The 576,716-nt window shown below is 40.2% G+C and overlaps 8 protein-coding genes and 1 pseudogene across 25 annotated transcripts in view; 6 read left to right on the forward strand and 3 right to left on the reverse strand.

Annotated features, from left to right (window-relative positions):
• Positions 1–5,298: 5,298 nt before the first annotated feature.
• On the forward strand, positions 5,299–207,524 carry LOC127438244 (protein TASOR-like). 5 transcript variants are annotated; one of them, XM_051693677.1, is made up of 24 exons: positions 5,299–5,599; positions 36,856–37,001; positions 56,280–56,372; positions 56,540–56,612; positions 72,194–72,285; positions 72,409–72,540; positions 77,740–77,873; positions 77,964–77,995; positions 106,985–107,105; positions 109,226–109,329; positions 110,059–110,162; positions 110,238–110,310; positions 110,387–110,464; positions 111,415–112,017; positions 113,539–113,616; positions 125,640–126,013; positions 133,190–133,316; positions 135,517–136,580; positions 138,230–138,352; positions 138,716–138,875; positions 139,057–139,165; positions 139,305–139,495; positions 139,595–139,747; positions 203,896–207,524. In XM_051693677.1, coding segments are annotated over exons 1-24 (4,374 nt in total). In that variant the 5' UTR covers positions 5,299–5,391; the 3' UTR covers positions 203,898–207,524. The 5 variants fall into 5 exon arrangements, with proteins under 5 accessions (XP_051549637.1, XP_051549632.1, XP_051549633.1 ...); XM_051693672.1 differs by lacking the exon at positions 203,896–207,524 and adding an exon at positions 164,908–166,591; XM_051693674.1 differs by lacking the exon at positions 203,896–207,524 and adding an exon at positions 164,908–166,591 and having other exon boundaries at positions 5,380–5,599; positions 36,856–36,949.
• On the reverse strand, positions 166,817–195,441 carry LOC127438284 (coiled-coil domain-containing protein 66-like). Of its 6 annotated transcripts, none has more exons than XM_051693772.1 (7): positions 194,400–195,441; positions 185,414–185,576; positions 185,221–185,307; positions 184,394–184,857; positions 173,567–173,774; positions 173,203–173,309; positions 166,817–167,247 (listed from the first exon to the last, which is right to left on the reverse strand). In XM_051693772.1, the coding sequence occupies exons 1-4, from the start codon at positions 194,571–194,573 to the stop codon at positions 184,613–184,615; spliced, it is 669 nt and encodes a 222-aa protein (XP_051549732.1). In that variant the 5' UTR covers positions 194,574–195,441; the 3' UTR covers positions 166,817–167,247; positions 173,203–173,309; positions 173,567–173,774; positions 184,394–184,612. The 6 variants fall into 6 exon arrangements, 5 of the variants coding, with proteins under 5 accessions (XP_051549732.1, XP_051549734.1, XP_051549733.1 ...); XM_051693774.1 differs by having other exon boundaries at positions 183,395–184,857; XM_051693773.1 differs by having other exon boundaries at positions 181,664–184,857.
• A 143-nt stretch (positions 207,525–207,667) lies between the features above and the next one.
• On the reverse strand, positions 207,668–214,699 carry LOC127438292 (coiled-coil domain-containing protein 66-like). 2 transcript variants are annotated; one of them, XM_051693792.1, is made up of 5 exons: positions 214,473–214,699; positions 212,770–212,876; positions 212,567–212,661; positions 208,094–208,549; positions 207,668–207,985 (listed from the first exon to the last, which is right to left on the reverse strand). In XM_051693792.1, the coding sequence occupies exons 1-4, from the start codon at positions 214,475–214,477 to the stop codon at positions 208,403–208,405; spliced, it is 354 nt and encodes a 117-aa protein (XP_051549752.1). In that variant the 5' UTR covers positions 214,478–214,699; the 3' UTR covers positions 207,668–207,985; positions 208,094–208,402. The 2 variants fall into 2 exon arrangements, with proteins under 2 accessions (XP_051549752.1, XP_051549751.1); XM_051693791.1 differs by having other exon boundaries at positions 214,462–214,699.
• A 16,416-nt stretch (positions 214,700–231,115) lies between these two features.
• On the forward strand, positions 231,116–350,648 carry LOC127438272 (inositol hexakisphosphate kinase 1-like). Of its 6 annotated transcripts, none has more exons than XM_051693750.1 (7): positions 231,116–232,001; positions 277,199–277,436; positions 320,140–320,557; positions 338,256–338,460; positions 342,237–342,418; positions 344,115–344,290; positions 346,981–350,648. In XM_051693750.1, exons 3-7 carry the CDS (start codon positions 320,335–320,337, stop codon positions 347,470–347,472), a joined length of 1,278 nt encoding a protein of 425 aa, XP_051549710.1. In that variant the 5' UTR covers positions 231,116–232,001; positions 277,199–277,436; positions 320,140–320,334; the 3' UTR covers positions 347,473–350,648. The 6 variants fall into 6 exon arrangements, with proteins under 6 accessions (XP_051549710.1, XP_051549709.1, XP_051549714.1 ...); XM_051693752.1 differs by lacking the exons at positions 231,116–232,001; positions 277,199–277,436 and adding exons at positions 328,870–328,999; positions 329,194–330,863 and having other exon boundaries at positions 320,436–320,557; XM_051693753.1 differs by lacking the exons at positions 231,116–232,001; positions 277,199–277,436; positions 320,140–320,557 and adding exons at positions 328,298–328,999; positions 329,194–329,922; positions 330,583–330,863.
• Positions 350,649–352,314: 1,666 nt separating this feature from the next.
• On the forward strand, positions 352,315–369,050 carry LOC127438090 (mannose-1-phosphate guanyltransferase beta-like; annotated as a pseudogene).
• Positions 369,051–374,562: 5,512 nt separating this feature from the next.
• Positions 374,563–474,129, forward strand: LOC127438276 (LIM and cysteine-rich domains protein 1-like). The gene is made up of 6 exons (XM_051693758.1): positions 374,563–374,770; positions 392,269–392,357; positions 395,611–395,866; positions 429,467–429,793; positions 470,362–470,577; positions 470,825–474,129. The coding sequence occupies exons 1-6, from the start codon at positions 374,744–374,746 to the stop codon at positions 470,951–470,953; spliced, it is 1,044 nt and encodes a 347-aa protein (XP_051549718.1). The 5' UTR covers positions 374,563–374,743; the 3' UTR covers positions 470,954–474,129.
• A 52,265-nt stretch (positions 474,130–526,394) lies between these two features.
• On the forward strand, positions 526,395–539,733 carry LOC127438246 (mucin-2-like). 2 transcript variants are annotated; one of them, XM_051693690.1, is made up of 4 exons: positions 526,395–526,515; positions 534,979–538,245; positions 538,382–538,467; positions 538,735–539,733. In XM_051693690.1, the coding sequence occupies exons 1-4, from the start codon at positions 526,458–526,460 to the stop codon at positions 538,810–538,812; spliced, it is 3,489 nt and encodes a 1,162-aa protein (XP_051549650.1). In that variant the 5' UTR covers positions 526,395–526,457; the 3' UTR covers positions 538,813–539,733. The 2 variants fall into 2 exon arrangements, with proteins under 2 accessions (XP_051549650.1, XP_051549651.1); XM_051693691.1 differs by lacking the exon at positions 526,395–526,515 and adding an exon at positions 531,330–531,540.
• An 18,781-nt stretch (positions 539,734–558,514) lies between these two features.
• LOC127438282 (uncharacterized) lies at positions 558,515–571,497 on the reverse strand. Of its 2 annotated transcripts, none has more exons than XR_007896707.1 (3): positions 570,647–571,497; positions 559,910–560,023; positions 558,515–559,451 (listed from the first exon to the last, which is right to left on the reverse strand). XR_007896707.1 is itself a non-coding variant. In XM_051693769.1 (3 exons), exons 1-3 carry the CDS (start codon positions 571,337–571,339, stop codon positions 559,393–559,395), a joined length of 870 nt encoding a protein of 289 aa, XP_051549729.1. In that variant the 5' UTR covers positions 571,340–571,497; the 3' UTR covers positions 558,515–559,392. The 2 variants fall into 2 exon arrangements, 1 of the variants encoding a protein (XP_051549729.1); XM_051693769.1 differs by having other exon boundaries at positions 570,643–571,497.
• Positions 571,498–575,690: 4,193 nt separating this feature from the next.
• Positions 575,691–576,716, forward strand: part of psmd1 (proteasome 26S subunit, non-ATPase 1) — a 99,272-nt gene continuing 98,246 nt past the window's right edge. Inside the window, exons 1-4 of the mRNA XM_051693699.1 lie at positions 575,691–575,873; positions 576,357–576,400; positions 576,487–576,560; positions 576,704–576,716. The exon at positions 576,704–576,716 is cut by the window's right edge and continues 157 nt beyond it. Of these exons, the coding sequence (XP_051549659.1) occupies positions 575,858–575,873; positions 576,357–576,400; positions 576,487–576,560; positions 576,704–576,716 (147 nt within the window). The 5' untranslated portion in view covers positions 575,691–575,857. The remainder of the gene's footprint in view (positions 575,874–576,356; positions 576,401–576,486; positions 576,561–576,703) is intronic.

Below are 576,716 nucleotides of genomic sequence, written 5' to 3' on the forward strand. Positions count from 1 at the left end.
TCCAAAGCAAGACTTCAGGACCATTATTACCAAAATAAGGAAGTCCTGACGGTCTTGCACCCAGCATTGTGGGGGTAGCCCCCCTCGGGACGGGGCACGCAAAACATCTACCTGCTCCTTCCCGACACCCCTATGAAACCTCTCTATCCCTACTGCCTCTGGTATTTCGGGGGGCAGCGGTTTCCAGCGAAATTTTGAGTGTTCCGATGCTTCCTGTTGTTGCCCAGGACGTCCAACATCCCCTCAACGGGAAGTATCAAAATTGGTATCCATTTCAGAGAACCTGGCAGCATGGAAGCTACTGCCAGGTATTTCTATGTGGGTCCTAAAGACAGTAGAAAAGGGCTACAGAATTTAATTAGTTCACCGTCCTCCGCGTTTCAAAGGCGTGGTCCACACTACCGTGAAACCGGAACAAGCACATTTACTGTCACAAGAGCTGCAATCTCTTCTGGTCAAAGGGGCCATAGAACATGTTCCCCTTCCAGAGAGAGAGTCAGGTTACTACAGTAGATACTTCCTGGTTCCCAAGAAGGATGGGGGATTGCGTTCGATTTTAGATCTGCGAGGCTTGAACCGCTCAGTCAAGGCGCTCAAGTTCAAGATACTAACTGTCAAGATGATCGTGTCACAAATTCAACATCGCGATTGGTTAGTCACGATCGATCTCATGGACGTATACTTTCATATAGAAATACTGCCACAACACAGGAAGTTCCTGAGGTTTGCTTTCGGGGGCGAAGCTTACCAATATCGGGTTCTTCCATTCGGCCTAGACTTATCACCTCGCACATAAACAAAGTGCATGGATGCAGCACTGGCTCCATTGCGACTCCAGGGCATCCGCATTTTGAATTACATAGACGACTGGTTGATACTAGCACAATCGCAAGAACTGGCATTACAGCACAGAAATGTCATCTTAGTTCATCTAGTTTCTCTGGGGTTGAGACTCAATGACAAGAAAAGCATTCTTTCTCCTGCCCAGAGAACGACATATTTAGGGATCGTATGGAATTCGATCACGATGCGGGCACAGCTGTCTCCTGCTCGAATCGAGACCATTCAGAATACCCTGAGCAAAGTCAGGCTAGGCCAAGATCGTACTGTTCTTCAGTATCAAGGAATGTTAGGTCTCATGGCATCTGCGTCCTCTGTGATCCCTATGGGCCTTTTGCATATGAGACCGCTTCAGTTGTGGCTCAAAGCCAGGGGATTTCTTCCAAGGGCCAATCCCCGAAGGCAGATAAGGGTTACGCGCCGCGGGCTACATACCCTCTCTATGTGGCTCAGACCCCGGTTCCTCGCCTTGGTTCCCACTCTAGGTGTGTCTTGCCGTCGCAGATTGCTAACAACAGACGCCTCCCTGTCAGGCTGGGGAGCGGTCTTAAGTGGTCGTCCAGCACAAGGGGAATGGGAGGGTCATCAGCTCGATTGGCACATCAACTTTCTTGAGTTGATGGCTGTATTTCTGGCCCTGAAGTACTTCCTCCAGCATCTGAGAGGCTGCCATGTCCTGGTGCGGGTGGACAACACAGCGGCTTTCTCTTACATAAATCACCAAGGAGGTCTGCGGTCGCGTCAGCTAAACAGACTAGCACGGCAGATTTTTCTTTGGGACCAGGGCAAGCTCCTGTCACTCAAAGCAGTATATACCCCTGGATGCCTGAATGTGGGAGTGGATTTATTGTCCAGACAGAAAATACAGACAGGAGAATGGAAACTCCACCCCGAGGTAGTGAAACAAATCTGGTTAAGATTTTATGAATCAGAGGTGGACCTCTTCGCCTCCCAACAGACAGCGCAATGTCTCTTCTACTTCTCTCTGAGTCACCCAGCCCCCCTGGGTCTGGACGCAATGGCGCATACATGGCTCAAAATGCACCTGTATGCGTTTCCTCCGGTTTCTCTGCTCCCGGGAGTTCTAGCCAGAGTTCGTCAACAAGGATCTTGCCTCTTACTGATAGCGCCGCGTTGGCCGAACAGAGTATGGTTCTCAGAGATAATATCTCTCCTCGATGGCTCGCCTTGGGCGATACCAGAGAGGAGGGACCTTCTGTCTCAAGCACAGGGGACAATATTTCATCCCCGGCCTGAGCTGGGTTTTCAACTGAAGTTATTGTGACCATTTTGAGTGCTAGGGCTCCTTCCACTAGAAAAAGTTATGCCAATAAATGGGGTGTCTTTGAAAGGTGATGCACTGCACATAATGCAGATCCAATTAACTGCCAGATTGCTTCAGTTCTGGACTTCCTGCAGGAGAAATTATCAGTAGGCATATGCCCTGCCACTCTCAGGGTTTATGTGGCCACTCTGTCGGCTTGCCACGCCTTGATTGATGGCTTGCCACTGGGTAAACATCCTTAGCTCGCTCGCTTCGTTCGTGTGGCCATGCGACTGAGGCCTCCCGTTAGAACCAGGATCCCTTCATGGGACTTAGCTATAGTCCTTGAGGGTCTGGTTGAGACCCCCTTTGAACCTCTTGAGTCGGTGTCTGAGAAGCTTGAGTCTGACAAGCTCCTGACTCTAAAGATGGTTTTTCTTATGGCTATCACTTCTTTAAAAAGAATTGGGGATTTGCAGGCTCTGTCTGTCTTGCCATCCTGCTTAGACTTTGCCCCAGGAATGGCGAAAGCGATATTGCATCCTCATCCTGACTACCTGCCTAAGGTTCCTTTCTCGACGTACATCCGGTCACTCTTGAGGCCTTCTGTCCACCGCCGTTCACAATGCCAGATCAGGAGAAACTTCACAGACTGTGTCCAGTCCATGCTCTTCGGGCCTACGTCCACCGTACTAGCCGGTGGTGTAAGTCAGGGCAACTATTCGTTTGTCATGGGGGCCGTAACAGGGGGGCGGCCGCCACAAAACAGACAATGTCACATTGGGTGAGGGATGCTATTGCCCTTGCCTATGAGGCGCGCAGTCAAGCTTCGCCAGGAGGCATCAGGGCTCATTCTACCAGGGGGGGTCGCTTCTTCTAAAGCTTTGGCGGGGGGTGCCCCTCTGCAGCATGTTTGTAATGCAGCAGGCTGGTCCTCTCCGCACACATTCATAAGAATTTATAGTTTGGATGTTCATGCCACTCCGGGCTCTCACGTCCTTGAGTCAACATCACAAGCTCATGTCTGAGACATTTTGCGTTCTTGTGAGCACACACTACACAACCGTAAAGGGTCCAGACACCCACAATGCGGCGGTGTGGGTATTCTCATTCCCATAAGCGCTGAATCAAGCGCAGCATTAAGTGTAGCTTTTGACAGGGAACGTCTCGGGTTACTTGACTGTAACCCTTGTTCCCTGAAAAAGTGGAATGAGATGCTGCGCTTCATTGCCGCACTGAGGATATCCCAGGACTGCTCTTCAGACAAATATACCTGACGATGCACCTGTGGCACATCTATTTATAGCCTCTGGTACTGGTGCATTATGATGTCACCAACAGAGGCTATAAAGGTTCTAGTCAATTTCATTGACGTGTTGCACACATATTCACAGCTGGTCACTCCTAAAGACGTTCCCATAAGCGCTGAATCAAGGACAGCATCTCGTTCCGCTTTTTCAGGGAACAACGGTTACAGTCAAGTAACCCGAGACGATATCCCCTGAAGAAACGCTTATCTCATGTCTTTTTGTCTGGTGGTCCCCCAAAAGTTTTGCAGTCCCTGGGATTTTTTTTGTTTTTTTTTAAGAAAAATGTATCTGTGAGTTGCAGGATCTTAGTTATCTTACACAGCTCATATTCATGCTCATCTTTTGACTGCCAGAACTACTCAAACCAGCCCATCTGGCACCAACAATCATGCCACACTCCAAATCACCGAGAGCACATTTTTCCCCATTCTGATGGTTGATGTGAACATTAACTGAAGCTCCTAACCCGTATCTGCATAATTGTATGTACTGCACTGCCAGACTGGCTGGTTTGAGTATTTCTGTAACTGCTTATCTCATGGGATTTTCACACACAACAGTATCTAGAATTTACTCAGAATGGTGCCAAAAACAAAAAACATCCAGTGATCGGCAGTTCTGTGGATGGAAACGCCTTGTTGATGAGAGAGGTCAACCGAGGATGGCCAAACTGGTTCGAACTGACAATGTCTACGGTAACTCAGATAACCGCTCTGTACAATTGTGGTGAGAAGAACATCATCTCAGAATGCTATTCTGAGATGTGGGTTGGCACTGTTTTGGTGGCACAAGGGGGGCCTACACAATATTAGGCAGGTGGTTTAATGTTGTGGCTGATCGGTATATATATACAGCTCTGGAAAAAATTAAGACACCACTGCAAAATTATCAGTTTCTCTAGATTTACTATTTATAGGTATGTGTTTGAGTAAAATGAACAATTTTGTTTTATTCTATAAAATACTGACAACATTGCTCCCAAATTTCAGATAAAAATATTGTAATTTAGAGCATTTATTTGCAGAAAATGACAACTGGTCAAAATAACAAAAAAGATGCAGTGTTTTCAGACCTCGAATAATGCAAAGAAAACAAGTTAATATTCATTTTTAAACAACACAATACTAATGTTTTAACTTAGGAAGAGTTCAGAAATCAATATTTGGTGGAATAACCCTGATTTTCAATCACAGCTTTCATGCATCTTGGCATACTCTCTACCAGTCTTTCACATTGTATGTTGTTTTGCTAGTGGCGCAAAAATTCAAGCAGCTCGACTTTGTTTGAACCCCATTGAGAACCTCTGGAATGTGATCAGGAGGAAGATGGTTGGCCTCAAGCCATCAAACAAAGCCAAGCTGTTTGAAATTTTGCACCAGGAGTGGCATAAACTAACCCAACAGCAATGTGAAAGACTGGTAGACAGCATGCCAAGATGCATGAAAGCTGTGATTGAAAATCAGGGTTATTCCACCAAATATTGATTTCTGAACTCTTCCTAAGTTAAAACGTTAGTATTGTGTTGTTTAAAATGAACATGAACTTGTTTTCTTTGCATTATTCGAGGTCTGAAAACACTGCATCTTTTTTGTTATTTTGACCAGTTGTCATTTTCTGCAAATAAATGCTCTAAATGACAATATTTGTATTTGGAATTTGGGATAAATGTTGTCACTACTTTATAGAATAAAACAAAAATATTAATTTTACTCAAACACATACCTATAAATAGTAAATCCAGAGAAACTGATTTTGAAGTGGTCTCTTAATTTTTTCCAGGGCTATATATATATATATATATATATATATATCTCAGTAGTATTATCATGGCGCCCGCTGGATGGTGCTGCGGCGAAATGCTCACATTCACACAAGGCGTGTGAGTGTGTTTATGTGTGCGCGCTTTCAGCAGACAGCAGCCCCACGCGGCTCACCCTGTCCACTAATGCATGTTCGGAGCTCGTGAATAAAGCGGCTATGGAGCACAGAGAAGCGAAGTTTAGCGAGAAAGATAAACCTGCCGCGTCTGCATGGAGCCAAAATGGCGGCAGCGAGGAAGAGTATGAATGCGCGGACGGTCTGGATGAAGAGAAACGCGTCAAGAGCGTCTCATGGGCCTTGAAACCAGCCGAAGAGCCGCTGCGACTCAACTTCCACATCCCCCGAAAGAGCCGAGAGAAGAGAGGTGCGCTGGTTCGTTTATTTAACTTTTTATCCGCTACTCGGACTCAGACATTCAGGATGTCTCAAAACCTAGTGTGCTGCCTGCCTAGACAACATTTCTGAGCATCACAGGCGCGCTTAGACGGGTCTGTGATGCCCTAAAATAATGCCTTGGTAGACATCTCACTGATTCATTACAGTATACATAGTGATATGGGTCCATCAAACCATAATAGATAGTGACAGAGGGTACCTGTGGTAGTGTTGTCCTTTGTTTTTGGTGCGTGTGCGCGCGCGCCCTCCCTCATGTAACAGGTTGATCTACCACACCCATATAGTCACCTGGGGTATAGTGATGCATTTTACACACTCGAAACCTCTAAGCTATGATTAAAAAATAGCTGTTGACAGCTGTTTTGAACCATTTTGCTCTATAAGATTAAAGAATTGAAGATTTTGTTCAGTATTATTGAAGTATTCTTAAACATGAAAAGATTCTAGTCAAGCATTTGAAGATTCTTTTCAAACATAAGAAAGTAGGCTAGTAGTTGTGATTGAGAGAGAGAGAGTTGTTGTTATTGAGAGAGTAGCTGTTGTGATTATGAGTATAGCGGTTGTGATTAGGGATGCACTGATTTTGAATTTTTGGGCCGATAACCGATAATTCACAGTTCACTGTGGCCGATATCAATAATAATAATAATAAAAACAAGTATAATTTTTTTTTGAATTTTTTTGAATTTTTTATATTTTAACTTGGGACGTGATGGTAATCCTGATGAATCGCCAACTGAGAGAGAATAACAAACTTGTTACTGATGGACCAAAGTGAGGCAATAAATTAACCAGTCTCTCCAGGATTTTGCGATCTTGTGTCTACAAGAATTCATGCGGTAGCCTGCGATTTTTGTATAATTTCTGCAGTTTTTCAGCATAAACCGTGAATCTGAGGTAACCAGACCCAGGGCTGTGTTAACACGTGGGCTTAGCCCTAGGGCCCGTGGCTGCAGAGGGGCACCGAACTTCCAGGGGTGGGTCAAGTTGTGGCATCCGCCACCCTATTCTCCCCATCGACGTTCGCGGGAGAGCGCGTATGTAAAAGTGTTCCAAAGGAGACGCTGATGTAAACCAGAGACGATGTGCAACGGTGAAACCTGTCCATGTAGCGCAAGGTCATAGAGTATCAATGCCCCCCACCTCCAGTCAGATGACTGGCAGGGTAAGCTCCGACGCCCTGAAAAAAAAATAGCCTAAACACATTTAGAAATGGAACTTTAACTACAACTTCCACAGTTGTATTGAAAAATGTTATGGTTTACTGCAATAAATATTAGTAAGGGTGTTGATGTGAAGATGTAAAATGTCTTGTAATTGATGTTGGTGCAGGGCAGATGTTTTCTCTTGCCCTCGTCAGTGCTGTTCAGATTGTTGGGGCTGTCGAGTTTTGAAGTGGTTGAATTGCTCCAAAGCGTTTTAAAATTGAAGATTCTCATGTAGAATTTAAATGGGTCACATAGGTTTTGTAGTCTGCGCCATGATGATGAGGGAAGCGTAGTTTAATTGCGCATGTGATGTGCTCTGCGCTATCCTGTCAGCGGAGCTTGCATATTGAGGGAAGCCCGGTTGACACATATGTTTTATAGATACAGTAGGATAGAGTTGAGTGCATTACTTGTGTGAGTGATTCTCGGTTGATCGTGCGACACGCATGCAAAACCAGTGTTCAATCACCCTGCGCACATTCTCGTTCCACATGAGAAGCATATTTAGCACTTCTAAACTGCCGAAAGTGAGAAGAATGTCATCAAAATTACTTCAGCCTGAAATTTTGATTGGCTGCCGCTGACAAATTTTCAAGACAAGATAAACCTTGAAAGTAATATATTTCTTTAGGAATTTAGCATGCGACATCACTATATGGTTTCAAACCTTTATTTTGGCAGTGTGTTGTTGTTGATTGTGTTGACAACAGCTTTGTGTTTCTCCTTCCATACATAGTTAAATGCTCTTATCTCCTCGTTGGTCCACATAGATTTAAACATCATACAGATCAAATAATCATGAGTTAGAAAAGTCTCAACATGTAAAATGCAACAAGCACATTAGTTTCACTCACAAGCTAGTGTTTTAGTTAAAATATTGATTTTCCGATGCATCGCAATCTTCATTTGAACGATCTTGATGGCGATTCTTAAATGCGAATCCTAAAATCGATTCAAGTAAAGCACATGCACATGTGACAATATTTTACACTATCTAGCCACCGAAGCTGGCGTCCAGCGCGAGACATCACAGAAGTTTGTGCAAGTGATGCTCTCTGCTCTGTTGTAGTGTAATTCTGGAGTGTGCGCTTCAACCGGGCTTCCCTCGCTATCAGCGCTCCAGAGATAGGATAGTGCAAAGCGGATCACTTGATATCGTGGCGGCTTCCCTTGATGATCACATGGCATACATTGATGTTGGGGTGCAGACTTCTAAACTTAAAGGGGTCCTGAAGTGCTATTTTTCATAATTTTATTATCTTCCCTGAGGTCCAATGATAATGTTATGAAAGTCACAATTTAGTAATATATGATAATTTATTATCTATATTTAATTATAATTAATTATAATTTATTTATTATCCCCTGTTTTTGGCCCTCTGCTGAAATACTCGGTTTTAGGGCTGCAACATCTAATCAATAAAATCGATAATTATCGATAATGAAAATCATCGTCAACGAATTTCATTATCGATTAGTTGAATTTATGCTGCGAGCATGGAGAAGCTCCGTCAGTGACGTCACTTAACAGCTCAGTGAAAACGTGTTGCATGATGAAACTCGTTTAAAAAATGACGGAGACAAATTGAAGCGGAAGAAACATGACCCAAGATGTCCAGCACACAAGAGCACTTTATAAACACTTAAAAAAATATCATAATAATCATACAGTTTAATGTGGAGCAGTTGCTGCATCAGGTGCGTTGAAACAGGGCATGTGCTGTTTGATGCGCTTAAGAGTCGTTTCTCTCCAGCGCATCACTTACATTTCACTGCTATTTTCTATGTTTTATAATGTATACATGTTATTCAAAATCAGGCGCGTATTTCCGGGTATTTCGCAAAACTGTTTGTTTTTATCTCATACGAGTCTCTGTTAAACTTCACTGAGCAAGGGAGCGCGCGTATCCGCGTCAAATCAAACCGATCGCAATGGAGAAAGGGTCGGGAGCGCAATCATTTTGATTAAACTCATGGAACATCATGGGCTGAAACGATTAGTCGACGTTATCGACAATGTCAACAATAAAAAAAATTCCGTTGTTATAGTCGTTTGATCTCATGTAATGTAACATGAAATCATATTAAACTCTAATGATGATGCACGAGAGCAGCACTGCAGTTCGCGCCTGACTGAGGAGAGGAAGAAAAGAGCTCACAGTCCAGATGCGCTGTAAACTTTCACAGCTTCAGGTGATGTAGATTGCAAAGTATGAGGGAATTATAATGCAAAAATATAAATAAGTAAATACAGAAGCACTCTCGTTGTGGAATAAGTGGAGCTGGAGCAAAACTTGCGTGTCGAGCGTCTTTAAAGGAAACACCCTGGTGTTACATCTTTAATGCAGTTATATTTAATGCATTATAGCTTTATTAAAGTTCAAATAATATGGAAACAGATAATGTAAATAAATACAAACTCCGAAATTGCCATTTCTCTGTGCGGTCAGCGCCTCTTTTATGAGTTGCGCCAATGTCCCGATCTAAGGGGGAGAGATTGTAACTGCACCCGGCTGAGGCACACTCTGTCACGGGTACACTCATCCCTCGAGCACGCACGCTTGCTGCAGCTAGATTATAACGTGATGGCTTGCGACTTATTGAATCATAATATATGTCACTGTGCTTTACTTATCGTAAAGGAATTTGGCAATACGCAGCTTTATTAATAAGAGAGAGTTTGTTTTTTTGTGAGTTAAAGATGGATTGAAGTGAACAGAAAGGTGAGAGAGTCTTCACCCCATTATACACTGCATCAAAATACGTTTTTGATTTATTTTTGTTTCGGCATGTTTTCTAATATAAATATCTAAAAATCCTTTAAAACAATGTACAGTTTCTTTAGCAGTTATACTGCAGAATAAAAAAAATTGTTATCTGAGAATGTTGAATATATATATAAAAAATACTAATATTTTAAAATATCTAAAAATCCTTAAGATACATTCATCTGAGATGCAGCATATAAGATATTTAGATATGCTTTTAGAGAATAGATCTTGAATATAAGTATATTTTGTCTTTACTGCACTTGCAGAAGTATAACCAACTGAAAAAATACACTTGTATACAAAATACACTTATATTTATGATACATTTTCTTAAAGCAAGTCTAAATATCTTATGTTGCTTCTCAAGTAAATGTATCTTGTTATAAGGATTTTTAGACAATTTTAAATGGAAAACAAGACAAAAACACTTGATAATAGGATTGTTTGCAGTGAATTTCTTTAATGAATTAAACTTAATAAAAAGTATTCTCCCCCCCTTAATTCAGTGAATGTCATTTAGAGGTATTTTTAAAAGATGATTTTGTCCTCTTTATTGTTAGTAAGCATGTTTAATACAACCTTTTTAGTCAGGGCACAAGCTGAATAATCGGTTAAGAGCTAATGATTAATTGTTGCAATAATCGCCAAATAGTTGAATAATCGTTCTTGTAATCGTTAGATTAATCGATTAGCAAAATAATCATTAGTTGCAGCTCTAAACATCATACCTCGCTTTTGGTTTCAATGTAATCAGTCGTGCAGCTTTCATGGATGTCATGGCCATGTGTGCCAGTTTTTGAAGCTTTTGAGACCATTTCTTATCATGTGAGCGCATGTAATAATACAGTGAGCACTTGGATGAGACTTTAGCACGAGAGTGAATCTGCACTGCGTTTGCAAATGATTGTACTGTTAAACTATAATAATACTGAATATAATGTATAATAATGCTAAGGGTCCTGATATTTGAAAGTTCTCCTGATAATGCCAGATGTAATGTCTGATTTCACCAGTAAATTTATATATGGCAAATATCATTTTACTGGATAAACATACACATACAGTACTGTGCATAAGCACATAAGATGCTTCACAGAAACATTTGTCTTAAGATGGTTATTTATATTTTCAGTTTTAGTGTCAATAGGAAATATACATTTTAGACTCCCAAACCTTTCTTTTGCGAATAGAATAGAAGAACAGGGAGCCCTGCAACAGATGGCATGGTCCCCACAGAGCTGACTATTGAGTCAGTCTGGGATTACTAGAAGAGACTGAAGCAATTGAGACACCCAAAATAGATAGAAGAACTGTGGCAAATCCTCCAAGAAGCTTGGAACATCCTATCTGCCAACAGCCAAGAAAAACTGTATCCAGGTTTACCTAGGAGAATTGGTGCTGTTTTGAAGGCAAAGGTGGTCACACCAAATATTGATTTAGCTAGTTTTATGTTTACTGGACTTTGTATGACTTTAATTGATTAACGAAAACTATTTATGGCATTTGTTTTTTTTTATTTTTTTTTGTTTTTTTTTATTTTATTTTTTTACCCAATTTGGAATGCCCAATTCCCATTGCGCTATTAAGTACTCATGGTCGCGTAGTGATTCGCTTTAATCCTGGTGGTGGAGGACGAATCCCTGCTGCCAATAATCAAAAATCCCGTATTATGTACCAAATATTTTTTCCTGGTAATTATTGATTAGGATTGGAGTAGCACAATAAACTGCATTTGGGATTTCATTCAATTTGCACTCTTGTAGTCTTTGTGTCTGGGCCATCTAGTCACAATAAAGAGAGAATATATATATATATATACAGGTGCATCTCAATAAATTAGAATGTCGTGGAAAAGTTCATTTATTTCAGTAATTCAACTCAAATTGTGAAACTCGTGTATTAAATTCAATGCACACAGACTGAAGTAGTTTAAGTCTTTGGTTCTTTTAATTGTGATGATTTTGGCTCACATTTAACAAAAACCCACCAATTCACTATCTCAACAAATTAGAATACATCATAAGCATTTTTAGTGAATTGTTGGCCTTCTGGGAAGTATGTTCATTTACTGTATATGTACTCAATACTTGGTAGGGGCTCCTTTTACTTTAATTACTGCCTCAATTCGGCGTGGCATGGAGGTGATCAGTTTGTGGCACTGCTGAGGTGGTATGGAAGCCCAGGTTTCTTTGACAGTGGCCTTCAGCTCATCTGCATTTTTTGGTCTCTTGTTTCTCATTTTCCTCTTGACAATACCCCATTGATTCTCTATGGGGTTCAGGTCTGGTGAGTTTGCTGGCCAGTCAAGCACACCAACACCATGGTCATTTAACCAACTTTTGGTGCTTTTGGCAGTGTGGGCAGGTGCCAAATCCTGCTGGAAAATGAAATCAGCATCTTTAAAAAGCTGATCAGCAGAAGGAAGCATGAAGTGCTCCAAAATTTCTTGGTAAACGGGTGCAGTGACTTTGGTTTTCAAAAAAACACAATGGACCAACACCAGCAGATGACATTGCACCCCAAATCATCACAGACTGTGGAAACTTAACACTGGACTTCAAGCAACTTGGGCTATGAGCTTCTCCACCCTTCCTCCAGACTCTAGGACCTTGGTTTCCAAATGAAATACAAAACTTGCTCTCATCTGAAAAGAGGACTTTGGACCACTGGGCAACAGTCCAGTTCTTCTTCTCCTTAGCCCAGGTAAGACGCCTCTGACGTTGTCTGTGGTTCAGGAGTGGCTTAACAAGAGGAATACGACAACTGTAGCTAAATTCCTTGACACGTCTGTGTGTGGTGGCTCTTGATGCCTTGACCCCAGCCTCAGTCCATTCCTTGTGAAGTTCACCCAAACTCTTGAATCGATTTTGCTTGACAATCCTCATAAGGCTGCGGTTCTCTTGGTTGGTTGTGCATCTTTTTCTGTTAACATGCTTGGATACAGCACTCTGTGAATAGCCAGCTTCTTTGGCAATGAATGTTTGTGGCTTACCCTCCTTGTGAAGGGTGTCAATGATTGTCTTCTGGACAACTGTCAGATCAGCAGTCTTCCCCATGATTGTGTAGCCTAGTGAACCAAACTGAGATGAGTTTTGAGTTGATTAGCTGATTGGCATGTCACCATATTCTAATTTGTTGAGATAGTGAATTGGTGGGTTTTTGTTAAATGTGAGCCAAAATCATCACAATTAAAAGAACCAAAGACTTAAACTACTTCAGTCTGTGTGCATTGAATTTATTTAATACACGAGTTTCACAATTTGAGTTGAATTACTGAAATAAATGAACTTTTCCACGACATTCTAATTTGAGATGCACCTGTGTGTGTGTGTGTGTGTGTGTGTGTGTGTGTGTGTGTGTGTGTGTGTGTATATATATATATATATATATATATATATATATATATATATATATATATATATATATATAATATATAATATATATACATACATACACACACACACAGTTGTGCTCAAAAGTTTGCATAACCTGTCAGAAATTGTGAAATGTTGGCATTGATTTAGAAAATATGACTGATCATGCAAAAAAAAAACAACTGTATTTTAAGGATAGTGATCATATGAAGCCATTTATCATCACATAGTTGTTTGGCTCCTTTTTAAATCATAATGATAACAGAAATCACCCAAACGGCCCTGATCAAAAGTTTACATACCCTTGAATGTTTGGCCTTGTTACAGACACACAAGGTGCCACACACAGGTTTAAATGGCAATTAAAGTTTAATTTCCCACACCTGTGGCTTTTTAAATTGCAATTAGTGTCTGCGTACAAATAGTCAATGAGTTTGTTAGCTCTCACGTGGATGCACTGAGCAGTCTAGATACTGAGCCATGGGGAGCAGAAAAGAACTGTCAAAAGACCTGCAAAACAAGGTAATGAAACTTTATAAAGATGGAAAAGGATATAAAAAGATATCCAAAGCCTTGAAAATGCCAGTCAATACTGTTCATCACTTATTAAGAAGTGGAAAATTCGGGGATCTCTTGATACCAAGCCAAGGTCAGGTAGACCAAGAAAGATTTCAGCCACAACTGCCAGAAGAATTGTTCGGGATACAAAGAAAAACCCACAGGTAACCTCAAGAGAAATACAGGCTGCTCTGGAAAAAGATGGTGTGGTTGTTTCAAGGAGCACAATACGACGATACTTGAACAAAAATGAGCTGCATGGTCGAGCTGCCAGAAAGAAGCCTTTACTGCACCAGTGCCACAAAAAAGCCCGATTACAATATACCCGACAACACCTTGACATGCCTCACAGCTTCTGGCACACTATAATTTGGAGTGACAAGACCAAAATAGAGCTTTATGGTCACAACCATAAATGCTATGTTTGGAGAGGGATCAACAAGGCCTATAGTGAAAAGAATACCATCCCCACTGTGAAGCATGGTAGTGGCTCACTGAAGTTTTGGGGGTGTGTAAGCTCTAAAGACACGGGGAATCTTGTGAAAATTGATGGCAAGAATGCAGCATGTTATCAGAAAATACTAGCAGACAATTTGCATTCTTCTGCACGAAAGCTGCACATGGGACGCTCTTGGACTTTCCAGCATGACAATGAACCTAAGCACAAGGCACAGTTGACCCTCCGGTGGGTACAGCAGCAAAAGGTGAATGTTCTGGAGTGGCCATCACAGTCTCCTGACCTTAATATCATCGAGCCACTCTGGGGAGATCTCAAACGTGCAGTTCATGCAAGACGACCAAAGACTTTGCATGACCTGGAGGCATTCTGCCAAGACGAATGGGCAGCTATACCACCTGCAAGAATTTGGGGCCTCATAGACAACTATGACAACAGACTACACACTGTCATTGATGCTAAAGGGGTCAATACACAGTATTAAGAACTAAGGGTATGCAGACTTTTGGACAGGGGTCATTTCATTTTTTTTCTTTGTTGCCATGTTTTGTTTTATGATTGTGCCATTCTGTTATAACCTACAGTTGAATATGAATCCCATAAGAAATAAAAGAAATGTGTTTTGCCTGCTCACTCATGTTTTCTTTAAAAATGGTACATATATTACCAATTCTCCAAGGGTATGCAAACTTTTGAGCACAACTGTATATATATATATATATATATATATATATATATATATATATATATATATAAATCAATTTAATAAATGCACGCACACACAGGGTGCAAACATTCACTGATGCTCAAGAAGGCAACGCACTACTATATACATATTATACTTTATGCAAATATCTGTTATGTAGATTCTGAAGGGCAGTACTAAATAAAAAAAAAAAAAAGATATTTTATCTCTCATATTTGTATAAATTCTGAAAGGGATGTGAAAACTTATGAGACAAAAGGGGAATGCAAATTTGTGCACTTAACTATACAGTATATGCTGTATATTAAACACCCAATTAATGAGCTGTCAGCTGTCTATTCTTTGGATTTCTATCTTGTTTTTGAACAACATTCTAATTTGTCTCCTAAATGTTTCAGTTTAGGAGCCAATGGCTCCTTAGTCATTTTTTTAGTCTTTAGCCCTGGACAGTGTACAAGCATACTGTATGTATCTGTAATAATAATAATAAATCAAACATAACTATTCATGATTCAGGCTTTGTTCAAAGTTTTTGTGAGAGTATGGAATCGTTCAGTACAGTAAACCAAATCCTTAAGCCCTTTATAATTTCTGTTTCTTAAATAACATTTTAATAAAATAAAGGAAATTTCATTTTCTGATTAATCGAAGAAATAATAGAAGATTAATCGATTATCAAAATAATCGTTAGTTGCAGCCGTACTCAGTTTTGGCATAAGTGCCTCCTTAAAACTTCAATGCAAACGCTAACTGTTATGATTGGCTAACATCATGCAGCCCCACAAATGCAGCAAACTCAATAGGAAGAACATAATAAAACAAAATTGCAGGGTTTACACACATCAAATCAAAGCAAATCAAATCACATTTATTGTCACACAACACAAGTGCAATGGTGTGTGAAATTCGTGGGTGCAGTTCCGATCAATATAGCAGTCGTGACAGTGATGAGACATATACCAATTTACAATAACATCAAATTAACACAACACAATTTAAAGTCTAATATACACATAATTACACACAACACAATATACAAATAATAACATACACTGTACAGTATACAATATGCACAATATAGATACACATTATTCAATAAAAATAAAAAAGTATATATAGTAGTATATATAGAATGTACAGTAGGTTGTATTGTACTGTATTGACATTCAGGCTGTCAGTTGATAGTAAGTTGTTAAGAAAGAATATATATAATAATAATATAATTTATGACGGTCCGGTGTGAGGAGTAAGAGTAATAAAGTGCAGTGCTGATGTATTTTGATCGTGGGAGATCAAGAGTTCAAAAGTCTGATTGCTTGGGGGAAGAAGCTATCATGGAGTCGGCTGGTGCGGGTCCTGATGCTGCGATACCGCCTGCCTGATGGTAGCAGTGAGAACAGTCCATGGCTCGGGTGGCTGGAGTCTCTGATGATCCTCCGAGCTTTTTTCACACACCGCCTTGTATATATTTCCTGGAGGGAGGGAAGCTCACCTCCGATGATGTGTCTGGCAGTTCGCACCACTCTTTGCAGTGCTTTGCGGTTGTGGGTGGTGCTATTGCCGTACCAGGCGAAGATGCAGCCAGTCAGGATGCTGTCTACAGTGCAGGTGTAGAACCGTGTGAGGATGTGGCGGTTCATTCCAAACTTCCTCAGCCGTCTCAGGAAGAAGAGGCGCTGATGAGCCTTCTTCACAACGACTTCAGTGTGGATGGACCATGTGAGTTCCTCAGTGATGTGGACACCCAGGAACTTGAAGCTGCTGACTCTCTCCACTGGTGCTCCATTGATGGTGATGGGACTGTGTTCTCTGTCTTTTCTTCTGAAGTCCACCACAAGCTCCTTTGTCTTACTGACATTGAGGGAGAGGTTGTGCTCCTGACACCAGTGTGTCAGAGTGTGCACCTCCTCTCTGTAGGCTGTTTCATCATTGTCAGTGATCAGACCTACCACCGTCGTGTCATCAGCAAACTTAATGATGGCATTGGAGCTATGTGTTGCCACACAGTCGTGTGTACAAGGAATACAGTAGTGGGCTGAGAACACAGCCCTGCGGGGCTCCAGTGTTGAGGGTCAGTGATGAGATGTTGCTGCCTATTCTAACCACCTGGCGTCTGCTTGACAGGAAGTCCAGGATCCAGCTGCACAGCGAGCTGTTTAAGCCCAGAGCCTGGAGTTTCTCATCTAACTTGGAGGGCACTATGGTGTTGAATGCTTAGCTGTAGTCTACAAACAGCATTCTTACATAAGTGTTCTTTTTTTTCCAGGTGGGAGAGAGCAGTGTGTAGTGTAGATGCAATGGCATCATCAGTGGAGCGGTTGTTGCGGTAAGCAAACTGCAATGGGTCAAGAGAGAGAGGCAGCACAGAGCAGATGTAATCTCTGATTAGTCTCTCAAAGCATTTGCTGATGATGGAGGTCAGAGCAACAGAACGCCAGTCATTTAAGCAAGTTATTTTTGATTGCTTTGGAACAGGCACAATGGTGGATGTTTTTTGTTTTTTTATGTTTTGTTTTTTGGGATTTTTTCCCCTTTTTCTCCCAATTTGGAAAGCCCAATTCCCAATGCGCTCTAAGTCCTCGTGGTCGCATAGTGATTCGCCTCAGTCCGGGTGGCGGAGGACGAATCCCAGTTGCCTCCGCATCTGAGACAGTCAATCCGCGCATCTTATCACATGGCTTGTTGAGCGCGTTGCCACGGAGACATAGCGCGTGTGGAGGCTTCACGCTCAATTCACCATGCGCCCCACCGAGAACAAACCACATTATAGCGACCACGAGGAGGTTACCCCATGTGACTCTACCCTCCCTAGCAACCGGGCCAATTTGGTTGCTTAGGAGACCTGGCTGGAGTCACTCAGCACACCCTGGGATTCGAACTAGCGAACTAGCGAACTCCAGGGGTGGTAGCCAGCGTATTTTTACCACTAAGTTACCCAGGCCCCACAATGGTGGATGTTTTAAAGCATGTGGGGACTACAGACAAAGAGAGGGAAAGGTTGAAAATGTCTGTAAAAACACCAGCCAGCTGGTTCGCGCACGCTCTGATGACGCGGCCTGGAATGCCGTCTGGGCCCGCGGCTTTGCGGATATTCACCCGTCGGAAGGATCGGGTTACATCCGCTACAGAGACGGAGAGTGAACTAACCTCTGTAGCTTCGGCCGCGAGAGCTCTCTCCGTGAGGGTGGTGTTATTTCCCTCAAAACGAGCATAAAAAGTATTTAGCTCATCCGGGAGAGAGGCAGCGGTGTTCATGGCGGAGTTTTTATTCCCTTACAGTCCGTGATGTTAATTCCCTGCCACATGCTTCTAGAGTTGGTGGTGGTAAACTGTCCTTCAATCTTGTTCCTGTACTGGCGTTTTGCTGTTCTGATTTTCGGAGGGCATAACTGGCTTGTTTATGCTCCTCCGCATTCCTGGAATTGAAAGCGGAGGTCCGCACATTAAGTGCCGCACGAACATCGCTATTTATCCATGGCTTCTGGTTCAGGTAGATCCATATTGTTCTGGTCTGAACTACGTCCTCCACGCACTTTTTGATGAAACACATTACGCTATCAGTGTAAACCTCGATGTCGATCAGAGGCGGACCGGAACATCTCCCAGTCCGTGTGATCAAAACAGCCCTGTAGCGTAGAATCTGATTGGTCCGACCAGCACTGGATCGTCCTGAGGGTGGGTGCTTCCTGTTTCAGAATCTGCCTGTAAGCGGGCTGAAGCAGAATGGAAGAGTGGTCCGATTTGCCAAATGGTGGGTGGGGGAGGGATTTGTAGCCATCCCAGAAGGGAGAGTAGCAATGGTCCAAAACCTGGTCCCCTCGTGTGTTGAATCTAATGTGCTGGTGGTATTTTGGTGCGACTGATTTGAAACTGGCTTTATTAAAGTCCCCGGTCACAATGAACGCAGCCTCGGGGTGCACGGTTTCCTGCTCACTTATACTCCCATACAGTTCCTTGATTGCCCGGTCTGTGTCGGCTTGTGGGGGAATATACACAGCTGTGATAATGACCGCTGTGAATTCCCTCAGTAGCTAGAATGGTCGACACAGAAGCATGAGAAATTCCAGATCAGGAGAGCAGAAAGACTTGATAGAATGTACGTTCCTCTGATCACACCAGGATTTGTTGATCATAAAACATACACCACCACCTCTGCTTTTACCTGAGAGGTCTTTCGCTCTGTCCGCTCGGTGCACGGAGAACCCCGCGGGTTCAGTGGCTGAATCTTGAATCTCCGCAGACATCCAAGTTTCTGTTAGGCAGATAATGCAGCAGTCCCTCGTCTCTCGTTGGAAAGAGATCCGCGCTTTCAGCTCACAGAGCTTGTTATCCAGAGACTGAATATTTGCCAATAGAATACTGGGTAGCGGGGGTCGATTTGCGCGGCATCTTACTCTGATGAGAACGCCGGCTCTGTTTCCCCTTTTCCTCCTGCGTTTCTGCGTCCGGACTGCCCAGACAAAGGGCTCCGCTTGCGTGTTTGTAAACAGCGGGTCGGCATTGAGGAATTTGAAGTCCGGTTTACGGTGTGAAATTGCTGAACCAATGTCCAAAATTGTTTGTCTGTCGTAGACAATAAGGCAGACAACATCCAAGACAAAAAAACATAAGAATTGTGAACAAAACAAACAAAACACTGCCATGTTGTGTCGGAGCTCGCAACGCAGCAGCCATACTCGGCGCCATCTTGAGTTAACTTTTCACATTACACATCCATTGCATTTGAAATATATTAAACTGTTCATCTCAACTAGGGATGGGCATTTTGGTCATTTTGTTGAGTACTTGGAATTAATTACTCGAGTACATACCTGTGTATATATAATAACATGTCTGACAAACATCATTGGCTGCTGCATTGCGTCTTGTTGTTCCAGTGTATCATCTATTCATTATTATAGGCTGTTATAAAATAATCTGTTACAAAATGTACAAAAGTTTGCATAATCAAAATATTTGATAATATTTTGTCATTATGTGAAGATTCGCTGCCCAACTCAATGAAAGAGTGTGCACAATGCGCGTCTGTCTGTTCTTCCTTCAGGTTACCGTAGTAATCTTAGTAAGCGCGCACCAGTTTTTTTTAGTGACTGTCTGAACCGTCAATTTTCAAATCACGGTTGGCTTAACAAGAGACGCCATAACCATTGCGTTTTTAATATGCATGTTAAGTTGAAGTTTAGTTTTGAAGACGTTGCATTCTGTTCCATTTAGCTCATGAAAATGATGATTGATGGTGATCATGCATGATGTGTCTTTTCACTTAATTCGAAATTCAGTGACAATTACCTGACAACTAAACACAAATGTGTCAAAGAGGGAGCTTATTTTTAATTTTGAGATTGATTACGTTGTGATTTTGAGGGGTACATTGATTGTCAGAGACGTCTCATAGAAACCAAACTGATATACGACGCTGCAGTGCTATCGTTACGATAATCAAAAGAGAGTGTAATTAACTGTGTTTTGAACACCTGTCTCTGCAAAACGTTTGCTAAACACGTTTTATCATCATTTAATCTAAGAACTTTGACTCATTAACGGATATTATTTTATAAAAGTGAATGTTTGTCACTGACTGTAAACCTCTCTGCCCTGGGTGCCGACATGTTTGTGTGATGTAACACACACCTGCATCTCGACGAAATGGGAGTTGAAGATTTCCGCACGAGTTTCCAAGTTAGAAGTCTGATGTAAAGTGTCATTCTGTTGCACTTTCCTCAGTTGAAATGTGGAAATTCTGACTCTCCGAGTTGAATGGAATGCTTCATGAATCATCACAGCAACATCAGTATGGAGCATCGTGGCTTTCCCCACAGGAGCGAACACTTGGAGAGACACACACACACCAGGCATGTAGCAGTGGACTCAATGCGCTGAAGCAGCACATATACAGCAGGCGAGTGTTTCAAACGGATAGACAGAGCGCAGCTAAATGGAACAGAATGCAGCGTCTTCAAAACTGAACTTCAAGTTAACGCATTTTAAAAATGCGATGTAATGGCGTCTCCTGTTAAGCCAACATGATTTGAAAATAGACTGTTCAGATAGTTGCTAAAAAAACTGGTGCGCACATGCTAAGATTACTATGGTAACCTGAAGGAAGAGCAGACAGACTCGCGTTGTGCACATCCATTGAGCTGGGCAGCGAATCTTTACATAATGACAAAATATGATGCATAATATTTTGATTATGCAATCTTTTGTACATTTTGTAAACGATTATTTTATAACAGCCTATAATAATGAATAGATGATACACTGGAGCAACAAGATGCAATGCAGCAGCCAAAGACGTTTGTTAGACATGTTATTATATATACAGTTATGTACTCGAGTAATTAGTCTGAGTACTTAAGGAGACAAAATGACCAAAATGCCCATCCCTAGTGGCAACTATAAATGCTCTTTTTAGACTGGGGAGGGAGTTTTGAGTTCTGAAATGTACAGTATGTTTTTATAGTACAGTTTCCTCATATGTCTAAATAACAAGGAAAATTTGATTCTCCATTTCATGTCCCCTTTAAGACTCCATTTGAATTCTGAACATTTCTAGTTTTAAGTGCTATCGAGGAAGTCAAGCCTCTCAAACAGCTGGACAGCCCCTAATTTCCATTCAGCACTGATGAGAAAAAGAACAACACTCTGCATGCGCCAAAATAAAGTTTAAAATTACACATCACCCTTGCTTAAATTTATCATGGTTTTACAGTAGTGACAGTAAATATTTTATTTTGACAAATGTTATAGTTTTCAATAATTTAATATACATTCTTACTACAACTGTGGCAGATGTTAAAGTCCATTTACATTGATCTAACCAAAGTAATGATTTTTTGGCCTAAATCATTAGGAGCCTGATGAAAGAAAAATGATGATATCTGGAGTGGGAAAAAAACATTTTTCCTAGCATCTTCATCAAAGTCACAAGTATAAACAAACTCAATGTGCTTAACCCTCTGGAGTCTGAGGCATTTTTTGGATCCTGGAGAAGTTTTGACTTTGTGCTTATTTCACTTTCTTACACCATATTAATTGCAAAAGTCTCATTACACTGTATTCAGCACAAATTGTGCTACAAAAATATGTGATCAACATGCATGTACACTAGTGCTGTCAGTCAATAATTTTTTTTATCGCGATTAATTGCATAATTTTCTTGTTGCTAAATGTGATTAATCGCAGATTTTAAAATTGCTGAAATTTGACACTATGTATGTCTTGTCTCGTCAAAATTAATTTTTTCCATCTTAGGAAAGAAAACAAAACATTATGTAACAATATAATGCTTTATTAACATTTTCCAAATGAAGCCTTCCACAATAAAATAAAATAGTGCAATAAAATATCACCAATTCAAGTAACATCAAATGTTTCACAAAGTCTAAGTGATAGGTTGACTAATTGAGAAAACTAGTCCCCAAATAGGTTGCAGATTCATTGCAGTGGGCATTAAATCACTTAAACTGTCATCCTCCACAGTATTAATCTGCCGGTAGAGTGTAGGTGGGTTTCTATCCAACTATTTTTATGCACATTTTGAAGTTGCGCATAAGAAATCCTGAACTTGATATGCGAATAAACTTTCTAAATTTGCTTAAAATTTAATGCGCTAGGACAAGGCTAGTCAATTGGGGCTAGCCTGCGGGATAAATCCGGCCCGCCAGTCATCTTTGTCTGGCCCTCCAACTGATTTTTTTATCGAACAACCTCACCATCAAAAATACCAGAGTGCTCTCTGTGCAAAACTCAGTGTTTGTAGTTTAGCCAGAGACGTTTTAGCAGAGACGGGCCACTTCTGTTGAAATGAATGGGAGATATTGGAACATCCAGCCAAGAAGCTATAGCACCCAATGGTCAATGGATGTTGAAAGGAAGTCCCACCTTACAGGTAAAAGAGCCAGTCACCTTTTAGATGCAGACATCACCTGTCAATCATCTCAAGAACGTGCATGCATATTAGCTATACAAGCTGGAAAAAATACATTTTTAGGGTAATCTGAGGTAAAGATGCGCAATTTATGATACCAGCATTGTCAGATTTTACTGCTGATTTGAAATATTTTCATTGATTGTAATCTTGACCAACCATTTTTGAGCTTTTGGTGTTCCCCCATTCAAGTAGATAGGAGCTGGCATGAATAGAAATAGCCTCCCGGGAGCATTCCAAAGATGGCCGCCAGGGGACTGTCTTGCTAGAAATTCTTTGGTTTAACAGCGCTCATTGGCACGTGCAACAGCATTCAACCATCAACAGTTGTCCAGACCGGAGCGCGTTTAAACTTAGTTTAGTTACACTGCTTTGCTAAATGTGGATCGCACCGTTTAGGTGAGCATTTGATTGTGTCTTTTTCAATCAAATATATTTATATAAATTGCTTAGTTGTGTGGAAAGCGGTCTAATCTACAGATGTAAAAAAAGATCACTGCAGTTGTTACAGAAATGTTGTCAGCACATAGGCACATCTTAAGCAATAAAAGAGAAATCGATTATGAAAACCGAACGTCAAACTAAAATGTGCTGAAAAGTTCACTTTTCACTATTCTCGAAGAGTCAAATGATTGTGTCTCATCAGTTCAAGGTCCGTAGTGCTTGTAAAAACTGATATGTGAAACTGAACCTGTTAATGTCCTGATTATATTTGGTTATATACAGCAGTGAATCAGCCCACACAATCACAAACAGCACCAACTCAGTTTTTTCTTCTTTTGCCAATGATTATCTGCACAGATTTCTGGCTCCTGCACTGGTTATTGTGTGCAAATTCACAATATTTGCAGGACTGATTTTATTCACTGAATATCAGATTAAGAATAGGATGATACTTTAGAAAAAAATGGAATAGACATTTTATCACTTTATTTTTTCAAAAGAAAATTTAATTTAAATGCATTCTTAAGTAAACTTGACATTTGTATATGACCATTGTTTTTGTATGTGGGTTGATATTGTGAGAGGGCTTTAGCAAATCTAAATATTTCTCCTTGGTTTTAATAATTTGTAAACAATAGCGCTAAAATATATATATATTTTTTTTCCAAAGTTGATCAAAAATTATTTGAGTAAAAATCATGTTTTCAGCCAGATTTTATGAAGGAATTTATGGCCAGAACTAAAAATTATAATTCAATATACAGTATACCCTGTGACTATTTTAATATGAATAAATGCACAGTAGGGATGTAACGGTATGATGGTATACCGTGGTATAAAAAACAGACGGTTTCCATACTGTTGACCTTTCCTTAATGACGGTATTGTGTAAAAAAATAAGAAAAAAAAAAGATATATATAAATTTTAAAAATCCCAAGTAAATTAATTATATTTCCATTTACTAATGGTTCATTTAATAATAATACAAATAAAAATCAATAAAAAATATCTAAATGAAAGATGAGAAAGTCGCATTCAACACGTCATGTCACTCAATGGACAGCGCTCATGTGCTGCTGTCCATTGGTCTAATGGACAGCAGCACATGAGCGCTGTGTGATGAAATGTCAGACTCGGAGGAGCCTCTTTTCCCCCCACCTAAGCGGTTAAAGTCTGCTGTGTGGGAATATTTCGGTTATTTAAAAGACACAAGAGGCAACATCAGTGTTGACTGACACATATTTGCAAAATGTGTCAGAGAAAAGTGTCGGCTCAGTCGGGAAACACTTCAAACATGAAGCACCATCTCCGAGAGCACCATCCCACAGAATTTGTGGACATGAATGTAAGCGAAAAACTCTGTGAATTGTCTGGTAATCAATTAAAAAAATATAGATCCCCTTTCATAGAATACATAAGCAGATGCAATACATTTACAAGACTAGTTACCCATTACTTGGAATTGGTTTATAAGCTTACTTATACTTACTTTATAAGTTAGTGCTTCTGTTTCTAAGCGCTTATCTGTAACATTTTGAAAGACTAAGGCAATGATGTATTTGCAAAATAATTAAACCCACAGAAAGTCAAATTTACTGTGGTAAAATATTAATATATTACATACAAACGTGACCTGATCCATCATTTTGAATGAACGAGAAAAGTCTAAGCCATCAATAACAGATTAAGAAAAAATATATAATTCACATATACAAATTAATGCACAAATGTAATATTATATTTAACATTTTGGCAATATACTGCTCTCGAATTTATTGTTCTAGTCAAATAATGAACTATGGGCATTAAATGAGGTAAATGTTGTGCGTTAGATGACAAGGCGACTCCCCTCGGTTGAAACACAGATTTGGCATGCAGATTAAACATTTTAGTAATGTATACTGTATCTTTTAAAATCTCTAATATTTTCCATTTTGTGCTACTTGTTATAATGTACATACAATGATACACCAGCGGGCTGTGAGTGTTGCTCAGTGACGCTGCTCAAACTTGAGGCAAAAACAGTGATTGGTGGTCATGGCAAAGACTGTCAAAATAACATTTATTTTGTGAATTTCATGATTTAAAAAAAAATGAAAATAAAATAAAAATCCTTATGTCTCATTTTGTTGGAGCAGGTCACAAATGTTTAGCTCAATTTGATTTCATAAACTTTTTAAAATGACATCCATTCATGAAACTGCAAAAAATATTTTTCTCAATATATATTAACTTGATTTCATTTACACAATATAATATAATGTTGTGTTTTCAGGGTAATTTATCAAAATTCAACAAGGTTTATGCTTAAAACAACGCCTCAGCACAGATAACATAAATATGCTTACTTTTTTGCATCACAACCTACCCTGACTTGATATGGAGTATGAATCTGATTTGACATATATTTTACATTTTTCAATTATATTAAAAACCATTTGACTTATTGCAAACATTTGTTTTTTAAACTTGTTTTATGATTATCTTATGTTTATGTTTGTCATGTGATTTAAGAAAGTGTTCTAAAGAAATAAAAAATAAAGTTAAAGAACTTGTTTTAACAAAAGAATTTCTGTGTGTTTCAGACATGTGACAAACCTAAAATTAAAGGTTTATATAAGCACTATAATACCGTGATACCGAGGTTTTTTTTGTGATGGTTTTCATACCGTGAAAATGTCATACCGTTACATCCCTAATGCACAGTATTAAAGGTATTTTTTAAGTAACATGTTACTTGCAATGAAAGTGCTAGCTAAGATGAATACTGAAAAAAAATATTGGCCCCCTCAAAGTTTTCATCTGGATAATCTGGCCCCTGCAAGAAAGTAGTTGAAGAGCCCTGCGCTAGGAGGAGTTGGATTTTCTAGAGTTTTGCATTAGTTAAAATGCACATTAAGGTGATGGAAATGGTTTATTCACAAAATGATGACGTGTTTTGACCATTCGTGCATATGTTATGAGCGTGCGATAGCTTGATGTGACTAGACCACCGAAAGGTCCGTCCTTGGCACACAATACTTTGAACATAGTGCTTGTCATTCGGAACTGTTTAACCCTCTGCTGGTCAATAAAGTGGGTCCTCACAATCCGCCAGAACAGTTTTGAGAGCGGGCACTCCTAGGTATGCGGAGACCGGCGGTGTGTGGGCATCACAGATATTTCAGCCCACGTTATATTAGATATTACACTTATTCTGCGGTGTCACGTGGATGCATTTAATAAAATGAGATATTTCAATCTTGCAAATAAAACTGTCCCCAAAGCAGGGAGAGGTCATTCAGCTGCTCCATCATGATGAGGCATCTCCCTCATGATAAAGCGCATTTCGAAGTGGATGGAAACGCGCAACAATTCTAGTCTAATTTTTTAAAATGCGCTTAACCCTTGTGCGACCTTCTGGACATTTGTCTTTCATTTTTGTTTTTTCGATCATTGCCAAAGGTGTGTATTTTGGGGGGAATTTTGATATTTCAACCTCAGTTCCGAAAATACATCTATAATACACTGTGTACACAAAATAGTTACACTCAGGACCTTCGGGACAAAAATGTCCCCATTAAAACTGCAATATTTTATCCCATTGCTATTAAAGCATAAAATCATGAATTCTATGATATGCTTTCATTGCGGAGCCCTGGCTTCATAATATAAGTTTTTAATATTTTCCACCAGATGGCACCATTCTTCTCATGTTTAGCCTATGGAGCAAATACATGCTTTTGTCCTATTTTCTGTTTGCTATATTATAGAGCACTGCAGGCCAATTGAATAAATGATGCAGATAAAATTGTGTGGGTGTGGATGTTGTGTGGGTATGGATGTCAGAGTGTGTATTGTATGTGTGTATTGAGAAATTCGTGTGTGTAAAAAACAACAGTGGCATTATGTATACAAACTGGATTTTAAAGGGTTAAAATCATGAAAATTAATGAATATTTGGTAGTTATGATCAGGACTGATGTTGGTTAAAATATTTACTCATTGAAAGTGGAAAATAATATTAATATATAATATTATTATGGCAGTTTTTTGACGTGGACATTTTTGTCCTCAAAGGACCTCCGAGTAACTTTTTATTGACGCACACGGGTTAAAAAATGCAAAACATTTTGGATGGAAACCCAGCACGTGGCTATCCACTTTTTACAACAATCGTGAAGCTGCATTCATGATTCACTTCAGGATGGCAACACCAGTGTTGAGTGCCGCTTTGAACTCACCATGAAATGCGGTTGCAAGCAAAAATGTCACATTCTTTGTTTTGTTGATAGTAAAGATTTGGTGTGCTTCTGTGGTAATTAAAACATGCCTTACATAGGCTGAAAAATACTTGATTTCTATCACAGGTCCCATGTGGATTTGTTTTGTACATCAAATAGTGCTAAGACCTCCTTTCTCCATTTTGTTATTGACAGAGAAGCGCTGTCAGATTCTTTTATTTACTGAGATAACAACCTCCACGGCTCTATCATAGGAGAGAGCTTAACAGTCAACTTAAGTGTTTCGACAGTACCGCCCATAGAATGTCTATGGGACCACCGCGTTATTTTATTCTTAGCTTGTAGGCTCTCTTGGTAGAAGACTTGACGCTGTGGTGTGCGCATCAGTGCAATGACTCCGGGTGGACACATTACAAAGGTTTCGCCCTCCACACTAGTGTATATGTTGTATTAACAGTAAATGCTTTAATCACGATTAAGAAAAATTAATGCGTTAAACTTTAATTAATCACATGCGTTAATTCTGCTAGCTCTAATGTACAGGTTTGTATTTTTTTAGAAAATAAAGTTTAAACGTGGTTAGCAAAAAAAACAAAAAACAAAAAACAAACATTCAGGACACTGAAATAGAGCCATAAAACACATACTAAAAGTCTTTGCTACAACATATTGTGAAAACCATCCTGTCCATCATTCACATTAAACAATAAATTGATTTTACTTGATTTATATAAATATTACCAACGATATAAATGTTTTTGTGTGTGTGTGTGTGTGTGTGTGAGAAATGGTGTAAATATTAGGGAAATAGTGTTTATGGCATAATTTGTCAAATATTGCCAATACGTTTGAGACGGCAAGATGTATTTAGAGTAGCAAATAAAGGTAATGCTTGTTCAGAATAATACTTTCAAATCAATCAAGTCAAAATCAAATCTCTTTGTCACTCAACCATATACACAAGTGCAACAGTGGGTGAAAGTCTTGGGTGCGGTTCTAAGCAACATAGCAGTATGACAATTACAATAAACACCTGATTTACACATAACAGTTTACACATCTGTTACACAACACAATATACACCTAATAATATACAGTATACACCAAATAAGAAGACTGTATTAAATAAAAATACACTGTACTCCCCCCCCCCCCTTTAGAAAAGGGTGCGCCATTTCTTGTTCATTTCGGTTATATTTGACATTTCATCACCACGAGTATTCTATAAACAAATATCCTCCATTGTGATTGGAATAATATATTGGAATAATATATAGTATGAAATAAATATTATGCTATTTAGTGTTTTGGGATAAAATAAAATAAAAGGAGCATTTTACCCTGCAGACTTTTGTCCTGTTGTACCCAATTGTCATGCAGTACGTAAACAATGAATACATGAATAAATTACTTGCTTATCAGAAATTATATCCTCTGCTGGATCAAGTCGGTATTTAAAATGCAAGCATTTCTCATCAGTCGCGATATTCTGAGGAAAATGTGAATTCTTCCTCGCTGTTTAGGATCATCTGTAGAGATTCATTGCGTGTGAAGTGTGCCATAATTCAAAAGCAACACAAAATCGATAAATCTGATGAAGCTTGATACTATATTTACAGCATTGATGGGGGTGTCAGATCATTACCGTATGAATAGTGGGCTCCACGAATGGCCGTGCCTGGACCAGCGCTAATGAGCTGAGATGGAAAAACTGTACCTCTTGTGATTTTCATAAGCATTACATAATCAGAGAATATTTGTTTTGGATTTGAATTGGTTCATTTAAAAATAGACATTTCAAGGTTTCTATAGACATACTTATCATGTGACAATTATACGCTGAGTTTCAGTTCATTTTTGTGACGTGCTCTAAGAAAAAGTAAACAGAAATTTTAGCAGCAGAAAGTGTATTCTGTTTTTGTCTTCCTCTTATCTGTATGACCATCAATGAGTATTTTAAGTCATTGCTGTTGTTATTAGAAAAAAAATCCAAGTGATCGCGCAGAAAGGTTAAGCTAAAAACACACAAACAATTATAATTTTTCATGTCTTTATTGAACTGATCCCATTAAACATTAACAGTGCTGTGGAAAAAGTAATTGAATCCTTGGATTTAATAACTGGTCGATCCTTCTTTGGCAGCAGTAACCTCAACAGAGCGTTTTCAGTAGCTGCGGATTAGACCTGCACAACGTTCAGAAGGAATCTTGGAGTATTTTTCCTTTCAGAAATGCTTCAGCTCAGCTATATTCTTAGGATGTCTGGTGTGAACGGCTCTTTTGGGGTCATTCCACAGCATCTCTATTTGGTTAAGGTCTGGGCTCTAACTTGGCCACTCCAAAAGGTGGATTTTCTTTTTTTGAAGCCATTCTGTAGTGGATTTACTTCGATGTTTAGGGTGATTGTCCTGCTGCATCACCCAACTTCTACTGAGCTTCAGCTGGCACACAGCCACCCTTATCCTGTAGGATATCTTGATAAACTTGGTAATTAATTTTTCACTCGTTGATGGCAAGCAGTCCAGGCCCAGAAGCAGAAAAGCAGCCCCAAATCAAGATGCTCCCTCCACTGACTTCAACGTTGGGATGATGTTTACATGTTGGTATGCGGTGCCCTTTTTATGCCATACGTAGCGCTGTGTGTTCTTCCCAAACAATTCAACCTTAGTTTCATCAGTCCACAAAGCATTTTCCCAGTAGTGTTGTGGAGTGTCAAGTTGGTCTTTGGCAAACTTCTGGTGCACAGCAATGTTTTTGTTGAAAAGCAGCGGCTTCTTTCATGATGTCCTGCCATGCCTGTTTAATATGTTTCCGTATAGTAGACTCAAGAACAGCAATTTTAAGAGTTCCAATAATTCCTTCAAGTCTTTAGATGCCACTCTAGGGTGCTTTTTTACCTCATTGAGCATTCTGCGGTGTTCCCTTTGAGTTATCTTGACTGGACAGCCACTTCTAGGGAGAGTTGCCACAGCACTAAATTGTCTCCATTTATAGACAGTTTGTCTTATTGTGGGCAGATGAATATCTAAGCTCATCGAGATAACTTTGTAACCTTTTCCAGCTTTATGCAAAGCAACAATTCTTGATCCAGGTCCACGTCAGCAGATGCCAGCGGCCATATCACCCTGTAGCTCAAGACCGGTTGCCTCCTGAAGCCAAGTAAGTTTGAGCCTGGTCAGTACCTGGATGGGAGACCTCCTGGGGAAAGCTTAGATGAAGACCAAACCAGATTTTAAGACACATTTATACAGGTACATACACTCACTGAGCACTTTATTAGGAACACCTGTACACCTACTTATTCATGGGATTATTTAATTGGCCAATCGTGTGGCAGCAGTGCAAAGCATAAAATCATGCAAATATGAGTCAGGAGCTTCAGTTAATGTTCACATCAATCATCAGAATGGGGACATTTTTTTATCTCAGTGATTTCTACTGTGGCATGGTTTTTGGTGCCAGACCGGCTGGTTAGAGTATTTCTGTAACTGCTGATCTCCTGGGATAAACAAGGCATTTCCATCTGCAGAACTGCTGCTTACTGGATGTTTTTGTTTTTGGCACCATTCTGAGTAAACTAGAGACTGTTGTGCGTGAAAATCCCAGGAGATCAGCAATTGCAGAAATACTCGATCCAGCCCATCTGGCACCAACAATCATGTCCCATTCTTTTTTTTTTTTTGCCATTCTGATGGTTGATATGAACATTAACTGAAGCTCTTGACCCGTATCTGCATGATTTTATGCATTGCACTGTTGCCACACAATTGGCTGATTAGTTAATCGTATGAATAAGTAGGTGTACAGGTGTTCCTAATATAGTGCTGAGTGAGTGTGTATTAGCAATGTACCATAATAGTAATAATAAATGCATGAATTTAGATAAAAAATTTATTTGTAATGGAATACCATTGTTTTTTTTATGCCTTAAAGTATAGTATTGTTTTGTTTTGAAAATTGCTACAATATGACAAAATTATTGCATTTTTAATTAAAATGTCTTGGTGAGTTCACAATGTAATATTTCTCATATTTTGAATAACCTATTACATTTTGCAGAAAAACTTGATTACATTATGGGCTCTTAATGTAATAATTTTCTCAAAACGTAATATTTATTACATAATGAACATTTATTACATTATGTGCAGTTATTACATTATGCTTTATTACGTTATGAGTTGAGTAACTAAAAAAAGGCAAATATCAATAAAACTAATATCATACTGTCCACAAATATGCGGATAGCACATTTAAACAGATGTAATAAAACTTGAGGAAATACAGCGTCCTGTGAAGTGCTCATATTTCTTCCTCTAAAGCATGCATCAGCCTCTCATCAGCATTTCTTGCTTTTTAACTTTTAACTTTCTTGTCTAATGATTAAAAGGCACATATCATACTTCCATCATGCACGCCTACAAATATGCGGATGTCTCGTTTAAACAGATGTAATTCACGAACCTCGTGAAAATCCAGCCTTTTCTTACCGTAGAGTGTTCATATAATAATGTCTTCCTCTGAAGCGTGTATTCTATCAGCCAGAATCAAAACTTCAGGATCAAAAGTTCCACAGATTCACAAATCATGACAGTCAGTCTGTGACAATCCAAGCAGGCGATCCAGGCCATTTAAACTGTCAGGAGATTGCTGCTCACGCTGGATCCACACGATCCAGCAACTTCAAAATAATAGTGATTCACGTGCACTATGAGAAACTTTCACACGCGTTATTTACAGAAGTTTCTGCGGATGACATTGGACAATATCCATTGCACATTGAGACACGGAGCTGTTGCTCCATCCTGTAAAAAGAAGGGGTTTATTAACATGTATTTTAAGTTATTTCGACCACAGTTCATGACCACCAGCACTGGCTTAGCAAGGTCCCCGTTTCCGACTGTATTACACATATAATTATTTTGATTCATTTTGTTAGAGAAAGTATAGCCCTCTTTGATATTATAAGTTAATATAATATAACAATTGATGATACTGCAGCTTCACAGCAAATGATGGAATGAACGATAATATATTTCTTAACATAGTGGCTCTTACTTTAACCATACAATTAGTCTTAGTAGTGATCAGTATAGTTTATTGTATTGTATTTATGCAGTACAATAATATAATTTTCACTTTCAGTACAATTTACTTCAATAAAAATCGTGTCCCGTTTCTTAGAGATTTGTCATGTGCCTGTGCAGGGATCTGCCGAACTGAAAAGAGCACTAATGATGGACAAATAATCATGAGAATAATTTACAAAAAAATCAGCACTGTGTGGAGTGTTCTCACACAGCTCCGTTTAACCATTAGTCAAAGACCCCTATTATTTTCTTATTAGGGGTCAAGCCCCAAAGGGGTGAAAGACCCCTATTGTTTTCGTTAGTTTTCTTATTAGGGGTCCAAGCCCCGAAGGTGCAGGAACCCTATTGTATTTGTTACGATTTTCTTATTATTAGGGGTCAAGCCCCGAAGGGACAAAAGACACCTATTGTTTTCGTTAGTTTTCTTATTATTAAGGGTCAAGCCCAAAGGGGCGAAAGACCGCTATTGCTTTCGTTAGTTTTCTTCTTCTTTGGGGTCAAGCCCCGAAAGGGTGAAAGACCCCTATTGTTTTCATTAGTTTTCTTATTATTAGGGGTCCAAGCACCGAAGGTGCAGGAACCCTATTGTATTTGTTCCAATTTTCTTATTAGGGGTCAAGCCCCAAAGGGGTGAAAGACCCCTATTGTTTTCGTTAGTTTTCTTATTATCAGGGGTCCAAGCACCGAAGGTGCAGGAACCCTATTGTATTTGTTCTGATTTTCTTATTAGGGGTCAAGCCCCAAAGGGGTGAAAGACCCCTATTGTTTTCGTTAGTTTTTTTCTCATTATTATTATTATTAGTGGTCAAGCCCAAAGGGGCAAAAGACCCCTATAGTTTTCGTTAGTTTTCTTATTATTAGGGGTCTTATTATTATTATTATTATTAGGGGTCAAGCCCCGAAGGGACGAAAGACCCCTATTGTTTTCGTTAGTTTTCTTCTCATTATTATTATTATTATTAGGGGTCAAGCCCCAAAGGGGTGAAAGACCCCTATTGTTTTCGTTAGTTTTCTTCTTTGGGGTCAAGCCCCGAAGGGGTGAAAGACCCCTATTGTTTTTGTTAGTTTTCTTAGTATTAGGGGTCCAAGCACCGAAAGTGCTTGTTATTATTAGGGGTCAAACCCCGAAGGGGCAAAAGACCCCTATTGTTTTCGTTAGTTTTCTTCTTCTTTGGGGTCAAGCCCCGAAGGGGTGAAAGACCCCTATTGTTTTCATTAGTTTTCTTATTATTAGGGGTCCAAGCACCGAAGGTACAGGAACCTTATTGTATTTGTTCCGATTTTCTTATTAGGGGTCAAGCCCCGAAGGGGTGAAAGACCCCTATTGTTTTTGTTAGTTTTCTTCTTCTTCAGGGTCAAGCCCCAAAGGGGTGAAAGACCCCTATTGTTTTTGTTAGTTGTCGTCGTCGTCTACTTCTTCGGGGTCAAGCTCCGAAGGGGTGAAAGACTCCTGTTGTTTTCATTAGTTTTCTTATTATTAGGGGTCCAAGCACGAAGGTGCAGGAACCCTATTGTATTTGTTCTGATTTTCTTATTAGGGGTCAAGCCCCGAAGGGGCGAAAGACCCCTATAGTTTTCGTTAGTTTTCTTATTATTAGGGGTCTTATTATTATTATTAGGGGTCAAGCCCCGAAGGGGCGAAAGACCCCTATAGTTTTCTTATTATTAGGGGTCAAGCCCAAAGGGGCGAAAGACCGCTATTGTTTTCATTAGTTTTCTTCTTCTTTGGGGTCAAGCCCCGAAGGGGTGAAAGACCCCTATTGTTTTCATTAGTTTTCTTATTATTAGGGGTCCAAGCACCGAAGGTGCAGGAACCCTATTGTATTTGTTCTGATTTTCTTATTAGGGGTCAAGCCCCGAAGGGGCGAAAGACCCCTATAGTTTTCGTTAGTTTTCTTATTATTAGGGGTCTTATTATTATTAGGGGTCAAGCCCAAAGGGGTGAAAGACCCCTGTAGTTTTCATTAGTTTTCTTATTATTAGGGGTCTTATTATTATTAGGGGTCAAGACCCCTATTGTTTTCATTAGTTTTCTTATTATTATTATTAGGGGTCAAGCCCCGTAGGGGCAAAAGACCCCTATTGTTTTCGTTATTTTCTTATTATTATTCTTCCGCCTCTTCTTCCGCTCTTTTGAGTCTATGGCAGTCCATAGAACCGTTTGCGGGAAAGTTATGAAATTTGGCACACAGATAGAGGACAGTCTGATATGTTACCACAGCAAATTTGCCGTCTCTACCTCAAACCCTCTAGCGCCACCAATTGCCCAAATTTGCACTCATGTTTGTTAATAACTTTTGAACCATGAGTCCTTGAAACTAAATAATTTTTTTTCCTCAACGAATTCGACGAAGAATGCGCAAAATTGAACTTGAGGCTGTATCTCCGCAACGCTTTGAGGGATTGGGATGAAACTTGGTGAAGTTCATCACGATTAGGCCCCGAGGTTACCTGCAGCGTTTTGGCGCACTGCCCCGTACTGGTCACGAGATATGAAAAAAGCACATTTTTGCTTATAACTTCTGAACAGTTTGTCATAAAATCATCAAATTGGTCTCATTAGATTCAGTGGGGTATAGCGAGTCCAACGATATGAAAAATTCTGATGTCGGCCATTTTGGACATCGGCCATTTTAAATTTTCTGAAAAACCTACTTATTCGAACTTGTCCTAGGCCGTTTGTCTGATTTTATGAAAATTGGCATGCATCATCTAGAGGCAATCACAACAAAAAGTTATTCACAGAATTTTTCTTTTATTCACATTTTCTAATGGCACTTCAACGAATTTGACGAAGAGCACGCCAAAATGGACGTGAGAGTATATCTCCGTAATGCTTTAGCGTATTCATACCAAACTTACTATTTGTCATAGGCACCATGACTCGAGGATGCCTGCTCAGTTTCGGAACAGTGCCACCTAGTGGTCACGAGATATGAAAAGCATATTTTTGCTTATAACTTTAGAACAGTTTGTTATAAAATCATGTCGGCCATTTTGGACATCAGCCATTTTTAATTTAATCAAAATGTTGTATTTTACAAAGGACTTGGTGTATCATTACAAAACTCGGTATGTGTCTTTGGCACCATGCTCTGAAGGGACTCAAAGTTTCGGGACAGTGCCGCCTTGTGGTCAAATTATAATGCTATTTCTAAAAATGCCAATAGCTATTGACTCCTTTTGCCTACTGTCATGAGACTGGTCTTGATAGATTCCGTGGTTCATGCCAAGAACAATGATACCAACAATGTCATGATCGAGCAAACTTCCTGTCCGCCATTTTTAAATGTTTTGAAAACCTACTTTTTCTAACTGTTTGTCCAATTTGCATGAAAATTGGCCTGCATCATCTAGAGGCACTCATGACAAAAAATTAATTCACAGAATTTTGATAAACCATACCGTTTTCGAATGGCGCTTCAACGAATTCGACGAAGAACATGCAAAATTGAACTTGAGGCTGTATCTCCGCAACGCTTTGAGGGATTGGGACGAAACTTAATGCAGGTCATCTCCATTAGGCCCTGAGGTTACCTGCAGCGTTTTGGCACACTGCCCCCTACTGGTCAGGAGACAGAAAAATGGCTATTTTGGCTTATAACTCTTGAATGCTTTCCTGCATGATAACCATCATGCCCAGATACTACCTGAGCAGTTTCAGAACAGCGCCACATACTGGACAAAAATTCTAAGAAGTAGCTATTTTTAGTAATTTCTTAAATAAATGCGTTTTTTTATGATTGTAAGTTTACTTTTTCTAACTCCTCATACACTGTCCATCGGACTCTAACCAAAAACATGTCACAAAGCTTCTTTTGGTGCTCATGTTGCCGATAATTGGCTTGACCCTGGTATCGCTGCTTGCAGCTATATTTTATATATACTATTTTTTTTTATTTTATACTGTGTATTCTACATTGTGTGTGTGTATTCTATATTGTGTATTGTATACTGTATACTGTATTTGTATATTGTGTTGTCTGTAATTATGTGTATATTAGATATGTAAATTGTGTTGTATAAATCTGATGTTTATTGTAAATTGGTATACCTGTCATCACTGTCATGACTGCTATTTTGCTCGGAACTGCACCAAGACTTTCACCCACTGTTGCACTTGAGTATATGGTTGAGTGACAATAAAGTGATTTGATTTTGATTTGGAATAGTAAATCCAAAGAAACTGATAATTTTGCTGTGGTCTCTTAATTTTTTCCAGAGCTGTATGTATGACAACCCTGCCAATGTTTTTATGTGAAATTGTTAGAAAAATAATTGTGATATTTCAATATACTGTAGCCTGTTATTGTATTATTGTCATGATAAAGCTTTAATATGATGCTCTTTATATTTGGTTACTGACTTGAATTCTCTATAGGAATGCGAACGACTCTGTCCTTCTGAATATTTTCCTAACAAACTACTAAAGTCTAAACTTAAGTCTTGCACTTCATTCACAGCTCTGTTTCAGTATGTTTCTACGGAATCAAGAGAGTTCACAGACATTCTGCAGATCCTCACCTCCAGTTACAAGGATTCATCATCTACGGGCATGTATGTGTATTCTAAACCTCGCCTCGTCCACAATGACACATTGGAGAAAGATGTGAGGATTTCAATATTTTTTTTTTTTGTGTGTGTTTTTTGTACTATATTGTGTGAGATTGGTTTCCAAATGTAAATTTATTTTCTAAGAAGTCAAGAATGAATGGATGAAAGATTAAGCAATTTTTTTTTTCTTTTGTACAATAAGTAAATAGCCTTAAGTACTATTACTATTTCTAATCTTGATTTCAAGTTGACTTTAATGTGGCACAAAATGAGATAAAAATATATAAAAATGATTGCTGTCAGTCGATTACAATTTTTAATCACATAATTTTCTGTAGTTAATCGTGATTAATCGCAGATTTTGAAATTGCTGACAGCCCTCTATGGTCATGTCGGAGAAAGAATCGCCATTGGCTAGTACATTTTTGTTTTTACTTTTACCAGACTTTTGAAGTCATGTAAGCATAATGCAACTGAAAAAGATATTAAGCAAACTGAGAATGGGTTCTTCATATATGACTTCACGCAATAGTATATTGTACATTTTATTTTTATATTTCGCCTTATCATTTTAATCACATTTTAGCTTTTATAAAATGTACTAATTTCACATTCTATCAATTTTTATGTCATGAAATTTCATTTTTAATAATGCTACAAGCTGTTGTTACTATTTGAAATTTCATACACATTTTTAAACAAAAATATTCACAAGGTTGGAACCTAATAAAGAAAATGTAGGACTGTCACGATTATGAAATTTGGCTGACCATTAATTGTCAAACAGATAATTGCAATTATGACAATTTATTGCCTGTTTTAGGGCAATGACGATTAATTGTCTGTTTTAGATCTTTCAAGAATGTGACAGTTATCATACAAGCTGTCACTATTTGTGCTTCATGCACACAACAAAGTAATTTATACAACTTTAGCTTGGGTCATATAATAAATTAAGAGTATATGATTTCCTTTTCAGGCTTCAAAAACAAATGAATGACAATCAAATATAAAATATAGAAGTAGACATTTAAAAAACATATATTTTAATTATCAAAATATTTCTAAATAACTAAAATATATCTCTTATTTGTCAAATTTAGTCTTGGTCCATTGTACTTTTTCACACTGTTTTTGTTTTTCTTTTGTTTGTTTTGTAACCCAGCCAACCTATATAGCTATTATTATATTATATTATATTATATTTTAGGGGCCAAGTAGCATAGGCACCTATTGTGTTTGTTTGTGATCTTTTTATGGAGCCAAGCAGTGAAGCTGCTGGAACCATATTGTAATTGTACTGATTTTCTTTTTTTCCTGCCCTAAAAGTGTCTGGGCGTCAGAGACCGTAAGTCGTGGAGACACCAAACTTGGCAGGATGATCCCAAATCCCCCTCACTACTCAGGCGCACAAACTGATCCTAGGTGGCGCTATAATACATTTTTTTACGAGTTGGCTCATATCTCTGCAACCATAATGGCTAGAATCAAAATACTGATTCCTTGAGTCAAGCCAAGTAAAAAAATCTGATTTCATTTCCGTCTACAATTTTTTGAATGTTTTGAAAAACCTACTTTTTCGAACTCCTCCTAGACCTTTAGTCTGATCGGCATGCAATTTGGTATACATCATCTACAGAATTTCGATACGTCAAATCGTTACGAAGATATTAACGATAGAATTGCTTCGGTTTAATGTGATTTGAGTAATTGATCAATATCTATTCATTGCAAACTCCAAATGTAACCAAACTCGGTGCACATAGTCAACAGGATGTTTAGAAGATGTCAGCAAAGTTTCGTACAATTCCGCCCCTAGGGGGCACTACAACTAAAAATCTTTTATAACTTTGCAGCCGCTTGAGCGACAAAGTTCAAATTAAATATGCATCATCTTTGGTTCAAATGCTAACATTTTCTAAAACGATTTGACAAATTAACAAAAATTGCTGCCACCAGTCAATAAAATTTCAGCACCTTGTATTGTGAATGGCCGAGGGTTATGGAAATTACTATACACAAGCAAGGTGTCAACTCCAAGCCGCATATAAAATTTTGTGACATTCGGCCAAACGGTGGCGAATTAGCTAATTCCTGTTTTTGCTCATAACTCTGGAACCGTGTAGGCTACAATAAAAAATTTTTAGCTTCTCTGAATCCACCAGTGCCCCACAATGATATGGTCACTTTATTTTCCATTTCCGCAATACAACTTTTTTTTACAATTTCGCTTTATACGAAAAACTTTTTCTAACTTGTCATAGGCCGTTTGCCTGATTATCACGAAACTTGGTATATATCATCTACAGGCCCTCCTGACAAAATTTTATCAAAAGAATTTTGATGCGTCAAATCTTTCCAAAGATATAAGCAAATATGTTTTGGGCGTGGCCTGTAATGACTAATTAACCTGTATCTTGTGAGCACAATTTTCAAACTTAAAATTTGTACACACAGACAAGATAATGGTAACACGCCGAGTTTCGTTAATTTTTTATGCTAGGTGGGCTATAACTTAAGAAAATCCTAAATGTGCAACTGTACTCAAAGCAGTTGAATTAACTCCAGAACTGTAAAGAATAAAAATATATATTTTTTATTTCTGTGAATCCATCAGTGCCTCCAAATCATGTGTTCACATGAATTTCCATTTCCACAAAAAAACCTTTCTATCATTTAGATTTTTTGAAAAACCTACCTTTTCAAACTCGTCCTAGGCTGTTTGCCCAGTTCACTCGAAACTTTGTATACATTATCTACAGACATTCCTGACAAAAAGTTATCAAAATAATTTTGGTAAATTGTACAGAAGATATTAGCCGATAGGTTTTTGGGTATGGCCTATTATAACTAATTGACCCATATCTTGTGAGCACATATTTTAAACTTAACAAAACTTAGTGTACATGCACAAAAGAACATTCTGAGGTAACTTGCAAAATTCCATCAATTTGGCATGGCAGTAACATAAGAAATACCTAATTTCTCAACTGTATTTAAGGCCTTCATAGGCATAAAAGGCAGTACTGTTGTCCACCAGAGGGAGCCACATAACTATAAATCATTCAAAGGGTCTTAAAAGATTAATTAAAGGTAGACTAATGTTGGGTTGCATCAACCAGGATTGATCTTAAATTTAGATAAAATCAAGGTTTTCTGATAAATCTGTTGCACCAAACTTTAAACTTTGTTTAAAAATAATCAGGGTTACATTTAAATCATCGTTTTGATCCTGATTTAAATTTCACAGTAAATCTGAATTGACTTTAATCCTGTTGCTCCATTACTTTAAATCTGATTTAAATCTCAGTTATGGATTAACTTTAAACTTGCAGCTGAGGTGGTTTAAATATTAAATTGACCTACAATAAAACATGAATGACTTTGTAAGAGAACAGTGAATATGCCGTCAGCCCTCTGAAGGCAATTAGGGTTTGAGTTGGGGTTAGGGTTTGAGTTAGGGTTCCACAGGATCTCTCCTGTCAATTCAGATTATTTTCGTCATTTTTCCATATGTGCTTGACCCCCGATGAAAGAATTCAAAAGAATTTCGATACGTGAAATCATTCTGAAGATATGAACGATACAATTCCTTCAGTTTATCACAATTTGAGTAATTGATCAATATCTATTTATCGCAAACCCCAAATGTAACCAAACTCGGTGCACATAGTCAACAGGACATTTATAATGTCAGTATGGTTTCGTACAATTCTGCCCCAAGGGGGTGCTACAACAAAAAAACTGTCATAACTTTGCAGCCGTTTGAGCAACAAAGTTCAAAGTAATTTGCATCATCTTTGGTTAAAATGCTAACATATTCTTAAAAAATCGATTTGACAAATTAATAAAAATGGCCGCCACCGGCCAATCAAATTTCAGCACCTTATAAATCGTTTTGGGAATGGCAGAGGGTTATGGAAATTACTATACACAAACAGGGTGTCAACTCAAAGCCGCATATAAAATTGTGACAATTGGCCACACGGTGGCGATATAATTAGCTAATTTGCTTTTTTGCTCATAACTCCGAAACCATATAGGCTACAATACAAATTTGTAGCATCTCTGAATCCACCAGTGCCCCACAAGGTCACTTGAATTCCCATTTCCACAAGAAAGTTTTTTTTTACAATTTTGATTTATTTGAAAAGCATACTTTTTCTAACTTGTCCTAGGCCGTTTGCCTGATTCTTACGAAACTTGGTATATATCATCTACAAGACCCTCCTGACAAAAAGTTATCAAAATAATTTTAATGCATTGAATCATTCCAAAGATATAAGCAAATATGTTTTGTCTGTGGCCTATAATGATTAATTAGCCTGTATCTTGTGAGTGCAATTTTCAAACTAAACAAAATTTGTACACATGGACAAGAGACCACTCTGAGGTAACATAACAAGTTTCATTAATTTTTTATGCTGGGGGCGCTATAATTTAAGACAATCCTATTTTTGCAACTATGCGTAAAGCAGGTGAAATGTCACACCAAAATAGCTGTCCATAGCATCCACAGGATCTTTTCCGTCAAATTTGTTTGTTTTGGTCATCTCGCCATATGCCATATGTGCTTGGCCCCCGACAATAGTCGCTTGCGGCTATATTATTATTATTATTCTTCTGTATATGGTTCCTTTGGCAGCCCATAGAACCGTTCAAGGGAAAGTTATGAAATTTTGCAGACCATAGCAAATTTTGAGTCTTTATCTCAAACCCACCAACAGTTCAAAGTTTCACTCATGTTTATGCTAATAACTTTTGAACCGTAAGTCCTAGAGACAAAATTCTTGAAATGGTTTCAATTTCCGCCTGACTAGATTTTCCGGCATTTTGAATTTTCAGGAAAACCAACTTTTTCGAACTCGTCCTAGGCCGTACGTCCAATTTGCACGAAAATTGCCGTGCGTCATCTGGAGACATTCAGGACAAAAAGTTGTTAAAAGAATTTTGATAGACCAAACCGTTTTTGAATGGCACTTCAACAAATTCAACGAAGAACGCGCCAAATTAAATTTGAGGCTGTATCTCCACATCGCTTTGACATATTGTGACGAAACTTGGTATGTATCATAGCCATTATGCTCTGAGGGGACCTGCAGCATTTCGGCGCAGTACACCCTACGGGTCAGGAGATGTAAAAAAACGATTTTTACTTAAAACTTAACGGTTTGTCCTAAAATCACGAAAGCGGACTCTTTAGATTCTGTGGGGCATACCGTGTCGAATGATCCCAATTTTTCCTATGTCGGCCATTTTGGGAATCGGCCATTTTGAATTTTGTTGTAAAATGCTTTATTTTACAAGCGCATTGATGTATTGTTAAGAAACTCCTTATGTGTCATCGGCACAGTGCCCTAAAGGTGCTCAACAAGTTTCAGGACAGCACTAGCTTGTGGTAAAAAAAAACAAACAAAATATGAAAAATGTTTAGCCTATTGTTATGGCACTGGTCTTGATAGATTCCTTGGGTCAAGCCGAGTTCAATGTTACCACATCTGTCATGGTCAGCCAAACTTCCTGTCGGCCATTATTAATTTAATTGAAAACCTACTTTTTCGAACTCCTTCCACAGCGATAATTGAATTGTCACAAAATTTTGCTCAGACCATGCTAATCAAAGGTTTTTATGAGCTTGCAGTCTAAACTGAATGTAACAACACCAAAAAAAACATGTATCACTAAAGAATACCAAAAACACTTCTTTCTTGTTGTTTTGTACATCCAATAGCATTTAGAGATCTTTTCTCCATTTTATCACGGAAGCGCTGTTGTGTGTGTGTGGGCAGAGATTCTTTTATTTACTGAGATAACAACCTCTGTGGCTCTATCATAGGAGAGAGTGTAACGATCAACTAGCGTGTTACAACGGTACCACCCATGGAATGTCTATGGGACTGCCTTATGTCATTTTATGCTGAGCATTTAGGTTCACCTTGGTTGAAGGGCTCTGGTGTTGTGAAGTATGTGTCAGTGTAATGACTCCCGGCGGATACATTACAGAGGTTCCGCCCTTCAAACCAGTGTTAATGCTGGTTTATGTTGGATTTGACGGTAAATGCGAATTAATACGAAAAATTAGCACGTTAAACTTTTTAAATGAATCCCATGCTTTAACGCGTTTATTCTGTCTGCTCGAAAAATAATGTGTACATATATATGGATTATTTGTGTACTGTCTAGTAGCATCTTACGTGCCACTGGACAAGAAACTTCTCACGGTTGTCTGGCATCTCGCATACATACGTAAGCAGAACTTTATCTATTGTGATATGAAGTGCAGCGGTACCTCCTATTCTAAGCTTAAGGTCAGCTCATCTTTTCCAAGAACACTATCATTTGAAGCCTCTCATGTATGTACATTATTTTAAATGGATACTTTAAAAGTATCATTCATTTCTCCAGCTGTAAAGCATTTGCAAAGCAAGTGCAAACACACAAGACTAGGGGTGGGTAAAAATATAGATTTTCCGATGTTAATTTTCAGATTTTCCGACACTTCTTAAATCCCAAGATCGATCTTTTACTCTGTGTGCAACCCTCTACTACAATGAGAGGAAACCACTCGCATTTGCAACCAAATTTCGTGCTATGCGATAAAACGTATATACAGTTGAAGTCAGAAGTTTACATACACAGCTTAATACATTTAAACTCCTGACACAATTCCTGACATTTAATTGTAAAAAAAACATTCACTGTCTTAGGTCAGTTAGGATCACTACTTTATTTTAAGAATGTGAAATTTCAGTAATAGTAGAGAGAATGATTTATTTCAGGTTTTATTTCTTTCATCACATTCCCAGTGGGTCAGAAGTGTACATACAATTTGTTAGTATTTGGTAGCATTGCCTTAAAATTATTTGTACTTCAGTCAAAATGTTTTGGGTAGCCTTCCACAAGCTTCTCACAATAAGTTGCTGGAATTTTGGCCCATTCCTCCAGACAGAACAGGTGTAACAGAGTCAAGTTTGTAGGCCTCCTTCCTCGCACACCTTTTTTCAGTTCTGCCAACAAATTTCGGTTTGAGGTCAGAGCTTTGTGATGGCCACTCCAATACCTTGACTTTGTTGTTCAGGACTCAACGCTAAGGATTTTTTCTTATGGCCCGGCCAAAATTTTCACTGGCCCCAACACAAAAATGATAAATAGCTGTTTTTACCATCATGGCTTTAAAAATGTGTCCGACAAAAATGTGTTATTTTTTACATATGTTTTTAAGACAATGTCCCCCCAAACCGAATCACATTTATAATTTGCAAGATATGATTTATGCCTTATGTAATACCATATAAGCGCTTTACAGATATAAATTCATAAATACATCATATTAACCTCAGCCGTCCTGCCATTTACACATGAGTTTTTAAGAGAAGAGTTCTGTTGTGCAGATGATGGGTTTTCGGTCACCCGTTTAGTCATGCTGTCATGCAACTTTTGGCCATGTGTAGTGTATTCACACACAGGATCAAAGATTGAATCACTGAGTTAAAGATGTGATTATTGGCTGAATGAAATAAACATGAATTCCTGAGAAGAGACTTGCTACCAAATCGGTTGTGACGTGTAATATACATTAGGGAGATATTAGGCCTAATCTGTGAATTAAGAATGTATATATAACATGAAATCAGACAACCTAAAGACCAACACAGACTGATGCACAAAGCACAAAAAAAAAAAAAAAAAATACCTGTATGGTCCAGAAATTAGAAATGTAACTGGTGTTTCATGAGGATGATATGAAGTAGACTGTTTTGAATATTCATCTTCACTCTGCAGCTAAACAGCTCTGATAATAATAGCCTAATAGCCTTAGTGATTTTGCTTCTTTTCATATCAAACGGCATTATAATGTCGAATTAATGATTACGTTTTGAAACTAACCTAATTAAATCTATACTTACATTTTGGATACTGAGCAGCTCGTGATTTCCAGGCACGTGTATAACTGGGGTTTAACAAAGTTTATTATGTTTCATTTGGCGCTTCATCTCTAAAGACAAATTAATGAGAGAAAATGTGCTTTTTTTTTTTACAGTGGGAATAAAACTTGCGCTCTGTTCCTTATTGAGAGCGCATGCACATTAAACAGTCTACGCTGCACAGAGAGATATGATGATGAGACATATGCATGGAGAGACATGGATTTTCAGTCCTATAGAATGATTTTTTTTGTGTTCCAATGTGTGGATTACTGCTTTTCACCAACATGTAAAAAAAAAATGTGGGGATTTCGCGCACTGTGAACACGGAAAGTGCAGGGATACTTAAAATGTTGCACAAGACGTGCAATCCCGCTACGAAATTCATTAAGTGGGTTTTTCTTTCCTTCTATTTTCTATACATTGGTAATAGCTGCTGCTAAGACACTTGGAAAAGAGCAAGGACAGTGCTAGGAGAGTGCGCTCTGTGTCTGCATCCGACTGTGCCTTGGCGTGTCCAGTATATTATGCGCTCTCGCATCTTTGCGAGCTAAATAGAATTGCACTCGCTCGTCGGTTAGAATACTTGGTTCGCTCAGTGTAATTGTTGTGCTCTCTCACTTGTTGTTTTCATGCACTAATGTTATAAATGCAGCACTGGCCCGATTGGGCAAGTGACGGTTCTAGCAACTGGCCCGAATCTCTCTCACACTGGCCCCGGGCCATCGGGCAGTCCTTATTGTCAAGCCCTGTTGTTCTTAAGCCATTTTGCCACAACTTTGGAGGTATGCTTGGGATCATTGTCGATTTGGAAGACCCATTTGCGACCGAGCTTTAACTTAATGGCTGATGTTTTGAGATGCTGCTTCAATATATCCACATAATTTTTCTTCCTCATGATGCCATCTATTTTGTCAAGTGCACCAGTCCCTCCTGCAGCAAAGCACCCCTACAACATGATGCTGCCACCCCATGCTTCATGGATGGGATGGTGTTCTTCGGCTTGCAAGTTTCACACTTTTTCCTCCAAATATAACGATGGTCATTATGGCCAAAAAGTTTTCATCAGACCAGAGGAAATTTCACCAAAAAGTAAGATCTTTGTCCCCATGTGCACTTGCAAACTGTAGTCTGGCTTTTTTATGGTGGTTTTGGAGCAGTGGCTTCTTCCTTGCTGAGCAGCCTTTCAGGTTATGTCGATATAGGACTCGTTTTACTGTAGATATTGATACTTGTCTACCTGTTTCCTCCAGCATCTTCACAAGGTACTTTGCTGCTGTTCTGGGATTGATTTGCACTTTTTGCACCAAACTACGTTCATCTCTAGGAGACAGAATAAGTCTCCTTCCTGAGCGGTATGATGGCTGCGTGGTCCCGTGGTATTTATACTTGCATACTATTGTTTGTACAGATGAACGTGGTACCTTCAGGCATTTGGAAATTGCTCCCAAGGATGAACCAGACATGTGGAGGTCCACAAATTTTTTTTTTCTGAGGTCTTGGCTGATTTCTTTTGATTTTCCCATGATGTCAAGCAAAGAGGCACTGAGTTTGAAGTTAGGCCTTAAAATACATCCACAGGTACATCTCCAATTGACTCAAATTAGCCAATTAGCAGAAATCAGAAACTAACTGGCTAATTGTCAACAGAGAGATGTCTCTCTTTGGACTCAAGATGGCGCAGAGTATGGCTGCTGCGTTGCGAGCTCCGACACAACATAGTAATGTTTTGTTTGTTTTGTTCACAATTCTTATCAGAGTAAGACGCCGCGCAAATCGACCCCCGCTACCCACTATTCTACTGGCAAATGTTCAGTCTCTGGATAACAAGCTCTGCGAGCTGAAAGCGCGGATTTCTTTCCAACGAGATACAAGGGACTGCTGCATTATCTGCCTAACAGAAACTTGGATGTCTGCGGAGATTCCAGACTCAGCCATTGAACCCGCGGGGTTCTCCGTGCACCGAGTGGACAGAGTGAAAGACCTCTCAGGTAAAAGCAGAGGTGGTGGTGTATGTTTTATGATCATCAAATCCTGGTGTGATCAGAGGAACGTACATTCTATCAAGTCTTTCTGCTCTCCTGATCTGGAATTTCTTATGCTTCTGTGTCGACCATTCTGGCTACCGAGGGAATTCACAGCGGTCATTATCACTGCTGTGTACATCCCGCCACAAGCCGACACAGACCGGGCACTCAAGGAACTGTATGGGATTATAAGTGAGCAGGAAACCGCGCACCCTGAGGCTGCGTTCATTGTGACCGGGGACTTTAATAAAGCCAGTTTAAAATCAGTCGCACCAAAATATCACCAGCACATTAGTTTCAACACACGAGGTTTTGGACCATTGCTACTCTCCGTTCCGGGATGGCTACAAATCCCTCCCCCGCCCACCATTTGGCAAATCGGACCACTCTTCCATTCTGCTTCTGCCTGCTTACAGGCAGAAATTGAAACAGGAAGCACCCACCCTCAGAACGATCCAGTGCTGGTCGGACCAATCAGATTCTATGCTACAAGACTGGTTTGATCACACAGACTGGGAGATGTTCCGGTCCGCCTCTGATGACGACATCGAGCTTTACGCTGATAGCGTAATGTGTTTCATCAGAACGTGCGTAGAGGACGTTGTTCCGACCAGAACTGTACGAATCTATCCTAATCAGAAACCTTGGATCAATAGCGATGTTCGTGCGGCACTTAATGTGCGGACCTCCGCTTTTAATTCCGGGAACGTGGAGAAGCATAAACAAGCCAGTTATGCCCTCCGAACCGCAAAATGCCAGTACAGGAGTAAGATTGAAGGACAGTTTAACACCACCAACTCTAGAAGCATGTGGCAGGGAATTAACATCATCACGGACTTTAAAGGGAATAAAAACTCTGCCATGAACACCGCTGCCTCTCTACCGGATGAGCTAAATACTTTTTATGCTCGTTTCGAGGGAAATAACACCGCCCTCACGGAGAGAGCTCTCGCGGCTGAAGCTACAGAGGTTAGTTCACTCTCCGTCTCTGTAGCGGATGTAACCTGATCCTTCCGACGGGTGAATATCCGCAAAGCCGCTGGCCCAGACGGCATTCCGGGCCGCGTCATCAGAGCGTGCGTGAACCAGCTGGCTGGTGTTTTTACGGATATTTTCAACCTTTCCCTCTCTTTGTCTGTAGTCCCCACATGCTTTAAAACATCCACCATTGTGCCTGTTCCAAATCTGACCCCCATCATCAGCAAATGTTTTGAGAGACTAATCAGAGATTACATCTGCTCTGTATTGCCACTCTCTCTTGACCCGCTGCAGTTTGCTTACCGCAACAACCGCTCTACTGATGATGCCATTGCATCTACAATACACACTGCTCTCTCCCACCTGGAAAAAAGGAACACTTATGTGAGAATGCTGTTTGTAGACTACAGCTCAGCATTCAACACCATAGTGCCCTCCAAGCTAGATGAGAAACTCCGGGCTCTGGGCTTAAACAGCTCGCTGTGCAGCTGGATCCTGGACTTCCTGTCAAGCAGACGCCAGGTGGTTAGAATAGGCAGCAACATCTCATCACTGACCCTCAACACTGGAGCCCCGCAGGGCTGTGTTCTCAGCCCACTACTGTATTCCTTGTACACACATGACTGTGTGGCAACACATAGCTCCAGTGCCATCATTAAGTTTGCTGATGACACGACGGTGGTAGGTCTGATCACTGACAATGATGAAACAGCCTACAGAGAGGAGGTACACACTCTGACACACTGGTGTCAGGAGCACAACCTCTCCCTCAATGTTAGTAAGACAAAGGAGCTTGTGGTGGACTCCAGAAGAAAAGACAGAGAACACAGTCCCATCACCATCAATGGAGCACCAGTGGAGAGAGTCAGCAGCTTCAAGTTCCTGGGTGTCCACATCTCTGAGGAACTCGCATGGTCCATCCACACTGAAGTCGTTGTGAAGAAGGCTCATCAGCGCCTCTTCTTCCTGAGATGGCTGAGGAAGTTTGGAATGAACCGCCACATCCTCACACAGTTCTACACCTGCACTGTAGAGAGCATCCTGACTGGCTGCATCTCCGCCTGGTACGGCAATAGCACCACCCACAACCGCAAAGCACTGCAAAGAGTGGTGCGAACTGCCAGACACATCATCGGAGGTGAGCTTCCCTCCCTCCAGGAAATATATTCAAGGCGGTGTGTGAAAAAAGCTCGGAGGATCATCAGAGACTCCAGCCACCCGAGCCATGGGCTTTTTCTCACTGCTACCATCAGGTAGGCGGTATCGCAGCATCAGGACCAGCCGACTCCATGATAGCTTCTTCCCCCAAGCAATCAGACTTTTGAACTCTTGATCTCCCACGATCAAAACACATCAGCACTGCACTTTATTACCCTTACTCTTATATCTCACACTGGACTGTCATAAATTAGATTATTATTATTATATTATGTTCTCTCTTAAGAACTGACTATCAACCGACAGCCTGAATGTCAATACAGTACAATACTGTACATTCTATATATACATACTTTTTTATATATATATATATATATATATATATATATATATATATATATATATATATTTTTATTGAATAATGTGTATCTATATAGTGGGTATTGTGTACTGTACAGTGTATGTTATTTGTATACTGTTGAGTGTAATTATGTGTATAACAGATGATTAAATTGTGTTGTGTTAATTTGATGTTATTGTAAATTGGTATATGTCTCATCACTGTCACGACTGCTATGTTGATCGGAACTGCACCCAAGAATTTCACACACCATTGCACTTGTGTATATGGCTGTGTGACAATAAAGTGATTTGATTTGATTTGTAATTGCCTAAAGGCTTGACATCATTTTTCTGGAATTTTCCAATCTGCTTAAAGGCACAGTTAACTTAGTGAATGTAAACTTCTGACCCACTAGAATTGTGATATAGTCAATTAAAAGTGAAACAATCTGTCTGTAAACAATTGTTGGAAAAATTACTTGTCATGCACAAATTAGATGTCCTAAATTACTTGCCAAAACTATTGTTTGCTAATATGAAATCTGTGGAGTGGTTAAAAAAATGAGTTTTAATGACTTCAACCTAAGTGTATGTAAACTTCTGACTTCAACTGCATTTGGCTGGTAAATGTTTAGATTTCACTCACCGATGAATGAATTGTGTAGTATAGTGATGGAGTATTCAGCAGCGAGCATGTTGAGAGTAAAAGTTGTTCCGTATCTAAAGACAAGATCCATGTAACCAATTTGTCATTGAAAAATGTCTCTCTTAATACCCTTTGTTTTTTTTACAGTCAGTTTTTGATCAAAAACAACAAAAAAGAAACATTTCTAATCACGCACTTGTAAATAGTACAAATTATGCAATTAAACCATAAACGTAACAAAATATATGCAAATATCATATTTATTGATTGAATACATAGATAAAAAAAAAGCTAAAATGTGATCAAATTGATGTAAAACTAATAAATGATCATTTGTAAAAAAAATAAAAAAAAATAATAATTAACAATTTTATTGATTCCAAAAATAAAACATACAAACACAACATAAAAATTGGAATAAATTATTAACATTATCACCCCCTACCCCCCAAACATGCAGTACTATGGTAACCAACAATTAAATCATCAAAATAAAATAAATACTAAAAATACATAAAAAAAACAAGATATACATTCAAACAAAATCAATAAAACACATACCCAACTAAACTACAAATCCCTCTCCACAGCCATTCCCTGAGAACCATCCAAAAAAGCCAAATAACCCCCCCCCACTTCTTGACAAACAAATCCCATTTCCCTAGCCTTCTAAAAAACATCTCCTCAAACGCCGCCACCTCGCCCAACTCCCTGCACCATTCCCTAAATGAGGGTGCCCCAGCCGACTTCCATCCCCTGAGGATGATTTTTTTTACCAATCATGACTCCGGCTAGGACCCAACTTTTTAAATAACTTTTCCCAATGTCCAGAGTCATCCCATCACCCAGGATACAGAGTCTGGGGCTAAATGAAAGTTCAGTGTTCAACACTTCACTCATAAAGTTCTGAACCCTCAGCCAAAATTCTTGGATCTTTACAAATCCCCAAAATACATGTATTGTGTCCCCGTCTTCTGTTTGGCACCGCCAGCAGGTGGGTGTGTCTTTAAGACCCAAACTATACAATCTAGAGGTGGTCCAGTAGAACCGATGCAAAATCTTAAATTGCATTAGATGGACCCTTGCATCTCTAGATGCAGACTTGATGCTTTTTAGGATCCTGTCCCATACTCCCTCCTCCAATACCAAGTTTAAATCCTTCTTCCATAATCTCTTGAGAGAAGACAAAACTCCATCCCCCAGACTCTGTATCAACAGGGAGTAATACACTGATGCTTCATGACCTTTCCCAAAAGCCGTAATCACCATTTCCAGAGTATCTGCCACTTTAGGGGGGTGTACACTACTCCCAAAAATAGTACAGAGCAAGTGGCACAGCTGTAAATACCTAAAAAACTGGGATCTAGGAATCTTAAAATGTTAAACCAAATTATCAAAAGATCCAATCCACTCTGACCAACAGAAAGGGGATTTATTTATGTGTAATTTAGGGTTCAGCCATATGCTTGAGGCAACACTTAAATAAATGTCCGAATTAAACACTCTGGACACTTTCGTCCAAACCAGGTGCAGATGCGAGATAACGGGGTGTGACTTAACTTCTCCGATTACAGTGCATCCAGAAAGTATTCACAGCGTTTCACTTTTTCCACATTTTGTTATGTTACAGCCTTATTCCCAAATGGATTAAATTCATTATTTTCCTCAAAATTCTACAAACAATACCCCATAATGGCAATGTGAAAGAAGTTTGTTTGAAATCTTTGCAAATTTATTAAAAATAAAAAACAAAACAAAAATCACATGTACAAAAGTATTCACAGCCTTTACTCAATACTTTGTTGAAGCACCTTTGGCACCAATTACAGCCTCAAGTCTTTTTGAGTATGATGCTACAAGCATGTCACACCTATTTTGGGGCAGTTTCTCCCATTCTTCTTTGCAGGACCTCTCAAGCTCCATCAGGTTGGGTGGTCTCTGTACATTGCTGCATTCATCTTTCCCTCGATCCTGACTAGTCTCCCAGTTCCTGCCGCTGAAAAACATCCCCACAGCGTGATGCTGCCACCACCATGCTTCACTGTAGGGATGTTATTGGCCAGGTGATGAGCGGTGCCTGGTTTCCTCCAGACATGACGCTTGCCATTCAGGCCAAAGAGTTCAATCTTAGTTTCATCAGACCAGAGAATTTTGTTTCTCATGGTCTGAGAGTCCTTCAGGTGCCTTTTGGCAAACTCCAGGCGGGCTGTCATGTGCCTTTTACTGAGGAGTGGCTTCCGCCTGATTGGTGGAGTGCTGCAGAGATGGTTGTTCTTCTGGAAGGTTCTCCTCTCTCCACAGAAAAACGCTGGAGCTCTGTCAGAGTGACCATCGGGTTCTTGGTCACCTCCCTGACTAAGGCCCTTCTCCCCCGATCGCTCAGTTTGGCCGGGCGGCCAGCTCTAGGAAGAGTCCTGGTGGTTCCAAACTTCTTCCATTTACGGATGATGGAGGCCACTGTGCTCATTGGGACCTTCAGTGCTGCAGAAACTTTTCTGTACCCTTCCCCAGATCTGTGCCTTCGATAAAATCCTGTCTCGGAGGTCTACAGACAATTCCTTGGACTTCATGGCTTGGTTTGTGCTCTGACATGCACTGTTAACTGTGGGACCTTATATAGACAGGTGTGTGCCTTTCCAAATCATGTCCAATCAACTGAATTTACCACAGGTGGACTCCAATCAAGATGTAGAAACATCTCAAGGATGATCAGTGGAAACAGGATGCACCTGAGCTCAATTTTGAGTGCCATGGCAAAGGCTGTGAATACTTATGTACATGTGAGTTTTTATTTGTTTTTTGTTTTTTATAAATTTGCAAAGATTTCAAACAAACTTCTTTCACGTTGTCATTATGGGGAATTGTTTGTAGAATTTTGAGGAAAATAATGAATTTAATCCATTTTGGAATAAGGCTGTAACATAACAAAATGTGGAAAAAGTGAAGTGCTGTGAATACTTTCCGGATGCACTGTAGTTTGATCGAAAGGCTTTGCAATGGCGAAATAGGGGCAAGAACTTGCTGTTCAATAACAAACCAGGGAGGGGCTCTCTCAGGTGGGAGCGACCAATGGGCCAAATGTCTGAGACCGAACGCGTAATAATAAAACAAAATCTTGGGTAGGCCTAGCCAACCTTTGTCTATCGGCCTATGTAACTTATTAAAATGTAACATTCCAAATGAAGAACTTCATTATGCTATCAAATTGCTTAAAATAAGAGAGGGGGACATCTACAGGGAGAGACTGCAGCAGGTAGTTAAATTTTGGAATGCAGTTCATTTTAATAACATTAACCTTCCCAATCATCGATAAATGTAATGAAGCCCACCTGCCCACATCGCTCAAAAACCTTTTTAATAGAGGCTCAAAATTAACTCTGAATAAATCACATAAATTTGCTGGGAATAAAATGCCCAAATACTTAATGCCCTGTTTGGGCCACTGGAAGGCACCCGGCTGAAAAGCCGTTACTGGGCAGTACACTGTCAAAGCCAAAGCTTCGGATTTAGACCAATTAACTCTGTATCCTAAACAATTAAGAAAAGGAATTAATAATTCTGTGTAGGCAAGGCATAGATCTAGTGGGGTCGGAGATGAATAATAAAATATCATCTGCGTAAAGCAAAAGCTTATGCGCCACTCCTCCTGCCATCACCCCTGGAAAATCATCCTCCTTTCTTATCGCAGCTGCTAATGGTTCCAGGGCAAGACAGAACAATAATGGGGAAAGAGGGCAACCCTGCTGGGTGCCCCTATCCAGAGTAAAATAATCTGAAATTAATCCATTTGTTTGTACCGCCACTACCGGGTGTCTATAAAGTAACTTAATCCATCCAATAAAAGTATTCCCAAACCCATATATTTCCAAAATCTTAAAAAGATAATCCCATTCTACCATATCAAGTGCCTTTTCGGCGTCACATGAGATGGCAGCGACTGGAGACTGATCATTCGCTACTGACCACATGATATTGATGAGATGCCTGATGTTATCAGAAGAGCTGCGGCCCCGAATAAACCCCACCTGATCTATATGTATAAGAGATGTCATAACTTTACTTAATCGGTTAGCCAAAGTTTTTCCATCTAGCTGGATCAGGGAAATTGGAAGGTAACTCTTACACTCACTTGGATCTTTGTCCTTTTTAAGATTCAGACTGATCCGGGCTTGTGTCATGGTTGGGGGAAGCTTTCCATTCTTTAATGATTCTGTATAAACTTCTAACAAAAGTGGAGCCAGTTCTGTAGCATAAGATCTAAAAAAATTCAGCGGCAAAGCCGTCTGGCCCGGGAGCCTTGCCTGTAGGTAAGGACTTAATTACCTCATCAAGCTCCTCCAAGTTTATCTCAGAATCAAGAGAATTTTTTTGCTCAGTCGTCAATTTAGGGAGAACTAATGGTTCCACAAAGTTTCTAATATCTTCATAAGTAGACGAAGACGTGGAAGGTAAATATTTCACCACCAGCAGATGGAATGGTAGACAAAGACTCTCTCTGCTTTATATATCTAGCCAAAAGTTTTCCTGCTTTGTCACCCGACTCAAAGTATGACTGTCTTGCCCTGAATAACCAAAACTCTACTTTCCGTGAAAAAATAGTATTATATCTATATTTCAGTCGGGTCAATTCTCTGAGGCCATCAGACAACATTCGGCGCTTCAGCTCTGCTTTGGCACTTTTAATAGTCCCTTCCAACTCCATGTGTTCTCGTGCTTTAGATTTTTTGATGAATGAGGTATACTGTAGGTACCGACTCCTAAGAACAGCCTTAAGTGCCTTAAGTATATTCCCTACCAGATGGGTTCAAAAGTCACCAGATATCTGCAAGACGAAGAATTTTACACATCTTTTGAAGTGTCACTGTTGCTCTAGGGGGCTTACACACTTTTGCTTCACTATGATCAAGGATTGAGTCCATCAATAAATTAAAGTCTCCTCCCAATATTATATCATGAGGGGTGCCAACAGTTTGCAACAACCCTTCAAGATCTATAAAAAAGCCCTGATCATCAGAGTTAGGTGCGTAAATATTAGCCAAAATCAACCTTTGCCCCTGAATGTCTGCTAAAACAATAATGACTCTTCCTATTTTATCTTTAATCTGTTTGAGAAATTTGAATTGTAGATGTTTATTAATCAATTTAATGACCCCCCTGCTCTTACTTGAGCCAGCACTAAAGAAAACATGTCCACCCCATATCTTCCCAAATTTTTCAGCTTTCTGTGGGGAAAGATGCGTTTCTTGAAGAAACACTATATCACATTTTTTACGCTTAAGAAAAGAAATAACCTTCCTTCTTTTAATGGGGTGCCCCAATCCATTCATATTCCATGTGGAGAGAGATAACCCATTTACATTAACATTTGACATATTGATATAATAAAAAATCGTGTGTCAAAAGCAAGATTATACAGACCACATTTCCCATTAATGCAACAATCAAACCCCGGACTTCCCCCCGAACAAAATGAACAGAAAAAAGAAAAACGTGCGCATAAACCACACGCATGACAGCGCCAACCGGCGTCAATCCCTCCAAACTCAAAGAGTCCATATACGCACGCAAGAAACCCCGTGACAACTTTGCCGTCGGATTGCTCAAGTCCGGTGCTTCTGCACAGGTTTTGTGAGGCAAAATTACATAACAGAAAATACTCTGTAAAACAAACTCCAACCAATAGGCAGAATAAACACAAAGAATGTGTAGATTCATTTGCAAAACTGTCTTGAAGGTGTATTCCTCCACAAAACAAACTCCAGCTTATATAAAGCCATTCAGTTTCCTTGGACAGACAGACAATTGTTCAGTGAGCCGGCTGTTATGAGTTCAGCAGATGATGTAATCATTCTAATGTCCCTTAAAAATACTCCACAAAAACAAACTCCCGCCAACAGGAGGTGTACACACAAAAAACAATCAGATTCATCCACAGCTGACCCGAAGGAGTATTATTCCACAAAACAAACTCCAGCCACTAGGCGGAGCCAGCACATAAAGAAACAAAACAGGCCTCCCAGTTCCTCGGATGATCAAGTGTGTATTGAGCTAGTCAAATTCATTCAGAGGCTGCCTAAAAAAAAAACATCATGACTTACTCAGTCCGACAACTTTATAAAAGACGTCCTTTATGTGAGCATGTAAATATTTTGTGAGAGTTAGTACAATTATTTATTAATGTATTGTTTGTGGATATTTGAGGAAGATCTCGGTACTTACTGACACAAAAGTGATATTGTGTTGTTCTGAATGTGCAGTTCATGGAGAAGAGAAAAGAACTGAAGCTTGATGGACGAATGGATAAAGAGCTTTCAGAATCATTTTGCTTCATGCTGTGTGATGCTCTAAAGGTAAACTCATCCCCTTTATCGTACGAACACAAACAATCATCCATTAGATCTTAGTGTTCTGTTAAACAATAGATGGTTTGTCATTCTTTGGTTGTTTTTGATGTGGTTTACTGAAGTTACTGTATTTGTGTGTGAATATGTGTTTTTTTTTCGGTTGATGGTTGTAGGTCCCAGTGGTGTGTGAGAGAGGGCTGTGTGTCAGCAGCAGCTGGATGAATATGTTGGGGAACCCATCTAAAGGTGAAGCACTTAAACAATAACACACCTAGGCCGATGAATAGACATTTTTCAAGCGACAGTACAACATCTAGTTTTCTTAAGTCTGCAGATGTAACTTCAGTGTTCTCTTGTTGATTCAGTGTTTTAAATGCAGTCATCAGACTCATTCCTGTGATGCAGTACTTTTTCAACTCTTAAAGGGTTTGTTCAACAAAAAATGACAATTCTCATGATTTACTTACCTTTAAGCCTTCCTAGATGTGTATGACTTTCCTCCTTCAGCAGAACCGAAGTGAAGATTTTTATAAGCACATTTCAGCTCTTTTTGTCCATACAATGCAAGTGAATGGGTGCCATCAAACTGTTGGCTATTTGATGGTCCAAAATGCATATTTAGGCACCATAAAAAGTAATCCACACGACTCCAGTCAATCAGTTAATGTCTTCTGAAGCAAATCGATAGGTTGGTGTAAGAAACAAATCGATAATAAAAACGTTTTTAATTTTAAATCATTGCTTCTGACCAGCTCTGTATTGCTGTTTTCAGATTAAATTTTTTTTATTGACAAATAAAAGCAAGAACATTTACAAACAGAATCAATATTTAACCCCTTCTATTACTACCCCCCAACCCCACCCACAAGAACACCCTAGTGGTCCCACATGATTATAGACACACAAAAACAAATATTAAAAAATAAAATAAAGTATGATAATCACACACATAACATCTACACCTCTCTCTCCACTGTCCCTCCCCGAGAGCCCTCCAAAAATGACAGATATTTGCCCCACTTTCCCATAAACAAGTCCAAGTTACCCAATCCTCTAGATATCCCTTCTTTAAAAGCTGCAACCCTTCCCATCTCCGCACACCACTCTGGAAATGATGGCCCTCCCTCCGACTTCCAACCCCTTAAAATGACTTGTCTGCCAATCATAACACTTGACAGAACCCAATTTTCTATAAATTTGTCCCCCAAATTTATGACCACCCATCGCCCAAAACACAAAGTCTGGGGCAAAGTAAAACCAGAGTGCCCAAAACATTACACAAATAACTCTGAACCCTCAACCAAAAATCTTGAATCTTAACACACCCCCAAAAGTCATGAGTTATGTCTCCAACTTCTGATTGGCAACACCAGCAGGTGGGTGTGTCTTTAAGACTAAGCCTATATAATCTAGAGGGAGTCCAGTAAAATCTATGTAAAATCTTAAATTGCATAAGGCGAACCCTTGCATCTCTAGATGCAGACTTGACATTTTTTTAGAATCCTAGTCCATACTCTTTCCTCCAATACCAAATTCAAATCTTTCTCCCATAGTCTCTTGATAGAAGTTAAAGCTACATCCCCCAAACTCTGAATTAGCAGGGAGTAATACACTGATGCCTCATGACCTTTTCCAAAAGCAGTAATCACCTCTCCCAAAGCATCTGCCGCCCAAAAACCGTACAGAGCATGTGGCGTAGCTGTAAATACCTATAAAACTGAGGTCTGGGAATCCCAAAATGATGACCCAAATTCTCAAAAGATCTCAACACTCCACTCTCATACAGGTTGCCGAGTGTAGTAACCCCCCTCACAATCCACTATGACCAACAGAAAGGGGACTTATTGATACATAATTTTAGGTTCAGCCATATACTTGAGGCAACATTTAAATAAATGTCCGAATTAAATACTGTGGCCACTCTTGTCCAAATCACATGCAAATGTTAAAAAATTAAAAAATAAAATAAAGTATGATAATCACACACATAACATCTACACCTCTCTCTCCACTGTCCCTCCCCGAGAGCCCTCCAAAAATGACAGATATTTGCCCCACTTTCCCATAAACAAGTCCAAGTTACCCAATCCTCTTGCTGTTCTTGGTCACCTCCCTGACCAAGATGGTTGGACCAAAAATGAAGTGAAACTCCGTGAATACTTAACTCACAAACATGAAACATATGTCTAAAGAAAGCTTAAAATGTCTGCTTTTAAATAAAACAATTCAAATTTAAAACAAATATTCTCCTCAATATAATCTGTATGAAAACAAAGCGATGTACAGTTTCTCCTGGCTCAGCTCATTATCCCTAATGAGATCACACCCACCAGCAGAGCACGCTATTCATACGGTAATGTGCGCCTCAGCACATTATCAATGCAAATGGTAAACGCCCCCAACAATGCCTTAAAAAACCAAGTTCATCATCCGATTCATTCACTTTCCTGCGCGTTTGGAAGATGGCACGCTACACAGGTGAGGAAGCTCTACAGATGGTCCTGGAGAGTGAGGAAGAGTTCACATTTTCCTCAGAAGAAGAGCAGGAATCCGACGAGGAACGTTTACATTTTGAAGAGCGATTTGATCCAGCCGAGGATACAATTTCGGATGAGTAAGTCTTTACTTACTTTAGTTGACATGCTATTTTATGTAAACGTACATATTTTACTAGTTGGACTATTTCCAGGCTTGCCAGCCAGGATTCAGAGTATTGACATTTGATATATGTCCTAATAGGCAAGTTTTAGTTACATTTAAATGTTGTTTTGGCTAAAGCAGGTATTTAAATTGTATTCTGTATGATATCAATATGATATGTAATATGATTTAAAAAATAATATTAGATTATATTTTAACTAGTGTTTATGCTGCCTCATTATCATCAACAAAGCTTGTGCTTGCAAATATCTGTTTGGGTGTAAAATGTGCTGTAAATATACCCATATTAGAAAATCAGCATATTAGAATGATTTCTGAAGGATCATGTGACTGCAGTAATGATGCTGAAAATTCAGCTTTGATCACAGGAATAAATTGCATTTGACAATATATTCAAATAGAAAAGTTATTTTAAATTGTAAAAATATTTCACAATATCACTGTTTTTGCTGTATTTTGGATCAAATAAATGCAGCCTTGGTGAGCAGAAGAGACTTCTTTTAAAAACATTAAAAAATCTTACTGATCTAAAACTTTTAAATGGTAGTGTAGGTCTAAAGTAAAGTCTTTATGTAAAGAAAATGTATAGTCAGATTACTTCTTTTAACTTAAACTTGATTTTGTGAATAAGCTTCAAAAATTCATTCTCTCTCAGGGGAGGGGTCTTTGTCTCCTCAGGTGTGAATCACATCAATATTCATGATCATCCACACCTCCTCGCATATGGCCTTTCTAACTCTAAAAGTGTCTTACAAAAGTTAAATGACTATATTGTTTTGTATGAATGAATGATCAGGATGGTTTTCACATCATTTTATAGCAAAAACTCTAGGCTACAAAATCCAGTCCTCAAAAGTCTTGTGAACAAATGCTTAGTATGTGATATATGGCCTTATTTCAGTGACTTAATTTTTGTTTTTTCAAAAACCACGCATAAACGTTATTTTCTCAAAAATACAAACATGTACATACATGTTGCTCACATATTATTGTAGCCCAGTTTGTGCTGAATACAGTGTTATCAGACTTTAGCCATTAATATGTTTTTAAGCAACTGAAAAAAGCACAAATGTCAAGGCATGTCAAAACTTCTCTAGGACCCAAAACACCCTCAGACCCCAGAGGGTTAATAATTGATTAAACGCAACCCCACCTGATCTATATGTATAAGAGATGTCATAACTTTACTTAATCAGTTAGCCAGAATTTATGACAAAATTTTTGCATCTAGCTGGATCAGGGAAATTGGACAGTAACTCTTACACTCACTTGGATCTTTGTCCTTTTTAAGAATCAGACTGATCCGGGCTTGTGTCATGGTTGGGGGAAGCTTTCCATTCTTTAATTATTCCGTATAAACTTCTAGCATAAGTGGAGCCAATTCTGTAGCATAAGATCTAAAAAATTCAGCGGCAAAGACATCTGGCCTTGGAGCTTTGCCTGTAGGTAATTACCTCGTCAATCTCCTCCAAGTTTATTTCAGAATCAAGATAATTTTTTTGCTCAGTCGTCAGTTTAGGGAGTTCTAATGGTTCCACAAAGTTCCTAATATCTTCATCAGTGGATGATGACGTGGAACTATAGAGATCAAGATAGAATTCTATAAAAGCATTATTAATATCAGTGGCCGAGGTAAATATTTGACCACCAGCAGATTTCACAGAGGGAATGGTAGAAAAAGACTCTCTCTGCTTTATATATCTAGCCAAAAGTTTTCCTGCTTTGTCCCCTGACTGAAAATATGACTGTCTTACCCTGAATAACCAAAACTCCACCTTCTGCGACAAAATAGTATTATATCTGTATTTCAAATGGGTCAGTTCTCTGAGGCCATTTGACGACATTCGGCGCTTCAGCTCTGCCTTGACACTTTTAATATTCTCTTCCAATTCCACGAGTTCTCGTGCTTTGGATTTTTTGATGAATGAAGCATACTGTGTGATCCGACCCCTAAGAACCGCCTTAAGTGCCTCCCAAGCCACGCCTACAGAGGATACTGAGGACAAGTTGGTCTCCATATAGACATTGATTTCAATCTTTAACATTTGTTGAAAATCAGGATTTTGCAAAAGGGATACATTAAAGAACCAAATATATGATTTATTTTTCTCCGTATGTGGCAACACCTCAACTCACCAGGGCGTGATCTGAGACTTAGATATTTCCAGTTGAGCAATCAACAACAGATGAAATAAGGGATTTAGATACAAAAAAATATTCTAGAATAAATCTTATAGACTGATGTATAGTCCCTCCCAGAAGGGTTATGTATTTTTTTTTTACATAAAAATATTATGTAAAACAGACCCCAGCCAATAGGCAGAAAATACACACAAAACATGTAGATTCATTCACAGAACTGTCTCAAAGTTGTGTTCCTCCACAAAACAAATTCCAGCTGATATAAAGCCGTTCATTTTCCAAGGACAGGTAAACAATTGTTCAGTGAGCCAGCTGTTATGAGTGCAGCAGATGACATAATCATTCTAATATCCCTTAAAAATACTCCACAAAAACAAACTCCAGCAAACAGGAGGCATAAGCACAAAGAACGAATAGATTCATCCATAACTGTCCCGAAAGAGTGTTATTCCACAAAACAAGCTCCAGCCGGCAGGCAGAACAACACAAAAACCCATAAAAAACAAAACAGATGCCCTGGTTTCTCGAATGTTCAAGTGTGTATTGAGTGAGTCAAATTCACTCGGAGGCTGCATAAAAATAAAAAATAATAAAAATAAAATGCCTGCTTTTTTATTCCATCAGTTACTCCTGGCTGCCGTATATATTTAGTTTATACGTAAGGTTACATTCTGCCTACAATACCGTTCAAAAGTTTAGGGTCACTTACTCATTCTTTTTTATTTTATTTATTTATTTATTTATTTTTTCACATTTTAGAATAATAGTAAAGGCATCACAACTTTGGAATAATAGAAATGGAAATATGGGAATTATGTTGTGACTAAAAAAAATCCCAAAATAAATCAAAACTATGTTATATTTCAGCATCTTCAAAGTGGCTACACTTTGTCTAGATTTTGCAGAAAATGTACTCTTGGCATTTTCTCAACCAACTTCTTGAGGTATCACCCTGGGATGCTTTTTAAACAGTATTGAAGGAGTTCCCATCTGTATGCTGGGCACTTAGTGGCTGCTTTTCTTAATTATTCGGTCCAAGTCATCAATTTCCAAAACTTTTTTTTTTAAATAAAATTTTAGTTTTGTAATTAAATAAATTAATATGTTGGCACAATTATATTTTTGTCTGCAAAACTAATAAAGCTATTTATTTTATTTTTATTTATTCTTTATTTTAATGGTCAGCAATTGACTTATACTAAACATACAGTACTGATGATTATTAAGCTATTTATTGTATTTTTATTTATTCTTTATTTTCTCAGTGTTCTTTTCTAGAATTTGTTGACAATGTATAATAATGTCAAATGTTCTTTGATACAAAATATTTAAGAAAGCAGCCTTCTGAGTACCTTTGCATAGTCATAACGGGGCAAAATTGGTTCATAATCCACATAGAAAAGGTCTGTTTTCATTCCAGTTCAAAAATTAACTATATTGGCCACCATATCGGTTATCAGTGAATTTTCCCTCTCTAAAATCGGTATCGGCATCGGTCTCAAAAATCCCATATCGGTCGGGCTCTAGTGTCCATTCTCAATCTGGCCGGGAACTTCAGTGTAAAAGCGATCATTCGTCCATGCAAAAGTTTCTTGAAGGAGTCATGCCACAAAACAAACTAGGCGCTAGGCGGAGCCAGCGCAAAAAGAAACAAAAATAGCGCCCAGCTTCCTCAGCCAGAGTAAGTACAGCGAGTTAATCCACTCTGGAGCTACATGAAAAATCCCAAATGGCTTACTCACCCATTGTTTTAATAAAAGACAGTGCTTGCTTTGGACATGTAAATACCCTGCGACCATCCTTCGTTTCTATTCTCAGTTTGGCCGGAAACATCAGTGCAAAAGCGATCTTCCGTTGATTTAAGAGTTTCTTAAATTCCTTGAATCGATCGGGTTTCTCTCGTCGCATTCGCAGTCTGGGAACAAGAAAATATTGTGATTCTTCCAAGAAAGCTTTCCTTTGCTCCTCGCCTTGCGCAACACGAGATTTCTATCGGATGATCTCAGAAATTTGGCCAGAATTGATCGGGGCCTGTCTCCCTCAGCAGATCTGTGAGCCGGGACTCTGTGAGCTCGCTCGATTTCCAGTTTATGGCCTGTTATTTCGAGCAGACTCGGTAAGAGCTCGTCCAGGAATTTCACCATATCTCTGCCTTCTTCATGCTCAGGAATTCCAACAATTCGTATGTTATTCCTTCGGTTCATATTTTCGAAATGTTCAAGTTTTCCCAAAATGTGTTCCGTCTATTTTGGACGCGGGCGGATTAGCGGATAATTCCCTTTCCGATGATTCCGGATAATCGATTCGTTTTTCAACTTCTGTTACTCTTGTGACCAATTCAGAGAATTTTGTTTCGCAGTCCCGTCAGAGGCCTCAGCTTAAACACATAAGTGTCTTTTAATGTCTCCAGAGCCCGAGGATTTTTACTTCTTTGCCATGTTTACCTCAAAGAACAAATATGTACTGGGTGTATCGAATCTCACCGGATTATAACATGAAAATAATAAAAAAAACAGCAAAGTGCGCAGAGCTCGTGATTCACACGACTGCTTCTCGCATGGCGTCACGTGATCTCTCCTGTATTGCTGTTTGAAATGACCTAACTCTCGCTTGACGTTCGTTCCTCTGTTGTATACAAAGCGCACTCTTCCGACTTATCGCGTGAACGCGCCATTGCGCTTACATCACTGATGCGTCGACTGCTGGTAGGAAGCTTTTTTCTTTTTTTTTTTTTTTTAGTTAATAAATTTTTATTATCAATTAATTTTTTACACAAACCTATCGATTTGCTTCAGAAGACATTAATTGAAGACGTGTGGATTACTTTTATGCTGCCTAAATATGCCTTCTGGACCCTCAAATAGTCAGCAGCCTGATGGCGCCCATTCACTTGCATTGTATGGACAAACAGAGCTGAAATGTGCTTATGAAAATCTTCATTTCAGTTCTGCTGAAGAGGGAAAGACATACACATCTGGGATGGCTTAAAGGTAAGTAAATCATGAGTCATTGTTTACTCACCGCTGTGTTGTTATAACCCTATTCTTTTTTTTTTCTTAACACAAAGGGAGAAATTGTGAAAAAAAAAAAAAATTTGCTTTGTGATGTCATATAATAGCAGTTTATGGTGACCACCTCTTCAAGCTTCAAAGGACACAAAAGTATAATTCAGAAGTCTAATAAATTATTACATGAGACTCATGATTGTTATGAAAGCATACAATATGGATTTGTCCTAACCAGTAGTGAAGAACGCCGGTACATTGTGTCACTTGTTTTCTATTTTTGGGAACGCGTGGATAACTCCATCCACTGTGAACTGGCACTGGTCCAAATACTTAAAAAAAATAAAATAAAAAAAAATAAGGCTGGGCATAGAAATGCATAAATTCTTCGACTACAAACTCTTCAGACATGTTTAGTAATTCATATTCTCTGGTTTTTGCTGCACCTTGCATATAGGGGAAACACTGTTGTCACTAGATTTACATTGTTCTGTTATTTTCTGTATACTATTTTAATTATGCCTATATACTTTTAAAACATCCAAAAATATAATAAATAAAAAGTGATACTGCTGCAGGAGTATAATATATAATAGCTCACACAAAAATTTAAATGTCTGCCATCATTTACCATTACCTGACATTTTTCATACGTAAAACACAAGATTGAGGGATGAGAGGATTGTGATTCTGACTGTCAAGCACCAAAAGCACATTAAAGCACCATAAATGGCATCCATATCACTTGTGCACTATAATTAAATTCTTCTGAAGCCATGTACAGTTGAAGTCAGAAGTTTATATACACTTAGGTTGAAGTCATTAAAACTCATTTTTAACCACTTCAGATTTAATATTAGCAAACTACAATTTTGGCAAGTCGTTTAGGACATCTACTTTGTGCATGACATGAGTCATTTTTCCAACAATTGTTTACAGACAGATTTTCACTTTTAATTGACTATATCTCAATTCCAGTGGGTCAGAAGTTTACATTCACTAAGTTAACTGTCCCTATAAGCAGCTTGGTAAATTCCAGAAAATTATGTCAAGTCTTTAGGCATTTAGCCAATTAGCTTCTGATAGAAGGTGTACTGAATTGGAGGTATACCTGTGGATGTATTTTAAGGCCTACCTTCAAACTCGGTGCCTCTTTGCTTGACATGGGAAAATCAATGATGGGAAAATCAGGTGTCACATGACGCCATGCGAGGAGCGGACATGTAGGCGACGAGCTCTGCGCACTTTGTTAGTTATAATCCGGTGAGATTTGATACACCCTGGTACATATTTGCTCTTTGAAGTCAATATGTCAAAAAATTATAGCTCTGGAGATATAAAAAGACACTTACGTGTTCAAGCTGAAACCTCTGATGGGCCTGCAGACCAGGGACTCGGTTTGAATGGTGTGGCCAGGGAAATCCAGCGTCAACTGTCCAACATGTTTGTGATGCTGACGAAAGTTGTTGCTGACTTAGAAGATCTCGCTGTAATATGTCAATCGATTACGGCAATGGAAACAAAATTCTCTGAGTTAGTTACAAGAGTGGCAGATGTTGAGAAGCAGATCGATTATCTGGAGTCATCGGAGAGGGAATTATGTGATAATCCGCTGGCGACCAAAGTTGATTTGGAACACGTTCTTGAAAAACTTGAAGATCTTGAGAAGAGGAGCCGCAGGAATAACATCTGAATTGTTGGAATTCCTGAACATGAGGAGGGCAGAGATCTGGTGAAATTCCTAGACGAGCTCTTCCCGAGTCTGCTCGACATAACAGGCCATAAGCTGGAAATCGAGTGAGCTCACAGGGTTCTGGCTCGTAGATCGGCTGAGGGAGACAGGCCCTGATCAATCCTGGCCAAATTCCTGAGATCATCCGATAAAGATCTTGTGTTAAGTGAGGCAAGGAGCAAAGGAAAGCTTTCTTGGAAGAATCACAACATTTTCTTGTTCCCAGACTTTGCGAATTCGACGAGAGAAACGTGATCGATTCAAGGAATGCAAGAAACATTTACATCAATGGAAGATCGCTTTTGCACTGATGTTCCCGGCCAAACTGAGTATAAATACTAAGGATGGCGGCAAAGTATTTTTATGCCCCAAGCAAGCACTGTCCTTCATAAAAACATTGGAGTGAGTAAGCCATATTGTGTTCCTCCTGTGAGTGGATTGACTTGTTGTACTTACTCTTGGCTGTCTGAGGAAGCTGGGCGCAATATTTGTTTCTTTTTGTGTTGGTTCCGCCTAGCGGCTGGAGTTTGTTTTGTGGAATAACACTCCATCAAGAAACTTTTGCATTGACAGAAGATCGATTTTACACAAGTTCCCGGCTAGTGATAAGGATGACCGCAAAATATTTACATGCCTACAACAAGCGATGTCTTCTATGGAGTTGATGGACTGAGGAAATCATGGTGTGTTTCTTATGTGGCCTCTGAGTCAGCTTGACTCGTTAAATATACACTGGACCGTCCGAGTATCCGGGACGCCTGTTTTGTTTTCTTTTGTTTGGAGTTTGTTTTGTGGAGGAACATACCTTCGGGACAGCTGTGGATGAATTTGCTTGTTCTTTATGCTTATGCCTTCTATTGGCTGGAGTTTGTTTTACAAAGTATTTCTGTTATGTAATTTTGCCTCACAAAATATGTATAGAAGTGGGGGTTCTTGTAGGCGTGCATGGACTCTGAGTTTAGAGGGATCAACGCTGGTTGGCGCTGTCATGTGCGGGGTTAAATCACACGTTTTTCTTTTTTCTGTTTGTTTTGTTCAGGGGGAAGTTTTGTTTTTGACACACAATTAATTTTTTCTTTTATATCAAAATGTCAAATGTTTAATATGAGTGGGTTATCTCTCTCCACATGGAATGTGAATGGGTTGGGGCACCCCATAAAAAGAAGGAAGGTTATTTCTTAAACATAAGAAATATGATATTGTGTTTCTTCAAGAAACTCATCTTTCTCTGCAGGATGCTGGAAAATTTGGGAAGATATAGGGTGGACATGTTTTCTTTAGTGCTGGCTCAAGTAAAAGCAGGGGAGACATTATATTGTTAAATAAACATCTACAATTCAAATTTCTCAAACAGATTAATGATAAATTAGGAAGAGTCATTATTGTTTTAGCTGAAATTCAGGGGCAAAGTTTGATTTGGCTAATATTTACGCACGTAATGATGATCAGTGCTTTTTTATAGATCTTGAAGGGATGTTGCAAACTACTGGCACCCCTCATGATATAATATTGGGAGGAGACTTTAATTTATTGATGGATTCAGTCCTTGATCGTAGTGAAGCAAAAGTGTGTAAGCCCCCTAGAGCAACATTGACGCTTCACAGGATGTGTAAAAATCTTGGTCTTACAGATATTTGGAGACTTTTGAACCCATTTGGTAGGGACTATAATTTTTTTTTCATCAGTCCATAAGATTTATTCTAGAATAGATTTTTTTTATTTTTTATATCTAAGTCCCTCATTTCATCTGTTGTGGATTGCTCAGTTGGAAACATCTTGGTCTCAGATCACGCCCTGGTGGGTTTAGAGATGTTGCCACATATGGAGAAAAAGAAATCATATAGTTGCCGCTTTAATGTGTCCCTTTTGCAAAATCCTGATTTCCAACAAATGTTAAAAACTGAAATCAGTGTTTATATGGAGACCAACTGGTACACAGTATCTTCTGTGGGCGTGGCTTGGGAGGCACTTAAGGCGGTTCTTAGGGGTTGGATCATACAGTATGCCTCATTTACCAAAAAATCCAAAGCACGAGAACTCGGAGTTGGAAGGGAATATTAAAAGTACAGAGGCAGAGTTGAAGCGCCGAATGTCGTCTGATGGCCTCAGAGAATTGACCTGATTGAAATACATTTATAATACTATTTTGTCACGCAAAGTGGAGTTTTGGTTATTCAGGGTAAGACAGTCATACTTTGAGTCAGGGGATAAAGCAGGGAAGCTTTTGGCTAGATATATAAAGCAGAGAGAGTCTTTTTCTACCATTCCCTCAGTGAAATCTGCTGGTGGTGAAATTTTTACCTCGGCCATTGATATTAATAATGCCTTTAAAGAGCTCTATCTTGATCTTTTTAGTTCCACATCTTTGTCTACTGATGAAGATATTATAACATTTGTGGAACCATTAGAACTCCCTAAATTGACAACTGAGCAAAAAAATTATCTTGATTCTGAGATAACTTTGGAGGAGCTACAGGCAATAATGTGAATAATTGATTCCATTTTTTATGTTGTGCTTGTATGTTTTGTCTTTGGAATCAATAAAATTGTTAAAAAAGAAAAAACAAATAATGATGGAAAAATCTAAAGAAATCAGCCAAGACCTCAGGAAAAAAAAATTGTGGACCACCACAAGTCTGGTTCATCCATGGCAGCAATTTCCAAACACCTGAAGGTACCACGTTCATCTGTACAAACAATAGTACACAAGTATAAACACCATGGGACCACGCAGTCATCATACCACTCAGGAAGGAGTCAATTCAGTCTCCTAGAGATGAATGTAATTTGGTGCAGAAAGTGCAAATCAATCCCAGAACTACAGCAAAGGACCTTATGAAGATGCTGGAGGAAACAAGTAGACAAGTATCTATATCCACAGTAAAACAAGTCCTATATCGACATAACCTGAAAGGCTGCTCAGCAAGGAAGAAGCCATTGCTCCAAAACCACCATAAGGCCAGACTACAGTTTGCAAGTGCACATGGGGACAAAGATCTTACTTTTTGGAGAAATTTCCTCTGGTCTGATGAAACAAATATCGAAGTGTTTGGCCATAATGACCATTGTTATGTCTGGAGGAAAAAGGGTGAGGCTTGCAAGTCAAAGAACACCATCCCAACTGTGAAGCAGGGGGGTGGCAGCATCATGTTATGGGGGTGCTTTGCTGCAGGAGGGACTGGTGCACTTCACAAAATAGATGGCATCACTAAGAATGAAAATTATGTGGATCTATTGAAGCAACATTTCAAGACATCAGCCAGGAAGTTAAAGCTCAGTCACAAATGGGTCTTCCAAATGGACAATGACCACATGCATACCTCCAAAGTTGTGGCAAAATGGTTTAAGGTCAACAAAGTCAAGGTATTGGAGTGGCCTTGAGCCCTGACCTCAGTCCGATAGAAATTTTGTGGGCAGAACTGAAAAGGCCTGTGCGAGCAAGGAGGCCTACAAACCTGACTCTGTTACACCAGTTCTGTCTGGAGGAATGGACCAAAATTCCAGCAACTTATTGTGAGAAGCTTGTGGAAGGCTACCCAAAACATTTTGACTGAAGTACAAATAATTTTAAGGCAGTGCTACCAAATACTAACAGAGTGTATGTAAACTGGCCAACTGGGAATGTGATGAAAGAAATAAAAGCTGAAATAATTCTCTACTATTATTCTGACTTTTCACATTCTTAAAATAAAGCAGTGATCCAAACTGACCTAAGACAGGGAAAGTTTTCTACGATTAAATGTCAGGAATTGTGAAAAACTGAGTTTAAATGTGTTGGGCCTCATGTATTCAGATAGAAGACAAAGGCAGGCCTAACACAGTCGTAAAAACATAACTTAAGCCCCCACCTTCTAAGTCGTAAATCTTACTGATAAAAATCGCGCCAAAATCAAACAAAGGGAGTCCAAAACAGACTACAGATCCATGAAGCCTTGCCCTCTAAAGGATCGAGCTCTCAACTCCTATTGGATGAGGCACACAACAGAACGTCCCTCAAACATGACATCATCAGGACTTCAAATAATTCTGAAATGCTTCCAAAGTGGCTTCCAGCGACTTTGTTCACCGAATACGGACGTAGCTTTTTGCTGCTCTCCGGTGCAACCTCGTGGCTTAAGGAAGTAATGTCCGACTTGAAACTGTAGCCATACAATCTCCATCTCGCTGGATGAGTTGAGATTACTCTGTGTTCAACCGAACACTCTAACGGATCCGAAGGAGACTGCCGAGCAATTCGCATCGTCATCCGTTGGCCTACAGAAGTGAAGAGATTAAAGATGTCTCTTCCATCTTCAAACAAGTCGACATTTCTGAGTTCTCCGCCAGCCCGCCGAGAATCAACAGCCGTACCGCCCGCCGACAGCGCGAGGAAACGACCTCTCGTCATCACACGAGCCTCAAGGAACGGGTCAAAATTAAAGGACAGAGGAAAACACATTCTACCTGTGTCCTCATGCGATTCAAGAGGTTACGTCTGGGCAGAGATAGAATATTATAGTGTGTTATTCTTGTGTTTCAAGGATTTTGCTTGTACAGTTTACGGATCGCCATGTCCTCTCATTATTAATACTCAGGGTATTAATTATCACGAATTTTTTTGCTGTATTGTGGTCCAACCAAATTGGACTGTTGTGCATTTTCGCCATCGCAGGTGAGACAGCAACTGAGTTCATCCATTAAAGAGTCAAATAGCAAGGGACTTTTACGAGCCCCGCTCGTAAAACCGCGTCTCTGAGTGATGAACACGGCTGCTTTATCTCCAGCTATCGCGAAATCAGCTTTCAAGCTGTCACTGAATCATCTCTCTCTCACTAACCACACTGACACACACACACACACACACACACACACACACACACACACACACACACACACACTGTCACACACACACCTTATGTGTTATAGGATTATTTTTATTTCCATATCTAATCATATCACTGTTTAGTTTGTAGTTGTAAGTCGGAAGTTTATTGACTGCATTGTATTAATTATTAATTGATATTACTGCATAAATAAACTTTTGTTTATATTACAAAGAGAAGTGTTTTGGTTTGTTTTGCATACGCCTGTGTCATGCTGACGGGATGTCAGTGCTTGGATTCAAGCCTTCATTCATTGTTTTTTTCCCGAAAATCGATATTCTTCGGATGTCGATTTTCCTAAGAAAACAATCTAATATTGAGACTGTTTTAATATTCGGTTATTAGTCCCTGACTTCAGGGTGGTGCCCCGTCAATGTTAATCCTTATTAATATTCTGTTGATTTTTGATAATTGATAATTATCTTTGATTGAATTTGAATGATCAATAAGCTAGTGTTCATTTTAATTAATGTTTCATCGACGTTAACAATTAACGATTATCTTTGATAACTGTTGATTTAAAGGATTAAAAAAAAGCTAACATTGATTCTCATCAATGTTCTATTGATTTTAATAATTAATAATTATCTTTAATAATTATTAATTATTGCTAATAACCAAACTTGCTCCTAAACGTAGCACACTACATTTACTGGAGTCCCACATGAGGTTTTAATGAGTTAGATACAATTAATTAATTTAAATATTGATTAATAACTACAGAAATAATTATTAATTATTTCTGATAGTAACACTGATCTAAACAACCAGTAAAGCCCTACAAATTTTGGATAAGGTGTATGTAAACTTCTGACTACAACTGTAGTGTTGTGTGAGGAACAGACCAAAATGTAAATGTTAATTTACCTCTTTACCCATTGAAATTGGCACGCACACAAGAACGTCCTTGTTTAAACGCAGTGAGCACACCTGATGCCACAAACCTCTCTGGCTGTCAAGAGCTGCTCGTACAGGACTAGTTGAAATTACTAGTAGAAATTCCAAATACACTTTATGTACACACTACTAATTTATGTTTTACTAGTGCAAACCTAATTACTGATAGCAAAAATTTGCATTTTTCACTTGTGAATATTGAATTATAGATATCTATAATTCATATGCTGCTCGTGATTTAATGTTGAAAGGGCTTACGATATACTCACTGATGTTTGTGGTGTTGTTTTCCAACCATTGCACTCATGAACATGGCAACATCTGCTCAAAATGAAGTAGTGAAATTATTCACCCCAATGTTCCCTTAATTGTGATACAATTTTGGAGGAAAACCCCCCCGCAAATTTTAAAGATCAACATCATAATAATTTTCTTTTAAGTATGATGGGAAAAATTTTCTGCTTAACAGGAATGAGCCATCATGTAGTGCTGAGACTGAATAACTGAATAAAGATGTTGTTTTTGCAGGTGTTTACCTGTGTCAGTTTTCTGATTTACTTCATATCAACCCAATGGAGGCTGGAGCAACAGGAAACATCATCATATTCAAAGTGATAAAGGTAGTTCATCAGCTGTTTGAATCATTTTGTGGATCAAATGAGTCATCAAATGAAATCCTTGATGTTATTGTGCCTTTGATCAAGACTTGTTTTTAAATTAAACTGAAACTGTATTTCTCTCAGGGTAAAGTAAAGAGCGTACATGACTGTATGTCCAGAAGTATGGATCCAACACCAAAATTTGACAGCCATTTCTCCAAGAACTCTACTCGAGTGACCTCCTTACAGTCATACAAGGCGTTTGAGTATACTCAGGTAAAAAAAAAAAAAAGTGCTTTTTTCAGCATTCGAGTACATTCAGCCAAAAAATTGTGTTGAGGAGAATTTAAGTGTAATTATTTTAACTGAGTATTTTCAGATCAAATAAACTTTTTTCCAAGGATTTTTGGTTAAAACCATGAGTATTCACCTTATGCTCCAGTGAAACTAGCGTCCAGCCATCTTGAAAATTTTGTCTCAGAACTTCCGGTCTAGCAGTTGCTATGTAGATATCAATGGTGTTGATGTCAAAGATTTGATAGTGTAGTGGATTTACAGGTTATAGAGTTGCCAAAAGTTATCATGAGTATTTTAAAGTGTTCAGGAGATGTCATAACAGCTGGATGCTGATGGGGGAGATTTTAAAACAAGAGTTCATTCAGAAATACACATCTTACCTTCACACTGTGTATGTACTGAAATGCCTCTGTGTTGTCTCTTGGAGTTTCATGAGCACAAAGTCATAAAAAATATCTCTGTATGACTCCTTTGACTATCATGTCATTCACCCATCATGTCATAGTTAAAGGTGCACTCAGTAACATTTGTCTTGTCATCTTGGACTTACACTGACACCTAACAGCTTGGATGCAGCATAATTTAAAATCAGTAGTTTTCAGTTTCAGATGCCATTGTAGAAATTTTGTATACACAGCCAGCCATGATTACTTCAATCAATCAATAAAAGTGTCAAATAACAGGACGGTTATTCTAACATGGCATGTAGAATAAAACAGATTTTATAAGGTTACTGGTATGACTGAATTTTTGAATATGAGTGCTCATGATTTCCTACATATATAGCTAAATTACAATTCATGTCTTTTAGGAGATTTAGGAAAAAAATAATGAGTGTACCTTTAAGGTGAGCAGATTTTGAGTGTTAAACTGGGATGGGGAAGTGGTGCCACTATGTTCACACACACACACACATACAAGTTAAAGTGTTTATATTCCTTTTTTTTTTTTTTATCTCATTTAAGTATGCCTTTTGTGATTATTAAATAATTGTCTGATTGCGGTTATTTGAGAGGAAATGCACTGTAAATTCCAATCACATTTTACAGTCCAAATAAAGGAATGAACAGCCCTTTTAAGTAGGGATGCACCGATACCACTTTTTCTCTTCCGATATAGGAAATCTCAGTATCGGCCAATCCTGGTCCGATACCAGTGTTGTTTTTTTTTAATAATCAGTTTAGAATATCTTTACATTATTGTGTGGAACTAATTGGGTGTGGTCTTTAATATATAAAGAAACACAAACCTCTAACTACACATTATTTCAATGTAAATGTATAGCTTATTAAGAAAAACGTTATTGTTAACTAGTATACTGGATAATGTAGCAGCAAAATTAACAGTAATTCCAGTATAAGTCATCAGTAGAAAAGAAGCCCTTTTTTTTTTTGTTTTTTGTTTTTTTGCAAAAAATTTTCAACTTGTATCTGGACTTTAAAGGATTCAGATCTCTTTTTTTGTTCAATTTATTTATAAGATATCAGCTCACTTTTCATTTACACAGTTATTTTCTGGAACCCATTGTATTTAAATATTATTATAATTTGTAAACAAATGATAATAATATATTATAATAGTAATATATCTCATTCGTGCACCTTTAACTTTTAAACCCTCACGCTTTTATTTTGACATTCTGAACTCTCCAGGAATTCCTGTATGTGTCTGTTTGTAGGCAAGTTCACAGTAGTTTAATTCGCTTCTTATTCAAATTCTGGTAAAAAAAAAAAAAAAAAAAAAAAAACCCACCTCCAGTGCCATTCTAAATGCACATTATAAGTGAACCGAACTTTTGAGCATCTACATCCGAGATGTTGCTCGTGAGTAGCGCTCAAATATTGCGCACCGCATGAAGGCTAATAATAGCCTTCTCAGAGTGTGTGTGTGTGTGTGTGTGTGTGTGTGTGTAAAAAGAGCAGCGCCATTCACTGACGCACTGGAGCTGCGTGTGCATTTTATATATTTACTTATTAAACACAGCCTTTTGTGATTCACAGAGCTATTGCACGTCTTCAAGTGGCTTTGAATAAAATGTGTTTTAATTGTTCTTTTATGTCATTTTTGGAGCTTGACAGTAATGAACATGACTAACACACAGTATCGGATTTGGATCGGGCTCGTCGGACCGATACTCGATCCGTCTAAAAGCTTCAGTATCGGAGCCGATACCGATCCAGGTATCGGATCGGTGCATCCCTACTTTTAAGTGTCTCATTCAGTCAAACTCCGACCGTCTCACTCGGCCGCATTGCAGACCGCACTAAGTGCAGCACCTGAAGAGCGCTTAAACCGCCTCTGAACCGGACTTTAAGCGATTTGATGCATGCGCCATCTGCAGAGGTTATACGCCAAACTCCCGCAAAAATATAAATTAGGATTTTAGTGAATGCAAAGCGCTCCAGTTTCACTTTAATTTACTGATCGTGTAATGACAAATGTTACTTGTCGTGGTGAGTTCATACACGCAGTGTTAATGACACGCAGTGAAACAGAGGAGCCCTGTGTCAAGCCCGCTTACTCTATTTGTAAGGAGATGATACAGTGTTGTATCATCAATGCTTGTGGGTTTAATCTGAGAGCCTTAAAGTAACGGGTGAAAGTGAAGAATTTTGGATAGAAATATTTTACTATTGCATAATATAATTAAGGCTTTTGATTTAACGCGTTTGATTTTACTAATTCATTGTGGTAATTATATTAAAAATAACGCGTTAAAAAATGTATGCAATTAATCATGTTCACGGACCGTAATAAGGAAAATTCCTACCATTAGAGCAATTCAAGCTTGAAGTGAATGAATGAGCATTACATTTATGTAGCACTTTTCTGACACTACACTCAAAGCGCTTGACACAGAGAACAGGGGACTCTCCTCAACCACCACCAGTTTTCTCCAGGGGGCAATAAGCGAAACTCCAACTTATACAGAGAACAACCAAACCCACCGACAGCACAAGATGAGAATGCGTTCTTGTTTTGAAACACAGCTTGATGGAGTGCAAATCCGACCGCAGGCATCTCAAGGTGTTTTTCAAAGTTTAAAATTATGTTTAACTTGACAAAGTGACCTAAAAACGACATGTTAATGACGAGACGCTCCAAAAAGCAACTGTCTGACGCAGGTGTACATGTCCTTAGAAAATTTGTTAGAATACTGATTTTAACTGATTGATGTATTCAATTGCAAAATGGATTGCTATGGCCAATGATTTGCTTATGTTCAATAATATGGAAATAAACAACATATTGGTTACTAAAGTACATTTTTGTACTGTCTTCTCAATGCTTGACTCATCTTCCAATATAATGTAATGCATTTTAATTACCCGAATTATTTTTTATAATATATTTTATTTGTAATTATTTAAATATAACTATTTATAATTATTTAATCATTATATATTAAATTATTGTTATTTAAGGGGCTTTCTCCACAAATATTTATATATGCGATTAATTCGAATTAATCGGCATTCCATGTAGTTAATAAGATTAAGAATTTTGATTGATTGACAGCCCTAAATATATTTAATTATTTAATATAATATAATACCTATTCAGGTTGGCTGGGTTCCAACAACAACTGTGTAAAATCAAAATGGACCAAGACTAAAGTTGAACAAAAAGAGAACAGATATTTTAAGTATTTTTAAATAAATATAATATAACTGTCATTCGTCAGGTTATAAATCCTTTTATATCATGTAAATCATGTAAAATTTAAATATGAATAAATTGCTTTAAGGTTTATGAAGCTCACATACACCTTTGACAAAAACATGACATTTTGTATGACAATTAATCATCATAATGGTGAAAGCCCTAAAACAGACAACAATTAATCATCATAATCATGAGAGCCCTCAAACAGATAATTAATAATCATAATCACTATTATTTGTTTGACAATTAATCGTCAGTCAAATTTCATAATCGTGACAGCCCTACATTTAAGCCTTTAAAAAAATGTGGGGTGACAAATTAATTTTAAAAAGTGTGAAATTTCCTGTAATGTCATGAACTTTCATGTGAAATAATACGAGCTGTTACTGTTTGAAATTCCATTTCAGCTACACATTTAAATTATTAACAAGCTGAAACCTAAAAAATTAGGCACAAATACAGCTATAACAAATAAACGCTTGTTTCATGAAGAAGTTCTGTGTGTCACAGCTAGGGTTGGGCAGAATATTAAAGTATTCTGGGATGAATACTGAATACTCTTTCTTAAATGTATTCAGTAATGTATTCCGAATACATCACATGAAAAAATAACATATTCAGAGTACTTTTAGAATACATATTTATAAAGGCAAGGCACAATTGGAAGAATTACGTGTGATTTTGTCATTATTATTATCATCTTATCTGAACCATTACATCTCCATTATTAACATCTAGGTGAATCTGAATAGCTAGTTTAAATTAGATGCGGAGTTAGACACTGATGTTTTTCTTTATGGAAGGCAGAAGGCAAACATAAGGCAGTTTATGGTCAACTACAATATTTTAATATTTAAAAAAACATTTGAATCTTCTTATTTGATTGGACTGACAAAGAATAATACATTTTGAAACAAAATTAGATAAGAAATACAAATAAACCATATTTATTTTCAAAATGATAACGATGGCACACGCAGAAATTAAAGTAAGGAGGTTATGTGAATGTATTTACACAGCAACAATCGCGGTAAACAATGTATCATGCTCGAATGTTATATTTGTTGAAAAAATTTGCAGACTGTATTAATATTGGTGCACAGCTGACAGTGATCTTTAAGAAAAAGGTATGCAGGTGCCATTTGCCAGATATTCAATCTAGAAATGATTATACCATCAACTTAGACACCATCAACTCTTGGTAAAAAAAACTTTCTTTGCCCCCACACTTAATCCATATCGATCGACTCTTCTTAGTAGCTTAGAAACAGGTAGTTAGATGACACAATGTGGAAGAGCGGAGCGCTGAAAAGGGTTGGGGCTGAATAATGGTGAATACTTGTGCAATATAAAGGGCTATTTTTCACTGTTTGAATGTTCTTGGGTAAAATAAAGTTTTTAGCATTCATACTCTGGCAAAAAAAGGCCGTTTAAGCAATTGAGTGTACTTGGGTGCAATAAAATGCTGTTTTATCATTCAAGTAAACTTGACTGTAGCGTTTTTCTCCACAGCAATACTTCTATGAGTATGTGGATTTTGAGATTTCGTCCAGGCCGAGACACGTGCGTCCGTATGCGGTGGTCTCTTATCAGTTTAAAAGCAGAGAGGCTTCGACAGCTGCTACTAAACCGCTAGCTCCTCTCAGGTACCTCACTGCCCTTTTTTTTTTTTTTTTTCTTCTTCTTTCTGGGATTGCACTGTGTTGGCTTGTTTAGAAAGTTTTTCTGTTCTTTAGGTGCAACAGTCAGCCATCAGGGACCACCAGAGGTGAGCATTTACACTCACTTGACATACACTAGAACAGCATCAACTGCACAACAAAGTGCTGCTGGTTTTAACGTACAGTGGCCCCACAAAGTATTTGGACATTTTGTATACACAACGCCGGGTTCACACATCCTCCATGAGCATGGCGTGAGCGTTAATGTTGTCTATACTGTACACCTATATACACAGTATGGCAAAAGGTCTGGCAGTTTATTAATTCTTTCCTTTAAGTTATTTTATTGAGTTACTTGCATGCAGAAATATAAATTGTAGTGTACTATAGGTTCGGTTTGAATAATTTTGATTTGCTTTTGTGTCTTTTCAATAATCTTCTGATTATTTTAGTGTTGTACTCCACCCAGAGCTGCTGAGCTCAACGTGAGCCGTGTGGCAAAAATAGGCTTAATGCCGAAACTATCTGCTCTGGGATATGTGAACCTGGCATAAGTCACACCTACAAATTTATGAATGTCATTGCATTAGATACAGCATATCAAAGCAAGTGTCATCTGCAAATAAATGATGTTAGAGCTTAAAGCCATTTTAGTAATGACTCTTTAGCAACTGGTGTGAAGATGTGTAGCAACTCACAACAGTATAATGTTTATTGTAGCATAATTTATTTTAAATTGTAAGCGCATAATGTAGTTGTGTATTATGTTTAATGTTTAATGTATTATGTTTTTGCATAATGTAATAGGTTATTATATTATGAGAAATGTATTACATTATGAGCTCATGGTAGCAACTCATGACATAATCACAGTACATATTGTAATAACAGCACAATATATAAGTAAAATATAATGTTTATAATATAATAATTTTCTCTTAACATAATGATATAAGTACAAATTTTATAAAATAGTATAAATAGTTTGCAAATAATTGGGTCATTACATTAAAAGAAACTGTATGCCTTGCAAATCATAAGTGAGTGCAATGACATCAATGACCCTATGGGAATTTAATTAATTATTTATGCGAGATACATGCTTGGAGACACCCTGAATTGACTCCAGGGTACCCGTGGGTACTTAATGTCTTAAATTCACTTTTTAATATTTCAGGCCATCAAAAATCTTAAGTACCTTAAAATACAATAAGTCTTAAAGGACGTTTGACAATTGCATTTTGGGTGAATAGAGGAGAAGCTTAAAACTGCAAAAGTGTGTTTTAATGCTGTTAATAACTATATTAACTGATTTTCATGCTAACTGAGCTGTTAGAGCAGTACGGGATGCGCTGGGGTGGTTTATGAGGTGAAGTAATCAAATATCTAACAATAGGGAAACGTTAAGTGACTCAAATAATGAGTTCTCGGGCTGGTCAAAACCAAGGAGCTCTAAAATTTGTTAAAACCAGTCAACATTTCAGGATCTGAAATTTGGTGCAGGATTGCAGGTATTGTGCACAATTTGATGTTCCAGGTATTGGAACATAACTCAGTGAGACTAGCTGTGGGAGTGGGACATCGAGCAGGTCCGGAGCTGGATCTGGCAGGCTCTGGTAACCTCGGGATATGTATCTCAAGGATGAGACGGGAAAGCAAATAGAAATATAGCTGCAAGCAGCAATAACGGGACCAAGCACCAGCATAGCAACCACTGCACAACCCAAATAACACATAGAGATCAAATGACAAAGAAAAAAAGGTGACCAAGGATGGGTTTGAATCTGTGAATTTCTGTTCAAAGATCCAATGGAAAGTCCACTGTACTACAGAGGCACAACACTGATAGTCACCAATGGGACATAACAGGCAGAGAATTAGCACAACCACAGTTGCCAGAGTCAGCTTTGTATTTGCGTTCAAAGTTAAGAGTTCAAAATTATTGCTGAGATAATGTTTTTGATACATCAAAGTGGTTTAAATTGAAGCAGGAATTTTACAACCCTGCATTAGAGTAAGCAAAACGTGAAGACTTAAAGGTCAACAGAATTTTAAAAAAATTAAAAGCGTTCTTAAGCAGACTTAAACTTATAAACTTCTAAGCCATAGTCCAATGCTCTTACCACTAGGCCACAGAGATTGTACATCTAAACTATGCCATAGAGAATTTCCAAGCTGAGAGTACGAAAAGAAAGCTTAGAAAGTCTTTAACACAGAGCAATTTTGAATTCAAGCAGGAATTCTGCAATGTATTACAGCATACATAGTAATAAGCACAACATCTCAGAGGACAAAAAAGTTAAAATTTTAAAACCACCTTTAGCAGGAATTGAACTCTCAATCTTTTGAGCCAAAGTCCAATGCTTTAACCACTGACTAGGCCAATCAGTTTACACAGACAACATTGCCCAAGACACATTCCAATCCGCAAGTACAAAACGATTGCTAATAAAAGATTGTTAGAGATCACTGATTTTTAATTTAAGCAGGAATTATGCCATGTGGTACAGCTTGGCAGTAGTAAGCACATCATGAAGACTCAGAGTTCAAAAGAAGTATAAAATTAAAAACATATCTCTCAATCTTTTGAACAATGGTCCAAACTTTAACCACTTGGCCACTCAGTTGAGATACCTAAACAATGCCACAGAGACTTGACATGTTTAGAGCGAGCACACAAATGAGTGACACAGATGATTAGCATGCTAAGCTAATGTTGTCTACAAATAGCATTGTGATCAAATAGCATTACAAATGCATTGGATAGCATGCTTACTGATTAGCATGCTAACCGTTAGCATGCTCAGCTAATATTGCCCTACAGACAAAAAAAAACAAAAGTTAGCATGCTAAACGATTAGCATGCTAAGCTATCATAGCATGTAGCATGATAACCATGGTAAACAGACCATGTTCTTTTTAACTACAGGGGATGTTGTCTCCAAACTTCTAAAACCTTTCAAAAGATATCACTCCCATATATATCAGAAGAAGAACACTAAGATAATACAAAGACCTCCACTACAATATAGCATCAACTCTAACACCGGTCCAAGTGGGAATCGAACCTAAGATTCTTGAAAACTGTAAACCAGTGCTTTAACACTCTGAGCCACACATTTGACATGCCCATTGAGTGGCAAAGTGACTTCCTAAGGTTAGAGTCAACATACAATGTAGGTTATCTTTTGAACTTTAGGTGGCACTGTCTCCAAACAGCTCAAGTATCATTAGGGCATGATGTCAAAGATGCACACCAATTTTATTTGAAATATGACAATGTATTTAAAAGATATATATAATTTTTTTTAATACATTTCAATATGGTGGAGAGACAATTGTGGAGTGAAGTACAGCCTACATTGTAAAACACTCCGAGGTCAACAGTAGTATACATTTTAAAACAAATTTTTGCTGGACTTGAACTCACAACCTTTTGATCATGAGCCACTCAGCTGACATGCTCAATGAGTGGCAAAGAGATATCACATGGTTAGAGTCAGCACACAAGTGTGGATTATCTTTTGAACTATAGGTGACTCTGTCTGAAAACTGCTCGGGTGTCCTCAGGACATGTTTATGATGTACAGTATAAATTTTTTTTCTTTTAAATCTGACAGTGATTTTAAAATAACTTTTTAATTAAATTAAATGTGGCAGAGGGACTTTATGGCTGACATGAGAAAAATTATATATCGGTATCGTTGAAATCTGCATGACCTAAGGAATCCACAGTCACCAACCGCATGATTTTAGGACATACAGTTCAAAAGTTGTGGGCAAAAATATATTTTTTACATCTTTTGACCCATAGGTGGTGCTGTCTCCAAACTTTGTATGTACCCATAGATCATGATCCTGATGATGCAGAAGTTTCGTTTTGATAGGACAAGCCGTTTCCGAGATACAGCCTCACATCTCGTTAGATTTGCGCAGCCGTAACTTTTAAACAAAGGTGAAACTCAAAATTATTTACTATAATTTCTGTGCGGCTTGGTCTGGAGATTATTTTGAGCCATTATTTGGACAAATCGGACAAAGTTTGAAGAACATGAATCTTTTAAACTGTAAACATCATTATCCAATATGGCAGCTACTGTAATGGGCAGAGTTATAATGTATGGGGGTTCATTTGAATCATTGAGAAGAGAGTAATCAGACCAAAAAAAAAATAATTTAGTTTCTAGGAAAAACTGTTCAAAAGATATACACAAAAGAAAATTGAATTTTTGGACTGGTGCTGGTGCTATGGAGTTTGTTCTATGGGCTGCCATAGACCTTTGGTGCTTAGCCCCTAATAATAATACTAACAGATACAATAGGGGCTATGCACCTTCAGTGCTTGGCCCCTTAATTTAGCTGCAAGCAGCAATGATTGGGGCCAAGCCCTAAAGCCATACACCAATCACAATGCAAAGAGCTCCAGCACAACAGAAGCACAACATTTAAACCAGGGTTCATCCTGTCTTTGAACTAAAGCCCAGAGCTCTAACCACTGCACCACACAATCAATATGTCTCACTGACATCAAAGATACATTCTAGGTTGAGAGTACACAGCAAAATCCCCAGTATTAAATATACACTCCTTAGTGTTCATTTCGGTTCCACCCGATGGTGTTAAAAACTAACACTGAGCACTGTTGAATCTACATTTTGAAGGGTTCAATGTTGATTTGACCAAACGATTAATTAAATAAAATGGGTACACTCTCTTTGAGTGATGGTTGATCATTAGTGATGACACCTGGTGTTAACAAGCAGAGTCTACTGAAGGAAAGAAAGAGGGACAACAAGAACAAGAGAACAAACCAGCAGACACCACAACAATTGAATCTGTCTTACAGCCACATGGTCTTAGATGTACATCAACTACAAATAAAATGTTATTAGACAACTGTGTTTCAATATGTTGTGAGGATGGTTGTTTTTCATGTGTGCAAAAGTTATTTACTGAGAATTAATAGAGGTTTGTCTCTGTTTAGTGTTGCTGATGTCATTATTTAGTTTCATTCATAGAAGTCACCATTATGGTGATTGTTTTCTTTGGTTAGACACTTGAACCTTGCTTTAAATTAATATGATCATGTTCTGGGAAATGCAATATTGTTCAATAAAACAAGCACAACACAGTGAGATGGAAAGGGTCCACTGGGATGATTTCTGGTATATCTAATTGAGATTTCATAAAAGTCAAATAATCAAACAAAATCCAGGGTACAGTGGAAGTATAATTTAGCAATGGGTGCAGCACCAAATGTTGGACCCTGGGCACAGAACTATTTTAGGACCCCCTAAATAATTTGGGTTTGTGTTGAGGGTTATACAGGTGCATCTCAATAAATTAGAATGTCGTGGAAAAGTTCATTTATTTCAGTAATTCAACTCAAATTGTGAAACTCGTGTATTAAATAAATTCAATGCACACAGACTGAAGTAGTTTAAGTCTTTGGTTCTTTTAATTGTGATGATTTTGACTCACATTTAACAAAAACCCACCAATTCACTATCTCAAAAAATTAGAATACATCATAAGACCAATAAAAAAAAACGTTTTTAATGAATTGTTGGCCTTCTGGAAAGTATGTTCATTTACTGTATATGTACTCAATACTTGGTAGGGGCTCCTTTTGCTTTAATTACTGCCTCAATTCTGCGTGGCATGGAGGTGATCAGTTTGTGGCACTGCTGAGGTGGTATGGAAGCCCAGGTTTCTTTGACAGTGGCCTTCAGCTCATCTGCATTTTTTGGTCTCTTGTTTCTCATTTTCCTCTTGACAATACCCCATAGATTCTCTATGGGGTTCAGGTCTGGTGAGTTTGCTGGCCAGTCAAGCACACCAACACCATGGTGATTTAACCAACTTTTGGTGCTTTTGGCAGTGTGGGCAGGTGCCAAATCCTGCTGGAAAATGAAATCAGCATCTTTAAAAAGCTGGTCAGCAGAAGGAAGCCTGAAGTGCTCCAAAATTTCTTGGTAAACGGGTGCAGTGACTTTGGTTTTCAAAAAACACAATGGACCAACACCAGCAGATGACACTGCACACCAAATCATCACAGACTGTGGAAACTTAACACTGGACTTCAAGCAACTTGGGCTATGAGCTTCTCCACCCTTCCTCCAGACTCTAGGACCTTGGTTTCCAAATGAAATACAAAACTTGCTCTCATCTGAAAAGAGGACTTTGGACCTCTGGGCAACAGTCCAGTTCTTCTTCTCCTTAGCCCAGGTAAGATGCCTCTGACGTTGTCTGTGGTTCAGGAGTGGCATAACAAGAGGAATACGACAACTGTAGCCAAATTCCTTGACACGTCTGTGTGTGGTGGCTCTTGATGCCTTGACCCCAGCCTCAGTCCATTCCTTGTGAAGTTCACCCAAATTCTTGAATCGATTTTGCTTGACAATCCTCATAACGCTGCGGTTCTCTCGGTTGGTTGTGCATCTTTTTCTTCCACACTTTTTCCTTCCACTCAACTTTCTGTTAACATGCTTGGATACAGCACTCTGTGAACAGCCAGCTTCTTTGGCAGTGAATGTTTGTGGCTTACCCTCCTTGTGAAGGGTGTCAGTGATTGTCTTCTGGACAACTGTCAGATCAACAGTCTTCCCCATGATTGTGTAGCCTAGTGAACCAAACTGAGAGACCATTTTGAAGGCTCAGGAAACCTTTGCAGGTGATTTGAGTTGATTAGCTGATTGGCATGTCACCATATTCTAATTTTTTGAGATAGTGAATTGGTGGGTTTTTGTTAAATGTGAGTCAAAATCATCACAATTAAAAGAACCAAAGACTTAAACTACTTCAGTCTGTGTGCATTGAATTTATTTAATACACGAGTTTCACAATTTGAGTTGAATTACTGAAATAAATGAACTTTTCCATGACATTCTAATTTATTGAGATGCACCTGTATATAAATGGTTTTAGATGGATAGTTAACTGTGCTATATTATTTATAAGTTATTCAAATGTTTTTATTTTGAAACACAAACATTTGAATCAAACATTAAATTAGTAAAAAAAATGCATACAAAAAATATTCATACATTTATAATTTACAAGTTCTTGTGTTGGCAAAGTCACCATAAGATCTCTGTAATGAGAGGTGTGCCATGTTGTTCAGTCTATCCTGAGGCTTTTCTGCTCTCAGGTAGTTTTAGCAAATCATAACTCGCTAATTTAAATTTGCATACCGTAGGGTCCAAAGTAAACGTTAAATATTATTAAACAAATTATAATATGATTTATTATTAAATTATTTATAAAAAGCTAATTCTTATAAGCCATGCAACTGAATTTTGCATTATTTTTTATTTAAATATATATTTTTTTGTCACTGTGACTGGAATTATTTAGCTAATTTTTTTCTTGCAAATCAGTGACAAACAACACAGGTTGTACATTCTGTCAGGAAAGTGAATCACAACCTCATAGATAAAATATTGTAACTTCTGTTGTGGTTTTTGCTTAGGGACTTGCTATTGGCTGTTGTGTTTGCATAATTAATTAGGTAGGTCTGTGGCGGTTTTGGGGACTGTTTTGGGGGTGTTATTAATGAACATTTAAAAGTAATTGCGGGTTATAGTTATGTTTCAAGTTCCATTTAATCTTAATGTCATTTTATGTTATGACAAAGGTTTATTTTTAGTTACCATGGGTGACATTTGTGCTCACATGAGCTAGTTATGATCCTGGTTTGTATGTCCTCTAGTGTAAGTTAGTGATGGGCATTCTGGCTTTTTTCAGTGAGCTGGCTCGTTCGGCTCGTTTTTCTTGCTCTTGTTCTACCTCCTCCTTTCCTTCAGTAGACTCTGTGTTAGCACCAGATGTCATCACTGATGATCAGTCATCACTCAGAGAATGTACTTTTTTTATTTGAATTCTGTTTGTCCAATTCTTTGTATTGTTACAGATTATTATTATTTTTTTAATTGAAGCAGGATTTACGCAATAAAGTACAGTCGGAATTGTAGTAAGCACAATATGAAGACTCCAAGATCAACAGAAGTTCAAATTTTAAAACTGCTCTTACGTGTACTTGAACTCACAACCTTTTTACCTGTATTCCTTTGTATTAGCTACTGGGCCATTCAGCTGACACAGCTCAAAAGTGCCAAAGAGACATTCCAAGCTGAGAGCAGCAGGTTTTAAATAAATAATATAATAAATACGGTTAGAAATGTATCTCTGCCAATTTCAGAAGACTTAAAATAAGGAAGCAATGATACATTAAATGATTTGTTTAAATTGACTAAGCATTTTGACCACTATGTGGTGCTGTCTCCAAACTGCTTAGGTGCCCTCAGGACATTATTTTTAAGACCACTTACAATTTTCATTCAAATCGGACAAAGAACTTAAAATAAACATTACTTTTTCATAAAATTCTAAATGTCTGAGAGGTTATATGGCTGATGTTGGGAAAACTTGACAGAACTATTTTTTTTTTTTTAAATTGAAGCAGGAATAACACAATAAAATACAGTCTGCATTGTTGTAAGCACAATATGAAGACTCGGATATCAACAGAATTACGCATTTTAAAACCACTCTTTTGACTAGTATATGGCTGATGTTGGACAAATATATAGTTGAGATATAGTTGAAATCCTCATGACCCAAGGAACCAAAGACACCAAAATTATATTTTTAGGAAAAATGGTTCAGAAGTTATGGGCAAAAATAAAACACGAATTGACATTTCTTGAGCCATAGGTGGCACTGTCACCAAACTTTTTATGTTACCTCGGATCATAGTCCTGATGAAGCATACCAAATTTCGTTTTGATAGGACAAAGCATTGCTGAGACACAGCCTCAAATCCATTTTCACGTTGACCTCGTTAACTTTAATAATAATTTCTGAATGGTAGCACAAATTAAAATGATTTCTGATCAGTTCTGTGTGGCTCGGTCTGGAGATTATTTTGAGCCATCATTTGGACAAATTGGACAAAGTTTGATGGACGTGAAAAGTTTAAACAGCAAATGTCAATGCAAGATGGCGGCCACTGTAATGGGTGGAGTTTTAATGTAAGGGGTCCATTTGAATCATCAGGAGGAGAGTAATCAGACAAAAAAAATGGTGTCTGTAGGACAAACGGTTCAAAAGATATATGCAAAAGAAAAGTGCATTTTTGAACTTGTGGTGGCGTTATAGAGTATGACCTAGAGACCCCAAATTTGGTATAGGGGCTATTCATGCCCACCCCTATCAGTGTGCAAAATGTCATTTTCGTATATAGGGCTGCCATAGACTTCCAGCCTGAATAGTAATAATTATGGATACAGTAGGGGCTACGCACCTTCCGTGCTGGGCCCCTAATAATATTAGTGTAGATGCCTTTCAATTTAAAGCATAATTATAGAATATGAGAAGTTTTTCCGGTTCCGGCAGACCTGACTAATACAGCATAACTATGGGTTGAGGGATAAATTAGGTGTATGCCTGGCTGATGAGCCTTTAGTCTAGACTAAAACTAACAGTGTGTATCTGAGTCCCGAACAATACCAGGAAGACTATTCATTAGTTTAGGAGCCAAATAGGAAAAGGATCTACCTCATTTTGTGGATTTTGATATTCTAGATATTATTAACAGGCAGGAGTTTTGCAATCGTAAAGAACATGACGGGGCTGATATGATCATTCAGTATTTCTTGGTTCTAGAAAGCACTCTAGCTGCTGCATTTTGAACCAAATGAAGCGTATTTACTGAACCTGTGGGACATCCTCCCAGTAATGAATTACAATAATCTGGTCTTGAGGTCATGAACACATTATTTTTTTTGCATCAGATACCAAAATCATGTTGTAACACCGCAATGTTTCTGAGGTGAAAGAATATTGTTCTACAAACATTGGAAATATGATGTTCAAAGGACAGATTGCTTTCTTTAAAAAAAAAAAAAAATATGTATATCCCTTTTCTCCCTATTTGGAATGCCCAATTCCCACTACTTAGTAGGTCCTTGTGGTGGCATGGTTACTCACCTCAATCTGGGTGGTGGAGGACAAGTCTCCGTTGCCTCCGCTTCCGAGACCATCAATCCATGCATCTCATCACGTGACTTGTTGTGCATGACACTGCGGAGACTCCGCATGTGGAGGCTCATGCTACTCTCTGCGATCCACGCACAACTTGCCACGCACCCCATTGAGAACCACTAATTGCAACCACGAGGAGGTTACCCCATGTGACTCTACCCTCCCTAGCAAACGGGCCAATTTGGTTGCTTAGGAGACCTGCTGGAGTCACTCAGCACACCCTGGATTCGAACTTGCGACTCCAGGGGTGGTAGTCAGCATCAATACTCGCTGAGCTACCCAGGTCCCCGACAGATTGCTTTCTAATATAACACCAAGTTCTTTACTGTAGAAGATGATGTAATAGTTCATCCATAGATAGTCCAATCATTTTCTGTCATCTTATTTTTAGACATTTTTGGTCCAATAATTAGTTCCTCTGTATTGCTATTGCAATGACTTTGCAGAAATGAGAGTATAGTCTGCGTAGTGCAATGTGTTGCATCCTCAACCTAGGAGGAACACCAGTCAGCAAACACTCACCATTTTTAAGGCAGACAACTGCCTCGTTGAGGGGTCCCTGGCCTGTAGAACAGCATGGTGCCTAGCACCAGTTGCGACAGTCCTGTTGTGTCAGATGAGCCCTGTTCAGAGACCAAACAAGCTGTTTTCACAGCTCTGGCTGAGGATGCCAGATTTTGCCTCAAGCTTGCGAGAGCAGATCGGTCCTCAAAGGAATTTCCCATGGGTGAGCATCCAACAGCTCTATCCCTTGTCCAGGAACCAGTGGCTTTTGGGCCAAACTAGTATCACTGTTTCCTTGTCTTCCTGTATCTTGCAAAATCTTTGATGAAGCAAGCAGATGGGTGGGAACACATATTTGTGTTTTGCTGGCCATCTGAGCTAAGGCATCCAAGCTTAGTGGAGCTTGTGTCATGGAGTACCACAGGCGACAATGCATGGTCTTCAGGGAGGCAGACAGGCTTCCCCAAGTTACCCCCCAATTCCTCTGAGGACGGAGTCTCCATTTCCCTGTCCTGGCACCTTGATGCGAGAGTAAATCTGCTCCTCTGTTCAGGTGGTTGGGGATGTACATCACATGTATTGAAAGAAGACATTATTCACTCCAGAGGAGAATTCGGTTCGCCAGGTTTAGCATTGGCCACAACTGCTGTGCTGTCCGAACCGTCTAATCCTAAGGCTCTTAGAGCCAAAAGGACTGCAAGCAGTTCCAGGAGATTTATGTCCGACACAACTTGTGCACCTATCCAGGTGCCAAACGGTGGACATCTGTCGTCCAGAGCTCCCCAGCCTGTGTTGGATGCATCTGTGGTGACAACTTTGTGTCTGACCATCTTAGAGAGTGTTCCATCTTTTCAAAAAAATTCGGCTCTCCTCCAAATAGCCTGCGTGGCTATACAGCGACACATCACTAGGAGGCAAAGGTGACCATGGGGTCCCTCTTTACTACCTTATACATGTTGCTCAGTCAGTAAGAGGTTTTCTCCACAGTAATGTATTTCCCCCCCGACGCTTGTGTAAATAACAAACATGACATCTGAGGAAGACTTTGCTATTTTATTCTCCATTGCTTTGCTTTATGTCCAGATATTTCAGAGTTGTTGCTGTGTTTGTTTCCTTAACTTTTGCGATCTGCAGCGGAATTGCCTTGCAATAGTATTTTTTTTTTTTTTTTGTATTTGCAATAGTATTCGCGTTCTTTTACATAAAACTCTGGGATTCGCCCTGTGTATAAGCACACAAACGTGGACATGAGGGGCAGTCAATATTTTACATTGGTGTGTATAAATGGGTACAGTTTATGGGATATGTGCTTTCTCCACTGTACTCCCAGAAATGTTTCTTTCCTATGACTATTGTTATCCGGTCTGTTCACGCACATGCACACTCTTCAGAAACCTGTAAGAATGCTGCTTATGTGCTTACGTGGCCACATAACCCACATTCTACGGGAGAAACTCAGGTGTGTTAAACTGCTTTCTCTTAATCCCTTAAACAACATAAGGAAATTGTCATTCTCTTTTAGATGATGTTTCAGAACAGATTTCTGCAAAAATCCTTAAAGACATTAGTGCATATAGATATGGTCCATGTCATGTGATTATGGCTATGTATAGCATTAGCTGTAAGCATTAGCACCATAAATGCAGAATGTAAACATAACAATTGCACACTATGTAGTGCATATATCTTCCAATCATAATTGTGTTGTTAAAACAGTGTCTTCCTGTTCTCTCATGTAGATTCCATTCATAGAATGAGGTAGAAAACAGATTATTTATAGAATATCCAGTGTGCAGCTAATTTAGGTGTTCAGCCTCAGCTGATCCAGTTACATTATGTAGACAAACATATAAAAATACCAGAGACCGCATGGAAATTACAGACAAACCATATATTTTTGTAATCGTTATTGGGGTAGCAGCAAGGTAGAAGTGACAAGAAATTAATTACAATATTTTATGAATACAGTAGCAGCAAAAAAATTCAGGTAGATAATACAGAAATGTGCAAAATTGCAAAGGGAGTCGGATGGTGTTCAGTTTAATGTGTGTTGTCAGTCCAGTCTCTGAGTGTTGAGGAGTCTAATTGCTTGGGGGAAGAAACTGTTACGCAGTCTGGCCGTGAGGGCCTGAATTCTTCGGTACCTTTTGCCAAACGGCAGGAGGGTGAAGAGTTTTTGTGAGGGGTGCGTGGGGTCATCCACAATGCTGGTGGCTTTGCGGATGCAGCATGTGGTGTAAATGTCTATGATGGAGGGAAGAGAGACCACGATGAGCTGTCATCACTATCCTCTGCAGGGTCTTGCGATCCAAAACGGTGCAATTTCCAAACCAGGCAGTGATGCAGCTGCTCAGAATGCTCTCAATAGTCCCTCTGTAGAATGTGGTAAGGATGGGGGGTGGGAGATGAGCTTCTCTCAGCCTTCGCAGAAAGTAAAGACACTGCTGGACTTTCGTGGTTATGGAACTGGTGTTGAGGGACCAGTTAAGGGAATTTGGTGCTCTTGACAATCTCCACAGAGGAGCCGTCGATGTTCAGTGGAGAGTGGTCTATCCATGCTCTCCTGAAGTCAACAACCATCTCTTTTGTTTTGTCCACGTTCAGAGACAGGTTATTGGCTATGCACCAGTCCGTTAGCCGCTGCACCTCCTCTCTGTATGCTGACTCGTCATTCTTGCTGATGAGACCCACCACGGTTGTGCCATCGGCGAACTTGATGATGTGATTCGAGCTGTGCATTGCTGCACAGTCGTGAGTCAGCAGGGTGAACAGCAGTGTACTGAGCACACAGACCTGGGGGGGCCAGTGCTCAGTGTTGTGGTGGTGGAGATGCTGCACCTGATCTGGACTGACTGAGGTCTCCCAGTCAGGAAGTCCAGGATCCAGTTGCAGAGGGAAGTGTTCAGGCCCAGCAGGTTCAGCTTTCCAATCAGGTGCTGAGGAATGATTGTGTTGAATGTTGAACTGAAGTCTGTGAACAACATTCGAACGTACGTTTCCTTTTTGTCCAGGTGGGTGAGGGCCATATGGAGGGTGGTGGCGATGGCATCGTCTGTTGAGTGGTTGGGACGATACGTGAACTGCAGGGGGTCCAGTGAGGGGGGCAGCTAGGTCTTGATGTGCCTCATGACAAGCCTCTCGAAGCACTTCATGATGATGGGTGTGAGTGCAATGGGACGGTAGTGGTTGAGGCAGGACACTGAAGACTTCTTCGGCACGGGGACGATGGTGGTGGCCTTGAAGCATGTTGTAATGACGGTGCTGCTCAGGGAGATGTTGAAGATGTCAGCCAGCTGGTCTGCACATCCTCTGAGCACTCTGCCAGGAATGTTGTCTGGTCCAGCAGCCTTCCGTGGGTTGACTCTGCATAGAGTTTTCCTCACATCAGCCATGGTAAGACATAGGACCTGATCGTTGGGAGGAGGGCTGGTCTTCCTCGCTGCCACATCATTCTGCACCTCAAACCGAGCGTAGAAGTTGTTCAGCGCATCTGGAAGGGAGGCATCACAGTCACAGGCAGGTGATGTTGTCCTGTAATTGGTGATGGTCTGGATGCTCTGCCACATGTGCCGCATGTCGCCGCTGTCCTGGAAGTGGCTGTGGATTCTCTGGGCATGTGCATGCTTTGCCTCTCTGATGGCCCGGGACAGTTTGGCCCTCGCTGTTCCTAGGGCCGCCTTGTCGCCTGCTCCGAAGCCACTTTCTATTATGAAACAATGGCTAAACATCAGCTGGAGTATTAGAACTTTTTTAATGATGTATAGTTTTCACAATTAAATGAGAATTGTATGGAAATAACATGCAATTAAAAGATTAGTTCACCCAAAAATTCTAATTCTCTCATGATTTACTCACATTTAAGCCATCCCAGATGTGTATGTCTGTCCTTCTTCTGCAGAACTGAAGTGAAGATTTTAAGCACATTTCACTCTGTTTGTCCATACAATGAAAGTGAATGGGTGCCATGATTTATTTTTTACACAAACCTATCGATTTGCTTCAGAAGACATTAATTGATCGACTGGAGTCGTGTGGATTACTTTTATGCTGCCTAAATATAACTTCTGGACCGTCAAATGGCCAGCAGCACCATGGCACCCATTAGCTTTCATTGTATGGACAAACAGAGCTGAAATGTGCTTATAAAAATCTTAATTTGGTACTGCTGAAGAAGTAAAGACTTTCATATCTGGGATGGTTTAAAGGTGAGTAAACAGGGTTTCCACGGGTCTTAAAATGTCTTAATCCACCCTTCCGCAAATTAAGGCCTTAAAAAGATCTTAAATCGGAGCAATAAGTCTTAAATTCATAAGGTCATGGCATTAAATATTGTTTGAGGGAACGCAGGTGAACAGAGTTCCTGGAGTGAATTTTGTGGGGGAATGGCGTTGTCCTTCATAAAGTCAATGGAGGGAGTAAATCATTGTGTGATTCTCACATTGCAGCCGAATGGGCCTGACTCACTGAACATTCACTTGACTGTCCGAGGAAACTGGGCGCCTTTTTTTGTTTCTTTTTGTGCTTGTTCCACCTAGCGGCTGGAGTTTGTTTTGTGTAGTAACACTCCTTCGGGACAGTTTTGTGGATGAATCTACATGTTCTTTGTGCTTATGCCTCCTATTGGTTGGAGTTTGTTTTGTGGAGTATTTCTTGCAGGACATTGGCGTGATTGGGTCATCTGTTGCATTCAGGTAACAGTCGAATGGACCGGCTCACTGAACATTCGTTTGACTGCCCGAGGAAACTGAAGGGGTTTTTTTTTTTTTATTATTTATTTATTTTTTTTGTTTTTTTGCTGGTTCCGCCTAGTGGCTGAAGCTTGTTTTGTGGAGGAACACACCTTCAGGACAGTTATGTGGATGAACCTACATGTTCTTTGTATTTATCCTGCCTATTGACTGGAGTTTGTTTAATAGATTTTCTTCTGTTATGTAATTCTGTCTCATAAAATTTGTATAGAAACAACAGACTTAAGCAATCCGATGGCAAAGTCGTCATGGGGGTTCTCGTAGGCGTACATGGACTGTTTGAGTTTAGAGGGATGGACGCCAGTTGGTGTTGTCGTGCACGGGGTTAATGCACACGTTTTTCTTTTTCTTGTTTGTTCTGGGGGAAGTTCGGGGTTTGATTGTAGCACTAATGTTGGAATGTGGTCTTTATAATTTTGGTTTTGACACACAATACATTTTTTTCTAATATGTCAAAATGTCAAATGTCAGTATGAGTGGATTGTCTCTCTCCACATGGAAAGTGAATGGGTTGGGGCACCCCATAAAAAGAAGGTTATTTCTCATCTTAAACGTAAGAAATATGATATAGTGTTTCTTAAGGAAATGCATCATTCCCCGCAGGAAGATATGGGGTGGACATGTTTTCTTTAGTGCTGGCTCAAGTAAGAGCAGGGAAGTTATTACATTGATTAGTAAACATCTATAATTAAAATGTCTTAAACAGAGTAAAGATAAATTAGGAAGAGTCATTATTGTTTTAGCAGAAATTCAGGGGTAAAGGTTGATTTTGGCTAATATTTACGCACCTAGCGCTGATGATCAGGGCTTTTTTATAGATCTTGAAGGGATGTTGCAGGCCGCTGGCACCCCTCATGATATAATATTAGGAGGAGACTTTAATCTATTGATGGGCTCAGTCCTTGATCATAGTGAAGCAAAAGTGTGCAAGCCCCTAGAGCAACATTGATGCTTCACAGGATGTGTAAAAATCTTGATCTTACAGATATTTGGAGACTTCTGAACCCATCTGGTAGGGACTATACATTCTTTTCATCAGTCCATAAGATTTATTCTAGAATTATATATATACACTACCGGTCAAATGTTTTGAAACACTTGACTGAAATTTTTCTCATGATCTTAAAAATCTTTTGATCTGAAGGCGTATGCTTAAATGTTTGAAATTAGTTTTGTAGACAAAAATATAATTGTGCAACCATATTAATTGATTTCATTATAAAACAAAAATGTAATAAAAAAAATAAAAAAAGTTTTAGAAATTGATGACTTGGACCAATAAGTGCCCAACATAGATGGGAACCCCTTCAGTACTGTTTAAAAAGCATCCCAGGGTGATACCTCAAGAAGCTGGTTGAGAAAATGTCGAGTACATGTCTGCAAATTCTAGGCAAAGGGTGACTACTTTGAAGATGCTAAAATATAACATAGTTTTGATTTATTTTGGATTTTGTTTAGTCACAACATAATTCCCATAGTTCCATTTATGTTATTCCATAGTTTTGATGACTTTACTATTATTCTAAAATGTGAAAAAAATGATGATAAAGAATAAGTGTTTCAAAACTTACCGGAAGTGTGTGTGTATATATACACTGAACAAAATTATAAACGCAACACTTTTGTTTTTGCCCCCATTTTTCATGAGCTGAACTCAAAGATCTAAGACTTTTTCTATGTACACAAAAGGCCTGTTTCTCTCAAATATTGTTCACAAATCTGTCTAAATCTGTGTTAGTGAGCACTTCTCCTTTGCCGAGATACTCCATCCACCTCACAGGTGTGGCATATCAGGATGCTGATTAGACAGCATGATTATTGCACAGGTGTGCCTTAGGCTGGCCACAATAAAAGGCCACTCTAAAATGTGCAGTTTTACTGTATTGGGGGGGTCCGAAAACCAGTCAGTATCTGGTGTGACCACCATTTGCCTCACGCAGTGCAACACATCTCCTTCGCATAGAGTTGATCAGGTTGTTGATTGTGGCCTGTGGAATGTTGGTCCACTCCTCTTCAATGGCTGTGCGAAGTTGCTGGATATTGGCAGGAACTGGAACACGCTGTCGTATACGCCGATCCAGAGCATCCCAAACATGCTCAATGGGTGACATGTCCGGTGAGTATGCTGGCCATGCAAGAACTGGGATGTTTTCAGCTTCCAGGAATTGTGTACAGATCCTTGCAACATGGGGCCGTGCATTATCATGCTGCAACATGAGGTGATTTTCGTGGATGAATGGCACAACAATGGGCCTCAGGATCTCGTCACGGTATCTCTGTGCATTCAAAATGCCATCAATAAAATGCACCTGTGTTCATTGTCCATAACATACGCCTGCCCATACCATAACCCCACCGCCACCATGGGCCACTCGATCCACAATGTTGACATCAGCAAACCGCTCACCCACACGACGCCATACACGCTGTCTGCTATCTGCCCTGTACAGTGAAAACCGGGATTCATCCATGAAGAGAACACCTTCATCCGTGAGGAAGTCGTCCTCATCGCTATAGCGAACTGAGTGACTATGGTGTTTCAGATGACTCGGACGACCCGTGGTCATACCGACACCAACGCTTGCGCATCCGACAACTCGAGTCCCTCACAGGGGAGCGCTTTGACCCAAGTAATCGAGATTCAAACATCGACAATTATCTCAGAGAAATTGAGCACTGCCTGGTTGACTTGCCTTATGCTTCGTCACATGAAAAACTCAAGCTTATATGGAAGACCACGGTAAGGAGTGTCAATGCTTTCATGGAAATGCTACCGACTGGTACTCGAAACCGCTACTCAGCTCTGTGTAAAGCCCTACGCGAGGAGTATTCGCTGTATATCGACGAAGCCTCCGCTACCATAGCTGCTTTCGCCATCACCCAGAAGAGGCACGAGCCTCCGCGTCAGTATTACAGATGCCTGAGAACCACGTACTTCCAAGGAAGTAACGCACCAGGTCTGGAGGAGGAACGAGCTTTCAAGTCTCTTTTCCTTCACAGCCTCCACGAGTATGTGCGATATGACGTCACGATGCACTGCAGAATGGGCAACCCCACCATGCAGGAAATCAGAAGGTACGCGCAACTGGCATGGGAGACACGCGTGCGCCCTGCCCGAGGGCACGAAGGTGACGCCAGAGCCCTGGGGATCCAAGCCTCAGAATATGCAGACCTAGCGTTTGAAGACAACGAAATGCCTCGCGTTAAGTTGAATGCTAGAACCGGACCCCAGAGGCGCCGGTCACCCCGCTAGCAGGGTAGGCAACAGAACCAGGGGGGTGGTGACCAAACACACCCCCAGGGTCATGGCAGGCCTAAATGACAAAATGTTCGCCGGCCGAAAGGAAAGGCGCGGTTCAAACGGAAACCCAAACAAGAAGGTGAGTGGGTAGAAAAGGTTTCAAATCCCCTCAGAGAACAAGATTTGAGAAAAGAAATGGAGGACATAAGGAGATGCTTGACTGAGTTAGTAACTAAGCTTGACGTGCTCCGTTGTTCACCAGGTCTGCCGACCTCCTCAAAGGAACACGGCACTGAACCCCCGTCAGTATGACTAGACGATGTACCCCCTCCCATTAACGCCAAAGTTTATTTTGTAGGTCCGGAAAAGGGGAACTGGGTCCAAGTTGCTCCCCAAAACAGTCACTCCTAACATGCCACATCCTCCTTTTCTGACCTTCTTGGGTGATCTGTACCGTAAGGGCAACTCCTGACACATGGGTCATTCAGCTCCCATGCACTACTCGACACTGGTTCTGAAATAAGTTTAATGGGTTCCAACACCTTCGCAGAGGTGGTTAGAGCAAAGCTCTCCCTTGGCAAACCATTTTAGACAGAGACCTGCAACGTAAGCATCACAAGCTACACGCAAGATAGGTTATCTATCACAAAACAGGCCTGGATTGACACCTTTCAAGGGATGATGCTAATAGACCCTGTTTACATATGTCCCATTAATACGGAACCACTGTTAATTAGCCAGGACATACTGAACCGATTGGCTCCGCTCATTGACTGCCGTTGTGGACACATGTGGGCTCATGTTGACATAACGAGACCACTTGGTCCAGAAAACAGTTTGCCAGCTTCAGATGGACAAGTCGCCATCATCCAAAAATCCAGCAGAGACAACGTCTCCAAGAACAATTACAGGACCTGAATAAAACCCTTCAGGGTACTATAGTCACTGTAAATTTGCACTCCGTTCATATCAATAACACTTTGCATGCTTTAGGGACTTTGTCAGAGAAAACAACTTATGTGTGTATCGTTAGAGATCTAGTCAACAGTCTGAATGGTGGAAGGATTCCAGCTTACCTGGTCTCCCTAGACCTTGTTGAACAAATCCTTAGATCTGCTACTATCTCCATTGTGCAACCTTCACAGATACACCTGGCATATAGTTTTGGCATTGAAATTCCAATCCATGTAAATCCACAAAACCTCAAAATAGGATTTATCCTTAATCTACCATCTAGGCAGAATATATACAGACTAAAGTCTGTATTTAATGTTGGTTTTCAGAGAGGTAATGCACACATTCACCTCAAAACACCACTAACACTCGCCTACCATGATGATGACCCCTCGCTCTACCTTATCCCTAACCCTAACGTGTATCAAGACAAAGGACATTCAGTGGGTTTGTCCAAACGCAACCCCTTTGTTAGAGAGGTGACTAACTACCTCCCTGAACAAATGTCAAGGTAGAATGTCCATCAAAGATGAAGGAACAGAGACAAGGGTAGAGCAAGCAGGCAATCGCTGGCTCGTTAACACACCAGCCACCGAAGTCCCAATGTCATACAACCGCCATGATACAGCCACTAAACTAAGACTACCAAACCAAACGGTGTTCTTAATGGTTCCCCAAGGAGCCACCATGCACATTGACGATATTGTCCTCCATCATCTCAACTTTGACAAACATGACGCAGAAATTGAGATCATGGACGCATTTAGAGGTCACAGCCTCACCGTTGATGACACCCTTCGACAACAGCTTCAGGCTGAAGGGATGAAATTAGTGAAGTTCAATCTCAAACCGACTGGCTTGACCACTATATTTCCTAGTCACATAAGCAGATCGTCATCTTACCGAGAACACCCTATCAGTTTGGTTGCCCTCTGGCTCCTCCTTAGTGGTTGGATCATCGCAATTATTGCACACGCCATGTATAGGTACATTCAACACCTACAGGCCAGACTGGACTCCCTCCTCATACAGCCACGTTTTACACACCAGTCTGAGCCCATCCCACAGGTTAACCCCAATCATTTCCAAGGATAAGCCTTTTAAGTTTAAATGACTGGCGTCCTGTTGCTCTGACCCCCATCATCAGCAAATGTTTTGAGAGACTAATCAGAGATTACATCTGCTCTGTATTACCACTCAATCTTGACCCGCTGCAGTTTGCATACCGCAACAACCGCTCCACTGATGATGCCATTGCATCTACAATACACACTGCTCTCTCCCACCTGGGGAAAAGAACACTTATGTGAGAATGCTGTTTGTAGACTACAGCTCAGCATTCAACACTGAGTGCCCTCCAAGCTAGATGAGAAACTCCGGGCTCTGGGCTTAAACAGCTCGCTGTGCAGCTGGATCCTGGACTTCCTGTCAAGCAGACGCCAGGTGGTTAGAATAGGCAGCAACATCTCCTCATCACTGACCCTCAACACTGGAGCCCCGCAGGGCTGTGTTCTCAGCCCACTACTGTATTCCCTGTACACACATGACTGTGTGGCAACACATAACTCCAATGCCATCATTAAGTTTGCTGATGACACGACGGTGGTAGGTCTGATCACTGACAATGATGAAACAGCCTACAGAGAGGAGGTGCACACTCTGACACACTGGTGTCAGGAGCACAACCTCTCCCTCAACGTCAGTAAGACAAAGGAGCTTGTGGTGGACTTCAGAAGAAAAGACAGAGAACACAGTCCAATCACCATCAATGGAGCACCAGTGGAGAGAGTCAGCAGCTTCAAGTTCCTGGGTGTCCACATCACTGAGGAACTCACATGGTCCGTCCACACTGAAGTCGTTGTGAAGAAGGCTCATCAGCGCCTCTTCTTCCTGAGACGGCTGAGGAAGTTTGGAATGAACCGCCACATCCTCACACGGTTCTACACCTGCACTGTGGAGAGCATCCTGACTGGCTGTATCTCCGCCTGGTACGGCAATAGCACAGCCCACAACCGCAAAGCACTGCAAAGAGTGGTGCGAACTGCCAAACACATCATCGGAGGTGAGCTTCCCTCCCTCCAGGAAATATATTCAAGGCGGTGTGTGAAAAAAGCTCGGAGGATCATCAGAGACTCCAGCCACCCGAGCCATGGGCTGTTCTCACTGCTACCATCAGGTAGGCGGTATCGCAGCATCAGGACCCGCACCAGCCGACTCCATGATAGCTTCTTCCCCCAAGCAATCAGACTTCTGAACTCTTGATCTCCCACGATCAAAATACATCAGCCCTGCACTTTATTACTCTTTTATCTCACACCGGACTGTCATAAATTATATTACTGTTATTATATTATGTCTCTCTTAACAACTGACTATCAACCGACAGCCTGAATGTCAATACAGTACAATACTGTACATTCTATATATATATATATATATATATATATATATATATATATATATATATATATATACTTTTTTTATATATATTTTAATTTTTAATTTTTATTGAATAATGTGTATCTATATAGTAAAAAACAAAAAAACAAAAACAGCATATTGTATACTGTACAGTGTATGTTATTATTTGTATATTGTTGAGTGTAATTATGTGTATAACAGATGTTTAAATTGTGTTGTGTTAATTTGATGTTTTAAGTTGAGTGTAATTATGTGTATAACAGATGCTTAAATTGTGTTGTGTTAATTTGATGTTATTGTAAATTGGTATATGTCTCATCACTGTCACGACTGCTATGTTGATCGGAACTGCACCCAAGAATTTCACACACCATTGCACTTGTGTATATGGCTGTGTGACAATAAAGTGATTTGATTTTGATTTTGATTTGATTTTAACCTTTAACCCTCCTTTCCTCTAACATTTTGTTCCTAGTAATCAGTGTTAGGTTCTACTTTGATTTTGTGTTATGACCAAAGAACAACGAAGGATTGCGTTACGGTCAATGCTGTGCCTTCCAATAACTTGAAATGTTTATGTGTGATGTAGTTTTAGATTTAGCTAGAAGTTCTATGCCCAGATGTGCCTCAATCTCTGTCCAGACGATAAAGCCTCTGTGAACTCTAATGAACCGTATGGACTGTGCAACCATTTTCTTTCCTATCAGAAATACATGGATGGCATAACCACAGGTTACTCTGAACCGACAAGAACTGTTCGGCCCTTCAGTTGCTCTAAAGACGCTGGACAACAACCAACTCTTCAGACAAAAGGGGGGAATGTTGGGCCTCATGTATTCAGATAGAAGACAAAGGCAGGCCTAACATAGTCGTAAAACTCAGGCCCCCACATACCAAGTCATAAATTATACTGATAAAATTCGCGCCAAAATCAAACAAAGGGAGTCCAAAACAGACTACAAATCCCATGAAGCCTTGCTCACTAAAGGATCGAACTCTCAACTCCTATTGGATGAGGCACATGACAGAACGCACCTCAACCATGACATCATCAGGAGTAAAAATACCTCTGAAATGCTTCCGGGATTTGCTTCCAGCAACTTTGCTCGCCGTGTGTAGACGCAGCTCATCGCTGCTCTCAGGTGCAGCCTCGTGGCACAAAGAAGTAATGTCCGACTTGAAACTGTGGCCATACAATCTCCATCTCGCTGGACGAGTAGAGATTACTCTGTGTTCCACCGAACACCGCACTCGAAGACCGCCGAGTAAACCGCATCTTTATCCGTTTGCCTGCAGAAGTGAAGAGAAAAGATTTCTCTTCCCTCCTCAATCAAGTCAATGTCGCTGATTTCTCCGCCAGCCCGCCGAGAATCAGCAGCCATACCGCCTGCCGACCGAGCGAGGAAACGGCCTCCCGTCATCACCCAAGCCTTGAGGAACTGAGTCTGAGTTAAAGGACGGTTGAACACACATTCTGCATTCTCATGCGATTCAAGTAAGAGGTTTACGTCTGGGCAGAGATAGAATATTATAGTGTGTTTTTCTTGTGTACCAAGGTTATTGCTTGTACAGTTTATAGACCGCCATGTCTGTTCATTATTAATACTCAGGGTATTAATTATCACAAATTTGGTTTGCTGTATTGTGGTCCAACCACATTGGACTGTTGTGCATTTCCGCCATCGCGGGTGAGACCAGCAAACTGAGTTTATCCATTAAAGAATCAAAGAATGCGGGACGGTTTACGAGCCGTCCACCGCATCTCTGAGTGATAAACTAACAGCTGCTTTCTCTCCCACAATCGCGAAACCGGCTTTGGGGCCGTCACTTTATTCTCTCTCTCTCTCTCGCACTAACCACACACACACACACACACACACACACACACACACACACACACACACACACACACACACACACACACACACACACACACACACACACACACACACACACACACACACACACACGCGCGCGCGCGATCCCTCACAAACATTCTCTGACACATTTTTGGCTAGTAGATAGCTTCGTGCTAAAGCTCAGCTTTGTCCCTAAGCTATCGTACAAGCGGATACACGCGGTAACTGGTAGACGCCATTGACTGGTTTCTCTCCGCCCACATTCGCGGCCATATTCTCTGGCCGGAAGTCTCGCGTGACATACTCTCCACGAGAGTCACGTCCACCATTTTGTGCGCATCCCTCCTTACACACACACACACACACACACACACTCGCTCTCATACACACACCCTTATGTGTTATAGGATTATTTTAGTTTCCATATCTAATCATATCACTGTTTAGTTTGTAGTTGTAAATCGGAAGTTTATTGACTGCATTGTATTAATTATTAATTGATAATAAACTTTGTTATATTACAAATAGAAGTGTTTTGGTTTTTGCATACACCTGTGTCATGCTGATGGGATGTCAGTGCTCAGATTCAAGCCTTCATTCATTGTTTTTGTTTCCCGAAAAAATTATATTCTTCGGATGTCGATTTTCCTAAGAAAACAATCTAATATTGAGACTGTTATACTATCTGGTTATTAGTCCCTGATTCCAGGGTGGTGCCCCGTCAATGTTAATCCTTATTAATATTCTATTGATTTTTGATAATTGATAATTATCTTTGATGATTGTTGAATTTGAATGATCAATAAGCTAGTGTTAATTTTAATTAATGTTTTGTTGATTTAAAGGATTAGAAAAGCTAACATTGATTCTCATCAATGTTCTATTGATTTTAATAATAATTATCTTTGATAATTATTAATTATTGCTGATAACCAAACCCGCTCCTAAACGTAGTGCACTACATTTACTGGAGCCCCATATGAGGTTTTAATGAGTTAGATTCAATTAATTAATTTAAATATTAATTAATAACTAAAGAAATAATTACCAATTATTTCTGATTAGTAACACTGATCTAAACAACCAGTAAAGCCCTACAAAAGCATTTAATCTCATGCAAAGCGAAGAAAAAGAAACTGCTAATATAGTAGACTGACGCAATTAATATACAGGATGACTATAAACACTCGGCATATAATAGTTATGTTTATATTGTATCTCATGTCATGTTTTTGTTGAGAAAAACAAGCATATCCACATGCTCAGTAAACTATACTCATTTATACACACCAGTTTTATTGATGGAATCTCCGCTAGCAAAGTCTTTCTCGGATGCCATGTTTGTTGTTTACAGAAGTGTCGTGGGAATTACGTTGCAACAGGGACGCTGCTTTCTGACGAGTTGCGCATATACGGGAGTAAAGAGTACACCGCTTATCCAGTACATTTAAACAGGAACCCAGCTTTTTCTCACAGTAAGCCACATTCTGGCAATAACCTGCTTTTTGGTGTCCATCTAAATGTACTGACAGAACGGTTTGCTCATCAAATGTGATCAACTTGTGCCCACACTCAACAGCGCCACCCAGTGCATTCTGTTATCACTGTGATTTTTAGTTTGTGTGTTCAGGATTTAACATGCATCTCACTGCATATATGGCCAGCAAAGCAAAACTTTGCAAAATTCAAATAGAATTCTCAAGTATTCGACTAATCATGCACATCCCTACACAGAATTATTAATTCCTTTTCTAAGTTCTCAGGATACAGAGTCAGTTTGGTCTAAATCCGAAGCTTTGGCTCTTACAGCGTACTGCCTAGTAACGGCTATTCAGCTGGACGCCTTCCAGTGGCCCAAACAGGGCATTAAGTATTTGGGCATTTTATTCCCAACAAATTTGTCTGATTTAGTTAAGTTAATTTTGACCCCTTAATAAAAAGGTTTTCGAGTGACATGGGCAGGTGGGCTTCATTACATTTATATGTGATTGGGAAGGTTAATCTTATTAAAATGAATTGTATTCCAAAATGTAACTACCCGCTACAATCTCTCCCTGTAGATGTCCCCCTGTCTTATTTCAAGCAATTTGATAGCATAGCGCAAGTCCTTCATTTGGAATGGTAAGCGTCCCAGATCACATTTCAATAAGTTACATAGGCTGATTGACAAAGGTGGGCTATGCCTACCCAAAATTATTATTTTATTATTATGAATTAGGTCTCAGACATTTGGTTCATTTGTCGCTTCCACCTGAGAGAGCCCCTCCTTGGTTTTGTATTGAACAGGAATTTCTTGCCCATTGCAAAGCCTTTTTATCAAAATAACCAGAGAAGTTACACCCCGTTATCTCACATTTGCTCTCGGTATGGACAAAAGTGTCCAGAGTGTTTAATTTGGACATTTATTTAAATGTTGCCTCGAGCATAGGGCTTAACCCAAAATGATGTATTAAGTCCCCTTTCTGCTGGTCAGAGTGGATTGTGAGGGGGGTTGCTACACTCGGTGATCTATATGAGAGTGGAGTGTTGAGATCCTTTGAAAATTTGCTTCAACATTTTGTGATTCCTAGATTTCAGTTTTTTAGGTATTTACAGCTGCGCCAGCTGCTCTGTACTATTTTTGGGTGTAGCAGACACCCCCCTACAGTGGCAGACACTCTGGGAGTGGTGATTACTGCTTTTGGAAAAGGTCATGAGGCATCAGTGTGTTACTCCCTTTTAATTCAGAGTCTGGGGGACAGAGCTTTAACTTTTATCAAGAGATTATGGGAGAAAGATTTTAACTTGGTATTGGAGGAGGGAGTGTGGGCTAGGATTCTAAAAAATGTCAAGTCTGTATTTAGAGATGCAAGGGTGCGCCTTATGCAATTCAAGATTTACATAGATTCTATTGGACCCTCTAGATTGTATAGGCTTGGTCTTAAAGACACACCCACCTGCTGGCGATGCCAATCGGAGGATGGAGACACGGCCCATGTGTTTTGGTGGTGTGCTGAGATCCAGGAATTTTGGTTGAAGGTTCAGAGTTTTGTGTGTGACGTGTTGGACACTCGGGTTTCGTTTTGCCCCAGACTCTGTGTTTTGGGCAATGGGGAGATCCATCGATATAGGAGATAAATACATAAAAAATTGGGTCCTGACCAGTGTTATGATAGGCAGGCAGATTGTTTTAAGGGGATGGAAGTCAGCTGGAGCGCTCTCAATTTAGGAGTGGTGCGAGGAGATGGGGAGGTGGCAGCTTTTGAGGAGGTGTCGTGTAGAAGGCTGGGGATCTGGGATTCATTTGATGGGAAATGGGGCAGTTATTTGATGTTTTTGGGGGACTCTTGTGAAGGGACTGTGGAGAGAGAGGCATAGTTTTAGATGTGTATGATTATTATATATATTGTATTTTTTTCTGTGTGTGTGTACTTATGTCAGACCACTGGGATGTTTGTTGGGGGTCGGGGTGGGGTTGTTGATTGGGGAGGGGAAGTAGTGGGAGTTAAATGTTGAGTCATTGTATATATGTTTTGTTTTTCTTTGTCATTTCTATGAATCAATAAAAATGTTAATCTTCTAAAGTGTGGAAATCGCAATATAGATTATTTTAGCAGCTGAGGTATCGCATTTTTTTAGTTACTGTACAGTAAAGTTACTTTACACTTGCAAGTCCAATTTCAGTTTTATTACTCCTTAAATTCATCAATCTATTGAGAGTTGAAGGCTATTCCATGCACTTTTGTTTTGAAAGAATAAAACAAACTTGATCTAACCGGGACAGAGAGAGAAGTGGACAACTCAGATGCACAACAACAAGAATACAAGTACATCAGAGTCTCTAATTTGAGAAAAAGACTCCTCACAGTTCCTAAACTAGCAGCTTTAATGAACAGTATATGCCGAATAGTTGCATTGCTGAAAGTAGAGGATTCTTGGATGAACAAAGTTTGAAGAATACATCATTTATTTTAAAAGAAATAGTCAACTGTGAAATTATAAATGTGTTACTGTAATTTTTCAATTATTTTCAACCAATTTAATGCATCCTCGTGAGCAAAAGGGACCCCCAAGTGAATCTTGGCCATTTCCACCACTGGATACACTGCACTTTTTACTTAGTACAAGTACTTAGTGTATATGTTGATGTGGGAGTTGTATTTTGAATTTTAGGTTACAATGTTGTGAATTTTGTGTTATTATGTATACCAGACATGACAACCTAAACTGACAAAATCTACATAACTCGGATAACCTCTTTGTACAACTGTGGTGAGAATAATTTCAGGTTGGCGCTGTTTTGGCGGCATGAGGGAGACCTACACAATATTAGGCTGGTGGTTTTAATGTTGTGGCTGATCAGTGTATAGCCACTTAAGAACTCAAAAGTGCAGAAGATGCTGAAAAACCAAATAACTGTACTGTAGTTGTGGGTTTTTTGTTATGAAAAGGGGACATCGTCACTGCTCAGGATGAAGCAGGAACTCATGAACAATTATTACACGAACAGTCATTGATCATTGAGAAAGCAACACACCATATTAAAAACCAATGGAATGTAAACTTCTGAACAGGATCATGTGTGTAAATTCACTATTATATTACTATTTTGTCTTGTGGAATATATGTGAGGATCAGTTATGTCAAATAGCTTATTCAGGGCAGTACTAAATAAAAAAAATGATCCCTCATTTTAAAAAAACAACAAAAATAAATGCTAAAGTTATTTCCACATTCAGGTGGTTGGGAGCAGAGTTATTCTTAAGATACTTTTTGTAAAATAAGTTAAAACGTAATGGAGATCTATAAGAAAGTTGCATTTTTAAACTTTGAAGTGTTGCTATAAATATGACTCTTCATGTGCTCCCTAAATATTTACATATTGACGTATTGTGTTCCCTTCAATTGATTCCTTAAATTTTCTTTATTTTGTCTTAAAGTCTTAAAGTCTTACATTTAGCTTAATAGAACCTGCAGAAACCCTGGAGTAAATCATGAGAGAATTATGATTTTTGGGTGAACTAATCCTTTAATGTAAACACAACCGATTGTGTTGCCATCTGCTATCCCCATGTGGAACAGGGTTATATTATTATATTATATTATATTATATATCATAGTATGCAATAGTAAAATATTTCTGTACTAAATTCTTCACTTTCACACATTATTTAAAGGTGTATTTTTAACATGAATTAAGTGTCCTAATACTTTTTGGGGTATGTGCTGTTTGGACGGGTGTTGTATTTTTTTCTTGAACAATTTAGAAGGCAACAATCATAGAACTATCAATCTCTGCTTTGACTTGAAGATGCACTGTGCAGATTTGTGTAATGTTGGTTGTAGGGTCTATTGTGACAGGCAGGCGCAGCTACACAGTATGGCGAGGACATTTTGTGAACGGGGGAAAGGACATGTATCAGGCCTGCCTTCGATCTCTCTCTCAAACCTTCCTGCCCTACAAACTGTGAGTACCATAGACAATGACAGTAGGGATGGGAATCGTTCGTGATACTAGTTCCAATTCTGATTCCTCTTAATGATTCCGGTTCCTTAACGGTTCCATAATTCTTTTTAGTAATTTTGAGGAAGAATTATTTTGAAATAAGAAATTAATAGGGGCCTGGGTAGCTCAGTGGTAAATTACGCTGGCTACCACCCCTGGAGTTTGCTAGTTCGCTAGTTCGAATCCCAGGGCGTGCTGAGTGACTCCAGCCAGGTCTCCTAAGCAACCAAATTGGCCCGGTTGCTAGGGAGGGTAGAGTCACATGGGGTAACCTCCTCGTGGTCGCTATAATGTGGTTTGTTCTCAGTGGGGCGCATGGTGAATTGAGCGTGGTTGCCGCGGTGGATGGCGTGAAGCCTCCACACGCGCTATGTCTCCGTGGCAACGCGCTCAACAAGCCACATGATAAGATGCGCGGGTTGACTGTCTCAGACGCGGAGGCAACTGGGATTCGTCCTCCGCCACCCGGACTGAGGCGAATCACTATGCGACCACGAGAACTTAGAGCGCATTGGGAATTGGGCATTCCAAATTGGGAGAAAAAGGGGGAAAATCCCTAATTTCTTAATTGGATTTATTGCCCTCAGCAGCCTGTGACCAAATGATGAGATTATTTTGGATTTTAACAGAACAGGTTCTTCCAAAAGACAATTAGACAGACTTTTTAATTAAGATATTTTATTATTATAATAAATAATAATAATACTGGATAAGGTCACAACCTGACTGGACAGCTTTTATGACTTATATTATGTGACGGAACATCCAAAACAATGCTGGCTGCTGGATAAATGTGCTCGTTGGATCCAATTTCCCTTAACATATCACTGAAATTTTGAACACTTGAGCATTTTTGTGCGTTTTTTCCAGTATACTGGAAATATGCTCGTCTGACCAAATGTTAGTAAGGAACTTTACCTCCTCATTGCTCCATGTTTGCCCTCTGCTCATTTTGTTTTGCGTACACTGCTCTTACTGCTCTTTCTATGTTATCAAATCACGTGATTTTTAGGGTCGTATCTTGTGACATCACATCCTGTTATTGGTCTGTTTAGACGTCTTCGTTCCATGCTGCGTTCATATATTAGTTGAACCGCACCAGAGTTCGTTTGGAAGTGGACCGAGACCCACTATTCAGGGGTCTCGGTCTGCTTGTTTGGTGTGCACCAAGGTTTGGATGGCAATGTTCACACTTGTTCCGCACTAACAGAGCAATCGCACCAGAGTTCGTTTTAATCTAACCAAACCTGCCAAGTGTGAACACACCCTTTAACTACATGCCATATCAAAACACCCAATAGTTACTCAATAGGTACACATAACCGGGGCGGTTCTAGGGTCAGTGGATATTCAGGGCTTAGCCCAGATACAAATGGGGCCATCTTTTGATGAAATAAGTCATTTATAAGGTAAATAGTAAGGTCTTTAAATAGTACTAAACTGAAGCTAAAAGTTCCCACTAACTTTTATTTCAGCTTCAGATACGCTCAAAATCAGAAGTTGCATGCTTTAACACTATGTACTTTATAAAAGTAATAAAAGTATATATATTTTTTGTCCCTTTTGGATTTCTGTAGTTCGACAGTTTTATATCATTGATTCATCGGGTGTTTTCATTTAGTTTAGATGATAACAGGCTGTAAAGTTAGTCATTTAATCTTTCACTAAAAATAACCAGCTGATGAAAGTAATTAGTAGGGAGATACTACTATGTTTTGTTTGTATGGTATGTTTCCCGCTGTAGATTCAAATGAACCGACTCATTCGTTTGTTCAGGAAGTGGGAACTGGCCACACTATATGTTTTGCACTGTTAATTTAGTAGTGGTGTTGCAGTTTCGCTGAATGGTAGCACAGGAATTTCTGTCAGAGTACTTTAGCACAGTGTCCTGTTTGCATCGTCAGAAGAATGCATGTTAAAAAGGGAATGGCAATTTATGAAAATCATACAGTTCTGATTTAAAAAAAAATATATTATTGGAACCTGTTTTCACTTCCCAATCCTAAACAAAGTCACCTATAGTGATTGCCATTGTACACAAGAAATCTCTTTAAAACTGAATTATGTCTTCTGTGTTTCAGACCTGAGAGGATAGAGATTGGTAAAGTGATGAATCTGGAGCAGGTGAAGCAAAACATCCCGTCAGCTCTCTTCTCTTGGAATCTGTACACTGGTGGCCATGAAGGTCTGAGCACCCATTTAACACTCAACTTGTTAAACCTGCCCTTGCAGATTGCTTGAACAGGTTCATGATTAAATGCTTTAAGGTGCACTCAGTATTTTTTATTTTTAACATTAATGACAATTTGTTTCCTTTTATATTGATATTATGTCATAACTGTTTTATAAAAGCAACAAGGCATGCATGGGCGTGCTATATTGTGAATATAGACACTTCACTGCATGTTGTTCCACTACAATGGCTTTTAGCCTATGACAGTATACCATAACTTCTCATACCATGATTTCTTTGGGCATGCCGCCCACCCCTTAGTGTGCTATAACATGTTAAAACCTACTTCCATTTAGACATAATCTGAGATTATATTATTTGTCAATTTCTTATATTTTTGTTGTTGAAGCATATTATTGTAGGGATACTAAATCTGAAAAAAAGCTCTTTGAATAAAATAGAATAAAAAAAATACAAATAAAGCTCATGAGCGACAGAGGGCCACTGAACCTTTGAACACACAGTGAACCAGACACGTGCATTGATGACTTTTCTTTTGTCTGTTCTTCAAAATATAACCAAGTGTGTTTCTTCAAACGTGTAGCTTTGTGTCTTACAGGTCGCCCACCACAGTGGCGGATAGAGCAGGGAAATGACCTGCCACTGTGCATGAAATGTGTGAGCTAATTTCATATCCTGCTGACATACAATCTAACTCCTGTCTCTGGTTTGTTTTTGTAGTGTCTAAAAGCAGTAGGTACTGCAGTCTGTTTGAGTTGGTGGAGGAGGATAAATCACCCAAGAGTTTGACCGCTTTACTGCAGAAACTGGAGGAGGAGGGGCTGGTGAGTGTTTGACTGGATGTGTTGCTGTATCTGTCTGTGCATCAGCCAGCTGATCATTATATACTGTCTGTGTAGGTGTTGGTGAATATGGTGAATGATGGAGGTTTTCTCTTCTTGCTGTCTGCCAGTCAGATGGCCAACTCAAGTGGTATGACCTCATTATGGTGTAATGTTAGTGTCAAAAACATTTGATACTTCAAATAATTCAAACTTTAATCTTACAGAGCGCCGAAGCATTTGGAAATCATCATGTATACATGCACTTTTTATTTACCCTGAGAAGCGTAATGTGTTAAAGAGCTGTGAGTATTTCACCAGAGCACATTGGGAATGTAGGCCAGAAACATACTTTATGCAAGTATACAAACAAAGATGTGAATACAAACATGCGTTTCTGTTGTACAAACTTAACGCACTTTCTTGCATTAAAATGAGTTTGTAAGTATCCTCAGTGTTCAAGGGGGCAATACAGGTAGCTAGCTATAAACGTGACAATAATTAATAGTTACAGATATTACAGCATAGTTTTCTGTAATACTGTTTTTCTGTAAACAAATAAAAGTGACTTGATTTGACAAGAGTTCAACTAACTTTGACTTACTAAGCAAGGTTGTTTCAATATTTCTTTTCTCCCATGACAGTAAAAGACGACAGTAAAAGATGAAATTACCATGAAGTCACACCGCAGGTGATCGTGCTTCCGGGTTCTTTTGAGCAGCACATTTCAATGTTGGATATGGGCAGCAAAGTGATTTTAATAAAATGTTATGCATTAAATTCTCTAATTAGTTTTTTGTTAATAAATGTATTATAAAGGGATATATATATGGTTTATAGTAAAGACATATATGTAGGTTATTTTTGAACTATCGACAAAACCTGTTTTAACTTCAGTAGGCCAATGAATAATGAGTATGATCCATGAAATATCATAATTTATGTCATATCCTTTGTCCTGATTCACTGATCCTGATGAAGATGTAAAGAAACCCAAATCTGCCAAACCAGCATTTTTGGGGCATTTTCAGCGTAATTTAAACAAAACACCCATTGAAAGCAGTTCTTTTCTTGATTGCCAGAAGAACTCAGGAGTGCTGCATCCGAGCTTTAGTTTGTAAACAGTAACTTAAACTATAGAAGTGTTAGCGTTTACATACTTGCATAGAATTTGTTTAGGGCTTACGTCAACAAGTCACAGTTATTTATTATTTCTCATGCTTGGTTTTATATTGACATGTTTGTCTTCATAAAGCATGTTATCGTTTGGAGATCTACGAACCTCTTTCGTCAGAGCCCTGCAATCCTGTCATGCCCCAACATGCCATGTTTATCTCCGCCCTCCACTATGCCCTCAGTAAAGCTCGCAGTGACCCCCCTACTGACCCCAGTGCCGCCATAGAGCAGCAGGTGTATGATTACCTCATTAACTTGCGTGAAGGCAAACCCTCGCAGCGTCTCAGGACCGACTACGACCCAAAGCTCGACATGAAGGAGAAGCTCTTCCCCGCTCCCAGGCAGAAGAGCAACTGGGAGAGCTTCATGCGGCTGTACATCTACAACCCCACTGCATTCACCATGCTTCTAGAGAGGGTAAAGCAGAAGGTGGAGGAGCTCCAGGTTCAGAACGACCCGAGCACAGAGCAGACTGACCCTCATAGTGATCCTAAGAAAGTGAAAGAGCTGTTGAAGCTCATTCAGTTGAACAAGAGGAACTCTAAAGGAACATTGTTTGGTGCAGGAAGTCCAAATGTGGTGGAGGACACCTGCACACTCAAGAGGAAGGTGGAACTCGGCACTCCTGAAGGAAGCTCAAAACGTCAGAGGAATAAACCCTTTAATGAGGAAATTAGAGAAGGTGAGAAGAATGATGATGGTTTTTCAATGGCCGATGCCAATACCACTGACTAGAGCAGAGATGTCCAAACCAGTGCCCGCAGGCCAAAGTTGGACCGTGATGACCTTTGATTTGGCCCACTTTGACGTATATGACAAGAAGAAAAGAAAAAAAGGAATGCTATTGAGGCAGCTTTTCATTGCATTAATTTAGCAGATTGCAGAGCAATGTTTTTTATATAATGAAATCATAAAGAAAGGGAACCAGGGCAACTTTCATATTTTAATATAATACAGTTTGCAGGGCCTGAAATTCAGTGCAGGATTGTGGGTATTGCGCACAATTTTAATAAATTCCCACACACTTTTATTCACATAACAGTTCAGCTGCAAATTAGTAAACCAATAGATAAGATGAACAAATCAAATCAATAAACGTATTTTTGTATCAAATTGTAATTCCAGAAGCTGCGCAAGTAAATCCGCTCTATCTCTCCCTCTCTCTCGTGCAGCTGTCAGCAGTGCCAGAAGTGTAAGTGCGTGCTGTAAATGCTCTGTCGCATAGTTACTGAACTTAAGATGTTACAGATCTTCAGTACTATGCAAAAGTTTTAGGCACTTCTGAAAAATGTTGCATAGTGAGGATGTCTTCAAAAATAATGCCATAAATAGTTTTCATTTATTAATTAACATCATACAAAGTCCAGTAAACACAAAAAAGGTTAAATCAATATTTGGTGTGGCCACCTTTGCCTTTAAAACAGCCCCAATTCTCCTAGGTACACCTGGATACAGTTTTTCTTGGTTGTTGGCAGATAGGATGTACCAAGCTTCTTGGAGAATTCACCACAGTTCTTCTATCTATTTAGGCTCAATTGCTTCTGTCACTTTATGTAATCCCAGACTGACTCAGTGTTCAGTGGGGGGCTCTGTGGGGGCAACGCCATCTCTTGCAGAGCACCCTGTTCTACTATTCTAATCTTTTCTATTTGCAAAATAATGTTTGGGAGTTTAAAATGTATTTTTCTTATTGACACACTAAAGCTGAAGATATAAATAACCATCTTAAGACAAATGTTTTTGTGAAACATCTTAAGTGCCTAAAACTTTTGCACAGAACTGTATAAACCTTTTTAAGCCTGTTAATTCGACATAACTATAAAATGCAATAAATGCGATAAAACTATGTAGTTAGTTTTTATAATTAACAAAGCTGTTGACATTGCAAGCGCGTGAAGTTGGAGCGATAGTTTTGCCGCCTCTTCATATCTTCAATCTCCCTCATTAATCATAATGCAGCACATTTGCAAGAAAGGCAGATATAGCAAAAATGTTTTTTATACAAGCTGCATGGTGAAGAGAGACATTTAAACACCTGTTACATCTCCATCTCTAGTTCCATAAAAGGGTGGGAAATTAACGGGGCCTCTGGGCAAAAAAAATTCCCCTGCAATCTGATATAGTTTCAAATACATACAGTGCATCGCAATATTCATTTGAATATTCGCTGAACATTATTTGTTTTGTGATGTCCATTGTGCAGATGTTGGCGTGTCAGTGGTGGATGCTCGTGCCATAAACACGCACAGACGGGCACTCCGCTTCTCACACTCTACATACTGTAAGTTTGGTGTCGTGCTCCCATGCTAAAATTATCAAATGCTACTGTGTAGTTAATAACATGAACAAAAATAATATCTGGATGTGTTAAATAGCCTTGATGTTAAATAAAACGTTAATAATATAATAATTTTTAGAACATTAACCCCATTAATGTATGAATCATATCTCTGACTAATGTTCAGTGTTAAATGTTTATTTTTGCATTGTTTTATTCAATTGGCATGGAGTTGATAAGTTTATTTTATAAGCTCCTCTTTTCAAATCTGGAGTAATGCTGTCATCTACTCCTCTGTGTTGGTGTATTAGTTTTGTAGGCTATGTTAATTTAATAGCCAAAATATTTGGAAATATGTGAATGAGAAAAAAAGCTTTGTTTCAGTATCAATGTAATTTAGAGATCATGCAATTTTGTAATTATTGAAACATGCCATTTTAAAATTGAATTAATTGTTTAAAATATTTGACAAAAGGATGACAATCATTAAAAAGGTTAGAAAAAATGTACCTTTGTAAAGATAAAAAATGCCCCCATATGAGCCGTGTAAGGGGGGAATTCTTCCCATTTTCAGAAATGAATTTCAGGCCTTGAGTTTGTTATAATGCAACGTTTACTTTCGGCACAAGGCCCTCAATCAGGTTTGATTTTTGGCCGTTCGTAGGAAAAAGTTTGGGCACCTCTGGACTAGAGAGTGGGATAGCCGATTCAAATGCGCTATTGGCTAATACACTTTAAATATAGCAATTAAAGGAATAGTTCACCCAAAAATGAAAATTCTCTCATCATTTACTCACCCTTATGCCATACCGGATGTGTATAACTTTCTTCAGCAGACCACAAATGAAGATTTTTAGAAGAATTTCTCAGCTCTTTTGGTCCATGCGAATGGATACCCAAATTTTGAAGCTTTAAAAATCACATAGGTCAGCATAAAAGTAATCCATATGACTCCAGTGGTTAAATCAATGTCTTCAGAAGTGATTTGATAGGTGTGGGTGAGAAAATATCAATATTTTAGTTTTTAATATTTATATATTTATTTATTTTCTGATGTTCTCCCCAATTTGGAATGCCCATTTCCCAATGCGCTCTAAGTCCTCGTGGTGGCGTAGTGACTCGCCTCAATCCAGGTGGCGGAGGACGAATCTCAGTTGCCTCCGCATCTGAGACCATCAATCCACGCATCTTATCACGTGGCTTGTTGAGTGTGTTACCGCAGAGACATAGCACATGTGGAGGCTTCGCTATTCTCTGCGGCATCCACGCACAACTCACCACGCGCCCCACCGAGAGCGAGAACCACATTATAGCGACCACGAGGAGGTTACACCATATGACTCTACCCTCCCTAGCAACCGGGCCAATTTGGTTGCTTAGGAGACCTGGCTAGATTCACTCAGCACGCCCTGGATTCGAACTCGCGACTCCAGGGGTGGTAGTCAGCGTCATACTCGCTGAGCTACCTAGGCCCCAATATTTTAGTCCATTTTTACTACAAATTGTCCTCCCTGCTCTGTTGATCTCTACTTTAACTTTTACTTTAACATCATCTTGTGTTTTGTTAGTAAAGTGTTTTTGTGCAAAAAAAAAGTCATAATTTAGACATATATAATAATTTCCACCCTGTCTCTGGCCCTCTGTCTGAAACGCTCGGTTTTAAGATGTCTGGCCCTTTAAGACTTCAAATGTAAACTCCTACTGTTGTTACTGGCTAACATCATGCAGCCCTTCCAATAGAGCCATATTTGAAACACAATCCGAAGAAAATGAATAAACTCGACAAGACCACAACATTTATAAAATTTAATTTCAGGATTAACATATAACCCACATCCAACACATTTCATCTAAATATATTAAACTGTTCACTCAAGCAGTACCAAAAACTATCAAACAGTCATAACATATGAAATATTCATGAATTAAATTGTTTATTTATGGATTTCCAGTCCAATAATGTTTTAACTGCCCCATCCTTCAATAACAGTTTCTGTGACTGGGTCACAAGCAATCAAGCTCATTATATGAGCTGAAAACATACAATCCTCGCTAAGATGTTCTGAATACACGAACGTAAACAGTCATGGTGGTGCTTTAGGGCTGCTTCAACAGGCCAAAGCAGAGACGCTGGTCTTCACATCTTCCGTGATTGTTTACACACAGGACTGCGTGTTTCTCCCAGTCAGTGGCAGCAGCAGAATGACACACATTTTTGAAAGTTGTGTTTGTACCGCTCTTAAAACGCGGTGCACATTGCCGAAAACACATCAAAACAATCAAAGACGTCCAACAAGTGCATGTTTACAAAAGACCAAAAATTAAAAATAGCACAGATGGGTGCAAAAACGGTCCAGGATGCCTTCAAAACAGCACAACAGCAAGACAGTGCAGCTGAATGAAACACAATGGGAGTCTCCATTTTAGAGTTATAACTTGACATCACATCTTTTACTGTAAAAGTGCGAGATGTATGATAATGGTCAAAGCCCTGCACATTTATGAAGAAAAATATTTAAATCCAGACAGGCACATGAAGGTGTCCTGTGTAAGTCCACTTTAGATGGTTTTCCCATGACAGGCCCAGATCTCTGCCCTTCTTCTCTGTGTGACTGACTCTGAGCATCAGTGGGCGGGGCCAAGGGTGCAGTGATGAAAAATAGGCATTGCATATGCACATGCATTTGGTCCATGTGACGTTAAAAGATCCACGAATTTCAAATGAGCCGTTTTTGCAGCTTGGTTTAAATAAATGCTCTTTTTCGGAAGGTCACGTGATGCCATGCAAGAAGCAGACGTGAGAGCGAGCTCTGCACACTTTGCTAAATTTTAAATTATTTTCATGTTATAATCTGGTGAAATTTGATACACCCAGTCACACATTTGCTCTTTGGGGCAAAACATGGCAAAGAAGTCAAAATCCTACAGACCGGGGACTCGATTTGGATGGCGCGGCAGGAGAGGTGATCCAGCGTCAGTTGTCCAACATGTCGGTGATGCTGACAAAGATCTTGACTTGGAGGATCTTGCTGTAATACGTCGATTGATTATGGCGATGAAAATACAATTCTCTGAGTTAGTTACAAGAGTGACTGATGTTGAGAGACGAATCGATTGTCTGGAGTCTTAGGAGAGGGAATTAACCGCTAATCTGCCCGCGACCAAAGTTGATTTGGAACATCTTGAAAAGCTTGAAAATCTTGAGAATAGAAGCCGCAGGAATAACGTTCGAATTGTTGGAATTCCTGAGCATGAGGAGGGCAGAGATATGGTGAAATTCCTAGACAAGCTTTTCCCGAGTCTGCTCGACATAACAGGCCACAAGCTGGAAATCGAGCGAGCCCACAGAGTCCCAGCTCACAGATTTGCTGAGGGAGATAGGCCCCGATCGATTCTGACCAGATTTCTGAGATCATCCGATAAAGATCTTGTGTTGTGCCAGGCTAGGAGCAAAGGGAAGCTTTCTTGGAAGAACCATAATATTTTCTTGTTCCCGGACTTTGCGAGTTTGACGAGAGATGCGATCGGTTCAAGGAATGTAAGAATCTCTTACATCAGCGGAAGATCACTTTTGCTCTGATGTTTCCGACCAAACTGAGAATAGAAACGAAGGACGGTCGCAAATTATTTACATGTCCCAATCAGGCAATGTCTTTTATTGAATCAATGGGTGAGTAAACCATTGGGTGTTTCTCATGTGAGTGGGTTGCTGTACTTTGGCTTTTGAGAAAGCTGGGCGTCATTTTGGTTTCTTTTTTCTTTTTGCGTTGGCTCCGCTGAGCGGCTGGAGTTTGTTTTGTGAGTAACACTTTTCCTTAAATAATTGACGAAAGATTACTTTTGCATTGAAGTTCCCGGCCAGTTTGAGAGTGGACACTACGGATGACCACAAAATATCTACATGCTCACACAAAGGATGTCTTTTATAAAGTTGAAGGATTGTGTAAGTCATGGTATATACTTTTATGCGGCCTCCGAGTGAATTGACTCGACCATCCGGGGAACCGGGATACCGGTTTTGTTTCTTTTTGTATTGGTTCCGCCTAGCGGCTGGAGCTTGTTCTATTGAATAACACTTCTTTGGAACAGCTGTGCGTTCTTCGTGCTTATTCCTCCTGCTGGCTGGAGTTTGTTTTGTTGAGTATTTTTACGGGACATTGGAATGATTACGTCATCTGCTGAACTCATAACAGCTGGCTCACTGAACATTCGTTTGTCTGTCCGAGGAATCTGAATGGTTTTATATCAGCTGGAATTTGTTTTGTGGAAGATCACACCTTTTGAGACAGTTCTGTGAATGAATTTACATGTTCTTTGTGTTCATTCTTCCTATTGGCTGGGGTTTATTTTACAAAGTATTTTCTGTTATGTAATTTTGCCTCACAAATTTGTGAGGCAAAATTGAGCAATCCGATGGCAAAGTTGTCATGGGGGCTCGTAGGCGTTCAAGGACCTTTTGAGTTTCGAGGGATTGTCGCCGGTTGGCGCTTTCGTGCACGGGGTTAATGCACACGTTTTTCTTTTTTCTGTTTGTTTTGTTCGGGGGGGAAGTTCAGTGTTTGATTGTTTCACTAATGGGGAACGTGGTCTGTATAATTTTGTTTTTGACACAATTTATTTTTTCTACAATATCAAAATGTCAAATGTTAATATGAGTGTACTCTCTCCATATGGAATGTAAATGGGCTGGGGCACCCCATAAAAAGAAGGAAGGTTATTACTTTTCTTAAACATAAGAAATATGATATAGTGTTTCTTCAAGAAACACATCTCTCCCTGCAGGAAGCTGAAAAATTTTGGAAGATATGGGGTGGACTTTATTTTTTTTAGTGCTGGCTCAAGTAAGAGCAAGGGAGTCATTATATTGATTAATAAACATCTACAATTCAAATGTCTCAAACAGACTAAAGATAAATTAGGGAGAGTCATTATTGTTTTAGCTGAAATTCAAGGGCAAAGGTTGATTTTGGCTAATATTTACACACCTAACGCTGATGATCAGGGCTTTTTTATAGATCTTGAAGGGATGTTGCAAACCGCTGGCACCCCTCATGATATAATATTGGGAGGAGACTTTAATCTTTTGATGGACTCAGTCCTTGATCACAGTGAAGCAAAAGTGTGTAAACCCCCTAGAGCAACATTGACGCATCACAGGATGTGTAACAATCTTGGTGTTACGGATATTTGGAGACTTTTGAACCCATCTGGTAGGGACTATAAATTTTTTTCATCAGTCCATTAGATTTATTCTAGAATAGATTTTTTTTTTTTTTTTTTTTTTTTTAATATATCCAAATTCCTCATCTGTTGTTGATTGCTCAATTGGAAATATCTTAGTCTCAGATCATGCCCTGGTGAGTTTAGAGGTGTTGTCATATACAGAGGAAAAGAAATCATATAGTTGGCACCTTAATGTGTCCCTTTTGCAAAATCCTGATTTCCAACAAATGTTAAAGACTGAAATCAATGTTTATATGGAGACCAACTGGTCCTCAGTATCCTCTGTGGGCGTGGCTTGGGAGGCAGTTAAGACTGTTCTTAGGGGTCGGATCATACAGTATGCCTCATTCATCAAAAAATCCAAAGTACTAGAACTCGTGGAGTTGGAAGAGAATATTAAAAGTGCAGAGGCAGAGCTGAAGCGCCGTATGTCAGCTGATGGCCTCAGAGAATTGACCCGATTGAAATATAGATATAATACTATTTTGTCGTGGAAAGTGGAGTTTTGGTTATTCAGGGCAAGACTGTCATACTTTTGAGTCGGGTGACAAAGCAGGGAAGCTTTTGGCTAGATATATAAAGCAGAGAGAGTCTCTTTCTATCATTCCCTCAGTGAAATCTGCTGGTGGTGAAATTTTTACCTCAGCCATTGATATTAATAATGCCTTTAAAGAGTTCTATCTTGATCTTTATAGTCTTCATAAAAAAATATCTTCGTCTACTGATGAAGATATTAGAAACTTTGTGGAACCATTAGATCTTCCTAAACTGACGATTGAGCAAAACAACTCTCTTGATTCTGAGATAACCTTGGAGGAGCTTGACGAGGTAATTAAGTCCCTACCTACTGGCAAGGCTCCGGGGACAGATGGTTTTGCCGCAGAATTTTTTAGATCCTATGCTACAGAACTGGCTTCACTTTTGTTAGAAGTTTATACTGAATCATTAAAGAATGGAAAGCTTCCTCCAACCATGACACAAGCCCGGATCAGTCTGATTCTTAAAAAGGACAAAGATCTAAGCGAGTGTAAAAGTTACCATCCAATCTCCCTGATCCAACTAGATGTAAAAATATTGTCAAAAATTTTGGCTAACCGATTAAGTTAGGTTATGACATCTCTTATACATATAGATTAGGTGGGGTTTATTCGGAGCCGTAGCTCTTCTGATAACATCAGGCGTCTCATCAATATCACGTGGTCAGTAGCGAATGATCAGTCTCCGGTCGCTGCCATCTCACTTGACGCCAAAAAGGCATTTGATATGGTAGAATGGGATTATCTTTTTAAGATTTTGGAAATGTATGGGTTCGGGAGTACATTTATTGGTTGGATTAAGTTACTTTATAGACACCTTGTAGCAGCGGTATAAACAAATGGATTAATTTCAGATTATTTTACTCTGGATAGGGGCACTCGTCAGGGCAGCCCGCTTTCCCCTTTATTGTTCTGTCTTGCCCTGGAACCATTAGCAGCCGCGATAAGGGGGAGGATGATTTTCCAGAGGTGGTGGCGGGAGGTGTGGTGCATAAGCTTCTGCTTTACACAGATTATATTTTATTATTTGTCTCTGAACCTACTAGATCTATGCCTTGCCTCCACAGAATTATTAATTCCTTTTTCAAGTTCTCAGGATACAAAGTTAATTGGTCTAAATCCGAAGCTTTGGCTCTGACAGCGTACTGTCCAGTAACACCTTTCCAGCCGGACGCCTTCCAATGGCCCGAACAGGGCATTATGTATTTGGGGATTTTATTCCCAGCGAATTTGTCTGATTTAGTTAATTTTGACCCTTTAATAAAAAGATTTTCAAGCGATGTGGGCAGGTGGGCTTCATTACATTTATCGATGATTGGGAAGGTTAATGTTATTAAACTGAATTGTACTCCAAAATTTAACTTCCTGCTACAATCTCTCCCTGTAGATGTCCCCCTCTCTTATTTCAAGCAATTTGATAGCATAGCGAAGTCCTTCATTTGTAATGGTTAACGTCCCAGTTTGCATTTTAATAAGTTACATAGGCCGATTGACAAAGGAGGGCTAGGCCTACCCAAGATTTTGTTTTATTACTATGCGTTCAGTCTCAGACATTTGGCTCATTGGTCACTTCCACCTGAGAGAGCCCCTCCCTGGTTTGTTATTGAACAGGCAGTTCTTGCCCCTATTTCGGCATTACAAAGCATCTCTATCAAACTTACCGGAAAAGTTAAGTTACACCCCGTTATTTTGCATTTACACTCGGTATGGACTAAAGTGTCCAGATTGTTGGACAGTTATTTAAATGTTGCCTCGAGCATATGGCAGAACCCAAGATTATGTATTGGCAAGTCCCCTTTCTGCTGGCCAGAGTGGATTGCTACACTCGGTGACCTATATAAAAGTGGAGTGTTGAGATCGTTTGAAAACTTGGTCCAACATTTTGGGATCCCCAGACCTCAGTTTATAGGTATTTACAATTGTGCCACCTGCTTTGTACTATTTTTGGGAGTAGCACACACCCCCTAAGGAGGCAGATGCTTTGGGAGAGGTGATTGTGGCTTTTGGAAAAGGTCATGAGGCATCACTGTACTACTCCCTGTTAATTCAGAGTATGGGGGATGGCGCTTTAACTTCTATTAAGAGATTATGGGAGAAAGATTTGAATTTGGTATTGGAGGATGGAGTGTGGACTAAGATTCTGAAAAATGTCAAGTCTGCATCTAGAGATGCAAGGGTTCGCCTTATGCAATTTAAGATTTTACAAAGATTTTATTGAACCCCCTCTAGATTATATAGGCTTGGTCATAAAGACACACCCACCTGCTGGCGATGCCAATCAGAAGTTGGAGACACAACCCATGTTTTAAGATCCAAGATTTTTGGTTAAAGATTCAGAATTATTTGCGTGACATTCTGGGCACTCAAATTTTACTTTGCCCCAGACTTTGCATTTTGGGCGATGGGGAAGTTATAAATTCGGGGGACAAATATATAATAAATTGGGTTCTGACTGGCGTGATGATTGGCAGACAAAGTATTTTAAGGGGATGGAAGTCAGACGGAGCGCCACCATTTCTGGAGTGGTGTGCGGAGATGGGGAGGGTGGCGGCTTATGAGAAGATGATAGATGGAAGGCTGGGGCTGGAGGACTTATTTTTCAGGAAGTGGGGTAGGTATTTGGCAGTTTTGGAGGACTGTAGGGGAAGGGGTGAGGAGTGACACATTTAGTTTAATTATGCATGTTTTATTATATATTTTATTTTTTATTTATTTATTTTTATTTATTTATTTTTATTTTATTGTTTGTGTGTGTGTATTATTTTATGTGACCACAGGGGTGTTCTCTGGGGTAGGGTGGGGTTGGTGTTTGGGGAGGGATGTTAATTAGGGATAAATGTTGATTCGGTGTGTATATGTTGTGTTTTTCTCTGTTGTGTTTTTTTCTTTGAATCAATAAAAAATGTTAATTACAACAAAAAAAAAAAAAAAAAAACAGTAAAGGAACTTTCACAACCCCCCAAAAACAAAAAAAAAATATATGCTCTTTTTCTATTGAAGGTGCTGTAAGCGATTTCAGATGTTTTACTTAAATGAGACTGAGCCGTTGAATTAGCCACGCCCCCTTTCCAAAACCCTGCACTCCAAAGATACAAAATGACCATTATTGAGACCGACATCATGCAGAAATGGTTGTTTAAAACAACAGCAGCAAAATAGCGCCCTCAACAGACAACTGTTATGAACAACATGGCTTAAAAATGTTAGTAAGCCTCAATAATTAGCTGCAACTTTAATAATATGAGAACGAGCTAAATTATTGACTGGTGAAAAGCGTCAATGTCCGCGGATCGCGGACAGATTTTTGTTTGCATTCACCTGTAGCTTTTATTTTGGCAGAACACTGTGCAATGTGTATTTGACAGTTTACAATGTTCCTCATTAGCAATCTGGTAAAACCATTATCTCCTCCTTTTCTGTGCTAATGTGTCCCATTTTTTTATTTGTATATTTTAATGTGTGAATGTGTGATTCTGCTGCACTTTGCTTTCTCAATGCACATGAACCTCTGAGGCAGCTGAAAACAGCGTATTATGAGCCACGCGCATGCACACAGAACAGGGCATCACCTGTTCACACACAGACCATCTTTTCTGTCTTTAATTGAAGCCTTTTGCGGTTAATATTGACACGATCATATCGAGATTTTGATTAATTGTGCAGCCCTAAAGGATCGCGAAATCAGACTGACGCTCTCTTAAGACAACATAGTGGCCAAATAAGAGGTACAGCAAAATCATCGCAATTAATTATTGTGAATATTTACTATATCGCCCAGCCCTAAGTATTAGCAGTTGTAATAGTGATGCTTGCCTTAACAAATGCCACTGATAAAAATGGTGTGCTGTGCTTTACGCTACCGAGTTAAGGCTGTTCTGTGTCAATAAAATGCCACATCAGTGCCACATTAAACTTGCCCATTGTCAGAATTAGAGTATCTTGCTTTTTGTGGCTAAAAACATGACCCAAGTTGTCCAATGCACGAGAGCACTTTATAAACACTTAAAAAGAAGATCATAATAAGCATACAATTTAATGTGGACCGGGTGTTGCGTCAGGTGCGTTGACCAAGTGCCTGTGCTGTTATATGCACTTGAGAGTTGTTTCTCTCCAGTGCATAACTTATATTTTACTGCTATGTTCTATGTTTTATAATCTACACATTACGAATTCAAAATCAGGCGCGTATTTCCATTTCGCAAAACAGTTTGTCTTTAACACAAGTGATTCTCCGTTAAACATAACTTGAGTTAGCGAGTGCGTGCATCCACATTAATCAAACCGATTGCAGTCATTCTGATTAAACTCGTGCAACATCATAACGGGATTTAAGTTTCAATGTAATCAGTTGTGCAGCTTTAATGGATGTCACACTGATGTCTTAGAGATCAAAGTGTGCTGGTGTTTTAGATGGTTTCCTAACATCATGTAAGCATATGTAACGGTGCGACTTTTCAGTACGAAAGTGAAACTGCACTGCGTTTACAGATGATTGTACTATATTAAACTGTATAGAATGTTGAATATAATGTAAAATAATAATGCTAAGGATCCTAATATTTGATAGTCCTGATGATGTCAAATTTAATGTCTGATTTCACAAGTAAATTTATACTATGGCAAACATAATTTTACTGGATAAGCATTCACTAGCATTACACATTTATTTTTGAAAAGAATAGTTTAGAAACATGTAATCAGTGACACTATTTTAAAACTTACAATAGTAATTTAAAACATAAATATGTAAGTTTCTGCTGGGCAGAATTATTAATATTTCTATTCTGGTGTCACCATTGCCGGGCTGATTTTTAGTTCCAATTTTATATTTTAAAGAACAGTTCCTTGTTAAACTTAGGGTGTGTTCAAACTTGTAGTTCGGTTCTCTTGGTCCGTACCAAAAAAGAAAATGATACATTTAGTCCTAGTTCGCTTAGCATTCACACTGGCATTTTTAACAATGATACCTAAAGATACAAAACAAAAGGCATCAGGAAAAAATCACAACCTGATTGGACAGATTTTTTGACGGAACTTGCCGATCATCCAAAACAGTGCTGGCTGCTGGGTGAAATGCGCTCGTTATATTTATATATGTATATATGGTGGTATTTTTACCAGCTGAGAACAAACGAAGAGCTAATAAAATGTGTAAAGGAGTCAAAACAGCACCAGGAATTCCTCCGTTGCACACACAAATGAAGCTATGCTGCAAGGACGGCTGACGGCGGTTCCGACACCTGTACCGAACTGTAAAAGGCAACATAGCTCTTATGATGAGAAGAACCAGGTATACTTGAGGTCAATATTAGGCAAATTACTTCCTGTTTTTTGGTCCGTTTAGACGTCTTTGGTCCATGTTGCGTTCATATATCAATCGAACCGCACCAGAGTTCGTTTGGAATTGGACCGAGACCCACTATTCAGGCGTTCTCGGTCCGCTTGTTTGGTGCGCACCTGTTCAAATTAACCGCACTAACAGAGCAATCGCACCAGAGTTCGTTTTAATCGAACTAAACCTGCCAAGTGTGAACACACCCTTAAAGTACTGTTTTGCATATGTCCTAAAAGTAGTAGTAGTAGTAGTTATAATAATCAAACGTAACTTTTTATTGTTCAGGCTTTGTTTAAAGTTTTGCGAGACTATAGAATCATAAATTCAGTACCGTCAATTGTTTCAGTACCGTTTCATGTATGTTTAAAAAAACAACACATTTTAATAAAATACAGGAAATAAAATCTAGTTTTTTATCTGATTAATCGATTATCAAAATAATCATAAGTTGCAGCCCTAAAACCAAAGTAGCACTTTGTGACTAAATCTACTTTTTATAAATTAAGAGATTTACTGTCAGACTTCAGCTTGTCTGCTGTGAGCAATGTTCCTATTATTATACATAAATCTTTAGGTCAGTTTTGTGCTGTAAAGTGAAAATATTTCTTAAATGTTTGTCTGTGTTCACATGCAGGCAGACATCTTTGGCAGTTGTGTAACATGTCAAGCCATCATGCCCTCTGTCATGAGCATTGAATGATTTTGGGTTTTTTTTAAATGGGGAGTCAAATCAGCCTGATCATACAGGGCTTCCTTAAGACCAATTACTCCATTAGTCATTCAGGCAACCCACTGACTGGTCAATTATGAAAATGTGTAGATTTGCACATCTATAGTATTATATGCTGCTTAAAATTCAACTTCTGTGCTGCTGTTGCAGTGTAAAGATTTGAGAAGTTGAATTATGTTATGTGATATTTTCTCTTCATCAGCGGAGGGAAGGTCCACTGCATCTTTAGCCAATGTTCTGACCAGCGCTGGTCTTCAGGACACAGACTTGAGAAAGGATAAAACTGCTGGCGCACTGAAAGTCATGGAAATGCTGGACAGCCTGGGAAAGACGAGTCTTGACACAGACCTGCGCAAAGAAAAAGCCCAGGGGGCACTAGAGGTCATAAAACTGATAGACAACCTGACCAGAGGTGCGGCAGAGTTGTCCAAAAACACACAGATGAAGGAGACCCCAGATATTTCTGATGCAGCACTATTCAACAGCATGGTACGACTCGGTTTCCCCACTGACCGTGACATCGACCTGAGGAAACGATTCATGGAGGATGAACCGGAGAGGAGTGACCGTCTTGAGGTATCTATCATCATGCGCATGTTAACTTGCCAGTTACATGTCTTGAAATTCTGTCATTTATTCAGACTTATGTCGTTCCAAACCTGCATGACTTTCTTCTGTGGAACACAAAAGGAGAAATGTTGACGAATGTAATGGTCAAAGAAATTATTCTTTTCCAGATAATAAAAGTGAATGGGGACTGAGACTGTCAAGCTTCAAAATGACAAAAAGCACCATAAAACATAATACAAGTTGTGAATTGTATGCTATATTCCAAGTTTCACTGATAATCTTCTGTTGTTTCTCGCAAATCAAATATGCTGCCATTGATGTCAATGACGTTTGGTGACGAGACATGCAAGCACCAATGGCATATGGCTTAAAATGGCGTCGACATACCATTTTTGTAGTTCATGCGACTTTGTCCATTTTAGAGCTTTAGTGGAGGGAAAGATTTTCTACGAATAACAACTGGGACAGATTTCCTTTTGTTTCCCTCACTTAGCTATGATATTGAGGAGAGTCCTCTGTTCACAATGTAAAGCACTTTGAGTGTAGTGTTAGAATAGTGCTATATAAATGTAACATTCATTCATTCATCATATGACTTTGGAAAACTTGGAATATAGCGCATATGTTCTTTCATGATACATTTATGGTGGGGGTTTTTTTTTTTTTTCATTTTGGAGCTGGACAGCTGTTGACCTCATTTTTATTACATAGAAAATACTGGCAAGGATATATCAAAATTTGTGTTTTACTGAAGGCAGTCATATAGGTTTGGCTTGACATGAGGGTTATACATTCTGCGAAATTGGTGCCTTTTGTTTCCCTCATTTATATACACTGCCTGGCCAAAAAAAAGTCACCGTTTGGATTTAAATAAGCAGATACTTAAGAGCCTATGATTGGATCGATCGTTATTGCAGTGATTTAATATGTTTCAGCTGGCAAAAATTCTTTTAACCCTAACTGATGCAGTGTGTAGCTTCTAATTTCTTAAACAACATGTCGGAAGATGTATCCCATGGTCGTGGAAAAGATGAAAGCAAAGAAAACTACTAAGGAGATTGCTGAAACCACTGGAATTGGGTTAAGAACTGTCCAACACATTGTTAAAACCTGGAAGAATAGTGGTGAACCGTCAGCTTCATGGTAGAAATGTGGTCGGAAAAAAATCTTGAATGATCGTGATCAGAGATCACTAAAACGCTTGAAGTCACATCGTAAAAACATCGACAGTAGAACTCACGGCTATGTTTAATAGTGAAAGTAAGAGCATTTCCACTGCACAATGTGACGAGAACTTCCAGGATTGGGACTAAACAGCTGTGTGGCCACAAGGAAGCCATTTGTTAGTGAGACTAATCAGAAAAAAATGACTTCAGTTTGCTAGGGAGCATGAAGATTGGATTGTGGAGCAATGGAAAAGGTCATGTGGTCTGATGAGTCCAGATTTACCCTATTCCAAAGCGATGCACCCGTCATGTATAGTGCTCACTGTTCAAGCCTCTGGAAGCAGTGTTATGATCTCGGGTTGATTCAGATGCTATATTCCAAGTTTCACTGATAATCTTCTATTGTTGCTCGCAAATCAAATATGCTGCCATTGATGTCAATGACGTTTGGTGACGAGACATGCAAGCACCAATGGCATATGGCTTAAAATGGCATCGACAAACCATTTTTGTAGTTCATGCGACTTTGTCCATTTTAGAGCTTTAGTGGAGGGAAAGATTTTCTACGAATAACAACTGGGACAGTTGCAGTGTTATGATCTCGGGTTGATTCAGATGCTATATTCCAAGTTTCACTGTTAATCTTCTGTTGTTGCTCGCAAATCAAATATTGTTCAAGCCTCTGGAAGCAGTGTTATGATCTCGGGTTGATTCAGTTGGTCAGGTCTAGGCTGTTTGCGACAATAAAAAGTCCGCTGACTACCTGAATGTACTGAATGACCAGGATATCCCATCAGTGGATTTTTTTCTTCCCTGACGGCACAGGCATATTCCAGGAGTACAATGCCAAGATTCATTGGGCTCAAATTGTGAAAGAGTGGTTCAGGGAGCATGAGAAATCATTTTCACACATGAATTGGCCACCACAGAGTCCTGACCTTAACCCCATTGAAAGTCATTGGGATGTGCTGGAGAAGACTTTACAGAGTGGTTCAACTCTCCCGTCATCAATAGAAGATCTCGGCCAAAAGTTAATGCAACTCTGGACGGAAATAAATGTTGTGACATTGCATAAGTTTGTTGAAACAATGCCACGCATGCCGTAATCAAAGCTAAAGGCGGTCTAACTAAATAGAGTATGCAACTTTTTTTGGGCCAGGCAGTGTGTGTAAAAAATTACTATATCCAAGAATAGCTGACGCCAACTTTTACAACATGTTTTCATAGGCAAACTTTTTTAATACATCAGCAAAATTCCAGTGTTTTTTTTTTTTTTTTTTTTTTATTTTCTTTGGGGATGCCTTTTGGCCTGTCCCCAGCCCTGTGTTTCCAAGTTCTCCTTGGGTATTAGCAAGTATGTTTTGATTGAAGAAAAATATAAGTGGAAATAAAAGCTAGTATTTAGTATTTACTCTCCCCCTATCTATTTTTATGTTTTAGTGGACATAATATATATTTTTAAAGACTTAAAATTGTGTCCCAAGGTTATGTGTAAACCCTGTTACCATCATGAAATAATGTGAAAATAATTTATCAAGATAGATTAGAAAATATGATCAATTAATAATGAATGAATAAATATTTTTAGGTGAACTATTCCTTTATATAGTTTTATGTTAATGTAAGAGGTTTTTGTCAAGAATGTTCATGGATTAAAACGAGAGTGTAGTTGTAGTAACTAGGGCTGTTAATTTAACACAATTTAATCATTTCGTTATTAATTTTTTTTTTTTTAAACTGAACACCATTAATCATGTCCACTGACATGTGTGACCCAACCCTACAAGTCTATATAGACTAGCGTTGGTTAAGTTAATCAAAAAGGTAATCGCTAAAAATTACCAAAAAAATCCTCTAAAATTCCAATCAGATATCTGACTTTATGGGTTACTATACATTACTAATTACTTTTAAGTTACTTTGCAAAATACTTCACAAAACAATGTCTAGTTTTTTCCTCATTCATTGTCACTCGTCATACATTCAGCACCAATCATTTCTCCCTTACAATGACTCGTTAGGGGATGCAACCCTTCAGTTGGAACAAAAGTGCAAACAGACGTAAATATGAACATCATTTATATTTTCAATATGTTCTACATGAATATTATTTTACAAATATGTGTAAGCCAAGTAATATACTTCAAAGTAATTAATTACAAGTCAGTAACTGTAATCTGATTACAAGAATTTTAAATTTAATGTTTTACAACACTTTTTGTATTAAAAATTAGATGATAATAATGATTTACTCCAGATTACTCCTTACACTGATATATATATCAGAAATACAAGAATACATTCAGTGTGAATGGTCAACTTTGGACAGATTTATAAACTCAAATGTGGATTTAATTGCTGCGGACTGTTGGCCAGTGATAGGCTTATTTTGAATGATATGGAAGCAATATATTGACTTCTAAAACCACTTGTAATGCCTATTCTGTTTTGCCACAGTTATTTAATGTCTTTAAATTCATTTCATTTGAGGGGATTTTCTCTGCAAATATTGATGTTTAATTTTATTAATCTGTATGTCATGTAATTAATTTAATTAAAATTATTAATCAATTGACAGCCCTAGTAGTAATTGAACGAGAGTGTCTGGGGTGAGCGCATATCAGAGAAGGTGTCATTCTACATGAGTTTAAGTGAGATAGATGTGATTGTTTTTAGAAGATGTTAGTCCAGTGCTTGATTTCCACAGAAGAATCGAGTGACAGACTGCGTAGAGAAATCACTGGAGAGAGGAGCGGTGGGTAAACACCTGCTGTAGAATGATCATCTCATGCTGGTGGTGGGACTTAAAGTTGCAATCTGAAACTGCATGACAGCAGCTAAACTAATGACACTTGCTATTAATTTGTCATTATGACATCAGAATTGATGGAGATCATGCTTTTCATGTGATTCATGCATTTTCGTCTCTGTCAAGCTGTTTCACTCAATTGCTGTGTTCGGAATAAAATGTTAACAATGTATACTGTGCAGTACACTATAATAAATTATGCAACGATAAAAAGTTTCAACAATATTGTCAAATGACCTCACTACATGCACAGTTCAGTTAGTGGCATACAGTTATCATCAGTTATCATTACGACTGTAAGCCTGGTTCCCTGAAAGGAGAGAATGAGAAGCTGTGTCAGAATGCTCTAAAAACAAATCTGTTAATTCGACATGTGAATGACGTTGTACCATGTCTATGTAAACGAGCGATGCGATAAAACTAGCACTCCTGTTTATAATCAACAATGCTGTCAATGCTGCAAGCATGAGATGGAGCGATCTAGTTTTGCCAAAACCTGTATGACTGACTGACTTCTGTAGAACTCAAAAGAGATGTTAGGGAGAATGTTAGTTTGTCACCATTCATTTTATGGAGAATTATATATAGTTTATTTATATTAGATAGGGCTTATATATAGTGGTCAAAAAGGACTTCAGTATGTCTTTTTTTTTCCAAAAAATTTACTGTGATAAACCCTTTGGTCATTGATTAACAGAATTTTTTTTTCGGTAAGATATTAACCTGTTATTAACAAGTTACCAGCATTTAAAAGTAAAGTTTTCATTCCAGAGCAATTGAAAGGTACTTCATTCCAAATTTCGGTTACGTTCTGCAAAAAATGGCCATGGTTTTCGATTTCATACCTTGAGCCATTTTAGGCCTGGCTTGCGATCCACCACAGAATCACGTGTGGAAGTGTTGCGCAACTTTATCTCTGGAGCATGCCAGATGTGCACACGTTAACCAGGCTTGCCTCGATGTGCGTACGTTAACCAGGCTTGCCTCGATGTGCGTGCTCCAAGATAGGATAGCGCAGTGCGGATCACTTGCGCAAGTAAATTGGGCTTCCTTTTCAACTTAGACCACAACATTTATGAAGAGTTCCATATGCTAAGATAATCAAAAATAACTCTCTTGCAATACAGACATAAATGCAACTATATAATTTAGTGCCCGACCAATATATCGGTCGGCCGATATTAGCCTTTCACCCATGTATCGGGGTATATTTTACCAATATGCGCCGATATGAAAACTTTTTTTTCAGAACATATAATGCAGAAAACAATGCTTTAGAATTGGTGTCATAGCGTAGTTTGTCCAGCAGAGTGCGCTCCGACTCCATTGTTTACAGAGCTGACTGAGCTGAGCTGACAGTGGCTCTGCAGACAGTGCGGAGTTAAACGGTGCGGATTTGAGCGGTCTTCTCTCATTCAATTGCTAACTAGTTTGTGAAATACATACTGGAAAGATAATAAAAAATGACCCCATCATTTTATATAACTAATATAACGTTAACCCTGTCCCTGACAACCATGTCACTCATGTTTATCACACCTGTTTGCTGTTAGCCAGCTATAATTTTCAGTGCAGTAAGTAATGTCGCAGATTGAATGGTAAACATCAGAGCATCTTTTTGCTTTCATACCTTGTCAGCGTGTAAACATGTATTCACCAAACTGTTTTGTTCAGGATTCACAGTTTGGTATCCCCTTCAACCGAACAATTCCAGTCGTTGCATTTATAAAATGTAATATTTAAAAGTCTGGTTTTCCAGACATTAAAATAGGATACATAATAAAAGTAGATTCAATAAATAGTATATTTGCCCTGTGTAAATAATAATATATAGGAACTGTATCTAAAACAAATGAGGGGTGATAAATACTAATACAACAGGCTAGAAAAATAGACCTTCATTTTAATATCCTATATATATATATTTTGAATGTGTTGAAACTTGACACTGGGCGACAAACCCTAAAAACGGCACCGTTAGATCGGTTTTATGCTGAAGAGCCGCTTAAAAGTAAGTTTTTTTTTTTTTGTTTTTGTTTTTTTTTTCTCTCTCTCTGTCTTGTAAATGTAAACGAGTGTAAATGCCAACATCATATATGTCGAAAGGACTGATGTCTGTCAACCGAAACATGAGCTCATTGATGTCATTAAATGAGTCTGCTTTTTTATTCCATCAGTTACTCCTGGTCGGAGGCTGCCGTATATATTTAGTTTATACGTAGGGTTACGTTCTACCTAAGTTTGATGGTGCAATGGTCAGATATTTAGTAGAGGGTAAATTGTGACTTAGTGCCCATTTATGCCACAACTAGGCTAAGTTGTAACGTACATATAGCTGGTGCAACCGGCCCCTGATGTTTATTTGGCTATTTATTTTATTTTTATTCTTTATTTAAATGGTCAGCATTTGACTGATACTAAACAGTACTGATGTTTATTTAGCTATTTATTGTATTGTTATTTATTCTTTATTTAAATTGTCAGCAATTGACTTATACTAAACATACAGTACTGATGTTAATTAAGCTATTTATTTTTATTTTTATTTATTCTTTATTTTAATGTTCAGCAATTGACTGATACTAAACATACAGTACTGATTTTCATTTTATTTTATTTATTTTTTAAGTGGTCAGCAATTGACTTACACTAACAGTACTGATGTTTATTAAGCTATTTATTGTATTTTTATTTATTCTTTATTTTCTCAGTGTTCATTTCTAGAATTTGTTGACAATGTATAATAATAATGTCAAATGTTATTTGATAAAAATATTTAAGAAAGCAGCCTTCTGAGTACCTTTGCATAGTCATATCGGTGCAAAATCAGTGAACAATCCACACAGAAAAGGTCTGTTTTCATTCCAGCTCAAAAATTAGCTATATCGGTCACCATATCGGTAATTGGTGAATTTTCCCTCTCTAAAATCAGTATCGTTCTCAAAAATCCCATATCAGTCGGGCTCTAATATAGTTGTTAAATATTAATTAATTTCAATTTTGTAATAAACCAACTTTTATGCGTGTGAATGACTATGTACACCAGACTCCACCGAAGACCATTTTTGACCCAGGGAAAACCCTGGAGAATACTACTGCACCTCACGCTCATTATTTACAAGGCTTTTACTGCTATTTGTCAAGTCGTGGTTTAATAAGCTGTGATAAAATGTTGATGTATGTATTGATGTTATTGTGGTGTTTCAGGAGGAGACTGCTGGCAGCTTGAGTAGTTTAGAAGCATTTAGTCCATGCTCAGATTCTGGTGGACAGCAGCGTGGGGTTAACCTGCTTGGAGAAAAGTCCATTCCATGGGTGCTGATACCCATCACAGGTAAATAAAGGTACACCTAACATTGGGAGACCTCCACAGGGGTGATTTCAATAGCTAAATTCTGTGCAAAGTAAATTCTGGTGGTATCACACTTTTTATGTGTGCTTTACACATGTTAATAACACATTATAATTGAAAAATTAAAGTATAATCAATGTTTTAAGATACAATTGATCAACCCTGTTACATTCAAAATATTTCAGGATGGAATATAAAGGGTTAAAAACTGGTATAAATCATTTTAAAAAAATGGGCTTATAACTTAATTATAACCACATTATTTACAGTCCATATTTTTGTACTTGCCAAGATGAAAAGAGCAGATTACTGATTTACTTTTTCCCCATAACAGGGTTGAACTATTGAGATAGACATTTCCAGTATACAGTATTTTAAACATGATGAAACATGTTAAGAGATAAAGACCATTAGAGAGACTCCTGTTTCAACCATGTGGTCAAAAAAATATATAAATGTCACTCCCTCATATATGGCAGAAAGACTAAATTAATTATTAAAGGGGAAAATGTCACAGCATAGCAGTGTTGTTACAGAAAGTGCGGGGACTGTTATACACAACACATAAATAAATAAATTAAAAATGCATAGCGAATAAGGCAAAATTTAGGGTAAAAAAATGTTTTATATATATATTTACATTGTCATTTAGCAGACTAATGGGGGTGTTTCTTCAACTTTGGCCACTTGTAGCACTGTGTACTTCTAGAAAGTAAAGTGTCCCTAAAAATGTATTATGCTCTTCACAAAATGTATTTACTTTGTGTACTAACACTTGCTGGGTTTCCATCCAGCTAGTTTAATGTAAATTTGCTCTTAAGAAAACCAGAATTGAAACACTTGACATGCGCAAGAATGTCATTCAGGGGCTCCATTATGACAAGGCTCTCAAGATAATACGCATGACCTAGTGTACGGAAACAAAATGATTTGCAATTTATAGAAATGCGCTTAAAATGCGAAACATTTGAATGAAAACCCAACTAATATCCAACAGTGTATGTACATGCATCACAGGAGATTAATGACATATTTGTCATTTTTTCTGAAAGTCATGAAAATTCCCACCACTGTGTCATTTCCAACATATCTCAAGTTCTATATTGTTTTTAATAGAATTCTGTGGAGAAAATGATGCTGATGGAAATTTTTTAAATAAAATGGCAGACTCCTTTGTCTTAAACACAATTGAATAATATATGCACACGTTTTGCATAATTTGGCAAAATTACAGCTTGATTGGAAATTACCAATTAAAATACTCTGCTCACAAGTGCTATTTATGTTTTCTTCAAACATCACTTGTCTTCAATTTAATCTCAAGCATGCTCTTTACTAACATGTTTTCAACTTGGTTACCAGGTACGCAAAATTGTTTGGTGTAGTGAAAATGACACCACAACTGTGAGACAGTCGTAATTTACATTTTATATATATGTGTGTGTGTATATATATATATATATATATATATATATATATATATATATATATATATAATATATATATATATAATTTTCACAAAATAAATATTGAAATGTTTTTTGTTTGTTCGTTTATTTAATTCTTTTAGCCTATAATAGTTTTAAACATGTTTTTATAATGGATTTTCATAGTCTGATATTGAAAATGTTGGTCTGGGACAAGGCTAAAACAGTAATCAAGGCATTTGTACCAAAATAAATGATCAAGGCCTTTGTTAAAAGTTTACAGTTCAGTTTAATAACTCAACATCCGGGACATGAAAGTGCCCAAAGTTGAAGAAACACTCATTTGTAATATTTACATTTGCTTGTTTTAGTATGTAAATAATCCATTGAAATGCAATGATTATGAACTGAGACATGCAAATTGGCTGACATTGGAAAAAAAAACCTGTTTTATTTTTGCATTACACACTTAAAGTTGAATCAGTCAAATAATATAACCACGTTCAGTATCCTGATAATTACACCAGTAGTAATGCAACGCATAGCACACCAATTGCACTTTTCTTGAGAATGAGCCATAGATCAAGAAGGTCCTCACTGAAAAAAAAAAAAAAAAGTATCACTATAAATCAATAACTGTAGGCAGCAGTCTTCATTTTCAGTACACATTAGTTGTTGCACCATGAGTTGTTTGTAGTTGAAGAAATTCTTTATTGACTTGAAATAAGTCTTAATTTCCCTGATTGCTCATTTAGGCCTGAAAACTGTGAGATATTCCCAAAGACAGATGGATTACCCTGAAGATCCACGCTTCATTCAGAGCCCAACAGTGTCCACACACACCTCACCTGACATTAAAGATCTCTCCCCCTACCAGCCTGACTCTTCCAGCAACACTGCAGCTGATCCAGACCTGCAGACTGCAGCAGAGACTGAAGACGATGAGCCTGGCCCATCTAGTGTGACCGCATCCACTGACTGTTCTGAAAATGCAGCCACACTGTCGAGTGGTGTTGACCTCATAGTCGATGAACTGATCTCTGGCTTCTCTAATGAGGTCGAAGAACTCTTGAGGGGCAAACGTATTTTTTACGTCTCTTGCTCAAGCACTCAATGCCCACAAGGACCTCCCCAAACGCCTGTACCACCGCTCTCCAATTACATCTCGAACTTCAACACCCCAATTCCTGTCAGTAACTACATCAGCTCTTTCCACGAGAGTTTGATGATGTTCATAAACTCCCAGAATGTTAAACGTGACCACATGGCTCTAGAACATGTGTCGTCATCTTCATCTGCTCCTGAATTTTCTTCAAATGTTCTTGTATCTTCCAACTCAAATGTTTGCATTTCCTCGTCCTCACCCAGTAAACCTAGCATCAGTTCTGACTTTCTTAGACCATTTTCCCCTACTAGTGCTCTTGCTGACCCCAGTTCACAAGCACAACATCAGTCAAGTCTGCCGCTAACAGATATCCCCCAAATAGCCCAGAAGATGTGGGCATTGGAGCACAACACAGTGACTCAAGAGACACAGGAAGCACACATCAAAACTTTAAATGTGTTACATGAGGTGAATGATAAGTCAGTTGTGGAGAAGATTGATGCTATGGAGGATCAAACGTCAAACCCTGAGGTGATGGGTGAAGACATCTCTGTGGAGCACACTCACTCCACCATCAGCAGTATCATTGATCAGCTTCAGCCGGAGGTGATCAGTAACCTTGTGCAGATCATTCGAGGAGTCCAGAAGAACACAGTCTACTTTTACATCCACTTGCTGGATGAGGAGGAGAGTGATGTTTGCTGGGAAATAAAGGTACAGCTCTCGTGCCAATAACCCTGTTTACATCTTCTATTAACATGCATCTCAGATGTGTCTTCGGTGACCAATAGAGCGCAACAGCCTGGTTGCGGAAGTAAAAATCCCATTCATAGGCACACTTTTTTTTTACAATTACTTATAAACTTGGAAGCCAAATAGAGGTCTGCTACCTTGGCTTTAAAAAGAATACTAAAAAAAGGGGAAAGGTGCTCACTGCCTAGTGGACAATCAAAATAAGGAAAACAATGTGCAAGGCATTCAATCTCCAATGGTATACAAGACTGTTTTATTGGGCTACAAACCAAAAAAAAGCCAACGCGTATCAGCAGACCAACGGCGATACGCATTGTCTTTTTAATGATTGAAGCTCCACAACTTAAGACAGACCTACGGTGAGCTCCGAGGCTGTTAATCGATGGTATATGCTTCTGTTAAAGCCATCAATCTGCATTATTTCAAATTCTTGAAAAACTACACTCCCCGTGATCCTGAAGGGAAACTAGCCCAACTAGCCTAAATCAGACCAACATGAAAAGCGACCTACCACAGCTCGTCTTTTTTTTTTAATTTATTTATTTTTTTATGTGAATACACAACCCTCTACAGTGAGAGTAAATCACTCCCATATGAGACCAAATTTCACGCTAACTGACTAAAAAAATAGCCACTGCCTTGTACATGTTCAAATTTCACTTGCCATTGGTTGAGTTGTGTAGTGGCGAAGAAGTTTAATGCCAAGATAGTTTCACTGTGTGTTGTCGAATGAAAGCTTGTTCCCTGTAATGAGTGTACATCAAAGATGAGATTCACACATTCCATTTTCATTAAATAATGTCTCTCTTAATATTCTTTCTGTTCTTCATTCAGTAAGAAAAGAAACATTCATTCTGATCACACATTTCACGGATGCTTTAAAGAAACTGCAACTCCCTGTTAATGTGTGCTCATCCGCTGAAACGCAGGCGCTAACTGAACTGCAGAATTTCTTAAGAGACAGTAGTATTTTAGTACTTGTTATACAAATGTATTGTTTGGTTCATGGCTTACTCTTTTTTTGAAGGATTTGATGAAAAACCTATGGAAGAAATAAATGGGAAAACTAATTCTGGAACCAAGAGGGCTGAAAAAGTGGGCGGGCACTGTTGCACTCTATTGATCCAATTTCTTTAATGGGAGGGTTTTTGATTTCTTGACTACACACTAGTGGTCAACCTATAATAAGTATTTTAATGGCAAGTACCCCCTATAGGGAAGGTTGGACTTTGGCTGATATAATGTTGATATGGACATGAAACTAATGATCTGGAACAAATAGGTCACACACTAAAATACTGAAATTAAAACAATGCCTAAATTCTTTTTCTACAATATTTACTCAATTCATTAAAATATTTAAAAACAGAAAGGGTTTTCCACTGGTTGTTAATACCAGCTATGAAATGTGGCCAATGAGGCAGTTTTTCACAGTCTCAAACAAATGTTGTTTCAGTATGGGTGATTGTTGTAAACTTGCTGATGAATGCTCTAGAAACTCACTGAAGAGTGAAATTGTTCTAAATGCAAGCTGTAAAGGTGTTTTTAATTTAAGTTGCTCAGTGATGTGGAGGCATTATAACCTTGTTCTGTTTTGAAATGTCTCATAGGAATATTTGAAGAAGCTGGGTGATTTGGAGTGTAACCCCCACAGTTTTCTTGATAAAAACAATAGTCAGGATAAACTATTGGTCATCATTCAGAACATGGACATAGCAGCTCAGGTTCATAAGGTAAAACAGCTCAGCTTAATATTTTACATAATTTAAAACTCTGTCTCTCGATTTGACATTAAAAAATTTGAAAGAAGACCTAGCGGGCCATTTTAACCATCTTTAAGTGTGGAATGCCTATGTGGCTATGTTTTTAAAATCTTAATTGTTGCCTATGCTTTGCTATGTCCAGATTTTATTCCTATATATGGACTATGGCTTGATATACAATATAAGCTAAAGATGTATACTGTAGATATATACTAAACAGTAAAACAGTTTTTGCTCATGAATTGTCAATTTTGTAATGTATTTATGCATTGCTTTTGTTATTTCAGAGTTTGTTAAACTGAAAAATACTAAATGATATCTTAATATTAACAGATACCTGCTTTAGTCTCCTTAAAGAAGCATCCATCTGTGAGCTTTGCTGGAGTAGACAACCTGGATGACATTAAAAACCACACCTACAATGAACTTTTTCACTGTGGAGGTTTCATTGTGTCAGATGAATATTTCTTGAACCCTGACGTCATCACACCAGGTAACTCAGTTTTTAGTGTTCAGGGTTCCAAGAATTTAAAGAAACAGTTCACCCAAAAATCTAAATTCACCTTTCATTTACCCACCCCTTATGTTTTTCCAAACTTGACATGCAGACTCCATTTAATGACTTTATATTTAACACTCATTTCAGCCAAGCTATATCATGTGTCTGTTTGTAGAGAAACTTCAGGATATCCTCCAGTATCTCGAGCAGATCAACACTCCACACAACCCCTGGAGATGGAGGATACATTTCAAATCTCACAAAAAACTCAGAGAGCAAAGCAGGTAGATCAATTCTCATGTCAGCTAAATCTCTCTCTTACTGACTTCACAAGGCTCAAAGGATTTATTTTTATTTATTTATTTTTTTTTTACAAATGAATGGGAAATAAATGTCTTCCATTGAGTGACAGTTTCTTCTCAGGTCTGTTTGCAGGCTCAAATCTGATGCTCTGAGTCTGTACGAGATCCTTACTGCATACGAGAAGAGACACATAGTGGAAATTTTGTCGTATCATGACTGTGACGCTCCGTCACATAGAGCACCTGACCTGGGCTGTCTAGTGGATCTGCAAGCCAGATTCATCAAACAACGACACCTCATATTTCTGACAGGTACTGCAGACATGAATCCATTAGTGGTTGTGTTGATACTTCAGTCTGAATTCAGTTTATGTTTAAAGTGATGCCTCATATTTAAATCCTGTTTAACAGGCTGCCGATTTGAGATGTTTCCTCACTACGCAAGCAGCGGCATCATGATTGCCAATGTTGATGACATAAAATGTATAATAAGCAGTTTAACCTGTGAAAACACAGACAACATCCCGTTGGCTGAGATTCACCCAACTCCCGCGCAAACCTCATGTAAGTGAGTCTGTGGTAAAACATCTGACAACAGGGTTCGCATCTGATTTATAGAGGAGAGTTCGTTAAAACTCACCGACTCCAAGTAAAATACATTTTTAATGTCTATGAACTGATTAACATTCTGTGTAACAAATAACAGGACAGCATCTGTCAGACAAATGGAAGAAAAAAAAGCTTGTGATGTGTGTAACCAGGGTCCAGAATTAAGTCTTGAAACACCTGCCAGTGGTGGGTGAAATGTAGTGATTGACCGATGTGCGTTTTTAATGGCCAACACTGATATCTAGAGAGCAGGGTAGCCGATAGGCTAATATAATGCTATTTAATATGATAGTTAATGACATGTTCATGAAATAGCTAAAAATTAAATAACATTTTAAACATTATACTGTCTCAAAATTTCAAACAAAAATGTTGTAAAAATAGAAAATAAAGGCCGAAACATACTCTTCGCAAGATCGTGAATGCAGACGCTTCTAGTTGTTTTTGCATTCCAGAATGTGTCAGATCACAATTCATAACACAACACAAGTAAGTGTTGCATTGTCAGCGTTGCCACAAGGGGCACTAAAGTGAGATTTATATGAAGTGAACCTCATCTACAGTGAGTTTTCTCTTTCAAGTCACCTACTGTCATGGCAGAGCAACAATTTGAAGAGTACTGAAGGTTTGATCTGCCCACGGTAATGCAAGAACACACATTAAAGGGGTCGTGTGTGTGTGTGTATGTATGTGTATGTGTGTGTGTGTGTATATATATATATATATATATATATATATATATATATATATATATATATATACAGTTGCAATCAAAATTATTCAACCCCCCTGACCAGCAATACATTCTGGTGATGTGAATTAAAACACATCAACTAAAACCTCAGTAAACAGTCAAAGAAGTTTTTAATACACATTTGAGTGATTTTGAGAACAAAGAGTTCAGTTTACCCAAATTTTAAAATAAAAAAATAACTAATTCTCTTCACAAATGTCATGTCAAAATATTGAACCCCCAAAGTCAGTCATTTGTGGAGCATCCTTTATCATTAATAACAGTAAATAAATGTTTCAGGTAAGTGTTCTCAGGCTTCAGACACCTCTCTATTAGAATTTTTACACATTTCTCATGAGCAAAAGCTTCCAGCTCATTGACATTCTTTGGTTTCTGTGCTGCCACTGCTTCCTTGAAATCCCAACAAAGGTTTGCAATGGGATTTTAATGATGGACTGAAAGGGCCATTTAAGGACATTCCACGACCTATCCCTGAACTTGTATGTATCCTTGGTGTTATTGTCTTGCTGGAAAGTCCAGTGATCACCGAGCTTCAATTTACACACTGAGGGCATCACATTTTTCATGCCAAAATGGCCTGATACCTGAAAGAATCCATGGTGTCAGTCATATAGTTAGGATAGCCATTTCCTACAGCCGCAAAACACCCCCATAACAGGACTGACCCACCTCCATGCTTGATTGTGGGGATGGTGTCGTTCTTGTCATCACCTTGTCATCTTACTCCAGATGTACTGCTGACCCATGGGTCTAAAACTTATTTTCAGTTTAGTGTCATACCATAAAACCATTTTCCAGGACTCCACAGGTCTTTCCTAATTACTTCTTGAATATTCAAGTCAACATATCCCTTGGTGAAGTTTTGCTTTCTTTCACACCCCAAGAAGGTTGCTGTTGTACCATATTTAATAAATATATGAATGGTGCTGCCAACTTTGTCTATTGGAAATTGAAGTTCCTTGGAAATGTACTTTTAGCCATGACCTTTCTTGTGAATGAAATAATCTCCTCTATTAGCTTTTGAGACAGCTTATTTTAAATTGCATTTTTTGCATAGAAATACATTTTTGCTTACAACGCTAAACTTAAATTTTAAAAAATAAATAAGTGCCATTGCAGTTTGATGACTTAATTTTGTTTTAAAACAATTACTTGTGTAGCCTTACATATTTAAGAAACACTTACATGCAATAGGGGTTGAATAATTATGACATGGCTGTATTTAAAAAAAAATATCCTGCTATTTAGAAATATTCGGTTATATATTCACACTATGACTTTGAATGTGTCACTAAACTGATATAGATGTAAAGTTTAAAAATTCTGGGTCATCAGAAAAGCTTACCTTTTGTAAATACTGTCTTGGGGGGGGGGGGGTTGAATAATTTCGATTGCAACTGTATGCACAGTGAATTCAGGAAGTATTCAGACCCCTTCATTTTTTTCACATTTTGTTATGTTGCAGTTTTATGCTAAAATGCTTTAAATTATTATTTTTTTCATATCAATCTACACTCCATGCCCCATAATGACAAAGCAAAACCAGATTTTTGATAACTTTCAAAATTCATTAAAAAAAAAACTTAAATATCACATGTATTGAGTGACACTTGGATTTGGGGATTTTCTGCCATTCTTCTCTGCAGATCCTCTCAAGCTCTGTCAGGTTGGATGGGGACCGTCGGTGGACAGTTATTTTCAGAACTCGATTGGGTTCAAGTCCAGGCTCTGGCTGGGCCACTCAAGGTAATTCACAGAGTTGTCCCTAAGCCACTCTTGCATTGTCTTTGCTGTGTGCTTAGGGTCATTGTCCTGTTGGAAGGTGAACCTTTGGCCCAGTCTGAGGTCCTGATTTCTCTGGACCAGGTTTTCATTAAGAATATCTCTGTATTTTGCTGTGTTCAGCTTCCCTTCAACCCTGACCAGTCCCCCAGTCCCTGCCACTGAAAAACACCCCCACAGCATGATGCACCATGCTGCACCTTTGGGATGGTATTGTGCAGGTGATGAGCGGTTTCTGGTTTCCTCCAGACATGATGCTTGAAATTGAGGCCAGACAGTTCAATCTTTGTTTCATCAGACCAGAGAATCTTGTTTCTCACAGTCTGAGAGTCCTTTAGGTGCTTTTTTTATGTGTCTTGCGCTGAGGAGAGGCTTCCGTCTGGCCACACTGCCATAAAGCCCAGATCGGTGGAGTGTTGCAGTGATGGTTGTCCTTCTGCAAGTTTCTCCAATCTCAACACATGATCTCTGGGGCTCAACAAGAGTTACCGTCGGGTTCTTGGTCACCTCTCACATCAGGGCCCTTCTCCCCCAATTGCTTAGTCTGGCCAGCTTTAGAACTTCTTCCATTTAAGAATTATGGAGGCCACTGCTCTTTGGAACCTTCAATGCAGCCAAAAATTTTTTGTAGCCTTTCCCAGATCTGTGCCTAGACACAACCCTGTCTCTGAGCTCTGCAGGCAGTTCCTTTAACCTCATGGCTTGGTTTTTGCTCTGATATGCATTTTCAGCTGTGAGACCTTATATAGACAGGTGTGTGCATTTCCAAATCATGTCCAAACAATTGAATTTGCCACAGGTGGACTCCAGTCAAAGTTTAGAAACATAAAGATGATCCAGAGAAATGGGATGCACTTGAGCTAAAAGACATGGGTATTCAAAGGGTCTGAATACCTATGTCAATGTGATTTCAATTTTTTTCTTTTTAATACATTTGCAAAGTTATCAAAAATCTGTTTTTTGCTTTGTCATTATGAGGTATGGAGTGTAGATTGATGTGAATATATATATATATATATATATATATATATATATATATATATATATATGTGTGTAAAGCATTTTAGCACAAGGCTGCAACATAACAAAATGTGAAAAAATTAAGGGGTCTGAATACTTTCAGAATGCACTGTATTTATATACAGTTCTGGAAAAAATTTAGAGACCACTACAAAATGATCAGTTTCTCTGGATTTACTATTTATAGGTATGTGTTTGAGTAAAATGAACATTTTTGTTTTATTGACAACATTTATTCCAAATTCCAAATAAAAATATTGTCATTTAGAGCATTTATTTGCAGAAAATGACAACTGGTCAAAATAACAAAAAAGATGCAGTGTTTTCAGACCTCCAATAATGCAAAGAAAACAAGTTCATATTCATTTATAAACAACACAATACTAATGTTTTAACTTAGGAAGAGTTCAGAAATCAGTATTTGGTGGAATAACCCTGATTTTCAATCACAGTTTTCATGCGTCTTGTCATGCGCTCTACCAGTCTTTTGCATTGCTGTTGGGTGACTTTATGCCACTCCTAGCATTGAGATTCTGGTCCATGTTGACATGATTGCATCACACAGTTTCTGCAGATTTTTCAGCTTCACATTCATGCTGCGAATCTCGTTTTACCACATCCCAAAGGTTTTAATAGCCTCGGACCTCGAGCCGCAAGACCAAAATCAATTTGCATTCCCACCATCGTGCCAATAACTCCTCTGTGTTGCCATAAAACCCACCCTTAATACACTGCTGCGGCACCAACGTCACACTCCCCGCGCATTTCACAAGCAAGTGGGAAGTTTAAACTGAGGTATCATGTTATCTAGATTTATCAAGTTTATAACGAATGTAAACAGCAGGATAAGCTGGCATTGACAACTCACTGACTGTAACTGCCATAGTGTCTTGAGTGGTCTCTCCACTAACTGCGGGACGATGTCCCAGCACACCATCTATGAAAGTTCACCGAACCATGGAAAGTAATTTCTTTGGGCACCACTTTGTCCATTGACGGTTTTAACAGATTTGTACTGTACCCGCATTTTTTATTTTATTTTTCCCCGAACTTGTACCATTGGTACATAACCTGGGAAGTTTGGCGAAACTCCGCCTTTAACAATGAACCCACATTACTCCCTGGTTGGCCTTGTTTGGACCAAGAGTAATCGGCGGGCCAAAGGTCATTGTCCCAGAGAAAGTCCAAGGAGGCACGTTGAAGCCCCGGAAGTGACAGTGGGAACGCAACTGACCCTGGCATGCACTAGCACGCTCTCATTTGGCCCGATAGTGGAAACACAGCTATTGTCATGTTCATGAAATCAGTTTGAGATGACTTTTGCTTTGTGACATGGTGCATTATCATGCTGGAAGTAGCCATTAGAAGATGAGTGAATTGTGGCCATGAAGGGATGCACATGGTCAGAAACAATACTCAAATAGGCTGTGGCATTCAAACGATGATTGAATAATTACATCCCCACACCATTACACCACCGCCACCAGCCTGGGCTGCGTTCCCAAAAGCATCGTAAGCTCAAGTTGATCATAGAGATCATCTCAACAACAAGGCGTTTCCATCTGCTGAACTTCTGCTCACTGGATGTTTTTTGTTTTTGGCACCATTCTAAGGAAACTCTAGATACTGTTGTGCGCGAAAATCCCAGGAGATCGGCAATTACAGAAATACTCAAACCACCCCGTCTGGCACCAAAAATCATGCCACGGTTGAAATCACTGAGATAAATTTTTTTCTCTGGTGGTTGATGTGAACATTAACTGAAGCTCCTGACCTGTATCTGCATGATTTTATACATGGCACGATTTTATACATTGCACTGCCACATGATTGGCTGATTAGATAATCGCATGAATAAGTAGGTGTACAGGTGTTCCTAATAAAGTGCTTGGAGTGAATATTTGAAACTCAGTCAGAAGAGAATTAACCAACTGCACAACAACAAAAACTATAAGTCAGGGTTTACACAAAACGCACACATATTTGTGGTTGGGTCCAATAGAGTTTTTAACTGCCCCATTCAACAGTTCCTTTGCAAAGCTTATACATACACATATAATACACGTTGAAATGAGTTTAACATGCATACAATCCACACTGAAATGTGCTGAATACACATGAACTTGTGTGAACTTGTGACATTGAAAAGTCACGGAAGTAGAAAACAAAACATTTTTGCAGCTTGGTGACAACAAATGCTCTTTTTGAACTAGGGAGGAAGGGTTGAGTTTTGAAACTTACTGTATGTTTTTATAGTACATTGAACTTTCTTATGTCAAATCATCTATGAAAATTTGATTTTTCATGACATGACCCCTTTAAGCATGTTCAGTCGGACCGTGCATTGGCGATGCAATGGCCAAGGGCTTACATCTGTTTTCAGGTACTTGCATAGGGTATGTTTTGGACTTAAATCTTAAAAAACAAACAAAGATTTTGTGCTTTTTAGATGGTAGATAGTAGCTTTTTACTGGTTTAGGTTCAGTCATCCCATATTAGTAATTCTGTTGAAACTTTTATAACATATTAATTAAAGGAAGATGGAAATAAAAGTGCACACATTGATCAAGTAACCATGGATGGTATATGCACATTAATGAATGACTCGCAAAACTAATGGGCATTTTTCAGCCAATGCAATAATTAAAAAATACCAAATACTATATATTTTTTGACCACTAGTGAATTTAACAAATTGACTGGACATAAATGTTTTACCAACCATGAAACTATATTTTGCATAATATTTAAAGTATATATTTTTGTCTGTATGGAATTACAGTATTGAGCTGTTTTTCCCCTTTCATATTAGTGACAAACAGTGCTGGTCACTGTCACTTGCAGCATCATATAACAGATGAATCAGACATTTGACTACAAAAACACTTTGTGATTTTATTATGTATATTTTCATTTGGGTGGTTTTATGCGAGGAATATTCCACATATGTTTCCACATTCGAACAAAAACAAAACGTTAAAAGACGTGCAAGTTGCTTCAGGTTTTCTCTTTAGTAGATGGTTTGCTTGTCTATGATTTTGAATCATTCACGTCACATATCAGCGAGGGTCAAACTATTGTTTTTACAATTCGACTTTAACCTTGTGTTATGTTCCATTTCCTAGCTAACTATTTACTCGCCAAAGCCAATTTATACTTGCATTTGGTCCTTGCCCAGTGTTAATTTTGGACCCTATGTGTAACCTTTTACAGGTGTGCTTCACACAGTCAGTACTGAGCTGTAAAAGTTTACAGAATGCTATACATGTCTTTAAAAATTGTATTTCTTTGTTTTGTTTTTAAGAAATATAATTCTTAAAAAGTGAAAGGAATGAAAAGTGTAAGTGCAAAAATTTTTGTTTTTGGAATTGTAAATTCATAACTGTTACAGCTAAAAACAGAAATAAAAAACATGAAACCCAATATAATTAACTAACATTAGTAACCTTTTGTACCTGCTTGTAAAAAAAATAATATAAAAAATAGTGTATATATTAAATTATTCTAATAAATTTATTTTGGTTAACAAACTTTTTTTCTTAATCCTGGTTTTGGGAGTAAATTCATTTTTATAATAAATGAAGTTTGTATTTATTATTATTATTATTATTATTATTATTATTGTAAATAAATACAATTCTACTCATGGAATTAAAGTCCATGGTAGAAGGTCAATGATGTACATGTTTAATAATAAAAAATAAAAAGTACACTAAAAATGCTAATCAGACTATGACTTGAATAAACCTCTTCAAATGAATGTGTTTGTTTTCAGTTTCTGAATTGAAAAATAATTTTGAAATGTTTGTGGGTCATTGTCACAAATCTCAAGGTGGTGTAATGAATTGTGTAAAGCAGTTTTGATTTATAATATTTAGGGATGCACCGATGTATCAGCTGCCGATATTTATTGGGCAATTATTGACCAAATTAAAACCATCGGTATTTCGGTTATAAGCATGAAAACGGCGATATGAAAAACTGATGGTTTATTTATGATTAATTAGTAACACTTTGTAAAAACTCTGTGAATTCAAATGCACAATACAGAAATAATAATAGCCACAGTATATAGAAGGGTTTAACAATATTAAATAATAATACTGTCTGTCTCTTCTACACTAGCTTCTATACTACTCCAGCCACTTTAAGAACTTTGCAGTGCGATACAGCAGATATTGTTGACTTTTAATGACAAATTGCTTGCTATGTTCCTCATTTGTAAGTAGGGATACATTGATCTGATACCTGGATCGGTATCGGCTCCGATACTGAAGCTTTTAGACGGATCGTATCGGTCCGACGAGCCCGATCCAAATCTGATACTGTGTGTTAGTCATGTTCGTTACTGTCAAGCTCCAAAAATGACACAAAAGAACCATAAAAACACCATTAAAGCAGTTCATATGACTCGTGCATTTTATTCAAAGCCACTTGATGACGTGCTATAGCTCTGTGAATCACAAAAGGCTGTGTTTAATAAGTAAATATATAGTATGCGCAGTGCCAGCGCGTTAGTGAACGGTGCCCCTCTGACACAAACTCAGGCACAGGCTGGTGATGCACTCGCGGCTATCTTTAGCCTTCACAGCGGCGCGCAATATTTGAGCGCTACTCAAGAACAGCTTCTCAGATGTATATGCTCAATAGTTCGAAGAAGCGAATTAAACTACTGTGAACTTGCCTACAAACAGACACATACAGGACTTCCTGGAGAGTTTAGAATGTCAAAATAAAAGCGTGAGGGTTTAAAAGTGCACGATTTAAATATATTACTGTTGTATTTAAAATTAAAATCAAAAGTCAATAATAATAATATTAATAACAATTTATTATTATTATCATCATTAGTATTTGTTTACAATTTATAACAATATTGTGTGAATGAAAAGTGGACTTACAACTAAATTGAATAAAGAGATCTGAAGTCCAGATGCAAGTTGAAAAATTTTGGGAAAATAAAACACTGGTTTCTTTTCACTTGAAGACTGGAATTACTGTTAATTTTGCTGCTACATTATCCAGTATACTAGTTAATAAAGTGTTTCTTAATAAGCTATACATTTATATTGAAATAATGTGTAGTTAGAGGTTTGTTTCTTTTCATATTTAAGAGTACTCCCAATTAGATCCACACAATAATGTAAAGATATTCTAAACTGATTATGCAAAAAAACAACACTGGTATCGGCTTGGGATCGGTATCGGCCGATACTGAGGTTTCCAATATCGGATCGGAAGAGGAAAAGTGGTATCGGTGCATCCTTATTTGTAAGTCTCTTTGGATAAAAGCGTCTGCTAAATTGCTAAATGTAAATGGTTGGCACTCCTAAGAACATTTGTTTTCTTTCTCGTTCTTGCGTTAATGCGGAAAAAAGAACCTGTAAATGGATGTGACAGTTGTGAAAGCGGAATTTACCCACAGGCTACATGATGAGGGGAAACCATCCAAAACGCCTTGAAACCAGCAGACTTTGACTTCTGAGACAATATGGCCTTGTGCGATTACTAAACGTTAAAAGGCTGCATTTTAAAATATACCCTGCTGCTGAAATTGTGTACTGTCAGAGGTATGTTCTGTATTTGATGAAGGTGCACTTCTCGGCCAGTAAAACAGTACGTTCTTTAGGTATCCATGTGAGTAGTATGAATAGATTCCGAACATCATCCGGGGAAGTGGGTATTGACCCGTGACCTGAATATATGACAATAACAACACCTGCGGGGTCACGTGACGCCATGCAAGAAGCACGTGTGAGCGACGAGCTCTGCGCACTTTGCTAAATTTTTTATTATTTTCATGTTATAATCTGGTGAAATTTGATACACCCAGTTACACATTTGCTCTTTGAGGCAAAACATGGCAAAGTCAAAATCCTTGGGCTCTGGAGACATTAAAAGACACTTGCGTGTTCAGGATGAAAGCCCCGACAGGCCTACAGACCGGGGACTCGATTTGGATGGCGCGGCAGGAGAGGTGATCCAGCATCAGTTGTCTAACATGTCAGTGATGCTGACGAAGATTCTTGACTTGGAGGATCTCGCTGTAATACGTCAATCGATTACGGCGATGGAAATAAAATTCTCTGAGTTAGTTACAAGAGTGACTGATGTTGAGAGACGAATCGATTGTCTGGAGTCTTAGGAGAGGGAATTAACCGCTAATCTGCCCGTGACCAAAGTTGATTTGGAACATCTCCTTGAAAAGCTTGAAGATCTTGAGAATAGAAGCCGCAGGAATAACGTTCGAATTGTTGGAATTCCTGAGCATGAGGAGGGCAGAGATATGGTGAAATTCCTAGACAAGCTTGACATAACAGGCCATAAACTGGAAATCGAGCGAGCTCACAGAGTTGCTGAGGGAGAAAGGCCCCGATCAATCCTAGCCAAATTTCTGAGATCATCCGATAAAGATCTTGTGTTGCACCTGGCGAGGAGCAAAGGGAAGCTTTCTTGGAAGAACCATAATATTTTCTTGTTCCCGGACTTTGCGAAAAACGTGATCGGTTCAAGGAATGTAAGAAACTCTTACATCAGCGGAAGATCACTTTTGTTCTGATGTTTCCGGCCAAACTGAGAATAGAAACGAAGGACGGTCATAAAGTATTTACATGTCCGAATCAGGCAGTGTCTTTTATTGAAACAATGGGTGAGTAAACCATTGGATGTTTCTCATGTGAGTGGGTCGACTCGCTGTTGAGGAAGCTGGGCGTCATTTTGGTTTCTTTTTTCTTTTTGCGTTGGCTCTGTTGAGCGGCTGGAGTTTGTTTTGTAAATAACACTTTTCCTTAAAGAAACTTTTGCATTGACAAAAGATTACTTTTGCATTGAAGTTCCCAGCCAGTTTGAGAGTGGACACTACGGATGACTGCAAAATATTTACATGCTCACACAAAGGATGTCTTTTATAAAGTTGACGGATTGTGTAAGTCATGGTATATACTTTTATGCGGCCTCCAAGTGAATTGACTCGGCCATGCAGGGAACCGGGATGCCGGTTTTGTTTCTTTTTGTATTGGTTCCGCCTAGCGGCTGGAGCTTGTTCTATTGAATAACACTCCTTTGGAATAGCTGTGGATTAATCTGTTCGTTCTTCGTGCTTATTCCTCCTGCTGGCTGGAGTTTGTTTTGTTGAGTATTTTTACAGGACATTGGAATGATTACGTCATCTGCTGAACTCATAACAGCTGGCTCACTGAACATTCGTTTGTCCGAGGAATCTGAACGGTTTTATATCAGCTGGAATTTGTTTTGTGGAAGATCACACCTTTGAGACAGTTCTGTGAATGAATCTACACGTTCTTTGTGTTCATTCTTCCTATTGGCTGGGGTTTATTTTACAAAGTATTTTCTGTTATGTAATTTTGCCTCACAAATTTGTGAGGCAAAATTGAGCAATCCGATGGCAAAGTTGTCATGGGGGCTCGTGGGCGTTCATGGACCTTTTGAGTTGAAAGGGATTGTCGCCAGTTGGCGCTTTCGTGCGCGGGGTTAATTAGCATGTTTTTTTCTGCTTGTTTTGTTCGGGGGGAATTTCGGGGTTTGATTGTTTCACTAATGGGGAATGTGGTCTGTATAATTTTGTTTTTGACACAATTAACTTTTCTACTATATAAAAATGTCAAATGTTAATATGAGTGTACTATCTCTCTCCATATGGAATGTAAATGGGTTGGGGCACCCCATAAAAATAAGGAAGGTTATTACTTTTCTTAAACGTAAGAAATATGATATAGTGTTTCTTCAAGAAACACATCTCTCCCCGCAGGAAGCTGAAAAATTTGGGAAGATATGGGGTGGACATGTTTTCTTTAGTGCTGGCTCAAGTAAGAGCAAGGGAGTCATTATATTGATTATTAATCATCTACAATTCAAATGTCTCAAACAGACTAAAGATAAATTAGGGAGAGTCATTATTGTTATAGCTGAAATTCAAGGGCAAAGGTTGATTTTGGCTAATATTTACACAACGCTGATGATCAGGGGGTTTTTTATATATCTTGAAGGGATGCTGCAAACCGCTGGCACCCCTCATGATATAATATTGGGAGAAGACTTTAATCTTTTGATGGACTCAGTCCTTGATCATAGTGAAGCAAAAGTGTGTAAACCCCCTAGAGCAACACTGACGTTTCACAGGATGTGTAAAAATCTTGGTCTTACAGATATTTGGAGACTTTTGAACCCATCTGGTAGGGACTATATGTTTTTTTTTCATCAGTCCATAAGATTTATTCTAGAATAGATTTTTATATATATATATATATATATATATATATATATATATCCAAATCCCTAATTTCATCTGTTGTTGATTGCTCAATTGGAAACATTTTAGTCTCAGATCATGCCCTGGTGAGTTTAGAGGTGTTGCCATATACAGAGAAAAATAAATCATATAGTTGGAACCTTAATGTGTCCCTTTTGCAAAATCCTGATTTCCAACAAATGTTAAAGACTGAAATCAATGTTTATATGGAGACCAACTGGTCCTCAGTATCCTCTGTGGGCGTGGCTTGGGAGGCACTTAAGGCGGTTCTTAGGGGTCGGATCATACAGTATGCCATATTCACCAAAAAATCCAAAGCACATGAACTTGTGGAGTTGGAAGGAAATATTAAAAGTGCCGAGGCAGAGCTGAAGTGCCGTATGTCATCTGATGGCCTCAGAGAATTGACCCAATTGAAATATAGATATAATACTATTTTGTTGCAGAAAGTGGAGTTTTGGTTATTCAGGGCAAGACAGTCATACTTTGAGTCGGGGGACAAAGCAGGAAATCTAGGACAAAAAAAAAAAGGACAAAAATCCAAGTGAGTGTAAAAGTTACCGCCCAGTTTCCCTGATCCAGTTAGATGAAAAAATTTGTAAATATTAGGTGTCTCATCAATATCATGTGGTCAGTAGCAAATGATCAATCTCCGGTCACTGCTATCTCACTTGATGCTGAAAAGGCGTTTGATATGGTAGAACGGGATTATCGTTTTAAGATTTTGGAAATGTATGGGTTCGGGAGTACATTTATTGGTTGGATTAAGTTACTTTATAGACACCCTGTAGCAGCGGTACAAACAAATGGATTAATTTCAGATTATTTTACTCTGGATAGGGGCACCCGGCATGGTTGCCCTCTTTCCCCATTATTGTTCTGTCTTGCCCTGGAACCATTAGCAGCAGATAAGAAAGGAGGATGATTTTCCAGGGGTGATTGCGGGAGGTGTGGCGCATAAGCTTCTGCTTTATGCAGATTATATTTTATTATTCGTCTCCGACCCTACTAGATCTATGCCTTGCCTCCACAGAATTATTAACTCCTTTTCCAAGTTCTCAGGATACAAAGTCAATTGGTCTAAATCCGAAGCTTTGGCTTTGACAGTGTACTGTCCAGTAACAGCCTTCCAGCCGGGTGCCTTCCAGTGGCCCAAACAGGGAATTAAGTATTTGGGAATTTTATTCCCAGCAAATTTGTCTGATTTAGTCAGTTCATTTTGATCCCTTAATAAAAAGGTTTTCGAATGATGTGGACAGGTGGGCTTCATTACATTTATCGATGATTGATTGGGAAGGTTAATGTTATTAAAATGAATTGTATTCCAAAATTCAACTACCTGCTACAGTCTCTCCATGTAGATGTCCCCCTCTCTTATTTCAAGCAATTTGATAGCATAGCTAATCCTTCATTTGGAATGGTAAGCGTCCCAGGTTAAATTTCAATAAGTTACATAGGCCGATTGACAAAGGTGGGTTAGGCCTACCCAAGGTTTTATTTTATTATTATGCATTTGGTCTTAGACATTTGGCTCATTGGTCACTTCCACCTGAGAGAGCCCCTCCCTGGTTTTGTATTGAAAAGGAAGTTCTTGCCCCTATCTCGCCACCTCAAAGCCTTTCGATTAAACTAGCCGGAGAGGTTAAGTCGCACCCCGTTATTTTGCATTTGCACTCGATATGGACAAAAGTGTCCAGAGTGTTTAATTCTGATATTTATTTAAACATAGCCTCGAGCATATGGCTGAACCCTAAACTGTGTATTAATAAGTCCCCTTTCTGTTGGTCAGATTGGATTGTGAGGGGGGTTAATATACTTGGTGACCTATATGAGAGTGGAGTATTGAGACCTTTTGAAAATTTGGTTCAACATTTTGGCATTCCCAGATCTCAGTTTTATAAATATTTACAGCTTTGCCACCTACTCTGCACTGTTTTTGGGAGTGGCACGCACCCAAAAGACACACCCACCTGCTGGCGATGTCAATCAGAGGTTGGAGACATAACTCATGTCTTTTGGGGGTGTGTTGAGATCCAGGAGTTCTGGTTGAAAGTTCAGAGTCTTATATGTGATGTATTGGGCACTCGGCTTTCACTTTGCCCCAGACTCTGTATTTTGGGCGATGGGGTGGTTATCGACGTTGAGAATCGGCACATAAAGAGTTGGGTCCTAATGAGCATCATGATCACCAGACAGGTTATTTTAAGGGGTTAGAGGTTGATTGGAGTGCCCTCATTTCATGAGTGGTGCTCAGAAATGGGGAGGGTGGCGGCCTTTGAGAAAGGGATGTATAGAAGGCTGGGAAATCTGGGGTTATTTGATAGGAAATGGGGCAGATATTTGGCCTTTTTTGGAAGGCTTTCGGGGAGGGGTAGTGGAGAGGGATTTCTAGTTTTAAATATGTGTGCGCAATTTGATTGTTTTTTGAAAATATGCTTTTTATTGATTTATTTTGTGTGTGTGCATTTAGTTTTTTTAATATTTATGACCACTGGGGTGAGTGTTTGTCAGGTGGGGGTGTTCGGGGGGAAGGGTTTAATTGTGCATAATTTGATTCTGCATTTTCTGTGATGTTTATTTAATTTGTTGAATGGAATCGATAAAAATTGTTAATATCAACAACACCTGTGAAAATAATCTACTCTGGTTTTGTTAAACAACCACCATTTAAGCACAAGGAACAACTTTCTTGGTATACAGTGCCTATAGAAAATCCTCATACTCCTTTGGAATATTTTTTTATTTTATTTTTTTTTTTTATCCCTTTTTTTGTTGTGTATATATATATATATATATATATATATATATATATATATATATTCCAGCTTTATATACAAGGCAACAGTTCCAAAAATGTATTAAAAATGAAAAGCTAGAATTTGAAAAGTGATCATACTCCTGGATTTGGATTTAATACTTCGTATAGCCATCTTTTGCTTTAATTACAGCCATCAGTCTCTACTAGCTTCGCGCACCTAGATCGGGGAATGGGCCGCTCTCTTCAGGTTCATCCACAGGTTTTCTGTTGTATTCAGTTCGGGGCTCTGACTTGGCCAATCCTTTCTATCCTTATTGTCCAACTACATTGTTTTTTGCAGTGGGTTTAGGGTCATTGTCATGCTGAAAGGTGAACCACCTGCCCATCTTCAGTTGTGGAGCAGAGGTCCACAGATTTTCCTCAAGAATGTGGGTGTACATCCATTTCCCCTTAAATTCTGACTAATTGCCCAGTCCCTGCTGAAAAGAAACACCCCCACTAAAGAATATTGCCACCACCTTGCTTCACAGTACATATGGTATGTTCTGGGTGGTGTGCTGAGTTTGGTTTTCTCCAAATATAGCACTTGGAGTTCAGTCCAAAAAGTACATTTATTTGTCTCATCCATAAAATGTATGGTTCTCTATCAAATCACAGTTTAAGTTTCTTTCTTTCAAACCTTTTATCTTTGATTAACAATTTTTTATTGATTCACATATTGAACACAGAAAAACCAAACATATATACACAGAATCAACAATTAACCCCCACTATCACCTGTCACCCTCCCAATCCCTAACCCCACCCTGGCCCCCAGCAACATCCCAGTGGTCGTACATGATTATAGACACACACAAAATAATAATAATCACATCCAGCAACATCAGATATCCGCCCCATTTCTCCACAAACAAATTCAATTTCCCTAGTCTTCTAAATGACCCTTCTTTAAAGGCTGCCACCCTCCCCATCTCCAAGCACCACTCCTGAAATGAGGGCGCTCCAGCCGACCTCCAACCCCTTAAAGAATTTGTCTGGTGATCATGACACTGGGTAGGACCCTACTCTTTATGTGTCTGTTTTCAACATCGATGACTTCCCCATCGCCCAAAATACAGAGTCTAGGGCAAAATGAAACCCGAACCCTGAACCTTCAACCAAAACTCCTGGATCTTAACACACCCCCAAAAGACATGGGTTATGTCTCCATCCTCTGATTGGCATCGCCAGCAGGTGGGTGTTCCTTTAAGACCAAGCCTATACAATCTAGACGGGGTCCAGTAGAATCGATGTAAAATCTTGAATTGCATAATGTGCACCCTTGCGTCTCTAGATGCAGACTTGACGTTTTTTAGAATCCTAGTCCACTCTCCCTCCTCCAATACCAAGTTTAAATCTTTGTCCCATAATCTCTTGAGAGAAGTTGATGCTCCGTCCCCCAGACTCTGAATTAGCAAGGAGTAATCACCACTCCCAGAGTATCTGCCACTTTAGGGGGTGTATGCTACTCCCAAAAACAGTACAGAGCAGGTGGCGCAGCTGAAAATATCTAAAGAACTGAGATCTGGGAATCCCAAAATGTTGAACCAAATTTTGAAAGGATCTCAACACTCAGCTGTCATATAGGTCACCGAGTGTAGTAACCCCCCTCACAATCCACTCTGACCAGCAGAATGTGGAATTATACATAATTTGGGGTTTAGCCATAAGCTCGAGGCAACATTTAAATAAATGTCCGAATTAAACACATTGGACACTTTTGTCCATACCGAGTGTAAATGCGAGATAACGGGATGTAATTTAACTTCTCCGGTTAGTTTGATAGAAAAGCTTTGCATGGCAAAATAGGGGCAAGAACTTCCTGTTCAATACAAAACCAGGGAGGGGCTCCCTCAGGTGGAAGGGACCAATGAGCCAAATGTCTGAGACAGAACGCATAATGATAAAACAAAATCTTGGGTAGGCCTAGCCCGCCTTTGTCAATCGACCTATGAGGTTTACTGAAATGTAATCTGGGACGTTTCCCATTGCAAATGAAGGACTTCGCTATGCTATCAAATTGCTTGAAATAAGAGAGGGGGACATCTATAGAGAGAGACTGTAGCAGGTAGATGAATTTTGGAATACAATTCATTTTAATAACATTAACCTTCCCAATCATCGATAAATGTAATAAAGCCCACCTGCCCTCATCACTCGACAAACTTTTATTAAAGGGTCAAAATTAACTAACTAAATCACACAAATTTGCTGGGAATAAAATACCCAAATACTTAATGCCCTGTTTGGGCCACTGAAAGGCACCTGGCTGAAAAGCCGTTATCGGGCAGTATGCTGTCAGAGCCAAAGCTTCGGATTTAGACCAATTAAATCTAGCAGGGCCAGAGATGAATAATAAAATATAATCTGTGTAAAGCAGAAGCTTATGCACCACACCTCCCGCCATCACCACCTTCTTATCACGGCTGCTAATGGTTCCAGGGCAAGACAGAACAATAATGGGGAAAGAGGGCAACCCTGCTGGGTGCCCCTATCCAGAGTAAAATAATCTGAAATTAATCCATTAATGTTTGTACCGCCGCTACCGGGTGTCTATAAAGTAACTTGATCCATCCAATAAAAGTATTTCTGAACCCGTATATTTCCAAAATTTTAAAAAGATAATCCCATTTGACCATATCAAATGCTTTTTCGGCATCAAGTGAGATGTCTGCGACCGGAGTCTGATCACTCGCCACTGACCACATAATATTGATGAAATGCCTAATGTTATCAGAAGAGCTGCGGCCCCGAATAAACCCCACCTGATCTGTATGTATAAGATGTCATAACTTAATAAGTTAGCCAGAATTTTTGACAATATTTTTACATCTAGCTGGATCAGGGAAATTGGACGGTAACTCCGGGCTGTGTCATGGTTGGCGGAAGCTTTCCGTTCTTTAATGATTCCGTATAAACTTCTAACAAAAGTGGAGCCAGTTCTATAGCATAAGATCTAAAAAAAAAAAAAAAAAAAAAAGTTCAGCGGCAAAACCATCTGGCCCCGGAGCCTTGCCTATAGGCAAGGCCTTAATTACCTCGCCAAGCTCCTCCAAGTTTATCTCAGAATCAGGAGCATTTTTCCTCATTCATCAATTTAGGGAGTTCTAATGGTTCCACAAAGTTTCTAATGTCTTCATCAGTAGACAAAGATGTGGAACTATAGAGATCAAGATAGAATTCTTTAAAAGTATTATTAATATCAATGGCTGAGGTAAATATTTCACCACCAGCAGATTTCACTGTGGGAATGGTAGAAAAGTCTCTCTCTGCTTGATATATCTAGCCAAAAGCTTCCCTGCTCTCAAAATATGACTGTCTTGCCCTGAATAGCCAAAACTCCACCTTCCACGACAAAATAGTATTATATCTGTATTTCAGTCGGGTCAATTCTCTGAGGCCATCAAACGACATTCGGCGCTTTTCACATTCAGTGTCCTCGGGCAGTCAAATGAATGTTCAGTGAGCCGGCCCATTCGGCTGTTACATAAGTGTAACACATGACCTAATTATTTGCAAGAAATATTCCACAAAACAAACTTCATCCAATAGGAGGCATAAGCACAAAGAACGTGCAGATTCATCCACATACTGTCCCGAAGGAGTGTTATTCCACAAAACAAACTCCAGCCGCTAGGTGGAACCAGCACAAAAAGAAACAAAAAAGGTGCCCAGTTTCCTCGGACAGGCGAGTGAATGTACAGTGAGTCAGGCCCACTCAGCTATTACCTGAGAGCAACAAATGCCCTAATCACTCCAATGTTTGCAAGAAATATTCCACAAAACAAACTCCATCCAACACGAGGCATAAGCACAAAGAACGTGCAGATTCATCGACAAACTGTCCTGAAGGAGTGTTATTGATCTCAGAAATTCGCCGGTTACGATTCTCAATGTCTTCCAACTTTTCCCAAATGCGCTCCAAGTCAGTCTTGGTCGCTCACGGATTACCAGCTAATTCCCTCTCCGATGACTCCAGATAATCATTTCTTGACATCCACCACTCTTGTAACCAACTCGGAGAATTTCGTCTCCATGGCAGTGATCGATCGACGTATTACAACAAGATCCTCCAAGTCAGCAACGACTTTTGCCAGCATTGCCGACATGCTCGACAGTTGACGCTGAATCTCTCCCACCGCACCATCCAAACAGAGTACCCGGTCTGCGGCCTTGTCAGGGGTATCAGCTTGAGCACGTAAGTGTCTTTTAATGTCTCCAGAGCCCGAGGATTTTGATTTCTTTGACATATTGTCTTCATAGAAGAGTTATGGAACAGGGTGTATCGAATCTCACCGGTTTATGACACACAAAGTATTAAAAACTAGCAAAGTGCGCAGAGCTCGCCGTTCACACGTCTGACCCTTGCATGGTGCCATGCGACGACTCTTTTTGAACCTTTTATCAAAGAAATCTTTAAAGCACAAGAAAATAAATAACAGAAAAAATATGTTGGTTTTCTATCAAAACACTATTAAATTAAATACTTCAACTGATTATATATAAATATTTTTATATGTTTAAAGCATTGTTAATCATTTTTATGTAATTTTAAATTAAATTTAAATTAAACAGTTATTCATTAGAATTAATCTATTCCAAGCCTTTTCATTTTTATTTTAACTATAACTAGAGGTTGCTGGTCCAGGCTATATGAGATATCTGCCTCTGTGAGAGTGCAGATGTCAGCTTCTCCTTTACTCACCACGGGTGATAGACAAATTTCAGGCAGGTGATCATGTTATTTGTGCCGCTTTACTAACGAGTCGATATGTGTACACATTTGACAAGCGAGAGACCAGCAATGAGCTACAGCCAATTAAACATAGAGAACACCCCCCCCCCTCCCCTTTTTGTGCAATTCAGTAGTAATGGTTACGAGCTCGTCTTTCATGTTGTTTGTTGACGTGCTATCAGAAATAAATTTTCCCATTGCTATGTGCTTGATATGCGCATGTTTCTAACATCTCACTCTGTCTCTGGCACGCGCATAAGCGCCACTGCACTGCTGCGGATTAAATTGAAGTTAGATTAGATTTTGCATTTTTGAGAATTGCTCCAGAATCACAATGCATCTGTGAATAAATGTTTTTTCTCCCACCCCTGCTTTTACTGTGTGGTTATCTTGCATGAAAACATCTTTTTTTTTTTTTTTTTTTTAAGTGGGGGAGTACTTTAGTACAGTATTTTATGAGTCTTAAAGCCTTATTGTAAAAGATTGTGTTGATAAATAGCAGAAATTTTGAAAATGAACTATAAACCTGAGTTCAGCATGTGCTGCATAGTTAAAATAGGCCGAGCTTCTCATCTCTCTTCTCACAGCAGCTTCAGGGACACAGCACCGCGTGGTTCATGCGCTCAGTGTAAAGACTGTAACTTGAAAACAGTTTGTTAAACAGCCCTACCAAAAGTGTAGCTCCAATCCAGGCATCCTCCATCATGTTGTTTATTTTGTTGTTGTTGTTATTGAATCGCATATGAAGACTAGAAAAATGAAAAAGAAAAATGGTCGACACTAGATGATGTCACTGCGGGGATTCCTTTTATATGTGCAAACTGGGTGTGCAGTTCATCATAAGAGTTCTCATCTAGAAAGTTTCTAAGCGGAAAGTAATGGTACTGTATGTGGGAAAGGGGCTTATGGGTCAGTATTTTCAGTTTAGTGCCTTACACATTTAAGAAAAACCTAATTTGACTATAAAATGGCTAACTGATGAATTGTACTTTACAGTTTTTAGATTAAAAGTTCTCATTTATGATGTCACTGTAACAGTGTGCTATTTGCAGTCAGCCTAGATTAATTTATGAATGAAAGAGTCCAATTACAAGGGATTATTGAGATCTGATTATTGGCTACAGAGCTGGTCATATGTACTCAACATGGCAGTGCTCATGAATGTGCACCCAGAACCATATGTAAAATAAAGCAGCCTTTTCTCTAAAACTGATATGACTAGAGTCTTCATCTTATGTAAGGTAAGTGTACATCATTTTAAACATATTTTCCAAAAATACTATTACTATTTTTTTAAATTACATTTTTTTTTTTTTTTTTTTATAAAGTTTAGCAATTAGCAAATAAATGCAGAGTGCACCTTTAAAATCTGGGTCACCATGAATTTGCCAAGTGAGACAAGTTCCTGGATCAGCATTTTTGTTGGTCCTACAACAATATTCCTGTCAAAGATACCCTACTTTTTTTTGCCCTAGCCCTGTCCCTGTCACTAATCCCAATACTAACCGTAGTAATTAACGAAATTATTGAGCTTGGAGATTTGGACGAGGAGCTAACACCAGGTCAGCCCCTGTGTCTCCTGTACTCCCTGGTGAGTTCACATGCAATGATATTCACTCTGATGCAGAGTCCAATAGTTTCATGACTTTTGAAAATTGGGAAGAAATCGTGGACATGTTGTCAGCGGTTGCACTGAATAGTGAGGACTGCTCCGCAGCAGGTGATGTACACCCTGAGAACTCCCTGAATGAGCCTAAGGCTGCAGATGTGCAGAAAAAGCTCTTTGTTGCTCGAACTGTGGACAAATTAAAGCTTGACCTTGGCTTGATCCTGATCATCCACATCAATCAAGATTGGATGAGAGGTTTTTGCAGAACTGGCATGCCTAAATATATCGTAGCCCACTGCTGGACTAAGTTGTGAAATTTTAAATAATACCAAGCTCATTACCAAAGTAATCTTTTTTTCATAAAATTGTTTATTATGTTTCCAGGAGTGTTGGTTATTCATGTTTTTGATATGTTACAGACATTGAATCTGAATTATTTATGTATATATACTCCCAATGCGCTCTAAGTCCTCATGGTGGCGCAGTGACTCGCCTCAATCCGGGTGGCGGAGGACGAATCTCAGTTGCCTCCTGAGTCAGACAATCTGCGCATCTTATCACGTGGCTTGTTGAGCGCGATACTGCAAAGACATAGCGCATGTGGAGGCTTCACGCTATTCTCCGTGGCATCCATGCACAACTCATCACGTGCCCCACCGAGAGCGAGAACCACTTTATAGCGACCACGAGGAGGTTACCCCATGTGACTCTACCCTCCCTAGCAACCGGGCCAATTTGGTTGCTTAGGAGACCTAGCTGGAATCACTCAGCACACCCGGAGTTGAACTCACGACTCGGTGTGATAGTCAACGTCTTTACTCGCTGAACTACCCAGGCCCCCTATTTTTTTATTTATTTATTTATTTTTGATGTAAAGTAATGGCCATCATCTTCCAATCACTGCCAACCATATTTAAAAAAAGTTATACATTATACATTCTGAATCTACTGTATGTACTGACATACATCTGCACCTAGAAACCGAACTTTTAGTCAGATTTTTGGAGTGAATGCACTTTGCTGCATAGAGAGCTATAGGATGCTCCCTTGCCCCCTATTTAGTGAATGACTTAAACTCCAGTGTGCTGCCTGTCTGCACTGGTCTCAGAACAGTTCGAAATGCACCTTATTTTCATCCTAACTCCATATAAAATCTCTGAAAGCAAAATTTTCAGCTTTTGGATGAACCCATTGATTCTCTGTTGAAATGCACAGTGAATATATGAATTAATTTACTAATGTTAATTAATATACCGTATAATGTATATGAAAATGAAGCGAAATGACCAACAGATGTGTTAATGTTGAACATTATTCAAAATAACTAACATACATATTTTTTTTTTCAAACTTTGAGGGAATAATATCCCAAAATCCATGTATATGGACATCTCGTTTATCAGTGCGTTGACACGTGAAAAATGAATAATTTTTTTTTAAAGCGGCATATCAAACCAAACATGCCAGAGACACTTTTGTTGGCTCTGTGGCTATAGAAGCGCTTCATGGAAATCGACGTCATGTTGTGTCATTTGAGTGCGCCAGATGTTTAACCCTTAAATGTCAGTCTAGAGTCTTGTGAACGGCATTCAGTCGGTTTAATTTCATTTAAATTATGCGTTGCGTATAGCGAAGCCAAAATGTAACGTCCATGCATGTGATTGCTGGGTCATATAGTGTTAATATGGGATGGGGAAAGGGGTCCCACTATATTCATACACACATAAATGTGAAAGTGCTTGCATGTGAAGTAATCCGAGCTGTCACTTTTTGAAATGGCATATCAACTACACATTTTAACACACATTAATAAGTTTAAACCTAAAAAAAAATCAAGCAGAATTACATGTATAACAATTAAAGGCTTGTATCATGAAAAGGTGCAGCGTTTCATAGCTGTCAGAATGTGATCTGCCAGGTCCAATTTACCTCCGTGGTTCTCGGAAAAAACTAACATTTACAGTGACAGCAAAACACCTCACTAGCATTTTCACGTAGTTAAGAGGACTTGGTGAAAAATACTTTGTGATCCCAAAAGTAATCAATTTTGATCGAATTTTCTCAGTAGCTTCAATACAAACAGGAAGTTAGATAACAAAATGCAGAAGAGCGGAATGCTGAAAAGGGGCGGGACTGAATAAGGTGAATAGCCTTGCCACATTACTTTCCTCGCTGCCAGGGGCATTCAGTCCCCGTAGCAAATATTCGGAGGAAAATATGCTGGGTTGCGAATGATATTGCTGTAGAATATAGCCCGTGGGTGGAGCTTGCATCCATTTGCAAACAAATTGCTGTAATTCTGTGTGTGCTTTCCAGGTCATGTACAGAACCTCAAAGTTATTGAATGACCTGACAGATGGTGGGGTAAAAATCAAGAAGATCTAATATCGGCTACAAGATTGGTAGTGCAAAGAAAATGGGATCCAGAGTTCTAAGATAAACTAATTTAGAGTCTTGATGAGAGAGAAATGCCTTAAATGTCTGTGCACTAAGTAATATAGTTGTTCACCTTTTTCTTTCTAGGCCATGATGTTAAAAGCTCCAAAGATGAAGTATCATTTTGTAAGTTTTGGAGAAAGATTGAGTTGATGTTGAAGACGTTATTTGAGGTTGCTTTAATTGACGCAATAAATAAGAAATGTACATAAAAAAAAATGTACATCAACAAAATAATTTTTTTTGTTGTTGTTTGTTTTTCTGTAATATTTAGTTTCTAAAGTTTCAGAACCTCATCTGGATGTTGTTGAAATAAAGTAAAGCTTTAGGGACCTGAAATCAGTATAGGGCTCTATTTTCGTGAGAGCGCAATGCACTACGACCGCGCGCAACATCTTATCCAATTTTTGTGTGTGCCAATTCTAAGCGCAATTTTCGTGCCAGTGCAAATGGGCGTGGGTGGGAGTGTTTGCGCTACTGTGGGTGTAGGCACGCAAACTGTGGGTTTATTGTATGTAAATAAATTAGTGCAAAGCGCAATTTGCCTAAGAATTTGGTCGTTGCATTAAGACGTTTCAATACCACCTCTTAACTCCAAATTCAGTTCCTGCATTTGCAGTTTGGAGATTTCACCAGCAGGTAGTAATAAAGTTAATGTCCAAATTCTGAAAGTACAGAACATCAAATTATGTCCCTTCAATCGCTGTTGAAGCCGTTTGTTAAAACAAAAAATTATGAGATTTGTGTTAAACTTTCTAGAGCTCATGGTTTATTTGTTCAATTATTATTATTTTTATATTGTCACGTTTGTGTTATTATTCTTGTATATTTACAATTGTATTTATGATTTAATTTTGACAACAAATGTTCCACCCTTCATGGCATGATTTTTAAGTCACTGCAAAAGTTGGCTGGTTGACCAAGTTGGAGAGAGTAAAATGTTTGGATTTAAATGTATTTTTATTTTTTTATTTTTTATTTATTTATTTTATTTTTTTGACCACTTTATTTTTTATTATATTTTAGTTTCATTTGAAGTGTAATTTGAATTTAGAAATATTTTTGGTTTAATTTTTTCATGTTTCAAATGAATTACATTTTTCAAAATTGACCAGTAGAAGTGAAATGTACGCCGATACAATCATTGTTTATACTAGCCAAAATTTTTGTCAGTAGATGAAAATGATTAATAATAATTACTTAATTTAATGGCGCATTAAGGAGAATCACATTTTCCATGCGTATAAAAGGAGCGTGTTGCTGTCATAGAAATATGCCTGACAGTCATCAAGGACACAGTTAATGCACAGAAGAACGTAAGAAGAACATAAAACATTGCATACAGTCCATTTACACTACCAACTTATTATTAATATGCGGTCTTTGTTTAAATCATTGGTGCTTGAAGGAATGGACTATATAATAGGACACAGACGTTGAATAAGCTAAGAAGAATCTCAGAATTTAATGGCATTTGGTCACGCCCGTTGGGCGGGCGATTTTGCCAAACCCACTTGTGCCTAGACTTAGCGCACCCTTGTACGAAAATATCAAAACTTCATGCCCATGCCCATTGACTTTGCGCTTATGACTAATGCTTGTGCTCTTAAAATAGGGCCCATAGTCTACAACCAATCTACTCCCTGTATTTTGTAAATATTTTTTTTATTTTTTTTAACTAAATGACCTTAGTAACATCTCTTGTCCTTTTAGTGAGACAGAACAACGTGCCCATGAACTCTTCAGAAGATTCATCAGCTAGCAGAGTATCTGTCCAAACTGAGATGACTCATGTTGTCACTGGCCAACAGCCATCGCTCACAACTGATTTGTACCCTTCTGTCTGTGAACCCTCTGTTCAGGATCAAGCCATTACAATTCCTGTGTCCACAGCAACCAGTGAAGTGGAAAGAGAATTAGACTTCAGAGCTCTCAGTGAAGCAATTTCTCAGTTCAAGGCATCCAGAGTGCTAGAAAATACTGAGGCAGGTGAAGCTTCGCAAGGTTCTTTTAGATTCGATCCTCATCAGAGCTTCCTAAGTCACAATGATCTGTCGGATTCCTATCCTCAGTTCTCTGAGAACAACAGTCTGTCCAGTACTATACCTGCTTCTGAAACACTAGTCTGTTGTACCTCAAACCAGATGCAGTCAGTTAGTGACTATAAGCTCAACCCAGACCTTGAATCACCTGCCAGAACAACATTAACTGGGGATCTGATGAGCTGTGGCTCCGATTATGGAAATGCAAAGATTGCAGCATCTACTACATCATCTGTTGAAGCCACCGGTGACATGCATGAGGTCCTGCAAGGAGTAACAGCTTCAAACGTCAAAACAACAACATCTACAGCTGTGCTGATTACAGAAGATAAGAACACCTGCAAAATATTGGATAATTCAGAACCTTGGGAGCACTCAACCACGATCAGTCACTCCATGGAAACTCAATCTGGTGCAAAGGACGATGGCAGCAAAGGTGACAGTGGTCCAGCAACCAGTGAAAGTGCCAACACTCCGCAGACAGCACAGGCCAATACTAGTTCCACTCAACCACTGGTTAAGGACAAACGCTGGAGAAGTGGACACAGACCTGGCAATTCTGGATACAGCATGGATCGATTTTCTTCGGTGGACCAGATGGCGTTGCAGGGGGGTAGCTTTATGCCGACTACACATAGATCAACATGTTTGAGCTACCCTACATTTACATCTCAAATTGGAGCTATTGGACTCAGACATCCTTTAATGAACAGCAGCGTCTCCAACAGCCTTGTAGGACCTTCAGTCTTTAGAGGAGTCTTACCAAAGCATAACATGCAAATGGCATGGAACAGTTTAGTGCAACCGGCATCAGGCTTTTGGAATGCTCAGCATGGCATGGATACACAGCAGATCCAAAGAGCTCAGTTCATCCAGAATTGGCATGGAAATCCTGCATTCCAAGGAAATAGTTACCGTCCCAATAGAGGCACCTTTGGTGGCTGGTGAACCAGCAATACATGTAGATCATTTCTCAATGTTTACGATTGAAAGTATAAATTTGTGTCTTCTTAATGTATGTGTGTTCGGCAAGAAAAACTCAGCATTTCCTTTTTCTTTTTTTTTTTTTTTTTTTTTTTTACTACGAGTGATTAAACTGAATCATTTAATATTTTTCAGAGGACATTATATTTGCATTTTGCAAGCTTCGGCATGGTGGTCAGGCTGAAGATGTTGGTTCTTTTCCTTTTGGTGAACACTACAGCCAAGAGGCTTCTCAAGGCCCTGGTTTTAATATTTTTAGAACAATGCCATAAACTTGCATTAAACAACTTTAAATCCATTGTTTGCCAATTTCTGTCTTCTGAATTCATAGTGGTCCTGATTTGTGCATATTGATGAAATGTTTGGTTACTCAAAACTGTAAAATAAAAAAAAATAAAAAAATTGGTAATATTCATTCTCCTATAATATTCATAGGTCAATCTGGCAGCTGCCACCGAAATAAATGGAAATGTTAATGAATATCCCTCTCTAGGTATTAGAATTTCTTGAATATTCACCACCTTAAAATATGGACACAAATGAAGCAACTTTGATAGAATTAAAAGTTTAAATACTTTTAATTCACATGTATATCTTGCAGTAGCTTTTGTAAAAAATTTCAAATCATAAAATCCAGTCATAAGCTTGTTTAAGATTTGCAACTCCATAAATCCATCCCAAAGCCTCCTGTGATACAGAAATCTACTATTAGTCACTAATGAAATCAATGGGAAAGATCCCCACACTTAACAGAAGTTCACATAATTCATTCATTTGATTTAAATGTGAGTTATCTGTGCCAGTACTAACTTCTGCAGTCTTAAAAGTCTGGTGTCATCTCTTTGGGAAAATTATGCCTATAGAGAGCTGTTATTAATGTCAACAGATATAAAGTGCTGGTAACAGCGACAGGGCTCAGTCTTTTGTAAGCAGCATTGGATTACACAGGTGGAAAGTGGTTTCTGTGTTGTGTCTGCAGTAAAGAGTTTAGACTGGTTTCTATCACTTTTTGTCTCTGCAGTAGACCCTGAAATAAAGGAAATCAAAATCAATGCCCTGGCAGTAGACAAAAAAATATATACACTCATTGGCCACTTTATTAGGTACACCTGTACATCTACTTATTCATGCAATTATCTAATCAGCCAATCGTTTGGCAGTAGTGTAATGTATAAAATGCAGATGTGGGTGAGGAGCTTCACTTAATGTTCAGATCAACCATCAGAATGGGAACAAAATGTGATCTCAGTGATTTAGACCATGGCATGATTGTTGGTGCCAGACAGACTGGTTTGAGTATTTCTGTAACTGCTGATCTCCTGGGATTTTCATGCACATTCTGGATAGAGAATGGTGTGATAAACAAAAACAAATTATGAGCGGCATTTCTGTGGACGAAAATGTCTTGTTGATGAGAGGTCAACAGAGAATGGCCAGACTGTTTCGAGCTGACGGAAAGGCTACTGTAACTCAGATAACCCCTTTGTACAATTGTAGTGAGCAGAATAGCATCTCAGAATGTACAACATTTCAAACCTTGAGGCGGATGGGCTACAACAGCAGAAGACCACATTGGGTTCCACTTCTGTCAGCCAAGAACAGAAAACTGAGGCGGCAGTGGGCCTACCATTTGTGTACCTCAGCAGAAATCTAGATTTGTCAGACCAGGCGATGTTTTTTCCAATTGTCTACTGTCCAGTTTTGGTGAGCCTGTGTCCACTGCAGCCTCAGTTTCCTGTTCTAAGCTGACAGTAGTGGTACATGGAGGAGTCTTCTGCTGCTGTAGCCCATCCACCTCAAGTTCCACGTGTTGTATGTTCAGAAATACTTCTTTGCGGGAGAGATGGGTGACGCCATGCGAAGGGCAGATGTGTGAGAGACAGCTCTGCGCACTTTGCTAATTTTTTTTATTATTTTCATGATATAATCCGGTGAAATTCGATACACCCAGTTACACATTTACTGTTTGAGGTAAACATGGCAAAGAAGTCAAAATCCTCGGGCTCTGGAGACATTAAAAGACACTTACAGGTTCAAGATGAAAGCCCAGATAGGCCTGTGGACCGGGGACTCGATTTGGATGGTGCGGCGGGAGAAGGAATCCAGCGTCAACTGTCCAACATGTCGGTGATGTTGACGAAGGTACTTGCGGACTTGGAGGATCTCGCTGTAATACGTTGATCGATTACAGCGAGTATGATTTGTGGAGTATTTCGTGGGACATTGGAATTATTATTTCATCTGCTGCACTCATCAGCTGGCTCAGTGAAGATTCGTTTGTATGACCGAGGAAACTGAACGGCTTTAAATCGGCTGGAATTTGTTTTGTGAAGGAACACACCTTTGAGACTGAATCTACACGTTCTTTGTGTTTATTGTGCCTATTGGCTGGGGTTTGTTTTACAAAATATTTGATGTTATGTAATTTTGCCTTACAAATTTGTGAGGCAAAATTGAGCAATCCGATGGCAAAGTTGTCGCGGGGGCTCTCGTAGGCGTACATGGACTCTTTGAGTTTAAAGGGATTGACGCCGGTTGGCGCTTTCGTGAGCGGGATTAATGCGCGTTTTTCTTTTTTCTGTTTGTTTTGTTCGGGGGGAAGTTCGAGGTTTTATTGTTGCATTGATGTTGAAATGTGGTCTTCATAATTTTGTTTTTGGCACACAATTTTTTTTTCTATTATATCAAAATGTCAAATGTTAATATGAGTGTACTATCTCTCTCCACATGGAATGTGAATGGGTTGGGGCACCCCATAAAAAGAAGGAAGGTTATTTCTTTTCTTAAATATAAGAAACATGATATAGTGTTTCATCAAGAAACACATCTTTCCCCGCAGGAAGCTGAAAAATTTGGGAAGATATGGGGTGGACATGTTTTCTTTAGTGTTGGCTCAAGTAAAAGCAAGGGAGTCATTATATTAGTAAATAAACATTTACAATTCAAATTTCTCAAACAGTTTAATGATAAACTAGGAAGAGTCATTATTGTTTTAGCAGAAATTCAGGGGCAAAGTCTGATTTTGGCTAATATTTACGCACCTAACGCTGATGATCAGGGCTTTTTTATAGATCTTGAAGGGATGTTCCAAGCCGCTGGCACCCCTCATGATATAATATTGGGAGGAGACTTTAATCTTTTGATGGACCTTGATCACAGTGAAGCAAAAGTGTGTAAGCCCCCTAGAGCAACATTGACGCTTCACAGGATGTGTAGCTTGGGAGGCACTTAAGGCGGTTCTTAGAGGTCGGATCATACAGTATGCCTCATTCACCAAAAAATCCAAAGCACGAGAACTCGTGGAGTTGGAAGGAATTATTAAATGTGCAGAGGCAGAGCTGAAGCACTGTATGTCATCTGATGGCTTCAGAGAATTGACCTGATTGAAATATAGATATAATACTATTTTGTTGCAGAAAGTGGAGTTTTGGTTATTCAGGGCAAGACAGTCATACTTTGAGTCGGGGGACAAAGCAGGGAAGCTTTTGGCTAGATATATAAAGCAGAGAGAGTCTTTTTCTACCATTCCCTCAGTGAAATCTGCTGGTGGTGAAATTCTTACCTCAGCCATTGATATTAATAATGCCTTTAAAGTATTCTATCTTGTTCTTTATAGTTCCACGTCTTTGTCTACTGATGAAGACATCAGAAACTTTGTGGAACCATTAGATCTTCGTAAACTGAAGACTGAGCAAAAAAATGCTCTTGATTCTGAGATAAACTTGGAGGAGCTTGATGAGGTAATTAAGTCCCTACCTACTGGCAAGGCTCCGAGGCCAGATGATTTTGCCACAGAATTTTTTAGATCCTATGCTACAGAACTGGCTCCACTTTTGTTAGAAGTTTATACTGAATCATTAAAGAATGGAAAGCTTCCCCCAACCATGACACAAGCCCGGATCAGTCTGATTCTTAAAACGGAAAAAGATCCAAGCAAGTGTAAAAGTTACCGTTCAATCTCCCTGATCCAACTAGATGTCAAAATGTTGTCAAAAATTTTGGCCAACCGATTAAGTTATGACATCTCTTATACATATAGATCAGGTGGGGTTTATTCGGGGCCGCAGCTCTTCTGATAACATTAGGCGTTTTATCAATATCATGTGGTCAGTAGCGAATGATCAGTCTCCGGTTGCTGCCATCTCACTTGATGGCGAAAAGGCGTTTGATATGGTAGAATGGGATTATATTTTAAGATTGGAAATGTATGGGTTCGGGAGTACATTTATTGGTTGGATTAAGTTACTTTATAAACACCCTGTAGCAGCGGTACAAACAAATGGATTAATTTCAGATTATTTTACTCTGAATAGGGGCACTCAGCAGGGTTGCCCTCTTTCCCCATTATTGTTCTGTCTTGCCCTGGAACCATTAGCAGCTGCGATAAGAAAGGAGGATGATTTTCCAGGGGTGATTGTGGGAGGTGTGGCGCATAAGCTTCTGCTTTACGCAGATGATATTTTATTATTCATCTCCGACCCCACTAGATCTATGCCTTGCCTCCACAGAATTATTAATTCCTTTTCCAAGTTCTCAGGATACAAAGTCAACTGGTCTAAATCCGAAGCTTTGGCTTTGACAGCGTACTGTCCAGTAACGGCCTTCCAGCTGGGCGCCTTCCAGTGGCCCAAACAGGGCATTAAGTATTTGGGCATTTTATTCCCAGCAAATTTGTCTGATTTAGTAAATTTTCAGATTCAGAGTAAATTTTGATCCCTTAATAAAAAGGTTTTCGAATGATGTGGACAGGTGGGCTTCATTACACTTATCGATGATTGGGAAGGTTAATGTAATTAAAATGAATTGTATTCCAAAATTCAACTACCTTTTACAGTCTCTCCATGTAGATGTCCCCCTCTCTTATTTCAAGCAATTTGATAGCATAGCTAATCCTTCATTTCATACAGTCTCTCCCTATAGATGTCTCTCTCTCTCATTTGGAATGGTAAGCGTGCCAGGTTAAACTTTAATAAGTTACATTGCCGATTGACAAAGGTGGATTAGGCCTACCCAAGATTTTATTTTATTATTATGAATTCGGTCTCAGACGTTTGGTTCATTGGTCGCTTCCACCTGAGAGTGCCCCTCCCTGGTTTTGTATTGAAAAGGAAGCTCTTGCCCCTATCTCGCCTCTGCATAGCCTTTCGATCAAATTAATCGGAGAAGTTAAGTCACACTCCATTATTTTGCATTTACACTTGATTTGGACAAAAGTGTCCAGAGTGTTTAATTCGGATATTTATTTAAATGTAGCCTCGAGCATATGGCAGAACCCTAAACTATGCATTTATAAGTCCCATTTCTGTTGGTTTGTGAGGGGAGTTAATACACTCGGTGATCTATATGAGAGTGGAGTATTGAGACCTTTTGAAAATTTGGTTCAAAATTTTGGGATTCCCAGATCTCAATTTTATAAGTATTTACAGCTGCGCCACTTACACTGCACTGTTTTTGGGAGTGGCACGCACCCCCCTAGAGCGGCAGATACTCTGGGAGTGGTGATTACTGCTTTTGGAAAAGGTCATGAGGCATCAGTGTATTACTCCCTGATAATTCACTGTCTGGGGGACAGAGCTTTAAATTCCCTCAAAAGATTATGGGAGGAAGATTTAAATTTGTTTTTGAAGGAGGGAGTGTGGGCTAGGATTCTTAAAAATGTCAAGTCTGCATCTAGAGATGCAAGGGTGCGCCTTATGTAATTTAAGATTCTACATAGATTTTATTGGACCCCTTCTAAATTGTATAGGCTTGGTCTTAAGGACACACCCACCTGCTGGCGATGCCATTTAGAAGATGGAGATACCACCCATGCTTTTTGGGGGTGTCGTAAGATACAGGAGTTCTGGTTGAGGGTCCAGAATTTTATGGCCGACGTATTGGGTAATCAGATCTCCTTTTGCCCCAGACTCTGTATTTTGGGTGACGGGGCGGTCATTGATGTAGGAGATAAGTATAAGAAGAATTGGATCCTGGCCGGTGTTATGGTGGGCAGACAGGTTATCCTTAGAGGATGGAAGTCAGCTGGAGCCCCCTAGTTTTGTGATTGGTGCTAAGAGATGGGCAGGGTGGCAGCTTTCGAGGAGTTGTCGTGTAGAAGGCTAGGGATCTGGGATTCATTTGATGGGAAATGGGGCAGTTATTTGACATTTTTGGGGGACTCTCGGGGAGGGACTGTGGAGAGAGAGGCATAGTTTGAGATGTGTATGATTATATATATATATATATATATATATATATATATATATATATATATATATATATATATATATTTCTGTGTTTGTGCACTTATGTGAGACCACGAGGATGTTCGTAGGGGGTCGGATGGGATTGTTGATTGGGGAGGGGGAGGGGTAGTAGTGGGAGTTGAATGTTGATTCATTGTATATATGTTTTGTTTTTCATTGTCATTTCTATGACTCAAATAAAAATGTTAATCTTAAGAAATACTTCTTTGCATAGCACTGTTGTAACGTGTTTATTTGAGTTAATGTCACATTCCTATCAGCTTGGACCAGTCTGGCCATTATCCTCTGACCTCTGCCATTAACAAGCCGTTTTCGCTCACAGAACTGCCGCTCGCTGAATGGTTTTTGTTTTGTTACAGTCTAGACAGAGACTGTTTTGAATGAAAATCCCAGGAGATCAGCAGTTACAAAAATACTCAAACCAGCCTGTCCAGCACCAACAATCATGCCACGGTCAAAATCACTGAGATCAAATTTTTTTCCCCCATTCTGATGGTTGTGAACATTAACTGAAGTTCCTGACCCATATGTGCATAATGTTATGCATTGCACTGCTGCTGGTTAGATAATCACATGAATAAGGAGGTGTACAGGTGTTCCTAGTAAAGTGCTCAGTGAGTGTATTTTCTTTTGCTGTGTCACTATAGATGGCTGAATAGCAGTGTAGGAAACACTTATTGAATGTATCGGACATGAACAACATGGTATTATTATCATCACAGGAAAAGTCTTATTACCTGTCTTAGCTGAGATAGACCCTTCAGTATAGCCTGCTGCTTTTCAGTGCTTTCAGGGTGTGATGGATCGTGTTGTACCGGAGGGGTCACCTGCCTGCTTCTCATAGCTGCAAATCAAACAATTAACATCCTGTCACAATAACTTCATTTGTGATTTCATGGGGCCTTTAACTAAAATCCACAAAGATCCCGTTTTAATATTTGTATTATAGAGATAATATATATATATGCTAGTGTACTAAAAGTTGACTAACATTTAGATGGTATACACATTCCCAACTTCCAATTTCAATAGCAAATGCTTCCTATTAAAACTCTGGTGTAATGTGTTTGTGGAGCAGTCTGCTGGCTGTAGTTTGTTTACCTGTGTGGACTCTCTGCTGGGCTTCATGTGTGGAGGGTCTGGAGAGAGGAGCCAGAGGATCCATGTTATAAACCTCATCTGTCCGTAAGTAGGGCACGTAATCTAATGAGGGAGGACGGCCTGTGTCCTGCACTTGCTCTTCTACCATCTGTGCTGGGACGGCTGCTGTATACGGTTCTTTACTGCAGGAACGGGTGGAGAGTGCACCCTACAGGACATAGAAGACAAGTGCACTTTATAACCTCAAAGTCAAGAGTGAAAGTTACTAAATGTCTTTATACTCCAAACAAAAACAGTATGATGATAGACATGCTAACACAACACTAAGGTCTGTTTCACACATCTTGTTTTCTGTTGAATTTATCTTGCTTAAACGCTCACGTGTGGCAGACGTCATTGAGATTACACGTTCCCATCCTAGTTATGAATTTATGCGAAAAATCGGAACATCACAAAAACTATTTGCGAATAAAGCAGCGTTTCCATCCCATGCGTTTAAGAGAGCACAGCTGTCACTTCTAGGAAAATTGGAACAACATAGAAATGATAATGGAAGTTCAAGCCTCTGTGGTTCTTTTGTTAAATATAATAAATTACTTGGGTTTTAGAGCGTGCAGACAAACACTCTTGAACTTCATGTTTGCTTGCATTCTGTGGTAGATGCTTTTTGTCTGGCAGCATAAGCATGTCAGGCAGTTCTGGGAGGTAATAGTAGCCAATCCTTTTGATGACAGCATTTCAGAATAACCAAAGCAACATTTCAGATTATATGCAATGATATTCTTGTTGAGGCAAAGTCACAAGACTTTTTTGATGAGCGTCTATATTCCTAAATACATTTTCCGAAAAAACAAACATGTATCAACCACAAGCGAGCATATACATTTTTAAGCTCATTTTGGAAACTTCATTCAAATCTTAGATATCAGGACTGAGTTAATGAGAACTATTACAAACTAGACTATCATGAAATCTTACATGAATTTAATTTATATCCAAATAGTAAATAGGTCAATACAGCATCCCAGTTAAGCTAAAATCCACTATATAAAAACATCTATGACTTTAAACCCGTTTACCGGCAACTGTGTGTATTATTGCGCAACACCCATCTTTTTTCATACAAACTCTTTTTGTTCAAAAATTGGCCCCTAACACTTAGTATACTAATTTTATGTCCTGACTTATACTACACATAAATAACTAATACTGGCATTATATTCATGCTGTTTAGCCAGAGGGGAACTGGCTCCCACAGTGAACCTGGTTTCTCCCAAGATTATTTTTCTCCATTAACCAACATCTTATGGAGTTTTGTGTTCCTTGCCACAGTCACCTTTAGCTGCTCGCTGGTGGTTTAAATACAAATAGAATTTATTTATTTATTTATTTATTTCAAGGTGCAATTTGCCATTATGTTTTTTTATTAAACTGCACTATTATGACTCGAAAACATTACTATATTACAGCTTATTTTTCTGTTAAAGCATAATTCTCTGTAAAGCTGCTTTGAAATGATGTGTTGTGAAAAGTGCTATACAAATAAAAATAACTTGACTTAACAGCAATAAGGCTCTTGAGGTTTTGTTATATTGCAAATATAGTAACTCGTGCCTAACTACAACCAGCCCTGACTATATTTACAATATACTGCAGCACAACCTCTCTTACCCTGTTCCTTAATTTAAACAAAAATGTATCAACCAAACTGCTTAAATAATCTTAAATCAGTGTTTCTTTATCTTTCACTGTGTGTATAACTTGCATAAAGTGTGACAGATATCATTTTCAACCAGTGGGTGTGTTGGTTCACTCCAGTATTTTATGTTGCTTCATAAAAGCCAAGATTGCAAAAGATCATGATCACTACTCATTTTTTACAGGTTTACAGGGCATTTTCAACACATTTGGTGATATTAGTTGATATCTGCTGATTTTTGTCATAACGCTCACATACTACAAATGAAATACTCTAAACCACTGGCATGGGAGGTTAATACACTCAGTGACCTATATGAGAGTGGAGTTTTAAAATCCTTTGAAAATTTGGTTCAAAATTTTGGGATTCCCAGGTCTCAATTCTTTAAGTATTTACAGCTGCGCCACCTGCTTTATACTATTTTTGGGAGTAGCATACACCCCACTAAAGCGGCAGATACTCTGGAAGTGGTGATTACTGCTTTTGCAAAAGGCCATGAGGCATCAGTGTATTACTCCCTGCTAATTCAGAGTCTGGGGGAAGGAGCTTTAACTTCTCTCAAGAGGTTATGGTAGAAAGATTTAAACTTGGTATTGGAAGAGGGAGTGTGGGCATCTGCATCTAGAGATGCAAGGGTGCGCCTTATGCAATTCAAGATTTTACATTGATTCTATTGGACCCCCTCTAGATTATACAGGCTTGGTCTTAAAGACACACCCACCTGCTGGCGATGCCAATCAGAAGATGGGGACACAACTCAAATGTAATTTTGCCCCAGACTCTGTGATTTAGGCGATGGGGCAGTCATTAGTATAGGGGATAAATATATAAGAAATTGGATCCTAGCCAGTGTCATGATCGGTTGACAGATCATTCTGAGAGGATGGAAGTCAGAACCCACATTTTGGGAGTGGTGCCCGGAGATGGGCAGGGTGGCACATTTGAGGAGATGTCAGACAGAAGGCTAGGCAACCAGGGGGTGTTTAATATGAAGTGGGGCAGCTACCTTTTTGGAAAGCTCTCAGGGAGGGGCAGTGGAGAAGGATAGTTTAAATGTGTGTGATTATTATTTTTTAATTATTTTATATATATATATATATATATATATATATATATATATATATATATATATATATATATATATATATGTAACACAAGTGTTTCAAAAGTTTTGAAACACTTGACTGAAATGTTTCTCATGATCTTAAAAATCTTTTGATCTTAAGGCGTATACTTAAATGTTTGAAATTAGTTTTGTAGACAAAAATATAATTGTGCCAACATATTAATTTATTTCATTATAAAACTAAAATTTAATAATAAAAAAAAAAGTTTTTGAAATTGATGTCTTGGACCAAATAATAAAGAAAAGCAGCCAATAAGTGCCCAACATAGATGGGAACTCCTTCAATACTGTTTAAAAAGCATCCCAGGGTGATACCCCAAGAAGATGGTTGAGAAAATGCCAAGAGTACATGTCTGAAAATTCTAGGCAAAGGGTGACTACTTTGAAGATGCTAAATTATAACAGAGTTTTGATTTATTTTGGATTTTGTTTAGTCACAACATAATTCCCATAGTCCCATTTATGTTATTCCATAGTTTTGATGACTATTATTCTAAAAGTGAAAAAGAAATTATAATAAAGAATGAGTGTTTCAAAACTTTTGACCAGTAGTGTGTGTGTGTGTGTGTGTGTGTGTGTGTGTGTGTGTGTGTGTGTGTGTGTGTATATATATAGAGAGAGAGAGAGAGATTTTTTTTTTTTTTTTTTTTTTTTTTGCTTTGACCACAGGGATGTTTGTTGGAGGATTGGAAGGGGGAAGGGGAATAATGGGGGTTAAAAGTCGATTCTGTGCATATAGGTTTTGCTTTTCTGTTTCAATTGTTAGAATCAATAAAAAGTGTTAATCGGAAAAAAAACACCGGCATGAAGCTGTTTGAAATACTAAACGAACATTGAGTCGTGATAACATCTCTCATCTCTGGACGCCAGAATCTTCGCCTCTTTGTTAAATCTGCACACCTTAACAGCAAATGGATTATTTTCTATTTCCCTGCCTGTGCTTCGACAAACAGCGTATCCATTATGCATTGTGATTGTTGTTGTGTGTTTTATTGAGTGTAAAGCACATAAAAGAGCCATTTGCTTGAAAACATATTTTTCAAGATGGCATTTTGCAAATGTTTTCCACCTTGTGAGCAATATATCTCTCTGTTTGATAGGCACGAGTGCTGTTTTATATAAGAGACAATCGTTGAGACTGACTGCGTTCACTGTGAACGTTTTGTCTCATCTCGCTTTCACTCAAAAGTCGAAGCCGCTCCCCTCTCCTCCTCCTCATGCAGCTTCCGACCAAATGCGCTAGGATAGGAATAGAGCACAGATATTTGAGGAGGACTTGTCACCCATTCAGTAGAAGTGCTTCTATTGCTTGGGCTGAGCCCACGCTGAAACAGTGTTCCCTGAGATTGATTGTGTTCATTGTGAGAGCATAAAACTGGAAACACTTCGGCTTTCATAATGAAAGCGAGCCGAGAGGGAAGCCACTTCCCTCTCCTCCAGCCATACTCCTTCTGTGGGGGGACCACACGAGTGACGCATGCGAGGACAGGATATAGAACACGGAGAATTTGAGGCTGATTTGTCACCGCTTGAGCCTTGCGTCTCTTTTCTTCTCCATCTCAAGCGGATTCGCCTGTTCAGTGCACCAATGTCTATTTGAGGTTCGCTCCGGTACGCTACTATAGTTAATGTTCAGCGGTGGTGATGATGTCAGGGATATTTTGTAGCTGGGCTTTCATTAGTAAGACATGAACCCGCTCTGGTGAGACACTTACCGTAATTTACCCCTGCTGTCCCTGCTATCGCAAGCTGGGAACGGGTTGGCAGCAAAAAGCAGGTAATTTTCAGTGACAGTTTTACTATGGTTGGTGACGTGTCCAAACACTGCTATGTCGCAACATGAAGATTTAAGGTGTACATAACGCTTTCTTCAGGCCTCAAGTAGGCCCTGTAAAGTGGCCGGATCACAGTGTGTTCAATGTTTGTGTTGCTGCTGACGCCATACCATGATTGTCACGTTCCAACAAAGTTTTCAAACCCTGTTGCTGTTGCACGAGGCACAAAACTACTTATGACTGTGCTTCAGTTGGCTCGCTTTAACGGCATCCTCTCCTCCACCGTCACGGTGCGGAACGTGCCGATTTTGTGCTCGAGGTATAATGTTTCCTTGCCAAAGATGTGACAGGTAGTGTACTGGCATGAAGAAATGTTTCAACAGCCACTATTTTCTGCTAGCATCAGGAAGAATGGTGGGCTATGGCCTATACTGGACTTGAGACATTTGAAATGGACACTCAAATCACTCAGATTCGCCTTTAAGGGGACTGCATACCAGTTCAAAGTCATGCCCTTCGGCCTGCCTATGGCAACCCACACAATTATGAAATATGTATATTTGGTGCTCGCTCTGCTAAGGCTGAGCGGAGTTCATGTATTGAACTATCTCAGTGATTAGGTGCTTTAGGAAAATCTCCCCTTAGAAAACCCCCCTAAAACCCCCTTAGAAAATTCCACTGAGGAGAGATCTGCTCTCGCAAGCACAAGGCGTGATCTGGCATCCTCAGCCGGAGCTTTAGAAACTTTATGTCTGGCCCATGATTGGGGCTCACCTGTGACAGATAGGTTGTCGCAGCCTGTGCTCGACACCACATTACAAGCCAAAGCCACTCAATGAGTTTTTTTTTTTTGTTATTAAAATTTTTATTGATTCATAAATTAACACAAGAAATACAACAACGTCTATATAATGAATCAAAAACTTTAAACATTAAACCCCCACTATATCCCCTCCCCCTACCAAACTCTCAACCCACCCTGATCCCCCCACGAACACCCCTGTGGTCAATAGAATATAGACACACACACAGAAACTAAAACAATAACATAAAATAACATACAATAATCAAGTATAATAATAATAAAAAATAAAAAAACTAAACTCTAAATTACTCCCTCCACCGCCCCACCTCGAGATTCCCTCAAAAATGCAAATAATTGCCCCATTTCTTATTGTAAGTTTCCCTAACCCCCATCTTAATGCTCGACCCCTCCTCGAAGGCAGCCACCCTCCCCATCTCCGCGCACCACTCCGGGAACGAGGGTGCTCCAACCGGCTTCCAACTCCTCAAAATAACCTGCCTACCAATCATCACACCGGTCAAAACCCAGTCCTTCATGTACTTATCTACCAAATCCATGACCTCCCCATCTCCCAAAATACAGAGTCTGGGGCAGAACGAGACCCGAGTGCCCAACACATCACACACAAAACTTTGCACCTTCAGCCAAAATTCTTGGATCTTAAGGCACCCCCAAAAAACATGGATGGTGTCTCCATCTTCAGTATGGCATTGCCAGCCTATTCAATCTAGAGGGGTTCCAATAAAATCTATGTAAAATCTTAAATTGCATAAGGCGAACCCTTGCATCTCTAGACGCAGACTTTATGTTTTTTAGAATCCTTGCCCACACTCCCTCCACCAATACCAAGTTTAAATCTTTCTCCCATAATCTTTTAAGAGAAATTAAAGCTCCGTCCCCCTGACTCTGAATTAACAAGGAGTAATACACTGATGCCTCATGACCCTTCCCAAAAGCAGCAATCACCACTTCCAGAGTATCTGCCGCTCTAGGGGGGGGTGTATGCTACTCCCAAAAACAGAGCAGAGCAGGTGGCGCAGCTGTAAATACTTATAAAATTGAGATCTGGGAATCCCAAAATGTTGAATCACATTTTCAAAAGATCTCAATACTCCACCCTCATACAGGTCACCAAGTGCATTAACCCCCCTCACAATCCAATCTGACCAACAGAAAGGGGACTTATTAATACATAGTTTAGGGTTCAGCCATATGCTCGAGGCTACGTTTAAATAAATATCAGAATTAAACACTCTGGACACTTTTGTCCATAACGAGTGCAAATGCAAAATAATGGGGTGCGACTTAACCTCTCCAGCTATTTAATCGAAAGGCTTTGCAGTGATGAGATAGGGGCAAGAACTTCCTTTTCAGTACAAAACCAGGGAGGAGCTCTCTCAGGTGGAAGCGACCAATGAACCAAATGTCTAAGACTGAATGCATAATAATAAAATAAAATCTTGGGTAGGCCTAACCCACCTTTGTCAATCGGCCTATGTAACTTACTGAAATTTAACCTGGGATGTTTACCATTCCAAATGAAGGATTTCACTATGCTATCAAATTGCTTAAAATAAGAGAGACAGACATCTACAGGGAGAGATTGTAGCAGGTAGTTAAATTTTGGAATGCAATTCATTTTAATATCATTAACCTTCCCAATCATTGATAAGTGTAATGAAGTCCACCTGCCCACATCATTCGAAAACCTTTTTATTAAGGGATCAAAATTAACTCTGACTAAATCAGACAAATTTGCTGGGAATAAAATTCCCAAATACTTAATTCCCTGTTTGGGCCACTGGAAGGCACCCGGCTGGAAGGCCGTTACTGGACATTACGCTGTCAAAGCCAAAGCTTCAGATTTAGACCAATTGACTTTGTTTGCTGAGAATTTGGAAAAGGAGTTAATAATTCTGTGGAGGCAAGGCATGGATCTAGTGGGGTCGGAGACGAATAATAAAATATCATCTGCGTAAAGCAGAAGCTTATGCGCTACACCTCCCGCCGTCACCCCTGGAAAATCATCCTCCTTTCTTATCGCGGCTGCTAATGGTTCCAGGGCAAGACAGAACAATAATGGGGAAAGAGGGCAACCCTGCCGGGTGCCCCTATCCAGAGTAAAATAATCTGAAATTAACCCATTTGTTTGTACCGCTGCTACAGGGTGTCTATAAAGTAACTTAATCCAACCAATAAATGTATGCCCGAACCCATACCTTTCCAAAATCTTAAAAAGATAATCCCATTCTACCATATCAAATGTCTTTTCGGCGTCAAGAGAGATGGCAGCAACCGGATATTGATCATTCGCTATTGACCACCTGATATTGATGAAACGCCTAATATTATCAGAAGAACTACGGCCTCGAATAAACCCCACCTGATCTATATGTATAAGTGATGTCATAACTTTACTTAATCGATTAGCCAGAATTTTGGACAAAATTTTTACATCTAACTGGATCAGGGAAATTGGGCGGTAACTTTTACACTCGCTTGGATCTTTGTCCTTTTTTAGAATCAGACTGATCCGGGCTTGTGTCATGGTTGGCGGAAGCTTTCCATTCTTTAATGAATCAGTATAAACTTCTAACAAAAGTGGAGCCAGTTCTGTAGCATAAGATTTGAAAAACTCAGCGGCAAAGCCGTCAGGCCCCGGAGCCTTGCCTGTGGGCAAGGCTTTAATTACCTCAACAAGCTCCTCCAAGGTTATCTCAGAATCAAGAGAATTTTTTTGCTCAGTCGTCAGTTTAGGGAGATCTAATGGTTCCACAAAGTTCCTAATATCTTCATCAGTGGATGAAGACGTGGACCTATAGAGATCAAGATAGAACTCTTTAAAGGCATTATTAATATCAATAGCCGAGGTAAATATTTCACCACAAGCAGATTTCACTGAGGGAATGATAGAAAAAGACTCTCGCTGCTTTATATATCTAGCCAAAAGTTTTCCTGCTTTATCACCTGACTCAAAGTATGACTGTCATGCCCTGAACAACCAAAGCTCCACTTTCCGTGACAAAATAGTATTATATCTGTATTTCAGTCGGGTCAATTCCCTGAGGCCATCAGATGACATACGGCGCTTCAGCTCTGCCTCAGCACTTTTAATATTCTCTTCCAACTCCACAAGTTCTGTGCTTTGGATTTTTTAATGAATGAGGCATACTGTATGATCCGACCCCTAAGAACCGCCTTAAGTGCCTCCCAAGCCACACCCACAGAGGATACTGAGGACCAGTTGGTCTCCATATAAACACTGATTTCAGTCTTTAACATTTGTTGGAAATCAGGATTTTGCAAAAGGGACACATTAAGGCACCAACTATAAGATTTATTTTTCTCTATATGTGGCATCACCTCTAAACTCACCAGAGCATGATCTAAGACTAAGATATTTCCAATTGAGCAGTCAACAACAGATGAAATGAGGGATTTGGATATAAAAAAAAAAATCTATTCTAGAATAAATCTTATGGACTGATGAAAAAAATGTATAGTCCCTACCAGATGGTTTCAAAAGTCTCCAAATATCTGTAAGACCAAGATTTTTACACATCCTGTGAAGCGTCAATGTTGCTCTAGGGGGCTTGCACACTTTTGCTTCACTATGATCAAGGACTGAATCCATCAAAAGATTAAAGTCTCCTCCCAATATTATATCATGAGGGGTGCCAGCGGCTTGCGACATCCCTTCAAGATCTATAAAAAAGCCCTGATCATCAGCGTTAGGTGCGTAAATATTAGCCAAAATCAGACTTTGCCCTTGAATTTCAGCTAAACAAATAATTACTCTTCCTAATTTATCTTTAGTCTGTTTGAGACATTTTAATTGTAGATGTTTATTTACCAATATAATGACTCCTTTGCTTTTACTTGAGCCAGCACTAAAGAAAATATGTCCACCCCATATCTTCCCAAATTTTTCAGCTTTCTGCGGGGAGAGATGTGTTTCTTAAAGAAACACTATATCATATTTCTTACGTTTAAGAAAAGAAATAACCTTACTTCTTTTTATGGGGTGCCCCAACCCATTCACATTCCATGTGGAGAGAGATAGTACACTCATATTAACAACTGACATATTGATATAATAAAAAAAAAAAATTGTGTGTGAAAAACAAAATTATACAGACTACATTCCCCATTAGTGAAACAATCAACCCCCGAACATCCCCCAGAACAAAACAAACAGAAAAAAGAAAAACGTGCGCATTAACCCCGCGCACGAAAGCGCCAACCGGCGTCAATCCCTCTAAACTCAAAAGGTCCATGAACGCCTACGAGCGTATCTTTTCTATAAAAGATATTGCCTGATTTGGACATGTGAATACTTTGCGACCGACCTTTGTTTCTATTCTAAGTTTGGCAGGAAACATCAGAGCGAACGTGATCTTTTTCTGATGTAAGAGTTTCTTACATTCCTTGAACCGATCGCGTTTCTCTCTTGTCGAACTCGCAAAGTCCGGGAACAAGAAAACATTATGGTTCTTCCAAGAAAGCTTCCCTTTGCTCCTCGCCTGGCGCAACACAAGATCTTTATCGGATGATCTCAGAAATCTGGCAAGAATCGGTCGGGGCAGACTCTGTGAGCTCGCTCAATTTCCAGCTTGTGGCCTGTTATGTCGAGCAGACTCGGGAAAAACTCGTCTAGGAATTTCACCATATCTCTGCCCTCCTCATGCTCAGGAATTCCAACAATTCGAATGTTATTCCTGCGGCTTCTATTCTCAAGATCTTCAAGCTTTTCAAGAAGATGTTCCAAATCAACTTTGGTCACGGGTGGATTAGCGATTAATTCCCTCTCCGAAGATTCCAGAAAATCAATTCGTTTTTCAACATCAGTCACTCTTGTACCTAACTCAGAGAATTTTATTTCCATTGCCATAATCGATTGACGTATTACAGCAAGATCCTCCAAGTCAGCAAGAATCTTTGTCAACATCACCGACATGTTGGACAGTTGACGCTGGATTCCTTCTCCCGCCGCGCCATCCAAATCGAGTCCCCGGTCTGTAGGCCTGTCGGGGCTTTCATCCTGAACACGTAAGTGTCTTTTAATATCGCCAGAGCCTGAGGATTTTGACTTCTTTGCCATGTTTTGCAACAAAGGGCAAATGTATAACTGGGTGTATCAAATTTCACCAGATTATAACATGAGAATAATCAAAAATTCAGCAAAGTGTGCAGAGCTCGTCGCTCACATGTCTGCGCCTTGCATGGTGTCCAGAATACCCCTGTAAATCCATTTGTGATAGATATGTGCAGGACCCGAGAAACATAATAATGTTTGGCGAAACACCCATGCGTTTAAGGGTTGAAGAAATACTTCCATAAGTTACACAAACTCATCCATTTTCATACAGTTTAAGATGTACTGCATAACAGGAATGTGCCTAAAAGAGAATTCTGGCATCACCTTTAATTGCGTTGAGTTTCTGTACGTGTGTACTGGAGGTTTGTGATTATTAGCAGCATGTGGAGGATCTGGCTGTGCTGTTCGTGATACTGTGTTTCTCTCCACCAGCGTCATGAGCTCCATCTATCTCTGTTTCCTGCTCTGCTGTCTATGTTTCTGTAGAGATTCAGGGTAGCGCTCAGACGCCGGCACAAACGTTTTACCAGGTCTCTGTGTGTTTCACTCGGGCCTTTTCACCAGCTGCTGTCTGCGGTTCCTGTTGGCCCATGCATACGGCTCATAAGAGTCTTTAGGTGCAGTGCATATGTTTTCCTTGACGTTGCTTCTCTCAGATGCTTTTGCATTGCTGTGTCTGGATTTCTTAGTAGTGAGCATGTTTGCAGGAGCTGTGTGTGTCACTGTAGCACTGAGAGATTGTTGTTCTGTGTCACAAACAGAATCATTCTCAGGCAGATGACTGACCTCTGTAAAATCAGAGAACATAATTTTTTTTTTATCTGAAGCAATTGCGAATTAGCACTATCAGTGAGTAACAACTCTGTCTGTTCCTCACTGTAACAAGGTTAAGGTTGGGAAAGGAGGAGGCGGGAACTGGCTGAACAGTCAAAATAATATTTAATAAGAACTTAAACAAAAAAACACACAAACATAAACGCATACAGGCCAGCTGCCTGTTGCTCCCTCTCTACTGAACTGCAGCATCTCGTTGCACTTATCCCTCTCCTCAGCTGATTAGCCCGATTGGGGGCCGGCCCCGCCCTCCTCCTTGTCACACTCAAATTTTTGCCTGAACTTTTAGTTTAAAAGAAAGTCAAACATTACATTACCTGTCTGAACAGCTGTGGCTCTTCTTGGAGATGTTGTGGTTGAAGGTTTCACTCTCTGGATCTGACTCTCTGATGATGTTAAACAGCCTGATTTACCAGGTGAATCACAATCACTAAAAGCTAAAATACTAGTTTGTCAAATGCTAGATTTTGACTGGTATTATTCATTTGTTAAATCCTAGTTTTCACATACCCTGTGAGATGGAGTCTCCTTCATGGCTTTGCAGTAGTTTGGACACATCATGGCCTTTCTTGGTGAGGTCTCTGATTCTCTGGAGCTGTTTATCTTTAAATGCCTCCTCTTGAGCTCTCCAAATACTCAGATACAACTCCTCAGTTTTACGCGACTGCACCTCCTGCAATAAACATTTGACATTTCTGAGACAAAAGTTAGTGGGACCTTTTAGTTTTAGTTCCAGCAATATTTAAAGATTAACATTTTTATCAATAACACCTCATTGATGTAAAATTAAAATGCTTATTATAAATGGCTATAATAAAAGAGGTTATCTGGAGCCTGGTGTACACTACAGGGTGGTCTTTCTCATGTGCTGTAGCTGTTAAGACTTAAAAGTAAGTACATTAAGACTGTATGATGTATATCAGAAATGCTTACTTGCCATGTTAAGCCAAAGGAACTTTGCAACTTTAATTTGAGTTTTTTTACTGACTGATTGTTAACACTACATGTCATAATTGTATTAAAACTGTGTTCGCTTAACCTATGATGTTGCATTTATTTCATTTTTATTCTTGACTGGTAATATTGTTTAAACCCAAATAAGCATAAGCAAATAATATATGAGGTATATTTGATATATGATGAGCTTAGTGTCAATTTAGCTGTTTACACTGTACATTTAACACATTCATTGAGATTGTAAATTATTAGGTCTATATGTGTCTTCTCTGAGAATGAGCCTCTTCTGACAGACTTATGAGTTACTTATGACAGACACCACCGCTTTGGCTCATAGTAATTGGCTGCCACCCGGTGTTTTCCGCTTCTCATTTGCTTATTGTTGAGCATTACTCAACTTTTTTGATGCGTTCAGTCGTTCTGCACGCTTAATCCGCTCCTTTGTCAATCCCAGAATTCCCCGTGCGAGCATGTCGCTCGACTCCCATAGGAATGTATGGAAAACGCCTGCTCAGCTCTGCTCAAAATGCACCAGTGGACACGTACAGTTATTCAAATGAGAAGCAGAAAACGTCGGGCGCCAGCCAATCACTATTATATAAAAGCAGTGACGTTTGTCATAAGCGATTCAAAATCTGATGACAATGCTGAAGTTTCTCCTGGATTCAGTGCTTTAGGGTTGGTCACACTATACTTTGCACTACATGCAACTTCATGCGAAGAAATTCTGTATTACACTTAGTGTAATAAATCAACACTGTATACTTTGGGCAACCGGAAATGAAGCTGGCATCATTCCAACTGTAATCATGCATATATAAAATGATATTATTGCTGTGATAATGATAGACAATACACACTTGCTTTACATATTACCAACATGCCTCAAAGCGGCAGCTCTTGACCACAATAGTATCCTCCAATTGAGCGTTGTGAGCTTCACTGAGCTGATGTTTTCTGCACCAATAAACACGTATGGTCAGGATCTAGGCATCATATCACACAGTATTTGGCCTTGTTTTAATTGGGAGCATTTACAATTGTGTGTAACAGTTTTTCATATTCCGTTTATGTTTCATGAAAAAAATGCGACAAATAAGCCACATCTGTTGATAACATATGTAACTTCTGCTGTATACAAATAAATAGCTTTTAGTCTGTGTGTAAAACAATATGCCTGTTATCTTCTATTTATTTATTAACGTTAGCGACTGTCTATGGATATTTCTGATATTTGCAACCCTCTTTACTACGCACTAATTATCCGGTTCACTGACAGAATATTTAAACAGGTTGCATAAAGTACTTTGTAATGGCAAAATATTCCCTGTATAGGCTACTTTAAAATGCTACTACCATCTCTTTGACTGATATGTTTGTATGAAAGTATATGTGTTTTGGTGTGCAATGTGTTTCACTGGCTGGCATCAATTACGTATAAGTTATGTAAATAAATTGCTTCGGACAATAAGTCGACTTATATTCCGGAAAATACGGTTCTTGAAATTTTTAATTCAACCTCTGAATCTGTTTTTCTTATGAAAAAATAGCACTATACATATACAACATCATCTAGATTGAAAAAAAAAGTACAAAAATAATTTGCACTCACATAGAAACAAACATTCCAAGTCTTCTGAAGCGACACAATCGCTTTAAATAATGGCAGAATTTTCATTTTTGGGTGAACTTTTTCTTTAACAACATCATGCATTCACAGCGCCAACCAATGGATTGAGTTGTAACAGCAAGATTTAGGTTAGAGAACCAGTTTCGAGGCAAAAGGAAAAATATAATTCTCGTTCAACTTTAAATATTTGACTAGTAAAAACACTACTCGAATATTTAAAGCTGAACGAGAACTTGACTAATCGATTACTTGAGCACATCCCTAGTAATATCCTGATTGAAAGATATAAATTGTTGAATAACAGGAAGAATGCAGTAACATCCTGACTAAAAGATATAAATTGTTGAATAGCAGGAAAATGCAGTAACATCCTGATTGAACGATATCAATTGTTGAATAGAAGGAAGAATGCAGTAATTTCTTGACAGCATGATATCAAATGAAAATTTTATGTTCATAATTTAACATTAAATAATATATGTACCGAATCAGGTCACAGTAGAGGCGATAATAACTGTTGTGTTCAGTTACACTAATGTTATCAGTTGTAATCACTATGAAATGAGGTTTGACTATCCTGATTCACATTCTCTGCAGTTTTTAATCAAGCTGAATTACATAATTTTACTATTTCTTTAAAAGATAAGCACCGGGTTCACGTGACGCCATGCAAGAGACAGACGTGTGAGACACGAGCTCTGCGAACTTTGCTAGTTTTTTAATTATTTTCATGTTGTGATCCGGTGAGATTCGATACACCCAGTTACATACTTGCTCTTTGAGGTAAACATGGCAAAGAAGTCAAAATTCTCAGACTCTGGAGACATTTAAAGACACTTAAGTGTTCAAGCTGAGGCCTCTGACGGGACTGCGAACCAGGGACTCGATTTGGACGGCACATCAGGAGAAGATATTCAGCGTCAGTTGTCCAACATGTTGGTGATGTTGACGAAGGTTCTTGCTGACTTGGAGGATCTCGCTGTAATACGTCGATCGATTACGGCGATGGAAACAAAATTCTCTGAGTTGTTTACAAGAGTGACAGAAGTTGAAAAACGAATCGATTATCTTGAGTCATCGGAAAGGGAATTATCCGCTAATCCGCCCGTGTCCAAAACAGATTTGGAATTAATTTCAGAAAAACTGGAATATTTTGAAAATATGAGCCGAAGGAATAACATACGAATTGTTGGAATTCCTGAGCATGAAGAGGGCAGAGATATGGTGAAATTCCTGGACGAGTTTTTCCCGAGTCTGCTCGACATAACAGGCCATAAACTGGAAATCAAGCGAGCTCACAGAATCCCTGCTCGCAGATCTGCTGAGGGAGACAGGCCTCGATCCATTCTGGCCAAATTTCTGAAATCATCCGATAAAGATCTCGTGTTGCGCCAGGCGAGGATTAAAGGGAAGATTTCTTGGAAGAACCATAATATTTTCTTGTTCCCGGACTTTGCGAATTCGACAAGAGAAAAACACGATCGGTTCAAGGAATGTAAGAAACTCTTACACCAACAGAAGATCGCCTTTGCATTGATGTTCCCAGCCAAACTGAGAATAGAAACGAAGAATGGTCGCAAAGTATTTACTTGTCCAAAACAGGCACTCACCTTTATAAATACATTGGAGTAAGCCATTTGATGTTTCTTATATTAGTGGACTGACTCGTGGTTCAGGTACTCTATTATCTGAGGAAGCTGGGTGCCATTTTTGTTTCTTTTTGCGTTGACTCCGCCTAGCGGCTGGAGTTTATTTTATGGCATGACTCCAACAAACTTTTGCATTGACTGAAGATTTTTTTTTACACTGAAGTTCCCGGCCAGATCAAGAATGGACACTTTGGATGACCACAAAATATCTACATGCTCACATAAAGGATGTCTTTTATAAAGTTGACGGGCTGAGTAAGTTATGGTGTTTTTTTGTTTTTTTTGCGCGGCCTCCGAGTTAGTATGGCTCTTGATCATCCGAGGAACTGGGATGCCAGTTTAGTTTTTCGCGATGGCTCTGCCTAGTGGCTGGAGCTTGTTTTGTGGAATTACACTATTCGGGACAGTTGGGGTTAAATATGTTTGTTCTTTGTGCTTATGCCTCCTAGTAGAACCTCATCTGCTGCACTCATAACAGCCAGCTCACTGAACAATTGTTTGTCTGTCCGAGGAAACTGAACGGCTTTATATCAGCTGGAGTTTATTTTGTGGAGGAACACACCTTCGAGACAGTTTTGTGAATGAATCTACTTGTTTTTTCTGTTATTCTGTCTGTTGGCTGGGGTCTGTTTTACAAAGTATTTTCTGTTATGTAATTGTGCCTCACAAAATTTGTGCAGAAGCACTGGACTTGAATAATCCGATGGCAAAGTTGTCGCGGGGGTTCTCGCATGAGTACATGGACTCTTTGAGTTTAGAGGGATTGTCGCCGGTTGGCGCTATCGTGCGTGGCTTTAATGCACACGTTTTTCTTTTTTATGTTTGTTTTGTTCGGGGGGAAGTTTTGGGGTATGATTGTTTCACTAATGGGGAATGTGGTCTGTGTAATCTTGTTTTTGACACTCATTTTTAAAAAAAATGTTATTATATCAATATGTCAAATTTTAATATGAATAAGTTGTCTCTCTCCACATGGAATGTGAATGGGTTGGGGCACCCTATTAAAAGAAGGAAGGTTATTTCTGTTCTTAAGCGTAAGAAATATGATATAGTGTTTCTTCAAGAAACGCATCTTTCCCTGCAGGAAGCTGAAAAATTTGGTAAGATATGGGGTGGACATGTTTTCTTTAGTGCTGGCTCAAGTAAGAGCAGGGGAGTTATTATATTGATAAATAAATATCTACAATTCAAATGTCTCAAACAGACTAAAGATAAATTATGAAGAGTCATTGTTGTTTTAGGAGAAATTCAGGGGCAAAGATTGATTTTGGCTAATATTTACGCACCTAACGTTGATGATCAGGGCTTTTTTATAGATCTTGAAGGGATGTTGCAAGCTGCTGGCATCTCTCATGACATAATATTAGGAGGAGACTTTAATCTTTTGATAGACTCAGTCCTTGATCATAGTGAAGCAAAAGTGTGTAAACCCCCTAGAGCAACACTGACGCTTCACAAGATCTGTAAAATCTTGGTCTTGTAGATATCTGGTGACTTTTGAACCCATCTCGTAGGGATTCTAAATTTTTTTCATCAGTTCATAAGATTTACTCTAGAATATTTTTTTTTTATATCTAAGTCCCTCATTTCATCTGTTGTTGATTGCTCAATTGGAAATATCTTAGCTTCAGATCATGCCCTGGTGAACTTAGAGATGTTGCCACATACAGAGAAAAAGAAATCACATAGCTGCCGCTTTAATGTATCCCTTTTGCAAAATCCTGATTTCCAACAAATGTTAAAGACTGAAATCAGTGTTTATATGGAGACCAACTGGTCCTCAGTATCCTCTGTGGGCGTGGCTTGGAAGGCACTTAAGGCGGTTCTTAGGGGTCGTATCATACAGTATGCCTCATTTATCAAAAAATCCAAAGCACGAGAACTTGTGGAGTTGGAAGGAAATATTAAAAGTGCCGAGGCTGAGCTGAAGCGCCGAATGTCGTCTGATGGTCTCAGAGAACTGACCCGATTGAAATACAGGTATAATACAATTTTGTCATGGAAAGTGGAGTTTTGGTTGTTCAGGGCAAGACAGTCATATTTTGAGTCAGGGGACAAAGCAGGGAAGCTTTTAGCTAGATATATAAAGCAGAGAGAGTCTTTTTCTACCATTCCCTCAGTGAAATCTGCTGGTGGTGAAATATTTACCTCAGCCATTGATATTAATAATGCTTTTAAAGAATTCTATCTTGATCTCTATAGTTCCACATCTTCGTCTACTGATGAGGATATTAGAAAATTTGTGGAACCATTAGAACTCCCTAAACTGACGAATGAGCAAAAAAACATTCGATTCTGAGATAAGCCTAGAGGAACTTGACAAGGTAATTAAGTCCTTACCTACAGGCAAGGCTCCGGGGCCAGATGGTTTTGCCGCTGAATTTTTCAGATCTTATGCTACAGAACTGGCTCCACTTTTGTTAGAAGTTTATACTGAATCATTAAAGAATGGAAAGCTTCCGCCAACCATGACACATGCCCGGATCAGTCTGATTCTTAAAAAGGACAAAGATCCAAGCGAGTGTAAAAGTTACCGTCCAATTTCCCTGATCCAGCTAGATGTAAAAATTTTGGCTAACCGATTAAGTAAAGTTATGACATCTCTTATACATATAGATCAGGTGGGGTTTATTCAGGGTCGTAGCTCTTCTGATAATATTAGGCGTTTCATCAATATCATGTGGTCAGTGGCGAATGATCAGACTCTGGTCGCTGCCATCTCACTTGACGCCGAAAAGGTGTTTGATATTGTAGAATGGGATTATCTTTTTCAGATTTTGGAAATGTATGGGTTCGGGAGTACGTTTATTGGTTGGATAAAGTTACTATATAGACACCCTGTAGCAGCGGTACAAACAAATGGATTCATTTCATATTATTTTACTCTGGATAGGGGCACCCGTCAGGGTTGCCCTCTTTACCCATTATTGTTCTGTCTTGCCCTGGAACCATTAGCAGCCGCGATAAGAAAGGAGGATGATTTTCCAGGGGTGATTGCTGGAGGTGTGGCACATAAGCTTCTGCTTTACGCAGATGATATTTTATTATTCGTCTCTGACCCCATTAGATCTATGCCTTGCCTCCACAGAATTATTAATTCCTTTTCCAAGTTCTCAGGATACAAAGTCAACTGGTCTAAATCCGAAGCTTTGGCTTTGACAGCATACTGTCCAGTAACGGCCTTCTAGCCAGGCGCCTTCCAGTGGCCCAAACAGGGCATTAAGTATTTGGGCATTTTATTCCGAACAAATTTGTCTGATTTAGCCAGAGTTAATTTTGACCCTTTAATAAAACGGTTTTCGAGCGATGTAGACAGGTGGGCTTCATTACATTTATCGATGATTGGGAAGGTTAATGTTATTAAAATGAATTGTATTCCAAAATTTAACTACTTGCTACAGTCTCTCCCGGTAGATGTCCCCCTCTCTTATTTCAAGCAATTTGATAGCATAGTGAAGTCTTTCATTTGGAGTGGTAAGTGCCCCAGACTACATTTCAATAAATTACATAGGCCGATTGACAAAGGTGGGCTAGGCCTACCCAAGATTTCATTTTATTATTATGCATTCGGTCTCAGACATTTGGCTCATTGGTCGCTTCCACCTGAAAGAGCCCCTCCCTGGTTCTGCATTGAACAAGAACTTCTTGCCCCTATTTTGCCATTGCAAAGCCTTTCCATCAAACTAAATAGAGAAGTTAAATCACACCCCATTATTTCACATTTGCACTCAGTATGGACAAAAGTGTCCAGAGTGTTTAATTCAGATATTTATCTAAATATTGCCTCGAGCCTATGGCTAAACCCCAAACTATAAGTCCCCTTTTTGTTGGTCAGAGTGGATTGCGAGGGGGATTAATTCACTCGGTGATCATTACGAGAGCGGTGTGATGAGATCCTTTGAAAATCTGGTTCAATATTTTGGGATCCCCAGATCTCAATTTTTTAGGTATCTTCAGTTACGCCATTTGCTCTGTACTATTTTTGGGAATAGCATACAACCTCTAAAGCAGCAGATACTCTAGGAGAGGTGATTTCTGCTTTTGGAAAGGGCCATGAGGCATCAGTGTATTACTCCTTATTAATTCAGAGTCTGGGGGATGGAGTCTCAACCACTCTCAAGAGATTATGGGAGGAAGATTTAAACCTGGAATTGGAGGAGAGAGAATGGGCTAGGATTTTAAAAAACATGAAAACTGCATTGAGAGATGCAAGGGTGCGCCTTATACGATTCAAGATTTTACATCAGTTCTATTGAACCCCCTCTAAATTGTATAGGCTTGGTCTTAAAGACATGCCCACCTGCTGGCGATGCCAATCAGAGGAAGGAGACATGGCCCATGTTTTTTGGTGGTGCGCTGAGATTCAGGAATTTTGGTTGAAGGTACAGAGTGTTCTGTGTGACATGTTGGGCATTTGGATTTCGTTTTGCCCCAGACTCTGTGATTTGGGTGATGGGGTGGTCATCGATGTAGGTGACAAATACATAAACAATTGGGTCCTCACCAGTGCGATGATAGGCAGGCAGATTGTTTTAAGGGGTTGGAAGTCGGTGGTAGCACCCTCAATTGGGGAGTGGTGCGAGGAGATGGGAAGGGTGGCAGCCTTCGAAGAGGTAACATGTAGAAGGCTGGGGATATGGGATTCTTTTATTGGGAAATGGGGTAGATATTTGATGTTTTTGGGGGGCTCTCGCAGTGGGTCTGTGGAGAGAGAGGTATAGTTTAGAGTTGTATGTTTATTATAGGTGTATGTGTATGTATGTATGTATGTATATGTGTGTGTGTATATATATATATATGTGTGTGTGTGTGTGTGTGTGTGTGTGTATGTATATGTGTATGTATATATTTATTTATTATTTTATTCTCTGTATATGTGTGTACTTATCTAAGACCACTGGGATGTTTGTTTGGCATCGGGTGGGGTTCTTGATTGGGTAGGGGAAGTAGTGGGAGTTAATGTTGAATCATTGTATATATGTTTTGTTTTTCTTTGTTTTGAAAATTAATAAAAATGTTAATCACAAAAAAGACAAGCACCATCATATAAAAATTATTTGAAATATAGCACTTCATTCCAGATTACATAAGAATAATGTCCATTAAATTTTTTCTTACTTTATGATTTAATGAAAATCACGGAAATTCTAATTTATTTCAATGGGATTTCTGTAAAGGGGGCAGAGCTTAACAAATTAATAAGAAATGGTGAACTGGTTAATTGGACTTATATGGTCTTATATAAGTGTGTATGTTGTACCTCTCTGTTTCTCTGTTTCTGTTTGTCATTTATAAACTGCTGTTGGAATTGTTCTCTCTCTCTCTCTCTCTCCTCTCCTCTCCTCGTCTTGCTCCTGCACTCGGCGTGTGGCCTCCTCTCTCTCTCTCTCTGATGTCTGTGCTCCTCTACCTGAGCCTCAATAGCTCGCTGCATATCACACGTGTATCATTCAGCACACAGATTTTAAACAGTAAAAGTATTAAGATATAAAGAGACACCCAAACCCCACACATGTGCTTGTTGAGTATTTAATTTCTAAACCATAGGCATTAATAGGGAGTTAATAGCAGCAAAGGGAGGATAACAGCTTCCACTTTTCTTATTTCATCTTCACAAAGTTAAAAGCACACAATTCTGTAAAATGTCATTTTATGGTTTAGCAGTAACATATGTCTTCAAAGAAATGACTTGAATAGCCAAACCCATTAATTAAAAGAGTGTGTCCACATACTTTTGGCCATGTAGTGTATGTATAGCATTGACTTGCAGCTGGTTTGGTCAGGGGTTTAAATCTCACCTGGTGCTTGAGTCTCCAGCGTTCTCGTTCCTCGATCTAAATGGGGTCCAATAGGGCTGGCATTGTGCGACGATAAATGAAATGACAAGGGCACTTTTATTTTGATAAACTGACCCCACAGCAACTTTGCCATCTCTTAGAAATATGCTGTTGGGTAGCTCAGTGGTAAAGACGCTGGCTACCACCCCTGGAGTTCGCTAGTTCGAATCCCAGGGCGTGCTGAGTGACTCCAGCCAGGTCTCCTAAGCAACCAAATTGGCCCGGTTGCTAGGGAGGGTAGAGTCACATGGGGTAACCTCCTCGTGATCGCTATAATGTGGTTCGTTTTCAGTGGGGCGCGTGGTGAGTTGAGCGTGGATGCTGCAGTGGATGGCCTATCAAATCTGTCAAACAAAGGTGTCATGTCCCGGTGCTACAGTACATCAAACATGTCGTTTTATTTATGGCTACATTACCGTGCAAAACGGTAAATTTGTGAAGCAGAAACAGCAGTAGAAAGTTGCAATTAACAGCCAGCCTCTCCCAGCCGACACTGACTGTGATCACACGCACAACAAGATGCTCATAACTATCAAAAACAATAGTGCGGTCTTAATGGAGAGCATGCACAGTTCAACAGAGTCCAAAGGCTCGAAGGGGGGCCCTGCGAGAGCTTTTAGGACTAAAGTTAAATCCCAAGTCGGGACTGTAGCCGGCCGAGGTGGGTTTAATCATCTTGCTCCTTTAAGGAACTTTATGATTAAATCATGCTTGCCTATAGAGGTGCCGGCTTCATGTGCGTGATACGCAGATATATTTGCCACATACACTTTGAGCATTGACGGGGTGAGTCCTGCGTCTAATCGCTCTTGAAGAAATATTAGAATTTCATGTATGGGGCAGTTTACTGGGTTCTTGCCATGTAAGAGACACCAATCAGTGAACACCTTCCATTTTAGTGCATAGAGGTATCTCATGGACGGTGCTCTGGCTTGTAAAATGGTGTTCATGACTGAACGCATCAGTTCTGGTGTGTGTAGTGCGCCCCATTCAGGGGCCACACATGCAGGTTCCACAGCTGGGGCTGGGGATGCCAGATTGAGCCTCACATCTGAATGACGGCGAATGCCACCGCCACAAATCCCAATGCTTTCTGAAACAGTTTCAGTGGAAGTGTTCTCCCCAGTTTGAACTGAGACGGACACTGTAGAATGGCTGAAGCAGTAAGTCTCTGTGCTGGCATAACAGAGCCTCTGATTGTGCCAGTAACAGCCAATCGTCAAGGTAGTTCAAGATGCGTACGCCGCTCAGTCTCAGAGGGGCGAAAACCGCATCAATGCACTTTGTGAATGTGCGAGGAGCCAGAGACAGTCCGAAGCCCACCGTCTTTCTTTGGAACAAGAAAATAACGGCTGTAAAACTCTTTTTGTGCTTTACAATTTGGCACAATCTCTATCGTGTTTTTCACGATGAGACTGTGTATTTCAGCTCGTAACACTGGCACGTCTTCGGACGAAACCGTGGAAGACAGAACACCATTGAAACGGGGTAGCCTGTGTGCAAAATTGGATCGTATAACCATGTTCGATCATTTTTGCACCCACTCTGAAACACCTGTTAGGGCTCTCCACGCATCCGCGTAATGCGCAGAGGGAAATTTGGACTGCTCACTGTATGATATGATGCGACGCTCACTATAGGGAAGCGGTTGCGCATAATGTGTGTGCTTTGAAGAGGAAAAAGGGGCTCTTTTTTGAGAATGCGTGAGCATCTCGTGCATTTGCAACGAATGCTGTATTCTTTTTTGCACTTACTGCATTTTGTATTGCCTGTATTTGTGTGCAAGCACAGAAACAACATTTTGAACAATATTGTGAACAACAATATTCCTTTCCCGACAAACAGTAATGGGGAGATGGGGAACAATGTTTTGTGTCTCCAGTCAAGCCTTTTTTGGAGCAGACCCGGAGGTAACTGCAGACTCTGCTTTCCGCTTCAAAGCGTGCGTGTCAGGAGCGCTTTTGCTGCGCACGCTGATACGCAGGTGCCAGTGCTGAGGAAGCAGTTATGGGGCTTTTAGTCTGGCGCTGACTCGAAACAGAGCGAGGGCGAACCGGCTGTGATATACTCCATTTGGGCATAAAGTGTCTCATAGCCTGTGACTGCTGCTGAATTGTGACGTAACGCTCAGCAAACTTATTCAAAGAGCCGCCAAAGAGGCCGGCTGGAGACACTGAAGCATCCAACAGAGTGGCTTTTTCCTTATCACTCATTTCTGTGAGGGTCAGCCATATACGTCGATCCAGAACTGCCAGGTTGACCATGGACTTGCCGATGGCCTGCGCAGTGACTTTCGTGGTATGCAGCACTAAATCTGTAGCAGTGCGGAGCTCTTTGAATATCTCTTGATCGAAGCCGTGCTCGTCCATTTGCCTGAGGAGCCTGGCTTGAAATTCCTGGCACACCGCCATTGTGTGGAGTGCTAAACCAGCTTGTTCTGCTGCTGAGTAAGCTTTTCCCGCCAGTGCGGACGTTTGTTGACACGGTTTGGAAGGATGTATGGGTGTGATTTCCATGCTCTGTTACTCGCTGGGCAGTTTTCTTCCCTGTGATCCACATTAAAGAGGATGGCGTCACTGCGCGAGCGTGCCAGGACTTGGATAGTTCGTTATGAACTTCGGGGAAGAATGGGACAGATTTGCGGGGAGCTGCCGTTTGACGGCGTCCGGACTGCTGGAACCATTCATCGAGGCGAGACTCGGGTTCCTCTGGGGGAGACCACTCAAGGTGAAGATCTTCGACCACCCTTGTAAGGACGCGGAGCATCTCCCTGTCAGTGGCACATGCACGTTCCTCGCCCTCGCCCTCACTGACCACTCGCCTGATGCAGCGAGAGACATAATGACATCGTCATTATCATCCCCAGCGTCAGAACCACTGCACGAGACGAGGCCGCCTGCTCTTTCAGAAGGCCGGAGCTCGTCTCGCACATAGTGTATCAGAAAACATGCACTTCGGAGAAACTGAGGGGCTCGCGGGGCGTGTGCCGCCACAAGGACCATCTCAAAGTCATCCTGCTCGACCTCGCGGCCCCGCCGCGCCTCCTCATATGAATCCTTGGGTATCACAAAAGAGGCGGGTGGGAGGGCTTGTGAGGCTGAATCATCCCTCAGAACGAGAGACTCATGCCCTCACAGTGAGGTCAGTCTGTCTCCATGAGAGCTGTGACTCTACGTGGGCGCGGCCCAGACAGTAAACGCAGCTCTCATGCTGATCTGACGGTGGGATGTGCCTCTCACACAAGGAACACTTACGGAACGACATCTTTAAAAAGACGCGAACACGTAAGTGACTCTTTTAGATATATAAATATATAAATTAATATATATTTATATTTATATCACACAGTATACAACACACAATATACAATTGCTTTGTAAGGATACACAAACCCTGCCGAAGCGCTGTGGGGAATCAGGATGCTGAGGCCTGTTCATCAGCGAAGCGTCAATCGGCGAGGCGGTGTGATGTTCACCAGAACACTGCAGGGGAGCGGAAAGTTTTCCCGCGAAGATTCCGCCCGCTGACTCGTATATATAGACGGTGAAGGTAGAGGGCTTCTAGACAAGAGAAGACTGCTGTCTTGAAGGTAGAAATTCTGAGGAAATGGTGTTTGTGCACCTGTTTTTATAGCGGACAGTTTCGCGCCAAAACAGGCGGGGCTCAAACACCATAGCCAATATTAGAATATTGCCGTTACTGTAGAGAGGTTTCAACTAGGTCGTGTATGAAGGCACTCCCATATGCGTATCTACGCAATGTCAAGTGTACTGAGTCGTAAGGGAACCAGCTTATTAAAAAAACGACAACGTAAGAAACCCACGATTACATGAGACTTATTATTCTCTGCTTTTGATGTTGAAATGTAAATGGCTGAGCACAACACTTGCGTGCACTGGATAAGCCGATAAGACTGCTAAAGTATACATGCAAAGTAAATGTAGTGCAAAAATGGAAGATGTAAAAAAATAATTATGTGTGTTAATCGGTTTTTGCTCAAACCACTAAATAATATTGTATAACGACCCTAACGACCAGGGGCTAACGACCCTGCATCAGTGTGGAGTGGCATGAAACAACTCACAAATTACAGGACTCCTACCCCCAACCCTGTAGGGAACCAACAACTGGCTGACGACCTGAATGTGTTCTACTGCAGATTTGAAAGGCCCAATCTCACACCCCACACCCACTCTGACCTTCACTTCACACAAACACCAACACCTCCTGCAACCCCCCTCCTCCCCCCTCCTGCTACTCAACCTGCATTTAAGATCTGTGAAGATGATGTGAGCCATGTCTTTCGGAAACAAAAGACGAGGAAGGCTTCAGGCCCAGATGGCGTCTCACCAGCGTGTCTTCGATCCTGTGCTAACCAGCTGGCCCCCATCTTCACACAGATCTTCAATAGATCACTGGAGCAGTGTGAAGTCCCATGCTGCTTCAAACGCTCAATCATTATTCCTGTCCCAAAGAAACCAAAAATCACAGGACTTAATGACTACAGACCTGTCGCCCTGACGTCTGTGGTCATGAAATAATTTGAGAGACTGGTGTTGGCCCACCTGAAGAACATCACTGGACCTTTTCTAGATCCCCTTCAATTTGCTTATCGAGCAAACAGGTCTGTGGATGATGCAGTCAACATAGGATTGCATCATATCCTGCAACATCTGGACAGACCAGGGACATATGCAAGGATCCTTTTTGTGGACTTTAGTTCAGCTTCATCCCAGCTATTCTCCAGAATAAATTACACCAACTTTCTGTTCCCATGTCTATCTGTCTTTCTGACGGACAGGCAGCAGCTTGTGAGACAGGGGAAACTCACTTCTAGCACCTATACAATCAGCACTGGTGCCCCCCAGGGATGTGTGCTCTCCTCACTAATCTTCTCCCTCTACACCGATGACTGCATCACCAAGGACCCCTCTGTCAAGCTCCTGAAGTTTGCAGACGACACCACTGTCATCGGCCTCATCCGAGATGACGATGAGTCTGCATACAGAAAGGAGTTTGAACAGCTGGCTGTCTGGTGCAGTCAAAACAACCTTGAGCTGAACACACTCAAAACGGTGGAGATCATTGTGGACTTTAGGAGAAACACCCCAATACTGACCCCCCTCACCATTCTAAACAGCACTGTGGCAGCAGTGGAGTCATTCAGGTTCCTGGGCACTACCAACTCACAAGACCTGAAGTGGGAGACCCACATTGACTCCATTGTGAAAAAGGCCCAGCAGAGGTTGTACTTCCTTCGCCAGTTGAGGAAATTCAATCTGCCACAGGCGCTGCTGATACAGTTTTACTCAACAGTCATTGAGTCTGTCCTCTGCACTTCAATAACTGTCTGGTTTGGTTCAGCTACGAAATCAGACATCAGAAGACTACAAAGGACAGTTCGGACCGCTGAGAGGATTATTGGTTGCCCCCTGCCCCCCCTTCAAGAACTACACACTTCCAGAGTGAGGAAAAAGGCTGGAAAAATCACTCTGGACCCCACTCACCCTGCCCACTACCTTTTTGAACTGTTGCCTTCTGGCCGACGCTTCAGAGCGCTGAGCACCAGAACCGTCAGGAACAGGAACAGTTTTTTCCCTCAGGCTATCCATCTCACGAACAGATAAATTGCCCCATTGAGCAATAACTATGTGCAAGGTTGAGCCGGGACGAGACTGGCTCAACCCAGAGATTGTAGAACCTCGCGAAAGTATTGGGTGTTGCTCAGCCCGCTGCTCTGCAGATGTTTGCTAAAGAGGCGCCATTGGTCAGAGCCCAGGAGGCTGCCACACTCCTAGTAGAGTGTGCTCGTAGCCCCAAGGGGGGCTGATCGTGGCCATCAGAAGCAGAGAGATAGCGACCGCAACCAGGAATTATACACAGACGGAAAGGCATCTTTAAAATGATGCTCCGTCTGTGCCACTCTTTTAGTAGGACAATATACTCTTTTATTAGGAAGAATATACTCTTTTAGCTGCTGAAGAGCCCAGGGGCATTCTCTGCACAACACCGGTGCAAGAGAGGGAGAAACCGCTGTAATGCGCCGCAAATCCAACAGCTTTCAAGGTGAATGGATCGGCGGAGGAATTCAGCTCGCTGAAACACAACCGCTCGGCTCCGAAGAAAAAATCTGAATGAGTGGTTGCAAGCCAGCTCCTTTTATACCCGTATGTCCGGGGGAATGGCATGCAAATTCCACTTGCCAATTCCCACTGGCCTTTTCTCAAAGATCAGAGGTGTTTGGGGCTCCCAAGGGCAACCCCTAGTGTCACTACATCAACACAATGTCGAGTGAGTGACAGATAGGGAACTACCAGTGCTGAACAATTAAGCCACAGTATTTAGAGTACGTTACTGACCTTGAATAATCTAACGGAATATGTTACAAATTTTATTTTACAGCATATATTCTGTAATCTGTAGTGGAATACATTTCAAAAGTAACCCTCCCAACCCTGTATGTATGTATACTGACTAAACAAAATCCAAAATAAATCAAAACTGTTATATTTTAGCATCTTCAAAGTAGTCACCCTTTGCCTAGAATTTGCAGACATGTACTCTTGACATTATCTCAACCAGCTTCTTGAGGTATCACCCTGGGATGCTTTTTAAACAGTATTGAAGGAGTTCCCACCTATGTTGGGCACATATTGGCTGCTTTTCTTTATTATTTGGTCCAAGTCATCAATTTCAAAAACTTTTTTTTTAAATTAAATTTTAGTTTTATAATGAAATAAAGGAATATGGTGGCACAATTATATTTTTGTCTACAAAACTAATTTCAAACATTTAAGCATACGCCTTCAGATCAAAAGATTTTTAAGGTCATGAGAAACATTTCAGTCAAGTGTTTCAAAACTTTTGACAGGTAGTACATATATATATATATATATATATATATATATATATATATATATATATATAAATAAAATAATTAAAAAATAATAATCACACACATTTAAACTATCCCTCTCCACTGCCCCTTTTTCAGGACACTGTATTTTAAAGATAATTTTGTAAAAATCCAAGTAACTTTACAGATCTTTATTGTAAAGGGTTTAAACAATGTTTTCCATGCTTGTTCAATGAACCATAAACAAATAATGAACATGCACCTGTGGAACGGTCATTAAGACACTAACAGCTTACAGATGGTAGGCAATTAAGGTCACAGTTATAAAAACTTAGGACACTAAAGAGACCTTTCTACTGACTCTGAAAAACACCAAAAGAAAGATGCCCAGGGTCCCGGCTCATCTGCGTGAACGTGCCTTAGGCATGCTGCATGGAGGCATGAGGACTGCAGATGTGGCCAGGTCAATAAATTGCAATGTCCGTACTGTGAGATGCCTAAGACAGCGCTACAGGGAGACAGGAACGACAGCTGATCATCCTCGCAGTGGCAGACCACGTGTATAGGATCGGTACATCCGAATATCACACCTGCAGGACAGGTACAGGATGGCAACAACAACTGCCTGAGTTACACCAGGAATGCACAATCCCTCCATCAGTGCTCAGACTGTCTGCAATAGGCTGAAAGAGGCTGGACTGAGGGCTTGTAGGCCTGTTGTAAAGCAGGTCCTTACCAGACATCACCGGCAACAATGTCACCTATGGGCACAAACCCACCTTCGCTGAACCAGACAAGACTGGCAAAAAGTGCTCTTCACTGACGAGTCGTGGTTTTGTCTCACCAGGGGTGATGGTCGGACTCGCATTTATCGTCGAAAGGAATGAGTGTTACACCGAGGCCTGTGCTCTGGAGCGGGATCGATTTGGAGGTAGAGGGTCTGTCATGGTCTGGGGTGGTGTGTCACAGCCTCATCGAACTGAGCTTGTTGTCAGTCAGGCAATCTCAACGTTGTGCGTTACAGGGAAGACATCCTCCTCCGTCATGTAGTACCCTTCCTGCAGGCTCATCCGTACATGACCCTCCAGCATGACAATGCCACCAGCCATACTGCCCGTTCTGTGCGTGATTTCCTGCAAGACAGGAATGTCAGTATTCTGCCATGGCCAGCGAAGAGCCCGGATCTCAATCCCATTGAGCACGTCTGTGACACGTTGGATCGGAGGGTGAGGGTTAGGGGCATTCCCCCCAGAAATGTCTGGGAACTTGCAAGTGCCTTGGTGGAAGAGTGGGGTAACATCTCACAGCAAGAACTGGCAAATCTGGTGCAGTCCATGAGGAAGAGATGCACTGCAGTACTTAATGCAGCTGGTGGCCACACCAGATACTGACTGTTACTTTTGATTTTGATCCCCCCCTTTGTTCAGGGACACATTATTCCATTTCTGTTAGTCACATGTCTGTGAAACTTGTTCAGTTTATGTCTTAGTTGTTGAATCTTTTTATGTTCAAACAAATATTTACACATGTTAAATTTGCTGAAAAATAAAAGCAGTTGAAAGTGAGAGGACGTTTTTGTTTGTTTGAGTTAATATATATATTTTTATTTTTATTTATTTTTTATTATTATTATTATTATTTTTTGTACATATATATAAGCCCCGCACCACCACCAGTAGCTGGTCATTTACCACTGCGGTGGTAAAAGACTGCCGCCATCACAGCCCTAGCTACATTCCATCACGTTAACTACGATCTGCAACATTCTGGCCTGTTAATAATACCTAGAATATCTACATCCACAATAGGAAGTAGATCCTTTTCCTATTTGGCTCCTAAATTATGGAATAGTCTTCCTAACATGGTTCGGGACTTAGACACACTCTCTCAGTTTAAGTCTAGACTGAAGTCTCATCTTTTCAGCCAGGCATACACCTAATTTATCCATCTCATATTTATGCTGCATTAGTCAGGACTTCCGGAACCGGAAACACTTCTCATATTCTATAATCCTGCTTTTAAGTTGTAATATTATTCTATTTGTTTCCCTGTCTTAACCTCAGGATACATACATATACATATACCAGAGCCTGCCAGATCCAGCTCTGGTCCTGCCAGATGTCCAGCTCCCACTACTACATGCTGCTGAGTGAGGATGACTAACAGCAGCCTGAGCCAGACAGATATCACTTCAGTCTACTACGATGGACTTTACAGAGGATGAACTCATGCCAGCTCCAACCGTAAGACATGGGATACTTCACCAGCCACTGCCTGAAACACCGGAAATGAAGTGCCACAAGCTTCCGAACTGCAATGCACCTCACTAACATCTGCTTGCATCACCTTGGTCAAAGAATGGACTACACTTTTAAAATGGAATACATTGATAATAAATTAATTACCAACTGAAGCCTTCATCAGCCAAATAACAAAAAAACAATACATCTGTGTGCACTTCCACAGTTAATTCAGGATGGACTTTAGACTTAGTCATTAATCTTCCAGTACATACAAAATCTTTTTGTTTAAACATTGGCCACTAAAACTTACTTAGTTTACTAATTTAAAACCATGACTTGTACTACAGATAAATAACTAATATTGGCATTATATTCATGCTGTTTAGCCAGAGGGGAACTGGACCCCACAGTGAGCCTGGTTTCCCCCAAGGTTATTTTTATCCATTAGCCAACATCTTATGGAGTTTTGTGTTCCTTTCCACAGTTGCCTTTAGCCTGCTCACTGGGGATCTAAATACAAATATTATTTATTATTTATTTGTTTATTTAAAGGCACAATTTGCAATCATGTTTTTTAGCAAACCGCACAATTATGACTGCAAGACATTACAGATATTACAGCTTCTTTTTCTGTAAAAGCATACTTTTCTGTAAAGGTGCTATGAAAATCATCGAATGGCATAAGTTTAGGGCAGGGAACGTCTGTTTCAGACCAATGGTAGACAGCGTGAGGGTTTGGGACATCTATTTGAATTAGTTTCACAATTTCATTTGGTGACACTAGTGCCACAGAAATAACATCCTTTGGCTTTAAACCACAGGAAAAGGAGAGAGAGAAGAAAATCGTTATAATAATAAGGACAAAAATACCAAAACTATCATAAATCTGTATGCTAACTGACCTGGCTCTCTGTTGTGGTTGGTGAGTGGTGTCAACGCTGGCACTGCCCACACTGTCCCCTCCACACACACTCATGGGCTCCCATGCAGTGGGCAGCACTTCAGAGACCGAGCGATGATGAGACAGAGAGCTGCTCATGTCAGGTTCCACAGCTGAGGGCCGATGCAGAGAGTCAAAATGAACCGCCCTCAGTCTGTGGACGTGTTATAAGAGAGTAAGGAAAATTACTCTAAGACTGTGTGACAGAGAGCACAGAGCATGTACATGTGAGGTCATATGTAGAGATAGCATAACATTACACTGTTTCTTTCTCTGATTGTTTTTGATGTTATTCTATAGTTCACGTATATACTTACAGTATAATAGTTCACAACATTGTCTGCCCACTGTTTCAGCCTCTTTGGTTCCAAAAGTATTTTTTCTAGTAATTTTGTTTCCATAGGGATTTCAAAAAATCCTTTATAAAAGAGTTATAAGCCATAACCAAACCAGCCAGCTCCGAGGTGAATCACAACATTACAAATTTTGATTTGAAGCAACAAAGTATTTTATAATCAGACAAAAAGACAAAGGTAAAAGACTTTCACTTAACGTTTTTCATGAGGGCATGAACAACAATCCCATGCAACATTACAAATTACATCAAATTCTAAAGGAAAGAAAAAAATAAAATTACTGATTTAAAGTTGTTGTTTATACAGTGTGTGCATAATTATAAGGCAAGTCAGTATTCTTATCATATATTATTTCCAAGCATATTTTTCCAATTCCAAACCATATCGATCTGAATAGTTACTATGCAGTATTATTTTCAAGTGCTATTTAATTCTTGATGAGGGAGGGTGTGGCTTAAAGCAACTATTTTTAGAAACCAATCTCTATTCGACTTCAAACTCTTCAGACATGTTTTGTAAGTTCTGTTGGCTGGTTTGTGTGCAGCTGTGTTGTGTTTCTTATGTTACTATCGCTGTGGCAGACCTGTTTTTAAATAAACGAAACAAGTTTTCACTTAACGCCCTATCTGCCAAGTGGGGCAGAGTAACTGCTGCTCTCTTGCAGTCTCATTAATGCACACAGGACAGCAGCGGTCGGTGATGATTTCCACTAAATAATACTTTAGATTTCGGTTTGTTTCTCACCTTATCGTATGCTTTCAGAACAAGGCATGAATCTCATGGAATAATATATTAGACTTCTGAATTATTTTCTGAATTATTTTGCATTGTATGCCATTGTATGACATCACTGAGCACAAAAAGAAAGTAAGTAATATGGGGTTATTTTTAAAGGTGCACTAAGATCTTGTTCATGTCATCTTAGACTTACACTGACACCTAGTGGTCTGAATGCAGCATCATTCAAACGCAATAGTTTTCAGTTACTGATGCAATTTTAGAAATTCACAATTCACAGTCAGCCATGATTACTTTAATCAATGAGTGAAAGTGTCAAATAACAGGATGGTTACTGAGATTAGGCGAGAAGTATTAGGCTGGTCATGTGATTCTAACATGGCAGCCCCCATGTGCAGACCCTCTCCATGTAGAATAAAACAGCTTTTATAAGGTTACTGGTATCACTGAACTCTTCATTTTAATGTGAGTAGTCATGTTTTCCTACATATGTTTCAAAATTACAATTAATTTCTTAAGGAGTACAGCTTTTTTAATGAGGAAAAAATTACTGAGTGCACCTTTAATATGTTTAAAGTGTTTTGCAAAAATTTCAGATTTATGCAAATATACTGTACAGTATAAGTAGTTTGAGAGTGAAGGGAGAACAACTCAATTGCACCATTCAAGGTGAATCATGGGAGTGTGCGGACACTGCAGAGCTGACTGCAGTTCTCTGACTGGTGGATCCTTTCTCTTCAGGATCATGGGAAGTGTGTTTTTTCACCAGAAATTTAGCTATTAAACAAAAAATGTTTAACAGTGAAGTTTAAATAACGTGGACTGATGGCTTCCACATATCCATAAGGATATACCATTTATTAACAACCTCAGAGCTCACAGTATGTCTGTCTTTAAATGTTTATAAGTTATTATTAAAAACCCATTCACCTATGGAAAAACAATGTAATTTTTACTCCTTTACGCTATATTGGTTTGTAAAGCCACTTGTGTGTGTATTAGGGATGTGCAAAACTACCAATATTCATAATGGACTAGTCGGTCGAATGTTTGAATGACTACTCGACTAGTCGGTGTTAAGGATAATAATGTATAATTAGGCTCCGTAATGTTCATGTGACCCCGATCACACGCCTTTTAGAGGGATATATGGACGCAAAGTGCAGCACTTAAAAAATATGAGCAGAAATTGTTACATTAAAATCTTATAACAGAAACACTGACAAGGAGAAAGAACAGTGTTCATGCAAAATTATCCTGTTTTAATTACATTTAATGTAAAGGTTATGGAAGTTTGTGGAAGCATACAGTGTAAAAAACGTAAATGTGACTGCAATTTCTGTAAGTATTTGTGTTTCTCAGTTGCACATTTAAGTCCCCATGCACAGAAGTGATGAAGCGATTGCTCTCTTGGTTATTAGCATGCTAGTAAAGAGCATTTTCCTGTGCTTGTGAAGCATTAAATTCAGCGTTATGATAAAGGTTAAAAATAATTGTGAGATGAAGCAGTTTACCTGGTGTAAGGGGGTTCAGTGGAAAGGAGGAGGCGAGAACCGGCTTGACAACTTAAATAATAATTTAATAAACAATTTAAACAAAACACACAACCAAAAACACACAGTACAGCTGCCTGCAATTCTCTCTCTCTCTCTCTGTCGTCCCCGGCCACCTTTATCCCTCGCGCGCCCCATCAGGCTGATTGGGGACCGGGTGTGTCTCATTCCAGCCCGGCCCCGCCCTCCTCGGCTCTACACTCCTCCCGGTGTTGCCTCAGGCCGGGGAGCCCCCGGCATGACGTACATCCCCCACCCTTCCTCTCCGGGGGGGGCGTGCCTTATGCCCCGACTGCCGGCGGGTCATCCCCGCCTTCCTCGACCTGGAAGGAGACAGGAGGGGAAAAACAACTAAACAAAATGGCGAGGGAAAGGCCAACACGGAGCGACAGAGAGAGAGAGAGAGAGGAGAGAGAGAAAAAGAAACTCACTGGTTCTCTGATGCGCCGTTGCGTGGTCCTCGATCACTACTCCACCCTCTCAGGCGGACTGCAGCCGCTCCTCCCCGGGCGGACCGGAGTCAGACCTCCGACCCCCAGCGGACAGAACGCCCCTCCGCGTTCCCAGCGTCCCGTGGGGACACTCCTCCACCCCTAGCAGCGGCCCTACCACTCCAGGCGGTCGGGGAGTCGCTTCCCTCCTCCCCCCGCGGACGGCGGTCTTCCCTCGACCCCTCCGCGTTCCCGGGGGACAGCAGGGCACTCCTCCGCCCCCGGCAGCAGCTCCCTCGCTCCAGGCAGTCAGGTAGTCCCGTCCCCACTCGCCTCTCGGACGGCGGCCGTTCCCCGCGTCCGGGTGGTCGGGCTACTCCGTCCCCCGTCGGACGGCAGCGGCACTCCCCTGGGTGGACGGCAGTGTCGAGGACTCTGCGACGGGAATCCCTCCTCCTTCCCGGGTAAAAACATTCAGTCAGTGAACCACATAATTAGTGCATAGCAAAGAGGGTTGTAAATATCAGAAATATCTAGACATAGTTGCTAAATGCACAAAATTAATAGAAGTTAAAGCTGAAGTATGTAACTTTTTCAGTGTTAAAATACTTTCACCTCTCCCAGCTTAATATGCAGAGACAACAAGAAGTAAACCATTAACAGGTACATTTTCTCGAAAACTATAAACACTGTGCTTCTGTGGCGCTATAAATATTCCCGTGTTTGTTGGGGCGCTCAGAATATCTCGGGAATATCTGACTGTTTGAACAACTACAGATGAGGGGCACATTCAGAAAGCTGTTTTGAAAACATTGTTTATTTTTGCAATTCCATTCGGTAGCGCTAATGTTGTAGAAATTACATACTTCAGCTTTAATGAATAAATAGAATACAACAGGCAACAGACTTGATGAGGACTTGAAATACACGAGACCGTAGGGTGTCCCATTTGACATTTCAGCAATGTTCAGTCTAACAGCAATATATTGTACCTGAAGAAGTGTGGCTGTGTATATTAATATAATAATTTCAGTGAGCGTGTGAGATGTATGTTCTTCTTTCTATACATTTGACTATTTTAAGCACCTGCATGCAACCATCAAGGTGTCCGATTCATCTTTCTTTGTTCTCTAAATATTTAAAAAGATTGGGTTTTGTTGTTGTTATAAACTCACCGACCACTTCATTAGGTAAATACAGGTGTACCTAATAAAGTGGTCATGAGTGTTTATTGTAACTAGGGCTGCACAATATATCAAATTTATTAAAATATTGCAAATGTACATATCATGATATATGGAATGATTTTAAGGCAACACAGACAGCAGAGAAATGACTGGGCATGTGATTTTTACTTGGTGTGTGTGCGTTCAGTGTATATACGCGCTGATCCCATGAGTGCTGCTCCGGGGCTCGATATTCCCCATTGATTTTCTCCATTGTCATTTCAACATTAACAGACTGGGCGATTACATGAGAGAACACACATTTCAGTCATTTGACCTGTATCTTTCAACATACCCTCAGATGTTCATTCATGTTTTTTTCATGCTATAAGTTGGAGAGAAAGATCATTGTGCCCCGCTCTGTTTGAATGGCCAGCTACTGTGATCTGTCTCACGCACCATTAATGAGCATGAATACAACACTGACTGTTTGAATTTTGAGAAAGAAAATTACATAATTTGACAGTTGAGACTAAAATCATGTTTCTCTAAAAAACTACATCTGACTCAAAATGATGGAGCGTGTCACAATTTGTGCATATATGCACTGTCCTGTGCTTTCAATTTGTGTCTGGGTCTGTGTGTGTTTGTCTGTGTCTGTGTGCGAGAGTTGTTTTTTGTGATTTATGAGGAATTTTTTTTAGGTTACACACTAGTAATTACAAGGGTATTAAGCTATAAATGTGATTTATGAGGACACCCCTAGTGTCCCTGTAATTCAAATGACTTATAAAGCATACTAAACAATGTTTGTTTGTTTGTTTTTTTTAATGTAAAAATGCCAAAAGGTTTCTGTGAGGGTTAGGTTTAAGGGCAGGGTTAGGGTTGGGGGATAAAATACAGGTGCATCTCGATAAATTAGAATGTCGTGGAAAAGTTCATTTATTTGAGTAATTCAACTCAAATTGTGAAACTCGTGTATTAAATAAATTCAATGCACACAGACTGAAGTAGTTTAAGTCTTTGGTTCTTTTAATTGTGATGATTTTGGCTCACATTTAACAAAAACCCACCAATTCACTATCTCAAAAAATTAGAATATGGTGACATGCCAATCAGCTAATCAACTCAAAACACCTGCAAAGGTTTCCTGAGCCTTCAAAATGGTCTCTCAGTTTGGTTCACTAGGCTACACAATCATGGGGAAGACTGCTGATCTGACAGTTGTCCAGAAGACAATCATTGACACCCTTCACAAGGAGGGTAAGCCACAAACATTCATTGCCAAAGAAGCTGGCTGTTCACAGAGTGCTGTATCCAAGCAGGTTAACAGAAAGTTGAGTGGAAGGAAAAAGTGTGGAAGTAAAAGATGCACAACCAACCAAGAGAACCGCAGCCTTATGATTGTCAAGCAAAATCAATTCAAGAATTTGGGTGAACTTCATGAGGAATGGACTGAGGCTGGGGTCAAGGCATCAAGTGCCACCACACACAGACGTGTCAAGGAATTTGGCTACAGTTGTCGTATTCCTCTTGTTAAGCCACTCCTGAACCACAGACAACGTCAGAGGCATCTTACCTGGGCTAAGGAGAAGAAGAACTGGACTGTTGCCCAGTGGTCCAAAGTCCTCTTTTCAGATGAGAGCAAGTTTTGTATTTCATTTGGAAACCAAGGTCCTAGAGTCTGGAGGAAGGGTGGAGAAGCTCATAGCCCAAGTTGCTTGAAGTCCAGTGTTAAGTTTCCACAGTCTGTGATGATTTGGGGTGCAATGTCATCTGCTGGTGTTGGTCCATTGTGTTTTTTGAAAACCAAAGTCACTGCATCCGTTTACCAAGAAATTTTGGAGCACTTCATGCTTCCTTCTGCTGACCAGCTTTTTAAAGATGCTGATTTCATTTTCCAGCAGGATTTGGCACCTGCCCACACTGCCAAAAGCACCAAAAGTTGGTTAAATGACCATGGTGTTGGTGTGCTTGACTGGCCAGCAAACTCACCAGACCTGAACCCCATAGAGAATCTATGGGGTATTGTCAAGAGGAAAATGAGAAACAAGAGACCAAAAAATGCAGATGAGCTGAAGGCCACTGTCAAAGAAACCTGGGCTTCCATACCACCTCAGCCTTGCCACAAACTGATCACCTCCATGCCACGCTGAACTGAGGCAGTAATTAAAGCAAAAAGGAGCCCCTACCAAGTATTGAGTACATATACAGTAAATTAACATACTTTCCAGAAGGCCAACAATTCACTAAAAATGTTTTTTTTTATTGGTCTTATGATGTATTCTAATTTTTTGAGATAGTGAATTGGTGGGTTTTTGTTAAATGTGAGCCAAAATCATCACAATTAAAAGAACCAAAGACTTAAACTACTTCAGTCTGTGTGCATTGAATTTATTTAATACACGAGTTTCACAATTTGAGTTGAATTACTGAAATAAATGAACTTTTCCACGACATTCTAATTTATTGAGATGCACCTGTATATAGTTTGAACAGTATAAACTCATTATGTCTATGGAGAGTCCTCGTAGTGATAGAAGTACCAACATGTGTGTGTGGGCAGGTTTGGTGTTTGTGTGTGTGTGTGTGTGTGTGTGTGTGTGTGTGTGTGGGCAGGTTTGGGTGGTTTATGAGGACATTTTTTTAGGTTACAAACTGGTAATTACAAGGGTATTATGCAATTAATGTGGTTTATGAGGACATTTCTAGTGTCCCCATAATTCAAATCACTTAAAAAAACATACTAAACAATATTTTTTTGAAAATGTAAAAATGAAAAAAAAAAAAAAAATTTGTGAGGGTAGGGTTTAGGGGTAGGGTTATGGGATAGAATCTATAGTTCATACAGTATAAAAATCATTATGTCTGTGGAGAGTCCTCATAAGGACAGCCGCACCAACATTTTCTGATGCTTTTTACAAAACAAATACAAATAATTAAAGATTAATTTTAATAACCGCTACACAGCTAATGGTAAAACTGTACATATTATATGCAGTCTATATGCAATTTAGAACAAAAGACAACTATGTTTGCGATATCTGGGAAAGATGGTCTTTTTTTATACAATACATATTGAATCAGCAACTGAATATTGTTGTAACATTGAACTGGGCGGTCTGTGGCAATTCCCAACCGTATTAGATATACAGATAGATAAAATACCAGTTAAAATTAATGAATGTAGAAAGACAGACAGATAAATATTTGTTTCTATTGCAAACATGTTCATATACAGCATCTCTGAAGTGTCACAGTAATATAATATGTGTCGTGTGGTGTACAGTATATATTGCTTTCTTACAGTGGCAGGCTGGAGTTTTGCTTTACATGATTCATCAGGAGTCTTAAAATTCTTCACACTGGCTTTCTGCTTCCTCTTTAAAGCCATCTGCTCATCTGTAGAGGAACAGTAACTGATCAGACCCACAGATCCCAAAAGATAACCAGCCTAACAAAGAGCTGTTCTGGCATGCTAATGAATATTTAAAATGTGTGTGAATGTACCCAGCTCTCTCCTCCACTGAGCTCTTATGGCCTCCAGTGCATCTCTCTCTCTTTCTCTTTCTCTAAACGTGCTGAACAACCCTGACTGCAGCTCGTCTGATACTGGCCTGATTCAAAACAACACACAGAGACATACATCGATCAGCCACAACATTAAAACCACCTGCCTAATATTGTGTAGGTCTCCCTCGTACCACCAAAACAGAGCTAACCTGCATCTCAGAATAGCATTCTGAGATGATATTCTTCTCACTACAATTGTATGGAGCGGTTATCTGAGTTACTGTAGCCTTTGTCAGTTCGAACCAGTCTGGCCATTCTCTGTTGACCTCTCTCATCAACAAGGCATTTCTGTCCACAGAACTGCCCCTCACTGTATGTTTTTTGTTTTTGGCACCATTCTGAGTGAATTCTAGAGTGTATGAAAATCCCAGGAGATCAGCAGTAACAGAAATACTTAAACCAGCCCATCTGGCATCAACAGTTCAGGTGTCATACCGAGTAACAATTTCAGTCAGGTGGGATAACGCTGATTTTTTTCCCTTAAAACACATAATTTCATTTTATGGAGTTGAGAAAACAATAATAGTATTATGCCAAGTACTGTAAAACATTTTCAGACATTTTGCAGCTTAAATCACATTGCAGCATTAAAATGTGGGTAAAGAACTTTAACAAGTAGGGTCACGTTTAAAGCAAACACATTATAATAAGAAAAATTATTGTGCAAGTTTTATTTTCTGAGCTTTTCCAGTTACTGCCTCACTTTATATATTCATTAATTATTATTGATAAAAAAAAAAAGTTTTAATATGATAATATTTTGAAAATTCATTAACGTTATCCCGTATGACATTTTGACTGGTGTCGTCACATGATTCTCAATTAAAACACTTAAAATACATTGTTTGAAAATAAGATTTTAGTAATAAGGCAATAACATCCTCATAAAGGCAAAACTACTTTGATGTGCAGTTTTAACCTTTTTTAATTTTTGGTCAGTTGAAAACCTTATTCATCAATGGGCCACATACCATGGTATTTATTTGAAGTACATTAGAGTAGCATGTAAATACCATGGTATTTATTTGAAGTACATTAGAGAGCATGTAAATACCATGGTATTTTTGACCAACACTGGAGTAGCATGTAAATACTCTGGTGTTTTTTAAGTACCATGAAGATGCATGTTCTGTGAATACCATGGTATATATTTGAAGTACATTAAGGTAGCGTGTAAATACCATCGTTTTTTTAAGTATGCTACATTAGATTAGTATGTAAACACAATGGTACTTTTAAGTACTTTGGAGTAGCATGTAAATACCAAATCATATGACTATGGTAATCATAGTAAAGTACAATGCTATTAACATCTGATACCAGCACTGTACCATAGAACAGCAACAGTATCATGTGCCATTTTGTAAAAGCAAATCCACAGATACGCATCGAGTAAATGTTTCAGATGAGTTACAAGTAGAACATTACTGCACATTATCACAACAGTGCTTTCATTCAAATAACACATTTTTATCCATATTACAGTATCAGACTTAACTAAACAGCAGAGCAATCTACAGATCAATTACAGTATGTGATTAGAGCTCAATGCGGCACGTTACAGTGAAAAACAGGGCACGTTTCAAATAATTCACTCAAAGCAAATAATTGTGGGTTGTGAGTGCCTACGAAGGATACACCTCATGCATCCTCCGAATTCCCGTGAAAGAAGGTCGCATTCGAAGGCTGCATTCGAAGTGTCCTACTCGCTTTTCTGAAACGAGACAGCCTCGATGACGTATGCGGCCGAAAAATGCGGCCGAAGCAGGACGCAGCCTTCCAAATGAGACACAGCCGATGTTGTTTGTATATGTTGTTTGTATGTTGTTTGTATAAAGAAATGTATCAGTTGCTGCTCGCAATCAGTAATCGCTCTTCTGATTGGCTGAGACAAAATCTCTTCCTCTACAGCCGCGCTGCTGCAAAAATCAGAAAACTCTCTTGCACCCGTACAGGCGGCTTGCGGAAACACCACAGTCATTTTTTTTTAATGTTATTTTATTTGATGAAATAATTAAATTTTACTTTTACATTTTTTAAGGTGATTTATGTACAATTTGTAATATTATGAACTTGTGATGGGGAAAATGTGATGGAGTGGAACATCTCAAAGCAAAATAATGTTCAAGTTTATGGCCTTTAATGATTATTTTTGATTTAATTATTTTTGGAATTTTGTTGTTGTTGACACAACCCTTAAGACAATTAACCATGGTTTTACTATAATAATTTTGTAGTAACCATGATAGTGGTAATCATGGTATTTTTGTGGAAAACATGGGTTCCTTTCAAGTCGGTCACTTCAATGCTGCATCAGCTCTGACACTGCTAAAAGTTCCTCCCAGGAGTGACGATCTCTGAAGCCCTATAAAATCACAACAATCTATTGGCAGATGAAGCTTGACACTCCACCCTGATGCGCGTGTCATCGTGGGAATATAAACCGGAGCACAGAACCATCAGAATTTTTCTCTTGAGGGTCGTGATATCTTGCTCTGGACGCCCAAATCTTCGCTTTGTCGTTAAATCTTCACACCTTAACAGTGAGTGGATTACTTTCTAACTCCCTGCCTGTGCTCCAATGAACAGCGTATCCTTTATCACTTTTGCAATTGAAATGCTATTGCATTGTTATGTTTGTTGTGTGTTTTATTGAGTGTAAAGCACATAAAAGAGCCGTTTGCTTAACAACGTCTCTTTCAAGATGGCATTACGCAAATGTTTTCCACCTTGTGAGCAATATATTCTTCTGTATGACGAGCACGAGCGCTGATATATAAAAGTGACGCTCATTGAGACTGATTGCGTTCACTGTGATTGCATGAAACTCAAGACGATTTGCTCTCTGCTCGCTTTCGTTCCGAAAGCGAAGCCGCTCCCCTCTCCTCCCACTATATTCCTTGTGGGTCTTCCGCATAATTTGGGGCCTGGCGCGCATGATACAGTCATGTTTGGCAGAGATTATGATGAGGGGTATGCTATGTATTGCTGATGTTCATCCCTGAATTCAAGATGGCGCCGAGTATGACTGCTGTGTTGTGAGCTCCGACCCAATGTTGCAGTTTTTTGTTTGTTTTGTCTACAATTCTTATGTTTTTTTGTCTTGGATGTTGTCTGCCTTATTGTCTATGATAGACAAACACATTTGGACATTGGTTCTGCAATAGCACACCGAAAACCGGACTTTACCTCAGTGCTGACCCACTGTTTACAAACACGACAGCGGAGCCCTTTGTCTGGGCAGCCCAGGGAAAAGGGGAAGGAGAGCCGGCGTTCTCATCAGACTAAGACGTTGTGCAAATCGACCCCCGCTACCCAGTATTCTACTGGCAAATGTTCAGTCTCTGGACAACAAGCACTTTCGGTGGATCTCTTTCCAACGAGAGACGAGGGACTGCTGCATTATCTGCCTAAAAGAAACTTGGATGTCTGCGGAGATTCCAGACTCAGCCATCGAACCCATGGGGTTCTCCGTGCACCAAGTGGACAGAGTGAAAGACCTCTCAGGTAAAAGCAGAGGAGGTGGTGTATGTTTTATGATCAGCAAATCCTGGTGTGATCAGAGGAACTTACATTCTATCAAGTCTTTCTGCTCTCCTGATCTTTAATTTCTCATGCTTCTGTGTTGACCATTCTGGCTACCGAAGGAATTCACAGCGGTCATTATCACAGCTGTGAACATCCCGCCACAAGCCGCCACAGACCGGGCACTCAAGGAACTGTATGAGAGTATAAGTGAGCAGGAAACCATGCACGCTGAGTTCATTGTGACCGGGGACTTCATTGTGACTTTACCAAAGCCAACTTCAAGTCAATAGCACCGAAATACTACCAACACATCAGTTTCAACACACGAGGGGACCGGGTTTTGGACCATTGCTACTCACCCTTCCGGGATAGCTACAAATCCCTCCCCCACCCACCATTTGGCAAATCGGACCACTCTTCCATTCTGCTTCTGCCCGCTTACAGGCAGAAACTGAAATAGGAAGCACCCACCCTCAGAACGATCCAGTGCTGGTCGGACCAATCAGATTCTATGCCACAAGACTGTTTTGATCACGCAGACTGGGAGATGTTCCGGTCCGCCTCTGATGATGACATCGAGGTCTACGCTGATACCGTAACGTGTTTCATCAGGCAGTACATAGATGACGTAGTGCCGACCAAAACTATACGGATCTACCCTAACCAGAAACCATGGATTAATAGCGATGTTCGTGCAGCAATTAATGCGCGGATCTCCGCTTTTAATTCCGGGAACACGGAGGAGCATAAACAAGCCAGTTATGCCCTCCGCAAAACTATCAGAGCAGCCAAACACCAGTACAGAGACAAGATTGAAGGACAGTTCAACACCACCAACTTTAGAAGCATGTGGCAGGGAATTAATATCATCACGGACTTCAAAGGGAATTAAAAACTCTGCCGTGAACACCGCTGCCTCTCTCCCGGATGAGCTAAATACTTTTTATGCTTGTTTTGAGGGAAATACGTAACTCCACCCTCGCGGAGAAAGCTCTTGTGGCCGAATCTACAGAGGTTAGTTCACTCATAGTGGATGTAACCCGATCCTTCCGAAGGATCCTGCAGTTTGCATGCCGCAACAACCGCTCCACTGATGATGCCATTGCATCTACACTACACACTGCTCTCTCCCACCTGGAAAAAAGGAACACATATGTGAGAATGCTGTTTGTAGACTACAGCTCAGCATTCAACACCATAGTACCCTCCAACCTTGATGAGAAACTCCGGGCTCTGGGCTTAAACAGCTCGCTGTGCAGCTAGACCTAGGACTTCCTGTCAAACAGACGCCAGGTGGTTAGAATGGGCAGCAACATCTCACTGACCTTCAACACTGGAGCCCCGCAGGGCTGTGTTCTCAGCCCACTCCTGTATTCCCAACAACACATAGCTCCAATGCCATCAAGTTTGCTCTCACTGCGAGAACATGACCATGGCAACGTTGCGGTCGCGGCTTCACCCCAGTGGCTCCCCGCCTCAGTCCTTCTACCTACGGGTATGAGGCCAGCGTGGCTAGCACTGGGGGCGATTTGGGGACCCCAATGGGATCGCCTCCACCGGGTATCCCCCCACGGACCTCCCATTCCCCAGCATGCTAATCTGCCCCAGTCGGGCTTCCGGATGAGTCCGCCGGCTTGTCTCACGGTGAGTCTGACCTCTTGTTCGGAGCCCGCGAAGATGATGAGCTCTCGAGCGCAACATCGGAGAGCGGGCTTGTCCAGTCAGACACAGAAGCCTCAGCTGGGCTCCCCCCCTCGGAGACGATTGCCCAGTCACAGGCTGATGCAGAGATGACGGACATGCTTTCCCAGGCGGCCGCGAGTGTTGGGCTAGAGTGGAACCCTCCGCTCTCCCCTGAACCCTCGAGGCTCGATGATTGGTTCCTGGGCTCGCAGCGCTGCTCAAAGCAGCCACACCCCACTCCAGAGCCTTTCTTCCCGGAAGTGCACGAGGAGCTGACAAAATTGTGGGGGGCACCTTTTACTGCCCGGCCCGATTCCTCAGTTCCCCCGCCCTCACTACCCTCGATGGCGGGGCGGCCAGGGGCTATACAGTGATTCCCCCGGTGGATAAGTTGCTCGCGGTGCAGCTATGCCCGCAGAGCGCCGCCACCTGGCGTGGATGCCCAAAGCTCCCGTCCAAGCCCTGTAGGTTCACGTCGTCCCTGACGGCTAAAGCCTACAGCGCTGCTGGACAAGCCGCCTCTGCCCTGCACACCATGGCTCTCCAGCAGGTCCACCAAGCCAAGGCGCTAAAAGAACTGCACGAGGGTAGTTCCGCCCCAGATCTGATGCAGGTCACGGCGCGGTCTCTTGGGCAGATGATGTCCACATTAGTGGTCCAGGAGCGCCACCTTTGGCTCAAACTGGTCGAGATGGGTGAGGCCAACAAGACACGGTTCCTTGCTGCCCCATTTCGCAGGCTGGCCTATTCGGCGACACCGTCGAGGACTTTGCCCAGCAGTTCTCGAAGGTGAAGCAGCAGATGGAGGCTATCCAGCATATCCTGCCCCGGCGCAGTTCAAGATCCCACACCCCGTCTGCTCGTCGCCAAGGGCGTCCCCCTGTGGTGACTGCACCGGCTCCACCACAGCCCGCCCCTTCGGCCCGGCCCCAGCGTGGAGCCCACCACAGGAAGCAGACGCCACCCGTCTCGCAGTCGGCCACTAAGAACCCACGGAGATCGTCAAAGCGCCCCTGAGTCGGGCGACCCAGGGTTGAAGAAACCCACTCACCTGGAGCTGGTAAGAAGACCACTCCATCCCCCGGTGCAGGGCCGGTTGGAGAATCTTTTGTTCCCTTTTCGTTTGATTTCGCCGCATGCCCAAGTGGCTGCGGTACCCAACAGTTCAGCAAAAGAGCGGTTTCCTTCTTCCCTGGGTCACATACCCAGTCATCACGACTACCGTACACAGGTTTTTCCTTACAGGATTGGCGCTCCAGCGGTGGTCTTCCCGCCCCTGAGCACCCAGCTGTGGCACACATCCGCCACCGATGTGACAGTCTCCACGGGTCACGAGGACAGGCCTCTTCCTTCCCCGTCCCAGGCTGTTCCGGGGGTGGTCACAAGGAGCCAGGTAAGTGCTTCGATGTCCCTAGACTCAGCACGGCCACAACGTGGTGTGGCACCTCGAGCTCCGCCCCGCCGCGAGGCCCCACCTGCCGGTACGTCCGACGACATTGTCCCCTTGGTCCCCCTTGCGCGGAAATTGGACGCGTGGCTTGCGCTTTCCAATCCGTCGCGATGGCTGGTCCGGACCGTCCGACTCGGCAATGCGATTCAGTTCGCCAGACTCCCGCCCAGGTTCAGCGGTATCCACTTCACCTTGGTGAAGGACGAAAACGCTGCTACCTTGCGTGCGGAGATTGCTACCCTCCTACGGAAGGGCGCGATAGAACTTGTCCCTCCGGCCGAGATAAAGAAGGGGTTTTACAGCCCCTACTTCATCGTACTGAAAAAAGGCGGTGGGTTGTGGCCAATCTTGGACCTGCGAGTACTGAACCGGGCTTTACACAGACTCCCGTTAAGGGAAGTGGGCATTCACATTCTCAACTATCTCAATGACTGGCTAATCCTAGCTCACTCTCGGGACATGTTGTGTGCACACAGGGACTTGGTGCTCTCACACCTCAGCCGACTAGGGCTTCGGGGCAACTGGGAAAAGAGCAAGCTCCTCCTGGTTCAGAGCATCTCTTTCCTTGGTTTGGAGTTGGACTCAGTCTCTTTGACAGTGCGCCTCATGAACGAGCGCGCCCAGTTTGAAGGTGTTCAAACAGAAAACAGTGGTTCCACTGAAATTTTTCAGAGGCTCCTGGGGCATACGGCATCCTCAGCGGTAGCCACCCCGCTCGGGTTCATGCATATGAGACCGCTTCAACACTGGCTTCAGACTCGAGTCCCGAGATGGGCATGGCGCCACAGGACAAATTGCGTGGTCATCACGCCGGTCTGTCACCGTCTTTTCAGCCCTTGGACCAACCCCTCGTTTCTACGGGCAGGTGTTCCCCTAGAACTGGTCTCCAGGCGCGTCATGGTCACGACAGATGCCTCCAAAATGGGCTGGGGCGCTGTTTGCAACGGGCACGCAGCCGCTGGCTAGTGGCCCGCGACTGCATTGGCACATCAACTGCCTCGAGTTGTTGGCAATTCTGCTCACCCTGCAGAGGTTTCGGCCGTTGATCCAGGGCAAGCACATGTTAGTTCGGACAGACAACACGGCAACGGTAGCATATGTCAACCGCCAAGGCAGTCTGCGCTCTCGTTGTATGTCACAACTCGCCCGCCGTCTCCTCCTCTGGAGCCAGCAGCACTTCAAGTCGCTGCAAGCCACTCACATTCTGGGCAACCTCAACACTACAGCGGACGCGATGTCACGGCAGGTTACCCTCGGGAGAGTGGAGACTCTACCCTCAGCTGATTGGAGTCGATTCGGACAGGCACAGGTGGACCTGTTCGCCTCCCAAGAATCCTCCCACTGCCCGCTCTGGTACACCCTGTCCGAGGCCCCCCTCGGCATAGACGCGTTGGCACACAGCTGGCCCCCTGGCCTGCGCAAATATGCGTTTCCCCCAGTGAGCCTACTTGCACAGACTCTGTGCAAGGTCAGGGAGGATGAGGAGCAGGTCGTCCTGGTAGCATCCTACTGGCACACCCAGACGTGGTTCTCGGACCTCACGGTCCTCACGACAGCCCCCCCCCCCCCCGGCAAATTCCCCTGAGGAAGGACCTTCTTTCTCAGGGACGGGGCACCATCTGGCACCTGTGACCAGACCTCTGGAATCTCCATGTCTGGCCCCTGGATGGGACGTGGAAGACCTAAGCGGTCTATCACCCGCGGTGGTAGACATGATCACTCAGGCTAGGACCCTCTCTACGAGGCGCCTGTATGCCTTTAAGTAGCGTCTGTTTGCTAAGTGGTGTTCTTCCCGACGGGAAGACCCCAGAGATGTGCAGTCGGCTCAGTGCTTTCCTTCCTGCAGGAGAGGTTGGAAGGGCGGCTGTCCCCTTCCACCTTGAAGGTGTACATGAACCTGAATGAGTGGTTGCATACCAGCTCCTTTTATACCCGTATGTCCAGGGGAGTGGCATGCAAATACCACTCGCCAATTTTCATTGGCCTTTTATCAAAGACCAGAGGTGTCTCAGGCTCCCAAGAGTGACCCCTAGTGTCACTACATCGACACAACGTCTCGTTCCCTCCATCAGGGAACGGAGGTTACGCAAGTAACCAGGATGTTTTACTGTTACACACCTTTGTTTTCTATAATGAAAAAAACTTTTTAGCTTGACTTTTTTTTAGAAAGTTACTTTTTAGAAAAATACCTTTAAAAGTGGGAAAATCGAATCGAAAATCGTAAATCGGCCTTATGTTTAAAAAAAAAAAATAAAAATAAAAAATCGAGATTTTATTTTTTTGCCATATTGCCCAGCCCTAGATTGGTGTGATTTTAAAGGGCTTCAGAGAGTGTCATTCTTGGGAGGAACTTCCCCTACCATCATCTACTTACATAGTGTCCCTCCTTTCAGAGAAACCAAGGGAACAATCAAAACCAGAAACATATACTATTGTAAAATTGTGATAACCATGCCTGTAGTAATTGTGTTTGTCAATGTTTATTGAGAGTGGGGAAGTGAGAACTATTATAAACTTAACCGTCATAAAATCTAATTTACATGACGAAAGTGTTACGATCCTGGTGTCTTCCATCTGTGTTGTCTTTTTTTTTATTTTTGTGACAGTATTCACGCATGCAAGCAATGTCAGAAGAAAAAAGGGTCGACACTACATTATTTAATCACAGGGGTATTTTGTGAGGAAAAAGTTTCTTCCAGAATGCAATTCCTCTAAAAAGTTGTCCTTTCAGAAACCTCCTCTTGGAGATTACCAGAACTCTATGTGGGAAAGGGGCTCATGACTGTAGTAACCATGTTTTTTTGTGTGTTTTTTTTATTAATTTTTTTTATGGAAACTATGGTTTTCATACAATTAACCATGGTTCCCTTTGTAGTCAGTAACTTCGATGCTGTGGCAGTAGCTGTCCTCCTTGTGGCGGTGACCTTGAAACCCTATTCCATCACAGCAATTTAATTGGCTGGTGATGCTAATTGCTCTGCCCTATGTATGTGTCATCGTCTTCCAGGGTTGTGTAGATATCTCTTGTGCTCTGGAACCCTAAACCAACAATTTGCTGTTTTAATGTGCACCTGGTCAAAGAGTGGAACTCCTTCTCCCTGTGTGCTCCAGCAAAGAAAAGTGTATGCTTAAAACACTTCCGTGTTATTGTATTGTTTGCATTGTGTGCATTGTATGTTTTCTTTCAGTGAAAGACACTTAAAAAGCTTTTTGCTTAAAGGCACCTTTTTAAATAGGTGTTTTTACAAATGTTTCTATAAGCAAGCAAGTGATACAGTGCATTCAGAAAGTATTCAGACCCCTTCATTTTTTCACATTGTAACATCTGAGCGGTCTCCTGCCCACCAGAGGGAGCCCTCACCTGAATTCTGAACTGTCACTTCCTGTTTCCTGCCTCATCAGTTCCTGTATTGTCATTTCCTGTTTGCATCATATAAATAGCCATGCTTTTCCATAGTTACTTTGCGAAGTATTGCCAGATCATCTGCCTTACCGAGCGTTTATATCATTGCCTTATTGCCTTATTGCCTTATTGCCTTATTGCCTTATTGCCTTATTGCCTTATTGCCTAGTGTTTTGACCTGTTTGTTTTTGACTACTCTTTTGGATCTTCCCTTTTGTCTGTTTGCCTGGTTGGACTGCTTTACTGTGTTTTTGACCTCACTGCCTGTTTTTCTGACACTGTGTTTGGATTTCGATGGACTGTTTGAATAAACATCCGCATATGGATTCTTCCTCGGCTTCCGCCTCTCCATCATTACAGAATACTTCGCCTACTATGAATCCAGCGGAAGTTTCTCAGCTCCAAGCGGCGTTCACTTATCAGGGCGAGATGCTGAAGAACTATCAAGAGCAGCTCAACAAGTTGCAGTCGGCAAACGATCATTTGACCCACTATATTCGATTGCTTCCTTCAGCTACACCACCAACGGTAAGACTGGCATTGCCAGACAAGTTTGATGGCTCTGCAGGACATTGTCGTGGTTTTATCAGACAAGCACGCATTTATGTAGAAAGCCAGAGAGATCAGTTTCATGATGAAGCAAGTAAATGCACTTTTCTGATGTCATTGTTATCTGGTAAAGCGATTGATTGGGCTGCAGCGGTTTGGGAGACAGATTCACAGTTTCGTTCCTCCTCTGCATACTTCTTACAACTACTCAGAGATGTGTTTGAATATCCTGAGGGGGGACAGGATATTTCCACTCAATTGTTACACATGTCTGAGTTTGTTGCTATGGCTATCAAGATAGATAACCTGTTGAGAAACACTCCTAAGAGGAAATCTGCTCATCTGCCTCACACACATTTCCTCACTTCACCAACCAAGAACCCATGCAACTAGGCTATGCACATCTATCTGATGAAGAGAGAACTCGACGCCGCCAACATGATCTGTGTTTTTACTGCGGTGAAGCAGGCCACCGTAGCTTAGAGTGCCCACACAAAGTCGGGAGAGCCACCACTACTACCAGACGGGTGAGTGTTAATCAGTGCTCTCTTCAGATTTCAAATTCGTTGTTGATTCCTGTTCAGCTGACTACTAAAGATGGTCCCATTACCTTGACAGCGTTGATTGACTCTGGTGCTGCTCTGAATTTGATTAACAAAGATATTGTCAAGAAATACAGTCTACCTATGTTACCCTGTGTTCCCACAATCTGCATCACTAATGTCAACAATAAACCCATTGAGGGAAGTATCATCCATCAAACTGCACCTGCACAGCTACAGATTGGTCTGTTCCATAGTGAAAACATATCACTCTACATCATTGACTCACCCAGGTATGAAATCACTCTTGGACATCCATGGTTATCTGTTCACGGTCCTGTATTATCATGGTATCATGGAGCACTGTCTCACTGGTCCAAATTCTGCCTAACCCATTGCATGAACATCAATATGCCAAGACCATGTCTCGCCACGAGTGTTGAGAGTCCGCTCACTACCCCTAGTTCCAAAATTCCTGCTTGCTATCACGATTACTTAGAGGTATTCAGCAAAGTCAAAGCTACACAGCTACCACCACACTGCCCCTGGGATTGCACCATCGACCTTCTGCCCAATGCCATGCCACCTAAGAGTAAAGTCTACCCACTATCGCGTCAAGAATCTCAAGCCATGGAAGATTACATCGAAGAGGCTATTAACTCTGGATTCATTCGACCTTCAACCTCACCAGCAGCAGCAGGTTTTTTCTTTGTTGAGAAGAAGGACGGAGGTTTACGACCATGCATTGATTATCATGGACTTAACAACGTGATGGTGAAATTCCGCTATCCGCTCCCTCTTGTTCCTGCTGCCCTAGAACAACTTCGAGAAGCAAAGATATACACCAAGTTAGATTTAAAAAGCGCTTATAATCTCATCCGGATTAAGGAAGGTGATGAGTGGAAGACTGCATTTCTCACCACCAGAGGTCACTATGAGTACTTGGTGATGCCGTTTGGGCTAGCCAATGTGCCAGCTGTGTTTCAGTCATTTATTAACGATATCTTCAGAGATATCTTGAACCAGTATGTTATTGCTTACATTGACGATATCCTGATTTACTCCAAGTCGGAAGCTGAACACATTGAACATGTCCGAAACATCCTCTCTCGTCTTCTTAAGCATCAACTCTATGTAAAAGTTGAGAAATGTGAGTTCCATGTTCAGAAAACAACGTTCTTGGGATATCACATAAGTCATCAGGGAGTGGAGATGGACACTACTAAGATCCAGGCAGTCACTGAATGGCCCCAACCATCCACAATCAAGGAACTTCAAAGATTTCTAAGTTTTGCCAATTTCTACTGCCGTTTCATGAGGAATTACAGCATGATCGCCTCTCCTTTGACGTCTCTCATGAGAGGGAAACCATCCAAGTTAAAGTGGACAAATGAAGCCACCATCGCCTTCGAAAAACTCAAGTCAAGTTTTACTTCGGCACCTATCCTGAAACACCCTGACCCTAACCTCCCATTTGTAGTGGAGGTGGATGCATCTGACTGCGGAATTGGAGCAGTACTGTCACAGCGTCAGGGTCAACCAGCTAAGTTGTACCCATGTGCATTTTTCTCAAGAAAACTCACTTCTGCTGAAAGAAACTATGATGTTGGTAATAAGGAGTTACTGTCCATGAAAGCTGCGGTAGAGGAGTGGAGACACTGGTTGGAGGGAGCCATTCACCCGTTCCAGGTTATCACCGATCACAAAAATCTTGAGTATGTAAAGAGTGCCAAGAGACTAAACTCACGTCAGGCCAGATGGTCACTATTCTTTTCAAGATTCCAATTAAATGTGACATATTGCCCAGGAAGTAAAAATAGCAAGGCAGACGCCCTCTCCAGACGCCATGACCCTCCTCTCCAAGATCATTCTCCTGAACCCATTCTCTCTTCTTCTGTAATTATCGCTCCTGTGAACTGGGACATCATGGAGGAGATCCAAAGAGCCACGCAGCAAAATCCTCCACCTGCTATGTGCCCCTCGAAAAAACAATATGTTCCCCAGGAACTACGACAACGGGTCATGCAATGGGTTCATGCCTCCATCACCTCAGGTCATCCAGGTATCTCACGCACAATCAAATTAATCCACAACGCTTTCTGGTGGTCAACGATGAATAGAGATATAACTGATTACGTGAAAGCCTGCCAAGATTGTGCACAATCGAAGACCCCCAAGGAACTGCCATCTGGTCTTCTGCAACCACTACCCATCCCGCAATGTCCATGGTCTCACCTGTCAATAGACTTTGTTACCGATCTCCCTCCATCCGAAAGTTTCACAACAATTCTTGTCATCATTGACAGATTCTCCAAGTCTTGCCGTCTTATTCCCATCAAGGGTCTGCCAACCGCCATGGAAACGGCTCAAGCCCTGTTTCACCATGTTTTCCGCATCTATGGTTTACCTGAAGACATCGTCTCTGATCGGGGGACTCAATTCACATCTCAGGTTTGGAAAGCCTTCTGCCGACAATTAGACATTAATGTGAGTCTGACGTCAGGTTATCACCCCCAGTCAAACGGTCAAGTTGAGAGACTGAATCAGGAAATCGGTAGATATCTGAGAACATACTGTAGTCGGGAGCAGAATCGGTGAGCAGAGTTCTTGCCATGGGCAGAATATGCTCAGAATTCATTAACCCATGCCTCTACCGGTCTAATTCCATTCCAATGCGTGCTAGGATATCAACCTCCTTTGTTTCCGTGGTCTGGCGAACCTTCCTCTGTTCCTGCGGTCAACGACTGGATACGTCATAGCGAGAGGGTATGGGATAGCGCTCATGTCCATCTTCAAAGAGCTGTATGAAGGCAAAAACTCCAGGCTAACCGAAGACGGCGCCCACATCCTCGCTACCAACCGGGACAGAGGGTCTGGCTCTCTACAAGGGACATCAAGTTACGTCTGCCGAGCAAGAAGCTCAGCCAAAGGTTTGTTGGCCTATTCAAAATCGTAAAACAGATAAATTAGGTTACTTATCAGCTTGAGCTTCCCGCTAACTACCGCATCTCTCCATCATTTCATGTCTCACTCCTCAAACCGGTCCACCTGAATGCTGATCCCAACGCTGAGTCTCAAGAACCACCGCCTCCGCTGGACATTGACGGATCGCCAGCTAATAGGGTGAACATGCTGCTGGACTCGAGGCGTAGAGGTGGTCGGCTCCAATACCTGGTGGACTGGGAGGAATACGGGCCTGAGGAGAGATCATGGATACCTGCTTCTGATATTCTGGACCCCTCACTTATAGAGGAATTTCATTGAGCCAGGCCAGACCGCCCAGCGCCACGACCACGGGGACGTCCACGCCGAGCGCCAGGAGTCGCTCCTGGGGGGGGGGTTCTGTAACATCTGAGTGGTCTCCTGCCCACCAGAGGGAGCCCTCACCTGAATTCTGAACTGTCACTTCCTGTTTCCTGCCTCATAAGTTCCTGTATTGTCATTTCCTGTTTGCATCATATAAATAGCCATGCTTTTCCATAGTTACTTTGCGAAGTATTGCCAGATCATCTGTCTTACCAAGATCATCTGTCTTACGTTTATATCATTGCCTTATTGCCTTATTACCTAGTGTTTTGACCTGTTTGTTTTTGACTACTCTTTTGGATCTTCCCTTTTGTCTGTTTGCCTGGTTGGACTGCTTTACTGTGTTTTTGACCTCACTGCCTGTTTTTCTGACACTGTGTTTGGATTTCGATGGACTGTTTGAATAAAGTGGATTCTTCCGTATATGGATTCTTCCTCGGTTTCCGTCTCTCATTACACACATTTTGTTATGTTGCAGCCTTATGCTAAAATGATTTACATTTTTATTTTTTTCACATCAGTCTACACTCCATACCCCATAATGACAAAGCAAAAAACAGATTTTTGATAACTTTGAAAATTTATTAAAAAGAAAAAACTGAAATATCACACTGACATAAGTATTCAGACCTTTTGCTATGACACTTGAAATTTAGCGCAGGTGCATCCCATTTCTCTGGATCATCTTTGAGATGTCTCTGCACTTTGATTAGAGTCCACCTGTGGCAAATTCAATTGATTGGACATGATTTGGAAAGGCACACACCTGTCTATATAAATTCTCACAGCTGAAAATGCAAAAGAATGGCCTGCAGAGCTCAGAGACAGGATTGTGTTGAGGCACAGATCTGGGAAAGGCTACAAAAAATATTTCAGCTGCATTGAAGGTTCCCAAGAGCACAGTGAACTCCATAATTCTTAAATGGAAGAAGTTTGGAACAACCAGGACTCTTCTTAGAGCTGGCCACCTGGCCAAATTGAGCAATCGGGGGAGAAGAGCCTTGGTAAGAGAGGTGACCAAGAATGTGATTGTCACTCTGGTTGAGCTCCAGAGATCATGTGTGGGGATGAGAGAAACTTGCAGAAGGACAACCATCACTGCAACACTCCACCAATCTGGGCTTTATGGCAGAGTGGTCAGACGGAAGCCTCTCTTCAGTGCAAGACACATAAAAGAGCACTAAATGAGGACTCTCAGACTGTGAAAAACAAGATTCTCTGGTCTGATGAAATGAAGATTGAACTGTTTGGCCTCAATTCCAAGTATCATGTCTGGAAGAAACCAGGCACCGCTCATCACCTGAGCAATACCATCCCAACGGTGAAGCATGGTGGTGGTAGCATCATGCTGTGGGGGTGTTTTTCAGCGGCAGGGAGTGGTCAGGGTTGAAGGATAGCTACCCAAATAGAATTGAGGCTGTAATCGCTGCCAAAGGTGCTTCAACTAAGTACTGAGTTAAGGGTCAGAATACTTGTATCAATGTGATATTTCAGTTTTTCTTTTTTAATACATTTTCAAAGTTATCAAAAATCTGGTATTTGCTTTGTCATTATGGGGTATGGAGTGTAGACTGATTTTAGCATAAGGCTGCAACAAAACAAAATGTGAAAAATGAAGGGGTCTGAATACTTTCTGAATGCACTGTATGTCCCTCTGTCTGACAGGCACGAATGCTGTTTTCTAACAGTGATCATTGAGACTGATTGCGTTCACTGTGAAATCACCTTCGTTATGAAATCCGAAGCCGCTCCCCCTCTCCTCCCACTTGCTCCTCTGTGGCTCCCGGGGACCGTGTGAGTGAGACGTGAGAGGACGGGAAATAGAGTGCAGAGATTTAAGTAGGGTGTGTCACAGGCTCAAGCCTTGCATGCCTCCTTTTCTCCGTATTACTGTAAGCGGTTCGCCCATTCAGTACAGGCATTTTATATAGCCTGGGCTGAGCCTTTGCTGACACAGCACACGCTGAGATTGATTGTGCTTATGGCAAACACATGAAATTCAACACACTTCGCTCTCGGCTGGCTTTTGTTCTGAAAGCCAAAGCTGCTACCCTTTCCTCCCGCTTGCTCCTCTACAGCTCCTGAGGGACTGTATTAGTGAGACGCCAGCATATGGGATACAAGACATTACATTTAGCTCAAGCCTTGCGTGCCTCATTTTCTTCATATCAAGCGGCTTTGCCTGGACGTGGCGATATGCGCCCCACAATTGCCGTCCATGATACGATCACGTTTAGCAGAAATGAGGGAGAATTTATATCGCTGGTTCATAAGTGAGATGTGTATGCACCCGGGGGTGGGAAACGGTACAAAGCAGCCTTTGAGTCTGAGTTGCTTAAAGTTCTCGCTTGAGCCTTAAAAAAAATGGGTAAATGTGTCACCTTGTTGGCACACCTTCATGCTTCACCTTGTTCTGCCTTTTCTATTGCAGCACATTATGACTTTACGTTCTCCCTGTTCAGCGAATGTATAGATCTCTGGTGCAGCTACCTTTGCAGTGCTTGTTAAAAGCGCCATGCCACGAAGATCTCTGGCCAGGAAATTGGCAGGTCTGTGGGTGGCCTGGCGTCAGTGTAATGACAACCCTTGTTGTTTACTGTTGTTGGTGACATACCAGAAGACTGCCATGTCACAACACAAACTTAAGACCTAGTTGCAAGGCATGCATGCTGGATAAACCCTGTGGAGTGGTTTCTTCCGCATTCCCAGGACAGCACTCTCGCCTTCCCTGCGGTTTAATGCTGGGAACGAGAACACTATTCCAGTGTTTGCTATTGGTAATGTGCCAGAAGTCTGCCATACCCCAGCACAACTGACAGACCTAATAGCGGCTGCATGAGGAACAAACATGTTCACAAATGTGAGCAAAAATCCAGCTTAATCGACTCCAGCAGTTGGTGCTGCTCAGTCGCTGGTGGACACACAAGTTTTCCAGGGTTTCCAGCTGGGAACTAAGCACAGTCGAACACGGCAACGTGCTTCAGTTCATAAGGTGACCGCCTCGCCTCAATGGCATTCTGTCCTCCACCGCACAGTGCGGGACGTGCGATTTTATGCTTAGAGGTACAAAACCTCCTTGCCAATGATGTGATAAAGGAAGTATCAGCATGCAAAGTACAGAACGGCTTCCACAGCTGCTTAATATCTCTAATGAGAAGCGTTCTTGTAATTATCACTTAGCATCTAATAATAATGACATTTTTTCTCATATTAATGACTAGTATCCCATAATAATGGGCATCTTATAATAATGCATCTTATAATAATGAGAAACTTTCTCGTATAACTTCTAATCTTATAATTATGACTTACTTTCTAATTTATTATGAGATACTTTCTCATAATAATGACTTAGTATATCGTAATAATGACTTATTTTCTCATTATTATAAGATACTTTCTCTTAATTATGACTTGGTATCTCATAATAATGGCCCATCCCGTAATAATGAGAAACTTTCTCATAATACGGCGTAGTTTATCGTAATTACGACGTAGTTTATAATTATTATGAGATGACATAATAATTCATAATGATGGGAAAGTTTCTCATTACTATGAGATACAAAGTCATCATTATAAGAAAGTTTACCATTATACGAGATACTATTTATTATTATTAGACATTTTCTCATTATTATAAGATACTAACTAATAATAATTATACTTAATATCTCATAATTATGACCAACCGAATTACAGTTTTAATGAACTGTGGCGGAAACCGGCCTCCATGGTGTTTTCAGCTTGAAAGTTCAAATGAAAAATGATGAACGAGAGATATGTAGTTTTGGTGTAGTATGTCAGTAGAGGGCAGTAGATGATGATGGTGGACGATTCTGTCTGTCAGTTTATACCGTTGTTTCAGTATTTCAGTATATGTCAAGCGTATACACACTTAGCGTGTGTTTTAGCTAGAAAACAGACTTTAACTGCAGGTTATCGCATTAACTCGGGGATCTTAGTCAGTATTCATAAACGATATTACACCTTTATAAATGAGGTGTTTACCATAGCCTAATAAAAGAAAGAGGTTAGATGAAAGACACTCAGATAAAAATGTTTTTATATAATTTAAAAGTGTCAGATGAAACAGTGTTTGATGAAGTTTAGGTTATTTCGGATAAATCGTTGTTTTTATAAATTGATTTGTTATTTTACATCTTTGGGTTTCCTTGGATTAACGAGAGCTGTACGGACATAAAGATGAGTAACAGCCGATCTTAACTGCTATATCTGCAGATGAATCAAATATTTACAGATAAAAACAGAGAATGTATTCTCAGCTCTTTATTCTCATCATTATTAATATCTGATCGTTTTTCGGCAAATGTGTGATATCCGTTTGTATGGGTTAGCGTGCTTTAGCATCCGCACACTAAACGACTAAAAGAGTCTGCAACAGATCAAATACCTGAGTTTTTATTATTTTCAGATGTTTACTTAATATTAAAACAAACAAACACAGGGTCTGTGGACAGTGTAGTTAAATTTATTAAATATTTTTTGTTGATCTGGTGGTATTAGCTCATATTAGCCTGCGTGCTAACACGAAGGACATCAGGAGGATTTTATACCAAAACAACGTTTTCTTATTTATTTACAATTTTATTTATAACTATATATATAATATCATCGTGGAAAAGAAGCGAAACGACAAGAAACGATTAACAGCGCTGTTCTTGAGGAGGAATTGACTTGACATAAGGTATGTATATATAAACATAAACAAAATGACCTCATCGTTAACTGTGTTAATAAATAATATTTAAACAATAATTAAATATTGTTTGTTTTGGGCTAAATAAATGTCTTATTTAGAGCTGTTATGTGCGAAAAACACATGTATGATGATATTACTACATGATAGTGTTTGTTAAAGGTCATTGATATGCTGTGGAATTTCATTTAACTTTTTTGACACGTTGTTTTAATTTTTTTTATTATCATTACAATTTTCATTGAATGTGGCTAATTTGATTTAAATTCACCCATTCACTTGAGTGTGAGATGATGGTTTGACTGTGTTTGTGTCATAACTGCTCTGTGTGAATGTCTGATGCTTACAGCAGCTCTTTTAGATATATCATAATCCCTGTGTCCATAACAGATAATCATTATGATGATGATGTTGATGATGATAGCTGAGCACTGGGCTCAGTACATAAGTCTTACATTGGAGCAGCAATGTGACTTCATGTTTGCATGTTTGTGTGTGTGTGTGTGTGTGTGTGTGATGGTCTGTTTTAAATGTGTTTTCAAGTTTCTCTGATTAGTCTGGAATATTGAGGAAGATTGTTGGATGCATATGTTCTGGAATTTGATTATCTCTTTTGATCGACACACACATTAATTCCCCCCAAAACAAAATAAGCTTATTTTGGAATAGTGAATTAAGAAAAAAATAGCATAGTTTTTTCTGTTATTATAGTCTATTTATTGTGGACAGGGGATGTCCAACCTGCATCAAGATCAGATTGAATTCTGTTGAGTAGTGAAGCCCAAATCTCTCAAAAATAGGCTTAGCTATTCTCAGTCCTGCATTATTGATCATTTACCAGCCAGTCAGATTGATATCTAGTAATTCGATTTATCAGGAGTGTAAAATTCTACACCTTGTCCAGAGGTCACATCTTGGCATGGCCAGAACAAGTAACATGGGATACGTTTATATGTCTGGGAAGGTTTTTATTCATTAAGGTCAGGTTGGAGTTCTGATTTCAAGCCCCTGAATGTGTTTTATTAATTTCATAGCTACATTTTGCGGCTCATTTTGGTGGCTTTATTTACATCAATTGTCTTTTGCTTTGTGAATTATTTTGTTTTACAGTGCTTTTGTTAACTGTAAGTCTCTCTTAGTTGTTGAGTTGTTAGAGATCAAAACATTTGGACTTCAAATGATGATATTATGGTTCTGATATGTTTGCATTATGTCCACAAGTTAGGTTTAAAATGTTTAATTTGTTTGCTTTTAAAGGTGAATTTTGTTTCAGGTCCAAACAAGGAACCCTGTAAAAAAATTGATATTTGTGACTCAACTATTCATGGTATTTATAAAAAATATTTGTTCGAACTTTGCTTAATGATTAGGCAAAGTTATGTACACTTAAATGTATTCAAGGTGCAAAGAAAGTATTTTTTATTTACCTTTTACTTAATGGTTACTCCATTTGACATTTTTATTGTGTGTGTGCTATGAGCAAGTTGAGCATAAACTTTCAACATGGCAGAGGAGAGTATGCTTTCTGTGTCAAAATAAGAGTTCCTCAGGAAACTGGCGTCCTCTGTTTTCTCTCTGACAACAATCCATATATTCAGAAGCAACATGATAGGTGTGAGTGACTGCTTGTCACAAATCAACTGTTTAAAGGGCACCTATTATGGTTTTTAAACGTGCCTAATTTTGTTTGAAAGGTCTCATACAATAGATTTACATGCATCCAAGGTCAAAAAACACTTTCATTTGCTCATAATTTAAATTGCAGCATTACCTTTTTTTTTTTCCCAGTGTCAAAAATGGCTCATTCAACTATCCATTCTAAAGGATTCATTCTAAACTCCTCCTTTCAGAGAGCCTACTCTGCTCTGATTGGTCAGATGTCCCAGTCTGTTGTGATTGGTCTACCGCTTAGTGTAGTGTTTGAGGGCAGGTCAAAGCTGTTCGCGAGCAGCCAATGAAGACCAGAGGTGGGTTTTTTTGTTACCAAATTATGTAGGTTAGTACAGGAAGTAAATCTGGAATTACTAACGACTCGTTTAAGGTGTTCAGGATCGGTTCTTTCTTTTGGGAGTCAGTAACTCCATTTGTCGTGCACTTTGATTTTTTAAACTTTGCAGACTTTTTTACATTCACAAACAGATATAACACACTACATGAAAGGTAATATTTGAAAAACCATAATAGGTGCTCTTTAACACTTTCGGGTGATGACCCACCACTTGAGAAACACTGCTCTATACCATACTGTCAAACAGATGGTCAAAACATCAAACAGATCAGAAAGTTCTAAGTTAGAATACAAGTATTTTTTTCACTTACATACCAGATATATATAGCGTAGACCAGAGACCAGAGAAAAAAGTACAGAGTTTATAAATTGTAAACAGATGTGTCTTTTGTTGCGTTTTCGTTGTTCAAGATATAAACAGAATATAAAAACAGCAGATGCTCACAAAAAATGAAACAAGTCCAAATACAGTGTGACGCAAAACACGATCACTGATCAGTGGATTCATAAGATATATATTAAAATAATATTGGAGAAAATATGAGGCTACCTCAGATAATTTCTTGTCATGATGGGGGGCAGTCTCTGGTAACAAAGTGGACCAATCAGAGCTGTCTTTTGTGTTCTGTGTCGACACAACACACAGTTACATTTTGGAAGAGATGCAAGTCAGGCTAGTTATGTAGGCTACGCCGTAACCACAGTAGCGAGGTGTAGCCTATGATGTAGGTTCGATGCAGAAGTATAAATCGGCCTTAAGGCAACTTTTTAAAAAATACAGCCCGTTGTCACTCAACGCCACTCATAACAGCCGCAACGAACACTCATTATAACATTCAAAATAACAAACTCCGGTACAGGATCACCACTTATTTTAAAACATACGAACGACATGGAAACTCCTGCTCAAGAACTATAGATGTTTCTTCTGCATTAGACACTTACTGATGAAAGCTATTTCATAAAGTGTTAGGGACAAAACTGGGAAAGGCAAAAAGTGGTAGGGACGTGTCCCACCCATCCCACCCATAAATAATGCCTATATTTTAGAAATAGGTGTAACCCAAGTAATGTACTTAAAAGTACCTTAATTAAAAGTCATTAACTGTAATTTGATTAAAAGAATTTAAAATGTAATGTGCTACAGTACGTTTTTGACCTAAATAAGTGATTACATTAACACATTTTTTTTTTTTTTTTTTTTTTAAATCAGATTACACCCAACTCTGGTAATGACTCTAAAAGCCTGTAAATGACTATAAAACCATTATACTGTATAACAGCCAACATACGCACATGTTTGGACACACATTAATTGAATTGTTTATTAATGCTCCAAGTTGTGGATGTGTGTCATTGAGGTGTTGGATGAGAGAAGAAGATATCATGGCGTCTTTGCATCTAAAGCAAAGTTATATTACAAGGCAATACTTGTAGTATTTGATTCATATTTAATTCTACTCTATTTGTATTTGGTTCTTGTTGGAGTCATGCCTATCAACGGATGAGGATCTGCTTTTATGTGCTTTTTTATGTTTGTGTATGTGTGTGAAACCTCTTAACATGGGCAGAGCACATTTTTCGTTTTTCTGAATAATAACTCAGAATATATAGCTGTGCCATTACTCTAATGCTGTCAGTATCGGTTTCTGTGTAAACTCCGGCAGAGTGCAAATGTTTTTAGAGTTATTTTTTTTGTTTTCCATTTTTATTAATATATATTGTTCATTAATTTTTCCCAAAAGAAAAACATAGTTTGTTGTTATCTTATTTTGAAACCGTTCTTGGTAATGTTTGTGAATAAAACAAATTATACGTTATTTTGAACGTACATTTTTATTTTACGAGTAATCAGGTACTTGTTTTTTGTAGGTTAGAGTACTCAGCTACAAAATTACTCGAAATTGCCCATCCCTAGTATATACTGTCATACTGCCCATCTCAGCCCTGTTTGATGATAACTTGTAAAGGTGCCACAAGGATGAGTTCTGGAAGAACTCTGTCAGTTAGTTCAGAAACAGAAGGGAATCCAAATGGCACATGTCATGTTCAGTGCATGCGCTTGGATTTTCATTTTATATATAGCACGACCACAACAATAACATGCATCTATTTTTATCTAAAGTATTCTTGTGAACTGAAGAGTTTATGAGTGTTGTTTGATGTTGTGTTGGTTGAATTTTAACCACGTGGGTAGACAAACAGCCTTGGGAATGTTAATACCCTGTTTTCCCTCATACCACCCGCCACTCTTATCATGTCACTTGGCAGGAAAGTCACTGCCATCTATTAAGTGTACAGATGTCATCTTTATATCAAGACCAAACCAGATTCCAAACACTCTTGTTTTCATTCTCATCAGCTCCACTCGTCTGCTTGTATCTGGGTGACCTGCTGTCTTGGCACCTGTTTTGATGGATCAGACAAACACTGAAGAGTCAATGGAAATTCTCTCTCTGTTGGGTCATTTTCGTAATGCTCACGCAGCAGTGTTCGTTGTGAACCTCACCCAACCACCTTAATTACCACATGAAAAACATTCTTTCAGCACGTAGACAAAGATTTGCAGATGCATTTGGTTTGGCACTACATGAGAGCGATCTGAGAGCCGCAAATGCCTTAAAGACCCCTTGAAATCAAAATGCGCTTTTAATGGACTTTAGCTTTCATCACTATCAAGGCTATTCAATTGGTGGCCTGCGGGCCAAGTCCGGCCCACCAATTATCTTTATCTGGCCCTCCATCTGATTTTCATAAAACCGCCTTGCAGTCTGATTATCATAGTGCTCTGTGCACTTAACTCAGTGTTGAGTTTAACAACACTCAGCGGCCCATGCAACTGCATTCAGCAGTCTTCAGCTAGTGCACAGCTCTGGACCAGAGCGTGCATATTTATGTTTTTTCTGGCCATAGTTCAGTCACACTGATTCCAAAAACATGAACCAGCACTGTTTAGGTGAGCATATTTTATCAAGTCTTATTCAATCCAATTATTTTTGCAAATTGATTAGCTGCGGTGGAAAGTGCAGTCAAATCTACAGAATATATGACCACAGCAGTTACAGAAATGGTGTCAGCTCATGCACTTCAAATTAAATGCACAGAAAAGTACTTTTATTGTCCATGCTTCGTGTTAAACGGGCCGGTCTAATCTGTTCAGGGTATGTAGTGCTTGTTAAAAGTGCTAACATGAAGCAACTATACCATCAAGCTAGTTGAACAAACTCAGGGTTACAGGATTGATTTTGAGTTGGCAAAACCAAACCAATCCAATCAGGCTAAAGGGGCGGTCACACCAGGCTTTGACCATGCACATTTTTTCCATACAACCCAATGGACCAGGATGTGACTTCATGTGGGAGGACTTCTGGTGTAAGTAAATAATACAAACAACAAACAATATTATATCATTTTTATATATATATATATATATATATATATATATATATATATATATATATATATATATATATATATATTGTCTACTCACTTTCCTGCATCAATAAAACATGCAGCTTTAAAATATGTGTTCTTTGTATTGAGTCAAGAGGTCAGCGTGTGACATTTTGATCATCTATTGGCCATGCGTCCTCTCATCATACGAATTCATGGTTCAGAGTTCATCATGCTTGAACTTTTGTATGCAGCATCATACGAAATTTCTTCACATGAGGTGGCGTTTCAGGTCTCATACGTTCTGATGAGTTTGAATGGGAAAGAATGGAGCACGAAGTGTAGTGTTACTGCCCCTTTAATTGGTACCATGATGCTGCTCATCAACTTTCTCTGTCAACTCAGGCTTTGATCCTGAGTTTAAGATTAGTTCATGCACGCGTTCACAGGAATGAGTGACATTTGCAATGAACAGCTGCAAAACATTCACTTCTCGGGAGACAGTCAGTAGGATTTACCTCTCTGCTGAAGGCTGATCATTATTTTAAAAAAAATGAAGAATTTAAATACATTACATACACAGCACAAAAAGATATTGTTATAAAAATATGAAAAATTAAAACACATTTATGCTGCACAAGAAATCGCCATGACATCACAAAAAATTAAAACAGCACAAGAAATTACTGTTTAATTATGAAGAAATTAAATGCATTTAAGACAGCAAGAAGAAATACTGTGGTGGCTGCAAGAGTTCAATAGAACAGCTGGAAACAAGTTCTGAATGTGATAAAAATATAAAACAGCTGTTATATCAATGCCTAAGTGAATTCATATTTAGTAGGTTCACAACAAGAACACAAAAACGTAGTTTTAGCTTAAAAACTATTTAAAATATAAAAGCTTTTTTATTCATCTAAATGTAAAGCTTAATATAATTTAATACTATTACAAATTAATATATGCTACTATTGAATAATTAAAAAGTGAGAATTCGGAATACTGTATGCAATAATTGGTATGCAAAAACACGTATTTTGTGTACCACTTATATTGAACTTCACGTGAAATAATGTTCGTCTCTAGTCCACGAAAATAAAGGGGTTTATGAACGAATCGTTTTTCGTTCACCTCCATACACTGACTCATTTTTCTCGTTCACTGACGTCTCTACATTTCGAAGCCAATGAGTGAATGACTGACTAAAGCATTAGCCAATAGCATTCAAATGTGGGCTGTGAAGGAGCATCATTGGTTTCACCCATTGAATTAATACACTTCTTCAATGAACCAGTCGAGTCGGTCGTTTGAGTCTTTTGAGACGTCTCATTCATGAACAAAAAAATTAATGTACTTGTAAACTCGTGAACTAAATTAATGACTCGGCCATCTTGTTCGTGAACAAATATCTGCTGAACGAGAGAGAGGAGGCATGTCATTCGTTCAGTTTGGAATATGAGCCAATCGAATTCAACAAGGAAATGCATTAAGACAAGTTTTTAGGTATGCAAGAGCTATGGCCTGATCCTGTTGCAGTGCAGGTCCTGCAGCTTTGCCTACAGTGACCTTGAAGAAACTGCCCAGGCCCTTCTTCTTCTTCTTTGGTCCAGCAGCATCCTCCATGTCATCAGCAGGCATCTCTGCTGTCTCAAGAGGGGCCTTCTCCTTGGAGCGGACATATATTATAAAGAAAATAGGAATGACATGTTTAATCTGACTAAATGGTTACGGTTATTAATACCTAGAATTACATTGTAACAATTTGACAACACATTAATTCACTTAAAGGGGACCTATTATGCAAAATTCACTTTTACATGGTGTGAACATAAATGTGAGTCAGCAGTGTGTGTACACAACCACCCTACAATGTTAAAAGTCCACCCACTTCTCTTTCTTATATTTCTATTAATCTAAAGCAGTGTCTCAAAGTGATTCGTTTTCGTTAGGCCTCGCCCACGACTGGTGACGGACTCCACCCTATTATCATAGATCCTTTCCTGAGTGATCTACACACAGTCTGCCATTTTTCCGCACTGGAGCAGCTACGGTGAGAAGAATAGTGTCTCAGCTTCGTAAGCATCATAAGTGTTCTGTTGTTGGCTGTAAAAGTGAACATAAGAGTCTTCATGTACTCCGGCATCAGAGCCACTGAAGACGCAGTGGACAAGTTTTGTTTTTGAAGCAAATGTGCCCCAAAACATACCAAAATTCGTGTATGTTTGTGCAAATCATTTTACACCGGACTGCTTTGTGAATGAGGGTCAATATAAAGCAGGATTTTCCAAAAATTTTATTCTCAAGCATGGATCAGTACCAACTGTTCATGTTCCATCTTTATATCCTGAAGATGTAAGTATTGCACTTTATATTTTGTAAATGTTTGTAAATCGCCTTTCCGAATGTGCTTGTTAGCTGATTCCACGGCTGATGCAGCTAAAGTTACCATTGTCTCTGATTGTATACACGGAGAACAGAGCTATGTCATTATTTTTAATGCACAATACAGTAAGGTGATTGTCTTTTTGAAAACTATGTACATTTTGTGCGAACATAAGAGAGTTGTACTAAAAGTGGAATGAGTGGTTCTGATTTGTTGTTGCTGTAGTATCCGAAGCACGAGCTGTAAAGGCACAGCCCCTCTTCCGGAAAGGATCGGGGAGCAGCAGCTCATTTGCATTTAAAGAGACACACACGAAAACAGTGTGTTTTTGATTCCACCCAAAAAGAGGTATTTACAACATGGTATAATAAATGATCCGTGGGGTATTTTGAGCTGAAACTTCACAGACACATTCTGGGGACACCTGACACTTATATTACATCTTGTAAAAAGGTCAATAATAGGTCTCCATTAATTTTATTTACTGTCATATATCTCTTTTTTATTTATTATTATTATTATTACTACTACCATGACAGTCATCACCATCTTCATCTCAGTTGTCAGTCTGGCTTGGATGGACCCTCGATTGTCTTCACTGATATATTGGAGCTTGAACCTCAGGTCCAGGGCAGAGGCCATGTCAAGCAGCTCTTGTGTTGCTGTGTCATTATTTGTCATTGAGATAGTCCACTATCTTCTTTTTGATGCTTTTGATGAGGTCTGCGTCATCCTCCTGCACTGCCAATATTGAGTTGTTGAAGAGGTGGAGGGTTGGTTTAAAAAAAGACACTCTTACATATTTCTCCCCAGAAAGTGCATCTGTGAATTCAACCAGAGGGCTGTGAGACTTCCTGATGGCCTCCAGTACATCAGTGTCCTGCCATGAGGGGATGAGATGTCTGACTTTTCGGTCATTTGAAAAGACCTGGGCAATGGCCTTCTGCTGCTCGAAGACCCTGTCGATCATGGCCTGCCTAGATCCCCATCTGGTTGGACATTCTGTCTTTAGCGAGTGTTCAGGCAGATTCAGCTTCTTCTGTGCCTCTGCGAGCTCCATCTTTTTTTTTCCAACTATAGGAAAAGCTGCTGACCAGCTTCTTGCAGATCCCCATCGCATGGTCAGTCCTGGGATCCTTCATTGCATTCTCTTAAGATTACAACAAATATATATATATATATATATATATATATATACACAGTTGTGCTCAAAAGTTTGTATACCCTGGAAGAAATTGAGAAATTTTGGCATTGATTTTGAAAATATGACTGATCATGCAAAAACACTGTCTTTCATTTAAGGATAGTAATCATATGAAGCCATTTATTATCACATAGATGTTTGGCTCCTTTTTAAATCATAATGATAACAGAAATCACCCAAATGGCCCTGATCAAAAGTTTACATACCCTTGAATGTTTGGCCTTGTTACAGACACACAAGGTGACACACACAGGTTTAAATGGCAATTAAAGGTTAATTTCCCACACCTGTGGCTTTTTAAATTACAATTAGTGTCTGTGTATAAATAGTCAATGAGTTTGTTAGGTCTAACATGGATGCACTGAGCAGGCTAGATACTGAGCCATGGGGAGCAGAAAAGAACTGTCAAAAGACCTGCGTAACAAGGTAATGGAACTTTATAAAGATGGAAAAGGATATAAAAAGATATCCAAAGCCTTGAAAATGTCTGTCAGTACTTTTCAATCACTTATTAAGAAGTGGAAAATTCGGGGATCTCTTGATACCAAGCCAAGGTCAGGTAGACCAAGAAAGTTCCCTATCTGTCACTCACTCGAGGTTGTGTCGATGTAGTGACACTAGGGGTCACTCTTGGGAGCCCGAGACACCTCTGGTCTTTGATAAAAGGCCAATGAAAATTGGCGAGTGGTATTTGCATGCCACTCCCCCGGACATACGGGTATAAAAGGAGCTGGTATGCAACCACTCATTCAGATTTTCTCTTCAGAGCCGAACGGTCATGCTCACTGAGCTGAATTACCACGACTGTTCATTCACCTGTGCTGGATCTGATGGCGCATTTCAGCAGCTTCTCCCTCCTCTGCACTGGTGCACTGCAGAGAATGCCCCTGGGCACTTTGGCAGAAATAAGAGTATATTTCTCTAAAAGAGTATATTTCTCTAAAAGAGCGGCACACACGGAACATCTTTTTAAAGATGCGTCTTTTTAAAGATGCCTTTCCGATTGTGTGTTATTCCTGGTTGCGCTCGTTATCTCTCGCTTTTGACGGTCACGATCACTGTCTTTCGTGTCTGGGCACTGCTCAAGCGGAGACAGCGTTCGTGGATTGTCATGTACTCATTGCGAGGACATGTCCATGGCAACGATGCGGTCGCGGCTCGCCTTTGTAAGAAAGCAAGCCACCCTAGAGGCTCCCTGCCTCGGTCCTTTTACCCACGGGTATGAGACCAGCGCGGCTAGCACTGGGGGTGATTTGGGGACACCAATGGGACCGCCTCTGCCGGGTATCCCCCCGCAGACCTCCCATTCCCCAGCATGCTCGTCTGCCCCGATCGGGCTTCCGGATGAGTCCGCCGGCTCATCTCACGGCGAGTTCGACCTCTTATTCGGAGCCCGCGAAAGTGATGAGCTCTCGAGCGCAGCATCGGAGAGCAGGCTCGTCCAGTCGGATGCGGAAGCCTCAGCTGGGCTCCTCCCTTCGGGGACGATTTCCCAGTCACAGGCTGACACGGAGATGATGACATGCTTTCCCGGGCAGCCGTGAGCGTCGGCACCATCGCTCTTCCCTGAACCCTCGCGGCTCGATGATTGGTTCCTGGGCTCGCGGCGCCGCTCAAAGCCATGCCCCGCCCCCGTTCCTTTCTTCCCGGAAGTGCATGAAGAGCTGACAAGGTCGTGGGAGGCACTTTTTTACTGCCTGGTCCCGATCTTTTCAGCTTCCCCGCCCTCACTACCCTCGATGGATTTATCCCGGTGGATAAAGGCGTTCGCGGTGCACCTATGACTGCAGAGCGCTGCCACCTGGCGCGGGTGCCCAAAGCCCCCATCCAAGGCCTGTAGGTTTACGTCGTCTCTGACGGCCAAGGCCTACGGTGCCGCTGGACAAGCCGCCTCCGCCCTGCACGCAATGGCTCTCTTGCAAATCCGCCAAGGCGCTAAAGGAACTGCACGAGGGTAGTTCCGCCCCGGGATTGATGCAGGAACTGTGCTCGGCGACCGTCCTCGCTCTCCAAGCGACGGAGGTCACGGCGCGGTCTCTCGGGCGGACGATGTCCACATTATTGGTCCAGGAGCGCCACCTTTGGCTCAACCTGGTCGAGATGGGTGAGGCCGACAGGACACGTTTCCTTGCTGCCCCCATCTCCCAGGCTGGCCTATTTGGTGACACCGTCAAGGACTTTGCCCAGCAGTTCTCGACGGTGGAGCAGTAGACGGAGGCTATCCGGCATATCCTGCTCCGGCGCTGCTCAAGATCCCGCACCCTGTCTGCTCGTCGCCAAGGGCGTCCCCCTGCGGTGACTGCACTGGCTCCGCCACAGCCTGCCCCTTCGGCCTGGCCCCGGCAGGAAGCAGATGCCACCCGTCTCGTGGCCGCCCAGAACCCGTGAAAGGCTTCAAAGTGCCTTTGAGGTGGGCGACCCAGGGACGACGAAACCCGCTGCTCTGGAGCTGGTAAGCAGATCTCTCCATCTTTTTGTTACCTTTGCATTTAATTGCATTGCATGGCCAAGTGGCTGCAGTACTCAAGAGTTCAGCAAGAGTGGTTTCCTTGTTCCCTGGATTATGTATCCGGTGTGCACAGCCGTCATCATGACCACCGTCCACCACTCTATTTGGCAGGTTTGGCGCTCCAGCGGCGGTGTCCCGCCCCTGAGCACCCAGCTGTGGCACAAATCTGCCCCCGATGTGACAGTCTCCACGGGTCACGAGGACAGGCCTCTTCCTCCCCGTCCCAGGCTGTTCCGTGGTTGGTCACAAGGAGCCAGGTAAGTGCTTCGATGTCCCTAGACTCAGCACGGCCACGACATGGTGTGGCACCTTGAGCTCCACCCTGCCGTGAGGCCCTACCTGCCGGTACGTCCGACGACGTTGTCCCTTTGGTCCCCCTTGCACAGAACTTGGACGCGTTACTTGTGCTTTCCAATCCGTCATGATGGCTGGTCCGGACCGTCCGACTCGGCAATGCGATTCAGTTCGCCAGGCATCCGCCCAGGTTCAGCGGTGTCCACTTCACCTTGGTGAAGGACGAAAATGCTACTACCTTGCGCGGAGATCGCTACCCTCCTACGGAAGGGCGCGATAGAACCTGTCCCTCTGGTTGAGATGAAGAAGGGGTTTTACAACCCCTACTTTATCGTTCCAAAAAAAGGCGGTGGGTTGCGGCCAATCTTGGATCTGCGAGTACTAAACCAGGCTTTACACAGACTCCCATTCAAGATGTTGACGCAAAAAACGCATTCTGGCGAGCATCCGGCATCAAGATCGGTTCGCGGCAGTAGACCTGAAGGACATGTACTTCCACGTCTCGATCCTTCCTCGACACAGACCCTTCCTGCGGTTTGCATTCGAGGGTCAGGCATATCAGTACAAGGTCCTCCCTTTCGGCCTGTCCCTGTCCCCTTGCATCTTCACGAAGGTCGCAGAGGCAGCCCTTGCACCGCTAAGGGAGGTGGGCATTCGCATTCTCAACTATCTCGACGACTGGCTAATCTTAGCTCACTCTCGGGACATGTTGTGCACACACAGGGACTTGGTGCTCTCACACATCAGCCAACTAGGGCTTTGGGTCAACTGGGAAAAGAGCAAGCTCCTCCGGTTCAGAGCATCTCTTTTCTCAGTTTGGAGTTGGACTCAGTCTCTTTGACAGCGCGCCTCACGAATGAGCACGCACAGTCGGTGTTAGTCTGTTTGAAGGTGTTCAAACAGAAAACAGCGGTTCCACTGAAACTTTTTCAGAGGCTCCTGGGGCATATGGCATCCTCAGCAGTGGCCATCCCGCTCGGGTTGATGCATATGAGACCGCTTCAGCACTGGCTTCAGACTCGAGTCCCGAGATGGGCATGGTGCCATGGGACACATCACGCCGGTCTGTCACCATCTTTTCAGCCCTTGGACCGACCTCTCGTTTGTACGGGCAGGTGTTCCCCTAGAACTGGTGTCCAGGCGCATCGTGGCCATGACAGACGCCTCCAAAACGGGCTGGGGCACTGTTTGCAACGGGCACGCAGCCGCCGGCTTGTGGACGGGCCCGCGACTGCATTGGCACATCAACTGCCTCGAGTTGTTGGCAATTCTGCTCGCCCTGCGGAGGTTTCGGCCGTTGATCCAGGGCAAGCACATGTTAGTTCAGACAGACAACATGGCAATGGTAGCATATGTCCACCGCCAAGGCGGTCTGCACTCTCGTTGTATGTCACAACTCGCCCGCCGTCTCCTTCTCTGGAGTCAGCAGCACTTAAAGTCGCTGCGAGCCACTCGCATCCCGGGCAACCTCAACACTACAACAGACGTGCTGTCACGACAGGTTACTCTCAGGGGAGAGTAGAGACTCCACCCTCAGGTGGTCCAGCTGATTTGGAGTCGATTCAGACAGGTACAGGTGCACCTGTTCGTCTCCCAAGAATCCTCCCCACTGCCCGCTCTGGTACGCCCTGACCGAGGCCCCCCTCGGCATAAACGCGCTGGCACACAGCTGGCCCCCTGGCATGTGCAAATATGCGTTTCCCCCAGTTAGCCTACTTGCGCAGACCCTGTGCAAGGTCAGGGAGGATGAGGAGCAGGTCGTCCTGGTAGCACCCTACTGGCCCACCCAGACGTGGTTCTCGGACCTCATGCTCCTCGCGACAGCCCACCTCTCCCCCCCCCGGCGAATTCCCCTGAGGAAGGACCTTCTTTCTCAGGGACAGGGCACCATCTGGCTCCCGCGGTGGTAGACACGATCACTCAGGCTGGGGCTCCCTCTACGAGGTGCCTGTATGCCTTTAAGTAGCGTCTGTTCACTAAGTGGTGTTCTTCCCGATGGGAAGACCCCCAGAGATGCGCAGTCGGATCAGTCCTTTCCTTCCTGCAGGAGAGGTTGGAAGGGAGGCTGTCCCCTTCCACCTTGAAGGTGTACGTTGCTGCCATAGCAGCACACCACGACGCAGTCGACGGTAAGTCCTTAGGGAAGCACGACCTGATCATCAGGTTCCTAAGAGGCACCAGGAGGCTGAATCCCCCAGACCGTGCCTTGTTCCCTCATCGGACCTCTCTGTAGTTCTTCAGGGTCTACAGAGAGCCCCCTTTGAGCCTTTGCAGTCAGCCGAGCTTAAGGCACTCTCCTTGAAGACTGCCCTCCATGTCTCGTTCCCTCCATCAGGTAACGGAGGTTACACAAGTAACCATGACGATTTCAGCCACAACTGCCAGAAGAATTGTTCGGGATACAAAGAAAAACCCACAGGTAACCTCAGGAGAAATACAGGCTGCTCTGGAAAAAGACAGTGTGGTTGTTTCAAGGAACACAATACAACAATACTTGAACAAAAATGAGCTACATGGTCGAGTTGCCAGAAAGAAGCCTTTACTGTGCCAGTGCCACAAAAAAGCCCGGTTACAATATGCCCGACAACACCTTGACACGCCTCACAGCTTCTGGCACGCTGTAATTTGGAGTGACGAGACCAAAATAGAGCTTTATGGTCACAACCATAAGCACTATGTTTGGAGAGGGGTCAACAAGGCCTATAGTGAAAAGAATACCATCCCCACTGTGAAGCATGGTGGTAGCTCACAGATGTTTTGGGGGGGTGTGAGCTCTAAAGGCATGGGGAATCTTGTGAAAATTGATGGCAAGATGAATGCAGCATGTTATCAGAAAATACTTTGCATTCTTCTGCACGAAAGCTGCGCATGGGACACTCTTGGACTTTCCAGCATGACAATGACCCTAAGCACAAGGCCAAGTTGACCCTCCAGTGGTTACAGCAGAAAAAGGTGAAGGTTCTGGAGTGGCCATCACAGTCTCCTGACCTTAATATCATCAAGCCACTCTGGGGAGATCTCAAAGGTGCGGTTCATGCAAGACGACCAAAGACTTTGCATGACCTGGAGGCATTTTGCTAAGACGAATGGGCAGCTATACCACCTGCAAGAATTTGGGGCCTCATAGACAACTATTACAAAAGACCGGATGCTGTCATTGATGCTAAAGGGGGCAATACACAGTATTAAGAACGAAGGGTATGCAGACTTTTGAACAGGGGTCATTTAATTTTTTTCTTTGTTGCCATGTTTTGTTTTATGATTGTGCCATTCTGTTATAACCTACAGTTGAATATGAATCCCATAAGAAATAAAATAAATGTGTTTTGCTGCTCACTCATGTTTTCTTTAAAAATGGTACATATATTACCAGTTCTCCAAGGGTATGCAAACTTTTGAGCACAACTGTATATTTAGTATCATGATGATCATCATAACCTTCATTAAAGTATCATTTGGCATTTGGTGTGTGTGTGTGTGTGTGCGTGCGTGTGAGAGAGAGATCATCAGAATAGTTCACATGACATATGTTAATTACATATTATTATTAATATTTATCATTATTAGTGTGTGAGAGAGAAAAGAAGAGAGATCATCACAGAGTAGCAGTTACTTATTATTCTTATTGTTGTTGTTAAAATTACATATTACGCTCAATCAGAAGGAAGGAATCCTACTCACCCATGCCCAAGTGAAGTCTATGCCCGAAGCACTGGAGCCTCATCAATCCATTGACCTCAGCTGCCAGCTTTATGTTTGAGGCATTGTCCGTAGTGATACAGACGAGCTTGTCCTCCTTAAAGCCCCATGCAACCATCGCTTCCCTCAGTCCATGGGCGATGTTTTGCCCCGTGTCGTCTTCAGGAAAAAACGCCGTTTGGAGACACTTCCTCTTCAAATTTAAATCGGCTGTGTGTAATGAATTGTAAGACTGATGTAAGGCTTCATGATGCGGCTTGACCATATGTCCGTTGTAGTGGCAAAGTATTCGCCTGTAGACACATCATTTGCAACTTCCTCATGGCATTTATTATACAGGGCAGGCAGTGCAACTCTGGTGAAATGGTGTCGCGATGGCATCGCGTAACACTTGTCCAAAGTGTTTACCAGTTTCTTGAATCCCTGGTTGCTAACAGTGCTAACTGGACACGTCTTTTACTGTGAAGAATGTGATGGCATCTGTTATTGCTTTTTGTCTGTGAGAGCAAGATGGGTAGGCGGTTGCATTATAAAAGTGTCCTTAATTGATGACTGCGTTGTGGTCGACATGGCTTTACTTTTCTCTGTTTTTTTTGTTTATTTATAGTTTGGTCATAAACCACTTTGTGATTGAATTTCAGATGTTTAAACAAATTGGTCGTATTTCCATGTGGTGCAGACACCACCATGCAACAAATCTTGCACGTTATTTATTTTTGTTCCACATCGGACTCCAAATGGCTGAAATGGTTTTACCTTTCTTATAGACCAAAGGCTCTCTTTCTGTCATCTTGGCTCGAGCTGAACTAAACATGCCACAGCCTGGCGGGGAGTGAGTTTGGACTTTTAGGGAGGGGCGAAAGCGCACCGCTGTAAAGAAAAATGTCGCGCAGTTTTTAAAAAGACAGAACGAGAACATTGCGAAATGGAATGCGGCACAATAATCGTTTTATCTCTTTTATTTTGTTTTCATAATTGTCGGAGGCCATAGTCGAAATTGAAATTGAAAATTTGATTATTCGCACAGCCCTAATTCATATGGCCATGAAGTTTTGGTATTTTCATGTGCTAAGTCCAGGAGCAAGTGGGATTGGCGAAATCATGCGTGCAACACGCAAAAGGCTGGACCAATTGCAATTTAATTCCGAGGTTCTTTTCCGGTTATTCCAGTGTCTGCGTCCTATTATATAGTCCATTCTCTCAATCACCAACGATTTAAACAAAGACAGCACATTCATAAGAAGTCGGTTGTGTAAATGGACTGTATGCAATGAATTAAAAGAAAAGAAGTATGGACTTGCATTCTTTCATTTCTTTCATTCGTGGATTAACTGTGTTGTTGATGAATGCCAGGCATATTTCTATGACAGTGACACACGCTTTTATACTAATGGAGAATGTGATTCTTGTCAGAATTTGGATGTATGCTCCTTTAAATTATAGAGAATATAAGTATTATGAATCATTTTCATCTACTGACACACAAATCATGGCTAGTATTAACATTGATTGTATCGGAACACACTTCACTTCTACTGGTCGATTTTGATTTAGAAAAAAGTAATTCATTTATTGAAACATGAACAAACTAAACCAAATATATTTTTTAATTCAAATTACACTTCAAGTGAAACGAAAGTATAATCAAAATAATGAACTAGTCAAAAAAATCATACCAAATCCAAACATTTTACTCCAACTTCTTCCACCGGCCCCTTTTGCAGTGACTTAAAAATCACTCCAAAAATAAATTAATAAAAAAATATTTGTGCTGAGTTAAGATGTGGCATTGAAACATCTTAGTCAAAGACCAAATTTTTAGGAAAATAGCAAATTGCCACTTCATTTACATACAATACACACAGTTTGCATGCCTACACCCACAGTAGCACAAAAACTCCCACCCATGGCCATTTGCGCTTTGCACTGGCACGAACATTGTGCTTAGAATTACCGCTCTCACGAAAATTGAATAAGATGTTGGACACGGTAGTAGTGCGTTGCGCTGTGCTTTGCGCACTCATGAAAATAGAGCCCTAGTGCTGTCACAGAGACAGGTGAGATACAGTATCTTATGACACTTATTTCATTAATATCTTTCAGAGAGTAGGACATTTTTTTGCATACCTTTCCATGGAAAAATCGCTTACAGTACCTTTAACTATTCCGATACCTCTTAGGCTGACTTTTCCAGTTCCTTAACGGTTCTATAAACAATCTTTTAAGTACTTTTGAGAAATAATTATTTGGAAGAAAGAAATGCAATTCAGTTCAGAATAATCATTTGTTCAGTAACCACACTACACTTGTCATGCTTTATGTTTTTGATTTACTTTAAAGAACCGGCTGATAAGAGTAATTTGTTTAGGAATCATGTACAATGGCGCTGTATGTTTCACACTGTAGATTTAAAGGAACCGGCTCATAAGAGTAATTCATTCGGGAATCAGACTAAAATGGTTGTGTTGTTGTTTTGTGCTGTACATTCAAAATAACTATTTCATTAGTAAGGAATGTACACGGATAGTTGACATTTGGTTAACCGTTCAACATGTCACTATTCAAATACCAAATTCACTATTCGTTATTCCACATGTGTAAACAGGTCTTCAACCTGACCTGAACACAACAAGTTCCAACAAACCGCCTGTTTTCTGGCCAGGTTTGGGTCAGTTTTTCAAGTATAGGGCAAATTAGGGACTTTCTGTATACTGTTCACATGCGCTGGATTGACATCTTTAGCCTAGCTGTTTTTCTTTCAGCGTCTTGTGCAGAATCGGCACATTTTTTACACCAAGTAAAATTAAAATTAACTTTAATTTTTATCAACGCATCTCGAAACACCTGCACTGTGTTTCTTTCATTGTGCTGCATTCTGAAGAAGTTCAGGAACAGAAGTTAAACCATTTAAAAATCAAAGCACCACGAAGACGCTATTTAACTGCAGCAGTATTACTCCACACACTGACAATACTTGCGTTTGCTGCCTCACAGAAATGTGAACCTGTCTGGGCTGAGCACATATTCAGGCAGTGACAGTTTGATTGTTTTTGTTTGAATTTAATGTGATGTGAATATTGCTGCTATTTTGAGTAGTATTTGAGGAAGTTATATTGCATTAAGTGTTCTTTATTCCCACGTCCTGACTCCTGATGAAAAACTGGTTAACTGATTGTGAAACCTTGCGGTTAATCGAATGTTAAAAACAGTAACCGTGGCGAGCTCTGTGCACTTTGCTAGTTTTAACACTTTTAATGACATAAACCGGTGAGGTTCGATAGACTCTGTTCCATAACTGTTCTAGGAGGACAATATGTCAAAGAATTCAAAATCCTCGGGCTCTGGAGACATTAAAAGACACTTACGTGCTCATGCTGACACCCCTGAGCAGGCCCCGAGCCAGGGAGTCGATTTAGCCAGGGAAGTGTGGGAAATGCGGCGAGAGATGTTGAACATGTCGGCAATGATGACGAAGGTTGTTGCTGACTTGGAGGATCTCGCTGTGATATGTCGATCGATCACTGCCATGGACACGAAATTCTCTGAGGTGGATACAAGAGTAGGGGATGTCGAGAAACGGATAGATTATCTGGAGTAATCGGAGAGGGAATTATCTTCTAATCCGCTAGCGACCAAGGTGGATTTGGAGCATGTCTGGGAGAACATGGAGAACCGTAGCCGGTGGAATAACGTCCATATTGTCAGAATTCCTGAGGCTGTAGAGGGTCAGGATATGGTGAAATTCCTGGATGGGCTCCTTCTGAATCTGCTTGACATAGCAGGCCATAACCTGGAAATCAAGCGAGCTCACAGGATTCCTTCTCGGCGAGCTGCAGAGAGAGGCAGGCCCAGATCAATTCTGGCCAAATTTCTGAGATCTTCCTATGAAGATCTTGTGTTATGCGAGGCGAGGTGTAAAGGAAGGCTTTCTTGGAAGAACCACAGCATTTTTGTTCCCAGACTTTGCGAACTCGACAAGAGAGAAACGTGATCGATTCAAGGAATTCAAGAAACTTTTACATCAGTGGAAGGTCGCTTTTGCACTGATATTCCCGGCCAAATTGAGAATAGATGCTAAGGATGGCCATAAAACATTCACATGCCCACAGCAAGTGATGTCCTTCATAAAGTCAATGGAGTGAGTTAGTCACCTTGTGGTACTCACATTGCAGCCGAATGGACCAGCTCACTAAACATTCGCTTGACTGTCTGAAGAATCTGTGTGCTCTTTTTGTGCTGGTTCCGCCTAGCGTATGGAGTTTATTTTTTAGAATAAAACACCTTTAGGACATTTTATGGATGAAGCTACATGCTCTTTGTGTTTATTCTACCTATTGGCTTGAGTTTGTTTTATAGATTTTGCTGTGTAATTCTGTCTCACACAATTTTTATAGAAACACCGGACTTGAGCAATCCGACAGCAAAGTTGGCATGGGGGCTCTCGTAGGCGTGCATGGAAAGTTTGCGTTTGGATGAATGAACGCCAGTTGGCACTGTTGTGTGCGGGGTTAATGAGTACATTTCTCTTTTTTCTGTATGTTTGGTTCTGGGGAATGTTCGGGGTTTAACTGTTGCACTAATGTTGGAATGTGGTCTTTATAATCCTGTTTTTGACACACAATCTATTTTTTCTTACGTCAAAATGTCAAATGTTAACATGAGTGGATTGTCTCTCTCCACGTGGAATGTGAACGGGTTGGGGCACCCCATAAAAAGAAGGAAGGTTATTTCTCTTCTTAAGTGTAAGAAATGTGATATAGTGTTTCTTCAAGAAACGCACCTCTCCGCGCAGGAAGCTGAAAAATTTGGAAAGATATGGGGTAGGCATTTGTTTTGTAGTGCTGGCTCGAGTAAGAGCAGAGAAGTCATTACACTGATAAGTAAACATCTACAATTCAAATGTCTCAAACAGAGTAAAGATAAATTAGTCATTGTTTTAGCTGAAATTCAGGGACAAAGTTTTATTTTGGTGAATATTTATGCACTTAATGTTGATGATCAGGGCTTTTTTGATAGATCTTGAAGGGATGTTGCAAGTCGCTGGCACCCCTCATGATATAATATTGGGAGGAGACTTTAATCTTTTGATGGACTCAGTCCTTGATCATAGTGAAGCAAAAGTGTGCAAGCCCTAGAGCAACAGTGATGCTTCACAGGATGTGTAAAAATCTTGGTCTTACAGATATTTGGAGACTTTTGAACCCATTTGTAAGGGACTATACATTTTTTTCTTCAGTCCATAAGATTTACTCTAGAATATATATATATATATATTTTATATCAAAGTCCCTCATTTCATCTGTTGTTGATTGCTCAATTGGAAACATTTTAGTCTCAGATCCTGCCCTGGTGTGTTTAGAGGTGTTGCCACATACGGAGAAAAAGAAATCATATAGTTGGCACTTTAATGTATCTCTTTTGCAAAATCCTGAATTCCAAAAAATGCTAAAGGCTGAAATCAATGTCTATATGGAGACCAACTGGTCCTCGGTATCCTCTGTGGGCGTGGCTTGGGAGGCACTTAAGGCGGTTCTTAGGGGCCAGATCATACAGTATGCCTCATTCACCAAAAAATCCAAAGCACAAGAACTAGTGGAATTGAAAGGGAATATTAAAAGTGCAGAGGCAGAGCTGAAGCGCCGAATGTCATCTAATGGCCTCAGAGAATTGACCCGATTGAAATACAGATATAATACTATTTTGTCACGGAAGGTGGAGTATTGGCTGTTCAGGACAAGACAGTCATACTTTGAGTCGGGGGACAAAGCAGGGAAGCTTCTGGCTAGATATATAAAACAGAGAGAGTCTTTTTCTACCATTCCCTCAGTGAAATCTGCTGGTGGGGAAATATTTACTTCGGCCATTGATATTAATAATGCTTTTAAAGAATTCTATCTTGATCTCTGTAGTGATAAGAAAGGAGGATGATTTTCCAGGGGTGATGGCGGGAGATGTGGCGCATAAGCTTTTGCTGTACGCAGATGATTTATATATATTTTATTTGGGTATTTTATTCCCAGCAAATTTGTGTGATTTATTTAGAGTTAATTATGACTCTTTAATAAAAAGGTTTTCCAGCGATGTGGATAGGTGGGCTTCATTACATTTATCTATGACTGGGAAGCTTAATGTTATTAAAATGAATTGTATTCCAGAATTCAACTACCTGCTACAATCTCTCCCTATAGATGTCCCCCTCTCTTATTTCAAGCAATTTGATAGCATCGCGAAGTCCTTCATTTGGAATGGTAAATGTCCCAGATTACATTTCAGTAAGTTGCATAGGCCGATTGACAATGGTGGGCTAGGCCTACCCAAGATTTTGTTTTATTATTATGCATTCGGTCTCAGACATTTGGCTCATTGGGAGCCCCTCCCTGGTTTTGTATTTGTATTTTGTACTGGTTTTGTATTGAACAAGAAGTTCTTGCCCCATTTCGCCATTGCAAATCCTTTCTATCAAACTAATCGTAGAAGTTAAGTTACACCCCGTTATCTCGCATTTGCATTCGGTATGGACAAAAGTGTCCAGAGTGTTTAAACTGGACATTTATTTAAATGTTGCCTCGAGCATATGGCTGAACCCAAAATTATGTATTAATAAGTCCCCTTTCTGCTGGTCAGAGTGGATTGTGAGGGAGGTTAAAGGGGTCATTAACTGAAAAATCAAAATTCCCTTGATCTTTTGACATATAAGAGGTCATTTAAAACATATAAAAACATCCTGTAAGTTTCAGAACTCAAAACTTTCTCGTTAGTCTAAAAACAGCTTATATTGAAGCCAATCTGCCAAAACGACAGGATGTGGAATGTGCCACTTTATTACGTAATAGTGTGGCTAAACACCGCCTCCGCTGAAGAAGATCAACGCCTGCTTCTACATCACTGCCAGTTTATCCCCACCCACCGATTCACGCATGTAGTAGGTAAATAACGATAGAGGCAAATTCTGGTCTACACAGAAACCAAACAATAAAGATGGCTCTGAAGACAACAAGACGCTGTGCATTGCCAAGTTGTGGAAAAACACAGTCTTTGCATTGCCTTCCTTCTGATCCCAACATTAGGAAAGAGTGGATGAACTTTATTTTTAATGAAGTTCCAGGCCCCGTCAGTAAGAACTTGGTCCTTTGTTCACTTCATTTTACCGCGGATTCATTTACAAACAAGGCACAATTCGTTGCAGGATTTTCAGAAAGATTGAAACTAAAAGACGATGCTGTGCCGGCTATATTGGATCCGACAGAAATGTCGCACCACACAAGTGTGAGTAACTGTTTTTATAACAGATAATAGCCTATTACTTCTAAATTATTTTTTTGATGTAAAAAAGGCGTGGTGGATTGTAGACTCGGAAGTAAACGCCCACTGGTATGATTGGCTAGCAGTTTTGCATATTTAACGTTATATAACACGCTATATAACATCATGATGGCGCTGCGGATGGCCGCCTCGTTGTGGAGCGCTTCTATTGTTTTGTTATTTTTGTTTGTTTGTCTTGTGTTTAGTAATCTTTTTCAGTCAGTTTTACCAGAGACGAACTGCTGAACATTCGACAGCATACACCAGTCAATCTTTTCCTGGATTTTGAATATTCAGACATTTTGTTTGACATTTTAGTCGGAGGCACGGTTGTGTTGTTTAAACATGCTATGAGACGCAGGCGAGGGAGACGAGCAGGTGTGCTGGTCAAACTCCATCGGCGTGGCTTTCGAACAGCGCTGCTGAGCATTCATCTAGTGAATCTCCGCTCCCTAACAAAACGGACGAACTACATCTCCTCACCCGCACAAACAAAGACTTTTCAAACTCTGCTGCCTTGTGCGTCACAGAAACCTGGCTGAGTGAAGCCATTCCGGACAGCGCGTTACATCTTCCGGGCTTTCAGCTGTTCAGAGCGGATCGCATTGCGGAATTAACGGGGAAAACGAGAGGCGGTGGAACATGCTTTTACATCAATGAAAATTGGTGTACAGATGTAACAACCTTAAAGGAGATGTGCTGTCCTAATTTGGAGGCTTTCTTTATTAACTGTAAGCCTTTCTACTCGCCGCGGGAGTTTTCCTTGTTTATTTTGGTGATTGTGTATATCGCGCCAAATGCGTGTTTGAATGCCGTGCTGCAACAGCTGGCTGATCAAATCACAGACACAGAACAACAATACCCAGACTCAGTTATTATTATTCTTGGGGATTTTAACAAAGCAAACCTCACACGTGAACTGCCCAAATACAAATAGCACATTACATGCCCAACCAGAGACAGAAATATACTGGATTATTGCTACACAACAATAAAGGATGCATATTGCTCTGTCCCTAGAGCAGCTTTGGGACTATCTGATCACTGTCTGGTTCATCTTCTTCCAACCTACAGACAGAAAATAAAATCTGCTAAGCCTGTATTAAGGACTGTAAAGAGATGGACCATCGAAGCAGAGCTGGAACTACAAGCCTGCTTTGACTGCACTGATTGGAGTGTTTTTGAGGCTGTAGACACCAATCTGGACGAGCTCACAGATACTGTTACATCATATATCAGTTTTTGTGAGGATATATGCATTCAATGCACACACTTCAATAACTGTCTGGTTTGGTTCAGCTACGAAATCAGACATCAGAAGACTACAAAGGACAGTTCGGAATACTGAGAGGATTATTGGTTGCCCCCTGCACCCCCTTCAAGAACTATACACTTCCAGAGTGAGGAAAAAGGCTGAAAAAATCACTCTGGACCCCACTCACCCTGCCCACTACCTTTCTGAACTGTTGCCTTCTGGCCGTCGCTTCAGAGCTCTGAGCACCAGAACCGTCAGGCACAGGAACAATTTTTTCCCTCAGGCTATCCATCTCATGAACAGATAAATTGCCCCACTGAGCAGTAACTATGTGCAATACACAGTTTAGTCTTTCTTATATTTATCCAACACATCCAACCTCTTCTGCCATTTCATTCCTCTGAAAAAAAACAAAAAACAAAAAAAACACTTGAACTGTACATAACAGATTTGTATTTACACTGTACATAACAGATTGTATTAGATTTGCACTATCCATGTGTATGTGTGTATGTATGTATGTATGTGTGTGTCTGTACGTATGTGTATAATTATTTTTTATTTTTTATTATTATCTATGTCTTGCTGCTGTTTTTGTATTGTTTTTGTATTGTTGTACACTGGAAGCTCCTGTCACAAAGACAAATTCCTTGTATGTGTAAGCTTACTTGGCAATAAAGCTCATTCTGATTCATTCTAATTCTGATTCTGATTCTGATAACATTATAAGTGGACCTCAGAGAACAGTGCAAAATAAAAAAAGGCAGTTCATGACCCCTTTAATACGCTCGGTGACCTATATAAGAGTAGAGAGTTGAGATCCTTTGAAAATATGGTTCAACATTTTGGGATTCCCAGATCTCAGATCTTTAGGTATTTATAGCTGCACCACCTGCTCTGTACTATTTTTGGGAGTAGCATACACCCCCCTAAAGTGGCAGATATTCTGGGAGTGGTGATTACTGCTTTTGGAAAAGGTCATGAGCCATCAGTGTATTACTCCCTGCTGCTTCAGAGTCTGGGGGACGGAGCTTTAACTTCTATCAAGAGATTATGGGAGAAAGATTTATACTTGGTATTGGAGGAGGGAGTGTGGACTAGGATTCGAAAAAACGTCAAGTCTAAATTGTGGCAGGGTGAGCAAGAGGCAGACAAAGTGGGTGTGGCGTCAAGCCACGGAGAGGCATTTATTGGAAACAGTAATAAATGTAAAATGTCCAAAAGGGGTAATAAAGTGTCCAAGGAGGAATAGTGTTCATAATAAAGGGGGAATCTGGCATCCTTGCGGTGAACGGGGCTCCGTGAATGGGCGGGGCAGTGTCCATAGGATAGCCCAGGCACGGGCTGGTTCAGTCGGCCGCTCATGCTCCCCTCCAAAGTCCATGGCGCGAGGGGCGCTGGCGTCACTGACGGCCTGTCTTCCCAGGCCCGCAAGCATGAGGGAAGGCAGCCCGGCATCTAGCCCATCAACGGCAACGTGAGCAGTTCACCCCCGGTGACTCATTAATGCGTCCGAGGAACGGGTTCAGCAGCACACCATCTCATCCAGCTTTGAACCCTCCCAGCTCTGGTCCTGGGCGTGCCAGTCTGTGCACACGTGGAGATTTGAAGCCGGCTCCCCGAGAAGAGGTGCGTTTTAAAGACAGCGGTGATGAAGCATTATCCCCATCAGGTGTGCTTCATTCACCGCTGACTAAACGAGGCTTATTAATTATGCACCTCTTCTCTCTCTCCCGCCCAGCTCCCGTCGTGAGTCTGGCTGAAGGGTGGCCCTAAGAGGCGGGGCGACGATGACGAGCCGGAGGGGCGGATCATTCCGCCACATCTCCTGCCCCCCCCAAGCGTCACCCCGTCGGCACCTTCTCCCACGCTCCTATCCAATCATGGAGTCCATAGCTGGAGGTGCACACCCTTTAGCCGCCCACACGGGAATGCTACTTCCTCAACCAGGCTCTACGGTTGGAGTGGACGTATGGGGGATACCTCTCCGGGCCAGCTCCTCCTCTCACTCGCACCCGGGTGGGAACAGAGAAAAAACACGAATTAATATGACAGCCTCAGCCAGCCACAGGGCAAATGCTTATTAAGTGCCACTTACCCTTTTATGCAGCTGGGAGGCCATCCTCGTGTTTTCTGCATCCCATTCCAGGCTTTCCATCTAACTGGCGAATGAGAGGAAGAGTGACGTCACTGGTGGTGCCCAGCTGCATCGTCTCTGCTCACAAAAGTGCCCGCATTCTCCACCACTATGGCAGGGTGAGCAAAAGACAGACACAGTGGGTGTGGCGTCAAGCCTCGAAGAGGCATTTATTGGAAACAATAATAAACGTAAAATGTCGGTCGGTCATGTGACGCCATGCAAGATGTAGACATGTGAGCGACGAGCTCTGCACACTTTGCTAAATTTGTAATTCATTTCATGTTATAATCTGGTGAATTTGATACACCCAGTTACACATTTGCTCTTTGAGGCAAAACATGGCAAAGAAGTCATAATTCTCAGGCTCTGGAGACATTACACTTACGTGTTCAGGATGAAAGCCCCGACAGGCCTACAGACCGGGGACTCGATTTGGATGGCGCGGAGGGAGAGGAGATCCAGCGTCAGTTGTCCAACATGTCGGTGATGCTGATGAAGGTTCCTTCTGACTTGGAGGATCTCGCTGTAATATGTCCATCGATTACGGCGATGGAAATAAAATTCTCTGAGTTAGTTACAAGAGTGACTGATGTTGAGAGACGAATCGATTGTCTGGAGTCTTCGGAGAGGGAATCAACCGCTAATCCACCCGTGACCAAAGTTGATTTGGAACATCTCCTTGAAAAGCTTGAAGATCTTGAGAATAGAAGCCGCAGGAATAACATTCGAATTGTTGGAATTTCTGAGTATGAGGAGGGCAGAGATATGGTGACGTTCCTAGACGAGCTTTTCCCGAGTCTGCTCGACATAACTGGCCATAAACTGGAAATCGAGCGAGCTCACAGAGTCCCAGCTCGGAGATCGGCTGAGGGAGACAGGCCCCGATCAATCCTGGCCAAATTTCTGAGATCATCTGATAAAGATCTTGTGTTGCGCCAGGTGAGGAGCAAAGGGAAGCTTTCTTGGAAGAACCATAATATTTTCTTGTTCCCGGACTTTGCGAGTTCGACAAGAGAGAAACGCGATCGGTTCAAGGAATGTAAGAAACTCTTACATCAGCGAAATATCACTTTTGCTCTGATGTTTCCGGCCAAACTGAGAATAGAAACGAAGGATGGTCGCAAAGTATTTACATGTCCCAGTCAGGCAATGTCTTTTATAGAATCAGTGGGTGAGTAAACCATTGGGTGTTTCTCATGTCAGTGCGTTGACTCGCTGTACTTACTCTAGCTTTTGAGGAAGCTGGGCATCATTTTGGTTTCTTTTTTCTTTTTGCGTTGGCTTCACTGAGCGGCTGGAGTATGTTTTGTGAATAGCACTTTTCCTTAAAGAAACATTTGCATTGACGAAAGATTACTTTTGCATTGAAGTTCCTGGCCAGTTTGAAAGTGGACACTACGGATGACCGCAAAATATCTACATGCTCACGCTAAGGATGTCTTTTATAAAGTTGATGGATTGAATAAGCCATGGTATATACTTTTATGCGGCCTCCGAGTGAATTGACTCGACCATCCGGGGAACCGGGATGCCGGTTTTGTTTCTTTTTGTATTGGTTCCGCCTAGCGGCTGGAGCTTGTTCTATTGAATAACACTCCTTTGGAAGAGCTGTGGATTAATCTGTTCGTTCTTCGTGCTTATTCCTCCTGCTGGCTGGAGTTTGTTTTGTTGAGTATTTTTACGGGACATTGGAATGATTACGTCATCCATTGAACTCATAACAGCTGGCACACTGAACATTCGTTTGTCTGTCCGAGGAATCTGAACGGTTTTATATCAGCTGGAATTTGTTTTGTGGAAGATCACACCTTTGAGTCAGTTCTGTGAATGAATCTACACATTCTTTGTGTTCATTCTTCCTATTGGCTGGGGTTTATTTTACAAAGTATTTTCTGTTGTATAATTTTGTCTCACAAGTCACAAATTTGAGAGGCAAAATTGAGCAATCTGATGGCAAATTTGTCGTGGGGGCTCGTGGGCGTTCATGGACCTTTTGAGTTTAGAGGGATTGTCGCCGGTTGGCGCTTTCTTGCGCGGGGTTAATGCGCACGTTTTTCTTTTTTCTGTTTGTTTTGTTCGGGGGGAAGTTCGGGGTTTGATTGTTTCACTAATGGGGAATGTGGTCTGTATAATTTAGTTTTTGACACACAATTAATTTTTTCTACTATATCAAAATGTCAAATGTTAATATGAGTGGATTGTCTCTCTCCACATGGAATGTAAATGGGTTGGGGCACCCCATAAAAAGAAGGAAGGCTATTACTTTTCTTAAACGTAAGAAATATGATATAGTGTTTCTTCAAGAAACACATCTCTCCCCGCAGGAAGCTGAAAAATTTGGGAAGATATGGGGTGGACATGTTTTCTTTAGTGCTGGCTCAAGTAAGAGCAAGGGAGTTATTATATTGATTAATAAATATCTACAATTCAAATGTCTCAAACAGACTAAAGATAAATTAGGGAGAGTCATTATTGTTTTAGCTGAAATTCAGGAGCACGCTTGATTTTGGCTAATGTTTACGCACTTAACGCTGATGTGCAGGGCTTTTTTATAGATCTTGAAGGGATGCTGCAAACCGCTGGCACCCCTCATGATATAATATTGGGAGAAGACTTTAATCTTTTGATGGAATCAGTCCTTGATCATAGTGAAGCAAAAATGTGTAAGCCCCTAGAGGAACACTGACGCTTCACAGGATGTGTAAAAATCTTGGTCTTACAGATATTTGGAGACTTTTGAACCCATCTTGTAGGGACTATACATTTTTTTCATCAGTCCATAAGATTTATTCTAGAATAGATTTTTTTTTTATATATCCAATCCCTCATTTCATCTGTTGTTGATTGCTCAATTGGAAACATTTTAGTCTCGGATCATGCCCTGGTGAGTTTAGAGGTGTTGCCATATACAGAGAAAAATAAATCATATAGTTGGTGCCTTAATGTGTCCCTTTTGCAAAATCCTGGTTTCCAACAAATGTTAAAGACTGAAATCAATGATTATATGGAGACCAACTGGTCCTCAGTATCCTCTGTGGGCGTGGCTTGGGAGGCACTTAAGGCGGTTCTTAGGGGTCTGATCATAGATTATGCCTCATTCACCAAAAAATCCAAAGGACAAGAACTTGTGGAGTTGGAAGGAAATATTAAAAGTGCTGAGGCAGAGCTGAAGCGCCATGTCATCTGATGGCCTCAGAGAATTGACCCGATTGAAATATAGATGTAATACTATTTTGTCACGGAAAGTGGAGTTTTGGTTATTCAGGGCAAGACAGTCATACTTTGAGTCGGGGGACAAAGCAGGAAAACTTTTGGCTAGATATATAAAGCAGAGAGAGTCTTTTTCTGCCATTCCCTCTGTGAAATCTGCTGGTGGTGAAATATTTACCTTGGCCATTGATTTTAATAATGCTTTTAAACAATTCTACTTTGATCTTTATAGTTCCACTTCTTTGTCTACTGATGAGGATATTAGGAACTTTGTGGAACCATTAGATCTTCCTAAACTGATGATTGAGCAAAGGAGTTCTCATTATTCTGAGATAACCTTGGAGGAGCTTGATTAGGTAATTAAGGCCCTGCCTAGAGGCAAGGCTCCGGGGCCTGATGGCTTTGCTGCTGAGTTTTTCAAATCTTATGCTACAGAACTGGCTCCACTTTTGTTAGAAGTTTATATGGAATCATTAAAGAATGGAAAGCTTCTGCCAACCATGACACAAGCCCGGATCAGTCTGATTCTTAAAAAGGACAAAGATCCAAGCGAGTGTAAAAGTTACCGTCTAATTTCCCTGATTCAGTTAGATGTAAAAATGTTGTCAAAAATTCTGACTAATCGATTAAGTAAAGTTATGACATCACTTATACATATAGATCAGGTGGGGTTTATTCGAGGCCATAGCTCTTCTGATAACATTAGGTGTCTCATCAGTATCATGTGGTCAGTAGCGAATGATCAGACTCCGGTCGCTGCCATCTCACTTGATGCCTAAAAGGCGTTTGATATGGTAGAATGGGATTATCTTTTTAAGATTTTAGAAATGTATGGGTTCGGGAGTACTTTTATTGATTGGATTAAGCTACTTTATAGACACCCTGTAGCGGCAGTACAAACAAATGGACTAATTTCAGATTTTTTTACTCTGGATAGAGGCACCCGGCAGGGTTGCCCTCTTTCCCTCTTATTGTTCTGTCTTGCCCTGGAACCATTAGCAGCCGCGATAAGAAAGGAGGATGATTTTCCAGGGGTTATTGCGGGAGGCGTGGCGCATAAGCTTTTGCTTTACGCAGATGATATTTTATTATTCGTCTCCGACCCTACTTGATCTATGCCTTGCCTCCACAGAATTATTAATTCCTTTTCCAAGTTCTCAGGATAAAAAGTCAATTGGTCTAAATCCGAAGCTTTGGCTTTGACAGCGTACTGTCCGTTAACGGCTTTTCAGCCGGGCGCCTTCCAGTGGCCCAAACAGGGAATTAAGTATTTGGGAATTTTATTCCCAGCAAATTTGTCTGATTTAGTCAGAGTTAATTTTGATCCCTTAATAAAGAGGTTTTCGAATGAAATGGACAGGTGGGCTTCATTACATTTATCGATGATTGGGAAGGTTAATGTTATTAAAATGAATTGTATTCCAAAATTCAACTACCTGCTATAGTCTCTCCCTGTAGATGTCCCCCTCTCTTATTTCAAGCAATTTGATAGCATAGCGAAGTCCTTTATTTGGAATGGTAAGCGTCCCATGTTAAATTTCAATAAGTTACATAGGCCGATTGACAATGGTGGGTTAGGCCTACCCAAGATTTTGTTTTATTATTATGCATTTGGTCTTAGACATTTGGCTCATTGGTCACTTCCACCTGAGAGAGCCCTTCCCTGGTTTTGTATTGAAAAGGAAGTTCTTGCCCCTATCTCGCCACTGTAAAGCCTTTCTATCAAACTAGCTGGAGAGGTTAAGTCGCACCCCGTTATTTTGCATTTGCACTCGATATGGACAAAAGTTTCCAGAGTGTTTAATTTGAATATTTATTTAAAACGTAGCCTCGAGCATATGGCTGAACCCTAAACTATGTATTAATAAGTCCTCTTTCTGTTGGTCAGATTGGATTGTGAGGGGGGTTAATGCACTCAATGACCTATATGAGGGCGGAGTATTGAGACCTTTTGAAAATTTGGTTCAACATTTTGACATTCCCAGATCTCAGTTTTATAAGTATTTACAGCTTCGCCACCTACTCTGGACTGTTTCTGGGAGTGGCACACACCCCCCTAAAGCGGCGGATACTCTGGGAGTGGTGATTGCTGCCTTTGGGAAGGGTCATGAGGCATCAGTGTATTACTCCCTGCTAATTCAGCGTCTGGGGGAACATTTAATTCTCTCAAAAGCTTATGGGAGAAAGATCTAAACTTGACATTGGGGGAGGGGGTGTGGGCTAGGATCCTAAAAAACGGCAAGTCTGCATCTAGAGATGCAAGAGTGTGTCTGATGCAATTTAAGATTTTGCATAGATTTTATTGGACCCCCTCTAGATTGTATAGGCTTGGTCTTAAAGACACTCCCACCTGCTGGCTATGCCAATCAGAAGACGGGGACACAACCCATGTTTTTTGGGGATGTGTTGGGATCCAGGAGTTTTGGTTGAGGGTTCAGAGCTTTGTGTGTGATGTAGTGGACACTCAATTTTCGTTTTGCCCCAGACTGTGTATTTTGGGTGATGGGGCGGTCCTGAATATAAATGATAAATATATAAAAACCTGGGCCATAACCAACGTGATGATTGGCAGACAGATAATTCTCAGGGGATGGAAGTCAACTGATGCGCCCTATTTAGCCTTTTTGGAAGGCTCTTGGGGAGGGGCAGTGGAGAGAGACTAGTGTTTTTTTTTTTTTTGTTTTTTTTTTTTTTTTATGTTTCTAAAAATGTTCTGCTGTTTTATTTTCTATATGTGTGTCCTTGTCAGTTGGCTTTTGACCACTGGGGTGCTCGTTTGTGTCGGGTGGGGATGGGGGGGGGTTAATGTTCGGGGGGAAAAGTTGTGATTTCATCCTGCATTTTCTGTCTATTTGATTTGCTGCATGGAATCAATAAAAATAGTTAATAATAAATAAAATAAAAATAAAAAATAAAAAATAAAAAAAAATAAACGTAAAATGTCCAAAAGGGGTAATAAAATGTCCAAGGGGGAATAGTGTTCATAATAAAGGGGGAATCTGGCATCCTCGCAGTGAATGGGGCTCCATGAAAGGGTGGGGTAGTGTCCATAGGATAGTCCAGTTGGCTGCTCACGCTCCCCTCCAAAGTCCACGGCGCGAGGGGCGGCGGCTTCACTGGCGGCCTGTCTTCCCAGGCCTGTTGCAAGCGTGAGGGGAAGGCGGCCCGGCATCTAGCCTGTCGGCGGCAACATGAGCAGTTCACCCCCGGCGACTCATTAACGCGTCCGGGGGTCCGAGGAACGGGTCTGGCAGCACACCATCTCTTCCAGCTCTGAACCCTCCCAACTCTGGTCCTGGTTGTGCGAGGATTCCAGTGTGTGCACACGTGGAGATTTGAAGCCGGCTCCCCGAGAAGAGGTGCGCTCTGCGTTTTAAAGACAGCGGTGATGAAGTATTATCCCCATCAGGTGTGCTTCATTTACCGCTGACTAAACGAGGCTTATTAATTATGCACCTCTTCTCGCTCTCCCGCCCAACTCCCGTCGTGAGCCTGGCTGAAGGGCGGCCCTAAGAGGCGGGGCGACGATGACGAGCCGGAGGGGCGGATCATTCCGCTTCAACATCTAGAGATGCAAGGGTGCGTCTTATGCAATTTAAGATTTAACATCGATTCTATTGGACCCCCTCTAGATTGTATAGGCTTGGTCTGAAAGACACACCCACCTGCTGGCGATGCCAATCAGAATATGGGGACACAACCCATGTTTTTTGGTGGTGTGTTAAGATCCAAGAATTTTGGTTGAAGGTTCAGAGTTTTATGTGTTACGTATTGGGCACTCAAATTTCATTTTGCCCCAGACTCTGTATTTTAGGCGATGGGGCGGTCATTAATATAGGGTATAAACACTTAAAAAATTGGGTTCTAGCCAGTTCTAAGGGGATGGAAGTCGGCTGGAGTGCCCTCATTTGAAGAGTGGTGCACAGAGATGGGGAGTGTGGCGGCATTCGAGGTAATGTCATGTAGCAGGGTGGGGAACTTAGATTCATTTGATAGGAAATGGGGCAGCTATTTGGCCTTCTTGGAGGGCTCTCGGGGAGGGGCAGTGGAGAGAGAAGTATAGTTTTAAATGTGTGTGATATTTCATTTTTTTATTTTTTTATATTTATATACTGTGTGTGTGTGTGTGTGTGTGTGTGTATATATATGTGTGTGTGTGTGTGTGTGTGTATATATATATATATATATATATATATATATATATATATATATATATATATATATATATATATGTATTATTTTTTTCTATTTTTTTTTTTGTTTTTTTTTTTGTGTATAGTCATGTGTGACCACAGGGATGTTGGTTGAGTGTCAGGGTGGGGTTGGGGATTGGGAGTAATAGTGGGGGTTAAATGTTGATTCTGTGAATATATGTTATGCTTTTCTTTGTCAATTGTATGAATCAATAAAAAGTGTTTATCTGAAGAAACAAACCAGTGCACATCCCTATTCATTAGATTAATTTGTTCGAGAATCATGCTACACCAGTTGCACTGTATGTTTCGCACTGTAGATTCAAAAGAACTGCTTCATAAGGTCTCTGATAGTGCTATCATAAGATCAAACCTCAGCCCATGTCCACTTGACAACCTTCAGCCTTAATGTTTGCCTTCATCCGTGAATGGTGGTTGAAAGCCAGTGCATTGCACAGTGTCATATTTTCCATGATGTTTGAATAGATGCCTAATCTACCATGCTCCTGAAATCAAATGGCCAGTGTGTCTGCATGGAGTTCAGTCAGACCGCTATTCTCTCTGCTTTATTTCAGTGGGTTTTATGGCTTTCTCCCGAACCGCTTATTATGTGCTTATTATTTTGCCCTGACTAAAGTTGCACCCGCAGGAACTCTGACTCCAAAGTGATTACATATATGGGTCTCTGAGAGCACATCGGGGTTTCATTTGCCCCTACCTGGCCTGTAGCTGTTGAAGTCAAGCTTCTCTTGAATCTTCCAACATTGCATCCAGCGCTTCAGTCAACGATGCATGATCAAGTGGGCCCTCTAGTGGGTGTGCTGAGAAGCACAGCAATATTAGATTATGTTTATCACATAACAATGCCTCGTCGTGTTGGATAGCAAAAGGCACATTTGATAGGTCCCGGTTTCCTTCTCTCACCCTCTGTGCAAAACAAATAATTGTCAAACCATATTTTCCTTGCAAGCTCAATTGGTGTGTAAGAGTACATTACTAATTATCTCCTGGTCGGACTCAGTAATAAGGGGCTGATGAACACTGGTACCTCTTCTCTTTTTTTTCCTGTAGCGCTTCACAGTTGATTTAAAGGTGGCACTGCATGACTTGATGATGTTGTGTTTTGTTAATCTCAGCTCTGAAACTGCTCCGACTTGCTACACTATAGGTCTTTTCACACTGCACTTAACCCCGGGTTATCATCGTTCTAAACCCTGCTTTTAACCCTGGGTAAAGCAACGTTTCACACTTGTAATTTTGAAAGGGGGTTAGCACCGCTTTTTACCCGCATTGCGGTACCAAAGCTATAGTATGTGAAAGGATGCAGTGTTAGAATGTTTCAGAAAATTGTTTAGCAACACACAACTAATCATCTAAACCCTCAGTACTTACCTCATTTAATATTCATGTGCTTTGTACAGTCGCTGTTTTCATTCTCCTTCTGAAGGAAAACAGTAAAGTGTCAAACAGTGATGGCAAATGCGATAACTGCCATGATAAAGAGACAGTATTCCATGTTTTCTTGGCATATTTCAGATGACGAAAGACAAACAGAGCTGATTTGCTTGCCAACATTTACACAGATGAGCAGCTACACTGACAGGTTGCGTGTCTGTTGCGAGCTGTGTTAGTTCAGTCGCTGTTATTAACACCGCAAATATACAAATAAGATCGTGGTTTACTAATGTACAGTGTGAAACATTGGATCATGAATACCCAGGATTACTTATTAACCCAGGGAAAAGAATGAACATTGTTGAAAATTCTGCCAACGGACATGTTCTCGAGTTTTGAAGTACAATTATTAAAGATCGACATCATGGGTCCTGTGCTATGTGCTTTGGTGTACAGACCTCCAAAAGCTAACAAGGACTTCATCCGTCAATTTTCTGATTTTCTCTCTGACGTAGTATCTCGTAGTGATAGACTGCTGATTCTCTGTGATGTTAACATCCACCTTTGTTGTCCATCCAAACCTCTGGTGAAAGATTTTTTATGCCTTTTAGAATCCTTTAATTTTTTTCAAACTGTCTCTGGTCCAACTTATAACTTGGGTCACACAATTGATTTGGTTTTGTCTTATGGTTTTTCTGTAACCAATCTAAAGATTTATGATGTTGGTATTTCTGACCACTATTCAATTGTATTTGATTCTGTCAGTTCAGGTCCTCCACCCACTATCTCGCAGTCCTCATATTACTCTCAGGGCATTCATTCCTCTACTGCTAGTCAATTTACAGGCTATTACCAGGCCCATTTCTCAGACTCTCTGTTCACTGGTCTGGATACTGAGGAGATGGTTGAAGTTTTTAATAAATCATGTTCTTCTGCCTTAGATTTAGTTGCTCTGTTAAGGCCAGGAGAGTTAAGGGCAAAGGTGCCATCCAGCCTTGGTTAAATGACTACACCCGCACTCTCAGACAAGAGTGCACAAAGGCTGAGCGGAAGTGGAAGAAAGACAAACTCCAGGTTTCATATAACATTTTAAGGACTTGCTTAAATAACTACCAAAAATCTAATTTTTTAACCAAAAATGGCTAAATCAAATTTCCTCGCTAAATTAATCTCAGAGAATGCAAATAGGCCCAAAGTACTGTTTAAGTCCATTGACTCTGTGTTACACTCTGCTTCTGTTGCCTGTCCTGATGTGTCCACTGAAACCTGTGAGAAGTTTCTTAAATTTTTCACTCAGAAAGTCCAAGAAATTAAGGCCTCTATTCAGCCTGCAAAATTCTATTCACTGCTGGTATTCCAGCCACTCAGCTCTCTAACTTGCTTTCACCCAGTCTCTTCAGCCCACCTTGTTGATTTAGTTTCTAAGATGAAGTGTTCAATTTGTAAAATGGATATACTGCCTGCTCGTCTTTTCAAAGATGTCTTTGAAACGATGAGCTCTGATGTGACTGCAATTACAGCTCTCTAGCAAGTGGGGTTGTCCCAGCTAGTTTTAAACATGCAATTGTGCACCCTCTGCTTAAAAAAATGCACCTCGATCCCACTGTATATACCAATTACAGGCCTATCTCCAAGTTGCCATTCATCTCAAAGCTTGTTGTTTATTCACAATTATACTCATACTTGAATTCTTTTAAAATCTTTGATAAGTGGGTCAATGACGTATAAGGATTTTCAACAGGCCAATTTTAAAATACAAAAAATAAGAATATCTATTGCAATTGTTCAAACATTAAGAATGTGTACACATAAATTCATATAAAAATTTTAAATTAAGTGATTTTAGTGTTTTTTCATCTAGATGAATTGGCCGTGGCCTAAAGAAATGTCATGTGGTGCAACCGTGATTTATCTTAAAATTCATTAATTTTCCTTAACATGCTTAACATTTTTAACAAGGTCTCAGTAATATAAAGTGTTTAGAAATAAAGTATTTGCATTTGTTGTGAGTTTTTATAAATAATGATCTCATATTTTTGTTCTACAATGTCACAATCACCTTCTTAAATGTAGTTAAGACTTATTTTTCCTGTAAATCGCATAAAAATATTTAAAAATACCATTCACTTAAGCATACTGTATCAGTGATTAATATTTCAGCCACATAAATTAGATATTTTATTTTGAATTTAATGCAGTTATTGCTATTATTGGTCGCACCACATGATGAGTGGTCGCTCCAAATGACATGAAGACCTCATATAGTTAAAAATCTATTTAAAGAGATCAATAAACGATAAATTCCATACAAAAAATAGATTTAAACCAGATTTTATTAAAATTTCACAGAATTTTCATGAACACAAACATTTCATAAACATTTTTTTTTTCCTAAAAATCTCATCACAAACATTTATAAGTGCAGCACACATTCATGGCTTTGTTTTGAACAAACATTTCATTTAACTTGACAAACATCATGTTGCTGATGGGTATTTGGAATGTCCACATGAAAGTGGGGTACGTGGTGTTAACTGCAGGCATTTCTTTAACCCCAGTTATTTCTGAACTTTGCCCAATCTTGGCTGCTCAACTTAGAGTAGCGTGAGGTTGCTGGCTCAGGTTCTGAGATGACAGCATAACATCTTTCTTACAGTAGAAAATTACATCTGGAGTTTGTGGCCACATGAATAAGTTCTTTTCACCCGACTGCTGCATGGAGCTAACCTGGACTTCCTCTCGCACAACCTCAAGGTCCTGGCCTACATATGGAAGCTCATCATAGGTTACAATCACAAACTTGCCACTCAAGTCTTGAAGACTAGCTTGTTCCCTTGGTGGCTCAGGAGTGCTTGAGAGATCCTCAGTGTGGCACATGGTGTCCCTCAGGTCTACTTTCACTGGCTGGTAACATAGGCATATCTTCATTTCTGCATGCTTGCAGAAGCATGACACCTCCCTATGACTAATTTGTGCAGCTTGTGAAGACAAAATCTGGTGTATCTTTAAGGTGCCCCTCACAGCCGTCAATTTGCCTGGAATCAGCTCATCATACTCCTGAATGCTCTCTTCGCTTACCCAATGGTGAGTAATAATTGACCCTGATTTTTTGGCCAGCATCTCATACAAGTCCAGCGGAATCTGCAGCTCACCTCCTCATTGAACGTAGAGATCTGCATCCCTCTTTAAGGCACCACCAATGCCATCCTGGGCACCCTTTCCATGGGACTTTTCTGAATAGTTCCATGTTAACTTGCTTGAACCCAGAAAGGAAAGGCACAGTACTAAGGAGGTAAAAGTTTGCTTTGTTCCTGTACTGTGTAACGGGTCCATCACTGATTATATGTAGAACTGTAATCTGTGGGCAGGTTGCCCGAAGCTCTTTCAGTATGGGCTCCAGGTGTGCCCACATTGCCCGCTCATCATGGCGGAGGCTGTCTGACAGTGTTGCATACGATTTGGTGCCATGGACTGTGTAGAGGACAGATGTGTGTATTGTGGCCTGCTTTTGGCTGCCTCCAAAATGATAAGCTTGTATTTCTGTACTCATCTTGCAGGCATAGTTTTCTGAAAAATCAATGTGAAGAACAGCTTTAGATTCAGTTAGATTTTGTTTTAGGTCACGAAACTGTTCTGTTTGGTGGATCCAGTTGAATTGATGTATGGCTAAAGCTTCTAGCTTTTTGTTGAACAGCTCTTTTAAGTCTTGGATTGTCCCTGTTTATGTTTGTTTTAAAAAATTTGCAAAGGTTTTCTCTCTGTTGGTTGAAGTTACCCGCTCCCATTGTTCCCAGGAAACCTCAGTACGGTCTGTCTCAGGAAATTCAACTTCGTCAAAGCAGCATTTCGGACATACATGATCCATGCATGCTTTGTTTATAGGGTCACACACAATCATACTCACTAACTCTGAGATGCTGGTTGTCTTCAACAGCCCTCTCTTGGCGAGTTTGTTAACCAATAGCCGGACATTCTCATGTACCACACATGCACATGTATCTCTATCCCTGGTCTTCAGCTCTGTGATATAAAAAGGCTGTCTTCTGGCAAATTGTCTATAAGACATGGAGAGATGCTGTTCCACCTCTGTTTGATACTGTGCATGGAGCTCAGTGAGGGGCTTTGTTAGAACTCTTCTTTGCATTTTCTGTTTATTTTTGGTGATGGTGTCTTTTTTCCCAGCTAAATCTCTGGACAGAAAATCAATAACAGCTTGCTTTCTCTCTGCTGACAGTTTCTAGCACCCCCTTTGCTTGAATTTTTCACTTAGACCTACTCTTTGTCTTGCCATTAACCTTTTTAGCTTTCTCATCTCTGCTAGCTGTTTCCTCAGATGTAATTGCAATTTTGTACAGGACTACAAAACACTTTGGAAATCATGCTAAATAGGGCAGAAAATAAATGTTAATAGATTTAGAGTAATTTTTAGAGTAAGTTTTCAAAACAGCAGTCATGGCCAGACGGTCGCACCACATGATATTTTGACACTTTAAATAACAGAAAAATTACAAATAACTAAAGTTCCCTATCTGTCACTCACTCGACATTGTGTCGATGTAGTGACACTAGGGGTCACACTTGGGAGCCCGAGACACCTCTGGTCTTTGGTAAAAGGCCAATGAAAATTGGCTAGTGGTATTTGCATGCCACTCCCCCGGACATACGGGTATAAAAGGAGCTGGTATGGAACCACTCATTCAGATTTTCTCTTCGGAGCCAAACAGTCATGCTCACTGAATTTCTACTGTTCATTCACCTCTGCTGGATCTGACGGCACATTTCAGCGGCTTCTCCCTCCTCTGCACTGGTGCACTGCAGAGAACGCCCCTGGGCGCTTCGGCAGAAAAAAGAGAGTATATTTTCTGAAAGAGTTTAATTCTCTAAAAGAGTATATTTCTCTAAAAGAGCGGCACACACGGAACGTCTTTATAAAGGGGCGGCCAGGGACTATACGGCGATTCCCCTGGTGGATAAGGTGCTCACGGTGCACCTATGCCCGTAGAGCGCCGCCACCTGGTGCGGACGCCCAAAGCACCCGTCCAAGCCCTGTAGGTTCACGTCGTCCCTGACGGCTAAAGCCTACAGCACTGCTGGACAAGCCGCCTCTGCCCTGCACGCCATGACTCTCTTGCGGGTCCACCAAGCCAAGGCGCTAAAAGAACTGCACAAGGATAGTTCCACCCCAGATCTGATGCAGGAAATGCGCTCGGCGACTGACCTCGCTCTCCGAGCGACGAAGATCACGGTGCAGTCTCTCGGGCGGACGATGGCCACATTAGTGGTCCAAGAGCGCCACCTTTGGCTCAACCTGGTCGAGATGGGTGAGGCCGACAAGACAAGTTTCCTTGCTGCCTTCATTTCCCAGGCTGGCCTATTCAGCGACACCATCGAGGACTTTGCCCAGCAGTTCTTGACGGTGAAGCAGCAGACAGAAGCTATCCGGCATATCCTGCCCCGGTGCGGTTCAAGATCCCGCACCCCGTCTGCTCGTCGCCAAGGGCGTCCCCCTGCAGTGACTGCACTGGCTCCGCTGCAGCCCACCCCTTCTGCCCGGCCCCGGCGTTGAGCCCACCGCAGGAAGCAGACGCCACCCGTCTCACAGTCAGCCGCTAAGAACCCACGGAGGTCGTCAAAGCGCCCCTGAGATGGGTGACCCAGGGTTGAAGAAACCCACTCACCTGGAGCTGGTAAGAAGACCACTCCATCCCCCGATGGAGGGCTGGGTGGAGAATCTTTTGTTGCCTTTTTGTTTGATTTCGCTGCATGCCCAAGTGGCTGTGGTACCCAACAGTTCAGCAAAAGAGCGGTTTCCTTCTTCCCTGGGTCACATACCCGTTAAGGGAAGTGGGCATTCGCATTCTCAACTATCTCGATGACTGGCTAATCCTAGCTCACTCTCGGGACATGTTGTGCGCACACAGAGACTTGGTGCTCTCACACCTCAGCCGACTAGGGCTTCGGGTCAACTGGGAAAAGAGCAAGCTCCTCCCAGTTCAGAGCATCTCTTTCCTCGGTTTGGAGTTGGACTCAGTCTCTTTGACAGCGCGCCTCACGAACGAGTGTGCCCAGTCGGTGCTGGCCAGTTTGAAGGTGTTCAAACAGAAAACAGCAGTTCCACTGAAACTTTTTCAGAGGCTCCTGGGGCATATGGCATCCTCAGCGGTAGCCACCCCACTCGGGTTGATGCATATGAGACCGCTTCAGCACTGGCTTCAGACTCGAGTCCCGAGATGGGCATGGCACCGCGGGACACATCGCGTGGTCATCACGCCGGTCTGTCACCGTCTTTTCAGCCCTTGGACCGACCTCTCATTTCTACGGGCAGGTGTTCCCCTAGAACTGGTCTCCAGGCGCGTTGTGGTCACGACAGACGCCTCCAAAACGGGCTGGGGCGCTGTTTGCAATGGGCACGCAGCCGCCGGCTTGTGGACGGGCCCGCGACTGCATTGGTACATCAACTGCCTCGAGTTGTTGGCAATTCTGCTCGCCCTGTGGAGGTTCCGGCCGTTAATCCAGGGCAAGCACGTTTTAGTTCGGACAGACAACACAGCAACGGTAGCATATGTCAACTGCCAAGGCGGTGTGCGCTCTCGTTGTATGTCACAACTCACCCACCGTCTCCTCCTCTGGAGTCAGCAGCACTTCAAGTCGTTGCGAGCCACTCACATCCCGGGCAACCTCAACACTACAGCGGACGCGCTGTCATGGCAGGTTACCCTCAGGGGAGAGTGGAGACTCCACCCTCAGGTGTTCCAGCTGATTTGGAGTCGATTTGGACAGGCACAGGTGGACCTGTTCGCCTCCCAAGAATCCTCCCACTGCCCGCTCTGGTACGCCCTGACCGAGGCCCCCCTTGGCATAGACACGCTGGCACACAGCTGGCCCCCTGGCCTGCGCAAATATGCGTTTCCCCCAGTGAACCTACTTGCACAGACCCTGTGCAAGTTCAGGGTGGACGAGGAGCAGGTCGTCCTGGTAGCACCCTACTGGCCCACCCAGACGTGGTTCCCTCATGGGACCTCTCTACAGGTCTACAGAGAGCCCTGTTTGAGCCTTTGCAGTCAGCTGAGCTTAAGACACTCACTTCTATCAAGAGGGTAGGAGACCTGCTAGCATTCTCTGTCAGTGAAACGTGCCTGGAATTCGGTCTGGGCTACTCTCACTTGATCCTGAGACCCCGACCGGGCTATGTGCCAAAGGTTCCCATGACCCCTTTTAGGGATCAGGTGGTGAACCTGCGAGTGCTGCCTCAGGAGGAGGCAGACCCAGCCCTATCTTTGCTGTGTCCGGTGCGCGCTTTACGCATCTATTTGGATCACACGCAGAGCTTTAGAATCTCTGAGCAGCTCTTTGTCTGCTTTGGTGCACAGCAGAAAGGAAGCGCTGTCTCCAAGCAGAGGATCGCCCACTGGCTCATTGACGCCATAGCTATGGCATATCACGCCCAGGACATGCCACCCCTGGTAGGGCTACAAGCCCATTCTACCAGGGGTTTAGCGGCCTCCTGGGCCCTGGCCAGGGGTGCCTCTCTAACAGACATTTGCAGAGCAGCACTCCATGGCTCTCTTGCAGGTCCACCAAGCCAAGGCGCTAAAAGAACGCCACCTTTGGCTCAACCTGGTCGAGATGAGGGAGGTCGAGATGAGGGTGGCCGACAAGGCACGGTTCCCTGACGCCCCCATCTCCCAGGCTGGCCTATTCGGCGACACTGTCAAGGACTTTGCCCAGCAGTTCTTGGCGGTTAAGAAGCAGACGGAGGCTATTCAGCACATCCTGCCCCAGTGCGGATCAAGATCCCACACCCCGTCTGCTCGTCGCCAAGGGTGTCCCCCTGCGGCAACAACACCGGCTCCACCGTAGTTCGCCCCCTCGGCCCGGCCCCGGCGTGGAGCCACCCGCAGGAAACAAACGCACTCCGTCTCACGGCCCGCCGGCAGGAACCCGAGGAAGGCTTCGAAGTGCCCCTGAGACAGGCAATCCAGGGACGAGGAGACACGCTGCACTGGAGGTGGTGAACAGACCACTCCATCCCCCGGTGGAGGGCCAGGAGGAGAATCTTTTGTTGCCTTTTCTGTTGATTTCGCCACATTGTCAACAAAAGAACGGTTTCCTCATTTCCTGGGTCACACACCTGGTGCTCACAGCCGTCGTTATCATGACCACTGGACACCGCCCCTTTACGACAGGCATGGTGCCCCGGAGGCGGGCCCCCTGCCCCGGTGCGCCCAGCTGTGGCACAAACACACCCACGTTTTTGGGCGGTTTTGTCAGAATACGGGGAGGAATTCCCTCCTCCCCCCTCCCTGACCGGTCCTATGGTGGGTATCCGGAGCCAGGTAAGTGCTTTGACGTCCCCAGACTCAGCAAGGCCATGGGTTCGGGGCTCGAGCCCCCTCAACGTGGCGCCTCAGGCTCCGCCCCGCCGCGAGGCCCCATCCACTGGTATGTCCGACGTGATTGTCCCCTTAGTCACCCTCACCCGGAGTTTGGAGGCGTGACTTGCGCTCTCCAACCCATCACGGTGGCTGACCCAGACCGTCAGACTTGGCTCTGCAATTCAGTTCGCCAGGCGTCCGCCCAGGTTCAACGGCATCCGCTTCACCTTGGTGAAGGGTGAGAACTCCGTTGCCCTGCGTGCAGAGATCGAGACCCTTCTGCAGAAGGAAGCGATAGAGCCTGTCCCTCCAGCCGAGATGAATAAGGGGTTCTACAGCCCCTACTTCATCGTACCAAAGAAAGGCGGTGGGTTGCAGCCAATAGTCAGAGTACTGAACTGGGCCTTGCACAGACTCCCTTCAAGATGCTGACGCAGAAACACATTTTAGCAAGTGTTCGGCGTCAATGTTGGTTTGCGGCGGTAGACCTGAAGGATGTGTACTTCCACGTCTCGGTTTTACCTTGACACAGGCCCTTCCTGCGGTTTGCTTTTGAGGGCCGGGTGTACCAGTACAAGGTCCTCCCCTTCGGTTTGTCCCTGTTGCTTCGTGTCTTCACAAAAGTCGCAGAGGCAACCCTTGCCCCGCTAAGGGAAGTGGGCATCCGCATCCTCAACTATCTCAATGACTGGCTAATCCTAGCTCACTCTCGAGCCTCCACGTCTGAGACCGTCAATATGCGCATCTTATCACATGGCTTGTTGAGCACGTTACCGCAGAGACATAGCGTGTGTGGAGGCTTCACGCTATTCTCCGCGGCATCCACCCACACAACTCACCACGTGCCCCACCGAGAGCGAACCACATTATAACGACCACGAGGAGGTTACCCCATGTGACTCTACCCTCCCTAGCAACCGGGCCAATTTGGTTGCTTAGGAGACCTGGCTGGAGTCACTCAGCACGTCCTGGATTTGAACTCGTGACTCCAGGGGTGGTAGTCTGCGTCTTTACTCGCTGAGCTACCCAGGCCCCCCAACGTTGTTTTTATTAATGTTTTGCTTGATTCAGTTTATACTCATTTGTGATGTATTTAATTATAAATTAATTTGTACTTTTTTGTGTAAAAATGTATACATAAATTAGCACGTGACTGGGGGGTGACTGGGGGTCTCGCCTAGGGTGCCAAATGGGGTAGGACCGGCACTGAACTGACCAGCAGTTATGTGCCACTTTATCCCGAAGCAGAAATCGAAAGCAAAAGGTGGTCGATTAAGTAAGATAATTCCACTATGAAATTCTCAATGTGAGAGTGGAAATCTTTACTAATCAAATGCTCAATTGTACAATGAAGACATTAAAGCAGAATGCTGTGCCTGCAAATTAGGACAGACTGATCTGCAAGATCATATATGTTTATTAATTTGGATGCAGTTTTTTTTGTGTGTGTTTGACAGGATTCAAGGAAATATGCTTTGCCAATATACAGTATTATCAAGCTTACATATTCAGTTGACACTGACATGATGGCAAAACAACAAGATACCATACTTATCTATTAATTTAATATCAAATAGTAGTGTAGCCTACTTGCTCACCTTTTGCTGCACTGTTTGCGTAGCACATCCTCGTGCTCTCTGGCAATGTGATGCATACGATTCCAAAAGGAATATTTGCTAACTCTCACAGTCTCGCCACACTCCCTTTTGATTTCCTCGTTCTTAACTTTTTTTTATACTTTCCATTTATTTAGGCTATAAAGTTTGCAACTTCACTATAACAATGTTTGAGCTACATTACCTCAGGCCTATTGTTTATTTCGCAGATTCCCAAACCAGCATATCACAAAGCGCATTCTGTGTTGAGCGAGCGGCACTGAGCGGCCTGAGCGAGCGGAGTGGAATCTTAAAAAAGACGCTCTCCGCTCAGGTGGAGTTATCACCGCTCACATGCTCTGCCTGGGATTAACGTTTTCAAGTGTGAAAAGCCCTTATATTCATGTCCGGAGCTAGTTTGAAAGGAGGCATATCATCCGTCCCATCACAAGTTCTTGAAGTGAACAGGTCAGTACTCTCTTCTATCCCTTTTCTGCTCTGTCAACTGGACAAAAACTCTAATTCTGTAATCGTCTGCATTTTTCATCATATTATTCTGGCCAAGAACCATTGACATATGACATGTTAAACCAATCACACTTCACTTTCTTTCGTGATGTTTTTTCTTACATGATGTTTATTTTCTTATGTGGGGTGTGTATAACATCGGTGTGCATCATTTAAGTTCAATTACGTACAACCATCTGCCTCAATCAAAGTTTCTATCTCTAAAAGACACGATGCCACAAACCTTGTAAACTTTGGCACGTTCTTTATGCGTAGACTATTTATAAGATTAAGAAATATCTTCAAAATCTTCTTTATTGTATCAAAATAAAACAGTTGCCTACATCTCTCCAAAACTCCACAAAACTGTACAGAACTACAGTGCTGTGTGTTCAGTGTTACGTAATGCATGTTCTTAAAGAGACACTAACCATATTAGTAGTATCCATAACATTTATGCAGTTTTAAGAGACACTACATACATGAAAAATATACTGGATACATTTTAAATACACATTGAACTTGGAGTCTTCTGTTTTTTTGCAGTATTAACATTTAAAAACAATTAATCAATTATTTTACTAAATAAAATTCTAATATTGAAAATCCTGAAAATTTGCATATCTTATTATTATTATGATTATTTTCAGGGACGTTGAGTTCATGCTACCCTTTAATGAATCTGTATCCCACATGGGCTATCACAGTTAAAAACATTTTTAGGTTATAATATATAATAAAAGGTTAGGTTACCTGTACGAATTTCTTTCTTCCATGGAATTCAAAAGGAAATAATAGTTTCAGTTACCATTCAATTTTATAATGGGGAAAAAAAGAAAGATGCAGTGACAGTGAATGTTGACTAAGACTAACATTCTGCCTAACATCTTTTGAGTTCCACAGAAGAAAGTAAGTCATACAGGCTTGAGGGTGAGTAATGATTACAGAAATTTCATTTTGGGTGAACTGCCCATTAACTACCTGTTAAAGTATTTGTATCTGCCAAGAACAATAAAATAAATGTAAGTCAGCACATAATTGCATCATGTCTACAATTTAGGCTGTATACTTAAAAATACTGAATAAAACAAGAGGTAAGTATTGGGAAAAGTAGGCCGCGAGGCCCCACCCACCGGTACGTCTGACGAGATTGTCCCTCCGGCCGAGATGAAGAAGGGTTTTTACAGCCCCTACTTCGTTTTACCGAAAAAAGGCGGTGGGTTGCGGCCAATCTTGGACCTGCAAGTACTGAACCGGGCTTTACACAGACTCCCGTTCAAGATGCTAACGCAAAGACGTACTCTAGCGAGCGTCCGGCATCAAGATTGGTTTGCGGCGGTAGACCTGAAGGACGCGTACTTCCACGTCTCGATTCTACCTCGACACAGACCCTTCCTGCGGTTTGCATTCAAGGATTGGGCGTATCAGTACAAGGTCCTCCCTTTTGGTCTGTCCTTGTCTCCTCGCGTCTTCACGAAGGTCGCAGAGCCAGCCCTTGCCCCGCTAAGGGAAGTGGGCATTCGCATCCTCAACTATCTCGACGATTGGCTAATCCTAGCTCACTCTCGGGATGTGTTGTGCGCACACAGGGACCTGGTGCTCTCGCACCTCAGCCGACTAGGGCTTCGGGTCAACTGGGAAAAGAGCAAGCTCCTCACGGTTCAGAGCATCTCTTTTCTCGGTTTGGAGTTGGACTCAGTCTCGTTGACGGCGCGCCTCACAAACGAGCGTGCATAGCCGGTGATGACCTGTTTGAAGGCATTCAAATAGAAAACAGCGGTTCCACTGAAACTCTTTCAGAGGCTCCTGGGGCATATGACCCTGTGCAAGGTCAGGGAGTACAAGGAGCAGGTCGTCCTGGTAGCACCCTACTGGCCCACCCAGATGTGGTTCTCAGAACTCACGCTCCTCGCGACAGCCCCCCCCCCGGCGAATTCCCCTGAGGAAGGACCTTCTTTCTCAGGGACGGGGCACCATCTGGCACCCACGACCAGACCTCTGGAATCTCCATGTCTGGCCCCTGGATGGGACCTGTGGTGGTAGACACGATCACTCAGGCTAGGGCCCCCTTTACAAGGCGCCTGTATGCCTTTAAGTGGTGTCTGTTCGCGAAGTGGTGTTCTTCCCGACGCGAAGACCCGCAGAGATGCGCAGTCGGATCGGTGCTTTCCTTCCTGCAGGAGAGGTTGGAAGGGAGGCTGTCCCCTTCCACCTTGAAGGTGTATGTAGCCGCTATAATGGCACACCACGACACAATGGACGGTAAGTCCTTAGAGAAGCACAACCTAATCATCAGGTTCCTGAGAGGCGCCAGGAGGCTGAATCCCTTCAGACCGTGCCTCGTTCCCTCATGGGACCTCTCTGAAGTTCTTCAGGGTCTACAGAGAGCCCCGTTTGAGCCTTTGCAGTCAGCTGAGCTTAAGGCGCACTCCTTGAAGACTGCCCTCCTGACTGCGCTCACTTCCATCAAGAGGGTAGGAGACCTGCAAGCATTTTCTGTCAGCGAAACATGCCTGGAGTTTGGTCTGGGCTACTCTCACGTGATCCTGAGACCCCGACCGGGCTATGTGCCCATGGTTCCCATGACCCCTTTTAGGGACCAGGTGGTGAACCTGCAAGCGCTGCCTCAGGAGGAGGCAGACCCAGCCCTGACATTGCTGTGTCCGTTGCGCTCTTTACGCATCTATTTGGAAAGCATGCAGAGCTTTAGAGTCTCTGAACAGCTCATTGTCTGCTTTGGTGGACAGCGGAAAGGAAGCGCTGTCTCCAAGCAGAGGATCGCCCACTGGCTCATTGACGCCATAACTTTGGCATATCACGCCCAGGACGTGCCGCCCCCTGTAGGGCTACGAGCCCATTCTGCCAGGGGTGTAACGGCCTCCTGGGCCTTGACCAGGGGCGCCTCTCTAACAGACATTTGCAGAGCAGCAGGCTGGGCAACACCCAACACCTTTGTGAGGTTCTACAACCTCCGGGTTGAACCAGTTTCATCCCGTGTAGTGGCACGCACAAGCAGGTAAGTTCGGGACAGCCGGCCGGGTGTATCGCTTGCGCATAGTGCCTTTCACCTCCCCTGAGCTGAAGACGTGCGCCGTTAACTCCCAGTAGTGTTCACAAACTGTGTTCCCTTGTTGATTTCCTCCGAGCCCTGTGGCAGACTCGCCGGCCCAGTACACGTGCTAACTAAGCCCTGTACTGGGGTAGGTGCTCCGCATGTGGTGGTTCCCTGTAGGTAACCCCATGCAACGTATATCTTCCGCTAATTTGTTTCCCTGTTGGCAAACTGCGTCTTCCTTGGGCAGAGGCCCCTCTGCCCCAGTCTCCATGCTTGTAGTATCTCCTCCCCCATAGGGTAGGACCTACCATGGGACTTCTCCACATGGCATACTTCCGACATATCTCGGCAAAACCATGTGATGTATTTCCACTTAGACCCCCCCCTCTGAGCGGGGTGTGGTCTCCACGGTGTCCTCCCCTTGGGAGGGACACCCCCCCCCCCGACTAGACCTGGTTGGCCCAGTCGGTTAATTCCCCTTTTTTTGGGGGAATGGGAAAAAAAAGGGGATAAGAGGCCACGACTGGGCTAGCCCATCTCTATCTTTTGGGTAGTCGACAGTGTTGGGGGAGGTTACGTGTCGGCCTGGTGCGCTGGCTACGAGGCACACAGTGGTCTGCCCGTCACACACTGCCAGTTCACGTAACACAGTTCAGCCAGTCGTGGCGTTTTGTATAGGGACCCCTAGTGTCACTACATTGACACAACGTCGAGTGAGTGACAGATAGGGAACATCCTGGTTACTTGCGTAAACTCCGTTCCCTGATGGAGGGAACGAGACGTTGTGTCCCTCCTGCCACAACGCTGAACTACCCGCTGAAATGGCCGGGACCTTGTCTCGGCTCCTCAGCATAAAACCTGAATGAGTGGTTGCATACCAGCTCCTTTTATACCCGTATGTTCGGGGGAGTGGTATGCAAATACCACTCGCCAATTTTCATTGGCATTTTATCAAAGACCAGAGGTGTCTCGGGCTCCCAAGAGTGACCCCTAGTGTCACTACATTGACACAACGTCTCGTTCCCTCCATCAGGGAACGGATGTTACGCAAGTAACCAGGACGTTTATAACACCAACTCTTTCCAAATATCATTTGGCAGATCAGCCAAAGCTTGACATTGAAACCCCCCATGTTATTGTGTAAAAATGTAAATTCTCTCCCAAGATGTACTTTCCATTTTCATGCACCCACCCGACAGCCAGCTCCCCTTTAATCAACTGTAAACGCATTATTTGTTTTATTTTTGAGCATGTTTACATGCATTATTTTACACTGATTATTCTTAAAGTATGTAAGATCATGCAGTGAGTAAGATCAATTCAGCAAGTTACTAATTTTTTTAACCGATTCATACAAATAATTATTTGAGTTTGTGAGTCTTTTTAAGTGATTCTTTAAAAAAAAAAAAAAAAAAAAAAAAAACGGCTCAAGAGAGTCATTTGTTTGTAATTCGTTCTACAGTGGTGGCACTGTATATTTGTCTTTGAGGTTTTTTTTGCAGCCAGCAAAGACGATGCAACAATTGGAAAGACGTGTTGTTCTGTATGTAATTGTATTATTTTATGGTAGCCAGTCTTTTTATGTCATCACACTCAAGTCAGACTGCAAACTCACCATTAAGGCTCCACTGTTAAATAATAGTGTAGAAATCACCTTAAATAGTGCTCTGTTTTGGGAAAATAAACAGCAAAAATGCCTTTATCAGTTTTTTGTCAGCTTCTAGAGTGCAAAAGGACTCAAACAAAACTGGAGTAATTTTAAAATTTCACATAAATGTGGTTTTATTCCATTGTTCGGTTATTGATTTGCATGTAAAATATATATATATATATATATATATATATATATATATATATATATATATATATACACTACCGGTCAAAAGTTTTGAAACACTTTATTATAATTTTTTTTTTCTTCACATTTTAGAATAAGAGTAAAGTCATCAAAACTATGGAATAACATTAATGGAACTATGGGAATTATGTAGTGACTAAACAAAATACAAAATAAATCAAAATGTGTTATATTTTAGCATCTTCAAAGTAGTCACCCTTTGCCTAGAATTTGCAGACATGTACTCTTGACATTTTCTCAACCAACTTATCGAATTGGTATCACCCTGGGATGCTTTTTAAACAGTATTGAAGGAGTTCCCATCTATGTTGGGCACTTATTGGCTGCGTTTCTTTATTATTTGGTCTAAGTCATCAATTTCAAAAAACTTTTTTTTTTTTAATTAAATTTTAGTTTTATAATGAAATAAATTAATAGGGTGGCGCAATTATATTTTTGTCTACAAAACTAATTTCAAACATTTAAGCATATGCCTTCAGATCAAAAGATTTTTAAGATCATGAGAAACATTTCAGTCAAGTGTTTCAAAACTTTTGAACGGTAGTGTATATATATATTTATTTTTTTATGCAACAAGCTGATTTTTGCTAGTTGTCAGCATTTTCTTGTAAATAATCCAACACTTAAGGAAAATAACTTGAGCCAATTATTCAGTGGTTGTTACTCTTGCTTGGTACATTTTGGCAGCAAAGAAAGTAAACAGGTGCAGCTCAGTTTTCCTAGTGATATTCATGTTGGTTTAAATTTCTTTTTACTAGTATCATTGATGGGCATCATCTTAAAATTGTCCACATTGTTCCATCATACGATTCCACAACAAAAACAATGTTTTGGACATAGTAACCCAAAATAACATCCCATGAGCTTATTCCCCTGTGTTCCTGAGTTCTGTGAGCCAAAGTTTGGACAATGCATTCCCTGCCCTGATTAAATTATCCCTAAACTGATATCAGATGTGTTTGCATTTCTATTTTGGGTGGCGATCTCCCTTTTATCAGTGTGTTTACATAATGTGCGAATCAGCATCTGCGGGCAGCTCAAAGTGATGTGAACCATGTGTGGCACATGTCTAGTGAACGATGATGTTCATTTAACTAGGGCACTTTGTTGAGAATACTTGTGCTGTCAAACCCATCCTCCGCTCCTGAGGGATTCAGACATACAGCGATATCTTCATCTGAGCTGTACTCATACTGTGATGGCATGGAGATTTTAAGGCGTTTAGGCATGGCAACTCCCCCCTTTGCGGTACTTTACTGGCGTCACGAGTCATACATGCGTGGGTCCTGTGTGAGCAAATGGTGGTTGAATTCTCCTGTCATACTTCTCACTGCAGCCCTGTTGTCCTTTACTTTCACAGTAATGTGATTTTACTTCATGAACCAATGCACTTTGACTTGGATGAATCTTACAAAACATTTAACCAAAAATGATATTTTGCATAAAGAAAGTTAAGCCTGTTTTTTGGACCATTAAGATTTGTTTTTGCATTGTGACATTACTTTAATCACAATTTCAAGGCAATTAAAATGCCTCCAAATTCTCAAATTTCCATAATGTGAAAAAATCTGATTCTCATTACTGCGATGTGAAACAAATGCAATGTTAAAGTTTTTATATGATAAAAAAATCTAATATGTAAAAATGTTAATTTAAAATAGTGTGTAAATGTTATTTAAAAATAATAATACAATTACGTATTAATTCTTCATGGTACAGTGTCACATTTACATTTATTCATTTAGTGGACGCTTTTATCCCAAGTGACTTACGAATGAGACAAATAGCAAGCAATTTGTCATACAAAGTTTAACAACATCTGCAGACTTCCAAGTTCTTACAGTGGCTTGAGTACAAAAATACAATATCGTATTTTTTAAAATACAAAAAATAACAGAATATTTGGAATTATATTATTTACAACCCTTCCTCCCGAACATTAACCACCCCACCCAACACAAACAGATACCCCAGTGGTCAAATACAATTGACAAGGACACAAAATCAGACAATAAAACAGAAGAAAATATTTAGAAATACATTTTTAAAAAGTATATTTAAAAAAAAAAAGGGTACAACATACACATTTAAATCAACATGTCTCCCTCCACTGCCCCTCCCCGAGAGCCCTCCAAAAAGGCCAAATAGCTGCCCCACCTCCTGATGAACATATCCATGTTGCCTAGCCTTCTATATGACAACTCTTCCAAAGCTGCCACCCTGCCCATCTCCTTGCACCACTCACGAAACGAGGGGGCTCCATCTGACTTCCATCCTCTAAGGATAACCTGCCTGCCCACCATAACACCGGCCAGGATCCAGTTCTTCATGTACTTATCTCCTACATCAATGACTGCCCCGTCACCCAAAATACAGAGCCTGGGGCAAAAGGAGATCCGAGTACCCAATACATCGCCCATAAAATTCTGGACCCTCAACCATAACTTCTGTATCTTACTACACCCCCAAAAAACATGGGTGGTGTCTCCATCTTCTGAATGGCATTGCCAGCAGGTGGGTGTGTCCTTAAGACCAAGCCTATACAATTTAGAAGGGGTCCAATAAAATCTATGTAGAATCTTAAATTGCATAAGGCGCACCCTTACATCTCTAGATGCAGACTTTATGTTTTTAAGAATCCTAGCCCACACTCCCTCCTCCAAAAACAAATTTAAATCTTTCTCCCATAATCTTTTGAGGGAATTTAAAACTCCGTCCCCCAGACTCTGAATTAGCAGGGAGTAATACACTGATGCCTCATGACCTTTTCCAAAAGCAGTAATCACCATTCCCAGAGTATCTGCTGCACTAGGGGGGTGCATGCCACTCCCAAAAACAGTGCAGAGTAGGTGGCGCAGCTGTAAATACTTAGAAAATTGAGATCTGGGAATCACAAAATTTTGAACCAAATTTTCAAAAGGTCTCAATACTCCACTCTCATATAGGTCACAGAGTGTATTAACCCCCCTCACAATCCAATCTGACCAACAGAAAGGGGACTTATTAATGCATAGTTTAGGGTTCTGCCATATGCTCGAGGCTACGTTTTAAATAAATATTCGAATTAAACACTCTGGACACTTTTGTCCATATTGAGTATAAATGCAAAATAACGGGGTGTGACTTAACTTCTCCAATTAATTTGATCGAAAGGCTTTGCAGAGGTGAGATAGGGGCAAGAGCTTCCTTTTCAATACAAAACCAGGGAGGGGCTCTCTCAGGTGGAAGCGACCAATGAGCCAAATGTCTTAGACCGAATGCATCATAATAAAACAAAATCTTGGGTAGGCCTAACCCACCTTTGTCAATAGGCCTATGTAACTTATTGAAATTTAACCTGACATTAACCTTCATTTACCATTCCAAATGAAGGACTTCGCTATGCTATCAAATTGCTTGAAATAAGATAGGGGGACATCTATAGGGAGAGATTGTAACAGGTAGTTGAATTTTGGAATACAATTCATTTTAATTACATTAATCTTCCCAATCATCGATAAGTGTAATAAAGCCCACCTGTCCACATCAGTCGAAAACCTTTTTATTAAGGGATCAAAATTAACTCTGACTAAATCAGACAAATTTGCTGGGAATAAAATTCCCAAATACTTAATGCCCTGTTTGGGCCACTGGAAGGCGCCCGGCTGGAAGGCCGTTACTGGACAGTACTCTGTCAAAGCCAAAGCTTCGGATTTAGACCAGTTGACTTTGTATCCTGAGAACTTGGAAAAGGAATTAATAATTCTGTGGAGGCAAGACATAGATCTAGTGGGGTCGGAGACGAATAATAAAATATAATCTGCGTAAAGCAGAAGCTTATGCGCCACACCTCCCACAATCACCCCTGGAAAATCATCCTCCTTTCTTATCGTGGCTACTAATGGTTCCAGGGCAAGACAGAACAATAATGGGGAAAGAGGGCAACCCTGCCGAGTGCAATGTTGCTCTAGGGGGCTTACACACTTTTGCTTCACTATGATCAAGGACTGAGTCCATCAACAGATTAAAGTCTCCTCCCAATATTATATCATGAGGGGTGCCAGCGGTTTGCAACATCCCTTCAAGATCTATAAAAAAGCCCTGATCATCAGCGTTAGGTGCATAAATATTAGCCAAAATCAGACTTTGCCCCTGAATTTCTGCTAAAACAATAATGACTCTCCCTAATTTATCTTTAATCTGTTTGAGACATTTGAATTGTAAATGTTTATTTACCAATATAATGACTCCCTTGCTCTTACTTGAGCCCACACTAAAGAAAACATGTCCATCCCATATCTTCCCAAATTTTTCAGCTTTCTGTGGGGAAAGATGCGTTTCTTGAAGAAACACTATATCATATTTCTTACGTTTAAGAAAAGAAATAACCTTCCTTCTTTTTATGGGGTGCCCCAACCCATTCATATTCCATGTGGAGAGAGATAGTACACTCATATTAACATTTGGTATTTTGATATAATAGAAAAAATTAATTGTGTGCCAAAAACAAATTATGAAGACCACATTTCAACATGAATGCAACAATAAAACCCTGAACTTCCCCCCGAACAAAACAAACAAAAAAAGACAAACCTGCTCATTAACCCCGCGCACGAAAGCAGCAACCGGCGTCAATCCCTCTAAACTCAAAGAGTCCATGTACACCTACGAGAGCCCCCGCGACAACTTTGTCATCGGATTGCTCAATTTTGCCTCACAAATTTGTAAGGCAAAATTACATAACATCAAATATTTAGGCAGAATAAACACAGAGAACGTGTAGACTCATTCACAGACCTGTCTCGAAGGTGTGTTCCTTCACAAAACAAATTCCAGCCAATATAAAGCCGTTCAGTTTCCTCGGTCAGACAAACAAATCTTCAGTGAGCCAACTGATGAGTGCAGCAGATGACGTAATCATTCCAATGTCTCATGAAAATACTCCACAAATCATACTCCAGCCAACAGGAGGCATAAGCACAAGGAACTGACAGATTCATCCATAACTGTCCCGAAGTAATGTTATTTAAAAAAACAAGCTCAAACCTCTAGGCGGAACCAGCACAAAAGGAAACGAAACACGCATCCCGGTTCCTCGGATGGTCAAGAGTCAGTTCACTCGGAGGCCGCATAAAAGTATATCCCATGACTTACACAGTCTGCCAACTTTAGATATTTTGCGGTCATCCATAGTGTCTATTCTCAGTCTGGCTGGGAACTTCATTGTAAAAGTGATCTTCCGTCAGTGCAAAAGTTTCTTTAAGGAAAAGTATTAATCCACAAAACAAACTCCAGCCGCTCGGCGGAGCCAATGCAAAAAGAAACAAAAATGGCGCCCAGCTTCCTCCAAAAGCCAGAGTATGTACAATGAGTCAATCCACAAACAAGAGAAGCACCCAATGGTTACTCACCCATTGTTTCTATAAAAGACATTGCCTGATTTGGACATGTAAATACTTTGCAGCCGTCTTTGGTGTTTATTCTCAGTTTGGCAGGGAACATCAGAGCAAAAGTTATTTTACGCTGATGTAAGAGTTTCTTGCATTCCTTGAACTGATCGCGTTTCACTCTTGTCGAGTTTGCAAAGTCCGGAAACAAGAAAATATTGTGATTCTTCCAAAAAAGCTTTCCTTTGCCCCAAGCCTGACACAACACGAGATCTTTATCGCATGATCTCAAAAATTTGGCCAGGATTGATCAGGGCCTGTCTCCCTCAGCAGATCTGCGAGCCGGGACTCTGTGACCTCGCTCGACTTCCAGTTTATGGCCTGTTATGTCGAGCAGACTCGGAAAAAGCTCGTCTAGGAATTTCACCATATCTTTGCCCTCCTCATGCTCAGGAATTCCCACAATTAGAACGTTATTCCTGCAGCTTCTATTCTCAAAATCTTCAAGCTTTCAAAAACACGTTCCAAATCAACTTTGGTCACGGGCGGATTAGTGGCTAATTCCTTCTCTGATGACTCCAAATAATCGATTCGTCTCTCAACATCTGTCACTCTTGTGACTAACTCAGATATTGTTTTTTCCATCGCCATAATCGATCGACATATTACAGCGAGATCCTCCAAATCCGCAAGTACCTTCGTCAACATCACCGACATGTTGGACAGTTGACGCTGGATTTCTTTTCCTGCCGCGCCATCCAAATCGAGTCCCCGGTCCACAGGCCTGTCTGGGCTTTCATCTTGAACCCGTAAGTGTCTTTTAATGTCTCCAGAGCCCGATGATTTTGACTTCTTTGCCAAGTTTACCTCAAACAGCAAATGTGTAACTGGGTGTATTGAATTTCACCGGATTATATCATGAAAATAATAAAACAAATTAGCAAAGTGCGCTGAGCTGTCTCTCACACATCTGCCCTTCGCATGGCGTCACGTGGCACTCCCCTTTCAGCTAGTTCTTGAATGTTGAGAAGGTAACAGCAGATCGTAGAAAGGTTGGAAGCTCATTCCACAACAAAGGAGCTGAGAAAGTGAACGATCATGAAATAGACTTTGAGCCTCTTTGTGATGGGACCACCAGGCGCCGCTTGTTCATAGATCGCAGAGAGGGAGTTGGAGCATAGACCTGAAGAAGTGAATTGAAGTAAGAGGTTGTGGTTCCATTGGCTGTCCTGAAAGCCAGAGTCAAAGTCTTGAATTTAATGCAGGCAGCTACTGGTAGCCAGTGAAGTGAAATCAAGAGAGGGGTGACATGATATGGCTGATTGAAGACCAGATGCACTGCTGCATTCTGGACCATCTGCAGTGGCTTAATTGTATTAGCTAGAAGGCCAGCCAACAGAGCATTGTGGTAGTCCAGTCTTGAAATGACCAGAGCTTAGAGCAGGAGCTGTGTAGCATATTCAGACAGGAAAGGTCTGATTTTCCTGATGATGTAAAGTGCAAATCTGCAAGACCGGGTGGTTGATGAGATATGTGCAGTTCTGGTTGGTGTTAGTGTAGTTGAACCAAGATGAATTGTGAGGTTGTGGTCAACGGATGGGTTGGCTGGGATCATGAGGAGTTCTGTCTTGGCAAGGTTGAGCTGAAGGTGTCGTTCCTTCATCCAGGCCAAAATGTCAGAGAGGCAGGCAGAGATACTAGCTGAGACAGAAGGGTCATCAGGCTGTAATGACAGGTAGAGCTGCATATCATCTGCATAGCAGTGGTAGGACAAGCCATGTTCCTCAATGACCGGCCCGAGTGATGTTGTGTACATTAAGAAGAGGAGGAGTCCGAGCACTGATCCTTGAGGAATCCCAGTGGTCAGCTGGTGTGTCTTGGATACCTCTCCAGGAGACCTTGAATGATCTGCCAGTGAGATATGACTCAAACCATCCAAGCGCAGTTCCTGTGATGCCCAGATCAGAGAGGGTGGACAGAAGGATCTTGTGGTTCACTGTGTCGAAGGCAGCAGACAAGTCAAGGAGGATGAGGACAGATGATTTGGCGTTAGCTCTCGCCAGTCACAGGGTTTCAGCTACTGACAAGAGGGCAGTGTTTCCCCTAGGATTTTTTTCAGCAGCGGTGCTGTTGTGCACGCATCCCATAAGGCGGACCCGTATTAACATGCGTTGGTGGAGAAATAGCTTAAAACAGGGGCGTCATACTCAATTTCAGCGTGGGCCACATCAGCGTTATATGTGCTCTCAAAGTGCCGGTTGAAAATGTGGCACTAGCACATGCTTTAGGTGCACATTTGACTGTAAAGCATTGATTTTGAGGTTGGGATGCAGATGTAAATTATGGTATTAACAACAGTGTGACTAAGTTCTGCTTTACTTTCATCAGGCTCCTACTGATTAAACAATAGTCATCTCTTTAGATTTCTGATGGCAAACAAAACAACTTACATTTTCATACAATCAGAGAGCATTACAAGAAAATTTACCATAGTTCTTCCATAATATCCATAGTTTTAACAATGAAATTTATAATAAGACCATGGTCACCATAGGTAAAACCATGCATGCTCCTCACTACCATGGTTAGTAACTATGGTTTCTATATAAGAAATATATAATTCTATATATTCTATCTATGGCATTTTTGTAATTATAAACAGCAGTCTAAATACATTTAGAAACTTTTCTTGATACAAATACCATAGTTAATACAGTTAGTGTTATTACAGTAAATCCATGGTACATTTCGTAAGTGTTGTGATCTGAGAATTGAAAAGCCTTCTAATTAATTTTTTCTCCTGTTTTCTTTGTCAGTGCCGTTTAGAATGTGGGGGCTGTTTGTTTTAAACTAGTTTCATCACTGAGACATTGTGTACCACATTCAAACGGGTTTCGCAATCCCTGCCACACATCTCACTGTTTCACAAGCTCATTTAAAATAGTCTGTTCGGTTGAGTTCAGTTCGTGAATTGCCACACCTGTTCTGTGCTAAGCACCCTCAAACGAACCTTAAAGCACCCTTAATTGCAGACCACGACAAACTATTGCCCGCGGGTCGATTTATCATGAACGTTTTTTATTAGATCTTTCATTCATCTGGCTTTGGGACCTATCACACATCCACAAGCTTTTAATATGCTCAGGGTTGCCAGATAATAGATGCAACACCCCAGTCAGAGATACTTTCACAAATAGGAAATATTTTGCCTTATGTCATACTTAATTTATGCAATCTGGCAACCATGTATGCAAGTGTGCGTGCTTTCTCCTCTTCGGAAAAAAAAACAGCGCTCAATAGTGCTATATTATGCGCAAAGAAATGTGTGATGCAGCCGCTCCATGTCCATTCGTGAGGCTGCGTGTGCCAAGTCTGCGAGCAAACCTTTTCAGTGATGAACTTCTAGTAAAATCCCTATAGATCTTCACATCATTCGCACACGGAGGGGACATGTGAGCAAAACCAAGTGAGAGAGGCAAATATTTGTTCTTTGTGTAATTTGTAAAATGCTGAAGTCCCTCACACCTGTATGCGAATGTTACTCTTGCAGTAATCATTTATCAGTGTCATGCAGCCTGTTTTATTCAGTTGTGTGCTGAATGGGGTGCCAAACAAACCATTGACGAGACCCACATCATGACCCATGAGCGTGTAAACGGGTTGATAATGTTTTGAGAATAAAACAACTTTGTCCACTTTGCGGCAAACATTAAAATAATCTTTTAGAATCTATAGTTTCAGAATATTTTATTTTATTATTAAACAAGACTCCTGATGTAGAGTGTTAAATTGAATACAAAATTACCACTGCATTGAAGTATGGTAAAATAAACAATTCATAATTTTATTCAGCCTTTATTCAGTTTTACTAACACATGATAGAAAAGTAGCAGCAAAACTTCAAGCAATCACAGAATGGTCCCATCAGTATACACTTCAGAAAATTGTGCATCATTCATTGAGTGCATGAGTGTACTACAACTACTGGGCTTAAAAGATGCAACTATGCAAAACTTTGTATCTTCTATCTTCCAAGTTTTACTTAATGGCTGATGTGGCCCCTGTACCAAAATAATTGCACACCCCTGCTTGAATATGTAAGACTAATACTGTAAATTGGCAAGCAGATTTCCTTGAATCCCAGCAAACACACAAAAATCTATGCATTTTGTGAACACACATATGCTGCATCAAAACATATAAATGTGTATGATTTTGCAAATCAGTATGTCCTAATCTGCAGGCGCAGCATTTTACTGTCATTTTCAGTGACAGATCATGTGAAACAAAAATGAATCAATAAATGCTTTGTACATAAAAAACACAAACCTTTCTTCATTTAGTAGCATGTAAACATGATTTAATCTGTTAAAAAAATGTTAAATGTGTAATGTGCAGCGCCGCTGCAAAATGCAAATAGGGGAAACACTGACTCTGTTGATTCAAAAGAATTGGCTCATTATAGTTATTTGTTTGTGATTCGGTCAACACTGAACAAACTTTGTACTGTCTTATGAGTCAGTTCTTTTGAATCAACAGTGCAAAACATACAGCATGACCAGTCTTGTCCGATTCCAGAATAATTTACTTTAATGAGTCAGTTCTTTTGAATGAATCATTTGTTCATGAATCATACTACTCTTGCCACGCTGTGTGTTTTGTACTGTCGATTTAAAAGAGCCAGTTCATTAAAGTAATTCATTCACGAAGTAGACTACACTGGTGGTGGTGTAGATTCAAAACAATCCACTCATAAAAGTAATTTGTTCAGAAATCGGACTTCTCTGGTTGCGTTGTATGTTTCGTACTGTAGATTCAAAAGAACCAGCTCATTTGAATCATTCATTTGGGATCAGACTACACTGTGTAGATTCAAAAGAAATGGCTCAAGACTCATTCGTTAGGAATCTGATCACACTGGTGTCACTATATGTTTCGTGCTGTAGATACCTCTTTATCCTTCTCCCGCTGATTGGCTGATTCAGTGCCGGCCGTCCATCGTTACGGCCCGGCCACGCCGTAACGTGTGTTCTCAGCCCACTCCTGTATTCCCTGTGCCATTCTCCAATGCCATCAAGTTTGCTGATGATACGAAGGTGGTAGGTCTGATCACTGACAATGATGAAACAGCCAAAAGAGAGGAGGTGCACACTCTGACACGCTGGTGACAGGAGCACAACCTCTCCCTCAACGTCAGCAAGACAAAGGAGCTTGTGGTGGACTTCAGGAGAAGAGAACACAGCCCCATCACCATCAGTGGAGCACCAGTGGAGAGAGTCAGCAGCTTCAAGTTCCTCAGTGTCCACATCACTGAGGAACTCACATGGTCCATCCACACTGAGGCCGTTGTGAAGAAGGCTCATCAGCGCCTCTTCTTCCTGAGACAGCTGAGGAAGTTTGGAATGAACTGCCACATCCTCACACGGTTCTACACCAGCACTGTAGAGAGCATCCTGACTGGCTGCATCTCCGCCTGGTACGGCAATAGCACAGCCCACAACCGCAAAGCACTGCAAAGAGTGGTGCGAACTGCCAGACACATCATCGGAGGTGAGCTTCCCTCCCTCCAGGACATCTATACAAGGCGGTGTGTGAAAAAAGCTCAGAGGATCATTAGAGACTCCAGCCACCCGAGCCATGGGCTGCTCTCACTGCTACCATCAGGCAGGTGGTATCGCAGCATCAGGACCCGCACCAGCCGACTTCATGACAGCTTCTTCCCCCAAGCAATCAGACTTTTGAACTCTTGATCTCTCACGATCAATATACATCAGCACTGCACTTTATTAATCTTATTATCTCACACTGGACTGTCATAAATTATATTCTCTCTTAACAACACACTGGCAACTGACTATCAACTGACAGCCTGAATGTCAATACAGTACAATACAACCTACTGTACATTTTATATATACTATATATACTATTTTTTATTGTATAATGTGTATTCTATATTGTGTGTATTGTATACTGTACATTGTATGTTATTATTTGTATATTGTGTTGTGTGTAATTATGTGTATATTAGATTTTAAATTGTGTTGTGTAAATCTGATGTTTATTGTAAATTGGTATATGTCTCATCACTGTCATGACTGCTATGTTGCTCGGAACTGCATCCAAGAATTTCACACACTATTGCAATTGTGTATATGGTTGTGTGACAATAAAAGTGAGATTCCTGATGATATTGTTCTTTTCTGTAGACAGAAACAAAGAAAGAGTGAGAACCTTTTACATGCGTGTGTTCCATGAGACTGCACGCCTCCGTACAAACATACATGCGCATAGACGGATTTTCTGTCACCTGTTCTTAATAATATAATAAAGCGTGTATCTTCAAGCGCGTGTCTGTGTGCCACTGGGCAAATTATTTGTAATATTAATTTGATAATAATAAATGACTAAGAATAATAATTAATTTTATACATGAATGGGAAAACGAGCCAAATATGGTTTTGACATGGTCAAAGGCATCAGCTGTTGGTGATTACTCTGACCATCGTCGATCCCCTTGATCATCGTCTGTCGGCACAACCCTAATGTGCATTTCTCTCTATAGATTCTCTGATGAAACAAAATGTTCAGACAGTCTCCTTGCTGGTTTTTCCGACACATTCAGAATCATTACCGCTTTTGCCAGTGTCGCTGTGGCTCGCTTCGTGCGTGTGCTTTTAAAATGTATATTTTAAAGGCTCATTATTACGGTTTAGTATTTCTCTGTAATGTAGAACAGTGTTAGCAATGTTACTTTTAACATTCTTTCTCAGCACTGGAACTCAAACCATTTTCTGATGCCCCCCTATATATATCAAATCAAATCAAATCAAATCACTTTATTGTCACACAGCCATATACACAAGTGCAATGGTGTGTGAAATTCTTGGGTGCAGTTCCAATCAACATAGCAGTCGTGACAGTGATGAGACATATACCAATTTACAATAACATCAAATTAACACAACACAATTTAAACATCTGTTATACACATAATTACACTCAACAATATACAAATAATAACGACCAAATATATATAAGTAATTAAATTAATATCATAAACGTGCGACTAGTCGACTAATGGCTTAAATTAACGCCTACTAGTCGACTAGTCGATCTTTGGTCGGGAGCAGCCCTAGACACAACCCATCTAGGATCAAGGATCTGTGATGTGAGTCTAAACTGAGTAACTGCAGGATGAGACTTCATGATTAGTGACGTCTCTATTTATATCTTTAATAGACACCCACTCTGTGCTGCATGCTGGATGTTTTAAATGCAGATCTGGCTAGCAGATACATTAGGTTATGTAAGAAAAGCCAGTTGAAATGGCAAATACAGATAAGGCTTGTTAATTGTCATCCCTTGAGCATGTCTGTTTGTGAGGGTGTAGGGCAGCCAGCCAATAGCAGTCATCTCATCCCCCCATCGCTAATACAGGGCAAAAAGAACGCTAACGTTTGGAATAAATGGGGTAACACTCCCTTATGTCCTGCATTGATGTCTGCAGCTTCATACAGCATTGTTCTACATTTCCATAAATGGCTGCAATCACTGATGAATATCAGCATTTCCAATTAACAACTGATTAGTAGGCCAGCAAAAAATAGTAGTGAATTTGGGAGTTTCATTATGTTTTATGGTAACACTGGTGTTTTGAGTGTGGTATTTCACTCTGTCAGTCTGTTGATTAATTCAGTTGGGTTTCTTTTACTGTGTTGTGTATTTGAATATCAAGTAGCTTCAATTCTGGTCTTTTATTGAGTATGTTGGACACAGTGACTTAGCAAAGCATCCTTTATTACGGGTATACAGGTATTGATCAGCACTAGCTTCACTCAGCAACATTGATAAATGAACTTCCACTCTAGTTCTTTAAGTGCTGCTTCTAATGAAGTACCTCATGGGAGAGTCCGGACTTTGTGTGGTCTGTGCAGTTTTTCAGCGAGATACAGCTAAGCTTTCATTCAGTATTCAGCCAGGCTGTTCAAGAAAATGTTCTGCTTTTAACTAATTTTAAGTTGGTATGGTCTTATGTTTATACACATACAGTTGAAATCAGAAGTTTACATACACCTTAGCCAAATACATTTACACTCAGTTTTTCACAATTCCTGACATTTAATCATAGAAAACATTCCCTGTCTTAGGTCAGTAAGGATCACTACTTTATTTTAAGAATGTGAAATGTCAGAATAATAGTAGAGAGAATTATTTATTTCAGCTTTTATTTCTTTCATCATATTCCCAGTAGGGATGCACCGATCCGATACCTGGATCAGTAGCGGCTTCGATACTGAAGCTTTTAGACGGATCGGGTATCGGTCCGACGAGCCCGATCCAAATCCGATACGGTGTGTTAGTCATGTTCATTACTGTCAAGCTCCAAAAATGACATAAAAGAACCATTAAAACACCATTAAAGTAGTTCATATGACTCGTGCATTTTATTCAAAGCCACTTGAAGATGTGCAATAGCTCTGTGAATCACAAAAGGCTGCGTTTAATAAGTAAATATATAAAATGCACGCGCAGCTCCAGTGTGTCAGTGAATGGCGCTGCTCTGTTTACACACACACTCGCGGCTATTTTTAGCCTTCACACGGTGCGCAATATTTGAGCACTACTCACGAACAACATCACAGATGTAGATGCTCAAATGTTCGGTTCACTTATAATATGCATTTAGAATGTCACTGGAGGTGTTTTTTTTTTTTTTTTTTTTTTTTTACCAGAATTTGAATAAGAAGCGAATTAAACTAATGTGAACTTGCCTACAAACAGAGACACTTACAGGACTTTCTGGAGAGTTCAGAATGTCATAATAAAAGCGTGAGGGTTTAAAAGTTAAAGGTGCACGATTACTATATATTACTATTATAATATATTATAATTATAATTTGTTTACAAATTATAATAATATTTAAGTTGAATGGGTTCCAAAAAATAACTGTGTGAACAATAAAGTTTTCCTTAATAAGCTATACATATATTGAAATAATGTGTAGTTAGAGGTTTGTGTTTCTTCACAAATTAAAGAACACACCCAATTAGTTACACACAATAATGTAAAGATTAGTCGCTTTGGATAAAAGCATCTGCCAAATGAATAAATGTAAATGTAAAGATATTCTAAACTGATTATGCAAAAAAACAACACTGGTATCGGACCGGGATCGGTATCGGCCGATACTGAGATTTCTGATATCGGAATCGGATCGGAAGAGAAAAAGTGGTATCGGTGCATTCCTAATTCCCAGTGGGTCAGAAGTTTACATACACTTTGTTAGTATTTGGTAGCATTGCCTTTAAATTGTTTAACTTGGGTCAAACATTTTGGGTAGCCTTCCACAAGCTTCTCACAATAAGTTGCTGGAATTTTGGCCCATTCCTCCAGACAGAACTGGTGTAACTGAGTCAGGTTTTTTGGCCTCCTTGCTCGCACACACTTTTCAGTTCTGCCCACAAATTTTCTATCGGATTGAGGTCAGGGCTTTGTGATGGCCACTCCAATACCTTGACTTTGTTGTCCTTAAGCCATTTTGCCACAACTTTGGAGGTATACTTGGGGTTATTGTGCATTTGGAAGATCCATTTGCAACTGAGCTTTAACTTCCTGGCTGATGTCTTGAGATGTTGCTTCAATATATCCACATAATTTTTCTTCCTCATGATGCCATCTATTTTGTGAAGTGCACCAGTCCCTCCTGCAGCAAAGCACCCCCACAACATGATGCTGCCACCCCCATGCTTCACGGTTGGGATGGTGATCTTCGGCTTGCAAGCCTCACCCTTTTTCCTCCAAACATAATGATGGCCATTATGGGCAAACAGTTTCATTAGACCAGAGGACATTTCTCCAAAAAAGTAAGATCTTTGTCCCCATGTGCACTTCTAAACTGTAGTCTGGCTTTTATATGGTGGTTTTGGAGCAGTGGCTTCTTCCTTGCTGAGCAACATTTCAGATTATGTTGATATAGGACTCATTTTACTGTGGATATAGATACTTGTCTACCTGTTTCCTCCAGCATCTTCACAAGGTCCTTTGATGTTGTTCTGGGATTGATTTGCACTTTTTGCACCAAACTACATTCATCTGTAGGAGACAGAATGCGTCTCTTTCCTGAGCGGTATGATGGCTATGTGGTCCCATGGTGTTTATACTTGTGTACTATTGTTTGTACAGATGAACGTGGTACCTTGAGGCATTTGGAAATTGCTCCCAAGGGTGAACCAGACTTGTGGAGGTCCACAATTTTTTTCTGAGGTCTTGGCTGATTTCTTTTGATTTTCTCATGATGTCAAGCAAAGAGGTACTGAGTTTGAAGGTAGGCCTTAAAATACATCCACAGGTACACCTCCAATTCAGTACACCTCCAATCAGAAGCTAATTGTCTAAAGGCTTGACATAATTTTGTGGAATTTTCCAAGCTGCTTAACGGCACAGTTAACTTAGTGTATGTAAACTTCTGACCCACTGGAATTAAAAGTGAAACAATCTGTCTGTAAACAATTGTTGGAAAAATTACTTGTGTCATGCACAAAATAGATGTCCTAAACGACTTGCCAAAACTATAGTTTGCTAATATTAAATATGTGGAGTGGTTAAAAAACGAGTTTTAATGACTTCAGCTTAAGTGTATGTAAACTTCTGACTTCAGCTGTATGTCTACAAGTTTATGGAAATATGTAATTGTATATGTAATTGACTTTAAATCATGTGAAGGATATGAATTATAGATTATAGAATAAATCTGGATTTTTTTTTATTTTTTTTTAATTGCGGTGTAAATATAATTTATTCAGATGCAATATTTCCTTCAGTATTCTCAATTAGTTACTTGTTTCCCAGGAAGAAGTGATGCAGTCATGTACCCACTTACATTTATATTGTTGTTCTTGGCAAATACCTTCAACAAATACTTAAACAGGTAGTTAAAAGAATAGTTCCCCCCAAAATTTTAATTCTTTCATGATTACCCAACCTCATGTTGTTCCAAGCCCATGATGAGAGAAATTCAAATTGAACAGAAAAGATGATGTTAGGCAGAATGTTAGTCCCATTACCATTCCCTTTCATTCATCTTTTGCCATGCAATAAAAGTGAATGGTGACTGAGACTAAAATTCTGCCTCACATCTCCTTTTGTGCTCAATGGATGAAACAAAGCCATACGGGTTTGCAAAACATTAGGTGAGTAAGTTATGACAGAATTTTAATTTTTAGGTCAGCTATCCCTTTAAGAATTTAAGTCAGTTCTCACCAAATTAAAGTTGACTAAATGCACTGAAAATTAAGAGATGGAATCCTGAAAGAGGGGAACCTTGCTGCTAAATCAGTTATCAGATTTTTAATGGAAAATAGAAAATTAAATGAATAGGCTATTAAATATAGTTTATAGGATGATATTTTAAATATGTATATTGTTAATATATTATATACATTCCGTAAATTGGTACATAGGCTTACTTGTATTATTAAAATGCACTGATTCACATGGCAGAGAACCGTATGATCGCGGTTAGTTATTTGAGAGAACCGCGATTATTGGGCATTCTAATTCCAATCACATTTTAATGCCCAAATAAGGGAATTTTAAGCGAATATACTGTATAAATGCCATGAACGGCATGTTTGTGTGTCATTCAGTTGAACTCCGAGTCCGAGCGTCACTGAGCCACATCTTCCGCGGACGTCAATCAGGTCCTGTCCGGAATAGCGTGTGAAGCGCTCTGGTGTGCTCGCTGTCAGCAGACTCTCGCGCCAAACTCCCGCGAAAATATAAACAAACAAGTATAAACTGTGATAGTGAATGCAAAGCACTCCGGTTTCATTTTAAATGATCGTGTAATGGCAAATGTTAGACTATTGGTTCATACACGCAGTGACAGAGGAGGAGACGCACGCTTACTCTGTTTCTGTGGAGTGATCAAATGATGAAACTAAATCTCAAAGGTTTTGCTTCATGACAAATACGGGCTCGTGGGTTTAATCAGAGCATTAAAATAAAGTGTGAAAGTGAAGAAATCTGGACAGAAATATGTAATTATTGCATAATATAATAAAATATTTTATATATATATATATATATATATATATATATATATATATATATATATATATATATATATATATATATATAAATTTATTTTTTATAAAAAAATATATTGTAAAATATGAGTTCAAAAAACAATGTAAATGTAAAATTGACCAAAATTGAGACATATTTTAAGTATTTAGAAATATTTTGATATTTAAAATATTATTTTTCATGTAATTCATAATTTTTTAAAGCCTTAAAAGGAAATCACATATCTTAATTTTATTATTTGATTGATATACAGTACTTTGCAAAAGTCTTAAGCACATAAGATGTTTCACAAAAGCATTTGTCTTAAGATGGTTATTTATATCTTCAGCTTTAGTGTGTCAATAGGAAATATAAATGTTAGTCTTCCAAACATTACTTTTGCAAATAGAAAAGATTAGAATATAAGAACAGGGAGCCCTGCAATAGATGTCATGGCCCCCACAAAGCCCCCCACTGAACATCGTGTCTGTCTGTGATTACATATAGAGACAGAAGCAGTTGAGACAGCCTAAATAGATAGAAGAACTGTGGCGAATTCTCTAAGAAGCTTGAAACATCCTATCTGCCAACAACGAAGGAAAACTGTATCCAGATGTACTTAGGAGAATTGGTGCTGTTTTGAAGACAAAGGTTGTCACACCAAATATTGATGTAGCTTTTTTAATGTTTACTGGACTTTGTATGATGTTAATTAATAAATGAAAAATATTGATGGCATTATTTTTGAAGACATCCTCACTATGCAACATTTTTCAGAAGTGCCTAAAACTTTTGCACAGTACTGTATTTCAAGTTAAATATGTAAAAATGACTTCTCAAAGTGTATGAAGCACACATTTAAAAACACACCTAAAGAAATATGACAATTTACCGTATATGACAATTCATATTGAAAGCCCTTAAAGAGACAATGAATAGTCATAATTGCAATTATTTGTTTGACAATTAATCATCAGCCAAATTTCAGAATCGTGACAGCCCTACCTTTATATGTCAGATGGAGTGTCAGAGAGATGGTGATTAGATATGTAACAGGTGTTTATAAGGAGAATTAAGTTATCTTTTTTTAAGCATTTCTCATTACCTACCAGTAGTTCTGGTAGCATTTTACACAAAGCGTTTTTGCTATTTCTGCCTTTATTGTCAAAGGAGCGGTATCGAACCCGATTCCAATACCAGTATCAGTATCAGAACATGCAGGCAAAATTGTTTTATTTTGTTAAACCTTTGTGTATCCATGGATGTAGAGTACATGCACAGACCATGTTATTCGAGTCCTTTATCACCTTTGTCACACCTGTAACAAGCCATCTGAAAGGGAACATAACACAAAGTAAGTCCTAAATATAAATAAACTGCAAAAATAATTGTAATTACATGTGAACTCCATATATCATTGTAGTAAAAAAAAAAAAGAGAGAGCTATTCAAATATTTTGAATAGTGACTGCAAATATTACTTATAATATATATATATATATATATATATATATATATATATATATATATATATATATATATATATATATATTTTAAATATGCAAGAATATGCGCAGTGCCCCAAAAACACATCTGATACAGAGCCACATGTCTGATGAAGGTCTGACACAATTAAGTCGATATGACCAAAACTCTTTTTTCCATAATGATTTATGTAAGTATACTTCCAAAAAAAAAGGCCACTTGGAGGCGCCATTAGACCACTTGTAGTAACTCCGTAAACCAATGATAAAAGTGGTTCAAAACACACAATTTGTTTATATTTCAATGTAAAAAAATACCACACATACCAAAATATACATGAAGATATAATTTTTTTTAATTTTATTTGGGAATGTATTATAATACATTTTATATATATTTATGCATTTTATAAACAATGTGAAAAGAACATTACAATTTGAAATGTTGCAATGGAAATAAACTTTTATTTACAATAAAGATGCTTCTGTTAATTTTTTCCCCATACAAATGTAAATTGACATTCTTTTTATTTATTTATTATTATTTTTTTCAGAGCTTTTGCTCTGCCATTCACCCAGGGTCTTTAGCCACTGCCTCAAGCTGGGCAGCCTCACTCTCCCTGGCTTTGATCACCGTCAGTGAAACCTGAAGCACACCTGCTCCCAATGCAAATTGAATGAAAAGCAGTGGAAAGTCAATGCATTGGGAGTGTGTGCGTGTGCTCCGGGGTCTAACTCAGGGTGAGTGAAGCCAGGGAGGGTGGCTCATCTCGGCTTGAATGACATGCAAGAGCCCCCTGGATGTGCAGTTGAACAGGGGTTTGATGAAAAAATGCAGTTGGGAAGAGCGGTTCCTCCAGGCCTTCAGTGATGGTGACTGAAGCCGTGGAGGGTGGCACCTCTCGGCTTGAGGCAGAGGCTAAAGGCCCTGGGTGAATGCAAAGCAAAAGCAGTGAAAAAATGACTAAGTCAATGCATTGGGAGCACGTGTGCTCCAGGGTCTAACTCACGGTGAGCGAAGCCGGGGAGGGTGGCTCATCTCTCAGGTTCAAAAGCTGAGTTCTTTGTCGACAGTATGGCAGTAACACGCTATGACTGCACACCATGCATAAAAACGCAAATACAAACAAACACAGTCCACAGTTTTCCACTCCGAACCTTCGCAAATTGGCATCAGGGATATATACAACCCTCATATTGTTGTTTTCATCTTTTCAATTGCTACACATCAGTCAGCAATGATCCAGCTTTTCATTGGCTGGCTTTATCCAGAGACAAACATGGATGACCTGAGCAAAGACAGATTGATCAATATTTCTTCATATTTGTAAATTTTTGGACTAAAATCTCTAATGGATTTTATTTATTGGACTCTTGCATTGAAAAGTATACCGACGTTTGGAGGATTGTGCTCATCTGTGTTTGGCTGGAAGACAATAAATGTCAGAACTTCTTGTTTCATTTTCTGTGTTTTGATTTTCACTCTTCACACGTTTAATAAAATCTTATTGTTGTAACTTTGCAATCGTCAAAATCTCTTTAAAATATCAAATCTTGTGACCCAGATCTTTAAAATGATATATTAGATGTCAATATTAGTTTACAATTTCACAGTTTAAACATGCATTAAACATAAATTAAATGTAAATAAATACCCAAGTTGGTCATTTTTGACCCACCCGTCATTAAGAGGTTAAAAGAACCAGCTCATAAGATTCTCTTGCTGGTGAATCAGAACTACACTGTTGCACTGTATGTTAATTGTTGTGGTTGGTATTTTTGGTTGATCTGCAGTGAACTAAATAACCATACAGATGTTTAATGCAGCACATCTGTCTCTCTATGACTGTGTGTGTGATCAGGTAATACTTTTCTTGATTCTGATTGGCGAATTGGGGCATTGAGCGGTAAAATATTTTTGTTTAATGACCACTAATCTGTATAATTGGCCGTTGTCAATGACAGGATACCGGTGCTTCTTTCATGTCTCTTGTGTCACTCCTTGGTCCAGTGTTTCCTGTACCGCTGTTCAGCGGTCAATTTTCCACTCAGTCACTTCAGAAACATCATAATGATTATTCATTATCCAATGACTCAAGATGGCGCAGAGTATGGCTGCTGCGTTGCGAGCTCTGACACAACATGGTAGTGTTTTGTTTGTTTTGTTTACAATTCTTATGTTTTTTGTCTTGGATGTTGTCTGCCTTATTGTCTACGACAGACAAACACTTTTGGACATTGGTTCAGCAATTACACACTATAAACCGGACTTCAAATTCCTCAATGCCGACCCGCTGTTTACAAACACGCAAGCGGAGCCCTTTGTCTGGGCTGCACGGCCGCGGAAACGCAGGAGTTAAATGGGAAACAGAGCTGGCGTTCTCATCAGAGGAAGATGCCGCGCAAATCGACCCCCGCTACCCAGTATTCTACTGGCAAATGTTCTGTCTCTGGATAACAAGCTCTGCGAGCTGAAAGCGTGGATCTCTTTCCAACGAGAGATGAGGGACTGCTGCATTATCTGCCTTACGGAAACTTGGATGTCTGCGGAGATTCCAGATTCAGCCATTGAACCCACGGGGTTCTCCGTGCACCGAGCGGACAGAGCGAAAGACCTCTCAGGTAAAAGCAGAGGTGGTGGTGTATGTTTTATGATCAACAAATCATGGTGTGATCAGAGGAACGTACATTCTATCAAGTCTTTCTGCTCTCGTGATCTGGAATTTCTCATGCTTCTGTGTCGACCATTCTGGCTACCGAGGGAATTCACAGCGGTCATTATAACTGCTGTGTACATCCCCCCACAAGCCGACACAGACCGGGCACTCAAGGAACTGTATGGGATTATAAGCAAACAGGAAACCACGCACCCTGAGGCCGCGTTTATTGTGACCGGGGACTTTAATAAAGCCAGTTTCAAATCAGTTGCACCAAAATACCACCAGCACATTAGTTTCAACACACGAGGGGACCTGGTTTTGGACCATTGCTACTCTCCCTTCCGGGATGGCTACAAATCCCTCCCCCGCCCACCATTTGGCAAATCGGACCACTCTTCCATTCTGCTTCTGCCCGCCTACAGGCAGAAACTGAAACAGGAAGCACCCACCCTCAGAACGATCCAGTGCTGGTCGGACCAATCAGACTCTACGCTACAGGGCTGTTTTGATCACACGGACTGGGTGTGAGATGTTCCGGTCCGCATCTGATGATGACATCGAGCTTTATGCTGATAGCGTAATGTGTTTCATCAGAAAGTGCGTAGAGGACGTCGTTCTAACCAGAACAACACGGATCTATCCGAACCAGAAGCCATGGATTAATGGCGATGTTCGCGTGGCACTTAATGTGCGGACCTCCGCTTTTAATTCCGGGAACGCGGAGGAGCATAAACAAGCCAGCAAAACGCCAGTACAGGAACAAGATTGAAGGACAGTTTAACACCACCAACTCTAGAAACATGTGGCAGGGAATTAACATCATCTCGGACTTTAAAGGGAATAAAAACTCTGCCATGAACACCGCTGCCTCTCTCCTGGATGAGCTAAATACTTTTTATGCTCGTTTTGAGGGAAATAACACCGCCCTCGCGGAGAGAGCTCTCGTGGCCAAAGCTACAGAGGTTAGTTCACTCTCCGTCTCTGTAGCGGATGTAACCCGATCCTTCCGACGGGTGAATATCCGCAAAGCCGCAGGCCCAGACGGCATTCCGGGCCACGTCATCAGAGCGTGCGCAAACCAGCTGGCTGGTGTTTTTACGGACATTTTCAACCTTTCCCTCTCTTTGTCTGTAGTCCCCACATGCTTTAAAACGTCCACCATTGTGCCTGTTCCAAAGCAATCAAAAATCACTTGCTTAAATGACTGGCGTCCTGTTGCTCTGACCCCCATCTTCAGCAAATGCTTTGAGAGACTAATCAGAGATTACATCTGCTCTGTGCTGCCTCTCTCTCTAGACCCATTGCAGTTTGCTTACCGCAACAACCGCTCCACTGATGATGCCATTGCATCTACAATACACACTGCTCTCTCCCACCTGGAAAAAAAGAACACTTATGTGAGAATGCTGTTTGTAGACTACAGCTCAGCATTCAACACCATAGTGCCCTCCAAGCTAGATGAGAAACTCTGGGCTCTGGGCTTAAACAGCACGCTGTGCAGCTGGATCCTGGACTTCCTGTCAAGCAGACGCCAGGTGGTTAGAACAGGCAGCAACATCTCCTCATCACTGACCCTCAACACTGGAGCCCCACAGGGCTCTTGTATTCCTTGTACACACATGACTGTGTGGCAACACATAGCTCCAGTGCAATCATTAAGTTTGCTGATGACACGACGGTGGTAGGTCTGATCACTGACAATGATGAAACAGCCTACAGAGAGGAGGTGCACACTCTGACACACTGGTGTCAGGAGCACAACCTCTCCCTCAATGTCAGTAAGACAAAGGAGCTTGTGGTGGACTTCAGAAGAAAAGACAGAGAACACAGTCCCATCACCATCAATGGAGCACCAGTGGAGAGAGTCAGCAGCTTCAAGTTCCTCAGTGTCCACATCACTGAGGAACTCACATGGTCCATCCACACTGAAGTCATTGTGAAGAAGGCTCATCAGCGCCTCTTCTTCCTGAGATGGCTGAGGAAGTTTGGAATGAACCGCCACATCCTCACACGGTTCTACACCTGCACTGTAGAGAGCATCCTGACTGGCTGCATCTCCGCCTGGTACGGCAATAGCACAGCCCACAACCGCAAAGCACTGCAAAGGGTGGTGCGAACTGCCAGACACATCATCGGAGGTGAGCTTCCCTCCCTCCAGGACATATATACCAGGCGGTGTGTGAAAAAGGCTCGGGGATCATCAGAGACTCCAGCCACCCGAGCCATGGGCTGTTCTCACTGCTACCATCAGGCAGGCGGTATCGCAGCATCAGGACCCGCACCAGCCGACTCCATGATAGCTTCTTCCCCCAAGCAATCAGACTTTTGAACTCTTGATCTACCACGATCAAATACATCAGCACTGCACTTTATTACTCTTACTCTTATATCTCACACTGGACTGTCATAAATTATATTATTATTATATTCTCTCTTAACAACTTACTATCAACCGACAGCCTGAATGTCAATACAGTACAATACAACCTACTGTACATTCTATATATACTATATATACTTTTTTTATTGAATAATGTATCTATATTGTGTGTATTGTATGCTGTACAGTGTATGTTATTATTTGTATATTGTGTTGTGTGTAATTATGTGTATATTAGACTTTAAATTGTGTTGTGTTAATTTGATGTTATTGTAAATTGGTATATGTCTCATCACTGTCACGACTGCTATGTTGATCGGAACTACACCCAAGAGTTTCACACACCATTGCACTTGTGTATATGGCTGACAATAAAAGTGATTTGATTTGATTTGATTTAATGGCAGCATGATAGACACTTACTTGTTGTTTCTGAATGAACTTGTCATATAATGTGTGTCTGCCAGTGTTTAAATGCTCTAGCAGGTGTGAGGGAATTGTTGTCCCTGTGACTTCCAAAACGAGATGGCATCTTGAGCTAACGAGGGAATTCACACTAAGAAACAACCAGCCAGCTCAATAGTGAATGCCTGGAATGCATTTCTGGCTGCTGCTGGATCAGTACTTTAATTAAGGATCTTCATATCCCACTTTGTTCAGCAGGGAACTATGTGGCCAGTGGCAGCTGTTTAGCCATTCTAGCACATCAGTTTGTTCTTTCCGTGCCAACACTTCAAAGACATTGTCAAAATTGAGGGCTCGTGAAACATTTGTGTGTGTTTGCTATGGTTGATGAGAGCTCAGTGCATGAGCTGCTAACATATGAAGATTAGACGTGGAGTCAGACACATTTTCAGTGTGTGTGTATGTGTATATGAGCTGATGAGATGTAGGCTAATGTAATAAAGTTTAGCAGATGGCAGCTGTATTTGACTGCACAGCTCTGTGAAATACGCTTTTGAGTAAATTATGGAAGGTTATAAACCTCTGTTTCTTTCTGTAGCTTTCTAAATGTGTTTAGGCCAGGGACTAAAACTAAATGTTTCTCATTTTGGTACGTTCTGAGCAGAAACTGTATTTTTTCGTTCCATTTCCTTTCTTTGTTTTCGTTCCAGTCTCCTTTCCAATTGGTAACTGGTTAGAACTAGGGCTGGGTGATATGGCCAAAACAAAATATCACAATATTTTTTTCATATCGTTCAATATCGATATTTATCACTATATACATTTCATACCATTAATGGAGGAGGAAATACATTCCACATGTTTGTTAGACCTCAAGAATGAAGTAAACATAACTTGTTTGTTTACAAGTAAATTTGAAAGGGTAAGCTAACTTTAATCCTCTGGGGTCTGAGGGTGTTTTGGGCCCTGGAGAAGTTTTGACATGCCTTGACATTTGTGCTTTTTTCAGTTGCTTAAAAAAATATTAATGGCTAAAGTTTGATAACACTGTATTCAGCACAAACTGGGCTACAATAATATGTGAACAACATGTATGTACATGTTTGTATTTTTGAGAAAATAAAGTTTCTGCTTGGTTTTTGAAAAAACAAAAATTTTAAGTCACTGAAATAAGGCCATATAACACATACTAAACATTTGTTCACAAGATTTTTGAGAACTGGATCTTGTAGCCTAGTTTTTGCTACAAAAATGATGTGAAAACCATCCTGATCACTCATTCATACAAAACAATATAGTCATTTAACTTTTGTAAGACACTTTTAGTGTTAGAAAGGCCATATGCGAGGAGGCGTGGATGATCATGAATATTGATGTGATTCACACCTGAGGAGAAAAAGACCCCTCCCCTGAGAGAGAATGAATGTGAGGAGACTTAATGATTGAATGTATTGTGTCTAGCTTATTCACAAAATCAAGACCTTTAGACCTACACTACCGTTTAAAATATTTTAGATCTGTAAGATTTTTAAATGTTTTTAAAAGAAGTTTCTTCTGCTCACCAAGGCTGCATTTATTTGATCCAAAATACAGCAAAAACAGTGAGATTGTGAAATATTTTTACAATTTTCTATTTGAATATATTGTCAAATGCAATTTATTCCTGTGATCAAAGCTGAATTTTCAGCATCATTACTGCAGTCTTCAGTGTCACATGATCCTTCAGAAATCATTCTAATATGGTGATTTTCTAATATGGGCATATTACAGCACATTTTACACATTTACACCCGAACAGATATTTGCAAGCACAAGCTTCGTTGATGATAATGAGGCAGCATAAACACTAGTTAAAATATAATCTAAACATTCATATTATTTTTATATCATATTACATATCATATTTATATCATACAGCATACAATTTAAATACCCGCTTTAGCCAAAACAACATTTAAATGTAACAAAAACTTGCCTATTAGAACATATTTCAAATTTCAATACTCTGAATCCTGCCTGGCAAGTCTGGAAATTGTCCAACTAGTAAAATATGTACATGTTTATATAAAATAGCATGTCAACTAATATGTAAGTAAAATTAAATGACTTACTCATTTGAAATTGTATACTCGGCTGGATCAAATCGCTCTTCAAAATGCAAATGTTCCTCGTTGGATTCCCGCTCTTCTTCTGAGGAAAAATCCAGGACCATCTGTACAGCTTCCTCACCTGTGTAGTGTGCCATCTTCCAAACGTGCAGAAAAGTGAATGAACTTGATGTTTTTAAGGCAGTGTTGGGGGCGTTTACCATTTGTATTGATCGCCTCAGCACATTACCGGATGAATAGCGTGCTCTGCTGGTGGGTGGGATCACATTAGCGATAATTAGCTGAGCCAGGAGAAACTGTACATCGCTTTGTTTCATACAGATTACAGTGCAGGAGAATATTTGTTTTTAATTTGAATTGTTTTATTTAAAAGTAGACATTTTAAGCTTTCTTTAGACATATGTTTCAGGTTTGTGTGATAAATATTCGCGGAGTTTCAGTTCATTTTTGTGACGTGATTCAGAAAGATGCTCGCGGAGACAGAGATGGCTGAAAGCGCACCCTGTTTATTTTCTTTATTTTACAAAAGCACAAGGTTTTGTTGTTATTTTGAGTGTACACAAATAAAAGTAGACCCTTTATAGTCTCTAATGATGTCTTACACTTATCTGTATGCCCAAAAAGTATTTTAAGTTGTTTCCGTTGTTATGAGGAACAAAATCCAGCAGGACGCGCCGGTGTGTCCGTCGACCCCAGAGGGTTAAAGTACACTCAGTTTAGGATTTAATACTATGTAAGGTGTGTGACCTCTTTTTAATTATATTTCAAATATTTCATCATCTTCAGCTGACGTTTGACTCCACTGAATGACTTTCTTGTGACGCTCCACACTCCAGGTCAGTTGGTGCCAGTATTGCACCATAAGCTGGATTGCCAACGCCAATAAACATCACAAGAAGAAGAAACACTTCCTTGCCTGTGACAGCATCATGGATCATAAAAAAAACATTTAACTAAATAGTACATAAATAAATAGCAATCGTGTTGATGTCGGAGTTGTTGCGTTCAGTTGGTAGTTGTTGTACTGCATTATCCATGCTGTCTTGTTCAGTACACAACAGTGTTAAATTAGCCAGATAGCTAGCTGCTAGCTAGCGGCTACCAAGTCTTGTTGCCAGTTTCCATGACAGCAGGGCTGCCTTCTAATACTTAACAGGCTGATTTCATGACTGTGATTCAGTTAGCTAGTTGTTTGTCTAACTTTGCAGAACTGCTTGCGTTTTTAACAAGACGTACATGATCCGATCATCTAGATGTAGAACATAGGCTAAGTATAGAAAATTACTTAAGTTTATCATCGATATTAAAAAAAAATTCAGATAAATATCTATATTGTTTATCACCCAGCCCTAGTTGGAACGAAATAAAAGAACAGTTAATAACGTTCTTTTTAAAATGAAAGTACTCTGTGCTAAGGGTGGGTGATATACCAGTTGCAGTGTTGCCAGATCTAACAAGAGAAACAAGCGACCTTGTGTAACGTTGGTGTCTGGAGTGGAAGAGGAAGAGAGGAGACGCAGGAGTAGAATCTTTGAATCTTTTAATTATACACACTGGAGTATAACATTCGCTGGAATTGAAACAAACAATAAATCTTAACATCAAACTTAACTCAACGTAATACTGCAAGGACTGACAAAGGAGTGGCTAAAACTAGAGGATATTTATACAAAAGGAACTAATGAGGGAATGAAATACAGGTGAGGATAATAAGAAACAGATGGAAGTGATGAGGGCAGTGCACTATGGTAAATGAAGTCCGGGGGAAAACTTCAAAATAAGAGTCCTTAAAGAAGATGATGGAGACAAACTGTGACATTACTACCCCCCCCCACCTTAAAGGGCGACTCCTGGCGCCCAACGACGGATGAGGGTATGATGATGCAGAAGATGAAGGATCCAAAGAGGATGATCAGTAGGCCTGGGGGGTGTTGTGCAGCTTCAGGGCTGGGAATAGATCCTGGGGCCTGGGAGTTGGCTGCAGGACAGGGATTGGGTCAGGAGGCCTGGGAGGCGGCCACAGGGCTAGGATTGGGTCAGGAGGCAGAACCACTGGAGGAGGAGACTCTGGGGAAGCAGGCAGAACTGCTGAAGACTCTGAGGGTGGAGCCAAGGAAGAGTCAGAGGGCGGAGCCGAGGAAGGCGGAGCCGTGGAAGGCTTGAGGGGCGGAGATGTGGAAGGCAGAGCCGTGGAAGGCTCGAGGGGCAAAACCGTGGAAGGCGGAGCAGTGGAAGGCTCAAGGGGCAAAGCCGTGGAAGGCGGAGCCGTGAGAGGCTCGAGGGGCAAAGCCGTGGAAGGTGGAGTCATGGGAGATGGACCCAGGGAAGGCAGAGCCGTGGAAGGCTCGAGGGGCAAAGCCGTGGAAGGCAGAGCCGTGGAAGGCTCGAGGGGCAAAGCCGTGGAAGGCGGAGCCGTGAGAGGCTCGAGGGGCAAAGCCGTGGAAGGTGGAGTCATGGGAGATGGACCCAGGGAAGGCAGAGCCGTGGAAGGCTCGAGGGGCAAAGCCGTGGAAGGCAGAGCCGTGGAAGGCTCGAGGGGCAAAGCCGTGGAAGGCGGAGCCGTGAGAGGCTCGAGGGGCAAAGCCGTGGAAGGCGGAGTCATGGGAGATGGACCCAGGGAAGGCAGAGCTGTGGGAGGCTCAAGGGGCAAAGCCGTAGAAGACGAAGCCATGAGAGGCTCGAGGGGCTAAGCCGTAGAAGGCGGAGTCATGGTAGATGGACCCAGGGAAGGCGGAGCCGTGGGAGGCTCAAGGGACAGAGCCATGGAAGGCGGAGCCATGGGAGGCTCGAGGGACAGAGTCAAGGAAGGCTGAGAGCCTTGGAAGGCTTAGGGCTGAGAGCCGTGGAAGGGAGTACAGGCCAAGACTGGGGATCGACCTCCGTGGTCGAGAGCTCGGGTAGAGACTAGGGAACAACCTCCACGGTAGTGAGCATGGGCAGAGACTGGGGAACACTCCGTGGTTGTGAGCATGGGCAGAGACTGGGGAATGACCTCCGTGGTTGTGAGCATGGGCAGAGACTGGGGAGGAGTCCTTTTCCTTCTCCTCCTCTTCCAGCCAGCAGGGAGCATAGATATGTGGACGGTAGAGGCTACAGGCACTGGCTCTGGGACGGTCAAGGCTACATGCACAGGCTCTGGGACGGTCGTGGCTACAGGCACTGGCTCTGGGACGGTCGAGGCTACAGGCACTGGCTCATTAACCGTGGCAGGCTTGGGCATTAGCTCGTTAACCGTGGCAGGCTTGGGCACTGGCTCGTTAACCGTGGCAGGCTTGGGCACTGGCTCGTTAACCGTGGCAGGCTTGGGCACTGGCTCGTTAACCGTGGCAGGCTTGGGCACTGGCTCGTTAACCGTGGCAGGCTTGGGCACTGGCTTGTGAACCTTGGCAGGCTTGGGCACTGGCTCGTGAACCTTGGCAGGCTTGGGCACTGGCTGTGGCCCAGGGTTACTGCCATATTTCACAGACTACGGGAGAAATGCAACCTCCGTGGTCGCTACCACTGACTGCGGCGGGTAATCGACCCCCCCCCCCCCCAAAAAAAATTTATTTAGGGGAATTGAATGGAGAGGAGTTATCTTGGAGATGGGGGCGTGGAAGGCACGGAGACAGGGGCCGTGGAAGGCGCGGAGGGAGGAGTCAACAACTCTAACAATCGTGATGAAAGTGAAGGGTAATGGATATTCAAGGTGGCTAGGATGTAATTTGCCGAGAGGGGAAGATCCTGCCTGAAAAGCTCCATGAATAATCCTGTTGGCTCCATGCTCATGTGGGTCTGGACGAGTGGAAGAGGAGGATTAGAGGGATTGCTGGAGTAGAGGTGGATGTTGGGAAGAGCAGGAAAGTATATCCATATTCTTTGTTGTGGGTCAGTCCTTCTGTAACGTTGGTGTCTGGAGTGGAAGAGGAAGAGAGGAGACGCAGGAGTAGAATCTTTGAATCTTTTAATTATACACACTGGAGTACAACATTCGCTTAAGTGGAAACAAACAATAAATCTTAACATCAAACTTAACGTAACTCTTCAAGGACTGACAAAGGTGTGGGTAAAACTAGAGGATATTTATACAAAAGGAACTAATGAGAGAATGGAATACAGGTGAGGATAATAAGAAACAAATGGAAGTGATGAGGGCAGTGCACTATGGGAAATGAAGTCCGGGGGAAAACTTCAAAATAAGAGTCCTTGAAGAAGATGATGGAGACAGATTGTGACACCTGGTATTGAAAAACAATCTCAAAATAAGGGACTTGCCTCACCCAAAATAAGCGAAAATATAAGCAATTTTTATTTGTATTTTTTCATGTGGGGGAATTATCAGCATAAAAATTGTAGCAAGCACAGTAGCCTATACAGTGCATTCAGAAAGTATTCAGACCCCTTCATTTTTTTCACATTTTGTTATGTTGCAGCTTTATGCTAAAATGCTTTAAATATTTTTTTTTCACATCAATCTACACTCCATACCTCATAATGACAAAGCAAAAACCAGACTTTTGATAACTTTGAAAATGTATTAAAAATAAAAACTGAAATATCACATTGACTTAAGTATTTAGACCCTTTGCTATGACAATTGAAATTTAGCTCAGGTACATCCCATTTCTCTGGATCATCTTTGAGATGTTTCTACACTTTGATTGGAGTCCACCTTTGGCAAATTCAATTGATTGGACATGATTTGGAAAGGCACACACCTGTGTATATAAGGTCTCACAGCTGAAAACGCATTTCAGAGCCATGAGGTCAAAGGAACTGCCTGCAGAGCTCAGAGACGGGATTGTGTCGAGGCACACGAAAAAATTTCGGCTGCACGAAGGTTCCCAAGAGCACAATGGCCTCCATAATTCTTAAATGGAAGAAGTTTGGAACAACCAGGACTCTTCTTAGAAATGGCTGCCCAGCCAAACTGAGCAATCGGTGGAGAAGTGCCTTGGTAAGAGAGGTGACCAGGAACTCGATGGTAACTCTGGTTGAGCTTCAGAGATCATGTGTGGAGATGGGAGAAACTTGCAGAAGGACAACCTTCACTGCAACACTCCACCGATCTGGGTTTTATGGCAGAGTGGTCAGACGGAAGTTTCTCTTCAGTGCAAGAAACATAAAAAAGCACCTAAAGGACTCTCAGACTGTGAGAAACAAGATTCTCTGGTCTGATGAAATGAAGATTGAACTGTTTGACTGTTGTTCCAAGCATCATGTCTGGAGGAAACCAGGCACCGCTCATCACCTGCGCAATACCATCCCAACGGTGAAGCATGGTGGTGGTAACATCATGCTGTGGCGGTGTTTTTCAGCGGCAGGGACTGGGGGACTGGTCAGGGTTGAAGGGAAGCTGAACTCAGAAAAATACAGAGATATCCTAAATGAAAACCTGGTCCAGAGCACTCAGGACCTCAGACTGGGCCGAAGGTTCACCTTCCAACAGGACAGTGATCCTAAGCACACAGCCAAGACAACGCAAGAGTGGCTTTGGGACAATCTGTGATTGTCCTTGAGTGGCCCAGCCAGAGCCTGGACTTGAACCCAATCGAACATCTCTGGAGAGACCTGAAAATGGCTGTCCACCGACAGTCCCCATCCAACCTGACAGAGCTTGAGAGGATCTGCAGAGAAGAATGGCAGAAAATCCCCAAATCCAGGTGTGCAAAGCATGTCACATCATATCCAAAAAGACTTGAGGCTGTAATCGCTGCCAAAGGTGCTTCAACTAAGTACTGAGTTAAGGGTCTGAATACTTATGTCAATGTGATATTTCAGTTTTTTTTAAATAAATTTGCAAAGATATCAAAAATCAGTTTTTTGCTTTGTCATAATAGGGTATGGAGTGTAGATTGATGTGAAAAAAATAAAATAATTTAAAGCATTTTAGCATAAGTCTGCAACATCAAAACAAGGGGTCTGAATACTTTCTGAATGCACTGTAAAATAACATATTTTCAATAAATGTATTATTAATATCCCCAAAAATGTTTTAAATATATATCTGGCCATCTAAAATCAATTAATAGCCTAAATTTGTCTCTGCTTGGGCGTGTTTGGACTAAACGTCATCTTATGCAAAGGTTTTTATTTTAATTATTTATGAATTGTTTAATAATGCTATTTTATTTTACTTTGGTCCCGTTTTCGGTTACGTTCTGCAAAAAAATGTGTTCGTTTTCGTTCCTTGAACCGTTTTTTGTCCTTGGTTTAGGCTACTGTTTTTAATAAATAATTTCAGCAAAATAAATATTTTTGTAAATATTTGTCATAAATAAATTAAGCAAGAATAGTTGTGATAATCTAACTGTTCCCATGAACAGAACACTTTAATGAGTTGGGACTGTGCTAATGAAAATGTTTGTTTCCTACTCCGGAACAGTTATTGTTTTCCTTTCTTGTAAGGTCAGTGTGGCTAGTCTTTCAAAAAAATAAATAAAATAAAAATAAAAATATTATAGATATAAAGTGTTAATTAAATTACATTTAGTTTGATTTCACATAGCACATTAAAAGTAAATTTTTTTTGTTAAATTCATAAGGTTCCATAAACTAAGATGGTGGAAAAATTGCTTGTATCCAATGTAAACATGAAATGTAATTATGTTATATATTAATTCAGTGCAATTATTTAATAGACCAACTTCAAGCATGTGGAACACCATATATATCAGTTACCACCGAAGAGCATTTTTGACCCAGGAAAAACCCTGCTTGAAACCCTGTACCATCACTGCAATTTGATTAGCATGTAACGCTTGGTGCTCCGCCATATGCATGCATAATTGCGGGCATTTAAGCAGAAGCCCAGTGCCAAACCATCAGGATTTTCTTAATCCAGAAAATTACCTGCAATTTTCCATTTAGAGTTCATGTGTGAACACGACCTGTTCAAAAATACTGGTGTGTGAATGGTAGCAAAGCTGAAAAAAAATTGAAACTTTTGCATGTGTGAATAGCAGATGCGGTGTATTTACCAGTAAAGGCAATCTAATTGTACTCCAATTTACAAGGTTGCATGTGCGAAAGGGGCTAAAACAATCTGAAAATGCTGTCTTTAAGCTATTCTTGGAAAATATCGTAGCAGGTACACACCAATAATTTTTTTTGTGGCTGGTTTAATTGGGACAACAGAGGACTCTGGTACCGAGTCAACACTGTTACTGTAAAAAGGATGTAGGTGATGCAAGATGGCGCCGGAGTGTGTGGCTTGCCATCTGCTCCCCTCTCTGTCTTCGTTTCTTTTACTTTTTATTTTATTTATGTATAGTTATTCTTCGCTGGTTTATGATCGCCAAACTCTGCTTGATATACGAAACTCAGTTGCTAAGATTTCCACGCTTAATCTGAGTGGACCTTGCTTTTGCTTGCCTCCCCCCTCACCAAACATCCCTGATTACCTGCGCTGGAGGGCTTTTGAACTTCCACGGAGGAAGCACCACAGGAGACGTGGCAAGAGAGCAGGTGTCGCGGTTAGGTGGAAGTATGGCCTGGCTTCGGATCTTGCTCACCGGTCCGGTTCGGCCCTTCCAACATCTCTTCTGCCGACGGCGTGTCGTGTGGCACTCACTGGAGATGCCTCGTCGGTGGGTTCGCTCGCTTTCCCCTGCCTCATCTGCCAGGACCTCCCAGTACATTTCACCCAGGACATGCCGAGGAGGAGTTAACCACCTTAATCTCCGCATCATCAGCTGTGTAACAGCTACTGCTAATGAACCATTACCGCTCAGGATTGCACTTACCAATGCACGGCCTTTAGTAAACAAAACTTTTATATTACATGACTTTTTTAATTCACAAAGCTTGGATCTTCTCTTTGTCACAGAGACTTGGATTAAAATGGGAGATTTAAGTCAGTTTTCTGAACTAGTCCCTCCGGACTGCTCATTTTTTAATTCCCCTCGGACCACTGGTCGCGGCGGAGGTCTGGCTTCTGTTATAAAAAACACACTTCACTGCCACTCTGTACCTACAGCTGTATATCATAGCTTTGAGGTTTTGTTGCTCCATATGGAACTTGGTAATCCAGTGTTGTTCATATTGATCTACAGATCTCCACAACCAAACAAGGATTTTATCAATGAATTCGCTGATTTCCTGGGGGGGATTGTGACAAGCTTTGATAGCATTATACATTTGGATGATTTTAACATTCACTTATGCTGTGCTTCCAATCCAGTATCTAAGGATTTTGTTCAGTGGGTAAATGGCCCCACGCATTCACATGGTCATACCCTTGACTTGGTATTAACACATGGAATATCTGTTGACAGCATTGAAATCTGTGACAACACCTTTTCTGATCACGATCCGATCCTGTTTTCAATCTCTCTCTCTGACTCTGTGGTGAAAGTCCCATCTAAGGTACGTTTGTCAAGTATATTTTTTCCACGCTCCTCTACAGTCTTCTCAAATGCATTTAACGAGGTCCGTAAACCTCTGGATTTTGCATCTCCATAAAATAATTGGGATGCTGAGGAACATCTCAACTTATTCAATTCCATCTGTTCAAATACTTTAAACTCTATAGCCCCACTAAAGGCACGTCACCGAAAACTGAAATCAGAGCCCTGGTTTAATGACACTACGCGATCACTCAGGCAGATCTGCCGGCAGGCGGAACGTAAATGGAAAAAGGATGATCTACAAGTGTCTTACAAAATAATGAAGAATGCACTGTCAACCTTCCAAAAAGCTGAAATTTTGAGTCAAAATATCTATCTGAGATTATATCTAAAAACTCCCATAGATCCAGAACTCTTTTCTCCACCATCAACGCAGTTTTAAATCCTATTACAACTACTTTTCCTGAGACATCAGTGGATCTATGTGAAAAGTTTCTTATTTACCAGTCCCAGTTACCAGTATTCGATCTCAGCTGCTGCCATATGTTCATGACCTGGTTGAGACTCCATCCTGTTCAGCTGTTTGGAATGAATTTGAGCAAGTTTCTCTCCAATTATGCAGAGAAATCACTGAACACCTAAAGCCTACCTTACCTCCAAATGATGTCGTACCACCACGCTTTTTCAAGCAAATATTTGACACAATTGGTCCAGATTTACTGTCTGTTATTAACAACTGTCTCTGCACTGGGACTGTCCCGACTTGCCTTAAACTTGCAACCTCTCCTCAAAAAACCCACTTTGGATCCCGCTGTCTGTACCAATTTTAGGCCTATCTCTAACTTGCCTTTTATTGCGAAGATTATGGAGAAAGCAGTTTTAAGCCAGTTGCAATCATTTTTAAATATGAACTTTATCCTTGAACCTCTCCAGTCGGGTTTCAAAGCTTTGCATAGTACAGAATCTGCTCTACTAAAAGTACTAAATGACATCTTAATGACTACAGACTCTGGGAATGCCATGGCCCTGGTCCTCTTAGATCTTAGCTCAGCATTTGCTCTGGTTGACCACAATATCCTTATTTCACGCCTTGAGCATTGTGTTGGTATTCGAGGTACGGCTCTGGATTGGTTCCGGTCATATCTATCAGACAGAAGCTTCTCTGTTGCAGTGGGCCAGCACACCTCCTCTGTGGCACAGCTTACCTGTGGTGTTCCGCAGGGCTCGATCCTCGCTCCAACCCTATTTTTTTTATATATGCTTCCTATGGGTGCAATTTTTAACAAATATGGGGTGTCAGGGGCCTGGGTAGCTCAGTGGTAAAATACGCTGACTACCACCCCTGGAGTTTGCTAGTTCGCTAGTTCGAATCCCAGGGCGCGCTGAATGACTCCAGCCAGGTCTCCTAAGCAACCAAATTGGCCCGGTTGCTAGGGAGGGTAGAGTCACATGGGTAACATCGCTGTGGTTCATTCTCGGTGGGGCGCGTGGTGAGTTGAGCGTGGTTGCCGCAGTGGATGACGTGAAGCCTCCACACGCGCTGTGTCTCTGTGGCAACGCGCTCAACAAGCCACGTGATAAGATGCGTGGGTTGACTGTCTCAGACGCGGAGGCAACTGGGATTCGTCCTCCGCCACCCGGACTGAGGCAAATCACTACGCGACCACGAGGACTTAAAAAGCACATTGGGAATTGGGCATTCCAAATTGGGAGAAAAAGGGGAAAAATCCAAAAAAAAAAAAAAAAAAAAAAAAAAAATACAATTATGGGGTGTCATTTCATTGTTACGCTGATGACACACAGATCTATGTACCTATAAAACGTCATGACAAACAAGCTCTTGACCCTCTCTTAGCTTGTCTGCAGGAACTCAAAACCTGGCTGACAGATAATTTCCTACACCTTAATGAGAGTAAAACAGAAATGATCCTGTTTGGAACAAACGAGATTAAAACAGTGAACAACATTGACTTGGGTATTCTCACTCCTCATCTCACTTCTCACACTAAGAACCTAGGCTTTTGCTTTGATAGTAGCCTAAAGTTCGATAAACAAATTAACAAAGTGGTTAGATCGAGTTTTTTTCCACCTACGTCGCCTAGCTAAAACAAAACCTTTTCTATCCAGGAAAAGTTTTGAAATTGTGATCCATGCTTTTATTTCTTCACGCTTGGATTACTGTGATTCTCTGTACTCTGGCCTGCACCAATCAGCTCTATCCTGCCTGCAGATGGTCCAAAATGCTGCGGCACGTCTTTTAACGGGCGGTCGTAAACATGAACACATCACTCCCATCCTGATCTCCTTGCACTGGTTGCCTATTAGATTTCTAATTAATTTTATGATTTTAACATTTGTCTATAAATCATTAAACAATCTGGCACCCCATTATCTCTGTGATATGGTTCATCCACATAACCCAATAAGATCACCCAGATCCGGGGATTGTGGACTTCTGTCTGTTCCTAGATCCAGGATGAAGCATAGAGGTGATCATGCTTTTTGTATCACTGGCCCCAAACTGTGGAACAGCTTACCAGATTACCTCAGGACCGCCTCCTCTCTATCTGTTTTTAAATCGTTGCTTAAAACTTTCTTATTTTCATTAGCTTTTAATTTACCTTAAATCATGGTTACGCTGTGAAACTGCTCTACTACCTATGTTTTACTTCTGTTATACTGTCTTGCCTATGATGCCACTGTACAGCACTTTGGTCAACCATGGTTGTTTTTAAATGTGCGCTATAAATAAACGTGATTTGATTTGAAAAAGGCTGGAGTCGATTTTTTAGCCTATTTTTATATAAACTTGGTAACGACTAGTTTTTGGTATTTTTCTGATATTTTGACATCTTTACAGTGTAATCCCGATGTAATTCTTTACTTTTTGTCCCATAGTGTTTAATTTTATTACAGCCTATAGTAAATGTAGTCTTTATCTATCTCTTGTAGGAGGCAGTGTTACGGATCCATCCCTGCGCTCTTAAGGCCGGGATCTGTTGTCAGGTGGGCTTGGCCAGCGGGCTGGCTCCTCCCCCTCCCGGCGGCAGCGTGCGCTCTCAGCTGCCCCATTGCACCCCCCGCTCGCCAGGCCTCCGTGCCCGTGCCCATGCCCATGCCCCTAGCTCCACGTGGCCCTCCAACACCATGTGTGTCCCGCACACTATGGAGGCGGGCAAACACAGCGCCAGCGAGGGGCAGGGCACTCGCTGCGGGGTTCCTCTGGAGCCGTTCGTTCACCAGGTTGGCGGCCACACCAGCATGATGCGTTATGACGACCACACCATCTGCAAGCCGCTCATTACCCGAGAGCAGAGATTTTATGAGTCCCTTCCACCCGAGATGAAGGAGTTCACCCCAGAGTACAAAGGTAAGAGGGATCATTTAAACCAGTAAATACAAAATTTACCCAAGTAGTCTCATGCCCACTTACCATCTGAAGCAGATGTTAAATGACCAAACACAGGTTGCTTTTTCTTTGAGACGATTAAAGGTGGATACATAGTTTACCTAAAAAATCTTTCGAAGATTTGATGCCATGAATTTCGTAAACTTTGTCAAAAATATTTTAGTTGTTCAGAGGAATGTGCAAAACTAGTCGTCCTAAGGAAGCCCTAAATAATTAGCCTGGTGTAGGGTCATGTCCACCAGAAACAATCAGGTGTTTCTACAGGGGCGTTCAAATAGGAAGTATTTTTGTTTTCAAAAACAACTGGATGGAATGCAGCTGAATGGAACAGATTGCAGGGGTCTCAAAACATAAAAACGCAGCAGTCATGGCACGTGATGATGATAAAACAACTTGATGTAACACAATCCCCAAATATGTCTGTTTGCATGTGCCTGCCTACTTTTTCAGTTATCTCGGTTTCGGAAGTATTTTCCAAGTAATTTTTCCATATGGATTTCAAAATCCTTCATAAAAGAGAGTAAGCCATGAACCAAACCAACCAGCTCCAAAACATTACAAACTTTGTTTTGAAGCAAAAAAGTATTTGAAAATAAGACAAAAAGACAAAGGTACAAGACTGTGTACTTAATGTCTTTAATGAGGGAATGAACTACAATCCCATAAAGAATAACGTAATCAGTTTAAAAAAAGATTGAAAAATATAAAACTAATGCTTTAAAGTTGTTGATTATAAGTATAGTAACATAATATTAAAATTTGATTGCAAAATATTCAGATGTATATAAATATATAAGTAGTTTGACACCCTGTCTACACCAGGCTGCAACAGCTCGAGGCTGTCTACACTGGATGCATCGAATTAAACATTCTGAATGAAGAGCAGAAAGCACAGAACAATCAGCTGTGAGCTCCAGTTGGTGAACAGGGAAAATCACCTTTATTTTCAACGGAAATCCACTGGTATACACATTAACTTAATATATAATTATTATTGTAAACATATTGTTGCTAAAGCTGTGTAAACATGTGGTTAGACACAAAATATTATGTTAATAAGTAGACTAGAGAGCAGAAACATAACAAGCTGGTTTTAATGTAACAGAGGTTATTTAAAAATGTAACAAACTAAATTCATAGCAAAAACATTTAAAGGTATGATATTTGGTAAGTAAAATCATTTTATTTCAGACGGACGAGATGTCAGAGTAGCTCTGTAGTGCGTCAGCAATAGAACTGGGCATCCTTTTACTGTCGGCACTACACTTCACACTGCCTCACAACAGACTCTTCCAGTGTAGACAGCTTCATTGATAATAGTGGGATCTATTTCTTTTGATGCCGGTGTAGACAGGATGTGAGAGTGTAGGGAGACCGACTTGATTATGTCATTCACAGTGCATCATGGGAGTGGGCGGTCGCTTCAAAGCTCCTTTGATGCACTTTCATGGCCATGATTCTCTCACTGGTGAATGGTTCCCTTCAGGATCAAGGTTAGTGTAGTTCTTCACCAATAAATCTGCTATTAAACACGGTTTCTGAAAAATGATGTTGAAATAATGCGGACTGATGGCTTCAACAGGCGCTTATACCATCGATTAACAACCTTGGAGCTGACATTAGGTCTGCCTTTAAAGGTTTATATAAGTTGTCATTAAAAATGAATTCCCCTATGGAAAAAAATGATGGGATTTTTACTTACAGAACCATAATGTTGTGCTCTAACCTTGTGCAACCCCGCATTCTTCTGTGCAGTCATTGTGTTTCGGCTTTGACCCAAATTAATTTAAACTGACTGATCTCAGTTCAGGAGACTCTGGCCTGTCAGTAAAGGGTTCAAATTTCGACTTACTGAGTCATGTGACAAAATAACATGGTGCCGAACACAGCGGAGTTTGTCTTTGGGAGAAACGGCAACAAAACTACATCTGGTAAGAAACCTCATTATGTTTTTACATTGAAGCCTATTTATAGAGTCTCTAGTTTCATCCTATATGCTGTTTTTAACATTTTAGCAATTTATCGCAAAACAGCACACTGTTAAACACAGTGATCACTATAGTGGACAATAGTGCTAGTTTTTCCATTAGAAATCCTATATTTACTATGTATTTTCACATTTATAATTTTTTTTATTTTTTTTGCTTTCAGAGACTTTATATGGAGGTAGGATGAAAATAAATCACATGCCAGTGTAGTGCAGACAGACAGCTCACTGGAGGTTAAGTCATTCACTAAATAGGGAGCAAGGGAGCATCCTATAGCTCTCTATGCAGCTAAGTGCATTCACTCCTTAAATCCGACCAAAAGTTCAGTTTAGGTTGCAGATGATGTTTGGAGCACTCAACACGTTTGGTAGACATGAGACAATGATAATCAGTACATAGATTCAGAATATATAATGTATAATTTTATTTTAACATGGTTGGCAGTGATTGGATGATGCTGGATATTACTTTGAATGAAAATTATTTATGCTAATTTCTGATAGGTAAAATGCTTCAGCACTGGCTTTCACTTGTTTGTTTGACAGTGCAAAGAGAGAACATTGAGATTGTGTTGCCAAAGTAAAAAAAAAAAAAAAAACAAAAAAAAAACCATTGCAACATAAAAGTCAAATCAATTCAGATAATTTTATTTTTATAGTTTTTATTTGTGCTCACATTGTACCAGAGCAGTTTTTCAGAAAATCAGCTGTAATGTCTGTAACATCTCAAAAACATGAAAAACCAACATTACTGAAAACATAATAAACAAATTGATGGAAAAAATCGGACTTTCTGTAGCTTAGTATTTAAAAACAAATTACAACTTAAATTTTTAGGAGAACTATTTGCTCTAGATTTTTTTTTTTTTTTTTTTTTTGCATTTATATTAGGTACTACTAGTTACAAATCAAAAAGGGAAATGCACACAGCAGTCACGCTTGGGTCACAAAATATACTTGTTGATTGTATTTGATTTAACCACCATTTGTAACAGAATAGTAACAGTTAAATTACATGGGATGTGTTTTTAAAAAGATCTTTTTCATTTGACAAGGTTTTCTGAAAAAAGGTGGTGTCCTGCGCAATACACTGAAAAAGCAGAGAGATGTTCGTCTGTGAGTTGGAATGCGCTCATGTGCGAAACAATGTATATTAAAAAAAATATTATATACAAAATAAATGTTTTCTATATTATATTAAATATATATTATATTATCAAAATATTTATAGTAATAATAATAAGGGTATTAATCTTTTTTTTAAAGCGAATTGTTCCGATTCACGATTTATATTTGAATAGATTTTATTCAAAATGATTTTTTGCAAATTCAGAACTATTTGATTCACAATGAAATTTGATTTGATTATCGATTCGATTCTGCATTTTTTTAAATGCATTTATAGGATTCGTTAAATACTCCCCCTAATGTGTCAAAATACAAAAGACAAAATACTTAAGATAGTTTATTGTACCAAAAGCAGCTTGAAAGAAAACACATTTAATACATTTACTTACAGGCTTCTTGGAAAACAACAGTGCAATGTGCCGATAAAATATTTGAGAGCCAAGCATAACTACAAAAATATTCTATATTTCACTATAAAAATTCCATGATTTTTTTAAAGAGTTTTTTAATTTGCATGACTTTTCTCTGCCTGGAAAACACCAGATAGTCAGTAACCATCCTGAGGAGAAATCAGACATGAGGTGCTGGAAAGCTGTTTAGAAAAAGTTCCAATGTGAGTTCCGGATGGAACCGAGAGCGGGTGTGATCCTGTGAAGGGCAACAGAAGAGTGCAATGCACATCTGTGAGGGTAGAACTATGAGAACTCGTGCCCTGCGGCACACTAGAGAATGACGCCACACATGTCTCCATTAAATTATGTAACTAATTAAATATTTATATATATTTAAATACTGTATACTGTTTTGTCGAATCGCAATTAATTTGATTTTTAGCATATCGATTTAAATAGATTATTAACCAACAATAACTGTTGTCGAATCAAAAATCATATTTCAAGATTAATGCATTTAGATCGGCAGGATAAGTAATGGATGCATCGAGAAAACGAGTGAATCATTACACCTCTAAATAATAATAATACTTCTTTCATTAATAACAAACCCAAACCGGACCGGAACCCAAAGTTATATTTGGAAAAACTGATCTGAATCAAGCCAGCAACCTGATGATTTGTCGGGTCCTATCGGGCTCAAGCCAGGTAGCAGACCTCTATTCCAAGGAACCCTGCACCAGCCGAGCAGATGCCATTGTAATTTAATTGAAATGCAAATGATAGCTTTGTACGAGTACTTTAGAGCTCCTTATCTGAGAAGGTACAGTGATTTCTGTGGACAAACTAGTGAAATGAACACTTGAAATGAATGGATCTTCCATTTCCTGCTTTGTCATACTGATGTGTGTACAGCTTGTATCCTGTACAGCTCTATAACCTGTTCTCAGTTACTCTGCGTAACGTGTTTTTGCTGTCAGATGGTGAGATCTGTTTGCTGTACAGAACCTCTTTGAGACAGGATGTGAACTGTCTTGAATATCAAGGACCTCAGCGGAAGAGAGATGTTCATTACTGTAGGGAATAAAGCTCTTCCTCATTCTGAATGTCATTTGTTGAAATAGATTGTGCTGTAGCAGCTGCAGTAAACAGAGTCGTCAGGAGCAGGTGCATTGAGGAGGGATGTTATGACTTCCAGTGTCGTGTCTGAGGAAAACCAGAGATCAAGAGATTAATGAAAATTGGTGATCTGTAAACCTCTCTCAGAACCAGTCTGCATTTCCACTGACTTGAATGTCAAACGATGATGTAACTGACTATATTACTACATAATGTGCCTACAAAAAAACATCACTTCTTTTGTTTATTGTCTTACAGTGACTCATAAGTACTGTAAATCTTAAGTGTGACAAACAAAGGAAAGGGGTGTCTGACTACTAAATTGGGCATTTCCAGTGTCAAGAGAGCGCTCTATATTTATGTTGCGTCACTCAAGTCAGACTGAGACGTTGGTGCTTTGTAAACTTGCAAAATGCTTTAAAGCCCTCAGAACACCTTAGGAACCGCACAGTAACACCCTGGCGACCATGCACCATACCCTAGCATCGTGGTGCCAAGTTTGCACAGGAAAGAACAACTCAAATTTTCTTCAGCAATGAATAATTGGAGTCATTTGTTTGTGAATCGGACATCAGTGTTTGCTCTGCGTTTCACTCTGTAGATTCAAAAGAATCAGCTGATAAAGAATGGAAAGCTTCCTCCAACCATGACACAAGCCCGGATCAGTCTGATTCTTAAAAAGGACAAAGATCCAAGCGAGTGTAAAAGTTACCGTCCAATCTCTCTGATCCAACTAGATGTAAAAATATTGTCAAAAATTAAAGATTAAGTAAGGTTATGACATCTCTTATACATATAGATCAGGTGGGGTTTATTTGGGGCCGTAGCTCTTCTGATAACATCAGGCGTCTCATCAATATCATGTGGTCAGTAGCGAATGATCAATCTCCGGTTGCTACCATCTCACTTGACGCCAAAAAGGCGTTTGATATGGTAGAATGGGATTATCTTTTTAAGATTTTGGAAATGTATGGGTTTGGGAGTACATTTATTGGTTGGATTAAGTTACTTTATAGACACCCTGTAGCAGCGGTACAAACAAATGGATTAATTTCAGATTATTTTACTCTGGATAGGGGCACATGGCAGGGCTGCCCTCTTTCCCCTTTATTGTTGGGGGGGGGGGGGGGGGATGATTTTCCAGGGGTGGTGGCGGGAGGTGTGGCGCATAAGCTTCTGCTTTACGCAGATGATATTTTATTATTTGTCTCTGAACCTACTGGATCTATGCCTGGCCTCCACAGAATTATTAATTCCTTTTCCAAGTTCTCAGGATACAAAGTTAATTTGTCTAAATCCGAAGCTTTGGCTCTGACAGCATACTGTCCAGTAATGGCTTTCCAGCCGGGCACCTTCCAATGGCCCAAACAGGGCATTAAGTATTTGGGGATTTTATTCCCAGCAAATTTGTCTGATTTAGTTAGTGTTAATTTTGACCCTTTAATAAAAAGATTTTCGAGCGATGTGGGCAGGTGGGCTTAGTTACATTTATCGATGATTGGGATGGTAAATGTTATTAAAATGAATTGCATTCCAAAATTTAACTACCTTCTACAATCTCTCGCTGTAGATGTCCCCGTCTCTTATTTCAAGCAATTTGATAACATAGGGAAGTCCTTCATTTGGAATGGTAAACGTCCCAGATTGCATTTTAATAAGTTACATAGGCCGATTGACAAAGGAGGGCTAGGCCTACCCAAGATTTTGTTTTATTACTATGCGTTCAGTCTCATTGGTCACTTCCACCTGAGAGAGCCCCTCCCTGGTTTGTTATTGAACAGGCAGTTCTTGCCCCTATTTTGCCATTACAAAGCATCTCTATCAAACTAATCGGAAAAGTTAAGTTACACCCCGTTATTTCGCATTTACACTCGGTATGGACTAAAGTGTCCAGATTGTTTAAATTGGACAGTTATTTAAATGTTGCCTCGAGCATATGGCAGAACCCAAGATTATGTATTGGCAAGTCCCCTTTCTGCTGGCCAGAGTGGATTGTGAGGGGGGGTTGCTACACTCGGTGACCTATATGAAAGTGGAGTGTTGAGATCGTTTGAAAACTTGGTCCAACATTTTGGGATCCCCAGACCTCAGTTTTATAGGTATTTACAATTGCGCCACCTGCTTTGTACTATTTTTGGGAGTAGCACACACCCCCCTAAGGAGGCAGATGCTTTGGGAGAGGTGATTGTGGCTTTTGGAAAAGGTCATGAGGCATCAGTGTACTACTCCCTGTTAATTCAGAGTATGGGGGATGGAGCTTTAACTTCTATAAAGATTATGGGAGAAAGATTTGAATTTGGTATTGGAGGATGGAGTGTAGACTGAGATTCTGAAAAATGTCAAGTCTGCATCTAGAGATGCAAGGGTTCGCCTTATGCAATTTAAGATTTTACAAAGATTTTATTGGACCCCCTCTAGATTATATAGGCTTGGTCCTACAGACACACCCACCTGCTGGCGATGGCAGTCAGAAGTTGGAGACACAACCCATGTTTTTTGGGGATGCGTTAAGATCCAAGATTTTTGGTTAAAGATTCAGAATTATTTGCGTGACATTCTGGGCACTCAAATTTTACTTTGCCCCAGACTTTGCATTTTGGGCGATGGGGAAGTTATAAATTCGGGGGACAAATATATATAAAATTGGGTTCTGACTGGCGTGATGATTGGCAGACAAATTATTTTAAGGGGATGGAAGTCAGATGGAGCGCCACCATTTCTGGAGTGGTGTGCGGAGATGGGGAGGGTGGCGGCTTATGAAAAGATAATAGATGGAAGACTGGGGCTGGAGGTCTTATTTTTCAGGAAGTGGGGTAGGTATTTGGCAGTTTTGGAGGACTCTAGGGGAAGGGATGAGGAGGGAGATGTTTAGTTTAATTATGCATGTTTATTATATATATATATATATATATATATATATATATATATATATATATATATATATATATATATATACATTTTGTTTTTTTTTTATTATTGTTTGTGTGTGTGTATTATTTTATGTGACCACAGGGGTGTTCTTTGGGGTAGGGTGGGGTTGGTGTTTGGGGAGGGATGTTAATGTTAAAAGTTAAATGTTGATTCGATGTATATATATTGTGTTTTTCTCTGTTGTGTTTTTTATTTGAAACAATAAAACATTTTAATTACAAAAGAATCAGATGATTAGACTCATTTGTTCGGTAATTGGATTATACTGGACACGCTATGTGTTTTGCACTGAAGATTCAAAATAATCTGTCTGTTCGAGTCATTTGTGCAGGAAGCAGACTACACTGGATGCACTGTGCGTTACTCACTGTAGATTCAAGAGAATCATCTCATAAGAGTCATTTGTTCGTGAATCGGACTACACTGGACATGCATTGTTTTTTACGCTGTAGATTCAAAAGAATTGGCTTATTCAAGACATTTATTTGGAAATCTGACTACACTGATGGCGCTGTGTATTTCATACTGTAGATTTTTTTTTTAAATCGGCACATTCGAAAAAAATGCATGTTTAAGAACCGTTAATGGAACTGAAAGTAATGAAAATCATACAGTTCCAGTATTTATGTATTTTTTTTTTTTTTTTGTGAAAATGGAACTGGTTCCCAAACGTAGTAATCACCAGCTCATCAAATAAAGATTCTGCATTTTTTAAGCCTATAACAGATCATCTCCAGATCATCTCTCCTTATTCTGCTGGACCTTTCTGTACTCTTTGACACAGTCAACCATCAGATCCTCCTGTCCACCCTCTCTTCTCTGGGCATAACAGGAACTGTCTCTCAGGTAGGTCTTTCAAGGTAGTCTGGAGAGGTGGGGTGTCCAAGTCACATCAGCTACTTACTGGGGTAACTCATGGCTCAGTGCTTGGCCCACATCTCTTCTCTATATGCACTACATAATTCGGACACATCATTTAAGCACATGGGTTCTCTTACCACTGCTACGGCGATGACACAAAGCTCTACTTGTCTTTCCAGCCCGACACCACAGTGACTGCTCGAATCTCGGCCTGTTTGGCAGACATCTCGGCCTGAATGAAGGAACACCACCTGCAACTTAAACTAGCGAAGAGCAAGCTCCTCGTCTTTCCAGCCAACCCTGCTGTTGAGCACAACATCACGGTTCAGCTGGATTCATCTACAATAACATCATCCAAAATGGTCAGAAATCTAGGGGTAACCATTGACAACCAACTCAATTTCACAGACCACATCTCAAAAATAGCCCGATCATGCACATTTGCCACATAAATCCTTTTTCAGTTGCTTGTCATATCTAGACTGGATTACTGTAATGCTCTTTTTGCCGGCCTTCCCACATTTAGGCCTCTGCAAATGATCCAGAATGCAGCAGCACATCTGGTCTTCAACAAACCCAAGAGAGGGCATGTTACACCCCTCCTTGTCTCTCTACATTGGCTGCCAGTTGCTGCACGTATCAAGTTCAAGGCTCTGATGCGGGCATGCAGAACAGTCACTGGGTCTGCTCCAGCTTATCTGAAATCATTCCTGCCGAGCTACGTTCCCACCTGAAGGTCAGCAAATGAATGGTGATTTGTTGTACCAACACAAAGAGGCACCAGATCACTTTCCGGGACTTACGGCTTCATGATACCTCGGTGGTGGAATGACCTTCCTAACTCCACCTGTGAAGCAGACTCCCTCTCTGTCTTCAAAAAACTGAATCTTTTTAAAGTATAATTTTTGGTGAGCACTTGACCATACACCACAAAATAAATAAATAAATAAATAAATAAATTATTGTTGCAATCTAATCTCTGACTTTGATAGTACTTTTCTGATGCAATTGAAACTTTTTGTGCTACTGTCTCCTTAATATGAATCGCTTATGTTGCATCCTTCCTCATTCTGTAAATTGCTTTGAAGCATTTGTTAAATGAATATATGTAAATGTAACAGTGTGCAGTTCACATGTGTGTATGTGACACACTAAAGCTATTCTCTCATGTGTTTTGGTTGGACTGAGTGAATGCCGGACATCTGTAACTACTGGCGACTATTACAGGTCTTGCTAGAGTAACAGTGATGGCTGTTAATTTTCTCGCAGTAGTGTTTAAAAATAGGCCTCTCCCTATGAATCACTCAGCATTTCTTTTAAATGACAACAGAGTGGGACGAGCATTCATGTGTTGTAAATGTGATATAAATAGGTGGATATGGCAACAGTGTACATGACATGAGTTTGAGGGACTACAAAACCATATCACCTCTTCAGCTAAACTTCAACCTCAGTTCTTTCAGTGCTGCTGGAAAACAAATAAAAGCTTTTGTTTGATTGTAAGTCAAAAGACAAAATGTTTCTCTCCCTTTCCCTACAGTTTACACAAGTGTTGTTGTTTTTTTTAGCATCCATCAGGAAAACCCCAATGCGACTTCTGCATTCACATCATGTTCCAGCAGGAATGTTTTCCTGATAAGACGTCTACTCTGCACAGTTTGAGTTTGAGATAAATGCTAATTTAATTTATATTTACCTTAAAAGCATGAGTGTAAGCTGATGATGTAAGATGAAGAAATGTCTTTCTTTTTGATGTCTGCATTCATGTGGATTAGTTGAATTGAGCTGGACAACATCTTGTCATCCAATGACCCCCACACCCTAGTCTTTCCTAAAGAATTTTGACAAGGTAAATTTTTTAATTAAAATATCCTGTATTGCAGCAACTCTTTAGTAGATTGATTTAAATAATTATGGTTATTTTTTTTAAGTATGATCAAAGTAAATGCTAAATAATTTGTTATTTTTTTTATATATATATTTTCTAAATCTCAATATCAAACAACAACTCCTTCCATAATGGTAATATTTTAGTTTGTCCTTAGTGCTTACTAAACAAAACCATATTTTTATTAGAAACATAAACATTTGCTATTAATATTGTATTGTGCAAATATAAATTTTACATATTTTCCCATTTATGTCACATATTCCCTGTTTTTGTGTTGACTTATGTTGAAATGCTTGTTTAGTTCCTGTTTCCTGTTAGTTTGTAGTCCTTTTGTATTCATTTTATGATTGGTTTTCCCCTGATTGTTTTCCCCAGGTGTTCCTCGTTTCCTTGTTTGCCCATGTGTATTTAAGCCCTTGTTTCCCCTGGTTTCTTTGTCAGTCTTCACATGTGTTGTCATGTTCTGTGCTTGGTTTCATTCTATTCTGAGTTACTTTGTTTATTTTTGGTTTTCATTAAAAGCTGCATTTAGATCCTCATTCCACGTCTGCCTCGTTACAATTTAAATGTAAATTTGACAGTAAAGCCTTGATTTTGAGTTAGAATTAAGTAAATATACTGTTGATACTAAAACAGTAACATCTGTAAAAAGACACCAAATTTATATAGGGTTAAATTGAAACATTCTGGGAATTCTGGAGGCAAAGCCAGTTACATAAGATGTTTACGTAAGATGTGACTATGGTTTCCATAATACAAACAATGGCATTTTTGTTAGGAAAACGTTAGCCTAAACACATTTAGAAACTATAAACTGGCAATTCCAATGTTATGCATGTGGCATTTGCAGTGAGAACATGAAATTTAACTTTAATATGTGAGTACTTTACATATGAAGTTATATTGCCAGTATATAAAACCATTTATTTGTAAGTATAATCATAGACTCCTGCAGGAAGAGTCCAGATACCAGAACATTTTCAGTCTAGATAAGTTTATTTTCCAGTTTTAATTAGATTGGTAAATTAAATGAGTTACAGACTTGACAAAAATGGACACGAGTGTTTGGGAGACCGCACACTTTGTAAAATCCTGTGTAATTTAAATCCAGAAATAATATCAGCCACAACATGTAGAAGGGTGGCACCCTTCTACATGTATTCATTGTTGTTTTCACATAAACGGGGAAAACAGCATTACAGACGTTACATCTCTTCATTACAGACAGAAAGCGGAACTTACATGATGAGGGAAAGCCATCCAAAACGCTTTTAAACCTGCAGACTTTGACCTCTGAAACATCAGTATGATATCCACCAAAGCTGCACGATGAATAAAATAAGACTGAAATCGCCATACTGGCCTGCACAATTACTAAACCGCGAAAGGCTTGATTTTAAAATGTAGTATGCGTTCTCCGCTTCAGTCAGCAATGTGTGAGTGAGGGGCTCCCTCTAGTGGCTGCGTGCGGCACACGCTAAGCAGTGAAACAATATCAGATGATGTTTATCATATTACAATTAAGATCACAAAGTTTGTCAAAATGCTCACTTCCCAAATGCTGGCTAGCAGAAAGCTTGAAATATGTCACAGATCAAAGCAATAGTCAGCAGTCTATCAGAATCTTCATGGTAAAAAAACAAGCAGTGGACGGTTGATTCTTTCTTTAATATTCATATAATTTGATATGAAGTATGTGTAACTGTCACGTCCGGAACACATTATTGTGTGTGTTTAAATTAAAGAAGGGAGAAAAGATTTTCATCTTACTTAACATCGACATATGGTACAGAAAGTATGAACTTATTTGAATGAAGTGTAATTTTACGTTTGAAACATAACATTTAAAATGTTTCGTGTGTGACACAGCACTGAAATGCAGCAACCTTATAAATGTGTCTCATCATTTCAAAAAGAACTGATATTATTATTTGTTTGTTTTTTACCCCCTTTTTTCCCAAATTGGAATGCCCAATTCCCAGTAATTAGTAGGTCCTCGTGGTGGCGCGGTTACTCACCTCAATCCAGGTGGTGGAGGACAAGTCTCAGTTGCCTCCGCTTCTGAGACTGTAAGTCCGTGCATTTTATCATGTGGCTGGTTGTGCATGACACCATGGAGACTCCGCATCTGGAGGCTCATGCTACTCTTGGCAATCCATGCACAATTTACCACGCACCCCATTGAGAGCGAGAACCACTAATCGCGACCACGAGGAGGTTTCCCCATGTGACTCTACCCTCCCTAGCAACCAGGCCAATTTGGTTGCTTAGGGGACCTGGCTGGAGTCACTCAGCACACCCTGGATTCGAACTTGCAACTCCAGGGGTGGTAGTCAGCGTCAGGACTCGTGAAATTATTATTGTTAACAAAGTGAAAATAATCCATCTTTTGCAACCACGAAATATGGCTGTTTGAAAATGTTATTTTAGAAATGTTGACCTCTAATAAGAGGTGGATAAACAAAAAGCCCTTTCCCACTGTAGTGACTAAAGCCTGTTTTAGTTACTTTTCCCGGGGACTAGTACTTTTCGTCATTTTTGAACCTGAGGAACTATTTGATCCTCGTAGGCGTGTTAAGGGACATTTTTAGTTCCTAGTCCAGGGTAGATACTTTTGGGGGCATAGAGGGACTTTGGGAGGTACTGCAGCCTGTTATTGATCAGAAACCTATGATGCACAAAGCAATGAGAAATGTGAGGAGTCCTCAGCCGCCATTTATAAACAAAGTTATAGCTGCTAGCCTGCTACTCAAAGGATTGTGTTAATTTTACAATTTCCTTAACAGAAATAACATAAAACCAACAAAGTAACCAAAGGAAATCACCCATTTCACATATGTGTGTTTAAGGGGTGAGCAGAGCTGCTGCATGACTTCAATGTGATACAATGGAGTTTTCATCGCATCTGTACTGTGTGACTATACAGAAAATAAAATGATTTCTGGATTACTACAGTGATTTTTTCCTGGGATTACGGATATAAAAAATACGATGTTTGTCGAGAGTGAGTAATTGAACTCAATAATAAATTAAACTAAACTAAATCTAGTTTACATGAGGGAAGTATTGCGTGCCTGTTACTGTGTTGTTAACTTGCATTAAGTCTTTTTTAAGTTAATGAGTGAGTATTTCAGTACAGTAATTTATGTTGATTATGTAATTTAGGCAGGATGAAATAAGGTACTTTTTAAACTGTTCAGAGACAGTTTCCTTGAGTTTCATTCATCATGTTGTCTTTTAAACCATTAACTGATTAGGCAGCTGCCAACGTTTTTGGATGCAGCTAAAGTTCATGAAACAGCCCTAACAAAAGTTTATCTCCGATCCTGGCGTCCTCCGTCGTAGTTGTTGATTTTGTTGTTGTTGCTTTTGATTCACCCATGCAAACACCGTCAGAAGAAAAATCGTCAATACTAGATGACCAATCTACGGGGCTTACTTTTGGCCTCGAATTCGAGTCCCAGCTCACCCTGGGTCTTTCTGTGTGGAGTTTGAATGTTCACCTCATGTTGGCATGAGTTTCCTAGGGGTGCTCTGGTTTCCCCCACAGTCCAAAGATATGCTGGTCATTTGAATTGGAGAAGCTATTTTGCCCATGGGCAGTGCTCGAATTGAGGGGGGGCTAGGGGAATCCAGGACTCCCCATAAGACATTAGGGACCCCCCATAAGAAGTAAAAAATAGATTTAGGGGGGTCCCCAAGATACATATATTTTAGTAAAAAATAATAATGCAAATCTGATTAAATTCATGGAGTGGATACGGTAAATTTAGTGAATTAATTATTTACAATAATTTATATTAAGTTTGTTTATAGGCTAGTTGTCATCTCTCTTTAAAATGTAAACGCCCCGCCCCACATCTAAAGACCGCTAAGCGCATGACATCGTTGACATGACTCTGGTGAAGCTAACTTTAGCTAAAAAATGGAGAATAATAAACCTCCACTCGCAGTCGGGAAGAGAAAGCTTCTTATTGACTTTTTTGAGGGGTACTTTTCTCTCTATATATATCTTTCTACTATATCTATCCACTCCATATCGGGGCTTTTGTATTCCATGCATAAATTGGAAACATTTAGGCTAACTCATTTTTCATTATTAATAGGCCTGGTTCTACAGGGGTGCTAGAGATCGTGATGAAGATGAGTGACAGCTTTTTAGTGATTATAAAGGGAGCGCTCGTTATGCACTTTCTATGTATAATCCATTCTGAATTTGTATAAAACTGGTTTTTCATGCTGCTAAGAGGAGGACCAACGGCCACGTACACGCTGCAAAGTTTCGGGAATAACATCCGCATATAAATGCGGGATTCACTCTTGAAATAGCAATGACTGACATATTGATAACCACAGCATTGTTTGTTCCTACATAAAGCAGCCTTTTTGACTGAATGGTTGAATAGTATGCTGACCGACTTACTCATAACAGTCCCTTGCCGCCACCTACTGACGTAACGATGTAACTGCACTGAAATCGTTGAAAAATCCCCACCAACATTAACACTGACTGACAGCCTGTCTTGTCACATTTTCATATTTTTAATATCTAATAAACTAGTTTCATGCATTTAAACAAGTATTTTGGAACACATATTATTATCACAAAGTGTCACATCAATCATCCAGTTGTTTTTAGGGTAGTAAATTCTACATTGGTAAATAATGCTAGAATTATTCTGTTGGATGTACACTACTGTTCAAAAGTTCAAAAGTCTCTTCTGCTCTCCAAGCCTGCATTGATTTGATCCAAAATACAGTAAAAACAGTAATATTGTGAAATCTTAGTGAGTCTGGAAGCCATCTGATTATTTTCTACTGTTTTTGAGACATTTCAACGTATTTTGAAGTCACATGCTTTTACAGGTCTTCAGGTGCCTTATATGTAGTCCCCTGGTATATTTGCCATAGTTGCCCTTTTGGGTCTGCTGCTTTGTCACCCTCTAAATCCAGTATTACTTGGAGTAAGCCATTTAAAAGAAGAATAGTAGCTTATCTCTCTTTGTTATATAACATTAGACTGAAAATGTATATTTTTTTTTATTCTTTATCAACACAAAAGCCTGTTCTTTTATGTAAGCCTGTTTTTAATAAATAGTATATAGTTATGCATATTATGATCAAATAAATATATTGTATATTTTTTATAAATTGTATATTGCAAGACTAACCCCCCCACCACCAAAAAAATAAAATAAAAGTCTTATGGTGGGGACCCCCCATAAGACTTGATTCAGTTCGAGCACTGCCCATGGGTGTAAGTGAGCATGTGAATGACTCGCAAGATCTACCACAAAACCACTCACGGAAGTGATCCACTCTGCTCTATTCTACTGTATCTCTGGAGCATGCAGGTCAACATGTGTCAACCAGATTTCTCTCGACATGTATGTTGTGTCACGGGATAGCACAATGCAGATCACTTGCCTGAGTCAAATAGGCTTCCCTTGATGATGCTGTGCATAGTACAAAACCTATGCAACCCATTCAAATTCTCCTGAGAATGATCTATGCGCTATGGTGCAAGTAAGATATTTCAAACAGAAAGACAGCCTGACATTCTAAACAGCACTGACTGTTAAAGGAATGTTCCGGGTTCAATACAAGTTGAGCTCAATTGACAGCATTTGTGGCATAATGTTGATTACCACAAAAATTAATTTTGACTCATCCCTCCTTTTCTTAATCTGAGTTAAAGTGAGGCACTTACAATGGAAGTTAATGGGACCAATCCGTAAACGTTAAAATTCTAACTGTTTCAAAAGTATAGCCACAAGACGTAAACAATATGCATGTTAACATGATTTAAGTGATAAAATCGCTTACTAACCTTTTATATGTAAAGTTAAGTCTAATTTTGTTGCCATGATGTTGTACATTTTAACAGAAGAGTTCATGTAAGTGCTTTTAAAATGATAAGCTTTACATTTCTGCCTTTAAACACTCCAGAAATTGTCCCCATTCACTTCCATTTTTAAGTGCCTCACTGTAACACGATTTGTGCTTTTTTTTAAAGAAGAGATGATAAAAAAAATTTTGTTTTGTTTTGTGGTAATCAGCATTATGCTACAAATGCTGACGATTGAGCTTAACTTGTATTGAACCCGGAATATTCCTTTAAAAAGGGAACAGGGAGAGAGAAAACAACACTGTGCCATGCACCATAAATTACAAGACTCTTACTAAACTGTATCAAAGTAAACTACAACATAATTTTCGATCAGGCTACTACGACTGTTGTAGTAAAAAAAAAAAAAAAAAAAGAAAAGTAATGTCTTTAGGCTATTTACAAATTGGTTATTTATTGAATTTTTTTAGGAATCTGTTCCTAAAAGTTTGGGACATTAAGGTAAAGGTTCCAGATGTTAAGATAATCAAAAATAGCTCATATCCAATACAAACATGAAATACATCTACATAATTAAGTTAAATGCGCAAAATGCAACTATTTAGTTGCAGCCTGGAGCCATGGGACATGTTGTCTATTTATTGTCTTTGTATTATTTTGCAGTACACAATCTTTTTTTATCTCATCACTTTTAGTTCAGACTGAAATTTAAAATAAATTAAGCAGCAGTACAGGAAACAATGCTACACCAATATTATGTACTTTAATCGGCGTATCTGTCTTGTGTTTTGTGTAATTACCATCGTTTGTCAAATATCAGCAGATATTTAGAGATTTATTTTAGGTTTCTGTAGTGACCAAACTCCAAACTCTGAGAGTCCACAAAATGTGTCACCTTTATTTCTGCCTAAATTTAGCATTTCTTCCACTCGGAAGCACCTGGAAAATAAGAAAAAGTTTAGGATTATGCAAAACTTCAAAGTCTGATCTAGGCCCAGAAATATTTCTGTGAGTCTAAGCTGTTTGATCGCAGATGATATTCAAATACACATTACAGTGCAGATACTTGCAGAAACGGTAAACACGCTGCCAGAGATCAGCCGCGTGTACAGCACTCTGTCTTCTGAAGACCTCTGCTAAACAAGCTCATGTGTAAACTGCTAATCCCTATTAAACAGAGCTCTGCCTGAATTAGCTCAGTGACATCATCAGTGTCTTCATCAGCTCTTGTTGCTGCGTTGATATCATCGAGGACACACTGATAAAAAATTAACTTAAAAACGATGGGATTATTTGGCCCCTTCCACCAGCTTCCTGTCTTTTAACTTTTGTGGTGTGTAGTACATTGAAGACCACAATAGAAGGGCAAGCATTTTTTTAACAGAGAATCAGCATTGAAATCTTCTCATAATGTGCAATGTTTGTACATTTTATATCAGTGTACATTTATTCTGAATTGTGAGCACACACGTGATGTTGACATGCAAATGTGTGTGTTGTAGGTGTAGTGCTGGTGTGTTTTGAGGGAGATTCTGATGGCTATATCAATTTGGTGGCATATCCGTACGAGGAGAGCGAGGGACTGGAGCATGAGGAGATGCCCGAGAGAGATCAGCCTCGCCGGAAACACTCTCGCCGCAGTCTCCACCGCTCCAGCAGCGAACACAAAGATGACAGACCGGCTCATGACAGTGACGCAAACGAGAAGTGAGTGACGTTCATTATACAGGCATATACATCCTCAAGTTATGACATGAATGAGGGTTGTGATGAGATAATGTCATTATGAGGTGTGACGTTGAGACTGTCATCACATGACGTCAGATTTGACTATATATTTGATGTGCAACCTGATTTATGAAATAACTCAAACAAATGAGTCATTAACCACTCCGGTCACACCGCATGATACTTTTCAACTTTTCCTCATACACTCATATACACTGAATCTTGATTAAAAACAAGTCCATGGACCTATTATGCCAATTACGCCCCATGTAATGAGAGCTTTATTGATAGTGGCAGTACTATAAAAGACACTTTCCAATAATAGGTAAAAACAAAAAAGGGTCTACATTTTTTTTTTTGTTTGTTTTATTTAACTTTTTCAACAAATTATTTTTGAAATGAGTTTCTTTTAACATGTGAAAATGTTGTTCATCCACCTCGGGAGGTCAGACTAAATATTAGAGTATATGAGGTGTTTTATTTGACATTTGGGTGATTCTCATGAAACCAGTCAAGAAAATGTCCTGGTTGTATTTAAGCCCAAATCAATATATATATATATATATATATATATATATATATATATATATATATATATATACTGGTGGCCAAAAGGTTGGAATAATGTACAGATTTTGCTGTTTCGGAAGGAAATTGGTACTTGAATTCACCAAAGTGGCATTCAACTGATCACAAAGTATAGTCAGGACATTACTGATGTAAAAAACAGCACCATCACTATTTGAAAAAAAGCAGCCATCACTCCAACACCTTATCCTTGAGGAATCATGCTAAAATGCTAATTTGGTACTAGAAAATCACTTGCCATTATTTCAAACACAGTTGAAAGCTATTCGGTTCATTAAATGAAGCTTAACATTGTCTTTGTGTTTGTTTTTGAGTTGCCACAGTATGCAATAGACTGGCATGTCTTAAGGTCAATATTAGGTCAAAAATGAAAAAAAAGAAAAGAAAAAAAAAAGAAACAGCTTTCTCTAGAAACTCGTCAGTCAATAATTTTGAGGAATGAAGACTATTCAATGCTTGAAATTGCCAAAAAAAAACTGAAGATTTCATACAAAGGTGTACTCTACAGTCTTCAAAGACAGAGGACAACTGGCTCTAACAAGGACAGAAAGAGATGTGGGAGGCCAGATGTACAACTAAACAAGAGGATAAGTACATCAGAGTCTCTAGTTTGAGAAATAGACACCTCACATATCCTTAGCTGACAGCTTCATTGAATTCTACCCACTCTATCCGCTTCTAAAGAGAAGACTCAGGGGTGCAGGCCTGATGGGAAGAATTGCAAAGAAAAGCCACTTTTGAAACAGAAAAACAAAAAGAAAAGGTTAGAGTGGGCAAAGAAACACAGATAATTGGAAAAGAGTGTTATGGATCTTAACCCCATTCAGCTTTTGTGGGATCAGCTAGACTGTCAGGTGCGTGAGAAGTGCCCGACAAGACAGCCACATCTATGGCAAGTGCTACAGGAAGCGTGGGGTGAAATGTCACCTGAGTATCTGGACAAACTGACAGCTAGAATGCCAAGGATCTGCAGTACTGTCATTGTTGCACATGGAGGATTTTTTGATGAGAACACTTTGAAGTAGTTGAAGACATTTTTTTTTTCAAATTGTAATAGTAATTTTTCACGTTATTAATGTCCTGACTATACACTGTGATCAGCTGAATGCCACTTTGGTGAATAAAAGTACCAATTTATTTCCATAAGAGCAAAATCTGTACATTATTCCAAACTTTTGGCCACCAGTGTGTGTGTGTGTGTGTGTGTGTGTGTGTGTGTATATATATATATATACAAAAAAATTAAAATATGAAAGCCTACATTTAGGACAGTTAAGATGTTTTGCATTGTGACATTATTTTCAGGACACTTAAGCACATTTTACTACACATCTCTCATTACCGTAATGTTTTATTTTTATTATTCCCATTGTTTTCAATTGTTTGTCTTTTTTTTACTCTATTCCAGTAAAACAGATGCTGTTGTGTAATGATTTTCTAAATTAAAATGAAAAGAAAAAGAGAAAATGAAAGGCAGTACCAAGATAGTATTACTTTATTTAAATAATATATATATATATTTTCATGTTGTGGTAATGAAAATATCATAATGTCCATCTTTTTTGCTTTTAAATAATGACGTGTGTAAAAAAATTTAAATGTAAAAAAAAAAAAAAAATAGGCTTTATTTTCTATTTGCAATAGGAAATAATATACACCGATCAGTCTATTTTTCCCCCTTTTAAACCTCTGTGAAGTGCCTTGACAAGCAGAGTTTCTTTAGCCTCTTGAAGTATTTCCTAGTGAAACATGAAGTTGGGTTGGGACTTGTTGAACGGCTCGTGCCTTTTAAATAATAGCCAATAGGCTTTAGTTTACATTGCAGACCCCGGCAAAGCCGCACACACACACACACACACACACACACACACACACATACACACATACACACACACACACACTCTTTTCTACCATGCTGCTGCTCGTGCCAGAGCCAGTGTGCAGCCGGGGAAACTGAGAATAAATGACATAACCAGCCCACAAACAACACGACGAAGCTGGAGCAGTTGTGCTAGTCCAATGCAGATGAATGAGAAACAAGCAATTTAAACATCACAATATATCAATGTGTTGAATCACAATACACTAAACATAAAGAATAAAGAACACTTACTCGTGCTGTACATCCCCAAAAAAACGCCTACATTAAAAGTTATAAATAAGCTCCAGACACTTTCCTCACATCCAGCTCCCACATTGGCGCATTCTATTCAGAAGTGAATATCCCTATGCCCTATTCCCTTGAGAGAAAATGACCTCCACTGTGAGAGCTTCAGAGGGCTGAAAGGTGATAACGGTCATTCACACTTTTTAAGTAATTCTTTTTTTCTTTTTTTTTCTTTTTTTTTCTTTTCTCCCTTTTCTCCCCAATTTGGAATGCCCAATTCCCAATGCGCTCTAAATCCTCGTGGTGGCGTAGTGAGACGCCTCAATCCAGGTGGCAGAGGATGAATCTCAGTTGCCTCTGTGTCTGAGACTGTCAATCTGTGCATCTTATCACGTGGCTTGTTGAGCGTGTTACCACGGAGACCTAGCGCATGTGGAGGCTTCACGCTATTCCCCGCAGCATCCACGCACAACTCACCACGCACCCCACCGAGAGCGAGAACCACATTATGGTGACCACGAGGAGGTTAACCCAATGTGACTCTACCCACACTAGCAACCGGGTCAATTGGTTGCTTAGGAAGCCTGACTGGAGACACTTAGCATGCCCTGGATTCGAACTTAAGACTCCAGGTGTGGTAGTCAGCGTCTTTACTTGCTGAGCTACCCAGGCCCCCCTTTTAAGTGATTCTTAATGGAAATTCTACAGCATGGATTGTTCTCCCTTCAAAGTTCCCTACGAAGGTGTCATCAGCACAGGGGGGAACACACCCATATGCACTAAACAGATGTAGGTGGAGGGTGCATTCGTATTCTAGAAAACCTTTGATTAGATTAAATTAATGTAGTAAGTTGTGAGTCGTACATTTTTCTGGGTCTGTTTAGCCATAAGAAAGAGACTACAGATTTAAAATGCTTATATCTTCTGAAAACAGATTTTTTCATCACCATGCTTCATTATTATAAGTCAGAAGATAAAAGCCCAGAAAACATAAAAGTGACCCATTTACATTGAGATAAAAATAAGCGTTTTGTGTGTGTGTGTGTGTGTGTGTGTGCAGTGTGCAGGAGTTGAAGAGTCCTCGTCTGGAGCTGCAGATGCATTCAGATGTTCCCTTCCAGATGCTGGACGGCAACAGTGGTCTGAGCTCTGAAAAGATCAGTCACAACCCCTGGAGTCTGCGCTGCCATAAACAACAGCTCAGCCGCATGCGCTCCGAGTCCAAAGACAGGAAACTCTACAGTATCCTCAACACATGTTAATATATTACCAGATGCATTTCATCATTTACAAGGTTGAACAAATTCAAAATTTGTTTGAAGAGAGTCTGAATAACCATTTTTAGGACCTCAATCATGAAACATGAGCAGAGGAAATTTCTGTATAAATTGTTGGCAAAAGTATTAATGCAAAAATTGTTAAGTGAACACACGTGAATTTGTAAAACCATTTTTATGCAAATGTGCTTCATGAATTTGTACAACCATTCTTATGTAAGTTGTCATGAATTTGTACAGCCCTTACATAAATTGTAGCACAAATCTGTACAGTCATTCTTTTTTTTTAATTCTTTTTTTTTTATCCCCTTTTCTCCCAATTTTGAATACCCAATTCCCACTACTTAGTAGGTCCTCGTGGTGGTGCGGTTACTCACCTCAATCTGGGTGGCGGAGGACAAGTCTCAGTTGCCTCCGCTTCTGAGACCGTCAATCCGTGCATCTTATCACGTGGCTCGTTGTGCTTGACACCGTGGAGACTCCGCATGTGGAGGCTCATACTACTCTCCGCGATCCATGCACAACTTACCACGCACCCCATTGAGAGCGAGAACCACTAATCGTGACCACGAGGTTGTTACCCCATTTGACTCTACCCTCCCTAGCAACCGGTCCAATTTGGTTGCTTGCTGGAGTCATTCAGCACACCCTGGATTCGAACTCATGACTCCAGGGGTGGTAGTCAGCATCAATATTCGCTGAGCTACCCAGGCCCCTTGTACAGCCATTCTTATGTAAATTGTCACATGAATTTATAAAAACATTTTTGCGTAAATTGTCACATGAATTCATATAACCATTCTTACACAAATCTGCAACATTAATTCGTTCAACCATTCTTACGTGAATTGTCACATTAATTTGTAAAATATTCTTATGTAAATTGTCACATGAATGCGCACAAATTTATAAAATCATTCTTACAATAAATTGTCACATGAATTGCATATGAATTCATAAAATCATTGCTCTGGAAATAGCTGTACATGACAATTTATATATGAATAGGTTTACAAATGATTTACCCTGCTCGGGTTTGATGAATGAGGCCCTTAGAATGCATTTTGAAATTGAGGACACATGAGTTTGAGGATTTGTTTTGGATTAAATTGAGCATCTGCCTCTCATGCTTTTAGTTCCTCATCCCATGACATTAAAAAGTGGGCGGTCACTGTTACGTTCTATAGAATGATGGATTTTAACTTTCACAGTGACTCTCCGCACTTCCTCAAGCTGACAAATATGAATGCTGTAATTAGGTATCAAAACAGATAATTGGCTTGTTTCTAGAAGATGCTAAATGGAGGTATGTTACCGGAGAAAATAACTGATTGACAGGCTGATAGTAATGCTGTTGTCAAGCTTATCAAAGTTAATAGAATTATGGGAAAGCCCCTCTTCTTTTAGATGACTGAGGCACTGCGCTGTACTTAAGCAATGAGAGATACTGCATAAAAAATACAAACATAAATATCAAATTAGTGAACATGGCGTTTACACAGGATGCATTTTGTTCCACTCTGTTTAGCTGTTTTTGAACAGAAATACACATACAGTGTGAACAGACCTTAACTCTTAAATAAACACATTTACTGCAGTGTACAGCGGGTGTGTGCATGTGTGTGTCTGGTGTGATAATCCTTGACCCAAAACTCCTCCAGAATTCCTGCTGCTGGAGAATGTGGTGCATCATTTCAGTTACCCCTGCATACTGGATCTGAAGATGGGCACGCGACAACATGGCGATGATGCATCAGAGGAGAAGGCCGCTCGTCAGATTAAGAAATGTGAGCAGAGCACGTCTGCCACGCTAGGAGTGCGTGTATGTGGAATGCAGGTGAGATAAGATTAGCCGAATATGACAACAAATATGGTTATGGAAAAATATTTTGAGCTATAAACTAGAGGTCGACAGGTATGTGCAGGGGTTTTATCGATATATCAGCACCGAACCAAATCGGCTTTTTCGAACTAGGTTATTGGCAAAAATATATTTAGATAGTTGCAGATAGTTTTTTTTTTAGTTTTTTTATTATTCCTCCATGGTCAGCGCTGGAGGGTTCCACAGTATAACAACAGCCTCTAGAGGTGAAATTAAAACAATCACTGACTCTGCGAGTTTTGTTGTTCAATATAAATAAGTTAATTATAATTTCATGTTAATTAGTAATTAGAGGTTGACTGATATGTTAGTTTTATATTAGATTTTTGGAACTATCATTGTCGGCAAAAATCAACACACATAGTTGCTGAAAGTTTTTTAATATATTGTAGATTATTATAATTGTGCATTTTTTGTTTCTGGACGATTAATTGATTATCTGCCTTTTACACCAGCTTAGGTATCGGTCACCCTCTATTTGTAATATATTGTAGATGATTGTAAGAGTGTACTGTATATTTTGTTTTTCTTATGTGTTTGTGTGAGCTGGAAGCACATTCAATAAATCGATTTTAAAAAACTATCGGCTCATTAATTGGTTATCTGCCTTTTACATCAGCTTAGTTATCGGTATCGGTAAAATGCACTATCAGTCGCCCTTTATTTGTAATATATTTTAGATTATTGTAATTTTGCATGTTTTTTTCCCTTATGTGTTTGTGTGAGCTTGGAGCACATTCAATAAATCGATTTAAAAAAACTATCGGTTGATTAATTGGTCATCTGCCTTTTAAACCAACATAGTTATCGGTATCGGCAAAATACACTATAGGTCGTTGCAATATATTATAGATGATTCTAAGAGTGTACACTTTGATTCCCATATGTGTTTGTGTGAGCTGGGTGCACATTCAGTAAATCAATTTTAAATAACAGTCAGACGATTAATTGGTTATCTACCTTTTACACCACCTTAGTTATTGTACTGGCAAAATGCACTATCGGTCGCCCTCTATTTGTAATATATTGTAGATGATTGTAAGAGTGTATATTTTGATTCCCTTATGTGTTTGTGTGAGCTGGAAGCACATTCAATATATCGATTTTAAAAAACTATCAGCAGATTAATTGGTTATCTACCTTTTACACCAGCTTAGTTAACAGCATTGGCAAAATGCACTTTCGGCCGCCCTCTATTAGTAATATATTGTAGATGATTGTAAGAGTGTATATTTTGATTCCCTTATGTGTTTGTGTGAGCTGGAAGCACATTCAATAAATCAATTTAAAAATCTATCAGCAGATTAATTGGTTATCTGCCTTTTACACCAGCTTAGTTATCGGTATTGGCAAAATGCACTATCATTCGCCTTCTATTTGTAATATATTGTAGATTATTGTAATTGTGCATGTTTTGTTTCCCTTATGTGTTTGTGTGAGCTGGAAGCACATTCAGTAAATCGATTTTAAAAACTATCGGTCGATTAATTGGAAATCTGCCTTTTACACCAGCTTAGTTATCGGTATCATCAAAATGCACAATCGGTCACTCTCTCTTTGTAATATATTGTAGATGATTGTAAGAGTGCATATTTTGTTTCCCTTATGTGTTTGTGTGAGCTGGGAGCACAGGCAATTCACAATAAGAGTCTCTGGTTGTGTTTGGCATTTTGGTTCCAAAATAAACTGTGTCTGGGATTTTATTCATTTTGGACTCTTGTTGCCTCTATGTCTATGTCCGTTACAGTAAGGAAAGACTACAATTTCTTTTTTTTACATTCACTAAATTGATTTGAAAAACTACTCATCCTCTACTATAAATACATTTGAGATGTATGAATTTGTTAGGCTAAAATCCTTCAGATGTGTTTATCATCTTTGCGCTGCATCTTCACTGGATAGATTTTTGAGGTGCTGTGGTGGTTGGGGCAGGTTTGCGCACAAGTTGAGTTCTGGTCTGGATTTGCATGTGTTTTGCCATAGACTTAAAAATGTAAAATCACTAAAGACACACTACCAGTCAAAAGTTTGGACACACTTGACTGAATTTATGTTTCTCACAATATTTTCTTTCTGAATGTGATACACAACAGCCAGTATTTGTGACACCCATTGAAAGGTTTGAAGACAGTATTATCAAGTCTTTATAGAATTTCACACGTGACAAATTTCTGTGTCATACAGCTAAATAAAGACCATCATAATAAAAATGATACGTGGAAAAGAAACTGTCCGCGGTCTGAGTGAGTTTAATTCATACATTGATAAATCTGGTTAATGCTATGATAAAATGAGCACTGCTGCAGTTCATATTAACTTGCAGAATGTGCATTTTTAGGGACAAGGAAACTGATTTTTTTTTGTCAAATTAGAATCATATCTTAGTTTTACCGGCAGTATATCTCATGTGTGATAAGATTTTCTAAAGATATGGCCAGATGTGCAGTCCACCAATAATGTTAGAGCGACAAGCAGTAGGAACAACCACTAGCGACTTTACAGTACAGACACTAACAACATCAAGCAATGAAGTCGCTGCATGTGTGTACGAGGGTTTACACAGCTGTGACAGCCTTACAAAGCTAAGTGAGCAATAAAAACAGTGTCATGGGCTCTTGTTCATTTGACCTCTGCTTATTCTTCAGGTGTACCAGATGGACACTGGTCATTATCTATGCAGGAACAAGTACTACGGCCGAGGTCTGTCAAACGAGGGCTTTCGAAACGCGCTCTTTCAGTTCATGCACAATGGCACACAGCTGCGCAAGGACCTGTTTGAGCCCATCCTGAGCAAACTGTGTAGTCTGAAGTGTGTGCTGGAGCGCCAGGCGTCGTACCGTTTCTACTCCAGCTCTCTGCTCATCATATACGAGGGCAAAGATCCTGAGACCGCTGACGCCTCAGAGAAGGAAAGTCAGGCCTCGCCACACGGGTCGCTGGAGAAACCCCCTGCTCTGGACCCTCACACCCCTCCTCAGGTGCCGAGCGTGGACGTGCGAATGATAGATTTCGCCCACAGCACCTTTAAGGGTTTCCGTGATGACCAAACTGTCCACGATGGACCAGACCGAGGCTATGTATTCGGACTGGAGAGCCTCATCGACATTTTGAAGGAAATAAGTGAGGAAAATCAGTAGCCAGAACATTTCTTTGTTTATACAGAACATCTTATGAAACCACTCATCCATAAATCAACCAGAGAAATGTTTGTAAAATGGCACATTGATAACAACATACAGGTGTGTTTTTCTGTGTCAATTCTGAATTGAACTCAGGGGGCTTTTATAAATGCAGGAAATGGAGGTGACCTCTAGGATGGTTCTTAACTTGTTCCCCTGCCATCAGGATAGAAATGGCTCCTGCCCCCGTCATCATCACAGGAGACGCTTCAACTCTTGTTTCTCTCATGAATTCATCGCCACCATGTGGCTATCTGAAGAACTGCAGTCATGATTCATTATAAGCAGACAGCCGCTGCTCAGGGCATGACCAGGGTCAGGTTCTCTCTACTGTGTGTGATAGATAGAGAGAGAGAGTATGTGTGTGTTTGTGTGTGTTCTAAAGGTAAAGTAGGGGTGAATTTCTGAAATGTTTGGCTCATATTTCATCTTAAAATAAAACGAAAATTAGGCCTTTTTTAAGACCATTAAAATATGTTTGTATTTTGACATTATTATTAGAGGACTATTAGAGGACAGGTAGAAATTTTATTTTCTGAAAGAATTTTGCATTCCCCCACATTTATTTTGTGTTCCCTTGCAATAACTTTATTCATCCCTTACGAACATTAACCATGGTTTACTATAGTAACCATATTTTAACCATGATATTCATAGTAAAACCACAGTAATAATACTGGAAATCCAAAACTATGGTAGTAAAAATCATTATGATTCTGCCAAAAAACATAGTGAGTCTTACTCTAGTGACACCATGGTTAATTTGCGGTACAAGTATGATTTTTAAAACCATGGGTTCCACTAAGAAAACATGCCCTTACAAAAATTAACCATGGTTTCACTATAGTAAACCTGCAGTAACCATGTTACCATTTTTTTGTGATAAGAACCATGGCTTTAAAAACCTTAGTACATGTACCACAAATTAAACATGGTGTTACTAGTAAAACTAACCATGTTTTTTGTCAGAATGATTATTATTTTACCATGCTTTTACCATGAATATCATGATTAATGAACATATGGTTACTGTAGTAAAAATCATTGTAAGTTTTGTGGTTTTACTACAAATACCATAGTTAAATTTCACTGTAGTAAAACCATTATGATTAATTTTCGTCAGGGAAGAATAAATGTATTGTGAATGAACGCAAAACTATTTCAGAGGACAGAGAGGAATTCTGATTACTGTAATGTGTCGACACATTTTACATTTGTGGTTGTTTGTAATTTTTATTATTCTCAGTGATAATTCACAATGATGACAATGATTTTTTATTATCGTTATTGTATGATTTTATTTGTATATTTAAATTCAGTACAACAAATGCAATAGAATTACAATTGTACTTTGCAATTGAATAATATACTGTATAATCAATACCCCCCCCCCCCCCCCATACAATGTGTGTAATTGTAAGGAATGTGAAAATGTCATATTAATGGTCCTAGGCTTATAAATAGGCTTATTTTAATAATTGTCTTTGTGCTAATATTTAATTTAGTAGTTTTGATTTTGAGGGTGAAATATGAGGCAAAATGTACCAATGTGGGTTGATCAGGAGTTTGGGGGTGCAGTATTTATCAGAAGTTATAAAGGGAGTCGTTTAGCTCAGAATAGGTGGTGAAAGCTTTATTGTAGGAGATGGGGGCATTTAAAAGGGTTTTATAAAGCCCACTTCTCTGATTACAAGATAAGGAATTGATGGCAATAGTTGATAAATCAATTTATAACAGCTCAAATGTTGCTTTTTCTGTAGCTACTATATCTTAGTTTATTTAGAGCAATCATTACATTTTGCTCTGTTTTATTTTTGGAGTTATTTTTTCCCCTGCCTCTTTTTTAAGCAGTCTTAGGGATATTGGTGGAATAGTTTGTTTATTTGTATTCTTGAATTGAGATAACCCTTATGTTACAAAGCCTTTACCTATCCCAAACACGTGCTTATCATTACACAAGAAAATCTCACTGGAACATCTGCACTAGAGATTATTCTAAACACATTACAAAAGCATGATTTTTTTTTTTTAGTATGTTTTAGGGTTGTTTTGAAGGCTTGTCTGTTAGTTATACTGATACATAGTGAAATTTTGTCCACCATCAGCACATGTAGCAACACAAATTAAAGAAAAACATTAGAGAAAACAGTCCGCCTTCCCACGATTTGTTGCTGTGTGTCCTGTCAGCATCGTGAGTGAGTGGAGGATGTCTCCAGTCTCCTCGTAGTGACACATTTAGGATGTTCTCTGTGTCGGTGGAAATATTCTTCCTTCATCCTTATAATGAAAAATTGACACTTTTCTACTTTCTCTAGCAACCAGATATCACTTCCGCCCATATTGTCAAATTATTATAACTGCATTAATTTGTCTTATCCTTCATTCATTGATGTTGATCAGACGTGTTACTGTAGGGATGTGTCTGTATTTAGACCTTTGATTGTGGTCTGTAGCCATATCTGAGTTGCACAGAAGTGTCTCGCTTACATTTATGTTTTTGCAACTGTTTACGAAAGTCATAGCCATTATGATTGATCTGAACATATAACTCTGCCCTAAAACGCTTCTCAAGTCACACTTAAAAATATCTGAATGTCTCTGCATTCGATAAAATATGAAACCAAGTGTCATTTATTTTCACGAAAGTTTAAATAAAATAACATTCAGGCACTTTTAAGAGTGGCTTAAGTGTCCAGATACTTTTTGGGGCCACTGTGTGCGATTAATGGCACCTCTGATCATTTTAGTAAACTTTGAAGGGAATGTTTGAGGAAAAATGCCACTTGTGTGATGTGTTCTGTCAATAAATAAGCATTGTACAGCAATTCTGTTTCAAAACATTATGTATACATGATACATCACTGATAAACGTGTAGCTATTTTGAGTATTTGAAGCTTTCGAGTGTGCTGTAGCTTCGGAAATGGAGAAATGCAGAGATCATGATGCATGTTACAGGGATGAATTCATCTGTGGATGTTCTTTGTCTTTTATAGATGTGACATAGAACCTGTAGAGAAAGACAAAAAAAACAAAAAAACAATTATCCTCTTTATTGTTGCATGGATGGATATTTTTTTAAGAAAAATATAAAATGACATCTTTGAATGTGACCTATAAATAATTTATTTAACAATCTGTTGTCCTGTCTCTTTTGTTTTGTGTGACTGTTTAGATTTTATCAAAAAATAAATAAATGAAAAGAATCATACAGATGTTGTAAAAATCAATAAGCAAAGTTTTATTATTATTATTATTTGACGGATGCAAAACAATTCAAAAGGTTTCGGTCTGAAAATGGGTGAAATTATGTTTTTAATGTATAAATAAACCTTATTCACAGTAGCGCAATTGTTGTTTTTTTTTGTTTTTTTTTTTTATGGAAATGAAAACGAGGCCGTATAAAGGTTGTATAAAGCTATCAAAAAGCTCATAGATCACATCTAATTTTCCACAACTCATGTTGTCTGGAGAAACAATTTCAATGGAAAGATGTTTTTATTTGATTTTATTTTATTATGTTTCGTCAGCAGAACGACCCAACGTAAACAACTTTACAATCCATTGAAGGAACTGTACTCCTATCCATCACCCATCAAACATCAAAGATGGTGCTACTGGGAATCACCATCTGAAAAGAATACAAAAATATCTACAAAATAGAGAATTTGAGTGGATCGAGCTGAATTACTTGTAGAAATTGTGAGGAAGACAAAAAATATTATTATTTGTAGCGAACATCGTAATATTCTCATTAGAGGCTCATAAAGTTTTTTAATTTACCTATTTTAATTTACGAATAAACCTCAGGAAAAAAACAATTTAGCTGCTGGGCTTTTATTTTGAAATTATGTTTTGAGTCTCATTCGCTTCCTCGCCACGTTGTTCTGTAATGATTGGTCCGTGACGTGCCGTTTAAATAGGGAAAATCACTGCTAACCTTAACTGTGTATATATTAGTTTATTGATATTGATATGATATGATGTTACAACAGCTGCGCCAATATTTTAAAACATATATAATACTAGTTACTCGGTTAAAATATTTAATCGACACTCATTTATACCGTTATTCATGACAAATATCTACAGTGTTCCCCTCACAACATTGGTACAGTACTCTAATCCATGACGTCACAGTTCTAGCGCTGTGGACCCGCCCACACGTTTCGCTGTACGTTACTGAACTGGACTGAACATTATTCAATTCGTTAAACTGCATTTACTCTGTCAGACAGAAACTCGATTAAACCGTAAACAAAGTTTATTATTGAGACTGATGAAAAAACGCCTGCGCCTGGTTTGGATGTGAATCGAATCACTGCAGCTGGTGAATCATTTTTGGGTGAGTTGAATATTATCATCATAGTAACATACAGTAAATGTGCTGCAGAGTGTGTTACTGTAGTATATGTACATAAATAACAATACAACTATTAATTAGTATGTCTATTTACACTACACTTCCTTCGTCACTAAATAATTCTCATAATTCCACGACTGTTATTGTAAAATGTAGAAAATGAGTGAATGCGTGTCCAAACATTTGATTTGTAGTGATTATTATGAATATCCTGTAAGTTCAGTCACATAACTATTTGTAAACGTTGGAGAGGTGAATTACAGGTGTGTTAAATGGGTGTGTCCTAATCAATGGGACATAATGGTGTCAAACCACCCACTGTGACATTAAGTCTACACTGTCTGGATGCCCTTATTAATACTGATATCATACGGACTTGAATTGACAAAGTTCACAGTTTCAGATGTCTCTCATTGTTTGTTTCAGGTGCGGTTAGTATATGGTCATACCTGATGAACCTGTGACTGATGACTACTACTACTACCTGTTCTACACAGTGAAAGCTCTGATTCTTGTTGGTGGTTATGGCACAAGGTAACGACCTCTCACCCTCACCGTGCCCAAACCACTGGTTGAGTTCTGCAATAAACCCGTCCTGCTGCATCAAGTGGAGGCTTTAGTCAAGGTAGGTTCCTTAAGTAAAGAACTACTGTTTCCATTGATTCCAGTCTGTCTTGGGAGAGCTGGTTATGCTAAGGGGTCAAGCACATGCTTATAAACTGTTAATTAGGGATGTGCGCTACGACTAATTTGACTGTCGTTTAAACGGAAGTTTTGTAACCGACTAGTCGACTAGTCTAAAGAGAAACCAACATTCAGAAAACAGTAAAAAAAAAAAAAAAAAAATGTATGCGACCCATTTAAAATACTTAATCTATTCCAAATCCGATGCTAATTTCTACTGAAAAGGGGCATTTATCTGCGACGTGCTCGCCTTGAATTATGATCATTGTACATTAAATATAGACCATGACACGCATTCACTGAATCAACATTAGCGAATATTTAATAGACATATTTATTGAAAACAATTTAATGAATAGTGCAGGATCAATGGAACAACCCTAAAAGCCTGTTCTAAACGGAAATCACCAAGTAAAGTTACTTAACATATTAAAACAGTCAGGACATTGTTGAAAATAATTAACAGGTAGACTAAGCCAAATCTATGAGAGAGAAAAAAATGCGCTGAAAAGTTGCGAGTATTTCACGACATGCAGTCGTGCATTAGCCCTTGATCTAATATGACAGCTGTTCGGTAAAGAACGTGAACCAATAATAGTTACGATGTTAAAAAAAAAAAAAAAAAAAAAAAAAAGTAGCTATAGGATAGAAAAAAATAGGCCTGTGATGTAGCCTGCAATAAACCTAATGTATTCTAAACATGACGTGCACACAGAATCAAAGATAGTTTAACACGTTAAGCAGTCGGCACCTCGTTGAAAATAGCTTCTTAATCAGCAGATTAAAAAAATTGCATACCTAGTCTAAAACAGTTATTTTCTAGGCTACTTACTCAAAAGCATAATTTTTTTGATGAGTAAAATTGACTCGTCGACATGGTCTGGTGAAAGACGGGACTTGACTCACATGAGGCGGCTATCCTGCACTTGAAAAAGCCCGCTCATCGGAAAAGTAACATCCAAGCATGCACAGATGTAAAGAAGACTCAAATGTGAAAACATCCATAGGGACTTTCAAACATTTGGAAAGCCGATTCCCGCACTACCGAAGTGATTTCATAACTATGCTGAGTTTGCTTGTCTAGCTACAGGATATTTTCCTGTGCGTGCCGCGAGTGAGAGAGGGAAGAAGCACGCGCAGCCTGAGGTGAAATTAAACTCTGTATCTGTTCCAGATATCCTCTTTTTTTAAATAATATTTGTATTATTAATTCTATTTAAAATACGTAACATTAATATGACAGTAATTTAAGTGCAGCCTCTGTAAAAATATAAAGCCAAACGTAAATGTGTAAAAATTATTATCAGTTTAATGGGGGGAAATATTAACAGACTAGTAATTCCAGTGTCGACGAGCAGCATCAGAACCGTTTAGTCGGCTGGTCGACGGGTCTCGCACATCCCTACTGTTAATATCTTGCAGTAATACGTTTTTCTTGTCATATTTTCATGAACAGTTTGCTTGAATAAAACCTTTTATCTTCATGATGAAAGTCTCGTACTCGTTAACGTTAACGTTTAGGAAATAAAAAAAAAGCTTTTGTCAATGAACATATTCGTCAGTTATTTCGTTGACGAGAGAACACCGCTGCTCCCTGCTGACTATAACTCGCAAAAATATGACAATGGTACTTCAAGCTTGAATTGCTCCATTAGTTGGAAAATTCCTTATTACGGATTTTACATATGGTCAGGGGGCATGACTTATTGCATACATTTTTTAATGCGTTTAAAATAACACAATTAATCTCCCTTAATTAGCTTTTGTTTATCGGTCATTTTTATGTCTGGATCAATTATATTATTCAAAATACATTAAGAATGCAATTCACAAAAAATAAATAAATAAATAAATAAAATAAATAAATAAATAATAATAGTAATGTAATTAATCAATTACTTGAGACATTTTTATATTTTAGAGAGAATTTAAAGGTGCTGTAAGTGATTTTGTTTGAATGAAATGACATGCAGAAAACACCTCAATACCTGTCAGATATAGCTGAAATTGGTGCCATGAAATATCACACCTGTCTTTGTAACAGCCCTAGGCTGGGTAAACAGAGGGGGAAAAACATGTACGCGGGCCGCGGTCAGATCATTTGTTTAACTAATTAGAAGACTTTCTACCTGTCAGTCATTGTGCGTGTTCACTGGGCTGCCCGTATATGCTTTTTTTTTTTTTTTTTTTTTTTTTTTTTTTTTTAAATCCCCTTTTTCTCCCAATTTGGAATGCCCAATTGCCACTACTTAATAGGTCCTCGTGGTGGCGCAGTTACTCACCTCAATTAGGGTGGTAAAGGACAAGTCTCAGTTGCCTCCGCTTCTGAGACCGTCAATCCTCGCATCTTATTACGTGGCTCGTTGTGCATGACACCGCGGAGACTCACAGCATGTGGAGGCTCATGCTACGCTCCGTGATCCACGCACAACTCACCACACGCCCCGTTGAGAGCGAGAACCACTAATCGCGACCACGAGGAGGTTACCCCATGTGACTCTACCCTCCCTAGCAACTGGGCCAATTTGGTTGCTTAGGAGACCTGGCTGGAGTCACTCAACATGCCCTGGATTCCAACTTGCGACTCCAGGGGTGGTAGTCAGCGTCAATACTCGTTTTTAAAAAAAAAGAAAAGAAAAAAAGCAGTGAAACCATTTTGTTTTAAAATAGGATTAATATTTGAAAAACTTTTGTCCACCAGATCAGTCATGTGGTGTAACCAGGGTTGGGGAGTAACAGAATACATGTAACAGGATTACATATTTAAAATACAAAATATTAGTAACTGTATTCCACTACAGTTACAATTTAAATTGTTGGTAATCATAATACAGTTACATTCAAAAAGTATTTTGATTACTGAAGAGATTACTTTGCATTTTATTGTCATTTGTTTCATTTAATATTTAGTCTATTCCATTAGAAAACATTTATCTGTATAATGATGCGATCTGAGGAGCTTTTGAACAATGGTGAAACACTTTCTTATTATGTATTACATTCATACCAGCAGACAGAGTGCGCTTTTACACTGTTGTGAGTGAAAAGGTGGATATGACGTAATTGTGGGGTTTTGAAGTAAGTATGGAGCAGCAGAAATAGTTAACCTTGTGTAAATTTAGCTACAGTAGTTATGAATATTTAGCTTTATATTAAGCTAAAATGCTATTTCTAGCTCTTTTACATGCACATATAACCAGCCATGATTAAAATGTTTTTAACTAAGAAAATCAATTTTTGTTTATACACATATACGTGTATATATACAGGTGCATCTCAATAAATTAGAATGTCATGGAAAAGTTCATTTATTTCAGTAATTCAACTCAAATTGTGAAACTCGTGTATTAAATAAATTCAGTGCACACAGACTGAAGTAGTTTAAGTCTTTGGTTCTTTTAATTGTGATGATTTTGGCTCACATTTAACAAAAACCCACCAATTCACTATCTCAAAAAATTAGAATATGGTGACATGCCAATCAGCTAATCAACTCAAAACACCTGCAAAGGTTTCCTGAGCCTTCAAAATGGTCTCTCAGTTTGGTTCACTAGGCTACACAATCATGGGGAAGACTGCTGATCTGACAGTTGTCCAGAAGACAATCATTGACACCCTTCACAAGGAGGGTAAGCCACAAACATTCATTGCCAAAGAAGCTGGCTGTATCCAAGCATGTTAACAGAAAGTTGAGTGGAAGGAAAAAGTGTGGAAGAAAAAGATGCACAACCAACCGAGAGAACCGCAGCCTTATGAGGATTGTCAAGCAAAATCGATTCAAGAATTTGCGTGAACTTCACAAGGAATGGACTGAGGCTGGGGTCAAGGCATCAAGAGCCACCACACACAGACGTGTCAAGGAATTTGGCTACAGTTTTCGTATTCCTCTTGTTAAGCCACTCCTGAACCACAGACAACGTCAGAGGCGTCTTACCTGGGCTAAGGAGAAGAAGAACTGGACTGTTGCCCAGTGGTCCAAAGTCCTCTTTTCAGATGAGAGCAAGTTTTGTATTTCATTTGGAAACCAAGGTTCTAGAGTCTGGAGGAAGGGTGGAGAAGCTCATAGCCCAAGTTGCTTGAAGTCCAGTGTTAAGTTTCCACAGTCTGCGATGATTTGGGGTGCAATGTCATCTGCTGGTGTTGGTCCATTGTGTTTTTTGAAAACCAAAGTCACTGCACCTGTTTACCAAGAAATTTTGGAGCACTTCATGCTTCCTTCTGCTGACCAGCTTTTTAAAGATGCTGATTTCATTTTCCAGCAGGATTTGGCACCTGCCCACACTGCCAAAAGCACCAAAAGTTGGTTAAATGACCATGGTGTTGGTATGCTTGACTGGCCAGCAAACTCACCAGACCTGAACCCCATAGAGAATCTATGGGGTATTGTCAAGAGGAAAATGAGAAACAAGAGACCAAAAAATGCAGATGAGCTGAAGGCCACTGTCAAAGAAACCTGGGCTTCCATACCACCTCAGCAGTGCCACAAACTGATCACCTCCATGCCACGCCAAATTGAGGCAGTAATTAAAGCAAAAGGAGCCCCTACCAAGTATTGAGTACATATACAGTAAATGAACATACTTTCCAGAAGGCCAACAATTCACTAAAAATGTTTTTTTTATTGGTCTTATGATGTATTCTAATTTGTTGAAATAGTGAATTGGTGGGTTTTTGTTACATGTGAGCCAAAATCATCACAATTAAAAGAACCAAAGACTTAAACTACTTCAGTCTGTGTGCACTGAATTTATTTAATACACGAGTTCACAATTTGAGTTGAATTACTGAAATAAATGAACTTTTCCACGACATTCTAATTTATTGAGATGCACCTGTATATATATATATATATATATATATATATATATATATATATATAATTTTTTTGTCTCTTTGGTAAGACCTTTGATATTAGGGCAAATATATACTGCAAAACCTTAGTCTTGATTACATTTTTTAAATGGTTTTCCTATTAAAAATCATTAAAAAGGTTAAAACAAGATATTTTTACTTTGCATAAGAAATTTAGGTTTTTAGAAAATGTATTTTTAATATAAGTGTATTTTGTCTTACTGTACTGGCAAATGTTTTTTTCACTTGTTTATTTATAGTCAAAACAAGTGGAAAAAATCTGCCAGTGCTGAAGTAGTAATCCAAAGTATTCAGATTATGCTACTGACCTTTTGTAATCTAATGGAATATGTTACAAATTACATTTTGTAATCTGTAGTGGAATACATTTTAAAGGTAACCCTCCCAACCCTGGGTGTAACCAACATGTAAGGGGTAACCCTGAGAGAACTTCTCGATATTCTTGACTTAAAAAATGCATGATATTTGTAAAAAATATTTTTTACCTTGAAAAACGTTATATTATTTTAAATTAATGAGTTGTGTACTGGACATCATACTCAATATATTCAAGGTGTAAGGAAAGTACTTTAATACCTTTCACTGATGGTTACACTACATTACATTACAAGTCATTAAATAAATTTTGTGTAGAAAATGCTATAAATATATATATTTTTTAAATCAGTGAAACCAGCATGGACACAGAGATTACATTTCTATGAACTTGACAAATTAACGTATTAATTATTAATTAATTAAATTAATTTACGTATTAAATTATTATTATTATTATTATTATATTAAGATTTCCCTTGGTCAACCTATTTGTCAATGACCCTTACGCAAAATACAGAAAATGTGACCTGGACATATTTTCATGAGATTTACTCTGTGGTTTACAAGGTTTAATAACAGCAAGAAAATTACTTTGACTATTCAAACATCATATTTGTTCATTGATTCAACTTTGTTTTAATAACACATTTTATTTAAGCAATATCACACAACCAAGAATGCTAGATGATAAATGTTTTCAAAAACAAGTAAATAATATTGATTTTTACTACATTTAGTTCTGGTGCTCGAATCTGATTGGACGAGAGGTGTCCTAAGAGTGCTGATATACAGTCCAACATCACGTTTTACTGTTTGAATCACTTCACTTCTCTGTTCGTGGCTGTCCAAATTTAAAATTTTCGATTCATCATTCATTTTTATTTAATTCACTGTTTCTTTCAATGACCATTGCTGGAGATTGCATATTAACTTCAGTAGGTGGCGACAAATGAGCACCCTGTATGTTATGAGTGAGGCATTCAATCATGGACTCAGCTGATTCATTTAATAATACAAGTCGTTCCACCGAAACAGTGGAATTAAATGAGAATTATTTTTGCGCTTAAAAGATGCGTTTAAAAACACTGATTCGTGTATGAACAAAACACCACTAGAGCAGTGCAGAGAGCGGAGTTGTGCTTGATGCTTTGGCATCTTTTGGACTCATTTTCGCTGGCAGAGAAGAATGCAAGAACTGAATGGCCTATTTTTGTCTGAAATGTAAGTTGTTTAATAATATAATTTTTTTGTTTGTTGAACTGCTGTATAAAAGCGATTCGATCTTGTGCTGCAACAGCATACTAATTTCTGACAAAAATGGGCTAGTTTGTAAAAAAAAAATTATAAAAATCCTCTGGTTTCAAATTTGTGATTTCTTGTTCATAAAAAAAATCTGTGTTTCTGAACAGACCTTTTTAGTGAACAAATTCTAATTCACTTCAATTGTTTAAGTGATGAGTGACTCAGTGTTTTTGAATGAGTCAATGACCCAAACATTCAATGACTCACCCACTTGTTGGAGTAAAGATGTAACATACAAAATTGGGTACTGAACAAATCAATAAATTACATCAAAATGAACAATCCAAATACCTATCACTATTTGGAAAGTTGTGAACACAGATAAATGGAGTGATACAAAAAGTAAAGTGTCCCAGTACTGTTATGCTAGTTATCTAAACTCTTGGAGAGCCACTTGGACAATCTGATTCAAAGACAGGAACTAACTGTTGTTTATTATTTAATATTATAAGTTTCTCTGTTTACAGTTTTCCTGTATTTTGTTGTCAGTTGCGACCCACCTCCATAGAGAAGGAGATCTTTCCTGTGATGGCAGAGGAGGGACACCTTTACGCCATGGAGCTGCAAGGTGCAAAACACATACATCCACACTTTACTTGACATACAATTGCAACTTTTCGCCATCTTTTGAAATGTGTAGTTTCACTTTATTTACCAAAATGCATTTATGAATTTTTATCTGTTGTTCATATACTAAATCAGATTCACTGTATGTGTGATTTGATTGAGTGGTTTGTATGTTCAGGGTTCTGGATGGACATTGGTCAGCCGAAAGACTTCCTGACTGGCATGTGCATGTATCTGCAGGCCGTACGGCAGCAGACACCTGAGAGACTCCGCACCGGACCAGGTTTCCTTGGAAACGTCTTTGTGGTGCGAATGTCCTGTAATCTTACATTTAATATTCATTACTTGAATTTGTGAATTTGAATGGGATACCCTGTGTAGTTTTGTTCAAATAACCTGTCCACCAGGTGGCAGCACAAAATCATCTCTCTGCTTTGTCAGGCTTATCGTTTCATTTTACCCTCTTCACTTTTCATTTTGTGAAAAGAAGATTATGTCCCCACTAGACATGTAACAATACACAAATTTCATGGTACAATACGATACGATGCATAGCCTCACTATACGATACAATACGATAGGAGCATCCACAAATGTTTCTCTCAGAGTTATTCAAAGATTGGACATAAATGTCTTTTAACTCATAAATGCCACAAAAGTGTCTGACATTGGCAACAAAAAGCAGAGCTCTAAGTAACCTAAACAACAGCACTGCATTTATTTTGTTTGATTGTTGAGAAAAAATATGAACTCACAATTTTCATGTTTTTCTTGAGAAAATAAGTTTGTCTACACTCTAGTCATTTATATTTGTATAGCACTTTTCACAATACACATAGTTTCAAAGTAGCTTTATAGAAAATCATGCCTTGTTGTCTGAAAGCCCCCTGTGAACAAGCTGAAGTGACTGTAACAAGGAAAAAACTCCTTTCAAAGTTAATTACGGGTGAAAAAAAAAAACTAGAGAGGAACCTGACCTCTGGTTTTATGATATATTGTATGTACATAATCCAATTTTATTTAGTGGCTTGAGCAAAAATCGATCGGCATACATAATTTTTTTGCCCTTTTCCCCCTGTTTCACTTTGCATGTAAACTTTACTGCCATTATTACCGGCTTATAACATGTACGCAAGTGTTGTTCTTTCAAGTTTACTTAAATTGTGGTTGTGTGTATCTGTTCATTAAATAGCAATTGAACTGCATAGTTTGAACCATGTTGTTGTTGTTGTTATTATTATTATTATTATTATTTTTCTTTTTTTAAATAATATACCAAGTTAGAAGGTTCCCTGTATAATTTACAGCATTAGCTGGGAGAATTTCTTTATGTAAGCAAAATGGAGATATAAAAAGTTTATATGAAATATAAACTCTTAAAAATTAGGGCATGTCACTCCTAATTTTAGGACTCGTAAAATTTTAATCTAAGAGTGATTCATCAAGCATTTTAACACTAAAAGTAGCCCCTAAACCCATGACAGCTTAGAACTTCTAAATCCATCCATCCATCCATCCATCCTTTATATATCCTTGTCTGTCTTAGCTGACAAATAGCAGTTCCTGTCTACCAATCACTGTGGGCAATTTAAAAGAGCACGCTTATAAAACGTGACATCATCCATAGCAACGGGGTCAACTCTGCCTTACTCTTATCTTAAGATTTCCTTACTAAAACTTGCTCTTAGCAGTTTTGTGAATAGGTTTTAAGCAAAAACTCCTAGCTAGGAACTCTTTGGAGAACTCCTAGTGGTAAGATAAAAATCTTTGTGAATACGGGCCCAGGTCCACAACTGTTCATGTTATATTGTGTATATAAGTACATTGTAAGCAGAATATTATGTGAAATAAAATAATGTTCTAATCTTTACTCTCTCAGGACCCTGCTGCAGTGATTGGGGAGAACTGTACCATTGGGCCGAATGTGACAATCGGTGCCAGGGTCGTTCTTGAGGATGGGGTGAGAATAAAGCGCTGTACTGTCCTAAAGGGGGCGCATATCCGCTCTCATTCTTGGCTGGAGTCGTGTATTGTGGGTTGGAGCTCATCAGTGGGCCAGTGGGTGAGTTTTGCACTTCCACAAATAGAGCGCAATAGTGAGCGCACACTTTTACAGTGGCTTTAGATTCTGAAGTATTTTTCCCACTCATTTTTTTTAAGGATTTTGAACATTCTTAAATAAAGAGTTCTAAGCTGATTGATTAGAAGTATAAAATACATTATACAGTGGCACTTTAGCCACACTTAAAATGACTGAATGTCTTTGCATTATATAACTAAATATGAAAGTAAATGTCATCTAGCCAAATATAGCACAAGTACACATTCCAAGCTAAATATTTTACAGAAAGCAGTCAAAAATTAGTTTTTGATAATTTTTTACTGGTGAAAGATAAATTAAAAAAAATATTAAAAGCTACTGATCAATATTTACTGAGTAATCCATTATTTTGTAGATTTGGAGCAAAACTACAATTGAAAAAAATAACCTTTGAAAAGGGCTTTTCATACTTGAAATTGTTAATCCTCTGTCATTCTAAAATTGTGAGTGTGAAATTTTTTTTAACAAGACTTTACATTCTAGAAGTAAACCGTGTTTAAAAAACCCTTATATTTTGTTGAGGTTGTATGATGTTTTGTAATGTTGTATGTCAGGTGCGGATGGAGAACGTGTCAGTTCTGGGTGAAGATGTGATATTCAATGATGAACTCTACATCAATGGTGCCAATGTTCTGCCTCACAAGTCCATCACATCCTGAACCTCGAATCATCATGTAATACAGCCTCACACACCCTTCACCAAGTGCCCCAGTGTGTGTTTGAGTTTAACGCTCAGTGACAAAGAAAATTGGCTGCTTAAAGCCTGATGGGAATGAAATGGGTGGAGTATTTGAAGTTACTGATTGTGGTGTTTAAACTGATGTTGCAGGCACTGTAGATGTTCTGCAGGTGAAGGTCACTCTATTTTGACTTGTCAAGGTCAAGCTTGACGATCTCAAGATGGCGCCGAGTATGGCTGCTGCGTTGCGAGCTCCGACACAACATAGTAATGTTTTGCTTGTTTTGTTCACAATTCTTATGTTTTTTGTATTGGATGTTGTCTGCCTTATTGTCTACGACAGACAAACACTTTTGGACATTGGTTCAGCAATTTCACACCGTAAACCGGACTTCAAATTCCTCAATGCCGACCCGCTGTTTACAAACATGCAAGCGGAGCCCTTTGTCTGGGCAGCACGGCCGCGGAAACGCAGGAGGAAAAGGGGAAACAGCCGGCGTTCTCATCAGAGTAAGACGCCGCGCAAATCGACCCCCGCTACCCACTATTCTACTGGCAAATGTTCAGTCTCTGGATAACAAGCTCTGCGAGCTGAGAGCGCAGATCTCTTTCCAACGAGAGACGAGGGACTGCTGCATTAACTGCCTTACAGAAACTTGGTTGTCTGCGGAGATTCCAGACCCGCGGGGTTCTCCGTGCATCGAGCGGACAGAGCGAAAGACCTCTCAGGTAAAAGTAGAGGTGGTGGTGTATGTTTTATGATCAACAAATCCTGGTGTGATCAGAGGAACGTACATTCTATCAAGTCTTTCTGCTCTCCTGATCTGGAATTTCTCATGCTTCTGTGTCGACCATTCTGGCTACCGAGGGAATTCACAGCGGTCATTATCACTGCTGTGTACATCCCCCCACAAGCCGACACAGACCGGGCACTCAAGGAACTGTATGGGAGTATAAGTGAGCAGGAAACCGCGCACCCTGAGGCCGCGTTCATTGTGACCGGGGACTTTAATAAAGCCAATTTAAAATCAGTCGCACCAAAATACCACCAGCACATTAGTTTCAACACACGAGGGAACCGGGTTTTGGACCATTGCTACTCTCTCTTCCGGGATGGCTACATATCCCTCCCCTGCCCACCATTTGGCAAATCGGACTACTCTTCCATTCTGCTTCTGCCCGCTTACAGGCAGAAACTGAAACAGAAAGCACCCACCCTCAGAACGATCCAGTGCTGGTCGGACCAATCAGATTCTACGCTACAAGTTTTGATCACACGGACTGGGAGATGTTCCGGTCCGCCTCTGATGACGACATCGAGCTTTACGCTGATAGCGTAATGTGTTTCATCAGAAAGTGCGTGGAGGACGTGGTTCCGACCAGAACAATACGGATCCGAATCAGAAACCATGGATAAATAGCAATGTTCACGCGGCACTTAATGTGCGGACCGCTTTTAATTCCGGGAACGTGGAGGAGCATAAACAAGCCAGTTATGCCCTCCGAAAAAGACCAGAATCGCAAAACATCAGTGCAGGAGCAAGATTGAAGGACAGTTTAACACCACCAACTCTAGAAGCATGTGGCAGGGAATTAACATCATCACGGACTTTAAAGGGAATAAAAACTCCACCATGAACACCGCTGCCTCTCTCCCGGATGAGCTAAATACTTTTTATGCTCGTTTTGAGGAAAATAACACCACCCTCGCGGAGAGAGCTCTCACAGCCGAAGCTACAGAGGTTAGTTCACTCTCCGTCTCTGTAGCGGATGTAACCCGATCCTTCCGACGGGGAATATCCGCAAAGCCGCGGGCCCAGACGGCATTCTGGGCCGCGTCATCAGAGCGTACGCGAACCAGCTGGCTGGTGTTTTTATGGACATTTTCAGCCTTTCTCTCTCTTTGTCTGTAGTCACCACATGCTTTAAAACATCCACCATTGTGCCTGTTCCAAAGCAATCAAAAATAATTTGCTTAAATGACTGGTGTCCTGTTGCTCTGACCCCCATCATCAGCAAATGCTTTGAGACTAATCAGAGATTACATCTGCTCTGTGCTGCCTCTCTCTCTTGACCCATTGCAGTTTGCTTACCGCAACAACCGCTCCACTGATGATGCCATTGCATCTACAATACACACTGCTCTCTTCCACCTGGAAAAAAGAACACTTATGTGAGAATGCTGTTTGTAGACTACAGCTCAGCATTCAACACCATAGTGCCCTCCAAGCTAGATGAGAAACTCCGGGCTCTGGGCTTAAACAGCTTGCTGTGCAGCTGGATCCTGGACTTCTCGTCAAGCAGATGCCAGGTGGTTAGAATAGGCAGCAACATCTCCTTATCACTGACCCTCAACACTGGAGCCCCACAGGGCTGTGTTCTCAGCCCACTACTGTATTCCTTGTACACACATGACTGTGTGGCAACACAGTCATGTGTGTACAAGGAATTTGCTGATGACACGACGGTGGTAGGTCTGATCACTGACAATAATGAAACAGCCTACAGAGAGGAGGTACACACTCTGACACACTGGTGTCAGGAGCACAACCTCTCCCTCAACGTCAGTAAGACAAAGGAGCTTGTGGTGGACTTCAGAAGAAAAGACAGAGAACACAGTCCCATCACCATCAATGGAGCACCTGTGGAGAGAGTCAGCAGCTTCAAGTTCCTGGGTGTCCACATCACTGAGGAACTCACATGGTCCATCCACACTGAAGTCGTTGTGAAGAAGGCTCATCAGCGCCTCTTCTTCCTGAGACGGCTGAGGAAGTTTGGAATGAACCGCCACATCCTCACACGGTTCTACACCTGCACTGTAGAGAGCATCCTGACTGGCTGCATCTCTGCCTGGTACGGCAATAGCACCGCCCACAACCGCAAAGCACTGCAAAGGGTGGTGCGAACTGCCAGACACATCATCGGAGGTGAGCTTCCCTCCCTCCAGGAAATATATACAAGGCGGTGTGTGAAAAAAGCTCGGAGGATCATCAGAGACTCCAGCCACCTGAGCCATGGGCTGTTCTCACTGCTACCATCAGGTAGGCGGTATCGAAGCATCAGGACCTGCACCAGCCAACTCCATGACAGCTTCTTCCCCCAAGCAATCAGACTTCTGAACTCAAAACGATCAAAATACATCAGCACTGCACTTTATTACCCTTACTTTATTACCCTTACTCTTATATCTCACATCGGACTGTCATAAATTATATTATTATTATATTATATTCTCTCTTAACAACTGACTATCAGCCGACAGCCTGAATGTCAATACAGTACAATACTGTACATTCTATATTTAATACTATATATACTTTTTATATATTTTTATTTTTTATTTTTATTGAATAATGTGTATCTATATAGTGCGCATTGTATACTGTACAGTGTATGTTATTATTTGTATATTGTTGAGTGTAATTATGTGTATAACAGATGATTAAATTGTGCTGTGTTAATTTGATGTTATTGTAAATTGGTATATGTCTCATCACTGTCACGACTGCTATGTTGATCGGAACTGCACCCAAGAATTTCACACACCATTGCACTTGTGTATATGGCTGTGTGACAATAAAGTGATTTGATTTGATTTGATTTGATTTGATTCAAGTGCCATTCCTCCCCTCTACATTGTAGGAAATGTGTTCTATTACTGATAATGACATAAGATTGCACAAGACAAATGTTTTTTTCCCTTAGTATATGTCTTTTTGTTTGTTTTGTTCAGGTTTAACTGGCTTTATGTACATTTTGTTTATGTGGAGACACCACTAGACTGTGCACTCATGTTTCGTTCTGCTCTCATTCTTTCAGTATGCTTTTTTCTTTTTCTTTTAGAAACAGTGAGGTGTAATGCTTTCAGAATGAAACTGTAAACACAGTTCACCCAAATATAAAAATTATGTCATTATTTATCGTTTAAATTTTGTTTGTTCCTTACGCAGTTGCTATTGAATGGACTCAATATAGCCCCAGCGTGACAGCCCCAGACCTCGTTGACTTCCATTATATGGAAAAGAGTGGCCAAGATATTCTCTAAAAATTCAACTGACTGAGGATGAGTAAATGATGACAGAATTTTCATTGTAGAATGGGTAAAAATATGTGTATGTCTTTAGTATCATACCCTTGATGCAACGGTAGATTAAACCATGTACACACTACACCTCAAAGAGTAACTCAAACCTGTAGTATGTACTATATTTTGCAAATCATTTTTATTCATCAAAAAAGGTCATGCATGAATATGGCAGTTTGTATAAATGTGTTTGTAACAAACATTGATGATGTCTCTGTACCCAAATGAAGATTTTTCATAAAGTCTTTTCTATCAAAGGAATTTAAACCCATGAAACTATGTTTGCTTTTTTCTTCCGTGTCTGCTTATACTTGCACATGCATTCATATTAATGACTGTATTTATGGTGTAATTGATTGAGCCACAGAAATTAAGACAAAAGCAATTGTTGGAACTTTAATGACTGAAAAATATTAGGAAAAAAAAAACATTCTTTGCTATGTGGGGATGGGAATCGTAAGGAATGTAATGATTCCGGTTCCTTAACGGTTCCATTTAACTTTTCTTTTAATACATTTGAATACTTTTGAGGAAGAAATGTTTGAAAATAAGAAATGCAATTCTTGGATTTACTGCTCTTAGCAGTTACCAAATGATGAGATCATTTCATATTTAAACAGAACAGATTCTTGCTAAACTTACAATTGTCATGTCAACAACCATCCAGTAATTACTCTTAAGTGAATCAAAATGTTCATTTTGTCTCGATTTGAACCAGTAATTCAAAGGAAGGGGCTATCATTAGAGATTCAAAAGTATGTTTCGCTGTATATTTTTCGTGCTGTGGATTCAAAAGAACTGGTTCATAAGAGTCATTTGTTCAGGAATCGAACTGTACTGGTCATGCTGTATATTTTGTGTTCACAAAAGTAATTTGTTCGGGAATCTGACTACACTGGTTGCGCTGTATGTTTTGCACTGTAGATTCAAAAGAACTGGTTAATAAGAGTCATTCGTTTGGGAATCGAGCTTTACTGCTTGTGCTGTATGTTTTGTGATATAGCTTATGAAAAACTAATTCAAAGTCAATCATTTGGGAATTGGGATACACTGTTCACAGTGGCATGCACAGAAGGGGGCAGCAGGAACACGAGCCCCTGCCTCTTTCATTTACAAAAAAAAGGTGCTCTACATTGCAGAAAAGAGAGGACATTTTAATAATACAAATAAAATGATTAAATAAAACACAAATAAAATCTCTTTCACAATAACAGTAATAATGTGTCAATGTGAGATTCTCTTGTAAATCACGGAAGCATTAAACAGGTGTGTTGCTAGGGTAGGAAGAGATAAGGGGCTTAGCCCCCAGAGGACCAATTGCCAGAGAACCGGTTCATAAGAGTCATTGGTTCAAGAGATTTAAAGTCAAATTCTTTATAGGCACATACCATAAATTCTTGGCTAGAAAAAGCTTATGGAACATTTCCACCATTAAAGGTGCATTCAGTAATTTTTTCCTCATTAAAAAAGTTGAACATGACATGAATTGTAATTGTGCACAATATGTAGGAAATCATGACCACTCACATTAAAATGAAGACTCCAGTCATCAGTAAACTTATAAAAGCTGTTTATTCTACATGGAGAGGGTCCGCACATGGGGGCTGCCATTTTAGAATCACATGACCAGCTGAATACCACTCGCTTAATCCCAGAAACCATTCTGTTATTTGTCACTTTCACTCATTGATTAAAGGAATCATGGCTGACTGTGAATACTAAATTTCTACAATGGCATCTGAAACTGAAAACTATTCATTTTAAATTATGCTGCATCCAAGCCGCTAGGTATCAGTGTAAGTCCAAGATGACACAAAGACAAAAGTTACAGAGTGCACCTTTAATGTCTATGAAAAAAGATTCAGTTCATTAAACACATTCACCCCTATCGCAGGGCATGTTGTCACAATAGGCTTTTTAAAGTAAAATCTAAACAGTTAAACAATTCTGAAATACACAGCTGTTCATGAAATAGCCAGTTAAAAATATCTAGCCATTTCTTCTGCCAGTGTTTGGGAACAGTACTAAATTGTATACAATTACAATGTATAGGGCAAGATGGGGGAATAAAATTGTTTTTACTTTGAAGTGTAAAATTTGTCTAAATTCTGAGGGGATCATCTTACCCCAAGGGTCTAAATGTCCCACAGTTAAATGTTGTTGCTGGCGTTATTGTGGCTTAATTTTATAATAATATTTTAGATTATTGTTCAGTAATTCCATGCATTTGATATCCATTTTAAACATCTCAACTATTACTTTGTCATGTGATTTTGTTGATTCATGTCTTTTATTTTGAAAAATTTAGTTCCTGTTCCCCTGTTATGTGATTTCATGTTTTCCCTCCATGTCATGTGTCATGTTTTCATTGGTTTATTGGTTAATTGTCTTGTTAGCTTGTTATCAGTTCTGTCTGTTCATTGGTTTATGTTCTCCCATGTCTTGTTTCCATTGTGTCTTGGTCAAGTATTGAATGTGAATAGTAACATTGTTTATAGTCAAGTCATGTTATAGTAATGTTTATGTTTTACGTTTGTAGTTAGGGTGACTGGTTACCACGTTTGTAACTAAACTGCACTTGGGTTCTCTCTACACTTCGTCATCATCATTGCCAGCAATGTTACATACCTATAAACTACATATATGCTAACTGAGAGGAAATCAATCTGAATTCATACTATTGCTATTATGGCATCTCTTTAATTAAAAATATGCACATCTAAAATGTATACATTCACAGGCCTGTACAGTATATAATTCATAGAATGAGCTTACCATTCATATGAATCTCTTTCACTGAGATTCTTTGATTTGTCTGTTATTATTCAGTTATTCAATTATTCAATGTAATTGTGGAAATATATAATTCAATAGAATATTTGATTTAGTCATTTACATTAATTTACAAAAATATATGTATTTTATACATTCTGTAAAAATCAGATGACATCTGGGACAAGTTTACCCGGGTGGGCTTCTTAACCCAGGTAGGGGGTCATCGTGCACCAGTAGTGTTTTTAAGTTTGTGCTATAGTAACTAAATGAGTAAATGTTTCTATTTTCCTGTGATAATATAGTGGATGATGCATCATCATCCTGTACATTTATATGTAAATATGTTACAATTTAACAGTAAATGCACATTGTTCTTAAGGGGGATCTTCCCCTAAAACACATGTGACAGCTTGCCCCAACCAGGCATTTATAAAAAATAATAACAATAAAATATAAATTAAAGCCCAAGTTTCTGCTATATCATGCTACTGAATAATTACCATGTTCATATACCAATATTACCATGTCCAAAACACAAAAATGGGTATAGACTATCATTGTACATTTTGGTACTTTTCTTATTAGTGAGCTTATTTGTGAGTTTTTAGGGATTTTTAACTTTTGTGTTCAAAAAGTGTAAATGGGCACTTTTAAAACTACATCAACTATTTGTAATCTGATTCATGCTCTAGTGCTGTGACGTATGACAGCTGTGATAAAAGTATTTAGTGGGTTTCAGGTCAGTGCTCAAACTGAATCAAGTCTTATGGGGGGTCCCCACCATAAGACTTTTATTTAATTTTTTGGTGGTGGGGGGTTAGTCTCGCAATATACAATTTATTCAAAATATACAATATATTTATTTGATCATAATATGCATAACTATATACTATTTATTAAAAACAGGCTTACATAAAAGAACAGGATTTTGTGTTGATAAAGAAGAAAAAAATAGATACATTTTCAGTCTAATGTTAAATAACAAAGAGAGATAAGCAACTATTCTTCTTTTAAATGGCTTACTCCAAGTAATACTGGATTTAGAGGGTGACAAAGCAGCAGACCCAAAAGGGCAACTATGGCAAATATACCAGGGGACTACATATAAGGCACCTGAAGACCTGTAAAAGCATGTGACTTCAAAATACATTGAAATGTCTCAAAAACAATAGAAAATCGGATGGCTTCCAGACTCACTAAGATTTCACAATATTACTGTTTTTTTTTTGTTTTTTGTTTTTTTTACACTGTATTTTGGATCAAATCAATGCAGGCTTGGTGAGCAGAAGAAACTTTTGAACTTTTGAACAGTAGTGTACATCCAACAGAATAATTCTAGCATTATTTACCAATGTAGAATTTACTACCCTAAAAACAACTGGATGAATGATGTGACACTTTGTGATAATGTTTGTTCCAAAGTACTTGTTTAAATGAATGAAACTAGTTTATTAGATATTAAAAATATAAATTGTGACAAGACAGGCTGTCAGTCTGTGTGTTAGTGTTGGTGGGGATTTTTCAACGATTTCAGTGCAGTTACATTGTTACGTCAGTAGGTGGCGGCAAGGGACTGTTATGGTTATCAATATGCCAGTCATTGCTATTTCAAGAGTGAATCCCGCATTTACAGGTGCATCTCAATAAATTAGAATGTCATGGAAAAGTTCATTTATTTCAGTAATTCAACTCAAATTGTGAAACTCGTGTATTAAATAAATTCAGTGCACACAGACTGAAGTAGTTTAAGTCTTTGGTTCTTTTAATTGTGATGATTTTGGCTCACATTTAACAAAAACCCACCAATTCACTATCTCAAAAAATTAGAATATGGTGACATGCCAATCAGCTAATCAACTCAAAACACCTGCAAAGGTTTCCTGAGCCTTCAAAATGGTCTCTCAGTTTGGTTCACTAGGCTACACAATCATGGGGAAGACTGCTGATCTGACAGTTGTCCAGAAGACAATCATTGACACCCTTCACAAGGAGGGTAAGCCACAAACATTCATTGCCAAAGAAGCTGGCTGTTCACAGAGTGCTGTATCCAAGCATGTTAACAGAAAGTTGAGTGGAAGGAAAAAGTGTGGAAGAAAAAGATGCACAACCAACCGAGAGAACCGCAGCCTTATGAGGATTGCAAAATCGATTCAAGAATTTGGGTGAACTTCACAAGGAATGGACTGAGGCTGGGGTCAAGGCATCAAGAGCCACCACACACAGACGTGTCAAGGAATTTGGCTACAGTTGTCGTATTCCTCTTGTTAAGCCACTCCTGAACCACAGACAACGTCAGAGGCGTCTTACCTGGGCTAAGGAGAAGAAGAACTGGACTGTTGCCCAGTGGTCCAAAGTCCTCTTTTCAGATGAGAGCAAGTTTTGTATTTCATTTGGAAACCAAGGTCCTAGAGTCTGGAGGAAGGGTGGAGAAACTCATAGCCCAAGTTGCTTGAAGTCCAGTGTTAAATTTCCGCAGTCTGTGATGATTTGGGGTGCAATGTCATCTGCTGGTGTTGGTCCATTGTGTTTTTTGAAAACCAAAGTCACTGCACCCGTTTACCAAGAAATTTTGGAGCACTTCATGCTTCCTTCTGCTGACCAGCTTTTTAAAGATGCTGATTTCATTTTCCAGCAGGATTTGGCACCTGCCCACACTGCCAAAAGCACCAAAAGTTGGTTAAATGACCATGGTGTTGGTGTGCTTGACTGGCCAGCAAACTCACCAGACTTGAACCCCATAGAGAATCTATGGGGTATTGTCAAGAGGAAAATGAGAAACAAGAGACCAAAAAATGCAGATGAGCTGAAGGCCACTGTCAAAGAAACCTGGGCTTCCATACCACCTCAGCAGTGCCACAAACTGATCACCTCCATGCCATGCCGAATTGAGGCAGTAATTAAAGCAAAAGGAGCCCCTAACAAGTATTGAGTACATATACAGTAAATGAACATACTTTCCAGACGGCCAACAATTCACTAAAAATGTTTTTTTTTTTTATTGGTCTTATGATGTATTCTAATTTTTTGAGATAGTGAATTGGTGGGTTTTTGTTAAATGTGAGCCATAATCATCACAATTAAAAGAACCAAAGACTTAAACTACTTCAGACTGTGTGCATTGAATTTATTTAATACACGAGTTTCACAATTTGAGTTGAATTACTGAAATAAATGAACTTTTCCACGACATTCTAATTTATTGAGATGCACCTGTATATGCGGATGTTATTCCCGAAACTTTGCAGCGTGTACGTGGCCGTTGGTCCTCCTCTTAGCAGCATGAAAAACAAGTTTTATACAAATTCAGAATGGATTATACATAGAAAGTGCACAACGAGCGCTCCCTTTATAATCACTAAAAAGCTGTCACTCATCTTCATCGCGATCTCTAGCACCCCTGTAGAACCAGGCCTATTAATAATGAAAAGTGAGTAAGCCTAAATGTTTCCAATTTATGCATGGATTACAAAAGCCCCGACATGGAGTGGATAGATATAGTAGAAAGATATATAGAGAGAGAAAATTACCCCTCAAAAAAGTCAATAAGAAGCTTTCTCTTCCCGACTGCGAGTGGAGGTTTATTATTCTCCATTTTTTAACTAAAGTTAGCTTCACCGGAGTCATGTCATTGATGTCATGCGCTTAGCGGTCTTTAGATGTGGGGCGGGGCATTTACATTTTAAAGAGAGATGACAACTAGCCTGTAAACAAACTTAATATAAATTATTGTAAATAATTAATTCACGAAATTTACCTTATCCACTCCATGAATTTAATCAGATTTGTCATTATTATTTTTACTAACCTCCACTCGTAGTCGGGAAGAGAAAGCTTCTTATTGACTTTTTTGAGGGGTAATTTTCTCTCTCTCTCTATCTTTCTACTTTATCTATCCACTCCATGTCGGGGCTTTTGTATTCCTTGCATAAATTGGAAACATTTAGGCTTACTCATTTTTCATTATTAATAGGCCTGGTTCTACAGGGGTGCTAGAGATCGTGATGAAGATGAGTGACAGCTTTTTAGTGATTATAAAGGGAGCGCTCGTTATGCACTTTCTATGTATAATCCATTCTGAATTTGTATAAAACTTGTTTTTCATGCTGCTAAGAGGAGGACCAACGGCCACGTACACGCTGCAACGTTTTGGGAATTACATCCGCATATAAATGAGGGATTCACTCTTGAAATAGCAATGACTGACATATTGATAACCATAGCATTGTTTGTTCCTGAATAAAGCAGCCTTTTTGACTGAAATGGTTGAACAGTATGCTGACTGACTTACTCATAACAGTCCCTTGCTGCCACCTACTGACGTAACAATGTAACTGCACTGAAATCGTTGAAAAATCCCCACCAACACTAACACACAGACTGACAGCCTGTCTTGTCACAATTTATATTTTTAATATCTAATAAACTAGTTTCATTCATTTAAACAAGTATTTTGGAACAAACATTATCACAAAGTGTCACATCATTCATCCAGTTGTTTTTAGGGTAGTAAATTCTACATTGGTAAATAATGCTAGAATTATTCTGTTGGATGTACACTACTGTTCAAAAGTTCAAAAGTTTCTTCTGCTCACCAAGCCTGCATTGATTTGATCCAAAATACATTGTAAAAAAAAAACAACAACAACAACAACAAAAAAAAAAAAAAAAAAAAAAAAAAAAAAAAAACGTAATATTGTGAAATCTTAGTGAGTCTGGAAGCCATCCGATTTTCTACTGTTTTTGAGACATTTCAATGTATTTTGAAGTCACATGCTTTTACAGGTCTTCAGGTACCTTATATGTAGTCCCCTGGTATATTTGCCATAGTTGCCCTTTTGGGTCTGCTGCTTTGTCACCCTCTAAATCCAGTATTACTTGGAGTAAGCCATTTAAAAGAAGAATAGTAGCTTATCTCTCTTTGTTATATAACATTAGACTGAAAATGTATCTATTTTTTTCTTCTTTATCAACACAAAAGCCTGTTCTTTTATGTAAGCCTGTCTTTAATAAATAGTATATAGTTATGCATATTATGATCAAATAAATATATTGTATATTTTGAATAAATTGTATATTGCGAGACTAACCCCCGCCCCCCCACCCCACCACCACCACCAAAAAAAACAAAAAAAAAAACTAACAAAAAACAAAACAAAAAAAAAGAAGTATTCTGCCTTCCTGCTTCCATATAAAGTCAAAATACAGTGTTGGGTGGAAACACACTAAACATAATGAATGTGAGAGTTTGGGGTTATCTCACAGTCCGGTCTGATGTCATGACTAATTCCTGAAGGAGATATCCCGGGCGCGGGAGCGTTTGTTGCGTTTATGACGCCCAGTGAGGCGGAGGACACCACAGACAGTTCTATATAAAATCCGTCAAACACACATGGCTCAGTGGAGACATTACACACCGAACTAAACTCAGCTGAACCCTGCTCAACTCTAGGGTAAATTGGGGAATATACTTTCCTTTCTAACATAGAATGGATACGAGCGCGGGTGTGCAGAAGGTAAGAGTTAAAACTCACTCTCACAGTGGGCATTTACCGATGTGTGTGTGTGTGTAAACTAGATAAAGATTTATTTTAAAATGCGATAAACTCTATTTTACTAACGACTTTACATTTTTTCGTATTGTAAGACCACAAAACTGCCAACGGAACAAGACAAAATACACTTTTCAAGATATTCCAGATAATAATAATAATTATATATATTTTTAAAAACAAGTCTAATATGATATTTTTTCAGGTAATTCTTACATTCTTTTTAAGTATGTTTGGGTGTTTTTTATTGGAAAAAAATATATATATATATAACAGAAACACATAGAGCTCATTGTCAGCTTCACTGGCACCTTTCATGAATGCAGCTGTTATTTCTGCTCTTGACAGCTCCATTAAAATAGTTTCCTGAAGTTCAGCAGCACCTCTCAGTAGTACTTTAAACTGACACAGCAGTGATTGTGTCTTTGCCTTTTAGTTTTCAATGATATTCAATCCAACATTTTCAGTGGGTGTACCTGAGGATTCAGTGTTGACAGAACCATTTCTGCTCTTATTTCAACACTGTGGTGCCTTTCAATGCCAGCCATTGTTGAAATAAAAGCACAAAGGTCACGTACACACTGCAAAGATTTAGGATTGAAAACTGGATTTAAATACAGGAGTGAATCTCGCACATTCTCATTCTTGTGTGTATGCAGTACAGTAGTCACTCCAGAGCTGAATGCTTGTTACAGTGATAATAACGTTATCAACTGAATTTGCTTTCAGTTGTAGTTAATTGGTTTGTATCTGTCATAATTGTACTTTTGTTTCTGTAATATTGATTTTGGAGGTTTAGTTTAAGTTTGTTTCTCAGACAGAAGGAATTAAGCACTTTGTTGCCAAAGGGAACATAGATTTGGCATGTCTGCATTTTCTGCTCTTGTAAAAGTGTCTGCCCAGAATCTTATCTCAATCTCAGTCAAGCGCTTTAAATAGCAGACAACGTTTGTTACATTGGCGATGTCTTTAATGGTCTTTAATTTTGACTCATTATCGTAAATTCCTCCTAATTTCAGTTTCTAACATAAACTCCATTATGTTAATGGTTGAATTTAGACGGCAGCTCCAGGTCTGTTTGGGGAATTTACTTCAAGTGGTAACATTGAAATGAACTGGTTTTATTCAATTTACTAAACCTGAAAACCTTACACCACTGGTCTATAATATGGATTACACCAACAAAACCAATTTGAAGAATAGCCTAGACCTAGATCAAGTAGAAATAGCCTCTTAAAGGTATAGTTCACCCAAAAAATGAAAATTCTCTCATCATTTACTCTCATGCCTAAAGATGTGTATGACTTTCTTCTGCTGAACACATACAAAGATTTTTGGAAGACTATCTCAGCTCTGTAGGTCCTTTCAATGCAAGTGAATGGTGACCAGACCTTTATGCTGACTTTAACTCCTTTTTGGAGCTTCAAAGATAATCCATGCGACTCCAGTGGTTTAAATAATGTCAGAGCGCTAGATGGTACTATAAGAAGTGTAACTGAGCTGAAATCATGATCGTGACTATAGTTTAATGAAGCACAAATGCACCTTAAAGCTACACTTACTGTATGTAACTTTTGGCCCTCTAGCCGTTGAAGCATAAAACTGCAGGTTATTTGTGGAGGAACATTGTTTTGGTAATTACATGAGTTAGGCTTCGACTCTACTCTTCTGCATGGATAAATGTGATGATTTGAAATGTACCGGGGTTTGAAGTGTAACCATGGTTACAGGTGATCATCTTATCAGAGTGAATGTCACTAACGACAACAAAACTCGCTCCCCTCAAATAAATAAATAAAGAAAATAATGGATATCTGAAAATATGTCAGTAGCAAATCTTCCACTGTTGTTTTGACGTATTGAAAACAGTTGTTTTAAAATAAATAGCGTTACAAATGTTAGGCAACAATGACATTAGACATTACGATTGCTAGTCATATCAGATCAAATCAAATGGTTGAAACTATTATTACTTACAGTAGCTAGCAGGCAAATAGACCAAGGTAGGAACTGGTTTAGAGATTGGCATTGTTACCAGCATAAAAGTAAAATTTTCTCGAAAATGAAATTGAAAGCACTGCAGTATCACAATCCATTATAAAATGCCCCATTAGTGTGGCTAACGCTTTCTAATGAACTACCGCACTAAGAGAGCTACCTTACTCACTATTGGTCCAATAAAATATCTTGCCTATCCAGCAAGAAAAAACTCCATCTTTGGGTTGGTTTTAAATCCTTTAAGATCTTGGAGTTGTCGCCACCACTGAAAATGGGCTCTATTGCTTTCCCTTTTTTGCTTGCAGACTCTTCTTAGTTCGAGGTTTCTTTATTTTGAAAACTGGTGATTCCCCAGAGGGTTTCCTTTTTGAATGATCCATGGTCAATGTCGCTCATTTGTTGTGGCTACAAGCTTTCATCTTCAAAATACTACCACACCTATCACTGCACATATACACATGCTGTAGTAGATAGCTGGATCGTCTTTTTCTTTTATTTACGGACATGACATAAACAGGCATGGACGAATGACGGAAGTATGCAATTTCCCAACCAAATCCGTCCCGATAGCTCTGAAATACAAATAATTATTATAGGCTTACCATAGTGAATCGGGGTAAGGCAAAAACATGGTTTGGATTACAGATTGTTGGTGTACTTGCTCGTTAATTAAATTTAATTCATTTTTAACAAAAAAAAATCTTACATAGTGTAGCTTTTTAGAAGTTTAACAATTTGTATAACAATTAATCATGAAAGCCCTTAAAAGACAATAAATCGTCATAATCACAATGATTTGTTTGACAATTAACCATCAGCCAAATATCATAATTGTGACCCTAGACACGAGCATCTATTCAGTAGTCACTACTACTTAATTATTAGATACTATACTAATTTCTCTCCTACTAGTCTCTATTCAGGTAGTGACAAGTACTGTATCTATTCTGTTGTAACTGGTAACAAATTGCACATTTTTGCCATTGAATTCTATGGGGATGTGTAGTTCAGATATCAACTATTCACTTCCGACTAGTATGTATTCCAGAAGTGACTAGTATGTTTTTTTTATTTTATTTTACTAGTAACTACTCATTAGATACTAGTAATTTTTTATTAGATACTAGTACTTATTCCAATAATCTAGTAATAGTAGTTGTAATAGTAGTATGTATTCCAGTTTTACTAGTACTTATTTATTAGACACTAGTGTCTATTCCAATTGTTATTCCAACTGACTAGCCATTCTGACTAGTCATTACATTTGACAAGTAAAAAGCACTAGTATCTAATAAATAGTTATCAGTCAAATTGATTGAAAGATAAAAACAAGTACCAGAAAAATAAAAATAGATACAGTACCAGAAAAATACAAATAGATATTGTAAGTTTTAAAGAATATATGTTAAAATGGCTAGCCAGAAGCCATGAGTGTTTAATCTCATTCTCTACACACAGAGTTCAGTTATTGACAACAAACAAGTCAAGCTTTAGCTCAAAGATCTATTTTTACTACTTGATCTAACCTATAAAAATAACTTTTGTTGGTGTAACTTATTTGTCAGGTTGATTTATTAGTATCATATTACATTTTTGACATGAATACAGTTAACACTCAAGAAATTGGTCCACTTCTGTCAGAGCATAGACAAACACATACGCTACCAGAGTCATTTATCAACACAGCAGAATGGAAAGAGGTGTGTGAGCACAGGGCAGATGCATTTACTTGCTGACTGGTGTCAACCGCAGAGCACAGACTATTTTAGAGGGGTAGGGGTAGAGTTGGGAAAGAAAAAATATCATTAGCCTGATATAAAATCAACAGAAGTCTATGAGATGTCTTAACAAACAAACCTGTGTGTGTGTAAATGTTTATACTACATTGTGGGGACCAAATGTCCCCACAAGGATAGTAAAACCTGAAATTGTGGGGCCCAGCCAGCGGTCCCCATGAGGGAAATTGCTTATTAAACATACTAAACGATGTTTTTTTGAAAATGTAAAAATGCAAAAAGGTTTCTGTGAGGGTTAGGTTTACGGTTAGGGGATAGAAATTATCATTAGATCTGGATAAAATCCATAAAATGCATGGAAGTCTATGGAGAGTCCCCACAATGATATAAAAACGAGTTTTTGTGTGTGTGCTTGCGTGTACAATAGGGCTGCTAGCATCACCATGACAACCACTCCGTTGTGCATTCGCTTCATTGCATATGTAAGTTATAGGCTAATATTTTATTTATATTGTTGATATAGTTGATATATGATGCGTTTGAAAAGTGATTAAAAAGCACTTCAGTTCACCAGGGATCAGCACTTTCATCTCATAACACGCAGCTCACACGGGGAAATCTTCACAATATTCTCTCTACAAATTCATTCATATGTTCAAGCTCCATTGTGCATTCGTTTAATTGCAGATGTAAGTTGTAATATTATATTTATGCTGTTGATAGCTTGTTTATCTCATATGATGTGTTTCTTTTAGAAGAAGAAAAACCTTGTTTATTCAAATGATCCATTGTCAATGCAGTGGTAATATTTTGCAGTGTTTATTTTTCATATTTATCATATTTTTGTCAACAATGTTTGAAATAAAATAGTTTAATTGTCCTCATGATCCTGTCTTTCTTAACCTCAAACATTTTTGTCAGTAATTTTGTTGAGGAGACGTGTATTCACTGTGTTCTGGACGTGTATTCACTGCGGCTACAACTCGCAAAAAATTAAAACATCTGACAATCGAAAAAGCTTCCAGCAAAGGTAGGACTGAACTATTTAATTATTGTCCAGCTGTTTAGTGATATTTAGTTGTGTTAAATATTGGAGTTTAGCAGTTTTAACAGAATCATACACATCAATGACAAAAAAATATTCCAGGTGTCAATGTTACTGATGTAAGATAGGCTGTAGGCTATGGTGCAATAACAGACAGAAATGGTAAACCAATGAAAAAAGTTTTGAATTTATGTTATTTGGGGTATTTTGTGATTTTTTACAAAGGGTTTAATTTTTATTTCGTGTTCAATGACACACTTTTTAAAGTTTGATCCACAATAAACACTTAATTTATGTGTAATTTGCACGCAACCCTCCCCCGTCCCCTCCAACCACCAGACAACACCGATCGCCGGCATTGATTGGCCTTTAACAACCGCGGTTGTAAGAAATTGTCACCGCAACAGCCCTAGCGTACATGTGCATGTGTACGCTTAATTTATGTGTTATTGTTTTCTGCATTGTATCTGATTTATTGATTTTTGTTTGACAAATAAAAAAAAAATGCTCTGTGTTGTAGTCTTTCCCATTCATTTCCAATGTCCAGTCATTTTTGATCCAGAACAACACGAGTGCTACGTTTTTGTCACAAAGCCTCAACTCATCGAATCTAGTCCAAAAAATAAAATAAATAATTGTGTGTGTTCAGATGGCAAATAAAGGAAAAGTAACCAAGTCTTGGACCATTTAGATGAAGGATACACATTTTTATTAAAGAAACAAAATGAATAAATGACCAAACAACACATGAGGGTTAACTATGTTATTTGTGGCAGTAAAAGTTTCTAAATGTATTTAGACTGCAGTTTTTCATTAAAAAATCCATAGTTCTTTATATAGAAACCATAAATACTGGCCTAACCATGGTAGTGAGGAGCCATGCATGGTTTTACCTATGGTTACCATGAAATATATAATTGTAAAAACTATGGATACTAAGGTACATTTTCATAATTATTATGGACCAAGGTATCAGTTATCTATCATGTAAAATCTGTTCTCTTGTAATGCTCTCTGATTGTAGGAAAATGGTTTTGTTTGCCTTCAGAATTGCTACAGAGATTACTTTAATAAGTATTAAAGAGCCTGATGAAAGTAATTTGTAAAGGAGACCCAACTTAGTCACACTGTCAGAATATTTCAATTTATACACTATAAAAATTAGGTGTTAATTTTTCCACAGATGTTACTGTTGTTAACATCATACTTTGTCATTCCGGCCCGGCCCGGCCCTCCTATGCGCTACACTCCTCCCTGTGTTGCCTGCCGGCAGGTCATCCACACCTTCTTCGACCTGGGAGGAGACAGGAGGGGAAAAACAACAACAACAAAAACAAAAAAACAGGCGAGGGAAAGGCCAACACAGAGTGACAGCGAGAGAGAGAGAGAGGAGAGAGAGAAAAATAAACTCACTCACTGGTTCTCTGATGCGCTGTCGCGTGGTCCACGATCACTCCTCCACCCTCTCAGGTGGACGATAGCCGCTCCTCCCCGTGCGGACCGGTGTCAATCCTTTGACCCCCAGCAGACAGAACGCCCTGCTGTGTTTCTGGTGGCCCTGCTGTGTTTCTGGTGCCCGTAGGGCAGCGGCCCTACCACTCCAGGTGGTCGGGGAGTTGATTCCCTCCTCCCCTCGCGGACGGCAGTCTTCCCTCGACCCCTCCGCATTTCTGCCGGCCGGCAGGGCACTCCTCCATCTCTGGCAGTGGCTCCATCGCTCCAGGCAGTCGGGGAGTCCAGTCCCTCCTCGCCTTGCGGACGGCGGCCGTTCCCCGCGTCCGGGCAGTCGGGCTACTCCGACCCCCAGCAGACAGAATGCCCCGCCGTGTTTCCGGTGGCCCGTGGGGACACTCCTCCACCCCTGGCAGTGGCCCTACCACTCCAGGTGGTCAGGGAGTCGATTCCCTCCTCCACTCGCGGACGGCAGTCTTCCCTCGACCCCTCTGCATTTCTGCCAGCCGGCAGGGCACTCCTCCATCCCTGGCAGTGGCTCCATCGCTCCAGGTGGTCGGGAAGTCCAGTCCCTCCTCGCCTCATGGACGGCAGCCATTCCCCGTGTCCGGGCATTCGGGCTACTCCGTCCCCCGGGGGATGGTAACGGCGCTCCCCTGGGTGGACGGCAGTGTCGAGGACTCTACGACGGGCATCCCTCCTCCCTCCCGGGTTTCGGCACCAATGTAAAGAGGTTATAAGGGAAAGGAGGAGGCAAGAACCGGCTTGACAATATAAATAAAGTTTAATGATAAACTTAAAAACACACAAACATAAACACATACAGGGCAGCTGCCTGTAGTTCTCTCTCTCTCTCGAACTGCCGTCTTTGGTCGCCTTTATCCCTCGCTCTCCTCATCAGGCTGATTGGGGTCCGGGCGTGCGTCATTCCGGCCCGGCTCCGCCCTCCTCCACACTACACACTGATACAGCATATGTACAGTAAATCTTATTTACAAACAAAGGTACACACTACAACTTGTGGCTGTATTACATCACTCTGTTCTATTACAGACATAATTGTGGTCTCTTTTGAAAGTGGACACTTGGAAGTTTGTTGTCCAAAAGTCAGCATTAATAAAAGTCATGAAGAAAAATAGCTAGAAAAGCTTATATTTATAGTAAAGTGATCAGCAGTTTACAGTTGCTAAGTCTACACACCCCTGTTAAAATTGCAAGTTTTTGATGTAAAAATGAATCTAACATAATCATGTCAAATCTTTTTCCACCTTTAATGTGATAATGTATTCAACCAAATTCAAGTGGACAACAAATGGAAACTTTTTAGAAGAAATAAAAAAGAAAAAGGAAAGACAATTAACTGGTTGCATAAGTGTGCACACCCCTCAACTAATACTTGGTTGAAGCACCTTTGGACAAAATGGACTGGTATTTGGCACTCTCCATGATTCCTTCTATCTTGACCAGTGCCTCAGACACAGCTGAAAAGAAGCAGCCCCATAGCATGATGCTTCCATCACCATGCTTCACTGTGGGTATGCTGTTGTTTGGGTGGTGAGCGGTCTTTTTTGCACCAAACATACTGTGGCAGCGGGGGCGTGGTCAAGCATCTCTCCGGAGAGAGAGAAAGCGGTAAGGGCGCTTACACCTGAGTTAAATGATGTCTAACACCTGTCTCTAATTTCAGCAAGCACGGGGAGAGCGGCATAAATAGAGCCACACAGCAGTTAGAGGGGAGAGAGAGCCTGGGCACGGACTATGAAGCCAGAAGTTTTGATGATTGTAAATTTGAAAGTTTATTTTGTAAGCTAGTTTGTGGATGTTTTTAGACTGTGTTTGCCAACAACGTAAAGCCCTGAGGGCGTGTTGTGCTGCACTGAGGAAAATAAAAAAACGCTTACCTGAACCAGGAAATCTGCTTCTCACCTCCTCCTTCCACTGAAAAGTGTTACACATACCTTTTAAAATGATTACCAAAAAGTTCCACCTTTGTTTCATCAGACCATAAAATATTGCCACATGATTTTGGGTTATTGGATATATTTTCTGGCCAAATTTTTGAGTAATGGCTTCCATCTTTCTGCCCAATCCCATAGCCCATACAAATACAGGAAATTGTTGTCACATGCAGCAAGTGACCAGTACTTGCCAGATATTCTTGCAGCTCCTTTAATGATGCTGTAGGCCTCTTGACAGCCTCCCTGATAAGTTTTCTTGTTTTTTCATAAATGTTTGATGGGCGCCCTGTTCTTTGGAATGCCATTGTGGTGCCCCATTTTCTCCATTTGTTGATGATGGCCTTCACGGTGTTCCGTGGCACATCTAATGTTTTGGAAATTCTTTTGTACCCCTCTCCTTGGGTTGGTACCTCTTCACAATGAGACCCCACACATCATTTTTAAGCTCTTTGCTGACCATGGCTTATGCAGTAAGATGCAACCAAGAAGATGCCAAGAAAATCCTACAGAAACAGCTGATTTTTATTCAGGGTTAATCAGAATCACTTAATTCATAAAAGAAGGATTATAATTACTTTCAAGTAAGAGTTTGAATGTGATTGAATGAATTCCAAACAGAGTCACTGTTTATAATGCCCCATTATAGAAGGGTGTGCACATTTTGCAACCAGGTAATTTTAAGTTTTACATTTTTCATTTTTTTTTCTTAAAATTTTCTGTTTGTTTATTCCTTGAATTTTGTTGGTTTCAATATCACATTAAAGGTAGAAAAAGATCTTGGATTCATATTTTTCAAAATAAATAAATAAATAAATAAATGCTATTTTTAACAGTGGTGTGTAGTCTTTTTATAGCCACTGTATTTCCAAAACATTTTTTTTATTTTATTAAATAATATGACACTGACCTTGTTGATGCATAGAAACACAATGGTGCTAAAGCCACAAGTCTGATAATGTTCTATTTCAAATCTGAGGATGATAACTTTAAAACTCGAGTTCACTGTCTGTCACTCACTCTACGTTGTATCGATGTAGTGACACTAGGGGTTCAATCTTGAGAGCCCCACTCACCTTTGCTTAAAATCGAAAAGGCCAATGAGAATTGGCGAGTGGAATTTGCATGCCACTCTCCGCCCCTGGACATATGGGTATAAAAGGAGATGGCATGCACCACTCATTCAGATTTTTTCTTCAGAGCCGAATGAATGCTTGTGTTCATCCTCTCACCTTTCGTTTACGTTGCTGGATTTTACGGGGCATATCAGCGGTCACCCTCGCACGGTCGAGTGGTGTGCTTCCCCTGGGTGCTTCGGCGGTTGAGTCCGTGGGTGCTAAAAGAGCATATTCAAAAGAGTATATTTCCTTCTAAAAGAGCTCGCGCAAATGTTTGCCGTCTTTTTAAAGATGTCCTTCCGCATTTGCGCTACTGGATGTGGCCGTTATCTCTCCCCTCCAGACAGCCATGAAATCTGTCTCGAGTGCTTGGGGCTCCAGCACACCGAGGCAGCTTTCGTGGAAGGGTTATGTTCTCATTGTAAGAACATGCCCATCAGAACGTTGCGGTCGTGGCTCACTTCCTTCTTCATGAAGCAAGGAGCCACCGTGGCTGCTCCCAAACCTGCTCCGTCCTGGGCTGATGCTCAGCCGGCCGGGTCGGCAAGCACCGCGGGTGATCTAGATGTGGATATGGGAGCGTTTTCGCCGGCTCAACCCCCACGGACCTCCCATCCCCCAGCACGCTCGTTCTATCTGGAAGAGCTGTCGAGCGATACAGGCGGTCTGCCTCAGGGAGGATTTAATGTGTTGTTTGTGGCTCGCGACGAGGATGAGCTTTCTGTTGCAGCATCGGAGGGTGGGCTTCTGCTGTCGGAAGCGGATGTTCAGAACGAATGTTCTGAGCTCCCACCCACGGGCAGTAGAGCACAGGATGAGGCGGATGCTGAGATGGAGCTGTGCTTGCCCAGGTGGCTGTGAACATCGGGCTGAAGTGTAACCCTCCACCCTGCCCTGAGTGTTCACAGCTGGATGATTGGTTTCTGGGCTTGGAGCACGACTCACGGCCACGCCCCGCCCCGGTGACTTTCTTACCGGAAGTGCACGAGGAGTTAACGAAGTCGTGGAAGGCACCTTTTTCTGCCCGTACACGCTTTGTGGACTCAACCATCCTAAGTACCCTCGATGGCGGAGCGGCTAAGGGATATGTCGAGCTACCCCAGGTAGAGCGCACCGTAGCGGTGCATTTATGCCCGCAGGGTGCAGCCACCTGGTGCGACCGACCAAGGCTCCCTTCCAAGGCCTGTAAGTTCTCTTCCTCATTAATGATGAAGGCTTACAAGGCCGCGGTCAAGCTGCTTCCACCCTGCACGCCATGGCCATCCTACAGGTCCACCAGGCCAAGGCGCTGAAAGATCTGCACGAGGATAGAACCGACCCAGGGCTGATGCAGGAACTGCGTACTGCAACCGACCTCGCCTTATGGGCAACAAAAGTCACGGTGCGTGCCCTGGGCCGGACGATGTCCACTCTTGTGGTCCAAGAGCGGCACCTGTGGCTCAACCTTGTGAAGATGCGTGACGCAGAGAAAGTCCGCTTTTTCGATGCACCCATCTCCCAAGGGTGGCTATTTGGTGACACCGTCGCCGTGAGGAAGCAGACTGAGACGATTAAGCACATCTTGCCACGGCGCGACTCGGCCGCCTTCAGGCCTCCTTTGTCCCGTGCCCCTTCTGCTTCTAGCCAGAGCCGTTCCCCTGCAGTGCCGGCCCTGGCTCCCGTACCATTGGAGCCCATATGCCGGCCTCAGAGACGAAGATCCTCCCACGGGAAGTCGGCTCCACCTACCCATCAGCTGGCCTCCAAGAACCCCAGACAGGCTTCAAGGCGGCCCTGGCATGGGCAACATGAGGATGAGGTGACTGACTCCGACCGGTCTGGCCTGGCTGAACTCTCCAGCCCCACCATCGCCCTTGGGCCAGCGTATGGTAAGTATTATATTGGCGGGAGCCCTCTGGGCCTCGGCGCCCACATTGTCGGTAAAACAGCAGTTTCCTCATTCCCTGGGTCGGCGCACTCACGACAGCCAGGCGCTGGAAGACTTTCCGGTCAATCAGGCGAACGCCTCATTCTCCGGCGAACTGGTAAGTGTGCTGGTCTCTGGGGTCGCTCGCCAGCCCCAGTCACCGGCCACCGTTGCGGGCTTGCGGAGCAGCACGTTCCCCCTGGGCTGTCTTCCAGGTGGGGCACTTGATCTGCCTTGCCGCGAACCACCCTGCCCGGGCACGGTAAGTCCAGTCGTCCCCTAGGTGTCGCTGGCGTGAAATCTGGAGGCCTGGTTAGCGCTCTCCAGCCCCTCGCTGTGGCTCATCAGGACAATTCGCCTCGGCTACGCGATCCAGTTCGCCAGACGCCCGCCCAGGTTCAGTGGCATCCTCTCTATTATGGTGCAGGGCGAGGGTGTCTCCATCCTCCGGGCGGAGGTTGCCATCCTTCTGGCGAAGGGAGCAATAGAGCCCGTCCCTGTAGCCGAGTTGCGCAAGGACTTTTACAGCCCTTATTTTATTGTGCCCAAGAGAGAGGGAGGGTCGCGCCCAATCTTGGATCTGTGTGCTCTGAACAAAGCCTTACACAGGCTTCCGTTCAAGATGTTAACGCAGAAGCGCATCCTGGTGTCAGTACGACATCAGGATTGGTTTGCGGCCATCGACCTGAAGGACACGTACTTTCACGTATCGATGCTTCCTCGACACAGACCCTTTCTTCGGTTTGCCTTTGAAGGATGAGCATACAGTACAAGGTCCTCCCCTTGTCCCTGTCCCCTCGTGCCTTTACCAATGTCGCAGAAGCTGCCCTGGCCCCACTGAGGGAGAAGGGCATTCACATTCTCAATTATCTCAACGACTGGCTAATCCTAGCTCACTCGTGAGATCTATTGTGTGTGCACAGGGACCTTGTGCTTCAGCACCTCGACCGGCTCAGGCTTCAGGTCAACTGGGAAGAGAAGAGCAAGCTCTCCCCTGTGCAGAGCATCTCTTTTCTCAGTATGGAGTTGGACTCGGTCACTCTCAAGGCACGTCTTATGACCAAACGTGCTCAGTCAGTGCTGACCTGCCTGAAGACCTTCAGGCAGAAGGTAGCAGTGCCAGTGAAACAATTTCAGAGGCTCCTGGGACATATGCCATCCTCGGCGGCGGTTCACCCCCTCGGGTTGATACATATGAGACCGCTTCAGCACTGGCTACAGACTCGAGTCCTGAGATAGGCATGGCGCCACGGCACCCGGTCTTCAGGCAGGTGTTCCCCTAGAGTTGGTCTCAAGGCATGTTGTGAACATGACAGATGCCTCGAACTCGGGCTGGGGTGCCGTGTGCAATGGGCAGGCAGTCTCGGGGCTCTGGACAGGGGAGAGCCTCGACTTCTTTGGCAGAGCTTCAACTGCTTAGAGTTGCTGGCGGTATTGCTGGCCCTGCAGAGTCTTCGGCCGTTGATTCAGGGCAAGCATGTGTTGGTCCGGGTGCAGTGGACGCATGTAGTCCAGCTGATTTGGGAGAGATTCGGGGAGGCGCAGGTAGACCTGTTTACCTCCCAAAAGTTGTCTCACTGCCCCCTTTGGTACTCCCTGTCCGAGGCTCCCCTCGGCACGGGTGCCTTGGTGCACAGCTGGCCTCTGGGGCCGCGCAAGCACAGTTGTGCTCAAAAGTTTGCATACCCTGGCAGAAATTTTGAAATTTTGGCATTGATTTTGAAAATATGACTGATCTTGCAAAAAAACTGTCTTTTATTTAAGGATCGTGATCATATGAAGCCATTTATCATCACATAGTTATTTGGCTCCTTTTTAAATCATAATGATAACAGAAATCACCAAAATGGCCCTGATCAAAAGTTTACATACCCTTGAATGTTTGGCCTTGTTACAGACACACAAGGTGACACACACAGGTCTAAACGGCAATTAAAGGTTAATTTCCCACACCTGTGGCTTTTTAAATTGCAATTAGTGCCTGTGTATAAATAGTCAATGAGTTTGTTAGCTCTCACATGGATGCACTGAGCAGGCTAGATACTGAGTCATGGGGAGCAGAAAAGAACTGTCAAAAGACCTGCAAAACAAGGTAATGGAACTTTATAAAGATGGAAAAGGATATAAAAGATATCCAAAGCCTTGAAAATGCCAGTCAGTACTGTTCAATCACTTATTAAGAAGAGGAAAATTTGGGGATCTCTTGATACCAAGCCACGGTCAGGTAGACCAAGAAAGATTTCAGCCACAACTGAAAAATTGCTTAACAGCAAATCAGGAAAGGCACCGCCGATAGCCTACTTGGGTAAGTGCCCCATCTCCCCTTAACGGGACTAGGGAGATGCTTTACCTAACTCGCTGGAAGGTCACAACGTGGTTGAGCGCTTGTTGCAAGGCATGCAGCAGCTTGCCCGTGTCCACTCTTCCATACCTTGTGACACGGTTCAGCACCTGCGACATTTCCTATAGGAACCCCTAGTGTCACTACATTGACACAACATCGAGTGAGTGACAGACAGGGAACATCTTGGTTACTGATGTAACCTCTGTTCCCTGATGGAGGGAACGAGATATTGTGTCCCTCCTGCCGCAGCGCTGAACCGGCCGCTGACATGGCCGGGACTCTCTGTCGGCTCCTCAGCATAAATCTGAATGAGTGGTGCACGCCATCTCCTTTTATACCCATATGTCCGGGGGCGGAGAGTGGCATGCAAATTCCACTCACCAATTCTCATTGGCCTTTTCTATTTTAAGCAAAGGTGATTGGGACTCTCAAGATCGAACCTCTAGTGTCACTACATCGACACAATGTCTCGTTCCCTCCATCAGGGAACAGAGGTTACATCAGTAACCAAGATGTTTTATTAAACATTTTCCAAGACCATGTCATGTGATTATGGCCACGTCTAACATTAGTCATTAGCATTAAGAACATGAATACAAAATGTAAACAAAACTAATCAAACTGCATAATTTAATGGGAAAAGGATGTAAAACCGTTAAAAAGGGTTGCAACTGGGCCACTTATAACCTTGTGGGGGTTTTATTGTTCTTGTTGGGACATTTGGTCCCCACAACGCATGCAGAACCTGACCCCTCACACATACTGGCAGGTTTCATCATGGAGCAAATATGTCTGTTATTTCTAGAAGCTTTTAAAGGGCTTTAAAAACATGGTTGCATGTAGTGTTGTTTTATTTGTTTTTTTAGATGTTGTTTTTGTCCTATCTTTCATCACAGAGCTTAATAAGCATATGTATGGAGTGGTGTTTGGCAGTTTGTTATTATGACTTTCAGGATACTTGTGGAGAGATTGCTTTTTTTTTTTTTTCCTTTTTCACCCAATTTGGAATGCCCAATTCCCAGTGCGCTTTTAAATCCTTGTGGTCGCATAGTGATTTGCCTCAATCCGGGTGGCGGAGGATTAATCCCAGTTGCCTGCACATCTGAGACCATCAACCCACGCATCTTATCATGTGGCTTGTTGAGCGTGTTGCCACAGACACATAGCACGTGTGGAGGCTTCATGCCATCCACCGCGGCATCTGCGCTCAACTCACCACGCACCCCACCAAGAACGAACCACATTATAACAACCATGAGGAGGTTACCCCATGTGACTCTACCCTCCGTAGCAACTGGGCCAATTTGGTTGCTTAGGAGACCTGGCTGGAGTCACACAGCATGCCCTGGGATTTGAACTAGCGAACTAGCGAAATCCAGGGGTGGTAGCCAGCGTCTTTTACCACTGAGCTACCCAGGCCCCCGAGAGATTGCTTTTTGTCATCACCTGTGTGTATCAGATCAGTGTGTCTTTCACTGTTGTTCTCTGTAAACACAAACTCCGTCTCTGAACACTGATTCTGATCTTCACACAGACACATGACAATGAAAACACAACTGTCACCACCACACAATCATTGTTCAAGGGTTCTTCTTTATAATGGTTTGTGGATTGACTGATGTTTTTAGTTAGTCTGTAGTTTGTGTTCTAGGGTGCATCTCTTGAAAACATTTCCAAGTCATATTTAACCCAAAAACCAAAAGAAATACTTTACATAGAAAGAAATGAAGGCTATTTTGAGGACCATACATATTTTTTGTATTGACATACATATTGACAACCCTAACCCAAAAATAAAAATTCTGTCATAATGTACAACTCATGTTGTTCTAAACCAGTTTGGTGTTCTTTCTCCAGAATACAAAAGGAGATGTTTTAATGAATATTCACCCTTAAGAGTGCTCAACAGACAGAGTTCTGTATATTGTCTTTTTACCCCTCATTGATACGAGTTAACACGTGTGCACTTGTGCTGAGACTTTGAGGCTGTGCTGTCGAGAGAAGCAGCAAAGGTGTTTCACTTTCACTTTTAACATGAGTGCTGTGAGGCAATGACATCAGTGATGACATCAGCGGAGTCATGTCAGAGTCAGTCTGCTGTGACTGTGAGTCAGTTTATGTCTGAGTTTGTCTGCCCTATGAATATGTCGCAGCTTGTCACGGTTTGTCTTTGAGAAAATGTTTTGTGTCCTGCTGCTTCATACACAGTCCACTGAAACATCCTGTGATGTGTAAATAAATAAAAAAACTCTGCTTTCATTCTAATTTATATTTTAATTTGAAATCCTCTGATGTGTGTTCGACCATGATGACCCTGTTTTATAAGTGTTTTATTGAATCTGTTTGAACCTTTTGTATGGTTGCATGGTATGGAAATCTCAACAGACTACTACAAAGTAACCTTGTAAAAGTGGCAGGCAAACTTATTGGGAAGAGTCAGGCCCAGTTAACCAAATTTTTTTATATACAGGTAAGAAAAAAAGCATATTCCATCCTCGAGACTACAGACCATCCATTGCATGCAGAGTTTGAGTTACTGCCATCAGGCCATCGCTTCAGAGTACCGTAGGGCAGGACCAAGACAATTAAGGTCTCGTATGTGCCAGTGGCCACTGGACTATTGAACTCTATTTAAATGATTTATTTATGCTTTATGCACTTTGTAGAGAGACGGGTGTCTCCTTTTACAAGATCTTGTATGTGTTATGTGTTATGTATTGTCTTATTGTTTTTTGTCACTTTTGCTGCAAAACTAATTTCCCTTAGAGGGACAATAAAGCTGAAATTGAATTAATTTGATTTGAAAATGAATATAATGGGTACATCTAGAAATGTGTTAATGGAAGTGTCTTGGGGGTGCTCATATGGGCAGCATGAGTTTGTAATCCAGTTCCCACTTCTTTCACCTAGTATTTCTCTATATACTGCACTGTGAATAGAGTGCAACACTCTGGCTCCAGAAGTAAAAATCTCATTAATTTATTCCAAAGGGGATTGATTTTTAACAATAACTTAGAAACCTTTAAAAACAGACCTACCGTGAGCTTGGAGGTTGTTCATCAATGGTATATGCTTTTGTTAAAGCCATCAATCTGGTTTTTCAACTGTTGAAAAAAGGTTGTTTGTCTTTCAAAAAAGTTATCTCTTCCAAGTGATGTGGCTTCATTTTGCCAAAGTTAAGCCATGATGAAGGGGGAGAGCAGGGATAAAACACTTGCTGCCTTCACTCATTTATTCAAAAAAGGTTTACCTTAAAGCTGTAAAATCTTTGATATGTCAGTTGTCATTATTTATCATGCGTTTATTAAATTTACAACATAGTTTATGTATAGTTATGCTTGTCATCCAAAAAATTATTTTTGTAAATTCCATTTCGTGATTTTCGTGATTTGGTCCACAAAAGAATTTGTCTAGACTAGGAAATGGAATGTACAAAAATTATTTTGTGGACGAAATGCATTTTGTTATCCAGACAACCCCTTTTGTGGACAAAACATCTCAATGACAGAATTTGCTTTTCATCAACTAAATGCATTTCGTCCACTTAAGATCTTTTCTGTTATCCAAGAAATGTAAAATAAAAGTGCTGACTTTACATTTTTGTAGACAAAATGCTACTGGCTTTTGTCTTACTGTTCAGGAAATGCAAATGTAATTGCATTTCGTCATGAAATACTGCATTTTGTGTCATGCAATTAATTTAGTCCACGAAATTAGGCCTTTTACACACTGCAGCTTTAAAAAAAAAAAAAAAAAAAAAAAAAGATGTATTTTTATAATCTCTAATGTTTGATTCAGTTTCTCAAATTTAAAGAATCTGTGTATATTATAAGAAGTCTCTGCAGTGAGTAAAATAATTTACTTTGCTGCCATTCTCTGAATACTGATTTTCCTCTCTCTCTCTCCAGATGTCGGTGGGGCGGGCGGCAGCAGGAAGGGGTGCGTCGTGTCTGACATGTAAAGGGATCTGCACTGGATTAGAGCCACATTCCTGGAGGTAATTTATTCTTTCGACTACAGATGTAAGGAAAGAGAGGGAAATTCTTCCACATCTCATTCCTTCTTTTTTTGGAATGCTGGATTCACTGTCAGTATGTGTCTATGTGTGTGTTTGTGTGTGTTTTTGTGTGTGTGTGGGGGGGGGGGGGATGTTCTATCCTTGCTCATTTTCTAAGTAGCTTTGGATAAAAGCATCTGCTAAATTAATAAATGTAAATGTAATGTGTGTGTGTGTGTGTGTGTGTGTGTGTGTGTGTGTGTGTGTGTGTGTGCTGTGAGTGTTTCTGTGAGAATTTACAAAGATGAATGTTTATAGAAATCATGCTGAAACTGAAACACTGATAACAAGTTGTTTGGATAATTATTTTCTTTTCTTATGTCTTTCTTGGAAATCACAGTAATTGCTGTTCTTATACAGTACTTGTCTGCTTTAATGAAATTATTTAAATGATTTGACAAAGGCAGTTTTACCAACACAAAAACGTGTTCCTTTAAAAAAAAAAAAAAAAAAAAGCATTTGATTGGCCGAAAATCTGTGTAGTGCAACACGAGTCATTATATTGTATATGTCAGTATCATAGTCAGTATTTTTGGTGTGTCTTACATTTTACATGTTTTATATCTGCTGTAAATTATAAAAAGTATACTAGCATATATTATATGTACACTACACTAGCATATAATGTGGTATGTATGCATAATATGTTATAGTAGAACACACTTGAACTAAAAAACACAAAATTCAAATACAGTGCAACAGTGCCCATCCACTGTTTATAGCCGTCTTGGTTCTGGAAGTATTTTTCTCATTGATTTTTCCTATATGGATTTTATAAAATCCTATATGAAAGAGTTCTAAGCCATCAACTAAACCAACCAGCTCCTAGGTGAATCACAATTACAAACTATTTTTTTGTCCAATTTTCAAATTCATTTTTGCTTCAAATCAAAGTTAAAGACTGTGTACTTAACGTCTGTAATGCGGGCACGAACTACAATCCCATGAAGCATTGTGAATAACATAATGTTGGGCCTCATGTATTCAGATAGAAGACAAAGGCAGGCCTAACAGTCGTAAAACCTAACTCAGCCCCCTCCATGCTGTAAATTTTACTGATAAAAATCGCGCCAAAATCAAACAAAGGGAGTCCAAAACAGACTACAGATCCATGACGCCTTGCTCACTAAAGGATCGAGCGCTCAACTCCTATTGGATGAGGCACACAACAGAACGTCCCTCAAACATGACATCATCAGGAGTTTAAATAATTCTGAAACGCTTAAAGATTTCGCTTCCAGCGACTTCGTTCACCGAATAAAGACGTAGCTTTTGCTGCTCTCTGGTGCAACCTCGTGGCACAAGGGAGTAATGTCCGACTTGAAACTGTGGCCATACAATCTCCATCTCACTGGATGAGTTGAGATTACTCTGTGTTCAACCAAACACTCTAACAGATCCGAAGGAGACCGCTGAGCAATTCGCATCTTCATCCGTTGGCCTACAGAAGTGAAGAGATTAAAGATTTCTCTTCCATCTTCAATCAAGTCGACATTTCTGAGTTCTCCGCCAGCCCGCCGAGAATCAACAGCCGTACTGCCCGCCGACAGAGTGAGGAAACGGCCTCCCGTCATCACCCGAGCCTCAAGGAACCTGGTCAAAGTTAAAGGACGGAGGAAAACACATTCTACCTGTGTCCTTATGCGATTCAAGTAAGAAGTTACGTCTGGGCAGAGATAGAATATTATAGCGTGTTATTCTTGTGTTTCAAGGTTTTTGCTTGTACAGTTTACGGACCGCCATGTCCGCTCATTATTAATACTCAGGGTATTAATGATCACGAATTTGTTTTGCTGTATAGTGGTCCAACCAATTTGGATTGTTGTGCAATTTCGCCGTCGCAGGTGAGACAGAAACTGAGTTCATCCATTAGAGTCAAATAATGCAGGACTTTTACGAGCCCCGCTCGTAAAACCGCGTCTCTGAGTGATGAACACGGCTGCTTTCTCTTCAGCTATCGCGAAATCAGCTTTCGGGCTGTCACTTAATAATCTCTCTCTCTCTCTCTCTCTCTCTCTCTCTCTCTCTCTCTCTCTCTCTCACTAACCACACTGACACACACACACACACACACACTGTCACACACACACCTTATGTGTTATAGGATTATTTTTTTCCATATCTAATCATATCACTGTTTAGTTTGTAGTTGTAAGTCGGAAGTTTATTGACTGCATTGTATTAATTATTAATTGATATTACTGCATAAATAAACTTTTGTCTATATTACAAAGAGAAGTGTTTTGGTTTGTTTTGCATACGCCTGTGTCATGCTGACGGGATGTCAGTGCTCGGATTCAAACCTTCATTCATTGTTTTTTTCCTGAAAATTGATATTCTTCAGATGTCGATTTTCTTAAGAAAACAATCTAATATTGAGACTGTTTTACTATTTGGTTATTAGTCCCTAATTCTAGGGTGGTGCCCCGTCAATGTTAATCCTTATTAATATTCTATTGATTTTTGATAATTGATAATTATCTTGGATGATTGAATTTGAATGATCAATAAGCTAGTATTAATTTTAATTAATGTTTCATCGATGTTAACAATTAACGATTATCTTTGATAACTGTTGATTTAAAGGATTTAAAAAAGCTAACATTGATTCTCATCAATGTTCTATTGATTTTAATAATTAGTAATTATCTTTGATAATTATTAAGTATTGCTAATAACCAAACTTGCTCCTAAACATAGCACACTACATTTACTGGAGCCCCATATGAGGTTTTAATGAGTTAGATCCAATTAATTAATTTAAATATTAATTAATAACTACAGAAATAATTAATAATTATTAATTATTTCTGATAGTAACACTGATTTTAAACAACCGGTAAAGCCCTACAATAATCAAATTAATCACAATGGAAAAATATAAAATTATTGATTTACAGTTGCTGATTGTAAGTGTAGAAACTCGCTGCAAAGCTCTTTTGGTGCACTTTGTTTGCCGCAATTCTCTGATTAGTCGATCTTTCTCTGCTGGGTCATGGGTAGTGTAGTTATTCACCACAAATTCCACTATCAAACACTTTTTTTATGAAGTTGAAATAACGAGGACTAATGACTTGAGCATATAGGCATATATTATCAATGAACAACCTCACAGCTCACGATAAGTCTGTCTTTAAAGGTTTAAAAAAACGTGCTTTAATTCACTGTGGACTCTGTGTGTATTTGTGCACAGAAAAGCCTGCAGTCAGTGTCACTGCAGTCAGGAGGAGCATGTGTCTGGCTCCAATAGCGAAGATGACCTTAAGGTGGGCAGACTACTGGCAGAGTCCCGCTATGCTCATCTCACGGCTAAAGTGAAGGGAGGAGATGGGCTGAGGGTCTACAAACGCAATCACATGATCGTCACCAACCCGGTGGTCTCCCGTAAAGACCCGACCTTCAGCACAGTCACCTATGACTGGGCACCACCAGGACTCACCCAGAAACTGGTAAGATTTCAGGAGAACTCAACAGGTTTCACATACATCATAAATATTTTAAATACAGTTGTTCCCAAACCATGAACCACTCCTGGAGGCCACCCACCAGTAAACATTTTGTCTCCCTTATGTGACACTTTGATTAGGGAGATATCCAAAATGTGGAGTGTGTGGGGGACACAAGGACAAGTTTAGGAACCACTGTCCTAAATAAATGTGAAAAATATACTGTGACATTAACATGAAAGGTTTTAAACTGGTTATGGTTAGGTGAGGGCATTATTCAGCTTTTATTTCAGAATTATATTCTGGTGCCAATCAGTAATCTTTATTCTTGTTTTTCTCTTGTGGAAATACTGGAGATGCTATGTCCATTTATTACGCTGCATTTTTGTAATTTTTGACAGTAATTTATTCAACACACTCATTCTCATTCATGTCCTTAACGTTTACACACAAGAGCATAATGAATTTCAAAAATGTAGTTACAGATGTCTGTATCTAATATCACCTAGAAATAGCTTAATTTACACAGATGAATGCTCTGCTCTGATGGATATTCTATCAGAAAAGACTTGGATGATTGAAATGAATACAAATGTAGAAATATATAGATCATTTGGCGTAAGCCCGTCATATGGTTCAGCACTCCGATACTTGATTTAACCATAAGCTCCTGCTGGAAAGCGATGACGGCAGGGGAGAGGAAATTACCCCAAAAAGATTAGAACCTAATTTTAAACATATGCTCCAAAAATAAAATACAAAACTAGTAAATTAGGCTCAGGACAACAACCAGGTCTTCCGAAGGTGAGGGAAAAATCTGAAAGAAGAGGAAATATAAATGAATGATGTGAACATAAGCCTGTACATGACTGTACAAACATATTACTATTGAGCCATTCCCTGCAGATGGGTAGGCTAGCTTATGAGAATGTTTGTGCCCCTGCAAATGGGTGAACCTTGTTTGTGCAATATGCCTTGTTTACAGAAGGGTAAACAATGCTTGTGACTGAGCTCTTGCTTTGTGATTGAGTCCTTCCAAAAAGCCCAGGCATAGTTTGTGCAATACCTCTGCAAAAGGGCAAACAACATTTGTGATGAGCCCTATGATAAGGGTGACATTGTTTGTGCAATACTCTTGCAAGGATAACAGCATTTTGTGTTTGAGACCTATGATAAGGGGGATGTTGCTTGTGCAAAACCCTGCAAAAGGACAAACAACGTTTGCGTTTAATCCCTACAAAAGGCGACGTTGTTTGTGCAATACCCTTGCAAGGATAACAGCATTTTGCGTTTGAGACCTATGATAAGGGCGAGCATTGTGATAAGGGCGAGCATTGTTTGTACAATACTCCTGTAAATATAAATAGTGCTTTGCCATGTGAAGGGAGAATAAATGCTTTATTTATCAACCACATTTGCGATGTCATGGGATGATTAGAAGCACGACCTGAAAGACATGCCACAGTTGCGGCGCCTGGACAACACCTGGACAGCACTTTTGCGCTGCTTAGGAGATGTACTTAGCCGATAGCAGAAATAAGCCACAGTTGCGGCACCTGGAGAACACACTGCTTAGGAGATGGATTGAGCCAATGGCAGGAGCACCGCGGTTGTGGTGAAGCATAGACAAAAGGCTTCATCATTTGCACTGCATATGGCCCTTGTGAAAAGGGTGAGCATGGATGCACTTACCAGAGAAACTAATGGAAAATTACATGTGAACTGTTATATAATAGAGTGGTCTTCCAGAAGAAGGGGAAAAAAATAAATACATTTCATGCAATTAACTACGATATATTATGAAAAGTAAACAGTAAAACCAAAGCATATAAATTATTAATGAAAGTTAAGGAATGGAAAATGCCTTTAAATGGTTATCTTTCTATTTGAAATCTTAGATGACTAAGATGTCAAGAGACTGGCGAATGACATAACATGCAGATCAAAAGGCAAATATGTGCAAATAATGATGTGATGTTAGACACCGAGACTTCTGTTGAAGCCTATGTCAAACCAACAACACATATGCATAATCCATGTTGTGTGATGCTTCAATCGAACGGAATATTCGGTATCTGCTTCAAAAGAAGCATTAATCCAGCATGGGCATTATCCCAATAAAGTAATGCAAATACTTACCTGCAACTAAATGTTACTGCCCTGACCACAAGCACATATATAGTGAACGGAGCAAAATGACCAAATTGCACAGGTAATTTAAAATAAAATATAATGTTGTAAATCTAAAGTAGTAGAGCATTAATGTGAGTTTATGTTTTGACCAGCAGATGCAGAAAATGTAACCATATGCAGAAACTTGAGTAATGAAGCTTTGGAATTTCAAATGTTTGTGACAAAGCCCCATTGTTAGGAAGCTCCAAGTCCTATCACTTATAAAAATAATTAACCCAGTAACATTACATTACAGTAACCCAGAATATTGCAAATTTCTACACTGTAAGATGCCAGAATGACTCTAAAAAAGAACATGTAACATAACTGTGTGAATTAGTACCCCCTTGTTTTGATTTGATTATTTCTTGTAGTAGAGCTGCAAATGCATTGTGCTGTTAATGAAATAGGAATGTAAAGGGCAATGCCTACCACTAGGTGCCAGAGGGCACACAGCAACAGATGATACTTCCCCTTTAAGAGGAACTGGGATGTGGACATTTGAGTCAAGAAAACACTCTGTGATTAAACATGCGATAGGAGCACCGACAGAACACAAGAATCATCATCTTAACAGATGTAATCAGATCCCATACATTGAAGTATTTATGCATGATGAATTGCATGAATATTGAAGCCTGATTCCCCAATGTGAGAAAGTTTAGGGCTAACATGATCGGTGAGAACCGAAACTCAAATAAAATGATACATTTCTGCTTGAAAAGCAATAGTGATGCAGTATAAGGGATATAATGCACAGATAATTGAGAACATTGATAGCAGAATGCCTAGAACCCCATCAAGCACCAGCTATTTGCACTGGCAATTGTCAAGTCAAGTCATTTTTATTTGTATAGCGCTTTTAACAACACACATCATTTCAAAGCAGCTTTACAGAAAATTATGCTTCATCAGCAAAATCTGTAATATAGTAATGTCTGTAGGGCTTTACTGGTTGTTTAGATCAGTGTTACTATCAGAAATAATTAATAATTATTTCTTTAGTTATTAATTAATATTTTAATTAATTAATTGAATCTAACTCATTAAAACCTCATATGGGGCTCCAGTAAATGTAGTGTGTTACGTTTAGGAGCGGGTTTGGTTATTAGCAATACTTAATAATTATCAAAGATCATTATTAATTATTAAAATCAATAGAACATTGATGAGAATCAGTGTTAGCTTTTTTAATCCTTTAAATCAACAATTATCAAAGATAATCACCAATCATTAACATCGATGAAACATTAATTAAAATTAACACTAGCTTATTGATCATTCAAATTCAACAATCATCAAAGATAATTATCAATTATCAAAAATCAACAGAATATTAATGAGGATTAATATTGATGGGGCACCACCCTGGAATCAAGGACTAATAACCAGATAGTATAACAGTCTCAATATTAGATTGATTTCTTAGGAAAATCGACATCCGAAGAATATCGATTTTCGGGAAAAAAACAATGAATGAAGGCTTGAATCCGAGCACTGACATCCCGTCAGCATGACACAGGCGTATGCAAAACAAACCAAAACACTTCTCTTTGTTTATATTACAAAGTTTATTTATGCAGTAATATCAATTAATAATTAATACAATGCAGTCAATAAACTTCCGACTTACAACTACAAACTAAACAGTGATATGATTAGATATGGAAGTCAAAGTAATCCTATAACACATGAGGGTGTGTGTGTGTGAGTGTGAGAGCGAGCGTGTGTGTGTGTGTGTGTGTGTGTGTGTAAGGAAGGACATGCACAAAATGGTGGACGTGACTCTCGTGGAGAGTGTGTCACGCGAGACTTCCGGCCAGGGAATATGGCCGCGAATGTGGGCGGAGAGAAACCAGTCAATGGCGTCTACCAGTTACCGCGTGTATCCACTTGTACGATAGCTTAGGGACAAAGCTGAGCTTTAGCACGAAGCTATCTACGAGCCAAAAATGTGTGCCAGAATGTTTGTGAGGGGTCGCGTGTGTGTGTGTGTGGTTAGTACGAGAGAGAGAGAGAGAATTAAGTGACGACCCCAAAGCCGATTTCGCGATTGTGGGAGAGAAAGCAGTTGTTAGTTTATCACTCAGAGGCGCGGTGGATGGCTCGTAAACAGTCAAGCTTTCTTTGATTCTTTAATGGATAAACTCAGTTTGCTGGTCTCACCCACGATGGCGAAAATGCACAACAGTCCAATTTGGTTGGACCAAATTCGTGATAATTAATACCCTGAGTATTAATAATGAGCGAACATGGTGGTCCGTAAACTGTGCAAGCAAAAACCTTGAAACACAAGAATAACACACTATAATATTCTATCTCTGCCCAGACGTAAACCTCTTACTTGAATCGCATGAGGATGCAGAATGTGTGTTCATCCATCCTTTAACTCAGACTTGGTTCCTCGAGGCTCGGGTGATGACGGGAGGCCGTTTCCTCGCTCTGTCGGCGGGTGTACGGCTGCTGATTCTCGGCGGGCTGGCGGAGAAATCAGAAATGTTGACTTGATTGAAGATGGAAGAGAAATCTTTAATCTCTTCACTTCTGCAGGCAAACGGATGAAGATGCGGATTGCTCGGTGGTCTCCTTCGGATCCGTTAGAGTGTTTGGTTGAACACAGAGTAATCTCAACTCGTCCAGTGAGATGGAGATTGTATGGCCACAGTTTCAAGTCGGACGTTACTTCCTTGTGCCACGAGGTTGCACCTGAGATCAGCAATGAGCTGCATCTACCCACTGCAAGCAAAGTTGCTGGAAGCAAATCCCGGAAGCATTTCAGAGGTATTTCTACTCTTGATGATGTCATGGTTGAGGTGCGTTCTGTCGTGTGCCTCATCCAATAGGAGTTGAGAGTTCGATCCTTTAGTGAGCAAGGCTTCATGGGATTTGTAGTCTGTTTTGGACTCCCTTTGTTTGATTTTGGCACGGTTTTTATCAGTAAGATTTACGACTTGATATGTGGGGGGCTGAGTTAGGTTTTATGACTGTGTTAGGCCTGCCTTTGTCTTCTATCTGAATACATGAGGCCCAACATGTCTTCGAGTCATAATGGTGCGGTTTAAAAAAAAAAGACATGATTGTAAATTGTGCCTTAAAAAAATCATAGAAAATAATAATATTTATATTTAGACCCTCAGTGAGCAAGCTTAAGGTGACTGTGGCAAGGAACACAAAACTCCATAAGATGTTGGTTAATGGAGAAAAATAATCTTGGGAGGAAACAGGCTCACTGTGGGGGCCAGTTCCCCTCTGACTAAACAGCATAAATATAATGCCAATATTAGTTATTTATGTGTAGTACAAGTTAAGATTTAAAATTAGTAAACTAAGTAAGTGTTAGGAGCCAATGTTTAAAAAACAAAAAGATATTGATTTAACTGTAAGATTAATGACTAAAGTATTAGAATTTACAGTACTGTGCAAAAGTCTTAGGCACATAAGATGTTTCCCAAAAACATTTGTCTTAAGATGGTTATTTATATCTTCTACTTTAGTGTAAATAGGAAATATACATTTTATACTCCCAAACATTCCTTTTGCAAATAGAATAGAAGAACAGGGAGCCCTGTAACAGATGGCATGGCCTTCACAGAGCCCCCCACTGAACATCGGGTTAGTTTGGGATTACACAAAGAGACAGAAGTATAAGAGACAGCCTAAATAAATAAAAGAACTGTGGCGAATTCTCTGCCAACAACCAAGAAAAACTGTGTCCAGGTGTAAGTAGGAGAATTGGTGCTGTTTTGAAGGCAAAAGTGTTCACACCAAATATTGATTTAGCTCTTTTTTTGTTTACTGGACTTTGTATGAAGTTAATGATTAATGAAAACTATTTATGTCATTATTTTTTTAAGAAATCCTCACTTTGAAAGTTTTTCACAAGTGCCTAAAACTTTTGCACAGTACTGTACATTCTTAATTAACTGCGGAAGTGCAATCAAATGCATTGTTTATTGTTATTTGGCTGATGAAGGCTGCAACTAATTTATTATCTACATATTCCATTTTATGAGTCCATCCTTTGATCAAGGTGATGCAGGCAGAGGTCATTAAGATGCACTGTACGACTGTAAGCTTGTAGCAGATTAATTTCCGGTGGAGTCCATCTTAAATCCAAGTTTCAGGCAGTGTTAGTCATCATCACACAGCAACATGTAGTAGTGGGAGTCGCACATCAGGCAGGACTGGTAACCTCAGTATATGTATCCCGAGGTTTAGACAGGGAAACAAATAGAATAATATTAGCGTGGATGCCATTCACTTTAAAACATGATTATAAAATATGAGATGTGTTTCTGGTTCCGGTTCCAGCAGAACTAACTAATGCAGCATAACTATAAGTTGATAGATAAATTAGGTGTATGCCTGGCTGAAAAGATGAGTCTTGGTCTAGACTTAAACTGAGAGAGTGTGTCCTGAACCATCTTCCAAAAACTGTTCCATAGTTTAGGAGCCAAATAGGAAAAGGATCTACCTCCTTTTGTGGATTTTGATATTCTAGGTATTATTAAAAGGCCAGAATTTTTTATCTTAGTGAACATGGAATATTGCATGATAGAAGGTCACATAAGTACCGAGGAGCTAGACCATTCAAGGCTTTGTAAGTAGTTAAAAGTTTTTTTTAAATGAATATGAAATTTCACAGGTAGCCAATATAGCGACACTTAGATTGGGCTGATATGATCATATTTCTTGGTTCTAGTCAGCACTCAAGCTGCTGCATTTTGAACTAAATGAAGTTTATTTATGGAACCTGCAGGACATCCTCCCAGTAATGCATTACAATAATCTAGTCTTGAGGTCATGAATGCATGAAATGCATGAGTTTTTCGGCATTAGAAACAGAGAGCAGGTGTTGTATCTTAACAATATTTCTGAGATGGAAGAATGCTGTTCTACAAACACTGGAAATGTGGTTTTCAAAGGACAGATTGCTATCAAATATAACAGCTAAGTTCTTCACTGTAGAAGACAACGTGACAGTACATCCATCAAGAGTCAAATTATATTTTAGCATCCTATTTTTAGAGGATTTTGGCCCAATAATTAGTACCTCTGTTTTGTCAGAATTTAGTAGAAGGAAACTTCTAGTCATCCAATTTTTATATCATTGATACACTCTGCTAACTTGGAGAATTGTGAAATTTCTTGGGGTTTTGAGGAAATATAATGTTGAGTATCATCAGCATAACTAATTCCACATTTCCAGATAATGTCTCCCAGGGGAAGCACATATAAGGAGAAAAGGAGATGCCCTAAAACTGATCCCTGTGGCACTCCATACTTAACTTTAGTTTGATCTGACAATTCCTCATTTACACAGACAAGGTGGTAGTGGCCAGATAAATAGGACCTAAACCAAGCCAATGCCTGTCCACAAATGCCAACATAATTCTCAAGCCTATTCAATTTCATGATCTATGGTGTCGAAGGCAGCACTGAGATCTAAAAGCACTAGAAGAGAAATGCAGCCGTGATCAGATGATAAGAGCAAGTCATTTGTAACTCTGATAAGTGCAGTCTCTGTACTATGATGGGGCCTAAATCCTGACTGAAATTCTTCATATATAATTTTTTTTTAAATTAACAGACCTTTTCTAGTATTTTTGACATAAATGGGAGATTTGAGATGGCTCTATAATTAGCCAACTCCCCAGGATCAAGCTGTGGTTTCTTAATAAGCGGTTTAATAAGTACTATCTTACATTTTCTTGGGACATGCCCTTAGGATAATGAGTTAATAATATTAAGAAGATGTTTTGAGATTACAGGAAACACTTCTTTTAATAGCTTGGTTGGTATTGAATCTAACATACATGTTGTTGATTTTGATGTTTTGGTAAGTTGGTTTAGTTCTTCCTGTCCTATGACAGCAAAGGATTGAAGTTGCTCTTGGGGAATAAAATGAGACACTGTCTTCAGAGGTGCTATTGCAGATGGTTTTATAATTGCAGAAATGTTTCTGATGATTTCAATTTTATCAGTAAAGAAATTCATAAAGTCATTACTACTGTGCTGCTATGGAATATCTGATTCAGTCGAAGCTCTATTCCTTACTAATTTATCCACAGTACTGAATGAACACCTAGGATTATTGTGGTTATTTTCTCTGAGTTTGCTAAAGTATGCAGACCTGGCAGCTTTTAGAGCCTTTAGCTAGAGACACTATGATTCCATGCACCACGAAAGACCTCTAATTTTGTACTCTTCCACTTGCACTCCAGTTTTCGAGCTGCTCTCTTGAGAGGGCTTTTTTCTTTAATTTTCTTCAGTTGAAGGGTGGTAACAATATCAAGAGTGCTAGAGAAATCTGTATCTATATTTTCTGTGATTACATCAAGTTCTTCTAAATTTTTTGGTTTACTGAGTATTTGAGACAAATCTGGAAGGTTATTAGTGAAGCTATCTTTAGTGGTCAAAAGAATAGTTCTTCCCAATCGATAATGTGGCATAGATTGAGTGACCTTTGCTAAGCGCAGCATACAAGAGACAAGGTAATTATCTGAGATGTCATCACTCTGTGGCAGAATTGCTATATTATCAACATCAATTCCATATGACAGAATTAAATCTAACGTATGATTGTGGCGATGAGTTGATCCCAACAGAGTTGAGAATATCGATAAACACTAATCCCAGTGTATCATTTTCTTTATCTATGTGAATGTTGAAGTCACCAATGATTAAAGCTCTATCCACAGTAACTACTGATAGAAAATCAGCAAATTCTCAAAGGAAATCAGAATATGGCCCTGGTGGTCTATATATTATAGCAAGAACAAAAGACGACAGAGATTTTTTATTTACAGGTGCATCTCAATAAATTAGAATGTCGTGGAAAAGTTCATTTATTTCAGTAATTCAACTCAAATTGTGAAACTCGTGTATTAAATAAATTCAATGCACACAGACTAAAGTAGTTTAATTCTTTGGTTCTTTTAATTGTGATGATTTTGGCTCACATTTAACAAAAACCCACCAATTCACTATCTCAAAAAATTAGAATATGGTGACATACCAATCAGCTAATCAACTCAAAACACCTGCAAAGGTTTCCTGAGCCTTCAAAATGGTCTCTCAGTTTGGTTCACTAGGCTACACAATCATGGGGAAGACTGCTGATCTGACAGTTGTCCAGAAGACAATCATTGACACCCTTCACAAGGAGGGTAAGCCACAAACATTCATTGCCAAAGAAGCTGGCTGTTCACAGAGTGCTGTATCCAAGCATGTTAACAGAAAGTTGAGTGGAAGGAAAAAGTGTGGAAGAAAAAGATGCACAACCAACCGAGAGAACCGCAGCCTTATGATTGTCAAGCAAAATCGATTCAAGAATTTGGATGAACTTCACAAGGAATGGACTGAGGCTGGGGTCAAGGCATCAAGAGCCACCACTCACAGACGTGTCAAGGAATTTGGCTACAGTTGTCGTATTCCTCTTGTCAAGCCACTCCTGAACCACAGACAACGTCAGAGGTGTCTTACCTGGGCTGAGGAGAAGAAGAACTGGACTGTTGCCCAGTGTTCCAAAGTCCTCTTTTCAGATGAGAGCAAGTTTTGTATTTCATTTGGAAACCAAGGTCCTAGAGTCTGGAGGAAGGGTGGAGAAGCTCATAGCCCAAGTTGCTTGAAGTCCAGTGTTAAGTTTCCACAGTCTGTGATGATTTGGGGTGCAATGTCATCTGCTGGTGTTGGTCCACTGTGTTTTTTGAAAACCAAAGTCACTGCACCCGTTTACCAAGAAATTTTGGAGCACTTCAGGCTTCCTTCTGCTGACCAGCTTTTTAAAGATGCTGATTTCATTTTCCAGCAGGATTTGGCACCTGCCCACACTGCCAAAAGCACCAAAAGTGTGGTGTGCTTGACTGGCCAGCAAACTCACCAGACCTAAACCCCATAGAGAATCTATGGGGTATTGTCAAGAGGAAAATGAGAAACAAGAGACCAAAAAATGCAGATGAGCTGAAGGCCACTGTCAAAGAAACCTGGGCTTCCATACCACCTCAGCAGTGCCACAAACTGATCACCTCCATGCCACGCCGAATTGAGGCAGTAATTAAAGCAAAAGGAGCCCCTACCAAGTATTGAGTACATATACAGTAAATGAACATACTTTCCAGAAGGCCAACAATTCACTAAAAATGTTTTTTTTATTGGTCTTATGATGTATTCTAATTTTTTGAGATAGTGAATTGGTGGGTTTTTGTTAAATGTGAGCCAAAATCATCACAATTAAAAGAACCAAAGACTTAAACTACTTAAGTCTGTGTGCATTGAATTTATTTAATACACGAGTTTCACAATTTGAGTTGAATTACTGAAATAAATGAACTTTTCCACGACATTCTAATTTATTGAGATGCACCTGTATATCTACCGGTGTCACATTAAGCATTATCAGTTAAAAATAATTTAACTTATATTCTAACCTCTGAGGAACACTAAAAACATCACTGTAAATTGTAGCAACACCTCCACCTCGACCTTTCAGGCGAGGCTCAAGTTTATAACAATAACCTTGGGGAGTAGACTCATTTAAACTAATATATTAATCTGCATGCTGAAAAATGGCAGAGATTAAAGATTAAACGATGAAAACATAAAGATAAGCAATGTTAAAAATTCTAGCAGGCTACAACACAGACTCAATCTAGGTGCCACAGCAACAGGAACAGGAAGTGACTCGATTCAATAGATTGCAATACTTTTTGACCTTAACATTATTTTGGGGGATTGTTCCCACAAAGAAGAATAGATGGAGAATTTAGCTTATTTCCTTATGGAGACCAGAGACCAGTAGACCACGATGTATAATTCAACATGAAGTGACTGTTGCTTGGAAAAGCGAGGCATAGCATGTGACATGATTGTGTGTTACACTCACATGCAAGTGAGTGAAAAAAAAAATTAGATGAAAGGCAGCTGTGTTAGCTTCTTAATGAGGTGTTTACATGACTCAAAATTTGAATTAATAAAGATATATGCTAGCTGTCTTAACCACATTAAGCCAATTTTCTGATTTATATACATATGGAAATCAGGATTATGTATTTATGCGACGCTTACAGAATCAGAATATGACCAAATTCTGATAAATATCGGATTATTCTTGTGCATGTAAACACAGTCATTGGTGAGTCAAGAGCTACTGCTGGTACCGGATATGATGAGGAATTTTTTTTAGATGAAGCCTTTATTTACTTGGACACTTTGGAAGCCAGAATGAAAAATAAACCTCACCGAGCCAAGGGTAACGAAAAACCCTGAATTATCATCAGCCCCCTGGCTGAGCTCATACCTCATATTTGACTTGGTGAAAAGGCCACAAATCAGTCGCTGATCTGAAGCAGCAGTCACAGAATGATCCTGTTTAATCCACTGTTCTTTTAAAGGTGGAGGGATCATTTTATCCCAAAGCTGGAATGGTGGTAGCCTGCCTTGGTCTGGGATTTGTGCAGTTTATTTTGATAGCAGAATGAGCCGACTGCTTTTACCGCCATTGGCGAGTACAGCAGATGCCTTTCTTACACAAAGCTCTAATATAGTCCTTTGTTTTCAGTGGTGAGGGTTTGCTCCAGAGGCCTGCTCGCCATGTGCGGTGGGACTGGGCTCTGGAAATAAGCCCTACACTTTGCTGTTCAGATGGTCGTGGGTAGTCGGGGCCTGCTGTGTGCCTGACTAAAGCCCTACCATCTCTTAGGGTGAATAGACAGTGATTTTATTCAGTCTTCTGAACAATGTCAAATCTAGCTGGTTGAAGTTATTTTTTATCAGCTAAGTTGTTGCAGGTACAAGCTTTTTAATGTGTGAACTGGTGCTGTTTTCAAAGGGGTTTGCTCCATTTGTTTCAAATGCACTTTTGATTGAGTCCTTCATGCAGATATTTGAGTTATGAAGCATTTGGATAATCTGGAGACTTTGAGATATAATCACACCAAAAACCCATGAAGGTTAAAAAATAACAACAAGCCATTTGAGGTCTCTTATAACAGTAATACTCCATACAACTCATGTGTTATACTCCAAGTCATTTTTAAGTTATTCACTGGCACCTTCACTCAAATCTCTTTCACCTTTCTACATATTCAGAATGCATCATCATATTGGGTTATGACACAAGAGAATGAATGACTTTTGACCTCAATGACGTAAAACCTCGCAACTTTGGAATCTGAACACAAATGCGAGATTTGAAAACTTTTGTGGAGGGGACATTTTTCAGCAAATTTTCAGCAGTTTTAAATTAGGGTCTGTTCCTCCAGACCGTAGGTCCGATTTGCATTAAATTTGTTGTGTATCATCTAGAGTCACTGGGAACAAAAATGTATAAAAAACTATTTGATAGACCCAACCGTTTTTGAATAACGCTTCAACAAATCTGACGTTGAGCACTACAAAATGTATGTGAGGCTGTATCTTCGCAATTCTTTGGCGTATTGACACAAAACTTGGTATATGTCATAGCCATCATGACTTGAGGGTACCTGCAGCATTTCGGCACAGTGCCGCCTAGTGGTCCGGAGATAAGCAAAATAGCTTTTTTTTTTTTTTTTGCTTATAACTTCTGAATAGTTTGGCCTAAAATTATGAGGCTGATCTCTTTAGATTCCTTGGGGTATATCGAGTCAAGTGATAGGCAATTTTCCTATGTCAGCCATTTTGGGCATTGGCCATTTTGAATTTTGTCATAAAATGCTGTATTTTACAAACACATTGTGTACCATTACGAAATTTGATATGCATCATCAGCACTATGCCCTGAGGCTGCCTATAAAGTTTTGGGCCAGCACCAGCTTGTGGTCAAAATTTATAGTGAAATGTTTAAAAATGCTTATAACGTTTGATTATTTTGGCCTGTCATCCTTTCACTGCTCTCTTTAAATTGCTTCAGTCATGCTGAATATGCTGATGCCAAATTTGACATGGTCGGCCATACTTCCTGTCCACCATTTTGAATTTAATTGAAAACCTACTTTTTCAAACCCCTCCTATGCCATAAGTCTGATTTGCAATAAACTTGTGAGCATTGACTGTTAAAGGGATAGTTCACCCAAAATATAGTTTTCTTCTTCTGTGGAACTTAAAAGGAGATGTTAGGCAGAATGTTGGTCTCAGTATTCACTTTATTTGTATGGGGAAAAAAAGATGCAGTGATAGTGAATGGTGACTTTGACATTTTGCCTAACATCTTTTGTGCTGCACAGAAGAGAGAAATTAATGTGGGGAAAAACATGAGGTTGAGTAATGATTCTTGTTGCACTTTAATCTGTTTTGAATACTATTCTGATGCAAGCGAAACTTTGTAATATGGCACTTTTCGTACCACTGTCTCCTTAAGATGATTCACTTATGTTTTCCTCTTTTGTAAGTCGCTTTGGATAAAAGCGTCTGCCAAATGAATAAATGTAAATGTAAATGTAAAAGTTACTGAGTGCACCTTTAAGTTTTTGTTAAAAGTATCTGCCAAGAACAACAATATAAATGTAAGTCAGCACATGACTGCATTACATCTTGCTATGAGCCATAATGTAGGCTGTATACTTAAAAAAAATAAAAAAATAAAAAACATTTCCATCTGAATAAAGCTAGAGGTAAGGATTGAGAAGAGTAGCCACCAGTGAAATTTAGGGGAGATTGTTTCTCAAGTAGTAAATTGTTTTGGGATAATTTAGAGCACAGAGACAAAATGGAGTGCTGGATGAAGTAGATATTTATCTACAATCAATTGAAAAAAAAAGGCAAATTTTTGGGAGGTAACTTTGAGAAACTTCAACTAGTGCTGTGTCACATGAACAAATATTTTATAAATGCTTTGTAGCAAATAAGATATAAAAGATATAAAAATACTTCTTTCAAAGTCAAAAGAATTGAATGCTTGGGTGTTGTTTTTGCAAAAAAGTTCTCCAGGGGGTGCATGCCCCTGGACCCTCTTAGACAATAAGTATACTCTGCTTTACTTGGTCTGGTTTCTCTGCATACCTAAAGATGAAATCCTGCAGGCACCCCTGATAACATGTATATGCAAAGTAAGACATATAAGTAACAGACAGTAGATTCATAAAAAATATATGTATATATAAGTATGCAGTGATAATATGCTTACGTAAATGAACACAAAATTAAAAAAACATGCTTTTACAGTAGGCAGCCCACTTCTTTTAGCAGTATACACCTTGGTGTGAAACTTTTGCAATACTTCTTTGACATGTGATAGCACACCTGATTGCAGCCTATAAAATCATTTGGAAGATAGATATGAAATTTGGCACACTCATAGAAGACAGTCAGAACTTATACTGTACCACAGCAAATTTGGCGTCTTTATCTCTCACCCTCTAGCGCCACCAACAGCTCAAAGTTGCACTTATGTTTATGCTAATAACTTTTGAACTGTAATGCCTACAAAATTATTTTTGACTTCTACTGAAACTAATGGATATGATATGGACCCTAATATAAATTTCTGGTCTCTTTATACTTCCTGTCCTCCATTTTTTCCTGTCCAGATTTATCTTATCTTCTCCAATTTGGGTCAAATCATTATCAGACCATGCTGGCAAAAAGTTATGAAAAGTTTTTGGATAGATCAAACCGTTCTCGTGTATAACGTCATTGAATTTGATGGCAGGATGCCAAAAGGGATCTTTTATTAACATGAAACTTTGCATGTGTCATTGCGACCCTGTCCTGACATATTATTTGGTAACAGCACCACCTATTAGTCAAAATTTATAAGCATTTTTATTATGTTAAAAGTAATTCTCTGTGTTTTAAACTGTTTTACTAAATTAATCTCAAAGGATGCTGGGTGTCATTCAATATATTTGCAATGCATCTGACGATGTTGTTATTGATCCTGTAATTCCTGCTTGCAGCTATATTTCTTTATTATATCCATATGTGACTACACACAAATCATATAGAACAGTGAAATTGCTCACTGTAATTTTAACTTCTCCTCAGTCTTACCTGCACTCAGTGGTGGAAAGAATACAGATTTTTTTTACTTAAGTAAAAGTACTGCTACTGAAGAAATAATTAACTTGAGTACAAGTAGAAGTACTAAGAAATATTATAAGTAAGAGTAAATAAGTAGTTTACTACTCAAACTACTCAAGTAATTACGTTACAAGTTACTTTATGAAAATTATATTATGTATAGTATATACACTTCCATTTTTAGAACACAAAGACATTTTTGTTCTTGAAAGAAACATATGCTTCCTTTCACCAAGGATGCATTAAATTGATAAAAAATACTGTGAAAATCATTAATTGCCAATATTATTACAGTTTGAAATAATTGGTTTAAGTGGTATTTATTAAATGTTTTCTTTACCCGTGATGGCAAACATATACTGTGTCACCTATTCCTAACAAAAGCATTCTAAAGTGCTAAATTGCTAAGAAAATATTTGTATTATTAGAACAATTGAATATGGTTGCGCAATACAGTGGGTTTTTCCCCATTAGCTGAGGTATTGAGCTCTTACAAGTTGATTTACACTTGCAAGTAAAATTTTGGTTTTAAAAATAGGCAAAAAAAATACATTTCTCCTGAAATTCTAATTTCTCCTAAAGTCTATTGTTTTAGAGAGATGAAGGCTATTCCATGCATTACTGTTTTGAAAAAATAATCTCTAACCAGGATAGAGAGGGAAGTGGATGGCCAGATGTACAACAAAAAGATAAGTAAATCACAGTCTCTAGTTTGAGAAACAGACTCCTCATAGGTCCTAAACTAGCAGCTTCTATATGCCAAAGACCTGCATTGCTGCAAGTGGATTCTTGAACAAACAGAAAATTTTAAGAATACAACATTTAGGGGGCCTAGGTAGCTCAGCGAGTATTGACGCTGACTACCACCCCTGGAGTCAGGAGTTCGAATCCAGGGTGGGCTGAGTGACTCCAGCCAGCTCTCCTAAGCAACCAAATTGACCCGTTTGCTAAGAAGGGTAGAGTCACATGGGGTAACCTCCTCGTAGTTGCGATTAGTGGTTCTCGCTCTCAATGGGGCGCGTGGTAAATTGTGCGTGGATCGCGGAGAGTAGCATGAGTCTCCACATGCGGAGCCTCTGCGGTGTCATGCACAACGAGCCACCTGATAAGATGCGTGGATTGACTGTCTCAGATTGACTGAGACTTGTCCTCCACCACCTGGACTGAGGTGAGTAACCGCGCCACCCCAAGGACCTACTAAGAAGAGGGAATTGGGCATGGGAGAAAAAGGGAATTAAAAAAAGAAAAAAGAATACATTTATTTACGTAAATAGAAATAGCCATTTGTAACTTTCTGAATGTCTTCAAATCATCTCTAAACTACATAATGTGCATTGTGACTGAAACACATTCCTATTTCAGGTTTATTCTGATTCACATATGTCCAAATATTTTGGCTATTAAGTTATTAAACTTTACAAAACTAATATAATGCAATAGCATAGAGGAAATGTATCCTCTATGATATTGCAGCAATTATCCAGATATGGAATGAGATTATTAAGCAAACTGTTACCAACTCCTACATACCAACTTAAGGCAAAAATAAACATTTCACACAGTGTTTAGTGAGAGATATGATTGATTCAAACACTAAAAGTGGTTATGTATATGTAGTATTGTATTACAGTTGTAATAATAAAGTCTTAATTAACATTATGGTTATTTAACATATTGAGATATTATTATTAAGTAAATTGTAGCATTTGGTTGCATTATGTTTTGTGATTTCTCATACCTTCTTTATATAACATCCATACCTTACGTGCTTTTGGCCTCCAGTGGGTGAGACAGGGCAGGGAAGTACAGTACAGCACAGTGAGTGAGAGTGTTACTGTAATGAATGAGGCTGGTATCCCTTCAGCCGACCACCAGAGGGAGCCCTGTCACGAATACTCACACTGTACCATTTCTTCTATGGTTACTTCCTGTTTGAACCATATAAATAGTCATGCTCTTCCATTGTGACTTTGCGAAGTAATGCCAGATTCACTGCCTTACCAAGCGTTATTTTCATTGCCTGTTTATTTGCCTACTTGTTATGACCATTGTGCCTGTTTCACTGGATTACCGTTATTGGATTACTGTTTTGCTCTGTTTGCCTGGTTGGACTGATTACCTGTGTAACAACTACTTTGCCTGCTTCAACGATTACATCTCTGCCTTGGATTTGTTTGCAGATATAATAAACTTGTTGCATATGGATTCGACCTTTGCCTCCATGTCGAGTCGCTTACAGAATACTTCGCAACCAATGAATCCATTGGAAGTTTCTCAGCTTCAGGCTGCATTTGCTCACCAGAGCGAACAGCTCAAAAGTTTCCAGGAACAATTGGACCACCTAAGAGCTGCACATGAGAACCTCACCCGCTATATCCCCTCCCTTCCATCTCCACAAGCTACAAACAAACTGTTCCAGTGACACTACGGGTTGGATTGTTTCACACAGAGATCATACCTATCCATATCATCGACTCACCCAAGTATCTTCTCATCCTGGGTCACCCATGGCTGGCTATCCATGATCCCATCATCTCCTGGAACCAGGGTGAGTTAAAACAATTGTCAGGTTATTGTCAGTCTAATTTTCTTCATGTCACAGTCACCAGGTTATGTTTGACTACCAGCTTCGAAAGTCCAAAGAACCAAGCTCAAATCCAGGTCCCCAGGGAGTATTCTGAATTCACCAAGGTATTCAGCAAAGTCAAGGCAACCCAACTTCCCCCTCATTGTCCATGGGACTGTGCTGTTGAGTTACTACCCAACATGGCACCCCCGAGGAGCAAAGCCTATCCATTGTCAAGACCTGAAACCATGGCCATGGAGACTTGCGTCGAGTAGGCTTTAGCTTCAGGGTTCATTCGTCCTTCCACTTCACCAGCTGCAGCAGGCTTTTTCTTTGTCGAGAAGAAAGATGGAGGGCTCTTTCCATGCATAGACTACCAAGGATTGAACACAGTAACAATCAAGTACAGGTACCCACTCCCTCTTGTTCAGTCTGCCCTAGAACAACTACGTGAAGCACGCATCTACACAAAACTGGATTTGAGAAGTGCATACAACCTGATTTGTATCAGAGAGGGAGACGAGTGTAAAACCGAATTTATCACCACTAAGGGGCACTATGAATACCAGGTGATGCCTTATGGCCTGACCAATGTACCAGCTGTGTTCCAGTCATTCATCCATGGGATCTTCAGAGACCTCCTAAACAGATGTATCTATGCCTACATTGACGACATACTCATATACTCCCAGGATAAAGCACAACACATCAATGATGTTAAAATGGTCCTCTCCCGCCTGCTGAAACACCAACTCTACGTGAAAGCAGAAAAATGTGAGTTCCATGTTACCCATACAACGTTCTTAGGGTATATCATCAGCCATAGAGGTGTTGAGATGGATGACTCCAAGATCAAGGCAGTCACGGAGTGGCCAAGACCCAACACTGTTAAGGAGTTACAACATTTCCTGGGTTTTGCGAACTTTTACAGGAGGTTTATCCGCAACTACAGTCTCATCTCTGCCCCCCTAATGTCTTTGCTCAAAAGAAAACCATCCAAGCAACCATGGAGTGACTCTGCTCAAAAAGCCTTCGACACCCTCAAGACAAATTTCACGACCGCCCCCATTCTAAAGCACCCAGATCCTAACCAACTGTTCATTGTGGAAGTGGCTGCCTCAGACTGCGGCATAGGGGTGGTTCTCTCTCAGCGCCACGGTAACCCGGGAAAACTTTATCCTTGTGCTTTTCCCGCAAACTAAAAGCAGCAGAAAGGAACTATGATGTTGGAAATAAAGAACTACTCTCCATGAAGGCTGCACTAGAAGAGTGGCACCACTGGCTTGAAGGTTCTGTCCATCCATTCCAAGTAATCACCGACCATAAGAACCTCGAATACATCAAGGGAGCAAAATGTCTGAATCCACGACAAGCCCGATGGTCACTCTACTTCACAAGGTTCCAATTCACAGTCACCTACTGCCCTGGCAGTAAGAACTGCAAAGCTGATGCTCTCTCCCGTTGTCATGATCCCCTTCACAACATACCTCAAAATGAATCTATTCTCCCACCTTCTGTCATCATCGCACCCATAAGCTGGGACATCATGGAAGAGATCCAAAGAACCCAACAAGCAGACCCAGCACCACCTGAATGTCCTCTAACAAAACATTATGTACCACGCACTCTATGCCCAAGAACAATCCAATGGATCCATACCTCCCTCAGCACTGGACACCCTGGCATCCAGAAAACTATAAGCTTGGTACATAAATCATTTTGGTGGCCTTCAATCATTAATGATGTCACTTCATACTTTAAAGCATGTCAAGTTTGTGCAAAGTCTAAAACCCCCAGGGACCTACCAGCCGGCCTGCTACAGCCACTGCCTATCCCTCAGAGACCCTGGTCCCACCTGTCCATCGACTTCATCACCGATCTGCCAAACTCCAATGGGCATACCACCACCTTTGTTATCATTGATCGTTTCTCTAAGTCATGCAGACTAATTCCCATGAAAGGTCTACCCACTGCCATGGAAACTGCTAACGCTCTGTTCCACCAAGTTTTCAGGATCTATGGTCTGCCAGAAGACATAGTGTCTGACTGGGGACCACAGTTCACTTCCAGAGTCTGGCAGGCTTTCTGTAAACAGCTGGATATCAATGTCAGCCTCACGTCTGGTTATCATCATCAGGCAAATGGACAGGTGGAGAGACTAAACCAGAAAATTGGCAGATACCTCAGGTCTTACTGCAGTTGAGAACAACAGAGGTGGAGCGACTTCCTCCCATGGGCTGAATATGCCCAGAACTCACTCACACACTCATCTACTTGACTCACTCCTTTCCAATGTGTGCTGGGCTACCAACCTCCTATGTTCCCTTGGTTGGGTGAACCCTCTACGGTGCCAGCGGTGGATGATTGGATCAGGCAGAGTGAGCAAGTGTGGGACAGTGCGCACTTCAGATTGCAGCGGGCCGTCCGGGCCCAACAGATCCAAGCTGATCGACGGAGGCGTCCCCACCCCAACTATCAACCTGGCCAGAGAGTCTGGCTATCTACACAAGACCTCAAGTTGTGGCTACCCTGCAGGAAATTCAGCCGCAGGTATGTTGGTCCGTTCAGAATTATAAGACAAATCAATCCTGTAACTTACCAACAGGAGCTACCTGCTAACTACCGCATCTCTCCTTCATTTCATGTGTCATTGTTGAAACCTGTCCACCCGACATCTGGCCCTGGAACCACGGATCCTGAGCCTCCTCCTCCTAGACTTTCTAAGCTTTCCATTCTTTAATGATTCCGTATAAACTTCTAGCAAAAGTGGAGCCAGTTCTGTAGCATAAGATCTAAAAAATTCAGCGGCAAAGCCATCTGGCCCTGGAGCCTTGCCTGTAGGCAAGGTCTTAATTACCTTGCCAAGCTCCTCCAAGGTTATCTCAGAATCAAGATAATTTTATAATCAATAGAATTCTTTAAAAGCATTATTAATATCAGTGGTCGAGGTAAATATTTCACCACCAGCTGATTTCACTGAGGGAATGGTAGAAAAAGACTCTCTCTGTTTTATATATCTAGCCAGAATTTTCCCTATTTTGTCCCCCGACTCAAAGTATGACTGTCTTACCCTGAATAGCCAAAACTCCACCTTCCACAACAAAACAGTATTATATCTGTATTTCAGTCAGGTCAATTCCCTGAGGCCATTAGATGACATTCGCCACTTCAGCTCTGCCTTGGAACTTTTAATATTCCCTTCCAATTCCACGAGTTCTTGTGCTTTGGATTTTTTGGTGAATGAGGTGTACTGTATGATCCAACCCCTAAGAACTGCCTTAAGTGCCTCCCAAGCCACGCCCACAGAGGATACTGAGGACCAGTTGGTCTCCATATAGACATTGATTTCAGCCTTTAACATTTGTTGGGATTCAAGATTTTGCAAAAGGGATACTTTAAAGTGCCAACTATATGATTTATTTTTCTCCATATGTGGCAACACCTCTAAACACACCAGGGTGTGATCTGAGACTAAAATATTCCAATTGAGCAATCAACAACAGATTAAATGTGGGACTTAGATATAAAAAATAGAATAAATCTATTCTAGAGTAAATCTTATCGACTAAAGAAAAAAAATTATAGTCCCTACCAGATGGGTTCAAAAGTCTCAAAATATCTGTAAGACCAAGATTTTTACACATCCTGTGAAGCGTCAATGTTGCTCTAGGGGGCTTGCACACTTTTGCTTCACTATGATCAAGGACTGAGTCTATCAAATGATTAAAGTCTCCACCCAATATTACATCATGAGGGGTGCCAGCGGCTTGCAACATCCCTTCAAGATCTATAAAAAAGCCCTGATCATCGACGTTAGGTGCATACATTTTCACCAAAATAAGACTCTGTCCCTGAATTTTAGCTAAAACAATAATGATTCTTCCTAATTTATCTTTAATCTGTTTGAGACATTTGAATTGTAGATGTTTGAATTGTCAGTGTAATGACTCACCTGCTCTTACTCGAGCCAGCACTATAAAAAAAATGCCCACCCCATATCTTTCCAAATTTTTCAACTTCCTGTGGAGAAATGTGCGTTTATTGAAGAAACACTATATCATATTTCTTACGCGTAAAAGAGAAACAACCTTCCTTCTTTTTATGGGGTGCCCCAACCCATTCACATTCCACGTGGAGAGAGACAATCCACTCATATTAACATTTGACATTTTGACATATAAGAAAAAATAGATTGTGTGTCAAAAACAGGATTGTAAAGACCACGTTCCAACATTAGTGCAACAGTCAAACCCCGAACATTCCCCAGAACCAAACAAACAGAAAAAAGAAAAACGTGTTCATTAACCCCACACACGACAGCGCCAACTGGCGTCCATCCCTCCAAACTCAAACAGTACATGTATGCCTACGAGAACACCTGTGACAACTTTGCCGTTGGATTGCTCAAGTCGGGTGCTTCTATACAAATATTGTGAGACAGAATTGCACAGCAAAAGATAATCTATAAAACAAACTCCAACCAATAGGCAGAATAAACACAAAGAGCTTGTAGCTTCATCCATAAAACTGTCCTAAAGGATTTTTCTTTCCATTATTCTGCAAAATAAACTCCAGCCGCTAGGCGGAACCAGCACATAAATAGATTCTTCAGACATGAGTGCAGAATGAGTGCAGACTTACTCACTCCAATGACTCCAATGACTTTGATACACCACATGACTTAGCCAGAAATACAAAACAAAATAAACTCTAGCCAATAGGCGGACTAAGCACAAAGAGCATGTAGATTCATCCTCAAAACCGTCCAGAAGGTGTGTTGCTCTACAAAATAAACTCCAGCTGCTAGGCAGAACCAGCACAAAAAGAGCATGCAGAATCTTCAAACAGTCAAGCAAATGTTCAGTGAGCCGGTCCACTCAGCTGCAACATGAGTACCACAAGGTAACTTACTCCATTGACTTTATGAAGGACATTGCTTGATGTGGGCATGTAAATGTTTTACAGCCATCCTTAGCATTTATTCTCAATTTGGCCGGGAATATCAGTGCAAAAGCGACCTTCCATTGATGTAAAACTTTCTTGCATTCCTTGAATCGATCATGTTTCTCTCTTGTCGTGTTCGCAAAGTCTGGGAACAAAAAATGCTGTGGTTCTTCCAAGAAAGCCTTCCTTCACTCCTCGCTTCACATAACACAAGATCTTTATCAGATGATCTCAGAAATTTGGCCAGAATTGATCGGGGCCTGTCTCCTTCTGCGCATCTTTGTGCCGGAACACTGTGAGCTCGCTCGATTTCCAGCTTATGACCTGCTATGTCGAGTAGATTCGGAAAAAGCCCATCCAGGAATTTCAACATATCCCGTCTCTCTGCTTCCTCAGGAATTCCGACGATACGGACGTTATTCCGCCGAATACGGTTTTCCATGTCCTCCAACTTCTCTCAGGCACACTCCAGATCCACCTTGGTTGCTTGTGGATTAGCAGATAATTCCCTCTCCAATGTTACCAGATAATTGATCCATTTCTCGACATCCCCCACTCTTGTAACCATATCAGTGAATTTCACCTCCATGGCAGTGATCGATTGACGTATCACAGCCAAATCCTCCAAGTCAGCAATGACCTTTGTCAGCATTACTGTCATGTTCAACATCTCTCTCTGCATTTCCAGCAACTCTCCGACCAAATCAACTCCTGGGCTCGGTGCCTTCTTGGGAGTGTCGTCTTAAGCACAAAAGTGTCTCTTAATGTCTCTGGAGCCCGAGGATTTTGAATTCTTTGACATATTGTCCTCCTAGAACAGTTATGGAACAGAGTGTATCGAATCTCAACGGTTTATGTCATAAAAAGTATTAAAACTAGCAAATTGCGCAGAGCTCGCCGCTCGTCCGATCCTTGCATGGCATCACATCTGTCCAAATACATTTTTAATCAACTCAAGTAAAAGTACTATTATTTATTTATAAAAAATTTGAATAATTTACTCAAGTACTGTAATTTATTACTTTCCACCTCTGCCTGCACTTGAATCCAGTATTTCACATGAGACAGAATGTGTGAGCTCCACTCTCTTCTCTCCCATTGGTTGTTGCTGCATTGTGTTGCTCCTCATTTACATAAAGTTAAAGTTTTCTCAACTTTATTGCATCCCTGGACACGAGTGACAGTGACAAATGACAGCAGGATGTGTGCGTCCACATCCGGTTGTCATTTGTCGCTGTCGCTCATATCACCAAAAATGACCAGCTGTCATTGAAATTGAATGAGATCTCTTTGCTTGATGCTGCAAAATTTCTGGTAGTGTGAACGGCTCTTATCCATCACTTCTGGAACATTCCCTGAACTTTCTCATGCCAAAAGGAGCAGGTTTTTATGTGTAATATAATAGCTGTTAATGACTCTAAATGTTTTATTGAAGCTGAATCATAAAGCAGTTTAACAGTGAGCCAGTATTGCTGTACAGGGTCTTGTTGAATGAATCCACTGTCTGACACCTGCAGCCTCATGTGTCACAGTGACCACGTTTACTGTAAGGCAGGGTGCCAAGGTGTTTGAATTCAAAGGACAAAACTCCCCAGGGAGGCATTTACAATGTCTCAGTGCGACTGGTACTATGGTCTCATCCCCACAACAGTTTTAAGAATGTAGAAAAATTCTGGCCACTGCTTGGGAGTGCGCCTCCCTCCTTGGTATTTCATCTAAATTACCTCCTGTATGCAGATAAATTACTTCCAAACCTATTAATCTCCAAATTCTTATTGTCATTCCATTTGGTTGTGGTCTGGTTATTTAAGGAAACTTAGCACATTGTTCATTGGAATTTTCTGTTGCCAGAAATCCCTGTAGTTTCAAACTACATACTTTGCTGAAGTCAGGTATGCATCTGTTAATCTTAAGATTCATCTTTGAGCATTAGATGTTTTGTATTGATTATTTCTGAATTTATTAATTATGTAATTGGCTTGATACATATTTACCTGACTAATAAATTGTTAAACTTGATTCTATTCTACCTTATTCTGAAATAAATCAGCTTTAGTAGATTACGTTAAATTCTTGTTACCGCAAATCTGTGATTAGAGTTAATACATACTAAGACCTAGCATTTGATAGCGCATGAAGCACATCAACTGGGATCTTAAGCTTTCTGATTAACCATTTGACTTTAAGTGTAATAGACTATAAAGGCTAAAAGAATGTACTATTTGGGACAATGTAATATTGATCGACCTGTCCAGATAGCACTAGTCATGACCCCTGTTTATTGCTAATATTATTCTAGTAAAGTGTAATAGGAAACTATAGAAACTAAGCAAAACTACTATTTAGAAATAGACAAGCTGCGGTAGTAATCATTCTTTATAGTATTAGTCATTTACCTCTGGCTTAAGATCAAACTGACAAGTTTGTGACCATTGGACCCGTGCATACACAAGGCCCTAAGCGCAGAATTCCGAATGAATGAGTGCAATTTAAAAGTATAGAACTGACTAGAATAATCAAGTATCCAAATCTAGATAAGATGTCAATTAATAATAATAACTGGAATCTCAAACTAAATTCGAGGTCTAATATAAGTGGAGTCAGATTCAATTATTAATGGAGTCAGATTCGGTCTTAACTAAATCAAATAGTTACACGCACACAAAATTGACAAACGCGCAGATAGCTTCACCACTTCGCTGGATTCCGCCATTGGGCCAGCGAGGTGGCAGTTTTACAACATGCACTTAAGAAAACGGTTTATTCCAGGGTTTTTGCAGAAAGCAGCATTCTGAAATGTCATGTAAACAAGAATGTAGATTCCCTTATGCCATCAAGGGATTAAGAGAAAGCAGTTTAACATAGGTTTCTTACGAAGAACACGGCATAATGTGGCTATGTTAACACATACTGGTAAGTGGCATTCTAATAGATTTTTGAGGAGTGTGCATGTACGTGAACAGACCGGATAACTAACGTCATAGGATGGAGCCCAACAACATGTAAACACAATTGAAAGAATTCAGCATTTTTGGGAGTACAGTGTGAAAAGCACATACACTATAAACTTTACTCATTTATATACACCAATGTAAAATACAGACTGTCCCTCATGTTCGCGTATATGCGCACGTACATTGGGGGAATCCCAGGAGGGCTGAGTGGCGGCCGCAGGTCCGAGACAGGGTCAGGAGGCCTGGGAGGTGGCCGCAGGACAGGGACTGGGTCAGGCGGCAGAGCCGCTGTAGGAGGAGTCTCTGGGGGAGCGGGCGGAGCCGCTGGGGAAATAGTCTCTGGGGGAGCGTGCGGAGCCATGGAAGACTCTGTGGGCGGAGCCATGGAAGACTGTGGGCGGAGCCGTGGAAGGCAGAGCCGTGGGAGGAATAGTCTCTGGGGCGGAGCCGCTGGAGGAATAGGCTCTGGGGCGGAGCCGTGGCAGGCTCTGGGGGCGGAGCCATGGAAGGCGGAGCCGTGGAAGGCTTGAGGGGTGAAGCCGTGGAAGGTGGAGCAATGGCAGGCTCGAGACAAAGAGTCCTGGATGAATGGGAAACGACCTCCATGGTCGCGAACATGGGAAGAGACTCGGGAACAACCTCTGTGGTCGTGGGCATGGGCAGAGACTTGGAAACGACCTCCGTGGTAGTGTTCATGGGATGAGACTTGGGAATGACCTCTGTGGTCATGGGCATGGGCGGAGACTCGGGAATGACCTCTGTGGTCGAGGGCATGGGCGGAGACTCGGGAACGACCTCTGTGGTCGAGGGCATGGGCGGAGACTCGGGAACGACCTCTGTGGTCGTGGGCATGGGCGGAGACTCGGGAACGACCTCTGTGGTCGTGGGCATGGGCGGAGACTCGGGAACGACCTCTGTGGTCGTGAACATGGGCGGAGACTCGGGAACGACCTCTGTAGTCATGGGCATGGGCGGAGACTCGGGAATGACCTCTGTAGTCGAGGGCATGGGCGGAGACTCGGGAACGACCTCTGTGGTCGAGGGCATGGGCGGAGACTCGGGAACGACCTCTGTGGTCGAGGGCATGGGCGGAGACTCGGGAACGACCTCTGTGGTCGAGGGCATGGGCGGAGACTCGGGAACGACCTCTGTGGTCGAGGGCATGGGCGGAGACTCGGGAACGACCTCTGTGCTCGAGGGCATGGGCGGAGACTCGGGACGGAGACTCGGGAACGACCTCTGTGGTCGAGGGCATGGGCGGAGACTCGGGAACGACCTCTGTGGTCGTGGGCATGGGCGGAGACTCGGGAACGACCTCTGTGGTCATGGGCATGGGCGGAGACTCAGGAATGACCTCTGTGGTCGTAGGCATGGGAAGAGACTTGGGAACGACCTCTGTGGTCATGGGCATAGGCGGAGACTCTGGAATTACCTCCAAGAAACTTTTCTTCTCTTCCTCCTCCTCTGGATGGCCAAAGTTGGCAACGCTGGCTCTGGGACGGACGAGGCTGGCAACTCATTGGCCGTGACAGGCGTGGGCATTGGCTCGTAGACCGTGGCAGGTGTGGGCACTGGCTCATTGACCGTGGCAGGCGTGGGCGCAGACAATTTTTGAGGTAGGGTCTTCATGGACCTACGCACCAACATCAGTGGCAGATCATACAACTTCGAGACTGGGGACATGGAAGGCTTCGAGACTGGGGCCGTGGAAGGCTTCAAGACTGGGGCCGTGGAAGGCTTCTACAAGGGAGCCGAAGACACAGGTTTTGGCCCGGCGTTCCCGCCATAATCCACTGTATAAAGGGAACCGCAAAGTTCCAGAGCCTTCTCCACATATTCGCCGACCATCCAGTGAGGATCAGCAGGAGACATCAATTCCCTCAGTGCACTATTCAGACCAGCCCGGAAGAAAACCACCAGAGAACGGTCAGGATAGTGCACTACATTTGCCAGCTCTAGAAACACACAGACGTGATCCTCAACTGGACGGTCCCCTTGCTGAAAGAGCAGAATTCTGACGGCCGCTAGATCCATTTTTAGGTCTTTCTGTGACGAGGCAGACAAGGAATGAGGATCTAAATGCGGCTTTAATGAAAAAAAAGATGAACAAAGTAACTAAAACTAAACAAAAACACGGGAAACCAGGCACAGAACATGACAATACATGTAAAGACTGACAAAGAAACCAGGGGAAACAAGGGCTTAAATACACATGGGCAAACAAGGAAATGAGGAACACCTGGGGAAAACAATCAGGGGGAAACCAATCATAAAATGAAACTACAGAAGGACTAAAAACTAACAGGAAACTGGAACTAAACAAGAATTTCAACATAAAAGTCAACACAAAAACAGGGAATATGTGACAGCATGTAAACGGGAACACTGCTATCTCAAAATAATCCGCTTTCTGGTGTCCATGTAAACGTTTCAATGGGTATTCAATCGGGCCCTGGTGCTTTTCCTCCCTTCATGTCATAGCCTCGGATATCTCCTCAACTTCTAATTCCAATGAGAGAGCTGATTCCTCCTCTAGGGGCATAAATTGTAAAGCGTTAAGAATTGATGTCTGGCATTGTTCTGACATCTGAGTATATTCTGAGATGTATAAAGAGCTGTAGTATGATCTTAATTATTTGTTTATTTCATCAGGATTTACTATAATGCAACCATTATCTCCTCCTATATTAGTGATTACTCTCTCTGATGTTGTTTGCTTAATATGCCAGGCCAGGTGTTTCCCTGCTCTTTCTCCCAGTATATAATAATTCTGCTTTAAGCGCATCAATCTCTTCATTACTCACTTTGATATTTCATTATATTGCAGATTTAATTTCTGCAATTGAGGTATGATGGTAGAGTGGTGTAAAAGTGAGGGAGAATGAAGCATAGTCTGATATATACACTGATGAGCCAAAACATAATGACTAATATGCTGTTTGTCCTCCTCGTGCCGCCAAAACAGCACGACCCATAGAGGCATGGACTCTACAAGACCCCTGAAGGTGTCCTGTGGCATCTGGCACCAAGACATTAGCAACATATCCTTCAAGTCCTGAAAGTTGCGAGGTCGAGCTGCCGCAGATCTGACTTGCTGGTCCAGCACATCCCATAGATGATCAATCGGATTGAAATCTGGGGAATTTGGAGGCCAGGGCAACACCTTGAACTCTTCATCATGTTCCTCAAACTATTCCCAAATAATGTGTGCAGTGTGGCATTGTGCATTATCCTGCTGAAAGAGGCCACTGCCATCAGAGAATACCATTTCCATGAAGGGGTGTACCTGGTATGCAACGATGTTTAGGTAGATGGCACGTGTCAAATTGACATCCACATGAATGGCCAGACCCAAGGTTTCCCAGCAGAAAATTGCCCAGAGCATCATACTCCCTCCACCGGCTTGTCATCTTCCCACAGTGCATCCTGGTGCCATCACTTCCCCAGGTAAACAGTGTACATGTACACGGCCGTCCACATGATGTAAAAGAAAATGGGTCTCATCGGACCAAGCAACCTTCTTCCACTGATCCAAGGTCCAGTTCTGACTCTTGCGTGCCCATTTTAGGCACTTTCTATAGTGGACCGGGGTCATCATATACACTCTGACCGGTCTGCGGCCACACAACATTCCTCCCGTAACATCATTAAAATTTTCTGTGAATTGTGCCACAGTAGACCTTCTGTCGGTTCGGACCAGACAGGATAGCCTTTGTTGCCCTCGCACATCGATGAGCCTTGAGCGCCCAACACCCTGTCACCAGTTTGTGGTTTGTCCCTCCTCGGACCACTGTTGGAATGTACTCATCACTGCTGACCGGGAGCACCCCATAACCCTTGCCGTTTCAGAGATGCTCTGACCCAGTTGTCTGGCCATAACAATTTGGAAAATGGGGTGTGACAGTATAGTGTTGAAAAAAATCAAAATCAGTCGTTAAGTGTAACACCTTCCCTCAGTTTTAACCAATAACTGTGAAAGGTTCACCCACTAGGAAGGAAAGATCAGCAACAACAGTAACTAAGTGTGACACCCCCCACCCAAATCGAGTTGTTCTGAGTCTGCTAGTGTGACGCTAGCTTAAATCTTGCCTGGATACAAAACATCTAATTCTCGCTATATTTTTTTAAATGATATTAGGCTGATTTAGTTATTGCTTTGTTATGACTACTGAAACAAAGGCTTGACTCCAAAATAAAACCAAGACTCTAGTCAACAAGAATTTAGTTATTATTAAACATTAACTAAATTCAGCTGTGTAGATAGTAGCATCCCTTGAATGATTATATATATCTCTGAGTGATCACATAATGTGTTTATTGCTTGGAGAAGTATTGATTTATGCATTAAGGTAATTATACCTCTGGCTTGAGAGGTAAATCGTGCAGAAAAAAAATGTCCTGGCCACATTCTCCATACTCTGTCTATATTGTCCAGCATTAAATGGGTTTCTTGAAGAAAAAAATATTGTGGACTGTAATAATTTGATCTGCTCATAACTTCTCTGCAGATATCTGCAAAGAACATAACAATTTCATTTTGAAGTAGAGGGTTTTCTTGGCGTGTCTCTGTAATTTAGGAAATTCATGATGACAGCCCTGCTGAAAAGTCCAGCAGTGCTGGTCACCAACTTATGTTGTGTTTTGGGTTCTGGTGCCCCAGCATGGAATGCTGGTGTGCTGGTGTCTCCACCAGGCTTTTAAGACAATGCTGGTCAACTAGCTTTACTAGCTAGGTTTTGCTGGTGAAAAACATGGCTATGCTGGTCCACCAGCTAGACCAGAACCAAGCAAGCACTAACCGGCATAACCATCTTAGACCAGCATGGGAATTGCATTGCATCTAGTCCCTAGATGGATCACAACAGGAAACCAACTTTTTGTATTTTTATGTAAAAAAAAAAACGTTTTTAATAATCAAATACATTTGTAGTTATTGTAATAACATTTAATAATCTAATAAAAAAATGTTTTAGCGGTTATTATATAGGCTACATGCAAAACTGAAGTCCACATTGTATGAAAAAAATTATATTTTCAAAATCTTCTTTATTGTTACAACATAAAACAATACTTGACAGTAGTTATGGCGCACCACGGTAAGAAATACTGTTTTACAGCTCTCAAAAGAAAAACTTTCCATAGTTTCATTGTGCAGCTGTATATATTGGGTGATACAGTATATTATACAGTAGACTGGAGTAATGACTGCTGAAAATGGGGTTTTGCATCAGGGTAAATATAACATTTTCAATAAATTAAAATATAAAGCACCTTTTTCAAACAGTAATAATAATTTGATGCATTCTTTGTGAACAGAAGCACTGCAGAACATGCAGAAAAAAACAAAACATCCCTTTCCCTTGCAGATACAATGTACAGAGCAAACAAAAAAAAAAAAAAAGAAAAAAAAATCTATATATACAAATTCACACACATCAAAGAACATTACATTTACTGTACATATCATTACAAGAACAGAACACACAATGTAAGACTATTCATATCAATTTATATACTAACATCATCCAGACATGTTTTACTAAATATTGGCTTCCATATTTTTTAAAATTTCTCAGGTTGTCCTCTTTATACATTATTTTTTCATGTTGACTATATGACAATAGCTTATTCCACCATTGTTTATTTGAAGGTTCTTTCGTCACTTACCAGTTTTTTAATATACAGTACATTTCTTAGCTGCAGTCGTAAATTTCTAATTTTTTACATTTCCAAAACATATGATATAATTCTGCATTATCCATGTGACATTGAGGGCATTTTGAGTATATATTAGCTGTAATTAGTGATATTTTATAAGGAGTAAAATATGTGCAATTTATTATATTGAGTTGTAATAATTTATGTTTAGTACTAACAAGAAGTTTATGAGAAACTGTTAAAATTATTTTCTATTCAATTTCTGTATATTCACAACGTATCTTATTTTCCCAAACTATCTTTCATCTCTTAAAACACCATATATTTGAGATATGAGACCTTTATTCGAGTTGGTATTGCACAGTATTTCCTCTATTGGAGAGTATGTTATACTAGGAAAGTATTTAGCTGAGTGAACTACCCAACTTCTAATCTCTCTCTCTCTCTCTCTCTCTCTCTCTCTCTCTCTCTATATATATATATATATTAGTATCTGGTATATTATATTTAAATTTTAAATGGACCAAAATCTAAAAATATATTGTTAATGCATAGATCACTTACTGTATTAATATCTCTTCTTTGCCATTTGGCTGTAATAGTATCTAATGGAAAATGTGTCATTCTTGTCCCATAATGGGGTTGCTTTTGTAAAAGAATCAAATTTACACATCTCATTACATCTCTTCCAACTCTTATATGAGAGGGCAATTATTGGATTATTAAATAATTTACCTACTTCTTTTTGGGATTCATATACTGTATATAATAGTTTTTAAAGGAATCTTTATCATTTGTTGCTCTGTATGTTCCCAAGTAGGAATATTAAAAATTGAAGTTGAACCAAAACCATATATTACGAAGCTGACATGCTAAATAATATAATTTAAAATTGGGTAAATTTAAGACACTTTTTGTAATGTAGTTAGCTTAATCCTGGGTTGTTTTCCTGCCCAAATAAATTTTAACATGTTATCAGTAGTTGTAAATATTGCTGGTGGACATTGTATTGGGAGTGATTAAAATAGATATATAAACTTGGGCAAAATGACATAATTATATTTACTCTACCGATAATTGATATAGGGAGATTCATTCATCGTTGCAATTCTGCTGCTGTTTTCTCCATGAGTGCTTTATAATTACGGTCATACAGATCTTCTAGATTCCTACTTATATATATATATATATATATATATATATACCAAGATACTTTAATCCTTGTAAGTTCCACTTAAATGGTATTGTCTCATAATGTTTAGAGTTCCATTTTCCTATAGGCATTACTTCACTTTTTTCAAAATGAATTTTATAACCAGCAGCAGCACTATATTGATCCAATATTTTACAAAGTTGGTAGAGATCTATCTGGGTCACTTATATAAAGCAACAAATCATCTGTATATAAAGATCATTTCGATTCAGATTCCTTAATTTTTATACACGAGATATTTGTGTTTGTTCTTATTGCCACTGCCAGTGGTTCAATGGCTAGGGCAAATAAGAGAGGGGAGAGAGGGCATCCCTGTCTCGTTCCACGACCTAACACAAATATCTTAGATAGATTCTTATTTGTGAGTACTTGAGCTTTAGGTGCTTTCTATAAAATGTCAATATATTTCATAAAAGTTTGTCCAAAATTCATCTGATGTAAAGTTTCTAACATAAAATCCCACTCCATCATATCAAGCGCTTTTTCTGCATCCACAGATATCACATAATTTGTGGTTTCTGAATACTTTGATGAATTATTTATATGAAGAAGTTTCCTAATATTATCTGATCCTTGTCTAGAATGAATAAATCCGGTTTGATCTTTATGGACCAGTTTTTGGACTACTTTTTCTAATCATGTTGCAATTAATTTTGAAAACAATTTAAAATCTACATTAAGAAGTGAAAGAGGTCTATATGAGCTACATAAATCTTTGTTATTTGATGGTTTTAAAATCACATGTATTTTTGCGATTTCTGAAGTTTGGGGTAATTGCCCTTCCTGTAAGGAGTCCATCAGCATATAAAATAAGGTTTGGACAATTTCCCTCAAAAAGCTTTATAAAATTAGACTGGGAATCCATTTGGTCCTGGTGTTTTGCCCATTTGGAATTTATTTAATGCTTTGTATAATTCTTCTTTTGTTATATTATCATCTAGCTCCATTTTAAATTCATCTGAAAGCCTACTAAGTGAGAGTTTTTCTTTTAATTATTATTCTAAAGAGGGTGCTTTTTCTTTATTAGATGTTTAAGCAAATTCTCTCTCTCTCTCTCTCTCTCTCTCTCTCTCTCTCCATCTCTGTCTGTCTGACAGGCGATGCAGTACATGGAGCTTCTCCCTGTAGACAGGCGTCCTGTGGCCGGCACAGAAGGAGCTTTATATCGCTGCAGGCAACTAATAAGACAGCTGCCCTCGTACGATCAGGACCCGTCATGCTGCCACAGCCTGTCTGAGGTGGAGCAAAGAGCCATGACTCAGTTTGTGAGGTCATATAAAGAGGAGGCGCTCGGGGTGGGGGAGGTCGCCCTGCCTGGACAAGGAGGAACAGCCAAACAGAAGAATGAAAAACAAACCCAGGAACAACTAAAACCTGAGACCACCACCAATGGAACAGCAGAGGAGAACAAGAAAAGGGAATATGTGAGTTTAATGAAACATTAACACATGACTGAGTATAGACAAACACATATGTATAATATCTAAATGAGGACATACCATATACTTGAATTGTTTTTATATAAAGCTAATTATAATAAATACAGACCAACACCCTAACCCTAAAACAATACTTAGAGGGGTCATGAAGTGATATTTTTTTTATCATTTTATAATTTTCCCTGAGGTCCACTGATGTTATAAAAGTTTGTTTGCACCAAAAATAGTCATAATTTAGTAATATATGATAATTTTCCACTCTGTTTTTGGCCCTCTTTCTGAAACTCTCGGTTTTGGCATAAGCGCCTCCTTAAAACTTCAACATAAAGGCCCACTGTTATGATTGGCTAACAGCGTGCAGCTCCTCAAATTCAGCTAACTGAATCGGAAGAGAATGAACAAGGCTCTCAACATTCTAAAATATAATTGCAGGGTTTAAACATAACGCACATCCAACACATTTTATCCGAATATATTAAACTGTTCATCTCAAGCACAACTGTTATCACTCAGCACCATAAACTATCAAACAGTCATGACATTTGAAATGGAATGGTTTACTTATGTTTTTGATGGGGTCCAAGTGTTTTTATCCATCAATAACAGTTGCTTTGCAAAGCTTGAATCGTATTATGAGTGGTTCACAAGCAATCCACGCTGACATGAGCCAGGAAAAAAATGCACACACATAGTCCAAAGCATTTTGAAATGACACACACACATACTCTAGGCGCACTGAGGTGCACATCACCGGAGACATATCAAAACGGTCAAATTCCACGAATTCCAAACGAGCCGTTTTTGCAGCTTGGTTTAAAAAAATGCTCTTTTCCTATCTGTTACTGACTCGACATTGTGTCAATGTAGTGACACTAGGGGTCACTCTTGGGAGCCCCAAACACCTCTGCTTTTTTGAAAAAAGGCCAATGAGAATTGGCGAGTGGAATTTGCATGCCACTTCCCCGGACATATGGGTATAAAAGGAGCTGGTATGCAACCACTCATTCAGATTTTCTCTTCAGAGCCGAGCAGTTGTATTCAGTGCACTGAATTCAATTCCCTCCAAAGACGCACCTCAAAACTGCTGGATTTACGGTGCATTTCAGCGGCTTCTCCCCCTCTGCACCTGTGGAGTGCAGAGAATGCCCCTGGGTGCTTCGGCAGAGTGAAAATAAGAGAGTATATTCTAAAAGAGTATATTTTCATTCACAAAAAGAGCGGCACACACGGAACGTCTTTTTAAAGATGACTTTCCGTTTGTGTGTTATTCCTGGTTGCGGTCATTATCTCTCCGCTTATGACGGCCACGATCGCTGTCTTACGTGTCTGGGCACTGCCCACGAGGAGACATAGTTCGTGGATGAGTCATGTCCTCATTGCGAGAACATGACCATGGCAACGTTGCGGTCGTTGCCATGGTCATGCGGCTCCCCGCACCGGTCCTTCTACCTACGGGTTTGAAGCCCCGTCGGTTAGCACTGGGGGTGATTTGGGGACATCAATGGGACCACCTCCGCCGGGTATCCCCCTACGGACCTCCCATTCCCCAGCACGCTTGCTTGCCCCGAACGGGCTCTCGCCTCCGCCCTGCACTCCATGGCTCTCCTGCAAGTACACCAAGCCAAGGCGCTAAAAGAAATGCACGAGGGTAGTTCTGACCCGGGATTGATGCAGGAACTGCACTCAGCAACCGACCTCGCACTCCAGGCGACGAAGGTCACAGCGCGGTCTCTCGGGCAGGTGATGTTCACCCTGGTGGTCCAGGAGCGCCGCCTTTGGCTCAACTTGGTCAAGATGGGAGAGGCGGACAAGGCACGGTTCCTTGACACCCCCATTTCCCAGGTTGGCCTGTTTGGCGACGCCGTCGAGGACTTTGCCCTGCAGTTCTCGGCGGTAAAGAAGCAGTGGTGTTCTTCCCGACGCGAAGACCCTCAGAGATGTGCAGTCGGATCGGTGCTTTCCTTCCTGCAGGAGAGGCTGGAGGGGCGGCTGTCCCCCTCCACCCTGAAAGTGTATGTAGCCGCTATTTCGGTTCATCACGATGCAGTAGATGGTAAGTACTTGAGGAAGCACGACTTGATCATCAGGTTCCTGAGAGGTGCTAGGAGGTTGAATCCCTCCAGACCACGCCTCGTCCCCTCGTGGGACCTCTCTGTAGTCCTTCGGGGTCTACAGGGAGCTCCCTTTGAGCCCTTGGAGTCAGCTGAGCTTAAGGCACTCTCTTTGAAGACTGCCCTCCTGGCGCTCACTTCCATCAAAAGGGTAGGGGACCTGCAGGCGTTCTCTGTCAGTGAATTGTGCCTGGATTTCAGTCTGGGTTTCTCTCACGTGATCCTGAGACCCTGCCCGGGCTATGTGTCCAAGGTTCCCATGACCCTTTTTAGGGATCAGTTGGTGAACCTGCAAGCGCTGCCCCAGGTGGAGGCAGACCCAGCCTTGGTGTTGCTGTGTCCAGAGCGATCTTTATGCATCTATTTGGATCACATGCAGAGCTTTAAAAGCTCCGAGCAGCTCTTTGTCTGCTGTGGTGGACAGCAGAAAGGAAGCGCTGTCTCCAAACAGAGGATCGCCCACTGGGTCATTACGCCATCGCGATGGCATATCAGGTTCAGGACGTGCCACCCCCTGCGGGGTTACGAGCCCACTTTACCAGGAGTGTGGTGCCTCCTGGGCCCTGGCCAGTGGCGCCTCCTTGGCAGACATCTGCAGAGCAGTGGGCTGGGCAGCACCCAACACCTTTGCGAGGTTCTACAATCTCCGGGTTGAGCCGGTCTCATCCCATGTATTGGCAGGCATGAGCAGGTAAGTTCCGGGACAGCTGGCCGGGTGTACTGCTTGCGCATAGCACCTTTCCCCTCCCTTGAGGTGAAGACGTGTGCTTTTGACTTCCAGTCGTGTTCACAGACTGTGATCCCTGGATGACTTTCCTCCTTAGTCCTCTGGTAGTTGAGTTTGCAGAGAAACTCGCTGCCGGCCCAGTACGTGCGCTAATGAGACCCTGTACTGAGGTAGGTGCTCCACATGTGCTGGTTCCCCCAAGGCGACCCCATGTGATATCTTACGCAAAATCATTTCCCTGTCGGTAAACTGCATCTTCCTTGGGCAGAGACCCCTCTGCCCCCAGTCGCCATGCTCTGTAGAAACTCCTCCCCCTTCGGGTAGGACCTACCATGGGACTTCTCCACATGACATACTTCCGACAAGACTCGGTAAGACCATGTGATGTATTCCACTCAAAATACCCCCCCCCCCCCTCTTTTTGGGCGGGGTGTGGTCTCCGCGGTGTCTTCCCCTTGGGAGGGACACCCCCCGACGCAGACACTTATGGCTCCCAGTCGTTTACAAATTCCACTCTTTTTGGGGAGAAAAGAGAGGGAAAGAGGCCTCGGCTGGGCTAGCCTGTCCCTATTGTTGGGCAGTCGACTTGTTCCTGAAGGACCGTTCGACTCTCATAAGAGCATTGGGGGAGGTTACTTGATGGCCTGGTGCGCTGGCTACAAGGCACATGGCGGTCTGCCCGTCACTTTCGTAACCTCCGTTCCCTGATGGAGGGAACGAGACGGCGTGTCCCTCTTGCCACAATGCTGAACTACCCCCTGAAATGGCCGGGTCTCAACTCCTCAGCACAAAACCTGAATGAGTGGTTGCATACCAGCTCCTTTTATACCCGTATGTCCGGGGGAGTGGCATGCAATTTCCACTCGCCAATTCTTATTGGCCTTTTTTCAAAAAAGCAGAGGTGTTTGGGGCTCCCAAGTGTGACCCCTAGTAGTGTCACTACATCGACACAACGTCTCGTTCCCTCCATCAGGGAACGGAGGTTATGAAAGTAACAATGACATTTTCTGTTAAAGAGGAAGTTTTCAGTTCTGAATCTTACAGTATGTTTTTATAGTAGAATGACCTCTTATAGGTCAAAAGATCAAGGAAAATTTGATTCCTCATGTTGTGACCCCTTTAACTGCATACATCAATATTTGCAGAGAAACGCCCCTAAATACAATATCTGTATATAATGATTAAACAATTATAAATAATTATAAATATACACTCACTGAGCACTTTATTAGGAACACCTGTACACCTACGTATTCATACGATTATCTAATCAGCCAATCGTGTGGCAGCATTGCAATGATTAGAAGCATGCAGATATGAGTCAGGAGCTTCAGATAATGCTCAGATTATCCATTAAAATGGAGAAAAAATATAATTCAGTGATTTCAACCGTGGCATGATTGTTGGTGCCAGACAGGCTGGTTTGAGTATTGCTGTAACTGCTGATTTCCTGGGATTTTCACGCCCAACAGTCTCTTGAGTTTTCTGCAATTGGTGCCAAAAACAAAAAAACATCTAGTGAGCAGCAGTTCTGCAGACGAGTGCCTTGTTGATGAGAGAGGTCAGTGGAGAATGGCTAGACTGGTTCAAGCTAACAGAAAGGCTACTGTAACTCAGATAACTGCTCTGTTCAATTGTAGTGAGCAGAATAGCATCTCAGAATGCACAACACGTCGAACCTTGAGGCGAATGGGCTACAAAAGTAGAAGACCATGTCGGGCACTTTATTAGAACCATAGTGTTCCTAAAAAAGTGCTGAGTGAGTGTATATAATAAAAGTTATAATTTAGATAATTAAAATACTTTACATTATAGAGGATGACAAGTAAAGCATTGGTTAGCCAGTACAAAAAGTGGCTTTAAATGGCAATATATTGTTTATTTCCATATCATTGAATATAAGCCTATCATTGGCCTGAAAGTATGAAGAACTAATGATAGTAATGATCAGGGCCGGCCTGTCCCACAGGTGATAAGGTGGCCGCCTAAGGCCCCAACATGCTTGTGGGGGCCCTATGAATAAATTATAAACCATTAACATATTATAACTTAATGAAAAAACAGTTACTTTAATTTTTTAATTTTCTATAGCTTAACCCTATTAATAGGCACGTTCTTACTGTGCAATATGCATGGGCGTCATTATTTGACATACATATCACAATAATGGTGACAACCAAAAAACAACATATTAAGTATAAGATGAGCTCTAAATAATCACATAATGACAAATAACTGAACGTTACAACAAACGCAGGCATTTGCATAATTTATTCATAATTTATTCCACAATGAATTACTGGGAACTGGAGTGGGCTTCTTATAACAGTATTATTAGACACAGATTGCACAGCTTGTTAAATAATGCTCACACCTGACAGAAATGCAGAAAATATTGCTTTGTGGTTATTTGAGTCTTTGAGGCTTACTTTGTTTAAAGGATGGCAGAAAAAGTGCTTCTTAAAGCAAAGGGCTTGTCATGTTTTCTCAAGAATAACCTGCGGAAGGAATTCAGACACTGCCGATATAAAGACAAACTCACATAGAGTGAAAATATGAGCAAATAATCTGCACAATTACCAAATCTTATCTGCATAGATCTGTGCTCTAAGAGGTACTATTTATAATTATACACATATACATTTATTTTTATATATTTTTTAAAAATCTGTTTGTAGGTTGAGGTTGTGTTATTTATATATTTCTTAACCAACATTGCTACCTGATCTTAACTGGTATTTTAACATTCACTTTTACACATATTCTGTCCAACTTTTTGTTTTCATTGCTTTTTTTTTTGTTTTGTTTTTTTGCAGTAAATAAACATTTACACATAGTTATGTAGGTAGTTATCATGAAATTTTATGCATTGTTAGCAGTGTAATGCGAAGTGACATACTGTCATCTAACAGCATTTTCTGATCTTGTATAGCTGTAATTATTATACTTGTAATTTCCATGACCTTCATATTAACTGAGACACTGGTTTATTTGCACTTTTAGAAAAAAGTTGAAAGGTGATTAAAATCTTTAAAAAACCTGAAGAAAATGGTGAAGAAATGAAGAAACACCTCAAATACATACTTTCCCTCGTACGTTCATGTACATTTTAACCTAACATCTGCATATTGGGAAGAAAAAAAAATCTTGGACATGTTATTTGTTTGAGCAACAAAGTGCTTATTTTTAGTGCTTATCTTTAGTGCTTCCTTTAAAAAAAAAAAATCCACTCATATTTGCAGTGGTTCTATAGATGTTTTAAAGTTATATCAGTTTTTGCACCAGTGGGGCCCATTGTCATGATTACGCCTAGGGCCACACAAACCCAAGGGGTGGCCCTTCACAGCGAGTGGACTGTTTTCTTCTTCATGTCATGCTGCGACAAACGGATGAGCCAAGCTCGCCGTTGATACTGTACATAGTTAGCGAGTGGATTAACTTTAGCTTCTCTGCCGTGCTTCGATGGATGGATGAGACTCGCTTCGACGTTAATACTGCTCAACTTCAGCAAGCTGATTATTTTCTACATCTAGCTCCCCCGGAAAGTGTATCCTTTATCACTACGCATTTGAAAATGCTATTGCTCTTGTAGTTGTGTTGTGTGACTTACTGAACAAAAGCAGTAAAGAGCTGTTTGCTTAACGTCTTTTTCAAGACAGCATTTTGCAAATTTTTCCACAAGCATAAAAACTAAAGCAATATATTCTTCTGATGTACATGAGCACTGTGTGTATAAGCGGTGCTCGTTAAGACTGATTGCATTCACTGTGAATACATGAAACTCAAGATGCTTTGCTTACAGATTCGGCCGTTCAGTATGAGTGCTGTAATTGCCTGGGCTGAACCCATGCTGATACAGTGCTTGGTAAGATTAATTGTGTTCATTGTGAGCGCATGAAACTCGAAATGCTTTGCTCTCGGCTCCCTTTCGTTCTGAAAGTCGAACACCCCCCCCCCCCCCCCCGCCCCCACCTCCCACCTCCTCTAGCCAAACTCCTTCTGCGGCTCCAGAGGGACTGCATGAGGGAGGTGCATGATGACGGGATACAGAGCACAGAGAGTTGAGGATGATTTGTGAGTGGCTCGAGCCTTGAATCTCTTCTCCATTTAAAGCAGCTTCAGCTGTCCAGTACAGCTGTGATGATCAGTGCGCTGGGGTGCAAGGGCGGATTGGCCATCCGTGGAACCGGGAATTTTCCTGGCGGGCCGGCCGCAAAACGGGGCCGATTGGGTAAACTGAAATGGGCCGCCGCGTTATGCAGAACGGGCCAAAAAACGGCACCGCGATATGCTGAAGGGGGCAGCGATATGCAGAAAAGGACAGCGACACCCCCCCGCCCCCCCCCGCTCAACAACTTTTGGGTCAGTTTCTATGTAAAATCCCGGGCCGATTTCTCTTCCCAGTCCCCTGCTGGGGTGCATGATACGATCACGCTCAGTGGAGATTATGATGAGTTGGATGCTATGTACTATATAGATGGAGTTTATCCCTGTAAGGCACGAGCACTGTTTATTGCCTGGGCAGAGTACATGCTGTCACAATGTTCATTGAGATTGTGTTCATTGCGAGTTCATAACATTCGAAATGCTTCGCTCTTGGCTTGATTTCTGGAAAGCTGATACTGGTCCCCTCTCCTACCTCTATATAGCAAGAACGGGATACAGAGCACAGAGAATTTGAGGATGATTTGTCACCGGTTTGAGCCTTGCATCTCTCCTCCTCTCAACCTTAAGCGGCTTTGCCTGTTCTGTGCACCCGTGGCGATTTGTGGATCCCTCTGGCACGCTGCTATTGTTCACGTTTGGCGGTGGTGATGAAAACAGGGATATTTTGTCGCTGGGCTTTCATTAGTGAGACATGTACGTGCTCAGGTGAGATGCTTACTATAATTTCCCCCCACAGGCAGGAAATTGGACAAGTGGCCTTTGGGACTGAGTTGCTTGAAGTTTCTCATTTGAGCCTTAAAAAAAACAAGAAGAAATTGGATGAATTGTGTTCACCGCGTTGGCAGGCTTCTGAGTATCACTGCCGGTGCCATGCTTTCCAGAACTGCACGGGCAACTTATAAGGTTTTGACAAAAACACCCCTGGCTAAATTTGTCATGAATTCGCTTGTCTTTTTTTCTGCCATTGTGAGCTGGGAAACAGAGTGCAATGTCGCCTAGCAGCCCTCTCACTTTCCCCGCTGTCGAGAGCCAGAAAGAGTTTGTAGCCTGACACAGGTCATTTCGATGTTTGTTTTTACTGTTGTTGATGCTATGCCAGAAAACTGCCATGTCGCAACACAGTGGGCCTCATTAAGTAATAGTGCGGATGCATGTATTTGTGCAGGAAATCTATGTACGAATGTTTTTACAAAAAAACATGATTTATTAGTAAGATAGCACTAAAATTTATTCTAAATGTACAAAAAACTTTAGGACCAACTGAAACCACACATACGCCAAAATCACATACTCCCAGTTTCCTTAAAAACATGGAATAAATACGAATTAAAATGAATTAAATCCTACACACATGTATAAAATAGTCTTATTATGTATAGTCTTATTTCAAAGTTACACAAATTATGTGCATTATAGCTCAAGTTGGGTTCTGGATCTGCCCATGCGTGCTCGCTGATAGAGCACAAAAACGCTCTAATTAAAATGCTGTTGGATGTGCTTGGATGCAGCTGGAATGGTTCTATACAGCCTGGAAAAGTTTGGTCAGATGGCTTTAGCGTGTTGTGTACTACACAACATTGCAATGGCATAGTAAGTGTCTTTACCTTGAAGTGCGGAATTCGTGACACAGTACTGGCAGCGATTCTAACTCTTATAAGGTGCCAGTACGGTGTCCTGTTTGTGAAACGATCAAACGAAGTGGCAGAACTGCCATAGATTCTTTACACTTTGAGCAATTTGGTCTACATGCACAGTCTGTACCTGTGGACGATGAGGCACAGCAATGCTCCAAGCACGCCTTCATTTCATCCAACATCTACAGTATGTGGTACCAGAGTTTCCAGAGACATTTTGGAGCCAGCCAACATGTCTGGGAATTGTAAAATTGGAAAACAAATCTGGTAATTTCATTTCGTGTTTATTTTGCGCTGTAACACGATGGACAATGCATAATATGTGATTATAATAATGACACAATTAAGTCAAATGAACAGTAAACGTTTGTTCATTATATCTGCTTTTCCATTAAAAAATGGCAGTCATGGAATTAGCGTATAGTTAAAAAAAAAAAACATTCAAAACATAAACAGAAATCAATATGGCTAATTTCTTTCTCTTTATTTTTATGACTATTTTCTTCTGATTTTACATAGCACAGAAGCATTTTGCTGCCAACGTGAAGTCAAATGTGTTCAACATTTCTCTACATGCACATAAGCCTGGTGTCCTTCTCCAGAAGATGGCATTGAAAGGCTGTTTTAATGTGATTCTGAAGTGCGAAGCTTCTTACTGCAGGCATGCCAAACGGGAATAACGCAAGCTGCTTTTGCCAGTGTGCAGGATACAACCCGCTGTAGTCGCAGATTATGACTTTGCAAGCTGTCGGGAAGGTTTCAACCTCCATGGTAGTGAAGCTCCGTCATCTTTGGGATAGCGTCACACTGTACACTTGTGGCATCAACTAAAGGGGTGGGTGATTCTTTGTTTTAATATTTTCACCGGACATTGTGTTTGACAATTTTTGAATTTGTTGGAAATTGGGATGTTTTAACGGCCAGAAAACAGTAATTACTGGCTTGTAAGACTGCTACATAATGATTTGTGGTCAATGTTATACAAAGTGACGTTCTGTAAACAATACCATACATCATACACTATATTGCCAAAAGCATTCGCTCACCCATCCAAATAATTGAATTCAGGTGTTCCAATCACTTCCATGGCCACAGGTGTATAAAATGAAGCACCTAGGCATGCAGACTGCTTCTACAAACATTTGTGAAAGAATGGGCCGCTCTCAGGAGCTCAGTGAATTCCAGCGTGGTACTGTGATAGGATGCCACCTGTGCAACAAGTCCAGTCGTGAAATTTCCTCGCTACTATATATTCCACAGTCAACTGTCAGTGGTATTATAACAAAGTGGAAGCGATTGGGAATGACAGCAACTCAGCCACGAAGTGGTAGGCCACGTAAAATGACAGAGCGGGGTCAGCGGATGCTGAGGCGCATAGTGCGCAGAGGTCGCCAACTTTCTGCAGTCAATCGCTACAGACCTCCAAAGTTAATGTGGCCTTCAGATTAGCTCAAGAACAGTGCGTAGAGAGCTTCATGGAATGGGTTTCCATGGCCGAGCAGCTGCATCCAAGCCATACATCACCAAGTGCAATGCAAAGCGGCGGATGCAGTGGTGTAAAGCACGCCGCCACTGGACTCTAGAGCAGTGGAGACGCGTTCTCTGGAGTGACGAATCACGCTTCTCCGTCTGGCAATCTGATGGACGAGTCTGGGTTTGGTGGTTGCCAGGAGAACGGTACTTGTCTGACTGCATTGTGCCAACTGTGAAGTTTGGTGGAGGGGGGATTATTGTGTGGGGTTGTTTTTCAGGAGCTGGGCTTGGCCCCTTAGTTCCAGTGAAAGGAACTCTGAATGCTTCAGCATACCAAGAGATTTTGGACAATTCCATGCTCCCAACTTTGTGGGAACAGTTTGGGGATGGCCCCTTCCTGTTCCAACATGACTGCGCACCAGTGCACAAAGCAAGGTCCATAAAGACATGGATGAGCGAGTTTGGTGTGGAAGAACTTGACTGGCCTGCACAGAGTCCTGACCTCAACCCGACAGAGCACCGTTAGACATATGTTTAGACACTTTAAATACAACTTGCAGTTAATAATGCCATGGACTACAAAAGAAGATGTTAGATAAATTAAACTCACTTTCATTACATCTTTTTCCATAATTGGAAAAATTCATGAATCTTTTTTTTTTTTTTTTTTTTTTTCAGTCATGGAAATAAGATAGACCTACAGGTTTGAATGAAGATAAAGGTGGGTGAATGATGACAGAATAATTATTATTAATAAAAAAAAAAATAAGCCTTATAGATTCACCCTAATCAATGATTTAATATGCATTTATACCAGTTATAATGTTACTGCAGTAAAGTCGTAGTGTTACTTTTAAAAACCTTGTAATCGATGTTGATGCATGGTACACTGCTGCTGTTGTTTTTGATGTTGTTGTTTTTTGTTTTTTTTTCTTGTTTTTTTTTTTCTTTTTAACCATCAGGGCTGTTTGAGAGGTTTGGCTTCCTCCATATAGCGCTTTAAAAATAAAGATTCTCAGTAGAATACAAATGGATCACATGAGTTCTGTGTTCCCAAGGGCAACAATGCCTGCAACTGCTTCAGCTCAAAGCAAGAGAGTAAAAACATCTCTCAATTATGCGATTACTGTAAATAGACTAATGTATTCCGTGTTACATGTAAGTGATAGTAAAAAAAAAAAAACAAACAAACAAACTAATAAACCAAATAAAATGGCTTTTATATCTCCATAAAATAGTTTAATCATGAATATAATTTATCTTCAGTAAAAAAGATTGGTGGGCAGACATTGTTTCTGAAAAGGTACAATATTTTATTACCATGGTTTGTTTTTCCATATTTAAGTTCTAAATAAAAATGGGTAGATCATGTTGAACTAGTTAATGAAAAAGCAGATCTTGCATTTTAAAAAAAGTTGGGCACACCTGGAGTAAGTCTGTCAGCTTAATTTATATACATTTTTTAAATTATAAATCTGCTTCTGGTGTCTGTTGGCTTTAGCTATTGTTTGCAAAATCATTTTGTTTTTGTTGTTCAATCGTACAGTACAACAAAACTTAGGCTAGTAAACATATTTTAGCCAAATGTGATTTCACCTCGGCAACTTTATGCAACCTGAGTTATTAAATCATTTTTCAGATTACTCAATTAATCGTCAGAATAATTGTAATATTACTCGATTGAAAAAATAATCGATAGTGACAGCCATAAACAATACTTCAAGTGATCCAGGGGTATGATTAATTGCGTTATTTTTGAATGTTATTTTTATATGTAATTAATTGCACATAATTAACATGCTAAATCAACAGCCCTACTTTCAAATGTCACTTTCTTAAACTCTGTGAAACATGTCAAAAATAAAAAAAAATAAAAATAATTATAAACCATGTTTCTATGTGATTTTCACTGACACAACAGTGCTTTACAAAACAACATCTTAATCTTAAAAAAAAAATTAACGGCAGCATTTTGCCTAATAAAAATAATTGTCTTCTATATGTATGTAAAGTGTTGAGTTAAGAGAGGTTTATTTTGCTTTACTCTGGTAATAATCAATTTCTGCTTATCAAGAATCACAAACATCTGTCACACATTAACCACACATATTTCAAATTATTCAAATGGTTTCTTGTTTGTTTGTGGAATGGTATAAGATAAAGCACTGGTCACAGAAGGAAATAATTACTTTTAAAACAAAGTCATACAGTGGCTCCAAAAAGTATTTGAATGCTTAAATTAGTGCGACCCCACGTCCACATGTGTGGATGTTGTATTTTGGCTTCACATAATTTAAATGAATCAAAACCGACTGAATACTGTTCACAAGACTCTAGACTTTCATTTAAAGGGTTAACTTCTGCCGCACCGAGTCACGTGACACAAAAGCATGCTGCCGATTTCCTTGAAGCGCTCATATGGATGCAATGCCAACTAAAGAGCCTCTGGTAAGAAATCTCTTCAAATATTTTCACTGAAACCTGTTTGGTTGTAAAGAGTAGTGTCTCTAGTTTCGTTCGATATGCCGCAAGAAATAATATGTTCATTTTTGCTGATAAACATGATGTCCACATATGTGGAAACTGGCACTGCATTTCCTCAAGAGTAGAAAAAACATGTTTGTTATTTTGAATAACTTTAAACTCTAACATGTCTGTGGGCTATTTAGCTTCATTTTAAAATACATTTTATTATGTTTAATTATGTTATCACTGTACAATACGGTTCTATTCATTAACATTAGTATATGCATTCATATATATTTTCTCTACATTTTCACACTGAGAATAAATGTATTCTTCCAAAAGCTGAAAAATGTTGCTTTCAGAGGCTTTATATGGAGTTAGGATAAAAATAAGGTGCATTTTTTGCAACTGTTCTGAGGCTCACTGGAGGTTAAGTCATTCATTAATAGGGAGCAAGGGAGCATCCTATAGCTTTCTGTGCAACTAAGTGCATTCAATTGTAAAATCCAACCAAAAGTTCAGTTCAGACATGGGACAATGGTAATCAGTACATAGATTCAGAATTTTATAATGCTACATTTTATTTTAACATGGTTGGCAGTGATTGGATGATGCTGGACATTAATTTGAATAAAAATTATTTAATCAGCTTTACAGAAAATCAGCTGTAATGTCTGTAACGAATAACCAACACTACTGGGAATATAATAAACAATTTGATGAAAAAAATCTTACTTTCTATAGCTTAATGTAAATTTCACATCATAGTCATAGAAGGGGGTGGCACAGTGGGTAGCACTGTCACCTCACAGCAAGAAGGTCCCTGGTTTGAGTCCTGGCTCACCCAGGGCATTTCTGTGTGGAGCATGTTCTCCCCATGTTTGCATGGGTTTCCTCTGGTGATTAGTTTCCTCCACAGTCCTAAAACATGAAGGTGAGTTCACTCATCAAGTGAATTGGAAACTCTAAATTGCTCATAGGTGTGAGTGTGAATGTGTATGACTGTGTGTATTTGCCCTGTGATGGACTGGCCACCATGGTGTTTCCCTGCCATCAGCCCAAGACAGCTGGGATAGAAAAAAATATATATACATTTTTGGCTTGTTTATTAGGTGCTACTAGTTACAAATCAAAAAGGGAAATGGAAAGTGCACACAGCAGTCACGGGAGGGTCTCAGGTGGTTAAAGGAATATTCTGGGTTCAATACAAGCTCAGCCCCATCGACAGCATTTGTGGTATAATATTGATCAACACAAAAATTTATTTTGACTTGCCCCTCCTTTTCTTTGAAAAAAAAAAGAAGCAAAAATCTGGGTTCCAGAGGCACTTACAATGGAAGTGAATGGGGGCCAATCCGTAATTGTTAAAAGTATAGCAAAAGATGTAAACATTATGTTTGTTAACATAAATGTAGTGTGATAAAATCGCTTACTAACCTTTTCTGTGTAAAGTTATTGCCAATTTTACAACTCTGTTGCCATGACCATTTCTCCAAAATTGGTCCCATTTACTTCCATTGGAAGTGCCTCACTGTAACTTCTATTTTATTTTTTTTAATGACGGGTAATCATCATTATGCCACAGATGCTGTCGATTAAGCTTAACTTGTATTGAACCCGGAATTCCTTTAAGTCACAATTTCTGAAATTTGTTCTGAATATCATAGCTTCATTTCTTTGAGATGCCGCTTTGATATTTTATATATGATGCAAACTTCACTTTTCTGAGCCATTTTTGCAATAACTTTTAAGCAATTCGTGTGAAGGACACCTCTTCAACATTACAGTGACACAGTGCCTACCCCATGGGAATATTTCCTCCTGCTGATGTTCTAAATGTTTGTTTGTACACACATGCATGTGGTGCATTCAAAGCTGTAGGCTGCTAATAAAACATACAGATTTACAGCCACACTCTAAATGTATGTTTATCTTAAGCTGCTTTGCTGGGACAAATTTACTGCCCTGTAAAGTCCCACTGAATTTATTTCTTTAATTCAGAGGAGAATAGTGTGGTGCTACCTGTTTTCCAACTGTTTGGCATTTTTTTCTTGAGGGAATAAAATTTGCTGGGAGTTTTTATTCCTCCTAAATCAAACACATGCATCAGATGATTTATTTCAACTTGTGCACTTTTCAGAGCTGTAATATGGAAGTTTGGTTATGAAAGATGTGCTTTCTGTTGGAAATCCAGACCACATTTCAGTTGCTCCACGTGATCCGTCATTGCACAGACAGTGTTGTCTTTATGGGAAGCATGTCTGTAAAATGACTCTGCTCTCATATTTTCTCCTCTTGGAGAAAGGTGGCCGTGTGGTTTTGCTGAAGTATGCAATTAAAAGAGATTTTTCCCTATACTAACATGAAGTATTTAACTTTAAGTTAAAAGCATTAAAGGAATAGTTCACCCAAAAATTTAATCCATCATTTTGGAACTCGACAACACAGATATCCATTCAGTTTCATTGTATGGAAAAGAGTGGTCAATACATTGTTCAACATTTTCTCTTTGTTCCACGGAGGAGCTTGGAATGGCATGATCGTGATTAAATGTTGACATAATTATTGGGTAATAACAATTCCCTAAAAGGCATTATCATGTTTATGGATAGACATTCTCAACACCGTGTCCTAACCAGACGTGACACCGTAACACGTGATAAAAGGGATCATTTCTATGTTAAACAGAGTTTTTGTCCTAACCAGCCATGATGAGCGACAGAGCATTCTGTTTTTGAAATGGTTTCTATTTCTGCGACATCGCACCCGGCAGCCTAATCAACAAATGTGTCTAAAATCCTTCTCATAACAGTATATTAAAGCATCTCACTAGCCAGTTCAGTACAACTTGATTTTGGCCGAGGGTGTCACACACCTACTGAATGTTGAGCTTGAGGACTTGCTCTCTTTATTTGGAGGTCTGTCACACATGCACCAATTCATAATGGATTATTCAGAATGCTTATTACAAGACTACTTGCCAAATAAATAAATGAACATGTAACATGGTTTTTCAATTTTTTTATTTGCTTACTTGTAGAGATTGCACAGTGATCCGAGAATTAGAACAGATGACTTGTAATACCCGGATGACCGGTCTGCTATGTCATAAAACCTGGATGGGTGATTGTTGACATATCAGACCACTAGATGGCACCACTGACCAATCAGAATATTCCAGAGAGTCATGTAATAAAAGTTTTTAGCCAGCTGGTGCAAACTTACATTTGTATGATTATTGTCATGTAACTATCCCAGTAACAAATTAACGATTAAAAGGAAGAGACTTATCAAACTTCAATAATTCACACTTTATTCCAGATAACTTTCAAAATAGAAACATCACACATATGTGCTTAGTGCAATAATACACTTAAAATAATAAAAACTATTTACATCTATTTACAAATTCTTAAATGGATCTTTACCCTTTTAAGACCTGTCTGTTCAATTTTGGGAAATTGCATGATTGGACGACTGGGCTCTAATGATATGAAGGCCACAATGTATTTTATTTTGTGTTTCTGTACATGGGCTGCACATACTGATTTTGTAATTGCAACGTCAATACTAATTACTGCGTGTTTGTAGTAGAAGGAATGAAAATAAGTCTAACCTTAACTGTGAAATATGCACAAAAGGGACATTTTTCCAGAGTAGAAACCAAGAACTTGATGGACCTATTGAGCCAGAGGCTAAAGATGGTTTCAGATACACTCTGGGATTTACTGATGGTTACTTTGGAATAGTGTTTGTGAACTTTTTGAAAGCTAAGAGTGACACAGTGAAAGCCACTGAGAAATTTCTAGCTGACACAGCCCCTTATGGGACTGTAAAGTGTATTTGGTCGGACAATGGTACAGAATTCACAGCAAAAGATTTTCAGTCACTGCTCAGCAAGAACTGCATAAGACATGAGACCTTAACACCATATTCACCCCATCAAAATGGTACTGCTGAGAAAAATTGGCGAACCCTGTTTGAAATGCAAGGTCATAGAGAGCAAATTACCTAAGGAGTTATGGTCATATGCTGTAATGACTGCTGCAGTTATTCGCAACAGATGCTTTAATAGCAGAGTGAAACCGACTCCTTACCCGACCTTTCAAAGATGAGAGTTTTTGGATCAGTGTGCTACACATACAAACAAGACAAAAAGAAGCTAGACTTGTGATGTGAAAATGAGATATTTGTTGGGTATGACCAAAAACAGTCCCTCATACACAGGAAAAGTCCTTAAACACAGGCTTGTGAAGTGATTTAGGAAGTGTGTTGTTGAACAGCAAACCCAAACTGACCTACTGATAGCAGATGATGATTTTAATGGAAAGGGATATGTACCCTCCATAGCAAAAACAAACATTACTGATCAGAGTCCAAAGAAGAATCAAGAGTGTGAAAAAAAACTGCTGATTGCAAGATAGTGCTCAGACTGAAGATGTTCAGAATGTGTGTTAGGAAGCCTGATTTATGTGATGACCTGTACCAGACCTGATCTTAGTTGGACTGTCAGTAAGCTGTCTCAGTTTTTGTCACAACCAAATGAACAATATTGGTGTACAGTGAAACATGTGATGAGGTACTTAAAGGGTACAATCAATCAGGAATTATGTTACAAGAAAAATTATGAGAAACTAAAACTTGTGGCATATAGTGATGCTGACTGGGTTTCAGATGCAAATGACAGATAAAGTACAAAAGATACTTTAATTTAAGTAATTTTTATTTGTATAGCGCTTTTCACAACACACATTGTTACAAAGCAGGTATACAGAAAATCATGCATTAACAGAAGATGAAACTGTAATATCTATAAAGTCTTAGAGTCATTATTGTGTAGTTTGAATAAATATGATTGTAAATTGTGTATAAATATAAATAATTTAGTAATTAAATAATAATTGTATTTACTGGAAGTGTTAAGGGCCAGTGTTTAAACAAAGATTTTGTATGAACTGTAAGAAAAATGACCAATGTCTTTGAAGTTCATCCTGGATTAACTGCAGAAGTTCACATAGATACATTGTCCTTTGTTAGTTGGCTGATGAAGGCTTTTGTTGGCAAGTAATTGATTGTCTATATATTCAATTTTAAGAATGTAGTCCATAATTAGACCAAGGTGATGCAGGTAGTAAGCAGGCAGTAAGTGAGGTGCATCGCAGTTCAACCGGGTGGTCATTTCGGTGAAGTTTATCCTATGTCCAAGGTTCAGGCAGTGGCATATGAAGTATCCTTTGATGTTGTCTTGAGAAAGCTTAGCCTGAATGTTTGAAGTAGTTGTAAAAGCTTGAAGTTTGAAGGTTTCAAGTTTGAAGTAGTTACAAGTTTAAGTAGTAGTTTTAAAAGTTCAAAGTTTAAAGATTATAAGACGATAGATGGATAGATAGATAGATAGATCATTTGGTTGCTAGGCAGTTACCAAGGTGATATTCAAAAGTCTCCTTGCTACCCTGAGTCAAATGAAAGAAACCCAAAGTCTCTATGATGTTCTGGTTCAGAGATATGTGATTTGTTAATTGGTTGCTAGGGTAACCCCATCTGGTTGCTAGGCAGTTACCAAGGTGATACTGAAAAGGCTCCATTTAACCCTGAGTCAAATGAACATAACCAGAAGTCTCTACAATGTTCTGGTGCAGAGATATATGTTTTATTACTTGGTTGCTAGGGTGAGTTCATCTGGTTGCTAGGCAGTTACCAAGGTGATATTCAAAAGTCTCCTTGCTACCCTGAGTCAAATGAAAGAAACCCAAAGTCTCTACGATGTTCTGGTGCAGAGATATGTGATTTGTTACATGGTTGCAAGGGCAACCCCACCTGGTTGCTGGGCAGTTACCAAGTTATCCATCTATCGTCTTATAATCTTTTAGGAGCAGTGGTGGCTCAGCGGCTAAGGCTCTGGTTTACTGATCAGAAGGTCGGGGGTTCAAGCCCCAGCACTGCCAAGTTGCCACTGTTGGGCCCTTGAGCAAGGCCCTTGACCCTGTCTGCTCCAGGGGTGCTGTATCATGGCTGACTCTGCACTCTGACCCCAGCTTAGCTGGGATATGTGAAAAAAAGAATTTCACTGTATATGTGCAAATGTGTGATAAATAAATGTAATTATTAAAAAAAATTATAAGGTGATACTCAAAAGGTTTTTTGCTACCCTGAGTCCAATAAACATAACCGGAAGTGTCTACGATGTTCTGGTGCAGAGAAATGTAATTTGCAAACTTGGTTGCTAGGGTAACCCCATCTGGTTGCTAGGCAGTTACCAAGGTGATACTCAAAAGGCTCCTTGCTACCCCGAGTCAAATGAAAGAAACCGGAAGCGTCTACGATGTTCTGGTGCAGAGATAAGTGATTTGTTACTTGGTTGCTAGGCAGTTACCAAGGTGATACTAACAAGTCAAACCTGAAGAATCTATGACATTCTGATCAGGAGATATCCATCTAAGCCATTTGGAATGGCAGTCAATGGGTTTTGGTTGCTAGGGTGCACTAAATGGTTGCTAGGTTGTATGCAGTTGCTAGGGTGTTAAAGTGATGGAGTGAAAGAAAGAATAAAAAGAGTGGAGTGATGGAGTGATAGAAAGTATGAGTGGTAGAGTGATAGGAAGTAGATTGAATCTACTACGGTTGCTAGGCAGTTACCAAGGTGATATTCAAAAGGCACCTTGCTACCCTTATTCTAAATGAAAGCAACCCGAAGTCTCTATGATGTTCTGGTGCAGAAATATGTGATTTGTTACTTGGTTTCTAGGGTAACCCCATCTGGTTGCTAGGCAGTTACCAAGGTGGTACTGAAAAGGCTCCATGTAACCCTGAGTCAAATGAACATAACCAGAAGACTCTACAATGTTCTGGTGCAGAGATATATGTTTTGTTACTTGGTTGCTAGGGTGAGCTCATCTGGTTGCTAGGCAGTTACCAAAGTGATATTCAAAAGTCTCCTTGCTACCCTGAGTCCATTGAACTAAACCGGAAGTTTCTATGATGTTCTGGTGCAGAGATAAGTGATTTGTTACTTGGTTGCTAGGCAGTTACCAAGGTGATACTAACAAGGCTGCTTGCTGGCCTGAGTCATTCGAGCCAACAATGAAGTCTCTATGACATTCTGATCAGGAGATATCCATCTAAGCCATTTTGAATGGCAGTCAATGGGTTTTGGTTGCTAAGGTGCACTAAATGTTTGCTAGGCTTTGGCTAAGTATTGTCCAGCATGATATTTAAAGGCTTCTTGCTGGTCTGAGTCAAATAAGCCAAAGTTGAAGTCTCTACGATGTTGTGGTGCAGAGATATGTGTTTTGCTATACGGTTGCTAGGGTAAGTCCATCTGGTTGCTAGGAAGTTGTCAGGGTGATCCTAAAAAGGCTGCTTGCTGGACTGAGTGTAATGAGTCAAACCTGAAGACGCTATGACATTCTGATCAGGAGATATCCATCTAAGCCATTTTGAATGGCAGTCAATGGGTTTTGGTTGCTAGGGTGCACTAAATGGTTGCTAGGTTGTATGCAGTTGCTAGGGTGTTAAAGTGATGGAGTAGAAGAAAGAATAAAAAGAGTGGAATGATGGAAAGATAGAAAAGAGAGTGATGGAGTGATAGAAAGTATGAGTGGTGGAGTCATAGGAAGTAGATTGAATCCTCTAAAGGAGTTATTACAGGGAAAAGTTTTCACACTTTGAATGGGAGTCAATTTAAAATCAGTCCTGTTTGGAAGTCCAATACGGCAATACCGGAAGTCAGATCAGTTAGAAAAGATAAAGCAATCCGAGTCAGACCAGTCTGAAGGTCTGTGCCGAGTTTAGTGTATGTAGCTTAAAAGCTCTAGGAGGAGTTAGAGTCAGAAATTTTAGTCACAGAAGAATAATAATAACTAGAAAAAAAAGTTTGTCAAGACAAACTTTGATGTTGGCTTGAGAAAGCCTAGCCTGAAAGTTTGAAATAGTTGTAAAAGCTTGAAGGTTTTAAGTTTGAAGTAGTTACAAGTTTAAGTAGTAGTTTTAAAAGTTCAAAGTTTAAAGATTATAAGACCATTCAGTCTATCAGATAGATAGATAGATAGATAGATAGATAGATAGATAGCTCATTTGGTTGCTAGGCAGTTACCAAGGTGACACATATCAAGGCTCCTTGCCATCCTGAGTGAAATAAGTCAACCAGGAAGACTCTACGATGTTCTGGTGCAGAGATGTGTGATTTGTTCCTTGGTTGCTAGGGTAACCCCGTCTGGTTGCTAGGCAGTTACCAAGGTGATACATAACATGGCTTCTTGCAATCAGGAGTGAAATAAGTCAACCAGTAAGACTCTATGATGTTCTGGTGCAGAGATATGTGATTTGTCACTTGGTTGCTAGGGTAACCCCATCTGGTTGCTATGTAGTTACCAGGGTGATACTTGTCAAGCCTCCTTGCCATCCTGAGTGCAATAAGTCAACCCAGAAGTCTCTACGATGTTCTGGTGCAGAGATGTGTGATTTGTTCCTTGGTTGCTAGGGTAACCCCATCTGGTTGCTAGGCAGTTACCAAGGTGATATTTAACATAGCTCCTTGCCATCAGGAGTGAAATAAGTCAACCAAGAAGACTCTACGATGTTCTGGTGCAGAGATATGTGATTTGTTACTTGGTTGCTAGGGTAACCCCATCTGGTTGCTAGGCAGTTACAAAGGTGATACTTAACAAGGCTTCTTGCTATGCTGAGTAAAATAAGTCAACCCAGAAGTCTCTACGATTTTCTGGTGCAGAGATATGTGATTTGTTACTTGGTTGCTAGGGTAACCCCATCTGTTTGCTTGGCAGTTACCAAGGTGATACTTAACAAGGCTTCTTGCTATCCTGAGTGAAATAAGTCAACCTGGAAATCTGTACGACTTTCTGGTGCAGAGATATGTGATTTGTTACTGGTTGCTAGGGTAACCCAATCTGGTTGCAAGGCAGTTACCAAGGTGATACTTAACAAGGCTTCTTGCTATAATGAGTGAAATAAGTCAACCCGGAAGTCTCTACAATGTTCTGGTACAGAGATTTGTGATTTGTTACTTGGTTGCTAGGGTAACCCCATCTGGTTGCTAGGCAGTTACCAAGGTGATACTTAACAAGGCTCCTTGCTGGTCTGAGTCAAATAAGCCAAAGTTAAAGTCTCTATGATGTTGTGGTGCAGAGATATGTGTTTTGCTACACGGTTGTTAGGGTAAGTCCATCTGGTTGCTAGGAAGTTGCCATGGTGATCCTAAAAAGGCTGCTTGCTGGACTGAGTATAATGAGACAAACCTGAAGACTCTATGACATTCTGATCTGGAGATATCCATCTAAGTCATTTTGAATGGCAGTCAATGGATTTTGGTTGCTAATGTGCACTAAATGGTTGCTAGGTTGTATGCAGTTGCTAGAGTGTTAAAGTGATAGAGTGAAAGAAAGAATAAAAAGAGTGGTGTGATGTAAAGATAGAAAAGAAAGTAATGGAGTGATATATAGATAGATAGAAAGTATGAGTGGTAAATTAGATAGAGCAGCTAAAGGCATATTAAAGGCCTTCTGTGTGGCTGTATACTTTAGAATTTTTGACAGTTGGAGTTTGAATAGTCTGAACATTCCATCAGTGTATGTGAATGGGTATTTTTCAGATGTTTAATCATCTGCTGTGGGAAAACCGTAAGTCCGATCAGTTAGAAAAGATATAGCACACTATTCGGGATTAGTCTGAAGGTCTCTGCCGAGTTTGGTGCATGTAAATTAAAAGCTCTACGAGGAGTTAGAGTCAGAAATTTTTGTCTCAGAATAATAATATTATTATTATTATTATTATTATTATTATTATTATTAAGTTTAAATAGAATTTCAGTAGGTTGGCTTTCTAGCCAATCTAATAACTAGATTGAAAAGCTTGTGGACAAACTTTAGGTTGGCTTGAGAAAGCCTAGCCTGAAAGTTTGAAGTAGTTGTAAAAGCTTGAAGTTTAAAGGTTTTAAGTTTGAACTAGTTACAAGTTCAAATAGTAGTTTTAAAAGTTCAAGTTTATAGATTATAAGACCATTCATTCTATCACATAGATAGATAGATAGGTAGAAAGATAGATAGACAGATAGATTGATAGAGAGATAGATAGATAGATAGATAGGTAATGACCCTCAGATAAACAGATAGATAGATAGATAATGTGTTTTTCTACTTGGTTGCTAGGGTGAGCTAATTTGGTTGCTAGGCAGTTACCATGGTGATACTCAAAAGGCTCCTTGCTACCCTGAGTCCAATGAACGAAACCAGAAGTCTCTACGATTTTCTGGTAAAGAGATATGTGATTTGTTGCTTGGTTGCTAGGGTAACCCCATGTGGTTGCTAGGCAGTTAACAAGGTGATACTTAACATGGCTCCTTGCTATCCTGAGTGAAATAAGTCAACCCAGAAGTCTCTACTACATTCTGATCCTGAGAGACCCATCTTAGTGATTTTGAATGGAAGTCAATTGTGTTTGGCTGCAAGGGTGCTCTAAATGGTTGCTAGGGCGTGGCTAAGAAGTTTCCATGATAATACTTGAAGACTGATTGCTCACCCAATTCAAACAAGCCAACTCTCATATCTGTAGGACATTCTGATCAGGAGATATCGTTCTAAGCCATTTTGAATGGCAGTCAATGGGTTTTGGTTGCTAGGGTGCACAAAATAGTTACTAGGTTGTATGCAGTTGCTAGGGAGTGAAAGAAAGAATAAAAAGAGTGGAGCAATGGAAAGATAGAAAGGAGAGTGATGGAGTGATAGATAGAAAGTATGAGTAATGGAGTCATAGGAAGTAGATTGAATCCCTCTAAAGGAGTTATTACTGGGAAAAGTTTTCACACCTTGAATGGGAGTCAATTTAAAATCAGTCCTGTTTGGAAGTCTGATACGGGAATACTGGAAGTCCGATCAGTTAGAAAAGATATAGCAACAAACTTCAGAACAGTTCCATTGTCTGTGTCGAGTTTGGTGGTTGTAGCTTTAAAGCTCTAGGAGCTTTGTCAAGCTAACATAATAATAATAATAATAATAAATAGCTTATGTAGTAGAACAGTCTGTTGGCTTTTTCAAGCCAACATAAGTATATTACATTAGATGCCATTTAATTTTTTGCAGTTATAGATCATGATAAATGTTTCTTGTTCCTGCAGACCTAACTAAAGCAGCCTAATTGTGTGTTGATGGATAAATTAGGTGTATGCATGGATAAATAGATGAGTCTTTAGTCTAGACATAAACTGAGTGAGTGTGTCTGCGTCCAGTATTATGGAACAGTGTTAGTGAAACTATTCCATATTTTATAAGCCAAATAGCAAAAGGATCTACCTCCTTTTGTGGAATTTGTTATTTTAGGAACTATTAACAGGCCAGAATTTTAGGATCGTAATGAACACAATGGAATATAGCATGGTAGAAGGTCACTTAAGTACTGCAGAGCTAGACCATTCAAAGCTTTGTACGTAGTTAACAAAATGTTTAAATTAATACGAAATGTAACAGGTAGCCAATGTAATGACGATAAAATGGGGCTAAAAATGATCATATTTCTTGGTTCTAGTCAGCACTCTGTCTGCTGCATTTTGAACCAATTAAAGTTTATTTATTGAACTTGCAGGACATCCTCCCAGTAATGCATTTCAATAATCTAGTCTTGAGGTCATAATCTAGTCACCTCGGCATCAGCAACAGAGTCAATATTTCTGAGGTGGAAGAATGCTGTTCTACAAAACACTGGAAATTTGATTTTCAAAGAACAGATAGGTATCAAATATATCACCTAAGTTCTTCACTGTAGAAGACGACGTAACAGTACATCCATCCAGAGTCAAATTATATTTTAGCGGCTTATTTTTAGAGGTTTTTGGTCTGATAATTAGTACCTCTGTTTTGTCAGAATTGAGTAGAAGGAATTTTCTCGCCATATGGAGTTTCATAACAAAGTTTGAGTGGAATCTTATCGCCAGAGTAAGCATATATAAACAGCTGCTTATCTCCATGGCGGCGATGATTCTTCTGGCATTCAGCCCTGCTCATTGCCCTCAAACAGACCCATGTAAGTGGCTCGGATTGTCAGATTGCAACTCCACAGCAAAGCATTCGCCTTCATCAGAACTGGTCTTCTGTCTAAATCATCTCGTTTTCAACAATTGCTGCTCTCATTCATTTTACAGCATCAACTGCTACCACTTAAGTGCAACTTTTACACTGTTTTCATCCTAATCTCCATTCGCCAAAGCAGATCATTGCGTGAAGCTGCTTCAGCAACTGGCTGCTCCGGCACCGTTTACACGTGAAACAGCTTCCTTCGACTGTTAATATGTTCTTATCTAAAACTTGCCTCCAGAGCAGTCAATCGCATGAGCCTTCCTCCGCGAATGGGTGCTGATTCAGATTTATGCTACCCGAGCTCTATTACAGCTTTATTCGAATGTGAGGTTAACAAAATTAGCTATTTAATTCAGCCGGAGGAGCTGAACACGCAGCGCCAGCTGAAGTGTGGGCTCCAATTCTCCGGACAACGTCGAGTGGAGCATTCCCTCCTCACAAAACTATTGCTATGCATTGCTTCACCTATGCAAGACATACATTGTACAGCAGGCCACGAGCACGAGCTCACTGACACATCAGCACCCACTCCAACTACGCTACAGCTCACCACAGCTATATACAGCCCCTGTCTGAACAGACACGAGCCGAATTCAGATCCATAAGAGGCGGATCACGCGCTGCGTGCAACTCATTCATAATCATTCCGCAAATGTGTCTCGCCTCCTCACAGCATCGGAGCTTGCATTGCCACGCAGCCCCGATAACCATGAAGTAACTGCTTCTACAAACTTCTATTCATCTCTATAACATGACTTTCTCTCCTTCCGCCCAGGACAAAGGCTTCACGCAGGTCAAAAAATAAATCCATCAGTTTTATTTTACAGACAAGCCTTCTCTTCTTTCTTCTTTTGCCCGAATAGTTGAATTATAAACTCTTAACAAGCTCGACCATAGAACCTTAATTGCTCATGACTTTAAAGCCATTCAACAATCTGTCAATCTCTCCAGCCAGGTCTCCTAAGCAACCAAATTGGCCTGGTTGCTAGGGAGGGTAGAGTCACATGGGGTAACCTCCTTGTGGTCGCTATAATGTGGTTCGTTCTCGGTGGTGCGCGTGGTGAGTTGAGCATGGATGCCGCGGTGGATGGCGTGAAGCCTCCACATGCGCTATGTCTCCGTGGCAACATGCTCAACAAGCCACTTGATAAGATGCGTGGGTTGACGGTCTCAGACGCGGAGACAACTGGTATTCACCCGGATTTAGGCGAATCACTACGTGACCACGAGGACTTAAAAGCGCATTGGGAATTGGGCATTCCAAATTGGGTGAAAAAGGGGAAAAATACCCCCCCCCCCAAAAAACAAACAAAACAAAAACAAACATCTGTCAATCTTACACTCCACCCAAGTTTAAAAATAGTGGGTTCAAGTCGACACTGAATGATTCTGCATTGCACATTGGTTCATACTACAATATATTTCAGTTTTCTGTAGAATTTATTAAAGGTCATCAATATAAACAAGTCGTTTTTTTCACCACACAACTGCAAACAGCACCCATATAGTGTCTATTAAATCCAACTCTTAGGCACAAACTCCAAACAATTTAATACGTATTAATTTCTCCCTGTGCCAATAATACAGAGTTAATGAAATTACTTGCATTACATCGGAAAACGATCTACAAAGCTCCAAACCGTATTCTTAATTTAAATTAACATCAGACTATGGTATTCATCTGAGTAAATTAAATCTAACTCTCAGGCACAAACTCCAAATGATTTCATATGTATTATTGTCACTCCATGCCAATAATACAGAGTTAATCAAATTACTTGCATTACATTGGAAAACAATCTACAAAGCTCCAAACCATACGCTTAAGTTAAATAAACATCAGACTATGGTATTTATCTGGGTACTTAGTTTCATGTGCCTTCTAATTTCATGACAAACCAACTTTAAATGACGTTGTACGAATGCACACGCAAGCATGTTTCCTGACATTGTTTCACATATTCCCGATATTTAATCTAGCAAACAATTATGCCTAGGCATCCGCAGACGCCATGTTTACCATGTTATCATGTTTACTATTGGCTCAATTTATCCCTAAGCAGCACAATGTGCTATCCAGGTCCGCAACTGTCGCGTCTTTCAGGCCTTGCGACTAAACCTCCCACTACATAGCAGCAGCGCAAATGCGCTGTTCAAGCGCTGCAAATGTGGTGTCTTTTGGGCCTTGCGACAAACTCCCACTACATTGCAAACAGTGCAGCGTGCTGTTCAAGCGCCGCAACTGTGATGTCTTTCAAACCATGTGACAAACTCCCACTACACAGCAAATTAGCACAGCGTGCTGTCCAAGCGCCGCAATTGTGGCGTCTTTTGGACCATGTGACAAACACCCACTACACTGCAAAACAGTACAATGCGCCATTCATGCGCCACAACAGCGGCAATTCTTTCAGGCCATGCATCTCAGCTTCCATGACTCCGTTACCCATATTACTGTATGCCACTCATTGTAAATGAACCATCACCCACTTAATGATTGTCAACAGCCGGGCCACTTTAGGTCTTCCCTAAACAGTCCGCCATCTCTGCATCAATCAATTTTATTCAAACATCACCGACTATGCGCCCTCACGTCAAACACCGTGCTTGATAACTCAACCCATTCGTATTGCAGAGTGAGTTCTTGCCTATATGCAGCATTAACTTTTCACACAAAAACATGGGCTCTTCCTGTTAACGCCATGCGATCCCGTGCTTGAGGATTCAGCCCGATTGTTTCACATAAATGCATCATACATCACTTCCACAAGAATCAAGTGTCCTACCGTTATATGCCATGCGGGCCCACGCCTGCGGATTCAGCTGCTTGCAGCTCCGAGCAAGCTCAGTAAAATACAGCATAAAACATTATCACACAAATCATACACTCTCCCATTGAACGCTGTATGGTCACGTGCCTGAGGATTCAGCCCATTCACATCGCAAATGCACATGCTAGCACATATTCTGACATTGCCTCTCACATGTTCCAGATGCCTTTGTTTTTCCACGCAACCTATTATTTCTGCCAACATCCATCCCTTTACCCCTTCCTATCTATGGGCCACTGGAGTGGATTCCCACGTGAGGCTGCCTCTGCCGGAGAACCCCGCCCCAGACCCATTCCCCTCTTTACTTTACCCCGCTCAGAGATTCAGAGCCTTGGCCCCAGAAGCGAACCCGACACCAGCCCCAGTTCCTCCCTATTCAGAACTGAAATTCCTATAAATCATATATATTCCTCTAAAATGATACTAGGCTACCCCTCACCACTGATCTGCTAACCCAATGCCTAAAATACCCTCTGCCAAGATTACATTATTCCAAAAACCTCAAAATATGCCATGTTCATCCTTGCCTTCTTCAGATTCCGTCACTGTTCAGAACTCACTACCATGGCAAATTCAACCCAAGAATCCATCCCACCATTTTGGATGGACCTTCACATCATAAACAACAATACAATCAGATACTTTATCAAATGAATTAAAATAGATCAGACAAAAAGGGGGCATTTATTTTCATTTTCAATCAGCCAACTCCCATCCAACCCTTCCAGTCGCAAGCACACTATTTCCATTACAGAGGGTCCCGCTTAAATCTGGCATCTCAGAAAAACTATACTCAAGCCATTCCTTCCGTATCTGCGCCGCAACCACAGCAGCCCAAAGGCCTGCCCGAGCACCAAATATGCCTTCTGGGCTGCTAGCCATCTGATGCCTACCTCAGCAACAGTATATCCATACTAACTGTCTCCACATCAGAAAGACACAACAAGTCCTCATTGCATCTGGAGGGGTGGCCAGGTCAGTTCTGAGTGGTTAGGATTCACGCCTCCTCTCGGGGCGATCCTGCCTGACCGTGGCGGCGGCCCCCGTGGTCGGGCGTTGCAGACCCCTCCAACGCAATCACATCAAGAGCTCTCCCATTTGAACTATACAAAAGGGGGGGCTCACTCCAAACTGCCTCGCCCGTACATATGGAGGGACCTCCCGTGCAGATACTGCGAGGGCCTCCACCGACTAGACTGGTAGCCCTCCCATTCGTACCGCTGTGAAGGCCCTCCCACTCAGATACATTCTAGGGCTCTCCCATTCCACATCAGAAAAACACAACAAGCCTCCATTATGTCTGGAGGTGGGGCCCAGGCTGGTTCTGAGCGGCTAGGATTCACACCTCCTCTCAGGCTGATCCTGCGTTGGTACCACTGCGAAGACTTCCCCTGTTCAAATGCAGTGAGGGCCCCTGTTTGATTGCAGGAGGGGCTTGTCTGCTCAAGTGGCTGCCGAGCCCCACAACCACGGGGTTAGCCCGTTTGCAGCACGGCCCCTCCCGTCGAATGACTTGTGTGGAGGCGACATAAGGTCGAGTCCAGGGTGGGGTGGGCCCGCCAGCCTAAGGCGGCGGAAGCCTGCTCTCGCCTTGGACAGATTTGCCTAGCTGTGGGAGGTTTTTTCCCCCTGAGGGGGTGGGGGGGGGGGGGGTAGTGGCCTCCCAGCCATGGGTGTCGTTAGTCCTCCAGCACAATAGCAGCTCACATGAGAGCTCATTTCCATGCGGCAGCAACTGCCACTGTCTCTTCTGTGTTTCTGCCTATTTTCACTCTTCTCATTCTCTAACTGTTCTGCAGCTCCCAGTTTCATATTCCCCAAGACCTTAGCATGAGGTTGCCTCCGCAAGCGACAACTGCTTGTCCTTTCATCTGTGGCACTTCTGCCCCTCTTACTCACAAGCTCGGGTCAAGTCTCGAGCCTCGAGCCCTCCTCCTGGGACAGCGAGCCAAACCCGTTTACACTATCCTTACTACAGGATTACATTAACTCATGAACTACTGAACCAATCTTTGATTTCATTGATACACTCTGCTAATTTGGAGAATTGTGAAATTTCGTCAGGTTTCAAAGAAATATAATGTTGGTTATAATCAGCATAACAGTTGAAACTTATTCCACGATTCCTGATAATATCTCCCAGTGGAAGCATATATAAGGAGAAAAGCAGAGGCCCTAAAACTGATACCTGTGGCACTCCATACTTAACTTTTGTTTGATTTGACAATTCCTCATTTACACAGACAAAGTGGTAGCGGTCTGCTAAATAGGACCTAAACCATGCTAATGCAAGTCCACAAATGCCAACATAATTCTCAAACCTATTCAAGAGAATGTCATGATCTATGGTGTTGTAGGGCTTTACTGGTTGTTCAGATCAGTGTTACTATCAGAAATAATTGATAATTATTTCTTTAGTTATTAATTAATATTTAAATTAATTAATTGAATTAACTCATTAAAACCTCATATGGGGCTCCAGTAAATCTAGTGCGCTACGTTTATGAGCGGGTTTGGTTATCAGCAATAATTAATAATTATCAAAGATAATTATTAATTATTAAAATCAATAGAACATTGATGAGAATAAATGTTAGCTTTTTCTAATCCTTTAAATCAACAATTATCAAAGATAATTGTTAATTGTTAACATCGATGAAACATTCATTAAAATTAACACTAGCTTATTGATCATTCAAATTCAACAATCATCAAAGATAATTATCAATTATCAAAAATCAACAGAATATTAATGAGGATTAATTTTGACGGGGCACCACCCTGGAATCAGGGACTAATAACCAGATAGTATAACAGTCTCAATATTGGATTGTTTTCTTAGGAAAATCGACACCTGAAGAATATTGATTTTTGAGAAAAAAACAATGAATGAAGACTTGAATCAGAGCACTGACATCCCGTCAGCATGACACAGGTGTATGCAAAACAAACCAAAACACTTCTCTTTGTAATATAACAAAGTTTATTTATGCAGTAATACCAATTAATAATTAATACAATGCAGTCAATAAACTTCCGACTTACAACTACAAACTAAACAGTGATATGATTAGATATGGAAGTCAAAATAATCCTATAACACATGAGGGTGTGTGTGTGTGTGTGAGAGAGCGAGTGTGTGTGTCTGTGTAAGGAGGGATGCGCACAAAATGGCGGACGTGACTCTCGTGGAGTGTATGTCACGCGAGACTTCCGGCCAGAGAATATGGCCACAAATGTGGGCGGAGAGAAACCAGTCAATGGCGTCTACCAGTTACCGCGTGTATCCGCTTGTACGATAGCTTAGGGACAAAGCTGAGCTTTATCACGAAGCTTTCTACTAGCCAAAAATGTGTCCGAGAATGTTTGTGAGGGATCTCGCGTGCATGCGTGCGTGTGCGTGTGTGTGTGCGTGTGTGTGCGTGCGTGTGTGTGCGTGTGTGTGTGTAGTTAGTACGAGAGAGAGAGAGAGAGAATAAAGTGACGGCCCCAAAGCCGGTTTCACGATCGTGGGAGAGGAAGCAGCTGTTAGTTTATCACTCAGAGACACGGTGGACGGCTCGTAAACCGTCCTGCGGCCTTTGATTCTTTAATGGATAAACTCAGTTTGCCGGTCTCATCCGCGATGGCGGACAGCGTTCTGTCCGCTGGGGGTCAGAGGTCTGACTCCGGTCCGCCCGGGGAGGAGCGGCTGCCATCCACCTGAGAGGGTGGAGGAGTGATCGAGGACCACGTGACGGCGCATCAGAGAACCAGTGAGTTTCTTATTCTCTCTCTCCTCTCTCTCTCTCTGTCGCTCCGTGTTGGCCTTTCCCTCGCCTATTTTGTTTTGTTGTTGTTTTCCCCTCCTGTCTCCTCCCAGGTCGAGGAAGGCGGTGATGACCCGGCGGCAGTCGGGGCGCAAGGCACGCCCCCCCGGAGAGGAAGGGGTGATGTACGTCATGCCGGGGGCTCCCCGGCCTGAGGCAACGCCAGGAGGAGTGTAGAGCCGAGGAGGGCGGGGCCGGGCTGGAATGACGCACGCCCGTTCCCCAGTCAGCCTGATGGGGCATGCGAGGGATAAGTTCAGTTCGAGGGAGAGAGAATTACAGGCTGTACTGTGTGTGTTTATGGTTGCGTGTTTTTTTTAAGTTGTTCATTAAATTATTATTTAAGTTCTCAAGCCGGTTCTCGCATCCTCCTTTCCCTCGAACCCCCTTACAAACACACTATAATATTCTATCTCTGCCCAGACGTAAACCTCTTACTTGAATCACATGAGGATGCAGAATGTGTGTTCATCCGTCCTTTAACTCAGACTCGGTTCCTCGAGGCTCGGGTGATGACGGGAGGCCGTTTCCTCACTCTGTTGGTGGGCGGTACGGCTGCTGATTCTCGGCAGGCTGGTGGAGAAATCAGCGACGTTAACTTGATTGAAGAGGGAAGAGAAATCTTTTCACTTCACTTCTGCAGGCAAACGGATGAAGATGCGGATTGCTCGGCGGTCTCCTTCGGATCCGTGTGTCCGGTGGAACACAGAGTAATCTCAACTCATCCAGTGAGATGGAGATTGTATGGCCACAGTTTCAAGTCGGATGTTACTTCCTTGTGCCACAAGGCTGCACCTGAGAGCAGCGATGAGCTGCGTCTACACACGGCGAGCAAAGTTGCTGGAAGCAAATCCCGGAAGCATTTCAGAGGTATATCTACTCCTGATGATGTCATGGTTGAGGTGCGTTCTGTCGTGTGCCTCATCCAATAGGATTTGAGAGTTCGATCCTTCAGTGAGCAAGGCTTCATGGGATTTGTAGTCTGTTTTGGACTCCCTTTGTTTGATTTTGGCATGATTTTTATCAGTATAATTTATGACTTGGTATGTGGGGGCCTGAGTTAGGTTTTATGACTGTGTTAGGCCTGCCTTTGTCTTCTATCTGAATACATGAGGCCCAACAGTGTCGAAGGCACACTAAGATCTAAAAGCACTAGAAGAGAAATGCAGCCGCGATCAGATGATAAGAGCCAGTCATTTGTAACTCTGATAAATGCAGTCTATGTACTGTGATGGGGCCTAAATCCTGACTGAAATTCTTCATAAATGCTATTTCTCTGTAGAAATGAACATAGTTGGAAGGACATTACCTTTTCTAGTATTTTAGACATAAACGGGAGATTTGAAATCGATCTGTAATTTGCCAATTATCCGAGATCAAGCTGTGGCTTCTTAATAAGCGTTTTGATAACTGCCATTTTAAAGTTTCTTGGGAAATGTCCTAAGGATAGTGAGGAGTTAATAATATTAAGAATAAGTTCTGAGAATACATAGAATACCTCTTTTAAGAGCTAAATTTGTATTGGATCTAACATACATGTTGTGGCTTTTGATGTTTCGATACGTTTTGTTAGCTCTTCATGACCTATGACAGGGACATAAGTTGCTCATGAGGAAAATTTTGAGACACCGAGGTACTGTGACAGATGATTGCATAATTCCAATTTTATTTCTGATGATTTCAATTTTATAAGTAAAGAAATTCATGAAGTCATTACTGATGTATTGCAATGGAATGTCTGGTTCAGTCGAGACTTTATTCCTAACCAATTTAGCCACATTACTGAATAAACACCTAGTATTGTTGTGGTTATTTTCTATGAGTTGGCACAGATATGCTGACCTGGCAGCTTTTAGTGCCTGTCTGTAGCTACAGACACTATCCTTCCATGCACCGCAAAATACCTCTAACTTTATATTCTTCCACTTGCACTCCATTTTCCAAGATGCTCTCTTGAGAGCATGAGTGTGATAATTTTACCATGGTGTGGGGCTTTTTTCTTCAACTTTCTTTAATCGAAGGGGGGCGACACTATCAAGAGTACTAGAGAAGACCGTATTTATATTTTCTGTTATTACATCAAGTTCTTCTAAACTTTTTGACTTACTGAGAATATGAGATAAATCTGGAAGATTATTAGTGAAGCTATCTTTAGTCATCGAAAGAATAGTTCTACCTGAATGATAGCATGGTGTAGATTGAGTAGCATGAGCTGATTGCTCCATGCAGGAGACGAGGTATTGATCTGAGATGTCATTGCTCTGTGGCAGAATTTCTATAGTATCAGCATCAACTCCATATGACAGAATTAAATCTAGCGTATGATTATGGTGATGAGTTGGTCCTGTCACATTTTGTCTGACTCCAAGAGAGTTGAGAACATCGATAAATGCTAATCCCAGTGTGTCATTTTCATTATCTATGTGAATGTTGAAGTCACCAACAATTAAAGCTCTATCCACAGTAACTACTAGATCTGATAGAAAATTTGCAAATTCACCAGGAAATCAGAATACGGCGATCTATATACTGTAGCAAGGGCAAAAGACAACTTTTTAGTTGTATCTGACAGTGTCACATTAAGTATTATTAGTTCAAAAGACTTACATTTATATGCTGTCCTCTGAGTAACACCAAAAACTTCACTGTATATTGCAGCAACACCTCCTTCTCGACCCTTCATAAACTCTCCTTCATATAATGTTTATAACAATAATCTGCAGGAGTTGATTCATTTAAACTAATATATTAATGCGGTTTAAGCCAGGTTTCAGTCAAACAGAGCGCATCCAAACTATAATCTGTAATAATTTCATTTACAATTAGTGCTTTGGTTGAAAGAGATCTAATGTTTAGTAGCCCTACCTTTATATGTTTTTCTTCAGTTATTTTGTTATTTTCAAGTTTTACCTTAATGAGATTTTTTTGAAATTATTTAATGAGGGGTTTGTGTTTGGTAGTTCAGGGAACAGACACAGTCTCTGTGTGATATCTAGGTGATACAGTATCTATGTGTTGTAGTTTATGTGACCTCTGTGACATCTCAAGGCAGCTAGCAGATGTTCGGATTAGCCAGTTTGTCTGCATCTTGACCTGGGCCCTAGTTAGTCAGACATTATCACTATTAAGACTATGAGCCAAATTACTAGAGCTAGGAGAGTGGCACCTTCCCTGGAGGGAAGGAGTCTGTCTCTATTTAGTAGGTCAGGTCTACCCCAAAAACTCTTCCAATTGTCTGTAAATCCTATGCTATTCTCTGGACACCACTCAGACATCCAGCCATTCAGTGACGCTTCTCTACTCTAAACCTCGTCACCACGATGAGCAGGGAAATGGTCCTCTCATTTCCTGGAAGTCAAAGAAGCAGCCTACAGTTGCTTTATCTACATGTGAAGCAGAATATATGGTGTTGGCTGTGACCATGCAAGAAAGTCTGTCTTGTACAATTGATGAATGGACTGTGTCACAGTTATTCACCGTTTTGTTCTATGGACTCTTATTTTAAATTGGTTTTGTCATACCTCCTTAGTTTCCCCTGGACTACACTTCCCATAATTCACTGCCCTCATCATTAACATCTGTTCCTTATCTTCCTCACCTGTCCTCCATTTCCTCATTAGCAGCTTTTGTATAAATATCCTCTAGCTTTGTCCATTCCTTTATCAGTTCTTGTATTGTTATGTTGTTAAAGTGTTATTTGGTTGGTTAGCATTATATTTCATTCCACTCCAGTTAGTTTCCTTGATTATTTTCTGATATTTGTTCCTCTCCAGCGTGCTTCCTTATTAAAGACTTGAAAGATACTCCTGCGTCTCCTCTCGTCCTCTCCACTAACCAAACGTTACAGACTGGAAAGTGAGTGTAAGTATGCACCTGTAAATATGAGGATAACTAAGGTGCAGTTGCTCTTTTCAAAAATCCTGTTTGTCGTCAAAGGTATAAACATGTAGACATATGACTTTATTCGATCAGCACTCGATGATGGTAAAATAACAATTTAATATTGTCCTACACCAGAAACGGTTGCAGATGTGATGATTAAACCATTGACAAAGTTAAAGAGGGAGAGTGTGTGTGTGTGTGTGTGTGTGTGTGTGTGTGTGTGTGTGTGTGTGTGTGTGTGTGTGTGTGTGTGTGAGATATATATATATATATCACGTGTGTTTGGCATGTGAATTTCATTGATACAATAAACAGATACATTCTTGTATTACAAAGATGCATTGAATAGTATGAGGGCAAGTGGGGGTGTTAAGAGTTTTAGTATGTAATGTGCTCTCATGCTACTGATGTTGTGAGTGTGTAACCCCTGTACGCGATGTTTTCTACTTTATGCAAGCATGTTAATTAAAAGCCTTTCTCTTCCGGGTAAAGGAGACCGATGGTGTGAGTGTTTCATTAGCTCCATCATCCAACATCAATTATGAACAATTTACCGGTTATTCTATGCTAAAATGGCTGCACCAACACACTGTCATGCATACTGTATATACTTGTGTTTAGTGCATTTGTTTAAAATCACTGCATAATGCACACTTATAATGACCATTAAAACAAATGTTTGACTGTATCTTATTGCCATGTACTGTACATCTACTTGTATTTGCTAAAAATCCTGCATGTTACTAATTAAATGTGATGAAATTTAAATGCTCCAATATTACAAGCAATAAAACACAGATCTCACCCAATAAAACCCTCCTTCAGTCTAACCCATTATCAGGGATGGGAGGGTTACTTTTGGATTACTAATACAGCACTGTTAGTTTTTTTTTGTTTTTTACTTTTTGACTATAAAAACTCTGCCAGTAAAGTAAGACAATTTATGTTAAAAATACATTTTCAAAAAACCTAAATATCTTATGCAGTGTTGTTTCTAAAACAAAATCAAATTGATCTTAAGGATTTTTAAATATTTTTACAGGACAAAAAAAAAAAAAAATATCAAGAATATGATTTTTGCTCTAATATCAAAGGTTTTACTAGAGAAAAAGAAATTGATCTAACGTGAATTTTCTTGATAAATGATCATGCCTGGTAACATAGGCATGTAAAATGGCTAGAAATAGCATTTTAGCTTGGCGTAAAGCTGACAATTTACAAGGTTTATTTCTATTTCTTTTGCTTCAAACTTCTCCGTCTGCTCATTTGAATGTAACAGTGTTTCACCGCTGTTCAAATGTACTTTGGATCGCATCATTTATATGTATAAATGTTTTCCATCTGAAAGGACTAAATATTAAATTAAATGACAATAAAATGCTAAGTAATCTCTTTAGTAATCAAAATGCTTTTTGAATGTAACTGTATTCTAATTACTAATGATTTAAATTGTAACTGTAGTGGAATACAGTTACTTATATTTTGTATTATAAATACGTAATCCCGTTACATGTATTTCGTTACTCCCCAACCCAGCGTGTTACTACCCACCTCTGCTGTATATTTACCTAAATGTCTTTATACAGGTTTAGCTTCGCTGGTAAAAAATACTGTATCAATACCCTTTACTATCCTACAAAGGCAAAACTCAGTAAATAACACTGAAGCTGATAAATGGCTTTGATTTGGATTTTGTAGTGGCTGCATTTTCACAGCAATTTTCTCTGAATTTTAGCATATGAGCCAAACTCAAGACCTGATTTCAGTCATAACTCAATTTTGCGTTTTGTCTTTGCAGGGCAGTTTAATTACTTATTAAATTCATTTAACCAATTAACCAGAAACATCAAAGAGAAATAATCATCATTTAATCATTCATTTCTTTAAGTAATTCCCATCTCTGTTTAAATTTTAGGTTCTTAATGTTTTGTTATTGATCTCCCCATTATTCGTTAATACGGTATATCATGGTAATTAACATGCACGATATTGTTATCATGGGAACTTCAAAATATCGTAAATAATTCTAGATAACCTTTTAGCCAAATTGTTTAGATTTTTCTGATCGCACAGTAGTTTTTTTTTTTTTCCCATCAACGAATCAGATGACACATGCACACTCTGATGTAAAGAAATGCAATGTGGACAAAAGCATGGCTGAAAGAAGAATGCAGGTGACCCTTTATTTGCCTTCTAATATGGTTAGGTCAGAAGTGTGGAAGTATTTTGGGTTCCATAAAAATGCAGAAGGATTGTTGGTTGAAGATGGCTTCCCTTTGTGTAAAACACGTGGCAGAAAAATGGCAACAAAACACTGGGAACACCTCTAACATATTCTCTCATCTACAGGACAGGTAACAAGACAACACTCTAAGAGACAACTTAGCTAAGTGACAACTAAGACGTCAAAGAAAGTGAACTGTTGTTGCCATTCACAGATAATGTGTACAGTAGCTTGCTTTCAGGTGGCTGAAGAGTAGTTTGCTAAAACTCCGCTAGCTTCACAGTAACATTTGCGTCTTGTAGTAACAACTAAAATACAGTTGTAATCAGCTAATACTAAGTCCTGTAATTAATCATGGCAATGTGGTACAATAATGATTTCAAGATTAAGTTCAAGTTGGAATGCCACGCAATCGTACATTGCCAAACAGTGTGAGTAAACTTGCGGTAATTAAATTTGTAGTTAGCGCCTAGGCTTTATTATTCTAGCCTTACTTTAACATTAGCCTCAACAAGATAAGTTGTAGGTCTGTGCTGAACTGTAATGATCAGTGGCCCCGTGGCATAGTCACCATTTCTATTAAGACATTAAAGTTATATTTGGCTATTTATCTGTGGTGTTGATAGTAGTTTTTAAATGTTATGGGTTCTTTTCAAAGTTTTTTGTTATCTGTTAATTTAAAGGCTAGTTTGGTATTGAAAAGAAATTAAACTTGTTATTAAGAGAACAACAATAATGTGTTTATTGTTCAACCCCTATTTGTAATGTAATCCAATACCGTGATAAAAGCTTCAGAAATTATCGTGATGTGAAAATTTTATACCGTCACATGCCTAGTCGATAATAATAACCAAGCAGTTTCCAGACACTGGTTCCAGAAACACCTTAAATTCGTCCTAATCAAATCCAGCATTCCAGCCAATCTCTATTCTTTCTATTAATTCAGCATCAGCGCAGCCACTACAGCTACCAAGAAAGGCCTTCACGAGCAACAAATAAAATCCTTTGGTAGTTCTTCAGCTGCGTTTCAAGTATACACTCACTGAGCACTTTAGGAACACCTATACGCCTACTTATTCATGCAATTATCTTATCAGTTAATCATGTAGCAGCAGTGAAGTGCATAAAATCATGCAGTTATAGGTCAGGAGCTGCAGTTAATGTTCACGTCAACCATCAGAATGAGGAAAAATCTGATCTCAGTGATTTCAACTGAGGCATGATTGTTGTGCCAGACAGGCTTGTTTGAGTATTTCTGTAATTGCTGATCTCCTGGGATTTTCACACACAACAGTCTCTAGAGTTTACTCTGAATGGTGGCAAAAAAAAAAAAAAAAAAAGTGAGCTGCAGTTCTGCTGACGGAAATGCCTTGTTTATGAGAGAGGTCAACGGAGAATAGCCAGACTGGTTCGAGCTGACCAAAAAAGCTATGATAATTGTAGTAAGCAGAATAGAATAGCATCTCAGAATGCACAACACATCAAACCTACTATATTTTGCTGGTGGTGCCACAGCTCTGTCCTACGCAGCCCCCACCGCCCCATATCATTATCAGGTGCTTATATTCACACTGGCTCGCTATCAGCCGGCTTCGCCACAGCTATGCTCTGCGCAAATATCGCAGGGGAGCCCCCTGCCCAGCTGGAAATAGCCCGTGGGAGACTCACAAGCGCGGCGCCTCAACGCTTCACTCCCATGGACTCCCCGTCAGCTAGCGCCGACAGAGCCCATAGAAGAGCCTTGCCCAGCGGCAAACAGCCCATGGGAGACTCACAATCGCAGCACTTCACTCCCACGGACTCAACTTCAGCTGGCGCCGCCACAGCTCTATCTCATTCAGCTGGCACTGCCACTGCTTTATCTCATTCTGCTCCCGCTGGAGCCATAAGAAGACCCTTCTGCCCATTGATACTGCCGCAGCAGTCCTTTTCTGCATTCCTACAGGAGCTATTTTCTATCCAGTCCAATCAGCCACCATCACGGCTGCAATGCATCCTCGCCAAATCTGTTTACCATTATTCCAAGGACTACAAAAGCAAGTGAACTCCTGAATTTTACATTAAAATTTTTATAGTAAGAATCATCATCACATACACGAGAGATGCATTAATGAACGAGAGAGAGATATCCAATATTAACTCCAAAACTGCTCCAGTGAGAAGTTATAAAGATTTTATAGAGATCACCCTCTTTAGCGTTTTGCAGTAATGCAGGTCACTAATAAGCATTTGAGTGTAGGCATCTCAACACCGTTATTTTATGATAAACTATATTTTTTTTCTGTTATGACTTATCATGACAAGCATATATGGTATATCCTTTGAGCGATTCAAACATATTTGACACAGATGAGTGACTCAAGTTTTGAGTGACAGACCACGCGTGCGCACATACTGTTTCTATGAAAGTGCGTGCAGACTGACTGCCGTTATCATGTAACATCAGATATGTTCAGATGTTTTTTGTTTATTTCATTCATTAAATCCTTTTGCAGTTTATTTCCCTCTCAAACTGTGCTGTGATTCAGCAATACAGAGAACAACCATAAATATTTTTGAAAATGGGCACCTCACAATTAATACACACTACTGATAAATATATTTTTTCATCATTAAATCATAAAGCAAAAGATGGCTCAAGGGCCACATGATGAGTGGAGCTGGTTTATGTGAATGCAGTTACTTCCTGATTTCCATAGGACCAGAACCCATATCTCAGATATTTATTGCGCAACACACCATCAGTAGCACCAGAGGGAAAGGTGAACACATTTGAATTGAAGCAGAAATGTCTGATGGGGGATGCCACTTATCAGTAATTCAGGAGAATTGGATCAATTTCAGGGTACATGAACCCTCAGAAGCTACATGTCGATTTCCTGTGTGATCATGTTGAAATTTCAAGCTGTGACAGGTTTGAAATAATGTACCACTTTATTAGAAATAAGTTTTGCAAGGCTTGGGGTAATAATCTTGGATGATGTCCCCCAGTGTCTAACGTGGTGATGGTCCTGGTACCTGCAAATATGATTTCTTGAATGTTCAACAGTAACCTTTTCAAATGAAATGATAAATAACATGTTATGATAAAAAAAAAAAAGAAAAGAAATCATGACTGTTTTTGTCTCTCTGTGTGTCTTTTCTTTCAGCACTGCAGTGGTTGTGGTCAGTTGGCAGCGATGGACAGTCCTGTAGTGTACGCTGACAGGTGCGGGTATGAGAGACTCTGGCACCCCACCTGCTTTGTGTGCAGTGAGTGTGGTGAAGCTCTAGTGGATCTCATCTACTTCTGGAAGGACGGAGCACTGCTGTGTGGACGTCATTACTGCCAGAGCATCAGACCTCGCTGCATGGGCTGTGATGAGGTGAATCTACACATCTCAGCCAGATAAACATATTCCTTTAGTTTAAAGCTTAAAAAGGACAAGAAAATCAGGGAAAACTCAGACTCTGAGTTGGAAATGGGTGTTCAAGCGAGACTCAGAATTTTGAGTTGGAGCTACTGTATCTGTTGTATAATTTGTGTTAAATGTTATATATTATTTAGCTTGAGATCAGTTAGAATGGAACCCTAATTGATTCTCTCTGTGTCTCTCTTTGTCTCTTGTGTAGCTGATCTTCTCAGAGTTGTTTCACCAAGACACTGATGGGAGCTTCTGGCATAGGGAACATTTCTGTTGTTGGCTGTGTGGACAGAACCTTAAAGTTCAGTGTGGATGTGACAATCGCCAATCTATATAATTCTCAAAACAAAATATTTTGTTATTTACTAATTGCAGCTCATGATTTTTTGGGTGTTTAATTTTGTTTTGGTATATCAGCAAGAAAATTCAACTTGGTCGCATAGAATCACATTACTACAGTATACCTAAACTTTTGCAAATTGATTTTTTCGTGCCTTTTTGTACAGTACGTATCATGGCAGTTTCCTGGTGAAATGAACACTACAACAACAATTACTTTTGTTTGACTTTTTATGAGTTCATAAACACTTTCTTTTTCCTCTTTACCTCACACAGTGCTATCTTGTGACATCTAAAAACTTTCTATAGCGCATGACTTGTAAGGTGATATATTTTAACCTTTGCATTACATAACCAACTACATTTACAAGCTTCCAATGTGATCAGATTGCACACTCAACTGATTGAGCACTGCACCTGCGATGCAAAGGAACAAGTTACGAGCCCTGAAGAGCATGCGAGTCGACACTTGAGCTGAAAGTTTCATAGAAGTGCCACAAAATGCTTCAGCAGTTACATTTTTCATCTCGCATTTGCTTTTGATGACACTATCATTTAGGTTTAGGTTTTAGGTTTAGAGAAGAGAGGTAGGTTTTATTGATTTAAAACTCGATAGAGCATTAACCTTAAAGTCAGCATGAAATTAAAATGGACCCTACTTAATGCACTTTACTGGTCTTATTGTGAACAATTCACCCATGCATTTTTGCTATTTTATAAAAATTGTTTGACTCCATAATCAAAATTTTATAACTTGCTCCTCTGGAGAAATGACTGACTCTTCTCTGCTGACGTATGCAAGACTGCGCTGTAGTTAAGCCAAGTTTTAGACAGTTTTAACCCTGCCCCTAAAAAAGAAAAAAATTGTAAACAAACTTTCCGTCAAATCAGCTAATGCAGAGATGGAGGTGTATTTTCAGCTGTTTCCCTCTGTAAATCCTGCTCCCTACCCCAAACTACCTTGTTTACCCACACGCTGGCTTGAATTTACATTTCGAAGGAGGAATAATGGTGAATTTGCGGTTGTGTTCAAGACATTTCATGCCTGAATACTTCCAGAGGTGATCACTGCTGAACAAAAGCCGGATGTGTTTGGAGTTTATTCATATTTTTTAATGCAGATATCTGGGGATGTACAGCACAAGTAAGTGGTCTTTTTTCCCTTTAAAGTGTACAGTGAATCAAAACATTGAAATATTGTGATCCTTTACACTCTTTTTTTCTCATTTATCTGTATTGGGCTCCAGCCTCGTCGTAGGCAAAGACAGTAACGTGCTGTGTGCGTTTGTGGGCTGGTGATGGATTAGTGTTGTCATTTAGATCAGTGGTTCTCAACCCTGTTCCTGGAGTCCCCCCAACACTACACATTTTGGATATCTCCCTAATCAAACACATCTGATTCAACTCATCAGCTCATTAGTGGAGACTCCAAGACCTGAATTTGGTGTGTCAGAAAAGAGAGATATACAAAATGTGCAGTGTTGTGGGTCCTCCACGAACAGGGTTGAGAACCACTGAGTTAGATCATTGTTTGGTTCTCAAGTCAGTGGGGTACAGTACGCATTCAGGTCTGCCTCCATTGCGATATACAATGCCCTCTTTTCATAATCCAATCAACAAGTGATGGATAATGGAAGTCCCCACCATAAATATTTTTCTTGTTTAATTAGCCGTTTCTCTCGGAAATACATCACAACATGGAAGGTTGCAATTTCCGTTTCATTTTAAAAACCTAATTTTTTGGGAAGAACATTTGACTTGCTTTTAGTGCCACACAGTAACATATCATCTTGAAACTGCCATTAAATGTGTAACATTTGTAAAAATGATGACAAAGTCGTAATTTTCAATGTAAATTTTCCTACACCCTTATACTTGCAGACAAACCTGCAGAGATGATGACACTATGATATTAAACTCTTTTAGTTAATCCTATTTAGAGACACTGTGCATGACATATTCTGCTTGACACCCCATTACCTAATTCACAGATGAGGTCTGTGTCATTCTGCATGTTATAAACCAAAACTAAATCAGTTTCTGTGATTTTAAAGTAAATGAAAGCTTAAAAAAACAGTACATTCTTCAAAATTTCTCCTTTTATTTCATGGAACGACATGAGGGTTGTTTTATCTAACTACATAGGGGTTAACAAATTATGATAGAATTTACATTTTAAGATGAATTATACTTTTTAGGCCTTATTTCCTGCTTGCAGTTAAAAAGATTAATTGCAGCTGATTTAACGCTGCTCTCATGCTGTACACACACGACTTAGTGTGTGAGTTTTGCGAGAAGCCGTTAGAAACACAAGCCAGATCCTGACAGCCATAAGAACATAGGTGAGAATTCACAGAGTCCAAACAAACATCTTTTCTTTTTTTTTTCCTGCTCCGCAACGAGGCTTTTCATTGCCATTGTGTTTGTAAATATTAGATCACTTCAAGATTTATGCTTTGGTTTGAATCCAGCTCAGCATGGATGAGAGTACATTTAAAATACCAAACACTCATTTACAGTTACTCTCTGCTTCCACCTATTGTCCAAACAACAGTAATTGTGTTTGAGTTAAAATCATCATCGATCTTTATAGTGAGGTTCTGTAATGTTGGTCTAGTGACTGTGTGTATTCCTTGGAACTGTGTTTAACCCAAACTATTTAAAATTCTGGAAGTAATATGATCTTGAGTTTTGATTCTTGAGCAGATGTTTTATTGCATGTGACAAAGAAAGGAAAAAAACTTTCAAATGTGCCTTTTATGTGAACATATTGTATGCCTTTAATGTAGTTATTGTTTATACATATTGTCATTTATTCATTTAGGAGCTGTGTTGTTACAGTAAAGGTTAATGTCTGAACTGGAAGAGACAGAAATTTAGATTTTTTTCCCCCTGCTATTTAATTTGGAAATGAATTGATTACTGGACATACCAACTGGAATGTCAACCTTTTAAATCTGTTTAACAAGAAGATCTTTGTAAGGTTATACAACACCCAAAGTACTTCAACAATACAAATAACTTTTTCTCATGGCTTTATCTTTTTTAACTTAGATCTAAATAGTTGGGCTTGTGTTTGTATTCATCAATTCACTTGTTCAGCCAGTGGAGAAAAAAGACTAGTTTAATGTATTGAGTTGTTTGTTTTAAAACAGCATTAAACTGTGAAATAGACTTTCATGACATTTTGACCTTTTGATTTTTGAAGATTTTTACCTAGTGTCTTTGAAATCTTGCTATGCTAAGCTGATAGTACTCTGTGTTATGTACTAAAGCATTTTCTTTGACCAATAAGTACATTTGATTAATATTTGTGTTTTACTCTGTCTTTTCTCTATTGCAAGTATATAATATTAAATAATAATAAATACAATAGTAATAATAATTCAGTATTATTTTACAACAACATAAAATTCAAGTTGACTGGGTTCCAAAAAATAAGTGTGTTAGTGAAAAATGGACAAAAGTAATCTGAATTAAGAGATCTGAATCCGAGAATACAGACAGACTACATGGAATATTTTTAACTTTAAAAATTCATGTTACACCACAGGACCATTTAAAATGAACTATTAAAGACAAAAATGTGAATCTTCTATTTTCGGCTGCTCCCATTAGTGGTCGCCACAGTGAACCATCCGTGATCTGCATATTTGACTTGGCAAATTTTTACGCCGGATGCCCTTCCTGATGCAACCCCCAGTGGCTGGGGGACTCTCACTCACACCCACGGGGCAATTTTAGAGTCTCCAATTCACTTAACCTGCATGTTTTTTGGAAACCCACACGAACACAGGGAGAGCATGCAAACTCCATAGAGAAAGGCCCAGTTGACTTGCAATTTATATGTTGCTTGGAAAATGTTTTACTTAATCATAATACAGTTATTTTTGAATGGCTGTTAACTGAGAAAGATGTTTTCTAGTGTCTGAATGGGAGAAAATCCCTGCAACCATGTTCAAACATCTATAGTGGTAAGCATTCCCAGAAGAATGGAAGCTGTTATAGGACCAACTCCCTTACACAGTTTTTCCATTAAACATTCAAAAAACACATGGGCCTGGCTGCCCACAAAATATATAATGTATCTCATATGTCTTATTTGTATAGCCAATTAATGAATTAACAGAAGTCGAACACAACTAGTCCCGGTATCCAATGAAGAATCTGAAATCCACAAACCCTGTCATGCTTTAACATATTTCTATTTGAGGAAACACTGAAGTGGTGAGAAATATTTCAGAAAGTTTACATAAGCCCCACAGGAATTCCTGCAATTTCATGCAAGGCCCTTTACAGTCATTACATCATCTGTAATTACTGCAAGCTTTAAAAGAGAAACATAATGAGGAAAGATTAAACTGGGTTATTTTAGGCCTGATGTATAACAGAAATGGAATACATGTTGGTTGTTATGGGCCTGATGTAGAACAGAAATGGAATATATGTTGGTTGTTTTTATAACTCAAATATTAAAGTAAGGTATGTCATTTTAGAGGTGGTTAAAAACTTTACAATTGTAACAATGCTGGCTGCTGGCAATGACGAAGATGATGACGAAGTGTAGAGAACCCAAGTGCAGTTTATTTACAAATGTGATAACCTATAACCCTAATACAAATGTGAAACATAAAACATAAACATGATCTTGACTATGACTTAAAACTTGACTTGACATAAATATAACCTGGCTTGACTTGGCTAGCACAAAACACATCCACATACATTCAATACTTGACAAAGACACAATGGAAAACATGAGGCTTAAATACATGGACATGGGGGAACATAAACCAATGAACAAACAGAACTCTAACAAGATAATTAAACAATAAACCAATGAAAACATGACACATGAACATGGAGGGAAAACATGAAATCACATGACAAGGGAACAGGAACTAACTATTTCAAAATAAAAGACATGAATCAACAAAATACATATGACATATCCCCTCAACTAAGGGGCGGCTCCCGACGCCCCAACACAAACAAAACACGTAAAACATGACATAAATTAAAAGTTCTGTAGGGAGCTGTGGGGGGGGGGTGTCTTGGGGTGTGGCATGGCGAGAAATGGCGAGGGGCATGGGACCAGGGCAAAGTCCGTGGGGGGTGGAGCCATGAGAGGCTTGAGGGGCGGAGCCATGGAAGGTGGACCCGTGAGAGGCTCGAGGGGCGGAGCCATGGAACTTGGTGCCCGGAGAGTAGCCGAAGACTCGAAGGGCCAGGGTGGAGCCGATGGCTGGGAGGACCAAGGCGGTGCGGGAGGCTCGGAGGAGCAAGGTGGAGCTGGGGGATCGGAAGACTAAGGTGGAGCCGGTGGGACTGAGGACCAAGGTGGAGCTGTAGGGAAGGAGGTCCCCAGTGGAGCTGACAGATCGGAGGGACAAGGCACAGCCAGAGGATTGGAGAGCCAAAGCGGAGCCAGGTTACCGACAGACCAAGGAGGAGCCGGAGGGACGAGGAACCCCGGCAAAGCCGACAGGCTGGAGGACCGCAGTGGTGCCGAGGGAACGCCGAGCTGAGGCAATGTCGAGGGACTGACAGGCAAAGGTGAAGTCCAGGGCTCAGAGGGTCCTGGCGGGGTCAGAGGACCGAAAGTTCCCCTTGCCTGCTCAGGAGAACTAAGGGTGGGTATAAGGGTGGGTATCATCTCCAGGTCCAACTGCTCAGATGTGACTGTGATGTGGCATGGAGCAGACTGAGGCGTTGCTGTGACGTGGCATGGAGCAAGCTGAGGCGTTGCTGTGACGTGGCATGGAGCAGGCTGAGGCGTTGCTGTGACGTGGCATGGAGCAGGCTGAGGCGTTGCTGTGACGTGGCATGGAGCAGGCTGAGGCGTTGCTGTGACGTGGCATGGAGCAGGCTGAGGCATTGCTGTGACATGGCATGGAGCAAAAGATGGTGCGAGCTCAGCGACCATGACTAGGAACTCTGGTTTGGCGGCCATGACGTGGAACTCTGGCTCGGCGGCGGCCATGTCATGGAACTCTGGCTCGGCGGCAGCCATGTCGTGGAACTCTGGCTCTGGGGTGGCCATGTCGTGGAACTCTGGCTCGGCGGTGGCCATGTCGTGGACCTCTGGCTCAGCATCCGCCTCCCTCAAAGTGAACGTGGAACCAATGATCTGTAGGGTGAGATCGATATATTGAGCCAGGCTGAGGGAACTCTGACCACCAGGCATCAAGGAGGAGATCGGCTCACTTAACTCCACCCTAAAAATGTCCTTGAGGGCAACCACATTAAAATCCACCTGGCTAGCCAGAGCGCAAAAGTCCTCTACGTAATCCTCCAGGGGATGATTCCCCTGATGTAGGCGTATGAGCCGAACTGCTGGGTTCATTATTCTGTCAAGTATTCTGTAACGCTGCTGGCAATGATGAAGACGATGACAAAGTGTAGAGAACCCAAGTGTAGTTTATTTACAAACGTGATAACCTATAACCCTAACTACAAACGTGAAACATAAAACATAAACATGAACTTGACAATGACTTAAAACTTGACTTGACATAAATATAACCTGGCTTGACTTGGCTAGCACAAAGCACATCCACATACATTCAATACTTGTATTTAAGCCTCATGTTTTCCATTGTGTCTTTGTCATGGACATGGGGGAACATAAACCAGTGAACAAACGGAACTCTAACAAGATAATTAAACAATAAACCAATGAAAACATGACATGAACATGGAGGGAAAACATGAAATTACATGACAAGGGAACAGGAACTAAACATTTCAAAATAAAAGACATGAATCAACAAAATACACATGACAACAATATAGAGATGGAGAAAAAGAATAGTCTACTAAGGTATTGCAAATTTAAGTGTCACTGACTTTCCCATATTACATGAAAAACTAAAGTGACACACATTGTATTGGACATTTAAGGTATTGGTATCATGATTCTGTGAGATCCTCAAACAATGGCTGCATCCTATTTGTCCTCATGAGTCTGTGTGAATGAAAACATGTTTCTCGTGCTGACTAGGTTTATCCCCTTTTGTCTGGGATGGTGCTTTATGGCTCAGTCCCATTATCTGATTGGTGACAATTGTTTATGATTAAATTATGAATTTTAAATATTTAACTATCGCTTGCAAGCAGGCAGGGAAATATGATAAACAGGCAGGAGTCAAAAACAGAGGAAGAACAGGAATGGTAATAACACTCAGAATTGCAGTCTAGGCAGAACAAGACTTCGCACTGAATGCAGGTAAACAGAGAACTTCAATAGTCTGGGATAATATGAAACAGGTGAGTGAGTAATCAGTCGGAGGACTATGGGAAATGTAGTTCATGAATGGAAAACTAGAATTCTGGAGATGGAGACCTCTGGCGGCATTCTGGAGAGATAGCAGATGCTGCAGGTGTAACAGAGGGATGAATCTACAGGCCTTAATAAAATGATCCACCATGGTTGGTAGTGAAACCCTGGGTACTGGGTAAATCCATGACAAACTTAATTGTGATATGAGACCAAGGACGACGAGGGGCAGGCAGGGGTTGAAAGAGACCAGATGGAAGCTGTTGAACAAATTTAGAGGTGGCACAAACATTGCAATTTTTTACATAGTCAGCGACCTCTGTCACTAGGTTCTCCCACCAAAACCGGTTTTGCACTAACCTGCAAGTAGCTTGTGCGCCTGGATGCCTGGAGCAGGCCGAGTCATGAACCCACTGAAGAACTCTGTTGCACAAGGATCTGGGAGCAAAGACTTTATCAGGAGGGCAGTCAGTGGGACTGGGTTCTTGATTCTGAGTTTGGGTGATTTCAGCCATAATGTCCCATTGTACGGGAGCGATGAGGATTGGTGGGATTATCAGGGTCACGGGGTTGTTGCAGTTAGTAGACCCATAAATGCAGGACAGGGCATCCGCCTTGGTGTTCTTGGAGCTGGGTCGAAAGGTAATGGTGAAATCAAATCTGGAGAAAAAGAGACCATCGAACTTTACGGGGATTTAGTCGTTTAGCAGACTGAATGTATTCCAGGTTGCGATGATCCGTGATAACCAGGAAAGGATGACAAGCTTCCTCTAACCAATGCCTCCACTCCTCGAAAGCCACTTTCATGGCCAAAGGTTCACGGTTGCCGACATCATAATTTCTCTCAGCAGCTGACAACTTGTGTGAGTAGAAGGCACAGGGATGGAGTTTGTCGGGAGATCCTTGTTGTTGAGAGAGCACTGCACCTATTCCTGAATCAGAGGCATCCACTTCCAGTATGAAGGGTCAAGTGGGATCTGGATGATGGAGAATGTGTGCAGTTGTAAAGTGTCGTTTAAGATCATCAAAGGCTTGACGAGCAGAAGGTGTCCAGATCAGTTTCAGAGCTTTTCCAAGGAGCAAAGAGGTGAGTGGAACAGCAATCGAGCTGAAACTTTGGATGAAACATTGGTAGAAATTTGAAAAACCAAGGAAGCGCTGTAGTTCTTCGATAGACACAGGTAGTGGCCACTTCAGCACGGCTTGCACCTTAGAGTCCATGGTGACTCCCTCTGGGGAGATGACATACCCCAGGAAAGAGATGGTTGATTTGTGAAACTCACATTTATCCATCTTGGCATACAGTTGGTGTTGAACAAGGCGGTTGAGCACCACTCTGACGTGTTGAACATGTTCATCAAGGCAAGAAGAGTATATCAGAATATCATCAATGTAGACAATGAGTCCAAAAGGCATCACCTGGTATTCGTAGTGGCCAGTGTGTAGAAAAAGCAGTCTTACATTCATCCCCCTCCCGAATTCGGATTAAGTTGTAGGCGTTACGAAGATCCAGTTTGGTGAAGATCTTGAACATCGTAACTGCTCTAATGCTGCTGGTACCAGAGGGAGAGGATAGCGGTCCTTTTTTTGTTGTTGAGCGCGTTGCCACGGAGACATAGCGTGTGTGGAGGCTTCACGCCATCCACTGCGGCAACTACGCTCAACTCACCACGTGCCCCACCGACAACAAACCAAATTATAGTGACCACGAGGAGGTTACCCCATGTGACTCTACCCTCCCTAGCAACCGGGCCAATTTGGTTGCTTAGGAGACCTGGCTGGAGTCACTTAGCATGCCCTGGGATTCAAACTAGTGAACTAGCAAACTCCAGGGGTGGTAGCCAGCGTATTTTACCACTGAGCTACCCAGGCCCCCTAGGATAGCGATACTTGATGGTAACTGTGTTCAGGCCTTGGTAGTCAATGCATAGACGAAGACCCCCGTCCTTCTTTCCTACGAAGAAACCAGCAGAAGCAGGAGAAGTGGATGGTTGAATTAACCCTCTTTCTAGGGACTCCGATATGTACTCCTCCATAACTTTAATTTCAGGTTCTGATAAGGGGTATATTCATCCGCGTGGATGAATATATAGAAGGTCAATGGCACAGTCACAGGAACGGTGAGGAGGAAGTTGCGTAGCCTTTGATTTGCTGAATGCCTCCTGGAGATCTGAATAATAATGTGGCAGAATCGACATCTCCTTCTCAGCGAGGATAGTCGTGGTGCTTACAGGAGGAAAAGAGATGGGTTCAGGAAGGTTGAGGCAAGACTGGAAACAGGAAGCACTCCAACGAGTGATTTGTCCAGCTCTCCATGAGATCTCAGGGTTGTGAAGTCTCAGCCATGGCAGGCCAAGAACAGTTGGGTTCTTAGGAGAATGAGTGACTCGAAATTGAATCTCCTCATAATGAAGAAGTCCTACTTGAAGACTTGATGGGTCGGGTGATTTGTTGAATCTTGCCAGACCCAAGAGGTCATCCATCTTGTGCTGATACATGCAAAGGACGGACACAGGGAACAAAAGACAGGTTTAGATTTGTGGCGAGACCCAGGTCAATAAAGTTACCTGCAGCCCCTGAATCTAAAATGGCAGATACATGATGTTCATTATCTAGAATATGTAAAATAACTGAAACTTCAAACTGTTCGATTAGAATTAGGTTTGAAAGTTCCAAACTCACTGCTGCGTCCCCCTTCCTAGGGCAGGCAGCCAGTAAATGTCCTGACTGTCTGCAGTAGATACACAATCTCTCCCATAGACAACATCTTCGGTTGAGAGAAAAGAAAGACCCACTTGCATGGGCTCGTGATAACTGGTTGCAGCAATGTCAGAGTTAAGTGTCTGTAGAGAATTGTCTGGACGATGGGCTTTAACCAGGTTATCCAGACGAATGGCTAATTTGATGAATTCATCAAGAGATCTCCCCTCATCATGACATGTTAGTTCAGCTTGAAGATCAGGATTTAACCCCTGTCGGAACAGTAGTTTCAAAGTGTCCTCCACCCACACTGTTTGTGCTGCTAGCGTGTGAAAGGATAAGGAGAATTCAGCAGCAGACATCTTCCCTTGTTTTAAACATAATAGAAGATCTCCCGGGTCCTTACCACCCTAAGAGTGTTCAAAAACTTCCCGTAAACGAGCTATGAAATGAGACAAAGAGCGTTTTATAATGTTCTCACAACTCCATACCGCAGTAGTCCAGTCTAGTGCTTTTCCTGACAACAGAGGACTAACTCACAGCTGTATAGAACCAAATATAATCAGGATATTTGCAGGTTCAGTTTCACATTATCACTTTTTTAGAGTCCTTCAGACCCTGAATAGATGAGACACGCCCGTTTGACATTTCAAGAATAGTGAATAAAAGCAAACTTTTCAGCGCATTTTCTTTGAACATTCAGTTTTCATAATCACTTGCTTTTGCAGCATAAAGGGGCGGTCACACTAAACTGAACTTGTATGACGATAGGACCCATTACCATTAGATGAGCGAAACATCAAACGCTGACCTATTGGCTCAATTCAAAGGGCACATATATCAAAGCTGAAAGTTTTATTATTACAAGAAAGTGAGTAGACAATATATTTAAACTTTTTCAATATAATATTATTTGTTATTTATGATGTATTATTTACTTACACCAGAAGCCCTCCCATGTGACATATCCTGGTTTGTTGTGTTGTCTGAAAAAAATGTGTGTGCTCAAAGCCCAATGTGACCATCCCTTAACTATGAGTTTAGAGATAAATTAGGTGTATGACTGGCTGAAGAGATGAGTCTTTAGTCTAGACTTAAACTGAGATAGTGTGGCTGAGTCCCGAACAATGCTAGGAAGATTATTCCATAGTTTAGAGCCAAATAGGAAAAGGATTTCCCTCCTTTTTTGGATTTTAATATTCCAGGTATTAAAACAGGCCGGAATTTTATGATCTTAGTGAACGTGATGGATTATAGCGTGATAGTTTTCTTTTTTGTTATTAACAATTTTTATTAATTCCAGTGATAGATTAAATAAACATAACAGGGAATACGGAATCAAATTAAATGAACTTAAACCCTTCCCTCCGAATATTAACCCCCCATCCCCGCCCCACATGACACTAACACACACCTCAGTGGTCTGATAGTAAATGAATAATGACACATAAATAAACAATAAATCAACAGAAAGTATTAAGAAAAAAAAAACAAAAAAAAAAAAACAATAAGAATAAGAATGCATACACACATTTAACATCTCCCTCCACTGTCTCCCCCCAAGAGCCCTCCAAAAATTCCAAATATCTACCCCAATTTCTATTAAATAAACCCATGCTGCCCAGCCTTATATAAATCATCCCCTCAAGAGCAGCCACCCAGCCCAACTCCGTGCACCACTCCCGAAATGAGGGTGATCCAGCTGACTTACATCCCCTAAGGATGACCTATCTTCCGATCATTAAAAAAGCAGCCAGGACCCAACTCTTCATGAACTCATGAATACATCAATAACAGTCCCATCGCCTAGAACACAGAGCCTGGGGATAAATGAAACCCGAGCATCCAACACATCACACATAAAATTCTGAATCCTCAACCAAAATTCTTGAATCTTAACACACCACTAAAAAACATGGGTAGTGTCCCCATCTTCTGATTGGCATCGCTAGCAGGTAGGTGTGTCTTTGAGACCAAGTCTATACAATCTAGAGGGGTCTGATAGAATCGATGCAAAAACTTAAATTGCATCAGACGCACCCTTGCATCTCTAGATGTAGACTTGATGTTTTTTAGAATCCTAGCCCACACTCCCTCCTCCAATACCAAGTTGAAATCTTTCTCCCATAATCTCTTGAAAGAAGTTGAAGCTCTGTCCCCCAGACTCTGAATTAACAGGGAATAATACACTGATGCCTCATGACCTTTTCCAAATCAGTAATCACCACTTCCAGAGTATCTGCCACTTTAGGGGGGGTGTATACTACTCCCAAAAATAGTACAGAGCAGATGGCGCAGCTGTAAATACCTAAAGAACTGAGATCTGGGAATGTTGAACCAAATTTTCAAAAGATCTCAACACTCCACTCTCATATAGGTCACCGAGTGTAGTAACCCCCCTCTTAATCCACTCTGACCAACAGAAAGGGGATTTATTAATATGTAATTTTGGGTTCATCCATATGCTCGAGGCAACATTTAAATAAACGTCCGAATTAAACACTCTGGACACTTGTGTCCATACCGCATGCAAGTGCGAGATAACAAGGTGTGACTTAACTTCTCCGGTTAGTTTAATAGAAAGGCTTTGCAATGGCAAAATTGGGGCGAGAACTTCCTGTTCAATTCAAAACCAGGGAGGGGCTCTCTCAGGTGGAAGCGACCAATGAGCCAAATGTCTGAGACCGAATGCATAATAATAAAACAAAATCTTGGGTAGGCCTAACCCACCTTTGTCAATCGGCCTATGTAATTTGTTGAAATGTAACCTGGAATGTTTACCATTCCAAATGATGGACTTCGCTACGCTGTCAAATTGCTTGAAATAAGAGAGGGGGACATCTACAGGGAGAGACTGTAGCAGGTAGTTGAATTTTGGAATACAATTCATTTTAATAACATTAAACTTTCCAATCATAGATAAATGTAATGAAGCCCACCTGTCCACATCGCTCAAACCTTTTTATTAAAGGGTCAATATTAACTCTAACTAAATCACACAAATTTGCTGGGAATAAAATAACCAAATACTTAATGCCCTGTTTGGGCCACTGAAAGGCGCCCAGCTGAAAAGCCGTTACCGGGTAGTACGCTGTCAGAGCCAAAGCTTCGGATTTAGACCATTTAACTCTGTATCCCAAGAACTCAGAACAGGAATTGATAATTCTGTGGAGGCAAGGTATAGTTCTAGTAGGGTCGGAGACAAATAAAAGCAAAAGCAAAAAGCTGCGTAAAGCAAAAGCTTATTCGCCATACCTCCCGCCACCACCCCTGGAAAATCATCCTGCTTTCTTATCGTGGTTGCTAATGGTTCCAGGGTAAGACAGAACAATAATGGGGAAAAAGGGCAACCCTGCCGGGTGCCCTTATCCAGAGTAAAATAATCTGAAATTAATCCATTTGTTTGTACTGCCGCTACCGGGTGTCTATAAAGTAACTTAATCCATCCAATAAAAGTATTCCTGAACCCATATATTTCCAAAATCTTAAAAAGATAATCACATTCTACCATATCAAATTCCTTTTCGCGTCATGTGATATGGTAGTGACCATGATATTGATGAAACGACTAATGTTATCAGAAGAGCTGCAGCCCTGAATAAACCCCACCTGATCTATACACTCGCTTGGATCTTTGTCTTTTTTAAGAATCAGACTGATCCGGGCTTGTGTCATGGTTGGCAGAAGCTTTCCATTCTTTAATGATTCTGTATAAACTTCTAATAAAAGTGCAGCCAGTTCTGTAGCATAAGATCTAAATTCAGCAGCAAAGCCATCTGGCCCCGGAGCCTTGCCTGTAGGCAAGGCCTTAATTACCTTGCCCAGCTCCTCCAAGGTTATCTCAGAAACAGGAGAATTTTTTTGCTCAGTCGTCAGTTTAGGAAGTTCTAATGGTTCCCCAAACTTTCTAATATCCTCATCAGTAGACGAAGATGTGGAACTATAGAGATCAAGATAGAATTCTTTAAAAGCAATATTAATATCAATGGCCGAGGTAAAAATTTCACCACCAGCAGATTTCACTGAGGGAATGGTAGAAAAAGACTCTCTCTGCTTTATATATCTAGTCAAAAGCTTCCCTGCTTTGTCCCCCGTCTCAAAGTATGTCTGTCTTACCATGAATAACCAAAACTCCACCTTCTGCGACAAAATAGTATTATATCTATATTTCAATCAGGTCAATTCCCTGAGGCCATCAGATGACATTCAGTGCTTCAGCTCTGCCTTGGCACTTTTAAAATTCCCTTCCTACTCCACGAGTTCTTGTGCTTTGGATTTTTTGATGAATGAGGCATACTGTATTATCCAACCCCTAAGAACCACCTTAAGTACCTCCCAAGCCATGCCCATACAGGATACTGAGGATCAGTCGGTCTCCATATAAACATTGATTTCAGCCTTTAACATTTGCTGGAAATCATGATTTTGCAAAAGGGATACATTACAGCGCCAACTATATGATTTATTTTAACACCTCTAAACTCACCAGGGTGTGATCTGAAACTATGATGTTTCCAATTGAGCAATCAACAACAGATGAAATGAGGGACTTAGATACCAAAAAATATATATATTCTGGAATAAATCTTATGGACTGATGAAAAAAATGTTTAGTCCCTACCAGATGGGTTCAAAAGTCTCCAAATATCTGTAAGACCAAGATCTTTACACATCCTGTGAAGCATCATTGTTGCTCTAGGGGGCTTACACACTTTTGCTTCACTATGATCAAGGATTGAGTCCATCAATAGATTAAAGTCTCCTCCAAATATTATATCGTGAGGGATGCCAGCAGCTTGCAACATCCCCTCATGATCTATAAAAAAGCCCTTATCATCAGCGTTAGGTGCGTAAATATTAGCAAAATCAACCTTTGCCCCTGAATTTCTGCTAAAACAATAATGACTCTTCCTAATTTAGCTTGAATCTTTTTGAGGCATTTGAATTGTAGATGTTTACTTATCAATGTAATAACTCCCCTGCTCTTGTACTTGCCCTTACTTACTTGAGCCAGGACTAAAGAAAACATGTCCACCCCATATCTTCCCAAATTTTCCAGCTTCCTTCGGGGAAAGATGCATTCTTTTGCATTCAAAGAAGCATGCTTGAAGGAACACTATACCATATTTCTTACGTTTAAGAAAATAAATAACCTTGCTTTTTTCTATGGGGTGCCCCAACCCATTCACATTCCACATGGAGAAGGACAATCCACTCATATTAACATTTGACATTCTGACATATTAAAAAAATAGATTGTGTGTCAAAAACAAGATTATAAAGACCACATTTCAACATTAGTGCAACAATCAAACCCCGAACTTCCCCCTGAACCAAACAAACATAAAAAAGAAAAACGTGCACATTAACCTCACATACAACAGTGCCAACTGGCGTCTATCCCTCTAAATTCAAACAGTCCATGTACGCCTATGAGAGCCCCCGTGACAACTTTGCCATAGGATTGCTCAAGTCCGGTGCTTCTATACCAATTTTGTGAGACAGAATTACATAACAGAAGAAAATCTATAAAACAAACTCCAGCCAATAGGCAGAATAAACACAAAGAACGTGTTGATCCATCCACATACTGTCCCGAAGGTGTGTTCCTCCCCAAAACAAGCTCCAGCCTCTAGCGGAACCAACACACACACAAAATAAAATAAAAAATAAATAATAATAATAATAATAATGAAAATAAAAACCATTCTGTTTCCTTGGGCAGTCAAACGAATGTTCAGTGAGCCGGCTGTTTCATAAGTGCAGCAGATGACCTTATCCTTCCAATGTCCTGCAAAAACAAATATTCCACAAAACAAACTCCATCCAATAGGAGGCATAAGCACAAAGAATGAGCAGATTCATTTCACAACTGTCCCGAAGGAGTGTTATTCCACAAAACAAACTCCAGCCGCTAGGCAGAACCAGCACAAAAAGAAACAAAGGCGGCACCCAGTTTCCTCAGAGAGTCAAGTGAAGTGAGTCAAGTTCACTTGGGAGCAACATGAGAATCACACCATGGCTTACTCATTCCAATGACTTTATGAAGGCCAATGCTTGCTGGGGACATGTAAATACTTAGCGGCCATCCTTAGCATCTATTCTCAGTTTTGCCGGAAACATCAGTGCAAAAGCGATCTTCCATTGATGTAAGAGATTCTTGCATTCCTTGATCACGTTTCTCTTTTGTCGAATTCATGAAGTCTGGGAACAAGAAAATGCTGTGGTTTTTCCAAGAAAGCCTTCATTTAATCCTCGCCTCGCGTAACACAAGATCTTTATTTGATGATCTCAGAAATTTGGCCAGAATTGATTGGGTCCTGTCTCCTTCTGCAGATCTCTGAGCCGGGACACTGTGAGCTCGCTCGATTTCCAGCTTATGGCCTGTTATGTCGAGCAGACTCGGGAAGAGCTCATCTAGGAATTTTACCATATCTCTGCCTTCTTCGTTCTCAGGAATTCCAACAATTTGGACGTTGTTTCGCCGATTACGATTCTCAAGGTCTTCCAACTTTTCCCAGACGCACTGCAAATCTGCCTTTGTCGCTTGCGGATTAGCAGCTAATTCCCTCTCCGATGACTCCATATAATCGATCCGTTTCTCGACATCCCCGATTCTTGTAACCAACTCAGAGAATTTTGCCTCCATGGAAGTGATCGATCGATGTATTACAGCAAGATCCTCCAAATCCGCTATGACCTTCATCAGCATCACCAACATGCTGGACAGTTGACGTTGAATTTCTCCCGCCGCACCATCCAAACTGAGTCCCTGGTCTGCGGCCCTGTCAGGGGTATCAGCTTGAGCACATACAGTAAGTGTCTTTTAATGTCTCCAGAGCCCAAGGATTTTGAATTCTTTGACATATTGTCTTCATAGAACAGTTATGAAACAGAGTGTATAGAATCTCACCGTTTTATGACAAAAAGAATTAAAAACTAGCAAAGTGCGCAGAGCTCACCGTTCACACTTCCGACCCTCGCATGGCACCACCCCTCAAAAATGATAGAAGGTTTCTTAAATACTGAGGAGTTAGACTATTCAAAGCTTTGTAAGTAATTAACAGAATTTTCAAATAGGAAACTTAACAGGTAGCCAATGTAGCAGCGATATATTCATATCTGCTTCTCATGCAGAAAATCTTAGAGAATGGTAGATCCATTGCATGCCATGTTCTCAAGTGTAGTGGGCCAGGTACCTCGGCTCACCACACTGGCACGATGTTGTGTGGAGAATATGGTAAAGGTTTTACTTTTCAAAGGGGATGTACTACGCTTTAGAGGCACATCCACCCTGAAGTTTGAAATCACAAACGTGTCTGTTATTATCCGATCATCCCCTCAGTTTTGGTTTGTTATCTGACTGCTCCATTTTGAGTGTTATCCCTTTGTGTTAAAAGTCCCTATGGTGCCTCTGCTGGCACCCAGCATCCCAAACTCATAGACAGACATCAGCAACTGGACACTCCAATTTGCCGAGTCAGCATACCACCCAGATGGATGCTGATTGCTCCATTTTGAGTGTTGTCTTTTTGTGTTAAAAGTCTCTATGGTGTCATTGCTGAGGAACGGTGAATAGCGGTCCAAGCCCTCTTAGCTGTGTGTTCGGGAGCAGCCAGGTGAGGTAGCCTTACTTGCTGGATTCCACTCGAGTGAAAGCAATTTGCCTTGAGGCTCTGCAATATAAGATCATACGATCATTCACCATCACTGGGTTTCCAAAGTAAAACAGAGTTTTGAATTATTTTTCTGAAATCTTTTGTGGGTTATGAAGTATTCTCTCCCAACAATTACCCACAATACATCTATATTATAACCCAAATAGCACTATTGAGCAGCATGCAAATAGTGGAATTTCACTACCTTAATTAATTCACCCATTCTACCTTGCCCTGTCCTTCTCTCCTCTCCCACCTTATTCCTTATAAAGTCAGAGACTGAACCTGTTGACAAACCATCAATCAATCCTTAGAAACATTGCACCAGTAAGAACTGGGTTGAATATCAAGTCATTAACTAAACCATTACATGTGTTTTGCCTCATCTATTCCCACTCCAATAGTCCCTTTCTTCCACCAATGCAAGATCATGGCATCAAATCAAATCGTAGGAAAAAGTGTCAGGTAACCATCGTATTTCCAGCGCTCCGCCTAAAATCGCCTATGCCACATAATAGGAGTATGCTGTCAATCCTGATAATTTGAAAAAAAGAAGAGTAAATACATTTCTTGCTCTTTGATTGGAAAGGATTAAGTTTCAAATGGAAAGAATATAAAGAAATAACTTTTTTTCAATTCAGGATAAAACAATGTTTTCTTTTGTTTGTTGTTTTGAAAAAAATACAACATAATAATACATCTCACCCATTACTCACACCCACTGAATCACCACTACATTTCACTAGCTGTCCCACTACACGCTTAGCTGTCCCACTACACCTAGACCATTAAACCAAATACAGATCTGTGTCAGCTCTTTCTTGCTCAGCTTTTCAGCACAGCTTTCCAACATGTCTCAGTCAACCAACCCTGCTGCTCACTGGGAATATTTGGAGGCATGGCTGAGTGGCCTGATGGACAATCTGCTACCCAAAGCTGCAGATGGTCTATGGCACCAAAGTCAAAAGGCTCTAGATGACAACCTACAAGAACTCATGACACATGATCCAACCCAAAGCTGCAATCACAAGGAGCTTTCCAAAATCACTGGCTCCCTCGCTCACAACCTTGTACCACAGATGAAGCTGAGTGACCAGAACACAGACTGTTTAGAATGGAATGTTGCCAGTCTCGAACAAGAAGTGGACAACCTAAAGCTACAGACCATAGAGTTCCAAAAGGACCTGTTGCAAGCTCAAGACATTCTAGACCAATGGGAAATGAAGGCCTGTGAAAGACTCAAGGCACCTGTTGAAATGGAACAGTAATCAAAGAAAGGATTGAAAAGCTCCAAGAAGCCCTGGCAGGAGTACAGGCAGCTGCTGAGCACAAGGAACAAAGGTCAAGGAATGCCCAAAAGAAGCTAAGAAAGAAACTCCAGTATGCTGAAACACTAATAAAGAAAGCCATGTGTAAAATACAAGACAAAAATTCTAGAATCAAGGCACTGGAAGACCATCTGGAAATCCCCAGGACTGATGCTGACACTCTAATCCAATCACTGCACAAAAGATGAGTCTAATGTGGACAGAGAAGAATGGAAACACTCTTACAAGTTGAGGCCTACAAGCAACAGGCGACCCAATGCATCAATTCTGCCCAGCAGGGCAGAGTCCCCAAATACCAAGAGCTCATGTACGAAGGTAAATGCAAAGGCCAGCACAAAACCCCACCAGCCTTCTCCCAAGAACTCTCCACTACCGCCCAAAGAAAGGGACCCCTCCAAGCTGACCTAGAAGCCACCAACAGAATGGCCCAAAAGGACCTTGACAAACTGGCCAGGAACATCCATAAGTTCACCCCAAATCCTACAGGGGGCCATGATATCCACGCCTACCTAAAAGACTTAGATTTTCACCTGCAGGCGACACCTCATGCGACCACCTGAGACAGGTTCTACCTACTAAGAACAATGTCCTGTCATGAGGTGCGAAACTTCTTGGACAGACAATCAGCACAGACACAGTCAGACTATCAGCTGCTCCAAGAAGCCCTGATCAAAGAGGTTTAAGTGGTTTACGAGGACTTTCTTTAGGTTACAAAATGATAATTACAAGGGTATTATGCTATAAATGTGGTTTATGAGGGCATTTCTAGTGTCCCCATAATTCATATCGCTTAAAAAAACATACTAAACAATGTTTTATTGAAAATGTAAAAATACAGAAACTTTTTTGTGAGGGTTAGGTTTAGGGGTTAGAATCTATAGTTCGTACAGTATAAAAATCATTATGTCTATGGAGAGTCCTCATAATGATAGCTGCACCAACATAGCAGGAGCGCAAAGATAAAATAAGGGAAATCCAGGCAGGTCAGAAGATCAATGATCTCTGACTCTTGGCTCCATTTAAACTCAGTTGTAGAGCATTTCGGCTGGTCGGCAGGCTCCATACTCACGCCCCTCCACATAAAAACTCAAGTTGTCTGTATGGTAGCTCTGTCCATAATCCTGGCTACACTTTGAAGTGGGAAGCGCTGATTATAAGTCCCTTCTTTGTTTTGTTCTCTCTCCTCCGATGGCATCCCTAGTACTCACAGTACATGTTGGAAAAAAATTTCCTCGACCATCTTTGCACCACAAATTTGCATATGTGTACTTGAACCAAAGACGTTCATTACCTTTGCCCTAGTAAACCCTTCATCCATGACAATACTGGCATGATCTGTGGCCTACAGCCCATGAGGACAGATACATGCTGTCCTGCCAAGGCTACGCCTCGGTCCCAAGTGGTCTCAACCCAAGCCGAGATCGTAGGGGACCAATGGCTGGGAAACACTCCAGCCCTAGTAGCGACTCTAACCTATGATCAGCATGATACAGCCACTTGCGTTATACTTCCCAACCAGATCATGTGGATCAACATCCCTAAGGATGCAATCCTCCACATTGGGGATTTGACCCTGTATCATCTCACGAGCAAGGAATACCAAACAGAGCTTGAAATCTTTCCATTCTTTAAACAGCATTCCTTCACCCTCGATCCTGAATTGGAACAAAGGATCCAGGAGGATGGACAATATCCGGCTCCAACGTTATCCAATCCTGGCCTGCGGCTGACAAAGGACTCTGTATTTCAACTGCAGTGGGATATGTCCTGACACTTACCCTTGCTTTGCTCCTCTACAAGAGAGTTAACGGAGTACGGGAATCGGTAAGCAACTGTAGGGCAGCCTTCCCACGGGTGTTCAAGAGGGGTCAGGAAAGGCATGATGAAGAACCTGAAAATTCACCAAATCTTATCGAAATTACACCTCTGCCGATGCACAGAAACACAACGATAATTAGGGATGACTCAAACATGTTTGCAAGCTTAAAATTAGCCATGGCAAACCAGTTAGTACTGCCACTCCCCAAAGAACACAACCCTAGAACCACCGCTAATAAACAACCCCATGCCCTACACCAGTACCTCAGCCAGTTCTGGAGGTGTTATCTTGTTTGCTTTGTGTGTCTGATTCTCCAGCCTGTTTCTACAGCACTCGCCGACGTTTCCACTTCAAACAATCACCTCACGAAGTGGGGACAACACACAGAGATCTTCATATAATTCTGCTTACGTCTCTAAGAGTGTGACCTTTGGACTGTTCAAGTCATAAAACCCAAGAATAACATCTGCATCCTGCCATCAAACAGAAAGATGATTCTTTGCTACTTTCAGTGTGAAGCATCCATTTTTAGGTTTTATGGACTCAACAATGAGCGCCAAAGGCTGATCCACAAACCAGGCACCAATAACAGAACAATGGCCTTAAAGATAACCTCGACCACATCTGCTGAGCTTTTGGCTGCCACACAACAAAGGAAGATGTGTCGAAAGCCATGTGGACTTGTTTTTCCCAAAAGGACCAAAGTTCACTGTTTCCTGCGGATCCAAGCAAATATACATTCAAAACCCAATTGAATTAATTAAGCAAATGGCCAAGGAAAGTCATGAGACACCATCTCCTCCCCATTTCCTTAAATACTCACATACTAAAGAAGCCATTGTGTTTAGAACAAAAGGAGAATGTCCCTCCTGGAGTTTTATGACCTCTGGAGAGAAATATAGGAAGCATTCTAATCCACAGAAATTCTAAGGCTGAATTTAACTTAATTCCTGATACATGGATTGTGAATTTAAGTATTTCTGTGTCTTTCTACATTTATATCTACCCTCGAAAATATATAATTTAGCCATGGGTTTTTTAGGGGCAGTGGTGGCTCAGCGGTTAAGGCTCTGGGTTACTGATCAGAAGGTCAGGGGTTCAAGCCCCAGCACTGCCAAGATGCCACTGTTGGGCCCTTGAGCAAGGTCCTTGACCCTATCTGCTCCAGGGGTGCCATATCATGGCTGACCCTGCACTCTGACCCCAGCCTAGCTGGGATATGTGAAAAAGAAGAATTTCACTGTATATGTGCAAATGTATAATGTGTGATAAATAAAGAAAATTATTATTAATTAATTTTCAGACTACCCCCTGTAATGTTATCAATATTTAAAACTAACAAAATGACAACTATTAACTATCATGCATTATAACTAATGTTATAACTGTCATTTAATAAGAAAGTAGAAGTGTTTAGTATGTATTTGCCTCTTGAAGTCCAGAATGATGATAAAAAGTATTATTGGATTTAATGTGTTTTGTTACTACTATGAAATTTGTGATGGAACTTTAACATAGTCAGAGCGGGAAATTTAAGAATGTGAATTAATTTAATGGGAAGAGAAAGCTGGCTATGCCCAAGGCTAAAGTTAACTTCTGATTGGTCTGAATTCTTTTGGGTTCTGTCAAATGAGAAAAGGTTAAAACCCCTTGACACGAACGAACCACAGAGTCCAGTTCAGGAAGAAGTCCAAATCGAGTCTGATTCAGGAAGAAGTCCAATTCGAGTCCAATTCAGAAGAGAAGTCTAATTTGGAAGAAGAGCCTGATCATGAAGACAAGTCTAATTTGAGCCTACCTTTAATTAGAGCGTTTATAGTTATCATCTAGACCAGTGGTTCTCAAACGGTGTGCCGCGGCACACTGGTGTACCGAGGCAGGTGTGCTGGTGTGCCATGGAATTTATAGAGCTCCAGCATTTGCGAGTGAATATTACTGCGTGTGAATTCAGACAATTATTTGGCTGCACCGGTGCAAGTGACAGCTGATCTTACACCCAAAGTTATGAACTTATTATTGCAACCTACAATCAGAATAAAAACTCCCTGATGCATCTTGCATGATATACCAAGTACTTTTAAAAGTGGCACGTTAGTTAGTTTTGCATTCAAAGCGCCGTTTTCTCAGTCTCACACGGCTGCGAGCGCTCTCCTCTCCTCTCTTTCGAGCGCACACATAGACCGAGAGATAGTGAAGATATACCACGTGAAAATGGTTTAAGCGGAGATTCTTGCTTGTAGGCCTATCTATCAAAATGACGGACAGTGTTTTGAATAATTAATTATTGATGGATGAGGTCTAAACCTCTGAGAAAAATAGTGAGTCAAATAAAAATGCATGAATCCATAAAATGTGCGATACTAGTAAACAGCATGTCAGCGTCCTCGTCTAAATCATCATGATAAGCAAAAGCAACAACAAAAAAATAAATAAATAAATAAATAAATAAAAAATAACCATGAAATGTCACTAACAATAAGAGCCTCTTTGCACAACTGCGAGAGGGTGACAGCGCACCGAACCAAACATTATTCTGCTTGTAACGGAGGTGCGCATTGTAACATTATAACCACGCACTGCCAGACTGCAAAAACCTATTAAAACTGCATATCCTGTTGAAATGTTCACACTTTATAATGAGACTACCAAGATGCTGCATGGCATCGCGCTTATGCAAATTCCAGGTCAATGCAATTTCCAAAAAATAAACAAACCTTGTTTTATAATCATCATATTATTTTTATCCGTCATTATTCTTTTGCATTTTTTTCCTAAATAAAAATGTTTGCGTAGAGCGCTGATTTGTCCTTACAACCTAAATAACCTATTTCAAATATTCTATGAAATTTGTGTAGTACATTTTTTTAAATATTTTTTTCACAGATATAATTTACCATGGTTTCAAGTCCATTTTTAATTTCTGATTTGTGTTTCAGGTTTAATACAATTTATTTCACATTTATGAGGATGTATGCGTCATTGTATTTTGAGGGAAAAAATTGTGTGCCTTGGAAATTTAATATTTACAAAGATGTGCCTTGGTACAAATAAGTTTGAGAACCACTGATCTAGACTTTGTTTTCCGCAAAGTCTTACACCTGTTAACGTTTTTGACTCGAACCTCTTCTGGCAACAGAAACACTCTGGGAACGGGTGTAGTACTACGAGACTCTGCCTGGCTTATTCATCGGCTGATTCTCCATCTCCAGTTGGCTTCCCTATATAAGCTCCTCTCGTGTTCAGTCCTGTAACAGATTGTTTTGTATGTTTTCCTTGTTGCTTGGTTCATGTCTGTTCTTGATACCTCGTTGGTTTTCTTGTTTTTTTTTTTTTTGTTTGTTTTTTTTCAAAATGTTTTATCCTGTTTTATGTTTTTCCCCCTTGTGAGAGTCAGCATGCGCCTTCGGTTCATTGAGTGTAAACAGCAACACGTCCATCAAAGGCTTTCAGCCAGACCTGTTGCTGTGTATTCAATGCACATGCTCATGCATCTGATACAGGGCCAAATCAAAGGCATGTATTCTCAAAGATCAGCGAGATGACAAATATCTAATTCCAGAAATGCTCCAGACACCAGTAATACAATTATTATAATTTATACTATTTTTAATATAATATAATTGTATTATAATCACAGTATAATATGCATTATATTAAAATGGCCAAGCATGGCCACATATGGTGAAAGGTAATGCATGACATGCAGATGTATTTGTATATACTATATACTGTATGTATATTTGTAATGACACTGCCAACCGAAGAACCTTACAGGCCCTGAAAAATTCTTGCAATTGAATATCATTGGTTTGCTTATCAGTGCCAAGAGGGAGGGTATACATTCGGTTTTTTGCTGCGCATCAATGCTGCAAAGACAGTGGCACGTGATAGCATACCAAATCATGAAAATTTCATTCCAGGATAATAGGAGACAGGTGCAGCAGATAATGAGCAGGATGGAGAAACGAGCAGTTGTCAGGGCAATGGAGCTAGTGTTCTCTACGTAGGAGATTTTGTAATTTAGTCTTTGAATAATAAAGCCTATGTGTAATTTTGAATTGGATGATACAATGACTGGAATATATGGAGCATTGTTGAATCTCCTAAAGACTGTCTTCCCAAAGCTCATCAGAAATTTCAATCCCTAGTTCCTCCTCCCATACAGCTTTAATTGTAGATGTTGACGACAGGTAAAAAGATTGTAAGGTCTCATATAAACATATAAACATATTTTTTCTTTACCATAATGAATTTTAAGACACCTGCTAGCTATTGAAAACTTGTTTGAGTGTGTTTACCCATAGTTTCTGATTTGCAAAAGCCTGAAAAGTTTTTCAAAAGTGGCAAAGGTCCCATCAAAATACAGGTCACCTATGGAACAAATACCTACATCCCTCCACTTTTTAAAGCCACTGTCCAAGGGTGAATTTCCCAAAAGCATCGTTAGCTTTTATGGTCTAATGATAATGTTATCGTTATGGTCGCAAGTTTCATCGTTACCAACATAGTTCAACGATTTGCCGTTTTCCAAACCTGCAGTTCCACCGAACATTTGAAAACATAATTCACTTTTTAAGTTATTTTTATTGGAAATTCTGTTTGAAACGATCTTCCAGCGTGACTGTTCTCCTTTTGAAGTGCCCTCCGAAGGCATTATTTATGCCGTTTGGAACGCTGGATTTCATTCGTTTCCGCGTAGAAAAGTTATTTTATTATTTACAAGCAAATATCTTTGTGACAACATTGAAACAAGAGAAATTTCACATATGGCAATATATGTAAAACACAATATGCATGTTAAGAGTTTTCACTTATATAAAAAGTTATCTGTACTGTACATAAATGCAACATATCTGCAGTACTTTGAGTGTAGTGTCAGAAAACTGCTAAGTGTAAAATTCAATCATTCACATATTTCAAAATATTACACTTTCATATATGTAAAACATAATTGCCCAAATCACAGTGTAGTTTTATATAGCCAGTATGCCCAATCAAATGAACAATGACTGTAGAAATATACTTGTATAGCCATACAGTATATCTGATTTCTATATGGGATTACATGTCTGTGTAAGTGGTTTTGTGTTTATTGTGTCGTGTTGACAGAAGTAGAATATAACAGAATATGGAATATTCTCAACAGGCTTTGTTATAGAAAACAAATATATGCTATTTGTTTGCAGTAGTCTTTCAATTAATGTTTGCAGGGGGAGAAACATAGACCAAGGTAGGCAATTACACGTAATGTTTATTAACACAAGTTATGTCAGTCAGATGAGATAACAGAAATACAGTAACCAACTGTATTTAAAAAAAAAAAAAAAAAGTAACCAAACATATTCTGAATGAAATGTTCTCTTACTTCTGCTCCTGTTGGTGATGACACACTATTTGAACATTAATGGCTGGATAGCCCTTCCTTCTCATTCACCACGGAACTTGACACTGGGATCAGGGTGCCATCGATGATGCAAATCACTCTGGGGATGTTGGCAATATTATGGAACTGTTGATTGGCCAGCTGGATTTCTTGAGGAGTTTTGTGGAAAGTCAGCATGGTGTTCATAAACTGTAACAGCAAAGGTGTTACTGCTGTCACAGCCTTGCTGACCAAAGACTCGCTGAGCCACAGGCCATCACCAACCATCTCCATAAAACTTCCCACAGCATATTAATGCTGTGCAGCAAAGAACTACACTGCTGGACTTAAGGCATAGTTTCTTCTTGTGGCCCTCTGAAGGTGTGGTTTCACTACCTGCAGCAATTCAAGGATCTTGGTCCTTGGAACCAAGAATTTTCTTATGATGTAATCATCAGATAGAAAGTCAAGTGGGGTAAAATTTGTCATTATGTAGGCATTTATATACACTGCATCACCTTCTGTGCTCAAGCTGTAGGATTCTTTGTAAAGCCACCATTGTTGAGCATTTGAAACACACATAGATACTGTTTTTATTAGGAGAGTCATTAATACACCTGCTACTGATGCACATGAGGAATGGATATCTGTTCATGGGTTTTTGGTTTTAAAAAAAGCTTTTTTCATGCTGTTTTTTCATAGTTTTCATGCTGTGGCTTGGGACAAATGAGAAGTAAGGCCTCTCTTGGGAACTGTAGGATTTAAGTAAAGGATGTATTTTGTGTCATGTTTGGCTTATATTATCATGGCTATTATCTTGTGTATTGTGAAAATATTTACATAGCCATCTTTAGTTACTTAAATGTTGTAGTGTATGTGATGGTGGGTTGCCACTGCAAAACAATTAAGGTTTGTATTTCATTCCATACATGGGATTCATAATCACACTTATTTCATTTATTAATGACATAATTGTGGTAGTTAATGAAGTAATGACATTGCATGACATGATTCACACAATAATTGCCTACATTTTGATCTGGCATTCCAATGCTACTGTGATGCACAAAGTCACAAGGATCACCTATTATGTGCCAATTTCCACATGTTAAACTACTGGATGAATTCCTAGTGTATTAGAAAAGCACTAATTCAAAACACATGATAAAAATTTTTTATTTTCGGTCATCAAATGGGATATTATATTTTGTATTTAAATTCAGATGGTGAAGGGTTTTTATCTTCTCTGTCACTGAAAAGCAAGTTGAAAATTGTATGTTTGATGCCATGCAGCACCACACAGCTTCACCAGAGCCCCATTTGCCAGACCCAGTCTGTATCTTTCACTCCATATATATTTCATTCTATATCTTTCATTGTGTCAAGAATAAAAGTGTCGTTCTTATTGGTTTTTGAAAAGTATGCATATGTATGTGCTCAAATGCTGTAAAGCGAGGTAAGAGGGAAAAGCCTACTATTGGAGCTCAATGCTGCAAAGAAAACAAACACATCAGCAACAGAGGGACATGAAAATAAAGCGAAACAACAGAGAACAGAAAACAGCGAAGTAGTCCTCAGATGTTCATTATTTACAGCAGCATTGCGGGGAAATTACTTTGCTGTGGAGCTGCTTATACTGACAGAACCACTTGTATGCTGTAGTAAAGAGTACGCCACTTACAAAATGCATATAAATGTAAACGTTTATTTTGTGTCTTAAGCAGTTTTTTATTTTATTTATTTATTTACAATAAATGCTTTCTATCCATATTAATGAGCTGTTAAAAATTGATATCCATTCTCCACAGAAGTTATTACTCCACCCCTCGACTAACGTCATTAATGACAGTTGTTGAACCAACGTGGTTCAAACGATGGTTGTTCAACATAGTTACTAGGGTTTCGGGATGACAGTTGTGACTAGCTAGTTAGTTTCTCTAATGATGCGTCGTACTACGGTGGTTAAGCAGTGAGTTAAGTCATTGTACGGGAGACGCACCCCAGCATATTTGGTAGAAAAGTAGTATTGTCTGCTATGGGAAGTAAAAAGGATAACGTCTTCACACCGAAGTAGGTTTTGGCTTGTTTCCAAATACGAATCAGATTGTGAATCATAAAGTTACCTCTGTAAATAGGTCTTTCACTATTTACTGGGCAGAGTATCACAGTTCCTATATCATAAGCTCCAGCCATTTCCAGAATCCATTGCGTTCCTACAGTAGTTTTGATAAAATTCAGATTAGAATTAGAGATTAGAGGCCAAATAATAAATGTAGAAATTTAAGAGCACCAGAACCCCCTCCCTCTTATGTTTACAGAGATGTGCTTTTTTGATCCGATTATAAAAAATAAAAAAATAAAAATAAAAAAACAGATAAAAGGCACGATAATTGAGTCAAATTGTTTAAAAAAGTTTTAGGAAGAAATTCGAGGATGTTCTGAAAAAGATTTAGAAGTTGTGGAAGAAAAATCATTTTAATAGCATTAACCCTTCCTATCTGAGAGATGGGGAGGGACATCCAGAATTGTATATTTTTTTAATTTTTTCTTATAGGGGAGGGTAGTTGTATACAGAGAGCTAGATAATCTGGTCATTACAACACCAAGATAGGTAAATTTTTACTTAGAGAATTTAAATGGGAAGTGCAAAATTTAAGAATAATCTTTAAGCCCTACTGGCATAAATTCACTTTTATTCCAGTTAATTTCATAACCCTAGAAAGAGCCAACTACTTTTATAGTATCTAAGATCACTGGGATACTGCTAAAGGGTTTGGTTATGTACAGCAAAACATCATCTGCATACAATTGTATTTTGTGTGATGTGGTGTTAGGACTACACCCATAAATTGTTTCATCTGGGCGAATTGCTTCAGCTAGGGGTTCTATAGCCAGGGCATAAAGTAGGTGAGACAGTGGACAGCCTTGGCGAGTACCTCTATGAAGTCCAAATTAGGGCGATAGCACTCTGTAAGTAATTGAATGCTAGGGTCCCATATAAAATCTTGATCCAGCTAATACATTTTTACATGCCAAAATTCTGAAGTACAGCAAACAAATAAGACCATTCCACCTGATCAAACACTTTTTCATCATCTAAGGACAGAATAACCAAGTCAGTGCAACTGGATTGAGAAGTGTAAAGAAAGTAAAACAGGTGAAGAAGGTTACAAAATGAACTCTGACCAGGCACAAAACCAGTTTGATCAGGTTTTAATAATTTCCCTATGAACACTAGCAAGAGACTTCGCTAAAATTTTCTGATCAGCCTGTTTAGTTTAATCTGCCACACCTGCACAGCACTTGCTGATATTTGAGGGAGAGAGTCTTCTTGAAATCTCTACAAGTGACCCTATGAAAATTGACTTCACTCAAAAAGTCACTTCCAGATTTGTGGATTGCATTGCGTGCAAAGTATCCTGCCTTGGCATATTGCGTTTTAAAGACATTACTGCCCTTCGCGACTACGTACCTTTGTGAAAGTGGGTTCTCAGCTCTCACTAGTATGAAGACACACAGACAGTGTGTAGAACACAACTTAAGACTCAGACTTTCTCCAATACAACCAAACATTGCTTTGCGAGTTGTGATGTGTGAGTCACATCATGCACACCCATCTCATTAATCAGTGAGTCTTTTATTCAAAATGTTAAAATTTTGGGCAATAACCAGTTTGATATAAGGGTGTTAATGTACAAAGTTAAATGTTTTGCATTTGCATGTTTTAATATACTTCATCTAACATTATATATATGCTATATTAATATAGGATTCTTTGAGAATAAGGGTGTTTATTGTTTGGATGGGTACACCACGGTAAAATGTTTGGGAACCACTGACCTAGAGTATAAATGCATGAATAAGATATTCATATAAGATATTCCCTATCTAGCCTCTTCCCTATTCCCTAGATTTTCTCTTCGGAGCCGAACGGTCATGCACATTGAGCTGAATTCTCAGGACTGTTCATTCGCCTCTGCTGGATCTGATGGCACATTTTAGCGACTTCTCCCTCCTCTGCACTGGTGCACTGCAGAGAATTCCCCTGGGCACTTCGGCAGAAAAAAGAGAGTATATTTTCTGAAAGAGTATATTTCTCTAAAAGAGTATATTTCTCTAAAAGAGTGGCACACACGGAACGTCTTTTTAAAGACGCGTCTTTTTAAAGATGCCTTTCCAATTGTGTGTTATTCCTGGTTGCGGTCGTTACCTCTCAACTTCAGATGGTCATGATCGCTGTCTTTCGTGTCTGGGCGCGACCCACACGGAGGCAGCGTTCCTGGACGGTTCATGTTCTCACTGTGAGAAGACCTGAAGGACGCGTACTTCCACGTCTCGATTCCACCTCGACACAGACCCTTCTTGCTTTTTGCATTCGAGGGTCAGGCGTATCAGTACAAGGTCCTCCCATTCAGCCTGTCCTTGTCCCCTTGCATCTTCACGAAGGTCGCAGAGGCAGCCCTTGCCCCGTTAAGGGAAGTGGGTGTTCGCATTCTCAACTCGACGATTGGCTAATCATAGCTCACTCTCTGGACATGTTGTGTGCACACAGGGACTTGGTGCTCTCACACCTCAGCCGACTAGGGCTTCAGGTCAACTGGGAAAAGAGCAAGCTCCTCCCGGTTCAGAGCATCTCTTTCCTCGGTTTGAAGTTGGACTCAGTCTCTTTGACAGCGCGCCTCACGAACGAGCGCGCACAGTCGATGCTGGCCTGTTTGAAGACGTTCAAACAGAAAACAGCGGTTCCACTGAAACTCTTTCAGAGGCTCCTGGGGCATATGGCATCCTCAGCGGTGGCCACCCTGCTCGGGTTGATGCATATGAGACCGCTTCAGCACTGGCTTCAGACTCGAGTCCCGAGATGGGCATGGTGCCGCGAGACACAACGCGTGGTCATCACTCTCATTTCTACGGGCAGGTGTTCCCTTGAACAGATCTCCAGGCACGTCGTGGTCACGACAAACGCCTCCAAAATGGGCTGGGGTGCTGTTTGCAATGGGCACGCAGCTGCCGGCTTGTGGACGGGCCCGCGACTGCATTGGCACATCAACTGCCTCGAGTTGTTGGCAATTCTGCTCACCCTGTGGAGGTTTCAGCCATTGATCCGGGGCAAGCACGTGTTAGTTCGGACAGAAAACACGGCAGTGGTAGCATATGTCAACCGCCAAGGCGGTCTGCGCTCTCGTTGTATGTCACAACTCGCCCGCCGTCTCCTCCTCTGGAGTCAGCAGCACTTCAAGTCACTGTGAGCCACTCACATCCCGGCAACCTCAGCACTGCAGCGGACGCGCTGTCACAGCAGGTTACCCTCAGGGGAGAGTGGAGACTCCACCCTCAGGTGGTCCAGCTGATTTGGAGTTGATTCGGACAGGCACAGGTAGACCTGTTCCCCTCCCAAGAATCCTCCCACTGCCCGCTCTGGTACGCCCTGACAGAGGCACCCCTCAGCATAGACGCGCTGGCACACAGCTGGCCTCCTGGCCTACGCAAATATGCAAGGTCAGGGAGGACGAGGAGCAGGTCGTCCTGGTAGCACCCTACTGGCCCACCCAGATGTGGTTCTTGGACCTCACGCTCCTCGCGACATCCCCCCCCCCCCCCCGGTGAATTCCCCTGAAGAAGGATCTTCTTTCTCAGGGATGGGGCACCTTCTGGCACCCGCGACCAGACCTCTGGAATCTCCATGTCTGGCCCCTGGACGGGATGCGGAAGACCTAAGCAGTCTACCACCTGCGATGGTAGACACGATCACTCAGGCTAGGGCCCCCTCTATGAGGCGCCTGTATGCCTTTAAGTGGCATCTGTTCACTAAGTGGTGTTCTTCCCGACGGGAAGACCTCCAGAGATGCGCAGTCGGATCGGTGCTTTCCTTCCTGCAGGAGAGGTTGGAAGGGTGGCTGTCCCCTTCCACCTTGAAGGTGTATGTTGCTGCTATAGCAACACACCACGACACAGTGTATGGTAAGTCCTTAGGGAAGCACGACCTGATCATCAGGTTCCTGAGAGGTGCCAGGAGGCTGAATCACTCCAGACTGTGCCTCATTCCCTCATGGGACCTCTCTGTAGTTCTTCTGGGTCTGCAGAGAGCCCCCTTTGAGCCTTTGCAGTCAGCTGAGCTTAAGGCACTCTCTTTGAAGACTGCCCTCCTGATTGCGCTCGCTTCCATCAAGAGGGTAGGTGACCTGCAAGCGTTCTCTGTCAGCAAAACGTGCCTGTAGTTCGGTCCAGGCTACTCTCACGTGATCCTGAGACCCCAACCGGGCTATGTGCCCAAGGTTCCCACAACCCCTTTTAGGGACCAGGTGGTGAACCTGCGAGCGCTGCCTCAGGAGGAGGCAGACCCAGCCCTGTCATTGTTGTGTCCGATCCGCGCTTTACGCATCTATTTGGATCGCACGCAGAGCTTTAGGATCTCTGAGCAGCTCTTTGTCTGCTTTGGCGCACAGTGGAAAGGAAGCGCTGTCTCCAAGCAGAGGATCACCCACTGGCTCGTTGACGCCATAGCTATGGCATATCATGCCCAGGACGTGCCGCCCCCTGTAGGGCTACGAGCCCATTCTACCAGGGGTATAGCGGCCTCCTGGGCCCTGGTCAGGGGTGCCTCTCTAACAGACATTTGCAGAGCAGCGGGCTGAGCAACACCCAACACCTTTGCAAGGTTCTACAACCTCCGGGTGGAACCGGTTTCATCCCAGGTAGTGGCACGCAATACAAGCGGATAAGCCGGCCGGGTGTATCGCTTGCACATAGCGCCTTTCACCTCCTCTGAGCTGAAGACGTGCGCCATTAATTTCCAGTAGTGTTCACAAACTATGTTCCCTGGTTGACTTCCTCCGAGCCCTGTGGCAGTCGAGTTTTTGGAGAGACTTGCTGCCGGCCCAGTACACGTGCTAACTAAGAGCCCTGTTCTGGGGTACATGCTCCGCATGTGGCGGTTCCCTGTAAGGTAACCCCATGCGATGTATATCTTCCGCTAATTCGTTTCCCTGTTGGCAAACTGCGTCTTCCTTGGCCAGAGCCCCCTCTGCCACAGTCTCCATGTTTGTAGCAACTCCTCTCCCGTTGGGTAGGATCTACCATGAGACTCTCCACATGGTCGGCATGATGTATTTTCCACTTAAATATCTCCCCCTCTCTTTGGGCGAGGTGTGGTCTCCGCGGTGTCCTCCCCTTGGGAGGGACACCCCCCGACTAGACCTGGCGGCCCAGTCGGATAATCCACCTTGTTTTTTAGGGAGTAGAAAAAAAGAAGGGGAAAAGAGGCCACGACTGGGTTAGCCTGTCTCTATCTTTTGGGTAGTCGACTTGTCCCCAAAGGGCTGTTTGACACTCATAACTATGTTGGGAGAGGTTACCTGGTGCACTGGCTATGAGGCACACAGTGGTCTGCCCATCACACACCGCCAGTTCACGTAACACAGTTCAGCCAGTTGCGGCATTTTGTATAGGGACCCCTAGTGTCACTACATCAACACAACATCGAGTGAGTGACAGATAGGGAACATCCTAGTTACTTGCGGTACATCCTGGTTACTTGCGTAACCTCCGTTCCCTGATGGAGGGAATGAGACGTTGTGTCCCTCCTGCCGCAAAGCTGAACTACCCACTGAAATGGCCGGACCTTGTCTCAGCTCTTCAGCATGTGTGGTTGAGTGGTTGCATACCAGCTCCTTTTATACCCGTATGTCCAGGGGAGTGGCATGCAAATACCACTCGCCAATTTTCATTGGCATTTATCAAAGACCAGTGGTGTTTCGGGCTCCCAAGAGTGACCCCTAGTGTCACTACATCAACACAACGTCTTGTTCCCTCATCAGGGTATGGAGGTTACGCAAGTAACCAGGACGATTTTTACACTGCGAGTCATCTGTGCACAAAAATAAAATAATAATTGATGAACAGGATTTTGAAATGGCAATTTTATAAAAGAAAATAATGGTCTGTCTCCCTGTTCTTGTAGTTTACGTGTCAATTTCTTTCTTTAAAACCCACAAAACTCAAGGAAAATATGTGTGTAATTGTGTATCAAGAATTGTGTTTCTCAGAATAATGTTTTAATCACCAAAATTGTACACTTTATTTTGAATTAAAAACATTTAATACAGTTATTCTCATTATTGTTTACACGTCATGAAAAATTTTATGATTGAATAGTTTGTTCTTAAATATCGGTTCAATACACAGTAATAAACAAAATAAACATGTTGTTGCTTCACCTTGTTATCTACAGAGTTTGTATACTTTATCTGCGCTCTCTGCTGTAACATTTCATGCTATCAATTATTATTTTGTTAAACTCATGCTATTGTAGAAAAATACATTCAACATTTATGGTGAAATTGGTTAAAATTTTGTTAATTTGTGTTCTTGCGTGAAACAAGAAGGTACAGAAACAACAGATGAAAATCTATCATGGACTGTAGTGGTTATTTTTTAACCTATTGATAAACACTAAGGTGGCTGAACAAAAAAGGTGTATTTAACACACTTGATGGTAAAATACAAAGCTCAGAAGTTCAGAAACATAACTGAAATAAGGATTGCTAGGATATATGGTCACACTTTATGTTAGGTGGCCTTAACTACTATGTACTAACATTAAATGCATACAAGACTATGTATTTACTGTGTAACTAAATTCCCACATTTGCTGCTACTGAGGTTGAGGTACGGACAGGTTTAGGAGTAAGGTTAGGGTTAGGATTAGGGGTTAGAGTTAGGTTTTTGGGTAAGGGTTGGGTTAGGGGTTTTTAAATTTAACAGTGTAACTACAAATGTAATTAAATGGAAGTACTTTAAATGTAATTACAATGCAACAACGAGTATGTACATAATAAGTACATTTTATCAAATGGTTAAGTGCATAATAGTTAAGGCCACCTAATATAAAGTGGGTCCTGATATATTATGTCACAGTAGTGTTGCAGAGATGAAGGACCAAAAAGCAGAGATGGAAAACAAAAGAGAGCTTTATTAAACCAAGGCAAAAACACAAACAAAAACTCTCACAATGGAGGAAAATAAAACCAAAACAGAACTAGTCTCTAGCCAGTGTTAACGAACTGACTGAGGGCTATAAAAGCTTTACCAACAGAATAATGTGACATAGACCAACTGATACACTCCCTGACAAAAAAAATAATTCAGCAAAGACAAGAAACACGAGGGGGGTTAAAATTAGGAAGTAAATAACGAGGGACAGGCATCGTTGGTCCGCTATTGAGCCACGTAATCAGCGTTTCCATGGAAATGCAGATCATCGATGAGCTGAGTGCTCAGCATTCCCACAGAAATGCCAATCACCTACCGGTGGCACCTGAAACACATGAGGGAAAACACTGACACACACAGACATGGCTCACACAGACATGACACTGAGAGAGACAGACACACAATCAGGAGAGGCACAGTCTGGCCAGACTGTGACAGTTCCCCTCCCCTGATGGACACCTCCTGGCGTCCACAACAGATACACCAACACAAGAGGGACTGACCAGGGAGGGAGGGTAGGAAGAAAAACACGACATGGAGCATGAGTGTCCGGATCCCGACACCAGAACCGAACCAAACAGAAGAGTCAGGATCCAGACACCATGCTTCGAACATGAAACACAAAACCTACCGGAGCGCACACGGCAGGGAAACCACAACCTAAAACCGTGTGCTTATACAGAGACAAAAAAACAAGGACAAGTAGAGCACATGGCCAAGAGAGAACCCCTGAGCCATGTGCTCAACACAGACACAGAATAAGAGTGTCAGGATCCTGTCACCACAAAAATCCAGATTGACAGAGTGACAGGATCCTGACACTACCCCCTCTCAAAGGGATGCCTCCTGGCATCCCAAAAGAGGAACATCAAACACCAGACAAGACAAACAGAACAGGCACTAACACAGAACAGAAAAGGAAGGGAAGAGAGGGAGGGACCATCAGGGCAGTCCAAGGTGGAACTGGTGAGAGGGACCAGGGAGGAGGTTTAAGGAAGGGAGAGGGGTCCAGCAACCTGGAAGGAGGCTTCAGGAAGGGGACTGGGTCCAGTGGCCTTGGAAGAGGATTCAGGAAGGGAACTGGGTCCGGTTAGTTGACAGCCTCAGGGAACAGGACAGACTCGATAACCACAGGGAACTGGACAGGCTCGTCGACAGCCTCAGGAAACTGGACAGTGGCCGCTGTGGACTGGACAGACTTGATAACCAGGGGAACTGGACCGGCTGTGCGGCGACCGCCATGGTCGGGAGTGCTGGCAGTGACTGGGGAACAGTCTCCATGGCTGAGAGCACTGACAGGGGCAGGGGAATGGCCTCCATGACCATGAATGCTGACAGGGACAGGAGAACGGTCTCCTTGGCCGAGGACATTGTCAGCAGAGGGGAAATGGCCTCCGTGGCCGTGAGCGCTGACAGCAGCGAGGAAATGGCCTCTGTGGCTATGGACGCTGACAGCGGTAGGGGAATGGCCTCTGTGGCCGTGAATGCTGGCAGTGGCAGGGGAACGGCCTCTGTGCCCGTGGACGCTTGCAGCGGCAGGGGAATGGCCTCCATGGAATGGCCTCCGTGACCATGAATGCTGACAGGGACAGGAGAACGGTCTCCTTGGCCGAGGACATTGTCAGCAGAGGGGAAATGGCCTCCGTGGCCGTGAGCGCTGACAGCAGCGAGGAAATGGCCTCTGTGGCTATGGACGCTGACAGCGGTAGGGGAATGGCCTCTGTGGCCGTGAATGCTGGCAGTGGCAGGGGAACGGCCTCCGTGCCCGTGGACGCTTGCAGCGGCAGGGGAATGGCCTCCATGGAATGGCCTCCGTGACCATGAATGCTGACAGGGACAGGAGAACGGTCTCCTTGGCCGAGGACATTGTCAGCAGAGGGGAAATGGCCTCCATGGCCGTGAGCGCTGACAGCAGCGAGGAAATGGCCTCTGTGGCTATGGACGCTGACAGCGGTAGGGGAATGGCCTCTGTGGCCGTGAATGCTGGCAGTGGCAGGGGAACGGCCTCCGTGCCCGTGGACGCTTGCAGCGGCAGGGGAATGGCCTCCATGGAACGGCCTCTGTGGCCGTGAATGCTTACAGAATATAAACGCTGACAGAAATAAAAAGATATTTCATTCTTGTTGAGCTTAAAAGCCATTACGGGATTGTTGTATGTGTGTGTGGGTGGGTTTGGGTGGTTTACGAGGACATTATTTTTAGATTACAAACTGGTAATTACAAGGGTATTATGCTATAAATGTGGTTTATGAGGACATTTCTAGTGTCCCCATGAGTCAAATCATTTAAAAAATATACTAAACAATGTTTTTTTGAAAATATAAAAATGCAGAAAGTTTTTTGTGAGGGTTAGGTTTAGGGGTAGGGTAAGGGTATAGAATCTATAGTTCGTACAGTATAAAAATCATTATGTCTATGGAGAGTCCTCATAAGGATAGCCGCACCAACATGTGTGTGTGTGTGTGCGTGTGTGTGTATACAAAGGTAGCGACTAGCTGTGACATGCTTAGAAATCACAAAGAACAGAATTAAACTGTTGTAATGTCAAATCAGGTAAATATTTTGACTTCATTAAATACATTTTGAGCTGCAGTACATAAATTTTTTTTTTTTATTAAAATGAACAAAATACCATAATTGAGCGAGTACATAAAAAATCTGTTAAAACATTTTTTTTTTTTTTTTTTTTGCCTTACCCCAATCCACTACGGCAAGCCTACAATAATGATTTATATTTTGAGCTGTTGGGTAAAATATGGTGGGAAATTGCAGGCTTATGTCATTTTTCCACAGAAAAGAAGCATTGGCTACTATAGTGTGTGTGTGTGTGTGGCACCTGGAAAAGCTGCGGCAGTCTCCGAACAGTTGTTTAAACTGTTAAAGAAATGATAATTCCCTCATCATTTAATCACCCTCATGCAATCTCAAACTTGTAGACTTTTTACTACAGAACACAAAGATATTTTGATGGAGATATGATATGAATATACTGCACACACCGATCAGCCAAAGCATTAAAACCACCTGCCTAATATTGTGTAGGTCACCCTAGTGCCGCCAAAACAGCGCCAATCTGCACCAATCTATTCTTCTCACCACAATCGTATGGAGCTGTTATCTGATTAACCATAGACTTTGTCAGTTTGAACCAGTCTGGCCATTCTCTGTTGACCTCTCTCATCAACAAGGCATTTCCATCCACAGAACTGCCGCTCACTGGATGTTTTTTTGTTTTTGACATCATTTGGAGTAAATTCTAGAGACTGTTGTGCGTGAAAATCCCAGGAGATCAGCAGTTACGGAAACACTCAAACCAGCCCATCTGGCACCAACAATCATGCCAAGGTCCAAATCACAGACATCACATTTATTCCCCATTCTGATGGTTGATGTGAACATTAATTGAAGCTCCTGACCCGTATATGCATGTGTAAAGAGGAGGCGAGAAGCAGCTTTCCTGGTTCAGGTAAGGATTTATTTTTCTCTTTGCAATATTGAACTTTAATCACACACCGCTTCATTAAAATAAATCTCTCATCATCACAAAACTCTTGCTTCCTGTTCGGCTCTGTGGTGCCCAGTCTCTCTCCCCTTTCTACTTGCGGTGTGGCTCTATTTATCCGCTCTCCCCGTGCTTACTGAAATTAGAGACGGGTAGTCATCATAATAGTAAAAAAAAAAAAACATCATAAGGTGTACAAGTTTATAATTACAATTAAAAACAGCGTTATAGAGGTAAACCTCTGGCTGACTTGCCATTTAGGGCTTTGATGGACAGGGGGATAAAAGAGTTCTTAAAATGGTCGAGCCTACAATGGGGGGCTCTGAAACGTCTGCTTGAGGGAAGAAGCAGATACTCAGGGTGGAGAACATGGGTGGGGTCTGAAATAATTTTTTGGGCCTGTCTGATGATTGTTTCTTCAAGGACAGCCTGGAGTGTTGGGTGCTGCCTGACTCCCATGATTTTAATGGCTCTCTGTGTTAGCCGTGTAATCTGGGCTTTCAACTGTACACTGAGATTGCCAAATCAGGCTGAGATGCCATACCGCACGATGCTCTCAACTACAGAAGAGGAGCAACACTTTCTGGTTGACACCAAATACCCTCAGCCTACGAAGAAAGTGTAGCCACTGTTGGACCCTAGTACAGATGTTTTCTATGTGAACGTTCCATGTCAGTTTATTGTCAATGTGTATGCCCAGATATCTGTAAGAGTCTACCTGGGCTATGTTCTTGTCATGGATAACCACTGGTGAGTGGTCTCCAATGGATTTGGGGTCGAACACCATCTCCATTGTTATCTTGATGTTAAGGGTAAGAGAGTGTTTGTCGCACCACTGGACAAAGTTCTGAATCTCATGTTTGTATACAACTGTATCTGATGTATCTGATATGAGACCCAGGATAGCGGTGTTGTCAGAGAACTTAATCATGTAATTGTTAGCAGTGCTGCATGTGCATTCTTTGGTGTACAGTGTGAACAGTACTGGGGAACTGACGCACCCCTGGGAGGCACCGGTGCTGATAGTCAAGGGTTCAGACAACGTCCTGTTCACCCTGACTTGCTGGCTGCAGTTGGTCAGAAATGAGTGGTACCACTTAATAAGAAAGGGGTTGACATTCATCTGCTGCAGTATTTGCAGGAGAACATGAGGCTGCAGAGTGTTAAAGGCTGAGCTAAAATCTACAAACAACAGTCTAGCATAGGCCCTAGGATTCTCAAGGTGTTTAGTCACTAGGTGCACTATGCTGTTGGTTGCATCTGGTGTTTTTATGCGAACTGGAAGGGATCTAGCTGTGGGCCTACATCCAGCTGTAGTTTCCTCACAATGAGCTTCTCCATATGCTTCATCACAACAGAGGTTAAAGCAATAGTCTAAAATCATTATTCTCCTGTGGACATGTTTTCTTAGGGACAGATGTGATGATTGCCTTTTTCCTTTGTGTCGGTACGGTATGAGAATGTATGGACCTCTAGAAAAAGGGGCACCAGGCAGGTGTCAATTCATCTGCACATGTACTTAATAGAAAAGCAGAGATACCATCTGGACCTATGGCCTTGTTGACATTGATTTGCTTAAGGACCCTGTTGATGGTTTTAGGGTCAATCTCTAGCCTATCAACATCATCAGTAGCAATACCATCAAGCACCATGTCACATTCAGCCGAAAAATCATAATTGTCAAACCTCTTGTAAAAACTATTAAACTCATTTGCTTTTGCCAGTTCATCTACAACATGCAAATATTTGTCTGTGGGTTTCATGTTGGTGGCTATTTTCATCGAGTCCCCTAGATTTTTAGAGTTCGTAGTCTGGAGGTTTTCCTCTATTGCCTCCCTATGGTGTTCCTTTCAACTCCTTTTGTACAGTTTTAAGTTGTAAGTGGTCATGGGTTTTAAATGCCTGCTTTTTTCTGTTAATACAATCCTTCACCTCATTTGTAATGTAAGGTTTGTTGTTGGGGTAGACTTTTATTTTCCGTTTTGGGATCAAAGTGTCAACACAGAATTTTATGTTATCTGTGGTAACTTCTGTGGCATTGTCCAGGCTCAGCTCCCTAGAGAAAATATACCAGTCCGTGCATAAAAAGCAACTTTTCAATGTTTCTATGCCTTCTTCTGACTATGCAGTAATAGATTTAACCAGGGGTTTACAGCTCTTTAGGGCTGTCTTGTATGTAGGGATCAGGTGAACAGTATTATGGTCAGAATTAGATAGGGGTGGTTTAGCTATGGCTGTGTATGCATGTTTTACATTACCATAGCATTTGTCCAGAGTCCTATTCTTCCTGGTGTCGCATTTAATATACTGTTAAAAACCTGGCAATGTAGTATTTAAATTACAATGTTTAAGATCTCCCATGATGAAAATCGGGGAGTTTGGGGTGCGCTGTAGTTGTTCATGAACACAGTCTGCCTCTTGTGTCGCAGCCCTTGAGGCATTGCCATTGGGGGGTTCATAAACAGAGCAGATGAGAATATTACCAAACCCTTGGGGTAGGTAGAACGGCCTGAGATTCACACATAACAGTTCTGCATCAGGTTTACAGCTTGTCTGCACAACTTGTCATTTATATACATGCAAAGCCCACCCCCTTTGGGATAGAAGCTCGCTTCTATCAGAGATAATGTGTGAGAACCTCTCTATTCCAACAAGACCGTCAGGAATCTCTGGATATAACCAAGTCTCAGTGAAAAGCAAAATACAGGACTCACGGTACTCAAAGCATCCCCTTGTTAGGATTCGGAGTTCATCCATCTTATTCCTGAGTGACCTTGTGTTACTCAGGATCATAGATGGCAGTGGTTGTCGATTGCCTCTTCTCCGTAGCCATTGTCGAACACCTCCTCTCCGGCCTTTTCTCCACAGTCGCTGCCACCGTGGAGGTCTAATGCCATTCGGCAAGTTTTTAATGAGCGGTCAGAAAAGATCTGTTACATCTCCATTGTGGTGCAGAGACAGGAGCGCCTCCCTCGAATAAGCTAGCGCCCGATTGCCACTCGCCCAAACCGTCATAATTTTACAGGTGGAGAAAAGTTCACACAGGAGCACCAACAGAAACAACAAAAGTCCCAAAAACACATGCCGCCACCCAGTCCTTTGTCCCAATCACACGAATTACACATAGGGCATACTGATCACTCACAAAAAGGCCAAACAAAACAACAAACAAACAGCAGCATGGGTGTGTGTCCGTGTCGCCCACAGAGCAGCACCACCTGTTGCCATCATCAACCTATATATATATATATATATAAACATTATATATATATATATATATAAACATTATATATATATATATATATATATATATATATATATATATATATATATATATATATATATATATATATATATAATGTTTAAATATTAAATTTTAAGCAGAAAAAAATATAAAAACAATACAAAGTATTAAAAACAATTCCCCAATGGTCTCATAATGCGTACCATAGAGGTGCAAAGTGTACTTGCGCATCAGAAGCCATTGCAAAGTTATAAAGATCCCCAAAAATCTGCCAAAAAAGAAAGGGTTAGACTGTCCAAGCAACTGACAGTGCAGTACACAGATGTGAAATCTGGCTTCTGTTAAGAGCTCAAAATCACACAGCACCTGGACAGGCAATCAGTGCCATTGAAGCATCCTGACTCAATTAACATGTGAAAATAATTTCCCTGCCCTCTGTTTATAACAGTAATTTATGTCAATAGGTCATTCATTACATTGTGTTAATGGTGCAGGTGACAGTAAGCAGAAACTTATTTGAAAACAAATATATTTACATCCTGGCCTTTAGTTACATCATGGCGCTATGGATGGCCATGGAGTTTCCAGTTCTTTTGCTGTTTTTGTTTGTTTGTCTTGTGTTCAGTAATTTATTTCAGATCAGTTTTACCAGAGACGAGCTTCTGAATATTCAGCAGCACAAGCTAGACAATTTTTTTTGATTATTCAGACGTTTTGCTGGACATTTTAGTTGGAGAAGCACCGGTGCTGTACAAGCGCATTAAAAGAGGCAAACGTGGGAATCGAGCCGGCGCGCTGGTCAAGCTCTGACAGCACGGCTTTCAAACCGCGCTGCCAAGTATCCATTTAGCGAATCTCTGCTCTCTTCCTAACAAAATGGACAAATTACTTCTCACCCGCAAAAATAAGGACATAGCAAATTCTGCTGCATTCTGCTTCACATAAACCTGGAGTGAAGCCATTCCAGACAGTGCATTATATCTAACGGGTTTCCAGCTGCTCAGAGCGGATCGCACCGTGGAATTAACAGGGAAAACAAGAGGCGGTGGAACGTGTTTTTACATCAGTGAATGTTGGTGTACAGATGTAACAATGCTGAAGAAGATGTGCTGTCCTAATTTAGAGGCACTCTTCATAAACTGCAAACCTTTCTACTCGCCACAGGAGTTTTCCTCATGTATTCTTCTGTGTGTTTATATTCCTCCACAAGCATGTGTGAGTGCAGCAACAGCTGGCTGATCAGATCACAAACACAGAACAACAATACCCGGACTCACTTATTATTATTCTTGGGGATTTTAACAGGGCAAATCTCACATGTGAACTACCCAAATACAGACAGCACATTACATGCCCCACCAGAGGCAGAAATATACTGGATCATTGCTACACAACAATGAAGGATACATATTGCTCTATCCCTCGAGCAGCTTTGGGACTCTCTGATCACTGTCTGGTTCATCTTCTTCCAATCTACAGGCAGAAACTAAAATCAGCTAAACCTGTAGTAAGGACTGTAAAGAGATGGACCAATGAAGCAGAGCTGGAACTACAAGCCTGCTTTGACTGCATTGATTGGAGTGTTTTTGAGGCTGCAGCCACAGACCTGGACAAGCTCACAGATAATGTGACATCATATATCAGTTTCTGAGAGGATATGTGCATTCCTACTAGGACTTATTTAATGTACAACAACTGCAACCCCCCTCCTCACCTCTCCTGCTACTCTACCTGCATTTAAGATCTGTGAAGAGGATGTGTGCCAGGCCTTCCGGAAATAGAAGACAAGAAAATCACAGGGCCTAGATGGTGTTTCACCCACTTGTCTAAAATCCTGTACTGACAAGCTGGCCCACATCTTCACACAGACCTTCAACAGATCACTGGAGCAGTGTGAAGTTCCCTGCTGCTTCAAATGCTCCACAATGATCCCCGTCCCAAAGAATCCCAAGATCAAAGGACTGAATGACTGAAGTCATTTGAGAGACTGATGTTAGCCCACCTGAAGGACATCACTGAACCCTTTCTGGATCCCCTGCAGTTTGGCTAATGAGCAAACAGGTCTGTGTATGATGCAGTCAATATGGGACTGCATTACATACTTCAACATCTAGACAGACCAGGGACTTATGCAAGGATACTATTTGTTGACTTCAGTTCGGCTATCTGTCAGTGGATCACCAGCTTTCTGACAGATAGGCAACAACTAGTGAGAATGGGGAAATTCACTTCCAGCACATGTACAATCAGCAATGGTGCCCCCCAGGGATGTGTACTCTCCCCACTACTCTTTTCCCTGTACACAAATGACTGCACCACTAAGGACCCCTCTGTTAAGCTCCTGAAGTTTGCAGACGACACTATTGTCATCGGTCTCATCCAGGATGATGATGAGTCTGCATATGTTGTAGAGCGTAAGATGCCTTTTCTGTCCTTCTCTGTAAGAAAGCTCTCAGAGTCAGGAGTTCCAGGTATCAAAGGTTAGAGTTTATTGAGCAAAACCAACAAACCCGAGATGTCAGCTGAGATCTGAATCCCTTGGTCCAGACCCTCATCTTTTATACAGTTTCTTGTCTGTTATTACCTCAACTGTACGCCCCCTCATTATTTTTTGGTTGTCATGGATACCGTTCGCCACCATTATCTCACAAGGCCATTGATTTCTTTTTAATGGTGGACACCTGGCTTTAGTCTATTTTTAAAAATAACTTTTTAATTAAAGTAGTATAAAAACATGACTATCTGAGCATAATACAGTCACTTTGACCACTAGTTGTTTTCATCTTTATCTTCAGCTGTTAATAAAGAATCTTTATCTTCAGCTGTGTTTAGCATCATTATTTCTGTTACAGCTGAGTGAAATGTAATGTTTTTTGCAGCATCAGCACTTTTAGTAACCTCATATGCTCTCTTCTGGGTCACACAAAGTCCAATAACCTCATATGCCCTCTCCTGAGTCACACAAAGTCCAGTAACCTCATATGCCCTCTCCTGGGTCACACAAAGTCCAGGATATTCTATATTAGTACTTTTCTATGTATGATATAGAAAAATATACTATATATTCCCTCACTTCTATCTCCCTTTTCCCAGACTGCAACCTCACAAGCCAGTCTCCTTCATTCCTTCCAAGTGACCAATATAGGTCAAATCAAATCAAATCAAATCAAATCACTTTATTGTCACACAGCCATATACACAAGTGCAATGGTGTGTGAAATTCTTGGGTGCAGTTCCGATCAACATAGCAGTCGTGACAGTGATGAGACATATACCAATTTACAATAACATCAAATTAACACAACGCAATTTAAACATCTGTTATACATAATTAAACTCGACTTAAAACATCAAATTAACACAACACAATTTAAACATCTGTTATACATAATTACACAACTTAAAACATCAAATTAACACAACACAATTTAAACATCTGTTATACACAATTACACTCAACAATATACAATAATAACATACATTGCACAGTATACAATATGCTGTTTTTGTTTTTTTTTTGTTTTTTTTGTTTTTTACTATATAGATACTATATAGATACACATTATTCAATAAAAATTAAAATATATATGAAAAAAGTATATATATAGAATGTACAGTATTGTACTGTATTGACATTCAGGCTGTCGGTTGATAGTCAGTTGTTAAGAGAGACATAATATAATGACAGTAATATAATTTATGACAGTCCGGTGTGAGATAAAAGAGTAATAAAGTGCAGGGCTGATGTATTTTGATCGTGGGAGATCAAGAGTTCAGAAGTCTGATTGCTTGGGGGAAGAAGCTATCATGGAGTCGGCTGGTGCGGGTCCTGATGCTGCGATACCGCCTACCTGGTCACACATTCCTCTAACCATGACTCATATGGAACTGCACTCCAGAGGAGAATAAGACCAAAAATCTTCCCCTACTTTTGACTAGGAGAAAGTAAAAAGATCTTATCTCCCTAGCTAAGTTCTTTCTGGAGGGTAACAGCAATCAAATTCTTGAATAAAGCATGTGCGTGCAAAATTGGCCTTGCGTTATGTAGAATACACCAGTGATTAGACTTATTTCAGTAGGTTAACATATTACAGTGATTAGACAATATCAGTAGACTACTTCAGCATATGATATGTCCCACAGTGCCAGAGGAACTCACAGACATTTCTGGTAGCCTGGAATGCTATCTGGTGGTGTTGGAGCAGACAGGTGCTCGTCGATCCTTACTTCATTTTGTGGTGTTTATCCTCTGGCCCTCCAGTGATACTTCCAGTGTTTTTAAAGTTTAAACATGCATACTATATTTCATTCAACAGCAATTTACTTGGCTAATAGTACCTTCAGAGATGATTCAAACAACAAATAATACTTTTAAAACATTTAAGGAGTTCATATATAATCAAAATAAACCCTCTTATCATTTCCTTTTAATTCTGGTTACATTACCTGTTTACATTATCTCATAACATGGATTGATCTGCTGCAAACCTTCATCATTCCCTTGCATTCACATAGCTTGATTAAACAGCAAACATCATTTAAAAGAAAATAATAGCTTCAGGAAGGTGTATATGCCAAAATTATAAACATAATACCCTCTAACTTCCTGCCTACTCTATCCAATCTAAAGTGCTACCTAATTTTGTTATAAAAGAAAATACAATGAGTATACTGACTCCCTTGCTATCCAAAAACAAGAGAAAATTGAAAATAAAGAGATCAAAATAAAGGGCTCCCTTCCCTACCATTCTAGTGTCATTTCAGGGTTTTTTCTAGAATTCGTCCAGCTCATCCAGTCCAGCGCCTATGGAGTATATAGTGGCCCCAATGTCAATTCCAGATGGCTTTACAGACACATTGATCATCTGTTTGGCTGCAGCATTGGCCATCATTGATCTGAGGAGAGGCACAACACAACAAAACAACAAAACAAAAATAACAACAGCTACAGCTATTATTATTCCTACTTTAGTAAGCCATTCTCCCCAGGATCCAAATAGGCTGTCAAACCATTTTCCAATATGTTGATCTCTCCCTGCATTGGTAGTCACTTCTTCTCGTAGATTTTTCAACTTTTTCATTGCTGTGGTAAAGGATCCATCAGGAGCTGTATTATTTGGAATATAGGTACAACAGTCAGCTCCAAACATTACACAGACACCACCTTTTTCTGCCAATAGCCAGTTTAGTGCCTGTCTATTTTGCCATGTCATTTAGCTTGCTGCAGCTAACTGGTCACCTAAAGCCTTTAATGCTTCATCAGTGTAGTTGATGAATCTCTGCTGATTATAATAAATGTAATTGATCCATTCTGCATTCTTAGTGGGTGTTATCCATACAAATATAGACTCAAAACCTGATTTTATTTCATCTCTAGCTTTAAATTCTTGTGGTATTCCTCTTGGTTGAACAATTGCATCTATTATTACATTAGGGTCAGGCTGACATGCTCTTTTCACTCTATGTTTGTTTTATACAGTTTTTCTAGATTCAGTCTGGATTTCAGATTCTTCTGGGTCCCATGTCAATATAGTTATTTCTTGCACTAGTCTTACTCTTGTGCATATCCCTTTCCAATTTACTGGTAATGTAGGCTGCAATCGTTTTCCACCACAAACCCAAAAATAGTCTGCTATGGCTACTGTTTGTTCAGCATATATTTTTATTACAGGGGAGACTAGAGTCTGGTTCTTACAATTTATAAGGCAATTTCCCGAGAGTTTGCCCACATATCTTGTAGCTTCTATTTGAGATGGAATGCCAAATCTTGGAATGACCTCTCTGGTCAAAAATGTTATCACAGTTTTAGCTCCCTGGTCTGCTGATGGTACTTTCTCTACCCATCCACTGAAGAGTAATAAAAATACTCACGTTGACAGTTCACTGCCTCCTGACTCCTTCATTTCCCAGACAACAAACCTTTCACAGATGTGCCGAAACAAAGGAATTCTTGGAGGACAACGTCATCATGGAGTCTTCATCAGTGGGCGAAGTCATCAAGTCCCTCGCCAGCATCCAGCAAACACAACACCATGCCCTCATGGAGTTACGCCTCAAGCGGAGGACCGACAGGCATTCCGGAGCCTGATGGACCAAGAGGGGGCTGCAGCTGAGACCCCGGATCCCACATCGCCAGTGACCCTCGTCAAAATGTGGCCAAGCGATGATCCCGAGGCCTTTGTCGACCTATTTGAAAAGACCGCGGAAGTGTGGAAGTGGCCTCCTGACCAGTGGGCGGCCCGCCTGTTATCGCTACTCTCCTGGGAAGCACAGCTAGCAGCCCAGCAACTTTCTCTCGCCAGCCTCCTCGAGTATAAAGACCTGAAGAGGGCCATCATGCAACAGGTTGGCCGTACTCCTGAACAAAACCACCAGCGTTTCAGGTCCCTGAGGTTCGAGAAACATGGCCACCTGTTTGCTTTTGCACAACAGCTCCGGGATGCCTGCCAGAAATGGTTGCTGGCTGAGCGAGCCCATGGCACCATGGAGATCGTCGACCTGCTGACACTGGAGTAGTTTGTCTCCCAGCTTCCTCGAGGGATGGCAGAGTGGGTCCAGTGCTACCGCCCGGCATCGTTAGAGGAGGCCGTCCAGCTGGATGAGGACTACATGGCGGCATTTCCAGGAGGCAGCGATCCAGAGAATCTTGGTGGATTCAGGCTGTTCTCAAACCTCTATTCACCAACGCTTGGTGCAAGATGGGGCATTGGGCACGGATAAATGGGTGAGGGTGCGGTGTGTGCATGGGGATATTCACATATGACCGGTGGTTACCATCGAGATACTATTCAGGGGAAAAAAGCATAAGAGTAGAGGCCGCTGTTAATTCCCGCCTCACCCATCCACTGATTCTGGGAACAAATTGGCCTGATTTTAAGAATTAATTAAGGGTAATATGTGTGGATGGGTCCTGGAAAATGTTATCTCGGTGTGTGACATGCGATGCTATGTCTGGAGAGGCGGTGCCAGGGCCATCTACGTCCACTTTGCGTCAAGATAACGCAAGAGAGGGAATTTCCGTCCTCAGGGGGTTCTCTGAGGGGGATATCCCTCTGGAGCAGTCATGTGACGAGTCCCTCAAACACGCATTTGACCAAGTTTGACAAAGCTCCAGCCTGGCGTCGCACCCACGTACCCATATTTTTAGATTATTAAAGATCGGTTGTATCGAGTGATGCAGGATACTCAAACAAAAGAAAATACAACCCAGTTATTAGTACCAAAGAGCCGTCGGGAAACCCTCTTCCAGGCAGCTCACTATAATCCAATGGCTGGCCATTTAGGTCACGAGAAAATGTTGAACCGAATAATGGCCCATTTTTTTTGGCCGGGTATTTACGGGGACGTTCGCAAGTGGTGTGCAGCATGCCGTGAATATCAGTTGATGAATCCACAGGCCAACCCAAAAACGCCATTGAGCCCTCTGTCGCTGACTGAGGTCCCCTTCGAGAGAATTGGCATGCACCTCGTCGGGCCATTACAATGGACCGCACATGGACATCGCTTTGTATTAGTTCTGGTGGTCTATACAACACGATATCCATAAGCAGTGCCTCTGCGCAACATTTCAGCACATTGTGTTGCGGAGGCACTCTTCAGAATAATCTCCCCAGTGGGGATTCCAAAAGAAATCCTCACTGATGAAGGCACTACATTTACATCATGAACACTACGTGAACTATACAAATTGTTGGGTATTAAATCGATTTGCACCAGTGTTTATCACCCACAAACAGATGGGTTGGTGGAACGATTTAATAAAACCTTAAAAACATGATTCGTAAGTTCGTACATGAGGATGCTAGGAACTGAGATAAGTGGCACGAACCCCTGTTATTTGCAGTGCGAAAGGTCCCGCAAGCCTCCACAGGGTTTTCCCCATTCGAGCTGCTGTATGGGTGTCAGCCGCGCAGCGTGCTCAACGTCATATGGGAAGCTTGGGAGGAGGGACCTTCAAACAGTAAAAATGAAATTCAGTACGTTTTTGATCTTAGAGCAAAACTCCACACTTTGGGTCGATTAACACAGGAGAATTTGCTCCAAGCTCAGGAACGTCAAAGCCGGCTGTATGACAGGGGCACCCGACTAGGGGAGCGGTCCCTGTGGCCTTAGCAATGGTAGTCCCCAAGAGGTGACCTCTTGGGGACTCAGGCCTCAGGACTCAGGCCAGAGGTGACTCTCAAATCAAATTCATTCACCCCGGTCCCGTGTGGAGAGCACCTCTCGCCGTCGCAGCTCACAGACGTGACCAAGTTGCAGTTGGAATTTGCGGGCAAGTTCTTGCCTCTCTCCGGTCGCACGAACCTCATAGAACACCATATCGAGACCACCCCGGGGGTGGTGGTACGTAGCCGCCCCATTGCCTTCCTGAACACAAGAAAAGGGTTGTTCAGGAAGAATTGGAGGCAATGCTCGAGATGGGCATAATAGAAGAGTCATACAGCGATTGGGCCAGCCCGGTGGTTCTGGTACCTAAGAGCGACAGGACGGTCCGGTTCTGTGTAGACTATCGCAAAGTGAATGCAGTGTCCAAATTTGATGCGTACCCAATGTCTCAGATTGACGAATTACTCCATCGGTTGGGCACGACTCAAATTTATTTGACACTGGACTTAACAAAGGGTTATTGGCAAATCCCTTTAACTCCAATCTCCCTAGATAAAACTGCTTTTTCCACACCGTTCGGCTTGCACCAATTTGTGACACTTCCGTTCAGTTTGTTCGTGGCCCCGGCCACATTTCAGTGTCTCATGGACAAAGTTTTCAGACCACATACAGCATATGCCGCCGCATATTTAGATGATATTATTATCTATAGTAATGATTGGCGGCAGCATATGCAACATCTGAGAGCTGTCCTGAGGTCGCTGCGATGGGTGGGGCTCATGGCCAACCCGAAGAAGTGCCCAGTTGGGCAGGTGGAAGTTCGGTATCTGGGGTTCCACTTGGGCCACGGGTAAGTGCGTCCCCAGGTTAACAAAACCGCAGCAATTGTGGCCTGTCCGATGCCAAAGACCAAAAAGGAGGTGAGACAGTTTCTGGGGCTGGCTGGCTACTACCGAAGGCTTATGCCTAGTTACTCTGACGTCACCAGCCCACTGACTGATCTTACTAGAAAGGGGGCCCCCGATCCAATCCAGTGGATGGAGTAATGCCAACAGGCTTTCCTAAAAATAAAATCTGCGATTTGTGGGGGGCCACTTTTACATGCTCCTAATTTCTCTCTCCCCTTTATTTTGCAGACGGATGCATCTGATAGAGGGTTGGGGGCAGTGCTCTCGCAGGAGGGGGAGGGGCGACCATTGTTGTATATTAGTCGTAAACTCTCACTGAGAGAGACTAAGTACAGCACCGTGGAGCACCTGAATGATCAAATTACACTCATATTACATATGTGAACAAATTTAACATTTCATTTTTTAATTACTTTTGTTATTTTTGTACTGTGTTGGGTCACCAAGTCCAATGTTTAATCTAGGTCCTGAAAAAAAAAACAAACAAAAAAAACACAAGTGGTATCCTGTTGTACAGTTTAAATCCTTACCAGCAGATGGCATCAATGTGTTTTAAATTTCTCAATACACGCAAACATTAAGGACGAAAAACCAAGATTCATGAGGAATCATTTTCACGCACGAATTGGCCACCACAGAATCCTGATCTTTATCCCATTGAAAGTCTTTGGGGTGTGCTGGAGAAGATTTTATGGAGTGGTTCAACTCTCCCGTCATCAATACAAGATCTCGGCCAAAAATTACTGCAAATCTGGAAGGAAATAAATGTTGTGAAGTTGCATAAGTTTGTCGAAACAGTGCCATAACGAATGTGCACCGTAATCAAAGCTAAAGGCGGTCCAATGAAATATTAGAGTATGCAACTTTTATTTTTGGCCAGGCAGTGTAATATACAAAGAACCATACATTTCATAGCATAGAAAACAAAATATCAAAGCATGATACATCTGCAAACAAATGATACTAGAGCCAAACTCATAACTGATCTTACTTTTCAGAGACATTTTGCAATGAATTTTAAGCAACTGGTGTCAAGGTGTTTTTAATCAGTGTTTTATGAAGTCAGACACATATTAACTACAGGTGTTTTTTCATCACATTAACTATGTTTCACTATAATGTTTGACAACCAGAAAGTGTCCAAATACTTTTGTCTAAAACTTGACAAATTTCTTTATGTTTTGCTTGTGAGTGCATAAAGAAAAGTCTTTCTTTAAAGTAAATCCCATTTGGTTTGATATTTTCTTATAATGCATTGACATTCATGCCTTTTTAAGTGTGGATTAAGAGTCCAAATACTTTTTGGGGCCACTGTATTGATAGACTAGACTAGAGGTAGGTCATTTTTATGTAATACTTGAAAACCATGGAAAACAAATTCCATATTCCATGAACAATGGAACTTCCCAGGAATCTATAAACATGATTCATGCAACTGCTGGAACCAAGAGGAGCCATTTCAAAACAAACAAACTCTACAATAACACAAAACAACATGAAAAGGAAATTTTGTCAAAACAAAAGGTTAAGAAGTTCTAAGTAAGTGTTCTGAGTGTTCTAACTCGAAATTAGTTGTGGCAAAGGAATAAACATTTAATTTAATTTAGGCTAGTGATCTAAAAGGATCAGTCCAAATACTTATCACCGTCTATCAAAATGGTTTACTAATTTTCTTTTTTTAGCATTATTAAATGGATATAAGTCTAAAGCTATCCATGCAATGATATATTAATATATTTAGTTATAATTATATATCCTATTGTATCTGTTAGTTAGGGGCAAAGACCCAAAGTGGCAAAGCCCCAATTGTATCTGTTAGTGTTCTGCTTATTATTATTATTTTTTTCTCTGCCACTGAAGTCTATGGCAGCCCATAGAACTGTATGATTATCTTAAACCATCTAGCGCCACCAACAGGTTTTCTGCTTGTAACCATGTGTGCTAGAAACATAATTATTTGCATCTGATTCCTTTTGGTCCTGCTGAGTCAAATGATTTTCCGCCTGACTAGATTTTCTGCCATTTTGAATTTTAAAACTGTTTTTAATTTCTCCTCCTAAAAACTGTGTCAGACCTGCACAGAGTTTGACTCATATTATTGACACAAAACTTGATATGGTTCTTTCCATTAGCTGAGGGTGCAGGCACAGTTTGAGGAGAGCACCATGTAGTAGTGAAGAAATCTGAAAATTCATAATTTTGCTAATAACCTTTGATTATTTTGGTCTATTGTTTTATAATATTCATTGGGTCGTGCCAAATGCAATGGTACCAATTTTGCCATGGTCGCCCATATTGCCTGTCAGTCATTTTGAATTATATTTGTTGTTTTTTTGTTTGTTTTTTGCACTTTAAATCACTACAAATTAGGTCAAACCTCAGCAAATTTCACTCATATGATTTTAAGACCAAGCCGCACAAAAGTTAATTCCTCGTGGTTGCGCAGTGACTTGCCTCGATCGGAGTGGCGGAAGACGAATCACCGTTGCCTCCACTTCTGAGACAGTCAGCCCATGCATCTTATCATGAGGCTTGCTGAGTGCATTACCGCGGAGACCTAGGGCTTGTGCAGACTCACGCAGCATCCACGCACAACTCACACACACCCCACCGAGAGCGAGAACCACCTTATAGCAACCACGAGGAAGGTAACCCACGTGACTCTACCCACCCTAGCATTCCAGTGGTGGTAGACAGCACCTTTGCTTGCTGAGCTACCCAGGCCCCATTATTTGGATTTTTGATATTCCAAAACATTGGTCGAGAAATGGTCTTAAGAATGTTACGGTCAGTATGGCAAACAGGAATTGATGCTGTGAGCTATTGCTCTGAGCAATGCTTTGAGCTATTGAAATGAAACCTGGTACATGTAATCACCACTATTACTTGAGACTACCTAAGCAGTTTAGAGACAGCGCCACACGCTTTTCTTAAGTATAAGCAATTGTATGGTGTTACAAAGTAATTCTTCTTATCACTTTTAAACTGCTTTGCCAAAAATCATCACCAAGGATGCAAAATCCTATTAATTTCAATTATGGTGGATCTGTTGATGTTAGCTTGGCCCCGTAACTGCTGCTTGCAGCTAAATTTTTTATTTTTCTTCTTCTTCTTCTTCTACCTTAATAGACTATGGCAGCCAATAGAACCATTTGGAAGAAAGTTATGAATATCCTGCATCGTATAGTACAATATGAAAAAGTGTGTTTCAGAATTTAGAACTGTCAGAGTTATTGCTGTAAACCTATTTTTGTTTTTTGTAAAGAAATCTTTAGGGGTTTTATTTTCACTAAGCGCATTGACATAGCATCTTATCCAATTTTTGTGCCAGCATAATACGCAAGTGGCTGTGGGTGGGAGTGTTTGCACTATCTATGGGTGTATGCGGGCAAACTGTGGGTGTATTGTATGTTAATGAAGTGGCACAAAGAGCAAATTGTGCAATTTGCTATTTTCCTGAGAAATAGGTCATTGTGCTTAGATGTTTGAGAAGTCTAAACTCAGTTCCTGCATTTGCAGTTTGGGGATTCCACCAGCAGATGACATCAAAGAGCTATCGATCACTATTAACACTAGCCATGATTTGTGTGTCAGCATATCAGTATGATTAATAATAATAATACGTTTATTTTGTATAGCACCTTTCCAAAGCTCAAAGATGCTGTACAGAAATGAAACATAAAACATTAAACAGAGAAACATAGGTGACATAGAGCTGCGCAGGTGACAAACAGAGCAGGGGATGCACTGTGTGCAGCCCATTGACACTACCAAATTCTTATGAATGTGTTGTCTTCATTTATACTGATGTTGCTTGACATGAAATTGAATATATAATAGGACGCCTACAGTGCCTCAGAATTAAATTGCACCCAGCCCATTACTGCTTTGCACGCACAGTTTCGCCAAACCACTTGCGCCTAGACTTAGCACATGCTTGCATGAAACATCGAAATTTCTGAAACCTCGAAACCTATTATGCTTGCGCTTAAGGCATAGCACTGTTCAAACAGGGCTCCTAATGAAATTGTACAACTTTTTTTTTTCTGGCACAGATAATGTTGGCAGGGTAAGTAAAACTCTGAACAGAAGTTCTGTATGTGCCAGAAGTAGAAATCCTTACTATTGAGCCCTGATGTACAAATGAGCAATGTCGCGTTTAATTAACAACAGTGCTTTTGCTATTCCTTACTGTAACACTTTTTTAGTGGGACATATGACAAGGAAATGTGCTATTTAAAGTATTTACAGAATCCAGTCAGACAGTGAAACCAGAATCCATACAATCTAACTGCTATTAGTTATTTGTTTTTTCAACACATTATACTTACAATTTAATATATTAAATTATCTAATAAAAATACCTGATTCTGGTTATTTCTTTTAATAAATTCTATTGTTGCTAAAAAAAAAAAAAAATTAATGAGAAATTCACTGAACTCATTTGACCCACTTACAGAACTTGTTTTATTTAAAAAATGTGGGAGGAGTTTATTATGTTACCTGAAGTCAAACCATCAGTCAAGTGCAAATGTAAGACTGCTGCTCTGAGGTTCTTACAGAGCTCATGATTCTGCCATTCATCTTGTAGCATACATTGTGAAGATGTTTCATTATTTATACATTGGATTGGTTTTACTACTTTGTGGATCAAGAATAACAGGTAAGAGGGCTACTGAATTTCAAATCTTTGAGTATACTGTATGTCACTGGACATATCTGATCTATGCATATTCAGTGAAATAATGTTGTGTTTTATGTATTAAGTCAAGTTCACATAAAAAAAAAAAAAAAGGAATATAAAGTTAGATATTCTGACTTGTCATTATATGACAATTATTTAGCCTGTTTTTAAGATTTAGGCATTTCAATTTTCATCAAATTGAATCAAGTAATCCTTAAGTCTGAGCCTTAAGCCTAAAAAAATCTTAAATTAAATCAACAGTCTATAACTAATTAATTAACAGAATATGCTGCTTATCATCAAACATAGAAAATAAAATACAATTATCCAAAGTTACCATAAAAGAAATCTATTTAACCACCTTCTTAAAAAAACAAATGTGTATTGTGTTTATACACATACAGAGAGATACATACAAAACTACTACAAAATTACAAAACAACCAGGGAGAGAAAGAGAAAGAAAAGGAGGATAAGGAAATGATAAATACATGAGTACATAATATTAAATACAAATAAAGAATGGGAAATATAAAGAAAACAAATATATAGATATAGTTTATTAGGATAGGAGAAGAGAGTAAGAAAATAAAAGTAGCCTATTTATAAAGATATATATATATATATATATATATATATATATGTAAACTAAGGTGCAGCCCCACCAGTCGCATGAGCGATGGACCACACACCCACCCCCGGCCAGAACACCAAAGCCCCCACCTCACCTAACACGCTCCGCAGCAATCAGCATCCACTAGACCAGGACTATTGGGCTCTTCCCCTACCCCTTAGGGATGAGCTCTGTCTCTAGGTCATTTCTGTTGGTGCGGCCACCACCATCGCTACCTAGGCGACGTCTACTCCGGGGGCCCAATTTGCTGGTGCAAGATGTTTTTTTAGACATCGATCTTAAAAAAATTATAATAATTGCACGCAACATGAACACACACATTAACACATATTTTTTATTTTAAAGATGCCTACATATCATGAAAATGAAAGTGATATAGGTTGAGAACAGCGTCATTTTAAAGTCTGTTGTAAGAACCACACTTCCTGCTGCCAGGTGGTGGCGCTATGACCATGACCCAAAATAGTCAAATTCATGTGATTAGCCCCAAAGACTAAACATACATCTCAATTTGGATCTAAATTACACATTGCACACAGAAGATGTGAGACGGTTCCTGTTTCCCATTTTTTGCCATTAATTTAATGCCTCACCATGGCAACACCGTTCGATATATATCAAAATCTGTTTGCAATTTAGCATCTTCAATGTCTTGGCATAATGTTGTCTAAATGTGGTGACAGTCTCATGAATCACCTAGAAGGAGTATTTAAAAGTTCAGAGACTACAATTTTCAAAAATTCCAAAATGGCCACCTTCCTGTTGGGCGGATCTAATGACTGCAATTATGAAAGTTGTCCGGCTTGATGAGAACTATATATGTACCAATTTTAGTGACTGTAGGTGAAAATGGGGGTGCTACAGAGGCCGTCTTACACACCCATTTTAAAAGGGGTGCTATTGAGCCCCCCCTACATGCGCATGCGTGAACTTTTTCCCAGGCCTAATGGCCAGTGACTCTGATGTGTGTGCAAATTTTCATGAAATTTTAAGCATGTCAAGTGCCTCAAAAACACCCAAATATATGAAGAAAGGAATAATAACAATTAATTTGTTGCCAAGGCAACAGTATTTAAGATATCAAATATCCCTTTACAAACTTACATCAGCAGTGTCTTGACATTATTCGAAATAATTTTGAGCCAATTCATGTAAACACAAGAGGGCCATTTCAGAGTCTGTTAAAAGTGCCATACTTCCTGCTGCCAGTTGGTGGCGCTATGATTGTGACCCATAATAGCCAGATCAATGTGGTCAGCCCTCATTACCAAACATACAGCTGAATTTTCATCAAAATCACACAATGCACACAGAAGATACAAGGCACTTCCTGTTTTCCATTTTTCACCATAAATGTATTGCTTCATCATGGTGACACTGTTCAAAATATAAAAAATCTGTTTGCAATTTAGCATCTATAGTGGGGTGTAACTTCTTCGGTTAGTTTGATAGAAAGGCATTGCAATGGCGAAATAGTGAGAAGAACTTCCTGTTCAATACAAAACCAGGTAGGGGCTCTCTCAGGTGGAAGTGACCAGTGAGCCAAATGTCTGAGACCAAATGCATAATAATAAAACAAAATCTTGGGTAGGCCTAGCCCACCTTTGTCAATCGGCCTATGCAACTTACTGAACTGTAATCAGAGACGTTTACCATTCCAAATGAAGGACTTCGCTATGCTATCAAATTGCTTGAAATAAGAGAAGGGGACATCTACAGGTTGAATTTGAATTTTGGAATACAATTCATTTTAATAACATTAACCTTCTCAATCATAGATAAATGAAGCCCACCTGCCCACATCGCTTGAAAACCTTTTTATCAAAGGGTCAAAATTAACTCAACTAAATCACACAAATTTGCTGGGAATAAAATGCCCAAATACCACTGAAAGGCGCCTGGCTGAAAAGCTGTTACTGGGCAGTACGCTATCAGAACCAAAGCTAAAAATTTAGACCAATTAACTATGTATCCTGAAAACTTAGAAAAGGAATTAATAATTCTGTGGAGGCAAGGCATAGATCTAGTAGGGTTGGAGACGAATAATAAAATATCATCTGCGTAAAGCAAAAGCTTATGTGCCACACCTCCCACCACCACCCCTAGAAAATCATAGTCCTTTCTTATCGCGGCTGCTAATAGTTCCAGGGCAAGACAGAACAATAATGGGGAAAGAGGCCAACCCTGTCGGGTGCCCCTATCCAGAGTAAAATAGTCTGAAATGAATCCATTTGTTTGTACCGCTGCTACCAGGTGTCTATAAAGTAACTTAATCCATCCAATAAAAGTATTCCCGAACCCATATATTTCCTAAATCTTAAAAAGATGATCCTATTCTACCATATCAAATGCCTTTTCAGCGTCAAGTGAGATGGCAGCAACCGGAGTCTGATCATTCACCACTGACCACATGATATTGATGAAACACCTAATGTTATCAGAAGAGCTACGGCCCCGAATGAACCTGACCTGATCAGTATGTATAAGAGATGTCATAACTTTACTTAATCGGTTAGCCCAAATTTTTGACAATATTTTAACGTCTAGCTGGATCAGGGAAATTGGACGGTAACTCTTACACTTGCTTGGATCTTTGTCCTTTTTAAGAATCAGACTGATCTGGGCTTGTGTCATGGTTGGTGGAAGCTTTCCATTCTTTAATGATTCCGTATAAACTTCTAGCAAAATTGGAGCCAGTTCTGTAGCATAAGACTTAAAAAATACAGGGGCAAAGCCATCTGGCCCAGGCGCCTTGCCTTAAGGTGTTTCCTTGCCAAAGTTTCTAATATCTTCATCAGTAGATGAAGACATGGAACTATAGAAATCAAGATAAAATTCTTTAAAAGCATTATTAATATCAATGGCTGAGGTAAATATTTCACAACCATTAGATGAGGGAATGGTAGAACAAGACTCTCTCTGTTTTATATATCTAGCCAGAAGCTTCCCTGCTTTGTCCCCCGACTCAAAGTATGACTGTCTTGCCCTGAATAGCCAAAACTCCACCTTCCGTGACAAAATAGTATTAAATCTGTATTTCAATCGGGTCAATTCTCTGGGGCCATTAGACGACATTCGGCACTTCAGCTCTGCCTCAGCACTTTTAATATTCCATGAGTTCTTGTGCTTTGGATTGTTTGGTGAATGAGGCATACTGTATGATCCAGCCCCTAAGAAATGCCTTAAGTGCCTCCCAAGCCACGCCCACAATATATATTCTAGAGTAAATCTTATTGACTGAAGGAAAAATGTATAGTCCCTACCAGATGGGTTCAAAAGTCTCTATAAGACCAAGATTTTTACACATACTGTGAAGCATCACTGTTGCTCTAGGGTGCTTGCACACTTTTGCTTTTGACTATGATCAAAGACTGAGTCCATCAAAAGATTAAAATGTCCTCCCAATATTGTATCATGAGGGGTGCCAGCGGTTTGCAAGATCTATAAAAAAGCCCTGATAATCAACATCAGGTGCATAAATATTGGCCAAAATAAGACTTTGTCCCTGAATTTCAGCTAAAACAATTATGACTCTTCCTAATTTATCTTTACTCTGTTTGATACATTTGAATTGTAGATGTTTACTTATCAGTGTAATGACTCCCCTGCTCTTACTTGAGCCAGCACTATAAAAAAATGCCCACCTCATATCCTTCCAAATTTTTCATCTTCCTGAAGATTCATGGAGACAGTCTCATGAATCCCCTAGGAGGCGTATTTAAAAGTTCAGAGACTGCAATATTAAAATAATCTAAAATGGCCGACTTCCTGTTGGGCAGACCTAATGACTATAATTATGAAAGTTCTCCAGCTTGATGAGAACTATATACGTATCAATTTTGGTGACTGTAGGTGAAAATGGGGGTGCTACAGAGGCCGTCTTGCACGCCCATTTTAAACCTGTTAATTGTCATTGGCCAAAAGGTGGACTGTTTGAGTGTGGCTAAAAAACGAATGCTTTGTTTTATTTAAACAATTTCATCAGTGTTCACATACTTGGTATCAAATTAAATTTAAAAACTCAACTTTCATCTTCTGCAGTCTATTTTGCAATTAGAACATTACAGCGAAAACATATTTTAAATTGTTAAAAAAAAGTGTATTTTTAAAACATGCGACATGTGAGTGACAGATGGCTACATATGTTTCACATTCTCTGCTTATGATCCAATCCAATCGCCGTCCCCACGGCTACTGGACACCGAGCGCCTGCAGCCTGAGCCTCACGAACGTGGTCCCCTGCCTTCGCATGTCCCGCTGCATCACACAAACCACACCCCTGGCCGGCCGGTGGTGACAAGTCTCGAGGACGGCCCGAGAGGACCTCCTCCTCAGTCGCTGGCCCGCCTTACGCCGGGTGCGAGGAGCAAGGTAAGTGCTTCGAGGGTCCCACTCTCGAGAGTTACTGTGTGCACACAGGGACCTGGTGCTCACGCACCTCAGCCGTTTAGGGCTTCGGATCAACTGGGAAAAGAGCAAGCTCTCCCCGGTTCAGAGCATCTCTTTTCTTGGCATGGAGTTAGACTCGGTGTCAATGATAGCGTGCCTCACATGCGAGCACGCGCAGTCGGTGCTGAACTGCCTGAAATTATCCAGGCGGGAAATGTCAGTCCCACTGAAGTACTTTCAGAGGCTCCTGGGGCATATGGCATCCTCAGCGGCAGTCACGGCGCACGGGTTGATGCATATGAGACCGCTACAGCACTGGCTCCAGACCCGAGTCCCGAGGTACGCATGGCTGCCGCCACCTTTTCAGCCCTTGGACAGACCTTGCATTCTTGTGTTCTGGGGTCCCCATACAGCAAGTGTCCAGGCGTGTTGTGGTTACGACGGACGCCTCCAAGATAGGCTGGGGTTCCGTGTGCAATGGGCACGCAGTCGCTGGCTCCTGGACAGGACCTCGCCTGAGTGGGCACATCAACTGCTTCGAGTTGCTGGCAGTACAGCTCGCCCTGTGGAGGCTATTGCCGTTGATCCAGGGCAAGCACATGTTGGTCCAGACGGACAACACGACGACAGTGGCTTATATAGACCACCAAGGCGGTTTACGCTGTCGTCGCATGTCGCACTCACCTGCATTGGCAGTTCATGTAACACAGTTCAGCCATTGTAGCATTTCATATAGGGACCCCTAGTGTCACTACATTGACACAACGTCGAGTGAGTGACAGAAGGGGAATGAACAAAATAAATGCTTCTTGCGTTGATATTTTGTTGTCTAATGCAATACAATTCATTTTAGTGTGGTCTGTAGTTTGGCAGACTTTGCCCATATCTTAATCTTATTGTTTGGTAAACACAGGCCCACACGAAATCTGCGCCAACAAAACTCTTCCCTTCTGCTGTAGTTGTCAAATCTCATTCATTTTTGTGTACATTCAAACATGGCACCTCAAGTGTGATGTTATTCATGTCAACATCATGGTTCACATGTTTCAGTGACTTAAATATTGAACTGTACACAAAGCTATTGTATGACTTGTAATATATTACACAAATTGTATGGACTACTTTTATGGACTACTTTTATGGTTTAATGGTGCCTTTTAATGTATTTCAGATTGTTTGACATCAGTGGTCTTTTATGAATTCACGTTCACGATATATATATACATCTTGAACACTGGTCACAGTGAACAGCATTGTCTGGCTGATCAATTGTCATGTTCTGATATCCCATTGTGAAATTTAAATTGTATCACACAAACCTGAGAAATGCTGGCAATTTTTTTGCCAGGCAAAGAAAAAAACTGAGAGTCAATTGAAGTCAGTTGTGGCTGGGCGATGGAGGGAATTTGTAGACTGCTCGTTCCTCATAGCAAACTTCAGGTAATTTTAATAGTACAATAATAATGTGAAGGAAACTGTAAATAATAAAATAGTAAGGTTGCATATCATATAGATACACTAGTATAAAATGTCATCAATTGTTGTGCTCTTGTTGATTCTTCATTAGGTGTCTGGCGTAGTAGCAGTCACAATGCAAGACAAAACATTTCAGACATTGTCAGAACTTCTCAGAGACTAAGATTCATTGCATAGCTAATTAACTGGCAATAACCATGACCATGTCACATTAACAACTCAAAGACTACCGATTTTGCCATATGATGAAATAAATATTTTATAATTGCTGAAAAAGAAATCCTAAAAAGGATCTAAAAGTATCATAAAAGTAGTCCATGCTATTGTGCGTTGTATTCCAAGTCGTCTGAAGGCATACAATAAGTAATTTTTCATTGAAAATGTTGACATCTTGAAAGAAAGTCAGTGAGTAAATTATGACAGAATTTTCATTTTTGGGTGAACATTTTAACTGTGACATTTAATGATGGTTAATAGTGAAACCAGTTAACCTCAACATCCCCAACTGCAACTTGCTGCATGGTAATGTCTTTTCAATTATTAGATAATTTTACAAATTAATAAAAATATTTAGCATATTTTAATTTCTGGGGTTAACTTTAGGAGGGTTATAATGTCATCATTATAATGATTTAGAGGGGGAAAAAAATGTATTTTGTGGCTGAACTGGGCCCCCTTGATGTGCAAGCATAGGCACGTGCTTAGAATGCCTATTCATAAATCCGGCCCTGAAAACTGGCCACGAATCAAAGAATACATATTTTTCTCACACACAAACACAAACTCTGTCTTGTGTGTGATAAGGAAAAAGCATGCCTTACGCACCATTGTTCCCTATTTTCTTACCCATGTAAGGTGCAGGGCTATGCATCACGACTGTGCCCTACTTTTTCCTATATAAAAGAAGTTTTTGTGCTTGGGCAATGTGCAACTGGGTGTGGGTGGGAGTGTTCACTCTTTATTTGCGTAAACAGTGGTTGATTTCGCAAAAATATATGGGAGGTTAATGTAAATGAAGTCCCTCAAAGCCTAATTTGCTATTTTTGTGAGAAATAAGTAATTGTGCTTAAGAAGTCTGAGAATGTCTATTCTCAGCGAAAAGCTGAAATTTAAGGCTAGGTATACTTTGCTTTTCAGCCTGTATGTGCACAGTATGCGCATACTGTGCTGATGTCAAAATTTGCGTCACGTGCACTGGGCCCAAAAATTCACAATATAAAGTGCCGCATAAAAAAAGACTGCTAGGCAAGTAGTTTGCAGTGGTAAGTGTGTTTCATGCTAAACATCCGCCCACGCCTTCTTCGCCTGTGAAATTTCGCAGTGCAAAATTAAATGTAACTAAGCATTTAGCCCATGCTTGCATGAAAATACCAAACCTCCTTGGTCTGATTTTGTGCATATGTCCACTGATTTTGTGCATATGGCATAATGCATAGCACTATGCTTAAGAGGTAGTAGTCTTAAAATAGGACCCACTGGGATGGGCTGTAAAAAGGCGAAGGAAAAGGCAAACAAACTATGGCAATTAATGAAGAAATCATATAGAGAGGGGCTCAAAAAAATCATAGAACCCATTATATCCTTTGACTTAGGGTGACATTTATCCTATAACTGGATTACATGGATATCCCTTGACTGGGATTGGGCAGTTGCTGGGTTTATGTGTTCACCTATGCATCCAATTAATTTTGAAACTTAGTAAAGTGCATAATTTTTGGCCCATATATGTCCAAACGGTTAGCATATTTTTTTTGTTCATGGACACAATGAAACTATTCACTAATTATACATCACTTCCTTTTTTTTTTTTTTTTTTGTTCTATTTCACAAATAGTTTGACTGTTGTCTGCCATCTATCAAAGCCTTTGGTATTTTAACACATTGGATTTCAGTGACATTTTTGTGCTGATTTTTAATGTCATAAAAATGTCATTATATCTACAGCTGTACAAATTACAACCCAATCAGCAACAATTGCATCAGCATCTACAAATCAACCAACAACAACTGCACCAACTACAACCCTACCACCAACACCTTTACCAGCAAATGCACAAACATTTACAACCCTACCAACAACTACGTCTGCACCAACATCTGCAACTCAGCTACCAACAACAATGCCTGCACCAACATCTACAACTCAACCAACAATTATTGCACCAACATCAACAACACAACCATCAATTACGCCTGCACCAACATCTACAAGTCAATCAACAACAAAAATTGTACCAACATCTACACCTCAACCAACAAATTCACCAACATCTACAACTCAACAAACAACTGAGCCTGCATCAATATCTACAACCCAACTAACAACAAATTCACCAACTACAACCCAACCACCAACAACTTTACCAACAACAAGTGCACCAACAATTACAACCCTACCAACAACTATGCCTGCACCAGCATCTACAAGTCAACCAACAACAACTGCACTGATGTCTACAACTCTACCACCAACACCAGCAACAACAACGACTGAACCAATATCTATAACCCAACAAACAATGAATCCACAAAATACAACTCAGCCACCAACAACAGAACCAACCTCTACAACCCTACCAACAAGTGCAACAACATCTACAACTCAACCAAAAACAACTGCTCAAACAACAACTACATCAACATCTACACCTCAGCCAACTACAACTCTATCAACTACAACTCAACCACCACCAACAACAACTGCACCAACATCTATTACTCAATCAACAATAATAGCACCAACATCAACAACAGAACCATCAAATACGCATGCATCAATATCTACAAGTCAACCAACCATAACAACTGCACCAACATCTACAACCCAACCACCAACAACCAGTGTACCTACATCTACAACCCAAGTACCAACAACGACTGCACCAATATCTACATCCCAACCAATGACTGAACCAACATCTACAATTCAACTAACAACTAATACTGCACCAACTACAACCCAATCACCTACAACTGCACCAACATCTACAATTCAATCAACAATAACAAGTGCACAAACATTTACACAACTAACAACTCCACCTCCAACAACTTCCCCAACTTCTGTAATTCAACTAAAAACAACTCCACCAAATACAACCCAACCCCCAACAGCTGCAACAACATCTACAACTCAATTAGCAACAACTCCACCAACTAAAACCCAACCACCAACAGCTGCAACAACAACAACTATAATGCAATTAACAACAACTCCATCAGCTAAAACCCAACCATCAACAGCAGCAACAACATCTACAATACAACTAACAACAACTCCACCAACTACAACCCAACCATCAACAGCTGCAACATCATCTACAACTCCACCAGCTACAACCCAACCATCAACAACTGCAACAATATCTACATTGCAACTAACAACAATTCCACCAACTGAAACCCAACAACCAACAGCTGCAACAACAACTACAATGCAATTAACAACAACTCCATCAACTACAACCCAACCACTAACAGCTGCAACAACATCTACAACTCAACTAACAACAACTCCATCAACTACAACCCCACCACCAACAGCTGCAACAATATCTACAACTCAACTAACAACAACTCCACCAACTACAACCCCACCACCAACAGCTGCAACATCTACTACTCAACTAACAACAATTCCACCAACTTCAACCCAACCACCAACGGCTGCAACAACATCTACAACTCAACTAACAACCCCACCACCAACAGCTGCAACAACATCTATTACTCAATCAACAATAATAGCACCAACATCAACAACAGAACCATCAAATACGCATGCATCAATATCTACAAGTCAACCAACCATAACAACTGCACCAACATCTACAACCCAACCACCAACAACCAGTGTACCTACATCTACAACCCAAGTACCAACAACGACTGCACCAATATCTACATCCCAACCAATGACTGAACCAACATCTACAATTCAACTAACAACTAATACTGCACCAACTACAACCCAATCACCTACAACTGCACCAACATCTACAATTCAATCAACAATAACAAGTGCACAAACATTTACACAACTAACAACTCCACCTCCAACAACTTCCCCAACTTCTGTAATTCAACTAAAAACAACTCCACCAAATACAACCCAACCCCCAACAGCTGCAACAACATCTACAACTCAATTAGCAACAACTCCACCAACTAAAACCCAACCACCAACAGCTGCAACAACAACAACTATAATGCAATTAACAACAACTCCATCAGCTAAAACCCAACCATCAACAGCAGCAACAACATCTACAATACAACTAACAACAACTCCACCAACTACAACCCAACCATCAACAGCTGCAACATCATCTACAACTCCACCAGCTACAACCCAACCATCAACAACTGCAACAATATCTACATTGCAACTAACAACAATTCCACCAACTGAAACCCAACAACCAACAGCTGCAACAACAACTACAATGCAATTAACAACAACTCCATCAACTACAACCCAACCACTAACAGCTGCAACAACATCTACAACTCAACTAACAACAACTCCATCAACTACAACCCCACCACCAACAGCTGCAACAATATCTACAACTCAACTAACAACAACTCCACCAACTACAACCCCACCACCAACAGCTGCAACATCTACTACTCAACTAACAACAATTCCACCAACTTCAACCCAACCACCAACGGCTGCAACAACATCTACAACTCAACTAACAACCCCACCACCAACAGCTGCAACAACATCTACAACTCAACTACCAGCAACCCCACCACCAACAGCTGCAACAACATCTACAACTCAACTAACAACAACTCCACCAACTACAAACCAACCACCAACAGCTGCAACAGCATCTACAAATCAACAAACAACTCCACCAACTACAACCCAACCACCAACAGCTACAACAACATCTACAACTCAACTAACAAATACTCCACCACTTACAACCCAAACACAAACAGCTGCAACAAAATATATAACTCAACAAACAACAATAACTACAAACCAACCACCAAAAGCTGCAACAACATCTACAACTCAACGAACTATAACTACAACCCAACCACCTACAGCTGCAACATCTACTACTCAACTAACAACAACTACAACTCAACTGACAACTACAATTCAACAAATAACTACAACTGCACCAATATCTACAACCCAAACAACAAATGCAATAATATCTATAACTCAACTAACGACTCAATTAACAGGTACAACTTACATTCCTCAAAGTATGCAAATCTTAATTAATCTCCTCATGTACTTTTAGCATTTAGAACCCTGATGTCATTATTAGTGAAAAGTAACATTCATATAATCTAATATCTTGGAATTTTAATGTAATAGATTTGACAACATTTGCTTATGCAACTATCAAGATGAAATCCTTTGTTGAGCTGAGCAATGATGAAATCATTACATATATCGAAAAGGTAAGCTAAAAATTTCATCCATAGTTTTGCTAAACATTACTTTGTTGTCACACACAGAACATTTGATGTCCTCTGCCAACAGGTTGTCCAGTAGAGATTTAATTCAACATTAAGATTCAATGTTTGTGTCCCAACCCTAACCCAACTGTACCGTATGATTCACAATAACCTAATAAAGTAGAACATTTTGATAAATAATAAATAGATATAATGATAATGAGTGACATATTTTTACTTTAATGCTTAAAAAAACACTTTTTATTGCAGTTTTCCAGGCACATTCAAGCTAACATTACTGGGACCATCAAGATTACTGTGAAGAAATCAAGAAAATTGTTGCCCTAGGGATCTGATATGGAAAACGTATTTAATCTAAACGTTTGTATACATAAAATCACTGAATGAAGTTGTCAGAAAGCAAATTAAAGAATACTGCTCAGATCTAGCACACTTTAATCTTTTAATTTCAGTTTTACAAAAAAAACCTGCTGAAACAAATTGAAATAAGAGTGCTATAAAGCTGTTCAGCCATGACATCAATTTGTAGGTGAACCCAGAAGTCTAATTCACTATGGTTTTTTTTTTAACTTGTGAGTTAAATAAGGTCTGTGGTAAACATTACTTCTACAACAAAAATTACACACTTTCATACCTCAAAACGTGAATTTTGAAGCCGCTGTGTGTTTTTTTTTTTTTTTGTTTGTTTTTTGTTTGTTTGTTTTTTAAAGTATGTAATTCAGTATAGCTTCAAGATTCACGTTTTAGACAAAATTTTGCTTTTATAGCTCAAATCAAGCTTTAAAACTGTATTTTTAGGTTGGTCCAGAGAACATTATTATATGTTATATTGTAGTAAAGACTTTGCTTATTCATTTTTTAATAAGTGGCCTGTCTTCTCCTTTTACTGTCACTAGTTACACCATCCTTAATTTCATCTTAATTTTTTTTAACATTAATTTGAAATATGTAATGAAAATATCTGAAGCTGCTTTAAAAGAGTGATTACTTTAATGTTATTTGATTCAAGTAATGAAGATGATTGATTTTTGTATGTTTCATTTTGTAATGTGTTTGGGGGGGGGTGGGGGGGTACAGACAAAAACCATGCCATCATCTGCATATACTGTAATGTAACCCTAACCTATGCTATTTGTAAACTTTGATCAAGCATTTTCCTTAGTGATTAAAGTAACTCTTTACTTGAACCTGGCTGTAACATGAACCTAAAATGCTCAATGGCTTTATATATTTAAATAAAATGTATAACTTAAATCAGTATTTGCTCTTACCAAGCACTCATTAGTTCTTATTGTACTAAATCTAACACTAATACTAACCCCAAACCTAACTCTACTTCTAGTATCTGGTTTTGTTTTGTTTTTTTTGTTTGTTTTTTGTTATTATTATTATTATTATTATTATTATTATTACTATACTATTACTATTTTATCTTATTAATTTGTTATTTATATTTTTGCCATGGCTCCCTATTGTTTAATAGCAATAACTTAAAGTGAAAAATATTATGGAATATAGTGTATTATACATAAAATGTCACAGCAATATGATTTAATTAAGATTTAATATTTAATAAACTAACAAATATACAGATTCAAAAAAAGTGTGCAGACCCATTTACAGTACAAAAAAGCCACTGTAAAAATAATTAATGACATAATTTAAATAGGAAACAAGAGGAATTCTACAAATATGTTGCAGGTGTTGGTAAGGATGATAAAGTTAGCATTTCCCTTCACCCTACAGCTGAGTAGTTCTGCTAGCATTACACAAAGCATTGTTGCCATTTCTGTCTTTTAACTCTTACTGTAGTTTCTGTAAATAACTGTAAAATAGTCAGTTAATTACTATAATATCATCAAATAGTATTTAACTGTTATATACATTGCATCATACATTTCTCGGTCTCTCATTAATAATAGTAAATTACTTTTATCTAATGATAACAGTAACAAACTGTAAATTGTATATAGTAGCGGAACACAACATCTTTTTCTGAGGAGTGTACATCTTCTGTGTTCATAATCTTTTTTATTCATAAATCACAGTAATTATTTGCATTAACACGCACATCCTTAGGCAGATTCAGTTTGATCTTGGAGCATTTCTAGGAAAAACATTTGCTTGTTCTGTAAACACCTCATGCTCAGTCCTTAAGGGTGCCTACACACAAAGAAAGCTCAGACAGATCATTTGACGTATGGTAATGGGAAAGGTCAGTTTGGAAGGCATGTACATGAAGAAGATGTGGTTCAGTTTGAAAACAAGCTGCAATCCAATGGCTATCACAGACAGAGATAGCTACTGTATCTAAAATATAACTTTTCAATAATGTACCCATAAACACTTAAACACTTCTCCAGGCTCTCCCTCTACAATAACTGTCTATGTAGCCTGGCAGAGAACCTGAATAAACCGCATGTATGACTTTGTCCTTCATGTTTTTTTTATTTCACAGCACAGTTTGTCCCACTTTTCCGAGATTCTCATTGGTCAATGCATGCCCATGTCAGAGTGCATTTCAGCAAAAGTTTAAATGTTCTCAGTTTTTGCGCATGATGGCGCATCACTATCCCACACAACCCTTGAGTTTTTCCTCTCCGTCCTTCTGACGCACCAACTCTGTTAAAATCTATAGCTATTTCTCAGTCTGCTATTTCTCAAACTCAATCTTATTTGTTTTTATGTTCTCATGGACTCGTTCGACTTCATCCACTGTCGAATGTCAATTCCAATAGAGCTGTTCAGCCATGATGTCAATTTGTAGGTGAACCCGGAAATCTAATTCGCTGTGGGTTCCCTCCGGATTTTCCTAAGGGTTATTATAATGGGGTTTTTAAACTTAAGTTTAAAATAAGGTCTGTGGTAAACATTATTTGATTATAAGTGAATGTCTTGTTCTTCAACATAAATTACAAACAGTCATTCCTCAAACGTGAATTTTGAAACCGTCATGTGTTTAAAAAAATAAACAAAAAAATTAAATATGGCTTCAAAATTTACGTTTAAGGTCATTTGTGTAATTTATGTTGTAGAAAAAAACGTCCATGTATCATCAAGTAATGTTTACCACAGACATTTTCTCATAAGTTCAAAAACCACTTAATAAAAACCCATAGGAAAATCCTGAGTGTACCCATGGCAAATTCTCTTCCAGGTTTTTGGACTACAAGCTACAGCTCTATACCCAAGAACACAAGTACAGAGAATGCATACAATTACCTGGATGTGTTCATGATCAGGCTGGATATCGAGGATTCATCCGATTGTGCCTTGTGCAAAAGAACCCATTTGAAGTCCCAGAACTCATTGCGGCACTAAGATGGCGGCAGGTGTGATGTTACGATTTCCGAGGCCCCAAGTAACTGTCCAGTAGGGGGGCCTCTTTCGACGTACAACTGGGGGAAATTACATAAACATAAACTGAGAACATAAGTTCTCTTATTATTATTATTATTACTGGTGATAAAGTATTTTCCCTCAATTTTACTTGTGTTAAATATATGCCAATTTATGTATAATTTATAATAAAATTAAAATGCATCCTTTACACAGAGTTAGATGACATATTTCTGACCTAATTTATTAGGATGCCCTTACAAAAAAATCTAGAGTTCTGTCACTCATTATTTTAACATGCAAATGAGCTTGCGATTTGCTGCAAATGTTTGCCAGAAGTTTGCAGCTCTTTTCTGTTAATAGTGAACTTGCAGCAAACTTTGACCTCCATAGCAACCACAAAGCAACACCCTAGAAACCACCCATAACTCCTTAGTGATTGCATACCAACCACAACCACTTTACTATATGCTTAGTTTAATCATACATCCAAAGATGAATCTATCCACCTTATTTTTCAACATAACTAGGGTGTGGCCATTCTAAAACTTGAATGTGCACCGCTTACGATATAAGCCACTTCCAGCTTTTTTACTGATACAAAAATACAAAATTATGCTGCTAAATATCATAATATTATCATTTTATCATCATCTATTATTTTTTACAACACATTGGTAAGCACATATAGTTTTACCGTTAATTTCACTTTGCCATTGTTTCAACACTGTTGCACAGACAGACAACTGCTAGACCGAGGGAACTATCAAGAGAGTGAGTGGTGTTGAGCATCAGCTGGCTGTGATGTTGGTGCACACAGACGTGCTCTCTACTCACTCCGCTGTTGCAGTCTTTTCCAGCTAAATCGCAAAGCAAAATGCAAACAAATGTGTCTCTGCTCATGATATACATTCACTGATGTACAGATGTAATCTTTGTGTATTGAAATAAAAAGTTTTATTAGGGTGGATTAGAAAACTGGACTCCTTGTACTGGAGGTGAAAAGTTTACCATAAGAGCAATCAGTCATGCTATACTAATCCATGTGTTTATCCAGAGAATAACAAAATCCCAGCACTGAAAGTGATGTATAGATTAAGTTATCAAATTAATTATGTGAAATATTTATTGGGGCTCTTGAATTGGTCATCAAGAATGAAAATGTTTGAAACAGTAAAATATATTTTAGAGATAGCAAAATAAATTGTAAACATAAATTAGCAATTCCGTTGTGGGGCACTAGTGTCACAGAAATGACATACTTCAGTTTTAATTTAAGTATATGTTGACTTTTAACACAGGAGAGAATGAAGAGACAGGAGAAATGTGTCAGCGCTTCACAAAATCCCCAGTGGTTATGAGGGGCGCAAGCGCAGTATCCCTGCTTTGCCCACGATCTCCCAGTATTCCCTTCGGAATGACAGGCCACTTCAAAATAAGAGTCCCATGTTAAGATAACGGGAAACTGCACTTTCCAATGTAGTCGATCACAAATAAACTAGACAAATAACAACCATCACTTCTTCGTTCTGAATAATGAAAAGACAAGAACATAAAACAGTACACAGGTGTGAACATACTTTGTGTGTGTCACATCCTCCCTGACAAAATGAAATAGGCTCCAGCCACCAACTCTTACATAAACTTGAAACTCCAGTATTATTATCCCAAAATACCACACTGTTCACTCAATATACTGGCACTGTGGTTGTGTAAGGTTCAAACCTGTATGGGTTGTGAGGTATGTGATAGAAGGGTGGTGGCATGTAATAGGGTGTGGCCCATACAGGTAGGTGTGGTAATGGATAAGCGGCTACACTGTTGAGTGTGGTCTGTGGTTACAGTGAGGGCTGACCAAGTGTTTCATATGTAAACATCTGTCTTGGCTTTCTCTCTCTTGCAGATCATCTCAGTTCAGCATGGCTTTCTGCTGCTGGATAACTTTTCTCCAAATCAGACTGGGCACATCCATCTTCACTATTTCAATTGCTCCCTGAGGGTGGTATTGGATCGGGGATGAATTCATCTGGTGGCTGACACTCCACTGGAATGTTATTTTGTGGCTGATTCCAATGACTGTCTCTCCTTGGTACTTGTACTTGTGCATGACGTTTTCCTTCCCTTTCAGGTGCTGGTGGTGTTGCTTCAACAAGAGGGTTCTCCTGTATTGACGCTGGACTTTGCCTGTAAGTATTCTCTCTCCTATGCTCTGTCCAACTCGTGGGGATTCTCAGCCAGTACCCTCCAAAGCCATCCTCATCTGAATTGGTGGCGTCACAGTGGTAAGTAGGTTCTGAGTCCCTTGTCTCCCTGTTGTTCTGTCTGCTTTGTTTCTGTTTTACAGTTTCTCTTTGATTTGGCAGTGTCTCCGCAGGTAAGTCATTTACAGTTAACAGTAGGTTACGATGTAGGGTTCTTGTTCCTTTCTTTTTTCCACTCTCAGGACTCACTATTTATACAGGGTTGTCTGCCACCTGCTCTTTGACCATGTAAATGGCTTTCTCCCAGTATGATCTGAGTTTTCCTGGACCTCCACGCTCACTGAGGGTTCTGACAAGAATTCTGTCCCTTGGTTTTAAGACCACACCTTTGACTTTCAGGTCATACTGAGCTTTGCCTCGTGCACTTGCTTGCCTGCTGTTCTCACTTGCTATTTGGTAGGCCTCGGCCATTATTTCAGCCCAATGGTTGGCAAATCCTTTGGGGGTCACTTTCTCACTCTCTTCAACTAAACCAAATATCAGGTCAACAGGTAAGTGAGGATGGCATCCATACAACAGGTAGAATGGGGAATACCCGGTGGACTCATGGCGTGTGCAATTATATGCATGTACGATCTGTGGAAGATTATTTTTCTACCTTGCCTTCTCTTTGTCGGCCAGTGTCCGGAGCATTTGGAGGAGAGTGCTGCTGAATCTCTCAACTGGGTTACTTTGAGGGTGATAGCGAGATGTTGTTTTTTATGATTAACATTTTTATTGATTCATACATCGAACACAGAAAAGCAAAACATATATACACAGAATCAACATTTACTCCCACTACCACCTCTCCCTATACCCAACCCCACCCCAATCCTCAACAAACACCCCTGTGGTCACACATGAGCACATACACACAAAAAAAGAAGAAAAAAAGATATATACTACTGCTCCACTCCGAGAACCCTCCAAGAACTGCAAGTATCTGCCCCATTTCCCAACAAACAAATCCAAATTCCCCAGTCTTCTATATGCCCCTTCTTCGAAAGCTGCCACCCTCCCCATCTCCGAGCACCACTCCTGAAATGGGGGTGCTCCAGCCCACTTCGAACCCCTTAAAATCACTTGTCTGGCGATCATAACACTGGTTAGAACCAAATTTTTTACGTGTTTAATCCCTATATTGATGACCCCCCCATTGCCTAAAATACAGAGTCTGGGGCACAATGAAATGTGAGTATCCAATAAGTCACACATAAAACTCTGAACACTCAACCAAAATTATTGGATCTTAACACACCACCAAAAAACATGGGTTGTGTCTCCATCTTCTGATTGGCATCGCCAGCAGTGAGTGTGTTTTTAAGGCCAAGTCTATTCAATATAGAAGGGGTCCAATAGAATCAATGTAAAATCTTGAATTGCAAAAGGCGAACCCTTGCATATCTAGATGCAGACTTGACATTTTTTAGAATCCTAGCCCACACTCCCTCTTCCAATACCAAGTTTAAATATTTCTCCCATAATCTCTTGACAGAAATTAAAGCTCCATCCCCCAAACTCTGAATTAGCAGGGAGTAACACACTGATGCCTCATGACCTTTTCCAAAAGCAGTAATCACCACTCCCAGAGTATCTGCCGCTTGAGGGGCGTGTACTCTCAAAGATAGTACAGAACAGGTGGCGCAGCTGTAAATACCTAAAGAACTGAGATCTGGGAATCCCAAAACGTTGATCCAAATTTTCAAAGGATCTCAACACTCCACTTTCATATAGGTCACTTAGTGTATTCACCTTCCTCACAATCCAATCTGTCCAGCAGAAAGGGGACTTATTAATACATAATTTTGTGTTCAGCCATATGCTCGAGGCAACATTTAATGTCCGAATTAAACACTCTGGACATTTTTGTCCATACCAAGATCAAATGTGAGATAATGGGGTGTAACTTAACTTCTCTGGTTATTTTGATAAAAAGAACTTCCTGTTCAATACAAAACCAGGGAGGGGCTCTCTCAGGTGGAAGCGACAAATGAGCCTCTGAGGCCGAATTCATAATAATAAAACAAAATCTTGGGTAGGCCTAGCCCACCTTTTTCAATCAGCCTATGCAACTTATTGAAATGTAATCTGGGATACTTACTATTCCAAATGAAGGACTTCGCTATGCTATCAAATTGCTTGAAATAAGAGAGGGGGACATCTATAGGGAGAGGTTGTAGCAGGTAGTTAAATTCTGGAATACAATTCAGTTTAATAACATTAACCTTCCCAATCATAGATAAATATAATGAAGCCCACCTGCCCACATTGCTCGAAAACCTTTTTTATTAAAAGGTCAAAAATCACACAAATTTGCTGGGAATAAAATACCCAAATACTTAATGCCCTGTTTGGGCTACTGGAAGGCGCCCGGCTGAAAAGCTGTTACCGGGAAGTACGCTGTCAGAGCCAAAGCTTCGGATTTAGACCAATTAACTCTGTATCCTGAGAACTTAGAAAAGGAATTAATAATTCTGTGGAGGCAAGGCATAGATCTAGTAGGGTCAGAGACGAATAATAAAATATCATCTGCATAAAGCAAAAGCTTATGTGCCACACCTCCCGCCACCACCCCTGGAAAATCATCCTCCTTTCTTATCGTGGCTGCTAATGGTTCCAGGGCAAGACAGAACAATAATGGGGAAAGAGGGCAACCCTGCCGGGTGCCCCTATCCAGAGTGAAATAATCTGAAATTAATCCATTTGTTTGTACCACGGCTATCGGGTGTCTATAAAGTAACTTAATCCAACCGATAAAAGTATTCCCGAACCCGTACATTTCCAAAATCTTAAAAAGATTCTACCATATCAAACGCCTTTTCAGTGTCAAGTAAGATGGCAGCGACCAGAGTATGATCATTCACCACTGACCACATGATATTAATGAAACGCCTAATGTTATCAGAAGAGCTATGGCCCCAAATAAACCCAACCTGATCTATATGTATAAGAGATGTCATAACTTTACTTAATCGGTTAGCCAAAATTTTTTATAATATTTTTACCTCTAGCTGGATCAGGGAAATTGGACGGTAACTCTTACACTCGCTTGGATCTTTGTTCTTTTTAAGAATCAGACTGATCCGGGCTTGTGTCATGGTTGGCGGAAGCTTTCCATTCTTTAATGATTCTGTATAAACTTCTGACAAAAGTGGAGCCAGTTCTGTAGAATAAGATCTAAAATATTCAGCGGCAAAGCCGTCTGGCCCCGGATTACCTCACAAAGCTCCTCCAAGGTTATCTCAGAATCACAAGAATTGTTTTGCTCAGTCATCAGTTTAGGGAGTTCTAATGGTTCCACAAAGTTTCTAAAATCTTCATCAGTGGACGAAGATGTGAAACTATAGAGATCAAGATAGGATTCTTTAAAAGTGTTATTAATATCAATGGCTGAGGTAAATATTTCACCACCATTAGATTTCACTGAGGAAATGGTAGAAAAAGGCTCTCTCTGCTTTATATATCTAGCCAAAAAGTTCCCTGCTTTGTCCCCCGCCTCAAAGTATGACTGTCTTGCCCTGAATAGCCAAAACTCCACCTTCCACGACAAAATAGTATTATATCTGTATTTCAATCGGGTCTAATCTCTGAGGCCATCAGACAACATTCGGCGCTGCAGCTCTGCCTCGGCACTTTTAATATTCCCTTCCAACTCCACGAGTTCTCGTGCTTTGGATTTTTTGATGAATGAGGCATAATGTATGATCCAACCCCTAAGAACCGCCTTAAGTGCCTCCCAAAGCACACCCACAGAGGATACTGAGGACCAGTTGGTCTCTATATAAACACTGATTTCAGCCTTTAACATTTGTTGAAATTCAAGATTTTGCAAAAGGGATACATTAAAGTGCCAAATACATGATTTCTTTTTCTCCGTATGTGGCAACACCTCTAAACTCACCAGCACGTGATCTGAGACTAAAATGTTTCCAATTGAGCAATCAACAACAGATGAAATGAGGGACTTAGATATAAAAAAAAAATCTATTCTAGAATAAATCTTATGGACTGATGAACAAAATGTATAGTCCCTACCAGATGGGTTCAAAAGTCTAAGTAAGACCAAGATTTTTACACATCCTGTGAAGTGTCACTGTTGTCCTAGGGGGCTTATACACTTTTGCTTCACTATGATCAAGGACTGAGTCCATCAAAAGATTAAAGTCTCCTCCAAATATTATATCATGAGGAATGCCAGCGGCTTGCAACATCCCCTCAAGATCTATAAAAAAGCCCTGATCATCAATGTTAGGTGCGTAAATATTAGCCAAAATCAACCTTTGCCCCAGAATTTCAGCTAAAACAATAATGACTCTTCCTAATTTATCTTTAATCTTTTAAGACATTTAAATTGTATATGTTTACTTATAAATGTAATGACTCCCCTGCTCTTACTTGAGCCAGCACTAAAGTAAACATGTCCACCCCATTTCTTCCCAAATTTTTCAGCTTCCTGTGAAGAAAGATGCATTTCTTGAAGAAACACTATATCATATTTCTTACATTTAAAAAAGAAATAACCTTCCTTCTTTTTATGGAGTGCCCCAACCAATTCACATTTGACGAATGACTAATTTTACATATTAGAAAAAATTTATTGTGTGTCAAAAATAAAATTATAATGACCACATTCCAACATTAGTTCAACAATCAACCCCCGAACTTCCCCCAGAACAAAAAAAAAACAAAACAGAAAAAAGAAAAATGTGCACATTAACCCCACGCATGACAGCGCCAACTGGCATCCAACCCTTTCAACTTTAAACAGACCATGTACGCCTATGAGAGTCCCCACGACATCTTTGCTGTCGGATTGCTCAAGTCCGGTGTTTCTGCACAAACATTTTTACACAGCAGAAGATAATCTATAAAACAAACTCCAACCAATAAGCGGAATAAAACATTTAAAAAACATAGATTCATCCACATAACTGTCTCGAAGGTGTGTTACTCCACAAAACAAGCTCCAGCCACTAGCGGAACCAGCACAAAAACAAAAACAAAAAAAAAGTGCGGGCAGTTCAGTTCTTTGGGCAGTCAAACTCACTCCAATGTCCTGCAAGAAATATTGAACAAAACCAACTCCAGCCAACGGGAGGCATAAGCACCCAAAATGAGCAGATTCATCCATAAGCTGCCCCGAAGAAATTATACTACACAAAACAAACTCCAGCCGCTAGGCGGAACCAACACAAAAAGAAATGAAAAAGGTGCTCAATTTCCTCGAACAGTCAAGTGAATGTTCAGTGAGTCAGGCCCACTCGGCAGCAACATGAAAATCACCAAATGGCTTACTCACTCCAATGTCTTTATGTAGGATAATGCTTACTATGGACATGTAAATTCTCTTCGGCCATCCTTAGTATCTATTCTCAGTTTGGCCGGAAACATCAGAGCAAAAGCAACCTTCCGTTGATGTAAGAGTTTTTTGCATTCTCTAAATCGTTCACGTTTCTCTCTTGTCGAATTCGCAGTGTCCGGGAACAAGAAAGTGCTGTGGTTCTTCCAAGAAAGCTTTCCTTTACTCCTCGCCTCGCGTAACACGAAATCTTTATCAGATGATCTCAGAAATTTGGCCAGAATTGATCGGGGCCAGTCTCCCTCTATGGATCTGTGAGCCAGGACTCTGTGAGCTTGCTCGATTTCCAGATTATGGCCTGTTATGTTGAGCAGACTCGGAAAGAGCTCGTCTAGGAATTTCACAATATCTCGGCCTTCCTCATGCTCAGGAATTCCAACAATTCGGACGTTGTTTCACTGATTACGATTCTCCAAATCCTCCAGTTTTTCCCAACCACATTACAAATCCACCTTGGTCACTAGCGGATTAGAAGCCAATTCCCTCTCCGATGACTCCAGATAATCAATCCATTTCTCGACGTCCGACAATCTTGGAACCAACTTGTCTCCATGGAAGTGATCGATCGACGTATCACAGCAAGTTCCTCCAAGTCTGCAACGACCTTCATCAGCATTGCCGACACATTCATCAATTCATGATGGATTTCTTTCAGTTCACCATCCGAATTGAGTCCGGGGCTTCCGGCCTGCTGCTGCGGGGAATCAGCTTGAGCACGTAAGTGTTTTTAATGTCTCCAGAGCCCAAGGATTTTGAATTTTTAAGAATCAGGGTGTATCGGTCACGTGACGCCATACGAGGAGCGGACGTGTAAACGGCGGGCTCTGTGCACTTTGCTAGTTTTTAATTATTTTTATGTCATAAACCATGTGAGATTCGATACACCCTGCTACATATCTGTTCTTTGAAGTCAGCATGGCAAAGAATTCAAAATTCTCAGGCTCTGGAGATATTAAAAGACACTTACTTGCTCAAGCTGAAACCTCTGACAGGCCCGCAGACCAGGGAATCAGTTTGGACAGTGCAGCAGGAGAAAGTTGTTGCTGACTTAGAAGATCTTGCTGTAATATGTCGATCGATTACTGCAGTGGAAACTAAATTCTTTGAGTTGGTTACAAGAATCGGGGATGTCGAGAGATGGATCGATTTTCTGGCCTCATCGGAGAGGGAATTAGCTGCTAATCCGCTAGTTACCAAGATAGACTTGGAACACTTTTTAGAAAAACAGGAGGATTTGGAGAATCGGCGAAATGGGCGAAACAACGTCTGAATTGTTGGAATTCCTGAGCATGAAGAAGGCCGCGATATGGTGAAATTCCTAGACGAGCTCTTCCGGAGTCTGCTCGACATAACAGGCCATAAACTGGAAATCAAGCAAGCTCACAGTGTCCCGGCTCGGAGATCCGCGGAGGGAGACAGGCCCTGATCAATTCTGGCCAAATTTCTCTTGATCATCTGATAAAGATCTCAGAGGCTTTCTTTGAAGAATTACAACATTTTCTTGTTCCCGGACTTTGCGAATTTGACAAGAGAGAAACATGATCGATTCAAGGAATGCAAGAAACTCTTACATCAACGGAAGATCGCTTTTGCGCTGATGTTTCTGGCCAAATTGAGAATAGATACTAGGGATGGTTGCAAAATATTTACATGTCCCAGCAAGCATTGTCTTTCATAGAGACAATGGGGTGAGTAAGCCAATTGATGTTTCTCATGTGGCCCCCGAGTGAGCTTGCCTCACTGTATATACACTTGGCTGTTTGAGGAAACAGAGTGCCTTTTTTGTTTCTTTTTGTGCTGATTCCACTTCGTGGCTGGAGTTTGTTTTGTGGAATAGCACTCCTTTGGGACAGTCGTGGATGAATCTGCTCGTTCTTTGTACTTGTGCCTCTTATTGGCTGGAGTTTGTTTTGTGGAGTATTTTTTGCAGGACATTGGAAGGATTACGTCATCTGCTGCACTCATGAACAGCCGGCTCACTGAACATTTGTTTGACTGCCCGAGGAAACTGAACGGCTTTTTTTTTTATTTGTTTTTTTGTGCTGGTTCCGCTAGAGTTTTGTGGAGGAACACACCTTCTTGACAGTTCTGTGAATGAATCTACACGTTATTTGTGTTTATTCTGCATATTGGCTGGAATTTGTTTTACAGAGTATTTTCTGTTATGTAATTTTGTCTGAAATTTTTTTTATAGAAACACCGGACTTGAGCAATCCAACGGCAAAGTTGTCGCAGGGATTCTCGTAGGCGTACATGGACTTTTTGAGTTTAGAAGGATGGACGCCGGTTGGTGCTGTCATGCACGGGGTTAATGCACACATTTTTCTTTTTTCTGTTTGTTTGGTTCTGGGGGAAGTTCGGGGTTTGATTGTTGCACTAATGTGGTCTTTATAATCTTGTTTTTGACAGACAGTCTATTTTTTCTGAATATGTCAAAATGTCGAATGTTAATATGAGTGGGTTGTCTCTCTCCACATGGAATGTGAATGGGTTAGGGCACCCTATACAAAGAAGGAAGGTTATTTATTTTCTTAAGCGTAAGAAATATGATATAGTGTTTCTTCAAGAAATGCATCTTTACCCACAGGAAGCTGAAAAATTGGGAAGATAAAATTGGGAAGGACATGTTTTCTTTAGTGCTGGCTCAAGTAAAAGCAGGGGAGTCATTACATTGATAAGTAAACATCTACAATTCAAATGTCTCAAACAGATTAAAGATAAATTAGGAAGAGTCATTATTGTTTAGCTGAAATTCAGGGGCAAAGGTTGATTTTGGCTAATATTTATGCACCTAACACTGATTATCAGGGTTTTTTATAGATCTTGAAGGGATGTTGCAAACCATTGGCACCCCTCATGATATAATATTGGGAGAAGACTTTAATCTATTTATGGATTCAGTCCTTGATCATAGTGAAGCAAAAGTGTATAAGCCCCCTAGAGCAACACTGACGCTTCACAGGATGTGTAAAATCTTGGTCTTACAGATATTTGGCGACTTTTTAACCCATCTGGTAGGGACTATTCATTTTTTTCATCAGTCCATAAGATTTATTCTAGAAAATATTTTTTTTTTATATATAAGTCCCTCATTTCACCTGTTGTTGACTGCTCAATTGGAAACATCTTAGTCTCAGATCACCCCCTAGTGAGTTTAGAGGTGTCGCCACATATGGAGAAAAAGAAATCATATAGTTGGTGCTTTAATGTATCCCTTTTGCAGATTCCTGATTTCCAACAAATGTTAAAGGCTGAAATCAATGTTTATATAGAGACTGGTCCTCAGTATCCTCTGTGGGCATGGCTTGGGAGGCACTTAAGGCGGTTCTTAGGGGTCAGATCATACAGTATGCCTCCAAAGCATGAGAACTCATGGAGTTGGAAGGGAATATTAAAAGTGCAGAGGCAGAGCTGAAGCAAAGAATGTCATCTAATGGTCTCAGAGAATTGACCCGATTGAAATACAGATATAATAATATTTTGTCACGGAAAGTGGAGTTTTGGCAAAAAAGAATATTTTGAGTCAGGGGACAAAGCAGGAAAACTTTTGGCTAGATACGTATATAAAGAAGAGAGTCTTTTTCTACTATTCCCTCAGTGAAATCTGCTGGTGGTGAAATATTTACCTCAGCCATTGATATTAATAATGCTTTTAAAGGGTTCTATCTTGATCTTTATAATTCCACTTCTTCTACTGATGAAGATATTAGAAATTTTGTGGAATCTCTAGAACTCCCTAAATTGATGACTGAGCAAAAAAATTCTCTTGATTCTGAGATAAACCTGGAGGAGCTTGACAAGGTAATTAAGGCCCTGCCTGCAGGCAAGTCTCCGAGGCCAGATGGCTTTGCCACTGAATTTTTTAGATCATATGCTACAGAACTGACTCCACTTTTGTTAGAAGTTTACGTGGAATCATTAAAGAATGGAAAGCTTCTGCCAACCATGACACAAGCTCGGATCAGTCTGATTCTTAAAAAGGACAAAGACCCAAGTGAGTGTAAGAGTTACCGTCCAATTTTCCTGATCAATCTAGACGTTAAAATATTGTCAAAAATTCTGGCTAATCGATTAAGTAAAGTTATGACATCTCTTATACATATAGATCAGGTTGGGTTTATTCGGGCCATAGCTCTTCTGATAACATTAGGCGTTTTATCAATATCATGTGGTCAATGGTGAATGATCAGACTCCGGTCGCTGCCATCTCACTTGATGCCGAAAAGGCATTTGATATGGTACAATGGGATTATCTTTTTAAGATTTTGGAAATGTATGTGTTTGGGAGTACGTTTATTGGATGGATTAAGTTACTTTATAGACAGCCTATAGCGGTGGTACAAACAAATGGATTAATTTCAGATTATTTTACTCTGGATAGGGGCACCCGGCAGGGTTGCCCTCTTTCCCCATTATTGTTCTGTCTTGACCTGGAACCATTAACAGCTGCGATAAGAAAGGAGGATGATTTCCCAGGAGTGATGGCGGGAGGTATGGCGCATAAGCTTCTGCTTTATGCAGATGATATATTATTATTCGTCTCTGACCCTACTAGATCTATGCCTTGCCTCCACAGAATTATTAATTCCTTTTCTAAGTTTTCAGGATACAAAGTCAATTGGTCTAAATCCGAAGCTTTGACTCTGACAGCGTACTGCCCAGTAACGTCTTTCCAGCTGGGCACCTTCCAGTGACCCAAACAGGGCATTAAATATTTGGGTATTTTATTCCCAGCAAATTAGTTAATTTCGACCCTTTAATAGAAAGGTTTTCGAGCAATGTGGGCAGGTGGGCTCCATTACATTTATCGATGATTGGGAAGGTTAATGTTATTAAAATGAACTGTATTCCAAAATTCAACTACCTGCTGCAGTCACTCCCTATAGATGTCCCCTTCTCTTATTTCAAGCAATTTGAGAGCATAGCGAAGTCTTTCATTTGGAATGGTAAGCCTCCAAATTTACATTTCAGTAAACTGCATATGCTGATTGACAAAGGTGGGCTAGGCCTACCCAAGATTTTTTTTTATTATTATGCATTCGGTCTCAGACATTTGGCTTATTGTTCACTTCCACCTGAAAGAGCCCCTCCCTGGTTTTGTATTGAACAGGAAGTTCCTGCTCCTATTATGCCAATGCAAAGCCTTTCTATCAATCTAACCAGAGAAGTTAAATTACACCCCGTTATCTCGCATTTGCACTCGGTGTTTAATTCAGATATTTATCTAAATGTTGCATCGAGCTTATGGCTGAACCCTAAACTATGTATTAATAAGTCCCCTTTCTGCTGGTCAGAGTGGATTGTGAGGGGGGTTACTACACTCAGTGACCTATATGAGGGTAGTGTGTTGAGGTCCTTTGAAAATTTGGTTCAACATTTTGGAATCCCCAGATCTCAGTTTTTTATGTATCTATAGCTGCGCCACTTGCTCTGTACTATTTTTGGGAATAGCATTCACCCCCCTAAAGCAGCAGATACTATGAGAGTGGTGATTACTGCTTTTGGAAAAGGTCATGAGGCATCAAGGTATTACTCCCTGTTAATTCAGAGTCTGGGGGATGGAACCTTGACCACTCTCAAGAGATTATGGGGGAAAGATTTAAACCTGGAATTGGAGGAGGGAGAGTGTGCTGGGATTCTAATAAATGTGAAGACTGCATCTAGAGATGCAAGGGTGCGCCTTATGCAATTCAAGATTTTACATCGGTTCTGTTGGGCCCCCTCTAGATTGTATGGGCTTGGTCTTAAAGTCCCACCTGCTAGCGATACCAATCAGAGGATTGAGATATAACCCATGTATTTTGGGAGTGTGTTGAGATCTAGGAGTTTTGGTTAAAGTTTCAGAGTCTGGTATGCAATGTATTAGGCACTTGGATATCATTTTGCCCCAGACTCTGTATTTTGGGCGATGGGTTGGTCATCGACACTGAAAATAGACCCATAAAGAGCTGGGTCTTAACCAGTGTTATTTGTGTTCCACAAAAGAAAAAAAATCAGACAGGTTTGAAATGACATGAGAGTGAATAAATAATGTTTGGGTGAACTATTCCTTTATTATTTAACATTTGTTTTACACCTTGTCCAAAGAGAAATAGGCTATTAAACTTCTAAAGTAATATTCCGGGTTCAATATAAAGCTAAATCTACAACATATGTAGCATAATACTGATTACCCCTAAAATTAACGTGGAGTAGCAAAAACTGACGTTACTTACAATATCACTTACAATAAACAGTTACACGCCACTGCCAATTTCTACCCGCATTTGGTGGTTGTCATTGTCAAGCCCTGGGTAGTAGATAACAGAAATCTATCATGAACTTTTCATAACATTTTAAAGGACTGATGACTGATGGGAAATATCAGTGTTTCCTCATACTGCTTTCTACTCAGAAAGTCTGATCACAATGACTTCATCACGTTAACTGTAACATATTATATATATATATATATATATATATATATATATATATATATATATATATATATATATATATATTCAATCTGAATGTATGGAAAAAGCAAATTAATTATTGATTGATGTTTGATTACTGTTTCCTTTAGCTTTTCCTTTAGGACAATACATTCCTTTAATTCAGATATGAATGGTTCATGACAACAATCATATGCTTCATTACCACTACAGTAAACAAAAGCATTCAGACTTTTCTCACCCTCATGTTTTTCCCCAAAATATTTTGCTTATATTGCTGTAATTCCAGAACTCCATGTGCTGAAACATTCTTGGCATTGAGTCATTAATACCAAAATATGAGGAACAAAATCATGGTGAGTTATGATGACTTGACATTTTTGTTTTATAGAGAAATTAGAAAATTATGCATCGAGTGGCAAAATGACAAGTTATTTGTTGTAAACATACTGTACATGGAACAAGAGAAAAAGAGACAATTGAGGTAATAGCGTGTTTTAATTAAAGGGTCTATCTTCATGACAGGTAAGAAATATTTATAGCCATTAAATGTTCTAAAAATACTTTATGGTGGAGTTTTTTGGAGCTTGATAGCTCCTAGTTCTTGTCACTTTATGCTGTTATTGTTAGGTAAAGTGCAGTGGGAAAATTCAATGCCCATAGTTGCCATTAAATTAGGAATTTGGGATTCAATTCAAAAAAAGGGAAAGTTTAGAGAAGGGTCTGAATACTTCTGCAAGGCACAGTCCTCAAATCTAACATTACATCAACAACAATCTTACCTGACATTTCACGTTACACTGACAACATCTATATTTTTGTTGTCAACAATCTGTCACTCAACATAAATATTTCTACTGAAGTTTCTACTACAGTTCATCTTAGTTCCTGATTCAACAAATTTCATAATCTTTTCAGCGACACATGGAAGGAACGCCAACTTCTGGCTGACATAAGTTACAAAAGTGATTTACAATAAATGAATGTGGACTGTAAATGAACATAAGAAGATGGTGCAAACGTATTAGTCCTCCTAACTTAAACTTTCCTGGCCCAGGACCCAAAATTTGTTTTTGTGAATCTAAAATAATTCCTAAAAACAAATGCTTTTAACTCCTGTATTTCTTTGTTTTGTACCTATTTAAACTCTATGGACCCGCCGGCGTGTCCAAAGGGGGGTGCTATATCGCAAAAAAAAAAGTTTACACTTAAAACGTTAAAGTCTACGTATACTTAAGTCAGGCAAATGAGGTATCATTTAGAATAATTTAGCTTAGAATTTATACTTCTATTTATAAATCAGATATAACCATCACTTCTGCATTTATGTTTCTTAAAATAACAAAAAAAGGCCTCAAAAAATTCACGTTGAAAATTAGTGCCCCCCAGAGGTAATGGGGTAGAAATATTTATATAAAAATAAAAGTCCTTCACCCAGCACATAAATGGACAAGTCATACATCACATGAAAGCTCTCACTCTCAGAAATGTGACTGTACAGTTAATGTTGTTGCCCTTATACCACAGTTCGAAATATTTCCTAAAGAATTACAAAGTGAAATATGATTTCTGTAAGTTATCAAATATAAATGTCTCTTATGCTCCGATAACTGCTGCTGTAAGCCCCAAATAGCTAAAAACATTATGTTGTTTTTACCTTAGGAAGTCCTCTAAAAAATTAGCCATTGTTTACTTGTCTGTGAGCTTGCTTGGCTGAATAATCTTAGATATCCACAACAAAATATGCCATCCAGAAGGAAAAGCATGCAAAACAAATAATCAGAAAATATGTTTTCGACCATTGATGATAAAATATTTTATATCATCACAGGTATATAAATATAATGTTTATATTTATACATTTATACAAATGTTTATAACATCATAAGGATCTCAGCTTTCTAATAACACCTAGATTGAGCTTCTAGTCCACTCAGAGGCCGAGATATTCAATATACATAACAAGGGTGGTGCTTGAACTGAAAATTAGACAGAATGTCTATGGATGAGCACATCTGTGAGGGCTAAAATGTGTTAGAGCACCACCAATATTTCAGATCTGTAAATTGATCTTTTTTTCTTGTGCTTTCTGCCACTTAGTGGAATAAAATTAGACTTTACAAAGTGAGGTACAAAAGCGTTTTTTTTTTTTTTTTAAATTTATAATTATTATAAGATTATAAACATAAAATTTTATTTATGAATAATTTTAGTCTTTTTGTCTTTTTATTTGGGTGGTTCTCTGAAAAATTAAACCAATTTTTTGCAGTTAGTCCACTGTATGTGTGAATGGTGAGCTTTTCAATTTGAGTGTGAAACATTGCGGGTGGCAGCCCAAAAATGAGATTTTAATATTCTTTTTTATATTATTCAATTGTGTGTATTAAGAATAAATAAAATGTTAGCTATGAAATTAGTCTTAGCAAGACAAAGAGGTCAGCCATTTTATCAAAATAATTTAATAAAAAACATAATTTCTGTCAGTGTCATTTCTAGCACAGAATTCTATTAAACACAATACAGAATATTAATAGATAAATATCCTATGATGCATGTACATGCACTGTTCGCAGACACATTTTTAAAATTAGTGAGAGTGTTAAAAGTGCTCAAAGTTGAATAAACACACATATATACAGTAGGTGTTTCTTCTACTGACTTTATTGAAAACTATATAATCTGTATTACAATATCAGAGGAAAATGTAACTGAAAAATTACATGAATTTCAGAATGTCTCTATTTTTCTTTAATGACATAAAATAAAATAAAAATAGTGAATAAATGCTTTATATAAGTAAATTAATATTATTTTTCCTATTTATTTTATATCACATTCCTTTGTTTTACAATTTTAATTTCCAGGTTAAGCCTATTCATTTTATTAAGAGACAAGAAACATCTGGCAATATATATATATATATATATATATATATATATTATTGTTTGTGTACCTGAGACGGATAGTAAGATATGAGGAACTCATATGCAACCACAAAGAAAATGTTAAATGACCAACTCAAATAACAGATCATCAAATAAATAGAACTGAAAAATGGCAAACACAATTAAACTTTGCAATTATTTCTGAAATGCTACAGTATCTTAACTTTATTTTTTCATCATAATGAAAAAGGACATCAAAATTTAATCACAAAAAAATTAATCACTCATTTATAACCTAGTGAATGATTTAGCCAACAAAATATAATACTAATTACAGATTATTCAAGAGTTAGTGCAAAAAAAAGCTTTTTATTAAGAAATAGCAATTAATACTTTAAAGTCACTTATCGTTTCCAGCATTTATTACAGATTTATTTTTTATCTATACACATACTAGCCAGACATCCTTCTGAAATATCAAACACATATCATGGATAATGCTGTTACAGCCTTTCATATCTCATTCCCATTAGTCCTCCTGAACTGGAGGTCATACTGCAAGAGTATATCACCTGTGTAGAACACAGTCACACAGTTTTGGGTTTATTCGTTATCCATTTTGGTCTGTTTGCAAAGCCAGCCTGGCGTCAGCGCGCTGTTGCCCTTATCTGAAGGGGAATTCCTTCTTCATTCATCTGTGGATTGGCTGCAAGGGTAGATGTTACATAATCAATCAATAGTGAAACTACCAGTTTGAAAATGAAAATTCTGTCACCCTCATGTTACAAACCCATGTGATTTCCATATCATGAAAATGAATGTGGACTGAAGCCATCAAACTTCAAAATGACAAAAAGCACCATTAGAGAACAAAGTAGTCCATTTGACTGGAGCAGATTTCAATTATGGTCTGTTCCTCACAGAAAGCTCTTGAATGACCACTAAAGACTTAAAAATTAGTGCACAATACAATAATTTTATGGTTCTTTTCTCTCATTTTGGAGCTTAAAAGCCCCAGCCCTCATTTACTTTAATCATATGGACAATTCATCTTTTTTCTTCCACTTGAGAATGTTTTTACGGAATAGAAACAAAAGTAACAAGTAAATGATGATAGAAATTTCGTTATCGGGCAAAAAATAATTTAAATCAAGCTTAACATACCTTGTTGCCAACTGTTAGACGTGAGGTCGGCATGTTCTCTGTATCCCTTCCTGAGTATTCCTGGCAAACATTTCAAGGGCCAAAATGAACAGTTTTTACTGCCAGCATTACTATCTGCAACATAAAGAGCCATTGAGAACATTAAAAGCTTTCTTTCTTTCACCTTGAGGGCTCCATGCATGATAATTCCTTAATCATGTGATTAGGATTCACCCCAGAATTGTGACATATATCCAACTGAACAAACAAACATGCATGCAAGAACTAGAGATTGACCAATGTTGATTTTTTTTTACAACCAATACAAATAATTTTTTATATTTACAAGTCCGACAACCGATATGCAAAATAATTGTTTTATTTATGCCTTTTTGCACAATGTTAACTAAAAGAATTCATTAGACTACAACAATAAAAACATAAAAGCATTAGACTATGAATAATTTAATTATATTAATACAAGTGACACCAGTGTTGGGTAAGTTACTCAAAAGTAATCCACTGCAAATCACTAATTACCTCTAAAGAAAATTGCTAACCAATTACTTTACTCATTACTTCATTAAAAAATAATCCCATTACTAATTACTTGTTAATGGTGCTGAACTCCCGGTGTGAACAGAATTTTTTTTTACACTCGTCAAATTATTTTTTTATTTTTTTACATCTTGACCTATTTGATTTACAAAAGAGCCTCCAATGACAGCAAAAACATGCGATGACAGTAAGTCCTCACTTTCTTTGAGATGCTATTGTGACTGCTAAATCAAAATTTTACTTCTTTCATAAAAACAATTTCATTAATGTTCCACATAGCCTTCCTTATCTGCCGTTTTCATGGGCGTGGATTATGATAATTGTAAATGAACGTGCACACGCCCCCCATTTACAAATGTTTGGAATTCACTAACATACACACGTTTTACTAACAAATCTGGGGAGTATACGAAGTGTTTGTAAATCTGGCGGAAAGTTTTCGGGAAGGTCCATTTAATGTGCAAATTACTCAGAATTTACTCAAATATTTACGAAAGTTTCATGAATGAGGCCCAATGTCTTTATTTCCTCCTGTACACATTTAGCAGTACACATTTCTTCTTTACTACAACTATAGGGGTAGGACGCCCTTCAGCAGTTACAAGCTGTGTTTCCATCCAAATGTTTCACATTCTTAAGCACATTTCAAAAAACGTGACTAAAGAAAATGCAATTCATTGCTCATTCCATCCACTGATGGAGCAGCTTAATGACCTTGCTTCGAGAAAAACTTGTATTTGCAGTATTGGAGCAATTGTACATCATTTTATTAAATGCTGCCAGGAGACGCTGCAGAATAAGTGTAATATTGTATCTAATGAGGGATGACATAGCTGCTATGCCCATAAGCCACCAGCCTCCATATCCCTGGGAATGCCTGCGCTCAAAACTGTTCTTGCGGATTGCAAGGACCCATTTTAACGACCAGCTGTGGTTTAAACACTTCTGAATGTCAATGTTGTAAGGAGCGGAAACATATGCACAAATGGTCAAAACTAGTTTTAATCCAGATTAATCGTATACTTATTCATAATTAATCGTGATTAATCACAGATTTTAAAAGTGCAGAAATGTAATTCTATACAGTATATACTTTTCTTTTCAAAATGCATTTATTCCCTTCTTAAGAAAACAAAACAATATGTAACAATAACATTTTATCAACATTTTTCCAACAAAGCCTTCCACAGTATAAAGATAGAAATGCACTAAAATAGCACCAATTCATGTTAACATTAAACATTTCCCAAAGTCTAACAGGGAGTTTGACTAATTGAAATAACTTGTCCCCATAGGTTGTGTATTCATTGCAATGGGCATTAAATCACTTAAACACTCATGCTCCACAATATTAATCACATGGCAATCAAATCAAATCAAATCACTTTTATTGTCACACAAACATATACACAAGTGCAATAGTGTGTGAAATTCTTGGGTGCAGTTCCGAGCAACATAGTCATCGTGACAGTGATGAGACATATACCAATTTACAATAAATATCAGATTTACACAACACAATTTAAAATCTAATATACACATAATTACACATAACACAATATACAAATAATAACATACAATGTACAGTACACAATACACACAATATAGAACACACATTATACAATAAAAATAGTATATATAGTATATATAAAATGTACAGTAGGTTGTATTGTACTGTATTGACATTCAGGCTGTTGATAGTAAGTTGCCAGTGTGTTGTTAAGAGAGAATATAATTTATGACAGTCCGGTGTGAGATATAAGATTAATAAAGTGCAGTGCTGATGTATTTTGATCGTGAGAGATCAAGAGTTCAAAAATCTGATTGCTTGGGGGAAGAAGCTCTCATGTAGTCAGCTGGTGCGGGTCCTGATGCTGCGATACCGCCTGCCTGATGGTAGCAGTGAGAACAGCCCATGGCCCGGGTGGCTGGAGTCTCTGATGATCCTCCGAGCTTTTTTCACACACCACCTGATATATATGTCCTGGAGGGAGGGAAGCTCACCTCCGATGATGTGTCTGGCATTTTGCACCACCCTTTGCAGGGCTTTGCGGTTGTGGGCGGTGCTATTGCCGTACCAGGCGGAGATGCAGCCAGTCAGGATGCTCTCTACAGTGCTGGTGTAGAACCGTGTGAGGATGTGGCGGTTCATTCCAAACTTCCTTAGCCGTCTCAGGAAGAAGAGGCGCTGATGAGCCTTCTTTACAACGACTTCAGTGTGGATGGGCCATGTGAGTTCCTCAGTGATGTGGATACCCAGGAACTTGAAGCTGCTGACTCTCTCCACTGGTGCTCCATTGATGGTGATGGGGCTGTGTTTTCTCTCTTTTCCTGAAGTCCACCACAAGCTCCTTTGTCTTACTGACGCTGAGGGAGAAGTTGTGCTCCTGACACCAGTGTGTCAGAGTGTGCACCTCCTCTCATTGTCAGTGATCAGACCTACCACCGTCGTATCATCAGCAAACTTAATGATGGCATTGGAGCTGTGTGTTGCCACACAGTCATGTGTGTACAGGGAATACAGGACTGGGCTGAGAACACAGCCCTGCGGGGCTCCAGAGTTGAGGGTCAGTGATGAGGAGATGTTGCTGCCCATTCTAACCACCTGGTGTCTGCTTGACAGGAAGTCCAGGATCCAGCTGCACAGTGAACTGTTTAAGCCAAGAGTTTCTCATCAAGCTTGGAGGGCACTATGGTGTTGAATGCTGAGCTGTAGCCTACAAACAACATTCTCACATAAGTGTTCTTTTTTTCCAGGTGGGAGAGAGCAGTGTGTATTGCAGATGCAATGGCATCATCAGTGGAGCGGTTGTTGCGGTAAGCAAACTGCAATGGGTCCAGTGATGGAGGCAGCACAGAGCAGATGTAATCTCTGATTAGTCTCTCAAAGCATTTTCTGATGATGGGGGTCAGAGCAACAGGACGCCAGTCATTTAAGCAAGTGATTTTGGATTGCTTTGGAACAGGCACAATGGTGGACGTTTTAAATCATGTGGGGACTACAGACAAAGAGAGGGAAAGGTTGAAAATGTCCGTAAAAACACCAGCCAGTTGGTTCACGCACGCTCTGATGACGCAGCCCGGAATGCCGTCTGGACCCGCGGCTTTGCAGATATTCACCCGTCGGAAGGATAGGGTTACATCCGCTACAGAGATGGAGAGTGAACTAACCTCTGTAGCTGTGAGCTCTCTCCACGAGGGCGGTGTTATTTCCCTCGAAACGAGCATAAAAATTATTTAGCTCATCTGGGAGAGAGGCAACGGTGTTCACGGTGGAGTTTTTATTCACTTTAAAGTCCGTGATGATGTTAATTCCCTGCCACATGCTTACAGAGTTGGTGGTGTTAAACTGTCCTTCAATCTTGTTCCTGTACTGACGTTTTGCTGTTTTTCGGAGGGCATAACTGGCTTGTTTATGCACCTCCGCGTTCCCGGAATTAAAAGCGGAGGTCCGCGCATCAAGTGCCGTGCAAACATCGCTATTAATCCAAGGTTTCTGGTTGGGGTAGATCCGTATTGTTTTGCTTGGAACAACGTCCTCTATGCACTTTCTGATGAAACACGTTACGCTATCAGCGTAAAGCTCGATGTCCTCATCAGAGGCGGACCAGAACATCTCCCAATCCGCGTGATCAAAACAGTCTTGTAGCGTAGAGTCTGATTGGTCCGACCAGCACTGGATCGTTCTGAGGGTAGGTGTTCCTGTTTCAGTTTCTGCCTGTAAGCGGGCAAAGCAGAATGGAAGAGTGGTCCGATTTGCCAAATGGTGGGCGGGATTTGTAGCCATCCCGAAAGGGAGAGTAGCAATGGTCCAAAACCCGGTCCCCTCGTGTGTTAAAACTAATGTGTTGGTGGTATTTTGGTGCGACTGATTTGAGATTGGCTTTGTTAAAGTCCCCGGTCACAGTTAACGCGGCCTCAGGGTGCGCGGTTTCCTGCTTGCTTATAATCCCATACAGTTCCTTGAGTGCCCGGTCTGTGTCGGCTTGTGGCGGGATGTACACAGCTGTGGCTGACTGCAGACTGTGGCTATCCACTTTGCCACAGCAATTGTGAAATCGCATTCATGATTTGTGTCAGGGCATCAATGCCATCATCAAGCACCGCTTTGAACTCCACTTCAAAGCAGTGCTGCAGACGTCTTTGTTCTGCTTTTAGCGCTGATACTGCCCACATAACAATACTTCATCCGAATTGACATTTTTGTGATAGTTAAGACTAATGTGCTTCTGTAGCTGACTCCAACCAGTGTTCAGAAATCACAGATGAATGAATAAAATGAATAAAATAAGATGAATAAAATGTAATAATCTAATGTCAAATTGCAAAATTAATACGTTAAACATTTTAAATTAACCGCATGTGTTAACGCATTAATTTTGACAGCTCTACTCAAAACGTCATCATTTTGCAAATAAACCGTTTCCATCACCTTAGTGCACATTTTGACTTGAATTGATTGCAAAACTCTAGAAAATCCACCTGTGCCTAGCGCGTAAACTTAAGAGAATACTGAGTTTATGCACATATAAAGCATTTCCATTCAGTTTTTCGTAAAGGTGCATTCAGTAGTTTGAATCTAATTTAAAACGTTTTACAAATTAATGAATTAATTGTGTTTTTGTGAAGTGTGATCCGAATGGTGTACACTCACATGAGATGAAGACTGTACTCATAATAGTTTTCTATAAATAGTGTTTTATTATACATGGTGCAAGTCACCCCTTTCAATGTGTTTCATCATGATGAAATCACGAAATCACGCGGTGTTTCACTAAACGTCAAAGAAGAGAATCTTGGCACTTATTGGCTACCGCCTATGTAGATACGCTCGGCTATGCTTATGTAGCACACAGTGTTGTTTGGTGATGCGAAGAGTGAAAAGAACACAATGGAACATACTTATTCATCATGCTTTAGCAGCAGAGACAACAGGAGATCCAGTAGCTGTACTGCTGAAGAAGTGAAAAAAGTCTGATGTAAGAAGACAGAAAGACCATTCAAGGCAAAAAACTAGAGTAAACATCGGTACGGCACCTATGTCTTCATTCGTTTAGTGCAAAGTAGCTTGGCACAGCAACTGTTTTGGATTTTGTGTAAACCATGACGTTGGTTGCTTGGAAACAAAACGAGTTCATCAAATACATTATTCATGGACAAGCTAAATTTGATAATCAAAAACAATTCTTTTTTTTTTTTCTCCCCAATTTGTAATGCCCAATTCCCAATGCGTTTAAGTCCTTGTGGTAGCGTAGTGACTCGCCTCAATCCGGGTGGCGGAGGATGAATCTCAGTTGCCTCCACGTCTGAGACCGTCAATCCATGGATCTTATAACGTGGCTTGTTGAGTGCGTTCCTGCGGAGACATAGCACATGTGGAGGCTTCACGCTATTCTCCGCGGCATCCACGCACAACTCACCACGTGCCCCACAGAGGGCGAGAACCACATTATAGCGACCACGAAGAGGTTACCCAATGTGACTCTACCCTCCCTAGCAACCAAGCCAACCTGGCTGGAATCACTCAGCATGCCCTGGATTCGAACTCATGACTCCAGGGGTGGTAGTCCATCAAAAACAATTCTAATCTTTTCTTTACCTTGACATTATGTATCGCTAGATAATGAGGTTCATTTTATGCTGTTTTCTAATCAAGGTAATAACTGTCTTTAGAAATAACGTGAAACGTGGACAGTCTCAAAAGATGACTGACTTAAGGACAATAATAATCTGTCCTTAAGAGTAGAAGCATGTTCACTTGATTTCTGGCATTTGTATTTAGGTAGAGCAATTATATTATAGTAGTAATAATAACTTTAGAAATTACCTCAAACTCTGACATTTTCCAGATGCAAATGATATTCCAGAGCTGGAGGGGGCAGCATAGATAATCATGCTGATCCATGTTGATAGATGGCAGAACAGTGTCTAACACCATCGTCGTATCGATACTTCAAGTACACGAAGAACAGTAATGCTAACACTAACTAGAGAACAACTGAATCCCTCTTTAAGTGCAATTTTAAAATTAACATAAAAATAGTTGGATGGAAACCCAACAATGGAAATGCAAACAGATGTACATATGAACATAATTCATGTTTTAAATTCCACACACACACACACACACACAAAAAAAATACTATTTTAGGAATGTGTAACCCAAAAAGTGTCCTTAACAGTAATTAACCCAATTCAAAGTAATTGTAATCTGATTGCAAGATTTTAAAATTTTATGAGTAACACTACTTTGACTTTAAAAGTAATTAGATTGCAGTAACTAGTTACTGTGTAATTAGACTACACCCAACACTGGGTATTACTTGGATTGTTATTATCCCCACTGAGCAGTTAAAACCTCAAATACTGTTTTTCAGAGCCTACTAAATACTAAAACGTAATATATAATATGTTTTTACTATGAGCTGCACATCTGCAGCCAATATAGCAGCAAAATCCCTTTATGAAAATCAAACACCAGCGCTCTACTTCTCACACAAAACAATTTTTTTTAGACATATTTAATTTGCCAACGGTTAATTTTTCCTTTTTTTTCCCTCTGTCTGCTTAGCTAGTCAAAATGCTGCGTCTTATCACAGAGAGATGATGATTACTGATGAAAACAAAGTATGTGCAGGCTTGGGGAGTAACAAAATACTTGTAACAGCGTTACGTAATCAGGATACAAAAATTGTGTAACTGTAATCTGTTACAGTTACATAAAAACCCAACGTATTCAGATTACAGTTACATTTGGTAAAAATGACTAGCAGGGATTACTAGCAGGATTAAAATTTTTAATTAATAAAAAAAGAAAAAAAAGATAGTCCTGACATAATATTTTAAAGACCACTGCTTGCTTTTCTTATTATAAATGTATTGTTAAGAACAGTTCAAAAGTATGGGTGAGGAGAAATACAGGCAAATGTAACATTTTAAATCTCCTAAAAAGTAGGAATAAGTAAATCAAGACACTAAAAAGGTATAATCTATTTCGATCTATTCTTTAAAACAAGATTTTCTTTCCTTATTTATTTTTATTATTATTTTTTTTTTGTCATTAAAATCCTCCTTAAACATAAACAGAATCACACATAAATGTTAGCAGGTGATGTTTGACTGTGGATCATGTGCAAGCAGAGGACAGACACTGAAGGCACTGCATTAATAATAATGATGATGATGAAGATAGCCTGTGATATACAGTTGTGCTCAAAAGTTTGCATACCCTGGTTTGCAATTGTGAAAGCTTGGCATTTATTTTGAAAATATGACTGATCATGCAAAAAAACTGTCTTTTATTTAAGGATAGTGATCATATGAAGCCATTTATTATCACATAGTTGTTTGGCTTCTTTTTAAATCATAATGATATCAGAAATCACCCAAATGGCCCTGATCACCTTTTCATACCCTTGAATGTTTGGCCTTGTTACAGACACACAAGGTGTCACACACAGGTTTAAATGGCAATTAAAGGTTAATTTCCCACACCAGTGGCTCTTTAAATTGCAATTAGTGTCTGTGTATAAATAGTCAATGAGTTTGTTAGCTCTCACGTGGATGCACTGAGCAGGCTAGATACTGAGCCATGGGGAGCAGAAAAGAACTGTCAAAAGACCTGCGTAACAAGGTAATGGAACTTTATAAAGATGGAAAAGGATATATAAAGCCTTGAAAATGCCAGTCAGTACTGTTCAATCACTTATTAAGAAGTGGAAAATTTGGGGATCTCTTGATAGCAAGCCAAGGTCAGGTAGACCAAGAAAGATTTCAGCCACAACTGCCAGAAGAATTGTTCGGAATACAAAGAAAAACCCACAGGTAACCTCGGGAGAAATATAGGCTGCTCTGGAAAAAGACGGTGTGGTTGTTTCAAGGAGCACAATACGACGATACTTCAACAAAAATGAGCTGCATGGTCGAGTTGCCAGAAAGAAGCCTTTACTGCACCAATGCCACAAAACAGCCCGGTTACAATATGGCCGATAACACCTTGACACGCCTCAAAGCTTCTGGCACACTGTAATTTGGAGTGACGAGACCAAAATAGAGCTTTATGGTCACAACCATAAGTGCTATGTTTGGAAAGGGGTCAACAAGGCCTATAGTGAAAAGGATACCATCCCCACTGTGAAGCATGGTGGTGGCTCACTGATGTTTTGGGGGTGTGTGAGCTCTAAAGACATGGGGAATCTTGTGAAAATTGATGGCAAGATGAATGCAGCATGTTATCAGAAAATACTGGCAGACAGTTTGCATTCTTCTGCACGAAAGCTGCACATGGGACACTCTTGGACTTTCCAGCATGACAATGACCCTAAGCACAAGGCCAAGTTGACCCTCCAGTGGTTACAGCAGAAAAAGGTGAAGGTTCTGGAGTGGCCATCACAGTCTCCTGACCTTAATATCATCAAGCCACTCTGGGGAGATCTCAAAAGTGCAGTTCATGCAAGACAACCAAAGACTTTGCATAACCTGGAGGCATTCTGCCAAGACGAATGGGCAGCTATACCACCTGCAAGAATTTGGGGCCTCATAGACAACTATTACAAAAGACTGCACGCTGTCATTGATGCTAAAGGGGGCAATACACAGTATTAAGAACTAAGGGTATGCAGACTTTTGAACAGGGGTAATTTCATTTTTTTTTCTTTGTTGCCATGTTTTGTTTTATGATTGTGTCATTCTGTTATAACCTACAGTTGAATATGAATCCATAAGAAATAAAAGAAATGTGTTTTGCCTGCTCACTCATGTTTTCTTTAAAAATGGTACATATATTACCAATTCTACAAGGGTATGCATACTTTTGAGCACAACTGTACCTACGGTAGTTGTAAGTTAATGAATGGTCAGTGCCAGTTAGTATACATGCTAACTTCAATACATGGCAGAATTTAACTTTGTAGTGTTTTTGAATCTGAGGTATATCCTGTCAGATTTTTTAATGTTAACCAATTCAGTGCATTATTCTCATTTGCTTAATGAGAAAATAAACCATTTTCTGTAACAGATAGAGGACACACCTGATTTGGTAAAAAATGCTGAGTTGTACATTTTAACATATTCTGTTTTCCTAATAAGGAGGCACTGTCCCGGTTTTTTGGTTTAATCTTATATATAATAATAGCTACATTACTCAAACAGTTTTGTTTGTTTACATTCAGAAGGCATGATTTTAAAGTCTTTGAGAACATATTGCTTTTCTCTTGACTTTATTCACATATGTGACCTTGAGGCAATCAAAAAGTAACAAAGTATTATTTTCATAACGAGGTAACTGGATTACGTTACTTATTACATTTTACTGAGTAATCAGTATTTGTAATGGATTACATTTTCAAAGTAACCCTCCCAACCCTGAGTATATGTTAATGTAATGACAGGACTTTTGCATGAGTGGATGTCCTAAAAGCTGTGGCTACTTACAGTGACCAAATTAAGTATCATTAAAAGTGAAAGTGTCAAATAACAGGACGGTTACTGAGACTAAGCTAGTAGTATTTAGCTGGCCATGTGATTCTAACAAGGCAGCCCCCATGTGCGAACCCCCTCCATGTAGAATAAAACAGCTTTTATAATGTTACTGATATGACAGGAGTCATCATTTTAATGTGAGCGGTCGTGATTTCCTACATATATTGCAAAATTACAATTCATGACTGTAGAAGTTAAACTTTTTTAATGAGGAAAAAATGACTGAGTGCACCTTTAAAGCTGAAGTGTGTAAACAGGGCCGCAACTCCCAAGGAGGCCCCTTCTGCAGCATCCGCCACCCTATTCTCACCTGTTGACATTCACTGGAGAAGCAAATGTAAAGGCATTGAATGTACCATTGAGCCACTGTGTTTACACTTGTCAGCGAAATCAACCCATGAATGGGTTTACTTGTTTCTAAATATTAAGCTGTGATAAGACAGAGCATTTAAACTTCGAAAAATGTTATCAGCCTTAAGCAGAAAAGTAAGTATCGGTTTAAAACATCGGTAAAACCGATCATGGGGCAATCTCTAACAAAAACATTAATCAAATAAACTTCCACAAACCTAGTGAGATGCCTTAAAAGACATCACTTTTTGACATCAAAGTGGAATGTGCCAGTGTTGCCCAAAAAGCATGTCTAGGTAGGCAGCTCACTAGGTTTTAGTACAGTCAGTATTTAAAAACGCAGTAATAGACTGAGCATCTCTAACCTACAGACATCGCAGACTTCACAGTTCTACAGGCATTCCTTTTGATCTCCTGCAGCACTTTTGGGGAATCTGTGACGTATCTGCCGGTCCATATGGCTTGTTGGGGGTGATTAATAAACACTGATCGCAGCGATCGATCCAGTAACTCCAGTGACTCGCAGATTTCCGATCGATCGCAGTCAGTTTGAATGAGTCCCAGCAGAGCCGGACGGAACACGTTTCTCTTGATCCGAGCCCTCACATCCTTCATGATCTCCCTCAAACACACATAATTCTCTTTATTACAAACATAATCATGTCTGAAGATAAACATGACCATGGAGCATTTAATAGCTCTCTGTTGCCCTCTGATGTTTCTGCTTGACATCACGGTTTTATTCTTGAGCGGGTCGGTTTTCTCACCATCGGCAGGTATTGATGAATTTTGTTCTGATAGATCACAATGTTGTTGATCAGGAATGCACTCGTCTGTGACTTTCCCAGCTGTTTGAATTTTGATCTCGCCGTTGCTGTTGCCAACAGAGCCAGTGATTTCTTCATATCTACCATCATGAAACATATCGGCGATAAAGTCCTGTAACACGACGGTGTTTTCATCAGGTCCGCTCAAAGCGCTGACTAAATGAATGTTGCTTTTTCCACCGATTTGATGTAGAATTTGCTGGAATTGATCAACACGCTCGCTCTCTGAAGCCATTACCAAGGCAATTCCTTTACCAGACGCCCGTTTTATTTCTTTAGGATACGATAAATATGAATATGACTTTAAAAGCCACAAAAGTTGTTTGAAAAAAACTTATTTGAGACTATTTTCTGCGAAGGAGTTTCTGAGAAAATTTCAGAATGAAGGTGGAAGCGGGGAGTTTCCTCGGATTGGCCGTAAGCATATGTATGGGCGGAGTTTATTTAGACAAGCTCGCCCGTGAAGGTGGAGAGGCAGAAGGGGGGAGTTTCCTGTGATTGGCCAAACATATGTGTGGGTGGAGTTTATTTAGACATGATCGATAGCTCGCCATTAAGGTGGAAGCGTGGAATTTACTTTGATTGGGCAAGCACATGTGGGGGCAGGGTTTATTTACACCTGATTGACAAGAAGATTAATCCCATTATTGAGCAAGACCATTTATTAAATAATACTTTCGTTAAAAACGTTATATATAAATTCTATATAAAGCTCTCAAAATAGATGAAATACATAAAAAGTGATTTATATTAAAAGAGTTCTCTTCTGAACAATAGATAAAAGATTAGCTTTTTAATTAATGATAAACTGACGTTTTGGGTAAACATTCCCCCTGACCTTTAAACAGTCCTGATTCAAGTGGCTGTGCTTTAAATAGGATTATTATGACCTACAAATGTTCAAAGAATTTCTTATTTACTGCAGAGGCATCATGCCCATTCAGATTTTTGAGCCAAGTGGAATTTGAATGGATTTGTTGGGCTTTTTAAAAAAAAATGTTTTAAAGAATTTGTTTCTTTGATCATTAAACTCTATGGGCCCGCCGGCAGGGAGCGCTATATCGCGAAACATTTTTACGCTTAAAATGTTGAAGCCTCCATATACAGTAGTCTTCAAGCATTGACCAATAGGAAGTTGCTTATTTTGGTAGTGACCTCTGAGTGGGCAGTGCCTTGTACACAACTAAACTGAATAGACACAATAGACAAGGATATCAGTTTAGCGGTGAGTTTCTTTTCAACTTCACTCTGCCAGAGTAAAGGGAAGCATTAAAAAGAGGCTGTTTGGCACTTATTTTTGGCTGAATTCACATGCACTCAACATCCGCCCACGGCATCTTCATCCACCTATATTTCAGATCTGTATATTGAATGTGATGGAATGTGATAGAGAAAAAAATATTGTTTTTTTCTAGTGCTTTCTGCCTAATGGAATAAAAAGAGACTTTTCAAAGTGAGTTTGAGTGAACAGAACCAGAATTACATGTTTACAAAGTCAGGACAAAAAAAAAAACAACAAAAAAAATTCTGTTTATCATAAGATTATAAACATATACAATATTATTTATGAATAATTGAAGCCTGTTTTTATTTGGGGGGTTCTCTGAAAAAGAGAAATTTTTTTTGCAATTAGTCCACAGTGTGTGTGAATGGTGAGCTTTTAAATTTGAGTGTGAAAAATTGCAGGCGGCAGCCCAAAAATGCACCAGAGCACACATAACCCTAACCTGACACTGGTTCCCCCTAAAAAAAATAAATAAAAAAAATGCATGACGCATGCCCATGTTAACTGTTTAATGGTCATACCCCAAATGTCAAAATTATTGTATCAGTTAACCTTATACAATAAACACAAATGCGACACACTCACAAATGTATAATAATGAAATAATTGTAATAGTTTAAAGCAGCATTTCTAAAACAATGGGGTGTGACCATGCGACCCAAATTGGATCTCATAGCCATACATGTTGGGTCGCGATGTAGCCTATTTTAATAAATGTGCAATTATTTCCTTAGCAAAAGTAAATGAAATTACTAAGAGCATATGCGCTCTGTTTAGTGTACTCTTCCATGCTGTTGTGCTGGTGTTTTGCTTCAGCAGGACCACCAGCGATATTAACATCAGAAAAAACAATATAGCTGCACACAAACCAGAGCACATGTCAAAATCAATTAGCTTTAATCAGTAAGTGAGATGCTAGCTTCAATATAATGTTATCAGAATAATTTTGGACCGTTGCCAGTTCAGGGTTACCCGGCATGGCGCCAAATATAGAAACCAAGCGATCAACAGAATGTCCCGTCACAGCTGCTTAGGACAAAAGAAAAGTTAACTTTTATTGTGTGTTATTTGGCGCCTGAGTAGGACACGGTGTGACTGTAGCTACCATCAGCCCCATCTCTCTTTTTGATTGAGGATTCCGGTTCAAACAAAAAAGCTTGGCATAGAAATGCATCTATTTTTCAACTACAAACTCTTCAGGCATGTTTTGTAAGTTCTGTTCTCTGGTTTGTGTGCAGTTGTGTTTTCTGTTGTTAATATCGCTGGTGGTCCTGTTGAAGCGAAACAAAGTGAGTTTTCGCTTAAACGCCCCACCTCGTGAGTGGCAGCGTAACTACTGTTGCTCTTGTGCAAGGAGCTCTAAAGCTTGCGTGCAGACTCATGAACGCACCCAGGATATCAACAGTCGGTCAAGAGTTTTGCTTAATAATACGTTAGATTTCGGTTTGTTTCTCACCAAACTTTATTGTATTACTTCAGAACAAGACATGAGTTGCATACCATAATTTATTAGACTTCTAAATTATACTTTTGTGTCCTTTTGAAGATTGAAGAGGTGGTCACCATAAACTGCCACTGTATGACATCACTGAGCAAATTTATTTTTCACAATTTCTACCTTTGTGTTAAGAAAACATAAGAAAGTCATATGGGGTTATAACAACACAGGGGTGAGTAAACTGAATTGTCAATGACTGAATTTTCATTTTTGGGTAAACTATCCCTTTAATAAACACTGTAAATTGGAACTGAGGACTAGAGATGCAAATTAGCATGTGTTATAATCTCCATGTACAATGCATCTTTTTCTGGCTGAAATTGGGGCAAAATTGTTTGGTGTGGTGGAAATGATGCCACAACTGGAAAATGTTTTTTTTTTTTTTTTTTTTTGGGATTTTTCCCCTTTTTCTCCCAATTCCCAATGTGCTTTTAAGTCCTCGTGGTCGCGTAGTGATTCGCCTCAGTCCGGGTGGCGAGGACGAATCCCAGTTACCTCCACGTCTGAGACCGTCAATACTATGGAAAGCCAAGAGGGTCAGAATTCACGTGTTTTGTATCGCCGTATTAAGCTTTGAAACGCTGTTTTCTAAACGCCGCAAGGCATTAAGTAAACGGCGTTAGGCGTTACATAAACGCCGTACGCAGTCACGCGTTAAGTTAACATGCGTTATTTTAGCGCCTCACGTAACTTCATTAGCGCATTCATTTGCTTATGTACATAACTCCTCCTCTATCACGTTTGAAGGATCTACAGCAAGTCGGATGATTCAAATCATAAACGGCAAAGATTTATTTTGTTTCACTGTGCAAACGCACATTAAATGACTGCACCTGACTTTTGTTGACAGATAATCCAGGACCTGATGTCCTTCTGTCATCACTTAATAGGTAATGATTTTGTCTCCGCTGTCCAAAACTGTTTATTCAACTACTCACACAGAATTTTACTCAGGGTTTGAGTTCAGGTTTAACAGCTAGGTGACTAACTAAGCTGGCTGTTGGTTTTCACAAATTTTGCAAGCTAACTAAAATAGCAAATTGTAGTGATTACAAACTCCTGAAAAGTTGTATGTGTTGCAAGTACTGGAAAAGCATTGATGTACTCATTCTCATAACTATTTTTTACATTTTCAGAATTGAAACCATGCACAGGAGTCTGGAGTGGGTAAGGGGGAGGCTTATAAATGTTCAGGCTGCAGATTAAATAATCCATGGGATAACAGAGTTTACTCAGATGGTTCAGAATATAGACAGGAGAACACATGAAGAAAAATGACATCACACTGAAATGAAACTCATTCAAAGATTAAAATAAAAAAGCTTTCTTGTTGAGTTTGTTCTGAATAGTAATTATTGAGACAATCATAATATCATTCAAAAATCATATAGTTCATGGAATAATTGTTTAGTTTGCTTTGCTACTTACTCAATAGTCTAAAACAAAGCATAGCAGAATAACATTTCTTGAAAGTGCCCAAAGTTATATTTTGATGATATTTTAGATTGCATGTACATATTGTACTAGTAACAAGAACCATTATTCCACGTTTGACCACTAGATGGCAATGAGCAGCCGCATTTCGTGTGCACTCACTGAATAGCTACTAAAGGCTTGACCACCGTAAAGCCTGTCTGAAAATACTTATTTACTTCATGCAGGTCTAATATATATTTTTTGTAAAAACATTTGATATTACCCATAAAAGTAATAGTTTAATAATATTGGTTTATTCACATACTCATTTAGTCAGTAGGGTTTGTATGTCATATTTTCAGGCATTATGTTCGGCGTTTCCCGCAGAAGTGCTCACTGTCAGATGTGAGTGTTAGCTGCTGTATGTTAGCAGTTGAGCTCGAGCTCTGCACACTGTTTCGTTGAGAGTAAAATACGTTTATTATCGTTATTGTTTGGCTATTTGCGCTATTGTGCAGGAGGAGATCCGTTGACGGTCAAACACAGACTCAATCATGATTACTTCAGCCGGTGAGTGAATGTGAATGAATGAGGGATGCTGGGTTTGATTTAGCTGAGTCACACAGCTAACAGCTAACCCAGCTCGTGAGGTTAAAGTGCTTTTCTACACAGTAAACTTTTACTTTTTAAATTCCATATGCTTAGTGTAAATATATTTACACTACTTTTGTACTTAAACTAGGAATTAGTGTCATTTCTCATGGCATTGACTTTTACTCTGTAGGTTTGATGGTTTGTTTACATCACCAACTGCAAGAAATTCTGCCTCTTGAATCTCTCATGATGTGTTTTTAAGCCCCTCATCGAATATATATACCCTTCTAAAAGCCTTGGAAGAATTTGTGATGAGTAAACATTAGCAATATAACCTACATACAGCTAGATAGATGATATATAAAAAAGATAGAAAGCTAGGTAATCCAATGTAAATGGTAGAGTTGGGTCTGGCCTTTCTTGAACTGTATGTTCTGATGGTGTCTTTGTTGATTTTAGCTGGTATCATTTCTCTCCTGGATGAAGACGAGCCGCAGCTCAAGGTACAGCTCTTTAACTCTGTTATGAATTACATGAATATCTACTATTATATTTATAGGTTACTAACCACCTTCGTTTTCTTTTAAAGGAGTTTGCTCTACACAAACTGAATTCCATCGTCAATGACTTCTGGGCTGAGATTTCAGAGTCTGTAGATAAAATGTAAGTACCTTATTATGCTTCAGTGTGAAAATTTCACCTGAATGTTTTAGCCTTTTATGATGCTAATAACTTTAAAGGACTTAGTCTATAAAATGAACATGTTTTTCTTTTATTATTCTTCTAATAATGTGTTTTCCTGTCAGTGAGGTGCTGTAT

The sequence above is a fragment of the Myxocyprinus asiaticus genome, chromosome 49, assembly GCF_019703515.2.
Source record: "Myxocyprinus asiaticus isolate MX2 ecotype Aquarium Trade chromosome 49, UBuf_Myxa_2, whole genome shotgun sequence".
NCBI lineage: Eukaryota > Metazoa > Chordata > Actinopteri > Cypriniformes > Catostomidae > Myxocyprinus > Myxocyprinus asiaticus.

Bases quoted from the DNA above. Each gene is read 5' to 3' on its own strand.
- LOC127438244 (XM_051693672.1), top strand. From the start codon at position 5,392: ATGGAGCACAGAGAAGCGAAGTTTAGCGAGAAAGATAAACCTGCCGCG. The intron at 110,465-111,414 runs GTGAGTATTTCA...GTCTTCATAAAG, and splicing joins GCGTAATGTGTTAAAGAGCT to CATGTTATCGTTTGGAGATC. The intron at 139,748-164,907 runs GTAAGTGAGTCT...TTGTCCTTTTAG, and splicing joins AACTCCCGCGCAAACCTCAT to TGAGACAGAACAACGTGCCC.
- LOC127438284 (XM_051693772.1), bottom strand. From the start codon at position 194,573: ATGCAGCGAGCTATTGAGGCTCAGGTAGAGGAGCACAGACATCAGAGA. The intron at 185,577-194,399 runs GTACAACATACA...TGTTTATTGCAG, and splicing joins AGAAACAGAGAAACAGAGAG to GAGGTGCAGTCGCGTAAAAC. The intron at 185,308-185,413 runs GTATGTGAAAAC...CTGGTAAATCAG, and splicing joins AGGAGACTCCATCTCACAGG to GCTGTTTAACATCATCAGAG.
- LOC127438292 (XM_051693791.1), bottom strand. From the start codon at position 214,511: ATGCGACCTTCTTTCACGGGAATTCGGAGGATGCATGAGGTGTATCCT. The intron at 212,662-212,769 runs GTACATTCACAC...GTTCCTCTACAG, and splicing joins TCAGTGGAGGAGAGAGCTGG to ATGAGCAGATGGCTTTAAAG. The intron at 208,550-212,566 runs GTAAGAAAGCAA...TTACCCGGGAAG, and splicing joins CAAAACTCCAGCCTGCCACT to GAGGAGGGATTCCCGTCGCA.
- LOC127438272 (XM_051693750.1), top strand. From the start codon at position 320,335: ATGTGTGTCCCGCACACTATGGAGGCGGGCAAACACAGCGCCAGCGAG. The intron at 342,419-344,114 runs GTATCCTCAACA...AAACTCCTCCAG, and splicing joins CAAAGACAGGAAACTCTACA to AATTCCTGCTGCTGGAGAAT. The intron at 344,291-346,980 runs GTGAGATAAGAT...CTTATTCTTCAG, and splicing joins TGCGTGTATGTGGAATGCAG to GTGTACCAGATGGACACTGG.
- LOC127438276 (XM_051693758.1), top strand. From the start codon at position 374,744: ATGGATACGAGCGCGGGTGTGCAGAAG. The intron at 392,358-395,610 runs GTAATTTATTCT...ATTTGTGCACAG, and splicing joins TTAGAGCCACATTCCTGGAG to AAAAGCCTGCAGTCAGTGTC. The intron at 429,794-470,361 runs GTGAGTTTAATG...CTTTTCTTTCAG, and splicing joins AGAACAAGAAAAGGGAATAT to CACTGCAGTGGTTGTGGTCA.
- LOC127438246 (XM_051693690.1), top strand. From the start codon at position 526,458: ATGTTTCATTATTTATACATTGGATTGGTTTTACTACTTTGTGGATCA. The intron at 526,516-534,978 runs GTAAGAGGGCTA...TTATATCTACAG, and splicing joins TTGTGGATCAAGAATAACAG to CTGTACAAATTACAACCCAA. The intron at 538,468-538,734 runs GTAAGCTAAAAA...TTTTTATTGCAG, and splicing joins TCATTACATATATCGAAAAG to TTTTCCAGGCACATTCAAGC.
- LOC127438282 (XM_051693769.1), bottom strand. From the start codon at position 571,339: ATGGCTTCAGAGAGCGAGCGTGTTGATCAATTCCAGCAAATTCTACAT. The intron at 560,024-570,642 runs GTTAGAGATGCT...TTTATGTTGCAG, and splicing joins GAAGTCTGCGATGTCTGTAG to ATAGTAATGCTGGCAGTAAA. The intron at 559,452-559,909 runs GTATGTTAAGCT...CTACCCTTGCAG, and splicing joins GTCTAACAGTTGGCAACAAG to CCAATCCACAGATGAATGAA.